Source organism: Felis catus, chromosome B2 (assembly GCF_018350175.1).
Source record: "Felis catus isolate Fca126 chromosome B2, F.catus_Fca126_mat1.0, whole genome shotgun sequence".
Taxonomy (NCBI): Eukaryota; Metazoa; Chordata; class Mammalia; order Carnivora; family Felidae; genus Felis; species Felis catus.
The window spans coordinates 79,853,717-80,276,167 of record NC_058372.1 but is presented as its reverse complement, the minus strand read 5'-3'; the positions used below and the strand labels follow the sequence as shown (position 1 = coordinate 80,276,167).

Below are 422,451 nucleotides of genomic sequence, written 5' to 3'. Positions count from 1 at the left end.
TTAGATTTTGATTTGCTTAGGAAGGCTACCAAGGCATTAGAGCCACCTCAGTCTCATGGCCTGTTTGTTTAATTAACTTAACAATAGCCAAGTGGCTATAATCCATTATATTAGGTAGGTTTTGCAATTCAGAGTCAGGTGACAAGTTAGGTCCACCTCCCCAAAAATTGGGCGACTGAGTATTATCTTCCTTGGCGATGATTTTGTTACAAAGAGATGGCTCCCAGGTCCTTAAAGAAAAATTCCTGAGTTGTAAAACTGGCAAGAGGCTTATTTTTAAAAAATATACATGTATTTGAAAAGAGCTGGAAAGAAGAGAAAGAAATTCTGAAAGAAAAGAATGAAGTGGAGAGAGGAGGAGTTTCCTCCCTTGTTTTCAAGGAAAATTAAGCCTCTTAATTTGTATATGCTCTTACACAGTTTATAAGTAGATAGAGAAATCAGTGCAACAGTTTCCTCCCGCCTTTTTTTTTTTAATTTTTTTTCAACGTTTATTTATTTTTGGGGGACAGAGAGAGACAGAGCATGAACGGGGGAGGGGCAGAGAGAGAGGGAGACACAGAATCGGAAACAGGTTCCAGGCTCTGAGCCATCAGCCCAGAGCCTGACGCGGGGCTCGAACTCACGGACCGCGAGATCGTGACCTGGCTGAAGTTGGACGCTTAACCAACTGCGCCACCCAGGCGCCCCTCCCCCCGCCTTTTTTAAAGATTTCATTTTTTTTTTTTTTTTTTAAATTTTTTTTTTTTTTAACGTTTATTTATTTTTGAGACAGAGAGAGACAGAGCATGAATGGGGGAGGGTCAGAGAGAGGGAGACACAGAATCGGAAACAGGCTCCAGGCTCTGAGCTGTCAGCACAGAGCCCGACGCGGGGCTCGAACTCACGGACCGTGAGATCGTGACCTGAGCTGAAGTCGGACGCTTAACCGACTGAGCCACCCAGGCGCCCCTAAAGATTTCATTTTTAAGTAATTTCTATCCCCAATGTGGGGCTCAAACTCACAACCTTGAGATTAAGAGTCACACACGCTACCAACTGAGCCGGCCAGGTGCTCCTGGTACAACAGTTTCTAAACGTGTTATTTTTTATAATTTGCACAAGTGATTTAATTAAATTGCTCCTGGTTTTCTCAGTCATCCTGGAAAGGTTGACCATTTATTAAATGCATATTGTGTATGAGAAAAGTATGTCAGCACTGTGTGATATGGCACTTCCTGTGTTCCTAGAGTATTTATTGACTCTGGGAGACAGACACAGAATCAGAACTTCTAGAGAAAAACTGAGGCTTTGGAAGGTTAAGTCACTTAACCTAGGTCACACAGCTAGTTAATGGAAAAGTACAACTAATGGCTGAGGTCCTTAGATACTGTTTCAGGGCTCTCTCAACTTCAAAGAACACTTCTGATATCCTAATGAGACACAAATAAATTTTTTTTTTAATATTTTACTTTTAAGTAGTCTCTATACCCAATATTTTATTTTTAAGTAATCTTACAATCCCAATATTAAGAATTGCATGCTCCAGGGGCGCCTGGGTGGCTTAGTCAGTTAAGCGTCCAACTTTGGCTCAGGTCATGATCCCGCGGTTTGTGGGTTCGAGTCCTGCATCGGGCTCTTTCCCCGACAGCTCCGAGCCTGGAGCCTGCTTCGGATTCTGTGTCTCCCTCTCTCTCTGCCCCTTCCCTATTCATGCTCTGTCTCTGTCTCTCAAAAATAAATAAACATTGAAAAAAATTAAAAAAAAAAGAATTGCATGCTCCAGCAACTGAGCCAGCCAGGTGCTCCTGAAGCACAAATAATTTTTTGACAGCAATAATTTGAAGTTAAAGAAGAGTGCCTGGGTGGCTCAGTCGGTGTAGCATCCGATTTTGTTTTAGCTCAGGTCTTGATCTCAAGGTTTGTGGGTTCAAGACCCTTGTGGGGCTCCACACTGTGCAGAACCTGCCTGGGACTCTCTCTCTCTCTCCCCCACCTCTCCCACTCATTCTCTCTCTCTCTTCCTCTCTCAAAATAGATAAAGAAACTTAAAAAAAGAAAAAGAGCACCTGGGAGAAATGAGAACTCTTACCCCTGACGTGTCCTGAGTTCTGAATCCCACAATTTTTTAGTTTTTATTTACATTTTCTGTATTCATTAAAAAAACTTATAGAACAATAAAAACATCTATTAATGAAATATTATTATGTAAATATCATTGTAACTGCCACACAGGTCATGAAATCAAACTTACAAGCTTTTCTATACGCCCTACCCCAAACACCTCCCCTCTCCTCCAAACAAAAACTACTATCCTGACTGTCAGGGTAAAAACTCCCTTGCATTTTGTTATGGTTTGATTAACCAAGTGTGCATTTCTAGGCACTACAATTTAGTTTTGCCTGTGTTATAAAAATTTGCTAAGTGTCATAAGTCTCAGTCTTAGTTCAGGCTGCTAGAACAAAATACCACAGACTGGTGGCTTAAACAACAAACATTTATTTTTCACAGCTCTGGAGGCTGAGAGGTCTAAGGTTAAGGTGCCGGCAAATTCCGTGTCTGGTGAGAGCTCTCTTCCTGGTTTGTAGGTAGCTGCCCTCTTACTGAATGCTCATATGGCAGAAAGAGAGGTTAGCCTCTGGTTTCTTCTTGCAAGGGCACTAATCCCTTTATTGGTGCTCCACCCTCATGACTTTACCTAAAGCTAATTACTTCCCAAAGGCCTTGCCTCCAAATACCAAATACCTTGCCTCCAAATACCATTAATTTTGGAGGACACAAACATTCAGTCTGTAGCAGTCTCATAATTCAGTTTCCCCTCCCATACCTTTCTTTTCCTTTTTATTTATTTATTTTTTTGTTCTTGTTTTTTAATATTTTATTTTTAAGTAATTTCTACATCCAACATGGAGCTTGAACTCAGAATCCTGAGGTCAAGGATTGTGTGTTCTACCAAATGAGCCAGCCAGGTTCCCCAGCCTTTCTTTCTTTCTTTCTTTCTTTCTTTCTTTCTTTCTTTCTTTCTTTCTTTCTTTCTTTCTTTCTTTCTTTCTTTTAACATTTATTCATTTTTGAGAGACAGAGCATGAGTGGGAGAGGGGCAGAGAGAGAGACACACAGAATCCTAAGTAAGCTCTAGGCTCTGAGCTGTCAGCACAGAGCCTGATGTGGGGCTTGAACTCAGAAACCGCAAGATCATGACGAGCCAGTCAGATACTCAACTGACTGAGCCACCCAGGTGTCCCCCTTACTTTTTCTTTAAATTCATCTCTTTAGGGGCACGTGGCTGGCTCAGTCGGTTAAATGTCTGACTCTTGATTTTGGCTCCAGTCACGATCTTGAGGTTTGTGAGTTTGAGCCCTGAGTCAGGCTCAGCAGTGACAGTACAGAGCCTGCTTGGGATTCTCTTTCCTCTCTCTCTTCCCCTCTCTCCTGTGGGCACCTGTGTGTGCACACATGCACTCTCTTTCTCCCAAAATAAATAATTGAAAAAATAAGTTCATCTCTTGAAAAATTGTGTTTTTGACTTATAGACTCTCCCAACAGTCTGGATTTTGCTGATTATATATTCATGGTGCAGTTTAACATATTTCTCTGTTCTCTTTATTTTCTGCATATTGGCAGCTAGATCTGGAGATTTGATACTTTTGAGAAGACTATTGGTGGTATTACGTTCTTTTTATTTTTAATTTTTTTAAGTTTATTTATTTTTGAGGGGGTTGCAGAGAGGCAGAGACAGAGAGGGAGAGAGAATCCCAAGCAGCTCTGCACTCAGTGCGGACCAAAGGTGGGGCTTGATTTCACAACTGTGAGATCATCACCTGAGTCGAAATCAAGAGTTGGACACTTAAGCCATGCACTGAGCCATGCAGGTGCCCCCAAAGGTAACCAGTTTTTTAAAAATATTATTATGTAGTCATGGATTTAAACATATATAATGTGTCAATTCATTGCAATTGTTATCTTCATTGAAGCTCAAATTGTACCATCATTGGTCAGCGGAGATCTCTTTAAGTTCGTACTGTAAAGGAGGAAAAGAAATAACTTTCCTTACCCATTTTGGGTTCTCTGGCTTGGGCCCAATAAAATACATCAAAAAGAGACAGATTAACAAGAGAAAAACATAAATTTATTAACATGTGCATCATGCATACACATAGGAGGACTCAGATCAGTAACTCAAATAGTTAAAACTTGGGCTTATATAGTATCTTAAAAAAAGAACAATAAACTTTTAGAGAAGTGACAAAACAAAGGAAAAGAACTTTGAGTTTCTGGAGGTGGCAAATTGTGAGAAGGCAAATATATGGGGAAACAAATAGTAGATAACAGACAGTTTTAGCAAAGTTTGTTATATAGTTTCTTCTGCTGCTCTCTCTGTGCTAATAAAGGTCTACAGTTGTAGAGAAGGGAAGGGGAGACACTCTTAAAAACTTATATCCTGCTTACAGGCAAATAGGAGGGCAGAGAGCTTCTGGATCTGCTTTTCCTCAATTGTGTTCAGTTCAAGAAAGCTTATAGATCTTCTAGAAAAAGCAGCAATAGATTTGTAAAGAAATGACAAGGCAAAAGAGGTTTGGGCTAGAGGCGGTAAATTGTAGGCAAGCAACTAGGAGACTTAGGGAGGGAAAATTAGTGGAAGATAAGGATTATTTTAGTAAGTTTGTACAGACCCATTTGGTGTCAATTACCAGTCTCAGGTGATAAGTACCTTCTTTTATTCCTTGTAAAGTCGGGGGGGGGGCACTTTTCTCATGGGAAATTTTATGCCTTGCTATATTTAGAAAAGGGAGGCATGGTCAGAGAGCCCTTCCTGCATCTTCTGTTTCAAAGGGTCTTTACCTCAAAATAATCAATATACCAACGTGGCATAGTTTAGGGCGGCATGTTCCAAATTCCTTCGTGCCTAAGTGGTATATTCTGCTACTGTTTAGTACCTGAGTCCTTTTGACATGACCCTAGTAGTCTTTTTAAAAATAGATATTATCTTACCTTTTGTTATTGAAATTTTTCTACTCAAAAGTAGAAAGAGTATAATGAACTCCCTTCACTCAACATCTAGTTTCATTAATTATCAATATATTGCCAATCTTGTTTCATCTGTACCTACACATATCCTATTCCTTGCTGATTAGTATAACTTTATTTTTAGAGCTTTTCCTTTTTTTTTTTTTTAAGTAGGCTCCACACTCACTGCAGACCCCAGTGTGGGGTTTGAACTTAATGACCCTGAGATCAAGACCCTGATGCTCAACTGACTGAGCCACCCAGGCACCGCTAAAGGTTTTCTGAGGTTTAACTTATATACCATTAAGTTCGTTCATTGTTAAGTGAGCAATTCAATGACTTTATTCCATTTATAGAGTTATGCCACCATCACCACAATACAGTCTTGGAACATTTCTATCACCCAAAAATGTTGCCTTATGGTTGCTTGAGAAAGGTCATAAGAAAGGGTGTGTAGAGGAGGAAAAATACTTTTTCCTTTACCCTTCTAAGTTCTTGGGTAAGACCACTGTCATATAAGACTGATTAACAAGAAAACAACAACACATAATTTTATTAACAAGTGCACTTCACATATATATGGGATATACCCATATATATGTGAATATTCACATATATATGGGATATACCCATACTCAGGGAACCCTCTTGATCTTCTTGGGAATTTTAGAAACATTATTTATGTGGAAACGTTTTTTGCCCACCTCCACAGTTCCCTAGTTCTGGAAGTCCTGTGCTTGAGTTTGAGTTCCCCCAGAAGCTAACGTTCAAACCCTAGGGGAAAAAAATTCAAATTCAAATACATTTTTTAAAAATTTTATTTTTGGGGCGCCTGGGTGGCGCAGTCGGTTAAGCATCCGACTTCAGCCAGGTCACGATCTCGCGGTCCGGGAGTTCGAGCCCCGCGTCGGGCTCCGGGCTGATGGCTCAGAGCCTGGATCCTGTTTCGGATTCTGTGTCTCCCTCTCTCTCTGCCCCTCCCCCGTTCGTGCTCTGTCTCTCTCTGTCCCAAAAATAAATAAACGTTGAAAAAAAGAATTTAAAAAAAAAATTTATTTTTATGTAATCTCTTCACCCAACATGGGGCTTGAACTCACAACCCCGAAATCAAGAGTCACAGGCTCCACCAACTGAGCCAGTCAGGCATCCCTCAAATACCTTCTTAAAATATTGACTCATGGTATACACTTGCTATTAGAGATCTACCCCCCTTTAAAAACACTTTTTAGGAATATAATTTACACAAGGTGCACAAATCTTGTGTACAATTTTTTGCTTTTTAAAATTTATCTACCAGAGTAACACCACCAAGAGGAAGATAAGGAAACATTTCCATTACCATAGCATGTTCCTTCAGGTTCCTTGGTTGGCAACACTTCTCATAGCAACCGTTAGCTTGACTTTGTCATTATTTTGGCTTGTTCTTGAACATCACAAAAATGAACTTTCAGGTTCTCTTCTACTGCACCCTTTTAAATGACGTCGTAATATAATATATATGCCCTACTTTACTTAAATATTCCCTAACTGAACACTTATTTCCAATATTTATATTAAGGATGCTGCAAAGTGGGGCGCTTGGGGAGCTCAGTCCTAAGCCTCCGACTTCCTGAATTCCACCCCTGCATCAGGCTCTGTGGTGACAGCTCAGAGCCTCGAGCCTGTTTCCCTGCTTGGGATTCTGTATCTCCCTCTGTCTCTCAAAAATAAATAAACATTAAAATAATTAAAAAAAAAAAAAAGAATGCTGCAAGGGGGGGTGCTGGTCATACTTGTGAATTTCAATAGGAGGGAGGCACGGTGGGCTGAGGATCACATGCCGCTACGGGCTCCCTCAGGTCCGGGCCTAGTAGAATCTCCTGTCTCTCTGTCCCGCCACACCTTGTCTCCGGGACCTACCATCACTGCAATGGTCGGACCCGAATCACGATATCGAGGCCCGCTTCAAACGTCCTCCCGGAACTGGGGCGGTAGTGACTTCCGCTGTTTCCGCTGCTAAGGGGGCGGGGCTGGGGCCGCCCTGCCGTGGCGGTCGTGGTCGAGGGCTGATGACGTAGGGCGCCGCGTGCTCCCCCACGTGTGCTGCATTTCTCCCGGTGTCTGCGGGGCAGCCGTGGCTGGTTTCCCCGGGGGCGTAGTTGCTGGCACCTCCAGCGCGGGACCTCGGTGGCTCGGGGGCTCCGAGCGCTAAGTAGGGAGCGCTGATGACCGCCGGGGGCGGAGGGTCTGCGGTCATGGAGCACCTTTTCCTAGAGGTGGCGGCCGCGCCGCTGCGCTTACTCGCTGCCAAGAACGAGAAGAGCCGCAGCGAACTGGGCAGGTTCTTGGCCAAGCAGGTAAAAGAAGGAGGGAGAGGGAAAACGCCGGGCCGCCCCCGGCCGCCCCCCTCGCGCGTGCCCTGCGACCCTGAGTGAGACGAGCAACTTTAAGGGAGGGGAGAAGCGGCGTTCTGTCACCCTGGCCCCCTCCTCAGGGCTGGTCCGGGGCGGAGACGTCCGCGCGTGTTTGAGGAAATTGGAAGAAGCCTTTTGTGTGTATCTGAGAGACCCTTCCATTCTCCTCCAACCTACCTCTGTCTCCTCTCTGTAGCAGACGTGGCCTTCCGAAAGAAACGTGGTTTGTTTTTCTGTAATTGAAGTTGTATCTCTGCCCGCTTGACATGTGTATTAACTTAAGTGTGCCAAGTCTAGCCACCCCTGTTAGTCTGGGTGACTGTTTTTCTTTTCTGCTCCATCCTTTAGTTGTGGCCGGCTGACACGTATTGATTGCGTTCCTGCTTTGCGTGAGGCACAGTATGGTTCTGTGAGGAGACACAGAAATTCGTTACGGTCTCTGCCCCCAGGGAACTTAGCGTCTATTTTTGGAGACCGTTCATAAACACAGAAAACAACTGAAGGACAAAGCAAGACAGCTAATGCTGTGTGACATTAACCGTAGAGACTATGATGTGGATTAGAATTTTCTAAGAAATGGGGTTTTGGCCTTTTAAGAGCCTTCTCTTAACTCCCTGCTAAGTTGAGAACCTTTATCATGCATTTTCTTTTCACGTTGCATTTTAATTTCCCATTTTATGCTTCCCCACTCCCAATATCTCTGAACTTCTAGAGAGTAGAAAATGTGTTTAGTTTATTTTTTTCCTTCTAACTCCCGTATCTAGAACTTATTTATTCAGTCACGAATGCATTGTGTACACATACATCCTTTTGCTCAGGAAGCGACGGGAGTATTTTGGGTCTGGAGCTGCAAAGAACTAACATGAGAGGCATTTCTGTTTGGTGAAAACAAATTGAGCATGTAAAGGGCAGGGGGAAGGGGAGAAGAGGGGTGGGAGAGAAGGTCAGAGATACCCTGGGGCCTCTGAGCCCCAGTGAAGGGAATCACTAAACATGGTGAGCTGGTGAAAGAGAAGTGAGTTTTGGTGGGCTGGACTAAGGAAAGAGATCATCACTTTGTATGAGCTGAGCTTTTGGTGACAGTCCTGAGTTATGGATTGTTGATAGATGTATTTTTCTGTAAGTGGGCGTTAGAATTTAGAGCAGAGGTTCTGAAACTAGGGATCATAGACCAGCAACAGGGGATTTGTGTTTCCCTACCACTGTAATTGGGTGTAACATAGATGTTTATGTACTGGGGGTAGGGAGGGGAAATGGTTTATAGCCTTTATTAGATACAGTTTTAGAGAATCTGACAGGTGTGAGAATCACTCATGTGAATTCTGAGATTGTATAGAAGTAGTATTAGACTTGAAAGCTACTAGAAAGTTCATTTGAATTAAGGAGATTGGGACACCTTTGCTTCTCCCTTTTTTGTGTGTCACATTGTCAGATTCTCTCCTGAGATGTCTTTCGGTTTGTTCCTTACCATTTTCATGATTAATTTCAAACCTTTCACTCAGAAGACTTGATTGTGTTGCCATTCTGTATTTATCCTATTTTTTTGGAAACAAAGCAATTTTTATGGGAAAGCAAATCCTTTTGAAACATGCTTCTCATTGCAGTTGGGATCTGAAGTAAGAATTCTTTAGGATTGTGGGTTTTTTGTTTTGTTTTGTTCTTTATCTCAGCTGGTGACAGCAACTTCTGCCTATCCACTTTAGAGAACTGAGTGTCCTCACTCTTCTCACTTCTTTTCCTTCACATATGGCCAAGTCTTCCGTGTTTTATTTACTCAGTATTGAATCTATTACTTCCTTTTCATCCCTATTGTCACCACCATCCTACAGTTCTGACTCCATTCCAGTGTGGGTTTTCCAACACCTCCAAGCAATTCTCAGACACAAACTGGGTGTCTTATAATTTAACTCAATTCTGACACTGTCTGCTTGGAGATAACATGAGATCCCACGTGTTAAGGGCTGAGTCTTTCAAAACTGCCCTCCCCACCTCTGAGTGCCATTTGAAAGTCCAGGTTGTCACCTGTACTTCTGACCAACTGGCTGTGGATTGGAGGTTCTCTACAACCCCCTCCTTGGGTTTGATTAATTTGCTAGAGTGGCTCACAGAACTCAAACATTTTACTTACTAAATTACTGGTTTGTTATGAAAGGATAGAATTCTGGAACTGCCAGATGGAAGAGATGCATAGGGACAAGGTATGTGAGGAGTGCAGAGCTTCCATGCCCTCTCCAGAGGTGACACTTTCTCCACATATCCATATTTTTACCAACCTGGAAGCTCTCCTGACCAAGTCCCTTTGGGTTTTTATGGAGGCTTCATTACATAGGGTATAATTGATGAAAACTTTAGCCATTGGTGTTGGAATTCATTGACCAACCCTTGGCCCTTGAGGTGGAGGTGGGGGTGGGACTGAAAGTTCCAACACTCATCACTTGGTTGGTTCTCTTGGCAGCCAGTTCCATCCTTGGGTGCTTTGCAAAATTCACCTCCTTGGGGCGCCTGGCTGGCTCAGTAGGTAGAGCATGCAACTGTTGATCTCAATCTAGTGAATTCAAGCACCATGTTGGGCCTAGAGCTTACTTAAAACAACAACAACAACAACCCCACCCCCGCCCCCCTCACACACCAAATTCACCTCCTTAACATAACAAAAGACACCTTTATCACTCTGCTCACAGGAAATTGCAAAGATTTTAGGAGCTCTGTGCCTGGAATGGGGTTGAGGACCAAACAAAAATGTGTTGTTATAAGTCGTATCACATATCCTTACCTCCTTGATTACTGTCTGTGTTCAAGAAAAGCGGAATGCTTAAGAGCATGCATGGATATTGGGATGAAGTATGGCTAAAGATCAAATTCTCTTTTACATAATTGCTTTTGGGGTTTGAACAAGTTACCTAACTCTTCTGAGTCACAATTTCTTGCTATATTACATATGGTAGCTACTACATAGTTGGAGGGGCTCTGGAACCAGACTGTGATGTGGATTCTTGGTTCTCCTAGCTTTTTGACCTTGACCCCTTTTTAATTTTTCAGTTTCCTTATCTGTAAAATAGGGATATATTGCCTGCTTTATGGGTTGCTGTGAGGACTAGATGCCTACACTATAGTAAGCACTCTTTGTAGAAGTGGTTCTTAATTATTATTGCTATTAATAAGGTTGTTGTAAGATCCAGATAATGCATGTGAGGAGCTTACCAAAATGCCTAGCACAGAGCAGGTAATCAGGGGCATCTGACTTCAGCTCAGGTCGTGATCTCACGGTTCATGGGTTTGAACCCTGTGTTTGGCTCTGTGCTGACAGCTGGGAGCCTGGAGCCTGCTATAGATTCTGTCTCCCTCTCTCTCTGCCTCTCCTCCATGCACGGTATTTCTGTGTGTCTGTCTCAATAAATAAACATTTAAAAAAATTAAAGAAAAACAGTAATCAGTACATATGAGCTATAATAATACTTTTTATGTTTATTTTTGAGAGAGCGAGTATGTGCGCTCGCAAGTGGGGGAAGGGCAGAGAGGGGGGAGAGAGGATCTAAATAAAGTGGGCTCCATGCTGACAGCAGAGAACCTGATATGGGGCTCAGACTCACAAACCTTGAGATCATGACCTGAGTTGAAGTTGGACACTCAACTGACTGAGTCATCCATGCACCCCAATATAATAATTTTTAAAAACCGCTTTATTAAGATATAATTCAGGTACCATATACTTCTTCCATTTAAACTTATAGTTCAGTGGTTTTTGCTGTTTTCACAGATGTGTGTAACTGTTACCACAGTTTTAGACTGTGATGTTTAGACATTTTCATTCTTTTGTAATTTTTAAAAATTATTTTTTAATTTTTTTTTAAGTTCATTTATTTTGAGAGAGAGAGAGGGAGGGAGAGAGAATCCCAAGCAGGCTCCACACTGCCAGTGCAGAGCCCAATGTGGGGCTGAAACTCATGAACCATAAGATCATGACCTGAGTTGAGATCAAGAGTTGGACGCTTAGGCTTAGCTGACAGAGCCACCCAGGAGCCCCTCTTTTTTTATTTAAAAAAGTCCCCCAACATGGGACTTGAACTCATGACCCCAGGTCATGAGTTGCATGCTCTTTCAACTGGGCCAGCCAGGTGCCCTGATGTTTTCATTATTTCAAAAAGAAGCCCCCATACCTTTTAGATGGTAGCATCCCCCATTCCCACCCCAGTCACTGTGCTCTCCCACAGCTCCTCAGGCAACCACTAACTTAACTTTTTTCCTCTGTGGGTTTCCTATTCTGGTCATGAATAAGACATCTGAATCTATCACCGTTCTGCATAAAAGCTCCCTATTATCTCTATAATAAAAATTTCTAAGTGGTATATGAGGTGTTTTATATTTTTTGAAAATTTGTCACTTAAAAATGAAAGAAAAAATTTTTTCTCTCAACTTTCTTTCCAGTTTTTTTTTTTAACTTTTTTTTAACGTTTATTTATTTTTGAGACAGAGAGAGACAGAGCATGAACGGGGGAGGGTCAGAGAGAGGGAGACACAGAATCTGAAACAGGCTCCAGGCTCTGAGCGGTCAGCACAGAGCCCGATGCGGGGCTCAAACTCACAGACCTCGAGATCATGACCTAAGCCGAAGTCAGCCGCTTAACCGACTGAGCCACCCAGGCGCGCCTTCCAGTTTTTGTTTGAAATACTTTTAAATCCAGTGCAGTGGTTCTCAACTGGGGCAATTTTTCCCCCAAGGGCAAATCTGGAGACATTTTTGGTTATCACAACTGTTGGTGGGGTTGCTTCTGGCATATAGTGTTTAGAGGGCAGAGATGCTGCTAAACATGTTATAATGCATGGGACAGCTTCCACAAAGAATTACCCAGCTCCAAATATCAGTAGTGCAAAATTAAGAAAGAAACTCTAAATATATATGGCCTAATAACAGAGTATCAAAATATGTGAATCAAAAAGTGACAGAAAAGGAAAAATAGACAAATTCACAATTATAATTGGAGACTTTGACACTCTATCCTGATTAATTGATAGAACAAATACAGAAAATCTCTAAGCATGTAGAAGACCCGCTATCAACAAACTTGACCTAACTGACATTTCTAGATTGCTGTGCCCAGTAACTGTAGGATACATATTCTGCACATCTGGAACATTCCCCAAGATAGACCATATTCTGATTGATTAAACAAGTTTCAATAAATTTAGGAGAATTAAAATCATGCATGGTATATTCAGTGATCCCAATGGAATTAAATTAAGGAAGAAAAAAAACAACCAAAAGATAGTGGGAAAAATCCCTAAATGTGGAAGATTAAAAAAAAAAAAAAAAAAAAGATGGTTAAAGAATAATCACTGAGTCAGAAAATCATTTGAACTGAATCATGATTTAAACAAATTGAGGGAGGGGGTGCCTTGGGTGCCCGACTTCGTCTCAGGTCATGATCTCATGGTCTGTGGATTCAAGCCCCACGTTAGGCTCTGTGCTGACAGCTCGGAGCCTGGGGCTTGCTTCAGACTGTCTTCCTCTCTCTCTGCCACTCTTCTGCTTGCATTCTGTCTCTCTTTCTCAAAAATAAACAAACATTTAAAAAAAATAAAAAAAAGGTAAGTTACTAATAATGAACAATTTATGAAATCAGTGTTTGAAGAATATAAATTACCAAAGCCCACTCAAGAAAAACAAGCTAGGAATAAAACAGAAACAAGTTAGCAATAGAATAAAATGTCCTCAAGCTGATACAGAGCATCTACAAAAACTTAATAGCTAGCATCACAGTTAATATGTGAACAACCCAGCTTCAAAGTGGATAAAAGATGGGGCACCTGTGTGGCTCAGTCAGTTCACCGTCTGACTTCAGCTCATGTCATGATCTCTCGGTCTGTGAGTTTGAGCCCCATGTCGGGCTCTATGCTGATAGCTCAGAGTCTAGAGCCTGCTTCAGATCCTATTTCTCCCTTTTTCTCTGCCCCTCCCCTGCTCATGCTCTGTCTCTCTCTGTCTTTCAAAAATGAATAAATGCTAAAAAAAAAAAAAAAAATTAAATGGATAAAAGATTGAACAAATGTACAACAGATGATAAATGGCCATTAAACACTTGAAAAAATTCTCAACATCTTTGGCATCAGAGAAATTCAGATAAAAGCACCAGATTCCATTCCCCCTTCTCTAAAATGACTAAAATTTCAACTGACCATACTATGTGGTGGTGAAGTTATGTGGCAACCAGAGGTCTCAGACATTGCTGGTAGGTGTAAACTGGTACAGCTGCTTGTTTTAAAGTTAAACACTGAGGGGTACCCGGCTGACTCGGTTGATGGAGCATGTGACTCTTGATCTTGGGGCTATGAGTTCAAGTCCCACATTGGGTATAGAGCTTACTTCAAAAAAGAAAAAAAGGCTAAGTATCTTGTTTTCTTTTTTTTTAAGTAGGCTCCACACTCAGCGTGGAGTCCAGTGTGGGGCTGGAACTCAGGACCCTGAGATGAAGACCTGAGCCAAGATCAAGAGTATCAAGAGTCGGATGCTTAACTCCTTGAGCCACCCAGGCGCCCCTTCCTCATTTCCCTCAGGGGTGGAGAGAATCTTAAGTAGGCTCCACACCCAGCACAGAGCCTGACCTCGGGGCTTGATCTGCATCTCATGACCTTGAGACAACCTGAGCTGAAATCAAGGGTCGGGTGTTTAATTGACTGAACCACCCCACCCGCCCCTTTTCCTATTTTTAGTATCTGATTCATCTAACCCTGTTTTCCAGATTATCTTTTCAAGAGAAGGTTCATGAAGTGATGTTCTCTCTGGAGATTTTTTTCCCAACTCACAAGTTTCTATATAACATGTCTAGGACGGTTGCACTTTTTTTCATTCATTTTGTAAGTGATGTGTTTCTTTTTCTTCACAATATAACCACTTACTATCTACTTTTTTGAATGATATCTTTAGACGGCTTCATAGCATGCCCCTGTGAATCATGACCAAATCTGTTAAAATTTCCTTGCAGGACTAATATTGATAGAAATTGTTTCAAAATAACATCTTTCCCCACTCAGTGCTTTGTTCAGAATTAGGAATTTTTGGGGGCTCCTGGGTGGCTCAGTCGGTTGAGCGTCTGACTTCGGCTCAGGTCGTGATCTCATGGTTCGTGGGTTTGAGCCCCGCATCGGGCTCTGTGCTGACAGCTCAGAGCCTGAAGCCTGTTTCGGATTCTGTGTCTCTCTCTCTGCCCCTCCCCCACTCGTGCTCTGTCTCTCTCTGTCTCAAAAATAAATAAACATTAAAAATTTTTTTTTTCAAAAAAAGAATTAGGAATTTTTGGAGCACTTGCGTGGCTCATTTGGTTAAGCATCCAACACTTGATTTCGGCTCAGGTCATGATTTCATGGTTGTGAGATGGAGCCTCACATGGGGCATGGAGCCTGCTTAAGATTCTCCCTTTACCTCTGTCCCTTGAGTGTGTGCTCACACATGTGTGCGTGAGCTCTCTCTCAAAAAAAACCAAAAAAAAAACCTAGGTGTTTTTATGAGTGAATGCCCTATAATTTGAAAGACTTCATAAGAGCTCAGGTGTAAGGTGACCTTTTTTGAGAGAGAACTTTGGAAAAAATTGTTATATTTTTGCATGGGGTATTTAGGTTGTGCTCAAGCTGCATTCTTTATTTATTTATTTATTTATTTATTTTTATTAAAAAATTTTTTTTCTTTTTTCAACATTTATTTGTGGGACAGAGAGAGACAGAGCATGAACGGGGGAGGGGCAGAGAGAGAGGGAGACACAGAATCGGAAACAGGCTCCAGGCTCTGAGCCATCAGCCCAGAGCCTGACGTGGGGCTCGAACCCACGGACCGCGAGATCGTGACCTGGCTGAAGTCGGACGCTTAACCGACTGCGCCACCCAGGCGCCCCTCAAGCTGCATTCTTAATAGGTAAATGTTTTGTGTGAAACGCCTTAGCATAAACTCATAGCATTGGACTTGGTGAGTATTTTAAACCTGTTGTCTCATTGTCGGCAGCAGGGGTTGTGTAGACCCGCGTGCACACTAGCAATATGAGACGGTAGCATTTTACATGGAATTCAGGTATCAGTCCTTTTCCTTAAACCTCAGTGGACTGAAACTTCTTTATAACAGCCTTTCACGTTAAATTAACTGCACTCTTCTATTGCAAAGCCCTTTTCTATGTTTTATAAGATAAACTCATTTATGATATGTGGAAATTGGATGTTTTGATTCTAAGCTAGGACTTTTTCCCTTTTGCAGCAGTGTTAACAAGCAGCATTTACATAGATACATTGTTTTGCCTTTCTCTCAGGTGTGGACACCTCAAGATCGCCAGTGTATCCTGAGCACCTTAGCACAATTACTTCTGGATAAAGACTGTACTGTGCTGGTTGGTCGCCAGCTGCGCCCTCTTCTTTTGGATTTGTTGGAAAGGAATGCTGAAGCCATTAAAGCCGGAGGCCAAATCAACCACGATCTACACGAACGGCTCTGTGTGTCAATGAGCAAACTCATTTGTAACCATCCTGACGTCCTCCCGTGAGTAACAGTTTTATTCTTCACTTTTCTTCTTGAGGTAGTAGAACCTGCTGTCTCCTGGAAAGTAAAGGGGTGTGAGCTGAGAAGGGAAGAGGAGAAATACAAGAAAGAAGGAAGATAAGTGGTACTGTTTATTAACAATTTAGTGACCATTTACTAGGTTTCTTTGAAGTCTTGGCCATCAGGATGGGTCTGGAAAACTGGCCATGATGTGTTCTTTGGCTTCAAGAATTATATCATCTGGTGAGATGAGGCAGATTTAAAAAGAGTTTCCTCTGAGGCTCTTATAGCATCCATTTCAGATGACTGCTTGCTGGAGTAGCTGAAGGGTGACGTTAGAAGAGCTGTGGTGTCCTTTCTAACTTTCTATAATCTGTCCAAAGCAGTTTTGTGAGAAGTTGTATTAGAACTGGATTCTAATGTATTTCTCTTTAAAAAAAAAAAAATTTTTTTTTTAATCTTTATTTATTTTTGAGAGAGAGGGAGAGACAGAGCTCAAGCAGGGGAGGGGCAGAGAAGGAGGGAGACAGAATCCGAAGCAGGCTCCAGGCTCCGAGCTGTTAGCACAGAGCCTGACACGGGGCTTGAACTCACGAACTGCAAGATCATGACCTGAGCTGAAGTCAGACACTTAACCCACTGAACCACCCAGGCACCCCTAATGTATTTCTCTTCTGATCTGCTCTGTGTCCAGCCTGTGCTGGTTCACCCTTCCTTAGGCAGCCTGGTGGTCCCCTACTTCTGAGAGGTCACCATATTGATGCCAAACTTATTGTGCACCAGATCAGCATAGTGCATTGCAGTCAAGAACTATAGCCCAGCAATCCTCCTCCTGCCTCATCCACCTGAACAGCGGGGGCTACAGGCACGTACCACTGTATCTGCCTTTGTCTTCTAAATTAATAGCAAAATACTGTTGGTATAGAGTAAAGGGCCAGCAAAATGAGTATTAGGGTTTTTTTAATTGAGGTGAAGAACTTTCACTCTAAACTTGAGTAGTATCTTTGCAACTAATAAGAGTATCCCTTATATGCATTCCTTATTTATTAGTTTTCATTTGGCTTTCTTAGAAGTATGATCTCTAATCTGGTTCATGAATGAAGGGAATAAGAACTGAACTCTTGGCAGAAAACCATAATTTGTATGAGATTTTCTTTTTTTTTTTTAATGTTTATTTATTTTTGAGACAGAGTGAGAGAGAGAGAGAGCGCGCGAGCGAGAGAGAGCGAGCATGAGCGGGGGAGGGGCAGAGAGAGAGGGAGACACAGAGTGTGAAGCAGGCTCCAGGCTCTAGGCTCTGAAATGTTAGCATAGAGCCCAGTGCAGGACTCAAACTCACAAGTTGTGAGATCATGACCTGAGCCAAAGTCGGACGCTTAACCCACAGAGCCACCCAGGTACCCCTGTATGAGCTTTTCTAAAAGGGGAGGGGGAAAAATGGGCCCAGTTTAATGGAACTAGAAGATATACAGCAAATATCATCATTATACGTGGTAATTAGGAACATAAGCTGGGGGTTGATTGAAGGTTGAGATTGTGGCCTCACTTACTACTCATTGATGTACTTGACTGTGGTACCATTTCATAACGTGTACTGACTGCCCTGTACTTACTATATAGAATTGACGTGTGGGTAACTTGAACCCCCGTTTCTCCTAGGCCTTTGTGGTACAGTGCTTCTGGATTGTGTTTGAGAATCATTAAAATGATGGATTAGTTACATCTGGTTTCCCATCCGCTTTGCACTTTATGTTCTTATTAAATGCATGTGAACACAGAGCACACCCCTACTTTTTCTTCTTTTCACTTTGCCAAGGCAGTATATTTTATTTACACTCCCACCTTATTTCAAAAATTATATAATGCAGTTTATGAAGTTTCTTGTGCTAGAGTAACTTAAAAACAAGCCATAAAAAAAAAGGAGCTATGTGTAAATGAACCAATACATGATGTGAAATGAATTATAGACAATGATGTAGAATGAGATTTTGATTTTCAGTTTTAAGAATTGTAGCTCATTAGTTCAGCACGTGCCCTAAATTTCCTCTGTAGAGGAAATATACCTAATGTGTTAGGGATATACCAAATATATTTAGATAGGATACAGTCATTCATTCAGTAGATAAATATAGAAGACCTCTCTTGGGGCCACATCATGGGGGTAAGAAAGTCAAGTATAATGGGTTCTTGTATTTTGCAAACAATTGAATATAATGCTAATAGAGATGTTAGCCAAATACTTAAGGGGAGCAAGAAAATCATTAAAGAATGAATGTTATCCTCTTGAAAATCAGAGAAAGTTTTGTATTGTGGCAGATTGTGGAGGAAGAGGGAAGAGAAAAAGAATGAAGAGAAGAGAAATAGGATGGCAATGAAGATCTAGGAAAAAAGAGAGAGAGAGAGAGAGAGAGAGAGAGAGACAGACTGGAAAGGAGGATCCCAGTCAAGCTCCCTAGAATCCTAGTGCTTGCCCTTCATTTACTGGTACACATCTCTTTCTGAGCCCAAGGTGTTTGGGGCTTCCATGAGGTTCTTTAGTAGTCTTAAACATTTTTTTTTTTTAACTTTTTAATGTTTATTTATTTTTTTTGACAGAGAGAGAGAGAGAGAGAGAGAGAGGGAGAAAATGAATGAGCGGGGGAGGGGCAGAGAGAGAGGGAGGCATAGAATCCAAAGCAGGTTCCAGGCTCTGAGCTGTCAACACAGAGCCTGATTGTGGGGCTAGAACCCATGAACCGTGAGATCATGACCTGAGCCGTAGTCGGACGCTTAACCAACTGAGCCACCCAGGCGCCCCTTAAACATTTCTTTTTTTAAATCTTGCTTATATTATTTGTTCATTACTGTGTTCCCCCTTCCCCTGCCCAGCTTTATTGAGATTCAATTGAGATATATTTTTATTGACATATAATATTGTATAAATTGAAGGTAGAAAACATAGTGATTTGATACATGTACATATTGTGAAATATTTGCCACAGTAAGGTCAGTTAACACATCTTTCACTTCACATAATTACCATTTTGTTGTTGTTTGTTCATTGTTTTTGATTCTAGAATCCTTGAACACGTTTTACTTTTTGGCAAGTTTTTTGTCAGGACTTTGTGAGTGCAATCCTGGTGTATTGATTCTTTCTCTATTCTAACATATTAGGTTTCCAAGTTCTTTTTTTTGTTTTGTTTTTCCCCCAAAGATTTTACTTTTTGGGGCACCTGGGTGGCTCGGTCAGTTAAGCATCTGACTTTCGGTTTCAGCTCAGGTCGTGATCTCATAGTTTGTGAGTTCAGGCCCCGCATCGGGCTCCACACTAACAGCTCAAAATCTAGAGTCATGTGGGGGCGCCTGGGTGGCTCAGTCGGTTGAGCGTCCGACTTCGGCTCAGGTCATGATCTCGCGGTCCGTGAGTTTGAGCCCTGCATCGGGTCTGTGCTGACAGCTCAGAGCCTGGAGCCTGTTTCGGATTCTGTGTCTCCCTCTCTCTCTGACCCTCCCCCATTCATGCTCTGTCTCTCTGTCTCAAAAATAAATAAATGTTAAAAAAAAATTAATAAAAAAAAAAATCTAGAGTCATGTGTTCTTCCAACTGAGCCATTTAAGCACCCTTCAATCTTTATACTGTAACATCTTAAGGCACTGTTAGTCTTATTTCATATCTTTAGAGAAGTAAACTAAGTAGCTCTGTCAGAGCCAGGACTGGACTGCAGGTCTTACTTCTGGATGCTGGAAAGACTGATGAGTTGCCCGAGTGGCTCATCCAAGATTAGATGTTTAACTGGGTGATATTCCTTGCTGTATTTTAGGCCTTATGACTATCTTACTCCAGGAAAGAGAACTTCTCCTCAATCTTTGGATATTCTCTAAGGCAAAAACTGATCATGTTATTCTCTGGCTAAAAATGCTTTATTGTTGTTTAGATCAGAACTTTAGAGCACTCCCTGAAAGTGATGGGTCTTTGGAGAAAAGGGTGCTGTAGTTCAGTAAGTTTGGGAGAGAATATTGACCAGTTCCCCTTTGTATTTTTATGGTGGACCACAATTCTCTTCCTTGCACTGGCCGCACAGATGTAGGCCATTGCCAGTGCACTCGGCTTATTTCCCCCGGTCTTCCTCAAGGAAGGAAGGTCAACCCTGAGTCAGGTTGACCCCTTGGTTGCTGCTTCTCTGTTTGTTACTGCCGGCTGGTTTCACATGTGCTGCCAACATCATCTGCCTCTGAGCTAGTGGAATACCAGCCTCTCTCCCCCAAAGAATGATTGTACTTATTCTGACAGCATCCTTGTGGAGAAAAAAAAAAAGTCCTGTTTTTGTTTTTAATTTCAAAGGTGATACATTTAAATAATAACAATACAGAATTGCAAAAAGTGGAAGTCCTGGAATTTCACCCTGAAATCCTACTTTTTAGAGATAATTGTTATTAACAGTGTGATATGTTACCTCTTAAATCTCTTTTCTTTTTCTCACTCTGCCAGGTTTCTCTCTTTTTCTTTTTAAGTTTATTTATTTATTTATTTATTAAATTTTTTTTTTTCAACATTTATTTATTTTTGGGACAGAGAGAGACAGAGCATGAACAGGGGAGGGGCAGAGAGAGAGGGAGACACAGAATCGGAAACAGGCTCCAGGCTCTGAGCCATCAGCCCAGAGCCCGACGCGGGGCTCGAACTCACGGACCGCGAGATCGTGACCTGGCTGAAGTCGGACGCTTAACCAACTGACTGCGCCACCCAGGCGCCCCAAGTTTATTTATTTTGAGAGAGGTAGTGTATATGCATGTGAGTAGAGGAGGGGCAGAGAGAGGGAGAGAGAGAATCCTAAGCAGACTCTGCACTGTCCACACAGAGCCCGATGCACAAGGCTCAATCTCACAAACCCACAAACTGTGAGATCATGACCTGAGCTGAAATCAAAAGTTGGTCGCTCAACAGACTGACTCACCCAGGCGCCCCAGCCAGGTCTCTTCTGAGCCATAGCTGAATCTTCTAAGTCCCATTTGTCCAGTCTTCTTCAGAATATTGTGAGTGTTAACTTACCAAGACTCTATTTCTGTTTGCCTGGATTGCTTGTGGAAGTCTAAGCCTTCCCACCCATCTCCTGAGTTCTCATTCTCTCTCCCTCTCATAACAGTTTTATGTTTGGGGATGTATTGAGCCAGCAATGTGGGGTATGTTTCCCTGGTGCTTCAGTGCAAATCGCTCTGGAAAGCAGATTCGAATGGCCCCTGCAGCTGCTCTGTCGCATTCCCAGTGGGCTCCTGAAGATTCTGTTACTGACCACTAGTTCACTAAGTTATTGTAAAAGGTTGCAACTCTGGAACAGGCTGATGGAAGAGATTGCTTCCTAATACTAGATTTCACAGTGATTTTTTTTTGGATGAAACCAAAAGCACAAGCAACTAAAACAAAAATAGACGAATGGGACATCAAACTAAAAAGCTTCAGCACAGCCAAGGAAACAAGAATGAAGAGACAATGTACAGATTGGGAGAAAATATTTCCAAGTCATCTATCCATTAGGGGATTAATATCCAGAATGAATAAAGAACTTTCTTCCATTTTTTTGCCCATCTTTTCCAGTTTTACTGCCTTCTTTTTGTGTTCCACAGAAATCTGTTCTCATCTTCAGATGCAACCAAAGCATCTCTTCTTGACTCCCCCCCCCCCCCCCCCCGCCCCGCCCCAGCCCTGTTGGTTTAGCTGAATCTTTTTTCTTTGTGCCTCTTGTTTCTGTGACTGTCTTCCTTGGTAGATAGCAAGCTGCTCAAGGAAAGTATCTCCTTGGTTTTGTACTCCTGGAACTTAACAGCATCTGGCTTCTAGTGAGAGGTCAATAAATGTTTATTGAAAACTAGTGCATTTTCAGTGGAAAACACTTGCAATAAGTACCTGTGGTTTTGTATTCACTTGCAATAAGTACCTGTGGTTTTGTATTCTCTTAGACATCTCATGCCATTGTCCTGGTTCCTGAATTTGAACAGGATACAGTCTTATGATTGGGTAGCTTCACTATTTGTCTCTTTATTCTCAGACCCTTGGAAATTCCTGTTGTATTCTGCTGGCCTGTCTCAAAGTAGAAAAGCATACTTTGAAATCCTCACCAACAAATGAAAAAAATTTCTTTTTCTGAAGGTTTGCCCTGAGGTATTTCAAGGACACTTCTCCAGTCTTCCAAAGACTCTTCCTAGAGAGTTCAGATGCTAATCCAGTCCGCTATGGGCGCAGGCGGATGAAGCTCCGGGACCTAATGGAAGCAGCTTACAAGTTTCTGCAGAACGAGCAGTCCGTGTTCCGGGAGCTCTGGGACTGGAGTGTGTGTGTCCCTCTCCTCAGAAGCCATGACACCTTGGTCCGCTGGTGTGTAGCTCCTGGAATTTTCTGGTGCTTCAAGTGTGGGGGTGGTGTAAGGAGTGTAGAGTTCTGTGATGAGGCAGGAAAGGAAGCTATGTAAAATGTGTTGTTTTTGTTCTGGTGCCTTTTGGGTTCCTCGTTCCTTTCCTTAATCATGCTTCTCCTCAGTGGCAAATGAGATGATAATGGAGTTCTACCTTTTTCAAGTTCTGTCAGGTGAATTCATCATACTTGATTTGTATTTTCTACTCTCAAATGTATTGAAATGTATTAATTCTATAAGATTTCCTTTTTTTCTTTTTAAAGTTTTTCTTTTTTTAAGTTTTTAGTAATCTCTACACCCAACATGGGGCTCGAACTTAGAACCCTGAAATCAAGAGTTACATGCTCTACCCACTAAGCCAGCCAGGCACTCCTAAGATTCCCTTTTCTAATGTTTAGTTGGTGAGAAAATTTTCTTTTTTCTTGAGAATCAATTGCTTTTCCTAAGTTTATGTATACCTTTGGTTTTCTCCAGGTACACAGCCAATTGTCTTGCTTTGGTCACCTGTATGAATGAAGAGCACAAGTTATCATTCCTTAAGAAGATTTTTAATAGTGAGGAACTGATCCATTTCAGGTTAAGGTAAGAAGGAGGATTCCTGGAGATCTTGATGTAGCCTTACAGTGCATTAAAGTAACTGATGAGATACTCATTTTCCTCAGGTTATTAGAAGAGGCCCAGCTGCAGGACTTGGAGAAGGCCTTGGTTTTGGCTAATCCAGAAGCCTCCCTTTGGCGTAAGGAGAAAGAGCTGCAGTACTTACAGGGCCATCTTGTTTCAGCTGATCTCTCTGCCAGGGTGACTGCTGTCTGTGGCGTGGTGCTGCCTGGGCAGCCACAAGCCCCTGGAGAGCAGGTATATTGGCATTAGTGGAATGTGTGTCCTCTTCTCCCCTCTTAAACATTGAGTGTGCTTTTTTCCTTGGCTGGACTGTGTGTTATAGGTGTGAGCCGAGTTGAGTTTTCCAAATTGCTGTTCCATGTACAGAACTATTCAGAATAGATTAAGGAAAATTTACCCAGGGTCCTCTTCTCTGATAGTTTCTTTGTCTCTGTTTGATGTTAAATTAGAAAGTCTAATGATGTCGACGTGATGCTTTTAACGTTGGCAAAGCACTTCCATATACTCTTATTTACTTGCTACAGTAACTCTGTGAAGTTGGGTAGCGCATGTTGTGATACCATATTTATGTAAAACAAAGGTAGAATGACTGGCCCAGAGACCCATGGGCTGCCCTTTGTAGAGACGGTGCCAGGCCCAGGTATAACTCCCAGCAACCTCTTTTTTTCAGAATATTCTTTTTGGTTGTTAGGTAGGAGACTAGTAACTGTAGTGAGCTTTTCCCCTGTCATATGAAATGAGCTTCTTTCCAAAAATATGGCTCCAGACCCACACTTTGGAAAAGCTTATAGATCAAAATCTAGCTCTGTAATCTGAAGCTATTCGCAGCCAGTTTTTAGTGAGTTGTCACTTTGTGTGATGGTCAGGTTCACCCAGTTTTCTTTTTGGAAGAAGACCTGGGTCATTCCTTGAACCATTGGTTTATCCATTGGGTAGTACAGTTTAAAAAAAAAAAGCATAATATGCATTTTAAAAATGCACATCTTAAATGTACAGCTCAGTGATTATTCATGAACTGAATAAATCTACGTACCTAGCACTAGGACACCAGCGCTTCCGCAGGCCCTTGTGTTTCCCTCTAGTCACTAAGATCCCCCAAACCCTAACCATTTTTCTAATATAGATAAGGTTTGGAGCATTAGAATTTTAACATAGGGAAAGATTCTAGTTGTGGTAGGTTTGATGTTGAGTACCAGTGGCTAGGCACTGGGGCAGAAGTACAGAATGGTTGCTATGGCCCAGCCTGCCTGCTAAGTTGCTGAGAGTAACAGCTCTGCAGAGAGTTCAGGAACTTCGGCCCTGAATCTCGTTTTGTCTTCACATATCTATAGGAGACTAGCCATGTTTGAGAAGCTACTATTCCTTAAAAGTTCTTAAAATGCCACTTTTCCAAGAGATCTTTTTTCCTATATTATATTAGGTACATTATTATTTGAAATTCTTTTTAATGCAGTAAAATACAACATTTACCATCTTAAACTTTTTTTTAGTAAGTAAACTCTATCCCCACCCTGAGGCTTGAACTCGCAACCCTGAGATCGAGAGTCATATGCTCTACTGTCTGAGCCAGCCAGGCGCCCCAGCCATCTTAAACATTTTTAAGTATGCACTTCAGTGGTGTTAAATATATTCACATTGTTGTGTGAATAAACTCCAGAACTTTTTCATCTTGCAAAGCTGAAACTCTATCCATTAAACATATTGGGAGCAGTTATTATTTTTCACATTTTCACATTTTGTTATGGAAAATATCAAACATATTTCAAAGTAGAAAAAGGAGTGTAATGAATCCCCCTGTGCCCATCACTTGGCTTCAGTAATTATAAATTTATGGTTAATTATCTTTCGTTTATACTGCTGCATACTCTCCCCACACCATCTTATTTTGAAGCAACTTTCAGATGTCACATCATTTCGTGCCTAAATATTTCAGTATGTATAAAGGAAAAGAACTTTAAAAAAGCCATTATTCTTTATTACACCTGAAAAAAATGTAACAATTTTATAATACAAAACATCCTTTTAGTGTTCATACTTCCCTGATTTGATTTCCCTGATTTGTAAATAGTTGTGTGCATTCTTTTTTTTTCAAGTAGGCTCCATGCCCAACATGCAGCTTGAGACCAAGACACATACTGTTACTGACTGAGCCCGCCATGCACCCCTATTGTTTACATTCTTTTTTTTTTTATTTATTTTTTTTAACGTTTATTTATTTTTTGAGACAGAGACAGAGCATGAACGGGGGAGGGTCAGAGAGAGGGAGACACAGAATCTGAAACAGGCTCCAGGCTCTGAGCTGTCAGCACAGAGCCCGACGCGGGGCTCGAACTCATGGACTGTGAGATCATGACCTGAGCCGAAGTCGGCCGCTTAACCGACTGAGCCACCCAGGCGCCCCTATTGTTTACATTCTTGATCTTAGATAACGAAATCTTAGAATGTGGCGAGAGGAAGGAAAACAAATAAAAATCTCTTCATGAGATTAGGTTTGCCCCCATCCCTCATGTGTCAACTTTTTTGACTTCTTAAACTTTGGGAGACTTTCCTTAAATTTGTTAGCAAATTTCTGCCAGAAGGAAAAATATCCTATTTTGGATAACCTACCTATGGTTACTATAGTTCTGATACTAGTAATTTAGAGGTTTATGTAAAGGTCAGTGGAAGAATTGTTGTAGAAACTAATGTGTACCCTTTGGAGGAAAGACTGTTGACATGCCTTTTATTTTTCACTTGCCTCCTTAGGCTAGTAATAGAAGTTCTTCTCGTGAACAGGAGCTGGCCTTTAGGTCTTATGTGCTGGTGGATTCAATCTGCAAAAATCTTCAGACGCTGGCTATGGCAGTGGCTTCTCAGAATGCTGTGTTGTTGGAAGGACCGATAGGATGTGGCAAAACTTCCTTAGTTGAATACTTAGGTGCAATGACGGGTAGAAGGAAGCCCCCTCAGCTTCTTAAAGTCCAGCTTGGAGATCAGACCGACAGTAAGGTAATTAAGAAATGGCAGGTTTTGGTGGATTAGCATGCTTATAAATGTTTGCATTAAAGTATTGTTTTTGCTAAGGGATGTGAGAATAGTCCTTGGTCTTCTTCATAACTGATGGGACCAAGCTGTAAAAACCTCAAGTGACTGCTTATTTCTGTATAGAAGTTTAACAATTAATCAAAGGTTATAGCAATTGGTATCTCAGATGTGTGGTGTCAGTAATTACTTTAACCTCTTCCTGTAGATGCTGTTGGGAATGTATCGCTGCACAGATGTCCCAGGAGAGTTTGTGTGGCAACCTGGTACCCTGACACAGGCAGCCACAAAGGGACACTGGATCCTTCTGGAGGATATTGACTATGCCCCTTTAGATGTGGTATGTCATCTCACTAATTATTTGCTGATTCTACCTTTGAAGAGCATTTGGTTAATAGTGATTCTGGGAGGTGTTTGATTTGAGATGGTATGTTTTGCAAGAAGCTCATTCATGGTTGCCTACCTAATCTGGTTTGAGGATTACTTGGCTTGTCTCTTTTTTGATAGAAAATTGATAAAATTCCACTGGTGCTGTTTCATTCAGTAGAGTAGTCCCCCCTTATCTGCCGTTCAGTTACCTGTGGTTACCCACAGTCCTGAAGCAAATGATTCTCCTCCTGTGTCTTCTGAAGGTTAGTAGTAGCCTGACACTATGTCACAGTGCCTTGGTCATTCACCTCACTGTTACCTAGGCATTTTATCATCTTCCATCTCCACAAGAAGGGTAAGTACAGTACAATAAGATACTTTGAGAAAGAGAGACTCCATTCACATATCTTTTTTATAGTATATTGTTAGAATTATTCTATTTTACTGTTAGTTATTGTTGTTAATTTCTTACCTTGCCAGTTTATGTTAAACTTTATCATAGGTATGTTTGTGTAAGAAAAAGTATACTGTAAATAGGGATCTGTATTATCCACAATTTCAAACATCCACCAGGGGTGTTGAAACATACACTGTGTGGATAGGGGAAACTACTATAATCGGATATGTGACCAATTTCACTGTAGTTTTTTCCTCCTTTAGTTAAATTATGTGACTAGTTTCATAACCTTTCCAAGAATAGGCCTTGTGGGAAACATCTTACCAATGTTACAGATACACTGAGAACTTTGAGACCCTACTTCCTAGCTATGGCATCCATAGAGCAGTGGGCTGAGGACAGATGAAGAAGAGATGATGTAACAAGAGTATCTTGTCTTGGTTTCATTAAGGAAAATCTACTGGACGTATATTTTCATTTTTTAAAGATTACTTTTCTATGTGTATCAAAATAACTATGCAGGCAGTCCATGTTTCTTCTATATTTTGTAAAGTATGACCAAAAAATGTATTGCAGAATGAAAAATTCTTCCTTGGGCACATTTTCCTGAGATTGGTTTTAATTTTTTTTTTTTTTTTTTTTTTTTTAAATCATGAACCCTAAAGTACCTTTTGGATAGGAGAATAACGTGAGAGTGTGTGTGTGTTTGTATGTGTAGGTTTAGGAAAATATGAAGGGGAAGGAGTAGCTATAAATACATGTGTATTGCGATGATTTTACAGTCTGATGAAGTAAAGATGTAATGGAATTACTGGCCCAGGTAGGGCCTCATAATATGATTACCATGTTCTAGGGTCTCTGTCTCTCTCTCTCCCTTTTGTTTTGTTTTGTTTTTTGTTTTGTTTTGTTTTGTTTCTTGAGTCTCATTGACATACCATGTTCTAAGGTCTTAATGCTCAGTTTTATAGGACCGGAAACTTAGTTTTCTTAATAAGCTCAGAGCTAAGGCTGACTCCTACAAATGAGACTTAATAATACAACTGAAACATAAACCACATGGCCAAATATTTGCTGAGGGTTTTCACTTTCTTTTCTGTTTTCTTCTTCACTTTTTTTTTCCTCCTCTCCACACCAAAACTAAGGCTTTTCATTTTCTAGTGCTGTCTTCCCTGGCATGTTTTTTAGATACCAGGGTACCTGGGAAGTCATTAGGATTATGGATTGTGGAATTAGAGCCAAAGAAGATAGATGAACATAAGAGATAGTCCATCCAGGCCATGATGGAGCCTAGGGATCCATCCCTGTCCTATAGTTAATTATATTCCTTGATGACCAGGTCCTGATTCAAGACCAAACTGACAGTTTCTATCTTGGTCTCCCTTTGCCAATATTTGATAAACATCATAAAATTCTACATTGAGTCCCATTTTGTATAGACTGGACTCTTTGGACTTCTTACTTTGGTTTTTCTTTTTAAACTTCCTGTATAAACTCATGTTCCCTAGATCCATATGTCTAGTCCACCTTTTTGTCGGAAATATCTACTTGAATGTCCCTTAGCTGGTGGAAGTTCAAGATGTCCAAAATGGAGCTTGTCTGCTCGTTCTCAGAACAACCTTTTCTGCCACAGTTAGCAAGCCAGAAGTTTGATGTATCCTAGTCAGCACAGGAGACCCCTAGTCATTTATCTCTAAGTTTTGTAGTTTTCCACTACTTCATATGCACATTCTGCCCTAACAAGAGAATCCTTTTATGACATACTCTTAGGAACAAAGACTTTTATCCATTTGAATATTTTTACATGGAGTTTAGTTTGTGCCATTTCTCTCCCTCCAAACCTGGCTAATTCTTGCTCAGATTTAAGACTGAGTGAATATCATTACCTCTGGGATGGCTTCATTGCCCTGCTTCTACACCATTCCATTCTGATTCATAGCCACCCTCTATCTTCAGCCCTGGGGTCATGCTGTATGGTGGTTTGCATGGCTATTCCATCAGATGCTCGGCTGTACAGCCTCAGTCATGCCTGGATTTTTAGTGTCTGGCTTGTTTCTAGTCCATAGTAGGCACTTAGTGAATGTTGAATGAATAAATCATTCTGTCAGAGTATAGGTGGCTCAGACATTCCTACCTACCTTTTGGACCCAGTTCATGCTATGAGAATTAAGGTTTCCTTTACAGATGTGCTCATCATTTGGAGAGAAGGGTTTATTGTTGTTGTTGTTGCTTTAATAGCTTTATCAGTGGGGTTTTGTGATTTAGGTTTCTGTGCTGATCCCTCTCTTGGAGAATGGAGAGCTCTTGATTCCCGGCCGAGGTGACTGTCTGAAAGTGGCTCCTGGATTTCAGTTCTTTGCAACTAGGAGGTATGTCCTATTAACCTTTCTGTTTCCACTGTGGAGGCTTTTCCTCATACATTCCCACACTAGAGTCCAAAATCCCTGGAATAGAGTTTCCTGGGCCCACTTTAAGCAAGTGATGGCAGATCCAATTTTCATTCCTTACTTATTTTTAAAAATACCTGATTCTATATCAGCACTCTCTGTTTTGTTCCGTTGTTCATTTATCTTTACACCATTTGTCTTTGATTACTGAAGTTTTTGTTTGTTTGTTTTTAATTTTTAGAGAAAGAGAGTGCACTAGTGGGGGAGAGGGTCAGAGAGAGAGAGAGAGGCAGAGAAAATCTTAAGCAGGCTGCAAACTCAGCACAGAGCATGACATGGGGCTTGATCCCACAAGCTGTGATCCTGACCTGAGCTGAAATCAAGAGTTGGATGCTTAATCAACTAAGCCACCCAGGTGCCCCTGTAGCTTTTTAAAATTTAGGTGGGCTCTGTGCCCAACGTGGGGCTTGAACTCACAACCTGCAGATCAAGAATTGCATATTGTAATGACTGAGCCAGCTAGGCACCCCTTCATTCCTATTTTAAATAGAGATAATTAAATCAGAAAATGAGAGGGTTTTTTTCCCCCCACTTAAAAATATCCAGTTTTTTAAAACTACACCTTGTTTTATGTTTTCAGAAATAATCACCAGTGGAACTGTTGTCAGACAGCCCTAGGTTTGAGTCCTGACACTACATTTTGTATTTGTGTGTATCTTGCTTGTCTGATAATGATGGGGCTAATAATACCTACTTTATGACTTGGTGTAGGTGGTAAAGATTAAATGAAATAATTTATGTTAAAGATTTCTTACATAATAAGTGCCCAACTAACTAATGGCTAGCCACGATGATGGTGATGATGATGACCTGTAAATTTTAACCAGTGAAAAAATTGAACGTAAGCATCAACAAAGGAATAAAACCTAAACGAACTTAGTATGTGTTCTTGTCTATCTTTTATAACAACATGGATGTAGTGGTTTATTTCCTACTGCTAGTCTGTGTCTTTACAGCTTTCCCATGGTCTTAAACTGCCCAAGAATGACACTAATGTCACATTGTATTTTAGTGGTGGTTAAATTAGTGTTTGCCTCAGTGAACATTTACAGACGGAGGGTGGAGTTAACCTAACGGTTTTCAAGGAGCACTTTGCTAGGCCTTGCTTTTTTTTTCTTAAACCCTGCTTTCATTCATAGAAACAGTGAAGTTCTTTCCTGCTATGTTCATATCTCAGAAAGTCCTGGGACATCATAGAAAGGTGTCAGACAGACTTGAATTCAGTTCTTGGCTCTTCCATTTATAGTCATAGTTGAGTGATCAAAGGACCTTGCCGCCTCTTCTTAAAAAAAATTTTTTTTAATGTTTATTTATTTTTGAGAGAGAGACAGAGTCAGGGAAGGACAGAGAGCGAGAGAGAGAGAGAGAGGGAGAGGGAGAGGGAGAGGGAGAGAGAGAGAGAGAGAGAGAGAGAGAGAGAATCCAAAACAGGCTCCAAGCTCTGAGCCATCAGCACAGAGCCTGATGCAAGGCTTGAACTCATGAACTGTGAGATCATGACCTGAGCCGAAGTTGGACACTCAACCGACTGAGCTACCTAGGTGCCCCATCCTCCTTCATGCGTTAGAAGAAAAGTAGGGTACCATCTCCTTAGGAAGTTGTGAGGATTATGTGAAATGGCCTGGGTGTAGGCTTGTGGCTTGGCCAGAGTATGTGTTTAATGAATATTCCTTCTTGAAATTTTGAATAATTTTGGTATAGTAGCTTTTGGTAATAAGCAGTGAACTTTATTTTTTTTAATGTTTATTCATTTTTGAGAGACAGAGCGCAAGTGCGGGAGGGACAGAGAGAGAGGGAGACACAGAAGCTGAAGCAGGTGCCAGGCTCTGAGCTGTCAGCACAGAGCCCAGTGCAGGGCTCCAACCCCTGAACTGTGAGATCATGACCTGAGCCAAAGTCAGATGCTTAACCAACTGAGCCACCCAGGTGCCTCAGCAGTGAACTTACTTTTAATGCTAGAGGCCTTGGATTATGTTTTCTCTTTCCTGAAGTTATGTCTTAAAGAAGAGAAATGTGTATTAAAATACCTGATGGGGCACCTGGGTGGCTCAGTCAGTTAAGTGACTGACTTCCGCTTAGGTCATGCATGATCTTACGGTTTGTGAGTTGGAGCCCAGCGTCATGCACTGTGCTGACAGCTCGGAGCCTGGAGCCTGCTCTGGATTCTGTGGCTTCCTCTCTCTCTGCCCCTCCTCACTTGTACTCTATCTCTCTCAGAATAAAAAAACATTAAAAAAATTTTTTTAATTAAAAAAAATATCAAAACACCTGATAGAATCATTTGCAGTGATTAGAAAATGACTTGATTAACATTGAGCTATCACCTCACAGCAGTCAGTGTCTAAAATTAACAACTCAGGAAACAACAGATGCTGGTGGTGATGTGGAGAAACGGGAACCCTCTTACACTGGTTTTGGGAATGCAAACTGGTGCAGCTGCTTTGGAAAACAGTGTGGAGTTTCCTCAAAAAATTAAAAATAGAATTACCCTACAACCCAGCAATAGCACTTTGGATTTATCCAAAGGATAGAGGAGTGCTGATTCACAGGGGCACATGTACCCCAATGTTTATAGCAGTGCCATCAACAATAGCCAAATTCTGGAAAGAGCCCAAATGTCCATCAACTGATGAATGAATAAAGAAGTTGCGGTTTGTATATACAATGGAATACTACTTGGCAATGACAAGAGTGAATTCTTGCCATTTGCAACAACGTGGCTGGAACTGGAGAGTATTATGCTAAATGAAATAAGTCAGTCAGAGAAACACAGATACATGTTTTCACTCATGTGGAATTTGAGAAACTCAACAGAAGACTATGGGGGAAGGGAAGGGGAAAAAATAGTTTCAAACAGAGAGGGAGGGAGGCAAACCATAAGAGACTCTTAAATACAGAGAACAAACAGGGTGGATGGGGAGGTGGCAAGAGGGAAGGGAGAAAAGGGTGATGGGCATTGAGGAGGGCACTTGTTGGGATGAGCACTGGGTGTTGTATATAAGTGATGAATCATGGGAATCTACTCCCGAAACCAAGAGTACACCGTATGTACTGTATGTTAGCTGACTTGACAATATATCATATTTAGAAGAAAAAAATAACATAGATAAAGAAAATAACTTGGTTAAAGCTCTATTGTACCCCCTTAGGAAAAGAGTCAGACTTGGGTCAATTGGCAACCTTTCATTTGTCTTCTGCCCTATGAGCCCAGCATATCGGGCACCAGAAGGGGTTGTGAGTGTTATTCATATATAAGATATTGTTTAGCAAGGGCAACTAGAGGCATAATTAAAGATTAAAATTGGGAATTTTGTGTAATTTTTTTTATTTTGAAATACAGACTCTTGAGCTGTGGAGGAAATTGGTATCGACCTCTAAATAGTCATGCTGCTCTGCTAGACAAATATTGGACCAAAATTCACATGGATAACATGGATAAGAAAGAACTGAATGAGGTATGTCGTTATTAGTGAGAAAGTACAGATGCTTTTCTTTAGTTTTTATTGTTAAAAGTTCCAGATATACATGTAAATAGAGGAAATGGTGTAATGAATCACCAAAATACTCATTAATAGTTAATGTACTAACATTTTACTGTACTAACTTCATCTGGAATTTATTTGCAAATATATTGGAAAGCAAATGTTTCATACATATGCATCTCTAAAAACTTAAATGCATTTTCATGCGTAATCACAATAACTTTATTATTCTCTATAAAATGAACAGTAATTCCTCAGTACCATTTTTTTTAAGGTTTATTTATTTATTTTGAGAGAGAGCGCATGTGTGCAAGCATGAGCAGGCGATGGACAGAGAGAGAGGGAGAGAATCTCAAGCAGGCTCCTCACTGTTAGTGTAGAGCCTAAAGTAGGGCTCAAACCCACGAACTGTGAAATCATGACCTGAGCTGAGATCAAGAGTCAGACACTCAACTGACTGAGCCACCCAGGTGCCCCATCCTCATTACCATATAATTCTCAGACTGTATTTAAGTTTTCTCCATTGTTTCCAAAGAACTTTTTTTGTTTACTAAGTTGTTTTGTAACTAATGTCTTTAACACCCAGCAACTTAGTGTACACTGTGTTCCGGGTATTAATGAAAATTGAGATAAATTATTATTTTTTTTATTTTCCACATTGATTCACTTCAGTTTTTGCTGGTTATCCTTAATCATTATGAGGTGTACCTCTCTTCACCCTGCTAACCTCTTATTTTCCCTTTGTATCTACTCCCTCATTTGGAAAGCTTCCTAATCTGCAATGCTTCATCTTAGAGAAATGCATTGTCAGTGATCATTCAGGCATGGGAAGGATGGGAAGGATGCTTTACTCTTGGTCTAAGTTTTTATTTAAATAAGTGACAAGACAACGTTATCAAATATTTTAGTTGTTTATTAGCAGAGGGGGTTTTTCAGGGCGGTATCTACTTCACCATATTACTGGAGAAGGCTTGATCGTGCAATCTCTCAGAAGCCTTCTCTTGCCAGTGTGGTTTTTTTTTTTTTTTTTTTTTATAACTCTGCAGCCTGTTTTGGACTTGTGAATTTCTTATCTTACTCTGGTTCCCAGGTGTCTTATTTCTGTGTATGTCTTTCCCCATTTTGCTGCCCGCAGCAGTAGCCCCTCCAGTGTCCCCAGCATCCGCTATGCCTGGCCATTTGTAATTGTTTGGTGTATTACTCTGTTATCATGCAGCTCTTTTCTTTTGCAGTTGTAGACCTTGGAATGTTTAGTTTTCATTCCTAAATTGCCATCTGTTCTTTAAAAAGGACTGAAGTTCGCATTTAGGTGTGATTTTTTGGGGGATTGAAAGGATCAGAACAGCATTTACAGCTACTTTATTTTTTTTTCACTTGTGTTCTTAAAGTAAAAGCCAAAGCTCATCTTTCCATTCCTGTCATGAGCAGCTGTGAGTCATTCTATTCACAGGACGTACCATAGGAGCATTCACCTCATCACTGATATGAAGTATATCATATTTAAATAGTTGACCTTGAGAGGCTCACTTGTTATTTTTAAACTTCTGGACTTACTAATAAATTCTTATTCACCTGAATAAGTGACTGGTGGCGAAAACACTTGTGTATATTAGTTAGAAAATACAGTAATCTCCTATGCTGACCTCATGGGAAGTACAAAGAATTGCATTTCTGTTGCTGTCACCCCCACTTATTTTATGCTTAGAAGGCTATCTTTGACGTCTTGCTGAAATAACAAATTATATTTTAAAAATTAACTATTTACACACTTATATAATGGAATTACTACTCAGCAGTAAAAAGGACTAAACTAGTGATACACGAAGTGGTGTTTAGATGAATCTCAAAAACAATAGCTGAGTAAGAGAAACCAAACTATACGCTCCATCCTATATGATTTCATGTATGTGACAGACTTGAAAGCAGAACCATAGGGATTGGATTCTGATTCCTGATTCCCACAGGCAGGGGTGTGGGGGAAGGGACTGACTGCAGAAGCGACATGAGGGAACTTTTTGTTTAAGGGGTGATGAAAATAGTCTCTATTTTGTGGTGACCAAGGTCATGAATATATATGACCAATTTTATAAATGTTCCATCCCTACACAAAAATTTATATTCTGTATTTAAAAAACCTGTGCGTGTATCCATTTAATTGAATTTATTGATTTTGTTACTTTTCTGTTTTCATTTTTAATCCATATTCAATGTTTTCAGCAATATTTGTTGTAAAATCCTTCAGTAAAACAACATGAAGAAGTAAAATCTATGAGATCTGCCACTTCAGATGACATTTGTTAAAAGGTTTTAGTTCTTTATCTTTGTAAATATGTGTATATTACATAATACAGAGTAAGTGCATCTTTCATATACAAATTGGAACGACAATATACCTTCAAGGTAACTTAAATGTATTGGATGACAATATTTCTTTTCTTAAAAAAATTTTTTTTGTATTAACTATACACCTGATGTGGGAACTGATGACCCCAAGATCAAGTGCCACATGTTCTACTAACTTAGCCAGCCTGGTGCCCCTGGATGACAGTATTTCTAATATATACATATTTCCCTTCCTTTTAAAATAGACTTGCTGAATAAGTCCATATCATAAAACCTTGGAACCAATATCATGAGCACTAATTATCATTCTGCAGAAAATTTTCAATAGTTATTGAAGTGAATAGGACTATATCTTTTGCCTTTTAATTTCTGTTGTTTGCTTTTTTTACTTTTAATTTTATTTGTTTTAAAGTTTTTTTTTTAAGTTTATTTATGTATTTTGAGAGAGACAGAGAGAGCACACACGTGCAAGCAGGGGAGGGGCAGAGAGAAAGGGAGAGAGAGCATCCCAAGCAGGCACTGTGCTGTCAGCATAGAGCTGGAGGAGGGCCTTGAATCCACGAACTGCGAGATCATAACCTGAGCTGAAACCAAGAGTTGGACAGTCGGATGCCCAGCCGACTGAGCCACCCAGGTGCCCCTGTTGTTTGCTTTTTAAAGATCAATTGCTTTTTATCAGTACTTAACATTAATCGTTTTACTGTGGTTTGGTTTTACACACTTCCTTTCTCTTTTCCTATTAACTGCTTCTGATTGCATTTGCTGAGAAATGACATCACAAACCTTACTAGAATTTCGTTTAAAATCAGAGTAAGTATTGGGGCGCCTTGGTGGCTCAGTCAGTTGAGCCTCTGTCTGACTCTTGGTTGCGGCTCAGGTCATGATCTCAACACTTAGTGAGTTGAGCCCCGCATTTGGCTCTGCACTGGCAGCATGGAGCCTGCATGGGATTCTCTCTCTTTCCTCTCTCTCTGCCCTTCCCCAACTCACGATATTTCTATCTCTCAAAATAAAGTTAAAAATTAGAGTAAGTAGTACTTGCAGGATTTTTCAGTGAGTCAGTTCCTAGGACTTGGATGTATATGTTGCTTGGACACCCTTTTACCATCTGGCTTCTACACCCTAGGTTGTGTAAATGGTGAGGTTGCCAGATAACTGTGTTTGGCTAGGAAAAAAAGTTGTGGTCTTTGAGGGCGACAGGGGTGTGGGTATTGGCATAAGTTCTTACACAGTAGTTCCCCCTTATCCCTGTCACTTTTTGTTCTTTCTACCCATGGTCAACCTCAGTCTAGATGGTCCTCCTTCTGATGTTGTCAGAAGGCCAGAAATAGCCTGACAGTATGTCACAATGCCTGTGTCATTCATCTCACTTTATCTCATGTAGGCATTTTATCATTTTACGTTATCGTAGTACAAAATATATTGAATAAATTTCTTTTTTTTAAAAATTTTTAATGTTTTTATTTTTGAGAGAGAGAGCGTGAGTGGGGAAGGGGCAGAGAGAAGGAGACACAGAATCGGAAGCAGGCTCTGTTCTGACAGCTCAGAGCCTGACGCGGGGCTGGAACTCACAAACTGTGAGATCATGACCTGAGCTGAAGTCGGACACTTAACCAACTGAGCCGCACCTGGGTACAAGATATATTGAGAGACCACATTCATATAATGTTTATTACAGCATATTGTTATAATTCTATTTTATTATTAATTATTGTTAACTTCTTACTATGCTTAATTTATAAATTAAACTTTATCATAGGAATGTCTGTTTTGGAAAAAACATAGTATTTATAGGGTTTCATACTAACTGCAGTTTCACGTATCCACTGGGGATCTTGGGACGTATCCCCTGTGGATAAGGGGGGGACAACTGTACTTGGTACAAATTTTAGAGGGAGATTCATTTTTTGGTTGACTAATAGCAGGAGTTCACATGTGCTTTTAAAAATCACTGTGTCTGCTGCTAAATTTTCTTTGCTTTTTTTCCTCCCTCTGTCAGGTTCTTCAGAACAGATATCCCAGCCTCTTGCCAGTAACTGATCACTTGCTTGACATTTACATCCAAATTACTGGAGAGAAACATCACTCTCAGAATGATAGTTCTGTTACATGTGAACAGGCACCTGAGGAAGTTTCAGAAGCCAGAAGAGAAAACAAAGGACTAAGCCTTGAGGGAAGAGAGTTGTCTCTAAGGTACTGGATTAAACCTTGAGTGTATACGTATATATATTTTTAAATTTTAGAGTGAGAGTAGGGGAGAGGGGCAGAGGGAGAGAGAGAGACTCCTAAGCAGGCTCCATGCTCAGTGTGGAGCCCAACATGGGGCTCGATCCCACAACCCTGGGATCATGACCTGTGCCAAAATCAAGAGTCAGACACCCCACTGACTGAGCCACCCAGACAACTCAAGTTGATATTCTATTTATTCATCTTTTAAGTAGGCTCCATGCCCAATGTGTGGCTTGAACCCCTGACCCCAAGGTCAGGAGTCCCAAACTCCACTGACTGAGCCAGCCAGGTGCCTCCTGAGTTGATGTTTTATTGATTGATTGATTGATTGATTGATTGATTTTTAATGATTATTTATTTTTGAGAGAGTGTGCTCAAGAGCGCAAATGGGGGAGGGGCAAGCAGAGAGGGGGGACATAGAATCTGAAGCAGGCTCCAGGCACCGAGCTGTCTGCCCAGATCCTGATGCGGGGCTCTAACTCACAAGCCATGAGATCATGACCTGAGCCAAAGTTGGGTCCTCAACCAACTGAGCCTCCCAGGCACCTCTTGAGTTGATATTGTAAAAATTCCTTCCCTTTAAAGTTCTTAGCAGCTAGCACTAAATGGTTATGAGGGGTCAGGTTTTTTTTTTTTTTTTTTTTTTTTTTAAGGGGTCAGGTTTTGAAATTAGACCTGTGAACTGCTTCATGGTGTGCAATCCTGTTTTCAGATCTTATAGTTAATCATTGAGAAGGCTTATTATAGGTAATGTTATTTTAGCTTTAAAAAGTAACTTTGGGGGCACCTGGCTGGCTCAGTTGGTAGAGCATGGGACTCTTAAACTCAGAGTCATGAGTTCAAGTCCCATATTGGGCATGGCGCCTACTTAAAAAAAATTTTAAAAGAAAAAATAATAACTTTATTTAAAGAAAAATCTGTATTTATTTGGGGGGTGCAGAGAAAGGGAGAAGAATTCCAAGCAGGCCCTGTGCAATCAGCGTGGAGCCTGATGCACGGCTTGATCTCACAAACTGTGAGTCACATGCTTAACTGACTGAACCACCCAGGCACCCCCAAAAAATAACTTTAGAAGGTTGGGACTAGTTACTGACATAATTCTTTCACTAGCTTTTTTTGTTGTTACATTTGGGGTCATAAATAAGACTCGGATTTTGCTTATATGTATGGGTTCTGGGCCTTTGCTTTCTTTTCTTGATGGTTGACTTGCCCTTTGAGAAGTGAACATTAGGAATGGACAGTTCCCCTCAGTTTGCTCTGAGAATTTATTGGCCACCCCTCAATCTTGTTTGGCATGGATTGGGGTAAAATGAATGCTAGATCACTTCCTGGTAGGGATAGGGAGTGGGACCCCCTCACTTATTCTTTCCACTGCTCTGTTTATTTTCACAATGTCAGAGTTACAGTGAGACTTCATTGTCTGGTGTCTCCAGACTTAAGTGGATTGAATTTAACGCTGATGTCTTTGTTGTCTATGACCTATGGTCTTTTATTTCCTGGCTTTTTTTTTTTTTTTTTTTTAAAGGGATCTACTGAATTGGTGTAATAGGATCGTTCATAGCTTTGACAGTCTGTCTTCATCAGCATCCTTAAATATTTTTCAAGAGGTAAGAGAATCTTCAGAATCTTCCTGTTTGTTTTCTCTGTACTCTATAAGGCTATTGATTTTCATTTTTATTTTCTGTCTCTTGGCTGCTATCAGGATTTTTCTTTTGTGTTTATTATTCCTAGCTAGTTAAAACCAAACTAATGTCTTAAAACTGTGCATAATAAATGTTTGGTTTTGAAACAGGTTACTACTAATAACAAATAAGTATAGTTTGGATAGAGTAAAACAGACACTGAAATTAAAGATAAATAAAAACAAAATCTCCCAGGTGATAAGAGTGTTGTAAAATGTAGCGTTTCTAAAATGTTTAGTATTTAAGGGTCCCTGGCTGGCCCAGTATAGCATCTTGATCTTGGGGTAGTGGTTTTGAGCCTCACATTGGGTGTGGTGCCTACTGAAAAAAATGCTCAATATTTATTCCTAGATATAATTTCATAGTCTGTCTGATAGAGTTTTATTTGTCTGATCCCTCCACTAGTCTCTGTAGGACCTTTTAACTTTGTTCAGAAAAGTTTATGTGGGGGTTGCAAAGTATAGCCTTGTATGCTGGGCTTGGGGAAAAAATGTGTTATGTGGGAGTGAAACCCTATTGAATTACAACTCTGCCATATTTTAGATTTAGAGATTTGTTCCTGCCTGTTTAGGAATAAAAGTGATACTGCCTGAAGATCTGTGGGCTCTTAAAGCACTGACCACTTTTGATTAGAGTTTAGTCCCTGCAGCTGTTTCCAATTTTCCACTTTCTCTCCAGCTGCTTTTGGGGAGGGGTGCTTTTCCCATATTCTCCCCTCCTCAGTCTCCGTCCTCACTCCGCTCGCAAAAGCACCTCCCTTCCTGCACCTTCTCGCTCCCCAGGTTCACTTCTCCGTGCCGCATACCTGCTGAATTCTGTGGTTCAGGTTGTGCAGATTGTTGTGTTAATCCTCCAGTCCGTTTTCTAGGTGTGCAGGATGGTTTAGTGTTGGTCTGGCTGTATTTCATGGACACGAGACACACAAAAAACTTCCATGCTGTTCACCATCTTGGCTCCTCTAACCACTTTTGATTGTAAAGTGTTCTAGCTAGGATTGAGGAGAGTTTACAGTGTCTTGTTGTGTTTGGCAGTTAGCTTGGAGTAGAAAAAAACCACATATGGAGTTCACATTTATGGGGAGCCGAACCTGAAATGCTGTGTGTCAGTCCTTGCTTGAATTTCGATCTTCTCTCCCATGAACTTGCCTTCTCATTCCCCTAAATTTTTCATTTTTCTAAGAAAAACTTTGTTTTTTATTAAAAAAATTTTTTTTAACATTTATTTATTATTGAGAAACAGAGACAGAGCATGAGCGGGGGAGGGGCAGAGAGAGAGGGAGACACAGAATCCGAAGCAGGCCCCAGGCTCTGAGCTGTCAGCACAGAGCCCGATGCAGGGCTTGAACCCACGAACTACAAGATCATGACCTGAGCCGAAGTTGGACACTTAACCAACTGAGCCACCCAGGCACCCCTGTTTTATATTTTTAAAATAAAACTGTGGCATTAATAGGATTCCTGTTATCTTTAGTCTCTGTTTTAGAATGTCATTCTGTGTGTTTGCATAGAACCACTTTATTGAGATATAATTCACATACCATAAAATCCAGTCTTTTATTAAAGTTTGCAACTCAGCGTTTTTTACTGTATTCACAGAATTATGGAACCATCACCACTATCTAATTATAGAACTCTCTCTAATTGCATCACCCCAAAGGAAAACCATGTACCCATTAGCCATTATCCTCATTTTCCCCTCTCTATATCCCCTGGCAACCACTGATCTACCTTGTGTCTATAGATTAGCTAAATTTGGACATTTCATATAAATGGAATCATACAATACATGACTCTTTGTATCTGGCTTCTTTGACTCCGCTTATTTTCTCGGTTAATCCATGTTGTAGCATGAGTTAATACTTCATTCTTTTTTTTTGGCTGAATAACATTTTACTGTATCAATATATCACATTTTGTTATCCATTTATTTGTTAATGGATATGTGGGTTATCTTTACCTTTTCGCTACCTGAATAATGCTGCCCTGAACATTTGTATACAAGTATTTTATTAATATAGAAACAGTATATATGTATTGTTGAAAATGGGAAAATGTAGGAAAGCAAAGTGATAAAAATACTCTTTCATTCAGAGGTACTCCAGCACTTTTAACACCTTGGTGTATCTCCTTCCAGATATTTTTCCTTTTTTTTAAGATTTTATTTTTAAGTAATTTCTATATCTAATGTGGGGCTCAAACTCACAACCCGGATATCAAGAGTCACATGCATTACTGACTGAGCCAGCTAGGCGCTCCCAGATTTTTTTCTGTGCATATAGGCTTAAGAATGCTTTTACTATCAGGGTTCCCCTCTTTACAGATACTCTCTTGTTTTTTTTTTAAATTTTATTTTTAATGTTTATTTGTTTTTGAGAGAGACCATGAGTGGGGAGGGGCAGAGAGAGAGGGAGACACAGAATCCAAAGCAGGCTCCAGGCTCTGAGCTGTCAGCACAGACCCCAGCATGGGGCTTGAAGCCACAACTGTGAGATCATGACCTGAACTGAAGTTGGATACTTAATTGACTGAGCCACCCAGGCGCCCCTAGAGATATTATCTTGTTGAAGAGATCAGTCCCGTTTTGCAGAACGTTCCACCTTTTGGCTTTATCCTGTAGCTTCTTCATTGCTCTGACACCAGCTGGTGTTCTGTAATTCAATCCAGTTCTGATACTATCTCGAGTTAGTGTAGACCCTACAGGTCAAGGGTGCAGTCCTCTAGAAGACTGCCCCCATTTTAGACTCAGGCTGCAAGTCTTGGTGGCTACTCTCACTTGTGACCTACCAACTATAAATTCAGGGGTTCCCACGACCGTGTCATGATCAGTAACCCACAGAACTCATTGAAAGCACTATACTTACAGTGTGCATAATAGTTTTATTATAAAAGGTATAACTTAAAGACAGTCAGATGGAGGAGACAAAAAGGGCGAAGTTTCAAGGATCCTGATTATACAGGAGCTTCTGTTCCTTTGGAGTCAGGGTGTGCTACCTTCCTGGTTCATTAGTATGTCCACCAACAAGGAGGTTCTCTGAACTTTGGATGTCCAGTGTTGTTGTTGTTGTTGTTGTTGTTGTTGTTGTTTTAATATTATTTATATTCAGAGAGATAGACCCTGAGTGGGGGAGGGACAGAGAGAATCCCAAGCAGGCTCCCTGCTGTCAGCTCAGAGCCCTATGCGGGGCTCTGTCTCATGAAATATGAGATCAGGACCTGAGCGGAAATCAAGACTTGGAAGCTTAACCAACTGAGCCACCCATGGCTTTTATTGGGGTCTTCTGTCATTGTCCATATGATGGAGCTCAATCTCTAGCCCCTCCTCCCACTCCGGAGGGTAGAACTTTCAGCTCCACCCCTCCAGTAAGTGCTGGGTCTTTCTGGCCAGACCAGCCCCTCCCTCAAACTGCCTAAGGGTCCCTCAGGAGTCACCTTGTTTATTAGCATAATAAACTCAAATATGATCCAAAGGGGCCCTAGTAAATAACAAAAGACACTTCTTACTCTTGGTAATTCCAAGGGTTTTTGAAGCTCTGTGCCAGATACTAGGGACAAGGACTGGATAAGTTCCCTCTCTTTAAAAAAATTTTTTTTAACATTTATTTATTATTGAGAGGCAGAGAGAGACAGAGCATGAGCATGGGAGGGGCAGAGAAGGGGGAGACATAGAATCTGAAGCAGGCTGCAGGCTGTGAGCTGTCAGCAGAGCCTGATGCATGGGTCAAACCCACAAACCTCGAGATCATGACCTGAGCCGAAGTCGGATGCTCAACCAACTGAACCACCCAAGCGCCCCAAATTTTATTGGTATTTTAACATTTGGTTGGTGGTGGCAGAACCAAATGTATTCTTTGTTTGCCACACTTGTGGTATCCTTTCCGTTGTCATTTTATCTCTTATCTTTCCTGTAAATGGAAATTTAACAAATGTGCAATATATTCAAATTCAGACCTTTTTAAAAAAAATTTTTGTTAATGTTTATTTTTGAGACAGAGGGAGACAGTGCGAGTGGGGGAGGGGCAGAGAGAGAAGGAGACACAGAATCTGAAACAGGCTTCAGGCTCTGAGCTGTCAGCACAGAGCCCGATGTGGGGCTTGAACCCATGAACTGTGAGATCATGACCTGAACCAAAGTCGGACGTTCAACCGATTAAGCCACCCAGGCGCCCCTCAAATTCAGACTTATTTTGGGTAGACTCTTTTTGGTGGTGATATGTACTTTATATTTCATTACATCAGGAGACACATATCTGGTTGGCCTATCAGAAGTTGCTGAGATTGAGTACTGGATTAGGGTAATGACAATGTGATTTTTTTATTGTGCACCAAGAATTTACCTTTACAGCTAGAAATTAATCTTTTGGTGTTACTTCCACTGTAAAGTCAGATTTGTAAAATGAGACTTTTAAAATTTTTTCCCAGTTAACCAGTATTTTGATAGTAAAGGCTTCACATTTGTTTGTGTCTTGTCTCTCTTATGATAAGGTCCTTGATGCTAGAGCTGGTACTTTATTTCTACTCTCCTTACTCTTACAGAAATGTTCCTGCTGGGTTTTATGTTCTTTTTGTGGCCAGGATAGTGGCACTCTGTTATTAATACACTATTTTAAAAAGTCAGTCGGCATTGACCTTGGTTATTTTAATAGGCTCTGGACTGTTTCACAGCAATGCTTTCTAAGCATACAAGCAAACTGAAAATGGCAGAAGTCATTGGAAGCAAATTGAACATTTCCAAGAAAAAGGTACGTAGTACTATTTTTGCTTCTCTGTTGAAAGGAAGCTGGGTTATTTAGTTTATTTGCTAGTCTCTGGTCCTTACCTAGAACAGCTCCTTTGCAATAACTACCTCCTCTGAAAGTTGGTAGTTTCATTGCTCCCTTTCATGGACATAAAGCTCTCACTATCTTCTAAATAAGTAATTCTCCATGTGTTCTACATTCTTCTTTTTTTTTTTAATATTTTTTTTATTACGTTTCTTTATTTTTGAGAGGCAGAGAAAGACAGAGCACAAGTAGGGGAGGGGCAGAGAGAGGGAGACAGAATCTGAAGCAGGCTCCAGGCTCTGAGGTGTCTGCACAGAGCCCAATGCGGGGCTCGAACTCATGAATGGTGAGATCATGACCCGAGCCGAAGTCGGACGCTGAACCGACTGAGCCACCCAGGTGCCCGTCATGTGTTCTACATTTTTAAAGTGAGCTGCATTGTGCCTTATATCACATGCATGCTTTATTTTCTCTACTGTTTTAATGAGCGTTTTCTGTAGATTGTGGACTCAGGACTGGAATTGTTTTACTAACACCTTTGTCTATAGTTTTATGCACAATTAGATTTTTTCCACCTTTTCATTATTAACATCAGAAAAGTTGAAAAGAATAGTACAAAGAATAGTACTTAGGTTCATTGATGACATTTTTAATATTTTGCCATTCTTGCTTTATTTCAAAAATTGTATTTTTGGAGGAGAGAGCTTTTTAGCAGTGGTGATGGTAGCTAGAGAACTGTCTGAGGCCTGTCTTGTGGTAGGTGGCTGGCATTCTCAAATGAATGATGACTCAAAAAAGCTTTATGTCAGGAACTGCTCCTTAGCATTCTGAACCTGTTGGGATGGTTTTGGCTGCAGGTGACAGAACACCTACTGAAAAGGGCTTACATAATAAAAGAAGTGAAGTTCCTCAGTTGGCTTAGATTGATCATTATCCCTTTTGGTTGAAGAGAGATTTACTTTCCCTGAATACTTTGCTGCCCCTTCCATTCCTGACCCAAATCTAAACAAAATCTGGGTTCTTAGAGTTAGCAACAAGGATAAGAAAGAATGGCTCTTGGGTAGAGACCCTGGAGCCTCTCTGACAGCTTTTCTGTGTTTTGGCTGTGGTCAGATGTACTATGGTTTATTCAAGTCATTGTTTCCTGCATTATGTTAGAATCTAAAGCAGAGGAAAGCATAACTGAAGAAAAATCACTCTGATTTTTTTCATAAATTATAGGAGTAGAACTTTCTGTTCATTCACTATTGGAATATGTTAATGTGTTCACTTTAGAGAGAGGCAGATATGGGCTTATTTGAATGAATAAAAACTACCATTGCAGGGAAACATTCATGATCAATGTTGTCAAATAAAACCGCAGAAATTTAGAAAATTTTTAAAAAGACATAATTAAAGTTAACTCACCTGTCTTGGAAGTAGAAAATGCTTGTTAGTAAAGGGCTAATTAGAGGGGCACAGTAACCCACATGCATGAGGAAATGTTTGAAGCATGTACAGAATTTTTTTAAAAGATCATACAGAAGTTTACTCTTTCCCCTCCCACAGGCTGAATTTTTCTGTCAACTTTATAAACCGGAAATTGTGATCAATGAGTTAGATGTGCAAGTGGGTCGAGTGCGGCTTCTTCGGAAACAAAGTGAGGCTGTCCACATACAGAGGTAAATAGGCTCTCAACTAGTCTGAGACTGTGGGACGTTAGGAACATGATAGGAGGGTTAATCTAGCCCCTTGTCTCCAAGCAAAACGTGTGTGAATGGTGATCTCTCCCCTGTGCTGGATGGTAAGAAGCAGTACTTTCCCAAAGTATATTCTGTGAAATTAGATGTTAATAGGTGAAGGAGGTGAGGAGGGTTGTTAGGGATTTGGGACTAGCAAAGATGTATCTTTGATTTTATTCATTGTAGTGTATTTAGCAGAGTAAGCTTCCCTTGGAAGTTAGGCTAGATCCTAACGTTAGTCTGTAAATTCCTTGAATGCTGGAATGATTCTGAGATCTAGTTACCATTCATTAAATACTTACTATACTCCTAACATTGTGCTGAGTGCTTTGCATATGTTCTCTCGTGTAGTGGTGGAAATAATTTTATGAATTAATTATTAGTGTCTTACAGCTGCCATAACAAATTACCATAACTTGGTGGCCTAAAACAACAGACATTTATTCTCTCACAGTTCTGGAGGCTTGAAGTCTGAAATCAAGATGTTGGCAGAACCATACTTCCCCTGAAGGCTTTTGCCTCTTCCTGGCTTCTAATGGCTACCAGCAGTCTTTGGTGTTCCTTGCCCCTGTAGCTGCATCCTTCCCATCTCTGTCTCCATTGTCAGATCATCTTCTTTCTTGTGTGTGTTTGTGTTTCTAATTCTCTGTTTTTGTAAGGATACTAGTCAATGGATTTAAGGCTCACCCTTAAAGCCAGTATGATAGGATTTTAACTTTGTTATAGCTGCAAAGACCCTCTTTTCCAAATAAGGTCACATTCACACCTTCTGGGTGGACATGAATTTTGGGGGAAGGCTATTCAACCCACTACAAATAGTCACTCTTACCTAAATTTTATAGGTGAGGAGATGAGGGCTAAGAGAGGCTAAGTAATTTGCCGAAGATGACATAGCTAGTGCAGATAATGTCTTACCTTATGGGTGTTTTGATTCTCCAGAGTCTAGTAAAGTACTAGGTGTATAAATACTCAATGTTTGTAGAATGAATGAATAAATTCTGCGATTCCTAGGTTGTAAGGATATCTGTTTATAGCATCAAGACAGCTATTGTCACTTCTCTTCTCATTTTTGTGGAGTCCGGAAAATCTGGTTCCTCACTGAAAGAAGCTTGTAGTCTGTTTCTCTAACTGCTTACTTGTTTTCCCCTTCCCAGGGAGAAGTTCACTTTTGCTCCCACAAGGCCATCCTCCATTCTTATCGAACAGCTTGCAGTGTGTGTTAGCAAAGGGGAACCGGTATTACTGGTGGGAGAGACTGGGACTGGCAAAACCTCTACTGTCCAGTACTTGGCTCACATTACAGGTAACTTAGAGGAGAAACATTCTGCCCCCACACAATAAACATTTCACACTGTCTGCCTTTTTTTTTTCTTAAATAAAATGTCCAAAAAATACCAGAGTTTAAAAAGTGCCACCTCACCACTGCCTGGAAGTAACCACTGGAATTTTTTTCCTTGGAAGTAATGTAATTTTTCCCCCTGGAAATAACTACTGTTACAGCCTAGCATTATCTTTTTCAGTTTATTTGTTTATCTGTTTTTAAGCTTATTTATTTACCTGGAAATAGAAAGCAAGAGCTGGGGTTGGGCAGAGAGAGAGCTAGAGAGAGAATCCCAAACAGGCTCCATGCTGTCAGTGCCTAGCCCAATGTGGGGCTTGATTCCACAACCATGAGATCATGACCTGAGCCAAAACCAAGAGTTGGACACTCAACTGACTAAGTCACTCAGGTGCCCCAACTGTTTCCAGTTCTCACCTATGGTCTGCAAATGTATAAATGTTTAAGTTTGGGTTTGTGTTGAAACAAATGGGATCACATTCTTATATATTGCACTTAGTTAATAAGCAAATTGGATATCTTTAAAAACAGAACTGCTTTACTCCTAATGGTTAAATAATATTAAGTATTGGGTGTTTATTTAATTCTAATTTATAGACATTTACTTATTGAAGGATTTTTTTGTTGTTTTCAGTTATCTGATTGTAGAGCAATAATACACAGTGAATCTTCTTGTATATCTCTCTGGGTTAGGTGAAAATTTTGAATGGTTAAAATTCCTGAAATTAAAATAAGAGGAGCAGAGGAAATGTGCCCATGTCCACACATCTTTAAGGATCACACTGGATATAATCAGTCTTGAAATTTTCAGAGTGACCCTTTTGCCCTTTCTTTTTAAAAGGCCACCATTTGAGGGTTGTCAATATGAATCAACAAAGTGACACTGCAGACTTGCTTGGAGGGTAAGTTTGTTTTAAAATTATTTTCTGGTTATTTTGAGTTCACTGCTTGAGGGAGCAAATAGTGTTTTCTTATAAAGCTCAAAATTAGCCTTAGAAAAAGGTTCAAAGACTTGCACTCCTACCCCCTCCCACAGTAGGTTATTTATTGGACTTTACTGAGGACCTGTTGGATATATAGATGTTTCTCTTAATTTTAAAGAATGCTTGAGATTCTTGCTCTCAAAGATCATGCTGGAATGGAGAGGGACAAAAAAACCAAGCATGTAATTAATATTTGTGTGTACTGACATTTATCTAAAGTGTACGTTCTAGAGTCGCACTGCCTTGGAGCTAGATTCTCTCCTGCAGTTCAATTATCTTGGAAACATTAAGTAGCTCTCTACTTGGTTAAATGTTGCTCATGGGATTCCACTGTGGTCATTAAAAGGCCCTTCTTCCCTGTTGGTGTTTTTGAATATGTTAGATTCGTGATCAGTTTTAGTTCGTGCCGAAGGCTGTAAAACTGATGGATGTTTTTGGCATACCTTAAGTTGAGTGATATTGGGATCTGTCCCATTAACTCTAAACAATTGCCTAAAAAAAACCCTTAAAGGCATAAAGTAGAATTTATTGCCCTTTTTGCTCTTTAGGGCATCTGCCAGAAAGCTTTTCATTTATCTCTTTTTTTGAGGGTCACATTACAGCAGTTTTTATTTTTACTCTTTCTTTGTCTTATAGCCCTCCCTGCTGTGGCGGGAGTGCTACTTTGGATTCCTGCTTCCTCCTTTTACTTATATTCTCTTCTATACATATCACTAGTTATGTACTTAATTAACACTTTTAAATATATATTCTGTCTTAAGATCCATTAGCTGAGATTTATCTTTCTTTAATTCTACTTTCGTTTTTTAATTTTTTCCCCAGTGATCTTTCTACCTTGTTTTTAGTTTACTTCTGTTAGTTCATTGACACTTAATCTCCTCTTTCCTTCATTGAGGTACTTGGCAATGTTTTTTTAGTGATATAATTTGTTTCTTAACTCGGTATATCTATACTACCATGTATTTCTTTCTATTTTGTATCTATATATGTCTTCAGGAATGTTCTGCTATTACATACTCCTAACACAAATGGCTAGTCTTACAATAACTGAACATGGACTAGGTCTATTTCTTCTAAGAATTTATAGTGTTATGTCACGTCACCCATTATAAGTAGTTTTTTTTTAATTAAAAAAATATTTTATTTTATTATTATTTTTTTAATTTACATCCAAATTAGTTAGCATATAGTGCAACAATGATTTCAGGAGTAGATTCCTTAATGCCCCTTACCCAATTAGCCCAACCCCCCCCCCCCACAACCCCTCCAGTAACCCTCTGTTCTCCATATTTAAGAGTCTTTTATGTTTTGTCCCCCTCCATTTTTATATTATTTTTGCTTCCCTTTCCTTATGTTCATCTGTTTTGTATCTTAAAGTCCTCATATGATATTTCTCTTTCTCTGACAAATTTCCTTAGCATAGTACCTCTAGTTCCATCTACGTAGTTGCAAATGGCAAGATTTCATTCTTCTTGACTGCCGAGTAATACTCCATTTTGTGTGTGTGTGTGTGTGTGTGTGTGTGTGTGTGTGTGTGCGCACGCGCGCGTGCGCACACACACCACATCTTCTTTATTTATTCATCCATCGATGAACATTTGGGTTCTTTCCATACTTGGCTATTGTTGATAGTGCTGCTATAAACATTGGGGTGCATGGGCCGCTTCGAAAGAGCACACTTGTATCCCTTAGACAAATACCTAGTAGTGCAATTGTTGGGTCGTAGGGTAGTTCTATTTCTAATTTTTTGAGGAACCTCTACGCTTTTCCAGAGTGGCCGCACCAGTTTGCATTCCCACCAACAGTGCAAAAGAGATCCTTTCTCCGCATCCCTGCCAACATCTGTTGTTGCCTGAGTTGTTAAATGTTAGCCATTCTTACAGGTGTGAGGTGGTATCTCGTTGTGGTTTTGATTTGTATTTCCCTGATGATGAGTGATGTTGAGCATTTTTTCATGTGTCAGTTGGCCATCTGGAAGTCTTCTTTGGAGAAGTGTCTATTCATGTCTTTTGCCCATTTTTTCACTAGATTATTTGTTTTTTGGGTGTTGAGTTTGATTAAGTTCTTTATAGATTTTGGATACTAACCCTTTATCTGATAATGTCATTTGTAAATATCTTCTCCCATTCCATCAGTTGCCTTTTTTTTTTTAATTTTTTTTTTTTAACGTTTATTTATTTTTGAGACAGAGACAGAGCATGAATGGGGGAGGGTCAGAGAGAGAGGGAGACACAGAATCTGAAGCAGGCTCCAGGCTCTGAGCTGTCAGCACAGAGCCCGACGCGGGGCTCGAACTCACGGACCGCGAAATCATGACCTGCGCCAAAGTCAGCCGCTCAACCGACTGAGCCACCCAGGCGCCCCATGCCTTTTTTTTTTTTTTTTTTAAATTTTTTTAAACATGTATTTATTTTTTGAGAGACAGAGTATGAGCAGTAGAGGGGCAGAGAGAGAGGGAGTCACGGATTCAGAAGCAAGCTCCAGGCTCTGAGCTGTCAGCACAGAGCCCAACACGAGGCTCAAACTCAAGAACCGTGAGATCATGACCTGAGCTGAAGTCACATGCTCAACCGACTCAGCCATCCAGGCACCCCCATCAGTTGCCTTGTAGTTTTGCTGATTGTTTCCTCCTCTGTGCAGAAGCTTTTTATTTTGATAAGGTCCCAATAGTTCATTTTTGCTTTTGTTTCCCTTGCCTCTGGAGACATGTTGAGTAAGAAGTTGCTGCAGCCAAGGTCAAAGAGGTTTTTGTCTGCTTTCTCCTGGAGGATTTTGATGGTTTCCTGTCTTACATTGAGGTCTTTCATCCATTTTGAGTTTATTTTTGTATATGGTGTAAGAAAGTGGTCCGGGTTGATTCTTCTGCATGTTGCTGTGCATTTTTCCCAGCACAACTTGCTGAAGAGACTGTCTTTATTTCATCGGATATTCTTTCCGATGACTGCTTTGTCAAAGATTAGTTGGCCATACATTTTTGGGTCCATTTCTGGGCTCTCTATTCTTTTCCATTGATCTGAGCATCTGTTTTTGTGCCAGTACCATACTGTCTTGATGACTACAGCTTTGTAATATAGCTCAAAGCCCATGGTTTGCCCATTTTCAAATGAATTCTTACATGTAGTCTCAGTGTATGTTCTCCCAGGTGTCAGGCTGGTTCCCATTGAGTATTTGTGTTACAATTCATTTTTTTCTTTTCTGAAGTGTATATATGTTGACTCATTTTTTTCATCACTTGAAATATATTGACTTAACTGTTTCAGCCACTATGCTCCACTTTAAGTTAATTCTTATACGCACTCACGTTCCAGGCTCTGTTTGGAGTCCTTTATCTGTGTTAACTCATGTGGCCTTTTTAACAACCATGAGGCACAGACTCTTACCCCATTTTACACAATAGAGAACTGAGACACATAGGGATTAAGTACTTAGTACAAGGTAGTGGCTGGTTCATGTTTGAACCCAGGCAGTCTGTACTGAACCCAGGCAGCTGCCTCAGTTAGCTTTGGATTCCATTCGTACTATCATCTTTAAGACTAGCAACTTTATTTAAATAACATGTGTGTTTTGTTTAATTTCTCACTATTCCTAGTGTTCATCATCTTTTGCTTTGGTCCATTGTATAGGTCTCTCATGTTTGCTTCTACTCTTAACTTCCCTACAGTCTCTTCCATTTAGTAGTTAACAGTCCTTTTAAAGTATAATCAGATTGCATTACTCTCTGTCTCAAATCCTTACACTGACTTCTCAGGCCATTTAGAGTATACTCCAAAGGCTTTTTTGGGCCTATAAGACCCTTCATAATCTAGCACTGGTACTTCTCTGACATAATTTTCTCCCTTCGGCTCTGCTGTTGAGCTCCAGCCACACGCTTTCTGTGTTGCACCTGGTTGCTTGCTGTTCTCTGTGTGGCATCCCTTGTGGTCCACAGATGTTTAGCTTAACTCCTTTCCTTGCTTGATTTGGGTTGCCTTGAAACGCTCATCTTTAACAAAGCCTTTCTATCATATTTAAATTACCAGTGCCTTCTCCACCCAGTCTCATTTATCTATAATCATAGCACTTAACTACTATTTGATATTTTATAGTAGATGTCTTTTTCTATTCTTTTGTTAGATTGTAGGTGGGGGAGGACCTTGTGGGTCTTGTTTACTCAGTGCCTAACACCTAACAGGTACTCAGTAAATTTTTGTTGAATAAATTGAATAAATGTCTTTACTAATGTGTTAGTGCTTACTGGTAAGTGTGCATGAGTTTGAAGTTCTCATACTTTTTCTCTCTGGAATCAGACTCTTTGATGGATGCTCAGTATCTGGGCATTGGTTTTGCTTATCTCATGGTTTCTCTCTCACAGTCCAATGAGTAAATAGTGTCCATGAGTTTTCTAATTGTGCTTGATTGTTGCGAAACATACTTGTTTTTGTTTTAGTTCTCAAATTATTTTTTGTGGAAATAAAAGTTATGTCATTGTATTTGAATTATAGTATTTAGTATCTTAGGGTATAGAAAATTGTATACCTGAGGTTTTCCAGGAACAATTAGTTGCTGCTTGAGCAACTTCTAGCTACAGCAGTGGTTCTCGACTGTTTATTATCACCTGTCACCTCCAGATATTACAATTAATATGAACTAATTTCCTAGCTCCCCAACAGAGAAGTGCTATAGAATAAGAGAGAATCTAAATACTAAGAAATAAAATGTTGAGCTTTGGAGGGCCACAGACCATTGCAACATCTAAGGTTTTGTTGCTGTCCTCTCTCCCCTAGTTTTCCTCTTTGAGAGCAATTCTCTCCCCCATCAATTGAGAAGGCATGAGCTGTGTTCACTTTTCTTAAGCTAACCAGTTTCAGATGTTGTATTTTCTTCTAAGATATTCTGAAAACTTTTGGTCAATCTTGATAAAATATGGTTTATCATTGAGTCTTCTACGTGATGTTTATTTAAACATGTTAGTAAAATAAGTGACATGCCTTTCACTGCCCAACTAGGAATTTCGAATTCTTTTCATAATACTGTTTTTACCTTCAGTGTAGACTCTTCAAACATTTAGAATGAAGAAAATCGATTATAATTTAAAACTTTAACATAGATTGTTAATATAGAGAGAGTGAGTCTGAGCAGAGAAGAAGGGCAGAGGGAGAGGGAGAGAGAATCCCAAGTAGTCTCTACGCTTGGTGCAGAGCCCCATGTGGGGCTCAGTCCCATGACCCTAGGATTAGGACCTGAGCCAAAATCAAGACTTGGATGCTCAACTAACTGAGCCACCCAGGCACCCCTAAAGCATAGATCTTTAAAGTATTTTGATATTATTTCTGATTTTGAGTAAATGAAATCTTGGACCTATTCCTATTTTCTAACACATGATTTCTAATCTCTAGTAGCTTCAGAAGTTTGGGAATTATATTTACCTTTTGTTTCAGTTACAAACCGGTGGACCATAAACTTATTTGGCTGCCCTTACGGGAGGCATTTGAAGAACTCTTTGCCCAGACATTTTCCAAGAAGCAAAACTTTACATTCTTAGGACACATTCAGACCTGTTACAGGCAGAAACGGTGGCATGATCTCCTCAGACTAATGCAGCATGTACACAAGTCGGCCGTCAACAAGGATGGAAAAGAAAGTGAAACTGGTAAGAACAGTAATGCTAGTGGGAGGCCATGAGGCTTTGGCTTAATTAACAGAATTGAAACCAGTGACCAAAGGGTTAATGGAACTAATAAGCACAGCTACAGACTAATAAACCAGGCTGCAGTGTTTTCCTTTAAATATCCGTGCCTCTTCTCCTTCCGGGAGACAGATTTGAGGCTTGCTCTCCCGTCTCCTTGTCTCACTGCCTCTTTTTTTTGTTTGGTTTTTAAGATTTTATTTTTAAGTAATCTCTACACCCAAAGTGGGGCTCAAACCTACAACCCTGAGATCAAGAGTTGTGTGCTGTATGACTGCCAGCCAGGCACCCCTTGGCTGCCTCTCAAGTAAACCCTTTCCTTGCTACATAATCGACATCTTAAATGGCTTTGCTGTGTGTTGGGCACATGAACTGGAGTTTAGTTACAAATTTGGTGAGCCAGGCAGGAGCTTTTTGCCAGTGGTTCATGAGCTCCCAGCCGACAACAACAATCTGGGGGAAAGTCTAAGCAGCTACCTAGGCTCTTTTTCCTAAGGATGACACTCCCTGCCCTGACTGGGTGCTGCCAGCCCTCAGTGTTTAATTTAGCTCTCATGGGCAGGGAATGGTTTTTGGTTTGGGCAGATGTGTCTTGGTGAGGTCATTTCTTCCTTCCATTTGGTTTGGCTCTCTTAGCATCCTTCCCTTGCTTAATTAGAAAAGGTTGACTAGGGGGCGCCTGGGTGGCGCAGTCGGTTAAGCGTCCGACTTCAGCCAGGTCACGATCTCGCGGTCCGTGAGTTCGAGCCCCGCGCCGGGCTCTGGGCTGATGGCTGAGAGCCTGGAGCCTGTTTCCGATTCTGTGTCTCCCTCTCTCTCTGCCCCTCCCCCGTTCATGCTCTGTCTCTCTCTGTCACAAAAATAAATAAACGTTGAAAAAAAAAATTAAAAAAAAAAAAAGAAAAGGTTGACTAGGAAGCCATTTGGTTCAGTTGGTGCAGCCCTGACTTTTAGGGAGGAACCAGTGCTCACAGAGGTACTCGGGGTTTCATTCATTTGGTTTGTTGTTGCTTCTTTGGGAATCTTTGGGTAAAATCAGCTGCATTGTAATTGGAAAATGGGAAATGACAGTTTGATTCCTGAATGGAGCCTTTTGGGTTATATTCTTTAAAACTGAGCAGTGCTTAGTTATGAACCCATGAAAGGAAAAAGATGATCTTTTGTGCGACACTGCTTGGTCATAATATTCATTAGACTCCAGGTAATGATGACCAATTAATGAATCCATGCGTTATAATACCATTTGCAGTTGGATTTGTTCTGTAAGATTTTGTTTGCATCTTTTTTGTATATTCATGTGTTCATGTATGTTTAAATATGAGAAATTTTCTCCACCTTTGGATAGTATTGCTAAAATTAGTTTGTAAAGGAGTTATATATAAGTTGGTTTAAAGGCAAGTGCTTGTGGGGCACCTGGGTGGCTCAGTCAGTTGAACCTCTGACTTCGGCTCAGGTCATGATCTCACAGTTTGTGAGTTTGAGCCCCATGTCGGGCTCTGTGCTGACAGCCTGGAGCCTGCTTCGGATTCTCTGTCTTCCTCTCTCTCTGCCCCTCCCCTGCTTGCATTCTCTCAAAAAAAATAAACATTAAAAAAAAAAATTAAAAAAAAAAAAAGGCAAGTGCTTGTAAGCTTTAGACATTCTAAAACTCAGAAACTAATGTAAGTTTTTCACATTTACGTGATCTGAAAAAATATTTGGTATTAAAGCTAATTTAAGGTTGTTAGTTTAAGGTTGTTTGTTTAATAGACGTGTCTTTAGAATTAACAGCATTACTTTTATTCTGCTTCGATTTACTTAAGTCAAATAAGTTGATACAAAAAAAAATTTTAAATACATGTTTCTTGGGAGAATGACTTTCTTCTAAAGTTTAGATTGGCAATCTGAACGTAACTATTAAGAAAAAAGAAATGGATATAAATAAGATAAAAAAGTTTATAGGTTGGGGAGCCTGGGTGGTTCAATTGGTTAAGCACCTGACTTTAGCTCCAGTCATGATCTCTCGGTTTATGAGTTCAAGCCCCCTGTTGGGCTCTGTGCTGATGGCTCAGAGCCTGGAGCCTACCAGAGATTCTGTGTCTCCCTTTCTGTCTGCCTCTGTCTCTCTCTCAAAAATGAATAAACATTAAAAAAAAGTTTATAGGTAAACTTTTAAGTAGCTTTCAAAATCTTTGGTCACCTATAAAGTTTTACAAAGTTAAATGATGGGTTAAGTAAATTAAGTATCTATATAATTTCCAGGTAAGAAAACATTAATTACTAAACATAGTTCTATCTGCTTTTGGCTTCCTGTTACAGAGAAACTAAAGATATTTGGGTTTATTAGTAAACATGTTTTATGGTACACTGAAATAAGGCATACATTTCTCAGAATTCTTCAGTGTAGTCATAAGTTTACCAATATAAAAAATGCCAACACAACAGTTTACAATTAGTTACAACTTAGTTTTTACTAGAAACTTAAGATTTTTAAGAGTTAAGAATTCTAATACATATAATTAGAATTACTGGAAATGATAAGGGAAACAATTCATATATGCAAGGAACGTGAGACTGGGTATGTAAAGAGGAAAAATGTAGGTCAAAATATGAATGTAAAAAGGAAAGTTGTGGAAGGTTTGTGAGAAGGGAATCTTTGGAAAGGAATTTTTGTGCATGGTCGTCAATAAGATTAATGATATTAGTTGTTTTTTTGTTTTTGTTTTTTTATTATTTTTTAATTTTATTTTTTATATTTTAAAATTTACATCCAAATTAGTTAGCATCTAGTGCAACAATGATTTCAGGAGTAGATTCCTTAGTGCCCCTTACCCATTTAGCCTATCCCGCCTCCCACAACCCCTCCAGTAACCCTCAGTTTGTTCTCCATGTTTATGAGTCTCTTCTGTTTTGTCCCCCTCTCTGTTTTTATACCACTTTTGTTTCCCTTCCCTTATGTTCATCTGTTTTGTCTCTTAGAGTCTTCATATGAGTTGAAGTCATATGATTTTTGTCTTTCTCTGACTAATTTCACTTAGCATAATACCCTCCAGTTCCATCCACATAGTTGCAAATGGTAAGATTTCATTCTTTTTAATTGCTGAGTAATACTCCATTGTATATGTATACCACATCTTCTTTATCCATTCATCCACTGATGGACATTTGGGGTCTTTCCATACTTTGGCTATTGTTGATAGTGCTGCTATAAACATGGGGGTGCATGTGTCCCATCGAAACAGCACACCTGTATCCAGTGGATAAATGCCTAGCAGTGCAATTGCTGGGTCGTAGGGTAGTTCTATTTTTAGTTTTTTGAGGAACCTCCATACTGTTTTCCAGAGTGGCTGCACCAGCTTGCATTCCCATGTTTTTGTTTTTTTAAAGAGAGAGAGCGTGCACACAGGGGAGAAGGGGAGAGGGGCAGAGGGAGAGAGAGAAAATCCCAAGCAGGCTCCTCCCTTAGCATGAAGCCCGACACAGGGCTTGGTCCCATGTCCCTGGGATCATGAACTGAACCAAGAAAAAAATCAAGAGTTGGATGCTCAACCTACTGAGCCACCCAGGAGCCCCAAGATTATGGATATTAGTATGTAAAGTTTATTAGGGAGTGGTCTACACCTGGGTAACAGAGAGGGGTAAGAGAGCAAGATTAAGCAGAAATTGAGCAGTGACACACTATCAACAGAAGCCATAGCTGATTCTCTGAGGAGTTCCAAAAGTTGGATTTTCTTGAGAACCATCCTAAATTGGGGCTGGACTTCTATAATCGTCATTGGATGTGACCACCTGGGAAGAGGGCATGTCCTTGGCAAATCAGTTGTCTTCAGTCAAGGCAGTCCCTGATGGCATCTGAGAGTTGAGGACTGAGAGCCTTTCATTTCTTTTTTTTTTTTTTTCTTTCTTTCTTTCTTTTTTTTTCTTTTTTTTTTTTTTTGAGAGAGAGCCAGAGCAAGAGCATGAGCACAAGTAGGGGGAGGGGCAGAGATGGGGTGGGAGAGGGGGAAGGAAGGAGGGAGGGAGAGAGAGAGAGAGAGAAAGAAAGAGAATATGAATCTTAAGCAGGCTCCATACCCAGCACAGAATCCATCAAGGGGCTCAATCTCAAGATCATGACCTGAGCTGGATGGTCAGCCAACTGAGCCCCCCCAGGCGCCCCGAAAGCCCTTCATTTCTGATGGAGATTCTGGTTAGCACGTCACCGCACGTGCCACAAGAGATCAGATCTGTGCAGTGCCCTAGATGTCCTTGTCCCAATAACTATATATCAACATTGGAGATGACAGGGAGGAAAAAAGGAGGGACTGCATACATTTTTAAAGAATTCGTCTTGTTGGAAGAGTACGTTTTAATATAGGAAGTATACTGGTATAAAACTGGAATTAGGTTTTTCTGTTAAAATGACAGTTTCCTTTGGTTATTGGCCTAATAAGAAATTATAAACAAAGGTTTTTCTTTATCATTAATGTAACCTGCTTAGAAAAACAAAGTTTCTATGTTTTGTCTCTGTTAGATCCTTGATTATTTAAGAAAAGACTTCAGTGTTGCTAACAAATCTGTAACCTTCTGTATTTGCCTTTAGAATCTCTTATTGCTGCCTTGGCTAAATAGATAATTAAATACTAAATTTTGTAATGATTTGTAATCCTGTTTTGGCATATGCTTTAAAAATTTCTCATATTTCTGACAGACTTCCCAAAATTCAGCTTCTAAATGAAGTCTTTTTTTTTTACCAACTAGGCTTATTTGGTATATCAAATCACATGGGAAGCATGGTCAAATAAGTGATGATAAACCTTCTGAGGTTATAAGATTTTATTATGTCATCACTTGTAATTCTAATTATTGAAATGCTGACAAATTTCCTTGTCAACTGCATTATAATGAAGTCCCATCATATCTTTACCCGTGGCCATTTTGTAATCTTTTGTCATTTATAGTTACTATTTTACTCTGATGATCTTGCAAATACCTTTCACCTTTAATGCAATGCAAGGAAAGAACTTTTGACAAATACAGTTTTCTCATATCTTTAAGATCATAAAACTGAACTAGGTATAAATTTCTGGAACTAATGAAAAAACTGGATTCAAGCAGAGTAACATGGGACTGAAAGAATTAAGAAAAATGGTTTCATTTTTTATGACTTGTTTGAAACATTGCTGGCTCCTTAATGTTTGCCCTTCCAGATTTAAGGAAAGTTTTTCTCTTAAGCTGTGACTTGCAGAAATTTAATACAGTATTCCTTTGTAAACAAATATGAAACATTCATTTTTTTCCCCTACCTGATTCCTCCAGAATTCAAAAATTCTCAGTGAATATTCTTATATTTTCATGGCGGTTATTATTATTAGCATAAGTTCTCTAAGAATCTGTTCTATTTGTAACGGAACACCACTGGAAACATTGGTTATATTACCAAGGCTCTGACTGGAATGTCCTATTTGAGTGTAAAATGCATAGACTCAAATGTGACCACATAGCTTTAAGGATCTAGCCCCTTAGGAATACCAACTTGATGCCTTGCTTATAGTGTTTCTAGCAGCCTTATCAGGCCTAGCTTTGAGAGCCCACCTGCAGGACTGCCTCCTGAGCTAAGACAACTGTTGAACAGAACTAACCTATTAAGACTAAGACTGGTTTATAACACCTGTAGTAAACCTCATATCTAGGGACAGAACAGTTAAACTCAGGCCAAGAAGAAACAATATTGAATTGTGAGGTTTTTCTAACAAAACAAAAACTTGTCAAAAGTGGAGAATGTTAATTTTTTTTAATGTTTATTTACTTGGGGGGGGGGGGGCGCAACGTATAGAGAATGCAGAGCCTAACACGGGGCTTGAACTCATGAACCATGAGATTATTACCTGAGCTGAAGTTGGACACTTAACAACTGAGCTACCCAGGCGCCCCAAGAATATTAATTTGTAATGGTATACAAGGACTTTGACTATACTGTGGTAACCCATCAACAAAGCTGAAGCCCTTTCCTTAGTACATGCCCATGGGGCTAGTTGGAAGGGAAGGGGACTTTTGACCTTGGAGAAAACAAGACAAAAAACAGAAGAGCCAGAATCACCCAAACCTTGGATGACACACCTTGAGCACAGATTTCACCCACCATCTTTGGAACAAAATTTTGCTAACTATTCTTGTGAGCCCCAACAGATCTTAAGGTATTTTTCAGGAGACGGACTAACAGATGAGTGTGATTACTTCGGGTTACTGGTTTTGCTATTTTGCTGAATACTTTATAGCAGTTTGAATCCATAAGCAATAAAGGCTAGATACCAGGTGAAGGTTTTTGCACATGCTTGGAATGCCACTATAAGAACAGCTGTGTCTCTAATAGAGGAAAAGATAGTGGCCAGATTTCCTGCTTTTTTACTGCACAAGGATCTGAATATGGACATGCAGAAAAATAGACCAGATGGGTGTACCCACATGGTGGCCCCTGGAGCTGATTGAACCCACCTGGTCAGAGTGGGAGAGGCTGTGTTAGCCCTCCAGGATCCACCTGCTACATTATAAGAATATTCTTCTCCACAGTTAAATATTTCCTGAATTCAGCTGCTTACTGTGTCATTGGTGTCACAGGCCAACCCCTACCATGAAGTAATGCCAGTTGACTTTGAGGAAACACCAAGACTTCAATCAGGCAGCTGGCTTTTAAAGGAATGAGGAGATTCAATAGAATTCATTCAATTGTGTTTGAGACTGGTTCCAACACCAGTGAGAAATTCACCTAACATCAGAGCTTCAGAGCATCGCTATGAAAGAACTGGTTGGTGATAATGCAGTTGTCAGCCACAGCAAAAAAATGGGATGTAGTGATAAGAAAGAGCATTGGAGATGCAGTTCTTCCCCAAATTGTAAAGCCCCTTATTCTTGATAAAGTTTATTTACTGCATGATGAAGATAAGGACTTTAGCTGTGCCTGGTAGTTTGTCTGGTTGCTCAAGATGTCAGCTTTCCGATGTTGCTTCAAAACAACCAAAGAAGACACTACTAGTTTGTTCAAGCAGAATGCACAGGTTAAGCTAAGTACCAGTGAATATTACCAAGAAAGCACGAAGTTGTTTGATTCCTCAAACCGTGAAATTGCACCCTGTTTCAGCAGGAAGTAGCAAGAGCTGTCATCATCCCAGTTCCTTCAGGAATAAAGCATGATCAAAAGACAATGGGGATTGAAACTGGTAACCAAAGGGTTAATGGAACTAATGATAAGTGCAGCTGCAGACTAATAACCACAGATGCAACTTTTTACCCACATCTGTTTTCGTTTGCCTTTAAATATCCGTGACTCTTCAGGCTTGCGTATTTGAGGCTTGCTTTCCTGAGTCTCCTCATTTGGCTGCCTCTTAAATGCATCCTTGCTCTCTGTTTGGCTTTGCTGCATGTCAGGCAGACAAACTTGGGTTCAGTTATAGAATTAGGAGAGGAGTTTGGGGAAGAATGAAGCAATACAAATTGGAGTTTTCTGGGACTTAGGGGCAAAGATGACTAATTCTGAAGTATTGCTGTTCCTGTGATTCTAGGCAAGATTTCCATAAAAACATGGTTGGTGATGTTGATGTACCAGTACCACTTACTGGTCACTCAATCTTATTTCCTTAGAAAATAAGTTCTTCAAAAAGCTAAGTTCTATAGTCAAAGGGGTTTTGGTAGCTTAGTTGTCTTCTGTGTGCTTTCTTATCCCTAAAATGGGAGTAAGAGTACCTACTTGAAAGGATTGTTGTGAAGGGTAAAAAAATTAATATACACATGCATATATAAATGACCTGATTAGTATAGTTGCTGGTACATAGCATTATATAAGTGTTAGGACTTATTTTTTAGTATGTCTAAGATGTTTGATTTTTGTATGAGTTTTGTGTGTGTGTAAGTTAAATGTATTACAACTCAAAATGTGTGTCAAATTCTTGTCTTTATTCTTTTCTAGGGTTACTCCTAAAAGAGAAATGGGAAGCATTTGGTCTTAGACTCAGCCATGCTCAGCAACAGATGAAAATGACTGAAAATGCCCTCTTGTTTGCATTCGTAGAGGTATTTTGCTTTGGCTGGCTATCTGGGTTAAGGGAATGTTGATTTGATGCAAAATGCAAGTTTAGGCAGGCTACTATTACTGTTGATGTTTTTAGTGCTTGCTGTTTAAAATTTAATAAATACTAATATTTTGTGGGGAGGATTTCTGAAAAATGTCCTTTATGGAAATTGTAAGGTCTTGATAATCACCATTATTTTTTTTTTAATTTTTTTTATTTTTACATTTATTTATTTATTTTTGAGAGACAGAGAGAGACAGAGCACAGGTGGGAGATGGGCAGAGAGAGGAGACACAGAATCCAAATTAGTCTCCAGGCTCTGAGCTGTCAGCACAGAGCCTGACGCAGGGCTTGAACTCACAAATTGCGAGATCATGATCTCAGCTGAAGTCAGATGCTCAACCGACTGAGCCACCCAGGCGCCCCAACACCATTATTTTTAAAGTTGCAGTTGAGGATGACTAGTGAACTCTGTTTCATGGCAGGGGCCGTGGCCGGGAGATTTGAGTGTGTTCTCTTTAGGCCTTACTTTCTATTCTAGTAAATGGATAGCTATTGTTTTCTGTCCTGTGACCTGTGGGAAAGATCATATTAATTAAATTTTCATGATGGAAGTTTATTAAATTCTTTTGTGGCATAATTGACTATGCCCTGAGAAAGGTAGGAATCTTATTTGAGATGGTGTTTTGGTGAGAGAGCAAGATCATTCAGTCATATGTGCATCAGTATGGGAAATTTGGTCGTCATTGCTTAATCTTAGTAGGATTTATTTCTAAAATCACCCATTAGGATGTCAGGTGCTTTCAAAATAGGGTTTATACCTGGGGATGCAAGCTGGTACAGCCACTCTGGAAAACAGTATGGAGGTTCCTCAAAAAATGAAAAATATAGCTACCCTATGACCCAGCAATTGCACTACTAGGCATTTATCCAAGGGATACAGGTGTGCTGTTTCGAAGGGACACATGCACCCCTGTGTTTATAGCAGCACTATCAACAATAGCTGAAGTATGGAAAGAGCCCAAATGTCCATCAGTGGATGAATGGGTAAAGAAGGTGTGGTGTGTGTGTGTGTGTGTGTGTGTGCACACACACACACACACACACACACACACACACAATGGAGTATTACTCGGCCATCAAAAAGAATGAAATCTTGGCCATTTGCAACTATGTGGATAGAACTGGAGGGTATTATGCTAAGTGAAATTAGAGAAAGACAAAAATCATATGACTTCACTCATATGAAGACTTTAAGAGACAAAATAGATGAACATAAGGGAAGGGAAACAAAAATAATATAAAAACAGGGAGGGGGACAAACAGAAGAGACTCATAAATATGGAGAACAAACTGAGGGTTAATGGAGGGGTTGTGGGAGGCGAGATGGGCTAAATGGGTAAGGGGCAGTAAGGAATCTACTCCTGAAATCATTGTTGCACTAGATGCTAACTAATTTGGATGTAAGATTTAAAAGATAAAAAATAAAATAAAATAAATAAATGAAAAAAAAAGGGTTTATACCTATTTTATGATTTGGCATTACAATAGAGTTCAATACATTTGTTCTGTTTTATTGTTTTCAATTAAATTTATTCAAGATTCTGTTAGGATCATCATGAAAGCAAAAGTACAAAGCCATTTAATAATAAAACAATCCAATTTTTGATGTTCTGTCACCTGAGTAGATTTTAATATTTATCTTTCAGTGTTCTTGGAAGTAGAACTTGAAAAGATAACTCAGTAAAGATGAGAAAGATTTATTTTGATATTCTTCAACAAATGTGAAAGGCTATGTATTACAACCACTGTACCTTCTTGATTTAGTCATTTATTTCATCTTTGCATACTTGTCAGTATACTGATCCTGTATTTATTTTGGGTGCTTTTAATAACCATTTGGGCACCTATAAACATCTGAATACATTATAAGTTACCGGTTACCTCACCATGTATCTCCTGAGATGATTTACTTTGTTGCATCTCTCTGTTAGGCTCAAAGATATTCCCTTGACCCTTTTGGACATTTAAAAAAGGTTGTTTTGGCCTTAGCTCTGACAACAAGCTGGCAGCCATTGGGCCTTTAGGGTGAAAGCTCATCAAGTACAAGAGGTTTGCCCTTGCCTCTTATTTCTAACCCTGCTTGCATAACTGCTCTTGGTGAGTGTATCTTTATTTGAAATGGATTTTTAACATTTTACTTTATCTTTTTTTAGGGTACACTAGCTCAAGCCGTAAAGAAAGGAGAGTGGATCTTATTGGATGAGATTAATCTGGCTGCTCCAGAAACATTAGAATGTCTCAGTGGTTTACTCGAAGGCTCCTCTGGCTCACTGGTATTGCTAGATCGAGGAGATACAGGTAGCACTTGATCCCTTTGGGGTTTGACTTGGCACCAGGCCTTGTGGCCTCTTTAGAGTAAGATTCTTTTGGTTAGGTGTGTTACATAGGTCTCCCAGTGTTCATTCCCTAGTACTAATTTTCTGCCAAGTTAGGTAGCATGGGGAATGCAAAGAATAAGATAATTTGTCAAGTTACTTGGGTAGTAGGTAATAGATGTGCATACTCAGTGACAAAATATCTGCTGTTCAATATAATGAACAACGATACCTTAAAAGATGGTGGAATGGCAGCAGAAGATTAAGGGGTATATAGGCCTAGAAACTGTTCAGTGGGGTTTCAGAAAAAGCAAGGATGGTTTAAGCAGCCAGCAGTAACAGTCTGAGGCAGGGTGTCTTGGCCTTAAGTTTTGGGGCATTAAATAGTCTTCCTCTGTGGACCTAAGGCTGATGACTTGATGTTACCAGTAGAGAATTTATAATTTTCTCTTAACAGAACCACTGGTTCGTCATCCCGACTTCCGTTTATTTGCCTGTATGAACCCAGCAACAGATGTGGGCAAAAGGAATCTTCCACCAGGAATAAGAAACAGGTGAGGAGACATGGACTGGTTCCTGGGGATGGATGGATGGATGGATGGATGGATGGATGGATGGATGGATGGATGGACGGACGGATGGACGGATGGATTTATTTATTTATTTATCTATCTATCTATCTATTTATTTATTTATTTATTTATTAAGTTCTCTTTGTTTATTGATTGGTAACACTAACACAACCAAACCTCATAACAATGCTTCAGATTTCTTGATCTCTGATAAGCGGAATCCTTCCTTATGTGTCATATTCCTCTACTTTCTCCAGATGGTAGGAATACAGAGGACTCCAAAACACTGGAGAATTTTTTTCCTTTAGGTTGTTAGTATGACACTTAATGGATCATGGATATTGTTGAAAACAAAATTTTTTCCTCCTTCAAATATCTTTGTAGTTACCAGAGAAATTTCACATACTGATAAATGTTTAAGTGCATTTTAGGAATGGAATCCCTTTGGACGAGACCAGTGATTTGTAAAAACCCTTTTAAGTTTCAGTTTTCATCATTAAGCACTGACTGACACCAATAAGGTACTTAGTTGTTGGTATCTTATATATGTAGCATTTGGGAAAAGGTGAATGATCTAATTTTGTTGGTGATCTTTTGTTGAATTTCAAGTTTTAAAATGGTGTTAAAATTTTATTAGATTCCTCCCTCCATTATATGAGTAATAAAACCTTCTTAGGAAAATGTTATAAATTTCATTATGTATTTTCCTTTGCTCCTACAATTTTATCATTTTTTCTCCATGATTTTATTTTTGATGGTGATGTTGATACTGTTCTGTTGTTGTTGCAGCGTGTATGTTTTATTACATTTAGTTAGAATCAAAAACACCTCTGAAAATGAGGACAAATGTCTTACTTTTGTAACTCTTTCTTGTAAGGACTGTACATGAAAAACTTCATTACATGCAAATAAATTTTTGGCAACAGTTATCTTTCATTTCATTATGGTCCATATGTATCTACATGAAAGGCTTTTATTAATTTTTTTAAAATTTTTTTCAGTATATGAAATTTATTGTCAAATTGGTTTCCATACAACACCCAGTGCTCATCCCAAAAGGTGCCCTCCTCAATACCCATCACCCACCCTCCCCTCCCTCCCACCCCGCATCAACCCTCAGTTTGTTCTCAGTTTTTAAGAGTCTCTTATGCTTTGGCTCTCTCCCACTCTAACCTCTTTTTTTTTTTTTCCTTCCCCTCCCCCATGGGTTTCTATTAAGTTTCTCAGGATCCACATAAGAGTGAAACCATATGGTATCTGTCTTTCTCTGTATGGCTTATTTCACTTAGCATCACACTCTCCGGTTCCATCCACGTTGCTACAAAGGGCCGTATTTCATTCTTATACATGAAAGGCTTTTATAGTTTATACTGTAAAAAGTTCAAATGAGTTTACATAACTTCTTGTGTTTTCTATTTTTTTATTATCAAAATAGTTGTATTCCTCAAAATTTTAATTCTGTAATAATAATTGTCTTCCAGGTTCACAGAACTTTATGTAGAAGAATTGGAAAGTAAAGAAGATTTACAGATTCTTATTGTGGATTATCTGAAAGGACTGAGTGTGAATAAGATCACAGTGCAAGGAATTATCAAGTAGGTTCACTTTGGTTTCTCTTGATAAACTTTTCCCCTGAACAAACAATGTATGCCTCATGCATCTATATTTATTATTTCTTTTTTGCTAGAGAAGGATTATCATTAAGGTTTCTGTTTTAAAGTAGGGACCTTATGATCTTCTTTGGATTTTCCTAATGAAGCTACATTGAAAGCTTAAGAATCACCACGTATGAGAATATTTAAGTAATTGGATAATGCTCTCCTAATTACTTTTGTATTCATAGCTAAGAGTTTGCATCTGTGGAAGATATAACTGGCTTCTCTTTTGATCTGTCTTGATGAAATCTTAATTTTTGCAGTTTGCATACTACTTATGTGGGATATAGGGGGGAAAAGGTTGGTAAAATAAGGGATTCAGGTTTAGAATTAATTGAGGCTTCACTGAAAAACATACAGACTAGCCATGTGGCTTGGTGCTTTCTTGAGTCTTTTTTGTTTTTCTGTTTTTGTTTTTTATGCCTTGTGGATAGGGCATAATCTTTTATATCAGATAACTGGATTCTCATACAGGCTGTGTCAGAAACGAATTCTTTCGTCCTGGGCATGTCACTTAGTTAATTTTGTCTGTTGTCTAGATAGAAATACACACTATGTAAGTTGTTTTGTTTTGTTTTGTTTTTAATTTATAGGGAGGGAGGGAGAGAGAGTGAGTAGGGGAGGGGAGCAGAGGGAGAGAGAATCTTCAGCGGGCTCCATCCTCAGTGCACAGACCAATGAGGGACTTGATCCCACGATGTTGGGGTCATGACCCGAGCTGAAATCAACTTGGATGCTCAAACAACTGAGCTGCCCAGGTGCCCCCTGTGTAAAGTTTTGAAATAGGATCATATTAATGTTTTACTTTGCATTTTGTGATTTGTTCCTTATTTTTTATACAAATAATTACTGAGTTGCCCAGGTACTAGGGATACAGCTATAAATAAGAGACAGAATCCTGGTTCTCCTCATAGACCTTTTAATTCAAGAGGTGAAGGTAACCAATAAATAAGGAGATACATACTGTAATTTTAGGTTGTGTTAAGTGAATAAAAATAACACCACAAAATGGGGATTACAACATATGGGCTTAGAGCCCTATTTTAAATAGGTTGGTTAAGGATTACAACATACAGGCTTAGAGCCCTATTTTAAATAGGTTAGTTAAGGAGGCATTTATGAAAATGCTTTGAAATGGTTTACCAATACCACATTCTAAAATTGGAACACTTTTTGTTAGCCAAGACTTTGGACAGAAGTATAAATATGTGTGGTTAAAATTCAAAAGTGGAGATAAAACAGGCTAGATAAAGCAGAGGCTCTTGTAAAATGCTGATAGTACGAGTAGTAAGTAGCCACTTTCTGCACAAAGAAGAATATATAGCTAAATTGCAAAGAGGCAAGCCAGATCCCATTTGGGCAAGCACTTGGATTTCATCTGTGACACACATTTGGTTACTCTTGATCTTGTGTAGCTGATCATCAGTTTCATGAAATTTTAAATTTCTTGCATTTCATGTTTCAGTCTGAAACTTCTTCCATCTTGTTATCTTCTGGACCCCTAAAGCCAATGGCAATGATAACAGTAACCGTCACCTTATATTCATGCTTTTTAAATTTTGTCATTATTGATTATGGCCACATCTATGACCTTTCAGAACACCATGAGTTTTCTCTGTGCTTATCCATCACTATTGTCGCTTACATAGGAACTTTATTTCCCCATTGTATTAGAGCTAACTCTGAAACATTATGTTTGGACTCTATATATTCTTGGTAAAGGCCTCTCCTGTCTCTCTTTTTGTTAAGAATCCAATGTTTCTCACCTCTCCTCTTTTCATCCTAAAAGAAATTGATAGATCCTTTTTTTGAAAGAGTCTGTGAGCATGTGAAAAATAGATTTAAAAGAGAATGTGAGAGGTTTTGGTGAATGCTCTAGCAAGTTGTATGCAAGCTTAACCATCTAATTCTGGGAAAATGGCTTTGGGCCTTATGTAGAAAAATTGGAATAACAGCAAAATAGTGAATGCTAATCAATTAATAAGTCACCTGAACTCTGTCCTTTTTGTAGCTTGTACACAGCTCTACGGAAAGACTCTGGGACAAAATTAGTGGATGGAACTGGCCATAGACCTCACTACAGCCTTCGGACTCTTTGCAGGGCCCTGCGATTTGCAGCCTCCAATCCGTGTAGCAACATCCAGCGCTCACTCTATGAGGTCTTTCTAAAGTCTGTGTTTTTTGTATGGGAGCTTGGCGTATGGGCTCACCGTCAGAAGGGAGGGAGTGATTATGTGTCTGCCAGGTTTGCCTGTGTTTTCCATTTAGTCAGATAAGCCCAGAACATTTCATACCAGTACTACCCTGACCTTCTACCATCCTGTCACATTTAAAAGTTGTTCAGCATGGGGCGCCTGGGTGGCTCAGTCGGTTGAGTGTCCGACTTCAGCTCAGGTCATGATCTCACGGTCTGTGAGTTTGAGCACTACGTCGGGCTCTGTGCTGACAGCTCAGAACCCAGAGCCTGCTTCAGATTCTGTGTCTCCCTCCCTCTTTGCCCCTCCCCCACTCGTGCTCGCTTGCGCGCACGCGCTCTCTCTCTCTCTCCCTCTGTCAAAAATAAACATTAAAAAAATAAATAAAAGTTGTTCAGCAGAGGGGGGTGGGGGGATTGCATGCCTGAGTGGCTCAGTCAGTTAAGCATTTAACTTTTGATTTTGGCTCTGCACTGGGTGTGAGGCCTGCTTAGTATTCTCTCTCCCTTTTCCTCTGCCCCTTCCTTTCTCATTCTCTCTCTCTCTCTCTCTCTCTCTCTCTCTCTCTCTCTCTTTCTCTTTCCCCACACTCTCTCCCTCTCTCCCTTCCCCTTCTCTCCCTCTCTCCCCCTCCTTCCCTCCCTCCCTCAAGGAAAAAAAAACTAGTTCTGGGAACCAGTACCATCTAAGAAGGTTGAATTTTGTTCCCGAAATATGTTGGCCTGTTACTGCAGAAGGGTAATTAGTTTTATGCATATTTGTTTATTCTTTTTTTTCCCTAGGGCTTTTGTTTGGGTTTCTTAACACAGCTTGATAGGGCATCACATCCAGTAGTTCAGAAGCTCATTTGTCAACACCTTATCTCTGGCAGTGTAAAAAGTCTGCTGAAGCAGGTATGTTTTTTGATGTTTTTGACTTGTTTAATGTGAATGAATGGCTGAATTATCAACTTTTCAGCTTTTTTTTTTTGCAGAAGTAATCTGTTGCAAAAGATTTAAATATTAGAGGGTGTCTTAGATGGTGCAAATTCCCAATAATCCTACTCCTACTCTTTAGAGATTTAAGCCTTATAGTCATTTCCACCTAAATTATGTATGTTTTTATTTTTTTATGTATTCACATTCTGACTGTGTGTATAGATTTATCAAGGCAAATTCTTTCTTGTTTTTATTTTAATTCCTATTTAACCTACAGTGTTCTATTAGTTTCAGGTGTACAATATAGTGATTCAAAAATTCTATACATTATTCGGTGTTCATCACAGTGAGTTTTCTTTTAATCCCTTCATCTGTTTTACCCATCGACACTCCCGCCTCCCCTCTGGTAATCATCAGTTTGTTCTCTATAGTTAAGAGTCTGTTTTTTGGTTTGTCTTTTTGTTGTTTTTTGTTTGTTTCTTCAGACTCATATATGAGTGAAATCATATGGCATTTGTCTTTCTGACTTACTCTACTTAGAGTCAAATTCTAATACACATATCTAATATAAATGATTTTAAAAGGATCATCTTGGGGCACCTGGGTGGCTCAGTTGGTTAAGCGCCCAGCTGTTGATATCAGCTCAGGTTGTGATCTCAGTCATGAGATTGAGCCCCGCATAGAGCACCACACTGAGCATGGAGCCTGCTTAGGGTTCTTTCTCTGTCCTCTATCTGCCCCTCCCCCACTTATTCTTTCTTTCTCTGTTTCAAAATAAATAAATGAAATTTAAAAAAAAATTAAAAAGGACTGTCTCATAAGACTGTTCTGTAGCTTCTTTTCTTAGCCTAACTGTATACTGCATATAGTTTTGTTCTGTACCCGAGATCACTGTGACATGGTTTCTAAAGGTTACATAGTATTTTGTTGCTTGTACCATAATTTGTGTACACACTTCACATCTGATTGATGGTTGGGCTTCCCCCCCCCCCCCCATTAAACACAGTAACTGGGTTGCCTGTGTCACTCAGTTGGTTGAGTGCCCAACTCTTGATTTCAGCTCAGGTTATGATCTCAGGGTCATAGGATCGAGCCCTGTGCTGAGCATGGAGCCTGTTTGGGTTTCTCCCTCCCCCACCCCTCTCCCTTTCACTAGCCCCTCCCCCATTTGTGCACATTCTCTCTCTCATGCTCTCTCTAAAATAAAAAAAAATTTCTAAATTAAAATGCAACTATTTCAGTTTGACAAAGGAAATTATAGGATAACATAGGACTGAAAGATGCAGAGTAAGTTTACCAAATAAATGCTTTTTTATGTTGATTTATTCCTTTGTAGGAAGAAAGAGCCTTAGGGACTTTGGACTACTTTAGATTCAATATATTTTCCTCTTTAAAAATTATACAAATGGGGCGCCTGCATGGCTCAGTTAGTTAAGCGTCCAACTCTTGATTGCGGCTCAGGTCATGATCTCATGGTTTGGTTCATGAGATCAAGCCCCATGTTGAGGCTTGGAAGTTTTCTTTTCTCTCTCTTTGTCTCTTCCCCCATTCACATGCACATACGTTTTTTTTTTTTTTTTTTTAATTTTTTTTTTTTAACGTTTATTTATTTTTGAGACAGAGAGAGACAGAGCATGAACGGGGGAGGGTCAGAGAGAGGCTGACACAGAATCTGAAACAGGCTCCAGGCTCTGAGCTGTCAGCACAGAGCGCGACGTGGGGCTCGAACTCACGGACCACGAGATCATGACCCGAGCCGAAGTCGGCTGCCCAACCAACTGAGCCAGCCAGGCGCCCCACATGCACATACATTCTGTCTCTCAACATAAATAAACTGTAAAAATTATACACGTAACACATGAATATTTACTTTTGGTAAAACATGAGGACATTGAAAAAAATACTCAAGCTTGCTTTATTATCTCAATACCATTTTTTTGGTGTGTGTTCCTCATGGTTACATGTGATTGGAGGCTTAAATATTCTTTTTCCCCACTGCTCCTGAGCTCAGTAGAGGAGCCCTTAAAAGCAGTAACTGCAATGGTGCTTCAAGTTAGGGAACTAAATGTTTGAGGAGAGCACTTCTTTGTAGTTATAGATCTCACCATTTTTGATCTATGAAAATGAGAGTTTTGTAGAAATCAACTTCATATATTCAAAAGATTATGCTGTCACCCACAATATTCTTTTTTTTTAAATTTTTTTTTAATGTTTTTTATTTATTTTTTGAGACAGAGAGAGACAGAGCATGAGCAGGGGAGGGGCAGAGAGAGAGGGAGACACAGAATCCGAAGCAGGCTCCAGGCTCTGAGCTGTCAGCACAGAGCCAGATGTGGGGCTCGAACCCACGGACCGTGAGATCATGACCTGAGCTGAAGTCGGACGCTTAATTGACTGAGCCACCCAGGTGCCCCCACAATATTATTCTGAATAGATTAATTTCTCTAGATGGTGGCTTTTATTATTTGTTTGTTTGTTTGTTTAATGTCTTCCAGGAAGTCCAGGATGTAATAATGCAAAGGCCATTTCCCTCAATTCAATGTTGGTCCTGTCTTTAGGAACATGGTTTATATGAAGTACATGTTTTTGATCAAAGTACTTCATCAGAGTGGGAAATTTAATAGGTGAAAGAAAAGAACTGAATCATAAATTATTTGAGAATTTACTTGATTCAGTTTCTTCCTCATACACACCTACCACCCACCTGGATTTTAACACGAGTATGTGTCACTTGTCATTGTTTTGATCTCATTCCTCAGAGTAATTTATTTTCACATTTCACCTATGGCTTTAATGCTGAAAGCATTCAGAACAGGGCAGCATTCTTGGTGATAATTTCTTTTCCTACCTTACACTCCTTTCTGAAAGAAAGCCATAGTTGTCATTGGACTATGGGGTTATTTCTCTAACTTGTGTCTTTCAGCCTATTCCAGAACCAAAAGGAGGTCGTCTTATCCAAGTCGAAGGATACTGGATTTCGGTGGGAGACAGGGAACCTACGATAGATGAGACCTACATTCTTACGTCTTCTGTTAAGCTAAACCTGAGAGACATAGTCCGAGTGGTTTCTGCAGGGTATGTGGACCTTTTCTCTTGCTGCTCTGAAGCTTTACCAGAATGGGCATTAATGACATTCTAGTCTTACTTCGATAATTTTTCAAGTGCTGTATTTGTTGTTCACTGGCTGCGTGTCGCTTTTCTCCTGGCACAAAGCATTGTTCTAGTTATACCTTTGGTGGGAGCAACACCCACCAATTATTTTGGCCATCTTTAAAGTTGCTTTCCAGTATTGGGCTGATGAATACTTGTCTCCCATTATTTAAGTGAGTAACAGCTAGTCCCATTTACTGTTTCTCATAAGTACTGCAAGAAAGGTTGAGATTGTTTTCCTCTGTATTTTTTAAGGAACCATTTTTATATAGAAATTTCTCAGAACTTAAGAAACATACCATTAGTGATGCACAGGTATATAAACATATTCTTTTATGCTGATAAATTCTGTATTCTTTTTTAAAACTACTTGAATTAATTCTGGTTTCTTTCTTTTTTTTCTTAAATTGGTTTATTGTTTCGTGTTTTGAAGAACCTATCCAGTGTTGATTCAGGGAGAGACATCAGTTGGTAAAACAAGCCTGATCCGGTGGCTGGCAGCAGCTACTGGTAACCATTGTGTGCGTATTAACAATCACGAACACACAGATATTCAGGAGTATATTGGTTGTTACACATCTGACTCTTCAGGGAAGCTTGTGTTTAAAGAAGGTAGGATTATTATTTCATTCCATGTGTGTGGATATTCATTCTTTGAAACCCATTTCCCCAGGTAATCTTTATCCTTTCCAATTGAGGTACATGACCTTTGCCATAACAGCTGGTTTTTCTTTTTCTCTGATTTCCCTGGTTAAAGAATGATGGTGAGGGGTCCAGCTTTCTTTGAGCCCCACTGATCTCATCAGTTGTACACAGGACTACTGCCAAGTTTTGTAGAGTGCAGTTGAACTGCTACTTCATTTTCTAGAGACTCAGAACGGGGTGAATGTTGAACAGAGGGGAAGCTGAGAATAGATATGGGAATGTGGTAATTTAAATGAAATTGGACTGCGGGGGGGGTGGAATAAGTTGAAAATGTGATATTTGTCAGCCTTAGCTCCCCTTCTGTGTGAAATAAAAAGGATTACTTTGGTTAAAAATTGTGCTTCCTTGATAACTCAGTGTCACAAGTTATCTTGAGGCGTGACTAACTGTAGGGAGTAATTTGTTTTGAAATTTCATGTTCTAGTATTGGTTGATTTGTATATTACATTTTTTTTAAAACCTTGGACTAACTTATGTACTAATTCTCAGTGTTTGTTTTTTAAGGTATTCTTATTGATGCTATGAGAAAGGGCTATTGGATTATTTTAGATGAATTAAATTTGGCCCCTACCGATGTGTTAGAGGCACTGAACAGATTACTGGATGATAACCGTGAATTGCTCATCACAGAAACACAAGAAATTGTTAAAGCTCACCCTCGGTTCATGCTTTTTGCTACCCAAAATCCCCCAGGACTTTATGGAGGCAGAAAGGTATGTAGCATTTGCCCCTTACTCCATTTGTTACCCCATTGAGTAGTAAATCTTCTTGATAAGACTGAAATTTTTTTTTGCTTTTTTTGAAGGGTTTTTCTTTTTCTGGTGAATAGCAGAGCCTCTGTTTTGGAAACTTTTTTTCTGATGTGTTTCCTAGGTGCTTTCTAGAGCCTTCAGGAATCGGTTTGTGGAGCTGCATTTTGATGAACTGCCTAGTTCTGAGCTGGAGACAATCTTGCATAAGCGCTGCAGTTTGCCACCCTCCTATTGTAGCAAGTTGGTTAAAGTCATGCTGGACCTTCAGGTATTTCACCTATCACTTAGTTTCAAATGGAATGTATTGATTATATTTGATGATCAAAATTTAAAATTTGATAGCCTTCTCCCGTCTGTTAATTTTTTTTTTCTCACAGTACAGATAGTATCTTTAAAATATGTTCCGTTAATATCCACTTTTTGGTTTTATAAATGAATAATTTAATATCGTGTTAAAAATTTTCTCATAATTGTATGTGATAACAGTTCTCTACTTGTTGATAATGTTGGAACATTTTGTTTAGGTTGGGATTTGGCATTGACAAACTAGTTTTTGTTTTTTAAATGGAGCTAGTCCTTGAATGGACATAACTAAACATACCTTTTTCATGTCTCGGTCTTGTCAACTATGCAGAGCTACACTTTTTTGTTTTTTGTATCCCATTTTAAGGTGTTAGAAGTGTTATCAGAATTAATACACATTTACCTTCTAGAAAGCTAATAATAATTAGCAGTTATACTCCTCTGTGTTCCCAAATTATGGGAATAATGTTTGCCACCATTTGTATTCATAACTTTTTCTGTATGATATAGGAGATGGAATTCCTTTTTTTTTTTTTTTTTTGGTGTTGTGATTTGAAATTCCATTGTTAATATTCTTATGTATGAGTTTGAATATTTATCTTCAAAGGATTACTTTCCATTTACTTAAAAAAAATTTTTTTTTAATGTTTGTTTTTAAGAGAGAGACACAGTATGAGCAGGGGAAGGGCAGAGAGAGAGGGAGACACAGAATCTGAAGTAGGCTCCAGGCTCTGAGCTGTCAGCACAGAGCCCGATGTGGGGCTCGAACCCACAAGACATGAGATCATGACCTGAGCCGAAGTTGGACGCTTAACCGACTGAGCCACCCAGCTGCTCTGGGATGAACCATTTTCATGGGAGCTTATGTTTGCTAAAAAATTTTATATAGGTTGTACAGTGTGCTTGCCATCACCCTTTTTCATTTGTTTTGATATTGTAATAGTCCTATCGCAGAAGTTCTTCAGTGTTTGCTGGAAAACAGGGCTTCATCACCCTTCGTGATCTGTTTCGATGGGCTGAAAGATACAGATTGGCTGAACAGACTGAGAAAGAGTATGACTGGCTACAGCATTTAGCCAATGATGGTATGTTTTCAATCGGATGTTCTCAAACCATTTAGTTATGTTAGATATTTAACTTTCTTATTAAAATAAGTTTTTCCCAAATTGTGATCTATATACATATTTTACTAGGTATTCCAGATTTAGTCTTTCTCCCTCAAGTGCAAAGTGCTTTTGAAAATGGTTCTTTTCTGTAGGCATCTGTGTTAATATGTTTGGATTTTTACAGTTTTCTCTTTGGTTTAGGTGCCTCCATGTAGGAGTCAGATAGGGGCACAGTGCCAATAAGACTTGAGGCAAATGGCTGGTGGTGTCTCTGTTGACCATTTATCTACAACTCGGTAACCATGGATAGTGGTGCTTCTGTCTTATACAGAAAGCTGACAGGTTTGGTCAGGTAATATCAGAGTTTTGAGAGGAAGCAGTTATGTCATGAGACTCCTGATTGGTCATTTTGGTTTAATCCATGGGAAGAATTTATGTTTCTCTATATCCTAGGAAAGAAAGCATTTCAGAATCTTCTGATTTGAAAGGTACTAATGAGTCATTAATAGAATCCTTAATAAGGAGAGTACAACTAACCCTTGAGAGTTGTTTTTTTTTTTTTTTTCTTTACTGGTAAAGAGTAGATAGATGGAGGAACACATTTTTTAGAAAACTTTAAAAGGAAAACTTTTTAGTCAAGGTATAGCATACAGTAAAATGAATGCAGTGCTCTATTTTTTCATGTACAAGGAAGATCTATTTTTTTTACATATGTATGTGTCCACGTGAATCATCATCTAGACCAAGGTGTAGAATATTTTTCAGTGCCTCAAAAGATTCCTTCATGGCTCTTGCCAGTCTTAACCTCCCTTGGAGGTAACCACTGCTTTGACATCTATCACCACTGCTTTGATTTTGCCTGTGCTTCAGCTTCAACTCGTGTCATGCAGTATGTACTCCTTAGGCTTGGCTTTTCACTCAGTCTAATGTGAGGTTCAGTCACGCTGCTCTGTGTATCAGGATTTCATTTTTTTTTTTCTTATTGTTGTAACCCGTTGTACAGGGATACCGTAATATATTTATTCATTCTCTTGTTGATGGACGTTTGGGTTATTTCCCCTTTTTAGCTGTTATGAATTAAACTGCCCTGAACTTTCCTCTATATATCTTTTGGTGCACACATGTTTATTTGTGTTTGGGTCTACCTGGAAGTCCTGTTGCTGGGACGCAAGGCATCCAAATTTGGTTATTTGCAGTAGGTTTTCCCAATTGTCCAGAATAGTTCTTTAGATACCCTCTCCACCTGCAAGCTTATAAGAGTTCCTGTTCTGTATTCTGAACATCCCTTGGTATTATAACTTGACACTTGATGACTTCTTTCTTTCTTTGTTTCTTTGTTTCTTTCTTTTTTTTAGGTTTTATGCTTCTCGCAGGCCGAGTCAGGAAGCAGGAGGAAATTGATGTGATTCAAGAAGTTATTGAAAAACATTTCAAGAAAAAATTGTGTCCTCAATCCCTTTTCTCCAAAGAAAATGTCTTAAAATTACTGAGTGAGTAGGTCAAAATATCTAGAGAAAATGAATTGAGTTGTACTCTTACTAGCTAAATATTTATTCTGCCTTTTATAGGTAAATTGTCCACTCGGGTATCCATGTTGGAATCTGAGTTCAGCCACATTGTGTGGACTGAGGGCATGCGGAGACTGGCGATGCTGGTAGGAAGGGCGCTGGAATTTGGTGAACCAGTGCTACTGGTTGGGGACACTGGGTAAGTTCCTCTGCTTCTGTGACTGGAACTCATTATGATGGATCAGTTCAGTTCCATGGGAGTACTTGAGTTATCTCTGAAGGGTTATCAGGAATACAATCTTTGTTTTTTCTTTTCCTTTTCTCCCTTCCTCTTTTTTTTAAAGGGCCCGTAAGAGGTCTATTGTTTACTTTTCCTTCAGACTTTTGTGATGGAAGAAAAGGTTTCTTGCATTATTATCATTAGAGCAGTTTTTTTTCTTTGTAATTCTTCTGAATCGTGACATTCATTCTATAGACATATACAGAATAGCAGATGAGATACTATCACTTGAAAGTCTGTAAGGATTGGATTTCTCTCCCATCCATTGGTTGTTGTTATTAGAAGTAGGAAAGAATGAAATTCATGCAGTATTTGCTTTTCTAGATAAGGAACGTTGTAGGGTGCGGGTGTTTGGGGGAAGGGTACCCTTAGCCCAGGGTGCAGACGTCCTGGGTTGGCCTGCAGTGTCTGCTCTAGTGAGGCCTTCACCAGGGCTCCCCTCTTTTGCTCACTGGGGTGTTTGTGGGTGTGTGTTTGGAATTTATGGTCCTTACTAATCTGGTGTGTATTTCTTAACAGGTGTGGGAAAACTACTGTCTGTCAGATGTTTGCAGGCTTGGCAAATCAGAAACTATACTCTGTTAACTGCCACTTACACATGGAGACATCGGATTTCCTGGGAGGGCTGCGACCAGTGAGACAGAAGCCAAAGGACAAGGTTTGTCCAGTAATAAATGATGTGTTTATTCATTTGAAGAACTGCAGTTGGTTCTGTGCATGAATCAGCTGTGGAATTTGTTTATGGTGAGATTTTTGATTTGAGGTTTGATATGTAGCTTTAGATTTTCACTTGTCTACAAGAGGCCTTCATGAGCATCCTGTTGTACAGGCTTTCTTCCTTATGTTTAGACCCTTAATTTCTGCAGAATCTTGTGGAGCCATCTGCTCTTTAATTTCACACCCCTCTTTTCCAAATTGTAGGAAGAAATTGATACATCAAGACTTTTTGAGTGGCATGATGGTCCTCTAGTTCTGGCCATGAAGGAGGATGGCTTTTTTCTCTTGGATGAAATCTCACTGGCTGACGACTCTGTTCTGGAAAGACTCAATAGGTATATGTGTAAGAGATTTACCCTGTGTTTGATGTTTGTGATGGTCTGGTTATTTATTTTTTTTTTTTAACTAATTTAAAAATTAAAAAATTCCCATCTAGTTAACACAGTGTTATATTAGTTTCAGGTAGGTGTATAATGTAGTGATTCAGTAATCTATATGTTACACAGTGCTCATCGTGATACGTATACTCTTAATCTCCTTCGACTGTTTCACCCATCCCCCCAACTACCTCTCCTCTGGTAACCATCAGTTTTTTTCTCTATAGCTAAGAGTCTGTTTCTTGGTTTGTCTCTTTTTTTCTTTGTTTCTTTTCTTAAATTCTACTTAGGAGTGAAATCCCTATATTTGTCCTTCTTTGACTTACTTAATTTAGCATTGTACCCTCTGGTTCTATCCATATTGTTGCAAATGGCAGGATTACATTCCTTTTTATGGCTGAATAATATTACATTGTATATGTATATGTACCATGTTTTCTCTAATCATTCATCTATCAGTGGACATTTGGACTGCTTGTCAATTTGGCTGTTGTAAATGATGCTAAAGTAAATATAGAGGTGCATATATCTTTTTGAATTAGTGTTTTCATTTTCTTTGGATAAATATCCAGTAGTGGAATTACTAGATCATATGGTACTTCTATTTTTAAGTTTTTGAGGTACCTCCATACTGTTTTACTGGTCTGGTTTTTATAGGTATTAATTCTTGTGCACAGTAATATTCTCCATAGGTGCATAGTAAATATTTGAAAATAATAATGAGTTACCGTTTTTGTGTTTTGTTTTGACTTTACCACTCAGGGTCCTTTAAGGGGCCTAGTTTTTCTGTTTTGCTGTCAGTAATCAGAAAGATGGCACTGTGGATTGTTGGGGCTAAAACAAATGAGCCCAAGTTACAACTTTTTTTTTTTAATTTTTTTTTTTTTTTGGTGTTTATTTTTCAGAGAGACAGACAGAGTACGAGCAGGGGAGGGGCAGAGAGAGAGAGGGAGACACAGAATCTGAAGTGGGCTCCAGGTTCCGAGCTGTCAGCACAGAGCCCAACATGGGGCTGGAGCTCATGAACCATGAGATCATGACCTGAGCTGAAGTCAGATGCTTGACCGACTGAGCTACCCAGGTGCCCCTACAACTTTTTTAAGGCAAATTTTATGTGACCATTATCTAAATTCTTTGAAAGAACTAGAATCAGATTTCTAAATGTTATGGCTGCAAGGCCTCAAAATCTCAGACCAGTGTGAATTTTGATGTATATCTATTTTTCTTTTTTGAAGTTTAATTTGCACACCATAAAATGTATCCATGTTAAATGTATAATTCAACCCAGTTTTATATTTCTACCATCACAGAAGAATGCATCTCTTTGGCCCCTTTACAGTATACTTCTGATGCCATCTCCTGCTCCAGGCAACTTTCTGCAAAATTTACTTTCTGCAAAAAAAGAGAAAAGATTTGTCTTTTCAGCACATTCATATAAATTGATTCTTCTCTCACTTTGCATCGTTTTGAGGTTCATCCATGTTGTAACCTATGTTAGTAGTTTGTTCCTTTTTATTCCTAAGAGTATTCCAGTGTATAGTTATACCATATTTTTATCTACTCAGCACTTGATGGTATTTGTGTTGTTTCTACTTTTATGAATAATGCCGCCATGAATATTTGCATGGAGTTTTTTTTTAATGCATTTTTGTGCATTTTTAAAACAAATGGATAAAAGGAATTTTTTTTCTTTTGATCAGAAATATTGTTCCATTACACAGGAATTGGGATAATGAGTCATGTAAAAATTTGTGGTAGGAAATTATTAAAGTGAAAGCTCAGCAGAAGAGATAACTTTTTTCCTTTTTAAAAGAATGTTGAAGACCACAAAATAGAAGAGTACATGAGCCTTTTCTAATCTTAATTCTCTGATTTTTCTTTTAGTGTCCTTGAAGTGGAAAAGTCCTTGGTATTAGCTGAAAAAGGCAGTGTAGAAGACAAGGATAATGAGGTAGAGCTGTTGACTGCTGGGAAGAAATTCCGTATCTTAGCAACCATGAACCCTGGGGGCGACTTTGGAAAAAAAGAGGTAAAATTGTGTTCCTGAAGCATAATTTTTTTCCAGTTTTTGACCTCAGTTCACTGGTAGCTGTAAATATAATATGTAAAAATGCATTTGGAATTTTATATTCGGTAATAATTTAAAGCCTAGAAAGATAGTTTAGAATTATTACAAAAATGAAGTCTGACAAAAGCATTTCCTTATTTTTACATCTCATGGTGTGTATGTGTCTAAAATTTCATTGTGTCAGTCGCTTTGCCCAACTCAACTCTTTACATATGTTACCATAACAAATTCTCACAAGAACTTTGCATGAAAGTTATTTTCCTACTTTCATGGATAAGAAAAGATGAAACTGAAATTTAATCTATTTTTTTAAAGTTTATTTTGAGAGAGAGAGCTCACACATGCACAAGAGAGGGTACCAGCAGGAGAGAGGCAGAGAGAGAGAATCCCAAGAAGGCTCCACTCAACACAGAGCCCAACACAGAGCCCAACACGGGGCTTAATCTCATGACAGTGAGATCCCGACTTAGCTGATATCTAGAGTCAGACGCTCAACTGACTGAGCCGCCCACTGCTCCGAAACTGAAATTTAATCTTTTTAATTTAATCTTAAACTCTGCTTCTGGAGTCTGCTTTCTTAAACACGAGTGTGGCTTTGAGTGATTTTAGAGTGACAAAAATGTTGCAGCCAGGAACCTCTTCTGGTTTTGCAAGTGGAGCCTATCTGTTCTCTCCAAGGATTTGTGGGTTATGCTTATAGACTATTGGTAAAGGAAAGGGTGGAAAGCAGTTCCTTCTGGTCATGGGGGTAGTGTTAGGATTCAGCCAGGATCCAATACCCTGAACACCATAGCTTTCAGGTTCATGAAGCCTCTCAGTAGAGAAGTCTTCCTCTGTGTTGATCCTGGTCTGTTAGAGTTAGGAAAATGGTAATGTGATAGGTCAGGGATGATGAGAACGGAGGTTGATTGTGAATGAAAGTAATTAAAAATCTTGGTAATTTGGTGGATACCCCTGAAATGTGAACATGATGTTTTGGGCTTGATTTTCCTCTGTAGTGTAACAAGAAAGATTATTGCTGTGCCTCTTGAAATGTTCTTAAGAGACGTAATAAAGTATATCACAGCTTCAAACATAATGTGAGAACTGGTTCCTGGGTTGGCTGGGTGGCTCAGTCGGCTAAGCGTCCGTCTTTGGCTCAGGTCATGATCTCATAGTTCGTGAGTTCGAGCTCTTTGTTGGGCTCTATGCTGATAGCTCAGAGCCTGGAACCCGCTTTGGATTCTGCCTCCCTCCCCCTGCCAATTGCACTCTGTCTCTTTCTCAAAATTAAATTAACATTAAAAAAAACAAAACAAAATAGTTCCTTGGCAAATGGAAATCCCGTAGAAAGATCTGATTTTGACATTGTGTGTGTTAGCTTAGGTTAAGATAGTTTAAGTTTTTCTTAGAAAAAGATTGCCAACTTTTACCTAAGGGAAAGCTCTTTTTTGTTTTTGCACACCTAGCAAGCAGAGTGAGGTAGAATGCTGAAGACCAGAAGCACTGCTTGTCTAGGATGGCAACAGGGAACACTCACACATTCACTGGGTCTTGGTTGAGCTGCTCCTGGGTATAGGCATTGCTCCTGGTCCTGTTGCAGTAGGCCAGATAGATGGATGGAGCTTATCAAGTTATAGGCAAGCAATGATAAACTAATAGTTATGTGCATATGTGGCATTGTAAATGCTTATTAATAGGGGAAGGGTAAGAGGAATCCATTTTGAGAGCAAAGGCCATAAGACTGGAAGAAGTAACAATTCTTTGTTATGCAAGAGGTAAAATATGTACCTCCTTACTAATTTGGCTGTTCCTCTTTGAGCCACTTAGAAGATGTTTTCTCTGACTTCAGACAGCTCTCCCCTTATCGCACAATAGCATTTATTTTCTCTAAAACATTGGTTTTGTAACTGAAGGTAAAGGAATGGCTTTTGCTTAGGGGAAAGTATTCAGGCTTGGGAATCACCCACTGGGGCTAGAATTCAACTTACACCATTTACTCTATAAAACCTTGAAGTTCTGTATGTCTATAAAGAAAGTGATGGGAATATGGTGTTGGGGGGTGTGGTGGAGATTAATGAGATGACATATGGAAGGAGCCAGGACAAAGTAGACCTTTAATAAATTGTACCTACTAGTAGAGATAATAAGAGGAGCATTTGGTATTTGTTAGACTCACAGCTAACATTTCTTCAAAGGATTTGTTCTCTAACTTTCCTCATAAGTATCCATTCATATTGAAATTTTTGTTTCTTGTAGTTGTCTCCTGCCTTAAGAAACAGGTTTACAGAAATATGGTGCCCACAAAGCACAGGTCGTGAAGATTTAATTCAGATTATCAGCCATAACCTTCGTCCAGGATTGTCTCTGGGCAAAGTAGATCATAAAGGTGAGTTTTCTCAGTTGGTACAGGTTGTAATGGTGGTTATGAGGTGGAGGGGATTGTATGTTGGGAATGAGAGGTGTTGTATAGGACATTAGCAGTGTACATATGTTGGCATGTTAAAAGGAGAAGAGGAGATAGAGAAATGGCAACAAATAGATGTAAGAAAATAGGCTATTTGGAGGCGCCCGGATGGGCTCAGTTGGTTGGGCGAGCAACTTCGGCTCGGGTCATGATCTTGCAGTTTGTGAGTTCGAGCCGCCTGTTGGGCTGTGTGCTGACAGCTCAGAGCCTGGAGCCTACTTCGGCTTCTGTGTCTTCCTCTCTCTCTGCCCCTCCCCTGCTCACACTCTGTCTCTCTGTCTCTCTGTCTCTCAATAATAAATAAACGTTAAAAAAAAATTTCAAAAAACCAGGATATTTGTTATCTTCCACTTAAGTGTCCCTTCTTCATATCGCCTCCTTTACCAAGGTTTTTAAATTCTAGCTTTTTTGTTTTACCTATTGGCTCTCTTTATTTAAAGTATATTTGTTCTTCAGAGATGAGGAAGATTTGGTTTAAATTTTAGTCGTTACCACCTTCAGAAAATGTTTATAGACTTTTTTTTTATGAAAACAATTTTTTATGTTTATTTATTTTGAATGAGAGAGCACAAGTGGGAGAGGGGCAGAGAGAGAAGGAGAGAAAGAATCCTAAGCAGACTCTGTGCTGTCAGCAAGGAGCCTGATGTGGGGCTTGATCCCATGAACTGTGAGATCATGACATGAACTGAAATTAAGAGTCAGATGCTTAACCAACTGAGCCACCCAGGTGCCCCAAAAATGCTTATATACTTTTAAACTGCATTTCTTTATCATCGACTAATTTATTATTAACTTTATTTAAAAATTTCATTATAAAAATGTTCAAACATAAGAAAATCAAAAATAATATTAAAAAACTTCTGTATACCTAAAACCTAGATTTAGCTATTTTTAAGATATCTGGTAAGGGTCAAAACGTTTATTATAAAGTTCTTTAGCCTAAATTGCTTCGATGTATATATGCATATATTTTTTTAAATGCTTATTTATTTGTTTTGAGAGAGAGAGAGGGAGGGAGAGAGGGTGCGTGGGAGGGACAGAGAGAATTCCAAGCAGGCTCCTCAGTGTCATCATAGAGCCTGACCCAGGGCTCAAAGTCATGAACCATGAAATCATTACCTGAGCTGAAATCAAGAGTAGGGTGCTTAACCGATGGAGCCACCCAGGTGCCCCTACATGCATGTTTTTTTATTGAGGTATAATCAACATGTAACATCATATCAGTTTTAGGTACACCACATGATTTGATATTTGTACCTATTGTGAAATGATTATAATATGTCCACTTAACATTTATCATGAGATGTGTGTTTGTGTATTGAATGGCTAAATTTAGAATCCAGTTCTGGGGCGCCTGGGTGGCTCAGTTGGTTAAGTGTCGACTTCGGCTCAGGTCATGATCTCGCAGTTCGTGAGTTCAAGCCCCGTATCGGGCTCTGTGCTGACAGCTTGGAGCCTGGAGCCTGCTTTGGATTCTGTGTCTCCCGCTCTCTCTGCCCCTCCCCCACTCACATTCTGTCTCTCTCTCTCAAGAAATAAACAAACATTAAAAAAAAAAAAGAATCCAGTCTGATTTCAAGCCATAATACATAGTTTTTTGGATCTCATCATTTCTATTCTCTTCTCTTTCTTTTATCTCTTTCTGAAAGAATGTAAAAGGATATTTGCTTCTTTGAGTTCCAGACTCACCTGGAGGGCTTGTAGAAATAAAGCTTCCTGGGCCTCACACCTACAGTGTCTGTTTCAGTTGGTCTGGGGTAGGACATGAGAATTTGCCTTTCTATAAGTTCTCAGTTGATGCTAATAACGTTTGTTCAAGGCCCACACTCAGAACTCCTGACTTACCTTGGTTGTGTGCTATTTGCAATGGTGCATTTATTATGAGAATTTCGGTTAAAGAAGAAAACAAATTACTACACAAGCATGGTTTATCTTTTGGCTCTGTGTTGGGGCTGGATCCCCCTAGGATGTAACCTCTTTATCTTCTATGGGCTGCTTACTTTTATGAGTTATTTTGATTATGATAAGAATGGCAGAGAATGCAACTGCCATTACACTGCCATGTTTGCTCCATCACTAGTGGGCTTCATGCTTAACTGAGCGAACAGTTTCTCCACATGCTGTTTGGTACTGGGGTCTCTAGGACTTAACTCTGAACCTTGCTGCTTGATCTTAAGGCACTTGTTTGCTCTAAGCTCTGTAGGCTACATGGCAGCAACTTTTTTGGGGAAGCATTAGGGTTCCTGAGAGAGCAAGGGAGAGTAAGGGAGAAGTGGCTTGATTTTTATCATCTGGAAATGAATCAGGTTGGCACAGTGTAAAAACATTCTTAAAAACTATGCAGGGGCACCTGGATGGCTCAGTCAGTTAAGTGTCTAATTCTTGGTTTCAATTCAGGTCATGATTTCACAGTTTGTGAGTTCCAGCCCCAAGTTGGGCTCTGTGCTGATAGTGTGGAGCCTGCTTTGGATTCTCTCTCTGTCTCTTTCTGCCCTCCCCTGCTCCTTCCCTCTCTCACTCCCTCTCTCTCTCAAAATAAGTAAACTTTTAAAAAAGGATTTAACAGGGGCGCCTGGGTGGCTCAGTCAGTTAAGCATCTGACTTCAGCTCAGGTCATGATCTCATGGTCCGTGAGTTCGAGCCCCGCGTCGGGCTCTGTGCTGACAGCTCAGAGCCTGGAGCCTGTTTCAGATTCTTCTGTGTCTCCCTCTCTCTCTGCCCCTCCCCTGTTCATGCTCTGTCTCTCTCTGTCTCAAAAATAAATAAACGTTAAAAAAAAAAAAAGGATTTAGCAAACTGTGCAGTATAGGGGCGCCTGGGTGACTCAGTGATTAAGCATCCAACTCTTGATTTTGGCTCAGGTCATGATCTCACTGTTTGTGAGGTCGAGCCCTGCATCAGGCTCCATGCTGGCAGTGCAGAGCCTACTTGGGATTCTTTCTCCCTTTTTCTCTGCCCCTCTCCTTCTCCATGCGCTCTCTCATTCTCTCTCTCAAAAATAAATACACTTTTTAAAAAAGGGCAGAAAACTGTGCAGGATAAAAGGGGAAACTAGAGGGGTGCCTGGGTGGCTCAGTCTGTTAAGCGTTCACCTTTGGCTCATGATCTCATGTTTGTGGGTTTGAGCCCTGCGTTGAGCTCTGTGCTGACAGCTCAGAGCCTGGAGCCTGTTTCAGATTCTCTGTCTCCCTGTCTCTCTGCTCCTCACTTGCTCATGCTCTGTCTTGTCTCTCAAAAATAATGTTAAAAAAATTTATAAAATGGGAAACAAAGATTTTATTCCAGGTTTTCTTTTCTTTTTCTTTTTTTTTTTTTTTTTAGTGTTTATTTATTTTTGAGACAGAGACAGAGCATGAACAGGGGAGGGGCAGAGAGAGAGGGAGACACAGAATCTGAAATGGGCTCCAGGCTCTGAGCTGTCAGCACAGAGCCCGACGCGGGGCTCGAACTCTCGGACCGTGAGATCATGATCTGAGCCGAAGTCGGACGCCCAACCGACTGAACCACCCAGGCGCCCCTCTAGGTTTTCTTTATAAAGATACATAAGATTTAATGGATCTAATATTTCAACTAATTATGAATTCTGAATTGAATTCTGACCCTGCTGAGAATACTCAAGATATACTTACTGCATTATCTAAATAAAAATATAAATATCCCTGAGTTCTACTTACTTTCTGTAGGACTTTTGTTCACAAGTTATAGTAGTAATTTTATCTATACATCCACAGTATGAACTAAGCAGAAAAGATTCCATTAAGTCAGTGTTTTGTTTTGTTTTTTTAATGACCTCTGAAAGGCATGTGGGCTTTTCTCAGTCTCACACTCTTATGACAGTACATCTAAAGATACTGTGTTTTCGTTAAAATGACATTTTTTTTAGAATTATTTCCTTGAGTTGTATTTCTAAAAGTGGAAATAAGGAAATTCATAGTTCTCATTGGTTATGGCCAGGTTGCTCTCCAGAAGGACGGTCCCATTCATAATTCTACCAGCAGCTTAGTAAATGTGCATGCTTGGGATAGTTCAACATGGAGTTTTCTTTTTTTTCTAAATATAATGAAATCCATTGTTTTATCCTTGTTACTTTAATGAGTAAGCTAAAATTTCATTTTCTTTATTAGTGATGAGCATTTTCTATGATACATTTTTTTTAAATGCCAATCATTTTATTTTTATTTTATTTTTATTTTATTTTATTTTTTAAGTAATCTCTATGCCCAATGTGGGGCTCAAACTCATGACCCCGCATGAGCATGCGAGATCAAAAGCCGCATGCTCAACTGAGCCAACCTAGTCATTTTACACATTAGCATTTATTATTACATATTTTTCACATGGGTTTCTATATTTGGTTACCTTTTAATATTTGTTATAAAAAATCCCTTTATGAACCCATCTACCTTAGCTGATGAACTTCTGTTCAATAGTGATGGTTTAATTCCCCTCAAACAATGGATCAGATTGTCAATTACGTCTTGTAAACATTTGTGTTTTTTTTCTCTAGTTAGTTTTTTTCTAAGTAATTCGCAGTGTAGCCTTGAAGCCTTTTGCTGAATGGTCTACTTTATATTATAGCAGTGCTGATTCTTCCTCATCATATTTTCTTTTTTTAAAACACATTTTTGGTATTCCTACTTATTAGATAAATGTTTACTGTTGGCTTCAGAAGTTCCATAAAGTGCCTGACTAAATTTTTTTTTTTTTAATTTTTTTTTTCAACGTTTTTTATTTATTTTTGGGACAGAGCGAGACAGAGCATGAACGGGGGAGGGGCAGAGAGAGAGGGAGACACAGAATCGGAAACAGGCTCCAGGCTCTGGGCCATCAGCCCAGAGCCCGACGCAGGGCTTGAACCCACGGACCGTGAGACCGTGACCTGGCTGAAGTCGGACGCTTAACCGACTGCGCCACCCAGGCGCCCCATGCCTGACTAAATTTAATTGGCTTGGCTTTGCTCTGCCTTTTTTTTTTTTTTTTTTTTTTTGGGACAGAGCCCTCATGAGAGGGAGAGAGAGAATCTTAAGCAGGCTTCATGCCCAGCACAGAGCCTGACATGGGGCTTGAACTCAGGAAATCGTGAGATCATGAGCTAAAATGAAGAGTAGGACACTTAATCAACTGAGCCACCCGGGCACCACAAATTGTCTTTGCTTTAAATCTACATTACTTAAGAAGCATTTTATTTCCAAATATTTTACAATATGAAATTGTGATAATTAGAATAGTCCTTTAACTTAAATCATGGAACAAAATTTATGAATCCTTTAATTTGCTGAATTCTGAGGGATGCATCAATTTAATAAAAGAAAAAGCCTGAACTAAATGCCACTGAAAATGTGGCATCCCCATTCCAGTGAATCAGTTTAAAATACAATAAAATTTATGTATTTTCTAAAATCATTGTGTCTTAACTTAAAAATTGTATCTGAACGGGAACCAAATGAATACTTTCTTTGAGTAGTTTTCAGGGCTCCATCTTAGGCTGTAATTCTCAAGGTGATTTTTCTTTTTTGGTAGGTATGGTATGCTATTCATGAACCCCTTGGGAATGTAGTAAAGCTATGGACCCCCTCTCCTTAGAAAAAGCAGTAATGTACATTCACAAAAATTTGCATATAATCTCATGAAGCACAGACCTCTTTTAGGCCTTTTCTGGGCCCTCCATTACAAACTCCTATTTTGTAGTGTTTTATTACAACCAGTTCCAAATTGCTTTTTACTTCCTTGTGTCTTAGGGGCTGACATAGCTGAGGTGATGCTGGATTTCATTGAATGGCTGACCCACCAGGAATTTGGCCGAAGGTGTGTGGTCAGTATCAGAGATATCCTGTCCTGGGTTAACTTCATGAACACAATGGGGGAGGAAGCTGCTTTGAAACGGCCAGAGACCATCTCCACTGTGACATCTTTTGTCCATGCTGCATGCCTGGTGTACATAGATGGAATAGGTTCAGGTATGTTGTCTGTTAGCTGGTGTGGGAACAAGGAGGTTAGGGTAGTGGGGAGTAAGAAATGGAATTAGCCCAAATCTCTGACCTACTTTGTAAAATCACTTAACTCTAGCATTTCCAGGAGCCAGAATAGATTTTCTTTTCTTTCTACTCTTTTTGAGAGGTGGTTGATGTAAAAGATAGGCTGAAGCTTCACATTGATTATAGTCCAGGGTAACTGGTAAATGTGAAGTGATTATGAAGAAAAAGAAGACTGTTGGAAATGTCCTTGCTCCTAAAGGACTGAGGACTGGGTAATTCTTAACATGAATAGTCATTTATAGTGAATGGGCCTGAATCCTTTAGTTTTTTTTAAGTGTACTACAATTTCTTAAATTTCACTAAGTTCTGTTTTTTCAAGAGTGAAGATTAGAGATATAAACCAAAATGATCACTAGTACCACATTAATTACTCCTTCCTCCAGACTGACTTATCATGGAGTACATGGTGCTTTACTGAATAAGCTGCTGCTAATCTGTAAATTATTGGGATGGGAGGGGCAGACCTTTTGCCTTTGGACTGTTCACACTAGCAATCATATTTTGGGTATGCTTCAGCTAAGGTTTAATTTCCCCTGGAAACTGCCCAAGAGCTCCTGATGTGTACATATTTGGGAAGCTTGGTGTCATGCTGTTGTTTGATGGTCTGATCCTCTCTATTTTAGGGGTAACTTCCTCAGGGTTTGGTACAGCTCTCTTGGCTCGCAAAGAATGTCTGAAATTCCTAATCAAGAAACTTTCCAAAATAGTGAGACTTACAGAGTGTCAGAAAAATGAATTGAAGATTTATGACAGACTCAAGGCCAAAGAATTTACTGGAATAGATAACCTTTGGGGAATTCATCCATTTTTTATACCAAGGGGTAAGAATGATTTTAAATAAATGAAGGTTCTCTTCTTGTAGATCATGGGTACTTCACTTTTGTTGTGACTTTTAGTGTATCCTACTTCTGATTATTTTCAAACTAGTTATCTGAATTAGAATCTGACTTGGCATAGCCAATCATAATTGCATGAACGATTAAAAATACATAACTGGCACATAAAAATAGGGGAAAGTATAGTTTTTAATCTATGAATAAAATGTCTTATAAAATGCATTTGTTTTTTATTTGATGCTTAAAACAAGAGCTTTCCTATAGTGATAATTCAGCCCAGGGTGTATCATCATGAGGATGACCCTCATCACGCTTACAAAAACAGTTTTGTGAACTGTTGAGGACTTGGCTCACTCATCTTCCTCTCCCTGGCACCTGACATGAGCAATCCCAGGCATTCAGAATATGTCTGTTGATGGAGTGAATGGATGAATGAATGAATAAGATTGTTGCTTGTCTAGCAGGGTCATCTGTTTCTTGTCCCTTCCTCCCTCCCTACATCAATAATTGTTGAGTGTCTGAAATGCATAGAGTGGCAGTTACTGGGGGTTCATTGGTGAACAAAATCAGCCCAGGTACCTGACCGAATGGAATATAGCCCTTTTCTCTCTCCCTCTTCAGTACTACTCTTCATCCCTGGTGGTGCATCAATGATTTAAGTTCCCTAAGTCACTGTCATAGTATTTAATTCTCTCATGTAGGAGCTATATGTTAGTGGCATGGGACTGAAGTGGTCCTTGCTTCTGCTTCCATAGCTGAGGTGTAATAGATGTTTTCCTAGCCCTCCAAATTGGTATATGAAAAGTTTATTCCAGGAGACATAGTAGTACAGATGTTAAGCCCTATAAAACTGTTATTAGCCTGCATTATAGTTACATTATGGGTTAAAGATGCATCCTGAATTGTCTTGTTGACCTAAAAACATTGGATGAAATTGCCTATATGGAACCATGTGGCCGATACACCTAGCATACACTTGATTTTTAGGAAGATTCCAATTTATAAAGGTAAATCGTACAAGTACTTGAAGTAATTCCAGGTGTAGGTTGTGAAAGGAAAAGTGTGCTTGCAGTAAGACCTATGTATGTATGCGTAGACCTAAGTACATGCATAGGTGTAAGAGCTGGAGAGATCTGAGTAGTAGGCACAGTTGAAGAACGTGTGCTGCTGGCTATTGCTTTAAAGCAGTTGATGAATCTAAAAGTGGTGAAGTGTTGAAATAGGGTTGAGCATTTTCACCACAGATGGTACTTCACTGACTGAAAGTCTGCTTGGTAGGTTCTTAAAAATCTTGACTTGACATGTATATATGATTTGCTGATTTTCATCTTCTATGTGGCTTTTCTTTTCTCTACTTAAGGACCTGTCCTTCACAGGAATAATATTGCTGACTATGCACTCAGTGCAGGCACCACTGCTATGAATGCCCAGAGGCTCTTAAGAGCTACAAAATTGAATAAACCCATTCTCCTGGAGGGCTCTCCTGGTGTGGGCAAAACAAGTTTGGTGACAGCATTAGCAAAGGCTTCAGGCAACATCCTTGTTCGAATCAACTTGTCAGAACAGACGGTAAGCTTAGTCATTCTGCAGCTGATGAGGATGAGTGTAGGGAGTAATGTTTGTATCTGTTTATAGAGTTTCTTATTCAGAAATAGTTAGGACATTTTCAGTACCTCAGATATTTCATGGTGGTAAAGACCACACCAACATGACCTTCAAATTAAGTCTGCTTTTAGGTTCGTTAATAGCTGATATCTGTAATCTTGTTCCCCTCTAGATGCTTTATTATAGTTGTCTTTTGAGAGATAGTTACCCAATTCAGTATATATTATAACCTTGTTTTTTGTCATTTCTAAAAGGGAAAAATTAGTAGAAATAAAATGGCCTTTAAACAGTCTTAGGAAATAATGGGACAAGAGGTGACAAATGAGACTCCCTGGACGTTGTTATTGGTCTTTGTTTTGTTTTTTGTTTTTAAAGCTCACTAATTAATTTCCAAGTATAGCCACAGTTGAGAACTGCTGATATAGAGCTCCAACTCCAATCGATTGATACTTGCAGTATTGTGACAAAAAGGTTTTTGAGGGCATGTCTGGGCTCCTGGTACAGACTGCTAGGTTGATTAGTTCTGTTGTGGTGGGTATAAAAAGGAAAAGTAGCGTAAGGCTCAAGAATTTATCAGGTTAGACTTAAGGTCTTGGGATCTAGTAAATTTTTTAATGTAATGTTTTCCTCCTTTCTACCCCCTCTTAAAGGATATCACAGACCTGTTTGGAGCAGATCTACCTGTTGAAGGTGGCAAGGGAGGAGAGTTTGCCTGGCGGGATGGCCCTTTGCTGGCGGCTCTGAAGGCAGGCCATTGGGTTGTGTTGGATGAGGTGAGAGGTTTGTTGTTTCAAGGATAGGGTCACAATGGGAAGAGTAGTCATATTTTTCTTGTTTCTAGGGCATATCTCAGTGGGTTGTCATGCTTTTTTGCTAGTAAAGACAGATTCTCTAATGAAGAAAAATCCTTCATGGTCTCTTTTAAGAATGAGAAAAGTCACATCACAAAGCACATGTAGAGGCCCCTGTGTATACAAGCTACAAACCCCAGCTTTTGTAAGCCAGCTACTAGAGAAAAACTATCTCTTAAGTTGTCTTTTTTTTTTTTTTTTTTTTTTTTTTTTTGGTAATGTTTATTTTTGAGACAGTGAGCAAGAGTGAGTGAGGAAGGGGCAGAGAGAGACAGGAGACAGAATTGGAAGTAGGCTCAGAGCTGTCAGTACAGAGCCTGACTCGGGGCTCAAACTTATGAACCATGAGATCTTGACCTGAGCCAAAGTTGGACCCTTAACTGACTGAGCCACCCAGGCACCCATGTCTCTTAAGTTTTCTTAAGAGACATACAAAAAAAATGGTGAGAAAACGGTCAGTGGTACATGTGTATGTTAGATAAATGAATGAGTAGAAGAATGGAGCCCCTCATGATACCTGTGATAAATGCTGGATCTTAGTGACCAACAGCCACTGGAGATAGAGAAAAGTGATGCACAAAAATAAAAAATTTAAGGCTGTGGGCCAATGTGTCTGGTCACAAGATTCCTTTGGAATCTGAAGCTGGAGGGCAGACTGTGGTATTTCTTTTCAGCTGAGCTGCTTCACCATGGAGGAGATATTAAGGAGAAGGAGCTGTCATGTGGACCACCCACCCACCTCAGTTTTTAGAAGAAGATGTCTGATAGTATTAAATTCTTTAGCCAGAAAAGAAAAAATGCCTAGTTTTAAAGCTTAAGGCTTGAGACCATTTTCCTACTGGGTGGAAATGCATCTAGGTACCCAAGGCGTTCTTGACTGCAGTCCCATTTAAGAGCAGCTTTTAGAACTTGACCTGTTTGGGAATATTCAGTGGAATTTGTGCTTTTGAGTGCTTCTATAAACATGATACTTTAAATTCTGGTATAATATAGTCTGGGTTTTTTGGGTCCATTTGCATTTTATTGATTTCACATTTTCCCAGTTGAGTTTGTCCATGTTACCTAAAAACTATCACACTTCACATCCCTGAGCTCTGAAGTCAGCATCTGAAGACCTCCATTCAGCTATTCTCATTTTTGGTACAGAAACTCCTTGTATTTGTTCTTGTTCACAAAACTCTTAGTGAAAGTTAATTATGTCTATCCATTAATGTGGTTTATATCATGACTTTGAAGCCCATTTGGAGATTTCAGTCAGTATTTGTTCTGGGAAAGATACTTTTTTAAATATGTAGAGAGCTGTCTTCATCTTTAAAGATCTCAGAGTGCAAAAGAGATCTGTGTGTTGGCATGGTTTTTTTTGAAAGCTATGATTTACGGGGTGGGTCCATATAGGTGAATACAGTGGATACAGTGTAATTTTAGAGAAGACTTTAACTGCTTTTTTAAAAATTCAGTCTGAGTATTCAATTTACTTAAGTTACTGTCAATTTATATCCAGATGTCTCTACCACATATATATGAAATAATAAGATGAATATACTTGGCTTCCTCCTCCTGAAGATAACGCTTACTCTACTTTTGTGCCTATTATTCCTCTGCTTTTTGTTATAGTTATACAGTGTATGTAACAAATGTGTGCACTTTCTTCAAATAGCTCAACCTGGCTTCTCAGTCTGTATTGGAAGGACTCAATGCTTGTTTTGACCACCGAGGAGAAATTTATGTTCCTGAGTTAGGAATGAGCTTTCAAGTACAGCATGAAAAGACGAAGATTTTTGGGTGTCAGAATCCCTTTAGACAAGGAGGTGGGAGGAAGGGCTTGCCAAGATCTTTCCTTAACAGATTCACTCAGGTAAGATTTGCTGTTGCCATGGAGACCAAAGGTGGCGTGTTGGGGGTGATAAGACTGCTGGCACGTAGCTATTAGGATGCTCATTATAAGAATGAGAGAGCTTCAGTTTAATGATGTATTCCTCAATTCCATGTCTTTATATGACAAATACTAATGCATCCAGTTCCCATCATCACTTCCCTCCTGCTGTGAGTCCCTTTGTTTTACGTCCTAGAGGACCTGATGTGTTATCAGTTAGTGGAGAGTAAGGTCACCATTCCTCTAAGATTTCTATTACTGTGCTCAGGATAAAGGCCAGTATTTGACCTTTCTAGGTATCTGTGTGATGTATGAAAACATCGAAGTTTTTAAATTTTTTTTTTTAATATTTATTTATTTTTGAGAGACAGAGACAGTGCGAGCGGGGGAGGGACAGAGAGAGGGAAGACACAGAATCCGAAGCAGGATCTAGGCTCTGAACTGTCAGTGCAGGGCCCAGTATGGGGCTCGAACCCACAAACCGTGAGGTCATTCATGACCTGAGCCAAAGTCAGAAGCTTAACTGACTGAGCCACCCAGGCACCCCAAAACATTGAGATTTTTTAATGGTGAAAATAATGCATTGTAGTTAAAGAAAAGGGAAAAATAAAATCCGGTATTCTCCATATAAGGGTCAATCATTATTAACATTTGGTGTCTTTTCTTACTGCCTTTATTCTCATTTACAGAGATAGGAGTTGTGTGTATGTATGCTTACTTGTTTTAACATTTATTTGTCAAATTTTGACTAGTCTAGAGGTTTGGAAATGGCCCTAGATGTTAGCTTTCTTTAATGTCCTTTTCTGTTGACAATTAAGAATTAGAGTATCTTTTCAGAATAATTTATTATGAAAAATATCAAATATATTGAAAAGTTGAAGGGATTTTGAAGTAACTGCTCATATGCCCTACCATCTAGAGTTCTGAGGGCATTGTTACATAATGATAGGAAATTAAAAAAAAAAACAAATATACTTAATATACTTTGAAAAAGTGGTATGTTATCTTTTTTTCTTTAATTCAGTAGAGTGGAGCTAACAACACTACCAATACCTCTGTGTAAAATGTTTAAAATATTTTATGTGATTCTGTATGTTAAAATGCAAAAAAAGATTTCTGTAACTGAATTTTTATATATAAAATGAGGTTTGATACCTTGGTGTTAAGTAAAAACTTTGCGTCATAGGTGGTAGTCATTTCTGGTGTTTGGTGAAGAGATGCTGTAGCCTTTCTTCTTGTTATTTTTGGATTCTATAGGTCTTTGTGGATCCCCTTACAGTAGTTGACATGGAATTCATTGCCAGTACTCTGTTTCCAGCCATTGACAAAAATATTGTTAAGAAGATGGTTGCTTTCAACAACCAAGTAAGTACCTACTTGTATTAACTGTTCTTTGTTTTGATGGCTGTAATTGAACTATCATTTCATCGTGGGACACTATCACATTTACCAGTGTTTTTAAAAATAAAGCACATTGAATTGTCCCAGTTTCTAGTGGAATAAACTAATCATCTGAGGATTATAGTAATTCAGATCTATTTTGTATATCAGGTTAATGCTCAGAGAATATTTCTGGTTTAGATGTCTGGGTTGGGTGAAGGAGACATTTGTATCAAACCTGCTAATTTCTGTTTCAGATTATGCATGTATTATAGTACTTAATACAGTGCCTACCAGTGGGACATGTTTCCCAATAATAGTGTTTTCTTTTTAGATTGATCACGAAGTGACTGTTGAAAAGAAATGGGGGCAAAAAGGAGGACCCTGGGAATTCAACCTTCGGGACCTTTTCCGCTGGTGTCAGTTGATGCTGGTTGACCAGTCCCCCGGGTGTTATGATCCTGGTCAGCATGTGTTTTTGGTCTATGGTGAAAGAATGAGAACCAAGGAAGACAAGGAAAAGGTGAGTTTCATATTATTCTTTGGGTTTCTTTCCATCTGAAAGTTGATTTCTTCCTAAGAGAGAGAAAGGGCATACTCACTCATAACATTCAACACGGTAAAGCTGCTTAGAATTAATTAATTAATTAATTTTTAAATGTTTATTTTTGAGAGAGAGAGAGAGAGAGAGAGAGCGAGCGAGCGAGCATGCAAGCAGGGGAAGGGCAGAGAGAGAGGGAGACACAGAATCTGAAACAGGCCCCAGGCTCTGAGCTGTCAGCACAGAGCCCGACGTGGGGCTCGAATTCACGAACTGTGAGATCATGACCTGGGCTGAAGTCGGCCACTTAACTCACTGAGCCACCCAGGCACCCCAAAGCTGCTTAGAATTTAAAAGTTAAACAGACTAAATGTTCATTGACTTCAAAGTCTCAAAGTGCACCTTTCTAAGTTTCTCCGTGATGTATTAGTTTGCTTTTGAGTACACAATTTGCTTATCCATCTGAATTCCAAATATTGCAAACCTTGTTAAAGCAATATTGCCCTCCAGTAATAAAGAACTAGGTCCTTGAGGGGTGGGGGAGAGGGGAAAGTGGGTGATTGGCATTGAGGAGGGCACTTGTTGGGATGAGCACTGGGTGTTGTATGGAAGCCAATTTGACAATAAATTAAAAAAAAAAGAATTAGGTCTTCATCTTTCTAGGCATAAAGGAGAGAAACAGGAGGAGATAGGTGATACTCAAGTAGAGAAGGAGGGTTTTCTGGTTTTAAATAAACTTTGAATTACAAAGTATTTTATCTAGAAAATATAATTAGATCTATAAGAGGGTATTCTGTATCTCATCGGCAATAAAAATATCCCTTCGTAAATGGAAAATAACACTAGAATTCCTAGCCTAATAAACTAATAATGTGTTCATTTTGCCTTGTGGTATTTAAAGTCTGATCTCACAAGATACTCATAATAGCTGCAGGTAGGAGGCACTAACATGACCTCTGAATAGTGAGGATCCAATGCTCTTAGTCATGGGGTTTCACCTATAGTAAATAGTAGAGCCAGCACTTCTACATCACAATTGTAGCTAAATGTTAACTCATTCATTATGTGCAAGTGGCTTTTTGTCAGTATATTAAGACAAAATATTCACCCAGTATTTTTTTTTTTTTACAACTCTGTTATATATAATTCATATACTATTAGCTGGTATTTTATTTTCTTCATTCATTAACTAAATTATAGTATATCTATTGTGGCCAGACACTGGCCAGTTTTTGGATAATTGATGTTATTCAGATAGTATGTTACTGTAGAGTGTGGAAGATTTCCATCACTTCTCTAATTCAGTTATTATAATTCACACACCTGAAAAAGTGAAAAATAATAATAGGAGAAAGACTTGTAAAAGCTGGAAGAATTTGAGTAAATTGAGTCTGACTTTAAAAACTAAACCAACTACATTGTGAAAGCATTTTTAATTTTAATTTTGGTAGACTCAGGGAGATGAGATTATATTCTGCCTTGGAGGGAAATATAAGCTCAGAAATCACCTGGACCCAGGAATATGTGACAGGAGCACTTTCTCCTATGCTGCTTTTTGACTCGTAGTCAATGTTTGGTACTGATAATGATTTTATCTTTACAGTTTTTTTCTAATGTTTCTGAAACTTTTATTAATTTATTTAGTTGAGGTATAATTGACATATAACATTAGTTTCAGGTGTACAACACAATGGTTCAGTATTTGGGTGCATTGTGAAATGATGACTACAATAAGGCTAGGTAACATCTGTCACCTTACGCAGCTACAAAAGGCTTTATTTATCTATCTACTTATTTATTATTTATTTAGTGATATTTTTAAGAGAGAGAGTATGCATGCATGCACACTAGCAGAGGAGGGGCAAAGGGAGAAGGAGTAAGAGAATCTTAAGCAGGCTTCAAGCCCAGTGCTAAGCCTGACGGTGAGATCATGACCTGAGCTGAAATCAAGAGTTGGACACTACTTAACCGACTGAGCCACCCAGACGCCCCAAGACTTTTTCTCTTTTGATGTCAACTTTTTAAATCTGTTTCCTTAGCAGTTTTCAAATACATAATATGGTATTATTTAAAATTTTTTTAAACTAGTTTTAAAGTTTATTATTTTTAAAAGAGAGAGAGAGCGGGGAGAAGCAAAGAGAGAGTGAGAGAAAAAATGCCAAGCATGCTCCGTGTAGTCACTGCAGAGCCTGATGCGGGGCTTGAACCCACTAACCATGAGATCATGACCTGAGCTAAAATCAAGAGTCAGATGTTTGACTGAGCCACGCAAGTGCCCCTATGTTTATTTATTTTTTATTTATTTTTGAGAGAGAGCGAGCATGAGGGGGACGTGGGGGACGCAGAGAGAGAGGGAGACACAGAATCTGAAGCAGGCTGTAGGCTCTGAGCTGTTAGCACAGAGCCCAGTGAGGGCTCGAACTCATGAGCAGTGAGATCATGACCTGAGCCGAAGTTGGATGCTTAACCAACTGAGCTACCTAGGTACTCCATGTAATACAGTATTATATTAACTATAGTCACTATACTGTACATTCTATTTCTATGAGTTATTTTATAATAATTGTTATTTTTATTTTCTGACTTTAGTCCAGTGTATGATGATTAATATGAGTATTGCTGCTTTGTTAGAAGCATGCAGCTTTGTATACATATTTTGGATGGCTGGAATTTTTCCTGCTGCTCTGGGCTAAATTAGTGTATTTTACACACTCATATCTTTCCCTCCTGCCCCAACTCCTCTTTAGAAGAAACCCAGCAAAGGGGCACATGAGTGGCTCAGTTAAGCGTCCGACTTCAGCTCAGGTCATGATCTTGTGGTTTGTGAGTTTGAGCCCCTCTTGGGGCTCTGTGCTGACAGCTCAGAGCCTGGAGCCTGCTTCAGATTCTGTGTCTTCCTCTCTCCCTACCCCTCCCCATTCACACTCTGTGTGTGTGTGTGTGTGTGTGTGTGTGTGTGTGTGTGTGTGTCTCTCTCTCTCTCTCTCTCTCTCTCTCTCTCTCTCTCTCTCAAAGATAAACATTAAAAAAAATTTAAAAAAGAAGAAACCCAGCAACGAAGTAAGGTTAATGGAAAGTTTTCTGATCATATTTCTGGTAAGGGAGGGATAAATGAATGTAAATAATCAGAGAGATAACTTTGAGTGTCATTCTATGTAAATATTTATAAACCTAAAATGGTGTTTTGGGATGAAACTGGCTTCCAAGATTTTTTTTTTTTTTTTAAATATTTCTTTATTTTTGAGAGAGAGAGACAGAATGTGAGCCAGGAGAGAGGCAGAGAGGGAGACAGAATCTGAAGCAGGCTCCACGCTCTGAGCTGTCAGCACAGAGCCCGCTGCGGAGCTCGAACCCACAAACCATGAGATCATGACCTGAGCCAGAGTCGGGTGCTTAAATGACTGAGCCACCCAGACGCCCTGTCACCTCAAGATTTAAAAACAATTACCATGAGCAAATCCCGTTACTCTGATGAATCCCATTATCCATATCTGTAAAGCAGAAATGATACCTATTTTGCAAGGGTATGAGGATCAGAAATAACTTGTTGAAAGCACCCACAATAATAGTACATTAGTAGAGGCTTAAGAAATGGTCATTTTTCTTCATAATCTTCAAATTGTTATTCTCTTCTTCTTTTTAGGTGGTATCTTGAATGATGAAAGCAGATTCATTTTTCATCTGTAGATTTGCAATAGTGTCCATGGCTTTAATTTATGGGGCATTCTCACGGGAATCCCAAATAGTTTGAGGTTAGGTGACTACTCTTTGAGTTCCAGTTTACTTTCATTTCAAGATTTAAATAAATGTTATCTATCCTTTTTATAAGAGAAAAATCAAAATAATAGGAAAATTGTGACTAGTCTTCACTCAGTTTTATGACCTCTGTTGCTGTTCATGTCTTCTAGAAGGTTTGGCTCAGAATTTGGTGAAATCATTTGTGTTTTGACTGTATTATCATCTTCATTTAGGTCATTGCTGTATTCAAGAATGTGTTTAGTTCAAATTCCAGCCCATACATGGGAACCAGACTATTTCACATCACTCCCTATGATGTTCAGGTGAGGCAAGCAGGATAATCCTCTATTCTTTTATAATTTTCTGTGATTTCCTCTGCTCCCACTACTAGGCACACTTGTAAAACCTCACTGGCATGTGTTTTTCAGCTGGGCTACTCAGTCCTCTCCCGTGGCAGTTACGCTCCTCTCCTGTCTCGCCATCCACTGTCACTCCTGCACCAATCATTACAGTCTCTGGAGTCAGTTATGAAGTGTGTGCAGATGAGCTGGATGGTCATCCTTGTGGGGCCAGCCTCTGTGGGCAAGACCAGCCTGGTGCAGCTCCTGGCACACCTTACTGGTCACACGCTAAAGATCATGGCTATGAACAGTGCAATGGACACTACGGAGCTTCTAGGTGGATTTGAGCAGGTAAATGGTCTGCCTTCACATTTTCAGGCAAAACATCTGTAATGCCATGGTCTGATTGATGGTCTTTTGTGTTGGTGAGTACAAATAGGATTATTCTTTTTTAAAGTAATCTCTGTACCCAATGTGGGACTCGAACTCATGACCCCAAGATTCAGAGTCACATGCTCTACCAACAGAGCCAGCCAAGCATCCCCTACCCCAACCCCCCAGCCACTTTTTTTAATTTAAAGGAGTGTTCATTTGACTCTGGCCACTGACTATGATGAGTTTTTGTGCTCTGGAAATTGCAGGTTGATCTTATACGTCCATGGAGGCAGCTGCTAGAAAAGGTGGAAGGCACTGTAAGGGCACTTTTAAGAGACAGCCTCCTTATCAGTGCTGACGACGCAGAAGTAGTGCTGCGAGCCTGGAGTCATTTCCTTCTGACTTACAAACCCAAGTGTCTTGGAGATGGTGGTAAAGGTATCACGATGGAGATTGTCAACAAGCTGGAAGCAGTATTATTGCTTATGCAGAGACTCAACAATAAAATCAACTCCTACTCCAAGGCAGGTATGTGTGTTTGGATGTGTATCAGATACATAGTATTGTGCATATAGTGTCCATATATAGGTAGTAATACATTTGTAATGTAATGTCTGCAATTTTTTTATTAATGTAATAGTTATTAACAAAACTTGAAAATCTTTGTTTTAGAAAGTAAAATGAAGCTGATGTAAAATAATTCAGAATTGATGATCCTAAGCAAAGCAAAAGTAACAAAGAAATTGGTTAGTGAGTTTGATAGTTTATATTGTATGTAATCAGCTATAATGGTAAATCATTTGCATCTAAAGCTGGTAGTATTTTTCTTGGCTTAAAAACAAACTAAGTAATTAAGAAATTGAGAATTTTGTTTTATTTTATTTTATTTTATTTTATTTTATTTTATTTTATTTTATTTTATTTTATTTTATTTTATTTTATTTTATGTTTTTATTTATTTTTGAGAGAAAGAGAGAGAATAAGCGGGGGAGGGGCAGAGAGCGAGGGAGACACAGAATCCAAAGCAGGCTCCGGGCTCTAGGCCCTGAACTGTCAGCACAAAGCCTGACGCGGGCCTCGAATTCATAAACCATGAAGTCATGACCTGAGCTGAGTCGGATGCTCAACTAGCTGAGCCACCCAGGCGCTCCTGAGAATTATTTTATTTTATTTTTAAAATAAAATATATTTTGTTTTATTTTACTTTTTATCTTTAAAAATATTTATTTACTTTGAAAGAGAGAGAGAGAGTGGGCATGCACATATACACATGCTTGAGTCTGTCAAGGGGAGGAGCAGAGAGAGGAGAGAGGCAATCCCAAGCAGGCTCCTCAGTGTCAGCATGGAGTTTGATTTGGGGCTTGAGCCCATGACCCTGGGGTCATGACCTGAGCCAAAATCAAGAGTTGGATGCTTAACTGACTTGAGCCACCCATGCAACCCAAGAAATTGAGCATTTTAAATGGGAGAATAGAAGTATTAAATGGGAGAATAGAAGGTATATAAAGTATTTACTTGTATATTTTAATTTATGTATATTTTAAATACATATTTTAAAATATATATTTTATTTTATATATATTTTATATTGTAAAACTCACCATTGCGATATGAATTCCTACTGGGAGATAACTCCTATATTAAATATTTGCATTTAAAGCCTCACAACACCACTGCATTACAAAAAAAAGACTATCCTCATTCTATGCTTGCAGAAATCAGTGCTCATAGAGGTTAAGTAATGTGTTCAATGTCTTAAAGTTACAAAGTGGTTAAACTAGACTTTGGATCTGATCCTCTGATTGTAAAGCCTTGAATCTATATATCTGTGCTTCTATATATCTTTCAGCTAAAATTTAAATATTTATTTATTTAGGGGCACCTGCGTGGCTCAGTTGGTTGAGTGTCTGACTTCGGCTCAAGTCATGTTCTCACAGTTCGTGAGTTGGAGCCCTACGTTAGGCTCTGCTGACAGCTTGGAGCCTGGAGCCTGCTTCAGAGACACAGAAACTCTAAAAAAAAAATTAAATTTTTATCCATTTAATATTTATTTTTGAGAGAGAGAGAGAATGTGCGTGTGAGCTGGGGAGGGGGAGAGAGACAAGGGGACAGAAGATCTGAAGCAGGCTCTGTGCTGACAGCAGAGTGCCTGACTCAGGGCTCGAACTCACAGAACCAAAGTTAGGTGCTTAACTGAGCCACCCAGGCACCCCTAAAATTTAAATATTTAGAGTACATGCTCACAGCTCGTTCTAAATACAGGTTTTTATTTAGGATTCACTTTCATACTGAGTCATTTCTTAAGGGTACTAATAGAGTGAGGAAAGGTGAGTCTAAAACAGTCTACTCTTTTATTTTTGGTTAAAAATATTCTTTCTTTCTAAATATATCTTTTAACATTAGTACGAAGGTGTATGACTGTTAAATATATTCTAGTTCTCTCGTGTTCACAATTTATCTTAAGTGCTTCTGCTTTTTTTACAATATCTGTTTTAACATCTTTGCTAATTTCATCATCTATGACTTTTGGGGCTGTTCTGTTGAGTTTTTTCTCCTGGTTATGAGTCATGTTTTCTTTGTGTGTCAAGTAATTTTGATTGCATGCTGTGAATTTTGAATTAGTGCTTATTGCTGCATTTTTGTTAGTTGCTCCTTGGATATTGAATAACATGGGTTTGAGCTGCATGGGTCCACTTACATGTGGATTTTTTCCAATATGTACAGTACTGTAAATGCATTTTCCGTATAAATGTCTTTAACTTTATTCTAAGAATATGGCATATAATACGCAATGTACATAACATGTTAATTGTTATTCATAAGGCTTCTGGTCAACAGTAAGCTATTAGTAGTTACGTTTTTGAGGAGTCAAAAGTTATATGTGGATTTTTGACTGATTGTCGGAGGAGGTGGCATCCTTGTCCTTTGTTGTTCAAGGGTCAACTATATTTCTTTAAAGACTTTTGGACTGGGCCGCCTGGGTGGCTCATTCGGTTAAGCGTCTGATTTCGGCTTAAGTCATGATCTCACAGTTCATAAGATCAAGCCCCGCATCAGGTTCTGTGCTCAGTGTGCAGAGCCTGCTTCGGACTCTGTCTCCCTCTCTCTCTGCTCCTCTCCTGCTGTACTTGCTCGTGCTCGTTCCCTCCCTCCCTCCCTCCCTCTCTTCTTTGTCTCTCTCTCTCTCTCAAAAACAAAATAAACATTAAAAAAAAAAAAAAGAATTTTGGACTTTGTGGTAGGCAGTGAAGTTGTTTATGGATTGTTTTGATCTTATATTTTTATTTCACCTATTTAGACTTAAAAAAAAAAAAAAAAAAAAAAAAAAAAAAAAAAAAAAAAAAAAAAAAGAGGGGTTCCTGGGTGGCTCAGTCGGTTAAGTGTCTGACTTTGGCTCTTGTCATGATGTTGCTGTTCACAAGTTTGAGCCCTGCATTGGATTCTTTGCTGACAGCTAGAGCCTGGGGCCTACTTCAGATTCTGTGTCTCCCTCTCTCTCTGCCCCTCCCCTGCTCTCTCTCTCTCTAAAATAAATAAAAACATTTTTAAAAATTAAAAAAAAAAACTGAAAACAAACATTTCACCCATTTCTTTCCCCAGCTCCCTCAATCTCCAGTCTGTTCTTTGTATCTATAAGCTTGGTCTTTTATCCCACATATAAAAGAGATCGTATGATATTTGTCTTGCTCTGATTTATTTCACTTGCATAATGCCTTTGAAGTCCATCTATGTTGTCACAGATAGCAAGATTTCATTCTTTTCTATGGCTAAATAATATTCCATTGTGTGTGTATATACACTACAATTTCTTTATCCATTCATCTGTGGAAAGACAATTAGGTTGTTTCCATATCTTGGCTATTACAAACAATCCTGTAGTGAACATGGTGGTGCATTATCTTTCAAGTTAGTGATTTCATTTTCTTAGGATAAATACTCAGAAGTGGAATTGCTGGATCATATGGTAGTTCCATCTTTAATTTTTTGAGGAGCTTCTGTACTGTTTTCCATAGTTAGTTGCACAAATTTACATTCTCACCAGTAGTACACAAGGGTTCCCTTTTCTCCACATGCTTGTGAGCACTTGTTATTTCTTATTGATAATAGCCATTCTAACAGGAGTGAGGTGATAGCCTGTTGTGGTTTTGATTTGTATTTTCCTGATAATTAATGAGGATGAGCATCTTTTCATGTACCTGTTGAGTATCTAAAAGTCTTTGAAAGGGCACCTAGGTGGCTCAGTCAATTAAACATCCGTTCAAGCTGTGCATTGGGCTCTGTGCTGACATCTCAGAGCCTGGAACCTGCTTCAGATTCTGTGTCTCCCTCTCTCTTTGCCCCTCCCTCCACTCGTTCTCTCTCTGTCTCTCTCCCTCTCCCTCTCTAAAAAATAAACATTAAAAAATTTTTTTTAAAAAGTCTTTGGAGAAATGTGTATTCAGATCCCCTGCCCAGTTTTTTTTTTTTTTTTTCAACGTTTTATTTATTTTTGGGACAGAGAGAGACAGAGCATGAACGGGGGAGGGGCAGAGAGAGAGGGAGACACAGAATCGGAAACAGGCTCCAGGCTCTGAGCCATCAGCCCAGAGCCTGACGCGGGGCTCGAACTCCCGGACCGCGAGATCGTGACCTGGCTGAAGTCAGACGCTTAACCGACTGCGCCACCCAGGCGCCCCTCCCCTGCCCAGTTTTTAATGGGTTTGTATATAATTTTGCTATTGAGATGTATGAGTTATTTATATATTTTGGATATTAGCCCCTTATCAGATAAATGACTTACAGGTATTTTCTCCCATTCAGTAGTAGATTGTCTTTTCATTTTGTTGATGGGTTTCCTTGCTGTGCTTAAAGCTTTTTAGTTTGATGTAGTCCTACTTGTTTGTTTTTGCTTTTGGTGTCATGTTTAAAAAGTCATCACCAAGACGTATGTTAAGGAGCTTACCATTTATGTTTTCTTCTAGGAGTTTTGTGGCTTAGGTCTTTTATTCAAGGCCTTAATCTATTTTGAATTTTTGTATATGGTATAAGACAGTGGTGCAGTTTTATTCTTGTATATGTGGCTGTCCAGATTCCCCAGCACCAATAATTGAGATTGTCCTTTCCTTATTGTGTATTCTTGGTTCCTTTGTTATAAATTAATTGGCGATATATTTGTGGGTTTATTTCTGGTCTCTCTCTTCTGTTCCATTGATCTGTGTGTCTTTATGCCCATATCATGCTGTTTTAATTACTTTAGCTTTGTGATATAATTTGAAATAAGGGAGTCTGATGCCTCCAGCTTTCTTCTTTTTCAAGATTGCTTTGGCTTTTGGGGGGTCTTTTGTGGTTCCACACAAATTTTAGCATTGTTTGTTCTATTTTGGTTAAAAATACCATTGGAATTTTGATAGGCGTTGTATGGCATCTGTATATTGTTTTGGTAGTATGATCATTTTAATAACATGTGTCCAGTCCAGGAGCATGGGATATCTTTCCATTCATTTATGTCTTCATCATTTTCTTTCATTAATGCCTTACCGTTTTCAACATACATGTCTTTCACCGCCGTGTTTAAATTTATTCCTAGGTTTGTTTTTGTTTTTGTTTCTGATGCAATTGTAAATGTGATTGTTTCAGTTTCACTTTCTGATAGTTCATTATTAGTACATGGAACCACAATGAATTTTTGTGTATGTATTGATTTTGTATCCTGCAACTTTACTGAATTTGTTTATTTTCAGGGTTTTTTTTGTGGTGTCCTAGGGTTTTCTGTATATAGTATTATGTAATGTGCACAATTTTCCTTTTTCCTTTTCAATTTGGATGCCTCTTACTTTTCTCACTGAATTGCCCTGCCTGGACTTCCAATATTCTGTTGAACAACGTGGCGTGAGTGGGCATTCTTATCTTGTTCCTGATCTCAGAGGAAAAGCTTTCAGCTTTTCATTATTAAGTATGATGGTATCTCTGAGCTTATAGAGCTTTTATTAAGTTGAAGCATTTCTCTCTATACTCACTTTTAAGAGTTTATCATGCGGGGCGCCTGGGTGGCGCAGTCGGTTAAGCGTCCGACTTCAACCAGGTCACAATCTCGCGGTCCGTGAGTTCGAGCCCCGCGTCAGGCTCTGGGCTGATGGCTCAGAGCCTGGAGCCTGTTTCCGATTCTGTGTCTCCCTCTCTCTCTGCCCCTCGCCCGTTCATGCTCTGTCTCTCTCTGTCCCCAAAAAAATGGATAAACGTTGAAAAAAAAAATTAAAAAAAAAGTTTATCATGAATGGATGTTGAATTTTGTCAAGTGCTTTCTCTTCTTCTATTGAAATGATCATATGATTTTTATCTTTCATTTTGCTAATGTGTTATATCACATTGATTTACAGATGTCAAACCATTCTTGCATCCCTGGAATAAATCCCAGTTGATCGTGGTATATGCTCCTTTCACAGTATTGTTGAATTCAGCTTGCTGGTTATTGTGTTGAGAATTTTTGGATCTGTGTTTATCAGTGATATTAGCCTGTAATTTTCTTTTCTTTTTAAATTTTTTTAACGTTTACTCATTTTTGAGAGAGCGTGAGCGGGGGAGGGACAGAGAGAGAGGGAGACACAGAAACAGAAGCAGGCTCCAGGCTCTGAGCTGTCAGCACAGAGCCTGATGTGGGGCGTGATCATGACCCAAGCCAAAGTCGGACACTCAACTGAACTGACTGAGCCATCCAGGTGCCTCTGTAATTTTCTTTTCTTGTGGCATCCTTGTCTGGTTTTGGTATCAGAGTAATGCTGAGTTTATAAAAGGAGTTTGGGCAAGTTCCCTCTTTTTTTTTTTTTTTGAAGAGTTTGAAAAGGATTGAAGGATTAATACTTATTCCTTTGGAATGTTTGGTAGAATTTATCAATTCTGTCTCCTTTTGGGTGACACTGAATCCAGTCCCATGGGATTAGGAACTCAAGCTCTCCTGGCCTCCAGAGCCAGAGGATCACGAGGTGTCCCCTGGGTAGTAGCTGTAAAAATTAGGGCTCCAGACATGTGTAAAAAGCTCTGGGAGGTGCTGGTGCTCTGGAGCACTACAAAGGAAGGGGACAAAGATGGCGCCCAGCAGGCTCTAGGATGATGTGTTATATTAGATGCCTGGCCCTCAGGTTGGTTCGTTCTTTCGTTTTCTTTTTCTTCCTTTCCTTTCCTTTCCTTTCCTTTCCTTTCCTTTCCTTTCCTTTCCTTTCCTTTCCTTTCCTTTCCTTTCCTTTCCTTTCCTTTCCTTTCCTTTCCTTTCCTTTCCTTTCCTTTCCTTTCCTTTCCTTTCCTTTCCTTTCCTTTCCTTTCCTTTCCTTTCCTTTCCTTTCCTTTCCTTTCCTTTCCTTTCCTTTCCTTTCCTTTCCTTTCCTTTCCTTTCCTTTCCTTTCCTTTCCTTTCCTTTCCTTTCCTTTCCTTTCCTTTCCTTTCCTTTCCTTTCCTTTCCTTTCCTTTCCTTTCCTTTCCTTTCCTTTCCTTTCCTTTCCTTTCCTTTCCTTTCCTTTCCTTTCCTTTCCTTTCCTTTCCTTTCCTTTCCTTTCCTTTCCTTTCCTTTCCTTTCCTTTCCTTTCCTTTCCTTTCCTTTCCTTTCCTTTCCTTTCCTTTCCTTTCCTTTCCTTTCCTTTCCTTTCCTTTCCTTTCCTTTCCTTTCCTTTCCTTTCCTTTCCTTTCCTTTCCTTTCCTTTCCTTTCCTTTCCTTTCCTTTCCTTTCCTTTCCTTTCCTTTCCTTTCCTTTCCTTTCCTTTCCTTTCCTTTCCTTTCCTTTCCTTTCCTTTCCTTTCCTTTCCTTTCCTTTCCTTTCCTTTCCTTTCCTTTCCTTTCCTTTCCTTTCCTTTCCTTTCCTTTCCTTTCCTTTCCTTTCCTTTCCTTTCCTTTCCTTTCCTTTCCTTTCCTTTCCTTTCCTTTCCTTTCCTTTCCTTTCCTTTCCTTTCCTTTCCTTTCCTTTCCTTTCCTTTCCTTTCGTTTATTTATTTTGAGAGAGAAATAGAGAGGAGAGGCAGAGAGACAAAGAGAGAATCCCAAGCAGGTTCTGTAGTGTCAGTGCATAGCCCAGTGTGGGGCTTGATCCCACAAACCGTGAGGAGGTTGTTTCTTTAATAGAGGCAGGTGAAGCCTGGGTGGGATTGACTTCTCCTCTGAGCTGGGCCCTGGGACGAGTCTGAGTATGTGAGCCCTTTCTGGGATCACAGTCTTGGCATGCAAGCTCTGCTGCTTTTTATTTTTATTTATTTTTATTTTTATTTTTATTGTATTACATTGTCTTTTTAGGGAAATGTGTTCTTTTTAAAGTTTATTTATTTTGAGAGAGGGAGTTGGGTCTGCACTGTCAGCGCAGAGCCCAGGACGGGGCTTGAACTTAGACTGAACTCACAAACCACGAGATCATAACCTGAGCCGAAATCAGGAGTTGGACGCTTAACTGACTGAGCCACCTAGGTGCCCCAAACTCTGTTGCTTTTAGAAGATAGATGTTTTTGAGGGCTTGCTTTTTAGGTACATGTTTTAGAAGTTGAGATTCTTGATGTAGGATTCAAACCTTTTGCTCCATAAGGGGAAGCTGCAGGTTTTCAGGTCCTTTCCAGTTGTGGGTCACTATGCTGGGGGGGTAGTGTTTATGGCGAGATTATTTCCTAACCACTCTTCCCTGCTTCAGTGTTTTGTTTTTTGTTTTTTGGGTTTTTTTTTTTTTTTTCCATTTGTCTGGTGTGTAGTCATCACTCAGCCAGACTTTAGAGTTCTTTTGGAGGAAATTTTTCCATAGATAGCTATCAATTCAGTGTGTCCATGGAAGGAGGTGAGTTCAGGATCTTCCTACATTGCTCTCTTGAAAGGTCATTTTGATCTTTTCAAGCTTTTTAAGGTCATTCCAGAGTAACCTTTACTGTAGGGCTAGATTAGCCTCCCTATTGAGGTGAAGCTTGCACGGCATCTCTGCTGAATTGCTGGTATATTCACTGGGGTCTCCTTAGTTTTGCTGGTGGGAACTGGAGTAATACTCAGTCTTGGGTGAGCTCTGGGAATCGTTCCACTCATAGCTCCCCAGGTTTTCCTTGCGAGTGTTCTCATCCTTGTGGAGCTTCACCATTTATAAGCACATGCAGATTTTTTTATTTAGCCAAAGATTCCAGAGGCCCTTATCTAAAATTCTGGAGCTCTTTGAATAGCTCCTTCATCTTGAGTACTCTGCCCTTCAGCGTAGTTGGATTGGATTGGCCTCCCTGAGTTTCAGTCTGTCCGCAAATCAGTGAGACCTCTGTGGTACATTGGAGTTCCCTCTCCTTGCTTTGCAATCCAGAAATTCCTTCCAGGTGGAAATCAAAGGCAATTTTAGGGCTTTCTTTCCCCAGGTATCACAGAGCTCTGCTGTCTGTTCTCCAGTGTCTGAAAGCAGTTGTTTGTGTATCTTGTGTAGTTTTTATTTTATTTTATTTTATTTAAAATTTTTTTTTCAACATTTATTTATTTTTGGTTTAAAAAAAATTTTTTTTTTCAACGTTTATTTATTTTTGGGACAGAGAGAGACAGAGCATGAACAGGGGAGGGGCAGAGAGAGAGGGAGACACAGAATCGGAAACAGGCTCCAGGCTCTGAGCCATCAGCCCAGAGCCTGACGCGGGGCTTGAACTCACGGACCGCGAGATCGTGACCTGGCTGAAGTCGGACGCTTAACCGACTGCGCCACCCAGGCGCCCCTCTTGTGTAGTTTTTAAATTGTTAACAGTGGAGCTGAAGTCTAAACCTTATTATTTCCTCATGGCCAGAAGCAGGAGTCCAATACATAATACTTTGTGATATGAACAAGGGTCATAAGGCAGTTTCCAGGGAAATAAAGTACTAGGCAATGGATGCCTGGGTGGCTCAGTCAGTTAAGCATCTGACTTTGGCCCAGGTCATGATCTTGCATTTCACGAGTCAGGCTCTGTGCTGACAGCTCAGCACCTGGAGTCTGCTTCGGATTCTGTGTCTCCCTTGCTCCCTGTCCCTCCTCCACTCATGCTTTGTCTCTCTCTCAAAAATAAACATTAAAAAAAAAAAAAAAAAGCACTAGGAAAGTAAATACCAGTTGTTACTATAATCATGTGATATGGTCATTATAAAAGAAACCTTTGACTTCACGACTTTGATTTCATTGTGCCAACTTAATGCCCTTTCATTTGGTAAAAATGCAGTAATAGATGGGAGTCATTATTCTCCTTGTGCCATGTGAGAAAGTATGACAAAGATTATTTGCGTCTCTGTCACCCTTTGAGTTACCTCTATCTAGTCATTAAAAAGTATTTTCTGCCACCAGACCTAAATTTTGTACCTGTTTTGTTTAAACAAATTAAAAAAAAAACAAAAAAAAACAAAAAAAACCCTCTTCTTATATATACTCTATTATGAAACTTCAAAAACTTGGACCAGAAGTTTCCTATTTTATTTTAATAAACTCTTAAGGGGTTTCGTTCATTTTTCTTTTGTTGTCTTTTTATTGCCTTCCTTTGACATTAAGTGCTATGGCTGTGACATTTCAGAGTTTGCCAAACTTGTGGAAGAATTCCGAAATTTTGGGGCGAAGCTTCTGCAATCCACCAGTGGTCGCAGCCATGGCACATTTGAATGGGTTGACAGCATGTTGGTTCGGGCTCTGAAGTCTGGAGATTGGCTTTTGATGGACAATGTTAACTTCTGCAAGTAAGGACATTCTGCTTAAACACCAGATTGAAATTTGGGATATGCTTATCAAAGTAGAAACCCAGTTGGAAGCTCTGGGTTTTGAACTTGTTTTCTTAACCTCAAATGTATCCTCAGTCATCTTCTGTAGTCTTATCCCTGTGGTGAACAAAGGTAGTTGGTCATTAGCTGCAAGATTTTAGCTCTGTATGACTGTTTTGGGGTGAACTGAAGGCTAACAAAATTTGTTTTCTTTTCCAGTTTTTGAGGTAGACTTTTTTTTTTTTAATTTTTTTTTCAACGTTTATTTATTTTTGGGACAGAGAGAGACAGAGCATGAACGGGGGAGGGGCAGAGAGAGAGAGGGAGACACAGAATCGGAAACAGGCTCCAGGCTCTGAGCCATCAGCCCAGAGCCCGACGCGGGGCTCGAACTCACGGACCGCGAGATCGTGACCTGGCTGAAGTCGGGCGCTTACCGACTGCGCCACCCAGGCGCCCCTAGACCTTTTTATTTAACATCAAAACTCCTTTTGTTAGGGTCATTCTTGAGTACAGGTTTTTGAAATGGAGGATCTTTTACAAGGCAGACATTAGAAAATGTGTATCAGTGTATTGCTTTGATTCTAAAATAACGAAAACGGCGTCATAAAACTACCGTAGTACACAGCATAATAGAAGCCACTCCAGGTTGTCTGATGGTTTCTCTACCTGAAGCATTTTTCAGAATGATTTGAATTGAAATTTAGTTGCCTTTAAATTGATTTGATAATGTTGGGAAGTGGGGAAGATGGAAGGGGAAAGAGAAAAGAGTTAAACATCATGGAACCATTTCCCTTAATTTTGTTTATTTAACAGTATTTTGGGTATTTACTGTGTATGAATCTCTGAGCAATGTGCCTTGGGGAGTGAAAAGGGGAGCAGATGGGGAGAGAGAGAGCACAATTCTATGTGGGGGAGTGATCCATGCTGAAGGAGGACATGGGTCAGGATCAGTGGGAAGCCTGTGTAAGGAAAGTAGAATGCGTGCAGATGTCAGTCTGCCACCATTTAATTTGACGTCTCTCTATGCAGCCCATCAGTGCTGGATCGTTTGAATGCTTTGCTGGAACCTGGAGGTGTTCTCACTATTAGTGAAAGAGGAATGATAGATGGATCCACTCCCACCATAACACCAAATCCCAATTTCAGGTATTTGTGCCTCTTAAGTTTCTGATTAAGAATCTGACCACTTCAATAGTGGAGGTGGACATTCAGTAGGACGTTGTTACATATTATATTCATACATTCAGTCATAAATATGTTCACTCATTTATTGATTCAGTTAAATATTTACGGAGGCTCTGCTATTTGCCAGACTCTCAGTAAACAAGAGGGGGCACTTGGATGGCTCAGTTGGTTCAGGGGGTCGTGAGTTCAACCCCCACATTGGGCACAAAGCTTAATTAAAAAAAAAAATAAAAAAATAGTTGAGGTTTTTGTAGTGGGTTGGTGGTAAAGGGTAGAAGCAAGGGGAATGGTCTTAAGCCTTTTGCAATAGTTCAAGCAAGAGATACTATAGCTTAGACTGGGGTAACATGAGTTGGGATTTGCTGATCAGACATGCGGGTTGAGAAAAAGAGGAAACAAAGATTTTACCTAAATTTTTGGCCTGAATAATTGGATAAATATGTGAGCCATTTACTGAGAAAGGGAAGACTGGCAAAGGAGCAGGGTTTTGTTATTGTTGTTTTGTTTTGTTTTTATGTTTGTTTATTTTTGAGAGAGAGAGAGAGGGAGAGAGACTGTGAGTGGGGAAGGAACAGAGAGAGACACATAGAATCCAAAGCAGGCTCCAGGCTCTGAGCTTTCAGCACAGAGCCTGACACGGGGCTCAAACCCTTTAACCATGAGATCATGACCTGAGCTGATGTCAGATACTCAACTGACTGAACCACCTAGGTGCCCTGGAGCTTGTTTGATGTAGGGAAGGTCAACAGGGAATCCACTGTTTAGTTTTGGAGATGTTAGATAGCTAGGCAGAGATGTTGAATATATGAAGATAATTGTTTCAGAAGAGCACACTGCTCCCTTTTTTGATCTTTGTAGGTGAGTTAGAATGATGAATTAGCACTATTTGATTTGGGAAATATCTGAAAGTAAGAATTTTAATGTTCTCAGATAGCATTAAAGGTGCACTGGATAAACACTAGTTTCTAAGGTGAATAGGTTTAGAGACACTGATTTTGCTGTATTCATGCATTTTGGCACTACAAGATAGAAGACAGATGAAAGTAGCAGACTTTGAGTTAATGAGATCATCTTGATAAGCTCCCTGAAGAGGAGCCATATACGGTCTGCCTTCACCACTTGTTGTTGAGCAGCCTCATCATTGGTTGCAACTGGGATTTTAATTTTTTTTTCTTTGGATTGCTATATTACCAGACTTTTTCTCTCGATGGATCCTGTTCATGGAGAAATATCCCGAGCGATGAGGAATCGTGGGCTTGAAATCTACATTTCAGGAGAAGGGGATGGGAACATCCCAGATAACCTGGATCTGAAAGTTCTCCTGCACAGCCTTGGGTTGGTGGGGGACAGTGTGTGTGACACCCTCTTGGCTCTACACATGGAGATTCAGAGTACTGTTGTAGGTAAGGTGCTTGACTTCTAGCCTCTGTGGAGTTTTCTTATAGAAATTCATATGCGGACTTCAAGCTGTATTACCAAGCTGTAATCATCAAGACAGTATGGTTCTGGCACAAAAACAGACACTCAGATCAGTGGATCAGAATAGAAAACCCAGAAATGGACCTTCAAATGCATGGCCATCTAATCTTTGACAAAGCAGGAAAGAATATCCAATGGAATAAATAGAGTCTCTTCAGCAAGTAGTGCTGGGAAAACTGGATGGCAACATGCAGAAAAATGAACCTAGACCACTTTCTTAGACCACACACAAAAATAAACTCAAAATGGATGAAAGACCTCAATGTAAGACAGGAGGCCATCAAAATCCTCCAGGAGAAAGCAGGCAAAAACCTTTGACCTTGGCCGCAGCAACTTCTTACTCAACACGTCTCTGGAGGCAAGGGAAACAAAAGCAGAAATGAACTATCAAAATGAACTCATCAAAATAAAAAGCTTCTGCACAGTGAAGGAAACAATCAGCAAAACTCAAAGGCAACTGGGAATGGAAGAAGATACTTGCAAACGACATATCAGATAAGAGGTTAGTATCCAAAATCTATAAAGAACTTATCAAACTCAATACCCAAAAAACAAATAATCCAGTGAAGAAATGGGCAAAAGACATGAATAGACACTTTTCCAAAGAAGACATCCAGATGGCTAACAGACTCATGAAAAGATGCTCAACATCACTCATCATCAAGGAGATACAAATCAAAACCACTATGAGATACCACCACACACCTGGTTAGAATGGCCAACATTTAACAACTCAAGCAACAACAGATGTTGGCGAGGATGCAGAGAAAGAGGATCTCTTTTGCACTGCTGGTGGGAATGCAAATTGGTGCAGTCACTCTGGAAAACAGTATGGAGGTTCCTCAAAAATTAAAAATAGAACTACCCTATGACCCAGCAGTTGCACTACCAGGTATTTATCCAAAGGATACAGATATGCTGTTTCAAAGGGGCACATGCACCCCAATGTTTATAGCAGCATTATCAACAATAACCAAAGTATGCAAAGAGCCCAAATGTTCATTGATGGATGAATGGATAAAGAAGATGTGGTATATATATATACAATGGACTATTACTCGGCAATCAAAATGAATGGAATCTTGCCATTTGCAACAACGTGGATGGAACTAGAGGGTATTATACTAAGCGAAATTAGTCTGTCAGAGAAAGACAAGTATCATAAGACTTCACTCGTATGAGGACTTTAAGAGACAAAACAGATGAACATAAGGGAAGGGAAGCAAAAATAATATAAAAACAGGGAGGGGGACAAAACATAAGAGATTTTTAAATATGGAGAACAAACAGATGGTTACTGGAGGGGTTGTGGGAGGGAGGATGGGCTAAATGGGTAAGGGGCATTAAGGAATCTGCTCTTGAAATCATTGTTGCACTATATGGTAACTAACTTGAATGTAAATTTTAAAAAAGAAAGAAAGAAGGAAGGAAGGAAGAAAGAAAGAAAAAGGAAGGAAGGAAGGAAAGAAAGAAAGACAGAAAGAAAGAAAGAAGGAAGGAAGGAAGGAAGGAAAGAAAAAGAAAGAAAGAAAGAAAGAGAAGAAAGAAAGAGAAGAAAGAAGGAAGGAAGGAAGAAAAAGAAAGAAAGAAAGAGAAAGAAAGGAAAGAAAGAAAAGAAGGAAGGAAGGAAGAAAAAGAAAGGAAGGAAGGAAGGAGGAAGGAAGGAAGAAAGAAAGGAAGGAAGAAAGGAAGAAAGGAAGGAAGAAAGGAAGGGAGAGAGAGAGAGAGAAAGAGAGAAAGAAAGAGAAAGAAAGAAAGAGAGAAAGAGAGAAAGAGAGAAAGAAAGAAATTCATGTGTTGGTGCCTGGGTGGCTCAGTGAGTTAGGCATCTGACTTTGGCTCAGGCCATGATCTCATGGCTCATGAGTTCAAGCCTCGCATGAGGTTCTATGCTGAGAGCCTGGAGCCTGCTTTGGATTCTGTGTCTCCCTCTCTCTGCCCCTCCCCTGCTCTCGCTCTGTCTCTCTCAAAAATAAATAAACATTAAAAAAAAAAACAATTAAAAAAAGATTCATGTGTTATTCCATTTAATTGCTAGTCTAGGTTTTTTGGTTTTTTTTTTAATGTTTATTTTTGAGAGAGAAAGCATGAATGCGGGAGGGGTAGAGAGAGAGGAGCAGAAGATCTGAAGTGGGCTCTGCACTGACAGCAGTGAGCCCTATGGGGGGACTGAGGTGGGGGGGGGGTGCTCAAATTCATGAACCGTGAGCCAAAGTTGGACGCTCAAGTGACTGAGCCACACAGGCTCCCCTAGTCTAGAGGTTTTTAAATTTAGTGTACATACAAATAGAAATTACCTGAAAAGTCTTTAAAAATGTAGATATGGTGGTATCCTACTTCCCCCTAAGGGAGTGGGTTCAGCAAGTCTGAGTGAAGCACAGAAATTAGTATTTTAAAGAAGTTTCCCAGGTAATTCTGATGGATTCATCCAGAGACCCATTCTTTGAGGAATACTGCTTTAGACATTAATGTAAAGTTTGTCCTTATCTTCAGGATGGTCACTGAATCTTTTGAAGGTAGAACAAAGAGGGAACTTTGACTTGTTCAAAACAGCCAGGTGTTACTTCTTTTAAATGTCCAAATACACAGGAGTAGGCAAGAATAATAACAAAGATAATGCTGAAAAATGATGATACTCCTTATTGAGTAACCATTATGTGTTAGGTACAATGTCAGTTGCTTTTTTAGTCTTCTTCACATTAGTTCTTCAGGGCATGTTTTCATTTTATAGATAGGGCTCAGAGAGGTTGAATAACTCATCAGAGCATAACAGTTAATAATGATAGGTGAGAATTGAAAGTAGTTCTGTTGGATTTTAAAGTGCTTGGTCCTTCATGAGACCATGCTCTTTCTGCTACCTTCATTGTGTGTCAACTTTAGGTTTAAGGATATGTGTGATCAGGCTTTGTCATACTTGTAATTGTTGCTTTCCTGCACTGTGCTTCTGACAGAAAGAGAGGGAGGGACGCAGGTTAGGGAAGGAATATAAATGTTCCTACAAGTCCATTGTGTGCTAGTGAGACCCTAATATCCACTTAGATGCCTTTCTAAAATAAGTGTCTGGGTGAATTTGAGTAGAACGAAGCTTGATGTGAAGTCGAATTTGTTTGTTTTCATTGGAGATTTTGCAGAATCTGTTGCTCATAGATGGCAATATGTTTTCTTTTATAGGTTCTCCAACATCATCTATTTCAACTTTAATTCAGACAGCCTTACTCATTGTGCAGTGCCTACAGCGAGGGCTGAGTTTAGACACAGCCTTTTCTGAAGTATGCTGGGAAGCATATGTCCGCTCCCAGCATTCACCAGCAAACCAAAAGGTACTGTGAAATGTTGCAAATAGCTTTCTCAGTTATAACACTCTACGTTATTTAGGTGGAGGAAATTCTATTGATGATAACTTTAATGAACTGAGAGTGGACTGCTTTAGTTACTTTCTAGTAGAGATCTGGTATCCCAAGTAATTTTCTGGTAAATAGGTGAAATACAATATTTACTTCTTGGAAACTTAGCTATCATTAGAAAAAGTGGAATTTACCCTGTAATGTTGAAAATTGAAGGATGTGTATGTTACAATATGACAACAACTATCGGGGCCTGGAAAACTATTATTACTCTGCTAGTTTTTGGTATTAGCACTTATATGTTGTTGCTTATATACCACGTGTTTTTATCTCCTACCAGCTTGTGCAGGCTTTACTGGAGAAACATGTTTTTTCTCTACGAGCCCATGAAACCTGGGGTAACTCCATCCTTGCCATGGGCCTGTGGCCAGATTCTCTGCCCTCAGCAATCTTTGCTACAGAAGATTCTCACCTCTCTAGAGTCCGAAGTGATGGACAAGTCTTAGTATATTGCCTTAACAGGATGAGCATGAAAACCAGCAGCTGGGCCAGGTTAGTGGAGCCTTGAGGTTGTATCTCTTTGGCATCTTGGCTTTTTTTTTTTTTTTTTTTTTTTAATGATAATGGTCATGACACAACATGTCTGACCAGAATGTTGTGTGGTCATTTATCACCCAGCTGTCATAGTTTCCTTGTTCATTGCAATATTCCTCTCTATTTATTATTCACTTCATAATGTTTTACTTGTCCTCCTTTGAAGGGGACTAATCTTTTCCCCATTACCTCTTTGATCCATTGTTTGCAAAGTTATTTACCTAGTTTTTTGAAATATAAGATGTAAGTTCATTCTAGTACTGACTTTGCCTTGCTGTTCTAATTAATTTCAGGATTCAGCCTCTTACCTTACCAGACTTGGAGAAAATTATGCAGTCCTCTAACCCTGAGAGCTTGAAATTCAGTTCAATCGAAGTGGCTACTTACTGGATTGATGAACCAGATGTTCTGGCCATGGCTGTTAAATTGCTTATAGAAAGAGCAACCAATCAAGATTGGGTGCTCAGAGTTAAATGGCTTTATCATTTAGCCAAGAATATACCACAGGGGCTTGGTGAGTCAAAAAGCTTACTTTGTATATGTAATAAGTGAATATATTTACCCGTACCCTATTTTTGTGCCTCAGCAGCTGTGTTATTCTGTGAGGACACTGTTAAAATTATATCTGGAAGATCTCCTAGCAAGAAATTTGTGACCTGGCATTACTGTTTGTATACCTGTTAAAAAATTAAGGAACATATCTGCTCTTAGATGTGTCCTAAGAGAAACTTTGCTCCCATGTAATTCATTTCAGTATCTTTCCACCTATCAAATCCAAAAAGAAAATGTACTATATTATGTTACTATTTATTTTTTGAACATGCTTCTGTACTATTGCTGCACAACATTACTGTCTGGGAAAGGTTGCTTTTGGTAAATTCATTTCCCCTAAAAGCGCATAAGAGACTTTTATTTTCATTCCAGTGCTCTAATTTTTCATGCTTAATTTCTTTGTACTTCTTTCATTTTAAGAGGAAAAATCCAACGGTAACAACATTGCATGGGTTGCAAAGTACAGAGGATGGAATTTGTTGGTACACCTTGTTGCCTAAAGTAACTGAGTTTATATGAACCTTTCTATCCATGAGAAATTAGCCAGAAGATGTGTATATTGTATGGTATATGTGATCTGTCTACAAATGTATAGAGAATTTATAAATTCTTATCTGCATTGTCCTATATGAGAGTTACTAGCCACAGATGGCTACTAAAATGTAAATATAAGTTAATTAAAATGAAATAAAATCTAAAATCCGGTCCTTTGGGGTGCCTGGGTGGCACATTCGGTTAAGCATCTGACTTCAGCTCAGGTCATGATCTTTGTTCATGGGTTTGAGCCTCATGTCAGGCTCTATGTTGACAGCTCAGTGCCTGGAGCCTGCTTCAGATTCTGTGTCTCCCTCTCTCTGCCCCTCCCCTGCTCATGCTCTTTCTTTCTCAAAAATAAATAAACATTAAAAAAAAATTTTTTTAATCCAGTCCTTAGTTGTACTGGCCACATTTCAAGTGCTTACTAACATGTGACTAGTGGCTACTCTGACAGTGCAACTATAGGATGTTTCTTTCCATCATCACAAAAAGTTTACCTGGACAGCCCTACTTTAGATACTAACATTTGCTTCTCCTTCCTCCACAGAATCAATACAGATTCATTTGGAAGCCAGTGCTGCATCACTTAGGAATTTTTACTCAAATTCTCTCTCAGCTGGGGTCAGTAATGTCATCAAAATATTACAACCAAATATAACAGGTACTGCATGAGATTTGATTTTGAGTTCTCAGCATAGTTTAGGAAATTGGTCCATTGAGTTCATGGAAAAAGACCTGACAGAACTACCACTGTGATAACAGTAATATTTAGAAGACTCAAAGTATCCAGATGCAAATTCCTCTTCTTGTTAGAAACTATCCATTGTATCCTTTAGTCTTTGAAAGAGGATGATGATATACAAGCATAGAAGGAAGAACACAGGAGTGGAAGACTGGTCTCTGGTCCCAACTCAGCCACAACTGGCTTGTTCATTTGGGACCCATCATTCATACTCATTGCCTGTGTTTGAAAAATACGGGAATTAGGGGCACCTGGGTGGCTCAGTCAGTTAAGCATCCGACTCTTGGTTTCAGCTCAGGTCATGATCTTGAAGTTCGTGGGTTCAAGACCAGCATCGGGCTCTGCGCTGACAGTGCGGGGGCTTGCTTGGGATTCTCTCTCCCTCTCTCTGCCCCTGCTGCACGTGTGCACACGTCTTTCTCTCTCTTAAAAAGAATAAGGAAATTAGGGACATTTTGACAGAACCAGGCTTTTAATTTCCCACCCCATCTTCATTTGATTTTGACCAAAAAAGAAAATATGATGCTTTTGTGCTAAACCAATTACCTTATCTACACTAAAGGTTAACAAGGTAAATGTTGGGAAGAAAACAAACAGGGAAAACTACCGTAGTGGTCATGTTGTGGCTGAACTAAATCATGGCTTGCCAAGTATGTGGGATTTTTGGTTATTGGGAACACAGTTCTAGAGTAGAATAGTAGGTTCCCTTTTTAAGCAGATATCATTTGCCCATTATTGGAACATACTAGGTATGCCTTTGTCCTCCTTTTCAAATGTGTAGCTCTGGATTGTGTAGTCTTCCTGGACTTTGGAACACGCGCTCCCTCTTTCATGTACTTTGCTGTTCACAGTAGGCATTTGTTAGTCTACTGTATGGTGGGTACCGTTAAACCTTGTGCTCCACTGACCTACCCAGCCATCTTCAACGTAATGTTACCGTTGTTTTGTCTTACCTCCCTTCCCTGGGTTCTCACAACCTCTGGAAAGGGGTCAGATCTGAGCACTGCTGCTTTACAAAAGAAGTGTCAAGTTTAAGCCAAAGAAGTGTGAGGTAGCAGCAAACACCATAGTCTTTTATTGTAAAGAAATGGCTTTTGGCTTTTAAGCGAAATAATCTTGAGTTGTTTTTCTTACTGAAAGCAAACAATGAGAAATATATTCATTCATTTTTCCACCATGTAAGTTAGTTTTTTTGCAGTTAATGAGCACAGGTTGGGTGATTAAGCTCATGGATTCTTTTCTGACCCACTGTGGGACCTGAGCAGGTGAATGTATTGGTCATAATGCTTATGCTGTAACAGGAACTACCTTCGTCCTAAAGCAGAATGAATTTTCAGGATTAGTAGAAATTTTGCATTTAGAAAGGAAATAGTGTAGAAGCAGTTGAACCTTACTTTTCTAGTATTATGGGCTGAAACCAGCATTTTCCTGTTCTTTGTCTTCCCCATCAGGACTCAATGTGATCAAATTAGGACCAAGAAAAGTCTTCAACTGAAATTTGCTAGGCAAGGAGTTTAACTCCAAAATTTCATTTTTTTGTTTCTTAAACCAGATGAATTTGTGATCCCTTTGGACCCCCGGTGGAATATACAGGCTTTGGACATCATTAGAAATTCGATGGACTTTGACCCACAAACCGATCAGCCTGAGCAGCTCTTTGCCCTTTTAGAGTCTGTTGCAAACAAGTAGGTGAAGCCTGCTATTCTGGGCACTGTTTGCCTCACTGTACAGCATAGCTTCACAGATCATGCCTTTTCTAAACTCTGTCACATCATGCTCCGTGCTCAGTGAAGTAATTCTGACTCTGATGTCAAAATGCCTATAAATTTTTCAAGTTCTTAATAATTTAACAAGATGCTTTAAGAGGTACTAGCTTAACTTTAATGTTGTGTTTATGTTACAATTAATCCTTTATCATAGGGTAGTTATGTTTCTATTGTTTTCTGTTCATGATTCTTGGCAGCTCCTCCCATTTTCACGTGCTCATTTTCTCGTAGGTCCTATCCTCAGTGTTGTGTCCACATCATTTTCCATCCTCAAATGCTGCAGAGATATGTAGCCCCTGCATGCTTACACACACACTCAACATATAAATTTACTTAATTGTGATATAAGCTGGTCTTTTCTCACATTTAATGTAATGGCCAGAGTATTTTTTTTTAATTAAATAATTTATTTTTTAATTTACATCCAAGTTAGTGCAACAATGATTTCAGGAGTAGATCCCCTTACCCATTTAGCCCATCCCCCCTCCCACAACCCCTCCAGCAACCCTCTGTTTGTTCTCAAGAGTCAGAGTATTTTTTTAATTAGCCATCAGTGTTAATGTAATAGGTTTTTAAAAATAATTTTATGATGAGGTATAATGTGCATTACAGAAAAGTACACTGTTATTAATAATGAGCATATTTGGTTTTGATGAATTTTCACAAAGTGAACTCATGCATGTGATGTGAACTAGCACCTCAAAGGCCCCCTTGTCTCCCCTCCCCTTGTTCCTCCCCTGGTAACTTCTAACACCAGAGATTAATTTTATAATGGCCACTTTTAAGAGTTCACAGTGCAGTTTGTCAGATCATGGCAGAGCAAGAGTGAGGCCTGGCAGTCTTCCTAGGTGCAGCTTTTCCAGGCCATGTGTCTTCTGCCCCGTGCTACCACCAACTCAGTTGTCATCACTACACCTCCATGTCTCTAGTCCAGAATTTTCAGGGGCTGGAGAGGAATGGCAGGTTGAAGGAGATTGATGTTCTCAAGATTTCAGCAGGTAGAGGATGTGATTGCAAAGCAGTATTCACCAATAACCAATACTACTTATTATGTTATTAAATCTCATTTCAGGACAATCATATATCTTGACCGGGAAAAACGGATATTTACTGAAGCAAATTTGGTTTCTGTTGGTGGCAAAAAGTTAAGAAATAGTGTTTTGAGAATGTCCTTTGAATTCCATAAAGGTGAGAGGTTTCCTTTTTGTATTCTTGAGTTAATGCACCTGATCACATCATGTCTCTAAAGTGAAGAGACCTTGAGCAGCTGCTGCCATTTCACTAATTTCCTTTTGATTTGCTGGACTGATTTTAAACACATCCCCTTATTCAGTAGTAACACCTAACTGCTTTTTACATGTCTTTGATTTCACTTACTTTTTATAGCAACCTTATGTGGTGTAGGTCCCATGCTGTGAAAGAGAAAAGGGAGGCACAGAGATGCTCAAGGTCACATCTCTAGCAAGTAACAGAGCTAGAGTTTGAAATCTAGATCTGTTGGCTCAAAAAGTTCATGCTGCTAAGTATTTGGTTATAGGTTCTTTCTTCATCCTTTATTTTTTTTAATTGAAAAGATAGAAGTCTGCGTTTGAAGCAGTTATTGTTAATAGTACATTGATTTTTTTTTTTTTAATTTTTTTTTTTCAACGTTTATTTTTATTTTTGGGACAGAGAGAGACAGAGCATGAACGGGGGAGGGGCAGAGAGAGAGGGAGACACAGAATCGGAAACAGGCTCCAGGCTCTGAGCCATCAGCCCAGAGCCTGACGCGGGGCTTGAACTCACAGACCGCGAGATCGTGACCTGGCTGAAGTCGGACGCTTAACCGACTGCGCCACCAGCGCCCCAATAGTACATTGATTTGTATCTTCTCACCTGTCTGTGCTCTTCATCCATTCACACATATATACACATCTTGTTTTGTATTTAAAGAAGTACTTGTATAAAATATGCATTAATGCTCTGTAATTTCCATTTTTCAGTAAGAGGTTATAAACATCTATAGGTGTACATACCTGATCAGTTATGTTTAATATGATAATGGTAGGCTAAGAATTTGCTTTCAATTGTGACCTTTCAAAATTGACTGTACTGGAGATGCAGTTAAGTTCATATTACTGTTGAGTTTGAAAATATCTAGAGATGAATTTAAATCTGATGGAATGTTCTTATTTATGTCAACTCCAAGATCCAGAGAGCTATCACAGCCTGCCCCATGAAATTGTGGTCAATCTTGCTGCTTTTTTTGAACTTGGTGATGCACTAATCCTGCTCTGGGTACAGTCCTCCCAGGGGATGGTGTCTGATGTCAGTGTCATGGAGGTGAGGAAATGTATCTATATTAATTTTTGTGCCAAGACAAATGTTTAAGACTCTTAAGGGTGAGATAAACTACAATGTTGTTATATGTCCAATATTATTTGAGAAATTTAGTTCTTAACAGTTTTAAATATATATACATATTTTAAAGCTTAATGAGTATACAACTGACCTATCATGCAGAGCATATATTTGAAGTGTACAATTTTATGTTTTGACACGTACACACCTTTGAAGCCATTACCACGATAATGAACATGTACAATATCCTTGAGCCTTTCCTCATATTCTTTTGTATTTCCTTCTTCTCCCTTGCTCCCACCCTAAATTTGTTCTCCCTATTTAAGAGTCTCCCCAAAAAACTTTCTTAATAGATACCTTTAAGAAAATGAAAACACTGGGAGAAACTTGAAAATTGGGCTCTATTTTGTTTGTATGTAAATTACATAAAAGTATAATTCTAGATTATAGATACCATAAATTATACAAGCAAACTAATAACACCACCCAACTTTTTAAATGAGCAGGATAATTTGAATAGATACTTCTCAGAAGATACATGAATGTCCAGTAAGAACTTCAAAAATTCCAACATCATTAGTTATCAAAGAAATGTAAGTGAGGTGCCATGCACCAAAATGGCTAAAGTTAAAATCACTAACAGTAGCAAGTATTGGCAAGGAAACAGAACAACTGGAATTCACCTGTGCTGCTGGTTGGAATGCAGCTGCTTTATAAGAAAAGTTGGCAGTTTTTTTATAAAACTATATGTACACTTACCATGTGACTCAATAATTCCATTTTCCCTAAGGAAGTAGTTCTGAACTTTAAGTACTTGGGGGGAGAATCTTTGTCTTCTCTGACTGCTTTAATGTCCCTAAAACTATTTCAACTGAATGCTACACCTTTCATGGGTGTATGTTGAGTATTGATTAACAATTGAAATCTGTGTCTTACTGAGAGGTGTTTGTGAGCGTGGTTTGCTCTGTTTTTAGATCTTGGATTCCCTGCGGTGGCGGGACCGGTTTTGGACCATAGCTGACACAGTAAAAGTGGATGCCTCAGGCCTGGCCCTGCTCGCCCTTCATTGGCACTGGGTTTTAAAACATCTGGTCCGTCAGATCCCTCAACTCCTAATGAACCATGAAGACAAGTAAGACTCCTATTTGGAGTAATAACTCAATGTCTATAGTACTGATGATGATAAAGAGAAGAGGGTTTGGAATTGAAACTTTCTTCTTGCTTTATTTTGGCTTATTCCCATGGCCTTTTGGTGAATGGAAATCAAATATAAAATGTTAAATGATGTCTCTTACTATCCAGCACTTCCCCCTTTTCTTACATCCCTCTGCGCCTTTTCCCTTCTTTACAGATACTACAAAGAAGTTCAGACTGTCTCAGAACATATTCAGAATTGCTTGGGGAGCCCAACTGGCGGCTTCACTGGTGTAAAGAAGTTGCAAAAGTTCCTGGGACGGCCATTTCCTTTTAAGGTACAACTTGGAAACATGTAGCAAACACAAAGATTTGAGCTCTTATGCTCAAATCTGGAGTTCTGTAACATGGGAACTGCCATTCATCTAGACTCATAAATGTTTGCTGAATACTCTTAATTGATTTGTTAAGTGTTAACATTTTTGTTTATTCTTGAGAGTATTAAGTCTGGATAGAGTTTTAATTTGATTATTGTAAAATCTCCTGAGAGCAACAATAGACAAACCTTATGTTTTCTAGAAGAATTGTGGAAATATTTAAAAATTTTTGAGACATGAATAGACTGCTAAAATCTGCATTTCTCCTCTGTAATAGATTCTCCTGGGTTTTGTTGTTTCAGAACAAGCTGGTGGTAGAGTGTTTTTCTCAATTGAAAGTACTTAACAAAGCACTTGCCATCAGGGAGTGGATGCCTGCCCTTGGGGAAAGCGGATGGTGGGAAGACGTTAATCATCTCCAAGTGGTTGCTTCTAAATGGACTTTAAAGAAAAGTCTCTTGCAGGCGTGGGGGCTGGTCCTCAGAGCTAATATTCTGGAAGATGTCAACCCAGGTAATCTGCTTTAGAGTTATCCTGCTAACAGTTGCTCTAAAAGTATCTGCTGCTCTGCAGCCAATAAATTTTAAGTTTTTCACATAGCTTTTCTTTTTTTCTGTTTCTTTTTTCTTTTCCTTTTTTTTGTATACTATAACCGTCGTTAAATAAGCGTCAGGCATAGAACTGAACTTTACATATACTGTTTAATTCTGTCATTAGAATTGTGCAGGTAATAATATCATTTCACAGGTATAAAACTCAAGCTCAGGCTAAGCTCACAGTTACGTAACTAGTTTTGGGAATCTGAGCCTATACTACTGACCATTATTCTGTAATATCACTTGTGTCTTTTTGTCCAGATGAGCTGAAGGATCTTGTGAATGCTCACTGTTTAGAACTAAAAGCCAAAGGAATTTCACTTGGTTTTCTGGAGAAAAAGCACAATGAAGCTTCCTCCCTGTTCCAACCAGACTTTACCTCCTTAATCCAACTCACCAGGAGTGTTCAGTTGTGGCCTGCAATGGAGTACCTGGCTCTGCTTTGGCAGTACAAAGTGACAGCTGATTTTATGACACAAGCTTGCCTAAGAAGGTAAGCCATTTTCCTCAGGGGAGATTTTTTTGTTGTTGTTAGGTTATTCTACGTATGCTACGTGTGAAACAAAGCATAGACTTGTCTTAAAGGGGAATAGTCTTACTGAAACAGAGGGAAGTCAGTTGCCACTTTGGAAAGCTGTAACTTCTTGAAGATTCTTTGCCTGTTTTGACTCCACCTCTATAAGTTACTAGGTATTTTTCCAACAGAATTGCTTCTTTGTGTTTCAGTAAACGCACTGTAAGTTTTGTGTGTTCCATCTTCCCATACATAACAGATTTTTAGCAGTTTATTGATAGCCTATAGTCCATCCTCTCTTTCTCTTTATTTTTGAAACAGGTCCAGCAAAAATCAGCAACCCCAGACAGATAAGGAGAGAAGTCCTCACATCCTATTTTGTCTTAAGCACACACCAATTGCTCCACAAGAGCTTCAAGCCTTTTGGTACTTACTGCACCATCAGAAGGTAAAAACCAAAACCAAAAAGGGAAATAAGCCTTCTTTATACTATAAGCCAGTTAGACCTTCTGTGGCAGACTGGTTGCAGAATGGTTTATTTATTTAATTCTGCAATCCCGGGGTGCCTGAGTGGCTAAGTGTCTGACTTCGGCTCAGGTCAGGTGATGATCTCGCAGTTCGTGGGTTCAAGCCCTGCGTCGGGCTCTGTGCTGACAGCTTGGAGCCTGGAGCCTGCTTTGGATTCTGTGTCTCCTCTCTCTGTTCCTCCCCTGCTCATGCTGTGTCTCTCTCGCTCTCAAAAATAAGTAAAGGTTTTTAAAAAAAAAAGTTCAAAAAATAAATAAAATAAAATAAAAATTTTGCAATCCCATGTTGTAAACTCTAGTCTTATCTGAATTAACTTTCAAAAGGGAAAATTTTGAATGTCATTTGCAGTAATTACCTGGGTATTTCTCACCTCTTATCACAGAATCATTCTATTTGGTTTCCATTAAATGAGGCTAAAATATTTATTTTTTATTGTTTATGTAAAAATATATCATGAGAGTGTTTTACTCTTTCCTCCGAGAATAGCTATTGAATATGAATGGTGGCAAACTATAGTCAACTTAATTACTTAATGTTTAGTTTGAGAGAGAGACAGAAAGAGCGGGATAGGGGCAGAGAGGGAGGTAGAGAATCCCAAGCAGTGCTTGAGGTGGGTTCATTGAAAGCTTGAACCCACGAACTGTGAGATCATTACCTGAGCTGAAGTCAAGAGTCATGCTCAACCGACTGAGCCACCCAAGTGCCGTTCATTACTTATATTCTAATGATGTTTTATTCATTTATCTGTTTTGCTGGTACATTATAATTGTTTGATTCACTTGTATTTTCTCATTTACCTTCTAAAGGCAGATCTCCGTTTTATAAAATTATAAACAGGATAAATGACTTAACCAAGATGACCGGGTGGCAGAAAATCAGCAATATTAGAATTAATATCTTTAAACCCATGTTAATTTTAGATAAGTCTTCTAAAAGAGAGACCTCATAACTTGATTTATGGATTTTTCTCAAATGTGCTCTTATCTATTTATCTCTAGGTGTCTACTGAAGAAATTATTTCCTTGTGGTCTGACTTATTTAATTCCACATTTATGTCTTTCTGGAGCAGTACTGTTACTACAAATCCAGAGTACTGGCTAATGTGGAGCCCTCTGCCTGGTGTACAGCAGAGGGAGATGCCCAAGTCCCTTTTGGACTCCACATTGAAGGTTTGTTGGCATAAAGTCATAAAAATATTTGATAGTGGAAAAAATTTCTTGATCTAGCAACAAACATTTATTCCTAGGACAGAGCAGTGACTAAATAAGTGATGGCAATATTTTGTTTCCTGCAGGAAGTTAAGAAGTATACCTTCAAAAGAAAGATTCTGTCTTAAATCATTTGGGAAATTCTGAATTAAAGTAAAAAAAAAGTTTCCTTTAAAAGGTCTTCATTTTCTTCTCTAATTAAAATACCATTTTTCCTAGTTACAAAATATTTTAACAGTATAGAAATGTGTATGTTTGTGTGTATACGTATGTATATATGCAGTTGACCCTTAACACCAGGTTTGAACTGCATGGGATTACTTACACGTGGACTTTTTTCCGATAAATACATATTTTATATTGTGACTGAAAAGTAAGGTAGAAGTTGCCAAATGACTAGATGCAAAAGGAAGATGGAGGAAGGATGCAGGAAGGCTGTAACAACAGGGCTATCACCTGATACTGGCACTCCTTATCCCACTACCTATGGTATTCAACTGAGAGAGGTGTGAAGGAGCCAGGCAGGGCAGAGGTGGGGGGTTGGCAGGGCCAGTCACTGGCCAGAGTTGGCCCAGGACCACAGAATGAGAACCTGCCTCCCTCCTGGGATAAGGAATTCAGGAAAACATCAGGGCAGGATAAGTACTAGGCAGGATTCTTGGTGGCAGAGGGGACAGCAGGGTGGGTGCTGTCTGTGGTTCTTTGCCTTTCTCTGGACTGTACTTGGAAGGAGATTCTGCACTCTTGGGTAGAGAAGCAAGTAGTGAACGTCACTCTAGGATCCAGCTTTGCTAACTTTGGGTGAGGATGAGAAGACCTGTGGTGTCTTGTTCTACTGTAATGTACATGGTTAAGTTTGGGGGAGTTAACTGTTAAATACATGGATTTTTTATTGTATGGGAGGGGGTTAGTACCCCTAACCCCTGCGTTGTTCAAGGGTCGGCGCTCATGTGTGCTCTCACTTTCTCTGTCTCCCTCTTCTCCCTCCCTCACCCTCTCCCTCTCTCTCTGTATATATATCAGAATTCTGCAGAAATAACTCCTCTTTACTTCTTGTTTACATGTATTTTGCATTAAATGTATACATAAACAAAAATAAGATCACTTTCTCTGTTCACATAATATGTCATGGAAACATGTCATTCCAGCTTATTCTTTTTAAGGTATTCCATTGTTCTAGTTGCTGGAATTTATTTGATCACTTGCTTATTCATAAATGTTGAGGTTTCTTGCCTTTATTTCCTCCTTCCTATAACAAGCATAACTGCATCAACTACTCTTGCATAAATCTTTGTCTCTTTCTCCTAGTATTTCTGTGGATATGTTACAAGAACTGGAATTTAATCATTGGTTAGAATGTCTGCATAGTTAAAGAGATTCATGACTATTCTGAGAATGTCTGGGCAGGTGGTTTTTGTTACTACCTTTTTTTTTTTTTTTTCTTTCCTGGTTTTTATTTGGATTCCAGTTAGTTAACATTCAGTGTAATATTATATTAGTTTCAGGTGTCGAATTTAGTGATTCATCACTTGCATATCGCACCCAGTGCTCCTCACAGAAAATGCCCCCCTTCTCCCCACCCCCCTAACCCCTCCAGCAACCTTCAGTTTGTTCTCTAGAATCTGTTTCTTGGTTTAACTCTCTTTTTCATACACACCCCATCCATGTTCATTTGTTTTGTTCCTTGAATTTCACGTATGAGTGAAATCATATGGTATTTGTCTCTCTCTGACTTATTTCGCTTCGCATAATATTGTCTGGCTCCATCAATGTCATTTCAAATGGCAAGATTTCATTCTTTTTTATGGCCGAGTAATATTCCATTGTGTGCATGGGTATGTGTATGTAGGTGTACACACACACACACACCCACACACCCCACATCCTTATCCATTCATCAGTCGGTGGACATTTGGGCTCTTTCCAATATTTGGCTATTGTTGATAATGCTGCCATAAACATTAGGGTGTGTTTTTTACTTTTTTAAACATGCTAGGAGCTCATAAAGAGGGAGGTCACAAAGTTCTGGGTGACCACAGGAGAACTTAGGACTAGAGCACAGTTTTACTTATTCGTATGTTTACAAGAACCTGTTTCTTATATCTTTGGCACACTAGGTGTTAGCAACATTTTTAATTATTACCAATTATTCAGTTTAAAAAATATCATTTGAATTTGTGCTGCTGTGATTATTTTTGAGATCAGACATCTTTACACATGTATATTTTCTTCTCTGAAGTTTTCAGTCATGTTTATTACTTATTTTGTTAAAAAAATTGAGTTTATCGCCATTTTCTTATTGAAGATCTTTTTACATGATATGTATATTAAACCTTTATCTACCATAAGGTTGGAAATATATTTCTAGTGTTCTCTTGTCTCTCAAGTTTTATAATGTTTTCTCTTCAAATATTGTAGTCCCTTTCTTTTTTCTGGCTTTGATGTCATGCTTTAAAAAAAAAGTCTTCATTATCCCTAGAATTAAAAACCATTTTCCCGTTATTTTCTTGTGTATTTGTTTTATATTTAAGTCCTCAGTTACATCTGGATATCTTGTTTTGTGAGATAGGTATACACTTGTTTTTTATTCTATACAAATAGCATTTCCAAAAGCAGCATAATAACACCACGTTTGACTAATTCATCCTTTCCACTCTCATTTGAAATGCCACCTTTATCATACTTTATTCCTATAGATGTTCATGGATTTGTTTCAGACTCTTCTATTCCCTTGCTCTGTCAAAATTGATTTTTAAAAAATTATTATTATTTTTAGTAATCTCTATGCCCGACATGGAGCTCGAACTCATGACCCTGAGATTAAGAGTCGCATGCTCTTCCAACTTAGCCCAGCCAGGCACCCCTCAAAATTGATTTCTTTATTGTAAAACATTTCTCAAAGCCTTTAGTGATATATCTTATGGATTCTCAGGGGTTGCAGAGTATTACAGTGTTTCCCATTTTCTGTGTTTAACCACCTTATCTTTTGCTGTGGACAGCAATTACAGTGTCCCAGGTAAATAGTCCAAGGAGCACAGGTTTGACAAACTTTGTCCCTGGCTCTTGCAGTTGTCTTCTAACTCTTTTCCTTGCCTCCAAGTCTCCCTGCAGTATGCCTGTAGCTCTGTTGTAAAAATGGTCTTCCTCATGCCCAAGTTGGAAAGATTTTCTTGCATTACTAAAGCACCCATTGTTCCTCATTCGTTGAGAATGGAGTCTATGTTTCTTTAAAGCCTACTAACACCTGACCCCATTCTATCCTTTGTTTGAGGCTTACCTGGTCCTAGCAACCTGAACCTCCTTTTCTTACTCTCTTTCCTCTCTTGGAAGTGCTCAGTGCTGCTTGTTGAAATCCATTTACTTATCTTCTAAAAGATACATGACTCCTCTCCATCCATCAGGGCCCTGGCAGTCTCAGTAGAGCCGTCTTCTCCAAGTGCTGCTTTGAAGTATTGACCAGCAGCTGCAGAGCAAGTCCCTGGGATGTGAGTGGCCTCCCCATCCTGTCCTCCTCACATGTCACTCTGGGAGAGTGGGTTGAGAGAGCCCAGCAGCTCCGGGATATCAGCTTGGTGCTTTGGACCAACATGGCTGTGCCTTCAGTCGCAGAGTTCAGGTATTCTCGCCCCCTGGGTAGACTATAAAGCTCCATCTTTTCTATAGAGTGTGTGAGAGAACCTCAGTCTGAACTTCATCTGTAGTGGCTAGTTTTGGTGGGTGAAAGCAAGTGTGTTTTTTGGCTGGATCAGCAGATTTTTAGCCCATTACAGGCTATCGTAAGCTGGGCAGTGCCTCTGTCACTTTTAATCTTCTTGTGATCAAGAGAGTGGTACTTAGAAAAGCATATAAGATTACTTGAGAAGAGAAATTCACCTCTAAGTATTGGCAGTGCAGTCTGCTGTGTCATTTTCTAAAAGAATGATAGTGTGAGAAAGGAATGCCGTTTGATGTAGTGCAAGCCCTTAAGTGCCTCCTTGTTCCTATAGATACACGGATTCCCAGCTCCAGAGACTTGTGCTGTGCCGGCACTTGGTGGGTTTGGCAGAGCTGCTCCCTGAATCCCGGCGGCAGGAATACATGCAAAACTGTGAGCAGCTGCTGCTCGGGGACAAGCAGACCTTCCAGCATGTGGGCCAGACTCTTGGGGACATGGCCGGGCAGGAGGCCCTGCCCAAAGAGCTGCTATGCCTCTTGCTTACCTCCCTGCGCCACTTGTTTGGGGAAGGGGATGGTAAGCGGGACCTGCCCGAGCCAGCACGGCGTGGGAGCCTGTGGGTGAGCCTTGGCTTGCTCCAGATTCAGACATGGCTTCCGCAGGCCCGCTTTGACCCCGCAGTGAAGAGGGAATACAAGCTCAAGTACGCTAAGGAAGAGGTATGAAGGGATGAGAGTTTGGAGCATGGGCTCCATCCCTGGCTGGGTGGACTTGCTTAGTATATTACTCCTTTTATTCCCTTTTGAATGCTCAGAACATCAATGGGGTGATTTTGCATAAGCTGCCCTATGACTTCCCGGGAGTGTGTTCTAAAGACTACATTTTCCTCTTTGAGAATTCCTCTAAGTAAGCTTAGGCACTTGGAGGGGCCCTTCCTAAGCCTCTGATGTATCTCTCCTGTCCAGACTCCCTCTACCTGAGCTAAGTTTTGAATATTTGGACTTGGATAATTTCTTTAGATGTGGTATAGTATTCCTCAGGTTTTGAACTTTTGGTGTTCCTTATCTCAAGTTCAAGGATCAAGTAGATTTAGATTATGTGGTATCCCTTGATATTTGAACTTGTAAGCAAATTCAGGAACTGAATACATAAAGATAGTGATAAGATTTTTCTTCAAAATATGGAAGTAGTATATGAGTTGGTAAAACTGTAAGAGCAGAGTCTCATGAATTCAGTGGTATAAACAAGATAGTTTCCTTCACCTAACAGCTCTGAGATGAAGTGGTCCAGGTTAATGGAACAGAATCCCTTGCTCTTGGATCATTCAGGAGCCCAGGTTCCTTCTATCCAGTTGCTCTACCCTTCCCCAGGGCACTGTCCTCTTGGATGTGGGCACAGCTGAGCACAGCAGACCAGCTTCTTCCCTTTCTATTAGTTACACCAGCTGCAGTGTGAGTGGAAGACCCGAAACCTCTCATCCCAGCTACACACTGGAAGAGACCTAGAAGATGAAGTCATTCTCAGTTACTGTCATCCTCACATCAGGTAACAGCAGAGTTATTGTGTTGATGGTTTATTGACTCTTAAAAAAAAATTTTTTTTTTTTTTTTGAGGTTGACCTTCACAGTGTAATTGCAGTGTTTGAGGTGATGATACAGATCTCTGAACTACATTGGCGATTAGATGCTAAAGCCATTGTTACTGTCAGGAAAAGTTAATACTCTGAAAGGAAGGGCAGATTCTCATGAGGCCAGGAGGGTTGAAACCAGAATTTATTCTCAACATGACAGAAGTTAGATGTGATAATGTGCACTGTGTGCGTTTGTTGTCTTAGTAAATATTGTATAATGTAGCAGGTCTGAGCTCCAGTCCTGTCCCTGGCCTTTGGCTTTAGACTTTGAAGAGATCACTTAATGTCTTTAAGCCTAAGAGGTCTGGGGTGCCTGAATGGCTCAGTCAGTTAAGCATCTTACTTCAGCTCAGGTCATGATCTCTCTGTTGGTGGGTTCAAGCCCCGCGTCGGGCTCTGTGCTGACAGCTCAGAGCCTGAAGCCTGCTTTGGATTCTGTATCTCCCTCTCTCTCTGCCCCTCCCCCACTCACACTCTGTCTCTCTTGAAAATAAATAAATGTTTAAAAAAAAAAAAAAGCCTAAGAGGTCTGTAAGAGTAGGGTAATACAACTACTTCAGTGAGTAGTAACACCATGTGAGGCATGTGATAAATGCTTTTTCTATATTCTCCATTTACATTATAATTGTCAGTATTTTCTTCATGTTATTCCTTAGAAGCTGATATGTCTTCATTCTGTTTTCCTAACTAAGGGCTGAGTCTCTGACAGAATTTGCATATTGTGATAATTTGCCTTTAGATTACTTCGCCAAAGAATAGATCATCTGGAGAACTTAATCTGCAGCCTGTCGAAGAAGCAGGCCTTCAGACCCCAGGTGCCTGTCTATGAGTCATTGGTGCAGGAAATCCACCACTATGTCACCAGCATTGCCAAGGCCCCTGCTGTTCAGGATCTGCTCACACGGCTCCTGCAGGCTCTCCACATGGATGGGCCTCGGTCTGCCCAGGTGGCCCAAAACCTTCTGAAGGAGGAGGCTTCCTGGCAGCAGTCACACCACCAGTTCAGGAAGCGGTTGGCCGAGGAGTATGCCCTCTATCCAGATTCTGTGGCCCCACTGCAGGCATCCATCTTGCAGTTGCAGCATGGCATGAGGCTGGTGGCATCTGAGGTCTATGCTTCATTCCATGGCAGTGTGGTCTGTGCAGACAGGCTGGGTGCCCTGGCCACATCCCTATTGGCTTTTCCATCGGTGGGCCCCACCTTCCCCACTTACTATGCTCATGCAGACGCCTTATGCTCAGTGAAGTCAGAGGAGGTTCTTCGAGGCCTTGGGAAGTTGATCCTCAAGCGCTCAGGAGGAAAGGAGCTGGAAGGCAAGGGCCAGAGACTTTGTCCTACCCGAGAGCAGCTGCTGATGAATGCCCTCCTTTACCTGCGTTCCCATGTGCTGTGCAAGGGAGAGCTGGACCAGAGGGCCCTGCAGCTCTTCAGACATGTGTGCCAGGTAAGCCTATTTCTAGGGGGCAGCACTGACCTTCTCCTAAAGGGAGCTGGAGGACACTGGCAGTACCCTGTGTAGATAGAGACCATGTGGTTGGGCAGTGGGATCTGGTGTCTGTTCCTTTCTTTCTCCTATTCAGCCGTTAGTTTTGGGGGTATTTGTCCCTCAATTTTTAAGACATTAGAAAAAAATAGTGATATTAGCTCTTTATCTGTGATACACACTGGAAATATTTTCTCCTATTTTGTTGTCTTTTGATTTTATTTATGGTGAGTTTTGCCATGTAATAGTATCAACCTTTATTAAAAAAATAACTTTTTTTCCCCAACGAAAGCAATTTGTTTTTAATTTATACAATTAAAAGAATAAATATAAACAAAACCCACTAAATTTTACCATTGAAAGCTGTATAAACTGTTAACATATTGGTGCATCCCATTCTAGGCTTGTTTTTTTTAAGTTTATTTTGAGAGAGAGTATGTGTTTGCTTGTGTGTGAGTGGGGTCTGTGGGGGAGGGGCAGCAGGGGGGAGCAGAGAAAAAGGGAGAGAGAGAATCCCAAGCAGGCTCCATGCTGTCAGTGCAGAGCCCATCTTGGGGCTTGATCTCATGAACCATGAGATCATGACCTGAGCCAAAATCAAAAGTTGAATGCCACCCGGGTGCCCCTTTAGCAGTAGAACTCTTTTAAAAATAAAAATCTTAGAATAGTTTCCCAATATGTAGTAGATAAAAGAGCTGCTTTAGTTGAGAACAATTCTGTTCCCTTTCTGGTCTCTGAGACTGGTCCTTAAATCACTAGAGTTCTGTAAACCACTACTAAAGTTCATTGTGTTTTATACTTTGCTTTAAAAAACCTAACAGCATTTAGTGATTGTTTTCTTCCATAATTATGCTATTCTTCAGCTGCATCATGTTGAACAGCTGCCCAGTTTTCTATTGTATGGATACGCTCGAGGATACTTAAATAATTTCTTATCATTGAACATTTGTTTTGTATGTAGTCTTTTTATTGTCTTGGAAAACACCACCACTACCATAAATTGTCTTATACCTAGGTCTTTGGGTACAAATTCTGGAAAGCAGAATTGCTTAGGTTTTTAACACAAATTATCTTCCTGATTGATGGGTGCTCATTTCCTCAGTTTTCATCAATACTCCATGGTTTCTTTAACTTACAGTTTTTGCCAACTTAAGGATCTAAAATCTTAGAGGTACTAGGGAATTTAAGAAGTGTCTGATAAGGCATAGCCCAGTTTTCCTGATGGTTCACCTCAACCACCCTGCCCCCAGCCCAGGTTTCCCTTTCCCAAACCCTTGGGCCAGCCGCTTGAGTTGTTAGCCAAGTATAGTCTGAATTACAACCCCCACATTGTCTATGCAGAGCCTGTCCTTAGTACAAAACACTACTAGCTCCTGACAGGAACTTTCAATGGCATTAGCTCTACTCTAGCAAGTTTTTACACCTGTGAAATTTTAGCACTACAGTAAGGGGGTGCTTTGGAAAATGGGTTGCTGCAGATACACAGTTTGAAAACAAAGTTCATTTGCTCTCTATACCTAAAATGTAGTTTCTTGGATGTGGGCATTTACTTCTTTTTGAACCATAGTACTTTTATTTTCATGAGAAAATAAAAGATAGCCAATCTTGGGGCATCTGCGTGGCTCAGTTGGTTGAGTGTCTGACTCTTGATTTCAGCTCAGGTCATGATCCCAGAGTCATGCATCAGGCTCCAAGCTGAGTGTGGAGCCTGCTTGGGATACTCTCCCTCTACACCCTCTCCCCACCCCCTCACCCCCCACCCCCGTCTCTCTTAAACAAAACAAAACAAACCAACAACAGATAGCAAGTCTTGCTTTGTTTAAGTACTTCAGCAAAAGCAAATAAATTACTTTCTAATATTGTGACTTTTCAGGAAATTATCAATGAGTGGGATGAACAGGAACGCATAGCCCAAGAGAAGGCTGAGCAGGAAAACAGCTTGTACAGATACAGGAGCAGGAACTCCAGGACTGCCCTGAGCGAGGAGGAGGAGGAAGAACGGGAGTTCAGAAGGCAGTTCCCACTGCATGAAAAGGTCAGGTGGTGGTAACAGGGTTTGTTTGGGAATGAATTCCCTTGATGCCACCTGTGTTACCTTTGAATGGTTTTATAATCAGTCTTTTTACTATATCTATATGTAAGTCACTACTTCATTTTCTTGAGTGTACACACAACATCTTTCCTCCTTCCTTTTTGAGTAGAACTGGAATCTGATATTTAGAAGTTCAATTGCTCTAATGTTATTGGCAGGATTTTGCAGATATTTTGGTAGAACCAACACTGGAGGAGAAGAAGGGAACTTCAGATGGGCAAGAAGAGGGAGCAGCTTCAGATCCTGGCCTCCTCTCCCAGAGCTCAATGCAGGCCGTGATGCTCATTCATCAGCAGCTGTGCCTCAACTTTGCTCGGTCCCTCTGGTACCAACAGACTTTGCCACCACATGAGACAAAGCATTACCTTGGCCTGTTTCTATCCTGCTATCAAACTGGGGCATCTCTTGTGACACAGTTCTACCCTCTGATGGGTATGACAATTTATTTTTGTTATACTCTTGGGAAACGAGGACAAATAAATGTAATTACTACTTAGGGAACAATTAAAGTCATCACCTCCCTATTTTTTTGCTAAATTCCTTTTCGAAGGAGTTTCCTTAGCTTAAGAGACTCCAGCTACTTCAAAAAACTTGATTTAAAATTCTGCAGTAAGGGATTTTTATCATTTGAATACTTTGGGAGGAAGGGATTTAAAAAACAAGGATATGGACTTAGTTTAAATAGTTTTGTTCCTCAGTATTATTTCTAATTTGCCTGTAATAGCTTTAGTGCTTTTCCCATCATTTATTATTGGGAGAAACCTGGGAACTCAGAAATTAAGCTTACAGAATATTGTTTGGTTCAGTTTCCTGTATGACCTCATTAGTTACTCCTTGATATTAGGCAGGAAGCTTTAATTTTCATTTCTGTCTACCAAGACAGCTATAAAAGCCAGGAATTTGAATCCATCAAACCAGACTCTGTACTCTTTTAATAACCAGGCAATGTCTGAGTTCCTCTGTATGTCTGAGAAACTTGGCAGATTTTGGTGATACTACTATGATACTAGGGTCCTGCTCCTCTAGGCCTATGTTGCTTTGGGCATGATTGGCACTGTGACGTAATCTGCTTCATTAGTTCTAGTAGTTATTGTTTCTGAGCATGTGTTTGACATCTTTGTAACCTGATGGCTCAACCTACTAAGTGCACTGACTGTACTCATGTTAACTTCACAGGAGCTGAACTGAATGACCAACTCCTGGGCAGCCAACTTTTGGCCTGTACCCTCTCCCATAACACTCTCTTTGGTGAGGCAGCCTCAGATCTGATAGTGAAGCCTGATGGGCCCTATGACTTCTACCAGCACCCCAATGTCCCAGAAGCAAGGCATTGTCAACCTGTGCTTCAGGGTTTCTCAGAGGCTGTCAGTCAGCTGCTGCAGGATTGGCCGGAACACCCAGCCCTTGAGCAGGTAGGGCAGCCTGTGAGGAGGGAACACTGAGGGTGTGGTCTCTGCCATCTCCCAGGGCAGTCACGTGCACATTTCAGTATATAAACAAAGGTTTACAGAATCCCACTTGAGTGAGACACTACTCACTTCAGGATGGACATACCAGTTTGTACTGCTGTTACATAAATGATGTTTGGGATTCTGCTAATTTTACTTGTTGGTCAGAGTTTGCTGTCGACATGTTAAAATGCTGCTGTATTATTGCCCTCTTTATTCAGACACATACGCACATTAGCAAAGGCCTGGCTTTTTCAAGATTGGCAGTTTTAACGCAGACCTCACTCTGGTCTTCAACCAGTTTTCTAGTAACTCTTAACAGCGGAGAGTGGTTAAGAGTTATTATTTTGGGGGCATCTGGCTGGCTCAGTTGAAAGAGAATGTGACTCTTGATTTCAGGGTCATGAGTTCAAGCCCCACATTGGCTGTAGAGATTACTAAAAAAATAAGTAAATAAACTTTAAAAAAAGAAAAAAAAAAGAGTATCATATCAAAGTCCATCTTCTTTCCAGAGTAATGCAGCAGATAAAGTGTTTATCTTTGATCCACAGCCCTAGAAAGCCTCTGTGGCTTTCACAGGGGCTTGTGAAGTAGAGACTTTGCATAAAACTTTCATCAGGCCTCTTTTCAGTGGCCTGTGACTTTGAGTGATTGTATTCCCACAGAGATGCCTAGATCTTTTCTTCGTTTTCTTTTTCTTTCCTGCAGCTGCTGGTTGTAATAGACAGAATTCGTAGTTTCCCACTTTCCAGTCCTATCTCAAAGTTGCTGAATGGCTTAGAGATCCTTCTAGCAAAGGCACAGGTAAGATAATTCTCTCTCTCTCTTCCTCATTTTAGTTTGTAATCAATTGAAAAAAATGATCTTGGGGCAACATTATTGCCAGAGGGACAGAAAGTTATAGTTTGGGTTGGAGAAGAATAAGCCTCTGTTTTTCTGGCATGGGGTCAGATCATTACAGGTGAAGCCATTATCTTATGGGGCACGTGAGGGGCCTGTGTCACCTGTTTTCAAGGGTAGGACGCAGCATCCACTGGTACCGCAGTCTCCCTCTTCCAGGGTTCCCAGGTGGGCCTCCAGACCAGCTACGTGCCTGCACGTCCCATCCCCTCAGTCCTTTCACAGCCTCTGAACTATCTGGTGCTTCCCTGACGATCACGTTAGGGCTCTGCACTTCGGAGGGCGTCACGTGTCTAGCAATACGTATTCACACTCAGGTTCCCAAATCCTTTACTTTTTGCCTGCCTCTAAACTCAGCTCTGCTTGATTCTGTCAGGTGACTAGAAACAACTTGAAGCTAGATACACTGGATATACACTCATTGCTATTGATAAATCAGCACAAGAGTTATTTAAGAGCCCAGCAGTAAATTTTATCTTTGTTTTTTAGGATTGGGAAGAGAATGCAAGTCGAGCTCTGTCTCTGCGGAAACATCTCGATTTAGTCAGTCAGACGATCATTCGTTGGCGTAGACTGGAACTGAAGTAAGTGATAATCTGTCACTTCCCTTCCCCTCCTGAACTTGTGCTGTAGGGACGTTCATCTTTTGATAGTTTGCTTCTGCAGGGTTTCTGTAGTAAGATAGAGAATGTACTTTTCAGTTAGTAATCACAGAGTTAAACAGCAGGGCATTAGGGGTGCCTGGCTGGCCCAGTCAGTAGAGCATCTGACTCTTGATCTCAGGGCCGTGAGTTCAAGCCCCACATTGGGCATGGAGCCTACTTAAAAAACAAATAGGGCATTTAAAATGACCTCAGTAGAGGGACACCTGGGTGGCTCAGTCAGTTAAGTGTCCAACCTCAGCTCAGGTCATGATCTCACAGCTCGTGGGTTCAAGCCCCACATCAGGCTCTGTGCTGACAGCTCATATCCTGGAGCCTACTTCGGATTCTGTCTCTGTCTCCCCCTCTCCCACTCGCTCTCTGTCTCTCTCTCTCTCTCTCTCAAAAATAAACATTAAAAAATAAAATAACCTCAGTAGAGACAATGGCATACATTCCTGAGGCGACAAACTAGGTAGCTTCTCCATCTCCACTTGGAAGGAGAGAATAGCAAATGTTTAGCTTTTGCTTCTGTGGTTTCAGATCTTTCAAATGGGTTTCCTTAAATGCCTGCTTGGCTTCTTCTCTCATGTTTCAGCTGCTGGTCTATGAGTTTGGATAATACCATGAAGCGCCATACTGAGAAATCCACCAAGCACTGGTTCTCCATCTACCAAATGCTTGAGAAGCACATGCAGGAACAAACAGAGGAGCAGGAAGGTAACAACTGTCCATAAATTCCCTGCATATTTAGAAGTTGCAGGCTAATTGTAGAGTGCTGCAGATGTGGGATTTACCTGTTCCCTTGTCTCCTCGCACCACTCCTTTTACATGGGATGCATCATTGGACTTCATGGTATTTCTGAGAGGTTTACGTGATTTGTTCAGAGTCTAGAGAGCTGGTCATAAGGTTTCCTTATGCTCTATATCCAAGAGACAGGCAAAAATGAAGATGTTTTTTCTTGGGTACTAGTTGACCTGCTTGAGTTAAAAGTGTTTCATTTCCTACTTAAAACAAGCACCTTATAATTCAGTTTCATAATCTGTTTTGAGTGCGTTTAACACATACCCCGAGTGAGCCGTTTTTATATCAGCTGGGAATTTACCTATGCTTCAGAGTTTCACTTTAATTATGGTCTCTCTTTTCCTGCCGTGCCCCAGTGTGTCCCATAGTAGATTGCATGCATGTTACAAATATGAAGTGATGGTTGCAGGTGCATATGTTTTCTTTTTTGAATCTTTAAAGATGATAAGCAGATGACCCTGATGTTGCTGGTCAGCACATTACAAGCATTTATAGAGGGATCCTCACTGGGAGAATTCCACGTACGGCTTCAGATGTTACTGGTTTTCCATTGTCATGTCTTGTTGATGCCTCAAGTTGAAGGAAAGGGTAAGGAGGGGTGTGTGTGTGTTTTTCTTTACTCTTACACTGTACTGTTTAAATGGGTTAGGCTTTGAATTCTTCACAAGATAGGCATCTTATTGCATACCAGGTTTTAAATGTGACGCTTTCAGTCATCTCTTACTTTGAAGTGATTCATATTAGATACAGAGAACAACATTAAAATACAAACTGGTTATAAATGAAGCCCAAACTAATGAATTCTGCCAGAGGTAAATTGCCAAATGCAGATCTTGGGAACTGGCATGTTGAGGCTGCATATCTTTCTGTATCGACCGTGTAGGTGTCCTGCTAAGCTTCTGCTTGATCCAGGCCATAATTAGATTCTTTGATCTAGCAAGTGCTCTACTACATATCAAGTAACTGCATAGGAAACACTGTCAATTACTGTCCCTGACCACAGCTATTTGGATGAAAATGTAACTAGGACTATAGATTGTATGTGAATGAGCAGTCAGGGTGAACCTCTTAATAGGCCAGCTTTTAAAACAGGTTTCGTTTCTGCTGACTTTACAATAAGATTCTGAGAAAGGGTTTGAAATTGTGTTTAGTGGAACATCTGAGTACATCACCTTTAAGAGCAACAAAATTCAGTATAAGCTGTAATGAAAAAATGGGGTAGAGGTGACAGGCTGCCTGCATCTCAGGGAATTGCTAGACTCAGACTCCCTGATAAGCTGTTAAATAACATGCCTGTGAAATGTTGTGCTGTCATCTCATGGCCTGAAGAGTAAAGAGGAAGGAGCGTCACTAAAATGTGAAGCCCACAGGTGGAGCCAGTAGCACATGCAGCAAGTGTGGTGTTTTTGTTTCCTTTTCATTTCTTCCAGATTCACTTTGCAGTGTTCTGTGGAATTTGTACCATTATTACAAGCAATTCTTTGACCGGGTCCAAGCCAAAATTGTGGAACTTCGTTCCCCCCTAGAAAAAGAACTTAAAGTAAGATGAACAGCTTTGTAATGATTACTCTTGGGAGAACAAAATCAGCAAATTCTTTGTTTAGTTCTTTTCTTTTATCCATTTAACTATGAAGCAGGGGGCTCTGGGAAATGGAGGAGAGCATTGCAACTGCCAAGTAGAATGGCAAGATTTATTCTGTGGCATTGGCTCCATTGCTGACCTGTCCCAAGTGTGTGACGGGTTAGTGGAGTGGCCCGTCAAAGGCTTCTCAAGAAGATGGCCACAAACGTCTGTTAGTGTTCACTCCCTCGCTCTTGCCCTGGCTGATTTTCCACCTCAGAGGAACGCCATCTAGTGTTGTATGTCATCAAGGTGCCCTGGGGGAAAGGAGGGTCCTATCTTTTGATAATTCAGTGGTTGTGGAGGCAGCCCTGGTACAAGCTGAACACATATCAGGTGACATGTTGATCATAGGAGCACTCTCTTTTCATTGCTTTGTGACAAACACCTGGGTTCCCATTTTAGACTTGTTTTACTTGTTCACTGGTATACAGTCCTGTATGTGGGATGGAGTGGGCTCTGGTCTTCAGTAAACAGGTGATTTAGAAAGAAACAAAATACTACCATTCCTCGTTCTTCATTTATCTTACAGGAATTTGTAAAGATATCCAAGTGGAATGATGTCAGCTTCTGGTCCATTAAACAATCTGTGGAAAAGACACACAGGTAATTTATCTTTTAAAAATTCAGAGTGACTAAAGGTGAGAATTTTTGTATGCTAGGTAGCAAGACTAAATTAAATTGTTCAAGTGGCCTTAGTGCTGCTTTGAACTCATTATGAAGCACTAGATTGTTTGGGTGTGGCTTTTCGACAGCACCCCCTACCACCTGAAGCAAAGTCTGCCTACAAAAAGAATTGGTGTGCCTCGAGACAAAGCAGCCTGAGCACTTCTGCTACATACTAGCTGTCTTCCCTTGAGTGAAGTGATGCCCCCATTCCTGGCCTCAGTTTTTACTTCTAGAAAAAGGAGATGACAATACCTGCCTTACTTTTCCTTAAAAAATAAACAGGATGATTATGAGTATCTAAGGGGTTCATGCGTACAGACGATAAGGTTATTAAGTTATATGTGTGTGCATTATGCCATTTTACATTTCCTCACTTTCCATCCATCTTTTCCTCTTCATCTGTTATTACATGGGGCCAGGACCCTCTTTAAATTCATGAAGAAATTTGAAGCCGTCCTGAGTGAACCCTGCCGGTCATCCTTGGTGGAGAGTGACAAGGAGGAACAGCCTGACTTTTTGTCACAGCCAGCAGCCACCAGCGAGGCATCCCCCATTCAGAGTCTGAACATGGCACTGAGGGAGACCCTGTTGGCCCGGCCAGTAGCTGCACAGGTATACCTTATGAGATGGTGTTTGCTTATTCTTGGGCCAGTCTAGTGAGGTCTGTGCTTTATGTGGAAGAATGTCCCTAGAACTGGGCAAGGCAATTCCTTTGAAATCTTGCTCTTTGGACAAATATAGCACTTGTCTGTATGTCTGACACTGCTACCTAATAAGGCAAAAGGCATCAGTCCTAGTGCTGAAAGTTTAATGTTCGCCTATGGGAAATACGCACTTTCTGTGCTTACCTGTGAAGATTTCATCTTCCTGTGATGGAAGACTTAAGCATCAGTTGAGGAATATGCCATTGAAGCTGCCTTTGGGTTACCACATGATGAAGCTGCTGTATAGGTGAATGTTTGCAATGATAGGTTGATTTTAGTGGTTGCTGATGACCATGGTATAAATTCTCTCATCATGACCAACTTCAAGCACCAACAGTTAAGAGCTGGCTTGCAAAATTCCAGAAAATGTAACAGTTATGGAGACTTTGGGTGAGCAGGTCTGTTACAGAATGGGTGGTCCCGCATTATATCCTTAGATGTATAGAGCTTTGGGATCAGAGAGCACACCTCAGGACAGTAATAGCCTTTGCCTTCCTACTGTACTTACCGTTGTGGGTCCATAGAGTAAGCAGTGGAAGTCCTCAAGCTATTTTTAGTATTTCCCAAGTACAGAAAGTGTAATAGAAATTGAGCATATAGCCATGCTGTGGTTCTACAAATATGGTGTGGGCTCCAAGTTCATTTTCTTTTGATTATATTCATCAGCTCACTGATTTCTGTCATGCTGACCAAAATTTTTGATTTGCTGTTGATGACAGCATAGGAATTTCAGAGATTCTTTGGCGGGGGGGGGGGGGGGGGGATGAAAATATGCCCCGGTGGACGAAAGTTTTTCCCATTATCCAGTATCTGGGTTCCTCATAATCGAATTGAAGAAAGTGGAGGGTGGAAGAGGTGGTGGTAGAAGTACGACTTGTGTGTCCAAGACAGGCAGTGCAGCACAGCACCATAAAGGCAGCAGTTCTAGTATATTCCAAAGTCTAGAATGGTCGCTAGCACAGGGTAGTATTGCCGCAGGTGGGACGGGGTGCTTCTAAGTGATCTCATGTGGAGCAGCAGTAGGGTTCTCTAAATATCCAGGACACATCTTAATTTTGGTGATGCTGCTTTTGTTCTTGGGAGACCTCAGAGTTGGGGAGGAGAGGATTTAATACTTACTGAGCTGAGTGTGTGTAGAGGGGTATGGCATTTAAATTTAGCACCAGTGCAGGTGAGTGCTGTTACTGTTCTTGGCAGTGAGACTAACCTGTGCTCTGTCTCACAGGCTGTGATTCCAGAACAGTGTCAGGGTGCTTCTTTCCCCTTGGAGGGAGAGCTGCTGTGTCGCTTGCCAAAGCTCATGAAACGAATGAGGAAGGTGTGCCTGACGCTCATGAAGGAAAGCCGTCTGCCTTACCTAGTGGAGGGCCTTGATCACTTCACTGGTGAGTGCCAGCAGCCAGGGGCAAAGGGTGGGGTTTGCTCTGTTTTCTCTAGTGCCCCCAAGAGCATGGGAATTTGCTACCTATGTCCTTTTTTTGACCTCATCAGTAGTGTTGAGCGGTTAATTGAATAAACAAGTGGGCTAAAAAACAGAGCCCAGTCGCAGAAACCAGCAGAGACCACACAAGCTGTTATAATTTTCACCTTGTCCATCTTGTCCATAGCTAATGCTATGTTATGCCATTTTCTGCAGTAACCTTGTCTATATCAGCTCTCTTTGGTTGGGGGCATGAATAAAGAGGTATAGAGACAAGTTTCTCAGAGTCTGTAAGCTGTTCCTACCTCTCCAAATATTGTTTCCCTTGAGTTAAAGGAGAAGGAAGATTCACTCACTGTCCTTTACTTGCTTTCTTCACTGTGGAGAGATGTAGCAGTTTCATCTGCTGGTCGTCCTTGCACAGGGGAAGTTGAGAGCCGAGATTTGCTCTGTAGTATAACAGCCGTGGCTGGGGAAGGGATTCCAGAACTTAATAGATTGAGGTCTTGTCATCCTCCAGCACTGTCTGCACCCCTAATCACCCCCATGAGTATGGTGTCAGAGTGAAACTGGTCCTTCTTCAATGAGGCTACAATGTGATCTCAGGGAGCTCTTTATTTTTAAAACGTGTTAGGGGGTGCCTGGGTGGTTCAGTTGGTTAAGCATTTGACTCTTGATTTCAGCTCATATTATGATTTCACAGTGTGTGGGATCGAGCCCCAAGCTAGGCTCTGAGCTGACAGTGTGGAGCCTGCTTGGGATTCTCTCTCACCCCCTCTTTTTGCCCCTCCCCTGCTTGTGCACATATGAATGTGTGCACTCCATATGTCTTTCTCTCTCTCCCTCTCTGTCTCAAAAAAATAAACATTAAAAAAAAAAACTTGTTAGAACAATAGCCTATTATATATATCCATTGCTAAAGATGATCTGCCTGCCTGATCCTGATGATCGAAATGAATGGGATACAGGTCCCATGTACATCTTCTGGAAAGGGTACCCACTCTGTGATGCAAAGAATTCTCTGACTTTCCTACAATGTCCGTATAATGGTGTCCACTATACTTGCTTTCTTCTGGAAGACTAGAATGTCCATGTTAGTTTGTTAGAGCTACCTTAAAGTATCACATATAGGGTGGCTTAAACAAGAAAAGTTAGTTTTCTAAACAGTTCTGGAAGTTAAACATATGAAATCAAAGTATTTGCAGGTTTGGTTTCTTCTGAGGTCTGTCCCCTTGGCTGCTCTGTTTCCCCTCTGTGTTTTCACATGTTCTCCCATGTCCTACTCTTCTGTTAAGAACATCAGTCAGGTTGGATTAGGGCCCACCCATGTTGCCTCACCTTACCTTAATTACCTCTTTAAAGGTCTTATCTCCAAATGCACTCATAATCTGAGGCACTGGGGGTTAGGACTCTAACATGAATTTTGGGGGACACAGTCCATAACACTCCCTGTGGCAGGCAGGCAGCAGCCTCATGTTACAGCCACCCATGGGTATTCAGCAAGGCAGTGTGGTGCTGGAGAAAGAATTTGGGTTTCAGAGTCAGTTTGGCCAGGGTTTGTGTCCTGTCTTCTAGTCACTCTTTAGCTGAATGAACTTTAGTAAGTGACTAGACCTTTCTGAGCCTCTCCAAACAGCTGTAAATCAGTGCTCCTGGAGTTGTACAGAGTAAGGGAACATCAACCACAAACCAGGTACAGGATAGGACCTCAGGATGTATCCTATTTATGGGAAATATATGATTTAAATTCTTACTATAAATTGCTGCACATAGTGTTCAACAAGTGCTTTTTTGCCTATTTTTAAACCCCATAAATTAAAAAAAAAAACTACTTTTATTTGGTTTGTTTGTTGTCAAGAGGGATGAATTCCATGAGTATTTTCTATTTCCGTGCACCTTTAATTTAGAATTTACCAAATGCTAAGGACTGTGCTAGTTATCAGAGCTGTAAAGATGAGTGTCACCTGGTTCTCGTGTCCCACGATGTCCTGGGTCTGAGTAGTTTAACATGTTAATTAGACTGGGATTTCGGTATTTCCTCCTTGTTATTTCCTTAGGTGAAGTGATTTCCTCTGTGAGTGAGCTGCAGAGCTTGAAGGTGGAGCCCTCTGCAGAGAAGGAGAAGCAGCGGTCAGAAGCCAAGCATATTCTCCTGCGGAAGCAGCGAGCTTTAGCAGACCTCTTTCAACACCTTGCCAAAACTGGTATGGTTCTCATTGGAAACCTGATGAAGAATGATCACCAGCTCTTAGGGTGGAAAACAACGCGGGTGATGTGGGGGGAATTTCTAGAGACGATTGGGGTGGTGGAAAGCAGGAGGCAGTAGGCAAGGTTTTGAAATGCCATTCTGAGAGTTCAGTCACACATATGAAATCCATGTGATGAACCAACCATTTGTGAGTCCCAAATATTTTCACAGTTTTGTAACGAAGGTTCTCAGAAACCATGCTTTGTTTTCATCACCATATGTTGTATGGCACCCACCCTTCCAATGTAGCTTAGAGAGCAAATTCTCAAACTTTAATGTATGTTCCAATGACTCAGGGAATCTTGTTAAATGCAGGGGTTCTGTTGTAGTAGGGGCAGGGCAGGGCCTGTCAGCCTGAGTTCTAACAAGCTCCTGGGTGGTGCTATTCCAAGGACTTTATTTTTAGAGTCATAGTGGCAGTGGGATGGGGTGGGGCATAGCACAGTTATTCTCTTCTGAGTTCCTTTACTTAAATGCATGCTATTTACTTCCTAGGTTTGTCATATCGCAAAGGTCTTGCCTGGGCCCGTTCAAAAAACCCTCAAGAGATGCTTCATCTTCACCCGTTAGATCTCCGGAGTGCATTGTCTGTAGTCAGCAGCACTCAGGCTGATTCTAGGTTTGTTTTTTAAATTATAAATGGAGCAAGTCATTTAAGCTTCATGTCTTCATTTGCCAAAATGGGGATAGAATACCTCTCTCCTAGCATTGCTGTAAAGATAACATTTTAAAAAGTGCCTGGCTCTGGCTCTGGCTCTGCATCTGGCATGTGGTGAGCATTCAGTAAGAGACTTTTTTTTTTCTTTTTTCTTTTTCTTTCTCCTTGTATTCACCTCTCCCGTTATTTTTTTGGTCCTTTGATTTTCCTGAGGTCTCCTCACTTGGTTTGAATTCACAGGCGAAAATCTGTGAGAGAATGGCCACATTTTTAGCTATTTCATATACATAAATTCTTTATAATTTCTAATGTATTCTTCAATTTGAGAACCTATAAATTTTGAGACAGAGTTACCTCTGTGTTCATAACTGTGGCAGAAGTGGTTGTAAATAGATGATTTGCATGAGCTGGGTACACATACATTTGTATTTTGTTTGCTCAGTGGCCCTCTGAGTGCTTTAAAGTTTAATTCAACACAGCATTATAAAAAGTAGAAATTTTATTTTTAAGATTTATTTAAGCAATCTCTAGACCCATCGTGGGACTCACACTCACAACCCTGAGATCAAGAGTCACATGCTCTTCTGACTGAGCCAGCCAGGCATCCCCAAAGTAGAAATTTTAACATAAATATATAAATATTCTGAATTTCAGTTTTTCAGGAAGATTGGGCCAATTGGATTTGCTTTCCTGTGAGAAAGTTAAACTGTAGCTCCCTCCTTTGGACAGGACACATGCTCTCCAGATCACTACAGTCTGCAAACAGTCCTGTTGCTTTTCCCACATTGAGGTCGGCTGTCATTGCCATGTATCATTTTGTGCTTGTCTGTCCTTAATCATTTATGTTAACTGCTTGGCCCCTGTGGGCATCAGAATTTATGACCTTTAGCTTCCACTCCTAAGATAGTTATAAAGTTTTCATTAAGGAAACTATATTGTCATCATAATTTATTTTCCCTCTATACTTCCATTGTTAAGTATGTAATACATTCTTTGCATAAAGGACTAATGAGCGCCTGACTGAATGAGACCTCACAGAAATGAATCTATTCGCGCTCTTAGCCTTTGGTTGTGACTAAATAATACCAATCTCTGAGTCTTCAGGATCTTTGATGGGAAATAGTGGTTTTAATTAAGTATATCTTGTTGATTTCTAGGCTGCTGACAGAAATCTCCTCTTCATGGGATGGATGCCAGAAGTACTTCTTTCGCTCTCTTGCACGGCACGCCAGGCTTAGTGCAGCCTTAGCAGCTCCTGCCAAGGTAGGTGAAAGAACCTCAGAATTGCCGGGGCCCAGGGAAAGCTCCTATTTTGTTCCTCCAGGGCAGCACTCTCAGGTCTTACCAAGTGATCAGAGCCCATTACAGAACGTGACTGAGCTTTTTGCAGAACATTAAACTTACAGTATAAATCAGTGTAATTTTGTGCTTTATCAGAAAACATTTTATCATAAATTCTATTACTTACATTTGCCAACAAGACCAAATGCGTAAGAAAAGTTATGTAAGGGGTGCCTGGGTAGCTCAGTCGATTGAGCATCTGACTTCGGCTGGAGTCATGATTTCAGGGTTTGTGAGTTCGAGCCCCTCGTGGGCTCACTGCTGTCAGCATAGAGCCTGCTTCGGATCCTCTGTCTTCCTCTCTCTCTCTCTCTCTCTCTCTCTCTCTCTGCCCCTTCCCCACATGCGCTCATGCACACACACTCTCTCTCTCAAAAATAAATAAAACATTTAGAAAAGAGGTTATATAAGAAAAGCTTCATGTGGAGAATGCCATCTTCAGATAGTTTTCTTCTTGTGAATTGAGAAAAGGCCACTAATTTTGATGTTAAACTAATTCTTTTTTTGTTTTGTTTTGTTTTAGTTTATTTATTTACTTAGAGCGAGCTGGGGAGCAGCAGAGAGAAGGGGAGAGAGAGAGACACAGAGAGAGAATATCCCAACTAGGCTCCACACTGCCAGCATGGAGCCCGATGCGGGGCTCGAACTCACAAACTGTGAGACTAATGACCTGAGCCAAAATCTATAGTCAGATGTTTAACCAGCTGAACCACTCAGGTGTCTCAGTGTTAAATCTAGTTCCTATTCATGGAACATCAGTGATTTGTGGAAGCACAATTTGAGAAGCACTGCTTAGAAAGATGAATGTGTTGCCTCTAGACTGCAGCATATCCAAAGCTTATCCAATTAAAAGGCACTTTCCCCAGCGAGTTTTGGATGAAACTGCTTTCTGGTGACACCTGCGTGTGTGGTGATGTTTGCCAGTAATTCCTTTGGCATGTTTCCATTTCCCCTTTGCAGGAGTTGGGCATGAGCAACGTCGAGCGATGCAAAGGGTTCTCGGCACATCTGATGAAGGTGCTTATCCAACAGCGGCGCTCCCTGACCACGCTGACTGAGCAGTGGATCCTCCTCAGGTATTCACGAACTAGTTAGTTGGGTTTGTGGCATGAATTAGGAACAATTGTGTGAGTCTGCTCTCAATTTGGAAATGAACTTTTGAGACCCAGAGAAGCAGATGGGGTTTCTCTTGGCTCTTCCCCTTGATTTTGGTGATGTGCTTCTGCCCTGTGGTTGTGGCAGCACCTCTTGGGAGAATGGGCCCTGGGAGATGAGTTCGGGGGCTGAATTAGATAAAATTGCCATGGCTGAAGTACACCTTGGTCTGGAGAGAGGGGGTTTGTGGTTGACAGTCCATCAGATTGCGTGACAGGGTTGTGTGTATGGTATTGTAGCATCTGTCTCTGGGCATAGATTAGATTTGAGACTGCTTCAGTTCATGGGGGGTTTTGGACCACAGAGTTGCAATTTGCTGAGCCATGCATGGAGGTTCCTCAGTGGAATTAAATATTTAAAAGACGAGGACAGTTAGGAAGCCTGTCATCATTTTTTGAATGGATTCTTGGCTGAGAGGTAGTATTTCCAGATTGTAATCACTTTGGCCGCAACCATTTTCTGTTGTACGCATAATGGTTTATCTAACAAAGTATACCACGTTTACTAGATTTTTTTTTTTTTTTTAAGTAATGGTTGAAATCACTGCAGTGACTTGACTGTTAGATGGGAAAAAGCTGTAAGGGGGTAGGTGATAAGCAGTGAGTTTTGACACTTGTGTAAGACTGAAGACACTTGTTTTCGGTCTTTAGAAGGTTGTGTTTAAGTACTTCAAAGGGCGTTTAACAGTCTTAACCATGGGGGTTCTCTCCTTGATTATGTGAAAAAGCCCATACTTTGTTCAGAAACAAATGAAGTTATTGTTAAAAACAACATGGCGATGCAGTTTAAGGTGCCACATGATTTCTCCATGGGTTTCTCTGCACAGGAACCTCCTTGGCTGTGTGCAGGAGATTCATGGCAGGCTGACTGAGCCGCTGGTCTACCCGGTGGCCTTCCCCCCTCAGGATGGTGTGCAGCAGTGGACAGAAAGGCTGCAGCATCTGGCCATGCAGAGCCAGATCCTGCTTGAGCAGCTCTCCTTGCTCCTCCAGTGCTGCCCCAGTGCAGGGCCAACTCCAGGCCACGGTGGTGCCCAGGTACAGGGTCAGCCTTCTGCCCCCTACCCAGAAGGACCAGAGCTCACCAACGGCCAGCTTTCTGGAGCCATACAGGACCTCATCCCATCAGAACTGAGTTGCCCATCCCCACTACCTCGAAATCAGCTGCCCTCTGGTTGCTGGATGCGGAAACAGGACGAGCTTTGGCAACAGTCAACTGCAAGATTAACAGAGATGCTGAAAACCATTAAAACAGTGAAAGCTGGTGTTGACAAAATCAGGCAGCAGTCTTGTGAGACTCTCTTTCATTCTTGGTGAGTATGGCTATGTCTGTACTGTCCCTCTTTGTGCTTGGGTGCTTGCTCAGAGTTTGGTAAGGGGATAAAATGATGAAAGGTTATTTTATTTCAATTCTGTTTCTCTGTGGACCTTCATAGTGCTTTGTAGCGTATGTCTAGCTGTTACTCTTGAGGTACGGTGAATTCTCCCCTGCTCACATTTTAGTGGATGGAAGGAGCGGGGTGTGTGTGTGTGTGTGTTTATGGTAGCCCCTTCTTCTCAACATTGTTGAATTTCTGTTGTTGCAGGAAAGATTTTGAAGTTTGTTCTTCTGGGCTGAGTTGTCTGTCCCAGGTGTCAGTTCATTTGCAAGGACTAGAGTCCTTGTTCATTATTCCCAGGATACAAGTTGAGCAAACAGACCAACAAATGGCATTAGTTGAGAGCCTGGACTATTTAAGAGGAGAAATCAATAAAGCCACAGATGACTTTACTTCCTGGAAGACACATCTACTTGCTTCAGGAAGCCAAAGTGGTAAGACTGTCTGTCACTCAGTAAGGGAGTCAAAGCCTGGTGTAGGAGTGATGTCTTACAGATTTAAATCTAGACTATCCTAAAGACACATTATGTTTTGTTCCAGACATATCTGTCCAGGGTTCTAAGGCAGATAGGTGTGGTTGGAACCCCTAGCTCTTAGCTCTTTCTGCCTCATTTCTCTTTTTTCTTAAAGTTTATTTATTTATTTTGAGAGAGAGAAAGGAAGAGAGAGACAATCCCGAACAGGCTCCACACTGTCAGTGCAGAGCCCCATGTAGGGCTCGAACTCGTGAATCATGAGATCATGACCTGAGCCAAAATCCAGAGTCGGAGTCGACCATCTGAGCCACCCAGGCACCTCTCTGCTTCATTTCTTTGAGTACCTTGCCTTTGAGTTGATCATGTCACTTTGTAGCACACATGTAGGGAGGCAGCACGGGCTCACTCGCTGTTAGCAGACAGTTCTTTCTGAGACTGGAAAGCTGAGGGCTGATATTTGGACTAAATTGGTGGTTATATACAGCATCTTAACTATTTTCGTATTTTTGGCATTCTTCTAGCAGAACTTTCAATAAAAGATGATAAACTTGTAATTCATCTCAGCAAGGAATGTGTCTCATTCATCTTTGTATTCAGCACAGTTTGACACTGTGGCTCACTCGTAGTAGGTGGTTAACAGGTGGCTGTTTTGTAAAAATAACAAGTGAGGATTGTTAATGATTTCTAGAGGCACTGGAGCAAATGATTGGGTTTTTTGTTTGTTTTACACCTTCTTACTTACTAGGAAACCAAATGTTAGATGAAGGGTTTGTGGAAGATTTTTCAGAACAGGTGGAAACTGCCATCCGGGCCATCCTTTGTGCCATCCAGAACTTAGCAGAAAGAAACCGTAAAAAGACAGAGGAGAACACTGACCAAAGCAGACCACAAGAAGAGGATGGTATGTCTGAAATCAAGCAAAAGCTATTTTTCTACTTGATTTAATTTTTAAATTTATTTTTCTGGCTAAATATTTTAAAAAAATTTTTTTTTTTGTTTATTATTTATTTTTGAGAGAAAGAGACAGAGCACGAGTGGGGAGGGGCAGAGAGAGGGAGACACAGAATCTGAAGCAGGTTCCAGGCTCTGAGCTGTCAGCACAGACCCCGATGCAGGGCTCGAATCCACAAACCACAAGATCAAGACCAAGCCAAAGTCGGGCTCTCAACCGACTGAGCCACCCAGACGCCCCTTTGTGGCTAAATATTTAAGGACAGATATTGGGAATGATGAGTGCATGAATGGAGATGAAAAGGGTTTATTTTGTGTTACTCATCATGTCTTCCTTTTCTGTGAATGAAAGGGGCAGCAGGCTTGGAGGGACTGCAATCAGGACATCTAACAAAACTGTTAGAGGATGATTTGTGGGCCGACGTGAGCACTCTGCATGTGCAGAGAATCATTTCTGCTGTCTCTGAGCTGTTGGAGAGGCTGAAATCGTACGGTGAAGATGGCACAGCAGCAAAACACACGGTAACCAGCAGTGCTTCAGAAGCTTCTTGCCATCCAGAGTGGGTTTCACTTTGCTCCATGTAGGTGCTCCCAAAGCAGACCTTTGGGGGCAAAAATCACTCAAAATTTGTTTTCTTTATGCAGGTAAACATGACTGACAAACTGTGAAAAGCTTAGGGCTTGCTAGCTAAGGGTTATAGTTTTAAGATGCATAGATGCAAAAAAAATGCTAGCAACCCAGAGTATCTGTCATCTTGGGGATTCTTTCATACCCTAACCACATGTTTTCCTGGGTGTTTGATGTTAATGGTGGATGTTGCTGCCATCAGCTAATGAATCTCCACACTCTGCAAATATCTTTCCCTTCACAACAAGCTAGCAAAGGGGGAGGTTGCCACCTCCATAATATTCCAGAGAAGCAACTTATTTTGTAGGACATTGTAAGTCTGTAGCACTGACTCCAGTGCCAACTTTGATTCTGAATAGAATTCGTTTATAAACATCTTATTCAAAAAAAAAAAAAAACTGTACACTTTATTAAGTAAATGGATTGTAAGTGACAGAATTTAAAGTGTACTTTTGTGAAGGTTTGTGTGAAGACGGAAGAAATAGTAGAGGCGTGCGTGCGTGTGTGTAAGAGAGAAAATATACATAAAACTTACCATCAGTGGCATTTAGTGCATTCACAACATTGTGCAATGAGTGTTGCTGTTTAGTTCCAGAACATTTTTATTACCGGGAAAACCCAGCACCCATTACATAGTGTGAGCAGGCCTTGTGATCTTTTGCCCGCAGTTCTTCAGCCAATCCTGCTGCTTGTTGGTGTGTCTGGTGCCCATGCTCTCCAGGTACTCAGACCTCGTCCTCTTCTTCCTGACCATGTCTTTGGCAACTCACCGTAGCACTGCAAAGCTGCTCTCTGTTCTTGCCCAGGTCTTTACAGAGCTCGCCCAGGAGGTAAGGACTGTTCATGTGAAGCACCCTGGTGCAGCCAGTACCAAATACTCGGTAGCCATTAAGTGCTTGCTTTCACAGGCTTTTATTTAGGACATTCACAAACAGCTGGAGGTCATTTGCTCTCCCTGTGGATTTTTTAGGGCTTTGTCCAGCACCCTTTCGCTATGCCTGTTTCCACTAAGGTCTTGGAACCTGCAGATCCCCCACTGATGAAATCCCTAAACTCCAGAGGCTATCCTTAACCTTAGTCTCCTTGTTTGTAAAATGAGATCTGCCCACACTCCTTAGCATTTTTGTGAGAACTACCTTCAATTGAATGTACTTTTTATTTTGATTTCCTTAGTATTCTAAGATTTTCTCCAAATCTAAGTACAATACTCGTAAGAGTCACTTGAAGATAGGAATTTACAAATTAAAGATGGGCTTTAGGCTTCTTATAAATAGTCAAGAGTTCTTAATTCTGGTTAACTGGAGTATTAGAAAGGGTTTAAAAATGGAAGACAAGCCCATGCAGTGTATGTAGAGGACGAATGTGTGTATTTGTTGAGTAATAAATAAATGAATGTCTTATTTGCTCCTTCTGTCTGATGGGCACTGAGCCAGTCTCACATCTCATCACTCCTTGGAAAATATACCATATGCAAAAGAGCGGTAGGACAGTGTATGGTGAGCATACCCTGAGATTTGGGTCAGTTCTATTTGTCCACTTGTGCTGTTGCTCTTGTCTGACAGGTTTTAGAATGACTTTGGCCTGTGTTTTGGAGTGGGGTGTGGGGGTTTTAATATAAGCAAAGTGTTGGGAGCCCTTCCGCTATTCCAGATGTAGCTACTGTGAGTGATGTGCCCTGCAGAAGGACCTCTGAATCTCCGCCTGGTACAGTCATGTTCTGCCTGTACCTGAACCTATTTTAAATGTTTATTTATTTTTGAGACAGAGCATGAGCAGGGGAGGGACACAGAGAGAGAGGGAGACACAGAATATGAAGCAGGCTCCAGGCTCTGAGCTGTCAACACAGAGCCCGATGTGGGGCTTGAACTCACCACAAGATCATGATCTAAGCCGAAGTCGGGCCCTTAACTAAGTCACCCAGGTCCCCCTCAGTCAGCTTTCTTTTTTTTTTTTTTTTTTAAACATTTTTTTTTCAACGTTTATTTATTTTTGGGACAGAGAGAGACAGAGCATGAACAGGGGAGGGGCAGAGAGAGAGGGAGACACAGAATCGGAAACAGGCTCCAGGCTCTGAGCCATCAGCCCAGAGCCCGACGCGGGGCTCGAACTCACAGACCGCGAGATCGTGACCTGGCTGAATTCGGACACTTAACCGACTGCGCCACCCAGGCGCCCACCCTCAGTCAGCTTTCTAAGAATACATGTCCTGATAGTGAGTTTGCCTTTCTACGTTTTTAAGTATCCAGATTGTATTCATATCCTTTCTGAGTAGTCCTGAGGGAAATTGAAAGTAGGTTAGACTCAGTGCTAAGATAATAGATCTATGTCATAATTATAACACTTAATCCATGGAAAGCTGTTTCTTTGTAACTGAGTCACAATCGGTATTTGCAGGTTTGGGATCTTAATTCTTTGTTAGTTGGCAGCTTATTTTTTAATACATTTCCATCCTCAGATTGACAGCTTGATAGCTTGTTGATAAAATTCCTGATTGAGAACCACTAGTTTTGTCTATGGCCATACCACCCTGAACTCTCCCGATCTCATCTGATCTTGGAAGCTAAACAGGGTCGGGCCTGGTTAGTACTTGGATGGGAGAGAGCCACTATTTTCTTCTACTTGTTTTTCTATTTATTTTTGTCCCACATGCTAGCAGTTGATTTTTCTTTCCAAACTATTTTCCAACACAAAACAGTTTTGTTAACACTTGATGAGTGTTTCTGTGTCTGACCTGTTCTTGACTCTAGCCCCTATACTGTGCCAGCCAGGTGCCTTGGCAGAAAACAGCTGAGGCTAGATGTAGCACCTACCCCAGGAATGATAGATTTAGCTCAAGAGTTGAAGGAGGGGCATATTCTTTTTATATTAAAACTAACATTTTACTTGAGAAGCACCATACCAAATTTTCTTCAATTTTTGAAGTAAAAATGAAACCTTTTGTGGCATCTGTTTCAAGTTGCTGAACCTCCAGGGTTACATGTCTTGTCTCCCTCCTCTTTCTCCTCTTAGTCTTACTGATTTGAGAAGCAAATAAAGAATGACAAAATCCCTTTGGGATTTAGACACTGAGAGGCTCTACCCTTGCTCAATGACTTACTCCTAGGTGCTGTCCAAGTATAATTCATTAAGAGTTTTGTCTTGCCAAATGAAAAATTACCACACACTAAAAGGCCTCTACAGAGTCAAAACCTGATATGTTAAATCTGATGTCAAGCTTTGAAACTGCATAATAACTGTTATCGAGGAGGAAAACAATGTCAAAAGTTTACTGTATATATTCCCATCAGATTTAAAATATTGAGCTAAAAAAAGCTAACAATTTTTTTTTTTTTTTTTTGTATCAGGACTAGAAATCCTTTTTTTTTTGTTTTTGTTTTTGTTTTGTTGTTTTAATTGCTTTTGTACTTAACTGTTAACTGTTTTATTTTTAAGGGATTTTGCCTGCCCAAAGAATTCATGGAAGATTCAGCAGGAGAGGGAGCAACTGAGTTCCATGACTATGAGGGAGGTGGAATTGGGGAAGGCGAGGGCATGAAGGATGTGAGTGACCAGATTGAAAATGAAGAACAGGTATGTTTTCATATGTGTGAAATACACATACAGTTTACAGAAGCTCACCCCCATTTCCCTTTGTTTTCAATATTAAATTTTACACATCAATGTTTTTACTAAGTAATGGTTTCAATCTGTGATCCATGGAACCCTAAGAATACTAAAGCTTTAGGGAGTCAGGTATAAATAAGCCTAGAGAACAAGGAACTTTGCAGCTCAGTCATTAGTTATGGCTATAATTTGAAAGGGAAATGATTGAGGTGCCTGGGTGGCTCAGTTGGTTAAGTGTCCGACTTCAGCTCAGGTCACGATCTCGCGGTCTGTGAGTTTGAGCCCCGTGTCGGGCTCTGGGCTGATGGCTCAGAGCCTGGAGCCTGCTTCCGATTCTGTCTCCCTCTCTCCCTGTCCCTCCCCCATTCATGCTCTGTCTCTCTCTGTCTCAAAAATAAATAAACGTTAAAAAAAATTTTTTTTTTAAAAGAAAGGGAAATGATTTAAACTTTTGGTGTTTATTTAATTTTTTTTAATGTTTATTCATTTTTGAGAGAAAAAAGAGCATGAATGGGGGGCAGAGAGAGAAAGGGAGACACAGAATCTGAAGCAGGCTCTGAGCTGTTAGCATAGCCCAATGCAGGGCTTGAACCCATGAACTGCAAGATCATGACCTGAGCCAAAGTCGGATGTTTAACCAACTGAGTTACTCAGGCACCCCATTAAATTCTCTTATTTTAAATGGGGAGGTCTTTGTTGATGATTTTCTGAAGTGTTTTTGGTAGTGGTTCATTTAAAGATAAAAACCATGGCTATTTTAAGTGACCACTGCATTAAGTAATAATGCCATTGTTTACTCTTAATAGGTTTTATTGTATGTCTTTAAGACCCATTGAAATTTTAATCTATATCCTCTTTTGGTTGGAATGAAGAATGTTTTTGAAATAGATGGCTTGGGCTAAGATTTATCCAGAGGACAAATGAGTGCCAATTCATAGGGGCACTTGTATCCCAATGTTTATAGCAGCATTTTCAACAATAGCCGAATTATGGAAAGAGCCTAAATGTCCATCAACTGATGAATGGATAAAGAAGATGACGTTTATATATACAATGGAATACTACTTGGCAATGAAAAAGAATGAAATCCTGGCATTTGCAACAACATGGATGGGAATGGAGGGTATTATGCTAAGTGAAATAAGTCAGAGAAAGATACCATGTGTTTTCACTCATATGTGGAACTCAAGAAACTTAACAGAAGACCATGGGGGAACGGAAGGGGGAGAATAATTTCAAACAGAGAGTGAGGTAAACTGTAAGAGACTCTTAAATACAGAGAACAAACTGAGGGTGGAAGAGGGAGTGGTGCAGGGAAGAGGGAAAAATGGGTGATGGACATTGAGAAGGGCACTTGTGGGGTTGAGCACTGGGTGTTGTATGTAAGCAATGCATCATGAGAATCTATCCCCAAAACCAAGAGCACACTGTATATGCTGTATGTTAGCTAACTTGACAATAAATTATATTAAAAAATTAAAAATTAAAAAATAAAAATGTTTTACTAGAAAAAAATTAAAAATAAAGCCAAGGGGCACTTGGGTAACGAAAAAACGGTGTGTGTGTGTGTGTGTGTGTGTGTGTGTGTGTGTGTGTGTGTGTGTGTTGAGAGAGTGTGAGCAGGGGAAGGACAGAGAGGGAGAGAACTCCAAGCAGGCTCTGCATTTTCAGTGCAAAGCCTGATGTGGAGCTCGATCCCATGAACTGTGAGATCTGAAATCAAGAGTCAGATGCCCAATGGCCTGAGCCACCCAGACACCCCTGTTGGCTTTTTAAAATGCGTGTCTCATTTGGCAGTGATTTTTTTTTTTTAACGTATTATTATTATTAGTCATTTAGATTTATCAACTGTGACTTGAAGAATAAGAGATAATGGAATTTCTTTTTAGCGCCTATATTCTAAGTCTAAAGCAGACCATAAATTTTTATTTAAGGTGTGGTTATAACTATTAGAAATAAAGGACCAAACCAATTCAAACTTACTCTCATCCTTAGAAGGGAAGAGTGGGAAAAAAAGCCAAAAGTGTGGTAGAGCTCTTTTTTTAATTTTTTAATTTTTTTTAACGTTTTATTTATTTTCGAGACAGAGAGAGACACAGCATGAACAGGGGAGGGCAGAGAGAGAGGGAGACACAGAATCGAAGCAGGCTCCAGGCCCTGAGCCATCAGCCCCGAGCCCAACGCGCGGCTCCAACTCACGGACCGCGAGATCGTGACCCGAGCTGAAGTCAGATGCTTAACCGACTGAGCCACCCAGGCGCCCCAAGCTCTTTTAATGCATAATATATTTTTTTTATTTGCCTTTTCTCTATTTCTCAAATTTAACTTTGTCAAAAGTACTTTTCTCATAGGAAAATATTAAAGCCAAAAAAAAAAAAAAGAAAATAGAAAAGTGCAATCCAATGTGAAAAATATTGAGATAAAAGCTATCAGAACAATTTGGCAGTATCTCATAGATTTTGAATTGTGTGTATTCTTTGACCTAGGAATTCCATGTTTCCTGATAGAAATGTTAATGTTTTTTACTCAAGTATGTTCACTATACTATTATTTATAATGGTAAAAATTATAAAAGAATCCAAATATTTATCAGAGGGAATTATTTAAATTATGTTACCATCCATGCAGAATAGCATTATAAGTTAGAATGAGGTAGATTTATATGTATCAGCATAGAAATATATCTAAGAGACATTTTTTGAGTTAAAAAAGAAAAGTAGAATGCCAGCTTGTGAAGCAATGATCCATTTTTGTTTAAAAAGATATTGGGAGGCAGATATTGCTACAGATTGCCTTTATTACTAAATGCTTATTGGTGTATTCATGGTTAAAAAGATGCACCAGAATGTCACTGATGCTGATTTCTTTGGGAGGAGGATGGTGGTGCCATGGGAAACTAACTCTTTCTGTTTTGCTTAAAATTCTTTTAATGGGATTTTATTATTTTTGTATTTTAAAAAAGCATTTTTAAAAATCCAACCATAATGAAAGAACAGTCATGAATCTTTGGCCCAAATATCACCTAGAGTATATAGAAATATATAGTTTAAGGGTAAGTGGACAAAATTACATTGAGTTACTGTCTATGAGAGACTAAAGTGATAAAAATATTAGAGATAGGGGGAATACAATAAGAATGAATTTTTATCCTTAAGAATTCATATTTTTTGAGACTGCATATTCTTGTTAAATCTGGATTTTTTTAACAATTCACATGAAAAAGAACAACAAAATTCTGTGTTCTCTAATCACAGCGCAGCAAAACTGGAAATTATAGACATATTAAAGCAAACTAGAAATTGTTTGTGGTTGTCTCTGTTGGTTCTCTTTTTTTCTCTCCCCAGAGATAACTTTATACCATTAATGTTGGCATTTAGGTATTTCTATCTTATTTAGAGCTAAATAAACATTAGCAAAGTTATAACGTTTATGTTTTCTATAATACTTTTTGATATAGGCAGAAGATACACTTCAGAAAGGCCAAGAAAAGGATAAAGAGGATCCCGACTCAAAACCAGACATTAAGGGCGAGGATAATGCCATTGAGATGTCAGAAGACTTTGATGGGAAAATGCATGATGGGGAACTTGAAAAAGGTTTGAGATTATCACTTCATTCTTGTTTTTAAAAAATACTTTATCTAGGAAATTACATTTTCCCAATAAGGAGCCTATTATCTTTTTTAGCAAGTTTATTACTCTGCATAACTGCAGATGAAAACATCAGCTATATGCATGTTTCATCACTGTCTCCATGGAGGCAGAAGTCTATAGTCCATTCTGGAGATTCTTCTGAGCAAACTGAGACATTGACTGGTATTTTGGCTGCCTCATGCACTATGTGCAGTGACTTCCCCTTCAGGGAACCTTGAAGGAACAAGGAGAGATGTCTCTAACAGAGCTTGGCTTAAAAGTAGATTGTTCAGGGGAGCCTGGGTGGCTCAGTTGGTTGAGCCAACTTCGGCTCAGGTCATGATCTTGCAGTTTGTGAGTTCGAGCCCCACATCAGGCTCTGTGCTGACAGCTCAGAGCCTGGAGCCTGCTTCAGATTCTGTGTCTCCTTCTCTCTGCCCCTCCGATGCTCACGCTCTGTCTCTCAAAAATAAATAAACATTAAAAAATTTAAAAAAAATTCCTCCTTAAAAAAAAACTTATATTAAAAAAAAGTAAATTGTTCAGGGTAGTTTCTTAAAAAATCTTTTTAAAAATTATAAAAATAGTAGACATTTGTGACAGATGATTTGGAACAAAAGTTCAGGAGTAAAATATCTATATCTACATTTGTAAAATAGTTATCTATACACACACCATAAATAGTTCTATAGTCAGCTTTTTTCATTTAACATATAAACGTTCCCCTGTCATTACAATTTGCTTGAGAATATGATTTCTTATAGCACATTGTCATCTGTTGTGTTTATACCATAATTCAGTTCTTACCCCTAAATTTCTATCCAGAGCTTAATTTGAGATAATTGTGTCTTCTTCTAAGTGAAGATCTTGCAGAAATGAAAATTGACCTTAGAGTAGAAAAGCATATGCTTGCCTAAGCAGCATAAGAATATAACCTTTGTCACAGTAGACTGAGCAAAAACAATTGCAAAAAATTATGATTGAGTTAGATGTGTGATTTTAAAAGATGGTCAAAATAGAAGTGTAGAGTATGTTGGAGATGGGGAGGAACCTTGGACATCATTTCACAGACAAGAAACCAAAGCCCAGTAAAGTTGCTGAGTCTCATAATGATGAATATCCTCCCCACCCCCCCAGCACCAGAAGTAGACATCCTGACAGCTGTTCCATCACCCTTCTGTTTATTAATATCACACATTACAGACTTCTTTTTTCCTTCAAAAAGTTTGCAAAACACAGTAGGACTGCTTCAGGAGATCTAAAGGCATCTGTGTGTACAGTGTTCTGTAAATGCAAGCAGTAAATCTCAGGTGGGGCACTTGCCAGGTGGTGGGTCCATGCCTCTTCTGCACATGGCCCAGTCAGTTCGGGGATTTGCCTAACCTCAGTGCCTTCCCTTACAGAAGAGGATGATGGGAAATCAGACAGTGAGGGCGGAGACCTGGATAAACAGATGGGCGATCTGAATGGTGAGGAAGCTGACAAACTTGATGAGAGGCTTTGGGGTGATGACGATGATGAGGAAGATGAGGAAGAAGACAGTAAAACTGAAGAAACAGGACCAGGAATGGATGAGGTAATTAAAAGATTCTCCCCACCCTGTAGTCCCCAGCTTGAGAGGAGACCTTCTTCCAACCAGCTACCACTCCCTGTCATTTACTGCTCTTCCTTTTCTGCCTTTTTTTCTTTCATCCATCCTTCTTTTTTTTTCTTTTTTTTTTTTTTTTTTCTGTCTTAATTGAACTCACAGCTAAAAGAATGGTCTGACCTGGGCCATTCCATGTGTAATGGAGGAGGGAAATTAAGGAGACTGTGCAAATGCTCTGATTCTGCTGTTGGCCACTGAACCTCCCCAGCTCTCTGCTTAGGAGAAATCAGGGCTGGGTGTGACACTGCAGCAGCACAGTGTGACCCACCCCACTGTTCACACACCTGCTAATACTGCTACCATCTGGATGAAGCCACAATGTTCTTTCCAGGTCATGGAGGACACCCTGTTAGCTGGATATTTCCAGAGGATAAGCTCAACAGACAGAGATTGTACATGTCTAAGAGCTAGTTTAGGTAGAATCAACTTCCGTGAAAGCGGTTTCTTAGATTGAGAGTAATGATTTTGTTTTTTCTGCCTCTGATATTTAGGAAGATTGTGGACTTGTTGCCAAAGACGACAACTTGGATGCTGGGAAGTCAAACAGAGATAAAAACCGAGATAAGGAAGAAAAGGAAGAAGCAGAAGTTGCTGATGATAGACAAGGCCAAGACAAAATTAATGAACAAATAGATGAGGTAATGAGGATTTGAAACCAGTCTGCTCCTGATTCAAGGTCAGGGCTCACAGCTCCTGGGAGTCTCAAGACATTTTTTTCCCCCTATTCATCATTTTCCCATTGCCTCATAAAAGAACATGTTACAAAGTCTCTCAACAGGACATAAAATATCGAACTATTGGTTACTAATGAGGTTGTCTTGATTCTGTTTGGGCTCATGCTGGAGTTTGGAAGCTAAGTTCTGTGATTCTTTTCTGTATATCTTCTCATAAATTTCTGTTTCATCTTGAAATTAAGTAACACAGTACCTCTTATCAGTGGAGAACCTGCACAGTAAGTGAGGTTTGAAAATCCAACATGAAAATTCTAGAAACATCAGTAAAATTCTAACATGTGGGAGAAATTTTAGGGAAGAGATCTTATATTCTCTTAGCGTAAGTGCTTAGAGCTAATTATTTGCAAATGCTACTTTTTTAAAAAAAGTTAATTTTTTCCTGTTCTCTCCATTGTCAAAGAGGGAATATGATGAGAATGAGGTGGATCCTTACCATGGCAATCAGGAAGAGCTGCCAGAACCTGAGGCCTTGGACCTTCCAGATGACTTGAACCTGGATAGTGAAGACAAGAATGGTAGTGAGGACACAGACCAGGAAGAAGGAGGTGTGTCTTTCAAAACCTAAAGAGACCAGTTCAACTCACTGAAAATGAGCAATAACCTATTTCTTCAGGCCATATTATGGCCAAGTCATAAATCGTGTCTGGTCAGCCCAATTCCAATTTGAGAAAATTGTTTGCTTTTTTTCTATAATCTTTCTCACCTGACTAGACTTAAAGCTTAATCTGAGAAGAATTAAAGTAAACTACCTGGTGTTTGTCATTAATTTACCCTCCTGTCCTGTGTTCTAGTACTATAGAATCCGGGCGGTGCTTCATTTCCCCACAGCTGTCTCCTGATGGCCTGCCTTATGGGGTGATGTGAACACTGCAGTCTGGGTATATCCAGGCCTCTTACAGAGCCTTGTTACAGCTTTCTTAGGGAAATGATTGTTTCAGTTAATGATTGCTGTGCTTATGTTGTGTGTTTAGTTTGGAATATGAAGTCATTTTAGTGGGGTATGAAATTCAATAATTAAAAGAAATCACATGGCACTTGACAATAATCTGCCTGTCACCCATTGTTCAGTTTGAGTGACTTCCCTAGGGAGAGCTGTCTCATATTGGAAGCATTATATAGTGCCCCGTAACAGAAGGTCCCCAATCATGGTGGGTATCCAGACAAAAATATGAGCTAGCCTTACTGTGCTTCATAATGAATCAGTTACCTATTTAGAAGACCCATTAAAAAATTTTTTAAACGCCATATTGTTGGGGGGGGAGGGCGGGGCGGGCACCTGGGTGGCTCAGTTGGTTGAGCATCTGACTTCATTTCAGCTCAGGTCATGATCCCAGGGTTGTGGGATCAAGCCCTGCTTGTGTTCCATGCTGAGTGTGGAGCCTGCTTAAGATTCTCTCTCTCCCTCTGCCCCTGTCCGTGTTCATCCATGCTCTCTCTCTCAAAAAAACAAAAACACAAAACAAAACAAAAAAACCCCACACCTTATTGGAACCAAATTAGCAAGTTACAAAAGAATAAGAAGTATCATTTATGTAAAAACTTAATACAATACTATATATTATTAATGGGTACATCAAATGTAGGAAAACATCAGAATAAAACACAACTTCAGGTTATGGTGACTTCAGGTTAGGAAGGGCAAACACCTCCAGAATCCAGATAGTTGTACCCAGAATCATTTGTTTCTTAAAAACAAGTGGCAGAAGGGGCGCATGGGTGGCTCAGTTGGTTGGGTGTCTGACTTCGGCTCAGGTCATGATCTCTCAGTTTGTGAGTTTGAGCACCGCATCAGGCTCTGTGCTGTCAGCTTGGAGCCTGGAGCCCACTTCAGATTCTGTCTCTTTCTCTCTCTCTGCCCCTTCCCTGCTTATTCTCTGTCTCTCTCTCTCTCTCTCAAAACTAAGTAAACAAATTTTTTTAAGTCACAGAAGTTTGGTACATATATGGCAAAATGTTCACATCTATTAAATCTAGTAGGTGAGTATATGGGTCTTTTTATTTTATTTGGTTTTGCTTATTTTATAATATTTATTTTTGAGAGAGAGACACACAGATAGCATGAGTTGGGGGTGCAGCAGAGAGAGAGAGTGAGACACAGAGTCCAAAACAGGTTCCAGGCTCTGAGCTGTCAGCAAAGAACCTGATGCGGGGCTCAAACGCACGAAACGTGAGATCATGACCTGAGCCGGAGTCAGACACCCAACCAACTGAGCCACCCAGGTGCCCTGGCTCTTAAGATTTTAAAATGCATTTTCCATGTTTAAAGTATTTAGTAATTAAAAAACAATAAATTAGTGAACTATTTAACCAGAATCATTTGGTTGAAGATTTGATAGAGGCTTTCCTCATGCTAAGAACAAGTCTTCACTCTTTGAATCTCTAGCTTACTTTTTTTTTTTTTCTTCATCTTCATATAACTTTATTATAGAAGGAAAAGAAAATCTCCCAAAATCTATAAAGGCCAAACTTCTTACATTAAATTCTAGTTGACTTTTTAAGCACTGAGTAAGTTGTTGCTTCAGAGGTCATTTCATTACCATATAATTTTACAATCTGACTTCAACCTTAAATTCAACAAGTAAGCCAGCATGAAATTAAGAAAATTAAAGAATTATTTGCTAACAAAGTGACTGTGATTCTGAAGTGTCCAAAGTATAGGAATGTTCTCTTAATAAATAAAACCTTTCCAAATAAGATTGTTTCCATTGAATGTATGTTGTACTTTCTATTTATGATAAAGAAGGATGTCTACCAGTTATTCCCAAGGATAATGTCATTTCCTATTTTTGGTCTAAAATGTCCCTATTGTGGCAGCTCTCAGGATTTTTTAGAGAGTTTGTTAATGGAATGCACCATCCAAACAACTCTATGTATGTAAAATATTAAGTATGGTTTAGAGCAGGTGTGGACTAAACTTTTTCTGTAGAGTCAGGTAATAAATATGTCAGATTTTACAGGCCATAAACTGAGACAGGGGTTGCAAAAACTCTACTCTGCTGTTGTAGTAGTGTGAAAGCAGCCATAGACAATACAGAATGGGTGGAGTAAACACATAAGGAAATAGATATGGCTGTATTCCAGTAAAACTTTATTTACAGAAATATGTCAGCCAGATTTGGCTCTTTAGGACATAGTTTGCCAGTTCCTGGCTTGAGACTAATAAACACTTGTGTTAACTCCATCCCATGTTAAATCATGTTAAATTTGGTGTTCTTTCTTTTTGTTGTTATGTATCCAGAAGATAATCCCTTGGAAATTAAAGAAAAGCCAATGGATACTGAAGAAGCAGGTCCTGAAGCTGAGGAAATAAAGGAACAGACCGAGGCTGACCACAGTGAAGGTCAGGGTCAACCTGAACCTGAAGAAGGCCCCAGTGAAGATGATAAGGGTGAGGGAGAAGAAGAGATGGACACAGGAGCTGATGACCAAGATAAAGACACTGCTGAACATCCTGAAGAAAACTCAGACGATGAGCGTCAGTCTCTGGAGGACAAGGACAAGGAAGCCAATGAGGAAAGTGCAAACAATGACGTTCCTGTTGACCAAGGTCTCCAGCCCCAGGTATTGTAAGGTCTTTGGCTTGTCTCATGTTAAAAGTAATAGTGAGGAAGGGGCGCCCGGTTGGCTCAGTTGGTTAAGTGTCCAACTTCAGCTCAGGTCATGATCTCGCAGTTCATGAGTTCAAGCCCCACATTGGGCTCTGTGCTGGTGGTGCAGAGCCTGCTTGGGATTCTCTGTGTCTCTCTGTCCCTTCCCCACTTGCCCTCTTTCTCAAAATAAATAAATAAACTTAAACTTAAAATAAAAAAATAGTGTGGGGGAGAGTTTACCTTATTCTGATCAGAATCTTTTAGGATACTTCTCTATCACCAGGTGGTGCTGCTGAGCAGCTTTGTTTCTGTTTAAGACCCTTTCTGGCCATTACCCTCCCTGCAGTCTCCCCATGGTGAGCAGTGGGGCATCTGCCAGTTGTAGTGGTCCCCTACCTCATATTCTTCCCCAGCACATTTTAATGTGGTGTTTGCTTACCCTGCAGAAGCAGGAAGAAGAAGAAGAAGGGAGCGGGGAGAACTCTGACACAGAGGAGCAGGTGCCAGAGGCCACGGAAAGGGAAGAACACGATTCCTGTGGGCAGACCGGGATGGAGAGTGTGCAGAGTGCACAGGCTGTGGAGCTGGCTGGGGCCGCGCCCGAAAAGGAGCAGGGAAAGGAGGTGATAGGCCCTTACTGCTTCTGCCAGCTGCCTCTATTGGGGGGTGGGGTGGGGTGGGGTCTCTGTTCCCTGTGTGAAATCACGACCCATTTAGCTGTAGTTGGTTTATGTGTAATTTTGTTTTGTTGTTGACATCTAAAAGATCATTTCTCATTCTTTGGGAAATGATCGGATACCTGATTTTATATGCCTCTCAGAACAAACCCTAGAATATTTGCTACACTGTATTTAAGTATTGTGCTTAATGAGAGAAAGCTATTAAACTCATAGTTCTTTGTGGGAGAACAGGTTCATGTTAATTTTTAGAAAGCTCCCAAGGAAAGAAAGGTTGCATTTAGACTTCATATAGTAATAGGCCTCAAATAGTGTTTCCTTTTTCCTTGCTGTTCACCAGGCTCTAAAAGTTGTAACTTAAAAAGCAAAAGCACCTCTTTATTTCTTGAGCCAGAGTGATATGCTCTGTATGGCCACAGTCCAGGTGACTGGCATGCTGTGGAAAGAGCACTGACAGAGGACCTGCTCTGGTGACTCTCAACAGCTCCTTAAGCTTCATTGAGCCCAGTTCTCTCACCAGTAATAACACCTGTTTATACTTCTTGTGCCCCCCTCCACCACGTTTATTGAGCACCCATTAGGTGATGCTAAGCATTTTCATTAGTTCAGGTCCTCACAGTAGTCCTGTAAGATAGCTGGTTAGTGTTCTTACAACGTTCTCCATTTTGTATTTGAGTTAAGCTGCAGTAAAGTGAAATGACAATCTCAAGGGTATACAGCTGGTTGATGGCAGAGTCTGGTTTCTAGTCGAGGTCTGTCCTGCCTTCAGAGTAAGCCATTACAATCCTGGAAACAAGGAACTAATCAGCCTTACATAGCGAAGTCACTCAAGAGGGTAACATATCTGGATATAGATGCTCCTGTTTTTGCCCACAGGCCAGGCCTTAGTCATGGCTCAGCTCTGGACCAGGGAGGCAGGTATATCATGTGACTCTGAGAGGAGAATAACAGAGAAGCTATGCGAACTACAGCCCAGTAAGCAGGTGTTTGTATAGCATCTTCCACCCTCACTCTCTCATGGCTTGGATTTCACAGGAGCACGGGAGTGGAGCTGCAGATGCAAACCAGGCAGAAGGCCACCAGTCCAACTTCATTGCTCGATTGGCTTCCCAGAAACAGACCAGGAAGGACACACAGGTCTCTATCACTCTTCAGCGAAACTTAGGTGAAGGCTGCATCTGGAAAGGATGCGCTAAGTGTAGTGGTTTTTTTAAAAAAAGCCACGTTCCCAGGCTTTGCCGTCTCACCAAACCTGATGATAGCCTCAGCAAGCAGATCAGGACCGTGGGGCTTTCCCATTGGAACCTGGGGCTTCTTCCCCATGTGGGTGCATGTACACACACACACACACACACACACACACACACTCCTCCTTATTCCTGTTATGCAGCCTAAGAGCCAGTTGTTGGGTGCTGTTGCCTAGGACTAGCCAGTCTTTTTTCCACCGTCATTACTCTTCTGTGTTTTAAAAATTAGGTTTTTTAAAACATGGTATAATTCATGTACATGATTTATGAAATTCATATATAAAAACAGTCCCCTAAAAAGCTTCCATCTTATTCCTGTTTTCAAGTCACCCAAGAGTAAATTGGTGCTACCAGTTTTATTTTAAAGATATTTTTGCATATGTAACATATTTCAGATACAAAGTATATCATAGACATTATCCTGAATTTGTGTATAGATACATGACCATTCTTCTTAACTGGCTCATTGAATTCTATTTTTGTATGGCTGTACGTAATTTAGTTAACCAGCCCCCTGTGGATAGACATTAGTTTTTTTGCCATTACAGACAAACCTCTAATGAATTTCCTCATATTTCCCACAGAGTTTCAAGAGGAAACCTGGACAGGCTGACAATGAACGCTCCATGGGTGATCACAATGAGCGAGTGCATAAGCGGCTGAGGACTGTGGATATGGAGAGCCACACTGAGCAGGGGCCAGCCCAGCCCCACGCCCAGGTGGAGGACGCAGATGCATTTGAGCACATTAAACAAGGCAGTGACCCTTATGATGCACAGACGTATGGTATGGTTCAGGGAAGGCTTCTCCTTTGTTCACTGAGCTCTCTGAGAGTTTATGCTGTATTACTGTGTGCCCAGCAGATGAACAAATCCATCTTAGGGATGGGAAACGGCTTTTTAAAATGTTTTCTCCCTAGTTCGAATTATGTGGGAGTACAGTTTGTTTTTGGTATAAAGGTATCTGTAGACAAGTGCAGGTTTCGGGGTCTGGCGTAAGTCTTTTATATATCCTTGATAACAGCTGCCCGCATCCAAACCTAGTGCTTATCTCTGGGTTTCTGAGACGTGGACATTTCTTCATAGTCACAGTGAGGTCACTTCCTGCAATGGCAGGAGCTGTGAACTAGAAATGTGTTTTTCTTATAAGTGAAAAGGAAAAAAAACTCCACATAAGAAGGGAGTGGTCAGTCATTACTCAGTCTCCTTTTTTAGTTCTCTTGGTGACTTCTTAATATTTCATTCCTAGTATATAAACTCATATAGATAATATTTATCTTTGAGCACAGTTTTAGAAATGATTGCTCTATCATGAATTACCTTTTTTCTCTGTCTTCACTTTTTAGAAAAATCAAGCAGTAATAATAATTTGCTACCATGAATTGAGCTCTTACTTTGTACCAAACACTGTACTGAGCCTTTGCTGCATGATCATGGAATTTTTACAATAATCTTAAGATCTACGATATTTCCATTTTATAGATGAGCACACTGAGGCCAGACAAATTTAAGAACTTGTCCAAGATCACAGTGCTTGTCTTCAGCGTTGGTCTTTCTGTGTCCTGTGTTATACTCTTACTCATTACAATATCTCCACTCATAACTTGGTAAAGGAGGATAATTCCATTAGTTGCTCTGAGTCATGTGTCCTCCCTGTTTATTCTGGTTCGGTCTCTTGTAATAGCAGTAAAAACCTAGCTAAGCATCCTACTTTTGTGGTAGAGAATAGGCAGTTACATCAATAGGTCAGTAGGGCATCACAGACAAGCCAAGCACTGTGTTCATGCCATATAGTTGGTCAGCAGGAGAACAGCATTAGTAAGATCTCAGAAGTGAAAAGTGAGAAACCACACCCACACATGTTCTATGTGTTTGTATGCTTTATTGGCAGATGTGGCCAGCAAGGAGCAGCAACAGTCTGCAAAAGATTCCAGCAGGGATCAGGAGGAGGAGATGGAGGACACTTTCATGGACACAGAGGAGGAAGAGCTCCAAGCAGCAGACGCAGAGCAGCTGAAGCCAGAGGAGATCAAGTCTGGGACCACAGTGAGCCCCGGTGGGTCCTACGGTGAACAAATCCCTCCTACGTTCGCTTACAGTAGTCACTTTCGTGTGGTACCATCTGATCTGGTGGTTCTGTCTACATCCTGACCCATAGTGTAGGTGTTCATTTGCCTATGAAAATTCCACTCTATCTCACCTAGGAGTCAGAAGGTGGAGGAGTGACATTGGAGACACTGTCCTGCAAGGAGACCTCAAAAGCCTGAGTTCTAGGCAAATGCCATCACTCTTCTTTAAATATGTAGAAGAAAAAAAATAGGACACTTGCTCCAGTTATGATAGGAAGACACTTTTGATTATTAGATGTTTTCAATTATATGAAAATACTCAATTTTAGCATAAAATGCAGTAAAATATTTAGAGAAATAGAGTGGGGAAAATGCATATGTAAAAGTAACCAAACTTCTTACATATAGTTCCATTTCATAGTTGACCAAGTGTTATTACTGGATAATTTATTTAAAAAATAAAAAAGACATGCATTTAACACATTAAAAAATAACTTTATCAGCAGTGGAATAAATACACATTCAAAACAACTTGCAAATTGAAACGCCTTTTTTCCCCTCTTTCCTGTCCTCTCAGAGGTTTTAGAAGCATTGACTGTGCCATTATATGACAGTGGGAATGGCATAGCTCTGATGAAAACTCAAAATCCAGACTTTGCCTCTTACTCACATTATAGGCTGAGGCATATTATCCATATTTTCTTTACCTCAGTTTTCTCATCTGTAAAATGGAACTAGGATTTATTTATTTATTTTTATTTTATTTATCTTTTTAACATTTATTTATCTTTGAGAGAGAAAGAGTGTGAGTGGGGGAGGAGCAGAGAGAGAGGGAGACCCAGAATCTGAAGGAGGCTCCAGGCTCTGAGCTGGATGGGGGGCTCGAACTCACTGACTGCGAGATCATGACAGAGACAGAGACCGAGAAACACAGAGCGTGAGTGGGGGAGGAGCAAAGAGAGAGGGAGACACAGAATCTGAAGCAGGCTCCAGGCTTTGAGCCCCGATGTGGGGCTCGAACTCACTGACTCCGAGATCATGACCTGAGCTGAAGTAGGATGCTCAACTGACTGAGCCACCCAGGCACCCCTATTTATTTTTTTTAATTTGAGAGAGCACGTGCATGCAGGTTGGGGAGAGGGGCAGAGAGGGAGAGAGAGAATCCCAAGCAGTCTCAACGCTCAATGCAGAGCCCAGCGGGAGGCTGGATCGCATAAACCATGAGATTACAACCTAAGCCGAAATCAAGAGTTGGATGCCTAACGGACTCAGCCACCCAGGCATCCCTAGTTTTTATTTTCATCAAAGTTCTACGTGCATGTATTTTAAAGAGTCACACACTACACAGTGCAGTCTCCCCTATTCCCCTCCCTCCCAGAAGAGCCGCCTTCGACCTCACGGTGGGGAGGAGAGAAGGTCAAGGGAGTAAGAATTGGCAGTGAATATCCCCAAGAGAAAGAACATGTGGAACTTGTATGGGGAAACGTGCTGGGGAGTGAAGGAGTGAAGTGTGAGTAATCGTTAAGATTGGCAGGCAATCTTGGAGGCTCAGTCTGTGTGTAATATCAGAGTAAGTAAAACAGTGTCCTTGTATGCAAATAGGCTATGATGAGGTGGACATGGAGACCCACACTGTTAGAACAGAAGAAGACCAAGATCCCAGGACTGACATATCCCATGGGGAGACAGAGGATATGAAACCAGAGAGAAGCCAAGATTCGACCATTCACACAGCCCATCAGTTCCTTGTGGACACAGTTTTCCAGGTGCTAAAATTTTCACAAATTATTGCTGTGAGAAGTTAACAAAATGTAATTATAAACTGGTTTAAAATTTTTGTCTTTAGAACTTCATGGAATATCTGGTTGTTTGGGGGCATCTCATCCTTATCAAAGTGTTTAGGAAACCAGTTGGTATGACCACTTCTCTAAACAGATGACACCGTTCCGGCAGTTGGTCCCAGGGTCAGAGTGGGTGGTCTGCCCCAACCTGGCTGTGATGGTGTGTCTGGTTCTCCAGCCTCAGGCTCGCAGATCTAGATCTGCTCTTCCCATGTTCAGCATCCTTATGTGAGGAGCTGTAGGTAACAATTCGGTTCATGTTGACGAAGTAGCAAGAATATTTGGCTTAATGCCTGCATTTAGGAAAAGCAGATTTAATGGAGTTGTTTTCCCGAGTCGTTCGACTTAATAGCAGTCTAGATTATTCAGAGAACATTTTGATATTGATAATTTTGTGGAGTTTTTGTTTTTATTTTGCTGGATAGATTTCTTCTAAATGGTAAAACTTCCTTTATCTTGTCTCTACACAAAGGGAAGTAGAAGAATAGTTGTCTGGCATCTTATTGTGCCATCAAATTTGCTTACGCTTTGTGTCTCAGGGGCATGTATTTGTAGTTCATACTACTGGGAAGAAGGCAGCCAGTGATATAATGAGTTGGTGATTTCAATCTAGGCTGCCTCTTATCTGTGGCTTTTTCTTCTTAGCCCTTTTTAAAAGATGTCAGTGAGCTAAGACAGGAGCTGGAGAGGCAGCTGGAAACATGGCATCCACACGAATCTGGAAACCCAGAAGAAGTAAGTCACCAGTCTTTTCATAAGATATCTTGATTTTCTTTTTTTTTAAGTTACAGCAAGCTTAACAGGTTCTTAGCACCAATTACTTTTGTAAAAGGGACTGAGTATATGAAGACTGTAATTACAGTCTGAAGCCTAAGTCTTTCCAGTGCTTTCTGCCTACTTTGCCACTAGACATGTAGTTTAATTAAACCACAGAAAAGCTGATGTGTTTATTTCCTTTGATTTCTCTTGCTAGCTCTATGAGTTATAACAGATATGACATTGGTTGTGAAATGAGGCAAAATGTGTCATCCTCACAGTAGGCCACCTGGGATATTGCTGGCTGACTTAATGTGGCAGCATAGCTTAAACAGAAGCTTCATTTTTAATGAGTTTGCATCCTGAATTTACTGTATTATCCATGTTTGTATTTTGTGCCTATAATCATCATTCCTACTACACACCTGTATGAGGGCTCTGTCATACTTGGAGCTTTGTGTCTGGGAAAGAAGCACACTGTTGAGATTGGCACTCATCATTTTTGCTTTTGAAACTTGACCCTGAGAGCCCACGATTAAGTGGCTGGATCTGCTGGCACCAAAAGTACCCACTCACAGCTCCCCACCCATACAGAATGTGCAGTTTATCCTCTTTGTAGGTGATGAGAATTAGTTGTTGATTTGGTCATGCAATCCAATATTTTCTGCCTTGTTGTTTCACCCTTTCTCATTCGGAACTGTGAGTTGTGGTTTTGGTAGAAGATGAGACATTTTTAGGATGTGGACTAGAGGGCAGCCTGCCCAGTTGGCTTCTGTTGACAGAGTTCACGCGGGTCATTTTCTGCTACTCTGTTTCAAGTGTCTTCTTGCTGTAAATGACTTGGCTGGCTCTGACGTTGTAAGAGTCACTTCTATGTCGTTGTCACAGGAGAAGGCTGCAGTGGAGATGTGGCAGAGTTACCTGGCCGTAACTGCGCCTCTTTCACAACAGTTGTGTGAACAGCTTCGTCTCATATTAGAGCCTACCCAGGCCGCCAAGCTGAAGTAAGTCTTCTCCACTAAGCACGCCCACGGTGCCCTGAAAAGATGGCCGTGTCACCTTTTCTATTGAGCTCAGCCCCTAACCACTTAAAGTGCTGGCTTCTAGGTTGCCATTTATGCTGCGTGGATATGTTATTCCATACCTTTTTTCATGTTCTCTCTAAAAACTGAAGTGTCTGTGAAGTTTGGTACGAGTGCAGTTCCTTTGATTCATTAGCCTCTGATGAGAAAATTGGTGGGTGGAGCCTTTGGGTGGGTGTATGGGCTTGCTGCATGTGTTACTCACCTAGATCTTCGCAAAGGTTTATCCAAACTCATAGTTTCAGATTAGAAAAGAGTCAAAGACTTCATCAGTGCAAACGTTCTTTTTCTAATTTTTTAAAACTTGTTGCAGCTTTCGTGGAAGGGCCTGATTATTGACACATATATAACCAGTTTTTCTGGCTGCCCTCCTTTCTCAGTTGATGATGACATTTGAGTGTGTCAGGTTACTGGTTAAAAGGTATTATAATGTGATCTTATTCTTTAAAAAAATTTTTGGAGGATGAACAATTGTTAACTAATCTTTGCCCCATTTGGGTAAATTTAATAGAGGAGACTATCGAACTGGGAAGCGGCTGAACATGCGGAAGGTCATTCCATACATTGCTAGTCAATTTCGGAAAGACAAGATTTGGCTTCGAAGGACCAAGCCCAGTAAACGCCAGTATCAGATTTGTTTGGCCATTGATGACTCTTCTAGCATGGTAGACAACCATACCAAACAGGTAAGGAAACACAGGTGCTAATTTAATGAGAAATTAATGCCAAGCCATGCTCTATGGCCACCTAAAAGTTTTAAATATAATCTGGCAAAAAGCACTTTGAAATACCAATTACTGTTCTGAGAATGTGCTACTATGTTTGAGAGGACCTAAAATTTTAAAACGAGTTCAAAAGGGCAGTTTTAGGATGTCTCAAATAATTGGTCCCTTACTGTTAGAGACCTTAAAAAATTTTTTTTTTAACATTTATTTATTTTGAGAGAGAGAAAGAGCTCGAGCGGGGCAGGGGCAGAGAGAAAGAGAGAGAGAATCTCAGGCAGGCCGCCCGCTGTCAGCAGAGCCCAACGTGGGGGTTGATTTCACCAACAGTGAGATCATGACCTGAGCCAAAATCAAGAGTCAGATGCTTAACCAACTGAACCACCCAGGCATCCCGAAATTGTTTTTTAGCCTTGCTGTGCTCCCGTCTAGCTGTAGAAGAGTAACTCTGACAGTATTTATTTTCCACAAAACACACTGTACTGGTAAACTGTTTTTTTAAGGCCTTGTACAACGTATTTGAATATCATTGATTTTTAAAAAGTGTTTCGTGTACATCTCTTTAAGTCTGAAATTAGTTAGTGCTCTAATAGTATTCACAAAGCTTAAGAGCCTGAATAGAATTAATTACTTATGATACCATCATTATGGACACAGAAGAGTGATGTGTTTTTGTTTTAAAGTTTATATATTTATTTTGAGAGAGAGAGAGCGCAAGCACAGGAGGTGCAGATAAAGAGGGAGAGAGAGAATCCCAATCAGGCTCCATGCTGACAGTGGACTCAGTCTTACCACTGTGAGATCATAACCTGAGCCGATATCAAGAGTCAGTCACTTAACCAACTGAGCCATCCAGGCACCTGGAAGAGTGATGTTTTTTGCAGTGATGCTATTACCCAGTATGAACCAACGAGCAACCTAAATCCATACTTGTGCTCTGCTGTAAACAAAAATGTGACCTCTGAACCTAGGTTCAGGTCCAAGCTCCTCACTTACTGCCATATGATATTGGGCAATTTATTTACTTCTTAACATGTCAGTTTCATCTTCTGAACAATGAGGATTGTAACAGTATCTACCTCCCCCAGAGTTGTGAAAACTAAATGAAGTATGTACTGTGTTTAATGCCTAGCACTTGGTATGTATTCAGTAGATGTTAGTTGCTCTAAGTAGCATCATCTTTTTAATGAAATTTAAATTCTAAGACCAGGCTGTCATTTATTTATGGGTTAATAAAATAAACTGGTTTTTAAAATTTTTTGCCTATCTGAGATTACTTTTTATGTAGTTCCCTCACCCCCCTAAAAGGGTAAAATTCTGAAAATTTTATGGACCATATCTCTTAAGATCACTTTTATTAGATGCCTAGAGCAGACCTTTGCTACTGATGTAATGGACTCTGGGTTTCAGGATTTGTGGGATTAGCCAGGGTCTGAGGCCACCATGGCCTCTGGGTTGATTATGAATAGCCATGTTGACATTCCCTGTATGCCATGCAAAAATAACATTTTCTCTGAGACTCTTGGTATAAAAAAAGTTGAGAGGCACTGATCTAGAGGATATTCTGATTCCTTCAACCCTTAACCTTCTTATTTCATAGCTGGCATTTGAATCTTTGGCTGTGATTGGAAATGCTCTAACCCTCCTGGAAGTGGGTCAGATTGCTGTGTGCAGGTAAGGGTGCTTTTTAATCCCAGTGGGAAAATCAACTTCCTTTTGTTACGTTGATCACACAAAAAACACTGCATTTGTTTTTTCTATCCGTAGTTTTGGAGAGTCCGTAAAGCTATTACACCCATTCCACGAGCAGTTCAGTGATTCCTCGGGTTCCCAGATTCTGCGGCTCTGCAAATTCCAGCAAAAGAAAACCAAGATTGCTCAGGTATGCTTGTATCACATGTCCTCTGAACAGCCATTCTTCAGCAGGTGTGGGAGAGACATAATTTTTAGCACTCCCTCCTCCCCAGTATGGTGTTAGGACGGGTAAAAATTTCGAGGAAACAATTTCGGGATGCCAGGGTGGTTCAGTTCTAAACCTCAGGCCATGCACCACTGGAATAGAAACTTCCCTGGCATCCATTAACAAACAGGGTGTGAACTCTTTTTCTGAGTTCCTCAAGGGTTTCTGACTTTACATCACTAATTTTCAGGCTCCCTACTCTTTGAGAGATCTGGAACTTTTGTAGGAATAAACTGTCTCTCCGTACCCTTAACCGGGCCAATTTCTCTCCCCCATTTGACCTAGAGAAGAAATGATGTAAAATAGAGCCAATGACTTGCTCAGGATGATACAAGTTCAAAACACAGCCCAGGATAATGATTTTGTCCTCTTCATTTTTGCCCTCATCTAGCCTACTTTCTTTATGTTGCACTAGACATTTTATGTTTTCTTGCCCTTTTCTGCTCAGCTATTTTCTTCTGAAAGACGACAGCTGTTCTGTTCATTTGGGGGAGTTACTGATGTCTTGTCTTCACCCCCCAGGGGAAGTATTTCTTTTCCTCTAGGGTGTGTTACAGAACACTAGTGATGTGTGTGCCAGAGACGCATGTCCGTGCTGGAGAATGCCAGTGCCCAGGGGTACATGCTAGCACTGCAAGGATCATCATCCCCTTTGGACGGGGGGCGGGGAGGGACCGTTTGATTGCCTAGAGATCTGAGATGGTTATTTTGATAATCTCCTGAGTGTCAAAAGTAATTTCAATCTCTGTGACAGAGGGAAGGGTTTTCGTGGTTTTCTAATGGCCTGTCTCTGGTTCTGGTCTAGTTTCTCGAGTCTGTAGCCAGCATGTTTGCAGCTGCTCAGCAGCCCTCCCAGCACGCCAGTCCAGGTGAGCTGCAGTTCTCATCTTTATCCACACAACGCTTTTCTACTGTGTGCATTCACAAGCCACTTGCTTCATGCCACAGAACCCATCTTTTAAAGTGGACGCTGCATAGGAAAAGTTATAAGCAGGAGCTGGAGAGATTAGGCATTCATGTAATTTGTTACTCAGCCATTTATCCATTCAGAAATTTGTGTTGAACCCATACTCATGAGGCTTATAACCACTGGAGGAATTAGATACTAATTAACTACACCTGGCCCTTGAACAATGCGGTAGCGGGGTGGGGGTGGGGGGTAGGAGCACCAAGCCCCTGCACAGTTGAAAATCCGTGTAACTTTTGACTCCTCAAAAACTTAGTTACTCATAGCCTACTGTTGACCAGAAGCCTTTACCGATAACATAATTAGCAATTTTGCATATTATATGTATTTTATACTGTATCCTTACAGCAAAGTAAGCTAAAGAGAAGAAAAGGTTAAGGAAATCATAAGGAAGAGAAAGTATATATGCAGTGCCATACAGTAAGATACCCACATATAAGTGGACCTGCTCACACACTTCAGACCTGTGTTGTTCAAGGGTCAGCTGTAGTTTGTTGTAACAGAGTTAAGCGTTGTGAAGGAGGAGCAAGGTGTAGGATTTTAGTATAAAGAATATTTTGTAATATTTTAATAACGGAGGGAAGCAGGGGAGGACATAATTCAGAAACCAGCTAATCCAACCACGATTGACTTAGGGCTTGAAACACACCAGTTCTGTATCTAGCTCTTCCTAAAATCTCTCAATCTTGATCATTTCATGGAGAACCTTCCTATTTGAAGCATGTCCTTCACACCTCTCAACACTCACTAAACTTCCTTGAGAGAAAGACTGCCCTCGTGCACTGTATGTAGTCTTCCATTGGAAACATTATAGGTAAACCATGAATACAAACGTTAAAAAATTATTTTAATGGCCCCTTCTACTTGTTTTCTTTTAAATGAGTCAATTTTCAGAGGAGAAAAATACCCAGATTAGGTGCAAGAAATTTGGAAGACCCAGTTACAGGTTTCTGATTTAGGCAGTTTCTTCTAATGGCCTACTCAGTATTGCCATTTTTATACTTTATAGCCATGAGTGTATGTTTAATTCTTGTATGTTGTTATACAATGAAATTGATCTAATGTGATAGGGAAATTGTTTAAAAATTTTTTTTTTCAATGTTTATTTATTTTTGGGACAGAGAGAGACAGAGCATGAATGGGCGAGGGGCAGAGAGAGAGAGAGACACAGAATAGGAAACAGGCTCCAGGCTCTGAGCCATCAGCCCAGAGCCCGACGCGGGGCTCGAACTCACAGACTGCGAAATCGTGACCTGGCTGAAGTCAGACGCTCAACCGACTGCGCCACCCAGGCGCCCCGGGAAATTGTTTTATTGACCGAAGCTTCATATGTCTGTGTAACCTTGTGTCCGACTGTGGCATCTAATGTCCCATCTTAAAAATTTTTTTTTTTTTTCAACGTTTATTTATTTTTGGGACAGAGAGAGACAGAGCATGAACGGGGGAGGGGCAGAGAGAGAGGGAGACACAGAATCGGAAACAGGCTCCAGGCTCTGAGCCATCAGCCCAGAGCCCGACGCGGGGCTCAAACTCACGGACCGCGAGATCGTGACCTGGCTGAAGTCGGACGCTTAACCGACTGCGCCACCCAGGCGCCCCTAATGTCCCATCTTAGAGGTCCCTTTTGCTTATGTCCAGAATTCATCAGTTTCAGATGTCTGTTTAGTGTCGGCTTTCTCTGTGCTATTAACCTATTTGTCTTTAGGTAGCTTGGAGTTGTTAACAGTGGGATCTTCATTTTGTTCCCTTCCTCTCCTGCTGTATGTTCTACCACAGAAAACGCACAGCTCCTCCTGGTGGTCTCTGATGGGCGCGGCCTTTTCCTCGAGGGCAAAGACAGAGTCCTGGCAGCAGTCCAAGCTGCCCGGAATGCTAACATCTTCGTCATTTTTGTTGTATTGGACAATCCCAGTTCACGGGTGAGTGATTACTAAAAGCTGCTTTTGAGGATAAAGTGAGGATACCCTTCATCATGTTCTATCTGAAATATGGCCTAGGTCACACCTTAACTCCTTATGTTCTGCCGGACACTATCCGAGGCACTGTATTTTTTGTTAATACTCCCACTTTACAGTGAAGGACAGAAACACAGGTCATAGGTCAAGAAAGCCAGAATTCGGACATTCCAGAGACCACCCTCTTAACCACTTGCTGTGTCAATTCCTGCTCTAGTGGGTCATCCTTTCCCTCTGTACTGTGTCATTTCCGGTACTGCAGCCTCGATGATGGGCCTTGTCTACTTCGAACTATACACCAGCCCTTTCCAGTTACTGGTATCCTAGCAGTGCCCTTCTCAGAGCAGGAAGCATCAGTTGCTAAGTGAAAGACCCCCACAGGACAGCTCTGTTCCAGGCGAAGCATGGTCTCTGCAGGTCACATTAAGGCCTGGATAACAAGTAGGAAGACTTGATGTGAATTACTCCAAGTAGAATATGGGAAATTGGGTTTTCTGGTCTCTCCCTCTTTTTCAGTGTCCATTCTCCTGGAAGGGGTGCTCAGAGATCTGCCTCCTTAATGAAAGTTCTGCAAATTGTTTCTTAATAATAAAAGCTAATTTTATATTAGGAGTTAGATACAGGAGACCTAAAAACTATTAGCAAAAGAGATCAGGGAAGAGCTAGCCAAGGATATTGGTTTGGTTTTTATTTCAAAATGTCTCCTGTTTACAGGATTCTATCTTGGACATCAAAGTGCCCATATTTAAAGGACCTGGAGAGATGCCTGAAATCCGATCCTACATGGAAGAGTTCCCGTTCCCATTCTACATCATCCTTCGCGATGTGAACGCGCTCCCCGAGACGCTCAGTGATGCTCTTAGGCAGTGGTTTGAGTTGGTGGCAGCCTCTGACCACCTGTAGGGAAGGAACACAGTCTAAAGTGAGACTTTACACCATTGTCAGACTTTGGCGCCTCCAGCCTGTTGCTTCCTCTTTTGGACAACTGCTTCCGAACTCACAGCTCTAAAATGTTAATTTATCTTAGATCTGATTTATAAAGATTCATCTAATAGCTGCAGACAATTTTTATTACAATGTACACTTTATCTTATAATGTGCTTTCAGAGCCTGGCCAGCCTCGGCCTCTGCTGTTGCCCCGGCTACAGCCGTAACAAACCCAGGGCAGTGGCCGGTGTCTGGACCTGGAAGCCCCGGCCCAAGAGGAGGCCAGGGCCCAGCTGCTGCCCCCCCTGGAGTAGCTGCTGGGAGAATGGGATCGTCCCAGTCCTTTGGACAAAGGACCACAGGCAGCTGCCCTTGTGACCCTGCTCTGAGGCTCTGCCTTGCCGATCCCACAGTGTGTATCTAAATGCCGTCAAGAGGCGGAGACAGCTGCAGCTTTCTAGAGGCTTGAGTGCGTGTGTTTTGTCATTGTGCTTCATGTGCAGGGAACTACCTTCTCTTTGAGGGTTAGGGAGGTCAGGGTGTGTGTGCTCTTACAAAGCAACCAGATAGCATAGGAGCCCAGGTAAGCCGAAAAATGACCCCCGGGCTGTGTAAAAATGAAGTGGCTTTTCTGTGCTGTCCTTTGCATTTGCTGCTGCGGGAGACTATGCAATGATGGAAAAGTGATTTTCCCTTTGGTTATTTCATTCTCTCAGCGCCACGGTCCCTGGTGTCGTAGTAATTTATTTCTTCAGTTCATTTTTTTCTTAACCGTTAAGGGGAAGAATATTCCTCACACTGCTTTCAAGCTGGACTGAGCCAGTCTCGTTCTGGAAAAGAAATGCCGTGTTTAAGAAAACTAAGTACTTTTTTTTCCCCCCAGTTAAACTACATCAATGATTTTTAGACAGTTTTTACTTGGCCAGAAAGCACTGATTGAATACTTGAAATTGTTGCTGTGTTCTATTTAAGTTGTCAGAATGTCGTTTTGTAGACAACATGCCATCACGTAATCGTCTATCTCCTGTTTGTTTTCAAGTTACACTGTGAATGTTGCCACATTTTTGAGGTGGTCATCGAAGACACAGATTGCTTGTTGTTTAACCAAGTGTCCTAAAGCATGTACCTGAAGTTATATCATTTTTTATTCTAAAAAGCTATGCAGCTTATATTCTGAAAATTATTAAATATATACCACTGTTGTAATTTGTGACCAGTTTAAGTGTTTGAGAGGTGGAAACTGCAGAGAGTGAGTGGGAGAGAATCTGAAGCAGGCTCAGTGTGGAGCCCGATCTCACAACCCTGAGATCAAATCCAAGAATCAGATGGACTCACCAAGCATCCCTGCAACCATTCTTAATGGGACACAACAGGTGTGTAAAAGGTGTGCTAAGGGAATGATCTTGTCTGCTGGATCAGCGGTCACTAGCTTACGCTGGACCCACCATGGACCCACCACCTTAGTGGCTTCCTGAAATAAGGGTTTATTTCTTACTTGTGTTTCATGTCCATGGTGGGTGAGCTGCTCACCATGCTCTGGCCTTGTGGCACAGGAAAGGGTAAGTTGGTGGAAAACAATGGCTTGTACAGATTTTGCTCCAAAATGACAGGTTTCATTGGCCATAGCCGTCTATAACGGATCTGAAAGGGAAAGACACCAACATTCTGATGTGGTCTGTCATATGTACCTTTGAAAGCGGACCATCGAAACTGAAGCCTCCCTGCTGAAACCCAAGAGTCTCGTTTGCAGCTTGTGCTGTGATGGGAAACGTGGGAGCAGTCCCAGGAGACCTATCAGGAACTGTGACAGGGTGAGGGTAAGCAGCATGATGCACTTGAGTCACTGAGCGGGAGTTAGAGGGTATGCTTGCTCTCACTTGGAGCTTAACCATTATAGCTGCCTTACGTAGTCTTCATCCAAACCCCAATCTTGTCTGGTCTTTTATCCCGTCTTCCCTTCTGCTCTCCTGACTACACTGCACCTGGACACTCTTATTTTAGAGAACCCCAAGCAGGCTCCATGCGGAGCCCCCCACATGGGTGCCCACAACCCTGGAATCATGACCTGAGCCGAAAATCAAGAGTCCAGTGCTCAACTGACTGAGCCACCCAGGCACCCTTGGAGCGCTTTTAATCTGTAGCCTGGACTACTTTGGTGGTAGCCCAGACAAGTCGCATTGCCTGCTTCATCTCATAACATCCAAGAAAAAGATCATGCTTCTAGGGTGACCTCTCCTGTCCCTTCTCTCCCAGAATCCCTACCACAGAAGGTTCTGGTTACAGCAAATGAGAAGTCCTGGAATCTGCTAGCATCCTAGGTGTCCTTTGGAATTTTCTTACCTAATGTACCTTTCTGGAAACACCTACCTAGCTCAGAATAAGCCCTCAGGTATGAACCCTGACACCATCTGTAATATTGCATTGGACTTGCACTCCCACTTTAGGCAGGAAGACCTAAGACAGGGGAGCATCTATGACTCATGACAGTATTTCAGGCTCTAGCATGAGTTCATGTATAAAAATGTCTTTTCTAATTTATAGATTCAACACTATCAATTTTAATAAAGATTTTACAATGATCTGTAGGGAAAGGATATAAAAGATTCGTACAAGAAGCTACAGGGGAGTAGTTCTGCCATTTAATAAAACATACTAGTCCTAGGTGAAATAATCCTGAACAATTTGTTTAGACCCTAAAAAAATTTTACCATATGGGCATCATTTATTTATTTAGAGCACATGAGCCAGGGGATGGACAGAGAGGAAGAGAGAATCCCAAGCAGGCTCCATGCTGTCAACACTGTCAGCACAGATCCTGATGTGGGGCTTGATCCCCTGGGATCACGACCCAAGCCATTATCTAGAGTTGGATGCTCGATTGAGCCACCCAGGTACCTCTGAAGAATGATCTAATAAATAGTGTCCAAATTATAGTTTAGCAGCTGGCAAAAATACTGACATCCACATCATGCCATAAATCAAAATTAAAATATTTACACCACCTAGTTTAAAGTTAACCAGGAAGACATAAATACAGAATTACAAAGCTCTGAAGGGGAAAAGATGAAATTGAGAAGGCTTGAAAGAATAATACATGACTATATAGAAACTTCTGAAAGCTATATAAACAGAAGGACTAAAATTGCTTTTAGTTTTGAGAGAGCACAGGGGAAGGGAAGAGAGGGAGGGCGAGAATCCCAAGTAGGTTCCTCACTGTCAGTATGGAGCCTGATGTGGGGCTTGATCTACCGAATTATGATCATGGCCAGAGCTGAAATCAAGAGTCAGACACTTGACTGAGCCACCCAGGTGCCCCCAAAAGGACTAAAATTTTTAAACAAACAACCCATATAAAATTAGAATAAAAACCTTGATCACCATAAATGGACCAGTCATGACAATTCATAAAAGTGGCAAGGGATATTTAACTTCACTTTTATAAGAAAAAAAGGAGTTGCTATTGCAATTACACAAAACTTCAAAAGTAGTCACAGCATCACCCACACAATGCCTGGTAATGTTCAAGAAAGCTAATCATCAAGAGTATAGGTGGCAGGTCCTGTTTCTAGTAGGACTCAGGTAGGTCTTGCTTCACTTTACAGATGAGGAAAGAGGCTGGGAGAAATCAAGTTGCCAGAAAAACACAATTAGAAAAGGGGACCACACCAAACAATTCCAGCAAGTGACACAATCAAGTAAATGCTCACTAAACAGGTAACCAAATGAACATTTCTGGCTATATTCTAATTTAGAACAATTCTATTTGACAAAAAATACAGCAAAGATTCACTAATCCTACTTACATAAGGGCAGTTATGTGTTGTGGGGAGGATAAAATTACAAGGAAATAAAAGCTTAAAAGTGTGCGCATTTTCAGTGTCTCATTAGTGATACAAAATTGTTAAAACACCAATGGGGCAGCCATTTAAAACCTCTTAACTAATGTGAAAATTAATAAAGGGAGACTTCACAGGAGTCAGGAGGCTAGAAAGGAAAGCTGTACCACTCAATGTCCCTCCCAGGAAGAATTGTCCATTACAGACTCAAAACAGGTCAATAGAAAAGAATCCTAAATTACAGGCGCCAACAGGGAAAAGCTGGAAGAGGTGCAATGTACAAGACTTCAACCTCCCCTGAAACTCAATGAGAAATCATCACCCTCAACTCTTATTTTCCAATGGACTTTTCGAAACAACCCCCCTCAACTTTCTTCTTCATAAAATAAGATCCCCCCCCCATGTTCATTGGGCTTGCCTATGGTTTTGCCAGAGCTTGTAGGTACCCAATTGTGAATTCTCTATTCCCAAATAACCCCATTTTTACTGATAAAGTAAACTTTATGTTTAAGATTAACATAACTAATGGCAACCATGAAGATTACCACCATGAGGAAATTGCTTGCAAACAGAAAACACCAGGATGGAACAGCAAAAAAAAAAAAAAAAAAAAAAAAGTAGATTTTAAAGTAAACATATCTTATTTCTAACTATGCACGTTTAAAAAGCTCAAAAGGAATACACTAAATTTTACCCCTCTCAAACTTCCATTTAATAAAAACCACAGTGCCAGGAACTGGGCCAGTTGCCTTGCCACTCCTTTTATCACAACTATTTGTGGCACAAGAACTGTAATCGCCTCTCACCCAAAAGAAAATTTAGTCGAAGACAAAACTGCCCAAGGTTATACCTAGCTCATTACTGGTTCCAACTGCTGGGGCTTCAGTTTAGACACACTGCAGGGGATTTGGGGGCCAAGTGTAATCCACAGGCCGTATCCCAGGAAACCGAGCTCCCTCCCCCCACCGCCTGCTGACCACGCCCCCACTTCCGCTCCTGCGCATTGGAGCTGTAGGGGAACCACGCTGCCCGGAGGACATGGCTACTTCCAGGTTACCCCCGGCGACTCTAACACTAAAGCAGGTAACACCTGTTCTCGAGAGCCTTCTAGAGCAGCTTCCCACGGTCTGATTTCAATTATCCGTCTCTCCCTCCACACCCCCCTGCAGAGTGGGGCTCGGGGGCGGCTTAGCCCTACGGGGAATTCTGAGCCGGTGTGCACTCCCCCTGAGATTGGCCCGGCTTGGGGCGGGGCTTCCTGCTGCGGAGGCTGGGGTGGGGGCTGACCTCTGGCCACGGATTCGGCGGGCCACCCGCCAACCCGCTGCCTATCTCTTGACGCTTCGGCCACGGGAAAGATTGCTCTGGCTGTTGTACTGAGCTATTGTAAAGAATGAGATTACCAAAGGATTTTAACAACTGCATTGGTTTAGAAAAAGTGCTGTTACAGTAATCACAGGTTTTAGTAACTGGTAGCCCTTTTTCTGCCCAGTGGTCGTCTTTTGACGTTAAAGATTCTTAGGTTTGACAAAGGAGTAAGCAAACAGCCCAAACTTTTTGCCTTCTTCTGAAAAGGAAAAAGTTTTTCTTTGGTCCTCAGTTTTGAAAAAGGCAAAGAAAAGTCATCTGTTTAGTTTGGTTTCCCAAAGTAAAGCCCTCTCGGCTGTAGGTTTTGCAGTTGTATTGACATTTCTCCTCCATTCTACAGTTCATGAGAAGGCAACAAGTTCTACTTCTCTACAGAAGGATTTTGCAAGCAATTCGGCAAGTTCCAAATGATTCTGATCGCAAATACCTGAAGGACTGGGCAAGGGAAGAATTCAAAAGAAACAAAGGTGCCACGGAAGAGGTGAGAAAGAGATCACAGGCAGGACAGGCCCTGACCATTTTGTATTAATTGGCATTTTTTTTTTAAAAGATGAGTAGACATCTTGGAGTATGTCACAGAGATGATATATCTTCGTCATTGCTTTTAATGTTACTATTTTTCTACCCCAGTGATATTTAAAATCTCCTAATCTTTGCTCTACAGTAGCATCACCTGTTAACTGGACATACATACACACCTGAAAAGATTATAAATAGGCCAGCTTGATGGTTTGGGAAGTGTGATGACTAGGGTATCTGAAAGCATGCCAGACACTGTGCACCCATAGTTGTCAGCTTGGAGCTTTCCTGATACCCAGAAGTTCCAATTCTCAGTATTGGTTCCTGACTAACAAATAAAATGATAAAGTACAGCTCTATTTAATCAGGTAGAACAATGACCAGATTTCACTTTCTTCTACAGGATACAATCCGGATGATGATTACTCAAGGCAATATGCAGCTCAAGGAGTTAGAAAAAACACTTGCTTTGGCAAAATCTTAACTGTAGTATTATCCTGAAAGATTTTCAAAGTCTCCATGTATATTGTTGAGCTGATTCGACTCCATGATGGACAGCCTAACACCAAGTCAAACTGTACAGTACTTGGGAAAATACAGAACATGGAGCATGGCATGTCAAGGAAAAACACATCAGAACAATTGCCTTAACACTGAAAAATATACTTTGTATTCTGAAAATGTTTTTGGATATGTCAGCAGTTTAAGCAGCAAAAACCAGTACAGGTGGTCAATGCAGAAGGTGATCCCTACCATTAACTATCTGGGAAATGCAAGTCTAAACCACACTGAGACACTACCATATCAGCTGAAATAACTAATTAAAAAGATAATAACAAATGGTGGTAGAGATACAGGAAAATTGAACCTCTCACACATTGCTGTGGGAATAGAAAATGGCACAGCCACTTTGGAAAACAGACTGTCAGCTGCTTAAGAGAGTAAATTCGACAGTTCTGTTCCTAGGTCTGTAACCAAGAGAACTGAAAACCTTTCTACAAAAAAACTTGTACAGGAATATTCACAGCAGCATCATTCATACCAGCCAAAAAATAGAAGCAATCCCAATACCCATCAACCGATAAGTGAATAAATATGATGCCTATAGATTTAGTAATAAAAAGGAATTAAGTACTGATACATGCTACACATGGATGAACCCTGAGACCAATCGCAGAAAATCACTTATTGTAGGATTCCATTTACATGAAATGTCTGAAAGAGGCAGAAAGAGGTGGTTGCTCAGGGCTGTGGATAGCCTGGAGAGGAATTTAATGGATATGGGGTTCCTGTTCTGGGTAATGAAAGCACTCTAAAGTTAGATTGTGGTGTTAGATGCACAACTCAATATACTCAAGTCCAACGAATCATACATTTTGCATGTATGGTATGTGAATTCTGCTTCAACAAAGCTAGGTTTTTCTGATTTTTTTTTTTTTTTTTTTTTTTTTTTACTGATATACAGCAGTACTATGCGTCAATTAAATAAGTCAATAAAGCTGTTTTAAGAAGCAGTAGGAGATTTATGATTGGAAGCATACTGACCTCAGGAGATACCCTGGACCTTTCTTGAAAAAAGTCCTTCTGTGTTACCCCTCAGGGTTGTTGAGGTAGGTTCTTCAGATGTGTTATGATCTCATAGCAGAGGACTCTCCGAAAAGTCACCACTGGGAATCTAGATCTTTGCTGGAAAGAGGAGAGAGAGAAGCCTCATGAACATATTGAAGCACTTAACCAAAAAGAAGAGACAACTTCTGGATGAAACTAATGCAATTACCTTAGCATCCACAAAGAAAGAAGTAAAAGAATCAGGGAATATCCTTGGTGCATTAGGTTCTCCTCCAGTGACAGGAAGAGAAAGAGTTTTAAGAATACTTTGAAGACAAGAAATTGACCTGAGCACATTTTGAGACCAAAATGTGTAACACGGTTTAGTGAAAGCTTATGGAAGAGGCTGGATTGACAGTCCTGCAGACTGACCTCTGTTCATTTACAGATCTAAAAAATTAATGCAAGAACCTGACCAACACCTGGAAAATGTAGGAAAAATTTTGCAGAATGGTTACCTAGTACTGGATTGTGTGCCAAAGGCAAGAGAAGCAGATAGTGGCATTTGTCAATGACTTACATTATTGCATTATTACAGGTGGACCTGACCCTTCCATAACCTCAAAGCCTGCAAGACAAAATCATTCTTCAACAGGGTAATTGAATTCAAAATGCATGAGCTAATTATCAGGTTTGTATATAGGTGTACACATTAGTCAACCTATCACAAGGCCATGTGATGAACCAGAAGCACTTGCGAAGTTTCTAAACACAGAATACTTTTCTTTGTACAGCATGATATACACACTCAAGTTAGGCTGTCTCTAATAAATCCAAGATCTTGACACTAAAAATCATCCTTTTATGAGGTGTAGAAGTCAGTGACCTGGGTGACGTTTTTACTAGCACTGGTGTATGTCAAAGATGTAAGTGCATTTGTGGTTTAAATTTGCAAGATGCAAAAATGCCAAGAAAATCTAACTTGGGTTTGTTTTGATTGTTTAAATTGGGCAAAACACTGCAAATTTTCATCTTCTAGAGGCTAGGATTTTTATAATCTTATATAATGACAAGACTTAAGCGCTAAATAAATCTTAGCCTAAACAACAACTTCTCCTCTCACATATGGAACCATGCTCGTTAAGATGTTGGCCAGATTAGAACTGCTGGTGAAACACATTTAGCATCCTTATCAGTGTTCTAGATTAGACAACAAATTACCTTTCTGGATATTCCCTATAAACCATACTCTTAAAAAAACGACAACAAAAAAAAAACTGTTTATTTGAGAGAGAGTGAGTGCATGCAGGGGAGGGGCTGAGGGGGAGAGAGAATCCCAAGCAGGCCCCACACTGCACACTGTCGGTGCAGAGCCTAAAGTGGGCTCAATCTCACAAACCATGAGATCATGACCTGAGCCAAAAATCAAGAGTGAGACGCTTAACTGACTGAACTGACCAGGCAGCCCAACCATACTCTGGCGAGTATTCAAGTTTTGTTCCTAAGGTTTAATTTTCAGATGTTTGGATGTTCAGTTTATGTATTTGAACTACAGTAAGTCAAATCTTTATATTAAAAAAAATACTTTTTTTAATACAAAAGCATTCTAGCATGAGAAGTGGCTAGGGCTATTTGCATACTGACTGTCCCTACGTCATTTCCTCCTTTTAAGTGTGCCATCGCGTAGGAAATTCAAAACCAAGGCACAGGCATTGCTGCGGATGTGCCTGCAGAGCAAAGGGCTTGAACGTTTGAGGAAAGCAGAACATTCTCCCTGGTATTTGCATTATTGTAGACACACCAGCAGCCATGCAGGAGAGGGGGGAGACCCACACTTACCTACCTTGTCTCTTTTATGGAAGAAAAATGTGGCCAGAGGGACGCAGCTCACGTCTACTGTGGGAAAAAATTGAGCTTACGTAGAGTTAAGGTCCAAGCAGGCTCAAAAGCAGATGTCACTTTGCCCAACTAGAAATCGCCCAGCCGGTTTCCTTCCTTCAGTCAGGCATTTAAGAAATTCTGTCAGAATTAAATTTACTATTTGTGTTTACTATGTCGCTTTTTTACCCATTCTGTTTTGCATTAGAAAAAGTGTTGTGCTGTTTCTTAGGTGTCTCATGGATTTAATGTTAACATTTATTGTCATGGTATTTTGACAGTATTACAGAAGAATATTTCCCTTTAAAATAACAAAAATTTTTCTTACGCATAAGTATTCTAAAAGGTCAGTTTTGTTTGCCTTTAAATCTTATTTAATTGATTTGGCTTTTATATCACAAGAAGAAATGTATTTAGCTTTTATGAACAGTTTTGTCAAAAATGTTATTTTGCCTGCACACAATTAAGAGGTTTTGTTCTGTTCAAACTGTTGACCTTTTAGAAAATACTAAGCAAAACATTTAAGCTTGCACTAAGAAGTATTTCCATATTATGGGCTTCTGAAACATTTATTTTTCATGCAGTGCATCTGACCTCTACTTTGAGGCAAATGTATTTACCAGAAATCACACTTCTATAGAAACAAGGTAAGATGTAGCTGGGTGAAGGCACTCTTTCTGGGAACATAAATTTGGTCAACCACAGAAACGAAAATGTACACTAAACAAAGCAGTCATACTTGCATTTTTTAAATAAGGATTTCAATATCCATAGTGTTGAGAACCATATTTAATGCTTGGAAGAGACAAATTCAAATTAATAAAAATATTAAATAGAAGACAACATATCTCTGCAGTATCAACGCTTGACTGAAAAAAAAAAGATTTAAATGTGAAAACATCACTTCCTTTATTTTGGGCCCCCAAAGTCAAATGATTAGAACTATATTCAACCTAATCACAGATATTTACTATATTCAATGCAATAATTCACCAACAAAAAACCCCACTGCAATATTATACAACTTTTCTGTGTCTTACATCATTTCCCCATAGCTATTGAAAGCTCCAATCTCTGTTTCAAACACAACCCACATGACAGCCAATAAGTTTTGCTTCTTTGGAAAAGTACTATTGTGGCATTTGCTCCTTTTAGCAGATAGCACAAGGGAAAAAAGGGAAAATACACATCAGACCCATAGTTGAGTTTTTGACAATACTAAGGAACAAAAACCCAGTTGTTTAAAATAAGCTATTGCAGTGGCCTTGAGATGCTGCCATCTCTCTGCGTTAGGAGGCAGACTGATCCTGTTTCCTCACCTCTACTGGTTTTCCGTTCTAGTAGAGAAAGATCCGTGTAACCTGTCAGACTAGGTGCCTTGGACCCTTCTCAGTCCTCCCTAGTCTCTTCCCTGTGACTTTGGCAAAAATATCCAGTTCACAATGGTAAGCTGCCCGCTTCTGATGAGTAGGGGTTGCATAATCAAAATACTTCCTACCACAGCACTCCGTAGTCTAGATAAAATTTGTCTTCATTTCTCAACAAGGATACTCCTCGAGATAACAGCTATTTTGGTAAGTGAAAAGAACTCCTGCTTAGACCACAACTTACTGAACATCTCAGGATTTCCTCTCTGAGTATTTGGCAGTTCTTAAGAAACTGATGTATATTGAGGAAAGCTGAAGATTTCAGTGATGCTGGATAAGGGAAAGATTTTAAAAACTGAAGGTACCATCTAGCTCTGCAATTCTGTGGTTCTGCATTAGGAACGGAGATGAGAAAAGGAAAGTACCTCTACATTTATCAGTGCAACAAGATCCTCTGGGGGAGAATCAGACGTTCTTAACAGTAGCTGAGGAACAAGACTAACACGCACATGAACATAAACTTGGGAGAATATTAAATTGATTCCCTATCCAGGTTGTGTAATGGTGACCTACATCTAGATCTATAGATTGTCACTGTTAAGAAAACAAAAACTGAGCTTGTTAGGCAAGAACAAAGGGACTAAAAACATACTTTGTTTTTCTGGGTGTTCCCATGTCAGGAAATCATTTTTTCTTTGGCTCTGTGAGCAACATTTTATTCAAACTTAGAGACAACAGTTTCTCAGTTCTGGGGTTAATGGAAATAGAATTGACATTTCTTTGCATACATGGAATTTTGAGGAGATGAATATAATCAAGGGGCAAGAAGCTTAAAAGATAACTAAATCCAAAGTTTCAACATACCCAAGCTACTTTTACAACTTATATACTCCACAGAGGAGAGGAAAATCCTTGGGGCTCCACAAGATGGGGAATTGTGGGGTCTAGACTGAGTTGACAATTTTTACCTTGACATAAAGACTGCAAAGCAGTGGGTAACTTCTGAGGTTCATCAATGACCGTATACAATTAGAAGTAAAATACTTTTAAGAAATAGCCTTATTTCTTTATAAAATGTAGACTGAGAAGCTCAAATTTAGAAAGGTACTCTTGGTTAACTGGGTTTGATTATGGATAGCTTATAGAAGTTTCAGGTGATTGTTAGGTGAATGCTTTTCCATTAATCTGCTTTAAAATTGGTAGGATTAATCAACTGTAGTGTTTCTGTATTTTGACTGAAAATACAGAAATCATGACCAAATGATTTGAACCTTTCTCATCTGAGTTTATTAACAAATATTCCCAGTGCTAGTAGCCAATTACTCATCATTTAAATACCCTCTGACTGCAAAATACTTTAACATATATTGGATCTAGTGACATCATGAAAATCTTTTTCTCCTCAAAATCAGTTTGGTAAGTTTTCATCTGGTTAAAAGGTCAGCACTTTAAGAATTAGGAATTCAAGAGAGGATTCAGCGCATCTCAGCCATAGCTCGTACAGAAAGATGCTCTCATCTGGGCACCACAGGAGTGCTCACATGAATGACTAAAGTTCACAAGGGATTAATTTTTCTTCCTTTTGATTTATGTTATTTCACACATCCTGAATTTTAGGCTTTAGGCTTTACACATCTTTCCGTTTCTTAGCGTGGCTCACTTAATCTGAGCTTTTGAACCTCAGATGAACCCAGACCGAGGTTTTAGGTTTGCAATGAAACCTAACACAAAGCAAGCTTCCCCTGGCTTTGGTGGTCACTGTTGAAGTTTCATGACTTCAGGGCGCAGGAAAGCGTGTGCCTGGCACATTTCAGCAATTTGACTTTTTGTTTTTAAAGGCAAGTCTGCTACGTGCACAAGAATGGACATCTTGGGCACAGCTGTTCTATAGATGCAAAAGCAGGAATCATCAAGAAGCCCTTCTCAGGCCACTTCCCAGATTCTAATTTTCCTTCTGCACTTTAGTCCTTAGTTTAGCAAGTTCTTCTTCTAAACTTTTAATATGTTCCTTCAGGGTGGCCTTGTCTTGCTGGGCTTTCTGACTGGCTTGGCTTCGGGCTTCTTCAATCTTCCTCTCATACCACTTTTCCATCTGGGTAGAAACAGCCTCAAAAAAATACTGGGTAATCTCCAGAGCCTGGGAGGTGTCTCGAACATGAGAGGCAGTCTGCTCACTGCCCGCTGCCGGGGGCGGCTGCCCACCGGCGGTGCCGGGTGCCGGGTGCTGGGGCCGATGCCTCGTCTGCCCACTTTTCCCAGACTTCTTGGTTTGGGTGCCTCTGTCAACACAGGGCCCAGCCTGCTGATCACACTTGGCCGCCTCTTTCAAGGGTAGCAAGGCTGTCTGGACCTTGACATTCCTCAGTCGGGACGCGGTACAGTCTGAGGAAGACAGCTCCTGCTGTAGTCTGTGGGTAGCAGTGGAGTTGAAGGCCTTTTCCTTGGGCCTAACCACCTGAGGAGAACTGTCAGAAGCCGCTACCGGACCTGCAGTGGCCACGGACTGATCCACGCCTAGTTGCAGAAGGAAAACACAACTCAGAGTAAATCCACGTTCACACAGTCATGTGGCTATGGGCTGGCGTTTGAGAGTCCTGATAATCCCATAAACCATCAGGCCTTCTCAATCGCCAACCACCATGTGCAGCTTCTGCTCTGCCCTTCCCTTCCACTTGCCCCTGGTCATCATTTTGGCTTGTCAGGGCTTTCATGGGTAATGATGTTAACCACACTGGTGGCATCTAAGCCAAAAGCAGCTGCTGGCCTTTCCTTTAGCCAGTTTCATTAAAAGGCTCTGGGTACCATTTTGTGATTGCTAAGGATGACAGCTCACCAAGTGTCTCCCAAACAGAACTGGGCATATACTGAGGGAAATAAATATACCCATTCCCTGGGGCGCCTGGGTGGCTCAGTCGGTTGAGCAACCGACTTCAGCTCAGGTCATGATTTCACAGTCTGTGAGTTTGAGCCCTGCGTCGGGCTCTGTACTGACAGCTCGGAGCCTGGAGCTGCTTCAGATTCTGTGTCTCCCTCTCTCTCTCTCTGCCCCTCCCCTGCTCATGCTCTCTGTCTCAAAAATAAATAAAAACATTAAAATTATATACACACACACACACCCCCATACCCATTCCCTAATTTCTGGGCCTTTTCCACACCATAGGCCCAGTTAGTAGTTGCTTCACCCAAGCTCCAATTTGGAGAGGTGGTCATATTCTCCATACCCAGAGCTCCAGCCAAGCTCCATAACTAGACCGATCATGAAAAATTTGCCCAGGATTTCTCCAATGTTACCACAGTTCCAGAGATGGTCTATGGTAACAGAACATACTTGACATGAAAATCCCCCATGGAGGCCTAATTACAAAGGCTCTGATTATCCTCAAAATTATCATCATGGAGTATAATCACTGTGGCTAATGAAAAGATGCTTTGTCTGAAACGTCATGTTATCTAGCACCTGGGGCAGCTTTAATACACGAACTGCTGTTTAAGGAAGTTTTCCACAGTTGGACAAAGGCAAAAGGCTGATCAAAGAGAAGAAAGGAGAAGGAAGAACAAGGGCCACAGCAAGAGACCTGCTGAGAAGACCAGTGTCCATTCATCAATCTTCATCTTTGGGGCCCACTCTGACACCATCAACATCGTACCTCAAACACTGCTGTCACCAGTCAACAATCCTTTTACTCTATGTTCTTTTACTCAAATATTCTTGAGCACTTAACTAGGAGTGCTTTATCACCATATGGAAACTGAATACACAGCAGTAAGCAAAATATGTCCTTGCCCCTACAGAATTTACAATCCAGTGTTTTCCACAGACCTATCCTAGGTCCACCTTTGAATGGAATGGCTCTCTCTGCACATGCGTTACCTGTAGACGACTCGCAAGTAGATGGTGTGGATTTGGTCCTAGAGGCCCTAGAATCTCCAGAAAGTTTCAGCTCCAGATTCTGAATCTTTAACATGCACCAGGTTTTTAATTCGTCAACCAATGACATCTAAAAAGAAAAACAAACGAATGACAGCAAAAAAAACAAAACAAAACAAAACAAAAAAAAAACCCCAAAAAACCAAAAAACAAACAAACAAAAAACAACACACACCAGATGAATTGGATCCATGGTTATGAAGTAAACCACCAAGAGTGGGTTTTTCAATTATGATAGTTCGAGATACCATCTTGACCAGCCTAAACGTTGTGAACTACCTCCCCGTCCCTTCCCACAGGCCACACAGCCTTCTCTGCTTGCCCTCTGTAGACCAGGATGGACATAGCACCAATGGTGATAGTTTCTATAATCTTCATTGAGGGACTCAGAGCTACCTTGAACACCCAAAGCTTCCCAAATCTTACAAATCAAGAATGGCCGCTTAGGAGCATAAATTCTCACACACTCAAAAAATACTCATTTTATGTCTGTTGTCTCGGGTAGACCACAAACTCCAAGGGCAGGAACCAAATCTTGTTCAACTACAGAGCAATACCCAGCAAATGTACAATACATAGAAATGATTCAAGGCAGAGACCACATTTTCCCAGTGTGTTCCATTAACTTCTGTCTCCACCTATTACCAGAATATTCAGCAACAAATGAACTGAATTACATGCTCTTTCCTATTAACTTCATTTCAGAGTTAGAAAAGAAGGACACACTATGTAGTAAGAATGCTATTAGGGGTTCTTGGCCTCTGGGTTTTCAGTGATGGGTCTGAGTCTTAACTCAGTTTTTCAGTGTGGTAAATCCCCAGTTAAGGGCAGATCCTGGCTCTCACCTGTCGTCTCTCCCCCTCATGCTTCTCTGTATCTGAATGCTGTTGCAGGCGGTTCAGGCACTCTGTTCTCTCTGCTGACAGCCGCTCAACCATCAGCTTGTCCAGAACACGCATCTAGGATTCAATGAGCAAAAAGCAGAGGATGGAGATGATCTAAGGATGGGCCCTGGTCTCTTGACCTCTGGGGCTCTGGGGGACCAGCAGGGACCAGTGAAAACAGAGGCAAACCTCAACTTCTTTTATTCTAGTTTCATCCAGTATGCATCCAACTCCTGGCTTTTCACAATCCCTGAGCATGTTTTTGTATAAGCCAAGGCCTCTTTCTTATTGTTTACCTCCTAAGGGGTTGAAAAGACTGAACATGGTAAATATACAACTTGAGCCAATGCAGACCTTGTGCATAGAAGGATTTTTGTAGGTCTTACAACATTATTTCCAAGACTATTATTGAAAGGAAAACTATTTCTAGAAGTATGGAGCTGTTCATTATTTTCATTACCCTTTTCAATTAATTTTTAACACCCCTCCAAGCCCTTAAAATGTTAGTAGCTGCCCATGAGATAGCAAAAGAAGCAGAATGCTCAGGGCTTTTACCCAGTGTTCCTAGTGAATACATCCCCTCAGTGCTTCACTGAAAGTAATCAAATCAAAGCAAGTGTGAAGAAGGGTGAGGAGGGAGTACAAGAGGAGTGCTCCAGAGAACCAATGATGGTCACTTTTCAGTCACGCCCTCCTGGATCCCCCCCCCCCTTATCTTGATATTTCCCATTAGGACCCTACACCCAGGAAAGCCAAACTTTCACTGCTTTGACAAGGTCCATACCAGGGAGAGAGACTTTGTCAGCAGGGGCCAGCTCCACAAGGGTTGTTCCACAATCAGATGTCCAAAACACAAACACAAAGAAGGGCCAGTTCTGGAGATGTGAGGAGGGCTCACAGGTGAGCTCTTCTCCTGTCAGGGACACACATGATGTTCAAAAATCAAAAAAGCAGCAGCAGTTCTGGAGATGTGGTGAGCACCTTCTGTTTTGTTTCTTCAGCCCTCGTGTTTTTTCTGTGAGCTGCTCTCCTGTTTTCTAGGATTGGCCTACTCCACCCACGTCCTTATCCTCTGTCAAGAGCAACTGTGTTGACATACAGCTTTGTTCTGGGGCACAGCTGATTGCTTCAGGCATGGACACCAGACTCCACGCCGCACCAGAGCCCATGCCAGAGTCCTTCACCTAGAACTGGGAATTAGGACTAAAGTTTTACACACCCATCTGTCACCCTCCTTGAACTGAAGCAAGGTCCTTGAGATGGTTGGTCCAGCACTCATCTAGTACACTCCTCACTGGGCTTAGGCCAGCTGAAGTGGGTTTTATTTACAAAACAGTCTTAACTAATATACTATGGCACTAGGAAAAGAGTTCTTAAATGCGCTTTCCATGAAGGGCAAATAGCAAATAAACCTAAAGCATTCTACCTCACCAACAAACAAGGAAGTAAAAATTAAACGATTTGGCATAAGCTTTAAAAATAACATTAGTGATGGCAAAGGTTTGAGACAGAGACTCGACTTCTATCCTATCCTACCTGTAGGATGTAAATTCATACAACCTTTTTATTTAGTAGATTATTAATATTTATGAAGAGATTTAAACATCTTAACTACGGACCCAATTATCCTAAAAAGGAGCAAATAACTTGAGAAGCAAATGTTTATACACATAAGTGTTCATCATAGCATTATTTATAAGAGTAAGAACTATAAGCAACTTTAAAGTCTAACAAAAAGGAAGACATAGAAAAATGCTTGGGATATCAAATTAAGTGAAAAAATCTGGAAGTAAAAATATGTGTAATTTAGGGAGGTGGGTGTGGGGATGGGTGAAATAGGTGAGGGGGGTTAAGGAATGAACTTGTGATGAGCACTGGGTGATGTATGGAACTGTTGAATCACTATATCGTACACCTGAAATATAACACTGTATGTTAACTATACTGGAGGTAAAAATAAATAAATAAGTAAATAAACCACATACTAGACAAAAAACAAATTATATGTGTAACTCCATACCCAGAACAGTACATCGCCATTAAACAGCATATTGAAACAACACACCTAAGACATATTACTTAATTTCAATGTAAGCTACAAAGATGACCAAGGCTCTTTGCGTCCAAGATAGCTAGGTAGGAAGACTCGCTAATCCTCTCCTCCACAGACACACCAAATCTATACCAATTTAATTAGAGTTAATACCTAGTCTTTCCAAACTGTTCCAAAAAACAGAAGATGATGGAAACCTTTCAAATACATTCTATATGGCCAGCATTATCTTGATACCAAAACCAGATAAAGATGCCCCCAAAAAAGAAAATTACAGATCAATATCTCTTATGAACATAGATACAAAAAAACCTCAACAAAATATTAGCAAACTTCAACAATACTTCAAAATGATCAATCACCACAATCAAGTGGGATTTATTCTGGGGATGAAAGGATGGTTCAATATCCACAAGTCAGTATGATACACCACATTAACAAAATGAATAAAAATTCTATAATCATCTCATTAGATGCAGAAAAAGCATTTGACAAAGTTCAACACCTGTTCATGATAAAAACTCTCAAAAGAGTGGGTTTAAAGGGAACACACCTCAAAATAATAAAAGCCATATATGACAAACTGACAGCTTACATCATACTCAATGGTAAAAACAAACAAACAAAACAAAACAAAACAAAACACCTGAGCTTTTTTCCTAAGATCAGGAACAAGAAAAGGATGTCTACTCTCACCACTTTTATCCAACATAGTACTAGAAGTTTTAGCCACAGCAATCAGACAAATAAAAGGTATCCAAATTGGTAAGGAAGAAGTAAAACTGTCACTGTTTGCAGTTGACATGATACTATACATAGGAAGCCCTAAAGCCTCTACCACAAACCTATTAGAATACATGAATTCAGTAAAGTTGCAGGATACAAAATTAATATACAGAAATCTGTTGCATTTCTATATACCAATAATGAAGTAGTAGAAAGAGAAATTAAGAAAACCATTCCATTTACACTTGCACCAAAAAGAATAAAATACCTAGGAATAAACTTAACCCAGAAGGTGAAAGACCTATACTCTGAAAATATAAAGCACTGATGAAAGAATTAAAGACAACACAAATGGAAAGATACTCCATGCTCATGGATTAGAAACTCAATATTTTAAAATGTCCACACTATGCAAAGCAATCTACAGATTCAATGCAATCCCTATCAAAATACCAACAGCATTTTTCTTTTTAAAATTTTTTTTGTTTTTAACATTTATTTATTTTTGAGACAGAGAGAGACAGAGCATGAATGGGGGGAGGGCCAGAGAGAGAGGGAGACACAGAATCTGAAGCAGGCTCCAGGCTCTGAGCTGTCGGCACAGAGCCTGATGCGGGGCTCGAACTCACGGACCGTGAGATCGTGACCTGAGCGAAGTCGGACGCTCAACCGACTGAGCCACCCAGGCGCCCCCAACAGCATTTTTCACAGAACTAGTATAATCCTAAAATTTGTCTGGAACTACAGAAGACCCCACATAGCTAAAGCAATCTTGAGAAAGAAGACAAGGCTGGCAGTTTCACAATCCGAGATTTAAAAATATACTACAGAGCTATAATAAAATATGGCACTGGCACAAAAACAGACACCTAGATCAATAAACAGAGAGCCAAGATATAAACCCACACTTATATGGTCAATCTACAACACAAGAGGCAGAAATATATGGAAGGAAAAAGATAGTTTCTTTAAAAAAAATTGTTTTTAGGGGTGCCTGGGTGGCTCAGTGGATTGAGCATCCGACTTCAGCTCAGGTCATGATCTCGCAGTTTGTGAGTTCAAGCCCCGCATCGGGCTCTGGGCTGACAGCTTGGAACCTGGAGCCTGCTTAGGATTCTGTGTCTCCCTCTCTCTCTGCCCCTTGCTGCTCACACTCTATCACTCTCTCAAAAACAAACATTAAAAAAATTTTTTTAATTAAAATTTAAAAAATTTTTTAATATTTGTTCATTTTTAATATTTATTTTTGAGACAGAGTGAGAGCACTTGTGTGCGCAAGCAGAGGAGAGACAGAGAGAGGGAGACACAGAATCCGAAGCAGGCCCCAGGTTCTGAGCTGTCAGCAAAGAACCCGATGTGGTTCTCAAACCCACAAACCTCAAGATCATGACCTGAGCCCAAATCAGACCCCAACCAACCGAGCCACCCAGGTGCCCCCAAGACAGTCTCTTTAATTAACGGTGCAGGGAAAACTACACAGCTACATGCAAAAGAAAAACCACACCACTTTCTTATACCATACGCAAAAATGAGTTTAAATGGATTAAAGACCTAAATGCGAGACCTGAACTCAAAAAACATCTAGGCGAAAATATAGGCAGTAATCTCTTTGACATCAGCCTTAGCAACATTTTTCTAGATAGGTCTCCTCAGGCAAAGGAACAAAAGCAAAAATAACTTTACTGGGATTACACCAAAATATAAAGCTTTTGCACATGAAGGAAATCATCAACGAAATGAAAAGGCAACCTACTGAATGGGAGAAGATATTTGCAAGTGATATATACAATAAGGGGTTTATAACCGAAATATATAAAGAACTTATACAACTCTACCCTCAACAATTTGATTTAAAAATAGGCAGGGGACCTGAACAGACATTTTTCCAAAGACAACATACAGATGGCAGACGGCATATGAAAGATGCTCAACAACACTAATAAGGGAAATGCAAATCAAAACCATGAGATACCGCCTCACACCAGTCAGAACAGCCAGTATCAAAAAGAAGTAAGTGTTGGCAAGGATGTGGAGAAGAAGGAACCCTCGTGCACTGTTGGTGGGAATGTAAATTGATAAAAATCACTGTGGAAAACAATATGGAGGTTCCTCAAAAATTAAAAATAGAACTACCATTTTTGATCCAATAATTCCACTACTGGGTATTTACCTGAAGAAAACAAAAACACTAACTCGGAAAAACAGATGCATTCCTATTCTTATTATAGTACTATTTATAGTAGCCAAGATATAGGAGCAACCCAAGTGTCCATTGATAAGATGAGTGGATAAGATATAGTGTGTGTGTCCACACACACACACACACACACGCACACACACACAATGAAGTATTACTCAGCCATAAAAAAGAATACCTTGCAGGGCACCCTGGGTGGTTCAGTTGGTTAAACGTCAGACTCTTGGTTTCAGCTCAGGTCATCATCTCATGGTTCATGAGTTCAAGGCCCACCCTGGGCTCCACACTGACAGTGCAGAGTTTGCTTGGGATTCTCTCTCCCACTCTCTCTCTGCCCCTACCCTACTCATGCTCTCTCTCAAAATAAATAAACTTTAAAATAAAATAAAATGGTAAATCTTAAAAAATATATATATTGCCATTTGTGACAGCATGGACAGACCCAGAGGGCATTTTCCTAAGTGAAATAAGGCAGACAGAGAGACAAATACCATAGAATTTCACTTATATGGAATCTAAAAACAAATGAACAAAAAAAGCAGAAACAAAGTATGAACTCCTCTGGTAGTTGCCAAAGAAGGGGTGGGGGGATGAGCAAAGTGGGTGAAGGGAAGTGGGAGGTACAGGTCTCCAGTTACGGAATGAAGAAGTCACGGGGTGAAAGGTAACAGATGGTAACCACACTTGGTGGTGAGCACGGCAGAACATGTGGACTTGTGCAATCATTATGTTGTACACCTGAAACTAATGTAGTGTAACCTGTGTCAACTTTACTTCAATTAAAAAGCTGAGGAAGAGGGGCGCCTCGGTGGCTCAGTGGGTTAAGTGTCCAACTTCAGCAGAGGTCATGATCTCACGGTCTGTGAGTTCGAGCCCCGCGTCGGGCTCTGTGCTGACAGCTCAGAGCCTGGAGCCTGCTTCAGATTCTGTGTCTCCCTCCCTCTCTGCCCTTCCCCCACTCGTGCTCTGTGTCTCTCTCTCAAAAATAAACATTAAAAAAAAAAGCTGAAGAGGAAAAAACACAGCATAGTTTTTTTCCATTTTTGTTTTAAAGTGGTAACTATATAAGTACTATCTATAAAAGAGAAAATCTATGGGAAAATACACAAAACCAGGAATGGAAGGTATCTCTGGAATGTATTGCTATATTTCATATTTCTGTAATGTGGATTTTTTCCTAATAGGCTAGCTTATACATTTTTAAAAGTGTCTTTTGTACTTAAAAATCTATATCCACCATACATTTCTGATTACAAAGAGAAAATATATTCTTTGATGGAGAGAGATGGTGGTTACTCACTTAGCCAAGTAATCAAACTTATCATTAATAAGGAGACATCCTGGCATTATGTGCCTCCTGATGTGACATAATTTGAAGTTTATGCCATTAACTATGACATTTTCTTGCCAAAAATACTTAATCTGAACTGAAATAAGCATCTAGACACTAGTGGTTCTCAAACTTGGAGGTCTTGTTCAAACACAGGTGGCTAGACCCCATCCCCAGAGGTTTATTCACAATTAAGTTCAGTAGATCTGGAATGAGGCCCAAGAATTGTCATTTTTGCCTCCACAGCTCCCAGATAATGCTGATGCTACTGGTCCAGGGATGACACCTTTGAGACCCACTGCTCTAGACCTAACTTTCAGTTCACAGAGATACAGAGACAGAACAAGTTAAATAATACCACGAAGAGCCTATCAGACACGTCTAGAATGTTGAACATCCTATATAACAACTGGCCTAGACTTTTTAAAAAGATAATATCCTAGGAATAAAGAAAAAGATGGAAGAAGGAATCAGCCTGTTGTAGATGAAAAGAAACCAGAGAGACATAACCCAGATGCACAAAAGAATCACTGGATTCTGAGCTGGAATTTAAAACAAAAACAAGCTATAAGAAAACATTTTGGAAGAACGGAATAAATCGCAATACGGACTGGATATGATGCAATCATTGTTAATTTTCTCATACATGATAACGGATTGTGCTACAAAGGAGAAAGTCCTTATTCTTCGTCAAGATGCGCTCCGAAGTATTTAGAGGTGAGAAGTCAGGACAGGCTCCAACTAAATCTCAAAGGATTCAAGAGAAAGACAGGTGCATGTGAGAGACACAAAACAAATGTGGCAACATATTAACAAATGGTTGAGTCTGGGTGGAGAGTAGACATGCTTTCATTGCACTGTTTCACGGTTTCTCTGCTTTGAAAATTTTCAAAATAAAGACACCTATAGACAGGATTGTTCTGATTGTGTGTGCAGTGGGAAAGGGGCCAGGATACAAACATAAAGAGACTGGAAGAGAATAAACCCAAATGTTAGTAGTGACTTCTCACTGTGGTGGGCTTGTAGGGGATTTCTTTTCCTTTCTAAATTTCATATTTAAAGAAAATGCTCTGTAATAGGTATATATCATTTTTATAATCAGAAGCAATTTAAGCAGGTTCTTAAAAACTTTGAATAAATGCGCTTGGAAGAAATCACATAAGCCTCTTCCCTGAGAGTCCACCCGAGGTACTCAGCTCGGTCTGCAAAATACAAAGGGTGCTCAGTGTGGGCAGCTTCTGATTTCATTTCCTGACAGAACATCTGGCCATGGGGGGGTTGTGGGGGGGGAGGGCAACTCACTGACCTGGTGCTGGGTTTTGTTCTCCATATGCCCCAGCTTTGTGTTCATTTTATCCTGAACCGAACCCAGCTCTGCTCGGATCTCCTCCACAGCTGCCTCCAACTGGTTCTCCAGCTTGTTGATTAGGGGTTCACATCTACAACCATTTATTGGTGCCTAACAGGGGAACAATAAAGGAGTCAATCCACTCATTCCCTCCTCCAACAAACTGGTTTTGAGCGCCCATCCAGTGCCAGTCAGTATGCCAGGGGGATACAGATGATGGAGGAAGCATAACTTTGGGATGTCCAATGGGCCAAGCTGTGGGTCCAACAGGCACTGAGAAGCTTCAGAGAGGGTAAGACACGGTCCCAATCCTTGTGGCTTTTATCTGCTCTGGAGCCTCAAGATTACCTAGTCACTTAAGGATGGTGCACAAAGGTTTGTAACTACCCGTTTGCCTGGGCCTCGGCAGCAGCGGTGTATCTGCAGTGTAGGGAGGGACATCTGGTTTATCTTCAAAGCTCATTGCCTTCCCAAGTCAACACTGCAAGCGGATATTAGCCCCCAGGAATAGTGTTAAACAGACAGCCTTGCTTAAGGCCTACGGTCCTATGACCAGACAGGGCTCATGAAGTACCTGCATCACCTTCCCGTCCTTGCCCCGGTACAGCGTGTAGAGCTGGTACGCTCTGAACTCATGGGGAGGGGGTGGCGGTGAACATCGGTGCCTGGGCCTCTTTTTAGGGTGACTGTGAGCATGCAAGTTCTTCTGGTGTCCAGGCTGTTGGTCTGCTGGTGGAGTGGGGTCAGAAAATGCTGACGCCTGTGGGAGAGGAAGCAACAATACCCCTGAGCACTGTGACATGGGCAAGACTGGCCCCCATCCAACGGCTCCCATCTCACCCTCGTCTTGCTTTGTCTCACGGCACTCCACTGTAAGCACCGCATGTCCAAAGAAATAGATCAACGCATTAACCTTGTGTTTGAAGTTACCCAGATTTAATTTTCGTGCTCTGGCTCCAAACCAGCAAGCCAAGTCCAGTGGCATTTTAGCTACTGGGCATGACGCGATCCCAGGGCCCTTGGCCAACCTGCCTCCCAGCCCTCCCTTGGCTGCCTTCACGTGCCTCCTGACCTTGGGCCTTGACTTTCTCTGCCTGTTGTCCTTCGCCTTGGGCTCTGGGGAGGCGGACAGGACATCTTCTCTGGCCTCTTCTTTTCTGGGTGCAGCCTGTTCACTGCTGGGGGTGTCTCCTGCGGAGACACTTCCCTACAGAGGGGGGGAAAAAGAAGTGCCCAGAAACCAGTTCTAATTGCCCCCTCTGCCTTCTTCTGTAATGGTGTAAAATTCTGTTTGCAAGATTGCATCCACTAAAGGACCCACAGGAACCTTAGCTGATGACAAAGAGGGAACACTGCTTGGTGGTCTCAACTGAACATGTAGGACTTTCCCAGTTGGTTGAATATTTTGCTTTTACTTCATTAGGTGCCAAGGTAAACAGAGTCTTGGGTCTAATTCTTGGTAAACAGAGCTTCCGGAAGCTACCACAAACAGCTCAGCATTAGAAATTTTTAATTTTTTTTGCATTTCAACCACAGCAACAACAACCAAAAAAACCATTTATTCTTTGAACTTGGACTTCACAATTCATAATGGAGTAGGAGAACCCCCTGAAATGAAAACATCACATTTCTAGTCCTTATAAGAACTTCTACAAATCAATATGTACAATTCACCCACAGGAACTTAATCAGAGTTACAATGCCTTAACCCTGAAAACTGATAAGAGGATTTTGAAATAGAACAATAAGCACTCGGTATAAAATTTTGTGTGCCAAAAGTTGTCTTTATATCCTAGTCTTTTTCTTCCTGCGAGAGCTGAAAGGCATGGTTCGTTCCAGTTGTGCAAGCTGTTCACTGCACAAAGGCACCTAGCAGAGGGAGCTGAAATCCGGCTCTGGCTCTCTTCGCCTTATGCACCCTGAGCAGGGCTGGGCTGCCCGCGGGGCATCTTTTTCTAAATTTGCAACAGAGGAATCACATGGGCTAGTGCAGCCTCAATCCATTCCCCAAGCCGAAAGAGAAGAAGCGACCCAGGCCACTGGTTGTCAAACTTTAGTCCACACCAGAATCACCTGAAGGGCTTGTTCGAACAGATTGCTGGGCCCCCTCCCAGAGTTTCTGATCCAGTGGGTCTGAGGTGAGGCCCCCAACTCTGTTTCTAACAAGGTCCCAGATGGCACAGTGGACACTACATTTTGAAAATCACTGCCCTATATACCATTAAGGGCCCAGCATTAGAGGCAGTGCTGTCCACACAGTAGTGATGAGGCCACAGACACATGGGGCTAGAAACTATGCCCAGACAAGGATGCCGAGAAAGACTGGCAACACAGGCACACGATCTGAAATCCTGGAGGAGTGGAGGACATGAAACCAAAGGGAAAACACGGACAACAGTTTGAAGAACCAGCGGAAAGGAGAGACAGAGGCGGGCACGGCCGCTGCCAGATGAACCCAGAAGGAACAGCCAAACTGTTTCCCACCCTCTGTAAGGGGGTGACGTTTGGGAGGGGCGGGAGAGCTACCCCCCACCTTGCTTTGTGCCACCTCATCTCTTGGCACAGACTGAGCTCTCCTCTCTTCCTTGAGCCTCTCTCTCTTTTTCCTCAGGCTTCGCCCACGACTGAAGCGCAAGACCTGAAGGAGGCAAGAGGCATGGTTACAAACCACGGTGTGTGCAGCGTCGTGACAGCATTGTCCTTGGACCTGGTGCTCTGATCTAGTGGAACTTCCAGCCTAGGGAGAGACCAAGCAATCACATCAAACACGCATCTCTGCCTGCCTGCTGGGCACCGAGGTCTTGTGCTGGGCTCTGTAGGAGCCCAGAAGGAAGTAGGACATGGTCCCCGATCTCAAGGAGCTTATGGTCGAGGACAACAATAGGCATTTGTGTGCCAGGCCACGGTCGCCATAGGGGGGTGTGCAGGCTGTGCACTGCTTAACTCCAGGGAACACCACTCACAGACGAGGATAGGAACGGCATCCCCTGGGCTCGCACAACACAGCGGCCCCACGCCAGGCAGTGTCTCGCTATCTTGGTACGCTGGACCTGAACTAGCCCATCATATTTTCTCTTGACCAAACTGTATTCAAGTCAGTTTTTAGTTTGCTTCAAACACTGAGGTTCATCTGTGAACCATGGTACCAACCATGGGGCAGGAATCTGGTCCCCAAAAGGAAGCATTTGGCCTGCCCGAGAGGGCAGGAAGGTGGAACAGACACAGGCAAGTAGACATGGGGTCCGATAGCCCGATTTTGGAATTCAGCAGCAGCTAGCTGTAGGATCTTCCGGCAAGTTATTTGCCCTTTCTGTATTCTGTAAATACGGGGAGTTAGCGGAATTAACCAAGACAAAGCAAGTGGCTGGCATACCCTGCACTTTCAGGCACTGTTAGGTGCCTCCCTCCTGCCTTGGCCCCTCGAGTTGCTTAATTGGCCAGAGGAAGTTTAACCAGAGTACAGAGCTTTGAGCTGGCAGAAGCTTTCAACCCATGGCCTTTTACTTCCAGCCCCAGAGTCACTCCCTTTCACCAAGGAGGTCCAGAAAGGGAAAACACTTCTTCAAGTTCTAATTTTTTTGCAATAAAACATTTTATGGTCTTCATCTGTAGATAGAGAAGGGTTCTCTGAAGTTCAGCATAGTGCTTTCATCTAAATGTTCAACTTTCTTGTGTTCATTAAATTCAAGTGACATCGTATGACAAGAAGAACCTCTATGGACAGCGGTACAATCTAAATGGAGAATTCCTGACGACATCTGCCTGTGGCTAAACCAGATTTTTAAATTGTATTCTCATCCTCTAAGCCAACAGCTCTGAAAGTGTCCAGGGAACCCCGGGTCCACGAAACTAAAATTATTTTCATGACAGCGTAACAATGTCGGCTTTTTCCCTCTCACTGATTGTACAGCAGTATTTACCAGAAGCTGCACACGACACCCCAGTGGGTCACGTGCAGAAGTAGAGGGCAGCCCTCCGTCTTTCCACTAAGACCGTAAGGAGATTTGCAACAATGTAACATAATGCTACCTACTCTTCTCCCGTAACTTTGGTTTCGAAAAATAGTTATTGCTCATAAAGACAATGCTATTTGTTACAAAATGAACTTACCATCTTTAACATTTCTCAAATTTCAAACATGGACACTATTAATAGATATAATTCACACACAGCTCTTGATGGGCCTCTAGAACATTAGATGTCCCCAGATCAAAAGGTCTGAGAACCATTTCTGAAACTAAATTCAGACTCACTAGGAAGTCAAGTCTGATGAGAAGAAGTGACTAATGCCCACTGCTCATTCGGTTTATGGGCTCTTAGAACAGGATACAGCCCCAGCATCAATCCAAAATTCACTTTCAAAAGCATTTGTGAACATATCAATCTAAAATGAGAAGGGATACTCAGAGGTCACCCAAATCATCAGAATAATTCCCTCCACAGACCAGGTTATTAGCCAGTGCAAATAACTTTGCATGGCGTACAGCCTTTCTCAGCGGACCATATCATCTACCAATGGAACGTCATCAATCTTTCCTAGTTCACCGAAATCGGGGAATATGGATCTTTAGAAAGATCTTAGTACTGCTGTGAGCCATTGAAATCCACGGTCCACTAAGGTGCCAAGGCAAAGGAATTTCCTGTTTCACACAAAGAGGAAAGCTAGTTCTGTAACTTGAGAACAAAAGAACAACACGTATACAATTTTATGCATATTCCAGAGTTCCTTGTTCATACTGAGGACAGGGTTTAGCCTATACAATCGTGTAAAATACTTCCATAAGATGTCATCCTATTTGCTATTCAAATGGGCATGGAAAAACTGAAGTCATTTTTTAAAATGGAAACAGTAAAGGAGAACCACATAGGAAAATGGTCCATGGGAAAGCCTCTCCCCTAAGAACACAGATCCTTGAGTTCTGGAGACAAAGGACAGGGGGATCAAAGGCCTGTAAGTCTGTACCTTGGGGGATACTACACCCCACAAAATTTGATGATCTTCACATGGCTGAGGACACAGCTGGCTGTCCAAACTGCCAATACTGAAATGCCAGATAACAGAGATAAATTCTGACATTTATTATAGCATCCTGTACTTTTTGATCTGTAAGAGACCAGCCTTTTGCTATCAGGATTCATGGATGTGATTCCAGTAATGATTTGTTCGCAAATAGTTGGAAAGAGGTGGAAACTTTTTCCAAAGGACCACCTGACTCATGCCTGTCAGAGGCTCCAAGGATGTCCAGATGCTACTGAGAAGCACTAACTCCACAGGGAACAGGGTGACCAGTTTTCCAAAGACAAAAATCTTAACTACTTCCACAAACTGCTCGTTATATCAGGTAGGTTTTTAAAATTTAAATGACCCGAAGGCCATTCAGACCCTTCGGTTGACTGGGATCAGGCTCTGATGCAGCAGGCTGGTATCTGGAATCTTCCTCCGGCTCTCCGAGACTTTATCTTCTCACAACATTAGTCAGAATAAGGTAGAAAACAAATCAGTTTTCACTGTAATGTAATACAGAGCAGCTCCGATGGGGAAACAAACCATTTCCTTAATGTTGGACATTTAGGTTAACAAAATATTGGACAGCAACAACAACAAAAAAAAGCATACTGGCTTCCATTATGATGAGTAATTTTGAGAACTACAGAACGTTTTTCTATTATAGTTAAGATAAAGGGCAGCATACAAAAGGGTAGGCACAATTGTAAAAATCATGCGTCTGAAAGGGAATATGAACAAAAACAGTTATTTCAGGGCACTAAAATGATGAATAGCTTATAAATTACTAAATCTGTTAGAGGATTTCAATCTCAGCTCAAATGATATCAATTTTTTAACTTAAATGCCTAAAATACCATTATTCAATAAAAAAAAGGAAAGAAAGCTATTTTATACTTAACTGCCTCTAATGGACGTGTGAAACATTGTGAAAATATTAAAAGACTCTTGTAACTTTATTCTTTTTTCTCCTGCTGAAAAAAAATTAAACCAATCATATGAAAAAAAATTTTTTTTTTTTTTTTTTTTTTTGTTCACCCAGACCGGGATCCCTTCCTCCCACCTTTCTCTAGAAAAGGCTCCTCCCCTGTAACCATACAGTCAGATGGACGCAGCTATCTTCCTAAAGTGCCTGTCCTGCTCGTTCAGGCCATTTGCCCCAAGCTCGCCAATCACGATCCTCTTCTGCGACCAGAACTTCTTCCCTGAGAACCTGGGGAGTTATGGTCCACAAAGCTGGTAATGCCAGTGATCCAGCCACGGGGAAGAAATGATGCCCATGTATGAAGACAAGCCTACTAAATTTGAAGTCTCTTGTTCTGGTTATCTTAGAAGCCCCAAATGGATTCCTGCCTTTTCCACTGCCTGGTTGTGAGCCCATCAGTTTCCTATTTAAGTTAGTTTGATTTGGCTTTCGTAGATGGCCAGAGAATCACAACAACTTTGCAGCCCCACATAATCAATAGAATGGAAAATGTAGTCAATCCTACCTGGGGAGCTTTAGTGAGGAGAAGAGCAACTTCCGGATTATTGTGGTAGCGGGCAGTCTCCAGTGGAGTCTGGCCTGCCTAAGGAAAGGCAAAGTGGGGGACAAGTGAGTAAGAGAGACCAACCCTGCACCCTAGCCCAACTGGGACAGCAATTCTGTGCTCAGTCACACCAGCACCTACACGTGCCCAACAAAATACAATCGCATAGAAGACCTGGCCTCACTCTTGAGCCTCCTCCATTCGACGAGGGGGCCAAATCACACCTGAGGGCCCAACGATTAATAACAACAGAAGGTAAGTGCTGACCCAGTGAGCGGTAAGTGCTCTAGGAAGCAAAGCTCTGGAATACCTGCCCACCAAGGAATGCTTCCTGGAAGAGAGAGGAGAGAATGTAAACATCAGACAGGGCCAAAGGGGAAGATTTAGTTGAAGAAACACAAAGGATCATAAAGTCCAGCCAAGCAATGAATTTTCCCTGGAGAAGTGGAGAAGGCACTTGGAAGGGCAGACTGGGGCACAGCCACACAGTTTCAGGACCTGGACTGTGAGAGACAATTAGGTAGCTATGGCCATAATGGAGGCTCTAGGGAGATGAAGTCAAAAAGTAGGGAGTTGATAACAGTGGGATTCAAAAGAAGGGAAAGGCATCAGGGGACAGGCACAATGGTGTACCACCCAATACAGGTCGAAAAGGAGGAGGAAGGCGGGGACTCTCCATACAACTGTTCCACCTCCAGCCTTTCTCAGTCTGTCAGTCTGCGCTACTTCAGACCACAGGTCAGCCTTAAGGAAGAAAGGGTGCCTGAGCTGGTGCCTGCCATAGGACCTAGGAGAGAGAGGGAACAATGGTGGGGTGGGATATTAAGAAAAAGAAGGAAGGAATAAGGTGATTTTGGAGAAGGGAGTTCAAGTTTTGAGGATGATTAATCTGATGATCATGTGGCCACTTTTCTGAGGACCCTGTCTGTTTACAGGGCAGAAACTCACTTTCAGTAACATCCACTTGTCAGTTTACTTAGACACCCCTGACCTTCCTTTTCCTGCCAGGATATGCTCACTTGAGCTAGGAGTCTAGAGATGAACGCTTAGGGCTCATCAACTCATGGAGCTGCTATGAGCAAGGGTTCCCTCAAGCCGGCCTCTGGGGTCCTCCTATTAGCAGACCTCTAATCTCTTATAAAGTAAGGCTAAGGGAGGCTGTGTGCCCTGCAGGAGGTGAGGTAAGTAACAACACACTCCATTCTGGAAAGGGGTGGGAATGATTTCTAGAAACACTGTTGCAGCTTAACTTACATTATTAACAATGGTTCCATCTGCTCCAGCTTCCAGTAAGATTTTAACCACCTTCTTGTGATTTAGGGCAGCAGCAACATGAAGTGCTGTGTCTCCGGCCTGAAATTAAATCAGAAGAAAGGCAGCTAAACTCCATCTGATCATGGCTCACAGCCTTTCGGCTTTTCATCCCATGGCCTGGTAAGTAGCTTTTCAAATTAGGATTGGCCTTAGACTGATAGGGGACCCTTTGCTCAAGGGTTATGTGGTTCTCTTTAAAGAGATCGCTTTAAAATGACCTATGTACAAAGATCGCATTCCTTTCTGACTGAGGATACTAGAAATCACAGGGAAGGACAGGGGGGCAATCTGGGGTTGTTGAGAATGGGGACCTGAAGCTTTACACCAAGGTAGGAAGACGGACAGATAGCCAGGGGCCAGCAGGCTAGCCATCACAGAGCTCTGTACCATATCCTTCTGCCCAGAGGGCCCCTTGATTTCTGAGCGCTAGAATGAGCAAAAGCTGTGGAAGTAGTTATTTCTACAAACACGGGGGGAGGATCCCAGGTGGGATCACATTCCCACCTGCTGGAATGTGAAGGGCCCACTAGGAATCACTTTGCAGGCTCAGGGTATTCTTCGTTTGGGTGGAGTCACTGAAAAAAATCAGTGTTCACTTAAGACCAGCTGTTTTCAACCTCTTACCAAATAGCCTATAATGAAGTTCATATTTTCTTTATATATCAGAAAAAGTTCAGACAATCAACCGTGAAAGGAGGCTATAGACAAATGGAGCTTGATGGGCCAATTCCATATGTAAACGCTGGTGTTTCTCCAAGCAGAAGGCTATGAATAAACCAGGCCAATACAAATGTTAAATAATCCATCCTCTCCCATTGGGTGATCAAGTAAAGCTCCAGATAACTTGTTTTCCTGGGCAGCATGAAAACCCCACTATCCTGTGGCCCTCCCCCACTGAAAGTAGCCAGGGAAGCATTTAGTTCGTTGCCAAGTCACTTAGTTGTGTGTACTGGGCAGTGGTTTCTAATCCTGGCTGCACGTTGGAATCAGTGGAGGAGCTTTACTAACTACTGATGCTGGGGTCCCACCCCTGGCACGCATTTAATTGTTCTGAATTGTAGGTTGGACGTGGTGATTTTTAAAGCTCCCAGGTGCCTGAAACATCCTGCCAAGGTGCAGAACCACTGGTTAGTGGGGGCTGGGTACAGGTAATCTGATGGACCAGAATCTGTTGGGGGCTGCAGAATGACAGGATGTATTTAGCTGTGTCAGTGGTTCTCAATCCTGACTGCACACTCAGGTCAGGAACTTTCTAACAATCCCATTACCTGGATTCTGGTCATTTAAACTCGGGTAGAATTCAGGAATGGTATTTATAACTGCCCTGTTGATTCTTATATGCAGCCAGGATCAGAAACCACTGTTATGGGGCATGGTTAACCTGAATAATGATTTTTAAAACCTCAAATATATGTACCCAAAGGCAGAAATGTCAAACAATTTATCATTTAGGTATCAATAAATGCCAAGACGTTTAAAAAATCTAAATACTGAAAATCATGCACATTTCCATGGAACACTGTAGTAATCACAGCTTTATTGCACACCCCCCACTATACGGACAGATACAGACCACATACCCAGTTTTACAGAGACCAGAGACTTCATCCGATCAAAGTGGCAGGGCAAGGAACAGAACTCTAATTCCCTTGCTTATTTATTTACTAAGCCACAGTCTTCTTGTAAATGCTTGTAAAAAGCATTAAAAGCAAAACCGGCCCCAAGATCTTCAGAAAATGTTTCATATGCAAATGTGGAGATACGCACTGGAATAAGAGCAGGCTCTCTTCCCTCTAGGAGGCCAGATAAATCAGGACCACGGGGACTCAGTGGAACACACATGCAAAGGGCAGCACGGGCCCGGGCCCAGACCTCTGCCCCCATTTGTGCTAACACACCTGTCAGCCTTGTGAGAATGGGGCCTGGCGGCCATGGGGAGGACACATGCACTGACCTGGTTCTTTTCATGGACAGAACAGAAAGCACTGAGGAGGAGCTTAATGATGGACAAGTGATTATAGCGTGCAGCAACGTGCAAACAGGTATCGCCTGCCTGCGGACAGAAATCAAACTCTGAGCACAATCTGAGCAATTACAAAAAGTTAAAAAAAAAAATCATTAAAAAAACTGGCAGACTAGCATATGTTCTTTAGAGGGTATCAGCCTGAATTGAAATGATTCCCTTTACCGTAGACGCTACTCCAAGACTCGCAGCTCCGTGCTGTCTGCAGCCCCACCTGCATTCTGCCATGCAGACTCTTTCAGGTCTCATACACTGGGTGCCTGCCCCCCACAAGGCCGTCACAAGAGCGAAGGCAGGCTCTGCTTACCCAGCACTTGATAAGAATCCACTGACCACAGCCTCTCCTGCAGCCCAAAGGCTCCAGAGTATACCGAATTAAGACCAACAGCACCACTTTGGAAATGAGCCCTTTTCCATCACGGGTTCCTCATGGCTCAAAGGACAGGGCAGCAGGGAGAGCGGTCAGATTTTAAGATCACATGTGTTCTAAAAAAATTAGAGCTGCACCCCCTTTTAGCAGGACTCCAATATCTCATATGGGGCAGAGTAGTCTGGGGAGCTGATGAGGAAGCAATCACTGGGCATAAAACAGAACATTCAGAAAAACTCAGGATCAAGATCTTCCTTGGTGGTCACAGGCTAAGCCGCTCCCAGAGAGACAAAACGGGAGACAAAGTCATGACATTCTGCAGTGTTTTCTTGAGGTTTTCATCCTAACTTTGTCTAGAGATGGCAACCACTCAGCATAACCTTCTCCCCTGGATTAAGAAGGAGCACACGTGGGAAGCCTGGGTGGTTCAGTCAGTTGAACATCCGACTTTGGCTCAGGTCATGATCTCGCATTCATGGGTTCGAGCCCCACATCAGGTTCTGTGCTGACCGCTCAGAGCCTGGAACCTGCTTTGGATTCTGTGTCTCCCTCTCTCTCTCTGCCCCTCTCCTACTCACACTTTGTCTCAGTCTCTCAAAAAATAAAACGTTAAAAAAATTTTTTTTAACAAAAATTAAAGAGAAAAAAAAAAGGAGCCAAGCCCAAAGCCAAGGTTCAGGGCATTCTGAGACCCACTGTAGAAGAGTCTGCCTTCAGGGAGACCTCAACTAAGGCTTTTTGTGTGTGTGGGGGGGGGGGGGGGGGGGGAAGCCTCAATCTCTAGTTGAGAGCCTGAGGCATGGGACTTACAAAGGAAAAACGGCTGCTTTAGAGGGAGGAGGCACACCCATGTGACCTTGAAAGTCAAGCATTCTTGAAGAACTACTGACCCATCGGCTCATCTCAAGGGCACCTGGGTCATCGATCTGTAGATGCTGGCCAAGGAGCATCAGACCTCCCCTGGATGGCATCAACTGTACAACAATATGTGGGCAGGTTTCCTAGGCTCATCTGCCAGCACACGCTGTGAGAAATGTTAAAACAAACCCAGGCTGAGGAGCGAAGGGAAAAGAAGGGGGGAGAAAAACAGTGTTTGAGTCTTGATGACTCTTCCGACCCTAAAGAACCCCTTAGGACATAGCAAAAAAAAAAAAAAAAAAAAATACTTTATAGATAGTCCCCAAATGCTTTTCACATTTTCATTTTCCAGATGTTAACACTCAAGTATGCTTTCGGAGTTACTTTCCTAGGTGACACAAGAGAGCACAAGAGAAGCCGGTGTTGTTCACCCACGTTATTTTTGAGGTCGGCTCGGGACCCGCCCAGCAGGAGGACTCGTGTGCTCTGGGAGTGGCTGTTCTGGCAGGCCAGGTGCAGAGCCGTGTTCCCCGCCTTGGAGAGAGGCAAGAGAAGGGAGGACACGTTAGCGACAAGCTTCTCGGCAGACCTGCGCCGGGCAGGCTTTGCAGAGGGGTGACGCTTACAGGGAGATAGTCAATGCTCACATTCTCTGCTTCCTGATTGGTGATCCCAGCAGAGGTGTTTCAGTGGCAAGAACATTTAATGTGGAATCCAAATGGGCACAAGAGGCACATCTGTCATAAAACCTTGGTTCCGAGTCCCAGCTCTACAACTTACGAGTTGAAAGTCACCGGTCAAGGCTCTTAACTATTCTCAGTCTTGAATTCCTTACCTGTTAAATGGAGTGTGACCCCTACGTCCTGAGGCTGTGAGGATGAATTCAGAGTGCCTAGGAGAGTATTTACTTAATGGTAAAATGCTGTGCACCCAGCACCACATTCCATTCCTTTTGAAGAGGACTGCATCCTTCCTGGCCAACACAGATAATAGCTGCGGCTACAAAACACCCCTGGAGTAAAGGCAAAACAGGCCACTTCCTATAAGCGCAGGTAACTGAGATTCAACTTGTAAGCCTCTCGAAAATCATCCATTCTTGTATTCTCCTTGAAACATCAAAATTTGAACTACGGATGAGGTACCCACATAGCAGGAAATACGATTATATCCATCACTTACCATACAAATAGCTTTTTGGACTCTATCCTCAATATGCCAAGTAAAAGTGACAGACAAGGGTCAGAATAATGTCCACAGTAGTCTTACAGAAAGAATTCATGACATGAACAGAACTTTTTAAAACCATGCAAACAGTGCCCACAAAAGCTGCTGATAAAGAAAAGTAACAAGAAAAGCAGGCAGCACAAGAGGAGATTCAGTGTTAGAGAGGGCCTAGGAGCATACCGGAGGTTAAATCTATAAGCTCGGTGATTGTTCGGCTGAGCTAAAAAGCTGGGTCAGGACTGCAACTGTGTGGGCTCAAAGCTATTTCATTGCCTGTTTACAGCTTTGCCTCACCCAGGATCTGGATCACACAGCACTGTCTGGACACACTCACAGATGTTCTGTTCCTCACCTCTTGAAAAGAGGAATGAGTTTTATTAAAACACACACACAACAAAACTGTACGTCACTGGTTCCTTAGCTCTAAGTAGCCTGGTAGAATCTTTCTTCCTCACTGCTCCCTCCAGGAAGTTGGGGGTTGTAAACCTGAGGGTTTAGTGAACTCAGTGGTTATCAACCTTCTGCTGCACCTTAGAGTCACCTGCGGGAGCTTTTAAAACTATCAGTGCTCAGCTGCAATGCTTCCAGGGGCTCTGATTTACTTGGCCTAGGGGGTGGGTCTGAGAAGCTCAGGTTTTAGCACTAATGAAGTCCCAAATTCTAGGAAACCCCTCAGTTCAGGGGAAACTGGGACAGCCCGTTACCTTTGGCCTGGTCACCAGGTGAGTTTGTTTTTTCTCCCCTCTCTTTTTCGTTTGTTGAAAGTTTTCCAGGAGATTTTAAAGCACAGCCAGGTAGAGAGCCACTGCTAGCTTCCCTCTCAAAAACAAAGGATCTGCCCCCATTTTAAACCCTCCATTCCCTGTGGAAGGGCTCAGTGCCTGGCTTGCTGTGTGTTTCTTACTGCACAAGGAGTAGTTTGTCTCAAAGGTGTTGGCTTCGTGGGATTATTAACTGTATTGAATAAACGAATGAAATAAAAGAAAGCTGATGGTTCTAGAACTATGTACCAAACTGCTTTGCTAATAAGAAAATATTAATTATGCCGAAAAACATTTGGATCAAGAAAATTAAAAACCGTGGGTTAGCATAAACAAATTATGGTATGTTCACACACTGGAATATTACTTAGCAATAAAAAGGAATGAATTAGGGGCACCTGGGTGGCTCAGTTAAGTGTCTGACTTCAGTCAGGTCATGATCTTGCGGTTCATGAGTTCAAGCCCTGTGTCAGGCTTTGTGCTGACAGCTCAGAGCCTGGAGTCTGCTTTGTGTTCTAGGTCTCCCTTGCTCTCTGCCCCTCCCCCACTCTTACTCTGTCTCTCAAAAAATAAACATTAAAAAAAATGTTTTTAAGGAATTAATTAATCACACATGTAACAACATGGAGGCATCTCAAAAACATTAAGCTAACTGAAGGAAGTCACTTGCAGTGACTTAAAGAAGTCAGATACAAAATGCTGCATACTATACAATTCCATTTGTATGACATTCTGGGAAAGACAGAACAGGAGCTGGGGGTGGTGGGTGGGAACACGGCCACCAAGGGGCACAAAGGAAGCCTTGGGGTGATGGAAACATCCTATTATCTTGATTGTGGTGGTGGTTACACAACTGTATACTTTTGCCAAAATTCATACAACCGTATACCTAAGACAGATGAACTTTATTGTATATGGATTATACCTTAGAAGCTGACATTTCGAAAACGTGACCTAGGTAGATCTATGTAGCAGGCATTTTTCCCATCCTAATAAGTACTTATTTCCAGACAGGGGCTGATCTAAGAAGAACCTTTCTTATGTAACAGAATATGATTCACTCTTAAAAAAAGAGAGAAACTCTATCATTTGTGACACGTATGAACGTGGAGCACATTATGTATGCTAAATGAAACAAGCCAGACAGAGAAATAAATACTGTATGGTATCACTTAGATGTGGAGGGTAGGGCAAATAGGGAGAGGTTGGTAAGTACAAACTTCCAGTTTTTCGATGAATAAGGTCTAAGGATCTAATGTAAAACATGGTGATGACAGTTGGTAAACTATATTGTATAACCGAAATTTACAAAGACTAGAACTTCAATGTTTTCATCAAAAAAAAAGTTTTAAAGGGTAAACGTGAGGTGATGGGTGTCTTAAGACATGTATACATATATGAAGCCATCACTTTGTACATTTTAAATATCTTATAATTTTATTTGTCTGTTATACCTCAATAAAGCTGGGGGTGGCAGAGGACTTTTCTAGAAGCTTCCTCAGAGGCTGTGGCTGGTACAGAACATGGAAGTCCTTCTTCTGGGATAACACCTACCTTTGCTTCTGCTGTTTTGTCCATAGAGAACTTGTGGCTTTCCACAATACTTTTGGGGCCCTACACAGGATAGGAGGCAGTGTGGTGGAGTAGACAGACTCAGGATAGTTTATGGCCCTGACTGTGCCACAAACAAGTCAGGTGTCTTAGATAAGACTACCAGCTCCCAGCTTAGGCTTCCCTACCCTTTAACTAGGAACCACCTACTTCTCAGAGTTCGAGGATCTAACGTACACCATGGATTCACCTACAACTCACATTCCACACAATGTACCACGGTGAAGAAATGAAGAAGCCACCAGTCTGCCAGGCATTATTGGAAATATTATGATGCATGGCTTGCTTCTTTTATTCAAGCTTCTGTCCCATGAGGGAACCATGAGAAACATTTAACGAGTAGATGACATCACAGAGTGGTGTGTGGTGCCAAGGGAGCCCTGTAGGAAATACCCTGATGCGCCCTTGGGGAGGGTGCGGCCGCGGCCCTGGAAGCCTGAGTTGGAGGTCTACAGGCAGGAATGAGGAGCGAGATACCCCACAGGGAGCAGGGGTGAGCCCACTCTGATAGCACAGGAGGCACATACTAGGAAAAGCACAGGGAAGAGGCTGCAGACATAGACTGAGGCCACTCCAGGGAGGCCTGAGGCTGTGCCAGGCTGAGGAGCTTTACTGGAAGGTTTCTGGGCAGGGGAGGAACAGGATGCAGAAGGAGGGAGGCAAGCTGGCCAATCTGCTGTGAGGCTTCTGAAATAATGCTGGGATGCACTCAGTAATAATGAGCACATGAAGAGGGAGATAAGACCTGAGCAGTGCTGGGAGGGCAGACAGGAAAATGAGGGAGAACAGGTGCTACTGGCCTGCTTGCCTAACCGCACTCCAATAAACCAATGGGAAAGCAGGGAGTCCCAGGAGAGCCAAAGGAAGTCAAAGCCACTCCAGTTTGTCTTGCTCACCACGGAGATTATGTTCACTATGGAGTTCCAAGCTTTCATTTCCCCTGCCAGGTTCCACATGCTCTCCTAAGCTCTTGCTCTGCTCAGAGAGGAGGTTCCCACAGGGACAAAAGCCCATAGCCATCCTCACCTGTGAATGGGGAGTTCTAGCACCTGCTGGGCCTCACCTTGTTCTTGGCAAGCACGTTGGCTCCTGCTTTAACGAGCAATTTGGCTGACTGGCTAAAACCGTGCCAGGACGCTTCGTGTAGGGCCGTATTCCCATCCTGAGGAACACATACAGAGACAGAGAACACATTACCCAAGACTGAAGTCATCTCATTATAATCAGTACCTTGTAGCGTATTCCTAGGCCACACCACAGGTCCTTTTGATTTCAAAAGAGGCTTGTCGAGACACCTGGGTGGCTCAGCTAAGCTTCCGGCTTCGGCTCAGGTCATGCTCTCACAGCTCAGGAGTTCGAGTCCCGCGCTGGACTCTGTGCTGACAGCTCAGGGCCTGGAACCTGCTTCAGATTCTGTGTCTCCCTCTCTCTTTCTGCCCCTCCCCCCGCTCATGCTCGCTCTCACACTCACACTCTCTTTCTCTCTCTCAGAAATAAACACTAAAAAGAAAAAAAGCTTCTCATCTGAACCAGAGCCCAGAAAATGATTTCAGTGGCTAGTTTCTCCATTCTCCCAGAAATAGTACGTAACAAGTACCATTTTAGATTTATGATGTACAATGGATGCCTTCAGGCATTAGGGCTTAAATCTCCCTGGGAACCCTGGCTGAAAAAGGCTCATCCACAGGTCACATTTAACAGAAAGCAACATCAAGATGGCAGGCATGATGTTCATTCCTTCCCACCTCCATCACTCCTTGGGGTCTGCTCCGCTCTGCTCCTGGCCCCAGAGAGAACCCTACAAAGTCCAGGCAAATGAAGAGTCCAGCTCCGTAAGTTGCCGGGCCCAAGGACCAGGGAGGCAGATTCCTCCTCTCTTTTTCTTTCCCCAAATTTAATCTGACCAGCTTAATCCAACGTCTCAGGGACCGAAATAAATAAGCAGGCACCAAGAAAGCAGTGAGTTGTAAATAATATAAACAAGTGTCCTCAATATGTGGCTTAAAAAAAAAAAAAACCAACCAATTAACAAACACAGCTGTATTCGGTTAACTTCCTACAGAAAAAGAAATATTAAATGCAGTGAAGTGTGTGGGGTGGGGCTGAGAGGGTTGGGGTTACAGGGAGAGAGAAGCACAGAGAGGAGAGGTAGAGAGACCACCTGTGCTGTTCCAGGTCAGAGAGCAGGGCACTGTCCAGTCATGTCCAGGCACTGGCTCTGACTTTATTTCATCCATACCATGAGACAGGCTGAATGGTGTGGACAACCCACAAGTGGAAGTCTAGGGTCTCAAAGGCCATAGTCGGGGAGTGACCCTACAGAGTGAAATGGTGCTGGGAAGGTCAGTGGCGATGTGCGGCCTGGCTAGTGGGACTGACTGCACAACGCAGGAAGCAAAAGTAAAAGTGACTGGATGGGGGCACTGTTGAGGGGGCCTCCAGTGTGCTGATGTGATCTGCTTCTTGATCTGGGGGCTCACATAGATGTGCTCTGTTAGTGAACACTCATGGAACTTTACACGTATAACGTGCACATTTTTCTGTATATATATTACATGTAATAGAAAGTTGTCTAAAAAAGTAAGCAGAGGCTGAACTGCACCTAATTGTGAAGTTCCATGTTTTAAGAGTGTTTAACAATTTATTTTTTTATTACATTTATTTATTTTTGAGAGACAGAAAAGACAGAGCACAAGTGAGAGAGGGGCAGAGAGAAGAGGAGACACAGAATCCAAAGCAGGCTCCAGGCTCTGAGCTGTCAGCACAGAGCCCGCTGCGGGGCTTGAACTCACGAACCATGAGATATGACCTGAGCCGAAGTCAGTTGCTTAACCGACTGAGCCACCCAGGCACCCCAAGGCTGTTTAACAATTTAAAAGCAACAAATCAGGAGCACCTGGATGGCTCAGTAGGTAAAGCGTCAGACTTTGGCTGAGGTCATATCTCACGGTTCATGAGTTCAAGCCCCGCAGCGGGCTCTGTGCTGACAGCTCAGAGCCTGGAGCCTGCTTCGGATTTTGTGTCTCCTCCTCTCTCTTCTTCTCCCTCACATGTGTTCTGTCTTTCTCTGTCTCTCAAAAATAAATAAATAAAAGCAACAAATCAATATGTCATTGGGATTTGTTAAAGAATTGATTTTGCTTATTGTTTTTCTTCCAATATTGTTTAAATAAATTAACTTGCTCACTTTCCTTCAAAAAAAAAAATTGGAAATAGAGTCCGGGGCACATCCCTTTCCCCACCCAAGCCTCCACAGATCATTATTTCTAGACTTTTTTCTTTACCATTTATACATATGTGGTTGCCCACTGCTGCCACAGAACAGGGTAAGGGATCAAAAAAATTAATATTTATTGGGATATTGGATACTCTTGCAAAAGAAAGGCTGAATTTACCATGTTAACTCACGATAAATAGGACTCAGCAATGATAACATATTGAGTCGTCACAAGTTCCCCAAGCAGGGTCCTCAGGCTGATATGCCCCATGTCACCTTGTCTTGGCGGTCCAGAGCACAGCCCTCCTGGATGAGCGCCGCGATGACTTCCGTGTTCCCCACCACTGTGGCCCGGTGCAAGGCGGTCTGATCCCCCTGCAGAGTGACACGTAGGCAGGAACAGCAGTCAGCTCTCCCAACCCCCCACTGCACCACTCACTACTCTGACACAAGGACATCTCCATCCTCGATTGCAACAGACTGGTCACCCTGCCAGGTGGAGCATTTTTGTTCACAAACTTAGTGGGAATCTCAAACCAACCACAAAACAGCTCCAGAGCTGACCTTGGAATGAGGGTCAGGCACTCACCCGCCACCCCAAGGAAAGGCAGTGTTCAGAGGGAATATGACTGTCACATCTGTGAAAAGCTAGACTGTGTGTGTGATACAATTAAACCAGCAATCTTTACTCCCCATTGAGTTCTCTACTCCCCACTTTCTCTCGGAGGAATGACTATCCAGCCATGCCAGTTAGCAACACTCATGATTTGATGATGGGTACGTATTTTTTTTTTATTGACTTTATGGGCCGAGAGCAATGGAGGGGTTTATGCTGTGTCATCTGAGGACTCCAGGTTTACAAGCTGTGTAAGTCATTGTGTAAGTCTATGAAGCCTCTTCTGATATTTCATGACAGCATCCTCACTGACTTATGATGTATTGGACCCCTTTTTCTATAATCAGATGCCTGGGACTGCCGACCTTCTCTTTCTCCATCAGGGCACCAAAGGGAACTTGACTCTTGCCCCAACTGCATTAGAGAGGAGGTAAGATGGTCAAGATAAGAGAGAGTTCTAAAGTCTCTAAGAGCAATCTCATCTCTGACATGTACGCAGGAAGTCCAGTTGAGACAAATCAAGTCTAGCCTGGGGTCCAAACTGAAATGGGGAGAAAGGTGAACAGTGTGGAAAACTTCTCATAGGAAGGAAGGGGTACGGGGCAAGGGGTTCAGGAGATGTGAGTCTTACACAGCCTTGGGAAACACTGGCCACCTTGCTGCGCCTTGGGTTGAGGGGTGGATGACCTCCAAGGTCTCTCCCTTCCCTTCTTGGGTTCTAGGATTTGGTTGGTAAGAGTTTTGCATACATAAAATGTTCTGGTGGAGCACCAGAGGGGCAAAGACACCTCCTGTGGCATCCCTTGTCCTGAGCCCAAGAGAGGAAAGAGAGACTATTATAAGACAGAAAACATGGGGATTTTGAAAAGAGGGACGCACTGCTACCTATAAATAGCCTTAATGAAATGCTGAGTCTACTTACCGAACACCCTGGAATCTATAACCAACAACAGTGCACATTAAAAGCACTTAATCCAAGAATAAATTCTGGAGATGGATGGTGGTAATGGTTGTACAACAACGTGAATGCACTCAATGCCACTGAGTGTACAGTAAAAAATGGTTAAAATGGTAAATTTTATGTTACATGCATTTTATCACAATAAAAAAGCACTTGATGCTATTTAAAACTCAAATTCACTTTCTTAAAATTAAAAAAAAAACCCTCCGTTTAAAAATCCATGAGGGGAAATGATTTTTATTTTCTTCCTCATAATTTTTAATACTTTCCAACTTTTTATATTTAACACATATAATTTTAGCAACAGCAAACACTGCTATTTATTAAAAGTCTAAGCTGTAACAATATATATTAATAATGGGATTGTCCACATCTTATAATCTTTTCTCACTGTTCAATTGTAGAATTTAAGGGATTTACACAGTGATGGGTCAGGACATCCAGCTCCATTATTATGATTTATCCACTGTCCACAGCATTTCTATCATGAACCCTCCCCTTGGCATCCTAAATCCTTATTCCCAGTATAAATTAGGTTTGGACATGGCTTTCTTCTCATGCATCTTCCCAGACCCCTCACTCAAGAACCCTTTCTGCATGCCTTTTAGTCACAAGAGAATGTGGCCACTGGATCAGTGGCTGCAGGAGGTGTGTAAAGCCATTAATGTCCGTCTCAAACATCTTCAGGAGTGTTTCCAGATGATGTACACTTAATGTCCAAACAAGTAATACTATGAGAAACTGCCCAAGTCTTAACTTTATAAGAATTTCCAAGACTGGCATTTCCCCATCAGAATGGTGACAAGTTTTCCCAAAATGGACCTCAAGTGCAGTTTATGACCTGATGAGAAAGATGGTGCTCTGTTCTTGGCAAGAAAGAGGAGACCACAGCTCACTCCTCCAGAGTAAACACCGACAAGCCCTTTTCATATTCCCACAGACTGCTGGCACTCTACTCAGCACTCCACCAACATTTTTGCATAATAGGTTCTGTCCCTGTCATGCACAAAGCCTCAAACTCATGGGTCGTGTTGGCCACTCTTCCATGCGAGTCATGGCACAAAGGGCCTCTGCTGGTTAAGGCACATTCTAACCTAAGCCTTGCTACAGGTCAATGGTTTATTGTGTTTCACAAGCTGCCACTAAATCACGAGTTGAGGCAGCTTTGGAGCCAGAACATCACCATTATTTATTACTTGCTCTCAGCATGAATCTACTGTTTTTGCTTCCCTGTGGAGAGGACTTTCCTTTGCGAAACTCTAACTCAGTGAAAGAAGCTAAATCTAACTTTCAGTTTAGCCTTTTGAAATTCCCAGGTGGATTATCGAGACTCAAGGAGATCTAACGACTTCTGTGAGGTTGCAGTGAGAACACAAATTGTCCTAAGCCACTGGCACCGGTGTCTCCTGTAGTGACCTCCAGGCCATAGCTTCCCCTCCGTCTTTACTCCCCTCTGAGACCTCACTCAGCCTGGGTCCTGGCCTCATGAGTTGGATAAACACTGCTGGGAAGGCACCAACATCAGCCTTTCCACCATAAGTGGCTGCCCTTTAGCTCTAACATTAGCTTTGGGAACACTACACGGGACAATTCTGGAGGACTGAGTAAGACACTTTCTCTGGCCTAAAAACCCAGCTACCCTAAAGTTACCAAGATGAGAGTTAAACTCAGAGAGACATGAAATACATAAGCAAAGGGACACCTTGGGCTATCTATCTCAGGCTACTCTTCCCAGAACACAATACAATAAAGCACCTGAGACCCTCAATTGAAATAGGGCCAATTTCCTGGAAATCACCTTCCTCCTCTAAAATTTACTGTGGGAACATTTCCTCTGTGAAATAGGACCCAGAAGACAATAAAATGTGTCCTCAATACATACTTATTAAGAGACCCAAGCAGCATCTTTGACATAATCCTTATTTCTATGATATAAATAAACCCTGAAATTCTGAAACTTTGAAAAAAGATGCTAGAAAAAATATGAAACTCTTGTCAGCAGTTACTTGTTCAATGCATATTTGTTGACTCTCTACTGTACTCCAAGTGGCATCATTTTATTGATAAAAACAAAAAACGAAAAACTAAGGCTCAGGGCAGTTCAGCGCCTAGCCTAGGATAACCCGCTAATTCGGGGTAGCATGGTCAAACCAGAATTCAACCTGTCAAGGCTCTTTGCACCTACTCCAAGCTCGTTCCACCCTATGAAGTCAATTAGCCCCAGTGCAGGCCTTAAAAAAGATCAGGTCCCTCTGTGGGGTTGGAGCTGCCTCTTTATGGCATCATCTAGCTAAGTGCTTTAGCACAGTGCCCTGGCCACTACAGGTGCCCAAGAAGTATTTGCCAAATGATTAACTACAAAGAAGCAGAAGGAAAAACACTGCAGTGGGAAACTCGGAGAGCCAGCAACCTTGCAGTTTGGCATTTTGATTTGGAACATGCTGACCTGTTTGCAAAGTGCGTGAACTGCCAGCTCTCAATTTTTCTGACTTCAGTGTTTCTCACTTTGGGAACTTAAGGCGTTTGGAACCTCTGAGGTCTCAATATTTGTTTCACAATGCTTTTAGTTCTCTCTCCTACATGGTGAAAAAGAATGAGCACAGTGCAGGCAGATTTCAAAGCTAAGCTCATGGAAGAAACCCGAGTCATGCAAAGGTGGAACATGTCCCTCTTCAGGAGGAATCCCTCCCAGGAGGCACAGACAGACATGTTGCAAGGAAGCCCGAGACAGCGTAGGTGTGCAAAGCAAATTGCTGACCTCTTGTTCTCTCTCTGATCTTCTAGGGTTCTTCCTAGCCTTTCTTCTCTGGTTTTTCTTATTTTTTTCTTCCTTCATGGCTTTTATCATGGCCACAGGGTCCTGGGCTATTTCTGAGGTAGGGGCCGTGTGGTTGCTCATTGACCAATCAGAGATGGCATTAGAGCTCCAATGTGTGTTGACAGGATTGGCAGGAAGCCAAGGGGAATTTTCTCCTGGAGTTGCATATTCTAAAGAACTGGTTTCCACAGGTTGAAATTCATAATAATCCCACTCCAGGCCACTGGAGGTCATTCTTCAACTAATTCTCAGTCCTTACCGTGACATAAGGAACGTATCTGTAGAATATGAAGTTAGAAGTAAATTCTTCATAATATTAACATTCTCTATTTCTACCCATCATCCAAGACAGGTAACTTCTGAACTGATTATTTCCAATAATTAATATCCCAGCTTCTTTAAAAAAACACATATAGTTTTCTTCTTCAGATTCTTGCATTAAGTTTCAAAGCCGATCAACAGGCATGGTAAATACGTAGAAGAGAGACGTGAACAACATTCTGGTGAACACATTACTTCAGAATTCTACCTTCTCCATTCCCAGCAGCTTTTACACTGTTTTGTTCTGGTGCTTCTGTTTTGTTTGTCTGTCTTGATTTAAGTTATCAGGGACAAGCAATGTACAGATTGATTAGGGCAAGGAGAAGATGCAAGAAAATACATTATTCCAATAAATGAAACACATTGTTCCCATCCAAAAGTAGAGGTGAATTTCCTTTTGCTGACATGTCTCCCCTTAGCTACCTTGTGAAAACTCCTATTTTACTTCCTACCTTGCCTGATATAAACGCCCACAGTTCTAAGAAGTTAGCATGGCTCTTGCTGCATGAGAACACAGTGATTCTTGGAGCTCAAGAGCTGAGGCAGGAGTTGGCGGACCTGGCATGGTAGCCTTGCCACCATGGCCAGTGAGGACTTCAATTATGCAAAGAGAAGACCAGAGGCATCCCAACATGTTTGCACCAGCATCCCAATGCCCTGCCTTTTCTGTGGTTAGAATCTCTTCTCTCCCCTTGTATTTTCACTCCTGTCATCTAAGGATATGATAGAATCAGGAATGTTATCATGGTTACAGAGTAGGGAAAATGTATTATGACCCAAGGTAGAAATCAACAGCTGAAAGTTAAATCAGCATCTTTTGAAAGTAACATTTTTGATGGCCCAACGATTCCAAATATAACCAGAGATTTATGAACGATACTGGACAGCCTTCTGCCTGTACATAAAACAATGATTTCATCTTATTTATATCCTCTTCTTAGAGAATCTACTTCCTCAAAGATCCAATAGGCAACCCTGTGCACCACATGACCTCATCCCCACCACTGGTGATTGAGTCAGGAATGAATACTTGACTGTAGAGGAGCCAATTGGAGTCTTTGTCTACATAATCTGAATGAAGAAACTCAAAGTCTTTTTTTTTTTTTTTAAGTCGGCTTCATGCCCAGTGCAGAACCCAATGGGGGCTTGAATTAATGACGCTGAGATCAAGAGTTGAACACTCTCAGCTGACTGAGCCACCCAGGTGCCCCAGAGACTGAGTCTTAATAAAGGCATAACATGAGAGGAAACTCTTTCAGGATGCTTCCTTTTTCTTGGATTCCATGATATGTTAATTTTTTATTTGAACAGGTCCTTTTAAACTAAACGTATCCTAAGAGAAATCAAAGTGAGAAGAGGAAAAAGTCAAGTTTTTAAGCCCCACTTTTTCTCTAACGGTAAGCTTGGTCAATGACACATTTCCCACAGGCCTTGCCCACACTCACTCGTGTGTGTGTGTGTGTGTGTGTGTGTGTGTGTGTGTGTGGTGTGCTCCTTCACACCAAGACAGGACATAGACAATATGCCTTTGAGGCTCTAGACGTAGATGATACTAGATAGCACATGAACCATGATGGGAAAACCGCCCCAAACTTGCAAACTATAGCTTGCTACTGAGAATGGGTCCCAGGATAGGTCTTCAAGAAGAAGGTCCCCGTGGGGACCCCATGGAGACCAAGATGGAGCTAAAAAGTGCTAGGAGAGCATCTTCTACCCTCCCACTGCCTAGCTGCTTACATACTATACTGTGTATTTCCAGATAGACAAGCTCCCAAACAACCCATCCCAATAGAATGTGGTTTCTACTCACATCATCCTGAACATCAAGGTCACAGCCAGCCTTCAGCAAGATCTGGACCACAGAAAGATGGCCCTTATTGGCAGCAAGATGAAGGGGGGTCCGGCCATGCTGTTAATGCAAAGGAAACACTGATTTCAGAACAGGATATCAAAACCACTTCCCTAGAGGCAGGTGTGGCCCTAGAGCAAGCTTTACACAGTCGGAGCCCCCTTCCCCATCAGTTCGGCAGGAGATCCTTATATATTTACTCAGAATTCAAGTTTGTCTCTGTTAACCTTTGTAATTGGCATTGTAATAAATGAATAAAATATGCTGAAAACGCGAAGATTTCCTTTGGTGCATAATTTCTACTCCACACTCATCAAACAAATAGGAAAATGAAGAGTTTCATGTTTTCTCTTATTTTCTCCTTGGTGCTAACACTCAGGGATGATGAAGTGGTCACAATGAATCAGATGGGGCAAAAGATGAAAGAACAGCAAAAGGTCAAGCTAATCAGCCCCAGAAAAATCTGGTTAGTGATTATTAAAATTTGAAACTACTGGCCAGACTGTTCTGAATAGGTTCTCCCTTTTTTGAAACAAAATTTAAAATTACAAAATAGGGGCGCCTGGGTGGCTCAGTCCGTTAAGCCGTTGACTTCGGCTCAGGTCATGATCTCACATTTCATGAGTTTGAGCCCTGCATTGGGTTCTGTGATGACAGCTTGGAGCCTGGAACCTGCTGTGTATTCCGTGTCTCCCTCTCTCTCTGCCCCTTCCCAGCTCCCACTCTATCTCTCTCAAAAATAAGTAAACATTAAAAAAAATATTTAAATAAAATAAAATTACAAAATATTTCAGCCATTCAAAAATATGAATATTTTTAAATGTACATACCTACAAGTCACTTTAAGAAAACCTTAGAGAAATTATAGATGTTCCTTTTGAACCCCTCCCAGATTTCATTTCCCTTCAGCTCCAGAGGTAATCACTCTTTTTTTTTTAAGATTTTATTTTTAAATAATCTCTACACCCAAGATGGGGCTTAAACTCACAACCCCAAGATCAAGAGTTGTATGCTCTACCGACCGAGCCAGCCAGGCACCACAAGGTATTGGTATTCTTAAATTAAATTAAATTAAATTAAATTTGGTATTTTTCATTCCTTTGCCTTTAATTACATATTTTGCTACGTGGGTATAGCCATAGATAATAAATATTGTTTTGCTTATTTTAGAACCTTACATAAATAGCATTAAACTCTTAAAATATCACTTGGCAATTTTTGTCCAATGTCATATTTTTGTAAGATTTCTTCTCATATTGTCGCATGTAGTTCCAGATCATTTATTCATTATTCACCCATTCCCTACTGATGGGCATCCAGGTTCTTTTCAGTGGTTTGCAGAACGCACTTGTGTGCACGTCTCCCTGTGCACCTGAGTAGGCTTCTTAGCCTTGTGATCGGGTCACAGAAAGGACTGTTTCTTCAATAGCCCTCTAGTATAACACGGAGGGTAACACCCAGAATAACTCTTCAGTGTAAATCAACTTCTATCCAGAGAACTGACCTTGCGAAACTCCAAATTCTAAAGGGGACATCATATTTCCTTTGCTTTTCCCTTCAAGTTCACTGTGAAGAAATCTACCTCCTGCTTCAAAAATCATTTAGCCACTGGCTCCCATCCATACTGAAACACACCCTGACGGGCTCATATGGGTCTCTTAATAAGGGAGAAATAGTCTCTTACATCCCTCTACACCTCAATAAAATTCTCCAAAGACCTTTATTGATATTCTAGCGGAATAAACCCATTTATGATCTCCATAAAGTGTCAGTTTGCCATGGGTAACCAGCCGTGGAGGGAAACACAGATAGCAGACAATAAAGGATCTTAATTTCTACGCATGAAATGCAATCAAAGCACTAGAATGATTCTGTAAAGAAAGAGGTCAGAGCTCACTTTAAAATTAGAATTCTTAATTAAGAAAAAAGTTACTCCCAACAAAGTGGGCTATAAAAAGCCTTCATAAAAAGGCAATGTCTGAGAAGAGATGGAGTGACCTTCCTTGGCTAGCAACTGTCTCAGTGCACACTGCTTAACCTTGATTCTTTCCATGAAAGTCCACAGCTGATCAGATGGAGCAAAATAAGCAGGTTCCACTCACTGGGCCTGGTCCCAGGCTCCATCTGTCATCACGTGTCCTTGTTAAGGACATCAGAAAATGACCTTCACCAAGTTTCTAGGCATTATGACACACAGAAAGTTTGTTACTCTCGCGAGGAGACGGATGTGTGTGCTGTGAGGAAGGCCGACAGGATGGTAGGACACAAGTGCTTCTGAGCAACTGAAAACATAAACCATGATGAGGAGAGTTTGCTGGAGAGAGCCTGGAAAAGAGGACAAAGGACAAGGAATCTCAGGGTGTCAGATCAGGGAAGCCTGAAGAACATCCTTGTCAGGAACCAGATGTGACTGGTTGGAAGCTGAGGCACAAGGAGGCAAAAGGGTTTGCCCAAGTGAACACAAATAAGCAGAAGACAGAAGGAAATGGTGCTGTGGTTCAAACCAGGTCATACCTGGGAAGGTGCTTTCGAAACTATAAATTACTAACAAGATGCCTTGGACTGGCATCCAAAGTCAACAGAGAATCCTCTCTCTGCAGAAAGGACAGGCTGGAGGCAACGGAGCCTGACGTGCCCAGTTCAAATCCCAGCTCTGACTAATCACCCCTATGGGACTTTGTCCACAACACTCTCCTGAGCCCATTTTCTCACCTATAATATAGGAAGAGGCTGGGGTGCCTGGTTGGCTCAGTTGGTTAAGTGTCTGACTCCTGATTTTGGTTCAGGTCATGATCTCACAGTTCATGTAATCAGGCCCCCATTTGGGGGGTGCAGAGCCTGCTTGAAATTCTCTCTCTCCTTCTCTCTCTACCCCTCCCCTGCTTTCACTCTCTCAAAATAAATAAATACACATTTAAAAAATTATAAAACAGGAATAGCCTGCACTATCCACCCCATTAGGCTTGAAATAAGAGTAACATCCACCATCGAAGACAGGGTTTTTTTCCCTTCCAGCTGTCCTGAGCCCTCACCCCTGAAGACACCCCAATTGTTCCCTCTCCTTGACACCTTTGCACCTCTGCCTTAACAAAGACCAGTGAGATATTTTCAATGGCAAACAGACTTGGGTGAAGGGCTGGAAATCAGATCACTTGGATGGCCAAATGGGCCCCTAGCTGAAGGGTCATTTCCTACTGGCCAGTCCTGATCCACGTGTCCACTTCCATCTTTGAAATACAGCCCACAGTTTCTGGTCTCTGTGTTTCTGCTGGATGGGCCTTCCTTCCTGGCAATGCCCTTCTCCAAACTTTGCCTTCTCTGACTCAGCAAGAAACATTCCTGGTCTTGTCTTCTCTGCTCCCACAGTGCCTCAGCTTCCTCCTAGGAAACCAGCACATTCTGTTTTGAATGTCACCCTGGGCACTGGCATTTTCTTCCAACCAGGCTATAATCTCCCTGAGGTCAGGACTGTGCCTTCCATGACGAGGAAGCAAGTTGCTTCTGGGATGGTACAGGGCCATGTCAAAGAGAAGCCAGTGTTCCTCAAGCACAGGCAGGCTGAGGCTACCAGGGACATGGGAGCAAATTCCAATTCCAGGCTTGGCCTCAAAGAAATGGAGAGTCTAGGGGTGCTCTAGGTTCTTGGATGTCTCAGCCCCTCAGGGGAAGTGTAAACAACTGGGGGTTTCATTAGTACTTAAGCAGGTGCAACAGTGACATGAGGACTTCTCTGAGAAGGGTGAATGTCCTCCTCACATGTCTGGCTCCCTTTCTAGCACCAGCTAAAAGTACAGCAGCATCAAAGGCAATAGGAATCAGTTTCCCACCGAACCTGAAGCTGTCCACTCCCGTTCCCTGGGTTTCCTAACACAAGACCAACTCCCTTAAACACACACATACACACACACACACCACACCACCACCACCACCACCCAAAGGTGGAGAGAAAGAAGCAGATATGTAATTGTTTTCTAGAACATTCTATTGTGAAAAGCAACAAAAGTAGAGCCAATCCGGGAAGTGGCTGCTCCCAGCAGGGATACCCCAAGGTCAAGCCTGACAAATGGGGAAGGCTGCAATCCCCTTAAGTGTGAGGGGGCAAATAACAACTGACCCTTAGAGGGGTATTTGAATGATTTAGACTCAAGGATGCAACTGCCATCATTTTCATGCCCCTAGGAATGGCCAATGAAAGAAATGGGAAAAGGAGAAAAGACTGTGAACTATGAATAAGACAAAGAAATTTTTGAAGCCTCCATTTGTCCTGGGACCTACCCCAGTTCAATAACCTGTTCAACTCAACTCAACCCAGGCCCTAGAGGGATTGGGAAGACCACTAATAATAAGGACATGAGCAAGAGACAGCAGCAGCTAACACTTATGGGATACTTACATGACAGGCACTATCTTAAGACTTTTACCTGTATTAGCTCATTTAATCCCCCCCCCCCCCCCCCCGCCGGCCCATGACTCTATGAGGTAGGCACTATTAAGATGAGGAATTTCCATTTTACAGGTGATGAAACTGAGGCATGGAGGGACCCTGTCACCTTTTCTATGTCATACAGCAAGTAAGTAGAGTCTGGTTTCACCCCTAAGCCGTCTGACTCTGGCCCCCAAGCTCTGACCCACCATTCTACCTGCCGCCTGCTTGCTGGGGGGTGAGGTGGGTGAAGCTCTCTTCTAGCAGAAGGGTTCCATGTCTCAGTGTTAGGAAGCTCCCAAGATGCCCAGATGATGACCTCTGGATATAACCTGGTTTCTTTAAATCTCAAGGATGAGGAGAGAGGTTTTCTACTCTCACTGTACATCCAAATCACTTGGGCAGGTTGGTCTGTTCTTCTGTCCATCTATATTGATGCCTGAGCCCTGTCTCCAGCATTTCTGGCTCAACTTGTGGTGGAGCCCAGACATCTATTAACAATAGACCCTCCCCAGGTGATTCTTTCTTTCTTTCTTTTCTTTTTTAATGTTTATTCATTTTTGAGAGACAGAGAGAGACAGAGTGCAAGCAGTGGAGGAGCAGAGAGAGAGGGAGATACAGAATCCAAAGCAGGCTCCAGGCTTTGAGCTGTCAGCACAGAGCCCGACGTGGGGCTCGAACCCACAAACTGTGAGATCATGAGCTGAGCTGAAGTTGGATGCTCAACTGACTGAGCCACCTGGGCACCCCTCCCCAGGTGATTCTAATGAGTGACCCAGGCTGAGACCCATAGGATGAGATGAAGAGGACCTAGGATAATTCTCTCCAGGAAGCTATAGGCCCTCAGGTGTAATCTGCCATGTCGGGCCTGTCCAAACAAGCATCATTCCTCTTGCCACATTCTTCGTGATGCTCTCAACCCCACCTGTCAGTACAAAACACTAAAATACTGCACTGCCACAACCCAGTTCCTGTTTCTTAAAAGAATATGTGAGCAATATAATGACATGACTAAAAATTTTGAAAATAAAAGCAAATAATTTGTAATTCTACCATCCAATACACCTATTATCATTTTTTACAGCTATTGTCATTTTCATCCAATCTTTTTCAGTGCATCTTTTCTACTGATGCTTTTGCATAGTTATATCAATAGGTCACATATAACTATCCTGCTTTCTATATTAATATTATACCTTGAACCAGTTGTTCTCAAACTTTGCTGGGCAGCAGTACTGGGCCTCCTTCCAGACTTTGTGATTCAGTAGGTCTGGAGTGGAGAATTTGCATTAAAAGTATGCATTTCTAACAAGTTCCCAGGAGAGGTAGATACTGCTCCTTGAGGATGACATTTTGAGAGCCACTGATGTAAACCACTGGTTTTCAAGCTTGGTTGCACATAAGAATCACTTGAAATCTTAAAAACAAACCCAAAATTTACCCCCAAAGGATTGGGTCGGGTGGGGATGATATGAATATGAGGTTTTTTTTTAAAAAAAATTCCAGGTGATTCTAATATGCATCCAGAGGTTATGAACCCCTGCCTTGGGCCCTTTAAAGGTCCCAGTTCCTCCACCCTGCCCTGCTATTAGGATAGGCCATCTGAGACCAGGAGTAAGAGGGCACAGGACCCTGCAGGCAATGCACATTTCCATTGCTCTACCTAGGATAAGACAGAGACTCAGCCACTTCCAGGGAAGTAAACAGCCAAGGGCCTTGTGATGTTACCAGGCCATAACCACAACAAAGTGGCCTTACTGTCAGCGATTCTGGGACTCCGGTCTGGAGTGCTGCTTTGTTCTGGCAGGTCAGCCTGGTGGGTCCCAACTTCCAGCAGAACTGCTGCATAGAAATGGTAGAGAGAGTCCTGTTCTGGCAGGCGACCCATAAATTACACTCACAGGTGATCATGAAGGGTGTGCAGAATGAAGCAGTCCCTGCTACTCATTCTGAAGAGGCCAACTCCCAGCTGGAGAGGCAGGGCTCTGTCAGAGAGCATTCCAGGAGGAAGATTCCTGTTCAGATAAAGATCTCCTACTAGTGGGGATGACAAGGGAGCCCAGTTAAAGGTTGCCGGCTTAAAATACACCTTGATTTTGTTCTCAGCAGGTGTTCAGACATGCTGCTTAACCTTTCTCACCCAACAACCCCAGGCAGAGGGAAGCATTTATTGGAGAGACATCCTATGGAAGGCCTGAGCCCCAGGGAGGGGGATCGGGGACCATTTGAGAACCACAACTGACAGAAACCTGGAAAAGACTCCTTTTCTGCAGACTCCATGGGGCCACTACCCTCGTCACTCGTTATTGTAGCCACAATCCAGTCATTGGGTCCCAGCTCTTCTCTCATGCTTTAGGTATCTTGGATCTTCCTTAGTAGAGAGCAGGCCTTTCAGACTGACAATACCTGCCCCAGGAATGACAAGCCCTGGCCCTCGTCAGGGCAGCTGCCTGGTCTAACAGAGCAGGCTTGAAAAGTTAGAAGGCAATACATACAAATCTCGAATCATTATGTTGTATACCTGTAAGCAATATAATGTGATATATCAATTGTATCTCAGTAAAAAAAAAAAAAAAAAAAAGTGAGAAGTGTGCTGTGCTTACCCATTCCTGGAACACCGTCTTTGTCCAATGATATGCTTAAAACCAGAGTCACACAGAAACCTGGGGCAGAACCCAAAGGAATAAACAGGCTAGAAATTCTGAAGAGGTGGGGGCGGGGGGTAGGCAAGGATGAAGGAACCAGGAATCAGTAGCTCAAAGAAATAAACCATCTTAATTGGAGATTGTTACAAGGTGGGCAGTTGCACAGATGTTAGCCACACAAAGGGAAACCATTTAGGGGAGAAGAATTTAGGTTAGATCAATGTAATAACTTCAAAATGACAACGCTTCCTTTCTTCAGGAGATCATAAGTTCGATCAGGGTCATGCAATCTTTACTGAGGCAAGTAATGTCTGTCTCTATTATCTGTAACATTAAACAAAGAGGCAAGGAAAAGAGGTAGGAGGCAAGAAAGATGCAATGCTGGTAAAATAAGAGTAACATATTTTAGAAACAATATAACGTTCAGGTCTTTGAGGGTCTTTGAAAGTTTAATTTGGATGAGGATAGTAAGGCTAACAGAGGTTCTTCGATTTTTCAAGATCACAAATCTCATTTCTGGTAGCACTACCAGACTCTGGTAGCTACTACTCTGGTAGCTAGAGTCCTGGCCACTTGGCCCCTCATCTAGATTTAAATTGTAGAAAACTCCCACCAACTTTCTTAGATGCTCCCAGGGTCCTCATGTTAGAGACAGTATTCCCCAAATCTCAACTGCCTGGAATGGTGTAGATTTGGATTAAAAAATAAAGCATTTCTCAGGCTTATGATTCAATGCAAACAAAGTCATGAAGACATTCAGAAGAAAATGGACAAAGAAAAATTGCCATGGATCAAAGGAGACGGAGACAATAAAACTTTTTATTTTAAAAAAGTTGATAGTTTAAAAAGCCTTCAAGGCTTTCTTTCCTTGTTGGAAAAATATTTTGTCCACCTGTCTACTCGGATGAGTGACTTATCACATCTTAAAGAGATGATAGGTGACAAAAAGCAGTGAGAGACTAACTTCCTTGGATGACAAAAATCAGGATCCAAGACAATCTCAGATCAGAAGAACAGGCTAATTTTAGTAAGACAAAATGTAATAGAAGCAGAAGTAAAACTCCTATGCTGAGGATCAACAGTCCAATCACACAAGGGCAGTAGGGTACAGGAATTGTCCCATTAAATGATCCTTCCTGGGCTGCTTGGGTGACTCAGTCACTTAAGCATCTGACTTCTGCTCAGGTCATGATCTCTGGTTTGTGGGTTCGAGCCCCGCATCAGGCTCTGTGCTGACAGCTCAGAGCCTGGAGTCTGCTTTGTATCCTCTGCCAGCCTCTCTCTCTCTGCCCCTCCCCTTCTTGTGCACGCATGCTCTCTCTCTCTCGCTCTCTCTCTCAAAAATAAATAAATAAACTTTTTTTTTTTTAAAGTCCACTAGCAAGAAGAACCAAAATACTTCAAGCAACTTAACTAGCTGTTAAGGATTCCGTCGTTCCTGTAATACATCTGTTTGTAAGTGATAAAGCATCACTTAATGGCCCCCATACTCCTCACAGGTAGCTGCTTAGACAACATTTTCAATGGGCTGATGCACTGACAGAGCAAAGCATGGTGATCCAATGCATGATGAACTATCATCAAGAGATAAGAACTGCCCTCTCATATTTTCTGGGTTTTTTTATTTTTTAATTAAAAAATCACTGCCTTTTCAGCAACTGGTAACCATGCGGTTGGTTGGGTTTGTTTGTTTGTTTATTTATTTATTTGTTTATAAGAGAGTGCAAGCAGGGGAGAGGGGCAGTGGGAAAGAGAGACAGAATCTTGATCCCACGACCTTGGGATCAGGCACCCTGTTTTCTCCTTTAATGTGTTAGTATATCAAATTATGGAACCATCTTCCATTCCTGGATCAAACTCCACATAATCACACCGTATTATTCTTTTGATAAGTGCTGTATCTTTCTAAGTAATGTTATTAAGAATTTTTGAATCTATATTTATAAGAGAGATTGATCTATCTGTATCTTTCTCTCCCTCTCTCATTTATATTTATCTGGTTTTGGTATTCAGGTTGTGTTTGTTTCACAAAACAAATCTAGCTTTCCATTTTGTTCTATGCTTTACACTAGTTTAAATAACAATGGAACTATGTTTTTTTTTCATTTTTAAAATATGGGACAGAGTTAATGATTTGGCCCAAGTACTTTTTTAAAGCTGCATTTTTAATCATGTTTCTACTCTTATCTATGGTAATCAGACTAAGTTTTCTGCTGCTTCTTGGGTCAATTTGTTCCTGATTTTTTTACTGTAGTAAAGTACACATAATATAAAATTTACCATTTTAACCATTTTTAAGTGTACAATTCAGTGGCATTGCATATATTCACAATGTTGTACAGCCATCACCACTATCAAATTCCAAATTTTTTCATTATCCTAACAAACTCTGTATCCATTAAACAATAACTCCATCCCCTCACCTCCTAACAGCCCCTGCTAACCTCTATTCTATTTTCTGTCTCTATGAATTTGTCTATTCTAGGTACGTCACATAAGTTGAATCATACAAAGTTTGTCCTTTTGTATCTGACTTATTTCACATAGCACAACATCTTCAAAGTTCATCCTTGTTGTAGCACATATCAGAATTTCATTCCTTTTTAAGGTTGAATAATATTCCATTTCATGAACGCACTACATTTTGTTTAAGCATTCATCTGTAGACGGACATACGGGTTGCTTCCACTTTTGCTATTGTGAATAATGCTGTATGAACATGGGTATACAAACATCTGTTCGAGTTCCTGCTTTCATTTCTTTTGGGTATATACCTAAAAGTGAAATTGCCAAATTATATGGTAACCCTATGTTTATTTTTTTTTAATTTTTTTAAATTTTATTTATTTTTGAGACAGAGGGAGACAGAGCATGAACAGGGGAGGGGCAGAGAGAGAGGAAGACACAGAATCTGAAACAGGCTCCAGGCTCTGAGCTGTCAGCACAGAGCCCAATGCAGGGCTCGAACTCACGGATCGCGAGATCATGACCTGAGCCGAAGTCGGACGCTTAACCAACTGAGCCACCCAGGCGCCCCCCTATGTTTAATTTTTTGAGGAACCACCATGCCATTTTCCAGGGTAGTTGCACCATTCTACACTCCCACCAGCAACACATATATGTTCTAATTTCTGCGTGATCTTAAAACACTTATTTTCTGTTTTTCTTTATTTGATAACAGCCATCATGATGAATGTGAAGTATCACATTATGATTTTGATGTGCATTTCCCTACTGACTAGTGCTATTAACCATCTTGTCATCTTGTGCTTATTGACCACTTATATATCTTCTTTGGAGAAACATCTATTCAAGTCCTTTGTTTATTTTAAAAATTGACCTGGGGAGCCTGGGTGGCTCAGTTGGTTGAACATCCAACCAGCTCAGGTCATGATCTCACAGTCGCTGAGTTCAAGGTCTGCATTGGGCTCTGTGCTGACAGCTCAGAGCCTGGAGCTGCTTCGGATTCTGTGTCTCCCTCTCTGCCCCTCCTCCACTCATGTCTCTCTCTCTCTCTCTCTCTCTCTCAAAAAAAAAAAAAACATTAAAAAAGAAGATATAAAAAAAATTGAGCTGTATTCACAAATTAATCAGTGAGATACATGATATCAATAAGAATAAAAACCATATGATCATTTCAATAGATGCAGAAAAACCATTTGATAAAGTACAACATCCATTCATCATAAAAACCCTTAACAAAGTAGACTTAGAACATACCTCAACATAATAAAGGCCATATATGACAAACCCACAGCTAACATCATACTCAATGATGACGACCTGAGAGCTTTTCCCTTTAGATCAGGAACAAGACAAGGATGTCCACTCTCACCACTTTTATTCAGCACAGTACTAGAGCTCCTAGCCACAGTAATCAGATAAGAAAAAGGAATAAAAGGTATCCAAATTGGTAAGGAAGAAGAAAAACTTTCACTATTTGCATATTATATGATACTAATATATAGGGGCACCTGGGTGGCTCAGTCGTTTGGGCATCTGACTTTGGCTCAGGTCATGAACTCACAGTTCATGGGTTTGAGCCCCACATTAAGCTCTGCTGACAGCTCAGAGACTGTGGAGTCTGCTTCGGATTCTCTGTCTCCCTCTCTCTCTTCCCTTCCCTCACTCACACTCTGTCCCTGTCTCTCTCTCTGTCTCTCAAAAATAAACATTAAAAAAAGTATATGATACTACATATAGAAAACCCTAAAAATTCCACCAAAAACTACTAGAATTGATACATGAATTCAGTAAAGTCACAGGATACAGAATCAATGTACAGAAATCTGTTGAATTCTATACTCTATATAACAAAGTAGCAGAAAGAGAGATTAAGAAAACGATCTCACTTACAATTGCATGAAAAATGATAAAATATCTAGGAATAAACTTAACCAAGGAGGTGAAAGACCTGTACTCTGAAAACTATAAAACACTGATGAAAGAAATTGAAGACACGGGCACCTGAGTGGCTTAGTCAGTTGGACGTCCAACTCTTGATCTTGGCTCAGGTCATGATCTCATGGTTCATGGGTTCTAGCCCCGCACTGGGCTCTACACTAACAGTGTGGAGCCTACTTGGAATTCTCTCTCTCTCTCCCATCTCAAAGTAAATAAACTTAAAAAAAGAAAGAACGAAAGAAAGAAAGAGAGAGAGAGAGAGAGAAAGAAAGAAAGAGAAATTGAAGACAATACAAACAAATGGAAAGATATTCCATGCTCACAGATTGGGAGAAAAAATACTGTTATAATGGCCATACTACTCAAAAAGCAACCTACAGATTTAATGCAATGCCTATCAAAATACCAACGGCATTTTTCACAGAACTAGAACAAAAATCCTAAAATTTTTATGAAACTTCAGAAGACCCAATTAACCAAAGCAATCTTAAGAAAAGAGAACAAAACTGGAGGTATCACAATACCAGATTTCAAGATATACTACAAAGCTATAATAATCAAAACAATATGGTACTGGTACAAAAAGAGACACATAGACCAATGGAACAGAACAGAGAGCCCAGAAATAAAGCCCCTCGATTATATGGCCAATCTATCACAAAAGAGGCAAGAATATACAATGGGAAAAAGTATCTTCAACAAATGGTGTTGGGAAAACTGGACACCTACATGCAAAAGAATGAAACTGGACCACTTTATTACACCATACATCAAAATAAATTCAAAATGGATTAAAGACCTAAATGTGAGACCTGAAACTATAAAAATTCTAGAAGAGAGCACAGGCAGTAATTTCTCTGACATTGGCCATAGCAACATTTTTTAGGTATGTCTCCTAAGGCAAAAGAAACAAAAGCAAAAATAAACTATTGGAACTACATCAAAATAAAAAGCTTCTGCATAGCAAAGAAAACAATCAACAAAACAAAAAGATAACCATTGGATGGGAGAAGATATTTGCAAATGATATATCCAACAAGAGGTTAGTATGCAAAATATATAAAGAACTTCTAAAACTCAATCACAAAAAAAAAAATCCAATTAAAAAATGGGCAGAAGTCATAAACAGACATTAGTCCAAAGAAGATGGCCAGCAGACACATGAAAAGATGCTAAATAACACCAATCATTAGGGTAATGCAAATCAAAACTACAATAAGATATCACCTCACACCTGTTAGAATGGCTAAAATCACCACACAAGAAATAACAAAGGTTGGTGAGGATGTGGAGAAGAAAGGAACACTTGTGTAACTGTTGGTGGGAATGCAAACTGGTGCAGCTACTATGAATGACAGTATTAAGTTTCCTTAAAAATTTAAAAATAGAATTACTATATGATCCAGTAATTCCACAATTGAGTATTTACCCAAAGAATATGAAAACACTAATTCAAAAAAGGATATATGCACCCCTATGTTTACTGCAGCATTATTTACAATAGCCAAATTATACAAGCAGCTCAAGGGTCCATGGATAGAGGAGTGGATAAAGAAGATGTGGTGTGTGCGCGCGCACACACACACACACACACACACACCCCACAGGAATGTTACTTTGCCATAAGAAAGAAATTAAATCTTGCCATCTGCATTAATATGGATAATACTAAGTAAAATAAGTCACAGAAAGACAAATATTATATGATTCCACTCATACGTAGATTTAAGACACAAAACAAACGAACAAAATAAAAAAGGGACAAACCCAAAAAACCAGACTCTTAACTATAGAGAACTAGTGGTTACCAGAGGGGAGGCAGGCATAGGAATGAGTGAAATAGGTGAAGGGAATTAAGAGTACACTTACTGTGATGGGCACTGAATAATGTATAGAATTGTTGAATCACTATATTGTACACCTGAAACGGATATGACACTGAATGTTAATTATACTAGAATTAAAATAATAATAATAAAAATAAAAATTGAGTTGTTTTGTTGTTGTTGTTGAGTTGTTGGATATGAATCCCTTGTCAGATGCACGATTTGCAAACATTTCCTCCCATTCTGTGTGTTGCCTTTTCACTCTGGTAATAGTCATAGTTTCACTTCCCCATCTCTCCAAAGTTAGGTGTGGCCACAGGACTTGCTCTGGCCAACAAAATGGATGTGTGATGTAAGGAAGCATTTTGGAGCTAATGGGCATATCTCCACCTTCCCTTCCTCTGCTGCAGCACTGGAACTGACAGACACTATTCTCAATGGCAGAGCCTCCATCAGTTTGGTCCTGAGCAAAAGCCTTGAGGAGCAGAGCCCGCTCTTCTACCCACCCCTGTAGACCCCCAATGAACATACAGCATGAACAAAAAATAAACCTTAATAAAGCTTTTTTTTAAGCTTCTGAGATGTTAGGTTTCTACAGCATTATGTAGGCTATCCTGGCAAATTTAAGGTAGCTATTATTATTGCCCCATTCTACAGATGTAGAAACCAAGGCACAGGGGGGTCAATAACTTGTCAACAACACAGCTGCTAAGCAGTACAATGATATTTGAACCCAGACTGTCTCAATTCAAAGCCCTTGCTCTCGATCACCAGTTTTCACGTGATGGATCATCACAAGACCCCGCTGTGTGGAATTAGTCCTGGTGCTGGGAAGTGAGGAGCCCAGCTGTCTCCCAGAACTTGTGGGTGCTGGGAATAAGCTAGCTATTAGAGAAGAAGAAACTTGAATCAACACAGCTTTGCTTTTTTAATGCTTACATTGTCTTTGTCTTCTTTCGTGTTTGTTCTCCCTTAGTATTTGGGAGAGTTTCAGCCCATCCGAGTTATGCTAAGAGAACCAAGACCTGGCACTGTTTTTATGAAGGACCCTGAACCAGGTATGAATCCATACCAATCCATTTTATGAAATGCAAATTTCATGAGGCCTGAAACATACAATGTTGGAGTCTTTCCTTAAGAAAAAGATTAATTACAAAATTACAAATGCAAAATTAGGTAGAGGGCACTGAAAAGGGTCAGCGCAAGGAAGGGCCCTAAAACCTAAACCCCATCAACTTTCAGTCACTTCTGTCGTAAAAATGAAGCTATTAACCCCGAGGTCAGGCTGTGCCAGCAAAGTGACAGAACTGCACAGGGAAAACCCAGGGCCCAGGGACAGAAAGAATGGAGGCTAGTCTTACCTCTCCTTTACTCAGTCTTCTTCCAGGTCTATAGCTCTGAACATGCTGGGACTTTCTTTAACTGAAGCAACTCCCTTTCTTCTCTGGCAGAGGTCTGAATTTTGAAGGTACTACTGCATGGGTATCTAAGAATTGTCTTCTGTAGTCAAGGTAGTAGGTGTAATTTACTTGGTGAACATTTTACTGAGTGCCAGACTAAGTACTGAGAATTCAAGGATGATAGAAACAAGGTCATTGCCCCTGCCAGTTGAGTGCTCACCCACATTTCCTATCAGCCTTTCCAACAACCAATCACAGCTCCTTCTCCACAAGCAGAGCAGCCCAGACAAGGCACCTAAGAGCCGTGCTCCAATGTGTGAAGGTGTAAGGGTGGGGGTACAATGTACATATAGGACATAAAATGCCAGAGATACACCACCAGAACTCAGAACCAAGCAATGCAAAAACCAGACGGATGCAGGCCTAGCTGACTGGGCAGGGAGAGTCAGAGATGTTCCAGATCTGCACAAACCCAACTCAGATCCTGAGACTTCCAGGTCCACCTTAGGCTTAAGGTTGTAAACTGTGGCCCTTAAGACAGGAATAGCTTTTAATTGTAGCCTTTTATTGTTCTCTGCCATCCCCTTTCCATTGTAATTTTTAAAAATTAAAGCTTTTATTTTGAGAGGAGTATGGATTTACATGCAGTTTTAAGAAATAATACAGAGTGCTCCCATGTACCCTCCAAGTGTAACAGCTACACAATTACTGTGTAATATCACAATGAGAATATACACTGACATCGATACAGTCAAGACACACGACTCTATTACCAAGGACCCCTCCTATTACGCCTTTACCAGTACACCCACTTCTCTCCCCTCCCCTGCCCCCCAATCCCTAACTCCTGTGAAACCATTAATCTGTTTTCAATTGCTTTCATTTTTTCAATGTCATGTAAATGGAATAGTAGAGTGTGTAGACTTGCATATATTGATAATCTGTCTTTTTTACTACTGAGCCCATGTTCTATGGTATGAATGTATCATAATGTTTTTCAATTTTTTAAAGTTTATATATTTTTGAGAGAGAAAGAGTACGAGCAAGAAAGGGGCAAAGAGAAAGAGGGAGACACAGAATCCAAAGCAGGCTCCAGGCTTTGAGCTATCAGCACAGAGCCTGACGCGGAGCTCGAACTCACGAACTACGAGATCATGACCCTAGCCGAAGTCAGAGGCCTAACCAACTGACCCACCCAGATGCCCTGAATGTACCATAATTTTTAACCATTCACCCACTGCAGGACATTTGGACTGTTTTCAGTTTGGGGTTATCATGAATAAGAGTGCTATAAACATCTGTGTGTGTATCTTTGTGTAAATATAAGCCTTCATTTCTCTTGGATAAATGTCCAAGAGTGCATTATATAGTAGTTGCATATTTACTTTTTTTTTTTTAAGTTTATTTATTTATTTTGAGAGAGAGAGAGAGAGAAAGAGAATGTGCGTGCGTGAGTGTGGGAGGAGAAGAGAGAGAATCCCAAGCAGGCTCCATACTGTTAGTGCCGTCAACACGGTGCACGAACCCACGAACTGTGAGATCATGACCTGAGCCAAAATCAACAGTCAGACACTTAACTGACTAAGCCATCCAGGTGCCCCACTAGTTGCATATTTAGTTTCAAAAGAAATGGCCAGGGGTGCCTGGGTGGCTCAGTCGGTTGAGCATCCAACTTTGGCTCAGGTCACGATCTCGCGGTCCGTGACTTCGAGCCCTGCGTCGGGCTCTGGGCTGATGGCTCAGAGCCTGGAGCCTACTTCCAATTCTGTGTCTCCCTCTCTCTCTGACCCTCCCCCGTTCATGCTCTGTCTCTCTCTGTCTCAAAAATAAATAAATGTTAAAAAAAAAATTAAAAAAAAAAAAAAAAGAAATGGCCAGGGGCACCTGGGTGGCTTGGTTGGTTAAGCGTCCGACTTTGGCTCAGGTCATGATCTCATGGTTCATGAGTTCAAGCTCCACATCAGGCTTTGTGTTGACAGCTCAGATCCTGGAACCTGATTTGGATTCTGTGTCTCCCTCTCTCGCTGTCTGCCCCTCCCGCACTCGCACTCTGTGTCTTTCTCAACAATAAACATTAAAAAAAATTTTTTAAAAAGAAAAAAAGAAATGGCCAAACTGTTTTCTAGAGTGGCTGTATCATTTTATATTCTCACCAGCAACATATGAGAGATCCAGTTTCTCCACATCCTCATCAGCATTTGGTGTTGTCACTATTTTTTATTTTAGCCTTTCTGATAGATATAGTAATATGTTGCTGTGGTTTTAATTTGCATTAGCTCCTACTTGCTAATATTTAACATCTTTTCATGTGCTTATTTTCCAGCTGTATATTCTCTTCAGTGAAATGTCTCTTTATGTCTTTTGCCCATTTTCTGATGAGAGTGTTCATTATTTTACTGTTGAATTGAATTCAATTGTTGAATTGAATTTTACTATTGAATTCTAGATACAAGTCCTTTGTCGAATGTATGGTTTACAAATATTTTCTCCCAGACTGTTGGTTGCCTTTTCATCTTCTTAACACAGCTGCCCACAGAACAAAAGTTTTAAATTTTAATGAGATCCACTTTATCAAGTTTTCTTTTCATGTATCATGTTTTATGTGTGAAGTCTAACAACTCTTTGCCTGGCCCTAGATCCTGAAGATTTTCTTTTATGATTTTTTTCTAAGAGTTTTGTAATTTTATATTTAAGGACATGACCCATTTGGGGTTAATTTCTGTATACGGTATTAGGTTCATTTTTTAAAACTATAGACGTCTACCTGTTCCAACATCATTTGTGTAGAGTTCCTCTACTGAATTACTTTTGCACTTTTGTGAAAAATCAGTTGAACATATTTGTGTCGGTCTATTTCTGGGTTCTCAGTTGTGTTCTATTGATCTCTGTGTCCATCCTTCTACCAATACCTCACTCACTCTCCCAATTACTGTAGCTACATCGTGGGCCTTAATATCAAGTAGAGTAATTCCTTCCAATTTACTTGTTTTTAGCTATTTTAGGGTCTGTGCCTCTCCACATAAATTAAAAAAATTCTTTTAATGTTTTTATTTATTTTTGAGAGAGAGCGAGAGAAACAGAGTGTGAATGGGGGAGGGGCAGAGAGCGAGAGGGAAACACAGAATCCAAAGCAGGCTCCGGGCTCTGAGCTGTCAGCACAGAGCCCAACATGGTGCTCGAACCCACGAACTGTGAGACCATGACCTGAGCCGAAGTCAGACACTTACCTGACTGAGTCACCCAGGTGCCCTCTCCTCATACATTTTAGAAAATGCCTGTCTATGCAAAAAATTTTGATAGGCTTTTAACAGAAACCACGTTCAACATATAGATCAATTTGGAGAGAATTGTTTACTATATTGAGTCTTCTGTGAACGTGATGTGCATCTCTATTTTAGGCCTCCTTTGATTCTTTTCTTCAGTATTTTCTAACTTTTCATATCCTGTACATGTTTTATTAAATATAACCTAAGTATTGGGGCACCTGGGTGGCTCAGGGACTCATACTCTGTGTCTCTCTCTGTCTCAAAAATAAACATTAAAAAAATTTAAAATATATATTTTTAAAAAAATATTTTAAAAATACATAGTCACTTTAAAGTGACTATAATGGGTATTGTGTTTTTAATTTCCACTTCTACACGTTCGTCATTAGTATATAGCAATGCAATTGATTTTTGTGTGTTGATCTTCTATCCTGCACATTTGCTGAACTCTCTTACTAGTTTTAGGAGTATTTTGTATTTTCGTTAGTATTTTCTTTTTCTGAGAGAGAGAGAGAGAGAGAGAGAGAGAGAGAGAGAGCGCACTCATGAGTGGAGGAGAGGGGCAGACAGAGAGGGACAGGAGAGGAGAGGAGAGGAGGAGTGGAGAATCTCAAGCAGGCTCCATGCTCAGCACAGAGCCCATCTCGGGGCTCAATCCCAGGACCCTGGGATCGTGACCTGAGCTGAAATCATCGAGTCAGATGCTCAGTTGACTGAGCCCCCCCCCCCCAGGCGCCCCTCCTTAGTATTTTCTATATAGACAATCATGTCATCTTCCAACAAGGACAGTATTATTTCTTCTTTTCCAACGCGCATGCCTTTTTTTTTCTTCTTGCATTGTTGCAGCGGCTAGAATTTGCATACTATATTGACTGAGTGGCATCCTTGCCTTGCTCCGTATTTTACAAGGGTGTTTGTTCAGTCTTCCACTGTTAAGTATGAGGTCAGCTGTAGGTTTTATGTAGGTGATCTGAATCATGTTGAGAAAGTTCTCCTTGATGCCTATTTTGCTGAGTGTTTTGTTTTGATGATGTATGGGTGTTGGATTTTGTCAAATGCCTTTGCTGCATCTGTTAATATGATTATATAGTTTTCTTGTTTAGCTTATTGTTATGGCCTAAATGTTTGTCCCCGCCCCCCCCCCCCCCCCCACAAATTTATATGTTGAAGTTCTAACTCCAAATGTGGTAGTATTTAGAGAAAGGCCTCTGGGAGGTAAACAGGATGAGATGAGAAGGTGAGTATGGGGACCCCATGATAGGAATTTTCTTTGTAAGAAGAGGGAGACCAGAGCTCTCGTTCTCTCTCTCTGTCATGTGGGAACTCAGCAAGAAGGTGACTGTCTGTAAGCCAGAAAGGGGAATTCTGACCAGGAACTGAATCTGCCAGCACCTTGATCTTAGACTTGCCAGCTTCAAGAATTGTGAGAAATTAAGTATCTGTTGTTCAAGCCCCCCAGTCTATGGTATCATATTATAGCAACCTGAGCAGACTGAGATAGGGGAATTATATTAATTGAACCAGCTTTGCATACTTGGAATAAATTTCATCTGCTCATGGCATATAATTCTTTATACATTGGGGGGGGGGGTCGACGAAAACATGGGCTAAAAGAAGACCAGGCACAGCTGCCACCCACTCACCCATCTACCCTAGATCCTTGGTTCGCAACAACCTAAACATACAACAGCCAGTTCTCACTGAAAACACACTGAGAGGACCGATAAGAAAAAAAATGTCACTTTCTGAACGAGTTTCTAGACTAATTTATTTTCTGAAACCCAAGTCATTATAGCTTAAGAGAACCAAGAAAACTAATAGGAGGGACTCCGGGAGTTCACCAATAGACCACCTGCACTGGTATCTGGGCTGCTTCTAAAGCTCCCTCCCTCTATGGCCTCTTTATGACATTCTTCAATGCGGATTAGGTGATGACACCTCGGAAGCCTTGCAACAGGCTGATTACTGCCCTCGAAAACACTAATCCTCCAACGCACTGTGTTTAGAAAAGATGTAGCCATTTAGGGAGGATTTTTAAAATACTGACACCCAGGTATGCCAAGACATTTAAAATGTCTCCTCTAGAGTGGTTAGGAACTATTAACTACAGGACTTCAGGGTTTGTTTTCTTTTTTTAAACTTGGGGGGGGGGGGTTATGGCACATAATCTGGATAATAAAATACTCAGCAGTTAGAGGCTTCGATTTTAAGTGCAGACTAATGAGGCAAAGTGCAAACCACACGGGCAGACCACAAGCACAAGGAAGGGTGGATGGCGAGCTGCCTGAACACCTGGGGCCATTGGGGCGAAGCACCAGCCTGGCCCCGCCTCCACCCCCACTGAACACCACTGTCAACAGGCATGAGGGAGACTGAAGAGGAGCCACTCCGGAGACTTCCCCGAAGGCAGTGGAGGGGGAGGAGAGCAGCTGAGAGACTCAGGGCCAGCCCCGGTGCTCCTTTTCCCCAATGGCAGCTTCAACAGTCCCTCCTCAGATGCCGAGTCAGGTTTGAGTGTCCACCCAGAAGTTCTAAGACTTGCTCTCCTCGGTTGCAGGCTGTCTCTCCACAGGCTCCTGCAGGGACTCGTGTCTGACCTGCTACACCAGTACGCTGTCTGAGAGGGCCACTTTTCCTTCCTCCAAGAGCATCTCCTCAGGGTATCTCCTACCTTTCTCAGCCAGAAACATGAGTCACTGTGCTGTCTGCCTAATCCACCCCCTCATCATAAGGTAACACTTGCTGAGACTTTTCTAGTATCGACCCAATAAGTTTCCATGCACTGTCTCATAGGCAAGCCACACAATTCACAGCATGCATTTGCCTACCCACGTCTGAGACATTTATTTCCTGCTAGTAAACATGTCTTTAGTTTGGATTATGGCATTTCAATTATCAACATTTCATGGTGCTCTGCAAAGAGCACCAGGACTTCCAGGTGTCTAACCACAGAGTTGGCCGGATGCTCAACAGAACATGCTGTTCTACCCCACATGCAAGGCTCTGGGACCTCAGGGAGAAACATCCAGAGCAGTGAGTGGTTCCCCACTCGGCTGCTCATTAGAGCTTTGAAAACTCTCCAAGCCCAAGCCACACCCAGACCAGTTAAATCGGAACCTCTGAGTTGGGACCTGGGTATCAGTATTTTCAAAGACTCTCCAGGTGATCACATGTGCAGTAGACACCGAGAACCACTGACCCAAAGGAACGTCTGTGTCTGAGGACCATGGACTCAAGTGAGAGAACAGTAATTATGATAATAGCTACCATCCGTTGATCTCTCTACATCCTTATTACACTATACAGTAAAACCTTGGTTTGTGAGCATAATTCATTCCAGAAACATGCTTGTAATCCAAAGTACTTATTTCCCCGTAAGAAATAATGGAAACTCAGATGATTCATTCCACAACCCAAAATATTCATATAAAAATGATTACAATAATATAATACAAAATAATAAAGAAAATGCAAACTATAAAGACAAATAAATTAACCTGCACTTACCTTTGAAAACCTTTGTGGCTGGTGTGAGGGAGACCAGAGAGAGAAGGGTTATTGTATAGGACAACTTTCACTATCACTAACGGAATCACTGCTATCTTTTGGATCAATGGACTCTTTTTCTGCATTGGTATCATTGTATACGCTTGCATGGATGTTGGCGACAGTACAGTATTAATAAACTCTTGTCACATACTGTATTTAATGTAACTGGCAATAAGGCAGCAGAAGGGTCTATATCTGCAGGCAGCCTGACCTAGAATGGAGCAAAGCATTCCTAAGCTTACGGAAAAGCAAAGGACTGCCCATAGGTGCTTTGAAGTGACAAAAAATACACTAGTGCCAGTTGTGGGCACCTTCCAACATACTAAAAAAATCACTGATGTCTGCCAAACACCACAGCCTGAGACCAAGCATCTGAGCATGGAAGATGATCACCCACAATCCCGCAGACAGAGACAGAGACAGAGAGAGAGAAAGAGAGAGAGAAGGACCATTGGCTCAGTTGTGGTCATGTGACGTTCAGTGTCACGTCCTACTCATATTGGAGGACATCGCTTGTTTATCAAGTTAAAATTTATTAGAAATGTTTGCTCGTCGTACAGAACACTCACAGAACAAGTTGCTCACAATCCAAGGTTTTGCTGTACTAAGCACCCTGCACAGACTATCTTATTTAATCCTCACAACAATTCCCTGAGGTAGGTATTGTTAGGCTGATTCTACAGAAAGGAAACCAAGGCTCAAACTTGCTAATAACTTGGCCAAGCTCAAGAGATGGTCACAGAGATGCCTCCACTCCTGGTAAGAAAATAATGGGAAAGATTTTAAAATGGGTGACAAATTCAGAGAGACAGAAAGTGGAACAGTGGTTGCCAGAGACCAGGGGCAGGGGGAATGGGGAGTTACCATTGAACAGGCACAGAGGTTCAGTTTGAGAAGGTGAAAAAAGTTCCGGAGATGTATGGTGCTGACGGTTGCCCAAAATGCGAATGTACTTAATGCCATAGAATCGTACACTTAAATATGGTTCGGGGCACTTGGGTGGCTCAGTCAGTTAATTGCCTGACTCTCAATCTCTGTTCATGTCTTGATCTCAGGATAGAGAGTTTAGGCCCCACGTTGGGCTCTGTGCTGGGCGTGAAGCTTACATACATACATACACACACACATAAATAAATAAATAAAGGTAGGGGTGCCTGGATGGCTCAGTTGGTTGGTCAGCTCAGGTCATGATCTCACTGTTCGTGGGTTCAAACCCCACATCGGGCTCTGTGCTGACAGCTCGGAGCCTGAAGCCTGCTTTGGATTCTGTGTCTCCCTCTCTCTACCTCTGTCTCTCCCCTGCTCATGCTCTCTCTCTCTCTCAAAAATAAACATTAAAAAAAAGGTAAAAAAAAATATATATATAGGGTTCAGATGGTAAATATCATGTTAATGTTTATTTTGCCATAATTTTAAAAAAACAAAAGAAGAGAAATTTAAAAATAAAATAAAAATGGGTGAAGGAGCTAGAGAAAGAGAGGGGACTAGGTGCCTTGGCTCACGCACAATGCAATTCCAGGTTATCTCCCATTGTCTTCATTGTCTTTTAGTTATTTTATAGCTCTAAGTTGTAGAATGCTGAGGGTAATGCCAATAAATTGTGTCTAGAAGAGACCCAGTAGATACTGGCCGGCTTCATATCCAATAAGCAAATATATTTGCACTTTCCTGATGGCCTACACAATTGTAATTGTTTGAATTCTCCTCTGAACCAGTTGCAACATCTCAGTGGTTCCCTCATGAATTAATATAATAAAATCTTAACATGTGTTTGTTTTATAACTGTTGCTCAGAATTACCACCATATGTCAGGTTTCCCTGATGATTTCTGATGATAAACTACAAAGGCCTAAGTTCTCCTGGTTGAGATTTTCTTCCCACGAGGCAAGGCTTGTAGTTACTGCAGAACAAAAAGCAGACTTTCTGTCAGACCTGACTTGTAACTGTACACCCTAGTTGCCCCCCCTGTGGAGTGTGCAGATCTAAGAGCCCCGAGCAGGACCAGGGGCTGTTATCAGCCCTGCGTAGTAGGCTCCTGCTTTCATTCGGGAGGTGAGAACACACTGGGCCACTGGGTGTGAAGTGTCTGTGCTGACAGCTCAGAGCCTGGAGCCTGCTTCAGATTCTGTGTGTCCCTCTCTCTCTCTGCCCCTCCCCTGCTCATGCTCTGTCTCTCTCTGTCTCTCAAAAATAAGTAAATGTTAAAAACAAAATTAAAAAAAAAAAAGACTGTTCTTTTCCTGAAAAAACAGGAAAAGGGTATGTTTGGGTATGTTTGTCAAAAATCAATAGACCACATGTGTGTAGATCTATTTGTGGACTCTTTATTCTGGTCTCTTGACCTTTTCTGTCTTGATTACGATAGTTGTATAGTGGACCTAGAAATCAAGCAGTGACAGCCCTCCAACTATGTTCATCAAAATTGCTTTGGTTAGTCTAGATCCTTCAAGTTTTCATATAAATTTCAGAATCAGCTTCTCAACCTCCACCAAGAAAGCTTATAATGGTCATTTCTTTAATGCTAGAAATTGTGCTCAACAGTTGTCCTCCCATTTAACCTTCACAGCAACCACATAAGGTTGGGATTATCCTTATCTTTCAGATGAGGACATTGAGTGGCTTTGCATCCTCTGCTCAGGACTCCTGCCTGGTACTCAGACCAAAACTCTCAGACCAAGAGGTGGACACTGTGCATTGTCAGGATCTCCTCCCGATGGCTACTGCACTTGGCACTAAGCACGGTTTTAAGTTCTTTGCATACATTGATTTAGTTGCTTAAACAACCAAATGGGTAGCTACTATTATTTAATACTCATTCCAGAGATGACAATATGAAACAAATATGAAGTAATCTCCCCAAGATAGCAGAGGTGGTAAATATGCTGGCATCTGAACCCAAGGCAGTCTGGTTCCCATATCCATGCTCACACCCTCTACACTACACAGCCTTGGTACGGAATTTCGAAGTTGCTACAAAACTCCAGGAATGGTATGCACGTGGCATGGGAAGGGGTTGGGGGAGAGAGTCGGTGGTAGAAAAGCCCCTTTGGCCTAACCCCCTCCCACAGGAAAGCCTCGTTCTTTTTGTGTGTTGAGGGGGAGGGGCAGCAGGAAGGGATGGCTGGGGCTAATGCTGGAAAGAGCAGGGATAGTGCAGGCACTGGAAAAAGGAGCAGGCAGTGCCCTGAGCGTAGGACTCAGAGCCACACAGAGCTAATTCCCTCCCAGGTCAGCTTCTATGCTTAATTGGCCTTAACCCAGTTACTTCAAGTTCAGCAAGTCCCTTTCCTTACTAGTATGCCAGAGACAAGAGCACACAGCTGTTGGGAGCAATTCACTGAGACAGTATTTGTGGAGCAGCGGTCCAGTGCTGCTACAAGCACTCAAACACAACTTCAATCGACTTGATTTTATGTTTGGCAAATTACTAAAGTTAACATATGCTTATTTTAATAAGTGGAATGATACAATGGGAGAACCTATAAAACAAAGCTAATCGTCTTCAGCACCAGGTAACCAACAGGAGCAGTCTCCTGTGTTCCCTGCTCAAGCAAGTACAAGCATGTTCACATAGAGAAGTGGATTTGTTTTTCAACCAAAATACATCATACTGTACCCATCACTTGCTACCTGCCTTCTTCACTTATCAATGGATATAAGTGGTCAATATAAGTTCTAACTCCCCAATTTCTTTGTGCATGAATATATGTGTGTGTGTGTGTGTGTGTGTATATATATATATGTATATGTATATATATATGCAAAATTGACACAAACGAGATCTATATGACACTGTATACATTTGCATATTATCTTTGGTTCTCATTTTTGTCTTGCTTCCGGGCCCTCCTTCCCTCCCTCCACAATCACCCCCATGTGGCCACCCCCAGAGTTTTCTGCCTGCTCACTCTGCAGTGAACTCTGGGGGCACTCTCTCTGAACAAGCTCCTTGAGGCCATGATCTGTACTTCTTAATCATCTAAATCCCTATGTTATTACTCAGGGGTAGTGGTAGATATCAAATGGAGTTCTGGTAAGCATTAATTTTATGAATAAAGCCATTTTTCTTCTTCACTAAAGTTGCATCAAATAACCTTTGTCTGGTTGCTTTGGGAGGGAACAAAAGCTGCAGTGAAAAATCCCCAAGGACCTGAAAGCTCGATAAAAAGACAGTCTGCCTGTGGATTCCTAGAGGCTCACGACTCTTACTACATGGTCGGCGCTTGGCATTAAGGAGAAGTACAGAGGGTTTAGTCAGACCAAAAAAAACCAAAAAAAACCTACTGGCATTGAGGTAACAAAACTAAGTTGTGTGTAAAGATTTTTAGCTAAAATGTGAGGTGACTATGGAGAGAAAAACAAAGCTTTCTTGCAAAGAAAAAAAATCCCACTTTCTGTTTTAATGCCAAATATGTCAGGCAGTATCTATGTGTGGGGCAACTAGAAAGGCACAGAGGAGAGAGAAAATTAGGAGGCAGACGGGGCCACGATAGGTCACTGGGAGCACGTGTAGGCAGAGGCATGTGAAGGAGTCAAAAGAAGGGAGGGTGGCTTGGGCTTCCGCTTGAGACTGGGCAAATGTGTGCATCCATCGGCAAAGAGACCGTGGAAAGAGGATTGGGTTTCAGGAGGGGCATTGGGACGGTGCTGGGTATTCAGATGTGATGTAGCTGTGAAGTACCCATGGATCACTCAGATAAAGATGCCCATCAGGGTAGCTTGGCAAGTCAATCAGGAGATACAGCTGAACTGGTGCCTGGCCAGAGCTGGTAAGTCAAGGCAGGTGTGCAGAGTAAGAGCAGATGAGGGCTGAGAGCCCCAAGGAAAGCCAGCTCCAGAGGCAGAGATGGCGAAAGGAGGTGGATGAGGCCGCATCAGAGAAGAAAACCAGAGGCAGAGCATCGGGGGGCCAAGGAAGCTTCATGGAGGGGAGGGTGGGCAACATGCCAACTCTAGCCCATCTCCCCAAAATAAACAGACTTTTTTTTCCCTGTCTTGTTCACTGGTGTAAAGCAGGTGCTCAATTAATATTTGCTGGATAGGTGAGGTGACAGGTGACCAGTGGCACAGAGGTGAGGGGGGTGAGGAGCCAAATTACTGGGAGGTCCTGAGCCTCCAATTCTAACAGCCAATATACTCCAGGGACACATCTGATTTCACAGGATACCCACTGTTCATGTCAGGTTACCTGATCTAACTGAAAATGTGTTGGTCAGTACAACATGAAAAATAATTGGTCTAAATATAAGAATTATGCAAGTGGCTAATCAGAGTTCTTAGTAAGCTTCTTAAAACATGAATTTTAAATGTTTGTATGTAGTTTCCACACCAATTCCCTGCTCCCAATCCCATTAACTCTGAGGACTTGTCCTGTGCACAATTCCACCCCTACATGATGGATAAGGCATCACAGCAACACACTATTAGCTACTAAGTAAAGTCCCTATGAAAACAGAAGAGACTGCACTTGTCTGAGCCCTGGTGTAACAAAGAGGACATCTGCATGAGAGCCAGGAGATCCAGGCTCTGGTCCCAGCTCTGGCACTTTCTAGCTTGTCCAGTCACTCCCCTTTTATGGCCTTCCATTTCCTCACAACTCTAAAAGAAAAATCTGTGGTGTGTGTGTGTGTGTGTGTGTGTGTGTGTGTGTGTGTACATATGTGTATGTATATACACACAGGGCTCTGGGGCTGAGCAACACGTATGTGAAAATAATTTGGAAAGTGTAAAGTGTGACACCATATGCAATACAATTATTGGGATACTGGCTTATTAAAGTGCCTGTGCATGGGACGCCTGGGTGGCTCAATCATTTAATGATCTGACTCTTGATTTCGGCTTAGGTCAAGATCTCACAGTTCGTGGAACTGAACACTGTGTCGGGCTCTGCACTGACAACATGGAGCCTACCTAGGGTTCCCTCTCTCCTCTCTCTCTACTTCTCCCTCCCCACCATTACTCCCTCTCTCTCTCTCTCTCTCCCAAAATAAATAAATAAACTTTTAAAAAAAATAATCAAGTACCTATGAATATGAGGTCCCAGGCAGGAAAACATTTGCAGATTATATCTACCGTGTGCAAGATGCCAAGGAAGATAATCTAACAAGAAGTAGTTCACAGCGAGTTCACAATCCAAAATTATAAACCAACAGTTGCAACATGCTGGGTCAGAGCAAGGATTCTGGAGCCAGATGGCCAGGATTTGAATCCCAACCCTGACACTTTCTAACTGAAACTTTGGATGGGTTAGTTACCTAACCTCTTCGTACCTGTTTCTTCATCTGTATAATGAGTTGAGGTTTAGAATATTTAATCACTGAATAGCTCTTGCAAGAGTACCAGGCACCTCATAAGCACTATCTAAGTGCAAGCAATCTACACTCAACATTATTCCCCTCATTTAATGTACACGGGGCTTATTGTGTGAATACTGTGCTGGGCACTGCAGATTTTGTGCCCACTGAGATTTTATAACTGTGGCAACTCATGTTCTCATACTTAGTCTTTATGGAAGCCCTTTAGGTTTGGGGAGAAATTTGGGGTGCCTGATTGCCTCAGTGGGTAGAGTATGTGACTCTTGATCTTGGGGTTGTAAGTTCGAGCCCCGCATTAGGTTTAGAGATTACCTAAAAATAAAATCTGAAAAAAAAGTTTGGGGCGGAATTTGAAATTCATGAAGTAAAGAGATTTGCCTACATCAGTGGCTCTTAGGAGACTAGTCAGGGGACGTTTAGCAATTTCTGGAAACATTTTTGGTTGTCACAACTAGGGAGAAGCATCTAATGAGTAGAAGCCAGAGCTGCTGCCCCTCTCTTCCCTCCCACTCCTGGGAAAGAGAGAAGCCACCACTGCGGGTGGGTAGAGAAGCACTCGGCGCCTCCAGGAGGGGACTGCGCCCGCCCCTTCTGAACCTCTGAGTATGGCTGGACCAGGCGATGGGGCCGGCGGGCAGCCGAAGGTGCGCAACAGGGCTGGCGGGTGGCCGTCCTTGACCTTTGGTCTGGTGGCCCAGCAGAACCCCTGGAAGCCCTGTGGTGAGGCCCAAGATTGTACAGGAACAGCTTAAGACCACTCAGTGGTCATTACTACCCATTCGGTGGCCTGAGCAGTGGCAGCTGCACCCCAGTCTTCAGCTGGGTGCTGAGCACTCCAGTCTGCGGTGGGGAATTGCTGAAAAGGCACAGAGGGACATGCCTGCCTGCAGAGCAGGTCTGGGACCACAGGTGGAGTAGCCATGAACTCGGGAGCCAGAGTAGTCCATTCACCCTAAAATTCTTCCTTGATTTAGATGGCAGAGAAGTGGGGGGATCCATACATCCCGTGTCTCTCAAACAAAGAAGTGTAGAAGCCAAAGGACTTTGAACACCAGAGCCTGGGAGGAAAAGAGACTGCATCTACTAGGAAGAAAATGGGAAAGCTGGAAAAAAGATAGGGCTACTCCAAGGAACAAATCAAAGCATACCTGGTAGAGGGTACAAAATATTACTATGGGTAGGGTCATAAAATGACCAAAGTCACAACAACAGAGAGCAAGTAACAAGCCCCAAAAAAATACCTCCTGAAAGGCCAGACCCTGGACAATGTATGACCCTCCTTTAATATAGCAGTGCTTGCAGGTGCAGAGCACACAAGCTTTTAAAACGCATAAGGGACAGAAAACTAGCCAAAATGATGAAACAGAAGAGTTCTCCTCAAAAGAAACTCCAGGAAGTAGCAACAGCTAACGAACTGATCAAAACCAATTTAGGGGCGCCTGGGTGGCGCAGTCGGTTAAGCGTCCAACTTCAGCCAGGTCACGATCTCGCGGTCCGTGAGTTCAAGCCCCGCGTCAGGCTCTGGGCTGATGGCTCAGAGCCTGGAGCCTGTTTCTGATTCTGTGTCTCCCTCTCTCTCTGCCCCTCCCCCGTTCATGCTCTGTCTCTCTCTGTCCCAAAAATAAAAAACGTTGAAAAAAATTTAAAAAAAAAAAAACCAATTTAAGCAATATAACAGAACAAGAATTTAGAATAATAGTCATAAAATCAATTGCTTGGCTTGAAAAAAGCATAGAGAACAGCAGAGAATCTATTGCTAGACATCAAGGGACTGAAAAATAGTCGTGATGAATTAAAAAATGCTATAAATGAGGTACAAAATAAAATGGAGGCAGCCATAGCATGGATTGAAGAGGCAGAAGCAAGAATAAGTGAATTATAAGATAAAATTATGGAAAAAGAGGAAGCTGAGAAAAAGAGAGATAAAAAAGTCCAGGAGTACAAGGGGAGAATAGAGAACTAAGTTGATGCAATCAAATGGAACAATATCCATATCATAGGAATTCTAGAAGAACAAGAAGAGAGAGAGAAAGGGGCTGAAGGTATACTTGAACAAATCATAGCTGAGAGCTTCCCTGATCTGGGGAAGGAAACAGGCATTGAAATCCAAGAGGCACAGAGAACTCCTTTCAGATGTAACTTGAATCGATCTTCTGCATGAAGTGAAATTGGCAAATTTCAGAGAGAATTCTGAAAGCAGCTAGGGATAAATGGGCCCTAACATACAAAGGTAGACACATAAGGGTACTCGCAGACCTATTTACTGAACCTTGGCAGGCCAGAAGGGAGTGGCAGGTAATCTTCAATGTGATGAACAGAAAAAATATGCAGCCAAGAATCCTTTATCCAGCAACTCTGTCATTCAGAATAGAAGGACAGATAAAAGTTTTCTGAAGCAAAAACTGAAGGAATTCATCACCACTAAACCAGCTCTACCAGAGATCCTAAGGGGGACTCTGTGAGTGAAATGTTGCAAGGACCACAAAGTACCAGAGACATCACTACAAGCATAAAACCTACAGACATCACAATGACTCTAAACCCATATCTTTCAACATTAACACTGAATGTAAATGGACTAAATGCTCCAACCAGAAGACATAGGGTATCAGCATGGATATAAAAAAACAAGACCCATCTATTTGCTGTCTACAAGAGACTCATTTTAGACCTGAGGACACCTTCAGATTGAAAGTGAGGGGATGGAGAACTATCATGCTATTGGAAGTCAAAAGAAAGCTGGAGTAGCCATACTTATATCAGACAAACTAGACTTTAAATTAAAGGCTGCAACAAGAGATGAAGGGCATTATATAATAATTACAGGGTCTATCCATCAGGAAGAGCTAACAATTATACATGTCTATGAGCTGAATATGGAAGCCCCCGAATATATAAAACAATCACAAACATAAGCAAACTTATTGATAAGAATGTGGTAATTGCAGGAGACTTTAATACTCCACTTACAACAATGGATAGATCATCTAGACACAGGATCAATAAGGAAACAAGGGCCCTGAATGATACATTGGATCATATGGACTTGACAGATATATTTAGAACTCTGCATCCCAAAACAACAGAATATACTTTCTTGTCAAGTGCACATGGAACATTCTCCAAGATAGACCACATACTGGGTCACAAAACAGCCCATCATAAGTATAAAAGAATTGAGATCATACCATGCATACTTTCAGACCACAATGCTATGAAACTTGAAATCAACCACAGGAAAAAGTCTGAAAAACCTCCAAAAGCATGGAGGTTAAAGAGCACCCTACTAAAGAATGAATGGGTCAACCAGGCAATTAGATAAGAAATTAAAAAATATATGGAAACAAATGAAAATGAAAATACAACAATCCAAATGCTTTGGGATGCAGCGAAGGCAGTCCTGAGAGGAAAATACATTGCAATCCAGGCCTATCTCAAGAAACAGGAAAAATCCCAAATACAAAACCCAACGGCACACCTAAAAGAAATAGAAGCAGAACGGCAAAGACACCCCAAGCCCGGCAGAAGAAGAGAAATAATAAAGATCAGAGCAGAAATAAACAATATAGAATCTAAAAAAACTGGAGAGCAGGTCAATGAAACCAAGAGTTGGTTTTTTGAAAAAATAAACAAAATTCACAAACCTCTAGCCAGGCTTCTCAAAAAGAAGAGGGAGATGACCCAAACAGATAAAATCATGAATGAAAATGGAATTATTACAACCAATCTCTCAGAAATACAAGCAATTATCAGGGAATACTATGAAAAATTATATACCAACAAACTAGACAACCTGGAAGAAATGGACAAATTCACAAGCACCCACACACTTCCAAAATTCAAACAGGAAGAGATAGAAAACTTGAACAGACCCATAACCAGCGAAGAAATTGAATCAGTTATCAAAAAACTCCCAACAAATAAAAGTCCAGGACCAGATGGCTTCCCTGGGGAATTCAACCAGACGTTTAAAGCCAAGATAATACGTATCCTTCTCAAGCTGTTCCAAAAAATAGAAAGGTAAGAAAAACTCCCAGACTCATTCTATGAAGCCAGCATTACTTTGACTCCCAAACCAGACAGAGACCCAGCAAAAAAAGAGAGAACTACAGGCCAATATCCCTGATGAATATGGATGCAAAAATTCTCAACAAGATACTAGTAAATCAAATTCAACAGCATATAAAAAGAATTATTCATCATGATCAAGTGGAATTCATTGCTGGGCTGCAGGGCTGGTTCAATATTCTCAGATCAATCAATGTGATACATCACATTAATAAAAGAAAACATAAGAACCATATGATCCTGTCAATCAATGCAGAAAAAGCATTTGACAAAATTCAGCATCCTTTCTTAATAAAAACCCTTGAGAAAGTCGGGATAGAAGGAACATACTCAAACATCATAAAAACCATTTATGAAAAGCCCACAGCTAATATCATCCCCAATGGGGAAAAACTAAGAGCTTTCCCCCGGAGATCAGGAACACGACAGGGATATCCACTCTTACCGCTGTTGTTCAACATAGTGTTGGAAGTTCTAACATCAGCAATCAGACAACAAAAGGAAATCAAAGGCATCAAAATTGGCAAAGATGAAGTTAAGCTTTCACTTTTTGCAGATGACATGATAATCTACATGGAAAACCTGACACACTCCACCAAAAGTCTGCTAGAACTGATACATGAGTTCTGCAAAGTCGAGGGATACAAAATTAATGTACAGAAATCAGTTGCTTTCTTATACGCTAATAATGAAGCAACAGAAAGACAAATAAAGAAACTGATCCCATTCACAATTGCACCAAGAAGCATAAAATACCTAGGGATAAACCTAGATGTAAAAGATGTAAAAGGTCTGTATGCTGAAAACTATAGAAAGCTTATGAAGGAAATTGAAGAAGATACAAAGAAATGGAAAAACATTCCATGCTCATGGATTGGAAGAATAAATATTGTTAAAATGTCAATACTACCCAAAGCAATCTACACATTCAATGCAATCCCAATCAAAATTGCACCAGCATTCTTCTCAAAGCTAGAACAAGCTAAAATTTGTATGGAACCACAAAAAACCCCGAATAGCCAAAGTAATATTGAAGAAGAAGACCAAAGCGGGAGGCATCACAATCCCAGACTTTGGCCTCTACTACAAAGCTGTAATCATCAAGACAGCATGGCATTGGCACAAAAACAGACACATAGACCAATGGAATAGAATAGAGACTCCAGAATTGGACCCACAGATGTATGGCCAACTAATCTTTGACAAAGCAGGAAAGAATATCCAATGGAAAAATGACAGTCTCTTTAACAAATGGTGCTGGGAGAACTGGACAGCAACATGCGGAAGAATGAAACTAGACCACTTTCTTACACCATTCACAAAAATAAATTCAAAATGGATGAAGGACCTAAATGGGAGACAGGAAACCATCAAAACCCTAGAGGAGAAAGCAGGAAAAACCTCTCTGACCTCAGCCGCAGCAATTTCTTACTCAACACATCTCCAAAGGCAAGGGGATTAAAAGCAAAAATGAACTATTGGGACCTCATGAAGATAAAAAGCTTCTGTACTGCAAAGGAAACAATCAACAAAACTAAAAGGTAACTGATGGAATGGGAGAAGATATTTGCAAATGACATATTGGACAAAGGGCAAGTATCCAAAATCTATAAAGAACTCACCAAACTCCACACCCAAAAAACAAATAAGCCAGTGAAGAAATGGGCAGAAAACATGAATAGACACTTCTCTAAAGAAGACATCCGGATGGCCAACAGGCACATGAAAAGATGCTCAACGTCGCTCCTCATCAGGGAAATACAAATTAAAACCATACTGAGATATCACCTCATGCCAGTCAGAGTGGCTAAAATGAACAAATCAGGAGACTATAGATGTTGGCGAGGATGTGGAGAAACGGGAACCCTCTTGCACTGTTGGTGGGAATGCAAACTGGTGCAGCCGCTTTGGAAAACAGTGTGGAGGTTCCTCAAAAAATTAAACATAGATCTATCCTATGACCCAATAAATAGCTAGGAATTTACCCAAGGGATACAGGAGTGCTGATGCATAGGGGCACTTGTACACCAATGTTTATAGCAGCACTTTCAACAATAGCCAAATTATGGAAAGAGCCTAAATGTCCATCAACTGATGAATGGATAAAGAAGTTGTGGTTTATATATACAATGGAATACTACTTGGCAATGAGAAAGAAAGAAGGAAATATAACCTTTTGTAGCAACGTGGATGGCGCTGGAGAGTGTTATGCTAAGTGAAGTCAGTCATACAGAGAAAGACAGATAACCATATGTTTTCACTCTTCTGTGGATCCTGAGAAACTTAACAGAAGACCATGGGGGAGGGGAAGGGAAAAAAAAGTTACAGAGAGGGAAGCAGGCAAACCATAAGAGACTTTTAAAAACTGAGAATAAATTGAGGGTTGAGGGGGGTGGGAGGGAGAGGAAAGTGGGTGGTGGGCATTGAGGAGGGCACCTATTGGGATGAGCACTGGGTGTTGTATGGAAACCAATTTGCCCATAAATTACATATTAAAGAAAAAATAAATAAAATTCATAGAAAAAATAATTAAAAAAAAGAAGAAGAAGAAGCCAGAGATGCTGCCAAACATTCTACCATGCATAGGGCCAATTCCCTCAACAAAGAACCGTGTGACCCAAAATGTCAATAATACAGAAGTCAAGAAACCCTGGCCACATTAACAAGTAGTTAATAAGCAGTGGAGCCTGTACCGAAGTCTTTGGATTCCAAATCCATTGCGTTTCTTCTATGCAAAACACACAGAAATGTGGGAGATAAACTCAGACCCAGGTCAGAGTGATAGTCTGGTGGGGGGTTCGGAGTAGTCACAGATACAGAAGGATCCAATTATTAGAGACACAGAGTGAAGGGGTAGCATTTCATCAGTTGAAAAGAGACAGAGTTCCATGCAGGATACTTCTCTGAGTGCAATCCCGGAGCCAGATTCTGAATGAGTAGACCTTACAGGGGCAGAGTGGGTGCATAAGGCCTTGAAAGAGGTCTTGCAAGGAAGAATCTATAAACTGAGTTTCCCAGGCAACACTGTGAGCTCAAAGACAATAAAATATTGCCCTCAAGGTTCTGAGGCAAAACAATTCTCGGCCTAGGTTTTATACCAAACTGTCACTTAAGTGATTAGAATAAAGATATATTTTCAGACATGCAGACTCTCAAAACATTTATCTTCCTGTTCCCTTTCTTCAGAAGTTACCAGTGACCATGCACCACCAAAGGGAGGGTGATGTGGGTTGTGGCAAATGGGATCTAACACAGGGGAGAGGTGAATGGAATTCTCAGGATGACTCTGTTCAAGTAGAACCAGAGAGAAACCCAGATCAAACTGGAATGGAGAGATGGATGACTCCAGAAGGGATATCTATCTCAAGGGAAAGAATAAAACTGATAAGTACATGATGGGATTAATCATGGAAAATTGTACTAAGAACTGTTTTACAGAATTGCTGGAGGATAGAGGGAAGACTTAATTATAAGTCTGAATAAAACTAAACAAATAAAAAATCAAGGCAATTATCAAGTCCAGGAAAAACAGCAAGTTATATAAAAAGGGAAATGTAATTAATTATAGTACAACTCTTGGCTCACCAATGAACAGCAATTACATAATCACAGTAATCACGAATCTGCTCAAAAACTGTGATATAACAAGATTGAGACAGTGTGGAAGAGCAAGGGGCAATAGATTATGCCTAACACTGATCAATCTTGGGGTGCCTGGGTGGCTCAGTCAATTGAGCATCTGACTCTTGATTTCAGCTCAGGTCATGTTCTCACAGCCATGAGATCAAGCCCTGTGTCAGGCTCTGTGCTGAGTGTTAAGTCTGCTTGGGATTCTCTCCCCGTCTCTCTCTGCTCCTTGCCTCCTTGTGCATGTGCACACACACATGCTCTCTCTCAAAATAAATAAATAAACATTAAAAAAAAAATAAAGTTGATCGATCTCTCCCATGCATTCATTCTCAAGAAGACATAAGTGCTGTGTTATTCAACACAGTAGCCAACAGTCACATGTGGCATTCAAATTTTAATTAAAATTAAATTTGAAATTAAGCCACACTAGCCACATTCTAGGTACTCAATAGCCATGTGTTGCTAACCTAAATATAGACAGATATAGAACAGCACAAATATAGAACATTTCACTATCATAGAAAATTCTGTTGGACAGTGCTGTACTAGGGGGTGTACCACATCAAACCAAGGGAGTAAACCAAGAAAGAAAAAGACACTGAGGTCCAAAACCAAATCAACATATATAAAAATGGTAAGCGGAATCCCTACGATAATAGTGAAGAGTGATATCTGTCAGAAGGCCTGAAGGGCCACCAGTCCAGACTAAAATAGGGGAGGGGTCTCCAGAGAACATCTCTGCAAAGAGAGTCAGTGGAGAGATTTATCTAACACATCTGAACATCCAGAGAGAAGATCAGGAACTGGGGAAGAGTTTGGGGATGACTTGTTATATGTACACACAAAACCAAGGGAACAAACATGGGATAATTATTAACATCATAGTAAGGAAATTACTACCAAAAAAAAAAAAACAGGAAACATAATGATACCACATACTACATGGCTCAGCTATAAATAAACTTGTTAAATTAATGTAAAGACCAAATGCTGATGTCACCTAAGTAATGACACAACTATATTATGAAGGTAGAAACTGTATCTGAGAGCAGGGTAGAGGAAGAAAGCTATACCTTAAAGCATCGGTTTTTATATTAAGTCAGCGGATGATGCCTAAAATGGAAAAATCAAAATCAAGCAACGTCAGGACATCATTTACAAATGTAAACACTAAAAGAAACTACCAAAAGACTTGCATGTAGTTGCCTATGGAGACTCAGAAATGGAAGACAAACATAGTAAAAATATTTGACACTTTATGTGTAGGTGTAACATAAAAATTAAAGTAATACCTAAACTGCTTTTTGTTTGTTTTTATTCTAATTCCAGTTAGTTAACATTCAGTGTGATATTAGTTTCAGGTGTATGAGATAGTGATTCGGCACTTCCATACAGCACCCAACAAGTAATCCCTATCACTTATTTAACCCATCTCCCAACCCCTTCCCTCTGGTAACCATCGGTTTGTACTCTATAATTAAGAGTCTGTTTCTTGGTTTCTCTCTCTCTCTCTCTCTTTCACTTTGCTTGTTTGAATTGTTTCATTAATTCCACATGAGTGAAATCATATGGTATTTCTCCTTCTCTGACTGACTTGTTTCACTTAGCAGAATACTCTCTAGCTCCATCCATGTTATCACAAATGGCAAGATTTAGTTCTTTTTTATGGCTGAATAATATTCTGTTCCAGAATATATAAAACACCTTCTTTATCCATTCACCTATCAATGGATACTTGGGCTGCTTCCATATCTTGGTTATTGGAAATAATACTGCTATAAACATAGGGGTGAATGTATCCCTTTTAATTAGTGTTTTTCTTTTTTTAATTTTAACTTTATTTAAAAACTTTTTAGGGGCGCCTGGGTGGCTCAGTCAGTTAAGCGGCCAACTTCGGCTCAGGTCATGATCTCGCGGTCCGTGAGTTCGAGCCCCTCGTCAGGCTCTGTGCTGACAGCTCAGAACCTGGAGCCTGTTTCAGATTCTGTGTCTCCCTCTCTCTGACCCTCCCCCGTTCATGCTCTGTCTCTCTCTGTCTCAAAAATAAATAAACGTTAAAAAAAAAAATTTAAAAAAATAAAAAAATAAATAAAAAATAAAAACTTTTTAAAGTTTATTTATTTAGTTTGAGAGAGAGAGAGAGCGAGCACAAAAGCACAAGAGCAACAGAGCAGAGAGAGAGGGAGAGAGAATTACAAGCAGGCTCTTTTGATGTAGTCCCAAAATTTTTTTTTTGCTTGTTTCCCTTGCCCCAGGAGACATATCTAGAAAGAAGTTGCTATGGCCAATGTCAGAGAAGTTACTGCTTGCAGTCTTATCTAGGATTTTTATACTTTCAGGTCTCACATTTAGGTCTTTAATCCATGTTGAATTTATTTTTGTGTATGGTAAGAAAATGGTTTCATTCTTTTACATGTAGCTGTCCAGTTTTCCCAGCACCATTTGTTGAAGAGACTTTTTCCCATTGCATATCTTCCCTTCTTTGTTGAAGATTAACTGACCATATAATTTTGGATTTATTTCTGGATTTCTATTCTGTTCCATTGGTCTATGTGTATATTTTTGTGCTGGTACCATACTGTTTTGATTACCGCAGCTTTGTAATATAATTTGAAGTCTGGAATTGTGATGCGTCTGGCTTTGCTTTTCCTTTTCAAGATTGCTATAGCAGCTAATTGGGATCTTTTGTGGTTCCATACACATTTTAGGATTGTTTATTCTAGTTCTGTGAAAAATGCTGTTGGTATTTTGATAAGGATTACATTGAATGTGTACATTGCTTTTGGTAGTATGGGCATTTTAACAATATTTTTTCTTCCAATCCATGAGCATGAATGTGTTTCCATTTCTTTGTGTAGCCTTCAATTTCTTTCATCAGTGTTTAATAGTTTTCAGAGTACAGGTCTTTCACCTCTTTTGGTTAGGTTTATTCCTAGGTATTTTATTATTTTTGGTACAATTGTAAATCAGATTGTTTTCTTAATTTCTCTTTCTGCTGCTTCATTATTGGTGTACAGAAATGAAATAGGGGCACCTGAGTGGCTCAGTCAGTTAAGTAAGCAACTCTTGATTTCGGCTCAGGTTGTGACCATTCATGAGATTGAGCCCTGTGTCAGGCTCCACACTGACAGCATGGAACCTGCCTAGGATTCTCTCTCACCCTCTCTCTCTGCCCCTCCCTCCCTCTCTCTCTCAAAATAAATAAATAAACGTAAAAAAAAAGAAATGAAACATTTGTGTAGATTGATTTTGTATCCTGCGACCTTATTGAATTTATCAATTCTAGCAGTTTTTTGGGGGACTAAACACTAAAGGTTTTCTATAGAGAGTATCATGTCATCTGCAAAGAGTGAAAGTTTTACTTCTTCCTTACCAACCCCGAGGCCTATTTCCCCCCCCTGTCTGACTGCTGTGGCTAGGACTTCCAGTACTATGTGGAATAAAAGTGTTGAGAGTGGGCATCCTAATCTTGTTCCTGACCTTAGGGGAAAACCTCTCACTTATTCCCCATTAAGGATGATTTTCACTGTAAGTTTTTTATAAATGGCCTTTATTACGTTGAAGTTTGTTCCCTCTAAACCTACTTTATTGAGGGTTTTTATCATGAATGGATGTTGTACTTTGTCTAAACTTTTTTAAATGAAAAATTAAGCTGATTAATCAACTTAGCAGTAAATGCATATTCATTATAGAAATATGGAGATCAATGCCAGCAGGAGAACAGCTACGAGATCTGAGAGTTTGTTCTTTTGGGGAGCAGAGTTGAGGGGTGGGCAGGAGACAGCTCTTTCTGTTAAATGCCTTCCAACAGTATTTGAACTTATACTTTTAAACCTCCTGTGTGTCTGCATTACTTTGAAAAAGATAACTATTAAAGAACAAATGATGTAAAAAAATAAAAAAGATAGGCAACAACAAGCATCGGCAAGGATACAGAGAAACTGGAACGCTTAAACACTGTGATGGGAATGTAAAATGGTACAACCACCCTGAAAAATAGTTTGGCAGTTCCTTAAAATGCTAAGCATATATTTATTGTTTATTCCATCAATTCCACTCCTGGGTATTTACTAAAGAGGAATGAAAACACGTCCACACAAAAACCATACACTGGCATTCACAGCAGCATTATTCATAATAGTTCCAAGCTGGAAACAACCCAAAACATCCACCAACTGATGACTAGGTAAACAAAATGTGGCATATCCATACAATGAGATATTATTCTGCAATAAAAGAGAATGACATACTGATGCAGGCTATAACATAGATCGACTCTGAAAACATTAGGCTAAGTGAAAAAAGTCAGACACAAAAGGCTACCTACTATATGATTCCATTTATGGGAAATGTCCAGAAAACAGATATTTAAATTTTTTTTAGGTTTATTTATTTATTTTGAGAGAGACAGAGAAAGCATGAGTAGGGGAGGGGCAGAGAGAAAGAGGATGAGAGAGAATCCGAAGCAGGCTCTGCACCATCACTGCACAGCCCGATGCAGGGTTCAAACCCATGGAACCATACGATCATGACCCGAGCCAAAACCGAGAGTCAGACGCTTAACCCACTGAGCCACCCAGGCGCCTCTAGAAAACAGATACGTAGAGACAGAAAGTAGATTAATGGTTGCCAGGAGCTGGGGGTGGGAATGGGAAATGACAGCTAATGAGTAGAAAGTTTCTTACTGGGATGATGGAAATGTTCTAAAATTAAAACACGGTGATTATTGCACAACTGTGTAAATACATCAAAAATCACTGAATTGTATACTTTAAATGGGTGAATTTTATGAGATGTAAGTTATACCTCAATAAACCTGTTTTTAAAAAAAGCAAATGATGAAGTCTGTTTTAAAAAGAAAACTTTCAGGGCACCTGGACAGGTCAGTTGGTTAAGTATCCGATTCTTGATTTCAGCTGAGGTCATGATCTCACAGTTGTGAGATCGAGCTCCATGTCAGGCTCCACACTGAGGGTGGAGCCTGCTTAAGATTCTCTCTCTCCCTCTCCCTCTGCCCCTCCCCTGCTTGCACATGCATTCTCTCCCTCAAGAAAGAAAGAAAGCTCACATGAGAAAGAAAAAGAAAACTTTCAGACTATGAGCTAAATGTTTATCAATAATTTGTTATTATAACAATCCTGAAAAGATGGTATCATTAAGTCTTTTACAGTAAGGAAACTGATGCTCTAAGAAGTCAAGCAAGTGGCACAATTAGCAAACATAGCAAAGTGAAAATATGGGAGCATGCACCCTAACTACAGAGTTCATGCACCTTCTTGCAGTTGTGATTGCCCAGACCCTGAAGAGCTGTGAGCGAATCACACCAAAGCCTGAGCTATGGCTCCCTTCACCATCAGTTCCATACAAGCTTATCACCATTTATGTGCTGGGCATTGTTAGGCCAATAGGTGACCTCTGCATAGCCCAATATTTTGTCAGAGACAAGCATTGTGATATTGTTTATAATGAATATATATTTGGTTTTAGTGTCAGTTCCTGGCTCACAGCTCCCCAAATCCTTGGAATTTCCTAAGTGATAAGAACAACAGGAGCATCTTTTTTTACAGTAGCTGGTCTTTGTCCTCATTCCTGAAATAGCTCTGGAGACAAAAAAGTGAAAGTAATGTGTTCTTCATAATAAGCCCCTTTCAACCACACCTGAATTTATGTTAATGAGGGAACTTTTAGAAAGCCCTAAGGATGCTGCTGGTTGCCAGGGCAACCAACCATAATTAGATGGTCACATTTTCAGTCCCATCCCCTGACCTCCAGGGAGAGGGGTGCGGCTGGAGGTTGAATGTCAATGAGCAATTAGCAATGAAGCCTCCATAAAAATCCAAGACAAGCCAGAAAACTTCTGGGCTGGGGAAGACATGGAAGTTCTGGTAGGGTGGTGCACTCAGAGCGTATGGAAGCTCTGTAGCCTTTTCCTCATACCTTGCCTTATGTATCTCTTCTATCTGGCTGGTCCTCAGTTACAACCTTTCACAATGAACTAGTAATTTGGTAAGCAAAATGTCTTCCTGAGTTCTCTGAGCTGCTCTAGCAGATCAGTCAAACCCAGGGGATCAGGGGATTGTGGGAACCCTTGATTCTGTTTTGGTCAGAAGCACAGGTGACAACCTGGACTTGGCGACTGGCATCTTAAGTGGAGTGGGGGGAAATGCAGTTTTGTGGGACTGAGCCCTTCACCTGTGAGGCCTGATGCCACCTCCAGGTAGACAGTGTAGGAATTAACTGCTTGGTGGGGCCAAAAAAGCACACGTCAGAATCATAAAATGCAGAGACCGCATGTGAGTAACTGAAAATGCGTGCTGGCCAATCTGTGCCACAGGTGGTCAGACATTAGCATTTGAAAATTAAGCTTCGCTTCTCTCCACAGCTATGTGGGGTGGCCTGGAGGGTGGGCTTTGGAGCCAGACTCTGTAGGTACAAGTAGCAATTCTGCCACCCAACAGCTGAAGAACAGACCCTGAGCAAGTAACTCTCTGTGCCTCAGGCTCTCTACATCGCTACAGTGGGGATGAAAAAAAGAACCTTTTCTAGAGGACTATAAAGTCCTTAGACCAATACTAAGTGCCCAATAAGTGTCTTCCATCAGCATTATTTCATCTATATATTTTAACTTGTCACCTAACTATGCAGCCTGACTTTCCCCACTTTTGCTACAATATCGCCCTTTAGCCAGTATGCTTTCTCATCTACCGTGGAATTATGTTTCCTGACCCATATGAAATGAAAGCCCAAAGAGATGGTGGCCGTCATCTGGCCCAAGTCTGTTACTGTACAGATGGGAACAGTGAGGTTCTGCACAGCCGATGGGCTGCCCTGTCCCTGTACAATAACGAGATTACTGTACATTTTTTCCAATAACTTTTTATGCCCCCCAACTTCTCCAGAGACACCTCTTGTCCATTTAGCTAAAGAAGTAGGTGAGAAAAGGCCATACTGTGATTTTAAAGACTGTCAAATGCTAATTACAAGTCACTCCAGGGGCACCTGGATGGCTCAGTTGGTTAAGCATCTGACTTCGGCTCAGGTCATGATCTCACGGTCTGTGAGTTCAAGCCTCACATCAGACTCTGTGCTGACATCTCAGAGCTTGGAGCTGCTTCAGATTCTGTGTCTCCCTCTCTCTCTCTGCTCCCCCCCCCCCACTCTCACTCTGCCTCTTTCTCTCTCTTTCTCCAGAATAAATAAACATTAAAAAAAAAAATAATAAGTCACTCCACTTGAAAGATAGCATTCAAAGCATTTTAATCCTCCTTCCTGCCTCCCAAACTGCCACCACTGGAAAAAAGAAAAAGCTAGTTCCATGAAAGCTTCGAACCAACATAAAAGTTGTACAGACAATGGTTATTAAGAGGTAGGCTTTTTCCCAGGGAATGGTTAAAGTGTTAGTTTTTTTTTTCCTGTTACCTTGGTAACTGCTACCTTGGCGCCCTTGTTGATGAGCTGAACCACATTCTCTGCTTGGCCTTTGTACGCAGCTATGAGAAGGCGTTCAGAAAGTGCAGCGACCGCATCCTGCTGGCTCATGAATTAGGAGAAAAAGAGGTTTTCAGGAAAGCAGTAGACAAGTTCCTTCAGCTCAACACGATGCCACTGGCCCGGGCAGGCACCCACGGGTAAAGACGCTCCCGATCATCAGAAGGTGCCTGTATTACTATGCCATCTTCGGGACCTAGGGATTACAAACAAAGTTGCCATCAGCACCGCTCAGCACACAGGACAGGCCACACACCTCCTCTCTCTGATTTTAGGGCATCTGCTGATCGCTCACTGCAGGGGACAGAAGCTGAGTAAAGATAGGATGAGCAGGAAGCACATACTCTGCACACCAAGCCCCTGAACTTGCGAGTAGAAGGCAGCAGATGTGCCAACCTCCCTCCCTTCTTCCTCCTTCAGGGACATTCTCCAGAGGACTATGGCCAAAACTGTGAGGTCTGCTCTGTACTTCCATCCCGGGTAGCAGAGGCCTGATATAACCCCATCAACATCACCTGGGTTCCAGGCCTGCCTTTGGCAGGTAACTGTACTGCGCATGATGACGAAGGGCCTTCTGGCCGTGTTTTGTGGGTCCACCACAAAACTGATTCCCCTGGCAGGTGAAGATGCCCACGGACCACCCCCCACAGACACCCTCAGGGGTGGGTTAAACCCTTGGGTGTTCCGCCAGCATTTACTGCAGGTTTTTTGCTTCATCCTTGTCTCACTGGGAACAGTGCAGCTTCCTGAGTTCTGGGACAGACCAAGAACTGGGCACAGGCCCGGGCCATCGCCCAATTCCAGTTACTGCCGGAACAACCCACCTTGGGAACAACGCAGATGCTAGAAACCCTGACAGTGCATACTGCCAACCGCATCAGGAGGGCCTGGTTTTGTTGCTTCCATGCTTCACAAGAAATAAAAGGCCTACTGAAACCACCTACAGGACGCAAAACCCCAGTCAGAGCAGTGGTCTAGAGGTAGTAGTAACTGTAGTAAAATTAAACTCTTCTTTCCACCAAATGACAAATGAACACAATTTTAAAGACCGACTTCTCCCAGGAGCCCTGGGCCACCATTAGAGCAAACCAAAGCCATTGGTAATTTATCCAAAGTAAAGTGTTCTTTGGAAGGAATGCTTTCAAGAACTGAACCCACTCAGGGTGCCTGGGTGGTTCAGTTGATTAAGTATCCGACTGTTAGTTTGGACTCAGGTCGTGATCTCATGATTTGTGAGTTCAAGCCTCACATCTGGCTCTGTGCTGTCAGATTCTCTCTCTCCCTCTCTCTCTCTGCCCCTCCCCCATGTGTGTGCATGCTCTGTCTCTCTCTCAAAATAAATAAACTTAAAAAAAAAAAAGAATTGAATCCACTCCTGCTAGGACAGCAAGTAAGTGAAAGCTTCTTTGTGTTTTGAAACATACTTATTAAAAATACCTATGGGGCACCTGGGTAGCTTAGTCAGTTGAGCCTCGACTCAATACAGGCTCAGATTGTGATCTTATGGTCCTGAGATCAAGCCCTGCATCAGACTCCACTCTCAGTGTGGAGCCTGCTTGGGATTCTCTCTTACTCTCTCTCTCTCTCCCTCCCTCCCTCCCTCCCTCCCTCCCTCTGTCCCTCTCTCCTGCTCATGCACTCTCTCCCTCAAAATAAATACTTTAAAAATATTCCAATACATGCAAATACAAAGAAAATGCTGTGCCAAAAGGACTGCACTCTTCACCCCAGACCCTACCACACACTCTAATTTCGAAGGCCTGGAAGATACAGACATCTTTTACAGTTGCTTCCAGGCAAACCCAATGCTCCTTTCAACCTCTAAGATGAAGGAACTGGCCATGAGACGACTAGGAAAGATCTGGACTCTACGTGCCTTGCTCTAACTCTTGTTCACCATGACATTCCAGGCAATTCATTTTGCCAACAGCTCTGAGAGGCTGGGGTTAAATGATCACACATAAAACACACACACACACACACACACACACACACACACACACACACACACACACAAAGAGGACCATGGTGGGATTAAAGATGGCAGTTTACTATGTGAAAGTATTGGCCAAAATGTGAATAACTTCAAAAAGGTAATTATTATCCCTCCTGCCCCAACTTGTTAATCATCAACTTTTCTCACTTCATCTGTATGTTGCCCAAAATGTGGTTAAAGAATAGCAAGGAAAGAAAGAACCTTCAAATCCACCTGCTCTGCTCATTGGAAATGCAATAAACCCGGAGAAGGTATGCTCCAAAGAGAACTCATCTCTTAGCCATGGTCAGAGACCCCTGGGATGCATGAGGAATCTTGGTTGAATGAATGAGCCAATGAAAGAATCAAGCTGCAACTCAAAACAGAGAAACAGAGCTGGAAAATCCACTGGAAATTCCCAGGGTCCCACTGAAAGACTAGTTTAGGCTTTATGTTTGCCAGACTGTTCTACAGTGTAGAAGTTGTTTTTGGAAACGTTGGATACATTCTCTCTTTATTCAGGTAATCTGTGGTATCTGTAAACCAATTATACTGAGCTTCCCAATACTGGGTTTGCCCCAATATTGCAAGAACACTCCAGGCACAAATGGCAGGAAGCTACAATATTAGCCGTGACTTCCAAACTGCTCTCCCTCCACAACCACATTGTTCATTTACTCATTTGTTGTCTTTGCACACTCAGCCTGAACTGCCACCTTCCCCTGTATCCAAACTTTCCTTGCAGTGAGCATCTGAACGTCTCAATACAATGGCCCAATTCATACAAATACTATTAAAATTTCACTCATTTTACTTCAGAGCTTAGCTCCTGGAGATAGAGACATCCTTGCTGCAAACTAGTGCAGCCCACCAGCTGAGGTCACAAGCTCCAGTCCAGCAGCACTGGCCAGTCTCCCCAGCAACAGATGCAGGGGTCAGCAGGCCTGTAGTACATGGACAGCCACTCCCCTCCTGTCCCAGACAATAAATTCAGCTCTCAGACACCCACTGCCATGGTTGCAAGCTACTGAGATAGCCTCGTTTATATAACTACCTTTGGTAAACAGCCCTTTATAAGTCTAGCACACATTACTACTCACTTTGTTTTAAGACAGAAAAAACACTACAGTTGAGAAATATTGTCCAGACTTTTTTTTTTCTTCAGTTACAACTACTTAAGAATGAAACGCTCCCCACTCCCCACCCTATCCCACCCCCTCCACCATGGCCATTACACAGCCTGCTTGAGGCACAGGGATTTGTTGCTCACAGGATTTTGGATACCGCTCCCACCACCCCCCCCACCCCCAACTAGAATTACATAGAAAACTGCCTGCAAAGTCAGGAACAGAATCCCAGGTTTCCAGTTCGTAGTCTGTGGTTAGCATCATCCCTACGTGCTTGGGCATCTCAAGTTCATTCTCAACTGAAATCCAGTAATAGCGTCACTGGTAGGATGCCCAGTATTCACCTACAGTTGCATATACACACAGGGTGGGTGGGAAAGAATCAAAGTGGCTGAGTCTTCTTTTCTGTTTCCTCTCTGTACCTCCATCCTTTTGGAGGAAGGGGCTTCTCATCTGAGACCTCTGAACTGACAAATCAGGAAGGCAGAGGCGGGTTGAGGGAGAGGAATAAGGAGGATAGAGGACCTTCACCAATGAGTGGGGAGGGTAGAGGAATAGAGATGTAGCAACTAGTCTGCAATCAACGAGTTAAACTTCACTGCCAACCTGTTGGGTACCTCGGCTGTAGCAGCCCCATTCCCTCATTCAATCTGAGCCTCCTCTTCCAAGTAGATCAGCTATCATTCAAGACACTTCCCACTGTTGGCGGTGAGGAATTTCTTCTGCCCTATATCTATCAATCACATCCTTCTTTGTCACAATGCTCACTTTCACAGCATTCTGGAGAAAAACATTAAATGCAAACATACTGCCAGCTCTTTAAGCAGAAATGAAATAAATCCATGATCATAAATATTCAATGAGCATCCTGAATCCAGAAAGGTATTTAGCTTCTAAGAAAGATTTCCCTGCTTTATCCTAGCCCACCGCCCCATCTTCACTGCATTCCAATTTGCAAATACTTTTTTTCTCTCATCACGAATGCTAGAGGGCCACACAGCTGCTTGGTCTGTGATGCAATCTGTTTTATTTTTATAGCAAAAGGTCTATGAGGTTTGCTTTTGCTGCTTTCTTGAGGATTTACAAGAAGTCTCCCAACACCAATATCCCCAAACTACTACATTCAGTTTCCTGACAGGCAACATATTTTAGAAGAGACCTGCAAACAGAAGTCCCAGCCAGGCATATGCATACCCCACCCAGAGACAGTCCACAAGCACCCAGAATCAGTGGTTAGGGGAGCACCATCAGTTACAATAATTCGCTTTGCTCCCACTGCTTAAAACTCTGTAGTGAAGAGAGATCGTACTCACATCGGGGGTCTGTCCTCCCCATTCTACATGGTGTTCTGTTGCTGGGTAATTGCTGTCAATTATTTCCTGGAGACATGATTAGCTTCCTAGGTTGTCACGCCCAGTGGGTCTGCAATCATTTACTTGCCTTTTTCCCTCCAGCTCTCTCTGCCAACTCTGGCCAAATCACATCTGAAAGCTTATTAAGACATCCATTCAGCTCACAATGTCGTGGCTTCCTCCTAGTCTGCTCGTCACAGCTTCTGAAAGTCTTAGGGCTTCAGGTTTTGTCAGACTGCTCCCTTCTGCCGGCAGAGGACCTGTAACACTGCCCTATCGAAGAGTCAGGGAATAATTCACAAATGGGAGGAATGCTTTTGAATGAGAGAAATGAAGTCTGAACTCTGCCAGCAGTAATGCAGGAGAAGAGAGGGATGTGCATGTTGTAAAGGAGGAAGAACGAAGGAGGGGTCAAGATCTATAATGAACCACCTTTCTGGTGACAACAGTCCACCCTCCTTGGCAGAGAGTTCCAGCACAGTGACTGCAGCCGCACGGGAGACAAGAGGCTGGGGGAGCAGCTGTTTCAGTGTTTGTAAGTCCAGAGTCTGTCTCACAAATGCTCCTGTGAGTCTCTGTGGGGTGGGGGAAGGGAGAAGACAGGGAGCAAAACTGTTCAAGTGCTGTCAGTGGTCCTAAACATCACAGGGGTGTCCTCCAGACCACTTGTAGAAGCGACAGAAAACTAACTCCCCAACTGAAGCAGGCCTAGAAAGGAAGAGTAGAAAGTCAAATTTCATTTTGACTTGAGCCGCATCACCACTTTTTCCTTATTTCTAAAGCAAGAATTATTGGTCCTGAAGATGGGAGAATTAATGTCAACGTAAACCCTCCCTGATCAAGACCTTGCCCCCACCTCCTTGAGGGTAGCAGCTCTTATGGGCAACAGGCTGGGATTCTGCGTGGCCATTATCTGGTTTATACCAAAGGCAGAACAGCCAGACTCACGGCAGTGCGTTACAGGGAGACTGAGTTCCGCTGGGGAGACAAAGCGCCAATAGAACGACAAGCTTATTTTTAGCATACAACAATTGTACTAGTTTATCCAGAGGTGGTGACTGCTGGATACTGCCATCACCCCTGGGGGACAAATCAGGTTAGAACAGAGACTAATGTGACTGGCTCCCTACATTAAAGAAACCGGCCCTGATGAGTCTCAGCGAGGGCCCAAAGGCCAGAGGCCAGATGAGAAATGTAAACCGAATGTGACAGAAATATAAAGAAAGGAGTGATTACTTTTCTCAAAGCTTCTGGGACATTTCCTTCTTCTGAGAATATGTATTCCACAGGTAGGGACCCTCAACATAATACTATCATTGAGAACAGTACAGCACTGGCCATTCACAGAGCCTGGTGTCCACAAATGCTATCTCCAAAACACCAGGACAACAGGCGCAGAGCAAGCCCATGACTCATTTTCCATACCTCACTATTGCAAAGGAACGCGTATGCTACCTGAAGTACAGTACTTCTGACACTTACTGAATCTTTGAAATAATCACCTTTGCAGGAGGCATATGGAAGCTGTTGTAGTAAAAAGCTGAGTGACATCAGGAAACCTGTGACATACTCTACCATAAAGAAAAGCTGCTACAAAACATAAAAATAGTACCAGAGGCATAAAAATATCATTGAATGAAGTTATGACTGTCAGAAAGCTTGTGGTGTAGAGACCTCTTCTTTTCACATGGGACAATAATTACTTGTTGACTGCCCAGCACTGCTACATCACCAGAGCCACCAAGCTGGGGCTACTGAAATCACATATGCTGATATCTGCATGCTCAAAATCCAGAACAGGAGTCATTGCTGAGCTTTCTGCGGTCCCTTCTTTCCCCAGATAAGGCAATCATGACTGTGTCTGTGCTCTTACAGTTTTCTATAAGCTTCCGTTATGGGCTGATTTGTCTCCCCCCCAAATTCATATGTTGAGGCCTAACCACACTGTGACTGTATTTGGATATAGGGCCTTTAGGAGGTAATTAAGATAAAATGAGGTCTTAAGGGTGGGGCTCTGATCTGACAGGATTAGCATCCTTATAAGAGAGACATCAACAGAAGTCTTTCTCTCCCTCTCTTTCCCTCATTCTCCCCCTCATCATACTCCTACCCACCTCACCCCCCCACCCCCATTCTCAGAAGAAAGGCCATGTGAATACAGAGCAAGAAAATGGCTACCTGCAAGCCAGGAAGAAAGTCCTCACCAAACCCAAACCCTCCTGGACCTTGATCTTGAACTTCCAGCCTCGAGAACTGTGAGAAAATAAATTTCTATTATTTAAGCCACTCAATCTATTGTATCTTGTTATGGCAGCCTGAGCTAAGACAGCTCCCCTCATGGTGGAATTGCTGGCATGGACTCAAGATCAATATTCCTACTTAGACTAAACTCCTTGAGGACAGGAATTCTGTTTTGGTTATCTTGTATTCCAGTACCTGGCATGGTTCCTGGAACATAGCTCGTCTTTAATGTTGTTATGTGGATGTCAGAAAAAACTAATAACTAATTGCTTTCCCTAGTCATTAACTGGTCTTCAGGAGCCTGTAGATCCCATGAGAAATAGAGAAGTGTCACCAAGTCAGCAAACCTTTTTCTCCTTCCCCCACAGATGAGGCAGGCTATGGCTCCTGAACCTCCAAGAGAACTAAACAGATGTAGTCCTTCTCCTGTCTCCCTCCCTTCCCAAAATAGAGGACCACAGCTGCTGGGAGAAGAATTACCAGCCTCAAGACAGACCTGACCCAGTGACACAGGTTTGTCAGCACCCCAAGGACTGGACAGCGCCACAGCCCCTCCAGGAATTTTCTTCTCCCTACCCTCAACCCCTGTTGGGTAAAACCACAAACACTAAAGACAAACCAAAACAAGCAATATCAAATTATAATAAAACCAATCCCCACACATTAGTCTACCTTCCATGCATACATTTCTCTCTCCCACTTCTTAAATCGCTTTGATCAGGCTTCTTTCTGCCCCCAATTCTCACTAAACTGTTGATGTTGAAGACTGTGGGCACAAAGAACTATAGAATCAAGGAGAGGATTCTTTCTTGCTTAGTGTGCTATGGGTGAAAGGGAACAGCAAAGTTCTCACAGAAAAGGGTAGGTCTGGGATGTGTGATGGAAGATATGTAGGATTTTGTTAGGTAGAGAAGGGTAGAGGAGATAGGCTGAAAAAACCAGCAAGAGCAATACAGGCAGTGTGGTCTGCAAGTGCACATCATGAATGGGAAAGACACGCAAAGAGACTGTTGCAGCTGAGGCTTATAATACATGGGCAATGACCCAGAGATCACGTTGCAAAGTTGGGCTGTGAAAAAAATTTCATATCATGCCAAAGACATTGTTTGTATGTTGCATTTGTGATGGGAGCCCTAGAAGTTGGTAAGCAGAAAAGAAACTAGTTATTTTTTACTCAACTTGGAATTCAAGAATTCCAAGAATTAGATTAAGTATAATTATGGGTTGATGCTACACTTTCAAGATTGTAGGCACATGGCTTTCTTTCTATTTCTTCATTTATTTCTTCTTTAATTCCTTCCGTTCCTCTCTCCTCCTTTCTTTTTATGTTAATAGATTTAGGTTTACAGAAAACTTAGCAGAAAGTACAAAGTTTCCATGTGCCCTCCACCCATTACTGCCCCCACCCCCTGCCAGTTTCCACACATTTTGCATTGGTGTGGAAAATGTTACAATTGATGAGTCAATATTGATACACTACTATTAAATAAATCCATGGTTTACATTAGGGTTCTTTGTGTTGTATAGTTGCATGGGTTCGGACAAATGTAAAATGAGGTATATACACCATTACAGTAACAAACAGAATAGTTTCACTGGCCTAATGCTCCCCCTATTTATCCCTCTCTTCCCCCAACTCCTGGCAACCACCAAACTTATTACTGTCTCTATAGTTTTTGCCTTTTCCCAGAATGTCATATAGTTGGAATCCCACAGTTTATAACCTTTTCAGTTGGCTTCTTTCACTTGGTAATATGCATTTAAGTTTCCTCCATGTCTTTTCATGGCTTGATAGCTCAATTTTTAATCACTAAATAATATTCCATTCTACAGATATGTCAGTTTGTTCATCGATGCACCTATTAAAGGACATCTTGGTTGCGTCCAAGTTTTAGCAATTATTAATAAAGCTGCTATAAACATTCATGTGCAGGTTTCTGTGTTATACTTTTTAAAAAAATCTCATTTGGGTAAATACTAAGGAGTACCACTGCTAAATCATATGCTAGGAAATGTTTAGCTTTATAAGAAACTGCTATACCATCTTCCGAAACAGCTACAACATTTTGCATTCCCACCAGCTGATTTTACATTGACCTAATTGCCAAATGCAATGGTGACTTTCAGTTCTTACCTTATATGATTTCTCTGTTGTATTAGGCACTGCTATCGTTCCTTCATCACACTTCCTTCTCCTTTGGTTTCTGTGACCCAGTCTCTCTTCATTCTCCCACCATCCCTTAAATTATTTATTTTTCTCATTCAGGGGCTCTTCTTTCACTGGTCCCTTAAGTGCTGCAAGTCCCTGAGATTCTATCCCTGATTGCCTTATCTTCTCATTTTCTTCTCTGGAAAAATCTCAGTTACCCACCTCCCCACCCCCCGCTGCTGCTGCCCACATGCTCCTCTGCTGCCTAGATACAGACTTCTTTAGCCTCAATCACTTACTCTGAAGCTCCATATTTTAAGCACCCAACCATTTAACAGACATTTTACTTGGATGTCCCCCATCAACATGTTCACAACCAAATCATCATCCTTCTTTCAAACCCGTTCCCCTTCCTGTGTCCCCATCTTGGTGAAGGACTCCACCTTTCATCTACCTGCCTACTTCTCCAAACTGGAACATGCCTCCCATGCCTGATTCTCCTTCCCCCACTTCCCCATTCCATAAATTACCAAATCCTTCTGATTTGAGACAGTAATGCACAGAGATTAAAAATGAGAGTTTTGAGGTCAAGATTGCCAGGGCTCAAATCTCAGCTCTGCCACTTACTTTGGGCAAGTTTCTAATGACTCTAAGCCTGTTCTCTCATGCATAAAATAGAACAGTTCTTACCTCACTGGGTTGTTGCAAAGATTGAATGAGCTATTACACACACTATACAATGCCTGGCACATAGAAAGCACTCAGTAAATATAAGCATGGTTATATGGTTGCTGCTTACAGGTGCTTTGATCTGTTCTCTCTTCTCTAGTTGCATTGCCACTGTTTTCAGTATGTCATCATTTATTTTTTTTTAATTTTTATTTATTTTTTTAATTTACATCCAAGTTAGCATATAGTGCAACAATTATTTCAGGAGTAGATTCCTTGGTGTCCCTTACCCACTTAGCCCTTCCCCCCTCCCCCAACCCCTCCAGTAACCCTCTGTTTGGTCTCCATATTTATGAGTCTCTTCTGTTTTGTCCCCCTCCCTGTTTTCATATTATTTTTGCTTCCCTTCCCTTATGTTCATCTGTTTTGTATCTTAAAGTCCTCATATGAGTGAAGTCATATGATACTTGTCTTTCTCTGAATATGAAATCATTTCTTACCTGAACTATCACAGTGGTCTCTGACTGGATGCTAAAGATGTTTCTTGAAATTCTGCTTGTGATCATCTAAACTTGGAAACTGGGATAAGAAAAGTGAAGTAGTTTTCAGCTTGTGAAATGGAAGCTGCTGATGCAGATGAGATTTTAACAAGGGAAAAGTAGGCCAGACTAATGTCCAGGATGCTGACAGTGAGTGTACTTTGGCTCACAGTACATCTTCAATAAAAGATAACTTTGCAGACATCAATATAACCTGCCTGGATAGTTGTTGGGATTTATTAAACTAGACGCTCAGGAAAGATAGAGCCATTGAGCCCATAGTGTTAAATTCTCTCTCTTTGGACTGGGCCTTAGAAGATCACTGAGCCATTAAGATGTAAGTTCCCCTTTCTGATATGTCAATGATAGAAGAAAGGGAGTAATGAGAAACTTCTCTTCTAGTTTGTTTCAAGATGGCAAAGATGGCAAACAGACAGATGAGCTGCACTGCAGGAGGAGTCATTAACACTGTGCCCATCTGCCAAGCAATAGTCTGCTAAGTGGCGGCACCTAGGTCTTTGGTACAGTTATTTTGCCTTTGTTTATGGACCTCTCATCCTCTGTGCCTCTGGACAAAGAGCATCTTATGACCAGACCATTCAGGGGTTATGGAGACTGTTAATCACAGGACAGAAGTTTGCATGCACTCCTTGTCTCAAGTCCTGCCCACTCCCTCCCTGACCTTAATATACATGATCGCTGTCAGAATGCTCTTTTCACAACAACTGTGATAGTGCTTCCTCTTTGCTTATAACCCTCATGACTCACGTTACCCCAGAACAAAGTCCAGTGAGACATGACCTGGTCTTACCTCTCTCTCCAACCACCTCCTCTGCTGACACCCCACCCACCCACTCTGCACTCTGGCTTGGCCACAAGTGTACTCAGAACACCTTAAAAGAACCATCCTGCCATTTTTGCTTATAATACTCTTTAGATCTTTTCCAAACTCTTTCTTATCCTTCAAACCTGATTCAAGGTGTCCTTCTCTCAGAAGATTCCTCCAATGTTACTCTATCATCCAGGCTCCCGAGGCCCAAATCCAAGGTACTCTGAGCTCAAATCCGGCTTGGCCACTTATTTTGGACAATGTATTTAATAAATCTAAGCTCCTTTCCTCAGGGTACCTGGGATGTGGGAAAGATCTAAAAAGCATTGTAAGCAAAAATGGCAGGATGGTGCTTTCAAGGTGTTCTGAGTACTCTTGTGGCCAAATAGGAAGAATAACAGTTTTTACCCATTGGGCTGTTACAAACATTGAATGAGACCAATACAAAATAATGTAACGTTTAAACCTCACTGTAAATATTTACCAAACCCGACTGCAAGTGTGTGATGTCAGTACTCTTGGCCTCTCTTCCTACCTTCTGATTAAAAAGCCTTTCTGTTCACTTCCTCTTCTCTAAGGAGAACGTCCTAGCCTAGCCAGAAAGGCTCCTGGACTTTAGGATGCAGAATTAGAGACAGCAGAGAAGAGAAAGGAGAAGGTTGACTTGTCAAAGGAGGCCAAACTAATCTGTACAACAAAGAGCTGGGAGAGAAAGAAAGAAGTGCCATGCAGGACAGAGAATGGAACAAGAGTTTCTGGAGGGTGGTGGTAAACAAAAATAGACTTCTGAACATTGTGGAATGTGAGAGAATTTGGGGGAGTGGGGGAGGTGGGGATGGGGATGTGAAAATTGTTACTGGGAGTTTAGGAACTGGGTTTCCTTTAATTTTGTAAGAGCAACAAGTAAATGATGACTATTTTTTTAAATTACTTTTGGTCTTTGGATTATGATTCTTTGACTGTGTCCCTACAAACACTAGCCCACATGAAACTGAAATTCTTTAGGGTTACACTTGTTTACAAGGTCTTTGCTCTCAGACTCAGCTTCTCCAGACACAGGGACTGTGTCTCACTCCTTTCTGTAAACCCAATGCAAGCACACAGCCTGGCATATAAACAATAAATGCTTTGCTGAGCAAATAAACATATTTACGCTTATACAACTGGATCATAGACTCCTATGAACAAGTCAATGCTCTTATTTTTCCAGGTGTCCAAATAAATCATTAAATGCTGGAGTTCAATGGTGGCACCCAAAAAGATACGTCATTGTCCTAATCCCCAGAGCCTGAGTACTAAATTATATGACAAAAGATATATTATGTTAAGGATCCTGAGAAGAGACAGTTATCCTGGATTATCTGGGTGGGCCTGAAATGCAATGACGTGAATCCTTATAAGAGAAGCAGAGAGAGTTTTAAGACAGGAGAGGAGGCCATGTGACCCCAGAGGCAGAGATTAGAGTGATAAGGTCACATGCTACCTGGAGCCATCAGAGGACAGATGAGAAAAGGAAGAATTATCCCCTAGAGCCTCCAGAAGGAGTACGGTCCAGCTGACTGACACCTTGATTTTAGACTTCTGGCCTCCAGAACATGAGAGAATAACATCCTATTGTTTTAAGCCGTTGAGTTTATGGTGATTTGTTACAGCAGCCACAGGAAACTAATACAAATGCCTTATACATAATGGATGTTCAATAACTCTTTGTCAATTACCTGTCTGGGTCACTTAGAATCACAAGCTGTGCTTCCTTTTCAGAGTCACTCACCCACACTTTGTGGTAAAGAGCCAAGGGTTCTACTATGTCGCTTCAACACTTGTGATGGCTGTTGTAACCAAGGGGCCCCTCACTACCATCCGAGAGATCGTCAGGTTCCAGGGGCTAAGTGTTTGATGACTGCATATTCTTATAGAATGTCCTTCACTCATTTCTTCAGGAAGGATAGTACAGTAGGGGAGCACTTGACAATGGCATGATGCCAACAGGAGAAATGTGTCATGCCATGGAGGGTGGACAGCCACCCTTACTGGGACCACTCCAACGGGCAGCCAACTCAGATTGAGTACTCAGCAGTCTACCTACAGGAAACACCAGTGAACTGAAAGAAAGCAATGTCAGACTTTCAGTTCCCAATTCTGTACAACAGCACACACACACACACACACACACACACACACACACACACCATAAAGTTGCTTAGGCAACCCTGCAGACGCAATTTCAATTATGGTAAAAGGAAGTCTGAGATTAACATGAGCATCTGCTCAGAAGTAAACATCAAAATATGTTGCCACTCTAATTTCAGCATTATTTCTTCTACTTTGTTCCTCAGAGGACAGAGGCCTTCTTCTCTCAGGGCTGGAGGAGGTCTCCCAGCCATCAAGCCCATGACCCTTGTGGGAGACCATTCAAACTCCCCCAGCCACACACACAGTCTGCTATGTGATCCTCCAGAAATTATTAAGTCTGCTGGACCCAGTTTTCATATGAATGATCCCATTTTAATCAATTGCACTGTCAGTAAAGTATTAACATAATATCCCTCCAATACTAGAATAAATACTATGATGCATCTCACTCCTCCTTCTCACCTCCCATTTCCCCTTATCCACATGACTTTCTTCAATAGCTCTTTCACAACCAGCAGCTTTCAGCAAGCATGGCTGGGTTAGATGTAATTTGATAGTAATAGTGTCTATCTACCACCTATAAAAGGAGACATCCAGTGTGATGGAAATGCTGATACGACATCAACTGTTTCCACACCACTGTTTGCAGAAGACTATACACACATGGATTTCCCATCTCAATTCCCTTTTAAGAGTGGCTGAGGTAGGAGTGGGTAGAAGTAAGGGCAGAAGAAGGTTATTTAAACACTCCACCCACAGAGTGTGCTTCATGACTCTGGGCAGGTTATATAACTTTCTCGAGCCTTAATGTCCTCATCTGTAAAATGGGAATAATAATGGTAGCTACTGGCTTCATCAGGCAACTGAAAGAATTACCTGTGGGAGTAGATGACAAGCACTTAATATAGCACCTGGCACAGAGTAAGCACTCAGGAAATATTAATTGTGTCTGTGCACATGTATAAAGTCGACCAGAGGCTAAATTCTCGAATTAGATTTCCAAATCTTTTCCAACATTTAATCATTCTTCCATTTCTTCTTTATCGTTCCGAGGGGCTGCCCCAGGAAGAGCTTGGTCCCTTCGCTTTTTACTCAATACACAGCATGACGCGGTGTTCGATTTCAGCACAGACCTTTGCTGGGATCAAATGTCCCTGTAGAGGAGGAGAATTAGGATTTCAAGTAGAGCCAGTCATCAGGGAGGCTCTGCAGTCTCTCCCCATACTCAGGCCATCACACACTGACAATCAGACACGTGCATGCCCGGTAAGATGGACTCTGACCTGTTAGACTCCCCACCCCAGGAAAGTGAGGACCTATGTATTAGACGGAGGGCAAGCTTCAGGGGAATGCTCTGCCTGAAGTCAGTTTTCCTCACATTCGGCCTCTCCCTACCCCTGCTCATTTCCCAGCTCAGACTTTGTCTAAAATTAGTTACTGTTCCTATTTTCAGTTTCAGTTATAGATTAACCATAGGCAGATTTGGTCCTACATTCTTTTGCCAATAATCACATCGCATGACAAACACACCCAGTTGTTATCAGCATCAGTTACGGTGCATTATTTATTATTTATTTATTTACTTTTAACGTTTATTTATTTATTTTTGAGAGAGAGAATGAGAGAGCACAAGCAGGAGAGGGGCAGAGAGAGAGGGAGACACAGAATCCACAGCAGGCTCCAGGCTTGGAGCTGTCAGCACAGAGCCCAATGCAGGGCTCAAACCCAAGACTTGTGTGATCATGACCGGAGGTGAAGTAGGATGCTTAACCGACTGAGCTACCCAGGTGCCCCTATGGTGCATTATTTAAAGTTAAAATTCTGCCACATCTTTACAAGGAGAAGAGATTCCTACAGTGAAGGCAGCAGGAAGAGAAATGACACTGACCTTGAATTGCTTATATATGCCCAGAATTAGCCCCAGAGATATTTATCCCCAAGAGTTTTAAACAATCTTAAAATAGTTAGGTCTCTCAGGAATTTCTCATTATTATCATAGTCAAACTATTTCCACAATGAAAATATATTTAATTAGTTGAGCTTCAGCAGTTTTCAGGAGACGGGGTCAACCTGAGAAATTACGAAGCATGAGAACCTCTGTGTAAGCATCCTAGGTGAAGCCTATGCCCTCCCTCTTCTGATAGTTTTCTCAGGGAATGAGGCTGTGCTTGTCTTCAGTGAAGGGTGTGTCTGGATTTGCTGTGATAGATGAAGCTTTCATTCTGGGGCTTCAATCACTCTTCTTTGGGACTCAGGCCTTGGGAAGAATCCACAGACCCCCTCCAGCCCTTCTTCAGGGGGGTTCTCCCCAAACCCTGGGTGAGGGACAGTTCCATGCGTTCTGGGCAGATGGCCTCTTTGGCGGTCATTTGTATCTAACCCAATGTCCAAACAAAGAGCCTGGTGGAAAGAGGGCAATAGAGAAAAAAGGAGAAAGGCGGGGAGGAGGAGGAGGAACACAGGAGGAACATGAGAAGACTATGAGCCACCAGAGTGACAATGCACCCAAGAAGGTGGGGGGCACACTCAAGCTCAATCCCTTCCGATCTACAATCGACCCGTTCCCAAACTACAAGTGTTCCACCCAGCCCAATCTCTGCTCAGTGGGTATTTGGTAAATTAATGCAGGGATTCCTTCTGACAGAACATATTTATTGCATTTTCATAGTCAGTATCATGTTTAGCAATATTTTATTTTAGAATTAAAACTAGAGGTAAGGAAAACTTGAAAACAATTATGTATATATTATGTGTGTGTGTATATCCATTCTTTCTCTTTAAACTTTATAATATACAGGGGCACCTGGGTGGCTGAGTCGGTTAAGTGTCCAACTTCAGCTCAGATCAGGATCTCACCATTCATGAGTTCGAACCCCACATCAGGCCCTTCCCCATTCAGGCTCTGTCTTCTCTCTCTCTCAAAAATAAATAAACATTAAAAAATAAATTTAAGGGGCACCTGGGTGGCTCAGTTGATTGGGCATCTGACTCTTGGTTTCAGCCCAGGTCATGATCTCACAGTTTTGTGGGTTTGAGCCCCGCATCAGGCTCTGCGCTGGCAGCTCAGAGCCTGCTTGGGATTCTCTCTCTCTCCTCTCTGCCCCTCTGCCACTCAAACTGTTTCTGTCTCTCTCAAAATAAATAAATAAATAAACTTAAACTTTTTTTTTAATTTATAATATACAGAGAAGTGTACAATGTGTTGAACTTTCAGAAACAGAACAGACCTGTGTACCTAGAACCTTAGTCACCTAAATAAACCACCAGTAACCCAGGAGCCCCCCTCATGCACTTTTTTTTTGACAGAAAGACAAAGTGTGTGTGCAAGCACGCAGGGGAGGGGAAGAGGAAGAGGGAGAGCAAATCCTAAACAGGCTCCGTGCTCAGCATGGGGCTCGATACCACAATCCACAACTGTGAGCTCATAACCTGGGCTGAAATCTGAGCTGAAATCAAGAGTCAGATGCTTAACTGACTGAGCCACATAGTCACCACCCACCCCATGCACTTCTAATTACTACTTTTACCCCCAAGAGTAGCCACTCTCCTGATTTTTGACAAGTTTTGTCTATTTTGAGCTTATATGAATGGAATCAAACGGGATGTCCTTTTCCACCTGGCTTCTTTCAGTCCCCATTTTATTTGTGAAATTCATCCATATGGTTGCAAATAGTTCTACTCCATTTACTCTCATGGCTATATAGTGTTCCATTGTATGAATATTCCACAATTCATTTATCCATTCTTCCACTGATAGGCTTTTGGTTAGTTTTATGTTTTGTGTATTGAAAACAATGAGGCTATATACATTCTTACATGCGTGTCTTTTGGTGAAGACATATACGCCATGTGTACCTACGAAGTGGAATAGCTGGGTCACAGGCATGCATGCGTGTATTCAAATTCAGCAGATGTTTCTACGCATATTTCTCACCATCACGTATATCCTCTCGGTCTATGTGATTCATATAAGGCATGTGAGAGTTCCAGAGGCAGGAGTGCTGGGCACTAGATTTCTGTCTATTCCTCACTATTCTGGGAGGTACTCTGCCTTCAAAAAATCATATAAGGAGAATAAACCTTTAACTCTAGTTTGCTTTTGTTATTTTTTATAACTATGTTAGAGCAAAAGAACTATCACTGCCTAAATATCATTAACTGGAAAATTACCTGCAGAGGAGGCTGACCCCGGACGGCACAGCCCTCTGTTCTAGGTCAACAGCAGTCTTGCCCCCTCTACCACTGGAACAAATCCCTCCACCCACTGGACGCACATCAAATGCCCCATGGATGAAAGGACGAGGACACCAAGGACAGCCTTTTATTTAGTTCATGACTTGTTTTTGTTAAATTAGACTTAAAAAGCAGTTGAATATATTCCAATGGTGAGAGATGAAAATGGAAATGGAAGCATAATTGCTCATGTGTAAATCATGTGCTCCCTGGCCCACACACGGAGACTCAGGTTCACACTGCTTTACAAACGTCTGCATGCCACCAGACAACTTCATGAAAACAGTAACAGAGCTCCAGAGGAGAAACCCCCTCCGGGAGACGGCTTCTCCATACTATGATAGTCTTCTAAAGCACTGCCTCGGAAACTTCCTTGTTTTTACTTTCATACGTGAAAAAGACTCCAGAGTTTTCAAGCAAAAGTCCAGGGAAGTCACAGACATACCATGGAAATCAGCACTTCCACCTCCCAGCTGTATACATACACAAGTGAACTGAATACACATGATCACACAGAAACCTGCATACAAACCTGCATACATGAATACCTGCATTCACAGCAGCATTATTCACAACCAAAAAGTGGAAATAACTCAAATGTCTGTCAGCCTGATAAAATGAACACACAAAATGTAGTATATCCTTACAATGGAATATTACTCAGCCATAAAAAAGAATGAGCTACTGATATATCCTATAACATGGATGGACCTTGAAAACATTAAGCTAAGTAAACGAAGCCAGACACAAAAGATCACATATTGTATGCTTGCATTTATATAAAATATCCAGAATAGGCAAATTCCATACAGACAGAAAGCACACTGGTGGCTGGCAGGAGTGAGGAGAGAGGAGAATGGGGAAGGGCTACTAGTGACTATGGGGTTCCTTTCTCTTTTTAAGTTTATTTATTTATTTTGAGAAAGAGAGTACATGAGTGGGGGAGGGGCAGAGAGAGAGGGAGAGCGAGAGAAAGAGTGAGAGAGAACGTCCCAAGCGGGCTCCACAGTGTCAGCGCAGAGCCCGACACGGGGCTCAAACCCACCAAACCACAAGAGCGTGACTGAGCTGAAGTTGGATGCTCAACCTCCTGAGCCACCCAGGCGCCCGCGTACGGGGTTTCTTTTTGGGGTGATGGAAATGTTCTGGAATAGGTAGTGGTGATGACTGCACAACTTTGTGGATACAGTAAAAACCACTGAATCTGTATACTTTATAAAGGGTGAGTTTATGATACATGAGATATTTCTCAATTTTTTTAAATGTCAAGTGAAGACCAGGGCATTGAAATCAGACAGCTGCTACAGGCACTATGCTGTGAGCAAGCCATTTAAGCCCTCTAAGACTCAGTCTCTTCCTCTACAAAATGGAGATAATAAAAGAATGATCTCAAATGGCTACTGTGAGACTCAAGATGATAGTGTTTGGCACAGTGACCACATAGAAAGTGTCCAAATAAACTATTGCTGATGTTAAGATTACAGAAATAGTAGAAATTGCCTTATAGCAAATACACCTTTTGACATCCCCAGGATACACTCACCAATTATTTCTATCAGACGCACTAAAGGATGTAATTTTCTATACAATATATAAGGGGTTTCACTAGTGAGCTTTGCCGCTCAGTCCTAAGGGGGAAATCCTGCCATAAAGGAAGACATATCAACAAGGAGAAAAACAGGGATGCCAAGAGTTGTCCCCAGAGTTCCTGAGGATAAGCTGTCAAGGAACCTTTGTTGGCTGAGAATCAGCTGAGCAGGATGCCATCCCTCCCAACACCCCCAGGGCCTGGGAACAAGGCACCATGCTTGATGGCTTCCCACCTTACCCCGTCGTCCTCAAGTATGGGCAAACACATGAACACTGGGGCCACAGGCCAAAGAAGAGGCAGGTTCCATCACTGTGTCTCTGAAACTGCTCAGCATGCTGCCTTCCTGGAGGTGGCAGGAGGAAGGTGTGATATTCTGGTTTCCCATCTCCAAGATCCACCTCTTACCAGAACAACCACTGCCCCCTACACCTGCCTAAATTTGTTGCTGGAACGCATCAAATTCAATCTCCTAAATAACAAGTTGTAACAGGATCTTTCTAGTTATCAGTTTTAGCAATGCCAATGGTCCTCCATAAATCAGAAACTTCCTTGAAAGTAATATTTCAGGGGTGACGGTTCAAAATTAATCCTATAATTACCAAGGACCGAAGAAACACTGACTGCAGGGGGTGATCCTCTTCATGGTCCTGGGGACTGCTCATCTTGGTGAACGCCAATCACAGTGAGAAGATCCTATTTTTTTCTTTTACATTTTTCTAATTGTGGTTTGATGCAATTTTTTAAAAAATGATGTTTTAGGGGCGCCTGGGTGGCGCAGTCGGTTAAGTGTCCGACTTCAGCCAGGTCACGATCTCGCGGTCCGGGAGTTCGAGCCCCGCGTCAGGCTCTGGGCTGATGGCTCGGAGCCTGGAGCCTGTTTCCGATTCTGTGTCTCCCTCTCTCTCTGACCCTCCCCCGTTCATGCTCTGTCTCTCTCTGTCGCAAAAATAAATAAACGTTGAAAAAAAATTTTTTTTAATTAAAAAATAAAATAAAATAAAATAAAAAATGATGTTTTAGAACATCACTGATTCGCTGTACTGTTCCTTTCTCAGAAATTATTTACATGTGTATAAAAACTTCTGAACTAGTACATACATTTCTTCCCTTAAATTTTCATGGCTTTGTTGGGTGTCAACATAGCTGCTAAAAATCAGGTGGTTCACAATGGAGTCGGATAAATTTAGGATTCACTCCTTACTGGTCATTTTATTAGGAGAAGTTACTTAGCTTCTCTGAGTATCAGCTGCTGCTTTTGTAAAATGGACATATTCTGTATGTAATGGAACGGTTAGGGACATTAAATAAAATAGTGTTAAATAAGATAATCGACACATTATGTTATAGAAATAAGATAATGAATCCAGAATGTACACAGATACCAGCTTTTAGTAACCACTATTATTATTGCTATTATGGAATTAGGCAACCATGCTTGACTCTAGTTCAATATTGCTTTCCTCGAGAGTTAGTCCATCTTTTGGGGTTGGAGACACTTGAGGAAACTGGCTTCCTGTGAACCCTGTGAATGTATCTGTCACACAGGAAGTTCTGGATTTAAATGATGGATTTCTCTGACCTTGTCTTGTATATAAAGTCTCACAGAAACCTCCTGTTTCAGTCACTTGTGTGTGCCACTTCATCATTCTCTTGATTTCGCCTCACCATCCACTGCTGCTACAACCAAAACCACTGACCATAGACCCACACAGCACCTCACTTGGGATGCAGTTTTTTTGACAACATGGAGTGGGTCTCCCTCAGGACACCTCTTGGCACAACCTAGGTGTGTGGTGAGTTTACACAGATGGAGCCACCCTGAGACTTGCCATGGGGACATTTTGTGGGCAAGTCCCAGAATTCTGAACTCCCCAATTCCCTTGGACTTTCTGAACACCCAAAGCAACTTTTACTTGCTAGAGGAGAGCTGCCTCTTCTTGCCTAGAGACCAAAGACCTCACCTGAGGCCACTGCCTCATAAGGTGATGCTCCCCTTCCTCAAAATCCTTCCATCCCAGCCAATAATTAGGGTCAGGTTTCAGCACCATGTGAGGAAACAGAGTCCCTGCTCTTGCAGGAACTAGCTTCATAGTGAAGGACTTTCAGGTTCCAATGTTCCGTACTGATGGAACTGAGGGAACACATGGGTCCGAAGGAGGGTCAGTGGGGTGAATGTCAGGCTTGACTGGTGAGAATTTATTGACACAAAAGCACTGTCTTGTAAGTTGTGGTTTAATACCAGCCACAGACACCTGAAGCTGGCATGGTTCCTGGAAGCCTGGGCCCAATAGTGGTCTATAGAAACTAAGAGAGATGCTGGAACAGCTGTAGCAGAATATTGAGGGAGGAGTCAAAAGGCAAAAAGGTGGGTGTGCTAGACTGGATTTATTATGAGAGAACTAAAGAACTCACTATCTGAACATGATCCCAGAAAGGCCAAGAGGTCACTTCCTTCCCTAAAGGGATAAGGGCACTAATGAGGGGGATGGCATCATGGAGAAGTCCAATGGTTCTGTTCTCTGTTGATGAGTTGACTGTAGAAGATGCTGCCATAGTATTGGGCTCATATGAATTAATGAGAAATGATAGGATTCAAAATAGCAGGGGCCAGGTGGTGACAAGTAACCATCAAAGGCTAGGTGGATGTAAATACCATAACTGACAGCAAGGCCACAGTGGCAAACAAGGGGCTCTGATCATTAGGAGGGAATCTGTGGCAAAGCTAATCGGCCATGGGCAAGATGGGTAGACAACTGACTAGGATGTTTGATTTGTATAAAAAAGACAGTGAGCTGAGAGCAGAAAGTTGGTATCAGTTGCTGTATTCATAGGTTCACAGGTCACTGGCTGAGGAGTGGTCTTGGGGAAGGACCCTGCAATACCACCACACAGTTCATATGATAAAGATTCCTCTGATCCTTCTATACAAGGACACGGAACCACGTACTAAGATTGTTGGTACTGAGGAAAGTGGGGTGCCAGGTTTTTCCTGTTGGCTATGGGTCCAAGCTGACCCTGATCCCATGGGACCAAAATGGTAGTTCTCCAACTGAAACAGAAATTTATGGAGTCCAGGTGATGAATAAAGTTGTCACCATGTCTATTTCACAGTGGGTCTAGTAGGTCCACAAAACCATCTTGTGGTTATTTTCCCAGCCTCCAAGTGTATAGATATACCAAGTATATATATATATATATATATATATATATATATATATATATATACACACCAAGTGTATAGATATGCCTAGAAACTGGCAGAATTCCTGTAATGATTCCTTGTCAAAGAGTCAGGACACTCTCTCTGTAGAATAGGAAGACCTATCGATGTTATTTTTCTTGTATCTGTAAAGCAAAACATAGTATACTGTCCTTGGATTATAGTTGGCAGTCTGAAAAAGTAAAGTAAAAGGTAGTATATATTCTTTTACAAAATTATATGAAGGAACATTCACATTACATTTGCCTTTCATCATGTCTGTTATTCCTTACGTGTCCATGATATTTAGCAACCTGATACTGATAGTCAGTATCAGGCAAGTTGAATATAAAATACCATAAAAACCCCAAGAATGAATACACATTTGGCAATTTGAGATTCAAAAGTTAAAAGATATTTATTTGGGCAAATGAAATCCATACTCTCCCCACAAAGTTACCTTTTTTTTTTTTTAATGAGCAGAAATACAAATTTGTTAGATAAATAGAAAGAAAAAAATGACACCAGCTTCTGAAATTGTATTGGCAAGAATGCAGAGAAAGGGGAATCCTCTTGCACTGTTGGTGGGAATGCTAACTGCTGCAGCCACTGTGGAAGACGGTATGGAGGTTCCTCAAAGAGTTAAAAATACAAGTACCTTATGATTCAGCAATCGTGCTCCTGGATATTTACTCAAAGAATACAAAACACTACTTCAAAGGGATACATGCACCCTGATATTTATATAGCAGCACTATCTACATTAGCCAAATTATGAATACAGCCCAAGTTTCCACGAATTAAAGAATGGATAAAGAAGTGGTATTGGTGGCGGCGGTGGTGGTGGTGGTGGTGGGGTGTGTGTGTGTGTGTGCGCGCGCGCGCGCGCGCGCGCACGCAATGGAATATTATTCAGCCACAAAAAAGAATGAAATCTTACCATTTGCAATGACATGGATAGAGCTACCAAGTATAACGCTAGGCAAAATAAGTCAGTCAGAGAAAGACAATTACTGTATGATTTCACTCATACATGGAATTTAAGAAACAAGCAAAGGGAAAAAGAGAGACAAAGCAAAAAAGACTCCTTTTTTTTTTTATTTTAGAGAGACAGAGTGTACACATGCACACGCACATGCATTAGGAAGGGGCAGAGGGGGAAAGCAAGAGAATCTCAAGCAGGCTCCATGCCCAGTGTGAAGCTCAACTCGGGACTTGATCTCATGACCCTAAGATCATGACCTGAGCTGAAATCAAGAGTCGGAAGGTCAACCGACTGGACCACCCAAGTACCCCTGGACTCTATTATAGAGAACAAACTGATGGTTACCAGAGGGGAGGTAGTGGGGGGATGGGTTAAATAGGTAATGGGGATTAAGGAGTGCACTTGTCATGAAGAGCACTGGGTGATATCTGGAAGTGTTGAATCCCTATATTGCACACTGAAATTAATAGAACACTGCACATTAACTAATTGGAACTGAAATTAAAAAAAAATGGTGAGAGCTATTTCTCTATGCAAGAAATCACTAGAAAAGCACTATCAAGTACAAGGACTTTGAGAGTGTCAAAAGGATTTTGTGTCCTATACTATCCATGCCTCCTATGCCTCCGGATGATCAAATAGTTGATGAGATGAAGTTTCTCTTTGTAGAAGTATCTCATAGTACAGAAGCACAGAGATAAATGAAGGAAGAATGATAGAATATGACCACTGTATATTGCCTAATGAATTCATGGATCTCAGCAATCAACAGGTAATAACATCACAGAGAGAGACAGCAGCAACTGGACACTGTATACTTCCTGCCGGAAGTATATAACACCAAACGTTCCTCCCGCCCTCCAAAAAGAGCCTGACTCTGACCAAGCTTCCAGGAGATCTAACTACCAATTAACAGGAAATACAAAGAACAGAGGGACATGTTAAAGGACACCATGGGGATGGCTTTCTTCTAATTTGACTTTTTTTTTTTTAATTTTTTTTTTCAACGTTTATTTATTTTTGGGACAGAGAGAGACAGAGCATGAACGGGGGAGGGGCAGAGAGAGAGGGAGACACAGAATGGGAAACAGGCTCCAGGCTCTGAGCCATCAGCCCAGAGCCTGACGCGGGGCTCGAACTCCCGGACCGCGAGATCGTGACCTGGCTGAAGTCGGACGCTTAACCGACTGCGCCACCCAGGCGCCCCTAATTTGACTTTTTATTTCTAACATGTCTCAGTTTTTTAAATTATATCTGTAAATATAATAAAATTGCACTAGCAAAAATTTTTAATATATAAAATACAACCCCTAATTTTTATTCATAGATTAAAAAGACATAAAATAAGAATTAGGAGAGCTATACAAATTATTCTTTGAAAATGTACATATAGGCAATTAATAGAAAACTGCTATTACATTCCCAACTTTCTGCCATTCTGCAGTCATAACTAAATAAAGTTATGAAAAAGTAGCAATTGCTCATATTATGAGGAATAAATGCTTACATATACACTTTGAATAAACACTCTGTATATCACTATTTAAAAATTTTAATGTGAAAAATCAGCTTGCTTCAAGTGTGTTAACCAGTGTGACCTAAAATGGATTAAAGACAACACTACTGGGGCACCTGGGTGGCTCAGTTGGTTAAGCATCTGACTTTGGCTCAGGTCATGACCTCACTGTGAGTTCGAGCCCTGCATCGGGCTCTGTGTTGACAGCTCAGAACCTAGAGTCTGCTTCAGATTCTGTATCTCTTTCTCTGTTCTTCCTCTGCTCATGCTTTCTCACTCTCTCTCTCAAAATTAATCAAAACAAAAAAAAATAAATAAAACACTACTTACTGAGGATATTTATATGAATATTTTCCAGGTTTAATAAAAATCATAGCAGAAAAAACAGTCTCACAAAGGTGTGACTTACAGGAATGGAAGAACAGATTTTAATATAACTTTAGCAAGCTCAAGATACTCACTTTTTAACCTTTATCTAAAATGAAACAACAGAAGTTGCATTTTCAAAATTTATCTTCAATCTATAGTAGCCAATTCTAGTAATTTATCTTGTAAGGTTAAATTTAAGTTATCTTTCAATGAAATAAATGGACTTCTAGATTCATGACTTTCCTCTACATGCATTTTCTTTTGATGGACAATTAAATTCAAAAATGTTTGGTCAAATTCAAATGATGTTTAGTGACCACTTGTTATATATGTACAATATCATATGGATATTCTTCATTGATTGTGGTTGTAATTAATGGAATATGTCATAACAATCAATTGAAACTGCTCTTCTGGGGCGCCTGGGAGGCTCAGTCAGGTAAGCATTAGATTTCTGCTCAGGTCATGATCTCAGTTTTTGAGTTCGAGCCCCGTGTCGGTCTCTGTGCTGACAGTTCGGAGCCTGAAGCCTGCTTCAGACTCTAGGTTTCCCTCTCTTTCTGCCCTTCCCTCTCTCTCTCTCTCTCTCTCTCTCTCTCTCTCTCTCTCTCTCACTCAAAAATAAACATTAAAAAAAAATTTAGAAACTCTGCTCTTCCAAGCTTTTATTTCCCTTTTGATCTTATTTGCCATTGAAAAACATGTTGCTTTTCTTCTTTGCACAAAAGTATTAAGGTGATTAAAATACCAAAGATATCACATAAATTTTATGTGGCTTCTTATCTTGAGGAACACTAGGAGTTCTTACACTTGACAGAACTTTTTCTCTCAAAAACCATCACACTTCTGTATGCAATAACTATTGTTTATGATTAGCTTCCACTTAGCACATAATAAAGACAATAAACTCAAATTTAATAGATTAGCCTTTATGTAAATTCATAATTTTTCTTATATCACTAAGCCTACTGCTTAATTCTGCTGACATGTTTTCATAGCCAAGACATTCGTGATGAAGGAAGCAGCATTTATTTACTTTCTGACACAAGCTTCTCCATCATCATAATTATTCTGGAATGTTTTCTTATCACCCTAGCTGCAGCATTAGAATGTCCTCAATACACAAAATTTAAGTCCAAACCACATTTGCTGATAATACTTATGTGACCGAATGTTACAGCAATGTCTAATTGCTAGAACACTTTCTAAACATTTACTCTGTACTTGTCACAAACCAGCACCAGACCACACTTTAAGAAACATTGCTCTGTTTCTGACCTGATTTCTTCAACAATAACAACAAAAAACTGCAGAAAACAAAAAAGAAGAAATGTAGAGATTAAGAAAGACTTAAAAGATGCAGCCAATTGTTACATACAGCCTTTTTTGGATTCCAGTGAAGAGAAACTTAAAATTTTATGTGACAATCAGAAAATGTAAATAATTACTGAATATTTCATGATATCAAGGCGTGATTGATTTTTTGAAAGTATGATAAAGACACTGCAGTTATTTACCTTAGAAGAGTGCTTTTAGATATACAAACTGAAATATTCACAGATGAAATAACAGGCTGTCTGGATTGGTACAAAGCAACCTGGTTTTGGGGGACACGGGTAGAGATGAAATAAGATTGGCCATGCTCTGAAAACTGTTGAAACAGAGGGGATCTGTACAGGTCCATTTGCTTTTCTTTCTACTTTCATATGTGTTTAAAATGTTTTATAATGAAACTTTTTTTAAGTCATCAAGAAAATACCCAGTGACAAAAGATACAATGAATTACTGGTATTTTATTCTTGATCTACAGACATTAAAAAAAAAATAGTAGAATATATGCACAAATTATCCAGGCCACGGATAATGGTTGGTGCAGTGTAGATTCACAGAGGACCCATAGCTCTGAGACATCTATGGTCCTTAGCTTTAAGCCTGTTGGGTTTTTTTTCAGTTTAAGTCTTTTATTTTTTTTTTCCGAGACCGAGAGAGAAAGAGAGAGAGAGAGAGAGAGAGAGAGAGAGAGAGAGAGAGAGAATGAGTGGGGGAGGGGCAGCGAGAGAGAAGGGGCTCTAAGCTGACAGCAGAGAGCCTGATACAGGCTCGAACTCACAGACCATGAGATCATGACCTGAGCCATAGTTGGATGCTTAACCAACTGAGCCACTGAGGCACCCCTAAAGTTTATCTATTTATTTTGAGAGAGACTGAGAGAGAGAGAGAATACATGCAAACTGAGGAGAGGCAGAAAGAAAGGGAGAGAGAATCCCAAGCAAGCTCCACAGTCAGCACGAGACTCGATCTCATAACCCATGGGACCATGACCTGAGCTGAAATTAAGAGTCAGACTCGCAACTAACTGAGACACCCAGGCACCCCACTTTAAGCTTGTTTTTGGGTAATTCTTAATCTTTTAAAATTCAGGTCTCTTATGGTGTTCTCTGGGGATTACAACCAGCCTAGAAGATTTTGTTGAAGTTTTTTTATTCCTTTGTAGTACAAACATAGATATCTAGAATATGCTTTTCAAAACTCTACAGTCTACTCCCACCCCTCACTCACACACTCTCTCTCTCCCTTCAAATACATCCTCTTCCCTAGTGAAAATCATCATTCTAGGATACTTAGGTTCAAACTGCCTACAATTCAAGCCACCTTCAGAAACATCCCCTCTGAGGGGTGCCTGGGTGGCTCAGTCGGTTGAGCGTCCGACTTCAGCTCAGGTCATGATCTCACAGCTCGTGAGTTCGAGCCCCGCAGCGCGTTCTGTGCTGTCAGTTCAGAGCCTGGAGCCAGCTTCAGATTCTGTGTATCCCTCTCTCTCTGCCCCTAACCCACTCGCATTCTGTCTCTGTCTCTCTCAAAAATAAATAAACGTTATAAAAAGGAAAGAAATATCCCCTGTGAGCTTGGACTGAGGGAGTGTACTTTACCTCAACTCGTTTCTACCTAACAACTAATAACACCAGCTTCTCCACTTCCTTCCTTCCTCACTGCCTCACCCTTTTCCCTCTTCCCTCCCTCCTCGTGGCCTCCCTCCCTTCCCTCCCCCCTCACTGCCTCTCCCCCTTCCCTCCTCCCTCACTGCTTCTCCCCCACCCCTCCTTGCTCTTGCTTCCTAGGAAGTTGGTTTCCCCCTTCAATGCCTAAACCCAACATTTATTCCCTTAAAAGCACAACTTTAGATTTGAAGCCAAATAAATCTAGCTCTCACAGATCATGTGCCCTCATGTCTGAATCTCCTGGGTGTTTATATTGCCTTCTTAGTCACACCCCTTTTTACTAACCCAGATTTAAGTCATTTGACAAAGATATCCAGCTTCGTTGGCCAAGTCAGGCCCTCAGAGCAGATTAAACTCCTTTGCAGACCAAGGTCTAACTCCTAGTATGCTGTTCATTTTATTTAGTCATCTAAACACTTAGATTTGAATTGAACATGGATTTTGGCTGAAGACTGGCAATTGTGTCTGAAAATTACCAGTGTCCAAACTCTAAAACCTTGTGTGGGAGGTCGGGAGGGAGGTTCCTGGAGTGACAATGGAATGTGGTATCTTCACAAATATCCAGACTTACGCTCTGCAGTGGGGATTTTCAGAGACCTTACAGATTGGTGCTACAGATGAAATATGTGTGTCTCTCCAAATTCTCATAATGAAGTCCTGATCTCCAAGGTGATGGTATTAGGAATCAGGGCCTTTCAAAGGTACTTAGGTTTGGATGAGGTCATGAGGGTGGTGCCCCCATGATGGGATTAGTACCCTTATAAGAGAAGAGAAGGAGACCAGAGCCCTCTCTCTCTCTCTCTGCCAAGTGAGGACACAGCAAGAAGGCAGCTGTCTACAAGCCAGGAAGAGAGTTTCTCCAAAAACCCAAATCACTGGCACCTTGTCTTAGACCTCCCAGATTCCAGAACTGTAAGAAATAAATGTTTATTGTTTATTTGTTGTCACAGAAGCCCGAACTAAGATAGCCTCATGCCTATTTTAGAAATTATTTTAAATTTAATTGCAATACATGCAATACAATACATGCATAAATTCTCATTGTAGGATAAAATTCAAATATGATATATAAAGCAATATTCCCCTTGACCACTGCCTCTTTTCCATTCAATTTCCCTCCTGTAGGGAACCACATTCTCAGTTTGGAGTCATCCCTTCCAGATTATTTCTGTGGGTGCACACACTTGTGGAAATACAATGTTATAGAGTTGTGTTTATGTGTGTGTGTGTGTGTGTGTGTGTGTGTGTGTGTGCATTTTAGTATAATTACTATATGTATTATTTACAACTTGCTTTTTTCAAAAACTGCTCTTATAGTATCCTATGGAATACTTTAGTTTATCTAGGCAATTCTGTATTGATAATCATTTAGGTTGTTTCCCTTTTTTTTTTTTTTTGTCACAAATAAGGTTGCAATGAATAAATGTTTCTTTGTGTCCATCATATTCATTTTCAGATGGGTCAATGAAGGTAAAAGGTAAATGTCTTGCCCAAGTTTGCAGCACGGCCTGGGGCAGAACAGAGAAGACGCACACTGGCCTATTGGCTTACTTCCCAAGGATCTCCCTACATAATATAAAAGCTTTCATTTTGCTTAATTAGTTCTTTAAAAAAATTTTTTTTAACGTTTACTTTTGAGAGACAGAGAGAGAGCACGAGTAGGAGAGGGGCGAAGAGAGGAGACAGAGAATCCCAAGCAGGCTCTGCACTGTCAGCACACAGCCTGATGTGAGGCTTGAACCCACTAACTGTGAGATCATGACCTGAGCCAAAGTCAGATACTCAACTGACCGAGCCACGCAGGCCCCCTGCTTAATCAGTTCTGATGCTTTAATATATTTTTAAAATAGGTATTTTTAAAAAGTATAAACATAATATAATTTACACATAATCTATATACACTATGTATTGTACATTTATATATTACGTAGAACATATATATGTACACACTCAAGTTAGCCTGACAGAGAAGGCTTTCAAGACAACTCCTACTGGATCAACTACATTCCTTAAAAAATTCCCAGACATGTCTTTTTCTGCACACAGGCCCACGGAGAGGACAGTCACAGCAGCATTCCTCCAAGAGCACATTCCATCGCTCTGAGACTGAGAGCAATGCTGCTTTAAGAGTTAAGTTCACAGCAGCACATGTTTCCTCCCAGCTGTAGCTCCATTTCCGGGGATCTAGCTTTCATGCTGCTTTACAGAGAAAAGGGTGAAAACAAAAGGGCAAAGGGAGCCCCATATGGGCACCAGGTGGACCCCACCATGATGATGGCAGAAATGACAAGAGAGCTAATATTGAGCTTCTTACCCTAAACCATATATCGTGGTAGGGTCTTCACTTAATCCTCTTGGCAAGCACAAGAGGTTGGGGCTACGATTACCCACATTTCATAGATGAGGAAATAAACCAGAGGGAGGTCAGGCCACTTCACCAGGACTACACGGCCAGTAGTGATCAGGTCAGGATGTGAACCCAGGCTGTCACATATCAGGGCGAATACTCTGAACTGTTGTGTGATGCTACCTCCCTAGTTTCAAGAAGGCATCAACTTTCCATGTTAGGACAAGTACAGGCCAAGTTCTATGGTATTCTTTCAGAATAAATGCATTTTTGACTTAAATTTGCTCCCCACACAGTCTTTGAAGCAAAACCCTAAATCAGTGGTCACGGCTGTCAGTTCTCTGCAGAATATCCTGTTGAACAGAGAAGTGTACTTTATGGCCTAGAACAGGGCAGGAGTTCACCCAAACAACCCTATGTGTATCACGTGCCATATTCATCAGTGAGACCAAAAGCACAAACTACGATCTTTGCATTGCTCTTTCCCCACACAGTGTGTGTGTGTGTGTGTGTGTGTGTGTGTGTGTGTGTGTGTTAAACTCTTGTTTGGCTTAGTCTTATTGTCTCAGCTCTCAAAATACAGTGGCTGGAGGAACATGCAAACAGTCTATGGTAGTAGTTTTTCAAACCAAGTATTTTTTTCCCCAGAGTGGCTAATTCTTAGAAATTATACTTTAAGCATTTTGGGTCTACTACTTACAAACACTTCATGAAAGCCAAAGATTTACATTAGGGGGCACATTTCTCCCCATCTCCTAAATGAAGATACCTTTAGACATCATGGAGGAATTAAAATATTATTACTGACATTAAAATAAAGTTAATCATAAGCAAGTTTTAAATATACATTTGGTTTTAATGAACTTGATTAAGGCAGCGATTGGGGAACCTTACTCTTGTTTAAGACTTTAAATGCCTTCTCCTCTTTTCCCTAAAGAAGCTATGTGTTCTACTTAGAACTGAGCCGGGAGTCCAAAGAGAATCCTATTAATGGTTTGCCAGGTTCTTGCAAAGGCTTCCATTTCCATTTGTCACATGAGCAGCACCACCTCGCAGAGACAGGTGGGAGGGGGGCAGGAATGGAGCATGAGCTCCCTAAGTCTGTAACGTTTTTGTGGGTCTGAATGGCCTAGTTGCCTCCCCTAAATCCACATACTTTATCACATTGTCAATTTCTATTTTTTTGCACGAAGTCAACACCATCGTTCATTCATTTATTTACTTGGATATTGTTTGCCTCCAGTGACCAGCATCCCATAGGAGCTCCAAGACAGCAGGAGCCTTTTCCATGCTTACTACTTTATCTCAAAGTCTGCAACATTCCCTGGGCACAGCAGCACTTAGAAATATTTGTTGAATGAATGAATGAATCAGTTGGATATGAAATGGCTAGTCAAGAATGTAAAAATAGGGGCACCTGGGTGGCTCAGTTGGTTAAGCATCCAACTCTTGATTTTGGCTCAGGTCATGATATCACTGTTGTGAGACCGAGCCCTGCCTTGGGCTCTGCTCTGTGCATGGAGCCTGCTTAAGATTCTTTCTCTCTCTCTCTCTCTCTCTCTCTCTCTCTCTCTCTCTCTCTCTCCCTCTGCCCCTCCCCTGCTCGTTTTCTCTCTCCCCACCTCTTCAAAAAAAAAAAAAAAAAAGAATGTAAAAATAGGATCTAAAGATTGTTCTAAATAATCGCCCTATTCACCAAAAAGTACTTTATTAACTCACTGGTTAGGAGAAAGTATAGGCCAGAAGCCTTTATTCCTCCCTACTCCTCATTCTGGAGGATGGAACATGGTCTTTTTCTTTTCTACTTTTTTTTTTAACCTATACTTTTCAAGTTCAGAAAAGAACTTTCCCATAAAACAGGTTTTCAATTTGTTTTTGGCAAAGGCAACAACCACAGAGTAATTACAGGCTTTACACCTAACAGAATCATCAATTAATTGAAAAGCTTTGTACTTCCCACAACGTATCTCTCCTTTGACTGTCAGCAAGAATCCATTAGGGAGGCAACATGATATCAACTCAGTGGTTACAGACAAATGCTTCAAGTCAGCCATAAAATTGTCTAATTGTCTTTGAAAATTAAACTCTTTTACAGAAGAGCCACATTTGACTGCATTATTAATATTGTGACTTGGTATAGAAGAAAAAAAGACCCGCCCCATCATCTGGGGAATTAGTTCTAGGGTATGGGTTTGTAATTTAACACAATGAAATAGCTATAATATCCCCGAATTCTGGGAGTGCAGATGTATTTTCAAGTCTTCCAGAGAAGACACAGAGCCTTAAAACATGTAAGTATATACTGGATTTCAGAACACCAAATCTTATTTATTGGCACTAGGTACTGACACCCCTCCCTTTCCCTCTCCCTCTCCCCCTTCTACAGGTCACTAAGATGTCAGCTCAGAGAATACGGCTTACCTCACACACACCCCAATAGGTTGATCTAAATGGAAGACAGGGAGAAAGGGTTACTTTTTGAAGATACAGTGACTATGAAGAGAAGCATTTCTCCACCCATGCTTATTCATGGTGGCTGGAGGCAAGGGGGTTCCTATACAGACTAAGGTAACTTCAAGAAGGGAGGAGCAGCATTCTGTTCCTCAACTAGACATCTGCTTGGCCAGCAGACTTGCTAACTTTCCCCTATTTACTCGGGCAGAGAAAAAGAGAACTGAAGATGGCCCAGAAAGACCACAGGGTGAAGAAGGACCAACTTCCCCATGAATTCCAGGTTCCAGGTTCCTGAGATGTATGGAAGCGGACCCTCCAGACTGAAATCCAGGAGGCAGAGAACGCCACTTATCTCATTAGGTTGCTCTGAGTTGTCAAACGTATAGAATAGTACCTAGCTTACTGAGTGCTGTAAACACGAGCAGTTGCATTTATTATTATTTTATTTGAAGCCCAGATTCTATACAAATAGTCCCTAACCTCTGTGGGCCTCTATGTGGAAAAGTGAAGATAATAATGTTTACCTCACAGGGTTGTATCTATATGTAAGAGCCTTATACCTTGTAAGCTTTTAATGCGGTGTAAACTTGCAATACATTCATTCATCCACTCATTCACTGGATGATCTGTGAACACCTAGTAAATGCCAGGCATGTGGCAGCAAAACAGATATGTCTCCTGCCCTCATGGAGCTTAAAGTCCGGCACTAAACAAGTGACTCTCAGTGTGATATTAAAGGGGAGTTCAGTGTGCTCTAGCAATATGTATCTGAGGGAATGAATGTAGCCTGGGAGGATCTGCGAAATTCCCTTTAAGGAAGTGGAATTTCAGCTGACACATGATGGGTAAATAAGAATGGGCCAGATGAAAAAGCACTCTGGGTGGAATAAGCAGCATGTGCAAAGGCCCAAAGTCCAGAATTAGTGTAGCACATCAGAAAAGCTAGAAGCAGTCCAGTGTGGATAGATGACAAAAAGCAAACAGGGAGGGAGATAGTTAGTTCATGTGTCTACTTGGCTGGGCCATGGGGTGCACAGGTATTTATCAACATAGTCAAACATTATTCCACATTTCTGTGAGGTTTTTTTTTTGGATAAGATCAATGTTCTAATCCATAGACTTTCATTTATTTTTTATTTTGAGAGAGAGAGAGAGAAAGAGAGTGTGAGTGGGGGAGGGATAGAGGGAGAAGGCGAGAGAGAGTCTTAAGCAGGCTCCACACCCAGCACAGTGTACAACTCCAGGCTTGATCTCATGACCATGATATCATGACCTGAGCTGAAATCAAGAGTCAGAGACTCAACCAACTGAGCCACCGAGGCACCGCTTACTCTGTAGACTTTGAGTAAAGCAGATTGCCCTCCATGATGTAGGTGGGCCTCATCTAATCAGCTAAAGGCTTGACTAGAACAACAACAACAACAACAACAAAAACAAAACCCCAGTCTCCCCCAAGCAAGAGAGAATTCTCTAGCAGACTGCCTTTGGACTTCATCTGCAATATCAACTCTTCCTGGTTCTCCAGCAGTCTGCCTTCAGACTAGAACTAAAACATCAGCTCTCCTGTGTCTCCAGCCTGCTGGCCCACCCTATAGATTTTGGACTTGCCAAATTGTGAGCCTACTCCTTATAATAAATCTCTTTCTGCATATATACACATAGCATTGGTCTCTTGTCTCTGAAGAACCCTGACTAAAACAGGACGTAAGGAGAAACAAGGTGATGGTACAGATGGGAACCACACGAGGTCCAGGAAATCATGGGATGTGAGGGCAAGGAGGTGTAATGGGCAATGCTGAGCCCTGGGAGGGCATTTGAGAGGAAGTGTCATGACTAGATCTGTGATTTTTAAATGTCTGCCATGGTACAGCATAATGAGCAGAGGGATGTGGCAATGGGGGCGCAGGGGTTATCAGTAAGGTTTGTTGCTGCTGCAGCACGAGCAGATGTCAGAGGCTTGGACTGGGTAAGGATGGAGAGAAGTTGACCTAGAAGGATCTACGAAATATTGAGAAGTTTTGATCCACATGGTTGGATATTAGTATCTTTTCTTTAGAAAAGGGAGATAAAATATTTTGTAATTCTCCTTCAGCAAAGTGCTTGCCACTACAATGGATTTGTTGGTTCTTCTAATTTAAAACATATTTATTTGCCCATATCCTCCATTCTATTGGTTCTTCTATCTCCTTCCCTCAGTCTAACAGTGATATAACTGTAAAAACAGGAGCCAAGAGAAAGAACGGATCGGAACTTTGGCTGAATTCCCAGAAAGGAACGCACCTTCCCACCCACTGGGGAGGTGGATGCATGGTCACAGGTACACACAGCCAGCTCTCATTCCCACAGACAGCCCTCTGGGGTGCACAGCAACAATAATTGATCAGGTATCCTTCACTTACAACTGCTAAAGCAAATTGAGGACAATACAGCCTCCCATGGATTCCCATGATAGCACTTTGTATGTGTGCGGTGCAAACAAACCCAACCATCTTTTTAACTCTTGACATTCAAATGTAGAAGTTTAATAAATAGATTTGCTTCTTGAAGCAACCTCTGTGAATTTTAAATGGTCTGCTGCTGTGCAGCATGAAGACTGAGAAGATGGGGTAATGGGGGAGCCAGGAGACACTGATGCAGGCTGTTTCTGTAACCTTTCTACCCCCAACAAGGTAAGACTCTCAGAATCACATTATACCCTCACCTTGGGAACATTTTCAAAGCAAGCTCTTCTGGCCGGGTACACCAGAGGGGCCCTTCCTGCTGGCTTTGCCTGGCCTGGAGTTGGAGCGCTGTGAGTGACCAGGCTGACGTCTGGGCACTGCCCAAAGTGAAGACCACTGATGGTCTGTGTCTCTGAAAGTAAACTAGGCTACTTAACTCCTTGCTGCCAGGCCAAAAGAAAGGGATTCCAAATAGCCCTTTGGTCCCCCTTCCTGTATGATATTTAATTAAGGAGCCCTCGTCCCATGCCCACTTCAGGAGACAGTAAACAGGCATGGACTTCCCTGCAGAATCTGAACCACTGAGATATGGACAAGCTCCGCTAGTCCCTCTCTCTCCAGCTGAGGCCAGAGCTGCAATCTGAGGGGCCATATCTCAGAGCCTGGGAACGGGACTGACTACTGAGACTGGCAACTGCTGTCACTCTATTTCTCAGGGGCTCATAGATGAAAGGATGTTTGGGCAAGGCTGATAGGAGGGCATGCGAGGCTCGGAACTCCCACTTTCTGGCATCATCATAGAGGTTTAACTGTCTTTGGCTCTCTGGATGTCAGCACCAGGGCATACGAGAAATATAGCATGGACAAACCACTCAAGTTCATCTGACATGCATGGTAACCAGAGGGCATGCTTACACTCACACACAAACACGCACAATTAGTACCTCTCAGAAGCAAACCAACAGCTCATGGCAACAAGAGGTTCCTGCAAGAAATATTACAAGCACGCAAGTGAGAGGATGGAAATGCTGATTTCCCAGTGAAAAGGGAACGAGACAGGAGGAAGTACACCTGCTGCCAGTGAGGGTCCTCAAGGCTAGGGTGCAAGTCTCCAGGAATGGAGAGCTGGTCACAGGCACTCATTTTTAATTTTCTTAAAACAGCATAGAAAGAGTTCCTGGGGTGCAAAAGTTGAGCTGAGGGCATTTTCCTTTCCTGATGAAGGTTATTATTTTACTCTTGTTATTTGGGCTCCTCTTACATAGGGTGAAAAGCATATGAACTGACATTATGCACCTATATCCAATTCATATGAGCTAAGTTCATTATAGAAACAGGTTTTGTACTGGAGCAGATTGCACCGTTATTAGATACCAGAGGTAACAGAATTTAACATTAGGATTATTCTCTAATAGTAGATTACCCACTCATGCTATAAACTCCTTGAGGGTAGTGACTTCAACATATTTACTTTGGCACACTCAGCACCTAACACGGTAGTATCCTAAGTGGTTGCTGGATGAATAAATGAAACTAAGTTCTTCAGCTGCTAAGAAAAGAGTACAGAGAAGTAAGAGGCCGGGGGCCTTGGCACGCACCACAAATCCTGCCACAGCCAACCTTTCACATCATCATTTATGGTAAAGATGGACCTAAAGCTCCTCTCTGGGCAGGATAAGAGTGAGTCACCAAGATGATAAACATAAAAGGAACTGTCCCCTTGTGGCACAGAGCAGTACTTCTGAGCTCTCATAAAAGATGCAGTGCTTGGTTTCATCACTTTTGGTGGCGTACCTAAATACGCATACACCCCTAGAAGAGCCTGAGGGTCTTCCAACCGTAAGCTGGTCCAGTAACAGAAAAAATCTTCTTGAAATATCTTCTATTTAGATCTTCTGCATGAGTCTTCAAAGGCAAATTCTCTCTTTAGATTGACCAAAAGCCAGCCTTTCCCTTGCCTCTCCTATGAAGACAGCTGCTCACCAATGCAAAGAAGCAAGCAGCCTCTCAAAGACAAAAGGAAGATGCAAATCTTGTCCGCTGCAGAACTGACAGCCTGGGGCGCCTGGGTACCTCAGTCGGTTAAGCATCTGACTATGGCTCAGGTCATGATCTCAGAGTTCGTGGGTTCGAGCCCCCTGTCGGGCTCTGTGCTGACAGCTCGGAGCCTGGAGCCTGCTTCAAATTCTGTGTCTCCCTCTCTCTCTGCCCCTCCCCCCATTCTCATTCTATCTCTGTCTCTCAAAAATAAATAAACATTTAAAAAAAAAAAAAAACTGATGGCCTGATAGTGCCACAGCTCCTGAAACACCCTCCTCTGAGGCCTACAATCCGGTACTTTGGCACCCATTAACACCATTAATTAAGTGAGACTAAAACAACAGAGTGAAGAGGCTGTTCCAGCTCTCAGAGGGAAATCTCCTGTCTCTGTCTGACCTAGGCAGGCTGAAGGCACAAAATGTCATCCCCACATCTCTGCGTAGGAATACTTGTGACCTGGAGCATTCTGAGTCTCTGTACTTTTGACTCCCTGTCAAGCTGAAGGCTGACTCTCAGGAGGGTTGGGGCAGGGCTTTGGGGCACTAGAATGATCCCTTCCTCCCCTTATGCAGTTCCACTGGGGCCAGATACCAAAGGCCAGCAAGGGTACACTTCTAAGTAGGCAGAACTCTTGACCACGAGACTCTCCCTCCTAATCTCTTCTGGAAGAAAAGAAAACAAAGCAAAACAAAAACAAAAACAAAAAAGAAAACCACCTATGAGAAATTTCTCTAGAACCAAGATATGTTATTCCTTAAATCTTCTGTAGCTGCCCTAAAAAAGCTTCCCAGACTACTGGTATATACTGCTGACTCCGGAAGCTAGAATCCCTTTCACAGATTTTGGAAAGCATCAGTAAGCATTGTCAAAATGACAGACAAACCAAGCAGGGCTGACAATTTCCAATTGAGAAGGGTATCAGTTTATTTTATGACCAGTCAAGAAGGGTCATCACACCATTTCAAGATCATACAATAATATTATTTCATTTTTTTTATTGAGAGATGAGAGATAATTGACACATAACATTATATCATTGTTAGTATTTCACTTCCTTGTTTCCCCTTCAGCAGGTTCTGAGGGAGCATGCCTGCTTCAGCTCGTTCTGCAGGAAGCCACTTGGCGATTCATTCTCATAACAGGATGCCCTTTTCCTTTGACTTGTCAGAGATGCAACTGAGCTCCTTAAGCATCACACCCGCCCCAGCAACAGCCTCAAGAAGCCCCTATTGGTGGTTGCCTGCCCTTCAACAGAGCTCTGGAAACTGGAGCTTCTACAAGCACCTCCCAGGGACCCTTCTCCTATGGTTTAGATGCCAACATACTGTGTAGACACTGCTGCAGGCCAGAAATTAACAAGATTCAGGACCATGAATGGCAGGCTCTGAAAACAGGCCCCAGGTTTATCCATATACACTGATAGGGGATTCTTTCTGGGGACATGCACAAATTGATACCGAGGCATTTCATTTGTCGACACAAACCAAAGAACTTACATTGGAGGCTAAAAAGGATATTATCAGAAATGTAAGTTATAGGGGCACCTGGGTGGCTCAGATGGTTAAGTGTCTGAACTTGGATTAGACTTATAATTACTTGTTTAGGGGCACCTGGGTGGTTCAGTCAGTTAAGCCTCCAACTCTTGATTTCAGCTCAAGTCATGATCTCACAGTTTGTGAGATCGAGCCCTGTGTCAGGCTCCATGCTGACAGCATGGAGCCTGCTTGAGTTGGGATTCTCTCTCTTCCGCTCTCTCTGTCCCTCCCCTGCTCGCTCTCTGTCTCTCTCTCTCTCTCTCTCTCTCTCTCTCTCTCTCTCTCTCTCTCCTCTCTCAAAACAAATAAATTAACATTTTAAAAATTACTGGGGCGCCTGGGTGGCTCAGTCGGTTGAGCATCCGACTTCGGCTCAGGTCACGATCTCACTGTCCGTGGGTTCGAGCCCCGCGTCGGGCTCTGTGCTGACTGCTCAGAGCCTGGAGCCTGTTTCAAATTCTGTGTCTCCCTCTCTCTCTGACCCTCCCCCGTTCATGCTCTGTCTCTCACTGTCTCAAAAATGAATAAATGTTAAAAAATTACTTATTTAATAACAGTCTCTTGGGAAGGACCATGAGCCTTGGAAGGGCAAGGACCACTAGGACCCCAGCTTGACACAAGTAGGTGTTCAATAAATATTACATTTGAATACTTCTTTAAAAATGAAGTTCTGAAAACCAGGGCAACATTAAATAAAATCTCTGTACTTCTCAGCATGTTATCTCCTGTGATATTTTAAGAATTACATTTTAAAAGAAGAGCATGTGGGAGGACAAACATTTACTGTGCCAAGTCTTCCTGTATCTACATACCTACTGTTATCTAAGACAAAACAAACAGCAACTACTATCATAATTAAAGCTAATATAATTACTGCCTTATAAAAACATGCACCATTCGGGGCACCTGAGTGGCTCAGTTGGTCAAGTGGCCAACTTCAGCTCAGGTCATGATCTCACAGATTGTGAGTTCGAGCCCCATGTTGGGGTCTGTGCTGACAGCTCAGAGCCTGGAGCCTGCTTCAGAAACTGTGTCTCCCTCTCTTTCTGTCCCTTCCCTGCTCGAGCCCTGTCTCTCTCTCTCTCTCAAAACTATATAAATATTTTAAAAAATTATAAAAACATGCAGTATTCTTACTTGCATGAAACAAGAAGAGCTGGACTCACTCACCCTTTCCACTCTGCAGCCTAGATTTCAAAGTTCAAGGGGATACTTCTTTCCCCATCTGGCCATCTGGACGCCAGGTCTGTTCTTGGCTCAGCAAAAGCCATTAATGATCCAGGAAATATGGAACAATCCAGGAAAAGACGTGAACTGTTGACAGAAAACCATTTTGATAGGACCTTGGGCCCCTGTCTTTTTCATCCTTTGGGGTTTAGCTGTGATAATTACGGCGATATTTTTTGAGTCTTTGCTATTTGTTGTGCCGCTGACAGATCTGCAGCCAAGCATATGCAGCACACTTCTGTTCATACATCTGTGCAGGTATTTGCCTGATGGGCCCGTGGCCCATGCAACAGATGAGACCGGTGTCGGCTGCAGGACTCTCAAGAAAAGAAGCACCAAATATCCTTTTACTCTCATAGCTTGAGTTCATTTTCCAACCTCGTTCCAAAATTCTTTTTTTTAATTATTACTTTTTTTAATGTTTATTTATTTTTGAAGAAGAGACAGAGAGAGACAGAGCAGAAGCAGGGGAGGGGCAGAGAGAGAGGGAGACACAGAATCTGAAGTAGGCTCCAGGCTCTGAGCTGTCAGCACAGAGGCTGACACGGGGCTCGAACCCACGGACCACGAGATTATGACCTGAGCTGAAGTTGGACGCTTAATCGATTGAGGCACCCAGGTGCCCCGTTCCAAAATTCTTGTAAGAAAAGTCAATTTCCCCCACACACATGATCCAAAGAATCATTTCTGTTTGGTTAGAGATTCATTCTACTATTTTCTTCTCCAACTGATAGCTTTCCTAAGGAGACGATTATGCAGTATCCTTATATCCTACTCCGTCTCCTATGAAACACTTCAGACTATAACTTGTTTTTTATTCAAAAACATTTATCAAAAATCTAAAATATGCCAGATAGTGCACTAAGTACTATTACCATCTGTAAGCCCAAGACTTTCAAATTCATATCTCAATTCCAAATCTCTCCTCCAAACTCCTGACCCACATATCCAACTACTCATCATTTCCACATGGATCTCAAGAGACAAATCTACAAATCTAAGACCAAGCTTATCATTCTCCAACCTAGTCTCCTCCAGTGTTCCTATGACAATTCTGCAAGTCTAAATATTTGGTGTCAATCTTGAAATCTCCCTTTTCCTGTTCTCTCAATTGAATCCATCAAACCGTCATCACTGCATCCTGTCAATTTCGCTTCCAAAATCTCTCTCACATCCATCTCTACTACCAAAAATTAATTTTCTTACAGTTCTGGAGGCTAGAAGTTCAAGACCAAGGTTCAGGCCAATTCCGTTTCTGGTGAGAGCTCTCTTCCTGGCTTGCAGATGACCACCTTCTTGTTTTGTTTTCATAGCAAGGCCATGTCACACAGCCTTTCACTGGTGCATGGGTGGGGAGAGATGAGGTAGGGAGGAGAACCGAGCTCTCAGATGTCTCTTCTTACAAGGACACTAATCCTATCAGATCAGGCCTTACAACCTCACTTAACCTTAATTACTTCCTTACTCCAAATACAGCCAACCACACTAGGGATTAGGGCTACAACATATAAACTTTGGGGGACACATATATTCAATCCATAACACCTTTAAGAAGAAGAAACATCAAGGATGCATGCACAGAGAGAAAAAGTCCTATGAGAACACAGCAAGAAGGCAACTATCTGCAAGCCAAAAGTGAAGCCTTGGGAGAAACCAACACTGCCAGCACCTTGAGCTTGGACTTCCAGCCTCTAGAACTGTGCAAAAATTCATTTCTGTTGTTTTAGCCACTTAGTCTGTGGTATTTGTTTTGGCAGATCAAGCAATTGACACAGGTTTCCACTGCTCTTAAGATACAGATCTATGTTTCTGGCTTGATTTAAAAGGTTCTGCGTGAAACCACCCTGCCAGTGTCATCCCTCTCAACACAACTCAACTTTCTGGGAATTGGTCACACTGAGTTTTCCTTCAGTTCCTCACTGGCAATTTGCTTTCTTGCATTGTAGGACTTTGTGTGAGCTCATCTGTCTGCCTGGAATGTTCATCAGATATCAGGTCATCTTCAGCCTTTCCTGATCTCCCAGACTAGCTCATGCTGCTTTTCCACGTTCTCATAGACTCATGTTCCTTCCTTTCAGATCACTGGTCTCAGTCTGTATAACACATTCATCTTAACGACTTTTTGGCTGTTTCCCCTTAGATTGTAAGCACTATGAAAGCAGGAATCATGTTGGGTTTTGCTGCTCAAATGATCTTTAGTACCTGGCACAGCACTTGGGACAAGGCAGGAGAGTAACAACAATGTAATAAATGAATCAGTGAAGGTATGAAGACATGGGCTTTACTCTCAAGGGCCAGCAGATAGGCTTGTATCTAAAAAAATGGTGAAATAACTCTACAGGGGGTATGACCAGTGAGATCCCAGGATCCAAGCTGGTGTTACCATGGTAACCACATCCCATTATGTATCCCAACAACCTTAGGAAAACAAACAACTAGGCTTCTAGGCTTCTAGTATATTTAGTCATTTTAAACTGACAAAGGACAATTTCTCTTTTTTAAAAATGTTGCCACTAATTTAGAAGTGGTCAGAATAAACATAACTATCAGTTTTTCCTTGTAGGAAATCATAAGAATGATTGTTTTGGTTAAACAATCTATCTGGACTATAAATCCAAATTTCTTCATCTATGATGTTCCACTAAAGTTGTTTTTTCACACTTGGTGTTTTTATTTTTTATTATCATTTTTAATGTTTATTTGTTTATTTTGAGAGAGAGCACAAGAGTAGGGGAGGAGAGAGAGAGAGACAGAGAAAGAGAGAGAGAGACAGAGAGAGAGAGAGAGAGAGAGAGAGAAAGAGAGAGAGAGAATATCCCAAGAAGACTCCAGGCTGTCAGCACAGAGCCCAATGCAAAGCTCAAACTCAAACTACAAGATCATGACCTGAGCCAAACTTGGACAATTAACTGACTGAGCCATCCAGGTGCCCCTCAACAAATTTAAAAACAACTTTTTTAATGTTTATTTATGAGAGAGACAGAGTGTGAGCAAGGGAGGGGCAGAGACAGGGAGACAGAATCAGAAGCAGGCTTCAGGCTCCGAGCTGTCAGCACAGAGCCCAATACAGGGCTCAAACCCACCAACTGTGAGATCATGACTTAAGCTAAAGTTGGATGCTTAACCGACTGAGCCGTCCAGGCACCGCAAAAAAATTTTTAATAAATATACTACACTGTACTAGGGAAAACTAATGTGCATCAGATTTTCAACCTATGTGAATTCCATCAAATGAGTTGTTTGATTTTCTTAGTAATAAGAGACCAGCTCTAGAGTAACAATAGAAATCATCGTACTTCTTTTCACAATGTATTAAAAATTACATACTTGTCATCACTATAATCAAAGAAAGAACTGCATTCCACTTATTTAATCTGAAACAGCAATTACAATCTAGAAATTGACCACAATACAGTTATTAAGCTACTACTCATTAAAAGAAGTTATGGACAAACTAACTTCTATCAGGACAACTGTATTAGTTTCCTGTGGCTGCTGTAACAAATTTCCACTTAGGGCTCACCATTTAGAGTCCATCCAGATAATCTAGGATAAGCTCCTCTTCTCAAGGTCCTTAATCACTTCTTTTTTTTTTTTTTTTTTTTTTTTTTTTTGGCCATATAAGGTAGTAGTCACTCTTTTATCATATAAATAATATTCACAGGCTCTGGTGATCAGGAAGTGAATATATCTTTGAAAGGCCATTTTGTCCACCAACCATACCAACCCTACCACCAATAACAACAAGAAAAGCCCAACAAAACATTAAAAAATCTGTTTGAAGACATCAAAGAGCTATCAAGGCAGCACGGACCTAAGTAGCCAAGATCATGAAGGGAAGGTTAGTGCAAAGAGATGAGCTAAACATTTGGAGTCACATTTTCCTTTCTGGCATTTGCTGCTTTGCAAGCAGTTGTTAAGGGAGTTCAGGAAACACTAAGGTAGAAGGGCTTGAATAAACACTCCACGCTTCAGCTGGGGAGCCCTGAAAAGACTCACTGCCCTAGGAATAAGGATAAACTAGAAAGAACCCATCCCTTACAGAGACTGAAACCCAGGTTGGAATCTATTCCGGTGAAAGCAAAACTGAAGAGTGAGAGAAGAAATTTACAGTTTATACCTCCAGTTAAGGTCTGATGTCCAGAATACATAAAGAATGCCTTCAAGATCAGTAAGAAAAAGACAGACAATCCAATAGGAAAATGGTCCACAGTCTTTCACAGATAACTTCACAAAAAGCATACGGAAAGGTGCTTAACTTCAAAAGTCATCAAGGAAAAAGAAAATAAAACCACTACACCCTCACAAGAATGGCTAAAATTTTGAAAGACTGAAAATACCAAATGTTGACATAGATCTGGAGCCATGGGAGCTCTCCCACACCTCTTGTTGGGGTGTAAATTGGCTTCACCACTTGAGAAAAGTGTTCACTAGTGCCAAACACACGCACACCCTATGCCCAAACAATTCCAATTCTGTGACTATAACCATCAGAAATGCAAACACATGCGCATCAAAGGACATGGGGAATGTTCACGGCAGTGCCACTCTTAATAGTAAAAAACTGTAAAGAAAGTTATTGGTAGCCAGTCTCAAAGCAGGGATGATGTGAATTGTCTCTGTTTCCACAAAATGTATTACGACAGGCTACTGAGGATGTCTTACATACACTGTAATTCCATTTATGATTTGATTACTTATGTAACTAAAATGTGACAGAGTTTGATAATTCTTGTTGTCACAAATTGGAACATTAAATTTTCCTGTGTTATGATTTTCACAATTTATCTATAGAATAACAAATGCATCCTGAATCCCTTTACCATGACATAAACAGGGAAACATTTAATTACTTTATAACCTGTCTCTTCTGTGAAGTTCACTGCCACTTAAAATAAACATTTATGCCTTTCTATTCTAGAATGAAATTAACCAGAATATTTGAGCTATGTTCTGAAGTAGTTGTTGTTTAGTAATTGCTTAGTACTTTAGCAGCACACAAAATTGAAAATAAAGTTTAAAATATAGTATAGATAATTTTAAAAAGCCATACAACAACTTAAATGTCTATCAATAGCAGAAGGGACAAGTAAATTGTGATATATTAAGACTCTTATACCAATGCAAATCAATAAGCTATTACTACCTACAACCACATGAATAAATCTCACAAACATTCTGCTTATTAGCAAAAGAAACCAGACACAGAAAAGACACACTGTATGATTCTTATATAAAATTCAGAAACAAGCAAAACTAACCTACAAGTCAGGACAATGATTTGGGGAGGAAGGGAGGCAGTGACTGGGAGGGACGTGAAAGAGGATTCTGGGCCACTGGCCACATTCAGTTTCCTGATCCAAATGGTAGTTACATTTACTTTGGAAAAAATTCATCAATCTATAGGTTCATAATTTGTGTACTTTTCAGTTCGTAATTATACTGTAATTTAAAAATTTAAAGCTCTAAACCTCTAGTTCCGGACTTTCTGAAAGGAAGCCACTTACTTTTCTAAGAAAATAAAAAGCAAGAAGGATTATTATTCTTTCCAGATTAGCTGAGAAATCTCCCCCAGTCATCGTTGATTAAAATTGATACTGATACAAAGTGCTGCAGCAGCCATTTGCTAAGTGTCCTGGCATTTCTCACACTGCTGAGAAATTAGTTTCCAAGCTTCAGGAATACTGGTAAAGTGCTGCCAAAATCTTGTTGCAGTCAAAATCGAAGTGCACGCAAATAGCAGAAGGGGCAGAGAAATCCAGATGCTGCTCCTGAGGAGACTCAGGCCTGCGGCCTCGCACAGGACTACACAGCCAGCTCCAGATGACAGCTCAGGAATTCTAGGACTCCTATACAAGAATTCTATGCATCCTAGCACTGCACCTTCTGCCCCAAACTTAGATGGAGACACTCACTGTTGTTTTAAAAAATAAAACCGGGGCGCCTGGGTGGCACAGTCGGTTAAGCGTCCGACTTCGGCCAGGTCACGATCTCGCGGTCTGTGAGTTCGAGCCCCGCGTCAGGCTCTGGGCTGATGGCTCAGAGCCTGGAGCCTGTTTCCGATTCTGTGTCTCCCTGTCTCTCTGCCCCTCCCCCGTTCATGCTCTGTCTCTCTCTGTCGCAAAAATAAATAAACGTTGAAAAAAAAAATTAAAAAAAAAATAAATAAATAAAAAATAAAACCAACAGATTGCTTAGATTTGCCTCATGGCAGTTCATGAGGGAGTAGAGAGTCAGGTACTACGACTGACATATCCAAAAGAGAATTAAAAAAAAAATTTTTTTTTTCAATGCTTATTTTTGAGAGACAGAGAGACAGAATGAGTGGGGGAGGGGGCAGAGAGAGAGGGACATACAGAATCCAAATCAGGCTTCCAGGCTCTGAGCTGCCAGCACAGAACCCAACGCGGGGCTCAAGCTCACAAACTGTGAGATCTAAACTGTGACCCTAAGTTGGATGCTTAAAGGACTGAGCCACCCAGGCACCCCCATCTTTTTTTTTTTTAATTTTTTTTTTTCAAAAGACAAAGTTTAACACTGCCTCTTTGTTTGTTGATCCTGAGAGCAGGCTTCTCTATTGGATGTGCTTGGAGTTTTGCAAACATAAAATTTACTAATGTTTTAAAAATAATTGCTGTAAGTTTCTATTGAGAGTAATGATCATCAAAGTGGAAGATATTTGTTACCCTTCTATAGCATCTGTGCACTGAGGTTTAAATGGCTCACACAGGCTTATACTGTGGCCATGTAACTACTTTCAACTTGGCTTCTTCAGGACTCAAAGAACAATCAGAGTAAGCCTAGGACAGAACCATCCTGAAGATCAAACAGTTATGCAGTGTGGTCTTTGCTGTCATGGCCATCCATGGCCTTTCTATTCATTCCCCTCACCTCCCTTTCAGGAGATGACAGACACAGAAATTCAGTTACCTGCCACAAATCATCTTGCAAATCTTAGGGCAATTTAGAAAAGACTAATTTAAATTCAGTTATTTTGTTCCCTAGGGAATAGTGACATCAACAATATCATGGGGCACCTGGTTGGCTCAGTGGGTTAAGTGTCAACTCTTGATTTCAGTTCAGGTCATGATCTCATGATTCGTGGGTTTGAGCCGAGTTGGGCTCTGCACTGACAGCGTGGAGCCTGCTTGGGATTCTATGTCTCCCTCTCTCTCTGGCCCTCCCCTGCTCATTCTCTCTCTCTCTCTCTGTTTCAAAAATAAATAAATATTTATTTTTTTTAATGTTTATTTAATTTTAAGAGAGAGAGTGAGACAGAGTGTGAGCAGGGGAGGGGCAGAAAGAGAGGGAGACACAGAATTCGAAGCAGTCTCTAGGCTCTGAGTTGTTAGTATTAGAGGCTGACACAGGGCTCAAACCCATGAACCATGAGATCATGACATGAGCCGAAGCCAGTCACTTCACCGACTGAGCCACCCAGCTGCCCCCAAAATAAATAAACATTTAACAAAAACAGTATCATGACCACATTTTCTATTTATTTATTTTGAGAGAGTAAGAGAGAGAGAGAGAGAGAGAGAGAGTACATGCAAGCAGGAAAGGGGGCAGAAAGAGAGGGAGAAAAAGAATCCCAAGCAGGCTGCACAGAGCCTGAAACAGGGCTCAAATTCACGAACCATAAGATCATAACCTGAGCCGAAATTAAGAGTCAGACGCTTAATCAATGGAGCCACCCAGGCACCCCCTCATAGTCTTGAGTATGTGGGCTGAGTCCTTAAGCAAAGGCAAACAGGCTGCCCAGGCCTGGGTCTGCAGGTGGGGGTAGGAATTCCACATGCCAGCAAGCCAGGAGTGCCTACTCAGAGCTGCAAGAATCTCCCAACACCTCAGTATGTGCCTGCGAGAAACAGGTACAATCCATGGCTTTAGGTCTCATCTCTGGCCAGGTATTCAGGGAAGAAGAGCCATGGACAGCAGGTTTCCCTGGAGGGGAGGGAACCCAGTGAGTTCCCAAGAAAAGCAGGGATTTGAGAGGCACCTGGGTGGCTCAGGTGGTTAGGCGTCCGACTTTGGCTCAGGTCATGATGTCATGATTCGTGAATTTGAACCCCACATCAGGCTCTGTGCTGACAGCTCAGAGCCTGGAGCCTGCTTCGGATTCTGTGTCTCCCTCTCTCTGCCCCTCCCCTGCTCACACTCTGTCCTTCTCTCTCAAAAATAAATAAACATTAAAAAAAAATTAAAAAACAAAGTATGGATTTGAGAAGTCTATGGAGGAAGAGGAATCTAGGACATGGCGGGTTTGTACCTACTCCTTCATGACCTCAGCCATGCAAAGGAGCATCTTATTTAAGACTCACCCAATGTCAAGGGCATGGCCTTCATTGGGCCTATCTTTGCAATTTCATAATAAGCCCTGAGACAGAAGTTTCTGGATGAAAAGGAGACAGAGATTATCAGCAGGTTATTCTATTGCCCCCTTAACTCTTCATCCAGGGTGACACTGTGCAACACCCAGCTATCACCACCCTGCTTTCAGCCCTTGCCTTTGGCACCATTCACTCATCCAACGGATACATACTGAGCGCCTAGTATGAGCCACGCACTGTGCTAGGTGCCAGAGTCACAGCAGAGAACACAGAAGGCAAAGATTCCTGCCCTAGAGGAACTTACATTCTATGATTCCATATTCACAAAATGTCCAGAAAAGGCAAATCTATAGACAGAGAGGCAATCAGTAGTTGCCTAGGGTTGGGAGGTTTGGAGGCCGGGAGGAAATGGGAGTGACTGCTAATGGGTAAAGGGGTTCTTTTCTGGACTGATAGAACTGTTCTAAAATTGATTGTGGTGATGGCTGCACCATTCTGTGAATATATTAAAAACTACTGAATTGTACACTTTAAATAGGTGAACTGTATGGTATGTGGATGGTATCTCAATAAAGCTATTGTATTAAAAAAATAATAAGGACCAAAACCCAGAACTTACAACCTCAAACTCCATGCTGTTTCCACAGTCCTACGCTGCCTTCTGTATATAAGGGAAAAAATGCATGCCACCCAGTGAGGCTAAAAATATAAATTATTTGATGGGGCACCTGGGTGGCTCAGTTGGTTGAGCGTCCAACTTCGGCTCAGGTCATGATCTCACAGTTTGTGGGTTCAAGCCCTGCGTCAGGCTCTGTGCTGACAGTTCAGAGCCTGGAGCCTGCTTCCAATTCTGTGTCTCCCTTGCTCTCTGCCCCTCCCCCACTCACGCTCTGCCTCTCTCCCAAAAATAAATAAACATTAAAAAATCGGGGCACCTGGGTGGCTCAGTCGGTTAAGCATCCAACTTCAGCTCAAGTCATGATCTCACAGTTTGTGGGTTCGAGCCCCATGTCGGGCTCTGTGCTGACAGTTCAGAGCCTGGAGCCTGCTTTCGATTCTGTGTCTCCCTTGCTCTCCCCCACTCACTCTCTGCCTCTCTCTCTCTCTCAGAAATAAATAAACATTAAAAAAAATTTTTTTAATAAAGTATTTGGGGGAAAAATGTATCTTTGAAAATACTACAAACATGCATTTTTATTTGCAATAAAATATATTTTTCCATATCCTATGAAAATTTATAATATTCTATGAAATTATACATTTCATATAGGCTATGTTCTTTTATATTTATATGTATCTCATTATTTAAAACTTTGAGGCCTAAAAAATTATTTGGAAAGATCTTTAAGTGTCCAATTTATTTACTACTGTATCCCTTAAAATATTAGGCACATGATAGATTGCATGAGTCAGGATAAGCTGGGTAACAAATAACCCAGAATCTTCGTGGCTAAACAACACAAGTTCATTTCACATTCACGCAATGTCCACGGAGGCTTGGTGGGGACTGTTTCCTCTCTGACTTGCCCAGGCTAACAGAGAAACCACCATCTGGAACTTTGCCAGTCTCCATGGCACAGGGAAAGACAGATCTAGTGACCACATTATCATCCAGAAGTGACACAACACGCTTTTCACAACTCCCTGGCTAGAATTGTCACATGGCCCCCAAAACACAAGGAGGCCAGGAAGTGCAAGTCCATCACATGCTTAGAAGATAGAAAGCGTTGAATATTCAGTAAATAGCATTAATGTTTGCCCAGGGAATTAGGGCATAATGTGGTTAAGAGCATAGATTGTGAAACAGCCTGCTGAAGCTCTGAACTCCAATGCAGCCATGCACTAGCCAGATACCACACCACAACTTAGAGGAGTTAACTCGATCTATTTGTGCCTCAGTTTCCTCATCCATAAAATGGAGATAATAATAGCATTTACTTCATAGGTTTGTTAGAAGATTAAATGAGTGTTTCTATCTGTGAGAAACTTAGAACAGTACCTAGCAAGTACTAACACCATAAGTACTACAGAGCTTATATTACTTTGAAAACAATTTTTAAAGGAAATGCTTTTTATTTTTGTATTACAATTAATGGATGGGCACTGTGTGAGGATCAACACAGAAGCCAAACATACAAAGTAGGTACAACATAAAGAGCAGCCTTTATTAACAGAGAACTAGAGGGCCCAGACCCTCCTTGGCCTGGCCTCTAACCAGTTGCCTGGTCTTTGGCTTCTGGATTTATTTATCTTTAAAAGAGGAGCTGTACAAGGTGACTTCCAAGGTTCTCCAGCACTAAAATCTTGGAATTCTTTGATTCATGGGTCACTGACTTGGCCTACCAAGGTAGTTTTCATTGTTTACTCTTTATTCTTTTACCATGACGGATGATCCTCCCCTTCAAATCAAGAGGGCACTAACCATTCCTGACCTGGTTCCGCAAGGCAAACCTCACTTGGATACTCCCCTCTAGGCAGACCTACCCTGACCCTACCAATTTGGAAGAGTGCCCACCTGCCGCCCACCGACACCAGGAAGCTGCCAGGAGAGAGGGACGTCCCTGTGCACACTTGACATGAAATGCCTCCCTTCCCAAGCAGAGTGGAGAGAGTGGTAAACAGTCACCCAGAGGGCAGCCGGCCTCCACTCTGACGGCTCGCCTGCGCCCACAGTTGAATGAGGACTTCAAAACCCTCAACGCACCACTCCTCACCCCACCCAGGAGACCCTCCCCACCTTCACCCTCCCTCCAACATCCTGCACCTGCGTGCTGAAGGGGCAGGAGCTGTCACCCTCATGGTTTAAGATGAGCCAAACATTCCCAGAGACCTTCCTATTGTCCAGTCTGGCAGTCAGGAACAGAGGCACAAATTTAAAAATGAGGAAGGTGTGCTATGAGTGGGGGGGGAGGGGGGGGGAAGCTCTCAGTAAAACAAAGCTTTAAAGAGTGGGGAGTCATCCACAATATCTCAACCTTAGCTGAACACACTGAATGCATGAAGTAAAATGTGTGTGCGCCTAGGAAAAGAAATCTCTCAGTGCCGTTTTTCAAACGTTAATGACTACATCAATTATTTCAGTCTCAGTAGCTGAGGCCCCTCCTTTCCAGGAGCCTTTAAAGCCACCTCCACAAGTGTAATCTATAACCTCAAATCCTTTCTGCCTCGCAGGATGTGTCTCCAAGCATGCTCTCATTCTGCTGTGCACTCCATATGAATCTCTCTCTCTCCACCTTGTGTTATCATCTCTCCTGGCTAGAATGCCATGCTCGTGGGTTTCAGCTCAGCCAAGTGCCACCTTCAAGGTAAACCTTTCCCCGAATTCACTCCAGCACCTCTGTCACCATTTCTGGGCCACTTACTGTCAATAGCACCCATGTGACACAGCCTTGTGCCATCTTTTAACGTTTAAGCCAATAGCCATGTGAGTGAGCCCTCTTGGAAGCAGACTGCTCAGCCCCAGTCAAGTTGCAAATGACAGAAGTCCAGGCCAATGGCTTGACTGCAACCTCATGAGGGATCCCAAGCCAGAACCACTCAGCAAGGCCACTCCCAGATTCCTGATTCACAGTAACTGTGTAAAGGAATACATGCGTATTGTTCTAAATAAGCTGCTAAGTGTGCGGTAATTGGTTATGCAGCAATAGCTGACTTAGTAAATGACAAAGCACCTATAACTACAGGTGATAAAACAATTTTAATAAGATGTTGAATTTTATTTAGAATTTAGGTGATAGTTATACAGTGTTCCCTGTAAAATTCTTTCAATGTTGTATGTAGAAAATTTTTCAGGGGCTCCTGGGTGGTTCAGTCGGTTAAGCAACTGACTTCGGCTCAGGTCATGATCTCATGGTTCATGGGTTTAACCCCGCATCAGACTCTGTGCTGACAGCTCGGAGCCTGGAGCCTGCTTCTGATTCTGTGTCTCCCTCTCTCTCTCTGCCCCTCCCCTGCTCCTGCTCTGTCTCTGTCTCTCTCAAAAATAAACATTAAAAAAATTCTTTTAATAAAAAATTAAAATTAAATTAAAAAGTAAAAGTTTTTCATAATCAAATGTTGGGGGGAAAACAACATAAACCATAATATAAACCTGGCAGCTGGATCAGTCCATAACACAGCTGCAGTAATGTTTTCTGAACAACAGAAGAGAATGATTTACAAGGGCTACCAAGGAATATAGTCTATTTTTAAAGCAGACATCTTTAGAGCATTATTTGCTATATATGTTTTTAAAGAGCACATTTGTGGGGTGCCTGGGTGGCTCTGTTGGTTGAGCGTCCAACTTTGGTTCAGGTCATGATCTCATGGTTCGTGAGTTGGAGCCCCGCGTCGGGCTCTGTGCTGACAGCTCAGAGCCTGGAGCCTGCTTCAGATTCTGTGTCTCCCTCTCTCTCTCTCTCTCTGCCCCTCCTCCATTCACACACTCTCTATCAAAAATAAACATTAAAAGTTTTTTCAAAAAACAAAGAGCACATTTGTATGTATCGAGTAGTATGTTAGTCATTTTTTATGTCAATGTCAAATTTTCAAAAAGACACAGATCTTCCAGTTTCAGTTTTATCAGTCAGGGTATTTATTTTTTTAGGAGCCCCATGACTGATAAGAAATTACTGTTATATCAACAGTAACCTATTTGTTCAGTTCATTCTGATTTAGTTTCCAAGCTAATTAGGCTAGCTGAATTCCCTGCTGCCTTATCAGGTAGTGGCCAGAGAAATTCGATTAACTCTTACAAAACGTACTCAGCACAAAGCTGCAAGAAATGGATACTTCTGTGCTCCAGAGAATTCGGACTGGTCAGACCAGTGTCCACAGCAGTTTACGTTTTCCTTAATCTTTACCTGGACCTGACACCCACCAGTTGATATTTTTATAGCAAAATTAGTCTGCTAGTATTGCTCTTCGTGCCAAATGTTGATAATGTATTTTTAGATAAATAGCGCAACTAGCCTATTTTTTTAATGTAATGACACGAACCATAAAAACATTTTGTGATAAACAGAAACCCAGACTTGTTACTTTCTCCAAATGTAAATAAACTGAATCTGCCTGTTAATGACGGAGGCCCGCTTTGTTTATTTTACAGACATCAGAGAGGATCACCACAATGTAACTAATTATAAGAGCTCCTCTATTACAAGGTACACAGTATTGTGCTAAAGATAAACTTGGAAAATATTGACATTTGGATTCGGTGTTAACACAGAGTTGTGCATGGTATCTTCTCAACACAGGCCAGCACCAACATACCTGGTATTCACTGCGGACAAGTGACATGTCATGGGGACTAGCGATTGGCTTGTTTGACCTCACCACATCCTCCACCTCGCTGGAGGACAGAAAGCTATGGTTTGTAGTTTCCACGCCGTGTAGCTAGAGATTGGGATGTGAAACAACTGAAGGCGACTGTGCAAAATTAGGAAGCTGGGAGTGAACTGGAGGTCTCCTCTGTGCTGCTTTTGGCTCACAAGCATGGTGTGGAAATGGAGGTTTTCTGGCGCCACATTGTAGGACCTTTCTCCTGGGTGCTGAGAGGCATCGTGCTGGCAGCCCTTCCTGGACTCAGGCTTCCTGGTCCCTGGCACCCAGGCAGGGAGTAGGTTCTCGAACCCACAGCCCCAGTTCATGTCCTCTGAGTTGGGAGCCCCCTGGTAGGTCAGTTTCTCACTGTTCTGGGAACCGCCTGGAGGCAGCCTGGGGTCCAGCCCAGAGCTAAGTAATGAGTATTCAGTAGTGCCTATCGCTCCTGCTTAAAACACCTGGAGTGGTTTCTGTTTCCTGCACTCAGCCCTTACGTATTCACGACAAAAATCCCGTGTCTTTTGAAAATACAACAAAATGCAAAGGCAGCTGTCGTCCTGTCTACTTTCTAACCACCCAATCCCTGAACACCTCAGGATGGGTGGTAGGTGCTGAAACTGCACACGACCCCGGAGGAAACGGAAACACAGAGACCTGGTAAGGAAATCGAGAACTAGCACAGTGCCAGGGCTAGGGTCAGGCCAAGTCTGTCTGCACAGAAGGGACAAACAGAAGAGGGGAAGACGGCACAGAAAAACCCAAACCGTAAAGGCTACATTTAAATACAATTTAGTTTGGGGCTCCTGGGTGGCTCAGTCGGTTAAGCATCTGGTCATGAGTCAGTTCGGCTCAGGTCATGATCTCGCGGTTCGTGGGTTCAAGCCCTGTGTCAGGCTCTGTGCTGACAGCTCAGAGCCTGCAGCTGCTTCAGATCCTGTGTCTTCCTCTCTCTTTACCCCTCTCTTGCTTGCGATCTGTCTCGCTCTCTCAAAAATAAATAAACATTAAAAAAATTAATAAATACAATTTAGTCTTAGATGAAACAATTTATTTAAAATGATTTAAGTTAATCAGTTTATTAGCTTGATTTAAATTAATGGATTAATCAATTGGTCAACCAATCAGCCACAAACATGCCTGAGGACCCATGTGACTTAGTGGAACCAGGCTTGCTGCTTTGGAGTCAGAACTCACACTGCATACGATGAGGCTAGGGGGCACCTCCATGGCTCAGTCCGTTAAGCATCGGATTTCAGCTCAGGTCATGATCTCATGGTTTGTGGGTTTGAGCCTCGTGTCAGGCTCTGTGCTGACAGATGGGAGCCGGGAGCCTGGAGCCTGTTTCAGATTCTGTGTCTCCCTCTCTCTGCCCCTCCCCTGTTCACACCCTGTCTCTCTCTGTCTCTCAAAAATAAATAAAAAACATTTTAAAAATTAAAAAAAAGTTTAAAGATAAGGCTAAAACAAGGTGTGCCAGCAGCAGCTCTCCTACGTGTGTGTGATTTAACTGAGCCCTTCCAGGCTGTGGTTTCAGAGTAGTTTAGATTTTTAGTTAAAGGGAAAGGCAGGAAGCATGCTTTTGGTTCAAAGCCAGCAATTCGGAGTTCCACTCCCAGTGCTGTTACTGCTGACTGGACAGACAAATCCCTGACCGGTTTCCTGTGCGTATGTCATGATGTCCTACAAGACCACAAGCCCCCCAGTAATAGTAACAGGAGTAGCAGCTGCCCTTTTTTGAGGACCTACTATATGTCAGTGCTCTCTGTGCATCTTATTCAGCCTTACAGCCATGCCATCAGGTGGATATTATTAAAAAGGCCCAGAACTCCATCCGCTCTGCTCCTTCCCACCCCCACCCGAGTCCGAGCCTCCATCCTGTCTCACCTGGACACAGCACAGCCTCCTGCCTGGTCTTTCTGTTCCTGCCCTTCCCCACACACTACTGACTATTCCTCATCACAACTGGTCCTGTTAATTCTTAAGTCGGATCGTGTCCCTTTTCTATTCGAACCTCTTTCCCTGAACACAGCTTCTAACATTACCCAGTATAGAAACCCAGGTCTGCATCATGATCTGCAAAGCCTCCCTCTTTCCTCTCTGATCACACCTCCTACCTAGTCCCCTGGCTCTCCAGCTACACTGGCCTCCTTGGTATTCTTTCAACACACCAGGTACACTTCTGCCTCAGGACATTTGCACTGCTGTCCCTCTATATAAACTGTTCTTCTTCACTTAGATATCTAAATGCACTCTCCTTGAGCCCCCCCACAGGTGTTTACACAAATGTCACCTTATCAGTGATGCCTTCTCTGACTACCTTATTTAAAATAGCAGTCTTAGCATTTATCACTACCTATATATTTACTTTGTTTACTATTCTTCACCCTCTTCTAGCTCCATGAGGGTAGGAATTGTTATGTTCAAGGCTGTATCAGCCTCATAGTAGGCACTTAATAAATACTTGTTGAATTTAATGAATGAAGAATCTAAGGGTTACAGAGCTTGCCCACATGTACACTGGTACTGAAGAAGGAGTGCAGGGGGCCAAACTCAGGTTCTGACCCAGATGCTCACACTCTATCCAGGCCACCTGAAATCCTCCTTCCACATCTCAGGGGGCTATGAGAGACACAGCACATTTAAGTTTTGAACTGATAGGAGTCTAATGGTTTCCTGTTCTCTACCCAGCAGAGGTGCTCACTATACATGCACTGGGCCCAATCAACATTGCTTCCTAACTGGGCAGAGAAGCAGGGGGAGCCCACCTTCTGAGGACTTTCCTTGTCCTTCCAATCCTTCCTTGAGAACCCCAGCAGCCAAAACGCATCAGACCCACCCACAAGTCTAATGCAAAAAGATGGGCACAGCCCCATAAGTTCTGTATTTTTAACCCAATCACTAACCTCAGCAAGGTGGCTTCTACAAATCACCTTATATTTAGGCATAAAGGACTGTATGGGTCCAAGCCAAGCATTGCAGCCTGTGGGAGGGAGGGAGGGTAGAAGGGCTTGGCAGCACTAGGAGGGGCCGAGGGAGGGAAGCAGTGGATAGGTTACAGCACAGGCTTATATAGAAATAGGAGCAGCAAAGGATGGCTGAAAGCCTGTTAGAATCACCTGACCTGCACCCCTCCCTCTGTCGAATGAAATATGTCTGTGAGGAGGTGGACCCTTAGCTAGAGATTGGCAGCCTTTCTTGTTATGCCCTATGTTGAGAATTCTGCGTTTCTTTTAATTAAGTGAATTAATATAAGTAACAGACTTAGAATAGTACCTGCCACACAGGTACATGTCCATAGCTATTATCATAATGGAATTTAATGGCTGTATTTTCTCAACAATAGCCAGAAACGCAAAAAGGGTCCTGTCAGGTAAGGAAGACAGGATCAAGTTTGCATATGCCTTAAAAGCTGACTTTAAAAAATATTTATTCACCAGCCCAGATTGTTCTAAAAAATAAATAAGACTAGGCTGTAAGCCTGATTAGACAGGGATCTGGACCTATTTCTTTTCCTATCTCTATTGACATGATGAAATGGTAATTCTGCAAGAGATAATTACAGTTAGGTTACTTTTATTATGGTTATGTTTATATTTTTAGTGTTTATTTTTGAGAGAGAGAAAGTGAGCTGTCAGCCCAGAGCCCAATGCAGGAACCCATGAAAGGGGGAAGATCATGACCTGAGCCAAAGATGCTTCACAGACTGAGCCACACAGGGGCCCTATGGTTATGTTAATTATGGTAATGTTATTTAAAATAACCATATATATGAAATCAAAAACCGCTTTAAAAATAAATAGGCAGTACAAAACCCACATCTGGCTACTATCATAATGATCACCATTGCTGCTGTGAAGAGATGTGGCAGACCGCAGAAGAATTACAAACTTCTAATAACCAGTGAGAGAAATGAAATAAAAATGTTTTAGGGCAAGTGTAATTTAATGTCAACAAGAATGCAGGGGGGACTGTGCTGTGTACAGCAGCTGCCAGCTAGACCTTCCAGCTGGAAACCAATGAAGGTGAGCAACTGAGAAACTATGCCACCCATTAAAAAAAGACCTATTAAAAAAAGAGAGAAATTCTGTGGGTCAGTGGTGGGATGGGGCATAATGTCATCTGCACCATTCAGTTCAAGTCTCTGCTCCATTTGGTTTTTGAAGATCACTTCCTCACAGTAAAGACCCAGCACCAAGATGTCTTTTCAGTGAGAAAGGAATGAAAACGAAGAATTTTACAGCACTAGATGTCATATAAAACACAAATGCCCATTCACTCCAGTGTGAAAAACAGATTATTTCCAAGCATCTCCAAATGGATATCACCCAGAAAGCCCCTCCCCAATCACTGAATTAAGTACGTTTCTTTAATGCAAAGATACTGCAGGATACAGGGTTGATAGGCATTTTGTTACGTTTGTTTCCTTCAAGAGAGGTGCCTTGCTGGTTAGTGACAAAAACTAAATGCCTTGAATAAGCTAAGCGCTCTCATGGCGGGGAGTCCTGTCAAGCTCTTCAAAGGAATGTGTTACTAAGGAATGTTTAAGTAAGCTTAAGGCGTTCCAAATAACCCAAGATTTACGGTGCAGTGTGCTGTATTTGCCAAGAAGGCATTTCCCTTTTGAATGCAAATGTAGATCGAACCCCATTGATTTGAACTTAAGCTGTGGAGGGGAGACACAAGAGAGTTTTTGCTGAAAGCATGTGTCTGTTTCTATGAGCATGCGCTCCTTAAAAGACAAAACACTAGAAATACTTAGAAACAAGCCTGGTGCTTCCAGAAGAGAAAACAATTAGATAAGTCTAAGTCTTGATTTTTGTGGGCAGGATTTATGTACCCTAAACCTCAATAAGAAGCATTCCTCCGAGAATGTGTTGTGCAATTATGATGCAAAAAGAATCTACTCCTGAGAAATGGCCTCAACTGCAAGCCCCATCTTGATGCACATTCCCAGCAAAGTGTCTTTCAGACACAGTAAAAGCTGTGCTTTTCTGTGCTGGAAAGAAGTATGACTCAGCTGGGTACAATCCTCTTCTGACTTTGCTAAGTGCATACTTATTATCCTTATTGCTTCCTTAACCCACTGCCCTGGCCTGAAATAAATTCAGTTGTACCTAATAAATCAAAATACAACACGAATCAACGCAAACTTAAACCATGACCCACAGTCCTGCTGCACAACCTTGACTATTATTAATGCCCAAAGCCACTAAAAGCATCACTGCTCTCATGAGAACGGTAATTAACTTTGGTATAGCCATTCGCTAATTCCAAAGTGCTTTCCCATCCCACATCCCCTTTAATCTCCACTTAGGAGCTAGGAGATGGTTGTTATACTATTACCACTATTATCTGCAAGGACTCTCAGAAATTCGGAGGCTTACCATAGAAGACACACAAGGACTTTTTCAATTCCAGTTACTATCCAGTTTTAATGCATTTTTTGTTGGTATTTAAAATATATATCTGGTAAAAATTTTGCAGCTTGATGCATCTTTCTTTCTTCCTTCCTTCCTTCCTTCCTTCCTTCCTTCCTTCCTTCCTTCCTTCCTTCCTTCCTTCCTTCCTTCCTTCCTGAGAGAAGAGAGTGAGCACAAGTGGGGGAAGGGCAGAGGGAGAAGGAGAGAGAGAATCCCAAGCATGTTCCACATTGTCAGCACAGAGCCCGATGCGAGGCTCAAACCCACAAACTGTGAGATCATGACCACAAATCGTGAGCTGAATCCAACACTTAACTGACTGAGCCACCCAGGCACCCCCTGATGCATTTTTCTAACCACGGTGTATCTCACTTTCACTTTTTGGTGCCAGCAACTTCAGGGCAGCATTTCTATCTTGGATACTGCAGAGCAAGCAGCTTCTGTCCTCCTTCCTTAGAATCTCACCTCTGGGTAGAGGGGCAGAGAAAGAGAATGGCACCTGACTATCTCCTGGGAGGCCAGGCTTGAAGCCCTGTGCTGCTCCTTGAGGGACAGAAGCTGTCTAGGTGACAAGAACCTTTGTTTCTTGCCTCTGCCGGCACCAAGACCATCGGCTGGAGCAAGACGAAGCCACTGGGGGCAGAAAGGTGACCCACAACCTCTCTCATGATCACAGTCATCAATGTCACCCCAGCCCAGGCCTCATAAAACCGGGAGATGATGGAACATCTGGAGACACTGAACAAACTCTTAGCCCGGATGCCTCAGAGACTTTTCAGAAGTGTGGTTTTGTAGAGGCTTTAGGGATCTCAGTGGGCACTGCATGCTTTCCCCCCTTACTCTCTAGTTTGCAGTGTAGGCGCCTTCCTCTTGGAATGTACCCCTGGTGCTACAGGCTTGTGGGATTAAGGAGGGTGCCGAAACAGAGACGGAAGGCAAGCAGGCTAAACTGAGGAAAGGCATGGGAAAGGGACTTGGGGACTCCCTCTAAATTGCCCAAACCAGTGCAGCAGGGTCTCAAGAACCCTGGGTGGCACGCTCCCCGGCGAGGACCAAGTCAGGGAAGTAGACTGCAACAGTGTTTCTTACCATGCACTACGGGCATTTTGAACAGGAACATTTTGTGCTGTGAGACTGCCCCACACAGCACAGGCTGTCAGCTCCCCTGGACTCACTTGCTAAATAACAGCAGCACCTTGCAGACAGTGAGTTCCACCCCCTGGCTGACAACCACGGCACTAGATAATTTCTAGGACTTCCCATGCTTAAAATCTCCCAAGTCCACGATTAGACTGGCATGGTATTAGGTGTGAAAGTGCTCTAAGGTGGTAGAAAGGTGGTTTGCAGTTATCGGCAAAGAACACATTTAGCTGCAAACAACAACAACAACAAAAATAGACTAGCCAGGCTTCACTAGATCCGGCTTATTTTTCCCCATCTGAAGAAGCCCTGAGGAAGGCAGAACATTCAGATTGTCAGACTCTGCAGTAAGAGGAAGGCAAGAGAGAAGCCAGCTGAGAATGAAGAAGCCGGCTTATGTTTTATATTCAATAAGTCTTAAAAAATGTTTTTAACGTTGCGTTTATTTTGAGAGAGAGAGAGAGAGAGAGACAGCATGCACACCTGAGTGTATGCAAGCGGAGGAGGGGCAGAGAGAGAGGAAAAGAGAGAATCCCAAAGAGGCTCCACACTGTCAGCCAGGAGCCCAATGCAAGGCTTGATCCCGCGAACTGTGGGATCATGACCTGAGCCAAAATCAAGAGTTAGGCACCTAACCCACTGAGCCACCCAGGTGCCCCATCATCTCTCCTCTTAAAACAAAACTTGATTTTTAGCATAAAAACAAAATATACATGATTAAAAAAAAAAGAAAAGAAACCTATTTTCGACACAGAGTGATGTTTGAATTGTTATTTAATATTGCAGAACCAGTGGACATACAAGATTTACATATCATCATATCCTAGATTGCCACAGGTAGTACCTTGAACATAGCAGGACTGTTACATCTTAGTTAAATTAATATTTAGCTCTTTTATCCCGCCCTTTAACCCAGTACCCACATTTTCTAAAAACTATTTAGCTCCTTGGTTGCCTGGGTGGCTCAGTCAGTTAAGTGTTTCACTTCAGCTCAGGTCATGATCTCACAGTTCATGAGTTCGAGCCCTGTATTGGGCTCTCTGCTGTCAGCATGGAACCTTCTTGGGATCCTCTGTCCCTCTCTCTCTCTCTCTCTCTCTCTCTCTGCCCCTCCCCTGCTTATGCTATCTCTCTCTCAAAAAATAAATAAACTTAAAACAATATTTAGCTCCTTAGCTATTGAAAAGCAGGAGATAAATACAAATGCATCTACTAAACTATTTATAAATTAAGTGATATAGCATCTGGGATTGGTTTCAAAATAATCAAAGGGGGTGGGGAGAGGAAAATGGGGAGGGGGGAGATGAAACAAGATTGATTATGAGTTCATAACTATCGAATCTGGGAGTGAAGTACATGTGGGTGACTTATACTAGTCTCTCTAATTTTGAAATCTGCCACAATAGAGACGTTTTTTTAATACCTCTGGAACTAATACTGATATACATACGTCATGGATAAACCTCAAAAACAGGCTGAATGGAAATAGTCAAACACAAGAAACCATATACTGTATGATTCTATTTATATGAAATGTTTAGAAAGGCACATTTACGGAGGCAGTTGTCTGGACCCAGGAGTGGGAGTGAGGACTGACTGCAAAGGGGCACAAGCAAACTTTCAGGAGTGATGAAAATGTTCTAAAACTGGTTAGGGTAATGGTTGCACAACTGTATAAATTTGCTTTAAAAATCTGTGAATTGCACACTTACAACATAAATTTTGAGGTATATAAATTATACCTCAAAAAGCTATTTGTAAAATAGCTCTGGAGGGGCACCCAGCTGGCTCAGTCAGCAAAGCATGCAACTACACCTCCTCCGGATCATGAGTTCAAGCCCCACATTGGGCCTAGAGCTTGCTTTAAAAAAAATGGGGGGACCGCACCTGGGTGGCTCAGTCGGTTGAGCATCCGACTTCAGCTCAGGTCATGATCTCACAGCTTGTGAGTTCAAGCCCCACATCGGGCTTGCTGCTGTCAGCCTGTCAGCACACAGCCCACTTCAAATCCTCTGTCCCCCTCTCTCAGCCCCTCTCCCACCTGTGCTCTCCCCCAAAATAAATATTTTTTTTAAAAAGTGGGGTGCCTGGGTGGCTCAGTTGGTTAAGTATCTGACTCTTGATCTCGGCTCAGGTCAAGATCTCATGCTTTGTGAGAATGAGCCCCGCACTGGGGTCTGTGTGCTGACAGCATAGAGCCTGCTTGGGATTCTCTTTCTCCCTCTCTCTCTCTGCCCCCTCCTGCTCATGCTGCCCTCCCTCCCTCTCCCTCTCTCTCTCAAAATAAATTTAAGAAGTAAACTTATTTTTTAAAAAAGCTCTAAAACACACACATATGCGGGGGGGAGGGGGGCGGGGGAGAGAAATGCACCCACTGCTCCTTGCTAGTACTACACTTACACTTAGGAAGACAAGACTTGCAGGAATTTTAAAAATAAACAATTTTGAGAAAAGGACACGTGGCAGGGATTTCAAAGGTCCTGAACCAGCATCATAGAAAAGCAGTGTCTAGTCATATACACCATTTCTTACAACGTTTCTATACATCTGAAAATAAGATAGAAAAACAAAACTAGCAAACAGGTGGGTGCTGGGTCCAGCTGAATCAGTGCAGGTGCTTCATGCAGAGCAAGAACTCAACAGGAGTCGGAGCTCCACGGAGAGGAGGTAATTAGATACCTTTGTGTACAAAGTAAAAGAGAAAAACAAAGTATGCCAAGTAAAGAAATAAATGCAGTTTACAGTTTCAAATTCAACTTTTTAAAAAAAGATTTTCATTTTTAAGTAATCTCTGCACCCAAACAAACAAACATTAAGAAACAAAGAAAGAAAGAAAGAAAGAAAGAAAGAAAGAAAGAAAGAAAGAAAGAAAGAAAGAGAAAGGAAATGGGCAAAATGAAAACAAGAAACCTTATTTTCTTTTGCAAAAGGAAGCACCTCTGGCAAGTTAGAATTTACATGAAAACAATAAAGGAAACTACGAAACTTTTCATCAGTATTGTCTATCAAGCAATAGCTGATAGAGTTTATGCTTCGATGTTGTAACAAACCTCTTATAAACCTCGTAAGTAAGTTTCCCAATTCTGACACTTAATAAAAGTTTGTTCTTTGTCACTTGAAAGGCAGATGGTAGGGTTTAAATTTTAAAATTCCCCAGGGCACATACCTGAAAGGTGAAGTGGGGAGGAGGCAGATTTCCTGGTCCAGGATGGCACCATGCTTCATACCTGTACCCACATCTCTGAGTTTACACATGGACTTCAGTTAATGTCCTGCAGGTTTGTCACAAACAGGATCGAGGCTGGTGATTTACTCTGCTCTCTGACAGCCATAATCACTACAACAGAACCTCACCTTCTATGTACCCCCAGATGGCCCAACACCTCTTCATACACAGAATTCTGTTCTGTTTCCAAATGGAACTCCTAAGTACTTAAAAAAAAAAAAAAAAAAAAAAGCAACTTGCTAATAAGTCCTCTCTTCAGTGTTCCTGAGACATTGAGAAGTATAAATCCAGAGTTTTCTTTTTTTTTTTTTCTTTTTTTCTTTTTTTGAGAGTGAGAAAGAGAGTGCACACATAAGCAAGGGAGGGGCAGAGGAAGAGAGAGAATCTTAAGCAGGCTCCACACTCAGCACAGAGCCCGACACAGGGCTTGATCCCATGATCCTAGGTTGGTGACCTGAGCCAAGATCAAGGGTTGGACACTTGGGGCATCTGGGTGGCTCAGTCAGTTAGGTGTCTGACTCTTGATTTCAGCTCAAGTTATGATCTCACAGTTCATGGGTTTGAGCCCTGCATCAGGCTCTGTGCTGACAGTGCCTGCTCAGGATCCTCTGTCTCCCTCTCTCTCTGCCCCTCCCCTGCTCATGCTCACATTCTCTCTCCCTCTCAAAAATAAATAAATTAACTTAAAAAAAAAAAAAGGAGTCAGACACTCAACCGACTGAGCACCCAGGTACCCCCAGAGTTTTCATTTTTCAGCAGGCTTAGTAAGATATCCTGAAGACCTGAAGGTGGCCATCAGTTAGTTCCAGGGTTCTTTCCCTTCTTTACCGGGGCTGCACCAGAGCACACACACTGGTCTGGATTCCAATCCTGATCCACAGTTACCAGATGGGAGAACCTGGACAAGTTAGGTTTGAGCCTGTTTCCTCACTTTAAAAAATCAAGACAAGGGGCGCCAAGACTGGGTGGCTCAGTCAGTTGAGCGTCCAACTTCGGCTCAGGTCATGATCTCATGGCTTGTGGGTTCAAGCCCTGCGTCGGGCTCTGTGCTGACAGCTTGGAGCCTGCAGCCTGCTTCAGAATCTGTGCCTCCCTCTCTCTCTGCCCCTAACCCACTCGCATTCTGTCTCTGTCTCTCTCAAAAATAAATAAACATCAAAAAAAATTTTTTTAAATCAAGACAATACCTATAACTCACAGGTGTAAATGAGATAAAGAAAAGGTGCCCTAGACAGCATGTAGCACAGGACTGGCATTTAATAAACTTGAGCTAAATGTAATATAATTAGTGTACTGAATTCTGCTAAGCTCTATGAAAGAGTCTCAGTATGACAAGTAAAAAGCACTACTGTCTCATCCTGTAGTAGAAAAATGAGCATACAGAAGAGTACCAGAAAACACTATGAAAGCAGGGCCTCTGCTCCCTAAAGCACCAGTGCAACTATCTGCAGAATGGCCAAGTGGATTTCATTTATTTCCTACCTGTCAGAGTCCGAGGCACAATACAGGCCAGCATCTACCTGCCCAGAGGTGAGTCCAGCAACAGGTCTGAGGCACTAGGTCAACTTGGGGTTTGGAGGCGGACCCTTCCTCCCCTGCTAGGAAGAGGATTACTCCCCAGATGCCTAGTTTTGAAATTGCACCAGCTCTGCTCCCACTCCTAAAGCCAGAGTTCATGCTAATCAGGTCCTTAGAATGGCCACGAGGCTTCTTATCAGTCACCAAATGTTCCTAGTCTAGGCCCAAAACCAACAATCAATTTCCTCTTCCCACATCACGATTTATCTAACATTCTCCCTGATGTTGCAATAAGTTTCCTAACATCAGCCCTCATGGGTGTTTTATTTTTCCTGTAGGTTGAATGCAAACAATAACATGCAGGCAGAGGCAGGTGCTGCATTATAACCGGGGGGCTGGGGAGCCGACTGCCCTGTAAACTGACCCTCCTATGGAAGGCGGCATGTCCACATTGCTAGGGCAGGTCCAGAGAGGCAAGAGGAAATGACGGCAGGAGACAAGGGAATCCTGCATGGAGCCACTTTTCCAATTAGGAAGCTGCTGCATAAGGCTGCAGAAGCTTCCCCATCATCAGCACAAGCTTGGTTGCTGGTAATCTGGGTCGGCTTTTAGGGTCTTTCTGAGTCTGGAAAACACTGTTTAGAGGACTGTTGGCAAATACTCTCTCCTTGACCCAACTCACTTGGGCCCCCATCCTTGTCAGGTCTGCATAGCCCAGTTTAGCAAGAATCCTGCTAAGTCAGTTTAGAGAGAATCCTCCTACCCTTTCAGATCACCCTCATTATCTGATCAAATTCCTCATCCCCTAAGGTCCTTTAGGTAACACTTGATCGCTCTGGCCTGCCTCCAGCAAGAATCCAGTTAGCTTAGCAAGAATTCCCCCTACCCTAGATGTCTCCTCTTAGTAACTTTCCATCCACCTCTCCAGCCGGCTCCTATACTAGGAACTGCCACTTGTTCTTGCTGTATTCAAAGTTGAGCCCGATCTCTCCCCCACACTGCAACAGTCCTGAAAACCATAACAATTCTGCACCTGTCACAACAATCCTGAATAAAGTCTTCATCATTTTAACTTATGTCAGAGTAACTTTTTCTTTAACAATGCCTAGCAGTTAAATGGTGGCCCCTCAAAAGGTATGTTACATCCTAATGCCCAGAACCTGTGTGAACTTACACAGCAAAAGAGTGGATACTGCCTTATTGGGCCCTAAACGCAATCACATGTATCCTTTTAAGATAGAGGCAGAGAGAGTCTGGGGACATGCACACAGAAGAGGAAACAGCAATGCAAAGACAGAAGCAAAGATTGGAGTTGTGTGGCCTCAAGCCAAGAAATACCTGTGACCTACAGTAGCTGTAAGAGTCTAGGAACAGAATCTCTAGAGCCTTTGGAGAGAGCCTGCCCTGCCAACAGCTTGATTTTGGACTTTCAGTTTATAGAACCGTGAGAGAATAAATTTCTGTTGTTTTATGCCACCCTGTTTGTGGTAACTTGTTACAACAGCTACAGGAAAATAATACAGGGATAGAACTATGTCTCCGTCCAACAAAATACCACAGGTGGGTGGCTTATCAACAACAGAAATTTATTTCTCACAGCTGAGGAGGCTGAGAAGTCTAGGATCAAGGCGCCAGCCGGGTCAGTGTCAGTTGAGAGCTCACTTTCTGTTTCACAGCATCTTTCCGTTGTGTCCTTACATGGTGGGAAAGAGAAGGGACCTCTCTGGGACCACTTTTATAAAGGCATTTATCCCCTTCATGCAGGCTCCACCCTCATGAGCTAATAACCTCTCAAATGCCCAACTTCCAAAGACCATCACCTTGGGGATTAGGTTTCAACATTCAGGACAAACATTCAGACCATAGCAAAGTGAGAAGTGGGTTTTGCAGCCAGCTGAAGTATTAAGGAGCAACACATTCAAACCTACCACTTGACATTTTTATAATAAGCCTGAATTATTTTTGTAATGAAAATTAATAATTAAAAACCATAAAACATTGAGTATATGTGAAATTTGGGTCATGGAGGAGAGCAAAGATATAAGATATTGTGCAGGTCAGAAAGACAGCTGAGGAGACACAAGACTGTTAGCTGTTCTTTCTCAACCCAAAAAAATAAAATTTAATTTGATCCCCCAAATGTATTCATTTCTATCCCATTAAAGAAAAGAATAAGGTATCAAATGTTCCAGTTCTTCTCAAAGAAGAGCATGATGTGGGAGAGTTTGTTCTAGAATCTGAACCCCTGAGTCTCTGAAACCATAGACTAGTTTTGTGTTGAGGAACATGATTTTTTTCACCTGGTTCAAAGATGTTCACTACACGTTCCAGGAATGATTATACATTAATTGATGATTTCAAGGAAATAAAATGCCATGAAAATAGGGGCGCCTGGCTGGCTCGATTGGTGGAGCATGCAACTCTTAATCTCAGGGTTTTGAGTTCGAGTGTCACATTGGGCTCAGAGTTTAGTTAATATATATATTTTTTATTTTTAGTTTTAGTTTATTTTATTTACTTCTTTTGAGAGAGAGAGAGAACACAAGCAGAGGAAGAGGGCAGAAAGAAGGAGAGAGAGAATCTCAAGCAGGATCTGCACTGTCAGCACAGAGACTGATGCAGGGTTCAAACTCACGAACTGCAAGATCATGACCTGAGCTGAGATCAAGAATCAGATGCTTAACTGACTGAGCCACCGACGTACCCCTAAAATATATTTTTAAAAGCCATTAAATTATATATATATATATATATATATATATATACACATTTTTTTTTTTTTTTTTTTAGGAAAATGCAGTGAGAACTGCAAGTTCAAGAACAAGATGTGTAAAGGGACTAAAGCAATCCTCCAGTGGGTATGTATGGGTTTCTCCAGGGACAATAACCAGGGAACATTTACACTCTGCCCATACCCACACAAGAATGTAGCCACCTCATTCTGTGTTTTTTGTAACCCAGTGTTAAAAGCCATTACCTAAGAGGCAGTGCAATATACTATCACATGGCCCTTTAAAAACACATTACTCACACCACCACAAAGGCAAAGCATCAGATACAAACTTTCCAGCCCTATATCCCCTGTTACTTCTGCTCACAAAATGTGTGCTCCAGCCAGACAGCTTGTCTTTTTTCAAATAGGGCTTTGGCTTCTCTGTACTTTCTCCAGATTCGTCCTCCCTTTAGCAGGTTATGGTTGTGGGAATCAAGGCTGTGTTTTTTTCTTTCCAGGAAAAAAAAAAAGTGCTTGCATATAGAATTACAATTTTTGCATATTTTGATGAGTTTATGGATTTCCCTAAAGCAGATCTATGAATTAATTATATAAGGATCTTTATATTCCATGTTAAAATCATGCCATAATAGTGTTTTTCCCCCAGACTACTCCTTTTTTTTTAATGTTTATTTTTTTTATTTTTTTTTTTAAATTTTTTTTTCAATGTTTTTTATTTATTTTTGGGACAGAGAGAGACAGAGCATGAACGGGGGAGGGGCAGAGAGAGAGGGAGACACAGAATCGGAAACAGGCTCCAGGCTCCGAGCCATCAGCCCAGAGCCTGACGCGGGGCTCGAACTCACAGACCGCGAGATCGTGACCTGGCTGAAGTCGGACGCCTAACCGACTGCGCCACCCAGGCGCCCCTTTTAATGTTTATTTTTGAGAGAGAGAGAGAGAGAGAGAGAGAGAGAGAGAGAGAGCGAGCAGGGGAGGGGCAGAGAGAGACGGAGACACAGAATCTGAAGCAGACTCAAGGCTCTGAGCTGTCAGCACAGAGCCTGACTTGGGGCTTGAACTCACAAACCATGAGATCATGACCTGAGCTGAAGTTGGCGCTTAACCTAATGAGCCACCCAGGCGCCCCCTCCCCCAGACTACTCTTCTATATTAAAATTATTTTCAGAGGCATCTTGGTTAAGTGCCAACTTCAGCTCAGGTCATGATCTCACAATCCATGAGTTCAAGCCCCATCCTGGGCTCTGTGCTGACAGCTCAGAGCCTGGAGCTTGCTTCAGATCCTGTGTCTCCCTCTCTCTCTGCCCCTGCCCTATTTGCACTCTGTCTCTCTGTCTCTGTCTCTGTCTCTCTCTCAAAAGTAAATATTTAAAAAAAAAATTTTTTTAATTATTTTCAGAAAATTTTATGCCCTGGCCAGGATCCCTAAGATAGAGGACTTAAAAAAAAAAAAAAAAAAAAAAAAAGTTTCCCAGGACTGCCATAACAAATTACCATGAACCTGGTGGCTTACCACAACAGAATTTTATTCTGTCACAGTTCTAGAAGCCACAACTCCAAAATCAAGGGGTGGGCTGGCCTGTACTCCTTCTGGAAACTCTTGAGGAAAATTCCTCCTTGCCTCTGCCAGTTTCTGGTGGCCACAGCATTTGGCATTCCTTGACTTGCAACCTCATCACCCCAATCTCTGCTTCCCTGGTCACATGGTCTCCTCTCCTTCTGTCTCGGTCAAATCTCCCCCTGCCTCACGCTTAAAAGCATGCTTGCGATTGAATTTAGGGCTCACCCAGTTAATCCAGGATGATCCCATCCCAGAATCTTTCCCTTAATCACATCTGAATAAACCATTTTTCCAAATAATGAAACATTCCCAGGTTCCAGGGATTAGGACATGGATTAAATTTTCAACCAACTACAACACAGGCCAAGCTGAGCTGTGACCTCTCACTGGAAGCCCTCTCTGGTCTTATTTTCCGACCACAGAAGATGGTTTTCTGTACTCTCAGGCACCGCCTACAGCTTCTTAGCTGTGCTGGGTCCAGAGGGATCAGCCGGCCCACTGTTTCTCCAAAGTGAACCTCACTGGGTAGGAAAGAGGTAAGTACATACCTTCCTCACTGCAACCACCAGACTGTCACAATAACCTCCGTGCCTATCTCCCCCACTCTCACCTGAGCATCTCAAGGGCAGGGCCCATGGCTTACTCACCTTTGGATCCCTGCCCCTGACTACAGTACCTGTAAATAATAGGTGCTGAAATGTCAAATAAAAATGACTATATCTGAACCACATGAATATCGCTACTCACCAGGAGGTGATGCATATCTGGGACACACCATGCCTGGTAGGGAAGATAAATATTTCTGGGGTTCTCACCCATTCCACCACCAACAGTCTCTATCAGTAACACCCATGAAGCTGTTTTAATGACCCAGTAATGGGCAGATAACAACAGCTTGAAAAACACTGACCCAGGTGATCACCAGGCTCTTTTTCAGTCCTAAATTCTATGATAACCAACAACTGGAAAAACAAACCGGTGTGCAATAGAATTATGGTGATCTGAGCACTTGGAAAGCCAAGATTAAGAAAAAATGCCTACATAAATGCAAGGTGCTTAGAAAGGACCGGACAAAATAAGATGTGAGCTTTGGGTAGCATACTTTGGTCATGTTGTTTGCAGGGAATAAATGTGTTAAACAAAACCACAAACCCCTGCATGATACTGGCCGTGAAACCCCTGAGTTGCAAGTGGCTGTAAGGGTTCTGGCCACCTTTGGTGGCTATCAGTACCCTCAACCCTAAGCTCTACTCAAGTCCACCCCAAGCCACCAGGTCTTCACAACATTTTCATAAAAACATTCAAAGAGCTCAGCAACTTCAAATGACCTTCAAGTTACCATTAGACACAGAAACTTCCCCAAGCCTGCAGCCTTCTCAGTTCCTGTTGACAGTCCTCTAAGCCCCCCATACCCCCTCCTACACCCCCACCCCTGGCTCTCAGCAGCTTTCCAAATCCCCATTAAATGTTATCTGACACAATCTTAAGGTATTTTTATTTTTAATTTGTTTAAGTTTATTTATTTTGAGAGACAGAGCCAGCACAAGCAGGGGAGAGGCAGAGAGAAAGGGAGAGCGAGAATCCCAAGCAGGCTCCCCACCATCAGCACAGAGCCCAACGTGGGGCTCGAACTCACGAACCGTGAGATCATGACTGAGCTGAAACCAAGAACTGGATGCTTAACACACCGCACCACCCAGTCGCCCCTAGAATAATCAGGCACTCTTATATCGATCTGGAATTCTGGGAAACCAAAAAACTTATAAAATTTAAGAGAATGAACTCTTAATTATAACATTTTAGGCACCCAGGGATCAGTAGACATTTTAAAGAAAATCTTTTCTGGACCCCTTCAGAATGCACCGCCTAGGGAGGCACCTCTCTATGTACTTGAAAGTGAGCCAGCACTGGCCACAGATAGATCAATCCATGGGCAGCTGGCATCCTTAATAATGAACAACTTCCTTCTGTTCTGTCAAGAGCAGAGACAAAGACATGATTCAGGGACACTCAAATTGAATTATTGTCTTTGTTTAAACCTTCCCTCTCAGGCTGAGCTGCCAGCTGCAGCAGCCAGTCCAGAGAAGGATGAAAGTCCGCAAAAGCAGAGCTGTTTAAGTGACCAGGCGACCAACACAAGGCACTCTGCCTCCATCTCCTGCCAGGCCCCGTGGCACGGAGACCCTTCCAGAGGTGATGCTCCAGGCATGGAAAGCCTGCCCTGGACCCAGCACTAAGAGGAAGGCAATGTGCTTTCCACCGTGAAAGGGCTGTTAAGTCCCCACCAAGGTTACCGGTCAGATCACGCTCAACAACAAACCACCTCAGGAACACAGTTTCCAAAGTATGGGTGGGTCATGGCCTATTTATGGGTCATGAAAATAAATTAGTGGATAACAAGCAGCATTTTAAAGAATGAAACAGAACAGAAAAGGGGTGCCTGGGTGGCTCAGTCGGCTAAGCGTCTGACTCTAACTCAGGTCACGATCTCACAGTTCATGAGTTTGAACCCCACATTGGGTCTGCACTGTCAGCACAGAGCCTGCTTAGGATCCTCTGTCCCCTCCCTCTGCCCTGCCCTGTTTGCATGCATGCACTCTCTCCTTCTCTCTCTCAAAAATAAATAAGCATTAAAAGAAAAAGAAATAGAACAGAAAATATCAAAATCTGCATATATTTTGGGAAACAATTTTCTTACTTGTGTGTGTATTTATACTTGTATGCGTACATACTAGGTTACTATGTAAAATGCATTTCTTACAGTGGGTCATAGTCCAAGGTTGGAAAGCCACTACTCTTGAGCAAAAATGAATCAAGTATTCAATCCAAAAAAATAATAAAAATATAACCAACATTTCTTTTTAGAATGCAAATAATTATCAAAAGTACCTTGGCCAGCCTTTCCCAAGCATAGTTCTGAGGTTCTAAGAAGGATTTTCAGAAACTTGAGAATTTTCAATGAGAATTTTGTGTTCTTTTTTTTTTTTAATTTTTTTTTTCAATGTTTATTTATTTTTGGGACAGAGAGAGACAGAGCATGAACGGGGGAGGGGCAGAGAGAGAGGGAGACACAGAATCGGAAACAGACTCCAGGCTCCGAGCCATCAGCCCAGAGCCTGACGCGGGGCTCGAACTCACGGACCGCGAGATCGTGACCTGGCTGAAGTCAGACGCTTAACCGACTGTGCCACCCAGGCGCCCCAGAATTTTGTGTTCTTAATGAGAATCTAAACTGAACATATTTGGAATCATCTGGATGTCTCCCTCATAATTACGTTCGGTCATGTGGTTTAAATGTTCATGTTTGCACTTGTGTTTGAAATCAAAGGCAAGTGGGTGGATAGCTGAGAAGCTTCATCTAGCAACACCATGCTGGATACACAACAAGGCTACGGCATGCCGTACACGGGGTCTCAGTCATCCAGACAGAAATGATGTGTGGAAGAACTGAGTCATCACCCAGCAACTGGTAGCACAGGCCTGCTGAACAAGGACCCTGGGCCACAGCACTCACTACAAAGTCAAGTAGCACAGAGGACACGAGTACACTACGGATCCCATCTCTGTATATACCAACCTGCAACAACTTCTTCATGGTAAAAGTAAAAACTGCACAATGAAATAAGTAACGTTTACGTACCACAGAATGAAGAGTTGACAGTGTTTTATAAACTATATATTTTTCATGATGGTCACTTAAAAGCTGCATAATGCTGCATTATGTTACTATATCAATAAGTTGCTAATTCTATCCTTAATATCGAATGTTTAATACACAACCAAATACTTAAAATGCATGTTCTTAACTAATAAGATTTATTGGTTTGTTCTGGTTATAAGAGTAATATAGTTCATTATTAAAAAAAAAAAAATTAGGAAAGGGTGCCTGGATGGCCCAGTTAGTTAAGTGTCCGACTTTGGTCACATTTCCTACATTTTTTTTTCCTTCCAGTTTGTCTACAAGTTAAATTGGGTTGGGGGAAGAGTGTGTGAAGACCACTTGCGGGATACACACTCACATCCTCTCACACACAAATAATTCTTGATCGACGAAGAAGTTATAGCACAGAAAATATCAACTGGCAGGTGATATACCTTATTTTTTTATTTGACTATGGAATGTTTTATTGACTTTGTCTTGTGGCTGATTCATTTCCCTAATTATGCTTGCCCTAGAGCAATATTAAATTAGTTTATATTCCCAATTATTGGAAGGGGTGGGGGTCCCAGAACACACAGGATATTAGAAGGAAGCCAAGCTAAATTTTTTGCTTCAGCAGAGGGAAGTTGTTAGGAGTGAATATTGAAACAATTTTCCTGGAAGGCAATTCAGCAGTATGTATCCAAAGCCTCAAACTGTTGTTTGCTCTTTGGCCTAGAAATTCCACTTTGAGGAACTGATATGAAAGTAATAACTCTGGATGTCAAAAAAGATTCAGTTGCAAGAATGTCAAATACCAGGGGATTGGTTGGCAGAGATGGTATGGTCATATAATGATGCCAGTGCTGAAAACATGATGGTACCTCTCAGACATTGAGTGCTTACTTTATGCAAGAGTCTTTTCTAATCACTCAACATCTATTATCCCATTTAACTCTCAAAACATTCTAATGTAGTCGGTAATATTATTCTCCCCATTTTACAGAAGAGTAAACCAAAGCAGAAAGAAGTGAACTGTCCAGCTAATAAGAGGCAGGGCTGAGGTAGGAAGCCAGAGTCTGACTCTAAAGTATGTGCTCTTTGATTCCATTCTCCCAATGGATCATCAGCAGTCATGTAAAATTATGTAGTATCTATGTTAGAGAAATGTGCTCATGAGATAATGTGACATGAACAAAGCAGGTCATAAATCATCACATACTGGGGCACCTGGCTGGCTCAGTTGGTAGAGCATGCAACTCTTGATCTCAGGGTTATGGGTTCAAGACCCACATTAGGCGTAGAGCCTAGTTAATTTAAAAAACAAAACAAAATATAACATACTGGAACTCCATTTTTGTCAAATTTGTAAGACTGTCATGGTATATATACTGGAATATATAAAAAAAAATATATATATATATACACATACATATATATATACACATATATAGTAATTATTATATAGTAGAGAATATATATATATGTATATACACACACACATATATAGTAATTACTGGGTTTTTTGGTTATTTATTTGATTTTTTTAGTTAAATACATTATTTGTGTAATTACAAACAACACATCAATTTAAAAATATGTTCCAGGTAATCTTACAGTTTAGTTATTGAGAGTTGGATATATGTGCAACATCATAGCAAATTTCTGGTGAGGATTTGTAACTCACATCTCTATTGCCTTTTACAAAAAAGACAATCCTAAGAGAAGTTTTTATGTGAGACTTTGATTTAATAACACTTCAATGGCAAACAAAAAGTAATTTAATCACACCAAACAATCTAAGAATTCAGAAATCCAGGAATTTTTATTCCAGCCCAAATCCCTTCTGCCTCATCAAGGCCCCTGGTCTGACCTCTGACCACTGGCAGGCAGATTTTCAGGGCACCACCTGCCTCCACAATGACCCCTTCCCAACAGACGGTGCCCTGCAGCAGGGCAGTGAGATTAGACAGCTGCCTTCCTCTCAGCGGAAGAGTCCAGGCCCTAGATGCCAGGCCTGTGGCCACAATAAACCCACTTCAACACTCTGAGGAAAAAAAGGACGTAAAGGAAAATCCAAAGCCAACCAAAAAGCCAGGCCTGGCTCTGCACCTGTTTTTGAACAGTATCAGTATTTTTTTTCCTGTGCTTAGAGCAGGGACTTGACCCCAGCAATAAAGCTCTGAATCCCAGTTGCCATGGCAGGAGTGCCTTACCCCAGCATTACTGGGTCTGACTTCACTTCCAACAACACAGTGCTTAATGCTAAATGTGAGATACAGACATTAAGTGTAATAGTTCAGTAACACTTTGGATGTTTTCAATGCCCTGCTTACGAACTTGAGAGAAATAGAGCTGAAAGAATCGTAGTGATCATCCCCTCTAATGTTTCTCAGTTGGTGTGCCATCGGCATTTGGAGTGGGCCAATTCTTCACTGGGCTAAGTAGCATTTCAAGATTTCTGATTTCTGGGGTTCTCAACCATTAGTGTCCCCATACACTGTGACAATTAAAAATGGTTCCCCCCACACACGTTTGCAAGTGTCCTTTAAAGGACAGAACCACCCCTGCTTGAGAACCATTGATTTAGTCCATCACTGAGGTCCAGAGAAGTTAGTCATTTGCCCACCGCCACTTGGGTAGCTAGACACAGATCCTGTATCTCACAACACTTAGTTTTCTGTTCTTTCCACTGTACCAAACTCTCTTATGTTCATTAGAGCATAAGACACTTAAAAATAGACTTTACACTTGGGGCTCCTGGGTGGCTCAGTTAGTTAGGCACCCGACTTCAGCTCAGGTCATGATCTCGTGGTTCCTGAGTTTGAGCTCCGCGTCAGGCTCTATGCTAACAGCTCAGAGAGTGGAGCCTGCTTCAGATTCTGAGTCTCTTCAGATTCTCCCTCTCTCTGCCCCTTGCCTGTTCATTCTCTCTCTCTCTCTCTCTCTCTCTCTCTCTCTCTCTCTCTCTGTCTCAAAGAATAAATATTTTAAAAACAATTTTTAGATAGACTTTATAATGAGAGGATTTATGCATCTAAGACTGATTAAATGAGCTTTTTTTTCAATTTCATTATGGATATTCTAATATAAAAGCATAATTCTATTACTATAATTACTTTTAAAAAGAGCAAAAAAGTATCTGAACTAACAACCACCAATCAAGGCTTTAGGATGCATTGTGTACTGAAGTCATACTACAAAGATGAGTATCTATGAGACAGAGAGAGAGAGAGACAGAGCAAGAGAGAAGGAGAAGGGGCAGAGAGGTAGGGAGACAGGGTCTGGAAATATTTGCATTTTATTAAGAAAGTGTTTTCCTAAAAGCATCATCTCTGCAAGCAGTCAGGAAAGTGGGTCCTATGTGGGATATTTATTTTACAAAATAAAACTCTTTATTTCAAGACTTTTTAAAATTAAGATTCTTCTCTAACTCAATCGAGCACTCATTCCAAATCTAAAATCTAAACTTATATTTTAAATAATTCCTTGCTAGTTCTTAAAGGATCTGTAACAAAATCAGTCCAAAGCATGACATACACCTTCTTACATGATAAGAGCACCAAAAATTTTATAAGTCACTTTGTTACATTCAGGACATTAGCACTACATAAATATGTCCACTGAAGTTTCAGAGGGGAAAAAAATCAGCAGATGCCCATTTTTTTAGCAGTGGTTCATCCATGTGATTCTTCTAATGGTACATGACTTTCCCCTTGTTTCTCTAACTTATATAGAGCACATAGCAATATTTCCTTTATGAGTTACACAATTTACCGTCACTACAAGGAAAGGGGAGGGGGGAGGAAAGGTAATTAAGCTTAGAGACAGAGAAGGAGAGAAAAAGGGACAGAGAACTGGCCTCCAGAAAACACAATGAGAAAAATAAAATTATCCTACAGAAATTTCAGGTAAAATTCAAAAAGTTCTTGTATATGCACATACATATGGGCAAATGTGATTGTTTCTTTTCAGTATTCTTTTTCATTTCAAAAACCTTTATAGGGCCTATGTTTACATCGAGGACAGAGTGAGGTCCAAAGAGACCACTCCCACTGCATGTGGCTGGAAGAACTTTCCAGCCCACGATCACTGCCCCAAATGGAACAGTTTTATAACACAGCTAATCTGGGGGCTTACCTCTGCAGCCAGGATGCTCAGGAGCCTCCCTGCAGCCCTTCCGGGGCTGGGGCTTTGTGTGGTTGGAGAGCTTGTGGGAAGGTCTGCTGAGGATCAGCCTTGGGGCCCCTCAAAAATTTACATGTCAATGATCAAACCAAAGTTCCTCCAACTCCGGTGGCCAGGGCCCCTTTGGACAGCAAGGCTCTGAGTTTTGTCCTTCTCTCTTCTCCACGGGGCCTTGAATCGGCTGCCAGCAGGCATCTGGCAAACTCATTATGAGGGATTTGTCACCCTCCTCAAGCCCTGAGCCTAGGTAAATACATCAGCAATGGGCAGGCAGGCTTTTCAAATGATCCGACTGACACCATGCTGGGAGAGATGAATGCTTCAGATAAGATGACAGAATCAGAATTCCAAAAGCAGTCTGGGTTGAGAAAAATGAGCCGAAAGGAAAAAAGATTTCAGAGAAATAGACGCTACATCTTTCATTTAAGCTCAAAGAGCAACTGCTCTGGGGTTTTAGTTTGTTTACAAGTCGATATGAGACAATGGTGTGATGTGGATGCCAAAACCAACCAAACAAACAAACTTACTTGCAGGATTCATTACCAGAAAGGCAGTATTATAAACACAGATGGATGAAGGAGAATAGGTGGCCTGCATACTATTCTACAGAGATTGGGTAACCAAGAGAGCAAAAATTCTAGGAATCCTGTCCTATGAGAAAGAAATGATTTGTACAGGGAGGGGGCGGAGAACAGCCATCCTCCATACAAGGAAGGTACCAAGAGTAGATTTATTCTGGGGGCTCCAGACAGCAGAACAAAGGATTGATGGTTGGATGGAGACAGCATCTGCATAAGCACAGGAGAGTTTTCTAACAATGAAAATCTCTGGCCCCAAGGAGTCAGTGGTAAGGGAACTTTCCTGCAGGGCCATGTTTGGGGACTCCCATTCTCACCCGGAGGCCGACCGGCTTCCATGACTTCCTTAGCATCTAATGTGAGAAGATAACCTTGAGTACAGATTCTCAAGATTTTTAGAGCTGGAAACAAAAATGACTATGAAATAAAAATATGGATTTTTAAAAGGGGCAACAAAATCTGTGTAATGTAGAAAGACTGATTTATATTGGGATGGGCCACTCTGATAATGCTCAAAAACAATCCAAGCATTAGTCATTTCTGAAATTACAAAATGCAGATCATTGACCCATTTATTGTGGTTTGAAAATGCCAAGGTTGGCTCCCTGGATCCCATTCCCTTAAATTCCTTTTCCTTTCTCTCTCCACTTCTCAAAAAGCTGCTAATATAATTTGGATCACTTACAGCACTTACATTTAGAAAAGGTTTTACGGTCAATTGAATTTTATGAATATTTCATAGGGCAGAATCTCACTGCTGGTCTAGGACTTTAAAAGCAGAGAAAAGGAGGGAGTTCCTAGGGAGTGCCTTCCAAATGTGTCTGCAAGGGCCTGCGTGGCCCCCTGACTGTTTCCAGCTTACAAACGGAAGGGTAAAAGCCCTTCCTTCCCTGGGAAGTGGACCTTTCTGCCTACATTGTGGAGAATCATAAGAACTGCTTTGACCCACACTGCCCCCTTGGCACCGTTCTGGGTACAAAGCTGACTCGGATGTGACTTTATCAAGCCTCCTCCCATAGGAAAAGACACCAGCACCACTGCCACCAACACCACCACAGTACCAAATGACATTGTTTATAGAAGTTATTGACACTCTTATTTTCCTAAAGTCAGCAGAGGAAATGCATAAGGGATGGATGGATGGATGGATATATATATATATATATATATATATATATATATTCATAATTTTGGTAATTACTGACAAATTACCCCCAAATAGATTGTTCCAATTTATACCCCCACCAACATCATATGGAAGTGCCCATTTTCCTACCTGTTTTATCTTTGAGAACTTGATGGAGGGGAGAGAGAATCGGATTCTTGTTAAAACTCTGTATTTCATTTATTGTTAGTGAAGTTAAGTATCATTATATTTTTTACATGCTAGGAAAAAAATTTGGTGAAATACCCTAAATTGCAGACCATGGTTGCTTTCATTTATTTATTTATTTTAAGTAGGCTTCACGCAGGAGCACCCTGGGTGGCTCAGTCAGCTAGGTGTCTGACTTAGGCTCAGGTCATGATCTCACAGTTCGTGAGTTCCAGCCCACTACATGTGAGCTCGGGCCCCGCTTTGGGCTCTGAATTCTCTCTCCCTCTCTCTCTGCCCCTCACTCACTCATGCTCTCTCTAAAAAAAAAAAAAAGAAGAAGAAGAAAGAAAAAGAAACACCTATATGTAAAAAAAAGATATACATTACACGATTATTTATAACAACAAAAAACATTGGAAACAGACATCAGGGGAACTTTTATATAGTAAAAGAGCATGATTCAATAAACCAGGAATCCTCCATCTGGTGGAATATTACATTGCCCTAAAAATGTTGTTTCAAGGTTAGCATCCTTATCTCAGTAATGCATTATTGGTAATCTACCCTAAAGAAATAATCCAAAAACACAGGAAATTGAAAACACCCTAATGTTCAATCAACAATAGAATAGTTAAGTAGGCTCCTATTGGTTCTTCAAAACTAAGCTCACGTGGTACTTCTGGCAAGTAGGCCCTCACTCTGGCCTGGCTCTGGGCTCCTAGAATTGATTTATTAATAAATTTCACTTGATTAATACGCATTGCCCATCATAGCATGACCCCAGGGTTCTATACATTACCTGCCAATCTCAGCACCTTAAACAGGGAACTTGACTTCACTGACTTGGTATTCCCAACATCTATCACAGTGCCCCACACAAAGTAATTTATTTATCCAAACGTCTATATCACGTAAGATGATAAAATCCGCGAACGTCTATATCACGTAAGATGATAAAATCCGCGTACTGGTTTGTTAGGGCTGCTGTAACCAAGCACCACAAAGTGGATGGCTCCAAGAGCAGAAATTTACTGTCTCACAGTTCTGAGGCTAGAACTGCGAAATTAAAATGCCAGCAGGATCAGTTCCTTTGAGAGTGATACAGGAAGGGCTCCTCACAGGCCTCTCTCCTTGGCTTATGGATGGCCATCTTCTCTATGTCTCTGCACAGCATCTTCACTCTGTGCATGTATGTCTCCAAATTTCCTCTCTTTATAAAGATACCTGTCATGTGGATTAGGATCCACCCTAATGCCTTCACTTTAACTTGATTACCTCTGTAGAGACCTTATCAGCAAATAAGGTCACAATATAGGGTGATGAGAGTTAGGACTTCCACATATGAATTTTGAGGGAAACACAATTCAACCCATACCAATCAGCAAATTTAGAGATTCGTGAGAATCGACAATGATACACAAATACTTATTTTTACAATGGTTAGTAAGAAAAAAAGAGTTAAGTATATTTATGTACACAATGAGAGTTATTAATTTGGATTTTTAAAGTTTTTTCAAAGGGTCCATGACCACTAAGAACCATTAATGGTATAATATCTCAAGTATTCTTTTCTTTTAATGTCAAGGTAATAAACCAAAATGTTGAAGGTGTTTGCTGCTGAGTAATAGGATTTGGATGTTTGAGATTATTTCCCAATTTCCTGTAACAGTTTCAAATTACTTTTACAGATGAGAAAAAAAAAAAACAAAACACCTTTCACTTTTTATAAAAAAAGGAAAATTTTTGTTATTATGCTCTCTTAAAAGGACTTAGAAACAAAGGAAAATGAATATGTTTTATACAAATAGTATAGCTATAAACTGTACAACAAAGAAATGAAACATTAAGAAAAGGCAGGAAGGAAATATATAATGCTCACAGAGTTCATTAACAGAGGTTATAGAAAGAGTTCTGTGTGTGTCTTCCTATCAAAACAATTTTTTGTTTTGTTTTTAAATGTTTATTTTTGAGAAAGAGAGAGAGAGAGTGCATGTGCATGAGTGGGGTAGAGACAGAGAGAGAGGGGGACAGAGTTTCTGACGTAGGCTCTGTTCTGACAGCAGACAGCCTGATGCGGGGCTCAAACTCATGACCAAAGTCGGACGCTTAACTAACTGGGCCACCCAAGCACCCTTTCCTAATTTTTTTTTTTTATAATGAACTATATTACTCTTATAACCAGAACAAACCAATAAATCTTATTAGTTAAGAACATGCATTTTAAGTATTTGGTTGCATATTAAACATTCAATATTAAGGACAGAATTAGCAAGTTATTGATATAGTAACATAATGCAGCATTATGCAGCTTTTAAGTGACCATCATGAAAAATATGCACAAACAGAAAACAGCTTATGAGACACTTCAGTGAAAAAAGTAAAATATGAAAACATATATACACTAATTATCACTGGTAAAATATATACATATAGATGGTAATTTGCAAAAGTGAAAACCTCTTAAGAGTTGGATTATGCATTATTTTAAGATTCTTTAATATAATTATATTTTCATTTTTAAAGTATGAAAATATTCTTTTCTAAGAATATTTGTATACTGTTTAACACTGTCTAAAACATCTTATAACTTGGGGTGCCTGGGTAGTTTAGTTGGTTGAGCGTCTGACTTTGGCTCAGATCCTGATCTCACAGTTCATGAGTTCAAGCCCCACGTAGGGCTTGCTGCTGTTAGCACAGAGCCTGCTTCAGATCCTCTTCCTCTGTCCCCTTCTCTCTGCCCCTCTCCAACTTGTGCTGTCTCAAAGATGAGATGAGATGAGATAAGATAAATTTTAAACATCTTATAACCATCCCAAGAATCAACTTCTGGACTAGAAAATGGCTGGCAAAGACTCAGACTTTCCCGGTTCCCCACACACAACCCCTCAGTACCCATTACCAGTGGTCGGTTTCATTGCACATGGGTACCTTGTTTCTAGAGGACAATTTGGCAGCATCTGCTAAGCCTAAAAACGTTCTCTCCCTTTGAGTATTTCCACATCTAGAAATCTGTCCTACAAAAACAATTGTACACGTGTACAGATGTAAAGGTAACAAGAACAAACAACTAGTCTACCTGGGGAGGGGGCTCTTTTATAGAGGGCACTGGGGGAGGAACAATTTCATTTGAAAAAGAAGCAGAGACACCTAGAATAACTACTAAATGAAAAACCCATGCAGCTTTGATTTGCTGCCCAGTTTGTCTCTTTCCTTTGATGTATTTATTTCTGGCAACTGACCAGAAACAAGGGTGCTGATTCGACTCTCCACATTCCAATCATATGCATGCCAGTACAGATGCTAACGTACAGACTGAACGGAAATAAGTGTGTTTTAGATTGCTTTCTTTTTAGCTCCCAGCTTCACAAACAGAATTTAGAGTACAGCAACTCTTAATATGAAAACAGTCATGGAATGAGAGCCATATGTGCTCTCATCTTTTCCTTTTTTATTGTTTAAACAGGAAATGTCCAGATCTTAAATTCAGGCTCCTAGGATTTGTTCCCTAAATAAGCTGTGTTTCCATGCATCTACTCATATTTACACACACAGTGTTAGGATTGTCACTTTCTGACAATTTATAAACTAGACAAATTTCCCCCTTTACGTCAACTCTCTTTACGGTTGACTCAAAGTACAAAAATTCTGATCAGGTCAAGAATACAGTTAAATCAGATCTCCGCAGTGTAGGCTGCAAAGGAGCCAGATTAAAAGCACAAATAATAAATAATTTCAAGCCAAAATGAGATGAATGAAACAAAACACTAGGTTTGTTTCTAGACTATATTCATTGTAACAATGTAGTGGGCAATTTTTCAGATTAACAAAGAAGAGAAGAAATTCTATAAATGATCAATATTTGAGTTCCTCCCAATGAAAATATCTTCATGAACTCTGATAATATCTATTTGTGGACCACTGTACATTATGAACATTTTTTTTTCTGTAAATCAAGTTAATGACAGCTTTAGGGATGTGAAGAAAAAAGAGAAAAGGAAGTTAGGTTGGCTGTGCAGTAGCACAGTGCAGCCTACCTGGCAAGGTCTGACACCTTATGGGACACCTCCTGCTGTCCCTGAATCAGCAGCTTTAGAAGTTAGCAGGTGTTATGCCTTGAGTCTCACTATTGTTTGCACTAACCATTGACTGGAACACAAAATTTTTAAAGACCACTCGCATTGGTGATGTTAGTTAGACGTTACTTTCAAAATAACATTAGTACTGGGGGGCCTGGGTGGCTCAGTCGGTTGAGCATCCGACTTCAGCTCAGGTCATGATCTCACGGTTTGTGGGTTCGAGCCCCACCTCGGGCTCTGTGCTGACAGCTCAGAGCCTGGAGCCTGCTTCAGATTCTGTGTCTCCCTCTCTCTCTCGGCACTGCCCCCACCCCCTTCACACTCTGTCTCTCTCTCCTTCAAAAATAAATAAACATTGAAAAAATTTAAAAAAAAATAACATTAGTACTGGTTATACATTTGGTACACAGAAATTTTCTGGTGGGATTTAAAGTTAGTCAACCCTTGAAGGATAAGAATAAAGATGAGATTGGGGCAGCTGGCTTGCTCACTAGGTGGACTAGGTGGACTCTTGATCTCAGGGTTGTGAGTTCGAGCCCCACACTGGGTGTAGAGATTGCTTGAAAAAAAAAATGTAAAATAAATAAATAAATTAAAAGAATAAAAATGAGATTTAGGGGCGCCTGGGTGGCTCAGTTAGTTAAATGCCAACTCTTGAATTCAGCTCAGGTCATGATCTCACCATTCATTAGATTGAGCCCCATATCAGGCTCTGCGCTGACAGCATGGAGCCTGCTTGGGATTCTTTCTCTCCCTCACTCTGCCTCTCCCCTGCTCATTCTCTCTCTCTCTCTCAAAATAAATAAATAGACTTCTTTTTTAAAAAAGATAAGATTTGGGGCGCCTGGGTGGCGCAGTCGGTTAAGCGTCCGACTTCAGCCAGGTCACGATCTTGCGGTCCGTGAGTTCGAGCCCCGCGTCAGGCTCTGGGCTGATGGCTCAGAGCCTGGAGCCTGTTTCCGATTCTGTGTCTCCCTCTCTCTCTGCCCCTCCCCCGTTCATGCTCTGTCTCTCTCTGTCCCAAAAATAAATAAACGTTGAAAAAAAAATTTTTTTTAAAAGATAAGATTTAAAAAGGAAAGAAAAAACAAGAAGTAACATCTTTAAGGTAAAATGTTTTCAATGATGTAATAAACATATGTTTTTAATAAACTTTCTAGCCCTACAGCAGTGCTTACATTAAGGTAAAAGACATAGGCAAGGGAGGAAAAACTTACAGTGTGCCTCAATTTGAAATTTAGGATGCCAGATTAGGAAAAAAAAAAATCTAATAATGTCTGATTTAAATTAACTCTATTAGGGGTGTTTGGGTGGCCCAGTCAGTTAAGCGTCTAATTTCGGCTCAGGTCATGATCTCACGGTTTGTGAGTTCAAGCCCCGCATTGGGCTCTGTGCTGACAGCTCAGAGCCTGGAGCCTGCTTCAGATTCTGTGTCTCCCCCTCTCTCTCTACCCCTCCCCCCCACTCACACTCTGCCTCTCAAAAATGAAGAGATGTTAAAAAAAATTTTTTTAATAAAAATTAAAAAAAAAAGAAACTCTATTAAATACAAAGAAAGTACAAGCAGTACAGAATGACAACACAGAGCAAGCTCAGTGACTATGAGGACGGATGAGAGGTCAGACAGCAGGCAGTGCCCTCTCTTCCTCTGGGGTTTTTCCTCACCAGATGTGAGCCCAGGTACCAGGGGCACGAGAACCTTCTTATGAGGATAAGACATGACACAGCAAGTTGGGCTGAGCAATCTGCAGACATGGGGGCAGGGACTGAATGATTTTCTCTGCTATTCAGAGGGAGACTGTGGGGCAGATGGCCTGAAACAACATGATTCGCCTTGGCCTGCAGAGAAGGCCACTCACGGCCAAAGAGGTACAAAACAAGGAGACCAGGTGAGATGCTGAGATGTTAGCAGCGATAGGGTCCCCCTCTTTATAACCTACAGCCAGTTGCCAATCAACACCCTCACTCCAAGGTTTTCTGGAAGAATCCACAGGCGACACATTCATACTCCCAGCACAGCGGTCCTAAGAGGAGCCAAAAGTAAAGGTCCCAGCAAGTTTTTAACAGGTATGCAATGAAGCAGAACTACTGCCAAAGACAAGGGAAGACCTGGGAAGCGCAGTGACTCCAGCAACCACCTCCTCCTGTTCCTCTGCAGGTTCCTCCACCCTCAGGCACCTGCAGTGAATTCACTAGCTCTGGGCAGAATCACACTTAGACTTTGATGGTATGGGGCTGTTCTGGAATTCTAGAGAATAAGTCTGTGCATACACAAAGATGCATTTATATTTATGTATGTGGAGATATAAAGGAGGAAGGAAGAGCTGGGGGAAGGAGAGTTATTCCTCATTTAGAAGGAACAGGAGGTGGAACCACCTGACCTCTTAACTAATCCATCATCTATAAGACCTTGTGAAAATCTCTATACGTTTACTTGAAGGGAAGGTATTTCAAGAAGATATTCCAATAGACTCTGTGCTCTGGCAATAGATTCTCTTGGAATAGTTTTATTGTAAGAAAGGTCCTATAAAAACTAATTGATAGGGGTTCCTGGATGGCTCAGTTGGTTAGGCGTCCAACTCTTGATTTAGGCTCAGGTCATGATCTCATGGTTCATGAGCTCAAGCCCCACGTGAGGCTCTGCACTGACAGTATGGAGCCTGCTTGGGATTCTCTCTCTCCTCTCTCTGCCCCTCCCCTATTCTCTCTGTCTCTGTCTCTGTCTCTGTCTCTCTCTCTCTCTCTCTCTCTCAAAATAAATAAACATTAAAAAAACTAACTGATAAAAGAATTAAGGTTTATCCTGCCTGTTCTATTACAAACTGCACCCCTAGTAGCCAAACAGTAAATGAGATAAAATTTCTCTTTATACTTCAGCTAATAAATAAAGAAATGATGTAATCAGAATATCCATTTAGCAGGGTGCCTGGCTGGCTTAGTTGGTGGAGCGTGTGACCCTTGATCTCAGAGTTGTGAGTTCAAGCCCCATGTTGGCTACAGATATGACTTAAATAAATAAATAAATACTAAAAAAAAATCCATTTAGCAACACCCAATGGATTAATAGATCTAGATTTAAAGCATCAAAGGTTGGGAAAAAAAGAGAAAAAAAAAAACAAACAGTACATTCCTTCTGATAAAAAAACACACCACCTCTTATAAAGTGGTCTTGTCAATATCAGATAAAGGGTTAGTATCCAAAATCTATAAAGGACTTATCAAACTCAACACCCAAAAAACAAGTAATCCAGTGAAGAAATGGGCAAAAGACATGAATAGACACTTTCCCAAAAAAGACATCCAGATGGCCAACAGACACATGAAAAGATGCTCAACATCACTCATCACCAGGGAAATACAAATCAAAGCCACAATGAGATACCACCTCACAGCTGTCAGAATGGCTAAAATTAACAACTCAGGAAACAACAGATGTGGGCGAGGATGCAGAGAAAGGGGAACACTTTTGTACTGCCTGTGGGAATGCAAACTCGTGCAGCCACTCTGGAAAACAGTATGGAGGTTCCTTAAAAAATTAAAAATAGAACTACTCTACAACCCAGCAGTTGGATTACTAGGTATTTATCCAAAGGATACAAAAAGGCTAATTTGAAGAGGTACATGACTAGCAGCACTATCAACAATAGCCAAAGTATGGAAAGAGCCTGAATGTCCATTGACTGATGAATGGATAAAGAAGATGTTATAATATATATACGTACACAATGGAATATTACTCGGTGATCAAAAAGAATGACATCTTGCCATTTGCAACAATGTGTATGGAAGTAGAGTGTATTATGCTAAGCTAAGTAAGTCAATCAGAGAAAGACAAATATCCGATGATTTCACTCATATGTGGAATTTAAGAAACAAACCAGATGAACACAGGGAAAGGGAAGGAAAAATAAGATAAAAACAGAAAGGGAGACAAACCATAAGAAACTCTTAAATACAGAGAACAAACAAAGGGCTGCTGGTGGGGTGTTGGGTGATGGGCATTAAGGAGGGCACTTGCTGGGATGAGCGCTGGGTGTTATATGTAAGTGATGAATCACTAAATTCCATTTCCAAAATCATTATTATGCTATATGCTAACTAACTGTGATTTAAATAAGAAAGAAAGAAAAAGAAAAAGAAAATCAAGTGGTCTTGTCAAAATAAATTGAACTTACATATGACTACTTTCAAAGACAACTGCCAATTTACAAGTACTGGGGACACAAAAAAATATGTTAAATGACACCACAAAGACAAAACCAGAAAAACCCAAATGGTGTAAAGCTCTACAGAACAAAGAACCTGGTTTCATCAAGACATAGTTCACAAGGAAAGAGACACAGAGAGAGAGAACATACAGGCAAGTAACAATAAAACAGTCCTAAGAATCACAATGACCAATCCCATATGTGAACTTTATTTGGATCCTTATTCAAAACAAACATTTAAAAATCTTATATTTTAGACAATCTGAAAACTGAAAACTGATGATATTTGATGCATTAAAGAACTGCTATTTTTTAGATATAATAGTGTGCTTATTTTCAATAAGTCTTTATCTTTTAGAGCTACATACTGAATTATTTACAGGTAAAATAATTCAATGCCCAGGATTTACTTCAAAATAATATGGGGGTGGGGAGAGCACCTGGGTGGCTCAGTTGGTTAAGAATCTGACTCTTGGGGCGCCTGCTGGCTCAGTCAGTTGGGCGTCTGACTTCGACTCAGGTCATGATCTTGCAGTCTGTGAGTTCAAGCCCCATGTTGGGCTCTGCGCTGACAGCTCAGAGCCTAGAGCCTGCTTCAGATTCTGTCTCTGTCTCTCTCTGCCCCTCCCCTACTCTCACTGTGTGTCTCTCTCTCTCAAAAATAAAAACATTAAAAATTAAAAAAAAAAAAAAGAATCTGACTCTTAATTTCAGCTCAGGTCATGATATCATAGTTGTGAGATCAAGCCCCATATTGGGCTCTGCACTGGGCATGAAGCCTGGTTGGGATTCTCTCTCCCTCTCTCTCTCTCTGCTCCTCCCCACTTATGTGCTCTGTCTCTCTCTAAAATAAAGAAACTTAAAAAAATAATAAAATAATATGGGGCAGAGGGCCTGCCTGGCTCAGTCAGTAGAGCATGTGACTCTTGATCTTGGGGTCATAAGTTTGAGCCCCACATTGGGTATAGAGATTACTTGACAATAAAATCTTTTTTATTGTCAGAAAATATAATGTTTGATGCTATTCACAATAACAACTTTTAAAAAGTACAATACAAATAAAGATATATGCACCCCTATGTTTATTGCAGCATTATTTACAATAGCCAAGGTACAGAAGCAACCCAAGTGCCCATTGATAGACGAATGGATAAAGATCTGGTAAGCAGTTAGATAGATAGATAGATAGATAGATAGATAGATAGATAGATAGACACACACACACACACACACACACACACAATCAAATATTATTCAGCCATAAACAAGAATGAGATCTTGCCATTTGCAACAATATGGACAGATATAGAGGGTATTATGCTAAGTGAAATAAGTCAGAGAAAGACAAATAACATATGACTTCACTTATATATGGAATCTAAAAAACAAAACAGATGAACAAAGAAACAAACAAAAAACACTCTTAAATATAGAGAACAAACTGATGATTGCCGGGGGGAGATGAGTGTGGGGATGGGTGAAATAGATAAAAGGGAATTAAGAGATACAAACTTGTAAGGGCACCTGGGTGGCTCAGTCTGTTAAGCCATCCAACTCCTGATTTTGGCTCAGGTCATGATCTCACAGTTCATGAGATTAAGCCCTACGTTGGGCTCCACACTGAGTGCACAGAGCCTGCTTGGAATCCTCTCTCTTTCCCTGCCCCTCCCCTGCTCATGCACTCTCTCTCTCTCTGTCTCTCTCTGTGACAAAATAAATAAACATTTAAAAAGAAAACAAATACAAACTTGCACTTTGAAATAAGTCACAGAAACAAAAAGTACAGCATAGGGAATATAGTCAACAATATTATAATAATGTAGTTTGTGACAGATGGTGACCACACTTACCATGGAGAGCACTAAGTAATGTACAGAATTGCTGAATCACTATGTTGTACACTTGAAAGTAATATAACACTGTATGTTAATTATACTTCAATAATTTTTAAAAACTGTAATACACCTAGGAATAAATTTAATAAGAAATGGACAGTCCCTATATGAAGAAAACTAAAAACTGCTGAGGAATATATGTGAAAGATGACCTAAACAGGAAGAAAAATCTTGTTCTTAGATAGGAAAACTCCTTAAAGGAGTTGTCTATGCCTACAGCTCAGATTTCTCTCCTCCTCTCCCTTGAATCCACCCCAATCATGTTTTCACTCTGTCACTCCACTACAAGTGCTCTTATCAGGGTCACTGGTGATCTCCACAGTGTTAAACTCCCAACATCACTTCTCAGTTCACCACTAACTTGACCCCTAAGCAACATCTGAGGAGGTGGATCCTTTCTCTTTGACTTTACTTGGCTTCCAGGAAAACACACACACACACACACACACACACACACACACTCACTCACTCACTCACTCACCTAGTTTTCTTCCTATCTTTCTGGCCCTTCCTTCTCATACTCTTGCTTACTCCTCCTCATCGACCCACCTATAATGTTAGGCAATCCCAGGACTCAGTCCTTGGGCCTCCAGTCTATCTATACTCATCCTTTAGATGTCTCATGCACTCTCATGGCTTCAATTACTTTCAAGTGCTGATAATTCCAGCAACTGACTTTCTAGCCTAGATCTCTCCTCTAAACTCTAGACCTATCTGACCTTGTCTCCTATTGTCTGCACCACTCTAACCACAATGGCCTCTGTTCTTCCTGTTCTTTCAAACTTTCGAAATACCAGTGTGGGCTCACCTCAGGACCTCTGCACTTGCTGTTTCCTCTACCTTGATGCTCTTTCTCCAGACATTCACATGTTTGCTTCCTCCCTTCCTTCAGAACTTTACCCAACAGATTCTTCAATGAGGTCTTCCTGACCATCTTACATAAATACTTATATTCCTCTTTTCCTCTTTAGCCTTTCCTCTTTATCACTTTGGGCACCTAATATTTTATATTACTTATTTATCTGGTTCACACTCAGCCTCTCCTCAAATACACATCTCCTGAAAGATATTCTAGATCAGAAGAATGTAGTAAATAGTCTAATTGAAGGAACACACACACACACACACACACACACACATACACACACACAAACGGATATTAACTTACAAAATGATATTCAACTTCAGTCTTGAAATGTAGAAAAAAAAATTCAAACCACAAAACTGGCAAAGATTAGGATGCTTTGACACTATCCATGTTGGTAAGGGTAGTGGAAAAGCTGCTCACCACTTTATGTGAGTACAAGTTTCCTTTCTGATGGGCAATAACATCACCTAGAAAACACATACATTTGACCAAGCAAATTCATATGCAGGAATTTATCCTAAAGAGACAACAGGGAGATGGGAGAGTTTAAGGATATAGCTCTATAAAGATGTTCACTACTGTGATGATTAATTTTATGTATCAACTTAACAGGGCCCCAGGGTACCGAGATATTTGGTTAAACATTATTCTGGGTGTGTATGTGAGGGTATTTCTGGATGAGCTGGACATTTGAATCAGCAGAATGAGTAAAGCAGACTGTCCTCCCCAATGTAGGCAGGCCTCATCCAATCCCTAGCAGGCCTGACTAGAACAGATGGCTAAGCAAGAGAGAATTTGCTCTCACTGCCTTGAGGGTCTTCAAGCTGGGACATCAGTCTTCTCCCACTTTTAGATTTAGACTGGAACCTGCACCAATGGCTCTGCTGATTCTTAGGCCCTCAAATGCAGATCTTGGGACTTCTCAGCCTCTGTCATCCCATGAGCTAATTCCTTATAATAAATTTTTGCATGTGGTGTGTGTGAGTGTGTGTGTGTGTGTGTGTGTGTGTGTGTGTATGTATGTGTGTGTCTTCCTTTGATCCTCTTTCTTTAAAGAACCCTAATGAATTAAACTACAGTGTTAGTTATATGAGCAAAAAACCAGGACAAAATGAGTGTGCCCATCAAAAGGTAGTGAATTAAATAATTTTGGTTCAATGGAATACTTTACAGCCATTTACAGTGATGGTGAGAATTAACATAAACTGACTCAGAAAGATGTCTCCAGTATATTGTTGATTTTTTTAAAAGCAGGTTATTGATCAGCATGAATGTGTGATTTCACTGATATATGTGTGAAATGGAATGGGATGTTTAGTGAAAGGCAATTTATTCCTCTAAGTGATGGCATTTTCAACAATTTTTATCCTCTTCAAATTCTCAATTATTTGTTTTCCTCCAATGAGCTTCTTTATCAGGAAAATCAACAGCGCTATTCTCTTTCACACACACACACAAAAAGTCCATAGAGGGAAGAAGAACCGTGGCTGCAGCAAGAAGAGGATTTGGGTAAAGAGAGAGTTTGGGGGGCATCTGGGCAGCTCAATCGGTTAAGCGTCTAACTCTCGATTTTGGCTCAGGTCGTGATCTCACAGTTTGAGAGTCTCACTGAACAGACGGAGCCACCCAGGTGCCCCTCAAATACTCCATTTTATAAACAGGTATTTCCTCTTCTCCTTCTGTAACCTACTGAGCTGGGTATAAGAAAGTGAGGCAGGGGCACCCAGGTGGCTCAGCCAGTTAAGTGTCTGACTTCGATCTCACAGCTCATGAATTCAAGCCCTGCATCGGGCTCTGTGCTGACAGCTCAGATACTGCCTTAGATTCTGTGTCTCCCTCTCTCTCTGTCCCTCCCCTCCCCTCACTTGTGCTCTGTCTCTCTCAAAAATAAATTTAAAAAAACATTAAAAATAAAAAAAAAAAAGAATGAGGCAGTAATAATTAACAGTTATCCTGGGTGCCTGGGTGGCTCAGTTGGTTAAGCATCTCACCTCGGCTCAGGTCATGATCTCACAGTTCCTGAGCACAAGCTTCACTTCAAGAGAGCTCACTCTGTCTCTGTCTCTGTCTCGGTCTCTCTCTCAAAAATAAACATTTAATATATATATCATATATATAACATATATATCATATATATAATATCAGTAGGGGCTCCTGGGTGGCTCAGTTGGTTAAGTGTCCAACTTCAGGGGTGCCTGGGTGGCTCAGTCGGTTAAGCGTCCGACTTCGGCTCAGGTCATGATCTCGCGGTTCGTGAGTTCAAGCCCCACGTCGGGCTCTGTGCTGACAGCTCAGAGCCTGGAGCCTGTTTCCGATTCTGTGTCTCCCTCTGTCTCTCTCTCTGACCCTCCCCCGTTCATGCTCTGTCTCTGTCTCGAAAATAAATAAACGTTTAAAAAAAAAGTGTCCAACTTAAACTCAGGTCATGATCTCATGGTTCATGAATTTGAACCCCACATCGGGCTCTCTGCTGTCAGCACAGAGCCCACTTCAGATCCTCTGTCCCCCTCTTTCAGCCCCTACCCCACTCGTTCTCTCTCTCTCTTTCAAAATAAATAAATAATCTTAAAAAATATTAATAATATTGGTAACAACTTGATTTCTGCTAAGCTGATTTATACAGATTTTATGTATTCCCCACAGTCTATTCTCACTTTCAAATAAAAGGTTATAGATAATACAGAACATTCCATTAAACTTTTTAAAAAATTTTTAAATCTTTATTTATTTTTGAGAGAGATAAAGACAGAGTGCAAGCAGGGGAGGGGCACAGAGAGAGGAAGACAGAATCTGAAGCAGGCTCCAGGTTCTGGGCTGTCAGCACAGAGCCCGACATGGGGCTCGAACAGCAACCCAAGTTCATGACCTGAGCAGAAGCTGGATGCTTAACTGACTTGGCCACCCAGGTGCCCCTTCATTAAACTTTTTTCAAAGTTTATTTATTTATTTTGAAAGAGACTGGGGCGCCTGGGTGGCGCAGTCGGTTAAGCGTCCGACTTCAGCCAGGTCACGATCTCACGGTCCGTGAGTTCGAGCCCCGCGTCAGGCTCTGGGCTGATGGCTCGGAGCCTGGAGCCTGTTTCCGATTCTGTGTCTCCCTCTCTCTCTGCCCCTCCCCCGTTCATGCTCTGTCTCTCTCTGTCCCAAAAATAAATAAACGTTGAAAAAAAAATTTTTTAAAAAAAGAAAGAGACAGAGCACGAGTTGGGGAGGGGTAGAGAGAGAGGGAGAGATCAAGCTCCACCAAGCAGGCTCCGCAGGTCATTGCACAGAGCCCGATGTGGGACTTGAACCCATGAAAACTGCGAGATCATGACCTGAGCTGAAATCAAGAGCCAGATGCCCACCCAACTGAGCCACCCAGGTGACTCATATTTCATTAAACTTTGAATAAAAAGTCCAGACAAGTAAGATAAGCACCCTCATTATAACCTATTAGGTAAAATGTGAATGTTTAGACTCCCCAACCAGAACTTCAAAACAGTCCACAGAGAGAATAACCTATTAAGAAAAACTCACCTGTGATACCTAAGCCATAGAAGCCTGGTATGAGTCACCTCAAGGTTTTTAGACGGCTTTTCTGCTCAGTAGCAATGTCTACTTAGACACCTGGGGGGATTTGCAGTGGGTGAGGCTTGGGAAGTAAAGAAGGTGGAACACTGCCATATGAACTGCAAATTCTATCAGTGTAACAGGAATTTTTGCAGTTGTTTTAAATTGCAAAATGTGTTTATAGGTATGAATAAAGTTTCAAACTGCACTAAGGAAATGCACTTCAGCTCCAGGTTTCACAAAAATATATACTTCCTGCTCAAGCTTCAAAATGCTACACGGATAAATGAGTCCCCCAACATGAGATGCTTTCAGGAGTGTTCAGGAGGCCTGAGCAACAATGATCTTCCCTACACAGGGTGAGCTCTTGTGATACTTATCAAAGAGGATCAGTGGAACGTAAATCTTTTGCAAGGATTCCAATCTTTCTAAGAATCCCATCTTTCAAGTCATTTGGATACTACACATCATGACCTCAGTTCTAGAATCACAAAAATCCATGCATCTTCCACCTTGACTTTTGACCTATCTACACAGTGAGCCCTTGATAAATACACGGCAAAAACAATGTGTCTGATTATAAAAGTTTAAATACTAAGACAATGTCCAGTAAATAGCTGAGGAATCTATCAAGATATCATAGGTGTAGCACAAAATAAGATTCATAATATCTAATCAGAATGAATGAAGTATATTCCACCCAAACCATAAATCAACTTACCAACAAGTATCTGGTGTACTCAGAAGGAAAAAAAAAGACTTCCCTGTTATATCAATAAATAATATGCCGGGGCACCTGGCTGGCTCAGTAAGTTAGGCGTCCACAACTCTTTTGATTTCAGCTCAGGTCAGGATCTCACGGTTTCTGAGATCAAGCCCAGCGTCTAGCTCTGTGCTGACAACATAGAGCCTGCTTGGGGTTCTCTCTCTCCTTTCTCTACTCCTCTTTCACCCTGCCCTCAGCATGCACTCGCTCTCTATCAAAATAAATAAACGTTTTTTTAAAGTTTTAAATAAATAATATACATATAAATAAATATAAATAAATAATAAAAAATATATATATTTTTATATATTTTTATATATTTTTTATATATTTTTATATTTTATATTTTATATATTTTATATTTTATATATATATTTATATACTTATATTTATATATATTTATATATATTTATATTTATATTTTTATATTTATATATTTTATGTTTTATATTTATATTTTATATTTTTATATTTTATATATTTTTTTATATTTTTTATATATTTTATATATATATATATAAATAAATAATATACATATCAATTGATTTGTAGTTTTTCTCTCAGAGAACTCATGGATGAAACTTAATTGACCAAGCTCAGAGTATTAGATTCATTAGCAAACTTGCTGAAACTATTTCCTGGGGAAAAAAAATCTTAACAAACTCAATTAACAGCTTTTCATATAAAGATCTCTTACAAACTGATAGTTTATAAGAAGGTGAATACTTAAAAAAAAAGTGCACAAAAAATTCACAGGCATTTCACACACATAGAAGAAAATGAAATTCAAAAGCTAAAAACCACATACAAATGTTTGGCTTTCTTCATGATCAAACAAAAATAAAACAATGATACAATTTTTTTTACTTCTAAAACAGGATGTAAAAAATTTAGAATAATCAATACTGACAAGAAGGCAAGAAAACAAACACTCATGTATTGCGAGTAAAAATTTCTAGAAGGCAATCTGGCAATATGTGTCAAAGCTGTAAAAATATAGGGGCTCCTGGGTGGCTCAGTCGGTTAAGCATGTGACTTCAGCTCAGGTCATGATTTCACAGTTGTGAGTTCCAGCCCTGCATCAGGCTCTGTGCTGACAGCTCAGAGCCTGGAGTCTGCTTCAGATTCTGTGTCTCTGTCTCTCTCCTCCTCCCCTGCTTGCTCTCTCTCTCTCATAAGTAAATAAACATTAAAAAAAAATTTAAAGCTTTAAAAATATAAATAATTTCATTTTCCTTCAGTAATTCCATTTCTCTTTAAAGAAAGTAACCTCAAGAGTGAGATTAATATGCAAAAATGTTTATTGAAGCATTATTTCTAAAAGTGAAAAACTGGAAGCCAACTGAAAGCTTCAACTATATGGGAACAGTTTAATAAATTGAAATATATTCAATATATTCCACTCAATGAAGTTCTGTCTTTTAGACAGAATGATTTTGAAAACTGAGTAGTATGGGAAAAGGCTCATAATATATTATTAAGGGGGGAAAGTTACAAAATATCATGAAAGTATGATCTCAATGTTGTGTACAAAAATATATATATTTACCAATATATTAATAGTAGTTAATTATAGGTGGAAGGATTGGAGATGTTGTCTTCTTTTCTCTAAATGTCCATATTATCTACTTTTCTACAATGAATATGTATTAATTTTGCTGAGTAAGTACTTTATCCATAACAAACCAAAAAGGTAGATACTATTATTATCTCCATTTCAAATATAAGGAAACTGAGACGTAGAGAGGTTAAGTAACTTGTCCAAGGTCACACAGCTGATATGCCATGGAGCCAGGATTTGTCTTAGCTGACCTAGCTCTAGAGTCTGATCTCTTCACCACTTTGCAATGATTCACTTTTTAAAAAATAATTTAAAACAAAATGCCAGATAATCTATAATTACATGCACTACAGATTCTTAAAAAAAGAGGATCTCTGTGGGTCAGAATTTTCAAGGCATATTAGGAGGCAGCCTGTAAAGCCAGAAGTTTTCTCCTGTCTCACTGTGTTGTCCCTTTTCTGTTTCAGGTTTTTACCCAAGTTATCTAAAAAGTCATCTATTTACTCTTCTATGACCATTCACCCTCCCTTCACCACACACAAACACAAATTATCAAAAGCTCACACTGAAATTGGCAACACTCTCCTGCTCCCTTTCCAGCGCAGGATAAGTCCTGAGAATTTCTTTTCCTGTTCCTAATAGCCAAGGTGGGTCGCACACAAATCACTCCTCATTAGTCTATCCAGACATATTAAAATTTAACTCATAATCTGGTATAAAACAAAGTATTTTCTGTTTCCCTTACAAATAAAAATGTATGTTATTTTCCCCTGAGGATGTTCCAGGGTAGTTTAGATGGAAGCAATGTAACTTCTTGGAAAGGTGCTATTAAAATACAAAAGACTCTTGACAAACTATGGTGTGGCACATAAGAATAGGTAAGATTACAGGATCTTTTCCTGTGTATCATGTGTCGTTCCTGCTCTGGCCTCTGAACAAAAGCCTGACAGATGTAAGTGCTTGTAGATAACACTCTGAACACTCTGTAGATCCAGGGTGCACTGCGATTTCTGTAAGGGTGTGGATGATCAAGTTGCAAGAGACTAAAAAAATGTCTTATGTAACCTAGAGGAAAAAATATTACTAATCAGTATAAAGCAAGCTCAGACATCTGTTGTTCTAAAATTAGACACTTGATCAGGTTAAAAAGAAGAGAAGTTCCTGCTGGTGGAAGCAGGAATCTAGACTACAAGATAGAATATCACCAGTAGTGATGAAATTATCTAGTGATGAATTACAGAACAATGGCAGCTTTTTAACTTCAGGGACCAATAATAGTTCTCCTCAGTTACAGTTCATAAAAAAGTATTTTATTCTGTTATCCCAATGCTTCTTACAGACAAGCTCCTGTTACCAAAGGATTGTGTTTGATAAATTAGATTAATAAATTAGATTGATCCATATATCCAGTACAAAGATATCTTTGTTTTCAGAAGTGAACCTAACTGCCTTACCAAAGAATGAGACGAGTTAGTATGAGCTCCTTCAATGATAAAAATTTATCAAAAAGCAATCTTAAAATTCATATGAAACCCCAAAAGACCTCAAATAGACAAAGCAAAAGGAACAAAACTGAAAGCCTCACACTACATTATTTCAAAATAATGTACAAAGCTACAGTAATTAAAATAGCACGGTACTGGCATAAAAGCAAATATATAGACCAATGGAACAAAATAGCCTAGAAATAAAACGAAGCATTTACAGTCAATTGATCTTCAATAAAGGTGCCAAAAAACACAATGGGGGGGGGGGGGCGCCTGGGTGGCGCAGTCGGTTAAGTGTCCGACTTCAGCCAGGTCACGATCTCGCGGTCCATGAGTTCGAGCCCCACGTCAGGCTCTGGGCTGATGGCTCGGAGCCTGGAGCGTGTTTCCGATTCTGTGTCTCCCTCTCTCTCTGCCCCTCCCCCCGTTCATGCTCTATCTCTCTCTGTCCCAAAAATAAATAAGAAAAAAAATTTTTTTTTTAATTATATAAAAAACACAATGGGGAAGGACATTCTCTTCAATAAATGGTGCTGGGAAAACTGATTATATCCACATGCTAAAGAATAAAATTGGACCCTTATCTCACTCCTTATATAAAAATCAATTCAAAATGGATTAAAGACTTAAATGTAAGAACTGAAACTGTAAGACCATTAGAAGAAAATATAGGGGAAAACTCTTCTTGACATTGGCCTGGGCGATGATTTTTTGGATATGACCCCAAACGCAGAGGCAACAAAGCAAAAATAAATAAATGGGATTGCATCAAACTGAAAAGTTTCTGCACAGCAAAGGAAACAATCAACAGAGTGAAGAGATAACCTATGGGATGGGAGAAAATATTTGACAATCACCCAAAGTATATAAGGTACTCAAACAACTCAAAAGCAGGAAAATAAATAACCCAATTTAAAAGTAGGCAAAGGACCTGAATAGACATTTCTCCAAAGAAGACAAATAAGCAAATGCCAACAGACACATGAAAGATGCTCAACATCATTAATCATCAAAGAAATGCACATGAAAACCACAATGAGATATCACCTCATACTTGTTAGAATGGCTATTATTAAAAAGACAAATGATAACAAGTGTTGGCTAGGATGTGGAGAAAAGGGAACCCTTGTACATACTTGGTGAGAATGTAAATTGGTGAAGCCACTATGGAAAATGGTATGGAGGTTCCTCAAAAAATTAAAACCAGAGCAACTATATGACTCAGCAATCCCACCTTGGGTATACATTCAAAGGAAATAAAAATGGAATATCAAAGAGGCATCTGCTCTCCTGTATTCACTGAAGCATTATTCACAATAGCCAAGCCATGGAAACAACCTAAATGTTCACTGATGAATGAATGAATAAAGAAAATGTGGTGCATATATATACAGTGGAATATATTTCAGCCTTAAAAAAGTAAGTCCTATTTTAACAACATGAATTAACCTAGAGAGCTTTAACTGAAATAAGCCATAGAAAGAGTCTCACTTCTATGTGGAATCTTTGGTGGACACAAGGGAAAGGTGAAGTCATAAAAACAGAGAGTAGAAAAGTGGTTGCCAGGGGCTGGAGGGTGGGGAAAATAGCAAGAGGTTGGTAAAAGAGTAGAAACTGTCAGTTATAAAGTGAAAAAGTTCTTGGGAATGCAAGCTGGTGCAGCCACTCTGGAAAACAGTATGAAGATTCCTCAAAAAACTAAAAATAGAACTACCCTACGACTGAGCAGTTGCACTACTAGGCATTTATCCAAGGGATACAGGTGTGCTGTTTCAAAGGGACACATGCACCCCCATGTTTATATCAGCACTATCAACAATAGCCAAAGTATGGAAAGAGCCCAAATGCCCATCAATGGATGAATGGATAAAGAAAATGTGGTATATACACACACACACACACACATATATATATATATACACACACACACACACACACACACACACACACACACACACACACAATGGAGTATTACTCGGCAATCAAAAAGAATGAAATCTTGCCATTTGCAACTACATGGATGGAACTGGAGGGAATTATGCTAAGTGAAATTAGTTAGTCAGAGAAAGACAAAAATCATATGACTTCACTCATATGAAGACTTTAAGAGACAAAACAGATAAACATAAGGGAAGGGAAACAAAAATAATATAAAAACAGGGAGGGGGACAAAACAGAAGAGACTCATAAATATGGAGAACAAACTGAGGGTTACTGGAGGGGTTGTGGGAGGGGGGATGGGCTAAATGGGTAAGGGGCACTAAGGAATCTACTCCTGAAATCATTGTTGCACTATATGCTAACTAATTTGGATATAAATTTTAAAAAATAAAAAATAAAATTAAAAAAAAGCAATTGTAAAAATTTGCTAAACTTTTTAAAAGAATTCAGCGAGATAAAAGCTTAAGAAAGAAGCAAATGAATAAAATAATCATTTAAAAAACAAAGAAAGAAAGAAAGAAAGAAAGAAAGAAAGAAAGAAAGAAAGAAAGAAAGAAAGTTCTGAAGATCTAATTAATGTACAACATGCTGACTATAGTTGATAACACTATATATAACTGAAATTTGCTAACAAGGTACAATTCAAATGTTCTTACCAAAATGAAAAAAAGAAAAAGGCAACACATGAGATAATGGAAGTGTTAACTCCACTGGGGGAATCCTTTCACAATGTATACATATATGAAATCATCATGTTATACACCTTAAATACCTTGCTAAAAAAAACTTACATGGGCGCCTGGGTGGCTCAGTCGGTTAGGCGTCTGACTTCAGCTCAGGTGATGATCTCACCATTTGTGGGTTCAAGCCTCACTTCGGGCTCTGTGCTGAGCTGTCAGCACAGAGCCTGATGTGGGCTCGAACCCACGGACTGTGAAATCATGACCTGAGCTGAAGTCATACACTCAACCGACTGAGCCACCCAGGCACCCTTAGATTGTTGTAGATTTAAATAAAACTATATGGGTAAAAATGTATGGTGACTCTGGGGGTGCCTGGGTGACTCAGTTGGTTAAATGTGCGACTTTGGCTTGGGTCACAATCTTACTGTTAATGGGTTCAAGCACCGCATCGGGCTCTGTGTGGACAGCTCAGAGCCTGGAGCCTGCTTCAGATTCTGTGTCTCTCTCTCTCTCCCTGCCCTCTGCCCCAGTTGTGCTCTATCTCTCTCTCTCAAAAAAAAAAAAAAAAAAAAAAATGAATAAACATTAAAAAGAACTTTTAAAAAATTTATAATTTTACTTGTCAGTTATACTTGAATAAAGCTGGAGGGAAAAAAAAAAGGACAAAATGACTCAACAATGGTTTCTGATTAAAAAAAATTTATTAAACACCTCCCAAATCTTCTCCCACCAAAGACCCAGCCAAGGTGAGAGAAAAGGAATAAAGACAAGCTCCATTAAGAAATAGAACATGGGAGGGGCGTCTAGGTTGCTTAGTCAGTTAAGCATCAGCCTCTAGATTTCCACCTAGGTCGTGATCTCAGGGTTCCTGGTTCCTGAGTTCGAGCCCCACATCGGATCCTCGCTTACAGTGTGGAGCCTGCTTGTGATTCTCTCTCTCTCTCTCTCTCTCTCTCTCTCTCTCTCTCTCTCTCTCTCTGTGCCCCTTCAGCATGGGCTCTCTAAATAAATAAGTAAATAAGTAAGCAAGTAAATAAAATTAATTAATTAATTAATTAATTAAAAAAATAGAACACGGGTAGGCCATCGACTTCGGCATAGATCATGATCTCACAGTTAGTGAGTTTGAGCCCCTTATCGGGCTCTGCGCTCTCTGCGCAAAGCCTGCTTCAGATCCTCTGTCTCCCTCCCTCTCTCTGTCCCTCCCTCTCTCTCTTTCAAAAATAAACATTAAAAAAAAAAAAAGAAATAGAACAGGGTTGTGGCCAAAAGTGGAGGACAGATTTCAGTAGTTATACAAGATGGAAAGCCAGCAGAGAAATGGTAACTGCTATACCAGTGGTAGAAAAAGAAGCCTCAGCATGTGTTTACACAAGGGGACACTTGCAGAAAGGGACAATTTTGCTCTGCAAAACCCTGCTGAGGTTTGGAACTTAGAACCACTTGGTACTGGGGTAGGCACAATACACAAACTGGGGAGAAACTGAAAAACGGTATTTGAACCCGGTTATGAGTGCCCAACGTGCACTGATCCATTAGGACAATCTCTGTCTCAAACACTGTAATATTAAAACCTATGTACACACATCCACCAGCACACAGAGGTGAATTGTTCCAGTACTGAAGACTGAGAGGAAGGCAGACAAGCACCTCCTGGCCATGCCCCTCCCCTGAGCTCCCAACCAGTGAGCACTAAACACAATACCACCCTTTCTCACCCAATCACACAACTTTACTCCACTGAGGTTTCTCTTTCTGCCTTTATTTCATGTGTAGCTGAATGGTTTTGACCTATCATGCCTTACAGAGGGGTGTAAGTGGTAGCAATAAAGGTGTAGAAGTGCCATGAAGAACCCTGCAGAAGGCAAAGAATGGAACTTATGACCAGCAGGCAATCAGGGACCCGTGGAAGTATCTCTTAAGCATCACTGGGGAGACTGATTAGTGTCTAGAGGTACCCATGGCTAGAGGACATCAGGGCTTCAGGGAACATGGTGCCAAAAACATCTCCAAAGGAATTATGTATAACCCAACCTGTTCATGCTGATTCATTTCACACTGTTATTTCTCAAAGAGTGGGTCTTGATTATGAACAGTCAACTCCTCCACTCCAGGCATAGAACACTGTCAGTCAAGCAGCTACTTTCTCAACATGGATTGAAAGGAGTTTCCTTCCAAACTTCTCATTTTTATTATGAAATATTTGACACATAGAAAATACTGTATGTAATAAATTACATATATGTCAGTAATGGAAATGATAATAAAACTCACTTCCCAATTTAGAATGTAATCAATAACAGTGAAACTTTATGCTCACCCCAATCACATCCCGAAAATGCAAGCACTATTTGAATTTTGTGTTTAATTTCCTTTGCCATTATGATGGTTTTGCCATATATGCATATATCCACAAGCCATATAACGATTAATTTTTTCAACTTGTAAAACTAATATTAATATTATATTAATTCATAATTAATATTATATTAATTCATAATTAATATAATATTAATTCATCTGTGGATTGCTTTTTTTTGCCAACATTATAAGTTTCTAGAGATTTTGAACAGTTCCTAAGGCAAGTGCTTCACATACACTACATTTTGCCCATAGAGCCTCCAATTGCCTTTTAGTCTTAAACATGAACACAAAACCAAGATCACCAGACATTCAAAGTTTCCAAAAATGAAAAGGAGAGACCACAGTAAACAAAAAGAAATAACCCTGGAGTAAGCCCCTGAGATAATGTTGTTACCCAAAAGAATTTTCAAAAACCCAAAAACTTGAATTGATATCCTCAGAAAGATTAAATAAAGTATTACAGAACAAGTTATAATGAAAAAGAATGATCAGAGAACAAAAAAGAGTTCTTGGAAATAGAAATGTGATTGACAAAGTTTTAAAAATTCAACACAAGGACTGAAAGTTTAAAAAATCTCCCAGGAAGTAGAACCAAAAGACAGAAAGATTCAATCCAATAGGTCCAATATCTGCATATCAGAAGTTTTTAAAGAGAAAACAAAGAAAGAGGACAGAAGAACTACCACAGAAATGATAGAAGAAAATTTTCCAGAAGTGAAGAGCAAGTCTCCATATTGAATGAGCCAAGCACAATGAATGGAAAAAAAAAAATCAACCACATCAAGTAGTTGGCATTTCAGAGTTATCTAAATTCTCTAGATGGAAAAGGAAAGATTATTTTAATTTTTATTACCATTTTTAAAAAAGATAAGCATCCATTTCATTTGATAAGCATCATCTCACTACTCTGAGATGAGTGTAACTATTTGAAGATGTACAAAGAAAGGCATCCAATCAATTACACTAAAAGCCCCACACTGTCCTAGAATTAAACAAGTTACAGTTTATTGCTAATATTAAGGTGTGGGATCTGGTGAGTTTACAAAGCACTGTAATAGAGTTAAAAGCTACAGCTATAAATAAAAGCTAGTCTTGAAAGGGATTGATTTTCTAGTCCTGTTTCCCACAAGTTGAAAGACTTTATGCTGAGCATAATATTTTGTGAAGCAGGAAATCAAGTTCCCATCACGAACATGTTAAAAACTAAGAACTCATCTTGGTGGTCAATTCAAGGGGGTACCTGTATATACTTTTCTATTTTTATAAATGTTTCTAAAAATAAATAAAAGGGCTCAAATAACAAGAGATTTGTTAACATAGCAAATCTGTTATAGAAGTAATTGCCCAAAGACAATCTTTCATTGTCATATCCATTAGGCGTTATTCTCTCTGAAACAAAATACTATATATGAAATAGAAAAGACAGAACATAGACTTGTGAACCCTACTCCAGTCAGGAGTAGGACTTGAGAGTTGAGAGTTCATAAGCCACCCAGTCACCACGCTAAATCCCTGTGATTCTATGCCCTGTACATGCTCTTTAGCCTCTAACAGGCTGTCACCTCAGTTCAAGTCTCTATCCTGAAGCACAGAGATATCTTTGTTCCTCAGGCAGACAGACAGAAGAAGCCAACAGCAAGCTCGTATTACATGTTTGCAAAGAACTGTTTATTATTCACCCATCTCCACCACAAATAAGTTTCAGACATTTATTTTGTGTCTACAAAACAGCCAGATCCCAAATGAACACAAACACTTCTCCCTTCACTACATTTTTGAAACTAGCAACCAGTTACCTCTAATGAGCCTATGAAGTGAGGTAGAATATAAGTAAATTAATTCTTAGTTACATTTTCAGATACGAATTCTATGCAACTCAGCGTGACAAGTATTCAATTTATTAGACGAATTTCCACAGGTGTAAAGGTTCAATAACAGCATTTCTTTTTTTTTTAATTTTTTTAATGTTTTTATTTATTTTTGAGACAGAGAGAGACAGAGCATGAGCAAGGGAGGGGCAGAAAGAGAGGGAGACACAGAATCTGAAGCAGGCTCCATGCTCTGCGCTGTCAGCACAGAGCCTGACGCGGGGCTCAAACTCACAGACTGTGAGATCATGACCTGAGCTGAAGTTGGACGCCCAACCTGACTGGGCCACCCAGGTGCCCCAATAACAGCATTTCTAATATTCTATTCACAAGAGTTTGGATTGAATATTGCACTCATTTTTGCAGCCACGTGAAGTCCAATCAAACTACAATACATTAGGAAGCTTTTTAAATAATGTTGCTAATTTTCCTTATGAATAAACCCCAAACATCTTTATTTAACAAATGATATTGGGACACCTGGGTGATTCAGTCGCTTAAGTGTCCAACTCTTGATTTTGGCTCAGGTCATGATCTCATGGTAGTGAGATTGGGTCCTAGGTTAGTCTCTACACTGGGTGTGGAGCCTGCTTAAAAGTCTCTCTCTGCCTCTCCCTCTGCTTCTCCCCTTGCCCCTCTACCACGTGCTTGCGTGAGCGCACACACTCACGCACACACATTCTCTCGTTCTCAATCTCTCTCAAAAAAAAAAGACACTGAGTTGTTGAGTGAATGTGGACTGCTAGAAATATTTAGATCCTAGAGTCTGGGCGTCATTTTTGCAATGGACATAAGCTGATTAACATAAAGCCAGAATCTCATACTTCTTCATACTGCAAAGTTACTTGGGTAAGTATAGATCTTCCCACAAATACCAAGTGATACTTTAGCATAATCTGTCATGAGAAATCTCATCTCACACCAATTCTACTATCTCCCCTCAACTAACAGACTCTCCTTACTACTATTCACCATCACCTCTGTTCAACTTGTTTCTCTTCCTTTTTATATTCTTCCTGTTCCTTAGCACATGCTCTGCCGTCATTTCTAGTACAGTCTCTTACCCATACAAAGGCATATATGATACCTGAAACTGTTGATCCCAGTATCAAGAAACTCAGTAACTTCTGAAATTTATATGAATCTTTTGGAACCAATATTCTACTTTGTGAATTCCTGTACAGTGATATGGCATTAGTACAACCCAGTAAGGGTGGATAATGTGACTCTGAGATAATTATTTCATTTCTTTCTCTACTCCTCTACATGTCTCTCATTCTGAAATGATCCTAACTAGAAAATTTAACAGAAAACTTGAGAGGAAAAATTCTTAAAAATGTATACTTTCTAAAAAAAAAAAAATGTATACTTCCTAAATCTTGTTAATCTATAAGGCACGGCTTATCTTAGTTGGTTTAGTTTATAAATATTGCCCATATTCTTTCTCTTTTAAAGAAAGGAAAAGGGGCGCCTGGGTGGCTTGGTCAGTTAAGCGTCTGACTTCGGCTCAGGTCACGATCTCACGGCCCGTGAGTTCGAGCCCCGCGTTGGGCTCTGTGCTGACAGCTTGGAACCTGGAGCCTGTTTCAGATTCTGTGTCTCCCTCTCTCTCTGCCCCTCCCCTGTTCATGCTCTGTCTCTCTCTGTCTCAAAAATAAATAAACGTTAAAAAAAAATTTTTTTTTAAAAAAGAAAGGAAAAAATGAATTTGGTACTCATTAACGATAACTACATTATTATCCAAATAGATCCAGGCAAGTTTCCTGTCTTTGTGATCATGATCTTTCAGGTACCATTATTCACATATCTGGGATGCTGTTTGGGGCCTCAATTTGAAAATGTGAGGAAGAGCTCCAGGACGACAATTCTAAAACACTGCCACAAGGGAAAGTGAATTATTTGAATTAAAAGCAAAATGCTTTATTTCCTACAATGTATGCTCTCTAGGGCCAAGGATAATATTTAATCAATTTTACACAGTAGCACTATACAGAAACGTTAGAAATACTTACATATTATCTGCTTTCTTCATCCATAATAATTAAGCAGATAAATATTTACAGAAAGAAGTAAGGATGGGGCCTGATACATCTGCTTCTAATTGTCATCATATTTCAATAAAACCAACACTAATTCTCAAAAAGCTGATTAAATAAATGATCTTTAGATGGCAGTGGAAATAGAGGCTGCAGGACCAAGCCAGGAAGGGACATTGTAGAGTCCAGTTCTTGGGAACAGAGGCTTTTAATTCACTTGAGGCTGATTTCAGTTACTGCTAGATTTATGGAAATTGAAGCGATCAACTTAAAGGCCTGGTAATTTGGAAGAACAAAGACTATCAGAAAAAGGAAAGACAAATGAGGGTGAAATCTGTGATACAACAGGATATGAGGCACCTACATCCACAGAAGTGCACACCCCCACCCCCACAGATTGCCCTGGGTTGCTCTGCCACCAGTCTGCAAATCAAAGGCTGGATCCAAGGTGGACCAGCAGTAGTAGCTCCCCATGGTACTGAACCCCAAGGCACAACACAGGCCAAAGACTAGGCAAGACTACTGTCCCTCAGTGGAATGTCACATACATTCTACTCCTCCATAATATTAGAGCCAAAAATCATCACCAGTTTTCCCCTATAATTTTCATTTATTAGTTGTACCCTTCAAATAGATGAATTAGGGGTGCCTGGATGGCTCAGTAGGTTAAGCATCTCACTTCAGCTCAGGTCATGATCTCACAGTTCACGAGTTTGAGCCCCACATCGGGCTCTCTGCTGTCAGCACAGAGCCCACTTTGGATCCTCTGTATCCCTCTGTCTCTGCCCTCCCCTGCTCTCTCTCTCGCTCTCTCTCAAAAATAAGTAAACATTAAAAAAAATAGATTACTTACTTAGAAATCCTCTTTTCGGGGGCACGTGGGTGGCTCAGTCAGTTAAGCATCTGACTCTTGATTTCAGCTCAGGTCATGGTCCCAAGGTCACAGGATCAAGCCCTGCATCAGACTCTGTGCTAAGCATGGAGCCTGTTTATGATTCTCTCTCTCTCTCCCTCTGCCCCTCTCAAAAAACAAACAAAATCCTCTTTTCATATAACAGACTAAAAAATTTGAGAAAAAATAGTTCAATTAGTTTAATTAGGGTTAACTCATAAAACTTCAGAGTTATAGCTTTAACCTATGAGTCACACTGTTTCCTAGTAACATAAGCCAAAATTCCTACTGCCACATTTTAGAGTTCAGAATCCACCATTTGATTCAAGATCAGTATCTCAGATGAATGCCAAAGCTGAAGAGAAATCTATTAAGAGATAAATGCAGGTATTTGGACTGATATAATGCTTTTAGTCAGACACAGAAATTGAGCATAAGAAGTTATTTTGACAGGTGCCTGGCTGGCTCAGTCCATAGAACATGCAAATCCTGACCTCAGGGTTGTGAGTTCTAGCCCCACGTTGGAGTTTACTTTTTAAAAAGTTATCTTGGGGCGCATGGGTGGTCAGTCAGTTAAGTGTCCAATCCTTGATCTTGGCTCAGGTCATGATCTCATGGTTGGTGAGATTGAGCACTGCATCAGTGCTGACAGCACAGAGCCTGCTTGGGATTCTCTCTCTCCCTCTGTCCCTCATACCCTCTTAAAAAAAATACATAAATAAACTTTTTTAAAGTTATCTTGAAAACTTTTAAAAACATGAACTCATTGGGGCACCTGGGTGACTCAGTCTGTAAAGTGTCTGACTCTTGATCTCATTTCAGGTCTTGATCTCAGGGTCATGAGTTCAAGTCCCACACTGGGCTCCATGCTGGGCATGGAGCCTACTTAAAAAAAAACAAAAACACTATTTACAAAAAAACACATTAACTCATTAAATGTGAAGTATGAAATAGAAAGTTAGCATTTAGTAATGTTTAATTTTTTTTACTAAGCTCTATGCCAAATGTGGGACTTAAACTCAACCCTGAGATCAAGAGTCTGTATGCTCTACCGACTGAGACAGGCAGGTGCCCCTAGTAATGTTTAATTTTGATGACTTATCTGTCAGATAATCAAGCATTTGAAGGTGGAGGTTTGCAAACAGGTTTCCCAGAAGTGAGATACTTTTTCCCCATTTATGGCAGCCAGCCTCCAAGATGGCTCCCAATAATCCATACCTTGTGGTGTTCACACCCTTGTGGTGTTCCCTTATACAGTGAATCAAGGCTGAATCTATGTGACCAATAGAACATGGTGAAAATGACAATGCATTGCAGCTTCTGTCCTGGCCTCTTGGATTACTCACTCAGGGGAAGTCAGCTGCCATGCCATCAGAACACTGTAGAAGGCTACTGAGGCCTCCCACCAGCAGCCATCACCAACATGACAACCATGTGAATAAGCCATTTTAGAGGAGGATTATCTGGCCCCAGTCAAGCTTTCAGATGAGTGTAGCCCCAGCTAGTATATGACAATAAACTTGAGAGATAAGAGTCAGAACCTCTCAGCTGGGACACTCTCCAATTCCTGACTGAAAGGCTGTGAGAGATACTAAGTAATTCTTGCTGTTTCAAGCTGCCAAGTTTTGGGGTGATTTGCTATACAGCCTTACAAATGGAACATATTTTTACCCAACATAATCGGGGCCTAATCTTTAACAGTGTCCTTCATGAATGATCCTGAGTCTTTAATGAAAAGTTTATGTAACTACAATTTAGGCTTTATGTGATTAGTGGTCAAACAGCCCAACTATTTCAATAGAGAAGTAGTAAAGGAAAGAAAGGGATAGTTTCATATGTTGAAACTCTAACTCCCAGTACTAGGAATGGGACTGTAGTTGGAGACAGGGTCTTTAAGGGGGAAATTAAGTTAAAATGAAGCCATTAAGGTAAGCGCTAATCCAATAGAACTGGCATCGTTATAAGAAGTGAAAGAGACACTAGGAGTGCATGCACACAGAGGAAAGACCATATGAGGGTACAGTGAGGAGGTGACCATCTACAAGCCAAAGAGAGAGACCTCAGGGAAAACCAAATCTGCTAACACCTTGATCTGGAACTTCCAGCCTCCAGAACTCTGAGAGAATAGTTTCTGTTGTTTAAGTCACCCCATCTGTGGTACTTTGTTATGGCAGCTCTAATAAACTAATACAGAAGAGAAACGCATAGATTACAGAGAGAGGAGACATAAAAACAATTTAAGGAACAACATTAAACCATAGTTTCTAAAGATGCACACGTGGGTAATAGAACTATAAAAAAGTAAATAAAAGGAAATGGTTACTATAACAGAGTAGTACATGCAGCCTTCACTTTACATGGTTCTAAAATGCACAATTTCAGTTCCTAGAGTTTAGTTAAATTACACCACTCCTCCAAACCTCACTCACCACAGTGTATTAACCAAGAAATTGCATAAAATACAAACTTCACTAATAGCTCTTCAGCCTACAAATCACTAATTAATAGAATGTGCATCATGATCAGTGACGAATCATGTCACATCTCCCAAAGTCTGTCAGTGATGGGTCGCTCCTCATCTGTTACTCAGCTCACATGCAGACAGCAAACCATGTATTTGTATTGTCTCCTTGTCACCCACTGATAAACCCACACAATATTTTACCAAAATGAACAACTGACAGCAATAATTGGCCAAAAAAGAAAGTACCGTAAAGAAACGAGAAGTGATAGCACTGGTGTGCAATCTGAATGGAATGCAATGGAGTTACAGAAGCAACAGCTGACCAAGGGAATGTGGACATTGACACCACATGACAACTCTCAATGTGCAGCCAGAGGAACTTAATGAAGGCAGCTCATCAACATAAAGGAGCAAAGTGATTGAGATGCAAAGGCCAAAGAAACGATGCCGGCACAAACTTCTCATTAAGGGCACCTGGCTGGCTCAGTCGGAAGAGCATGTGACTCCTGATGTCACAGCTGTGAGTTCAAGCCCTACATTGGGCATAGAACTTACTTAAAAAGTAAATTAATTAATTAAAAGACAACAACAGCAACAACAACAACACAGGGGTGCCTGGGTGACTCAGTGGGTTAAGGGTCTGACTCTTAATTTCAGCTCAGGTCATGATCTCACAGTTCGTGAGTTTGAGCCCTGTGTCAGGCTCTGTGCTGATACCATGCAATCTGCTTGAGATTCTCTCTCCCTCCCTCTCTGCCCCTGCCCTGGTCTCTCTCTCTCTCTCTCTCTCTCTCTCTCTCTCTCTCTCTCTGTCCCTCCCCTGTGCATGTGTATATGCTCTCTCTCATTTTCTCTCAAAATAAATAAATAAGCATACATACATGCATAAAAGCACAAAAGATAGGCAGACAGGCTCTCTGCTGTCCTGCTTGTTGCTCCTTTGCAGTGTATTCAATAAACTTCCACCTCCTTTAGGGGCACCTGGGTGGATCAGTTGGTTTCGCGTCTGACTTTGGCTCAGGTCATGATCTCGGGGTTCGGGAGTTCGAGCCACATGTCAGGCTCTGTGCTGACAGCTCAGAGCCTGGATCCTGCTTCGGATTCTGTGTCTCCCTCTCTCTCTGCCCCTCCCCCACTCACACTCTGTCTCTCTCAGTCTCTCAAAAATGAATAAACATTAAAAATTTTTTTTCTATCTCCTTTAAAAAAATAAAAATAAAAGCACAAAGGATAAAATACCAGAAATGGATCCAAATTTCAAAAGGACTATGAAAACATTTAAGACACAGAAGGGTACTTGTATCACAAGTTATAGGATGGGGAGAAAAAGGCAAGCCAAACCACTCTTGGTAAGTTTTTACAAAGCAATAAAAGCTTAACTCTCAATGTTGCTAACGTTTTAAATTACAGTGTACTAAATTTTACTGTTTTTTTTTTCATTTCTCTATACAATTATAACGGACAGTAAGAGCATTTTTAATGTTGAAGCCAAATGTCTAAAGGTCCCAGGATAACTGCAGTTTCCCTCGCTGATTATTAAGATCGCCTGCGAGGGCTCTGGCACACACTATCACCTTGCGGATCCACAGTGCCATGCCATGCCATGCAAGGGCTGCCTGCAGTCACTCTGGAGGGACAAAGGGGACAGGGTCACGACTGAGATCTGACACAAGGAAAGGCTTCTGGGGTGATGGCAGAGCTCTGTTTCCTGACCACAGTGCTAATTATAAGGGTATTTTCCTTATAACAATTTGTTAAGCTAAAAAAATGTTTCTGTGACTTAAATCCATGGGAGCAGGGGACTCACAAACGAGGACCCATCGGAAACATCAGGCCTACGGTCACCTTTCTAAGAGAAAAGAAACGCAAAGCCACAGAAGTAGGAAAGTGACTTGGCAGAGGGCACAAAGGCTGCTGTCAGAGCTGAAAGCAGAGCCCAGGCCTTCCTGGCAGCCAGGTGTGCACTCCTCTCTTTCAAGCCTGCCAGTCTCCCGTGAAACGGACATCCCCTAAAGGGCATCCTTATTGTCCACTTCCAACCGAGGTAATTCAGCCAGGTTTGAATGTGGGGGCCTGGGGTTTTAAGATACATTACCTAATGCTAACCAGAAAGAAAAAGACAAATAAATAAGGAGGCCAAAAGAAGAGTCTCTGACCTTAAAACCTGCTTCTTCAATTATTTTTCAGGTGGAGAGATTAGGCTTGCCGAGCATCCTCAAAACAGTCTGCGTCCTGATCTTAGGGCAACCATACACTCAAATTTAATGAATGGCATTTATTCTGTGGGGCTGAATAAATTCAATGCTGCAGTGGATTTATGATACCTGGTTAGGTGATAATCCATACTTGGTCTTTCCTTCTACATTTCGTACTGTAATGTAACATTTTCCCCCTCACTTAAACACCCTAGGAGCCTCTGATGTTGCTTTTTTCATACAGAAGCCATCAGGCATTACATGGCTTCTATTTGCTGACTGATGTGGGGAGTATATTTCCCCTTCATTTTACACACAGCCTTAATTAATACTAACAAGAAGCCCGCCTTAGAACAAAGAAGCAAACAAAAAACAGAAACAGACTCATAAATACAGAGAAAAAAACTGTTGGGTGGGCGGTGGGCAAAATGGGTGAAAGGGATTAAGAGGTACAAGCTTCCAGTTATAAAACAAATAAGTCACAGGGATGAAAAGTAAAGCATGGGGAATATAGTCAATAATATTGTAATAACTTTGTGTGGTAACAAATGGTAACTACATTTGCCATAGTGGGCCTTTTGTAATGCACAGAATTTTTTTTTTTTTTTTTAAGTAGGCTCCATGACAAGTGTGGAGCCCCATACAGTGCTTGAACTCATGACCCTGAGACCAAGATCTGTGCTGAGATCAAAAGTTGGATGCTTAACCGACTGAGCCACCCAGGTGCCCCGTAATGTACAGAATTTTCAAATCATTATGTTGTATACCTGAAACTCATATATGTCAACTATACTTCAGTTTAAAAATTTAAGGGGCACCTGGCTGGCTCAGTCCGTAGAGCATGTAACTCTTGTTCTTGGGGTTGTATGTTCAAGGCCTACATGTGGGTGTGGTGATAACGTAAAAATAAAAGCTTTTTTAAAAATTTAAAAAGAGGGGTGCCTGGGTGCCTCAGTTGGTTAAGCGTCCAACTTCAGCTCGGGTCATGATCTCACAGTTTGTGGGTTCAAGCCCCGCGTCCGACTCTGTGCTGATAGCTCAGAGCCTGGAGCCTACTTCAGATTCTGTCTGTCTGTATGTCTCTCTCTCTCTCTCTCTCTCTCTCTCTCTCTCTCTCTCTGTCCCTCCCGTTTGTGCTCTTTCTCTGTCCCTCAAAAATAAATAAATGTCAAAAAAATTTTTTAATTTAGAAAAGAAAAATACTAAATGATAATAATGACGATGATGTCATGCTAACATAAAAAAAGAACACTTTATAGAACTGAGATGTTGTTGACTTCCATCCAATTTAATTGGGTAGTAAATTCAGAGCAAATATTAAAAGTCTTTAAGATTTATTCTTTTACAGTCAATGTACCTGACATTAAGGGAATTCCAAAGGCTGGGGACAGAAAGAAATAAGAAACTGCACAGAGGTCCTTGGGCAAAATCTGACACAATATTTTATGTTCTATATTTAGATGCACAAAAAACATGGTCACTTTTAACACAACCAGTCAATAATTAGCGTTAGTGTTTCTGACTCTTTAACTACTAAGGCAAGGGGGACCTGGGTGGCTCAGTCTATTGTGCATATGACTATTGATTTTGACTCAGGTGGTGATCTCACGGTTTGTGAGTTTGTGCCCTGACACCGTGGAGCCTCTTGGGATTCTCTCTCTCTCCCTCTCTCTCTGCCCCTGCTCTCGCTCTCCCTCTCTCTTTCAAAATAAATAAATATTTTAAATACCAAGGTAAGATAGAAATTAGTGAATTTAGGATTTAAAAAAAAGGAAATGCACCAAGCATTAAGAAAATTGTTTCTTGGTATATCAAAATAATCATTAGCTTTTAAAGATACAAGCTTTATCTTCCAAGGTGCCTGACTGGCTTGGTCCGTAGAGAACACGTGACTCTTGATCTCATCATCATGAGTTTGAGTCTCACATTGGGAATAGAGTTTACTCTATCAGTCATATTAGCTAAAGACATAAGGTTTATCTTCTTCAAAATGGCCTTTTCTTTAAGGTTTTAGTAACCAAAAGGAAACTCTGGTATCTAGAGATAAATTAGACTGGTTACATTTTTTGGAGGGGAGACAGGAATGATCTAGAGCCATAATTTTAGTAACAACAGAAGATGGTTATTCAGTTTACAACCTTTTGAGAATGGGTTCCTCAGTGGTGTTCCTACCTCCTGGCAAGGATGGGCCTGAACAGAGGGTATACTTTGAATTTTAGTAATTCTAATCATATATCAATATCCTTGGTCTAAGGGAACTCATTATTTAAAGGAATCCTTTAATAATCTTACATAGGATTTTAAAAATCCCTATTAGCACGTCTGTGAAATCAATTTCCCTAGATGTCTCTCAGCAGGAAGATACCTAATTAGCTGTAAATCCTTCATTGGATGATAAAGTGTTCACCTTACTTACATTTCAAAGTACAAAATACCCTGGCTTACACCCAATCAAGCATCCATATTTTATTTCAGCTGGATCGCAAAAATGGGAAATGTTTAAAGGTACCTGACTATTCATTTTCAAGCAGTGCTTGTGAATGGCAGCAACATGGTTCCATTCATATCAAGTACCGAAGGTGTGAAGTTCTTTGGCTCTTCCCTCAAGTTTTCATTTATTTGTTTTGTTTTGGTTTTTGGTCTGGAGGAGTTGGGGGGGAGGGGTCTTACTTTTTTTTATATTGTATAAAAACCCCAAGGTGCCAGAGGATTTTGCTGTTATTCACGACTGGTTCTGCAGCTCTTTACTAAATTTTTGAATAGCAAATGGAGAGAAACAAAGGCTTCAGTGAGCAAGCCATTCATTAAGTATCCCCTAACCCAGGATAATACATTCTGGAGATTAAGGGAATTATAAACAATTAAATAAGCATCCGTTCCTAAAGCGCCTATAAAGCACCAGGACTTAGGTTCTTCCTCTCTGGGTAACTCCCTCTGCTATTAACTTTTACCTTGATTTTAAAAAGAGAAAGCTAACCCAGGGCCATAATGCTAATTTTAGCTTTGATTTGTTCTCTCTTAGCATCAAGAAGCATACTGAGCTCCAGTGTAAACTAGTCACATTCGCTAAAGCCCCAGTGCCAACTTTCTTATCATTATTTCTATTTAGAAGCAAAGCAGCAGATGGCTCTATAGGTGAGGTCAGGCAGTGAATGATTTGATTTATAGGATAAACCCACTGGCTGAGTCTCTCAGCACATGTTCAGAATGCTGAGGATTAACACCCGCTGGGCATTCTCCTTTCGGTTGCAAGCTCTCCCATCAAGTAGGCAAGGCTTCTATGCTGGGTGAGACAAGAGGCATATTTAGAGCTGCCAGAGAAACTAAAACTATGTCTAGGGACCAAACAACACAAGTTGCCACGAGGGTCTGAGTTTCATCAAGTCCAGGCCACTTGCGTGAGAATTTGGGGTACTCATTAAATGTGCACCTCCCCAGCCCTACTAAGTTAGCATCTAAGCTGTGAGGGTAAGAATCTCTGAAACTTTAAAATTTTTTTAATGTTTATTTATTTTTGAGACAGAGACAGAGAGACAGAGAGTGAGCGGGGTTGGAGCAGAGTGAGAGGGAGACACAGAATCCGAAGCAGGCTCCAGGCTCTGAGCTGTCAGCACGGGGCCCAAGGCGGGGCTCAAACTCATGAACTGCGTGACCATGATGCTTAACCAACTAAGCCACCCACGTGCCCTAGGAATCACTGAATTTTAATAGATTTCCCAGATGATTCTCAGCAAGATAGGTTTGAAAAATATTCGTCTAAGGAAGCTAACTGGAAGACAGAGAGGCAGATAGCTGTCTAGAAGATAAATTTAGTAACTTGCCTCAGGTCATTTAATTTAAAATCTCCTTTCTTTACTGTATTACATAGGTCTTATTATCCCCACTGTGATGATGAGAACCCTATGGGCCAGAGAGATTAAGTAAAATTTAACCAGGAGCAGAATTAACTTTCAAAACAAGTTAGAGTAACTTTAACTTTAGTGAAGGGTTAGCAAACTTTTCCTGTAAAGGAATAGACAGTAAATATATTAGGTGTTGAGGACCATATGGTCTCTGTGATAACTACTCAACTCTGTCAGTGTAGTGTGAATGCAGCCACAGGTAGTATATAAGTGAATGAGTTTGGCTGCGTTCTTCTAAAACTTTACAAGAACAGGCAGTGCGCTGCATTTGGTCCATGGCTATAATTTGCTGACCTTGGGTTTGGTGCACCTTTAATTCCAACATGGGTACCATGAAATATAACTTGAAAAGAACTAGGACTTGGGGCGCCTGGGTGGCTCAGTCGGTTGAGTGTCTGACTTCGGCTCAGGTCATGATCTCACGGACTGTGAGTTCGAGCCCTGCATCAGGCTCTGTGCCGACAGCTCAGAGCCTGGAGCCTGCTTCCCATTCTGTGTCTCCCTGTCTCTCTGCCCCTCCCCTGTTCATGCTCTGTCTCTGTCTGTCTGTCTGTCTGTCTCTCTCTCTCTGTCAAAAATAAATAAACATTAAAAAAAAAAAAGAACTAGGACTTAAAAGATGGTAAATATTAATCATGTGGACCACTTCCTCAGGTAGAATGGTCCAATCTCAGTTAATAATGTGTAAGTGAATCATTACTATAGTTAGTGTATACCACTAAAGTTGTGGACCATTTTCTCCATGACTCCAACTGGGTACTGGGATCTTTCCTATAGCCTTGTATTAATCCCTCAATATGTTCCATTTGCAGTGGTCGGATGCTGGACATGGCCAAATGGTGCCCTCCTAGGCACAAATTTACTTCAAGCAAATAAGACAAATAGGTCCAAATCTTACAACTTTAGTTTCCCTTAATAGCAAATAAGTAAAAGTGATACATATACTTGTGATTGTGTAATACATTCCATAGCAAAGACAGCCTTTTTTTTTTAAAGAGGAAAAGAGTTTCACACTTTATTGCCAGCAGCTTGAAGTAGTTTTAAACTGTTACGATAACATTCATGAAGCCAATAAAACATGCATATTCTTGTTCTTTGCTAATCTCCCTCTGTTCCACCTTTCTCAAATGCACAGTTCTCTACATAGCTGGATGACTCTGAATAAATCAAATACGCTTTGTTCCCTAATAAATTTATGAACCTAGATGGCTTAATCCCATTTTATTTATTTACATGACAATTACGATACAACTGCTTCCTGTATGGAGGTCTCATCCATACGTTACACTATAAAGACATACTACGTATATACAGATATTTGGAAAGTGAGAAATAAATCATATGAAGGCAGTTACTCCTAACTTCCCAGTAAACAGACTAGCATATTTATAGACGAGATGGCTACTTATCCACCAAAGAGTTCCATTCCCCTTTCAAAGTAAATAATTATTGCTCAGAAATAATTGCCCAGCCAGGGAGTGTATTTCCCAGCTTCTTTAAATCTAGGTGGGGCTGTGTGACTCCCTCTGGCCACTGGGATGTGAGTAGAAGTGATGTGTTTCACTTGCTGGTGAAGGTAGTTCATTTAGTATGCCTTTCCATACTCTGTTCCCCCTTACAGTGACACTGGAGACCACGTGCTGAAGATGGTGGCATTGGAAGATGGAAGAAGCCTTTATCCCTGAGTCTCATGACGGACAGCTCACCAGGAGAACTGCCCAACCACGAACAACAGATTTGGACCTTGTATGAGCTAGAAATAAGCTTTTACAGGATCAAGCCACTGACATTTGAGATGGTTACTTCTTATAGCACTTAGCCTACCTTAACAGAACATATTTGAGTTGGATAAAAGAGTCAATAAACATGATTTATTGAAGGGTTTCTGAGATAAATTCAAATACTGAGGAGTCGTATGTATAAGAAAAACTTGAAAATTATAATTTGTACTATTTATGCAATCTATTCATATGAGCTACAAACCAATCTGAATATATTCTAATATTCAACATCTTTTATAGCGATATGTCAATGCATTAGCTACCTAGATCACTGGATTACTACACAAGATAAATTATTGTATATTTATAATACATTTATAACAGAAAGTGAAGGCAATCTTAAAATTAAATTTGCATTCCCCAAGGCAGAATTTACTGAACTTTAATCATTTGGTACCACTTCATGAGAAATTCCTTCCTCTTTTCTGGAGCCTGAGGAAGGTGGAGAGGGAGAGAGGTTGTGAGGCTAAGTTCTGCACAAGACTTTAGTTCCACTTGTCTACTGGGGACTCCAAAATAGTTCATCCTGGGGCAGCTCTAGCCCTTGAGGAATGGATCCTGAAGTTTGTAGGACACACATGAATGACCAGAGGCCCTAAGGGTAAAGAACTGTTGAGGCTTATCCCAGGTTTGAGCTGAAAGAAACCCCCTGGGGGAAAGATACACCAGAGAACTGAAAGGGGCTAAGATACCCAAGTGAAAGAGCCTATTATGGGGTAGGCATATCTCTGTAAACAATATTTTCTTGTACTGCTTATTAACCATTTGGGGATTAGAGAACCATTTGAGAATCTTGATGAAACCCTGGAACTTCTTTCTACTCAAATATACATATGAACATTTATTTATATATTTATACATAAATTCAGGGAGCTCAGGGCATCTGTAGCCCATGGATGAACTTCCAGGTTAAGGATTCCTATTTTTTTTTTTAATTTTTTTTTTTTTTAGCGTTTATTTATTTTTGAGACAGAGAGAGACAAAGCATGAATGGGGGAGGGCCAGAGAGAGGGAGACACAGAATCTGAAACAGGCTCCAGGCTCTGAGCCGTCAGCACAGAGCCCGACGCAGGGCTCGAACTCACGGACCGCGAGATCATGACCTGGGCCGAAGTCGGCCGCTCAACCGACTGAGCCACCCAGGTGCCCCAAGGATTCCTATTTTTAAGGCAGCTTTAATAGCTGCCCCTCAGGTTGGTATAAGAACTCACTAATAGGGCCCCCTGGGGGGCTCAGTCAGTTGAGTGTCTGACTCTTGATTTAGGCTCAGGTCATGACCTCACGGTTCGTTAGTTCAAGCCCCGTGTCAGGCTCTGCCCTGGGGTTGTGGAGCCTGCTTGGAATTCTCTCTCTCTCTCTGCCCCTCCCAGAATCAATCAATCAATCAATCAATCTCTCTCTCTCTCTCTCTCTCTCTCTCTCTCAAAATAAATAAACTTAAAAAAAAACTCACTAGTAAATAATATACACTTCGCTATACAAGAGAAACACTGCTATTACTTACATCTTTTTTCCCTATGACTAGGGATGGGAGGAGAAAGAAAAGAAAGGCAATGTCACTCCTCAGCTTTTCTGGCAATCTCGCACTGTCCCTAACCTCAGTGCCTTGGTACAGTCCAGCAGTGGGATACCATCAATGGAATTTTTTTTTTTGTAAACTTTATTTTGATATAATATTGGCCTCATATAAAAGTTGCAAAAATAATACACAAACCTCAAAGATATTAAGAAAGGTGAAATAAGCCAACCAAAAAAGGAAAAAAATTGTATGACTGCACTTATAATATAAGTTATCTAGGGTAATGAAATTCATAGAGACAGAAAGTAGAACAGAGGTTACCAGGGTCTGGGGCATGGCAGGGAGACGGAGAATGAAGAATTATTGTCTAATGTATCCAGAGTTTCAGATTGGGATGATGAAAAAGTTCTGGAAATTAATAGTGGTGATGGTTGTACAACATCATGACCGTAATTAATGTCACTGAACAGCATACTTAAAAATTATGAAAATGGATGGGCTGCCTGGCTGGCTCAGTTGGTAAAGCATGTGACTCTTGATCTCGGGGTTGTGAGTTCAAGCCCCATGTTGGGGGTAGAGGTTACTCTTCAAAAATTATTAAAGTGGTAAATTTTATATTATGTATATTTTACCACAATAAAAAAAATTACAGAGTTCCTGTGTACCCTACCTACCCGCCAATGATGATCTTACATACACAATACAATTATCAAAACAGGGAAACTGGATTGGTATAATTCTATTAATGAAACTTTAGACCTTATTTGAATCTCACTTTTTCCAGGCACTCTCTGTGGGTGTGTGTGTGTGTAGTTCCATGAATTTTATCACATATGTAGATTCATGTGACCACCACCACCATAAAGGTTTGAAACTATTTCAAATCCTCATCTTATAGTTGAAGAAACTGAGCCATAAAGAGGTTAAGTAAATTGTCAAAATTTTTACAACCAATAGATGGCAAGCCAGGCATCAAACTCAGTAAGATCAGCAGTAAAGTCCATGGCTCTTAACTATTGGTGGCTCTAAACACAGCAGATATCTAGGAAACTCAAATGCATCCATAAATACCCACTCAGGAAACCTGCTCTCCAGTACTTGCATATTTTATACCAACTATGGAATAATATAAAATATAACTACAACTAAAATATAAATAAAATATAAAATGCAATGCATCTCAGCATTCTACCTAAGTTGGGTTGAATTCAGAATTTCATGCTGGGATATATAGTTAATTCGGCATTTTCTAGCTAAAAAATAAGTTTTAAAACTGGCAAAAGACATGTTCTCCCTGCCAGAGAAAAGGAAATAATAATTTTGTTTTGTGAAAAACCTGAACTGAAATTTTCCAAGTTGATTGCTCATAGTTTGGTTATTTTTTAACCTTAATAATAAATTCAAATCACTGTCACGATTGGGGGGTGGGGCTGGCTGGCTCAATCAGAAGAACATACAACTTTTTGTCTCAGGGTTGTGACTTCAAGGCCCACCTTGGACACAGAACTTACCCTAAAAAAAAGAAAAAAAAAATCACGGGCTTCTGGGTGGCTCGGTCGGTTAAGCGGCTGACTTTGGCTCTGGTCATGATCTTGAGTTCATGGGTTCGAGCCCTGATCTGGGCTCCGTGCTGACAGCTCAGAGCCTGGAGCCTGCTTCAGATTCTGTGTCTCCCTCTCTCTCTGACCCTCCCCTGCTTGCACTCTGTCTCTCTCTCAAAAATAAATAAACATTTAAAAAAATTTTTCTAATTAAAAAAAAAGATTCTTAAAAAAATCACTAGCATATAAGCATGATAAAATAGGTTAGCCATGTCATCACAATTTCACTTCTTATTAAACACATATTTTAGTTACTAGAACATCCAAACAGTCCCACTATGGGAACAAAGCATTTTTTTAATACTAATTTGATTAATATTGAGTTTTATTGTGTAATTTTTAAAGTTTTTTACCTGACTTATCTATTTTTCTGATTAAATGTAATATGTGTTCATCACAAGGAGTCTTTACAGTTCCCATAAAGATGCAGGGGGGAAAACCCCAATACTTCTAAAAGTCACTATCTAGAAGAAATTCCCATGGGACTTTACTAGAGGCACAATAAAATGCAGAAAAAAAGAAACTGAATAATTTTTTTATAAATATTTTTTTAATGTTTATTTTTGTGAAAGAGACACAGTTACATCAAGAGTTACATCAAGTTAACAACCTCATTGGTTCCTTTTGTTCCACAGATCATCAGGTAGACTTGAAGACACCTATCACTAGAATTATGGGGAAACAAAATGGTGCCACTTTGAATATGTATAATTTCAAAAAACTGCATTTAAAAAAATTTTTTTAAGTTTATTTTTCAGACTTCAAGCTGTATTACAAGGCTGTAATCATCAAAACAGTATGGTACCAGCACAAAAACAGACACTCAGATCAATGGAAGAGAATAGAGAACCCAGAAATGGACCCACAAATGTTGGCCAACTAATCTTTGACAAAGCAGGAACGAATATCCAATGGAATAAAGACAGTCTCTTCAGCAAGTGGTGATGGGAAAACTGGACAGCGACATGCAGAATGAACCTGGACCACTTTTTTACACCATACAAAAAAATTAACTCAAAATGGATGAAAGACTTCAATCTAAGACAGGAAGCCATCAGAATCCTCGAGGAGAAAGCAGGCAAAAACCTCCTTGACCTTGGCCACAGGAACTTCTTACTCAACACGTCTCCGAAGGCAAGGGAAACAAAAGCAAAAATAAGTATTAGGACCTCATCAAAATAGAAAGCTTCTGCACAGCAAAGGAAACAATCAGCAAAACTCAAAGGCAACCGACAGAATGGGAGAAGATATTTGCAAATGACATAGCAGATAAAGGGTTAGTATCCCAAATCTATAAAGAACTTACCAAACTGAACACACAAAAAACAAATAATCCAGTGAAAAAATGGGCAAAGACATGAATAGACACTTCTCCAAAGAAGACATCCAGATGGCCAACCGACACATGAAAAAACGCTCAACATCACTCATCATCAGGGAAATGCAAATCAAAACCACAGTGAGATACCACCTCACACCTGTCCAAATGGCTAACATTAACAGCTCAGGCAACAACAGATGTTGGCAAGGATGTGGGGAAAGAGGATCTCTTTTACATTGTTGGTGGGAATGCAAGCTGGTGCAGCCACTCTGGAAAACAATATGGAGGTTCCTTAAAACACTAAAAATAGAACTACCCTACGACCCAGCAATTGCACTACTAGGTATGTATCCAAGGGATACAGGTGTGCTGTTTCAAAGGGGCAAATGAACCCCAATGTTTACAGCGGCACTGTCAACAATAGCCAAAGTATGGAAAGAGCCCAAATGTCCATCGATGGATGAATGGATAAAGAAGATGTGGTGTACACACACACACACACACACACACACACACACACACACACACACAATGGAGTATTGCTCGGCAATCAAAAAGAATGAAATCTTGCCATTTGCAACTACGTGGATGGAACTAGAGGGTATTATGCTAAGTGAGATTATTCAGTCAGAGAAAGACAAAAATCATATGACTTAACTCATACGAGGACTTTAAGATATAAAACAGATGAACATAAGGGAAGGGAAACAAAAATAATATAAAAACAGGGAGGTGGACAAAACAGAAGAGACTCATAAATATGGAGAACACCCTGAGGGTTACAGGAGGGGTTGTGGGAGGGGGGAATGGACTAAATGGGTAAGGGGCATTAAGGAATCTACTCCTGAAATCACTGTTGCACTATATGATAACTAACTTGGATATAAATTTAAAAAATAAATAAAAATTAAGAAAAAACTAAAATAACATATCATTACATACCTATTACGGATAAAACCACAATAAAAACCTGACAGTACTAAAAAGGTGATGAGGACCTACAACAATGGGAACACTCAGGTATTGCCAAGTGTAATGAACTATAGTACAATCATGTTGGGAAAAGGCTGAACAGTTTCTTTTAAAATTAAATAAATATTCACAATGCAACTCAAAAAAAGAAGTTTATTTATTTTTGAGAGAGAGAGAGAAAATGAGAGAGGAGGGGAGGGGTAGAGGGGGAGAGAGAGAATTCCAAGAAGGATCCACACTGTCAGTGGAGAGCCCCAAAGCAGGGCTCAACCCACAAATCATGACACCATGACCTGAGCCAAAATCAAGAGTCGGATGCTTAACCAACTGAGCCACCCAGGCACCCCTGAACTATGCATTTTTAAAAGAAATATTTTGGTCTAGTCCCCTTATTTAGGGAAGAAAAAATTGAGGCTCTAAGAAATTCAGAGTGTCTAGAGCTCCACAGTGAGCTGGTGGCCAGAATTATACCAAGTGTCTTGATGTCCATCAATGTCCTTTCATCTTCCCCAAGCCCCCAGGATTTGGTCCACCATCTCCCACTGCCTCACCCAACCCAGCCAGATAGGAGAGAAGATTCCTAAAGCTAATGTGGCAAATGTCATCACCACAAGAGAACTAAGTTCTATACTCATCTTTCATCCACTTAATATATGTAAGAAAAATCAACCCTATTCTAGTCTATTGTATCTATTCATCTTAAAAAAATTTATTCAAGCATATGTCCTTTATAAAAACAAAGACAAGGGCGCCTGGGTGGCTCAGCTGGTTGAACGCCAGACTTCAGCTCAGGTCATGATATCACGGTCCATGGGTTCGAGCCCCCCAATTGGGCTTTATGCTGCTGGAGCCTGCTTCAGATTCTGTCTCCCTCTCCCTCTCCCTCTGCCCTTCCCCTGCTTGCTCGCTCTCTCTCTCTCTCTCTCTCTCTCTCTCTCAAAAATAAACATTTTAAAAACTGTGATATTAAAAAAAAAAACTCCTTGCTCATTCCTGTTTAGCTATTAAGATTAGTTTACTTTGGGCTAATTCTCCATTATTGGTTATTATTTACTGATGGGTTCATTAAATTCACTTTTTTTAAAGGACGTTTTTTACCATCACAGGTAGAAATATTTCCCATAATCTCCATTCTTATACCAAGAACAAATCAGTGACACAAGAATTAAGTCCATACAGCTACCAATAAGCTCCCAAATTTAAATACAATGTTTTAATCTTTGTTTGCCCTTTCCTAGTTTTTCATGAAAATACTGAGTCAAGTATTTCCCAAAGTACTTTGTACCTAGTGCATCGAATTCTAATAGTTAAATAGATGCTCAAACTTTCTGACTTTCTATTTTAATTTTTTAAATGTCTATTTTTGAGAGAGAGAGACATAATGTAAGCAGGGGAGAGGCAGAGAGAGAGGGAGACACAGAATCCGAAGCAGTTCCAGGCTCTGAGCTGTCAGCACAGAACCTGACACGGGACTCAAACCGACAGACCCTGAGATCATAACCTGAGCCGAAGTCGGACGCTCAACTGATTGAGTCATCCAGGCGCCTTTAATTTTTTTAAAGTAATCTCTACACCAAATGTGGGGCTTGAACTCACAACCCTAAGATCAAGAGTCACATGCTTGGGATGCTTGGATCGCACAGTTGGTTAAAGCTCAGGTTGCGCCCCATGTTGTGAAGCCTACTTAAGATTCTCTCTGTACCACTCCCTCCCCCTTTATTCTTCTCCCCCACTTAAGCTCTAAATAGATAGATAGATAGATAGATAAATAGATAGATAGATAGATAGATAGACAGACAGACAAAGTTTTTAGAGGGTCACATGCTCTGCACAATGAGCCGCTAGGCACCCCTCAATTTTAAGTAAAAGAGTAACCGATAACAAAAGGAAAAACCATTCTAACCAACGTTTTATTATCTATAATGTAGTTTTCTACTTTGTACCCTGAAATCTTAAGATTTTGAATATTAAATATAACCAGTCTAATGCAGGGAAAGATTTGAAATTCTTATTTTTTTTTAAAGAGAAATTCAATGTTAAATGAAAATAATGTTGACAATTTATTACATGGGCATCAAATGAAAAAAAGAGAACAATTAGTTAAGAAGAATCAAAATAGTTTCTCCCACACACATATGTCCCCAAATTTTACAAAGAAATTTAAAACTCTCAACATTAGGAACCAGAGACGCCTGGCTGGCTCAGTTGGTAGAGCATGCAACTCTTGATCTCGGGGTCCTGAGTTCAAGCCCCATGTTGGGTATACAGCCTACTTTAGAAAAGAAGAAAAAAAAAAAACTAAGAACAAACACAAATAAAATTGTATCCAGTAATATTTAAGTCAACTTGGAAGCATCATCATCACCTATGGTTCTGTACAAACTCCCTAACGATAAATGACCAAAGAAAGCAATAATAAAAATCAACAACTACACTAGGCAAATATCACTATTGAATGTATTGTCACAAACTGTCAAAGTATCACCAAGTTCTAGCTTAGGGTTGGGGTCTGGAAAATGAACAGGACAAGGGAATAAAGGTCTGTGTTTCCTAAAAGACATCATGACAGCCATCTATGACATCTTTTTTTAAATCTTTTTTTTTTTTTTAATTTGAGAGAGAGAACATGTTCAAGAGAGAGGGGGGAGGAGAGAGAGAGAGGGAGAGAATCTTAAGCAGACTCCACGCTCAGTGCAGAGCCTGACGTGGGTCTCGATTCCACAACCCTGGGATCATAACCTGAGCTGAAATCAAAAGTGGGACACTCAACTGGCTGAGCCACACAGGCATCCCGACCTCTTTATTCAGGTCAGCCTTTCTTGGAGGATTAGTAAATACCACTTAATGATAGGAATTATCATGTAATGCTAATCAGTTTAATAAAACTATTTCATCTGAAAAGACTGTCTGCCTCTCTGTGCTGTAAGTATATGCAAAAATTAAACCCTACATGAAACATGTTCAGGTCTGTAACCTGTAGGGGAGAAAGACCTTCCTCTGCCCTATGGTCCTTCTAGCTGCACTTAGAATCAAATTGACATGAGACAGGTTAACAGCAGAAAATCAAATTTAATAGGCGTACCAATGGAGAATCCACACAGATGTGAGACTGCAAAGATAAGGAGGCAACATGAAGCTTATAGAGGAGCTAAGGGAAAAGGTAGGGGCTTGAGGACACAAAGTGGAGAAAATTCATTAACAAGAAGGTGAAAGAAGATGTTTGGAAAAAACAAAAAAGTTTTATTATGCAGATGAGTTCCTTAGTAAAAGGGGCCTCTGATAACACTTTCTTCCTGTTACACGTTCTGCTTTCCAATGTAAATTTAGGCAGTTTAGGGGGGGCAGAGTGCCTTTCCTATATCTACTGGGTTTCTATTACTTTTAACTCTAAATAATGGGGGGGGGGTTCTTTTTTCATTTTATTTATTTTAGAGAGAGGGAGTTAGGGAGAGGGGCAGAGGGAGAGAGAGAGAGAGAGAGAGAGAGAGAGAGAGAGAGAATCTCAAGGAGGCTCCACCTTGAGCATGAAGCCTGACACAGGGCTCAGTCCCACAGCCCTGGGATCATGACTTGAGCTGAAATCCAGAGGTAGACATTCAAACAACTCTCCTAACTCTAAATAATCTTTATGCCAAATTGGCACATTTGGGGGCAGCCTACCCTGGGCCCCTACAAACCAAGACAAAGTCCCTTCCTCCTGAAATAAAAAGTCAACTTGTCCAAGCTCAGGCCTTCTCCCTCCATTCAGTTATGACCTCCTCCTCAAACCTGGGCACGTGTTGGCAAATGAGCATTTAAAATGAGTATTTCAAAGATAGTGTGCAGAGTCAAAATGTACCACAATGGGACACCAGAGTTTGCTGTTTGAAAATGGTAAGTCACTTTATATTGTGAACAAACTAGTTCATAATTTATTTGCTAGCATTGACATTTCAAGCACTGGCTGTTCTTAAATAGGGACTATGATATATTTACCAATTACTGGACTATTGAGTACTATTAAACAATCATAAAACAGCTACCATTTCTTGAGACTATTGTATTCCAGGTCCTTTACAGATGCTTCTCTGTACATTATCTAGTTTAATCCTCTCAACAACCCAATGGGGCAGGCTTTAGACATTCCATTTTATGTAGATGAGAATCCAAGATTTAGCCCACTCCACATAGAAACTTAACCTGGGGCTACTTCAAATGGACCTCTCCTTTAATAACTGCTCTCTCCCAGAAGAGGATTTTACCCCAGGCCATCAATTCCCAAACTGAGCACCAAGACACTCTGGATACTGTAGCAAATTCACAAGGGCAATTTAGGATATTTGAAAGTTTCAAGGGAAACCTGGTATATTCAACATATTGGACACCGCAGAACCTATAAACCAGAATTCAAAGTTTCAACGTTAGATCACGTTATGTTCCTATCAATGACATCATACACATCTTTGCAAAACCTGTGTTTTCAGTGGATGCTGTGATAAAAAGTGAGTGCTGCAGAAAAATTTATGTGGAACAGGAAATGAGAGTGGTGATATCCAATCTGATCCCAAGATTTAAGAATTAGTACAGGTTGGGGCGCCTGGGTGGCGCAGTCGGTTAAAGCGACCGACTTCAGCCAGGTCACGATCTCGCGGTCTGTGAGTTCGAGCCCCGCGTCGGGCTCTGGGCTGATGGCTCGGAGCCTGGAGCCTGTTTCCGATTCTGTGTCTCCCTCTCTCTCTGCCCCTCCCCCGTTCATGCTCTGTCTCTCTCTGTCCCAAAAATAAATAAATGTTGGAAAAAAAAAATTAAAAAAAAAAAAAAGAATTAGTACAGGCACACACATCCTGCTTGTAACTGTGGTTATTTAAGAATGATAGAACAAGATTTTTTCTAGGGGTACCTGGGGGGCTCAGTTGGTTGGCCATGTGACTTTGGCTCAGGTCATGATCTCACGGTTCGTGGGTTCAAGCCTTGCATCGGGCCCTCCACTATCAGCACGGACCCCGCTTTGGGCCCTCTGTCCCCTGTCTCTCTCTCTGCACCTCCCCTGCTCTAAAACATGCTGTCTCTCTCTCTCTTTCTCTCAAAAACAAAAAATAAACATAAAAAACCAATCAATAATTTTTCTCAGTTTATTTGTATTATTTTTTAAAAATACCTTCTATGGAGGCATCTAGGTGGCTCAGTAGTTTAAGTTCTGACTCTGGTTTTCAGCTCAGGTCATGATCTCACTCATGGTTCATGAGTTCGAGTGCACATGGGGCTCTGGACTGGCAGTGTGGAGTGTGTGATTCTCTCTCTCTCCTGCTCTCTCTGCCCCTCTCCTGCTCTCTCTCACTCTCAAATTAAATAAACTTAAAAAAAATAGCTTCTATGTTGTTAGGACATAAATACTTACTACGTTGCTTGAACATAACTATGACTAACTACTTACAACGAGGGGCACTGTGAAAAAATTACTAAGATACTAAGGGAGCCATGAACCAAGTTTAGGAATCTTTTGCCTTAACCAAGAAGTGAAGAATTGTGTAAGATTCTCTGAGCTGACACAGAGTTGTGTGACCCCGAGAAAATAACTTAAGACAAAGTCCATAACACAAGCATAATAACCAGGAAAGGGAGAATTTGGGTTAAAACCATTTTTAAAGGTTGCTCTCAGTCAGTTTAATCCTTCAAATCTCACAAAATGTTTCCTGGGACAATTTGTATTTAAAAAAAAAAAAAACTTCTAAAACACATGCACACAAATTACTATTTTTCTAATTCTTAGCGACTCAAGCAAAGCTTTTGAAAATTATAGCCTCTAGGCTGTGTTGGAAGAGACAGGGCCTCCCCTGCACAGACAGAACACGCCCATGGAGGCTGTGCCAAGAAAACCCTGAGGAAAACCTTGAAAGACAGACTGCCCCATCCCAGTACTTTGAGATTGTCACCTTTTTTGTGGTTTGCATCCTACTGTCAATATCCTGCTTTTAAGTTCAATAAGAATGCTCCAGGTTATTGTGGAAATGCTTGTTTGGAAACTTCCCTTTCACAGAGCTTTTTACATAGCGTATGATGTGTGCAAAGATAGGAAAAAATTAACACAAAATCCCGACTAATGGTTCCTTGCAGGGAGGAGAGGTGGAATGCCATGGGAGGGGTACTAGAGTGTGGTGGGGGTAGGGGTGGAGGACTCCAAGGTTCGGGGATGCTCTATTTCTTCAGCTGAGTGATGAGTACTTTGGGGTCTGTGGGTGCCATTCTTATTCTTTAAATTTAAAGCATAGTTTGATATTTTGTGCAGGTACATTTTCCAGTGAGGGTAAGGCGCACCAGAAATTCTATGTGGGAGGGCCTCCAGAGTTGAAAGTATGCCTTGTCTCTAAGTTGAGCTGGATCACTTAGCCATCAGCCTTTACTTGGAATAAATGCTTAGCGGGAGGGCTCTGGAGAGGCTGACAGGTTGAAGTGGGAAGTTAAGGTACATTTTTGGTAAAAACAAGGAGTTAACAGGTGAGCATTTCTCTCTTTTTTTAATATTTAGGGATGCGTGGGTGGCTCAGGCGTTTAAGCATCTGACTTCCACCAGGTCATGATCTCACGGTTGGTGAGTTCAAGCCCCGCATCCAGCTCTCTGCTATCAATCAGCACAGAGCTCACTTCAGATCCTCTGTCCCCCTCTCTCTCTGCCCCTCCCCTGCTCTTATATGCTCTCTCTCTCAAATATAAATAAACATTTAAAAATATATATTTAAAGTTTTCATTCAAGTAATCTTTACCCAGCGTAGGGATGGAACTCACAACCCTGAAATCAAGAGTCACATGCTCCACTGACTGAGCTGGCTAGGTGCCCCATCTTTATCACCCTTGATTTACGCTGTCCAACAACGTGCAGCTAGTTGTTTTATGGTCTCTTATTCTTCTTTAGCCTGTCCAGCTCTCCCCTCCCCACTTATGACCCAGAGGACAGAAAACTCTTCCAATTTTAATTTATATCCCTAATTTTTAAAAAATTATTCATTTGCCATATGCTAAGCACCTGCTAGGGATGGCAAAAGGAAGTTAAACATGTATGGTTGCACCTGCTATATGCAAGAACAAAAGATTGCCATTGCTATTTTAGGAATAGGAAATATCACCTCAGAGATACACTTGTGGCACTGCCGTGGACCCAGGTGTATTTGTCTTCATTGCCAAGTTCTTTCCACTTACTTTGGCCTGATAGGCATTACTATAAACACGAATGGATATCATCATCCAACAGGTTCACAAAAAGGATCCCTAACGTTCAAGAACACTATGCCAACCATTTTACTGGCATCATTTCATTTATGAAATATACCCAGTTATGTATAATACACCAAGTTTACAGTTTTAAAAACGAAGTTTCACAAAGCAGGTTTCCCAGGCTGGTCCAAGCGCAGTGATGTTTACAATGAATTGATCACAGCCTGTTACAGATGTCTTTGTTCCTTCTCCACTCCCACTGATTCATTTGACAAGCCTTAAAAGAAAAAAAGAAAAAGGGAGGGAGAAGGAAGGAAGGAAGGAAGGAAGGAAGGAAGGAAGGAAGGAAGGAAAAAGGTAAAAAGAAATGGGTTTTCCAAAAGAAAGAAAGAGAAAAAGTAAAAAGAAATGGGTCTTCCAGTCACAAACTTAACAAGTGGTGGAATCAACACAGTGTCATAACCCCAAAGCAGATCTCAACACTACTTGAATCATCTCACTGTGCTGCCGGGAAAACATTCTTGACCAGCTTTATGAAATTCAAGCCCCTCTCAGGTCACAGATAATGCTCCACACTTCCCCTCCCGCTCCCCAAAATACCGGAAGCACTACACTTAAATCCCCAAGACAAACTGGTGTCCGAACTCAAACCAACGTGCTCGCTTCCTCCGCCCCGGCCCTGGGAGATGCCACCTGCTAACTCTTCACAGGGCTCAATTCCGGCCAGAGCGGATCTCGCTCCCATTCTCCCGGGTCTGCGCCTCTTGCAGTCCTCAAAGGGGTAAGGGGATGGGGCGGGATGGGGCGGGATGGGGCGGGGGGGGGGGGGGGGCGGAAAGGCTGCTGGCGCGAGCAAGCCGAACCCGGTCCCTCTGAGGCCGGCCCGCAGGCCCGGGGACCCCGGAGAGCGTAAGGCGACCAAAGGAGACCCTCCTTTTCGCCCGCAGACCGCCAGCCACCGCATCCGGCAGAAAAGCCGGTGACCCCCAACCCCCTACCACCACTTTCTTCAAACTCTGAGCTCACTGGAGAAAGAGGAGGGGGACAAGCAAAGACGACAAAGTTCTCCGCCCCCACCCAAAGTTCTCTACTCTGGGGAGGCGAGTGAAGCAAAGCGGTAAGGGAGGCGTCCTAGGAAGACCCCCTCCCGTCCGGGCTTTCTGGAGGCCGCAGGAGAGGGGGCAACGCGCTCCCTCTGAGTCTCTTCCCCAGGCAGACGCCGACGGGGGGGGGGGGGGGCCGAGGGAGCAGCGCCCCCACCTCCAACACCGTCCTCCCCGGCTCGGAGGTTCTCCGGGAGTGGGGGGCGCCGGCCCTCAGATGAAGGGGTCTCCAAAGAACCGAGCGAGGTCGCACCATACCTTTCTCGCGCGCGCCGGACGTCCGCGCCGCAGGGACCGCGGCCGGCGACAGGGTGGGGGGCGAGGCGAGACGACGGGGACGCGTTCTCGCAGGCTCCGACGGCCCCTGGGCCTCGGCGCCGCGCAGCGCCGCGCCTCCAGCCGCCCGCTCGCCAGGCTGCGCTCCCAGCTCCCGCAGGTAACCTGTGGCCGAGCCCGCCGCGCCCGCAGCCCGCACGGCCCTGGCCCCGCCCCGCCCTCGGCTCCTAACCTGGGGCCGCAGCGCCCCGCAGCGGCCTGCTCCCGGCACGGCGGGGACCGGGGGGAGGTGGGGCCCCTAAGGCCCTGGGGCTGGCCCTGGGCTGCAGGCCCCTCCCAGCTCGGGCCGCTGTCCCTTCCTTGCCCCCCGGGGAGGCCTCCTTCCAAAGAGTGGAAGGAAGGGGGGCTGCAGCGGGGTGATCTTGTCCGGGCACTGGTCTCCCGGAGGTTTATTGGAGGAGAGGAGAATTAGGGAGTTAGGGAGGAGAAAACCATGCCTCACCCCGTGGCCAAACGGATATTTCAGTATATTCAGAGTTCACTTAACTGGAAGGGCTCAGCGGAAGCTCAACAATGATGAATGATGCAGATTCATGAGAGAGCTGGAAAAGGGAAAGGAAGCCCTTATTCCAAACAGCTTATCTGTCAGTAGCTTGTCAAAACCATCCATCCCATATGACACTGACAAAAGCATTGCACATTCCTGACTCCTATATTCAAATCACACTCTATACACCATTAACTTGGTCAGGTTTTGTCTGGTTTTCAGTTACTTCTTCAGTACCTAGAAGAGTTCCCTGAACAAAGTGAGCATTCAATAAAGTATTGTTGCATGAATGTGTCAATGAATGGAACCTTATTCAACCTTTTGAAGACAACAGGTAACTGCTGTCCAAACACAGCTGGAGGGGGAGGTGGAAACCTAGAATGGAGTCTCCGTCTTACCCGAGGTTTGGGACAAGCTTATTTTGAACCGGATTTTTCTTATCTGCTTTGAAAAAGGCCTGGTTTCCAGAAGTAAAGAAATATGATCATCTCTGCCTTTTTCATGAGATGTCTGTCTCCCCGTCTCTTTCAGGGAGCATTAGGTAGAAGAAATCCAACCAGCTCCAACTCACACCAGGGAAGTGCTTGATTTTCCTCTACAATTTCAGAACTTCCACACCCTATAGCCATAGCTGCAATTTTTCTTGGCAGGGTGTGAAACCTCTTCTGTCATTTGACCCTCTTCAGATTTGTTCCCCATCCCTGTCACTCTGCATCTAGAGCTGTTAGAAGAACACGTTTCCCTTCCCTGCCCATCAGTAGCTCTGGATTCCTCTCCAGGGAATCACCAGTGACTTACAGGTGACCCCCAAAGTCAAGATATGTATGCATGACCTTTCAAACCGATCATTTCTTTCTTATACATTTCCAGATTAAAGAGTTTTCCTAGTAGCTACTCCCTTGAATGAACTTCCAGAGATACAATGTTGCATTCCTCTGGGAGGCTTTTATAATATCACCATAAAGTCAAGATGGAGTTGTTTTTTTTTTTTTTTTTAATTTTTTTTCAACGTTTATTTATTTTGGGGACAGAGAGAGACAGAGCATGAACGGGGGAGGGGCAGAGAGAGAGGGAGACAGAGAATCGGAAACAGGCTCCAGGCTCCGAGCCATCAGCCCAGAGCCCGACGCGGGGCTCGAACTCACGGACCGCGAGATCGTGACCTGGCTGAAGTCGGACGCTTAACCAACCGACTGCGCCACCCAGGCGCCCCAAGATGGAGTTTTAAGTTACATTTGTGGGCAGTCAGACCAATCAGGCATTAATTCTGCTGAAAGGAACAGAAAGCCCAAGCTGGCCTATAAGACATGTGAATGCTGCTGGAAGCCAACTGGCCTGTAATTGTTCCCAGACCTTGATTAGTGGGAATTCCTGACAGAGGGGCCTCATGAGAACCAAGCAGAAGGTGGGTGAGCTGCCTGGAGATCTTGTTTGCTCGTCTCCAAGTGGGCACACAGTCTTTGGGAAACTAATGAAAAGACACTCTAAACCTCCCTCCAAATGAGGAAGGCTCCCAGCCTACAGTTCCATTCTTATACCTCAATTCAGCTTAATCAAAGCCAGCCTCATATATCCGCCTCACTACTTTCTCCTTCTGCCTCGTGAGAAAGAAGTCTGTTCTGCCAATGATAATTTTCCCTGCTTCCTGAGAATATAATCTGCTCTGATTTCTAGCAACATTTCTTTAATGAGTTGACTGCACTAGCTATTTTTCATGTCATTAGCTTCAATTCATCCTTCAGTCCACCATTCCAGCTTCTATCCCTGCCACTCACTCCCTGAAACTGACCTTGCTAAGGCTTCTACCCAAGGAGCCTTCAATGTGCCTCACCACAATCATATCCTCCTTCTCCTCCAAAGGAAACCAGCATGCTAAATTTTGTGTTAGCTTTTGTGGCTTTCCCCTCAGAGCAGGTGAAGGTGCAACTCTCCTCAGTCATCCTGAATCCAGGTTCCTCTGCCACCAGCCACCTCCACCAGGCCACCTAAATTCAACCCCAAGAAGGTCAAAGTCATATACCTGAGATGCACCCTTAGGGAAGTCCGTACCACATTGGCCCTGGCCCCCAAAATTGGCCCCCTGGGCTGATTTGTCTCCAGAGAGTTGGTGATGACATCACAAGGCAACCTGTAATTGGAAGGGTCTAAGGATTACAGAGAAACTGAACATTCAGAACAGATAGGCCCAGATTGAAGTAATACCTTCTGCCTCTGCCCTGATGATCAGAGCCCTCAAGGAACCACCAAGAGACAGAAAGAAGCAGAAAAACATTAAGCACAGTGGAAATATCACTTTTGATGAGATTGTCAACATTGCCCTACAGATGCAGCACCAATCTTCAGCCAGAGAACTCTGTGGAACCGTTAAAAGAGATCCTGGGGACTGCCCAGTCTGTGGACTGCAATGTTGCTGGCCACCATCCTCACAACATCATAGATGACATAAATAGTGGCATAGTGGAATGCCCACAGCTCCTTAAGAACTGCAGAGGAAAATATTTCAATAAAGGATCATCTGACAACCCAAACAAAACTTGTGTGTGTATTAATAATTCTCTTAGGGGCGCCTGGGTGGCGCAGTCGGTTAAGCGTCCGACTTCAGCCAGGTCACGATCTCGCGGTCCGTGAGTTCGAGCCCCGCGTCGGGCTCTGGGCTGATGGCTCGGAGCCTGGAGCTTGTTTCCGATTCTGTGTCTCCCTCTCTCTCTGCCCCTCCCCCGTTCATGCTCTGTCTCTCTCTGTCCCAAAAATAAATAAAAAACGTTGAAAAAAAATTAAAAAAAATAATAATTCTCTTATCACAAATATATATATATACATATATATATATATATATATATATATGTATATATATCCCTAATCACTACATTGTACAGTTTTGCTAATTTTTGAACTTTTTGTCAATGGAATCATTCCACACTCTTCCTATGCAACTTGGTTTTTCCACTCAGCATTCTGTTTCTGAGATTCAGCTATTCAATTTCTCTGCTATATAGTGTTTCACTGTAAGAAGATACCACAATTTATTTATCCAGTCTACTTTTGGACATTGGGTAGGCTCCAGTTTTTGCTGTTGCAAACAGTGTTGCTATGAACACTCTTAAATATTTCTCCTGACGCATGCATTTAAGAGTTTTCAGGATCTTTATGTAGGAGTGGAATTTTGGGGTCTTAAGGTATATGTGTGTTCAGATTTACTAAGGAATGCCAGACTGTTTTCTAAACCAGTTTGTACCAATTTTCATTCCCATCAACAATGTACTAAAGTTCTGCTTCCTCTACATCTTTGGCAGAGCTTGTTTTTGGTTTGTGTGTGTGCTTGTGAAATTATTACTTATTATGATGATTTGTATTTCCCCAATTACCAGTATAATTGGGCATCTTTAATATTTATTAACTATCCTTATTTTCTCTCTTGTTAACTGATCATACCTTTGGCTCTGTTTCAGGTGTTTTGTGAAATCCTTCCTGACCGTGAGGTGTACAAATATTCTCCCATATTTTCTTCTAAAAGTTGTAAAGTTTTGCCTCGTGTTTAAGTCCATATTCCATCTGAAATTCATTTCTCCTCTCATTTGCTGTGCCAAAGAGATCTTATGAGTTTCCATGTATGATTGGGTCTGTTTCAGGTTCTCTATTTTGTTCCATTTGCCTATTCCTGTACTTAGTACCACACTGCCTGAAAATCTGTGGTTTTTTGTTAAATCTTGATTTCATAAAGAATCTCAAGTGTTCTTAGCTCTTTTCTCTTCCACAGGCATTTTAGGATTGTCTCTCTGGCTCCATGAAAATTTTGTTTCCTGTTTTTTAATTTTTTTAGTTTATTTTAAATTTATTTATTTATTTATTTAATTTTAATTTTGAGAGAGAAAGGGAGAGACTGTGAGTGGGGCAGGGTCAGAGAAAGAGGGAGATACAGAATCTGAAGCAGGCTCCAGGCTCCAAGCTGTCAGCACAGAGCCCAATGTGGGACTCAAACCCACAAATCGCGACATCATGACCTGAACTGAAGTTGCACATTTAGCCAACTGAGCCACCCAGGTGCCCCTAAATTTTTAAACTTTTTTAAGTAAACTCTCCACCAAACATGGGGCATGAACTCAACAACCTAAAGATCAAGAGTCACATGCTCTACTGAACCAGCCAGGCACCCGCCCCTCCATGAAAACTTTGTGATCTTGATTTGAAATCACAGTGAACCTATGTGGTGGGTGGCAATTTTTATTCACAATTATTTGTTCTGTTCCTATATTTGCCATACTTTCCTATAGTGACATAGACTCCTCTGCCCCACTGTTTTGGGGCTTGTGTGAGTTACCTTGACCAACACCATGTTGGAGCAGAAGCTTTAAATATGTCGTGGGCTTTAGTGATTCTTCTCCCCTGCTTCTCTCACCTTGAGCTTTTGCCCTATGCCAGGAGAATATCAGGCCACAAAGAGTGGCTGCCTCTTTAGCTGGGGTCTCCCTATGAGAAAATACATGGAATCACACAGAGCCCAGAGTGGCTACAGGTGGTCTGCAGTCCTCGCATAATGGGAACAAGAAATAAATTGTTTGCTGCTACTGTAATTTCGAGAGAATTAACATCTTTACACTGTTGAGTCTTCCTATCTATGAACATGTGTGACATGTATGTCTATTTGCTTAGAACTTTAGTGACTTCAAAAGTTTCAGAACTTTCCATTTTCTGAGATTTATTATCTTTTTTTTTACCATTGCCAGTGTATCTCTTAAAAAGTACATTTTCTACCCTTTTTGTTGTCAAGAGAATGCAAATATCTTTGTTTACTAAACTTATACCCAAAAAGATTGCTAAATTCTGTTATTAATGTGAGTAATTTATAGATTATTTCATTTTCTATGTACCTATAAATAAGGATATTTTATTTCTTCCTTTGTAATCCTTATATACTAAAAAAAAATTATTTTGAGGAATGTCTGGGTGTCTCAGTGGCTAGTGTCCAACTCTTGATTTCGGCTCAGGTCATAATCTCACCACTCATGGGATCAAGTCCCATGTCAGGCTCTGTGCTGACAACCAGAGACTGCTTGGGATTCTCTCTCTTCCTCTCTCTGCCCCTCTTCCGCTCTCAAGATAAAGAAATAAACATTAAATTTTTTTGAGATAATTACAGATTCACAAGAAGTTGCAAAATAGTATAGACAAGTCCTTTGTATCCTTCACCCAGTTTTCCCCAACAGTTACATTTTACAGAACTATAGCACAATATCAAACCAGGAAATTGACATTGGTACAATGTATGTGCAATTTTATCTCATGTGCGGCTTCTTTTAACCACCATCACAATCAGGATAAAGAACTATTCCATCACCAAAATGAATTGCACTCACACTCCAGACCTTCCTTTTGCCCCATACCAGCCTAACCCCTGACAGCCACTAATCTGCTTTCCATCTTTACAATTTTATCTTTCAAGAATGTTATATGAATAGAATCATATGGAACGTGACCTGTTAAGACTGTCTTTTTTTTTTTTTCCAGTGTAATGCCCTAGAGAGGCATCCAAGTTGTTGGCATGTTTCAACAGTTCATTCCTTGTATTGCTGAATAGTATTCCATGGTATGGATGTACCATAGCTTGTTTAACCATTCATCTTTTGAAAGGCATCTGGGTTGTTTAGATGTTTTGGATATTGTGAATAAAGCTGCCATGAACAATCATGTACAGGTTTTCATATAAACATGGTTTCATTTCTCTGAGATAAGTGTCCAGAAAGGCAATTGCTGGGTTGTATAGTAGTTGCATGTTTACTTTTATAAGAAACTACCAAACTGTTTTCCAGAGTAGCTATATCATTTTACATTCCCATCGCCAATGTATGAGGGACCCAGTTTTTCCACATTCTTGCCAGCATTTGCTGTTCTTTTTTTTTTTTTTTTTTTTTTTTTGGCCATTTTGATGGTATGGAGTTGTATCTCATTGTTGTCCCAATAATTTGAATTTCCTTAATGTCTAGTGGTATTGGACATCTTTTACAGTCTGGAGGGGTTTTTTTATCATTATTTTTAATTTTTTTAATACTCATTAAGCCATGAATTCATAGGGAATGGATGCCAGCAGCTCAGGCTCCACTTCTCACAAAGTGTGCCTCCCTACGGGGGCAGGTGGATGCTCCAGTTTATCCAATCATCTTTCTCTTGGGCTTCCTTCTTTTTCTGATCATTTTCTTTCACTTTTTCAGGAAGCCCTAAGACTCTTAGAGTGCTCAATACAGACATTAATTCTCTTGGCAAGAATGTTGCCTTTAACCCGTTTGTTTACAACAATGCCAACAGCATGCTGGGTAACACTGCAGACTTCCAGTTTTGCCATAGGAACATTTGTGGGACATTCCTTTTTGAATAGTGCCCATTGCCTTGATGTCTACCACGTCACCTTTCTTGTAGATTTGCACGTATGTGGCCAAAGGAACAAATCCATGTTTTCTAAGGCCTAGAGAATATATAGTGGGTGTCTCTCCTTTTTCTCTTTGGGTTGGTCATTTTGGAAGACCAAGATGGTGGTTCTGGCCAGAAGACTGAACATCTTTTCATGTGTTTATTTGACATCCCTATATTTTCTTCAGTAAAATACCTCTTCATGCTTTTGCCTGTTTTCCAACTGGATTTTATGTTTTGCTGTTGAGTTTTGAAAATTCTTTACATATTATAGATGTGAGTCCTTAGTCAGATACATGGTTAACAAATATTTTACTCCAGTCTATAGCTTGTCATTTATTCTCTTTAAAAAAACAAAGAACGAGAGAGAGAGAGAGAGAGAGAGAGAGAGAGAGAGAGAGAAAGAAAGAAAGAAAGAAAGAAAGAAAGAAAGAAAGAAAGAAAGAAAGAAGGAAAATTCTTTTTCTTCTCTAATCTCTATGCCCAACATGGGTCTTGAACATGCCCAACATGGCTCTAAGATCACGAGTCTCATACTCTATCGACTAAGCTAGCCAACTGCACCTTGTCTTTTAATTCTCGACAGGAAGTTTGCAAAGAAAAAATTTTAATTTTGATGAAATATAATTTATCAGATTTTTTCTCTTATGGATAGTACTTGTTTTTGGTGTCACAATCTTTTTGTTTCTTTTTGCTATCTTATGCAATCAAGGATGTACAGAACACTGTGGAATAAGAGCGGGGTGGGGGGCAGTGGGCATCCTTCTCTGTTCCTGATTTTAAGCTACTGAATATCGGATCTGTCTCCCTCACTCACGTTCAGTTCCAAAGATAAAAGGACCACATTTATCAGTTAGAATAAGGGAGCATACTTGACTAGAGTGGTTTAAATCACAAAACACATGGTAACTTACAGAAAAAAAATATCTGGGTTTAGGCTCTGTCTAGATTCTATTGTATCCCCCTCAGTGTTGGCTTTTGTCTTTAGCTTGGCATTTAAGCAGGAAAAAGGGCCAGACCTTCTCACTGTATTTATTTTAATTTGGGAACAAATTCTTCTCAGATGACCCTTAAATATATTTCCTCTTATGTATCATTGATCACAACTGGGCCACAAGGTGGAAGGGGACACGGTTGCCATTCTTAGGTGAATCATGAGCCTTGACTCAACCTCTAGGTCTGAGGTTCCTTCTAGCCAAGAATATTTAGGTATACCAAACTAAGGGAAGGGGGAGTGGGGGTGTTAGTTATGCCACCAACAATGTCTGCCTGACGTTTGTCTGACTTTGCATTTCTTGTGCCTGACCATGTGAGGTATGTGGTGGGCACATCTAGAGGCTTCTGTTCAGATTATTCCCCTTTGTTAAGACCTACCTATCTACTTATAAGGGTAGACTTCTGCAGCCACCAATTGCACCCCAGCCATTGTGGACTGGACCATTAATTCAGCATATTTCTTGGGACTGATCACCATCAAGCCGCCATGTTGCAAATAGAATACAATGTAAACGGTGTGCCCTAGAATTGTGCTTCATGGAGTTCTGACCACTGTGCTAGGCACTTGAGGACAGAAGGGGGAGGAAACCAGATGGTCCCAGAGTCTAGTGGTGAATACAGTCCTCTATCAAATATTAAATTATAGCTGAAATAAATGCTCTGAAGGTATAGCAGTACATGGAACTATGTAAAGTATGATTGGGGGATTAGGCCAGGAGTGGACCACTGGCCCAAACTCAATCAGATTTTCTTGCCTGGGAATCAAAGATAATAATAACTAACATTTATATAGTGTTTGCCTTTTAAATATGGATATATGGATACACACACACTGTAGTGGGTTTAGTTCCTACAACTCTATTAAGGTATATAACATTATCACCAGTTTAGAGATGAGGAAATTGAGGCAGAGGGAGTTAAGTAACTTGGTCCAGGTAACACAGCTAGTTAGTGGTGGAACTAGGATTTGAACCCGGGTAGCCTGGTTCTAGAGCCTGGGTCCACTATCACTGGGACTGGACAGGTGGGGTAGCCATCTTCAGTCACCTGGCATGAAAAGCAGAGAGAGCCAGTTTTCATGCAGAGATTAAAAAATGAAGTGAGAAGTACAGAAAGAAGCAAAAATGAGTTTCCTTTCCAATGAAGCCTCAGTTATCCCCTGCAATATCCTGAGACACCTTTACCAGGATCCTCTGACTATAACATAACTTCTGAACTTCATCACCAACTATATGATCAGGTTTTATCCATCCAATCCTCCCATCCTCCCTCCACTCATAGAGGGTATATATTGCGTCAGTTAGGACACATTCTACTGCAAAGTTCAGAACACCCACCTTCAGTGTTTTTTTAAAGTAAGCTCTAGCCTAATGTAGGGTTTGAACTCACTACCCCGAGACCAAGAGTTGTATGCCCCACTGACTGAGACAGCCAGGCACCCTCACCCACCTTCAGTGGCGTAAGCAGAACTTCCCAACTGGTTTGCTGTTACCGCTTGTGTGCAAATAAATGGGTTATGGATATGGCTAAGTTACTGATACCTTCAGTCTTTGGGGCAGCTGGGGGGACCTGAGGTGGCCAAAGTCTCTGGTCCAGTCACCTCTGACTGCAAACAGCCTGTCCATTTAGGTAACTGTGCAATAAAAGTAGTATCATTTCCTATTTGCACCTTGACTATACAGGGTGGGGAAGCACTGGCTTCAAGAATGGACTTCAGGGTGGGGGGCCTGGGTGGCTCAGTCGATTGAGCGTCCAACTTCAGCTCGGGTCATGATCTCGTGGTCTGTGGGTTCAGGCCCCTCGTCCGGCTCTGTGCTGACAGCTCAGAGCCTGGAGCCTGCTTCGGATTCTGTGTCTCCCTGTCTCTCTGCCCCTCCCCTGCTCGTGCTTTGTCTCTCTCTCTCTGTCAAAAATAAACTTTAAAAAAAAAAAATTAAAAAAAAAAAAAAAAAAAGAATGGACTTCAGGGGCACCGGGGTGGCTCAGTCGGTTAAGTGTCTGACTCTTTGTCTTGCTCAGGTCACGATCTCACATTTTGTGGGTTCAAGCTCTGTGCTGATGGTGCCAAACCTGCTTGGGATCCTGTCTGTCCTTCTCTCTGCCCCACTTGTGCTCTATCTCTCTCAAAGTAAATAAACTTAAAAAAAAAGAAAAAGAAAAAAAAAGAATGGACTTCAATTGTCTCGTGAAATAAGAAGTTGGGACATAGGCCTTTCCAGGTCTGAGTACACTAGTTCAGCAAGGTCATCCAGTCTCTTTCTATTCTATTCTGCCATTCCCATGACAGGGTTTTGGTCTTAGGCCTGGTACCTCATGTTGCAAAATGACTTCCCTACCTCTAAGTACCATATTCTTACACAACTGTGTTCAAAGCAGGAAAGGGTAATGTCAAGGGGCTCTTCTGATTCATTGGCCTCTCTTATCAGAAAGCAAAGTCTTTCCTAGAAGTTCCCCAACAAGATTACTTCTAACTGACCAAATATGAAGGCGTCATATGAGTACCTGACTTTTCCCATTTCTAGTTTGGGAAGTAGGCACAGGGAAGAACAGGGAAGCGGCTTTTGGAATGGCTGATAAGTAGCTGGCCAACCATGTCTGCCACTTTTGTAGGTGACATTAAGTGAAATGTATAAGTGATAGTTCCTATATCTCATTCTACTAGATATTTATTTATTTAGTAAACTCTACCCTCAATGTGGGGCTTGAACTCATGACCCTGAGATCAAGAGTTGCATGGTCTATGGACTGAGCCAACCAAGTTCCCCTCTTACAGATTTTTAATAAGGTCATTTGTCTTGGAGAATCTTGTATCATTGAAAGTATAATTTGGTGTAACCTCCCAGCCAAAGCAGGAGTTGCCAAGTCCAAACTAATCTACAGATACATAGAGCTGTTAATACCTCTGTTCAGTTGACTCTGTTGTCAAGAGGTTTCTACCCTCATGTTACAGCACCATATACATCAGAAGCTTGTCCTTAAAAGTCCATATGAATAAAAAGTTGATTTTTTTTTAATAGAAGTCCACATGTAGCAATTCTATCTCACTACTTTGGGACTTTTCAATTACAAATGTCATCTTCAGGGGTGCCTGGGTGGCTCAGTAGGCTGGGCATCCTACTTCAGCCCAGGTCATGATCTCGCAGTTTGTGAGTTCGAGCCCCTCATCGGGCTCTGGGCTGACAGTTCAGAGCCTGGAGCCTGCTTCCGATTCTGTATCTCCTTCTCTCTCTGCCTCTCCCTTGCTGGCACTCTCTCTCTCAAAAATACACAAACATTAAAAACAAATGCTTATCCTTTAAAAAACAAAAACAAAACAAAAAACACAAATGTCATCTTCAGGAGCCCTGGGAGCACTCAGTAGGTTAAATGTCCAACTCTTGGGGCGCCTGGGTGGCGCAGTCGGTTAAGCGTCCGACTTCAGCCAGGTCACGATCTCGCGGTCCGGGAGTTCGAGCCCCGCGTCAGGCTCTGGGCTGATGGCTCGGAGCCTGGAGCCTGTTTCCGATTCTGTGTCTCCCTCTCTCTCTGCCCCTCCCCCGTTCAAGCTCTGTCTTTCTCTGTCCCAAAAATAAATAAACGTTGAAAAAAAATTTTTTAAATAAATAAATAAATAAATAAATAAATAAATAAATAAATGTCCGACTCTTCATTTTGGCTGAGGTCATGATTTCATGGTTCCTGATATTGAGCCCTTCATGGAGCCTTCTTGGGATTCTCTCTCTCTCCCTCTCTCTCTGCCTTTCCCCGCTCATGCTCTCTCTCTCTCTCTCTCTCAAAATAAATAAATAAACTTAAAAAAACAAAAAACAGGGGCACCTGTGTGGCTCAGTTGGTTAAGTGTCCAACTGTTGGTTTTAGTTCAGATTATGATCTCAGTTTTGTGAGGTTGAGCCCCGCATCGGGCTCTGGCTGACAGTGCTGAGCCTGCTTGGGATTCTCTCTCTCTCTCTCTCTCTCTCTCTCTCTCTCTCTCTCTGCCTCTTCCCCATTCATGTTGTCTCTCTCTCAAAATAAATAAATAAACTGAAGAAAAATGTCATCTTTAGTACATTCATGGCTCTAAGTTGGAAAATATCATTATTTATTCCAAAGACAACATGATAGACATCTAAGAAATAGCCAAATCACAGGATTAAGAGAGATTGTCCTGTGACAATATACAATAACTAGACTGTTAAAAATCAAGGCCCTTGGGGCACCTGGATGGCTCAGTCCATTAAGTGTCCGACTTCGGCTCAGGTCATGATCTCACGGTTCGTGGGTTTGAGCCCTGCGTCAGGCTCTGTGCTGACAGCTTGCTCAGAGCCTGGAGCCTGCTTCAGATTCTGTGTCTCCTTCTCTCTCTGCCCTTCCCCTGCCCGTGCTCTCTCTGTCTCTCAAAAATAAATAAGTATAAAAAAAATTTTTTTTTAAATCAAGGACCTTGATTCACATCTTGCCCCCCAATCCTGTTCCTATCTAGGTCTTACTTATTTTAATAAATGGCATTACTATACTTCTAGTTACTCAAACCAAATGCCTGGGAGGAGCCTTCTCCCTGACTACCATGTTAAATAAGCTATCAACAAATCTTATCTAGTCTACTTCTGAAATTTATATAAAATCTACCCACGTCTCTCACTTTCCACTGTTATTTTCTTCCACCCTTAAATCTGCAATCCATTTTCCCCACATCAGCCAGAATGTAGGCATCAGTTATCTACCGCAGTGTGACAAATCATCTCAAACACTGCTGGATTTAAAAAACAGCCATTTTAGGGGTGCCTAGCTGGCTGTCAGTAGAACATGCAACTGTTGATCTAGGGGTTATGATTTCAAGTCCCACATTGGGTGTAGAGTCTAACAAAACAAAACAAAACAAAACAAAACAAAACAAAACAAAACAAAACACAAAACCCAGCCATTTTGTTTGCTCATGATTCTGTGGATTGGCAGAGCAGTGTTCAGCTGGAATAGCAAGCCTGTGTTCCATGTGGTGTGGACTAGACTTGCTCATGTGCCTGCAATTTGGGCTGGAGAATCCAATATGGCTGGGATGGCTCATTGGAGATGGCTGGGATGTTGGAGCCTCTCTACTCTGGCATCCTTCAGGGCCTCTCTGTACATGGGGATTCTCCAGCAAGCTAGCCCAGACCTCTTTGCATGGTAGCTCCAGGCTCCAAGAAAATAAAAAAATATGTAGTAGCAAGGCCTTGTATGGTCCAGTCTCAGAAGTTGTACACTGTCACTGTCACACCTACCACAATCTATTGGTTAAAGCAAGTCACAGGCCCTGTGCACATCCAAGAAGAGGAAAAATAGGTGGAAGGAGTGGCAAAGTCACATTTGCAAAAGGGCGTGTGGGATGGCGTGGAGGGTTGTAGCCATCTTTGGAAACAATCTACCAGCAAGGGCTTTTAGAAAAGCAAACCACACATCTCATCTCCCTTCTTAAAACTTTTCAATGCTTCTAGAGGTACTTAGAATAAAATCCAAACTCCTTATCCTGAAAAGACGGCCTGTCTCTAATGCCTACTACTGTCTCCCTCTCTCATCACACTGACATTTTGTTCCTCCAATGCCCTTTCTTTTCTCCTTGGCCTTTCCAACTACTGAGAAACCTTCAAGGGAACACTTTCCATTCCAGCTTTAACTTTGCTATCCCCTCATCCTCAACTCAAATGTCATCTTTTCATCTATCTATTTATTAATTTTTTTAATATTTTATTTTTTTAAAGTAATCTCTACCTCCAATGTGGGGCTCAAACCTACAACCCCTAGATCAAGAGTCACATGCTCTACTGACTGAGCCAGCCAGGCATCCCTAAAAAAATTTTTCTAAGTAAGCCCTATGCCCAAAGTCAGGCTTGAATTCACAACCCTGAGGTCAAGAGTCACATGTTCTACTGACTAAACCAGCCAGTTGTCCCAAATGTCATCTTTTTTAGAGAGGTTTTCTCTGGCCATCCCATCAAATTCAGGCTCCTTCTCTCATCCTCACATACTTTCACCTCCCTCTGTTTATCTCCTCCAAAGCACAGCCCTAAAAATCTAATTGTCTTCATGGTGATTAAAAACAAAACAAAACAAAAAAACATATTTGGGGCACCTGGGTAGCTCAGTCAGTTGAGCATCTGACTCTTGATTTTGGCTCAGGTCATGATACCAGGGTTATGGAATCGAGCCCTACATTGGGCTCCATGCTAAGCACAGAGCCTGCTTAAGATTCTCTTTCTCTTTCTCTTTTTTTTTTTTTCTCTCTCTCTCTCCCCCCCCCCCCCCCCCCCCACACACACCCCCTGGCCCCTGGGTGGCTCAGTTTGTTAAACCTCCAACTCTTGGTTTCGGCTCAGGTCACAATCTCACAGTTCGTGAGTTTGAGCCCCTCTCTAACTCCACACTGGAGTTCCACACTGACAGGGCAGAGAGAGAGAGGAGGATACAGAATCTAAAGCAGATTCCAGGCTCTGAGCTGTCAGGACAGAACCTGACGCGGGGCTCGAACCCACAAACCATGAGACCATGACCTGAGATGAAGTCAGATGCTTAACCAACTGAGCCACCCAGGTGCCCCTCAAAACATTATATTAATAAAATCTCTATAATGATGGATTGCTTCAATGAAAATGATTTAACAATTTTTTTAAATGATTTCATCAATTCATTGACTGTCTTAGGAGAACTGGAGACTGTAAGCTGCCCTTTTGAAAAATTCGATTGGCTTCCCTGGATTAGCAGGAGTCCAGTGAGATTTTGTAGAAGGCTCTTTCCTTTGTTTGCTTCAAGAGAGAATTAATGGCTTTAAATACGTTTTAAAAGAAAGCCTAAAAGGCTTTCAACATATGAATCCCAGGAACCAGGCATAATGCCATCAGATGCCTTAAAATATCCTAAGATGCAGGATGCAGGCTGTATTTAATTGCTTGCCCTCTTCAGGACTGCAATTATTCTGCCTAAATTGTACAGGTCTCTTTTACATAGCTCTCATGTTCCTTGTCACAAGGCATCTAATTGCAAACAGCAAAATAATTCACCAAAATAAGGGCACAAACTTGTGGCCTTTAAAATTCAAATTTTAGGGCACCTGGGGGGCTCAGTTGGTAAAGTGCCTAACTTCTGCTCAGGTCATGATCTCATGGTCTGTGAGTTCGAGCCCCTCATGGGGCTCTGTGCTGACAGCTCAGAGCCTGGAGCCTGTTTCAGATTCTGTGTCTCCCTCTCTCTCTGCCCCTCCCTTGCTTACTCTGTCTCTCTCTCTCTCAAAAAAAAAATTTTTTTTTTAATTTAAAAAAATAAATAAAATTCAAATTTTAAATAAAAAACCCACTTAGATATCATACTTTAGCTTAATGTACGGTACAGTATACCATATAAACCAGAAGGGGTATTAAATCACTTGCTATTTGTGCTCCTAATAGAAGGAACCAAAATAATCAGTATTTTTTTTAAGTTTATTTATTTGGGGGGAGACAGAGAGAATGTGAGCAGAAGAGGGACAGAGACAGTGGAAGGGCTTGAACTCACAAACCGTGAAATCATGACTTGAACCAAAATCAAGAGTTGGAAGCTCAACCAACTGAGCCATCCAGGTGCCCCAATCAGCAATTTTATTGTGACAAGTAGTTTTCTAACTTTTGTGGGTTAGGAAACTTTGCATTTTTTTTTCTTCCTTTCAGTGAATCCTGTAAATTAAATGGCCTGAGACAGCAGACCCATTTTCTGAGTGTATATGTGTTTTGATTCTTTACCTAGGAGATTGGGAGCCAGTTCTTCCCTTCCCTTCCCTTCCCCTCTTTTCAGTTTAAGGCTATAATGTAATTGACTGTAGCCTTTATTTTAGTTTTATTAAAAAAAATTTTTTGGGGGGCGCCTGGGTGGCGCAGTCCGTTAAGCGTCTGACTTCAGCCAGGTCACGATCTCGCTGTCCGTGAGTTCGAGCCCCGCATCGGGCTCTGGGCTGATGGCTCAGAGCCTGGAGCCTGTTTCCGATTCTGTGTCTCCCTCTCTCTCTGCCCCTCCCCCGTTCATGCTCTGTCTCTCTCTGTCCCCAAAATAAATAGACGTTGAAAAAAAAATTTTTTTTAAAAAAAAATTTTTTTAACGTTTATTAATTTTTGAGGGACAGACTGTGAGCTGGGGAGGGGCAGAGATTGATGCAGAATTCAAAGCAGGCTCCAGGCTCTGAGCTGGCAGCACAGAGCCTGATATAGGGCTTGAACTCATGAACTGAGACATCATGACCTGAGCCAAAGTCGGACGCTTAACCAACTAAGCCACTCAGGCCCCCCTTTATTTTGTTTTAAGTTTATTTATTTTGAGAGAGACAGAGATAGCACAAATGGGGGAGTGGCAGAGAGAGAGAACCCCAAGCAGGCTCCACGCTGCAAGCCCAGAGCCTGTCGTGGGACTTGAAACCACAAAGCTGTGATGTCGTAACCTGAGCCAAAACCAAAAGTTGGACGTTTAACTGAGTGAGTCACCCAGGCATCCTGACTGTAGCCTTTAAATAAGATCTAATGTCTGAGTTCCAAAGTGGTTCCACTGTCCACTCCAGGTCCACTTCATGTGGTACGTTGGGCAAATTGTTTAACCTTAGTGTTTTTACCTGTAAAGTAAGAACAATCATATTACTTACTTAATGGGAATATTTCGAAGGTCATATTATTTTGGAAGAGTGCCTCATTTATGGAAAATCTCAGTAAATATTAGTTGGCTAAATTTTAGTTATGTTTTAGTGGGCGATAGACAAAGTTTTCAGGATGCTACAAAATACCTCTGAGTTAAGAATTTTTGTCAACTATAGGGGCACCTGGGTGGCTCAGTTGGTTGAGGGTCAGACTCTTGATTTTCGCTCAGGTCATAAGCTCATGGTTTGTGAGTTTGAGCCCCTCATAGGGATCTGCTCTGACAGTGTGGAACCTGATTTAGATTCTCTCTCTCCCTCTCTCGCTTCCCCTCCCTCTTTCTCTTTCTCAAAATAAATTTTAAAAATGAAAAAAAAAGTTTTTGTCAACTATACTCAAATAAAAATAAACAAAATAGGCACTCCTGAGTGAGTCAGTCGGTTAAGTGTCCGACTTCAGCTCAGGTCATGATCTTGTGGTCTGTGAATTCAAACTCACCAGTTTCTGTGTTGACAGCTCAGAGCCTGGAGGCTGTTTTGGATTCCGTGTCTCCCTCTCTCTCTGCCCCTGCCCTGCTCATGCTCTCTCTCTCTCTCTCTCTCTCTCAAAAATTAACATTAAATTTTTTTAAATAAACACTACAAAAAACAGTTTTTAAAGGGGAAAAAAGAGTTAAGAGTTTTTAGAAGGAAGAGTTAGTAAAAATAAAATAGGCATTTAATAGTCATCGGGCAATGACTAATCATTCAGCAAAGTCTTTAGGCAGTCCTGAAGGGATGAAAACCTAAGAGTGATCATCTCTCGTAGGTCAGCTCCTTTCTGATTACACTCTAATAACTCACAGTTTGTACTTATCTCACTGTGGCATTGCCCAGGGTTTAGAGTAAGCAGAAAATTTAGCTTCTGTCTCTTCCTGAAGTTTCTCTCAAAAATATGCCAAGTCTGTGCAGAGAGCTGGCCTGTACTATCTTTCTTCTTCTTTTCTTTCATTCACTCCATAGGCATTAAGCACCCATCATGTCCATGGCAACCCGAAATGGTTACATTCAACAGCAAAAACCATGGGCAACCCAGAAACAGATCCTCATGTTTTTATTATTTTTTATGTTAATTTTTTTAAATGTTTATTTATTTTTGAGAGAGAGAGAGACAGAGCATGAGCAGGGGAAGGACAGAGAGAGGAGACACAGAATCCAAAGCAGGCTCCAGACACTGAGCTGTCAGCACAGAGCCAGACACAGGGCTCGAACTCATGAGCCCTGAGATCATGACCCGAGCCAAAATCAGATACTTAACCGACTGAGCCACCCAGGCGCCCCAATTTTTTTTTATGTTTTTAAAGTAAGCTCTACACCCAACATGGGCTTGAACTCACTCGTGACCCTGAAATCAAGAAAGAGTTGCATGCTCCAGCAACTGAGTCCACCAGGCACCCCAAAGTCTTTCCATTTTTATTTAAATTCTGAAAGAATCCATACACAGGACTTTTTTTTTTTTCAACGTTTATTTATTTTTGGGACAGAGAGAGACAGAGCATGAACGGGGGAGGGGCAGAGAGGGAGACATAGAATCGGAAACAGGCTCCAGGCTCCGAGCCATCAGCCCAGAGCCCGACGCGGGGCTCGAACTCACGGACCGCGAGATCGTGACCTGGCTGAAGTCGGACGCTTAACCGACTGCGCCACCCAGGCGCCTCCATACACAGGACTTTTTAAATTAAAAAAACATATCTAAGATGTTTTTTCCAACATATCCCTTATTTGAAAGCTGACAATGTTGAAATAACAGCAAAAGGAAAGCAATAAAATTTTTTCTTGTTGTGTTTATCAATACCGTACATGTATGAATGACAGTGAATTAGAAGCTCTTAAACCTGTGTGCGACTCTTCTTTCTACCTGAGGGTGGAGCATAATTCAGGATTTGGCTTTCATTGATTTTTTGTGGATTTGTTCCTTTTTTCTCAAGAATAGCCCAGTTTTCAAATGTTTAGGGTATGCTCCAGTCTACTGCTGGTGTTCCCTCTAAAATCTCTTTTGGCTTTGGGCGTGGTGCGCCTGGGTGGCTCAGTCAGTTGAGCATCAGACTCTTGACTTTGGCTCAGGTCGTTATCTCACAGCTCATGGCTTTGAAGCCTACTTGGGTTTCTCTCTCTCTCCCTGCCCCTACCTCTCTCTTGCGTGCTCTCTCTCTGTGTCTCTCTTTCTCAAAATAAATAAACTGTCTTTGGGAGAAGGCAGAAGATCATCGAAGATCTCCATCCTTTCTGGGTCTCAGGCACAGTGGCGCTATTGGCTTAGCAATTGTCCTCTCTTGAACCCCTGGGTCCCTGGGGCAGACATGCTCAGCAACCAGCCCAGGAATGCTCTGTTTGGGTTGACCTTGGACTGGTTGCTGGGGTCCCATAAGTAGGCCTCTGCAGTTTGAATCAGGCCAGCTGAATGTCCTTCCCAGGCTGGTGGGTTTGTTCTGGGATAGCTGAAAGTCTTTAAACCCCCTCTGGGAAAGGACTTCTTCCTTCCCCCCGGGGACTTCCTTTTATAAAATGGATGGGCTAGGAAAATTATCTCAGAGTAACTTCTGATAAAAGCGAGTAGAAGCTTCTTGTGGAGGCTATGCCATTTGCCCCCTACTCCAGCCACAGCCTAGGACCCACTATCTGCCCTCCCTGCCCAATCTCTGTGTCCTGGACTAGTTTCCAGACTCCCTTGCCCTCTGGTTTCCAGCTGGGTGTAGCCGCTGGGAGGCAGGCACTTCCAGGAGAATTGGGGAGATTGGAGAGAGAGGTCCGAGTATTTCTTCCTACTGCTGTCTCCTTGACAGTGAGATGGTTCTGGCAGTGGTTGCTTCCTCATCAGCTATAGTTCCTGCTTTGTGCCCCCCTGCCCAGTATGCTAGCCCCTTCCTTTACTCCTACTAGTTTTGGGGTGATAATCCCTTCCCACTGTTGCTAATCCCTGTGTTGATTTTCTGAACTCTGCACATGCCCCTGTGCTTAAATCTCTTAAAGCTTTCTAGAAGTTAAAAATCTTTGCATGTGCCATCTATTTTCCTCCTG

At 41.2% G+C, this 422,451-nt stretch overlaps 3 protein-coding genes, 5 long non-coding RNA genes and 1 pseudogene across 24 annotated transcripts; 6 read left to right on the top strand and 3 right to left on the bottom strand.

Annotated features, from left to right (window-relative positions):
* Positions 1–7,040: 7,040 nt before the first annotated feature.
* MDN1 (midasin AAA ATPase 1) lies at positions 7,041–182,161 on the top strand. Its single transcript, XM_045057836.1, has 102 exons — positions 7,041–7,322; positions 15,668–15,894; positions 22,019–22,243; positions 22,755–22,862; positions 22,943–23,135; positions 25,647–25,889; positions 26,131–26,262; positions 28,951–29,054; positions 32,473–32,587; positions 36,957–37,150; positions 38,712–38,793; positions 43,511–43,606; positions 45,176–45,288; positions 46,503–46,651; positions 47,529–47,589; positions 53,088–53,299; positions 61,257–61,360; positions 63,576–63,720; positions 64,195–64,291; positions 65,791–65,904; positions 67,976–68,123; positions 68,942–69,052; positions 72,000–72,151; positions 72,660–72,838; positions 73,436–73,644; positions 73,805–73,951; positions 74,930–75,071; positions 76,448–76,582; positions 76,661–76,799; positions 77,400–77,538; positions 77,802–77,932; positions 79,859–80,003; positions 82,281–82,410; positions 88,227–88,445; positions 89,147–89,344; positions 90,720–90,928; positions 91,615–91,737; positions 93,473–93,670; positions 94,946–95,053; positions 95,403–95,591; positions 99,581–99,670; positions 99,776–100,039; positions 100,330–100,591; positions 110,563–110,722; positions 111,776–111,892; positions 113,126–113,334; positions 116,582–116,730; positions 117,095–117,306; positions 117,642–117,862; positions 118,985–119,098; positions 120,732–120,864; positions 122,018–122,133; positions 123,134–123,267; positions 124,260–124,417; positions 124,637–124,757; positions 125,099–125,309; positions 125,654–125,885; positions 126,228–126,354; positions 127,433–127,603; positions 131,044–131,258; positions 131,629–132,016; positions 132,733–132,842; positions 133,667–134,372; positions 136,285–136,446; positions 136,662–136,935; positions 137,680–137,915; positions 138,660–138,755; positions 139,341–139,435; positions 140,091–140,212; positions 140,739–140,885; positions 141,728–141,837; positions 142,451–142,524; positions 143,007–143,199; positions 144,517–144,676; positions 146,769–146,915; positions 147,455–147,578; positions 148,775–148,880; positions 149,919–150,034; positions 150,940–151,425; positions 151,699–151,925; positions 152,713–152,868; positions 153,271–153,440; positions 154,215–154,376; positions 156,979–157,116; positions 160,607–160,745; positions 162,185–162,357; positions 162,921–163,067; positions 163,564–163,708; positions 166,402–166,724; positions 167,200–167,376; positions 168,466–168,567; positions 169,262–169,463; positions 170,568–170,732; positions 172,348–172,511; positions 173,232–173,321; positions 174,231–174,346; positions 174,936–175,110; positions 176,747–176,820; positions 176,914–177,028; positions 177,912–177,975; positions 179,850–179,992; positions 180,743–182,161. The coding sequence occupies exons 1-102, from the start codon at positions 7,191–7,193 to the stop codon at positions 180,929–180,931; spliced, it is 16,821 nt and encodes a 5,606-aa protein (XP_044913771.1). The 5' UTR covers positions 7,041–7,190; the 3' UTR covers positions 180,932–182,161.
* Positions 66,535–91,722, bottom strand: LOC109499774. Of its 3 annotated transcripts, XR_006598010.1 has the most exons (4): positions 91,627–91,722; positions 79,277–79,366; positions 67,354–67,465; positions 66,535–66,729 (listed from the first exon to the last, which is right to left on the bottom strand). It is a non-coding gene; the product is annotated as an uncharacterized LOC109499774 (long non-coding RNA). The 3 variants fall into 3 exon arrangements; XR_002157270.3 differs by having other exon boundaries at positions 66,535–67,465; XR_006598011.1 differs by lacking the exon at positions 67,354–67,465.
* Positions 180,700–185,754, bottom strand: LOC109499773. Of its 2 annotated transcripts, none has more exons than XR_006598007.1 (3): positions 185,642–185,754; positions 182,451–182,596; positions 180,700–181,785 (listed from the first exon to the last, which is right to left on the bottom strand). It is a non-coding gene; the product is annotated as an uncharacterized LOC109499773 (long non-coding RNA). The 2 variants fall into 2 exon arrangements; XR_006598008.1 differs by lacking the exon at positions 182,451–182,596 and adding an exon at positions 182,644–182,756 and having other exon boundaries at positions 185,598–185,748.
* Positions 185,755–185,759: 5 nt separating this feature from the next.
* Positions 185,760–187,198, top strand: LYRM2 (LYR motif containing 2). The gene is made up of 3 exons (XM_003986376.5): positions 185,760–185,874; positions 186,500–186,640; positions 187,082–187,198. The coding sequence occupies exons 1-3, from the start codon at positions 185,830–185,832 to the stop codon at positions 187,160–187,162; spliced, it is 267 nt and encodes an 88-aa protein (XP_003986425.1). The 5' UTR covers positions 185,760–185,829; the 3' UTR covers positions 187,163–187,198.
* A 3,456-nt stretch (positions 187,199–190,654) lies between these two features.
* On the bottom strand, positions 190,655–271,478 carry ANKRD6 (ankyrin repeat domain 6). 13 transcript variants are annotated; one of them, XM_045057838.1, is made up of 16 exons: positions 271,359–271,478; positions 228,376–228,474; positions 222,126–222,224; positions 219,696–219,794; positions 215,472–215,570; positions 213,740–213,838; positions 211,726–211,824; positions 210,433–210,510; positions 206,471–206,674; positions 205,010–205,144; positions 204,512–204,697; positions 203,896–204,048; positions 197,068–197,196; positions 196,245–196,358; positions 195,343–195,469; positions 190,655–193,985 (listed from the first exon to the last, which is right to left on the bottom strand). In XM_045057838.1, exons 1-16 carry the CDS (start codon positions 271,476–271,478, stop codon positions 193,414–193,416), a joined length of 2,412 nt encoding a protein of 803 aa, XP_044913773.1. In that variant the 3' UTR covers positions 190,655–193,413. The 13 variants fall into 13 exon arrangements, with proteins under 13 accessions (XP_044913773.1, XP_044913772.1, XP_044913774.1 ...); XM_045057837.1 differs by lacking the exon at positions 271,359–271,478 and adding an exon at positions 226,185–226,522; XM_045057839.1 differs by lacking the exon at positions 271,359–271,478 and adding an exon at positions 226,185–226,522 and having other exon boundaries at positions 206,471–206,575.
* LOC123385463 lies at positions 215,239–228,691 on the top strand. The gene is made up of 4 exons (XR_006598012.1): positions 215,239–216,982; positions 222,813–222,895; positions 227,877–227,962; positions 228,325–228,691. It is a non-coding gene; the product is annotated as an uncharacterized LOC123385463 (long non-coding RNA).
* LOC123385464 lies at positions 269,687–272,367 on the top strand. 2 transcript variants are annotated; one of them, XR_006598013.1, is made up of 2 exons: positions 269,687–269,824; positions 271,430–272,367. It is a non-coding gene; the product is annotated as an uncharacterized LOC123385464 (long non-coding RNA). The 2 variants fall into 2 exon arrangements; XR_006598014.1 differs by having other exon boundaries at positions 269,817–269,945.
* A 674-nt stretch (positions 272,368–273,041) lies between these two features.
* LOC109499775 lies at positions 273,042–279,629 on the top strand. The gene is made up of 3 exons (XR_002157273.2): positions 273,042–273,924; positions 275,984–276,416; positions 278,491–279,629. It is a non-coding gene; the product is annotated as an uncharacterized LOC109499775 (long non-coding RNA).
* Positions 279,630–402,788: 123,159 nt separating this feature from the next.
* Positions 402,789–409,764, top strand: LOC109500110 (annotated as a pseudogene).
* The last annotated feature ends 12,687 nt before the right edge of the window (positions 409,765–422,451 follow it).

Coding starts and splice junctions, on each gene's coding strand:
- MDN1 (XM_045057836.1), top strand. CDS start 7,191: ATGACCGCCGGGGGCGGAGGGTCTGCGGTCATGGAGCACCTTTTCCTA. Junction 113,335..116,581: donor GATTCAGAGTACTGTTGTAG/GTAAGGTGCTTG, acceptor TTTCTTTTATAG/GTTCTCCAACATCATCTATT. Junction 117,307..117,641: donor AAAACCAGCAGCTGGGCCAG/GTTAGTGGAGCC, acceptor AATTAATTTCAG/GATTCAGCCTCTTACCTTAC.
- LYRM2 (XM_003986376.5), top strand. CDS start 185,830: ATGGCTACTTCCAGGTTACCCCCGGCGACTCTAACACTAAAGCAG. Junction 185,875..186,499: donor CGACTCTAACACTAAAGCAG/GTAACACCTGTT, acceptor TCCATTCTACAG/TTCATGAGAAGGCAACAAGT. Junction 186,641..187,081: donor ACAAAGGTGCCACGGAAGAG/GTGAGAAAGAGA, acceptor TTTCTTCTACAG/GATACAATCCGGATGATGAT.
- ANKRD6 (XM_045057837.1), bottom strand. CDS start 226,478: ATGACCTCCAGTGGCCTGGAGTGGGATTATTATGAATTTCAACCTGTG. Junction 197,197..203,895: donor AGAACAAAACCCAGCACCAG/GTCAGTGAGTTG, acceptor TGTCCCTGACAG/GAGAAGAGCTCACCTGTGAG. Junction 193,986..195,342: donor TACTTGCGAGTCGTCTACAG/GTAACGCATGTG, acceptor TTCTGCAACTAG/GCGTGGATCAGTCCGTGGCC.